The sequence below is a fragment of the Pseudopipra pipra genome, chromosome 1 (genome assembly GCF_036250125.1).
Source record: "Pseudopipra pipra isolate bDixPip1 chromosome 1, bDixPip1.hap1, whole genome shotgun sequence".
Taxonomy (NCBI): Eukaryota; Metazoa; Chordata; class Aves; order Passeriformes; family Pipridae; genus Pseudopipra; species Pseudopipra pipra.
Genome location: NC_087549.1, coordinates 8,228,539 through 8,805,254, shown reverse-complemented (window position 1 = coordinate 8,805,254; position 576,716 = coordinate 8,228,539). Strand labels below are relative to the sequence as shown.

At 40.1% G+C, this 576,716-nt stretch overlaps 6 protein-coding genes and 1 long non-coding RNA gene across 21 annotated transcripts; 2 read left to right on the top strand and 5 right to left on the bottom strand.

The window, feature by feature from the left end:
* Nucleotides 1-139,518: 139,518 nt before the first annotated feature.
* On the top strand, nucleotides 139,519-216,564 carry EFR3A (EFR3 homolog A). 7 transcript variants are annotated; one of them, XM_064644572.1, is made up of 25 exons: nucleotides 139,519-139,620; nucleotides 144,063-144,116; nucleotides 149,942-150,022; nucleotides 162,744-162,820; nucleotides 164,597-164,724; nucleotides 165,606-165,756; nucleotides 173,814-173,935; nucleotides 177,513-177,662; nucleotides 182,122-182,259; nucleotides 188,053-188,131; nucleotides 189,159-189,294; nucleotides 190,471-190,635; nucleotides 192,957-193,068; nucleotides 194,893-194,944; nucleotides 197,753-197,925; nucleotides 198,360-198,435; nucleotides 199,016-199,177; nucleotides 200,388-200,519; nucleotides 200,978-201,045; nucleotides 202,248-202,375; nucleotides 207,429-207,517; nucleotides 210,476-210,524; nucleotides 211,618-211,721; nucleotides 212,331-212,380; nucleotides 215,389-216,564. In XM_064644572.1, the coding sequence occupies exons 3-25, from the start codon at nucleotides 150,010-150,012 to the stop codon at nucleotides 215,504-215,506; spliced, it is 2,472 nt and encodes an 823-aa protein (XP_064500642.1). In that variant the 5' UTR covers nucleotides 139,519-139,620; nucleotides 144,063-144,116; nucleotides 149,942-150,009; the 3' UTR covers nucleotides 215,507-216,564. The 7 variants fall into 7 exon arrangements, with proteins under 7 accessions (XP_064500642.1, XP_064500652.1, XP_064500661.1 ...); XM_064644582.1 differs by lacking the exon at nucleotides 149,942-150,022; XM_064644564.1 differs by lacking the exons at nucleotides 139,519-139,620; nucleotides 144,063-144,116; nucleotides 149,942-150,022 and adding exons at nucleotides 158,993-159,014; nucleotides 213,571-213,665 and having other exon boundaries at nucleotides 215,389-215,502.
* A 2,993-nt stretch (nucleotides 216,565-219,557) lies between these two features.
* OC90 (otoconin 90) lies at nucleotides 219,558-237,036 on the bottom strand (the record flags this gene model as incomplete). The annotated part of the gene is made up of 14 exons (XM_064640468.1): nucleotides 219,558-220,242; nucleotides 220,698-220,804; nucleotides 221,872-222,046; nucleotides 223,609-223,707; nucleotides 224,059-224,208; nucleotides 226,076-226,132; nucleotides 226,444-226,494; nucleotides 230,030-230,086; nucleotides 230,505-230,546; nucleotides 232,056-232,184; nucleotides 232,682-232,794; nucleotides 236,251-236,425; nucleotides 236,682-236,741; nucleotides 236,955-237,036. Coding segments are annotated over 14 exons (1,608 nt in total), but the record flags the coding sequence as incomplete, so codon positions are not given.
* Nucleotides 237,037-244,391: 7,355 nt separating this feature from the next.
* Nucleotides 244,392-264,282, bottom strand: HHLA1 (HHLA1 neighbor of OC90). Of its 2 annotated transcripts, XM_064644643.1 has the most exons (17): nucleotides 263,521-264,282; nucleotides 263,208-263,270; nucleotides 259,030-259,138; nucleotides 257,855-257,914; nucleotides 256,696-256,776; nucleotides 256,151-256,234; nucleotides 255,972-256,055; nucleotides 254,550-254,633; nucleotides 253,932-253,988; nucleotides 253,733-253,819; nucleotides 252,836-252,928; nucleotides 251,553-251,750; nucleotides 250,939-251,010; nucleotides 250,630-250,704; nucleotides 245,622-245,778; nucleotides 244,908-244,990; nucleotides 244,392-244,682 (listed from the first exon to the last, which is right to left on the bottom strand). In XM_064644643.1, the coding sequence occupies exons 2-17, from the start codon at nucleotides 263,211-263,213 to the stop codon at nucleotides 244,639-244,641; spliced, it is 1,374 nt and encodes a 457-aa protein (XP_064500713.1). In that variant the 5' UTR covers nucleotides 263,214-263,270; nucleotides 263,521-264,282; the 3' UTR covers nucleotides 244,392-244,638. The 2 variants fall into 2 exon arrangements, with proteins under 2 accessions (XP_064500713.1, XP_064500721.1); XM_064644651.1 differs by lacking the exon at nucleotides 252,836-252,928 and having other exon boundaries at nucleotides 263,521-264,280.
* A 5,222-nt stretch (nucleotides 264,283-269,504) lies between these two features.
* KCNQ3 (potassium voltage-gated channel subfamily Q member 3) lies at nucleotides 269,505-472,031 on the bottom strand. Of its 4 annotated transcripts, none has more exons than XM_064644503.1 (16): nucleotides 471,685-472,031; nucleotides 307,285-307,375; nucleotides 305,394-305,520; nucleotides 303,514-303,686; nucleotides 301,151-301,306; nucleotides 299,660-299,770; nucleotides 298,670-298,765; nucleotides 297,195-297,289; nucleotides 295,950-295,976; nucleotides 292,199-292,255; nucleotides 284,585-284,772; nucleotides 283,395-283,497; nucleotides 280,891-281,022; nucleotides 278,252-278,350; nucleotides 276,468-276,552; nucleotides 269,505-275,695 (listed from the first exon to the last, which is right to left on the bottom strand). In XM_064644503.1, exons 1-16 carry the CDS (start codon nucleotides 472,014-472,016, stop codon nucleotides 274,958-274,960), a joined length of 2,610 nt encoding a protein of 869 aa, XP_064500573.1. In that variant the 5' UTR covers nucleotides 472,017-472,031; the 3' UTR covers nucleotides 269,505-274,957. The 4 variants fall into 4 exon arrangements, with proteins under 4 accessions (XP_064500573.1, XP_064500578.1, XP_064500596.1 ...); XM_064644508.1 differs by lacking the exon at nucleotides 292,199-292,255 and adding an exon at nucleotides 288,453-288,488; XM_064644526.1 differs by lacking the exon at nucleotides 471,685-472,031 and adding an exon at nucleotides 308,222-308,366.
* LOC135409243 (uncharacterized) lies at nucleotides 439,864-449,864 on the top strand. Its single transcript, XR_010428114.1, has 3 exons — nucleotides 439,864-441,263; nucleotides 441,871-442,017; nucleotides 449,057-449,864. It is a non-coding gene; the product is annotated as an uncharacterized LOC135409243 (long non-coding RNA).
* A 44,035-nt stretch (nucleotides 472,032-516,066) lies between the features above and the next one.
* Nucleotides 516,067-550,198, bottom strand: DNAAF11 (dynein axonemal assembly factor 11). Of its 4 annotated transcripts, XM_064644603.1 has the most exons (14): nucleotides 549,910-550,198; nucleotides 546,967-547,023; nucleotides 546,220-546,387; nucleotides 543,905-544,036; nucleotides 543,243-543,320; nucleotides 541,220-541,392; nucleotides 540,328-540,527; nucleotides 539,010-539,198; nucleotides 536,273-536,350; nucleotides 533,711-533,776; nucleotides 531,941-532,010; nucleotides 531,021-531,116; nucleotides 525,158-525,243; nucleotides 516,067-516,409 (listed from the first exon to the last, which is right to left on the bottom strand). In XM_064644603.1, the coding sequence occupies exons 1-14, from the start codon at nucleotides 550,181-550,183 to the stop codon at nucleotides 516,226-516,228; spliced, it is 1,851 nt and encodes a 616-aa protein (XP_064500673.1). In that variant the 5' UTR covers nucleotides 550,184-550,198; the 3' UTR covers nucleotides 516,067-516,225. The 4 variants fall into 4 exon arrangements, with proteins under 4 accessions (XP_064500673.1, XP_064500692.1, XP_064500681.1 ...); XM_064644622.1 differs by lacking the exon at nucleotides 543,905-544,036; XM_064644611.1 differs by lacking the exon at nucleotides 546,967-547,023.
* Nucleotides 550,199-557,729: 7,531 nt separating this feature from the next.
* On the bottom strand, nucleotides 557,730-567,217 carry TMEM71 (transmembrane protein 71). Of its 2 annotated transcripts, XM_064644673.1 has the most exons (9): nucleotides 567,113-567,217; nucleotides 564,029-564,086; nucleotides 562,757-562,966; nucleotides 561,790-561,959; nucleotides 561,101-561,280; nucleotides 560,497-560,572; nucleotides 558,602-558,651; nucleotides 558,325-558,397; nucleotides 557,730-558,084 (listed from the first exon to the last, which is right to left on the bottom strand). In XM_064644673.1, coding segments are annotated over exons 1-9 (831 nt in total). In that variant the 5' UTR covers nucleotides 567,126-567,217; the 3' UTR covers nucleotides 557,730-558,083. The 2 variants fall into 2 exon arrangements, with proteins under 2 accessions (XP_064500743.1, XP_064500734.1); XM_064644664.1 differs by lacking the exon at nucleotides 557,730-558,084 and having other exon boundaries at nucleotides 558,091-558,397.
* Between the last annotated feature and the right edge of the window lie 9,499 nt (nucleotides 567,218-576,716).

Here is a 576,716-nt window from a genome sequence, read left to right as displayed (position 1 = left end):
TGGGCAAAGAAAAGAAGATAATATTTATACTCTTGATCTATAACAAGAAACCTTCCAGTATGAGAAAATTCCCACAACTAGCTGTCCCTCTCTAGCAGCAACCCTGCAGAAGGCACCAGTGTGTGAGTTGTAACACATCCCACTTGCACAGGGACATTTATTTAGTGATGCAACGAACACAATCTGGAAGTCACTGAGTCATCTCATTAAAACCTATGTTGTCACTTTTGCAAGTTGACTAGTGAGACTAGACCTCCACTTCAAAGAAGCAGCATTTTAAATCCTAAAGCGAAACAAATTAGACTTATCGGTATGTAAGAATATTTCAAGTATGTCTGTTATGGGCTGACATGTAGGGTATTAAGGAAAAGTGAATGTTATGTTTGTCATTACAGAATGATATTGCAAGAGTCATTTATTGACTGAGCAGTCCTATCAGGAAATAATTTGATTCAGGGAAATATTCCTATTAATTTCTTTTGTAAGTCAACCAGCTGGATCAATGATTGTCTAATTCAATGATTGTCTAATTCAACTCTACTCCACTAGTACAGCTGCTAATCCTCTGTGCTGGTGGGTAAATATGGATTGGACTTCCCAAAACATAAGGCAAACACAATTTTAGTTTACTTATAAAACAAACAAACAAAGTAAAAGGCTGGTAACTGAACAGAATGACAAAAAGAATTTGTCTTTAATTATTTCCTAAGCAAATGAAGAGTTAGCTGAAGATGCCAGCACTTGCCGCACACAAGCTTGGAGGGACTTCAATGCCTCTGCCAACCTGGATCTGCAAGACAAATTCTGGATCTGCAAAGGTACTCTTGAGACACTGCAATGTCCTTGCTATCAGGAAAATGATATTTTTCTTTCTAAAGTGCCTTGCAAGTGAGCATTAGGTAATTCAGCCATTTTAATCATATAGGTTTGAGATTTTGCAAATGAATAGAAAATTGATGAAAATATAAGAAATTACCATTTTATCAATAAATTTTACACTGTAATGACAGTAACACAGTGTACCCAAACATACATTTATTATGTCATTGGAATCAGGTAAGAATTGTTATTTAATTCAACCAATCTGAGGATATGAAAGAAATAATTATGAGAAGCTGTTGGATAATAGGTCAACACGACCCAGCATTCTGTTCTTGCAGCCCAGAAAGCCAAATGTATCCTGGGCTGCTTCAAAAGGAGTGTGGGCAGCAGGTCAAGGGAGAGGATTCTCCCCCTCTATTCTGCTCTCGTGAGACCCCACCTGAAGTACTGCATCCATCTTTGGGGCTCACAACATAAAAAGGACAGAGTCCTGTTGGAACGTGTCCAGAGGAGGGTCATGAAGATGATCAGAGGCCTGGAGCACCTCCCCTAAAGAAACAGGATGAGAGACAAGACAAGACATTAAGATGACAAAGATACAGATTCTAATTGGTTTCATACTATGAGAAATCTTCTGATGTGAGATCTGTTTATTGGTGGGAATGGACTGAAAAATGCTTTGTCAAACATACTTGACTGTGTTGAAACAGCACAGTCCACTTAGATGCACCTAGAAAACATTGTCATTATATATGTGAATCTGCTTATACTGCCTTTTGCTGTTTTAAAATTAAATGTGCTCGGGAAGCAAGCCATATATTTTTATGACTTCAAACAGAATTCACTACATATCCTGAGCAATAAAGTGAAGTTTTGGTTTTGAATGGCTGAGCAGCTGCAGATTGGATGTGGACGATGTAGACTAGAGTTGAAATGAAAATAGCAGCATTATTCTGAATGCTTCAGAAACTGCATAGGGACACTGAGAGACTGTCCTATCTGAATGGTTATAGACTTGGTGTGAAAAATTGGCTTTGCTGAGAAATGTTATGAAAAAGTCCACTTATTTCCTAGATCCAGTTTTCAGATTCACTAGACATTACTGGTGTTAAAAGCATGAGAAATGCCATACTGAATTGTAGTAAGATGGCATTGCTCTGATATCTGGCTTCTACTGCATAAATCTGGGGAAGGGTATAAGAAACTTGCATCAGGTAAATGTGTGTCATAATAACCTAGCCATTGGAATACCATTCAATGATTAGCTCAAGGCTGGAAGCAAGAGATTTACTTCCCTCTCAGTTTGTGCTGTAATTGTAATGAATGATGGATTTTATAGAGAGAATTGTTACTAGTCCTTTTCTAAATCCTCTTTACTTCAGCCTACAACTCCCTCCTGAAGCAAATGGTTCTTTCAGATAATTACAGTAGAAAAAGACATTTATTCTCTCTTTGCGATTTTCAGTTCATCACATTTCGACTTCATTTTACGTCCTCGCATTTGTATGCTATGAAACAATGGGAACATAATTCCCTGTCTGACCTTTTCCAGATTATACAATATATGTAGATTTTTTTCTTATTACTTAATTTATTTATTTCTCTTCTATACTAAACAACCCTATTGTTTTCGCTTCTTGTTTAGTTTGATAGTTATTCCAGATTATTGGATCCTTCTTACCACTTCTCAGATCCTCTGGCTGTGCTACAATCCCCTCTTTAAGATGAGATGAGGAATAACATACTCCATTCAAAATGAGGTCACTTATTATGTAGTAAAGTAAAGATATTCTCATTCTTTGCTTTTATCTGTATCCTTCATTTTATTTGTTTTTTTTTCTGGACCTGAAAGTGAAATAAAACAAGGATCTCTTCTGAATTTTCATGTCAATGTAGTATACAACTAGCTAAATTTTGTGTTATGCACTGCTTTGCATTTAACAACAGTTGGTTACATCCAGCATTTTCTTGATTGTTAAAACAGCTTATTCAAATTTTTCTAGCTTCTTTTAATCATCTCTGAATTTGACTAACCTGTCAATTTTGTGTCATCTATGAGGCATTCTGCGTTCTTCCTAAATAATTCTAAATGAAAGGTTTTCATAGCACTTAATGTAAAGTGCAACTCCTAAACTTATATTTGATTAGATAACCACCACATTAAAATGAGATTCACCCCTTATGTCATTTTAGTGCAGTTAGTATCTCACCTAGGACTCTTCTAGCCCAATTGTAATGTTACATTCGTTTGTATATAAAAGATAGTAATAACTGACTTAGACCCTAATTCAAGATGTCATTTGATATAAAACCAAGGATACTAATAACTGCCTTAGGTCCTAATGCAGAGTGCCATTGGAAGTGAATGAATTCTGAGTATTTTCAAACGCCATGTTGAACAATGACATAAAGGTTAAGAACTGCTTTGAGGTGCTCATCCCATGCATTTCTTCTCTGTCTCTAATCCAAACTGCCAAGTCCTTCTTAAACATTAAAAAATGGGGCTACTGGGACAGAGTTACAACTGCATACACCAGAAACAAAAGACAACTATTTCTCTTTCATTTTTCAGATTGTAGAAAAAAGTAATCTAAGAATTTCAATACGTATTTGAGAACAAAACAACAGAACTCCAGCATTCCACTGCCATAGTTGCCAGGATTACTCCAACAGGTTTTCCTCCATGTAGAAATTCAAGTGCCTTGTGTGTTAGTTTTTTTGCACTGGTGTTTAGTTCCTTAAAGAGATAAGGCAAGTGTAGTGGAATTCATGTTTTACAAAAGAGCGGATTTTAACTCTGGGGTTGGGAAGCATTTGGAGATTATTTATTGCAAATCAGCATCATAAAAATGCAGCACTTCACAAGGCCCATCACATAATTCAATGTAATTGTGAGCAACAAGTGAATGTTGGTTGATGTGCTGTGGCTCTGAGTCCTGTGATGCAAATGGGAGACCTGTATTATTCAGGTAGAACAGCTTTCCAGGTGTTACCTGGCTTCATTAATGAAGACTTAATATTAAATAACTTTCAGCCTCCAAAGTGGTCATATGCCAGAAGTGAGACACTCAGACTTACTCAGGAGAGACTTCTGCCTACCACAAAGATTTTTTCATCACATGGCAGTTAATTAATTGTGTCTTAGGGGATTTGGAGACTCCAAGTCTGGAAATATCTGCAATCAGGTATGAAATCCTCATGACATGGCCATTACAATACAAAGGATAGTCCTACACTTCAGCTAACACACTTCCTTAGTTTATAAAAACTTCTGACTTGCCATATTTCAACACAGAGAGCAGAATGCAGCTGAGTCATGTGTTATGCAAAGAACCTTTTATTTTCAGTCTGCATCCCCCAACTTTTCTACAGTTTCTGTTAGTTCTCTTTTTCAAACTATGAAAATTTCTCCCTTACCTGCAGGTACCTGGAGACTGGTTACAGCTCTTTATTTCAAGATACCCAGAGGGAGACAACACAAGTGCTAGCTCTCCTGCCTCTGTGATTTTCTCAGGGAGCAGATCCAGCTGGTGCTTGGCACATCCCTGCCTTCTCCAGTCTGTGCTTTCTCAAATGTCCTGCTTTAACCAAGGTCAAGAGCACCAGGACATAATAGGAGCTACCTCTGCTGGAAATACTCTCAAATCTAAGTGCCACTTCTAGGACCTTTCTGCTTCTAGACAAAGCGTGGACAGCAAAGACAAAGAATGAGGCCCCTACCAGTAACTGAAGATCCAAGTACCCTGTCACAGTTAAGGTGACAGAACTTCTTCCAGTCCTTAGTGTAGTTGGGGTCTATTCTGGATCTCAGATGTACAGCCAGGGGAGAGTGGGAGTCTCACTTCCTTAAGGACAGCGTAGCAAGCACTTCTCTGCAAAGAGGTGGAAACCACCTCACCAAGAAAGGAAAACACAACTTCATGATGGACACTCCCAACCTGCTGATGGGGCTTTAAATAAGGCTCATGGGCAAGTGGGACTACAGCCCACAGGCAGAAGACACTTGTTAACTCTCTGGGGCAATAACAGAGAAGAAAAATGTTGCTAAAAGATCATCAGTTTATGGTTTTCTCTGACCACACAGGGCACTTCCCACAGCTTACCTTGCCTGGCACAATCCAGAGGATCTGTGCCCATAGTCCAGTTGCTGGTTGCATGAGCATCAGAGGAACCATTTCTGGCCACACAAACATATGCTGGGCCTTCCTCTGAATCTCTTTTTCATTATCTTTTGCCCCAAATGGCTCATCCTATTCTGTGGGGCTGCTAGAGGTTAGAAAGCATCTCACTTCTCTGAACACAGAGGTCTGGAAAGGTGGCCCACAAATGATAAAGCCAAGACAATACTCCCAGGAAAAGTACAAATCTTTCTGCTGATAAAATTTTGATACAGGCATTCCACAGCATCCTGAACCTTAACCCTCTATTTGTTACCATTTCCTTGGGGTCTTCACCATTCAGTCTCTCTCACCTTGGCCTCTGTGAGCACTATTAACCCTATTTTAGGAAATCCATTGGCAGGCACAGCTGTTGTGGGATCTCTCTCTGATGACCTTTGGAAAAAGAACTATAAATGCTTGTATACCTGCAGTGTTACCACTCTGATTTATGCAAATAACCTCTTTAACAATACTCAAAATACCTAACACCAAATGCTGCTAACTGAATCAAACAGATCACTGCTCTTTATCTCAATTCATTCCATGCTCAAAAATAATGTGTTGCATTCTTATGCTCCTACAATCTAAACCACCAGTGACTGAACAAACAAATAAGGGAAAAAACAGTTTAAAATGCAATCTGTACAATGCATGGGTTGTGGGATGGTTTTCTTTTTGCGGTGACTGCCAATACATTTAAATCCAGATTCCTTTAAAATTCAAAATAATAAATAAGATTTATTCTTAGGAAAGCTGTGATGAGAATAATCATTTTGAATTTGAATCTCTAATAGTAGGCATCTAAACCAACAAGGCTCCCTTGACAGAAGGAGAGATCTTTTTGTCTAGTCCTGAAGGAGGATTTGGTAATTTTATTTATACCCACTGCCAATCTATTGGCTATAGGGGGATCCCAGAATCTTAAGCTGGGAAAGAAAACACCATATTGGTATTCTGCACTTGTAACAAAACAGACTTATTTCAGAATTTCTGGAGAACTTCCAGAGAAGATATAAAATATTAATAAAATTATACGCATTGTTTGGGGTAGCTGCAACTTCTGTGAAAAAGCTTTCGATGTATTATTGCAGATTTGGCGAAGTTGGAGAGGGGGATCTAAATGTTAGGTCTCTTAAGAACTTAAAGGAAGATGATAAAGGATCATGTTGAAGCAGCAGGCTAAAAGGAGTCTGAACACAGAATCAACAACACTGTGGAGTACCTCCACAACATCTTCATTTATAATTTAGTAAATAGAAGAGAGTAGGTAGCAAAATATGCTGAAAAGGTCAAGATGAGAGACACTGTTGACATAGTGAAGTTGAGAATTTCATAAAAAGAGATGATCTAGCATAATAGTGTACTAGAAGTTGGATCAAGTTCAATAGTAGCAAATGCAAGATCAGGTAATTGAGGACTGTTAAATCTGCAGCTATGAGCTAAACAAAGTTAGGTGAAAATTACTAAGGAGAAAAAAAAAATAAATGTATTTTGTAGCAGCAGACTCAACATGATAAGAATTGACATTTTTCTAGTATCTTGATCTCAAATATCTATGTTTCATTACATGTCACACATTTAAGAGCATAAAATACTATGAAACCAAGAAAGCCATCAAATCTTTTTGTTAGAGAGTGTTAGGGAGCAGACATACTAAACATTCAGATCACACTGAGCTAGGTCTATTAGTCAAACAAAAGGGCAAGGAAAGGACATGCTTTAACTGGAGCTTTATGAAAGACTTATGGCTTTCAGTAAAATTCCCTGAAGTTGTTTTCTGCAGCATATTTCAAATACATTCAGAGGTGGATCTGACCTCCACAGGTTGATGATGCCTCCACTTGGCAGCTGATTGGCTCATCATTCTCAGTCTCTTGAGCAGAAGGGGGAGACTGTACTGTTGCATAGAAAGGTTTTTAATCAAGATGTGCTATCATCCATCTTAATCTTTAATATGCTGGATCAGCTCTTGACTTACGATGAACCTTACTGACAAAAAAAAAAAAGTGGTTTCTTCAGAATAGAATAGAAGACACTTCCTTTATAATCGGATTGTCTACCAAAACAAATTCACCTTCAAGCATGGTGGGAAGTGTAATGCTCAAAAAATCAGTGATTTCTTTGCTAGTACCAGCTTTCAAACACGTAACAGAAAGGCTTTATGCTTCTCTTCCAGTAATAGTGACCACAGTGACTACCAGAGTTGCTTTAAGCAATGCAGTTCTTGGTCCTATGGGCCTTTTCACTCCCCTTCTTATTGCGGGAAGGGACGGATGGAGGGAGGCAGCATAAGTATTATAAGAAATAATCAGAGGTGTCAGACTGATAGATATGGTCAACCAAAGAGAAAGGATTTCCACAGGTAAGACATTGGTCCTACTTGAGAAAAGTAAGTGGCAAAATTTGTCAGTTCAGACTTTATTTTCAAATATCACTGTTTTGCATAAGTTGCAGAAATCTGTTCAGACTGGATGAACGAGTTCCCATGAGCATTTTTAAACATTCAGCACAAGAATGCCCTTAGGATCCTATGACACACACAGCTGGAAAGCACTTTCCTTCCTTCTGAAAATATTCATCATTACATTTAAAGCAAAATTTGCAGCCAGCTGAGGGGGTGGGATTTGTCTAAACAGGAGCTAGATAACTTGTGGAGGGTCACAGTGGCTGAAGCCTCCTGCATCCACAGCTCCCACCAGTAGCACATGGTGAGCAGAACAAGGGGAGGCATTTTTGATTCAGAATCCATAAAGTCATGTGTCACCACTGGAAGCTACTGATGACGGAAATGCTTTAATACTTTCTTTATGGAGTAATAAAGATAAACCTATAAACACCTTCCACTGGGTATACTTCTGTAGAATTCATGCATTATTGATGGTATAAAAGATAACTTTTGCATTGTCTTTATGGACTGGTTTCCTAAACACTTCCCAGTAAATTAAATATACTATTACAGGAGAAATCAGCCTTTTATAGCTGTGTTATCTAGAGAGAAGTAGCTACAGTTGAACAAGCTATGGTACAGAATTGAAAGTCCAGTCTCTTTCAGTCTATTCCAGTTGTTTTCAATCTGCAATCTTCATTTCCTTGGAAATTTACTGACTACTTTTGGGAAGTTCACAAAAGATGAAAAAGAATACCTACTTTCAGGCAGTCTATATGGACCCAGAGTCTCCAGAGACAGGAAGTTCCTCAGCCTCTCTGGTCAGCACCGTTTCAGTGTCTGAGCACTCCCTTTATGAAGAATTTTTTTCCTTATAGCTTAGGAAAAATGCAATTTCTTTGCCTTGCCTTTTGTGCCTTTCACTGTGCACCTGCAAGAATAAGGCTCCATCTTCAGTGCAACAATGCAGTAGGCAGCTGAAGAAAGAAATAAGGTTTCCTCTCAGTCTCAGTTTATTAATAAGAGTGAATATATTTCATTTCAGGAGATATCAAATCTATGAATGAAGTTTAAAAGATGTGCTCACTATTACCAATTTATTATGTCCCTAGTCACAAAACTGGTTGTGCACACTTGGTTGTGCACACTATACCAACAAAGTCAATTCTGCTCCCCATTGCTACCTGCTGCCCCAGATTCATGAAGTGTGTTGCTTCAGCTCTGATGTATTTTGTGAAAGTATTCTGCCACCTAAAGGACATATTTCAGACAATACCTCCTCAAAATGGTTGGTTTTCCATGATGAGTTGAGAATATACATAGTGTTCCCAATTATAATTTTCTGATTAAAAGATTCAGTTTTCACACTCTGAAACTATTTCTCCCCCGAACAGCTACTCCTTTACTTATTTTATTTCATTTCAGTAGGCTTCATGGCCTCAGCCTCTCAGTACCTCATTTCCGCATTTGTTAAATGTAAACGTACTGGAATTAAAATGGTATTTGAGATTTTTGTCAATGACTCCTATGACTTCAGAAATTACTGACATTTTTTCAAGGCCTTGGGCTCCCACTGAAAATTAACTTCTCTCATTGCATTTAAAACAAACATCTCCATTCCCTTTGGCATTCTAAAAAATTATGGCTTTGTCCTTAATTAAAAAATGTAGAATTTCTGAGAGGTTGGCTGAAGGGAAAAGGCCAACTTAAAATACTCTGTACCCTGACTCTGAACACGAATGTAGAGATGTACAGATGCAGAAAACTCTTCAGTTCCTTGACAGATGAAGTAGCTCATTAAACCAGCTAATTGATAACAGATCTATTATTCATGTTTCCACCTAATGAGCCAAATATGCATTAATTCTATTGCCAGAGCTTCCTTATTCTCAGCAGAAAGCAGTGATATCTATACTTATGTTTGACACAAACATCCTCAAAGTCTGAAGATCAGATATGGCCCTGAAATAAATGAGTTTTTACTCACCGGGTGAGTCCAAATTGCATTAAGTGAAAGGATTTGGGAGTGGGATTTGGGAGAGAGGGTAGGAATTAAACATATATTTCCTGTCAGCTTTTCCATATTTTCTAATCATTATTAAAAAATAATTTTACAATTATTTTTCTATATCTTCAGATTGGTTGAAAACAACAGTAATTCTTATTGGAATCCAAAAAAAAAAAAAAATGCATGTTTGGATACACTATGTTATTATCACTGTAGTCTAATATTTATCAATATAATGTTCTCTTTTTTTTTCGATTTTTTATACATTTGCAAAATCACAAGCCTATGTGATTAAAACATTCTCAGGAAGAACTGTTTTTCATTCAATATGTGACATAAATTATAGTTCAGCAGAGAAACTGAATTTAATAATTTCTTTTTTTTGGAACACTGAAATAGCTTTCTAGACTTTTGCATCAGGGCATTAGGCAATTACTTACACTGAGATCCGATTTTCATGTTTGCACGGAAATAAAATTAAAACCTTCCCTTATTTTTATATATATTTCAATAATCAGAGTTCTAAATAAATCTGTGAAACAGCTAAGTGATTACAAGAATATTTAGCTGTGTATAACTCATGTTCTCTCTCCCAGAATCAGTCACCAGTGGTCACATCATCCTGGTGATCCTGGTAGGCACTGCTTTTGCAGTTTTTGGGTTTTATCTCTATTGTCTTCAGTAAGGCAAAATGAATTCATTTACCCAAGACACTGCTAAGAAAACCAGCTCATTCTCGTTCATTCATTTAAGAAAAAAAAACCTGTTCAATATTCATAGAACAAGCACAGGTAGCACAGGTAATTTCAGATTTCTGAGTTCCTTCCTCAGCAAAATACTTAGGTTATTTTTTTATTCTCTGGTACATTTTTGCAGTGCAGAGATGAAACTCAGTTTGTATTTTTTGATGATCAAAGCAAAATGTCTACAATAGCATTGAACATCACATTTTTTTGAAGGCTTATCAACACTTTGTATTTGTAAAACAATTCTATTTCATGTAGACAAGGCTAAGCTTTTCTTAAGACTGCGCCAAAGTTCCTCACTGATTTCTTTAATAATCTATGTTTTGTACATGCTGGTTAATGCTTTCTCTTAAAATTAGGGAAACTATTCTTTGTACTTATATCTCTGTTTCATTTCATTTTTGTGGTGTCATCCATTTAACATGAGGGGAGTGACTACTTTTTCTTTTCCTCTTTTTTAGCGTAAATGTATTTTTTTTCCAAGGAAAATGAACCAAACAATTGGCACACCTTTTTTTTTTGCCATTATCACGATGTTGCTTTAGAATTTTTTGATTGTGAAGAGGAGTGAGGCAGGAGCATAAAGTAAAGAAGTCAAGATCTTCTTAAAAAGCTGTTTATATTGTACTGAGTCCCACCAAGAAAATCCAGTGGCTGAAACCAACTGTGTGAGGATCAACAAGGCCAAATACCAGGTCCCACACTTGGGTCACAGCAACCCCACAGAACACTACAGGCTGGGGGCAGAATGGCTGGAAAACTGCCTGGCATAAAGGACTTGGGAGTGCTGGTCAACAGCAGCAGAAAATGAGCCAGCATGTGCCAAGGTGGCCAAGAAGGCCAATGACATCCTGGCTTGTATCAGGAATAGTGTGGCCAGCAGGACCAGGGCAGTGATTGTGCCCCTGTACTCAGCAGTGGGGAGGCCACAACTCAAATCCTGTGTTCAGTTTTGGGTTCCTCATGATAAGAAAGACACTGAGGTGCTGGAGTGTGTCCAGATAAGGGCAGCAGAGCCGGGGGTCTGGAGCACAAGTGTGATACGAAGTGGCTGAGGGAGCTGGGGGTGTTCAGCCTGGAGAAAAGGAGGCTCAGGGGAGATCTTATCACTCTCTGCAACTACCCAAAGGAGGTTTGTAGCTAGGTGGGGGTCAGTCTCTTCTTCCAAGTAACAAGCCATAGGACAAGAGGAAATGGCCTCAAATTGTGCCAGGGGAGGTTTAGAATGAATACTAGGAACAATTTCTCAGACAGTTTATCAAGCATTGGAACAGGCTTTCCAGAGAAGTGGTGGAGTTACCATCTCTAGACATGGTAACGACTGGATGTGGCACTCAGTGCTGTGGTCTAATTGACAAGATAGTGTTCAGTCAAGAGTTTGACTTGATGGTCTCAGAGGTCTTTTCCAACCTAATTGATTCTGTGATTCTGTACATGAATAAGCCAGAAAAATTTTTGCACAAAAGTGGAAGTACTTGGTAGCAACACCATCTCCATGCAAACATCCCGAAATATTTTTTTTTGTTTGCTTTGCACACAATTTGTGTACCTCTAAGAAATTAACATCAGTTTCATAAAGGTCAGATTAATCTTCAGACTGCTGCTCTCCAAATGAGATAATAAATACTTTTGATGCTCAACAAATTCAAAGGATCTTATATAGGCTCCTGAGGAAGTGTCAACAAATACGCAATGCAATTATCATTTGAATCACAGAATATCCTGAGTTGGAATGGACCCACAAGGACCATTGAAATCCAACTCCTGGCCATGCACAGGGCAGCCCAAGAGTCACACCATGTGCCTCAGAGCATTGTCCAAATGCCTCTTGAACTCTATCAGGCTTGGTGCTGTGACCGCTTCTCTGGGGAGTCTGTTCCAGTGCCCAACCACCTTTTGGATGAAGAATCTTTTCCTCAGATCCAACCTAAACTTCCCCTGACACAACTTCAGACCATTCCCTCCAATCCTGTCACTGGTCACCACAGAGAAGAGATCAGTGCCAGCCCCTCCTCTTCCCCTCACAAGGAAGTTGTAACTGCAATGAGGTCTCCCCTCAATTTCCCCTTCTCCAGCCTGAACAAACTAAGTGACCTCAGCTGCTCCTTGTATGGCTTCCCCTCTAGGTCGTTCCCCATCTTGGTAGCCCACCTTTGGACACTTTCTAACAGCTTTCTTTCTTTTTTTAAATTGTGGCTCCCAAAACTGCACACAGCACCCGTGGTGAGGCTGGTGCCTCGGGTGAAACCTGTTTCTAATTGATAGGCATGTGTTTCTGGGGCAGCCTGAATTCTTTCAGAACATCTGAAAGTTCAGGTATTGCTCAATGTCACCACATCAGCTTTTAGAAGCAAGATTTCTACATTTGCTGCTTTCAACAGAGAATGGTACAGAGGAGTCCTGACAGGAGCAGGCTTATTAGTGGTCAGACAGAGTTGCAGGCTGTTGCAGCTGTTTCTTCCTGATGAGGTCTGAAATATTTGGGAACTGAGATTTTTTTAATCAATGTTTATCAATGTTAATTGTTTGAAATAAAAAAACTTTCAAGTCCCCTTATTTATATTTGGAATCTTATGTTCATATAAATGTCTCTTTAAACACCTGTCTGCCTCTACTCGGGTGGAGAAATTTTTCACAAAGCTGCATTCAGTAAGATGCTAAAGCTGAGTGGAAGTGATATAAGGAAACCAAGTGAAAGAAAAGCTAAGCTGACTACCAGGAAACTCTCCCTGACAGTGAGGGTGAGGAGGGATCTGTGGATAACCAGCAAGGGAATAGTGGAGGTTTCATCACAAATCCTGGTGAAAAGAGGAATGAATGAAATGATAGAACTGTGAAAAAAAACTTGTATTTTAAGAGTGAGGGATCACTTAGTTCTTTTCTTTTTCTACAGACCAAACTCTGATATCTTTTGAAGTAAATGCCATGCTATTGTCCATGGGAGTCTTGCTTGTGTTTTACCTTATGATTTTACAGACCCAATTCTCCATGGGCATAAATGAACATAATTACTGTTGACATCAATGAGGTGAGACCTAACACAGTGCATGGCTTAATTGGATGATGGGATTTGCATTTCTCATGTATGCAAGCACTGCTCAGTGGCACACAAGTGTGCTTAGAATACTATCAAGCATTAACCTTCGATTTGCGTGTCTAATGCTTACAGTGTCTATAATAAATGGTTGTGCATTCACAACTAAAACTGGAGCCAGCTTGGATACTGATGATTTTTTATTTATTTATTTTCAGATTTTTGCAAGGATAGGAAAAATATTTGCCTATTAGGTGTTCTGTACTACAGATAGACCAAGCTCTCCTGTCTATGAATATCCCACAATATCTAGGAGTATCTTAAAACCTCGTAATCCTTTTCACTTCTACCCTGGATATCACTCATGACTTGAATTCCCTCAAATCCCAGTAGGAACCATTGAAAGAAAGACAAGAAATTTGCATTGCTCAGCCGTGAAGTGTGCAGCTTAACTACATAAATAGAAATATTTGCAAGTCATAGTTGTCATCTTTACTGGAAGGCACAGCTGTCTGCTTAACCCGTCACTGCAGAGATTGTGAGCCCTGTCTGTATAAAAAAGACAAATGTAAAAATAACCATGAGTCTTCTAGCAAAAAAATCACTGTGGCAGAAAGAGCACAGTGCAGTCAAAGGTATGGATAATTGCTCAAGTCACTGCTTTTCTGCTCATTATAAATCAAAGCCAAGAGGAAGCCCTGTCTGGCCTTTCTGTGCAGTCCATGGCTATGTTTACTCAGCTTTGTGTCGCCTTTGTGTCGCCTCTATTCCTTAGCATACAATTCCAGTTATAACACAGCACAGTCCTGGAAGTACAAGGGCAGCAGCAGAACGGCTCAGCTCCCAGCTAGAATGAAATCATAAAACATTGCTTTGCAGCTCTTGCACTGTCTGCTGGCCCTTGTGAAGTCTGAGTGCCCATTCATCTCGTGAGCTGCTTTTGCACAGCTTGGACAAAGCTGGGCACGCTGCTGTTATGGTATTGCATGTTGTCACATAAATTGGCACATAAAGAAGGGCTGATGGCTGTAGTGATAGGGAGATTAACTGGAAGGAAAAACCAATTCAGAATGAGCTCTGATCAGATAGCATATTCTCTCGGCCTCTAACAGGACCACTCTGAGAAAACAGGTATTATTGACCCCTCCACATGCCTTTCCAACATTATGTGATGAATGAGATGAGGCAGACCTTGAAAATTGTATTCCTTACAGTCAGTGGCTGGTGGAAGCTGGAGTTGCATGTCATGGGCACAGCATTTTAGTGTCACTTGCTAATGACTACCCTTTTGGATACTCCTTGGCATCTCTGAGGAATGTGCATATATGAAAGCGTGACCCTTGTTGAGACACAAACAGGAGAAATGCAGATATTCTCTTCCAGACCCCTGGACTTCTCTGCTGGGATTGTTTCACCTTCATCCTTAGTTTGCTGGTGATCACGTTTATGACAGAGCCTCTCTGAGCTGAGCCTGCTACAAGCTGCTGGTGAGAGTCCTAGCCCAGAGAACCAACAGAGTCGTGGCATAAGGAAACAAAGAGAAGATTGTGAGCCTTTAAAACCTCACAGAGTTAAGTGATTTGCCCATGCTCACATGAAAAGTTTGGGGCAGAGCTAATGTGACCCAGAACTTCTCCATCCTGGCCCACTGTCTCCCAGTGTAACTGTTCTTTGCTCTGTTGAATGCACTGAGGAGAATAATCTGTTATCCTGATTTCTGGGGCCATCAGTACGGGATGGTAACAGTAATAGCAATAGTCTTTGCCTGGAACATCCACTTTATTTGTCCATGTAGGAGCTGATCTATGAACCGGGGATATAAAATTCTAAGCCTGCTAATTGCAGATTCATTGTCCTTTGCTGGAGTTGTCTATGTCATTGTGTGACTGCTAAGAGTAGATAAGAGAGAAATAATGGATCTGTGTCCTAATAATGCAGGCACCCTGGACCTAAAACCCACAAAACCATATTTTATTTTCAGTTTAAATAAGTATTGTGAATGCTTCTGTATCTCAGTATTCCCAGAAGTGACCAGGTACCCTCATGGGCCCTGAGAAACAGCCCTGTTGCACAGTGTTGGCAGACATTTACAGAGATGCAGATACTATTGAAGGCACTGGTGATTTAACATTTGAGAGAGAGGTTCGTGGGTCCTGGGTGGGGACTACCAGTTCTTGTACTGCTATTTCAGGACAGTGTTAGGTGTCTAAACTCAGTCATGTAATCTGAGGCAAAAGCAAAAAACGACAATGACAAAACAGAGGTGAAGGGAGAAACGTGAGCCCTGTTATAATTCTTTTTATTTCTAAGTATCTTTCTGATACTGTGTTTAGTTTTATTGAATAAGGACACATTCATGCTCCCACAAATGAAATCATGTCAGTGCTGTTAAAACAATTTATATCTCTCTTGTAGCAGTTGTGTTTGTCGTAACTATTCTTCCTTCTTAAGGATGACAGTTAGATATTTTAATATCCTTATCCTGATGTTTTCTTAATAAGGTTGCAAACAAACTTTCTGTGGAACATTCCATAAAGCTTAATTTTCTGTTGTCCTTTCTGTGAAGCCAAATATTCCTGCAAAACCAAATTTTTGCTTGACCACAAAATTCCAGCATGTCTTTAATGCCTTTCAGACTTTTGAAAGACTAATTTTCTAATGATTTCTCTGTTGTAGACCTGCATTCAGCTCCTGCTTGGTGTTGATATCATTATAGTGTAAACTGAGCAATGACTGTAATCAAAGTTTCAGTGTTTTCCCCCGAACACAGCAGGTTGCTACGTGGGTGGCAACAGGGCAAGGAGAGTCTGCAGGAATGTTTTTTTGGGGGGGACTTACTGTTGTCAGCAAAGATTTAGCCTGGGGGCTGTATTGACAGAAAAGAAGCTGAACACAATAAATTGAAGAATGAACTGTATTTTCACAAGCTGCTCTCTGTTGGTCACAGAGAATTTCATGCTAAATATCTGCTGCTATCAAGTCACTGAGCCCAAGAGCTCCTTTCTGCAAGTCTTCTTTCAATTACAAATATGTTTCCCCTTACAGTAGTAAAGTTGAGTTCAATGTCTTTACTGCCTTTGATGTCATTTTAACTCCCACAGACCTGGATGGATATATTATTTTTATAACTCAGAATCAATACATTTGGGATTCACAAGTCACAGAAGTAACAATATTTTGAACAGAGTAAGATTCACTGACAAAATAATACCCAGATACTTCTTTTATTTAATGGCAGGTGCAATTCTGCAAGGTTATTTCTTTACCACTAGCCTGCTAGAGTGCTTCCTGCTAGTTTTAAAAATATATGAAGTACCATGACAGCCTGTTACCTTTTAAGTGCTCCACAGTGCTAACAGAAAATTCCCAATTCCTACATAATGCTGAGAATGTGTTCCAGATTTATGACTAATGACAGAGTGTTTACTGTTCTCAGTATTGAGGATAAAGTTTTCACTCCCTCTTTTCAGTCTGTGAGAGCAATGCCTGCACTACGTGTCAAACATAAAATCAGATCCTCACCTGAATCTAAGCGAGTTCAATGGACACGTTGCACTTCTCAAGCTCTGGCTTTTGTGGATCCATCTCCAACCATGCTTTGGCACAGGCATATCCATATGCTCAGAGTGCTTTGTGCTGCAGGAGGCTGACTTTACTGCACAGGCTGCATAGTCAGTGATTATATCAGTAAATTAGATAGAGCTGGGGAATGTTCTTGGTCATGGCAATGTGACAGACTGTACTGTGAGACTGTTTGAACAGTCCCTGGTGCAATTTTAGCCTGTGCCTATTAGCAGTCTCCCAAAAGCTCCAGAGCACTGTCTGCAAGTTAAAGCAATCCAGGGACTACTCCCAGTACATGATGTGTATGGAGCCACTCCGCCTTGGAGGCTGCAATGGTTTATTAAAACACATGCCAGTTGGCTTCAGTGCCTAGGAGTGTTTCTAGGCACATTCAGCTCTAAGTTCAAACACTGCCATAGGGTATCCTCAGTAGACACATATTAACTACAAAGAGTACAGCTCTAGACCTTCTGTCCCTGATTCAAACCAGCCATCTTACCCAGGGCTCAGAGAGAACAGGCTTTCTGTCTTCATTGTCTCTTGTGGGAAGTGTCCTGGCCAACTGTCAGATCCCTGTCAGTTTTTCTAATGCCTTCTTACAGTTGTGAAAGTCATCCCAAAAGCTTTGGTCACAGACACCGATGCAAACAGCACCAGTAAGCATCCTGACTTATTAACATTCAACAGGAGGCAACGTGGTAGACATAAATCAGCTGGGCTGGATTTACAATTTGATATGCCATCACCTTGTGTGAAGTCTCAGTGGCAACAAATCAAACTGAAGTCAAATCAAGAATCTTCATTGCTGACCAACAGTCTCAATGTGAGATCTGTCTCATGGCAGAACTGGAAGAGGAAACATCTGTATTGTCACAGAGGCTGATAAGTTCAACAAGTTCAATGGTTCACACAAGAGAAAAAATCCTTCTTAAGGAAACCAGAAGCAGAAACTTCTAATTCATTCTGGCAATTAAATCTAATTTTTTAATCTCTGCTATTATCAATTATTTTTACACACCAGTAGATTTCCCAGTTAAACATAGCATCATTTTCCTCTGCTTATTTTCCCCCTAATTATTTCTAAAGAAAGAAACTACAGCATACATAAAAATGAAGTTAAAGCATGGATGGTGGTGGACAAGATCTGGCTTGAGGTTAATCCTGCATGGATAAAAGTGTGAGAAATTGTTCACCTCTGCAAGCAATGGAAGGGGAAAAACAGGTGGCCTGAGCCAAAGTGGAGTTAAACTAATAAAACAATAGTGGAGAACCCAGGAGTAAAATGTATGAAATGAGCATTAGTAACTCTAGTGAGTGAAAAATATCAAAAAGTATTAAAATGAGGGTTCTGGCTTCTGTCACTCATGAAGACCAAGATTATCATATGAATGTTAAATCAGAAAAGCCAGACCCCATAGGAAAAGAGTAACACAGGAGTGGGCTATTCAGCTGGGAGGGGAACAGGGGGCAATGTGGAATATAAAGTGGAGCAAGCGATGAGATGGTGGTTGTTTGAGGAGTCCCTGCTGAGCAGTGTGACATCTGATCCCTGAAGTGGAGAAAGGAGATAGAGCTCTGATTTGCCCATATCATGTGTCTGCCTTATTTCCTCAGCCAGGGGCACCTGGGGTGCTTTCCTTGGCACAGACTGAGGGATACCATGGAGAAGATGGAGAATGGACCAAGCATCCCAACATCCAACATCTGAACAATGTGCTGAGTGCAAGGACTGGCACAACATTATTCAGAAATTCTGGGCAGAACTCAGTGCAATTGGATGAACTAAACTGTGGTGCATTCTAATTAACATTACTGGGGACAAAATTGGTCTGATTTTAGCAGATTGGGTCTTCTAAAACAGTTTTGATTTCCAGTGGGAACAAAAACGTGGGCAAAGGAAAGTAGATTGTCTACCTAGGCCTAATAAAAGACAAGGTAAAACCTAAATGGTACATTCTCTCTTTTGTTAAATAAGATTTTACTTACAGAGTACATACACACTTCTTGATGCATCAAGAGCTGTTCAAGAATAGAAAGTACACAAGTGCACTGAAGTGAAATCTCTGATTTGAGTTGTTTTTCTGCTGCAGCCAATGAGATTTGGAGCTGTGCCATATAATTCAGCGCACAACTATTAAACCTGAGGTATTAGCTCATAGAAACAGAAGCTGGAAAAGACTCAGGCGCTGTAGATCTGCCTCAGAACAAGGCATTACCCGTGTTATCAACAACCCCACAGCTCAAACCAAATAAAGCACCATGGAGCACTATCATCCAAGACTAATACACATAAGGAAATTCTTCCAAGATTTTTTTTTGTTTAGTTGGGTTTTTTTTTGGTTTAGTTTCGTTTGGTTTGCTGTTTTGTTTGTTTGAATAAGAGGAATCATAGAATCACAGAATGTCCTGAGTTGAAAGGGACCCACAAGGATCATGAAGTCCAGTTCCTGACTCTGCACAGGAAAACACCAGGATACTGGGCCTTTGTCAATTCCACACTACAAGTGAGCCAGAGAAATGATTTTCCACTGTCTACATCTGACACAGAGAATGAGATTTGGTTTGAGATTAATTTAACTGCCGTTGCAGGTATTTACCTGTGTGCTGCTTGAGTAGGGTCAGTGGAGATGACCAGTTTAGTGCCAGAGCATAACATTTCAGTGACCTTGGAGGTGTTGCAGGCTGTGTTGGTTGGCCTCCAGCTATTGCTCCAGAAGAGCACAGATCTCCTCAAGAATCAGTAACTTATTTACCATCTCCCTATGGATGTGCCTGCACCCTCAGGCATTCCAGATGCCAGCAGACATATGACATTCTGCACAAAAAGTCTACCTGAAGGTGACCTGAACAGCTTTGTAGGCTTCACCAGCTTTAGGGACTGGATCTCCATGGGAGCCTGGACTCTAGACATAGGCATATACTGCTCCCTTTTTTCTGTCAAGCAATAAACAAGCAACATCTAAACTGCTCTCAGATAGCCAAGACATCCACATGGGAATCAGGACTTTCCCAAGACTGATAGGTGACTCGTGCTTTCTTGAAGCTGGGACAGCCTACAGAATCCCAAAGGACACAAGAAGCCTATAATTAGGCAACTCAGTTGAACCTCCTTTGATGATCACATACAATGAGATGTTTCAGCTGGAACAAGAGAAGACCATGTTGTTCCCAGCTGCATTACAGAGGTAAAGGCAGACGTAAAATGTATTTTTACTAACTTTTAAAATGGCTGATTCTGTGACTTTGGATAGACTATTAACATTAGAGAATTAATTTTGACTTTTTTTTAGAAAATATTCGTAATATATATCTGAACCACTGACTAAGGCAAAAAAGATCAAGAATTTCAGCTGCTCTCTGTAGGTTAGGTACTGTTAGTACTTAAAAAGCAGAGTGCAAGGGGCAGATCACATATTCACAGGATTATTATTAGGAAGAAATTCTTTACTGTGAAGGTGGTGAGGCACTGGAACTAGTTGCCCAGAGAAATTGTGGATGCCCCTTCCCTGGAAGTGTTGAAGGCCAGGTTAGATGGGGCTTTGACCAATCTGGTCTACTGGAAGGTGTCCCTACCCATGTCTGGAGAGTTAGAACCAGATGATCTTTAAGGTCTCTTCCACCCCAAACCATTCTAAGATTCTATGATTATGAAGTTTTTTGTCTATTTCTAAGGTACTCATCATAAGAAAAACATATTGTCTTGCCATTGGCAACCTTAACATGTTTCACTGAAATAATTAATCTGTAGGTACTATAAAGCTTAGAAATACAGTTTCAAGGCCACACTGGATCAGACTCCAATGATCAGCTGTGGTTCAGAATCAATCTGCTTTGTGTAACAATACAAATTCTTTTGGACCCATCAGTTGACAAAAATTCTACCCAAAATCAAAACACCAGCCCCAGATCACAGGCTGGCATTACAGATTAGGCATTTTCTCATAACATCTTCATGATCATGTGTAACAACCAGCAATTAAATGTGAAGTGTCATATTTTAAATTGTCATTAACATAACAAGGGAAAAATGAAGCTTAGATTCACCAGAATTAACAATAAAATAGAAGTCAAGCATTGTAATGTGAAGATAAATAGCAACAATTTAATGGACTAAAGCAGACAAAATGCAAGATGTTTATAAAAGCTGAGAAGCTTGACATTACTTTTTAAGCATTAATATATGGTAAAGACATACATGGAATTGGATACTAAGCCAAGTGGAAGAGTTTCAAGGAAATCTGAATGAATGGTTGAAAACTGTAACCAATTAGGGGGTCGTGACCTGTCTGCAAGAATAAAGTGTTTACAGAGCCAGTGAAGAGTGCAATGGATGTGACATCCAAAGCAAAATGAGAAAAATGTAATGGTATCCTGACAAGAAACGTACTGTAAGTTTGATTGAGACTAATTAATGCAGAATTTTAATAGGAGCTTTAGAATGTGACAGCAGTGGATTGCAGCCACCCTGTCAGAAAGGAATGTCCTCTCTGTTCGCCTGAGTGTGGCACAGTTCGTGTGTGTGTGTTTGTGTGTGTGAGCACACATGCCTCGGTGTGAGCACACATGCCTCTGTGTGTGAGCACATGCCTCTGTGTGTGAGCACACATGTCTGATGAAATGCTAAAGCCTCTGACCCTTCACTCAAGGCTGCTTAAAGCTGGTGTCCCTCAGGACCAAGTGCAATGTGAATCCTTGCTTTAAATCACTACAGCTGCAGAGATGCAGGTGCAGTTGGACAAGACTAAAGTATATAACAACAGTACAGGAAACACTGGCTCAAGTCTAAGAGCAAGTCAGAGCAGCATGGTGATACAGATAAAGCAACAGGTCCTGTCCTTCACCAAAAATAATTACTTCAGACACAGAGACAGGCTGATTAGTTTATACAGCTTCCTGGCCTAGAGGTAGCGCTGGCACATCTGCATTGTTTTCCACTGCATGGAGAAGATATTGCCTCCAGTGAACCCACTCAAAGTAAAGCACCTCAAGCAAAGTTATTCACTCTAGGATAGAACAGGAAATCTCATTTAAGATTTACAGCCAGTGAAATGAATAGATTAAACCAGAGTCTGTCTATATTTATGGTGCTGCACTTGGTTGCTGTTCCAGCACATCAGCCAGGATGACTTGAGCTTCATCTCACCAGCAGCAGCTCAGGGAGTCAAGCAGCAGCATCACAGCACATCTGTGCTGTGCCAGCTTACATGAGTTGACCTCAAGCTTAAGAGCTGACAGCAGAGAACTTAAGGCTCTATGGAGCCCCAGGCAGTGTTTACCCATCTTGTTGGGTGTCTTTTCAGTTTGTAAAGAAATCCAAGCTGCTATACTCCTCCACTAGTACCTGATGTAACTAGCCAAAGACTTCTGTCTATACATACTCCCAAGAGTCGTGACTTGAAGGACTCGTATCAAGACCTGAAATACACTCCAAGCTAAAAATATTAAAAGGCAAATCCCTTCTAGGAATTATAACCCTTCAAAAGAGATCTGAAGCAAGCTGCTAATTCTCCTGGACATGAATAAACTAGTCTTTTTTTCTCTCCTGAGACAGTCTTGGTTTCCTGAAGAAAATCATCCCCTGTCTGTCTTTGACTATTAGCTCATGTAATGGTTCTGACAGCAGATGGAATTTGTGCCTAGGAGAAGTGCTGACCCTTTCCTGAGAAATGAAAAAATCCTTCGTTTACCAAGCGGACTCTATATAAATAGAATGCCAGACAATAAAAAGGAGGTGGTCTCCTGGGAAGATAAATAGCTGGTTGTGTTCCTGACTGTAGGAATGCAGTTCAGAGAACAGTAGTTTCATTTATTTCACTTGTAACAAAGGGGAAATATTACCATGGAAAGCTGTTTTCTGAAATGACGTCTGTCTACCTTGGCTTAATCCATTTGGAAAAAAATTCTAAAATGGACAATAGCCCAGGTGACATTCATGTGCATTGTAAAGCTGGGAACTACACAGCTTCAGAACAAGTAGGGACTGCTTCACTTCCTGTTAGGCAGTGCACTTATTTGTAATGATTTCCACGGGCTTGCTCTGAATTTTCACCAATTCTGATGGTCATCATCCCTGCAGCGATAGAGCTGACAGAGGCTCAGTACTGAACATTAAACAGCCCAGACACTGAACAATTCTGGCTTGGATTTGTTCTACTTTTTCTTCTTTGTCTAAAGTTTTCCAGATCAACACAAACTGTTTGAACACATGGATGTTCTCAACCTCTTAGATGCAGAGACAACCATCAAACAAATTTAAGCTTAAGCCAGCTGGGGTCATACTAACAACATTCTCAGTTGCAAAAGGGTTTAAGTAAGCTCAAGGTCTTGACTGGTAGGAGTCAAATTTATTTCAAGCGTAAGAGAATAGTACTGCATTTCAATCAAACTTTTAATAATGATTCCTCTGTGCTTTGATTTACAAGAAAAACAAAAAAAAAAAATTTCTATTCTGAGGTATGTTTGCAATTTCTCACATGTCTCAGATGGATTTCCAGTTAGTTATATAAGCACAGTTCCTTTTGGCTAATACACCCTTTGTTTTATCTTTTTTTTTGTCTCCATTCCTGTAACATAACTTGAAGGTAAATTAATCAGTGAAATGAAAGGAAGAATACTTATCTATCTTTCTGTATGGATATACATATACCACGGCTGTGTGTGCTGTTGACAGACTGGAGGGAAGAGATGGCGTCCAGAGGGACTTGGACAGGCTTGTGAGATGGGGCTGTGTGAATCTCATGAAGTTCTACAAGGGCAAGGGCGAGGTCCTGCGCCCTGGTTAGGGCAATGCCAAGCACAAATACAGGCTGGGAGGAGAATGGATCAAGTGCATTCCTGGGAAGAAGGACTTGGTGGTGTTGGTGGATGAAAAGCTCAAAATGAACTGGCAATGTGCACTTGCAGCCCAGAAAGCCAAACTTGTCCTGAGCTGCATTAAAAGCAGCGTGGGCAGCAGGTCAAGAGAGGTGATTCTCCTCCTTTACTCTGCTCTGGTGAGACCCCACCTGCAGTTCTGCCTCCAGCTCTGGGGTCCCCAGCACAGGAATGGCATTGACTGTTGGAGCACCTGTAAAGACAAACTGAGAGAGCTGGGGCTGTTCAGCCCAGAGAACAGAAGGCTCTAGGGAGAACTTAGAGCACCTTCCAGTACCTAAAGGTGCTACAAGAGAGCTGGAGAGGGACTTTTGACAAGGACATGTAGTGATACGAGGGCAAATGGCTTTTAACTGAAAGAGGACAGGTTTAGAAGAGATGTTAAGAAGAAATTCTTTACTCAGAGGGCGATTTAGGGACTGGAAAAAGTTGCCCAGAGAAGCTGTGAATGCCCCATCCCCTGGAGGTGTTCAAGTCCAGGTTGGATGGGACATTGAGCAATCTGGTCTAATGGGAGGTATGTCTGTCCACGGTAGTGGGGTTGGAACTAGATATTCTTTAAGGTCGCTTCCTGCCCAAACCATTCTATGATTCTGTGACATACTGCTTAATATTCAGGTTTGGTATGAGCGATTACGATCCCATCCAGCTTTATTTCATCCTCTCCTTTAATCTAGACTTTCAACTAAAACTCCCACTGGTTTCATTAGGAATATTTCAGTGTGCATGTAAAGAGTAGGGATAATTTTAGAAATGAGCTAACTCTCTTCACATTATGCACAGTGCACCGAAACTTAATGTCATCCTAAACTGCTAATAAATTCAGCCCATTTCTGAGAATCCCCTTCATTCGCAGTTGCCTTCCCAAGCCATCCAGACTAATAACTGAGATACTAAAACAGTATATAAGTTTTCTTTAACAAAATCTGATTCTGATAAAAGGATAGACCTTTTTCCAAAAAATACAGAGCAATTCCATATCTGGTGCAACTCATCTGGGTTCCTGAGAGCTGCTCTGGTCATAACTTGTTTTTTCTGAACTTTCTTTTAGTCAGAGAAAATGACACTGAGTTTTACCATTCCTGATGACATTTACCAATTACAGATTGTCAGAATACTTGGGGTTTACTTTTTGGTGGCATAGAAGGGGATGTAGATATAAGCATCTTGCTGTAGTCCAGAGAGGAGAGATAGAGATTGGAGTTATATGAAATTAATTACCAAAAAAAAAAAGGGAGGAAAGCATGGTATAAAATTTAGGATTGTATTTTTTCAATCTCTATTTAAATTAGAGTTTCTTACCATCAATGCTATATGACAGCCTAGAAGGAGAAGATAAAACTGGCCTGATTCCACCCTTGTGTTGTATGTGAAACCCAGATAAGTTCACAGTGTGTTGGCTATAGAAGTCGTACCAAAAAAATTGTCCCGATTATTCTTCAAACAAGGAGAAGGAGAGGAGCAGAACTTCTACCTTCCTCTGTTCCCTGAGGCATACTCCCGTGTGGTAGCCTCTCAGACAGAAGTCTGGAGTGATGAACAGGACAGTTGCTCTGTCAGCATTTTGTTTCCTTTTTTTTCAGATTACAGAACAGAACACAAGTTAGAGAGGAGAGGAAAAGTACAGAACTAATAGGAAGCTAAATGAGACATGACAGTTCGGGCATGCTCTAGATGTGAATGCACAAAGTTTATTCCCAGCTGCTTCCCTTTAGGAATATTTTGTCTGAATTGCTTTAGAAACTCTGATATTTCTCAGACCTGCTTATGCTGTAGTGAGTACACTTTAGGAAGGTCTGGTCAATGTAAAAACTTAAAATACGTAACACTCCCTTGTGGTTTCAGTTTTAAATGTCCATTATTCTGTGACTACCCACTATTTCTGTAAATATCTGAGTTTTCATACATCTCTAAATAGCCTGAACTAAATGGACATAGTCTCATTGCCATCTCCTGTAAATGGGTAGTTAGAAAGTACTGGGAGATTGCCTCCAGAATCATTGGTGTAGGTATGTCTTGCCTGGGGGTCTTAATCACATTTTCCTATTGCAGTTCTGTCCATTCCAAATGTCTTTTTTTAACACTCAGCAGTGCTGGTGTTTGTATCAACAAGAGATGAATGGATGAATGCTGCCGCCTAGAGATTTCCCCTCCTTTCTTCCCTTTGCATGGGCAGCTTCTCTGACACTGAATAGTTACAATTGATTCTTCTGTTCACTACTGTGGGGTTTCACCAAGGACAGTTTGCAGTCAGGATCCTATGTGACAACTTTTGCAGGTTTCCTAGTTAGATAATTCATAGCTGAAAGATTCTTTGAGGTTCAGTCCTACAGTACTGCTTTGGTAGAGGAACAGATATCCATGTCATCTTTTTGTCAAACCTCCATTTTTTCAAGGGATTTTTTTTTCAAAATTCTTAATATATCATTTATGCATATTTTCTTTTGCTCCTGCTGAAGAAAAAACAAACAAAAAAAACACAAACCAAGCAAGCAAAAAGCCACTAAAACCCCAACAACCTCTGCTGCATTGCAAATCCATGCAGGAGTTCAGCCTGGAAACACCTATTTATATGAGAACTCAATGTTCAGGTAACTTCAGTAAACATCATCAGATCTATGGGCAAGGGTGTGGATTCCCACTGGTAGGCAAGGCATTGTCCTCTCCCTTGTCAGGGGATAACAGGCATTGTGCATATTCAGGGATGGTAAACCCATTCTCCCAGTGTCTAGGAGAATAGCTGTGATCTAGATACTCAGTCGAGTTGCTAAGAAACCTAAAGAAATTTAAAGTATGCAAGGTTACAAGGCTAATCTAAAGTTAGACTAATAGTGTGTAGCATCCCCATGGCAACCAGGAGTGAATGGCATGTGAGGTGAAAGTAGAGGGGAAGACAGAATAATAATCAGCAATAAATAAACCTTGACAGGGCTTGGTGCGATTATGTTGTCAATGAGTTAAAGAATGCTGCTGCCCTCCTGTAGTTCAGCTAGTCTGCCAGGGAGAGAACTTCTCCTTGCAGGTCCAGAGGAAATGGAGGATGGCATTTTTAAAGCAAGGCTGTACTCTGAAAGAGTTGCTGATGAATGGGTCAAATGATGGAGAGAAGGGTGACCTGAATACGGACCATGTAACAAAATACTATCCTTTATTATTTCATATACAGAAATAAATTTCCATATAAAATCTAATATTTGTGCCCCTTCACCCTTTAAAGTTCCTGCAGTCCTGATCTGTTTGTTGTGTTATTTCTTCTAAAGGATAGTCTGCATAATTTTGCCAGCACTTATACTATTTTATGTATGAGAACGACATCTAAAGCATTACCTGGGTAGAGAAGCCAGATTGAAAAATCAACTTTTCCAATTATTGTCTTACAGCACCGGATTTTATGTGTTCATGTTCACCCTCCCATGTAACCAAGGAACAAGACTCCTGACTGAGGAGCTGTTGTCTAAATACACTACGGACTATGGGGTCAGTGACTTCAAGCTTCATGGCCACAACCACAGTCCAGCAGCAGAGCTCACATTTTCTACCCTCAGCCTTGTGATTCAGCCACCACCGCACATGAGCTAGTACAACGTTTCCTGACATGCTGAATGTCATAAGCAAAACTCTCCTGAGTGTTCAAGTAAAAAATCTGCGATGCCCCGCTCCTGAGGTTCACTACTCAGGAAAAGTTTGATTTTTGGGTCTTTGAACTCAAGTTTATTTGAATGTTTTTGTTGTACCAAATGGTAAATAAAAGCACTTTTAAACACACTCTTTAATCCTAAATAACAATTGTCCTGAGAATTCACCAGAAATCTTACTGATTTCTTCAAAACAAGTCCCTGAGAAGATAAAATTGATAAATCATTTAAGGATAGCACTGTGCACTGCAAAAATACTGAGGGGAGTATTCCTCACTCAGCCATCACCATTCATATGCTTCTGAAATTTGGATTTATGCAAACAGTAATTCAAGACTACTTGACCCTCTCAGCTCGATGAGCATGGATCCATGTATGTGCATGAAGTTCATGAATTTTCTTTGGGTCAAACCAGATAATGTTGCTTTGTTTTCACAGCTGAGTGGCACTACAGAGTGGAGATCTGAACTCCAGGCAGTCTTATTCTTGCTTCTCACACCCCACTGACACGGGCCCTACAGGGAAATGCTTTCTGTTCATCCTGCATGATCTGTAGTGATTAATAAGTTCAGTCCTTGCTTTCAAGACATTTCTGCTGAGCATTATGAAGGAAAGCAAAACACCTGCTCTGAAATGACTGAAATACAGTCTGTGAGAGTTATGGGTACTCCTGAGCATCTGAGGCATTGAGACTTGTGTTTTCTGATTAGGAAAGAAGAGTCCTCCACAAATAAGCACAGTAAAAGACCTTTCCCAAGTACCTGTTACAGCATAACATTAGGGCATCTTAGAAATTCAGTTCTTCTGATTAAACATGGATGCTTCCAGTGCAGGCACCTACACCTGATCAAACTGCTTTAAACTCTTACTCAAAGTCTTTACAGGGTGCACCTTTTGTATTAAAGCAGATGCATACAATTGGTCAAAGAAGACACATCCCTGATTTCACCAACTATACACACTGTATCTCCACCAAGTGTAGCATGAGGGTCCCAAATACTCCCCTCACAGAGTTTACAGCATAATTCTTCTCACTGTACCAATTCAAAACATAATGAGACTCCATTTTATCTAGAGATGGGGATATGGAGAATGCTCTGTTTTCTGCTCTTGAAAACAGAGAATGTAGCTACCAGCTTTGGATTATGGTAACCTTGAACATTTCTGGCAACCTGGAACTTAAGCAGGTTTGATAAGATTTTCCTGCCTTGGTTCCATGGCATTGGTAGTTTAAAGGAAGAAACAATTGATCTGCTAATATGACAATGAATTATTTCCTTAAGGCTATACAGGAAGGCCAAAGTATAGCAGAGATCTGAATTCAGTCTCTGGGAACCTACAGGTTTGGGCAGGGTGGGTCCTTAAAGACCTTTTAGTTCCAACCTCCCTGTCATGGGCAGGGATGCCACCCTCTAGACCAGGTTGCTCAAAGCCCCATCCAGCTAGGCCTTGAACACTTCCAGGGATGGGGCATCCACAGCTTCTCTGGGCAGCCTGTTCCCGTGCCTCATCACCCTCTGAGTAAAGAATTTCTTAACATCTAATCTAAATCTTTTCTCTCGTAGTTTGAAACTATTACCCTTTGTCTTGTCACTTTCTGCCCATGTAAAAAGTCATTCTCCATCTTTTTTATTAGCCTTCTTTAAGTGCCAAAAGGCTGAAATAAGGTCCTCCTGGAGTCTTCTCTTCTCCAAGCTGAACAACTCCAACTGTTTCAGCCAGTCTTTGTAGGAGAGGTGCTCCAGCCCTCTGAGCATCCTCTTGGCCCTCCTCTGACATCCTACAACTGCTCTGTCTTCTTCCTTACTGTGTTTTTCCCTCTTAAATTCAATGACAGCAATATCATTTCAGTCCACTTGGAAAGCTGTGCTTCCTGACAGATAAACATTTCACTGGCTGTTACTGACCTGGAGCTTCATTAAGAGGAGGAAAAAAATCCCAAATTGTGAAAACATTGAGTTCAACTCAAATCTCACTGATGTCAATAAAAGTCTTTCAACAAATTTCAGTGAGCTATAGATCTAGTCCACAATGTTTAAGCAATAAAACACTTTGACATTCACATTAGATAGTCAATGGTCCATGATGCCACATGTGGAAGTTCTCTTAGCACTGTAAAATTAATCTATTCCATGATGACAGTCAAGTATTTGCTATAACTAGAGAATAAAGGACTCATGATTTTTAATGCTTCAGTGTTAACTGCTTTCTCTGAAATGATTTATATTTTCTATGTTATAATCTACATTTCCCATACTTCCCATTTAATACATTTAATGCTGACTAGTAGAAATGCTTACAGAAAAAAATCACCCATGATCTCATAAATGAAAGGGAAAAAATCACTCATGAACTCATCAATAAAAGTAAAAAGCATTAAAAATGTTTGAATCAGGTTATTCAAAAAGATGAAATTTTGTTGTAACTGAGTAATTATGTTATGTTAAATAAGTAACAACTGACTTTGAAAAGTACGTAATTCCACTTGCTGATTATAAATTTAAATCCAGAGAAGCTTCCATTATAATATTACTGCATAACTTCATTAGTATTTCAAGACTTGGGGGGAGAAAAACCCACAAAAAAAACCCCAAAAAACCCACCACAGCAAAAAACCACCATGGAACTGGATTCTTGATCTGAAGTGTTAGGAAATAATCCAGTGAATCTGACAAGTTTTCAGACAAACCTTACTTACTGCTCCAGGTTGGCATCCTCAGGACTCCTTCCAAAGGCTAATAAATGGATGATTTATTACTCTTTAGGAATCTGCTTTAAAATTTGGTGGAAGATCAGAATGATACTTAAATAAGTTAGCTTTAAAGTATTTCCAGCTTGGAAGCTTTTTTGCCTGAAGATCTCATATGTGATACACAGAGCTGGTTATTAGGTGAAGAAACAACCCGCTATTTTAAGCCTGTGAGGACTGTTATCAAAATAGTTCCAGCCCTTAATTGGCTCTCAGCATTTTAACCTTGCAATGATTTTCTAACTAAAAAAAAAATCAGTTCTGCTTTGAGTATTTTTTTCCTTTTTAAAATGTTTTCTTCCAACATATTAATTTGTCCAACATAACCACAAGCCATTAGCAGGAGAGATGTCATTCCCCTGTGTGGTAGTGTTCTCTTCTTTTGCCTTTGCAAGAGCCTTTTTACAGATTAATTATCTGCCCGGCATTCTGTTTCCAGTGCACTTTACTGAATCTGGGTTTAAGGGTTATTTTTCTCCATGTTTTTAAAGCATTTTCTTCTTAATTTGGAAGCTGCTGTTGCCACAAGCCATTCTTTCACTCAGCTGCACATCCCAGGTCTGAAATTCATCCTGGCATCTGTTCCCTGAAACCTGAGCAGATGGAAGAGTCCAGGGGGGAGTACTGGTGCCAGCATAAGATACCTTTATCTCTCTGTGGTAAATGTTTTCCAACAGTAAAATTCAACCCCAGATAAACTTGTCAGGAAATCTATTGTAGTAAAGGGAAGGGGGTTGTGAGTGTACACAGTTGTATATATGTCTTGTGGAGAAAAATTAACAAGTTGATATTAGCTAATCTAAAGAGCAACTATATTTTCAAATGTATTTATGGCAGTATTGAGTCCTTTAACTATTTTGATAGTCCATATGATCACCTTAAGGTTGTTGCACATGCCCTTTGATAGCTCCTGAGCAAGAGCAGAGTAAACAACCGCTGCACATTTTCAGGAAAATCCGAGTAAAATATGCAGTCATCTGGTACATTTAAGAATATAAGGACAATTCAGTGCAAACATGGGAAAGGACACAATACATATACCCTGTAAGATGGAGAGAAAAGAAATTCAGTATTTTATCTGTTTCTATGGTCCTTCTTGCTAAGCAAATCAGTAACCCAGAGAAACCCTACCGAAGTATTTATTTCTCTGCACCAGATACTTGGGTGCTGAATTATGTCTTCCAACACATGATATTTTCTGAGGGTCCCTTTGGGAGGAACTAATCCCATACCACTAAAAATGTGGTTCTATGCTTTTCTAACTCATGAAATATGAATCTGTATTGCCTGAGAGCCCAGTCATAATTCCTTAGTTGGTGAGAGAGGCCTGGCTCTGAGTTGAGCAAAGGACATCAGTTTTGCATGGAAGCACCTCTAGAGGAATAGCAGCTTTAGCTATATATTGTTACATTTCAGCTACTTAAGTTTCCTGCGTTTCTTTTGGGTGGAGTACAGCATTAACCTTCACATGGCTTCGATTCTGAACGCCAGCAGTGAAAGGCTCCACGAGAGGGGTCTGTGTAATTGGCAAGGGTGTTCCCCCTTTTAAAGTCTCTCAAGAGCACATTTCTTTTTATGATTTATGGTTATTGTTCCAATTGTGCAAAGAGAAAAACAATATTGATGTTACATCATGCACAATATAGCATAAGAAAAATCAGCAAACATCCCCTATAAAGCACAATACCTCCGCTTCCCGAGTGAGCCATTGAAAAACCATTCAAGTCAGGAATTAATTCCCCCCAGTGTATATTCTTTGTATTTCCTGACTTCTTACCATCTTGCCTTTGCAGCTTTCACTGATTTATTCTGTCCTTATTTTGTAATGAAATAAGCATACATGCCAACTTTTTATTGACCAAATAAGCTTTCATGTCTCCTGACTCTCCCCCTGGGTCAGGACACTGCCCAAGGTAACTCCCAAAAGTTGAGAGCCCTCACCCTACTGGATGAGGGATGGCACATTCTGGGTTACCCTTCTGAAGCTTAGGAATTCTGAAATTAGTTGTGTAGTAACAATTCCATTTGACATCCTGAATCTGTAATCCATCAATGTTGACAAAGCTTCAACTGGTTTTGTAAAATAAATTTTGTTTGAGTATATTATTTGGGTCACTTAATTTATTAAGTCTCTGTGACAGAAGCCATCAGCAATTTTTAAAAATAACATGAATTGACATATTTTGATTAGAAAGAGCCCAATGACTAGGGATGTTCTGGAAAAGGGAAAAGGAAATAGTTGTTTATATTATCAAAGAACTAAAAAATACCCCAGTTCCATTAACAGGATTTTGCTATTAAACTAATAGTTTATTCAGAGACTCTTTGCATTCCTAACAGAGCAATTAGACCAGGATTCAGGGAGTTGTGCACTAGTTCAGCTGTTGTGTTGACTTGCTTTGGGAGTTCAGAAAAATCATCAACATTTATATGTAAACAAAAGAAGATTAAAAGATTTGGTGGGAGCACTAAGATTTCTGTACTTCTTGGGAGGACTCAAGAGAAATATAATGTTCCTATTTTTTGACTAGTCACATCGAGATAATCACAAATTATTTTCTGCCTGGATTTATCCATCTGTCTGCATTTATTTAGGTTATGATAAATTCATCCTTATTAAAAAGTGACATACATGAGTAGATTTAAGAAAGCAAGGTGTTTTCCTTACACTGTTTGAAAAATGGCAGATTTTCTGCCCACTGAATTTCATAAGTTTTAGCACTGTAAACCAAAGGATATTATTTTATTATTTTCTAAATGACACTTCGAATTTTTGGTTTAAAACTTCATCCAATAAATTATTAAATAAACTCTATTCTTTCAATTTTCATACAATAGGAAGATACCATTCCCACAGCATCTTCCACTTATCAATCTTCTAGTTCAGTTATCCCTAGAAAGGTGAAAATATACCTTTTACGGTCATCCACATAAAGAAAGATGAAAATAACTGTTCACATAGAACCACATGGAGGAAAAATCATCAGTGATGGGAACAATTTTTACCTGATTTCAACAGCACCTTAAGTCATGGGAGGTGAATTCCATCACAGCTGCCTTCATTCAGCCCATTGCAGTACAGCATCATCAGCCACCTCAGATTTACAAAAGGCAAGTTATGCCATACTAACCTGGTCACCTTCCACAATAAAATTTTACCTTCTGTTGGCTTGGGGAGATTGGTGGCTGCTGTTGACCTGGACAGCAAAGCATTTGACACTGTCTCCCACAGTCTCCTCTCGACAAACTGTCAAGACACAGAACAGAGATGGTCTATGAGGTGGGTAGGAAACTGTCTCACTCAGGGCATGGAGAACAATAGTTTTTACTCAGGCTGGCAGCCTGTCACACGTGGGGTCCCCTAGGGATTGATAATTGCACTCAACACCCTCACAAATGATCTGGATATCAGGATGGAAAGCACTGTCATCAAGATTTCTGATGACACCAAACTGGGTCATGAGGTGAACACATCAGAAGGAAAAGTCATGTCACAGAGAGACCTGGACAGGCTGGAAGAGTGGATTAGTGAAAACTCTATGAAGTTTAACGAAGTACAGATTCTTGCACCTGGGATGACACAACCAGAGAGCCCTGTACAGGCTTTGGTCTGTGTGGATGGGAAGCAGCCTTGCTTAATAGGACCTGAGTTTCCTGGTGGACATGCAGCTGAGGATGAGTCAGCAGTGAAGCTGCTGAAGGAATGAAGGTAAATGGGATCCTGGGCAGCATCCACAGGGATAGATCAACGCACTCTGTGCTGTTCAGGCCTGGAGCACTGTGTTCATCTCTTGTCCCCACAATTCAAAAAAGACATGGGCAGACTGGAGAGGGTCCAAAGGAGGGCTTGAAGATGATCAAAGGGCCAGAGAACCTGCTCTGTGAGGAAAGACTGAAGGAGTCAGGTCCTTTCACCCTGGAGAAGAGATGGCTCCAGGATAATCATCACAGTATTCCAGTACTTAAAATGGCAACTAAATAAAGGATGAAAGCTCTCTCTTCACAAGGAGTCACAAGGAGAGGACAAGGGGCAATGAGAGCAACTTGCATACAGACAGGTTTCATCTTGACATAAGAAGCAAACCTTTTAGTGAGAACAATCAATCACCAGAACAACCCAGGGATGTGGTAGAGTTCACATTGCTGGAGGTTTTCAAGATGTGACTATATGGTGTGCTAGCTGATCTCCCCTAAGCTTCCTTTTACATGAAAGGTTGGACCAGATGATGTTTCCATGTCTCTTCCAATCTGGGCTATTCTATGATTTTATCATATGGCTTTGCCTCAATCCTTCATAGTGGTGATTTAAAACAAATTCTGTCCTACTGTTGTAGCATATATGTATACCCAGCATGCACATCTCAGCTGATGATAAACAGTAATATACCATAGCTTAACCTGAGATGAAAATCTTGCAGCTGTAGGACAGATCCAGAAATCCTTAATGGATTTAGCCAGACCATTTTTCTAAATGAAGCTAGTGGCTGCTTACCTGAGTCATTTCAATCAGTGGGAGTAAGGACTGAAATTAAATTTCTGAAGATGGATTAAAACATTTGGCCAAATAAAAGAAAAAGGAACAAATCCCCCTAACCATTTGTCGTGGTTTGGACCTTGTTTTCCCCCAGAGGCTAAGAGAAGTGGTAGACCCCAAGGGGTGGAAACCCTTGGAAGTTTTGAAGTTCTGCCCAATGGGCGCTCCTGCAGAAATGTCAACATCTCACAACCAGACCGGAAGAGAAGAGTTGTAGTTTGGTTGTTGTAGAAGAGGTGGCCATGTTGTGAGCCACGAGGTAGGGGCTCTAAGCCCCTTGGGCCTCTGGCCCCCTCCCAGCCCCTGGCTGGGGGGCTGCAGGGACCTGGAACAGCATAAAGCTGGGCTAGGTGCCTGTAGTTATGCCGGGAGAATGTTTTCTCCATGGGCACAGAACAGCAGCCGGCACTGACCAGAGAAACGGTGGCAGAGAGCCAGAGATAAGAACCTGAACTGGAGAAGCAGCAGAAACAACATGCAGCACCGCAGAGAAGGACTCCTGGAAGACAGAGCCGGGAGAAAGAGAGCCAGCAGCTGAGAGACAGAGTTTGGGGTAAGAGACTGATACCAGATTCCCCAAAACTCCCTTGAGACCCCTCTTGGAGAAGAGGGACATGGACTCCTATTTTAGAGGAGCCTTGGAGTACAGCAGCACTGGAGAGAGAGAGGAGCTGAGAAGCTCAAGAGACGTCCCGGAGCTGGACCGGGACGGCCAGATGGAATGTGGGGGGAATTGACCTTGGCTCCCCCCCCTTGCACTGCTGCCACGGTGGCAGCCTGAGAGGCAGAGCACAGAGGCCCTGCAAGCAAGGAGCTGAGTCTTCTGAAGATACCAGACAGTCACGAAGACCCCCCTGTGTCTTCGTGATATGACGTGGTGATACGACCTTGTCTGGGGTTACGAAGCCCACGGAAGACCCCTCGGTTGAGGCGATGGGGCCGGGGGAGTTTGATACCTCCCTCGTTGAGTGCTGGCAGAAAGCCAGCTATCAGCTGCTGCATGTGGAGAAGACAGACAGACTGCTGCCGTAGAAGATGCTGCTGCTCAGAGACTGGAAGGGATCTGTCCTTCTTTCCCTCCTGGACTTTTATTTGGAGGGGAGAAGAGATCTGGTCCATTGTAAATACTATATGTCATGGTAGAGATAGTTTGTGATCATGTGTATAATGTGATATGGTATTTATTTGTACAGTCATTGTAATATATTCCCTTTCCCCCACTTTGAGTCTGGTGTGTTTTGTCTGGAAAAGCCCATCTCACATTAGGTTGAGATGTGGGAGGGGGGATGGAACTAGGGAATTGGATTTGGGGACTATCTCAAACCATGACACCATTCCACATCTGTACAGGTTCTATAGTGCTCATACTAGCAGAAAAAAAACAGAGATAACTGAAAAACAGATGAAGCAATTAAAAGGTATACTTAAAATCATCATCCAACACAATTTTAATGTAAGCAAGAATCCTATCTTTGTAAAGAGCTGCTGAATGACTCCCAGCAGATATAAGCACAGGCAGACAGAGAATGTAATCTGTATATTAGTGTTACAGATGGCTTCTGGAATTTTTACTGTTTGAAGTATCATATTGTCCTATGTCCCTGAGTCTCCAGGGTCCCAAACCTGTTCCTTTTTTTTTTTTTTTTTAATATTTAACACAAAATATTTTCTCCTCCATTTAACTCGTGGAATAAGGTCTTAAACCAGCAGTTCTGTGAAGCTGAATTAATTTGTGTCTGTGGAGGACTGTGAAGCACTGTGGGGAGACATCTCTTAAAACTGCAAAGTAGTTTTGCTGTTACAGTCAAACTCTCAGTGGAGTGATATGGAAAGAATGTCAAGTGTGAACAAATCTGCAGTTTGTGAATGATACAGGCATCTACTGACTGTGGTGAGCAGGTGCTGGGGTCTATCTCATCCACTCAGCTACAGAAACAGTAAATCAGCACTAATTCCAGCTTTTCTCCTTGGCAAACAGGTGTGCTGAGCTCTTAAAATACAAGGAAGAGGGTGGCATGGCAAGAGCATATTGCTTTGGTGCTGACAATTTTCTGTGTTGGACTTCACGCTGTAATGTCATACAGTGAAATGATTAAGTGGAAATTAGCATGTTTCCTTCTCCTCCTCAAAGCATTTTTTGTGCTTTGAATAAATGCAGTTTCCCAGTTTTGCCATTTCTATGGGTCACTTTTTCCTCAAGCCTTGAAGCAAACTGCTGCAAGGTTTTCTTGGCTTTAGTGGACTTTGGTCCACCTTTATAGCACAACGTCATGTACAGCATTGGCTGTAGTGCTCAGAATCTTCTTCCAGAGCTAGGCTAGATTTTCCATCCAGATAATACTTAGTCTTTCTTCACAAAAGAAAAAACAAACAAGAAAATATGCTGAAAGAGAAAAATCTGTCATAGAGATTGGTCAGCTGTAAGAAAGACCAAAGACACTGACACCTCACCTACAAACAAGAACACTTTATCCATTGGGGTTATAAAAAGCTTCAAGATATTTATCCCAGACTGCTTTTGCTCATAAGGAGAATGGTATTAAGAATTGAATTACCCTGATAACCTCTATGCAGATGTGACACTACCAGGCACTGGTAGGGTTATATGGCTACACTCAGGACTGTTCTGGTTTGACAAGCAAGGAGGTGATAAGTATGCAGAAGCCTCTCTATCCACAGCCTTTTGTGCTCACAAGAAAAAGGCTCCTTAACAATCTTCTTTGACATCAGTGACTACAATTTTGTTGTCCCCAAGGACTGCAGACACAACAGCCCATGACATGTTTTCACAAGGTCCATATAAAACAACTGATAAAAGCAATTTTATTGTAATTTGGATCAAATTCATTATGTTGAGCTCTGCACTGAAACACTGTTAGGGCTATATGACTGAAAAAGAAGTGATAACATGATGTGTAAACACTCTCACCTTTACTAATGCAGAAATGAGTCTAAGTTGTTCCCTTTAATGAAATCTGTGTTATTTATCTTATTGTCTTTGACTGGACATTTTCCTAAAACACAATAGGGTAAGGTCAGCGTTCACAGATTCTGTAAGCAGGCTGGTAAGTGCCACTGAACTAATGACTCATTTTCTCTAACAGCAGAAAATAGACAGGAACAGTAGGTGTTTATTTTTTTCCTTCTTTTGATGTATCATTTAGGAAGAACTATGTGTAGAAAAAATGTGAAACTAATGAAAAGATAAATTCTTTGGACCTGACATGGCAAACTTGTGATAAGCTAGTGAAGAGCAATGGAAGCATCAAAACTTTCAGAGCAACCAAAGTTTACAGAGCAGTTAAAAAGAGAGAAAGGTTTTCTTTCACAGCCTTTAACTATAGAAAAAATCATCACCCAAAACTTTCCAAAACTGATTCTGCCATTCACCTTACAACTGAGAAAGAATGACAGAAATCCCAGATGAGAGGGGGGATGAAAACAAAGCATAAAGGATTAAGTGACTCATGCAAGATCACTAAGGAAATCTGGTAGAGATGCTGCAGGGTTCCCATCACATCAGTGCAGAAATGTTAGATATCCAAGTAGGGTACTACACAGACTTGTTTGGAAATGTTCTGCTAACATGTTTTTTTTAACTGTAAAATTACCATTTGTTGCAACTTTTCATGTGACTACAAGAGTTTTCCTGAACTTTGGCCAGAAGGGATTCTTCAGCTCCAAAATAGAAATTCTAGTCAAAAACAGAGTCTAACAGTGCCTTCAGATAGGTGATAAACAGACCAAATTGCTAATTTAATTAATATTCTACTGCTATTCAGGATGAGGCAGCTGTAACAGGAGAGCCTGGGGCAGCCTGGAGGGTAAGGTGTTAGGTGTGAGTGTAATTTTCATATCACAGGTTCTTGCATTTCTCCACCAGCTAGAGACCATTCTGAAGGGCTGTCACTGTTGTTTGCTGTAGTTGATCAGTCAGTTAGGTTTTTTTTAATCATTTTAATCGTTTTAATAGTTTAATCGTTTTGACTTAAGTATTGTTCGTTAAATGGGAAAAAAAATATTGTCATCCTGAAATAACATAGAACATTCATATTTTCAACCCTAAAAAATATTCCCCAGGCAGAAATAGCTGTATCCTACATTTCATCCCAGGTTTAGTGCTTAGAGTCCTAGTGGAAAGAAGGTTAATTTGGAACAAAAACTGTGCATGGATTTACAAGTTCAGCCTCCTGCATGTTACAATCAAGCCCTGTCGACACACAGTACAAATGTCATAGTCTCGTAGAATCGTAGAATGGTTTGAGTTGGAAGGGATCTTAAAGATCACCTAGTTCAAACCTCCCTGCCATGGGCAGAAAAACCTTCCACTAGACCAGGTGCTCGAAGCCCCATCCAACTTGGCCTGGAACATTTCCAAGAAATGGGGCATCCAAAGTTTCTCTGGGTAACCTATTACAGTGCCTCAACACAAAGTGAATTCCTTCCTAGTATCCAATTGAAGTCTACCCTCTTTCACTATAAAGCCTGTCATCTCACTTCAGGCAGCCCATTTTGCAGATGTACTTGCTGTGTACAGCTTCCAACCCTTCAGCCCTCAGCAAACACGGTCTATACATCTTCCCTGCTCCTGCAGAAAGCTTGGAAGAGCTGAAAGCTTGGGTAAATCGCCCTTCCTCTTAAATGTGTTTCTAGGTCATGGTGGTTTATACTGTTTCTAATTTCTAAATGGTTATTTCTTTTCCTAGGTGGAAAAACTTCAGTGCTTAAATCGACAGATGTGTTGTTTGTTGCTGTTGTGGTTGCTGTTACCTTTTGTTTACGAGCTGGGATGCCAAACTTCCAACCTCATTTCTCATGCATTTTCCACATCATTAACTGTTTAAATTTCCTGTGCTTGGACGGCTGTTGCTTCTTACTATCAATTCTCTCCAACGTGGCTGTGTTGAAATGTACAAACTGTTATAAAATCACAATAGAAAAAAGACCAGATGGCATCAATAACTGCTAATGTACCCCATGTTCATGCTCCAGCACGTGTCTGATAGATGGGATAAGAGCTAGCCACTGATATTCTGTTCGTGTCATCATTTGCTGAGTTTGTTTTTTAATTAACCATATGCTCCCAAGAAAACCTTGAAAGCATTTAATGTGGTTCCCCAAAATACATCTGCAATGCACCTTAGAAATGGACAGCATTTTAAAACCTAACCCCTTTTCCTTTGTAAAGAGGAAATACATCTTATGAGAAGAAACTGAACAAGTTTCTATTCCTGTTTCTTCCCTAACTGTTTTCTAATGAAGAGCCATCAGTTCACATGTTTATTGGTCTCTAAGCTGCACAGTCTCTAACGACATGGTTACATTATGCATTTTTTAAAATCCAAACATTTTTAAATCCAAATAATTATCAATATGACCAAAAAGTAGTTGGAGTCACTTTCATTGTGCAGTCTCCTTAGACTCCTGACACCTCTTAGATGTTTATGAAAGCAGTGCTGGATGCAGACTGTCAGACACTGACTTTCTGTGCAGTCAGTGAGGAAAAGCAGTACCACCCCTGAAATTTGGTATCCATAGTAAACAACTAAATATGCCATCCTAGTTATACTTTTCTACCATTCATGCAGTCGGCTTCCATCTGGCAGCCTTAGGTAGCAGGTTGCTGGATTTGTTCCATGGTCCCACCACTGTACTCACTGTGCTCTCTCACGTGTACTCAAAGTAGAGCAATGACGCTCACAGCAGAGGAATTATTTCTGGGGTTTGTGACTACAGATCACTTTTAGAGGGAAGGGACAGCTTGTCATGGCAGGGAGGAAGGCAAAAGGGTTAGAGCAGTCTTGTTTTCCTTGCCTTAATGGGGATCTGAAAGTATCCTAGAATCGTAGAATATCCTGAGTGGAATAAACCCAAAAAGGATCATTGACTCCAACTTCCGGCCCTGCACAGGACAGCCCAAGAATCCCACCATATGCCTGAGAGCATTGTTCAAACAAAAATATATTCATTTCTTGAATTCTGTCAGGCTTGGTGCTGTGACACTGCCCTGGGGAGCCTGTTCCAGTATGTGTTATTTGTATTTCCTTGTGGCTTTTAGAGCAGAGTTTGTATTTCCTACCTTCCCAAAACTTACCTAACTAAATTTCATATCCAGCAATGTAGTCATTGACATCTTAGCAAGTTTTTTGTGTTCCTGTTATAGTAAATAGAAAACAAGTCCACAGAGTCAGTGAAGCACAGGGTGAGTCATTTAACCAGACGTAGGTATCTACTTTGGGATGACATGAATCACCTCCTTCATTGATCATCTAGAAACCCAAGGCCAACTTTTAAAGATGCTGATGCCACCTTATATTGTCTCATATGGTAACTTAATTAGTGTGCTTTGCCTCCCACCTTAGTTTCTTGACTTTTGAAATGGAGATTGTACAATCAGCCACCCAGTTTGCAAGAGATGAAGATAATGAGTTCATGTTTGTACAGTGCTGAGGAAATCTTAAATCCTACAAGCTGTGCCTTAATGATATAGTCTTAACCCATAGTGATGAAGACATACTGTTTACATACAGACAGCAAGAGAGCCATAAGCTCTGGTTATGCTGGCAGCCCTTCAGGGTCTCTACATGGCTTTCAACATTAGGTATTTTGTAAATAGGAACATTAGGGTAGATATGTTGGAAAACTTGCCTGGAGTAAAGCAGAACATTTTCAGCTGAGCTAGGATAGTGAATTTTTGTGCACAGCTCCTGTGACAATTGCTAATTGTCAGCTGTAATGTAATTCTGCCTTCAACAACCTGTGATTCCCTCATTTAATCCTGAGGGAATACAGTTGATTTTTATGTCACATATTTTATGTTGGCTACTGAATGCCTAAGGAATGCCTTCAAATACTTCAGGATGAAAAGAGATAGATAAATGTTATTAATTATCATTGCAAGTAAGGTAATTTGTTCCAAAATTTCTGCAGTGTTCATGTATCTAATGATTCAGGGTGTTTCATAACTCATCAGCCTTCAGCTGATGTTTTATAGCTTTCCTGTGTCTGAAGGAATAACTGATTGTGGTTGTTAAAAGCATGGCTCAGTGCAGAACCATTGCTACCATCTATATATTACACAAATATCTTTAAAAAAATCTTGGCTACAGTATTTCATCAAGGCAACTGAGTGTGTAAATCAGTAACAGTTGAAACCTGTAGTATCAAGCCACCAAAATTGTTCACTTATTCTCCCTGACAAAATTTTCAGCAGCAGATAAATTGTCCTGTCCTTAGAGGTGGGGTGAGATACTGTAGCCATGAGATAAGACATGAGATAATCTCTGAGGTGATAAAGTCAAATGATAAAACTTTTCACTATAGCCATGTATATAAATGATGACTGGATAGCACAATCCTTTTAGAAGAGTAACACTACTGACATACATCTAATCTATTCAGTAAAAGCCTGATTTGCCCTTCTCCTCTCCAAAGTAATCATGAAAATTACAGCCAGAAAGGTTAAACAGCACAACCGCATACTATTCTCATGGAATAAAGAAAGGTAATCAGGATGGATTCTACAAACACATCAGAAGCTAAAAAAAAAACAAAACAAAACAAAACAAAACACAACAAAAAAAAAAAAAAAACCCAACAAGCAAAAAAAACCCAAAGGGAAATGTGTATCTATTTCTTACCTGAAAAGAACTAATAATAAAAGAGCAAGAAAAATCAATATTCAATACCCAAATACCCAAATACTAGTTAAGTGAAGCTGAAGTATTAAATCTGTTATTTTTAAGAAGAGGATAAGAGCCCAATATATAATAAGAAATAATAGGTTAAGGAATATTTCAGCTAATTAGATGTGTTACACAACAGTGTATTCAACACCCAGTAACAACTGGTGTCCCTCAAGGGTACATTGGGACCAGGACTATTTAATGTATTCATGAGTGACACAGTGAGTGGGATCAAGTGCACTCTCTGCCAGTTTACAGACCACCAAGCTGAGTGCTACAGTTTATTCGCTCGAGGGAAAGGATGCCATCCAGAGGGACCTGGGCAGGCTTGAGGGATGGGAATATGTGAACCTCATGAAGTTGGACAAGGCCAGGTCAGCAAGGTCCTTCACCTGGATCAGAACAATCCAAGCTGAAGGATGAATGGATTGAGACCAGCCCTGCAGAGATGCTGGTGGATGCAAAATTAGACATGAACTGGCAAGGTGCACTTGCAGCCCAGGAAGCCAACATATCCTAGGCTGCATAAAACAAAGTTGGTCAAGAGAGGTAATTCTACCTCCAAAGTCCACTTTTGTGAGAGCCCACCTGGAGTGCTGTGTCCAGCTGTGGGCCCTCCAAACACAAGAATAACATGGACTTGTTGGAGCAAGTTCAGAGGATGCCATGAAGATTCAGAAGGCTGGAGCACCTCTGCTATGGAGACAGGATGAGAGAGTTGGGTTTGCCCAGCCTGGAGGAGAGAAGGCTCCAGAATGGCCCTATTTGGCCTTTCAATATATAAAGGAGGCTTATAAAAAAGATCAAGAGAAACTTTTTACCAAGGTCTGTAGTCACAGGACAAGGGGCAATGGCTTTAAACTGAAAGAGGGTAGATTTGGATTGCACATAAGCAAGAAATTTTTTACAATGAGGATGGCAGGACACTGGAACAGGTTGCCCAGAGAAATTGTGGACATGCCATTGTTGGAATGGTTTAAGATCATGTTGGATGGGGTTTTGAGCAACTTGACCTAGTGAAAGGTGTCCCTGTGAAAGAGGATTAGAACTAGAAGATCTTTGAAGGTCTCTTCCAATTCAGACATTGATTCCTGGTGCAAAATAAATTTCAATTTTTAAATTATCTTCCATGTCTAACATACATAAAAAACCAGTCATCATTATTCCACTATAATTAGTAGTAGGGGATTGTGAGCTAGAAATCAGTGACCTGCTCTGGGCACCACACATTACAAATATTTCTGAAAAATTTGAGAGAATGCAGAAGATTAAAAAAAAAAAACAACAAACCCAGAATAGCAAGCAATGTAATAAGCATGACCTGTGAAAGAGTCAGAAAGGTGTGAGATGATGGCATAGTGTGACAACAGTCTTCAAACATGCAAAAAACTTGTATTTCATGTTCTCTGTGAAAGAACAAGAGGGAATCAGTAATAATTTGTAGCAAGCGTTACTCAGCTACAAAATGCCACGTATGAGGATGATGGCACAGAGTGACAAAGCCCACTGCAGTCTCTCAATCACTGGGTGGTTCTAAAAATATATCAGATATAGCCAGGATATGTAAATAAGATTGTCTAAACAGTCACTCAATGACCCAGAGAGTTACAGCTCTGTTCCCCAAATATATTCTCAATATTTTGTGAGAAGATAGAAGAGAGGGTAAGAGCTAACAAATGGGCTCTGCTAACAAGAAGCTATAACTGAATCCTATACAGATTGTCTGAGTTGTACAAATGGATCATTTTAAAAACTCTCTTATTGCCCTGTTCATAGGGGAACCAATATAGAGGTTGTCAGAGACAGCCTTATTATGTGAAAGGCACTAAAAAAGTGAGGCTGGATTAGCCTGGGTTTGGAGCATCCCTTCAATTGCTATCCAGAGGCTTTTTCTATAGCACAGGGAACAGTATCATGAGGTTTTTTCTGTCTGTAAGTAGGAATAATCAGTTGAAGAAGTTTGCTCACTCAGACAGTTTTTAAAGGCAGGTTTTCATAAACATTACTGGAAATTTGACAACTAGTTGACATTAATTTCCAGTGCAACTGGGAATTTTTCATAGGACTATATTTATCTTGTTTCAATCAAAGGCCACTGGACAAGGTATTTCTTCAGTCCCTGCTCTCTCAGCCCCTGGTTTCCCTCCAAGCATTCTGCTCCAGCTCAGAGCCAGCCTCTGCCTCCTTGCATCTCCTTGGAAGCTTCTGTTAACAAATGTCCCTGCCTGGTGCAGCACCCTCCTCACCAGAGCTCATTCCAGCTCACCCCTTCCCAAGTCCACCTCTCTTTCAGGTCACTTCACTGCCTTTAAGCCCAAACAAACATAAAACACAACAATCCTTCTCTTGCTGTCTTCCAGCCTCCAGAAACCAGGAATGCAGAAGTGGCTAATTGTACGTGGCATCTTGCTGGACTTGAATGGCATTGAGGAAAAGCAAGTGTGATTCAGCTGAAGGCTATGTGGGTTTGTCAGAAGTTACAAAACCCCACTTGGACAGCACAGGAGTGTGAAATGACACTTCTTGAGAAAAGTGAGGCCCCTGAGGTTATTTATTTAGTGACATGTTCATTAAGTGCAGTGGTGCCAGAAGTTATTTTGGTTTCACGCCTTTGTCAAGAACAAGGTCACTCTCTACATTTGCTTCCCAGTTAAAGGAATTTGTTAATCTTGTAATATTTATGCTGAGTTTTAGCAGTCTTGCTTCTTTTGGGGCTGCTTCTTTTGCGATACAGTATTTTGTCTGTGTTTTATTTATGTGAGGCAGATGCATCAGGACAAGCCAGCTGTGGAACTGGCTATTTAGACAGAAGAGCACATGGACTGAACCAAATATCTCTGCCTCTCTCATCCCTACAGAAGCTGGTCCCAATTTACCACCCATAATACCTTCTACCTAAGACTATGAATAAAATCTCTTCCCATGTATTTCCTGGTAGACTGTATATGAAGATTTAAATAAATTATTATAAACCCTTTGCAGTGTGTAAAGAAATGCAAGCCCAGTCTACTTTCTAGCATGCATTCACCTAAAGAGAGCACACCTCTATTAAGAAAAAGACCCTTCAAACTGCAAAAAAAGTATTGATACCAAATGGACATATACATTACTTTGAAGAAGTAAAAATCCCACTGGATGCAGTAAAATCCTGCTTCATTTCCTTAGTAGACAATAGAAAAAATACAATTGAGTTCAGTGGCAGCTCCGTCAGGAAACTGGAGATACGTTTTGGAAGGATGTGTGGAAATAGACAATGTAAAACTCTGTGGAAGACAGGTTTTATGAATACAAAGAGGCATCAAAATCCATTTTTAACACATATCTTCTAAAGTCCAGTAATTTTGTGGATCTCAAATAGCCAAAGAATAGACTGTTATACTGGCAGGTCTCAAATGGTCAATTTGAAAAACTCCTTCAAATCTATTTGCTGTGGTATGAGATCCCTATCAGACCCAGCTACCCACTTCATAAAGTATTTATTGCTTTTCTGTTGAAGACTGGTGCAGCAGCTTCATAACTGCAGTTTTCATTCCTAGCTGAGGAATTCAGAGTGCTTCCATAACTAATTTAGCTTCCCTTTTGCCTAAAGCAATGAATACAATTAAATACGCTGGACAAGAGATATGCTTCAAGTTCCACTATGGTTTTGTGACTTGAAGTTTATAACTTTCAAGAGCTGGGTAGGGTTTAATCACCAAGTGAGACCTTATCACATAAACCCAGTAGTAAGACAGTTGCAGATCTCAGATGGAAACTTTAAAGAGGCCCTGTAATTTAGATGAAAACAATGATTGCCCTAATCAAGAGAGACTGTAGGCATTTCTCCTAACATAATCATCATCAGCTGCCAGATCAGGAAACACTTTCCTAGGACACTGTTTCCTCTCACAGGGTGTTGTTACGTGAAGATCAAAGCAGCAGAACCTCCCTAAGGAGCACCTCCACAATCCCTGATTACAACTCTGCAATAGCCCACACTAACATGATCTCTCCTGGTTAGAGATACACAAGCATGAAGTAAAAAAAATACCACTTCCTGAGCAAACCACTCTTCAGAACTGAAACCCCTCATGGCAAAACCAAAGTGACTCCAAACTAGTTCAGACTCTAAGAGTGAATTCTTGGCCTAAAGAAAATCGAGGATAAAAATCTGCACCATAACCGGCAGCCTCTTAAAGTAAACAGGTAACTTTCCATTGACTTCAGCAGGCTGTGACTGAATGAGAAAACAAGCTTTGTCAGGTAGATAAAAAATGCAAGTGCTGAATAGGAAGACAGCCTACCAGTCTCAACCAGGTGCTTTAGCACAAAGCAGCTGCACACACTGATGAGTGCTTGACATAGGTGTCCAAAGCTCTTCTTTGAATTTATATGAAAGGAAAGAAGCAGAAGTTAAAGTGTTCTGAGGCAGGAAACAAAGAGGAGCTGCTTTCTGCAGAGAAGAGAAAGCAAAACCTCTTGCTGATTTAAATTGACCACAGACCAAGAGCTGGGTACTTACTGAAAGATTAAACCTTTATAAAATTTTCTCCTTTGCCTACTGTTTCCATGACCTGGATAAAGATCTGTTTGTTGAGAAACATTTCTTACCATACTGATACAGTCCAGAGCCAGACTGATGATGAGTCTTCTGCATCAACCGTTGTCAGATACCTCTACAATCTCATGGCAATAAACCCTGCCACAGTTGTGTTTCCTCTGCTCACCTCCAGTTACTCATCTCCCACTGCCAGTGAGCCATTGCCTGAAGTCCCCTTTCATCAGCTCCTGTGAGGTGACAGGTGGCCAGGGTTCTGCTGTCAGCACAGGGTCAGCAGTGAGCAATGTACAGTAAATGAGATGGTGCTAGGGAAAGAGCACACAGGGCACACGGGATACTCACCACCTCAGCACTAACCCAGAGCTCATCAGACACCATTTTTCTTGCCCAAGCTAACTACAGAACACGCTCATGGCCAGGCAGCAAGCAATCAAATACACAGAGAGAAACTGCTGAAAAAAAAAGGAAGGCAGAATAATTTGGCATTTTGCACAGTTTGTACATCCAAATCAAACAATACAATTGTTTCTACTTTGATTTTGGGAAAAGAATAAGACAAGAATATAAGTATTTTCATTAAATTTACCTCTATCTGATAACCTGTCATCCCCACTCATTCTTCTGTTTTCTCCACCGTCAACTTCCTGTCCTCAACTGTCTTGGAAATGTTCTCATCTCAGACCTCTTCAGCTATCCATAGGGCACTGAGTACTTCACAGCCCAGATTTATCCAAAACTGAGCATTCATTTAACATGTATTATTAATCTTACTGTAGTTGTGAATTCTCAAGTGAGCCTAAAATTGGCAGGTTTATAGTTAAAAAAAACCCCAAAAACAAAAAAACCCCACACATTTCTCATGGCTCAGAGCTGAAAAAATGATTGCTCCTGGAGTAACATTCTACTGAGAAGGCTGAGAATTCGGGAAAGGCCTGGGGATCACAAGTAATTGTGTTACAGCAATTTAATGAGCTTCCAGTCACCTGCCAAATCCCAGTAACTTTTGATATTTGTTTTCATATACTATCCCATCTACTGTGTCAAATACATTCTCTGAAATCACCATTTGACTCACTGAGTAGCTAGACCACTTGCAGACAGCTGTTAATACTCTGAGGATGTTTATTTACAATCAGGTCTGTCTTCATTTAACATGCATATATGAAAAGCAATAGCAAAACATTGCTAGATGATTCACATTGTTTCTCTCTGCTTTTTCTGAAGGCCTTGGTGAATAACAGAACAAATTATCAGTAAATTTCCCATAAGTATTAGAAATTAACTCATTTCATCTGTGCTTATGCAAGTTGCATTCTCCTTCCTGCAAATATGCAAGTAATTGCTTTTTACTGTCTGTGCAAAGTGAATTTAGAGATGTGGTTTGTACATGACAGTGTTTGTGCTGGCAGTGGTTGTGTACATTCAGGAGCAGCTTGAGAAAGGGATGTGACTTACCTGAATCAGCAGCACAGCTCAGCCTTTGAGTATACCAAATCAGTCTGTAAAGCTAAATATTGGTAAAAATAGTCATTAATTAAGTTATCATAGCAAGTTCACTTGAGAAAGTGAGAATCTTTCTTTCTGTATTCTGAACCTGGAAAAAAGCAGTTAAATATACACATTATTCATATGCACTTGCCTTCAAATCTAATTGCTGCCCTCTTTATGTGTCTTTTATGTACAGGAGGGTCTAATGACTGTGAATAAATAATACACCCTTGGGGGAATGATTACATGATTACAGATTTTACTTCCTTGAGTATAGAAAGAAGGATAGATTAAACTTTATGGGCTGTCATTGTTCCACTTTGTTTGGGACAGCACTTTAATGGCGTTTTCCCATACACTGGTATCAAAGGCACAGAGAATTTGGGAGAGAAATTTGCTTTGAGATACGAATTCATGTAAAGTGCAGTGGCATTTCTGAGAGGGGCAAGTCAGATCACATCCAATATCACGCTTCCTTGGTCCAAGATGAGAGAGGCACTATGGTTTGACAAGGAGTTATGCCCAAGTTACAGATGAGCCATTGCATTATGTCACCTCTTCTGCACATCTCACCCGTTTTCACCAAGTTACATGGCCTGGCAGTTCCTTTGAAGTTCGTTTGCCTTGCTGAATGCTGAATTCCCTGGACAGGAGTTTACACATGCATGTTAAAAAAAAAAAAAAAAAAAAAAAAAGAGAGAGAGAGAAAAAAATGAGAGAGAGAAAGCAATTCTAGAAGGCCATTATTGCTCAGAGAACGTCATTTACAATTTTGTCATTAAGAAATTACTGACTACATAATTGATACTCAGAAATGTAAGTGATATTGTAGACAACCCATCTCCTATTAGATCCCGGCAAGGGAGCTTGGCATCTTTTTAAACTGATGCATTAATATGTGTCAGATTCAGACAGCCATCTGAAATTACTAGCTGTGATTAATATAATTAATTATCTACTATTAGGTGCACCCATATTTTGGTAGGACCCTTTCAGAGAGTCAAATAATTTGATATATTAGCTGGAAAACATCCAGACAGTTTAAATCTAAAATGATTAAGAGGTAATAAGACACATTTCCTGCTTTCACAAATAATTCTATAATGAGGTTGTAGAAAAACAATGAAGTTTACAAGTAATAAATCAGGGCAATGTTAAAACTGTTGATAATTGCATACAAATAGAACCTGGAAAAATTTTCTAGCAAAGAGTTTGTCATCGTTGAGCAATACAGCTGTGACACTGACCCTATTCACTAACTGAGGGGACAGTTTGATCAAAGGAAAAGATGATCCTTTGCTCAAGATGACACAGTATTACACATTGATTCTTTTATTTCCTAAAATGGCTTATTGTTTCAACAGTGAACAAGCAACTTGAATAGGCTAATTAAACCCAAATAAAAATGAAAACTTTCCTTTGTGATCTACTCTTTTCTCTTTCTGACACAAAGGGAGAACAAAGAATGAATTTGCTCAAAGAAAATACTCTCAACTCCAGAAACATATATTATTAACATTTTTTCTTTTTCAAGAAAAAAAAATCTAAAATTGCTTTTGAACAACAAAAGCACAACCCCAAAGTATAAGCCGCATTTTTTATTCCAACAAGAAGTATTTTAGACAGAACAATTATTTCTCCAGAATATTACAAATTTCACCAGTCTCTGCTGTGCTGCACTGAAAAGACACATTATAATCCATCTGTGAAAAAAAGGAGACAAGTTATGAAGGGATTATTAGATAAACACAAGCAGGAGATGTACAAAGGTTATGCTGTACTTTTGAGCAATTTAGTCATGGCACTACACTTACATTAATAACTATATGATGACATAATTAGGTCAAAACACACAACTTTTTCATGGTCACATTCATGACATGAAACAACAAAGCGATACCTCACTTTGTGCTGTCCCAGGAGACATATCCACTTTGCAGTACTGTAGGGCAAGGTACTGGCTCAGGCTTGAAATCTATTTACAACAAAATGTGGCTACTGACAGCTCTGATGGCTTTTAGGTGGTGGGAATCTCAAGAAAATAATGTAGTAGTCATGAGCTTGTGTGCATGTGTATAACACAATGTAGGATTAAAAGAATGATAACATACAAATAACAGTAAAAGTTATCCTTTGGAAAGATACAACTGACAAGACGAGTATTTATTTCTTTTAGATTTGAAAGCTGAAATATTGCTATTATCTATAAAGGACCTTATAATTTCCTCCTGTAAACTCCTTTTGTGCCCAGCCCAGCTGGCAAAATCCTCTCTGAGGATTATTGTGCTGGCACAGACATACAATATCTCTGCAACATGTTAAAGCCTTCATTAAAGATATATCAGCATGTAGGTATAGGAACATTTGTCACATGTTATATCAAGCTGTTGTGTATCTTCACTGGGGGATTTTGCTGACTCCATCCAAGTTCACAGAAGATGGAAATGTGGCAACAAATGAGCCCACGGAATGGTCTGTAGGATGAAGCTGCAAAGTTCTCAACGTTTTAGTATTATCTTGATCATGTATGGCATCTGCTGTTGCTGTTTTATACAAAACTGTTCTTCTAAACCTTTTGCTGTGTTTTACCACTGTTGCTTGCCACCGCTAAGGCAGAAAACAAGGAAAGATTTTGTGAGGTTTATAAAGTTCCAGCGGGGTGAGCCCTGCTATCATTGAGGTCATAGCCACCCCTATATGTGACAACATGCTGAGAATAAAAATTCGGGCTTTTAGTGACTCACCGTGTGCTAAGGACATTACGTCATTCACAACAGAGAACGTCAAAGTATGAGACAGGCTGCTCGTATTAGACCAGGCTATCTGGGCTCAGATTATGTAGCAAAGTATCCTGTTTCCAGCCAGAATCAGCAAGTGGATACAAATGAGGGAACAGAAGAAAAAAGCAGGCATGCAGTGATTCCACTCCAGGGTGCTCTGCCAGCCTCCAAATCACTTATGGCTCACAGACTTGTTGGAGAACTGCCTTTACTTTGACAGCCTCCATTAGAACTGAACTCCATGAAGTCACCCTGTCATTGCATCTTAACTTCTAGCACCCATGGCATCCTAAGACAGGGAGTTCCATGATGCCGCAGGATCCCCCACCAAAGAGCTTGCTGTCACAGCCCAAGCAGTTCATTTCCTTCACATGGTCATCTAGCAGCTCAAACTTCAAATAAGCTGCAACTCTAAAGAAAGGAAAACAAATTCCAGATGACCATCCTTTGAAAACCAGAGTGGCCTGAATTATTTTCTGTCTCTCTCTACACACAATCCATATTCATCCTGAGTTCACCCACACATCTCATAGGGCTGTGAGACATTTGAAATTTAATTTCCCCAAGGACAGTGGACCTGTTTCCTAAAACAGTCTGCCAAAATCTGTCAACTCATTTGTCCCTCTGTCAAACCTGACCAACAGCAGTTTCCTTCTTGCTCTACCAGAAAGGAGCAACTCCGTGTAGGACTGGTTCAGTCAAAACTGGGGTCACAGTTACCAGTGGCACTGGTAGCTGCTCCCAGCTGCTCCTTATGCAGGCAGTTGCCTTCTTCTGATGCCTGCAGCCAGACATGTTTGTTGGTTAGGTTTTTTTCCCAGAAGAGCAAGGACCTCCATCACAGATTAAATGCCAGAAGTGAGGCTGATTTTAGAGATGATTTTCCACCATTTTCTGCTTCTAAATTTGTAGCGTAATAAATATTTAAGTACAGATTATTTTTTTCCTCCTTTGATAAAAAGTAAACTGCAAACTTCCTGTGAATGAAAAACAATGTAGTGATTGAAAATAATTATAACAGATGACTCATGAGTCTACAGTGGTTTTTGCATCAGCAAATAAAATTGGTCAGGATAGATGGGAAAAAGTGCATTGAAGTTTAACTACCAAATGCATCTTCTGAGTCCTCATTACCAATCCCTTTTCAAATGAAGTCTTTTTCATCGTAAATCACCCAGCTAAGTTTTGCATTTGCAAATTTTTTTTAATTAAAAACCGAAAGAAGAAAAATGGAATAAGCACCCATAGTGACACCTCTTCAGAACAAAGGGCTCTCCAAAATGCAAACAATTAGAGAAGCCTAAGCTATGTACTCACTCACACAAAGGGTAAAAAAACTCAAAAACAGTGAAGGAGGAATTACTGTGCCAAGTGAAGGCCTGCACAGTTTTTACTTATTTACTGTTTCTCCCTTACAGTCTTCTATTGAAACTCTTGCAATTCATTGACAGCTTTTTAGCTTCAGTACTCTTTTTCCCATAGGATTCTAGACTTTGCCAAATTGGACCAAAGCATCCCATTAATATGGTAAGCTATTGTCTATGTTCTTCTGTTAAGAGTTGCCAGTACTAACTCTTTGAGGTGAATATTGACTGGGTTACAAATTAAAAGTTGGCTAGAATGCTGGAGTATTGTCTATTTTCTCTTTTAAGAACATTTTCTCCCATTCTTTAATATTTGGAGATGGGAAGAAAGGACTCCTTCCTTGAAAGAGATACCTTTTCCTTCATAGTCTTTCCTGGTCCTCTTTCTTCTCTTACCTACTTTTCTGCTCTGCATTACAAAATTATTTGCATCCTAGTCAGTCCAGAGAGAAGAAGACATCTCATCTTTAACAAGTCCTTGAGAAGAAAGTCAAAGAACATGTAGGAAACACAAATATAAAGAATTTTAATTATTTGCTCAGGATTGTGTTAATAACAAATTCAAAAATATTTCATTAAGACCAAATCTTGAATTTCTTTTGCTGGGGAATCAAATGATTTGAAATTATATCTAAAGAGCAGTTGTTCTATCTCAACTGAATGAAGCAGCATCATGGAGTCAGGTATTTTGTTCAGCTAACACAGGCCCCAAAGGGTGATCAAGGAGCCATCTAGAAATGGCTGAGAGGAAACACAGCTTATCACAAGGCAACACTAACTAAGGAAATCTGAACTTGCACCCTTCATGGAGCTTGTATGTTTACTTTTCTCCTGAGCCCAGATTACTGAGCAGAACTCACAGGCCCATCTCCCAAATACAGCTGGTGCTTATGGCATTCACCCAGCAACTTCCCAGGTGAAGTCCCTCCTCAGCAAAGAGTGTTCTTGGCCACTTTTACCACATATTTAACCACTAGGATGTATCAGGTGGATAACCATACTGCCATGCTTCTCTTGAAGCTGGATCACTCTGCCAGATCACAGGAAGTGGATAACTCTACTCAGTGGGGGTTAGGGTCATGTCCCTCTTTCATGGACTATTTATGCACTTCACATTGGACAACTGTTGGTTGTCTCCAACCACCACTATTCCACAGCCTGCTGATCAATTGCTCAGTGTCTGAATCCCTGAGGATTGCATGCTAAAAACCTCCTAGTGAGATCAGGGGAGCCTTTCTTAGGAGTTAGGATTGCAATGAGTATTCAGCTCACCTCTGTGCTGAGCACAGAGTGTACTGAACACCATCCCTCTGTGTTTTCTTTGCAGTCAATTATTCTTTGATATCTTACTGCACTGGCTTTTTGACAGTTTTTCTACTGGTGGGCTGACAAGGATCCATGATGGCTACCCTGCTTCTGACCTGCTACAGCATGGATATCAGGCTCTGTCCCTATAGGACTGTTCTTCATCCAACAGGCAAGGCTATGCCAGGGATCTCCGCATGCTCTGCTACTATATATACATGCACAGTGTTGTCTGCATTCAGCCTGGAACCACTCTTCCCTGTCTCTGTCATAGCTTAATGTTTCTATCACAGTTGCAAATGGGAACCTCCTAGACAACAGTCTAAAGATTTCTCCCTGCTTCTGGGCTGCCTCTATCTGTGGGTAGAACAGCTAACTCTACAGGAGGTATTGTAAAATGGTTGTCAAACTGCCCTTGCTCGGTGCCTGTCTCACCTCCAAAGTTCCCAGAGGTGACAAAAAAAAAAAAAAAATTAGACCTGGAAGGTGAAAGGATGGAGCCAGACTCAGAATGGGAGTTCAGCAGAACTTGCAGGGTCGAGGTAGATGGGCCCCAGGAGATGAGGCCAGGAAATTTATAGTCAGAATAGTTGTTGGCTCCGGGCATCAGGCCAATCTCATTATCTTTGACACAGTCAAAGAAGATGAACTCACAGAGTACAAACCTTGCAGTGCAAACCACTTATACAGCTCTGCTGTACTAATTACATTAGTACTGGTTTGCCTTTCAGCCTAAGCAATCGTTGCTTCTGCCTCACATGGCACCTGGAGTTCAAACTCCTCCTCACCTCCCACACAAGCCCTGCTGTTTAGTGCCCTGTGCTCTGTCAACAGCCACTGTGCTCATGCCAGCAAGGCAGGTGTTTTATTTTGGTTTGGATTAAGTTATTCCCATATACAGTTGATAAAGGGCTCTGGGATGAATGACAAGACACTATCTTCAATTATTGAAGCCAATCTCTGAACTTTTTTCCAAGGTTCCATAACAGCTTCTTCTCATAAGGGGCTTGAAAAACTTAATCAGTTGAATAAATAAATCCAGATTGAGAGTCCTGCACCAGTTCAGCAGAGTCTTGCTAACAAAGCTCTGGATCAGCACATGGGAAAAGTCTCATAAAAAGTCTCTTCTCCCACCAGCTGCTGTCCTGGCTTAAGAAAAAAAGCTCTTTTCAACTGCTACATCCCATTCTTCTTTCCCTGAGTAGCCTCATTCAGTTTTCAAGTCATAACATGAGCAAGCCTAGAAACTGCTTTCTTTGCTTTCCCCACAACCTCAGAAGTAGAGCCCACAGAGAAAACAAATGCATGAACACATAAACATCTTTAAGCACACACATCCTTTTAGCCAAAGGCTCATAAAGGGCTCACACACAGTTAATTTTCTGTTGAACAGGTTTCATACCATGGAAATTAACCCATGGATTAGGATTTGGAGATCACCAAATTATTTTCCACCAAATTATTTTTTTTTATTTTAATTACTGGCACATGTGCCGCATAATTTTTTTCAGAGTCACATAAGGCCGTTTTAATGGTGGCTGGGCAAGAGAAATACAAAGCTTTCAAATGGTAGGTGAAGTGTCTTCAACAGAGATGATATCCCTCTTAATCATGTAATGTTCATGTTTCTTGGGTTCTCTTGCATCCAGCTTCTGGTGTTTGCTTAGGATAGGATGACATTGCTTCAGATCTCTGTCATACAGGCAATCCAACAGCAGGTTACACACATCTGTCATAGGTTAAAAACAACACAGTCTGTTCACTCGTGTAAAGGCGTACACCAGGGATCAGGACTAAGTTAGAGGGTGGCAGCTGCTTTGTAATAAATTTGGAGTGCTCTGACTCTGTAAGGTAGAGCTCTAGACTGACTACTTATTCATTACAAATAAACATTGAATATTATTTAAGGTAGGGATTAAAACTTTCTTGGAACCTAAAGTGGGCATGCAGGATTTTTTTGTGGTTTGTTCTTGTTCCATTGACATTTTTAGATCAAGGATTTCTGCCACTCTTCCAAGGACAGATAAGCACACAGACAGGGTCTACCATTAAAGTATCTCAGCTTTATTTTGTAATAAATATTGTAATAAAAATTCTGGTTCAGACTGGAGACATTTGCTAAACAAGGGTGAGGTACATTGATCTGAGCTTTTTAGCTAATCAATAAGCTTTTACATGCTTATCTGGAAACCTGTGATCTTCTCAACTACAGCTCCATTTCACCAATTATTGTAAGAAAGGTTAAGCTTGGATTTATTTTTATAAGCAACCTGATTAAGAAAAAATATTTGTTCTGCCTCTTTTTCAGTATCTACAAAGTTTATAAAGCCACCATCTAAGTAACAGGCATCATATTTGCCTGAGAAATGCATCTCTTCTTGATGGCTCAGTAAAACAGTGTGCTTGAGTGCAGATAACACATTAATTACTTTAGAAACTGATAACATATTCCTGCATATTTTGCAAAACTGTTCTGCTGAGTAGAAGGATGCACTGTTTCAGTGTGTTTCTACTACACAATGCTGGATCAGAAAGAAGCAGAGGAGGCCTCCAAATGATGGGAAGAAAGAAAAAGTTCACAGGCCTTAGTATTTTGGGGGGACTTCAATGACCCCAATAGCAATCTCCAAGGCAGCCGCTCTGGTGTTGGCAGGATGGGCAGTGGAGCACTCCAGAGTGATACACAGGGGGAGTCCCTGAACAGACAGAACCTTAAGGGAGGGGAGGGACTCCACAATAGCTCACAGCTCACACCACAGCACCAGGGCACCTGTGTGGGGCCAGGAATGTCATCAGCCAAACCCTTCTCCCATTAGGAAACACTGACAAACAGGAGCACTGTGGCACTTGTCAGGCAAGAAGGGCACTGTAGCTCTGCCAGCTCATCCAGGGAGCCGTGGTCTCCACCCTGGACTCTCAGCTCTGCACCCACCATGACTGAGGCAGCTGCCCAGACAGAGCTCTGGTGGGAACATGCTGCCACCCCGGTGCCAGCAGGAAGAGCCAGCAGACCAATGCATGGCTCTGAGCCTGGTGTCACCAGCAGAATTTGGTTTTTTTCATCATGGGTTGGTCTACAGGAAACCAGGCCCTCAGGCAACAGGTGTGGTACACCCACCTCAAAGGGGGAGAAGGATCTTAGTACATAAGTGAGCAGTGCTCATCAAAAGAGTTTTAATCTGGATTTGAAGGGGGAAAAGGATAAAGCCAGGCTGGCTAGAGATAAACCTGGGGATGGTAGGGGAGCGTTTGAGAGGTGATGTGATGGCGAGGTCCTTCAGGCTGCTCCACGCTGTGCTGAGCACACTGGAGCCCATCTGAAATGTCCCAATTCTCATGTGCTCAGCCCCTCAACCACCTCCGTGGGGCAGGGGATGGAGATCCACATGGCAGCAAAGGCATAAAGGTGATTCACAGTCTCAATTCAGGTTATTTTCAAGAAAGTAAAGACATTGCATTTTGATAAAGGGATCTCTGAATTAGAAGTTTGGATTTAGCTGTCATGAGTTTACCTCATATTTCCAGTCTTGGCGTCTCCCCCCAAAAATTTTCCACACCGTGGTGTTTCCTGTGGACATTGCTCTGTCCTGCTGCACTGACACACAACTCACCCACAGCACTACTTTTGATATTTATCAGTGTCCACAGTGGTTGCATGGCAAGTCAGACCAACAGTGGAAATGGGAGCAATTACAGGATGAGGTTTGGAAGGGGGAGGAGACTATGGGCCCTCAATCTTCACTTACATCAGTAGACTGCAGATAAAGCTTGTGAATTCTCAGTAAAGCACTATCCTTGGCCAAATTCAACCAACAGGATAAAGCATAGCAAAGAGATTACTTTTGTTTTTCAAAGATATCCTTGAATTTCAAGTCTTTAAGTTTTCCAGTTTTCATAAAACTGACTAGTTCAAGCTTTTGTTGGCAGATTATTTCTTTAAGTTGCTGTAGATGGCAATGTCTTTAATAAATTATTTTTTTTTTAATTTCAGCCTAAGCTTTTTTTCTTTCAAAGCTTATTTCAGCACTAACAAGAAAGTAACAGTGAATTTCTAACAAAGACTTTCAAATAAAAAAAAGGTAAATGGCCATTTCTACTTGGCTCTTCCAGGTCAAAATGGACAGTAAATTATATCACAGTGATGCTATGTTTGTAAACTTTAGAAAAAATTTAAGGAAGACTAATAAATGCATTCTTAGCAAAAAAAAAATTAAGACATTTCTGAAAAGGTAAGAAGTAATAAGATTGAAATTATGCCTCATTATTATTTAAAAATCCATCCTTGTTTGAGTGGGAAGGAGAAAATATTAATATTTTATGAGATAACTCTCTAAAAAGAAATTAAATATCCTGAATACTTTAATACTTCAAATAAAACTGCCTTTGTTCAAATATTTTACCCTTTTCAGGGAACATCCACCATGTCTAACTGTAAGTTTTGTCATAAGCTATACTTGAGTGATACTATTATAAAGTCTACAATTTACCCTCTAAAAAAAAATTTTGCAGGTATAGACTGAACATGAACAAACAGCCACTGTTCAGTTCCTTTTATTCATATATACTTTCCAAAACCCAGAGTGATTCCCCAAATGTATATTCAAACAATGTCTAATTTTACTGAATATCTAGGATCTTTTTTATTGAAATTTGAAAGAAGGTGGAAAGACCATTCTGCAGGATGTTGAATGATTCTGACATTTATTTTTCTTCTGAGGCAGAACCCAAAGCTGCTTCTTTTAAATGTTATATTTAAAACTAATAATAATGTTTATTAAAAAAAAAAACAAAAAACAACCAAGCAAAAAATCCAACCACTTTGCTCCAAACATAATTTCTTCCATTTTAGTTAATTACATATACATATTTGAAATCAATTAATGGAAGGTGGAAAAAAACAAACAAACAAACAAAGAAAACCTATTTTATTTGGAAAGCATCAGGACAGAACATTGAAGATTATGAAAATGCATTCATCTAGGAGTCAGGGAATTTCTCCACAAAAATATATTTCTCCAAAATACTAAAACACAGATATTTTCTGATGGTAAATTGCTTCTGCTGATGATATACAAGCTGGCTGCAGTTCCTGTCTGTGATGAACTGCTTGGCCAGTTTGCTTATCTCCTTTGTACTTGCAGTTCTCTTTGCAATATGCAGCTTGTCAGAATGATTTAGAAAGTGTCTCCTTCCCACCTTACGCTTAAAAGCCCAGCATAAAAATACCCATTAAAACACAAATAATATTAATCTCTTTCTTCTGATCTAAATCCTAAAAGATGTAAAGAGGAATGATGTAATTTACCCATCATCTTGCTTCAACCTAGGGTTAATTATATGTAATTATATATAAATCAAGAAATATTTGTCATTTTTTTCACAAAAACATCCAGTGATTGAGATACCAGAACTCTTTAGACAACCTGTTTTCTACTTTGTGATTCAGTTATTGCACTGATATAAAGAGTGTCTAATCTTAAATACTGGAAATTTCTCTTTTTTGCAGTTTAAATCCAATAGGTCTTGCTTCTGTTGATCCCAGTCATGTCAGCAAGTAGGTTGTTACCAATTCTTCAAACTGGCCTGTTACATATTTAAAAACAGTTATAGAGTGTCCAGTGAGTCTTCCCCTTTCAAAGCCAAGTAGCCGTTATTTATTCAATTATTCCTTGTAAGTCATGGTTGCTAGATCTCTGATTATCTCTGATTATCATATCTAGCTTGTCACCATCTAGTCCATGTTAGTCTACTGCTTTCTTGGTGCTGGAACCTGGACTTTGAACTCCTGAATATATGTTGCAGGTAGTTTCTTTCAAGTGTCTATCACAATATTTATTTTCTCTTTTTTTTTGGTTGGTTGGTTGGGGGTTTGTGTGTGTGTTTGGTTTTGGTTTTTCTGATTGGTGAGGGATTTTGAGGGGGGAGATTTTTTTGGTTTGTGGGTTTTTTCAGTGGGAAGGGTGTTGGGGGTTTGTTTTATTGGGGTTTGTTTTGCTTTGTTTTATTTTAACAGTGTGATACTGTTGGATCTTATTAATGCCATCAAATTGGTGAAGGGTTTTTTTCCCCACCCTCAAATTCTCTGAATTTCTCTGAAATTTGTACATTGTTCTGAAAGAGATGTGTGCTTCAAAGTCACATCACATGATCTGGTATAACATAGCACCTAAAATCAAATCTCTCTACATATAGCATTCTAATTTTTGCTCTTCCAAGTGCATTTGTATTTGCAGTTTTTCTGCTTTGGGAGAAAAATATAATACATTGAGAATGGAACTGCACTGAAACCTTAGTAGAAATGCCCAAAGCAGCAAACAGATCTGGAATCAAAGAAACCAAAGAAAGCATAGACAAGAAGTAATTATACCAAACACTTTTAATAAAGGATGGACTTATTTGTGTGAAGAAAAAAAAAATCAAGGTCCATTAGGTTCCTATTAGAAACCTCCCTCTAAAATACTAAAGAGATTAAATTTCAGAACAATTTATTAACGTTACTAACATCTATTCAGACAGAGGCATTTATAGAGATCTGAATATTGAGAAATTTTTGTTGTGAAGCAAATAATGGTAAAAATGGCATTTTCTCCAAACTTTCTGAAATGAGCTCTAGAGAAATTATAAAGAGAATTTTTTCCTGCATGGGGACTTCTTGAACACCAATTACCTGGAGGGTCTTAAAGTATGAGCAACCTGGTAAGCACCATGTTGGTTTCTCCACCATGAAAAAAAATATTAATGTGATATTTGGGTTTGTATTTCTCATTAAAATTATAAAGGTATTTAGAAAAAATAATAATAATTGTGGCAATCCGCTGGGCATCAGTGGGCTGCAAATATGCCAAGGTTAATGCAGTCTCCCTTCTGGCCTTTTTTTCTACCAGGGAGAAAACACTGGAGAAGTCCCACTCTTTGTGGGAGCTACTTTGAGGAACTGTGATCAGAATCCAGTGATTAACTTAATTTACAAATACCTTACCTTCAATGAAAAGGCAGGCTGAGCTAATGGAAAATAAAAACTATTTCATTTCTTAGCTCAGCCTGGATTACCACTCTCACCTTTACCTGCCTTTTACAGTAAGCAATTAACGTTGGGAAGGAAGGTCATCTGTCTCTCTCTGTGTAGGGATGAGGAAATTAAAACTTTGGTCTTGCTGGGACATCACATTGTTAACGTGATGTCATGACTGTAACACAAGCAGGAACACAGCCCTGTCTTAACCCACTTGAAAACATCATGAATTCCACCAAAACGAAACTCTCCCAGCAGCTGCCTTGTAACACCCTGCCTGTAACAACCTGCCTAAGCACTGCCTAAACCTCTGCAGGTTTGGAGATGGGAATAGAGTACAACAAATAATTCAACCCCAAACTTGGAAAACTCCACTTCCCACCATGTACCAAGAATAAATGAGGAGTGTTTTAGAGAGGCTTCTCAGTTCAGATTTTTCTGTTTCAGCTGTGGTTTGATATTATATGGTTCATTTCATTGGTACATCAACAGAAAAACACATCTCCTCAGAGAGAAAGGTTTCCCAGCTCTCCTGAGGCAGGTATGGCCCTCATCTCACCAGGGGTGAGCATGAGCATCTGCTCAGCAGTGCCAGGTCTCTCCCTAACTCATTCATTCACAAACTGAACATTAATGTTGCCAATACCTATATGTAAAAGGCTGGGAAAAAATAGGAGGGAGGTTACCCTACACAACCATAACTCAACCCCCATCCTGCTGACACATGCACTGGATAGGCTCTAATGCAGGGATTGCCTCTCTGCAGGACCCTGGTCTCACAGAGTAATTTGTTGTCAGCATTCCCTCCTTCGATGGAGAGCAGGATAGGGAGAAGTGGTTGAAGGTCTATAGACGAGGGAAGAGTGACGAGGAAGACAAAAACTTGCCCCAGTGAGCTGGATTTGACCTACATGTCTTTACAGTGGCGCAGGAACAGGTAAGTATTTCACCCAGACAATGCTTTGGGAGGCAGTGGATGAACTGCAGCTTACCGGAAAACTCAGAGCAGACTTTGTGTCAGTGGGAAATGTGCTGCTGGGAGACAGAGACGGGCAAAGGCAAAAGCTCTGAAAAAAAAAGGATCAGCCATGTCGCACTGGGTATCCCAAAATTACCCTGTACCTGCAGTTCTCTGTGCTTTTGCATTGTCAGAGGGAATTGTGTTTTAACATCTCAGAAAGGTCTACAAACACTAAGTCATTAATATTTGTGAAATGCTCATGTAATCTGGACAAAAAGCAATAGAAATATCCTGAAGAAAACTAAGTAGGGGCCGGTTTTGACTGATATTCCTTCCACAAGGCTGACACCGGGCATTTAGGAATATGAGTAATGTAGAGTATTAAAATAACTGCTACGTTAATGAAAACTTATACGGGACTACAGGAACAGAGCTGTGATGGACGCTCACACAGAACAGCCCACCTTGAAATAGGTGCCTTGATGATGCCAATTTACATCAGTGACAGAACAGAATAATCTCTTTTACAGGATTCTGGCTGAGAGATGAGTTTTACATCAGGGGAGAAATGAATATGCACAAAACTGCTGACCACAAAAAGTACAAACTGGCACCTCTGGAAGTAAATTTGCAGGGATTTGTTGGCTTGCAGGCAGATACTGCCTCTGCTGCTGCTCATCCTTTTGCTATGAAGTGGGAAATGATTAAAAAAGTTTCAGAGCTCCAAGTAAAGAATTGTCACCTAGCTCTGCAGCAGGACAAGGGGGAACTGCTAACTCTCAAAGATCTCTGAGCATTTGAAGATAGTAGAGTCTCTGATGTGGAAGGGAGCATTTGTACCCTGGCTGTACCCAGATGAGCAGCACAGGGCAGGGTGTGAGTTAATCACAGCTCCTGACCATCTTGCCCACTCCGTGGTGACATTACCATTCCTGTCAGCATCTTTGCAGCTGCACGGGGAGGAGAACTGTCAAGAATGTCACTTTTTAAGTGCAGCTGCAAGGAAAAGCTTTTGTTTTGTAAACACCATAATCAGGTGTGTCAGATGTGAGATTTTGCTTGGAATTTCCAGTTCACAGAAAATTCTAAATATTTCTGTCCATTCCAGCCTAATTCAGACTGAATACCTTTCTTAGGTGAAATTTCCAAAGAACTGTGAATGCTGTTTGCCCACCGGTTCTGCCAGACAGTACCAGGGAAATTTAAAACCAAATAAAACCAAACAAAAAAACACAAACAAAACCCCCACAAACAAACAAACAAAATAAAAATAAAAAAGTGTAATTTTCTTCTTTTGAAGCAACACATCAGGGAAGCCTAAGGGAATCACATCACTCGCATTCTGCTACATGAAAAAGATCATCACAAGGAATCAAAACATCAGTGGAAGACAGAAATCTGCAACAACTCCAACACTTTTAACTCTCTTGAAAGAACTGTGAAAGCTGTGGTGCCACAGGAATGGAAGGTGCATGTACAGAGAACGTCCTTTGCAGAGACTCTGAGCAGTGAGACAAGTGGGAAGAAACAGGGAAGAGGCAAGAGAGAACGTCCCTCTCCTCCAGCCATTATAGGGACGAGAGTGTCAAATTGATTAGACGTTAAGTATAAGTGCGCATCTCTGTTTTACATTTTCTAAGAGGCAGGTCCAGATATGTCATCCAGGTGCATTCACAATTTGCTTACCATTCCCTCAGTCTGCAGAGACTGCTTTCAAATCTGCCAGCCGTACTGGACATTTTCCTGTATAATGCCCTGGGTTAGTAGCTGTCAGAGTTGGAAAATTAATTGGAATTCATTAATTTTTCAGGTCTGCCTATGGCTGTTAATTTTTGTCCTCTAGAAAGAAAATTCCTGGTTCCTTTATCAAACTGTTATGGTTCCTGACAGCTTAAATGTATATACAACATATATCCAAGCAATGAGCCAGATAACATGCACAAAGAAACAAGTACAATCTACTAAACCAGCTGAAAAAAACAGGTTTTGAAAAATGCCATGCCTCAGCCTAACTGGTCTATGTTTATTAATTAATATGAAATACAATTAGCAATTACATAGAATGTAGAATCTCTTTCTGGTTTGCTTCTTAATTAGCACAATAAAATGTTAACTATGAAAGAAATTTACGTTCCAGCCTTATTACACTGGAATTTTCCACTGCCATGTGGAACACTGAGAAAGAAAAAACTATATTGCAATTCTGCAATGATCTACACCTTAAATAATTCAAAAGAGAAGTTCAGTGTATGCCTGCAACTCTGATTACAGTGAAAGACAGGGGCTCTAGACTGCCCACTGATTAAAAGCATCTGCAGCACCTTATTTATAATTAGGGACCTGAAAAAAACAGTGCAGGAAAATGTGTAAGTGTTCCTCAAATATCATAGAAAATGCTGAGGCTGTAGAGTGATAAATTACCAGACCTGTAATTCAGTCTCAGTTTTGTAATGATCTCATCGATCAATCATACTTCATGGCTGCAATTCATGATATCATCTGAACCCCCTCTATTGAGTTATGGCTTTGTTATAAATCCCACATTATCCATTATCCTTACATTCAATATACTCTACCTTATTACAGTAGCACTCAACTGCACCGTCAGACTTGAGGGGCTATCGGTTTTCCAATTAGAAATTCTGGCTTTCAAAGGATTACAGATCAGCCAGGAGAATATACTCTGAGTTGAGCATCTCTGCATGACCTTAGAAAGGGGAGGATGGGACTGTGTTTTGACTGTTAGCCTTGGCCTGGCAAAGAACTTGTGCAAATCCTTGCTCACAGGCTACACACACAACCTTGCCTAAGACATTTGCACAACTGAAGTGCTGAAGGCTGTGGCTGTATCACCTGGTAGATTAGAGAGCAGAGGGGCCTGAGCCTGCTGCTGGCACAAGTGAGCAATGTCCATGCAGGGCTGAGTGAATTACCTGGGGTGAGCATCCTCTAATCTGATGGGGAAGGGGTCTGGCTGAGGCACCCCTGTGTGCCTATCTTTATATGGGGAAGGTGGGATTGATCAGGCCCTTTATTTCTTCTTGGGGAAATAATGTATGCTAATATTAACAATCCTTCTGCAGAGGGTGAGTTAGAAAAACACCGTGGTATTTGCAGTGCAGTGGAGCCACTTGCATGCGCTTCACCACTGTGATGCATTTGACAGGTGAAATACAATTAGTTCAGGAGTCAAAAAAGTGGTTCTTGGTGCTTTGGGGTTCACCTATGTGATGCTAAAAATGGATCCGTGTACTCCAAATGGGCCTAAACTGGGGCATAGCTAAGCAGGGCTCTGTATGTCCAAGGGACAGCTGGAGGGCAGTCCAGGGAAGGGGCTTGTGAAATTCATTGCTTCCTCCCTGCCAGAAGGCACTCTAAAGCATCCTATTTCTAGCCAACACTGAGGGCAGGGGTGGATGAGCTCTTGACTCCTCAGATATCCACAGTGCTGAATGAGAGATGTGTTGACACTACCTAGTGTCAGGGAGCAGCAGGAGTGGGCCTGCTCCCTGAGGGACACAAGCCAGGAGACCATGCATAGACAGAGACTGTGCCTTCAGCAGCAGGGCACAGATACCCAGGTTCACAGTGGGGCTGGGCTAGTGACTCTAACCCTACCCAGCAGCCCCAGAAAAGATGAAATGATGATTCAGGTCCAGGGTCCATCAGAGTGCAGTCAGGAATAGTAGGACATGTGGCTGGTGACAAACTACTTTGTCCCTTGTTCCCTTCTGCCTCATGAATGCCACCAGTCTCACCTTCTAACCAATTAAAACACAATAACTTGGCCACAGGACATCCTCCTTTGCCTCCTGTCCCAGGCTCAGTTCTTATCTTTGGTCCCACAGTTGAAGGTGCGTGTGTGTATGAACAAGTTGAGTATATGCTAGAGTATGGATTCAATCCACTGAGCCAATGCGATATTTGCTGCTAGTGGATTTGGATGAGGCCCTAGGTTCAAACAAGAAGTTTGAGATCACATGGGTATTGAAATGGCTTGTCATCATTTCCAAAAGCAGGAGCTGGGAAGAGCAGGGCTTGCTCTTGCTTAGCACACTGATATCTTCTGATAATGCCTCTGTGCAACCCAATCTCTGTCTGAACTGTCTCTGCACTTCAACAGAAAAGCATGTTACTTTTTTTCCCAAGCATAGTGATTAATTAAACTTGTCTAAGTCAGTTTAATTCCTCTTTAAGCCATTTCTCTATTTTTAGAGCCTATAATTCTGGTATTGTGACATTTCAAAGTTCAGTGACAGTTTTGGGGTAGTCTGCTCTGAATTGTCAAGGTGAATTTTCAGTGAGCAATTCAATGACATTTCAAAAAATTCTTACCAAGATACTTAAAAAATTCTAGTCAAAAATAAATTTTAAACTGGCATCCTTGTTCCATCCACAAAAAGTTTAGCCTCATCTGCAGGTTAGCCTTGGTGCCACCCTCTGTACATCGGATGAATAAAAAAAAGTGTAGAAAGAAATTCATAATGACCTGTTCAGGGTTTTTCATAGAACAACCTGTGGATGATAAACAAGTACAATGGATATATTTTTTTTCCATAGCTGAAGCTGTTCATTTCTTTTCAATCTCCAAATTCTCCTTTAATTAAAAAAGTAATAGTTTTTTATTAAAGAAAATTTATTATTTCTATTAAAAATTCAGCATCTTATTCTAGTTTTTGAGTCTTCACAAATGTATATCCATCCACCTGCTGTAAGCAGACAGGGCAATGAGTGAGTTACCTGCTCACTTTTACTGTTCAGCTGGGTCATCCTTCCTAGAGACAGACTAGTTTCCTTACCTGAAGGCATCATTAGTAAAATTCTCAGAACTTTTCTATGTGTTGAGGTCAGACTGGATGGTTCTGTGCATTTTGTTTCCAGTCACTTTCACCACATCAATCTACTTTTAGTAGAGAAGAAACCCAACACATTGTGTACTCATTTGTATGTGTTGTATCTAGGGGAAAAATGTGATAAGGTGGGAAGGAAAGAACAAAGTATGATTCCCAGAGTCAGTTGATGTGACTGCTAATTAAAAGGAACATCATTAGTTTCTCTCTCCGGTAAGCTAGGTGCATTTGATAATGTGAAAATAAAAAAAAAAAACAAAACATACACACACACAAAAAAAGTAAAGCTGTTTGCATGAATCACACCTTAAGACATGACTTTTCTTTAAGAACACATTCCAGAAGACATTAATGAATCTGCATCAACTTCTGCAAATTTTGGTGCAAACCTGAGAAGTTTCTGGTTTTCTTCCAGCATCCAGTGTGAATGGTGGTTGTTAATATTCCCGGGAAAGGGATTCAGCTCCAACACTTACACATTTCATTTAGGTGTCCACCTCTAGAAATGTGATTCAGTGGCTACAGCAGAGGCTGGGACATTTGAAATGCCCCAGTAGATCCCACCTGGACTCCAGGTGTTGGTCCAGAAGGGCACAGGTCACCCATAGGTGACACAATCACCTAGATTGTGCCTCAGAAGGGTACAATCACCAGCTCCACGTGATTACCTGCCATGCAGTAGTTTAGGTAGCTGGATAAAGCCTCAGGTCTCCAGTGACTGTAATGGGACCTGAAATGTCTGACTCACCTGGACATGTGAATTTAGGCATCTAAACCCATTAGTCATGAGCTGAAGCCTTTCCCAAGTTTCTAACCGAGCTCTAGAGAAACCAGCCCCGATGCAGAGTGCACCATTCTCTTCAGTTAGTCTTAGGAACAGATAAGATAATCCTCACTTGCAGTCTCCAGTGATGGAAGCAGGATGTCATAAGCAGTCTGGTGCTGCCTCTGGAGAAGCAAAAATTTTAAAGGGTGAAGTCTGGGCAGAGCTACAGCCTGGGAGGCATTTCTTTCTCACATATGACATTGCTGAGCTAGTTCAGCACATTGCAAAGAAATAGAAAGTTCTGTCAATACTTCTGATTACAAATTCATTTGAAGGCATGAAAACACTTAGGATGTACAAGGCATGATGTTAGCAACAAACAAGCTTTGCAACCTAACACAGAGCAGGAATAGTTTTATGAACCTTCTAAATTGCATTTCCTCCCTGACAAAGCCATTACAAAGAAAAGCTTCTTAGTGATTTATACAATACAGGAATAAACTGAAATATATATTTTACCAAAAAGGCCCAGTAGCACTTGAGTTGAACTGCCTCTAAGGACAAAAGAAGATGCTACACTCTTTTCTGAACCTATATAGTCACACCAACCAATGCAAATGCACTATGACAGCCAGACATTCTTAATCACCATCACAAAAAGCTGTCACTGCCACATATTTATCCACTGCTGGCAAGACAGATTCAGGTCCTCTGGTTACTGAATCCATTGCATAGCCTGCTTCAGCAAGATAACAAAAACGCCAGCAGGAAGTGTGAGAGGCGCTGCCCCAATTATCCAACCACTGTCACACACGGGATAATTGTTGCTCCTCTGAGACTCAGGGCTTGCTATGGAGGGGAGAAGGGACAACCAAGCAGCTTCCTTTTGGATCTGTTCTGAAACTCAGATTAATGTCCATACCAAGGAAAAATATATGTGGAGCGGCCAGTGTGTCTGTTTTATTACTCTTGAATATAAATTAAGGAGTTTAAGTGGTCCTTAAATAGATATTTGTACTAATACTTCATTTCTCATTGTAATAGATTACATAACTTTCTGTTAGGAAGCCGAACTGTAAAGATTATTAAAAGCCTGAAAGCAGTCAGCTCCACCCCTAACATTTTTTGTCAATTGTGTAAGTGCTTATCAAAGCTGGAATAGCATGAAGGCATCCCCACAGACAGATATTTGGCAACCATTAGACAGCATATAAAGCAAAGATTCATGACTACTTCTCTAGCAGTGAGAGCAGGTAGAAAATTATGCCAGAAAGATGCATTTTCTGATTATAGTACCTTTGCTTTTGGGACTCCTGGTGTTACAAACCATGGAGTTATGCTTCAGTCTGGATCATGTGAGCCTAAACTGGGCTGTACATTAGGTCCATAAGTGTTATCTCACCTTACTTTAATTCTCTACAAGTCAAGACACCAGTGTTGCTTCCTTGTTTAGGCTTCTCCTAGCAATGATGGAGAGGACTCTATGGGAACAATTAATTCTTTCTGGTTTAGGATGGGTTATCACATATCTGTATTTACCTCAGTGCACCTTAGAGCAGCAACTGCGACCCCTTCCCAGCCAAGTCAGTAATTTACCCTTGTCTTCAAAGAACAGCCTCAGTAATTTAAGTTTAGAAGGCAAATGCAAAAATTTGTCCAGTTGTAAGATGAATGTCTAGGAATGGGCAGAGTTGTTGCATAATTTGTTTAAGCGCCTGGACTGGTAGATTTAATTGGGAACTGGATAGTTAAAGATTATCATCCTGGTGAAGTTTTAGAAGCACGAAGACACTCTAGAGGAAAACTTTGACTTTTGTATATGCAACAACACAGTTATTGGTATATTTGATGACAAATTATGTGTAAAAACTTGCCCGGAATGCAATAAGCAGAAAAACCTGGCATGTGGTTTGCTCTCAGTCTCTCTTCACCCAAACAGAGCTCAACAATTGGACAACTCTGAGTATGTGGAGGATGGTTTGACCTACTTAGCTCCAGAGATTGACTGAAACATATACAAATGAAATAAAAGAGAAACAATAGCTCTTGCAAATGTAACTGAAATCATAGTATTTGTCGCTCTGTGGCATCCATGGGTTGCCATGGTGATTCTACAGGGAACTGCAATAGTTATAGGTGTAGATAAGGTTACAAATTTCATTCCATACCTTTGGTTTCTCATACTTTTGCCCTACAAATACTTCCACTGAATCAGGCATGTATCTGTTTGCTACTCTATTCTATTTGCACAGTACTTTAAAATAAAGCAAAGCTCACCTGCAAGATGAAGGTTTTATGATTGTGTAAAACCAGCTGGTTATTTCTTTTTTTTTAAAGTTAAACAAGATTTGCTTGAGCCATTTTCCAGCTCGATTAAAGGAGCTGGAAAATACTGTTTTGCTTTAAAAAAAAAAGGTCAGGTGAACCCATAAACAACTTGAACAAACACCTCCCTTTAAAAGGCACAATTATAATATTGTATAAGTACAGGGTTGCAAATTTAACTTGTGCATGTATTTGCTAAATTGGGTGTCAGAGCCTGTAAATGTCACTTGCATATTCAGTTATCAGTCCTGAATACTTCCATCTCATTGAATTCACAGCTGCACACCTTTGCCCTAATGTGCATAAGAAGCATTCCAAAAACCACAGAATACCTAATGAAAACAAAGAGCCAGAGGCAAAGTGATGCAGCAGTTACATGTAATTTAGAGCACAAAAAGGTCCCTCTGTGTACATCTATTCCATTGTTTCCATTGTCACAGTACCTGTCAGCTTGGTTATAGATGAAATAAAAAACTAGTCCATCAAAAACCTACACCTGTAGCACCAAACATGGGAATGAAGCAGGAGTGTTTAACTAACAGAGCTTCCCTGCTCTGTCTTTGGTAATCTCGTTATTACACGTCCCAGTGGGTGGCACTGCACACCCCTACCCCTGCTGTCAGTTGGTCTCTGAGGGATCTGCCATCACATTATTCACATATTAGCAAACCCAGACATGTGCTGTCACTTGACTGGAAGAAAACCACTCTTTCATGGTCCTGGGAAAACTGTCTCATTACAGTGACAACAGAAATCTGCTCAAGGAGAGGAACTAACCAAGAATGGACTGTTTTCTTTAGTGCTTTCAATGCAATTTAAGGGAAAGTGAAAAGGCAAAAAACCTGAGAGATGATAGCAGATGCAGCTAAAAGAGTCCAGGACAGCCTGATTAGATTGTCACAAAAATACAGAGCACTAAGTGCTGAAAATACCCAGTGGTGGTTTGATAACCTGATATGCTTAGAATCACTTGCAGTTGTGTTTCCTCAAAATGTGGGCTAAAAGTCACAACACAGTACCAGTACAGGCTATTGAGAACCCCAAGTATTGATCAAGTGGCTCCTCAGAGAGCTCATCTCCTTCCACTCACCCCCAGGCAGGCCATCTATGGATCCAGAGTCTACCTCTCTCTCCCCACGGACAGCTCTGTGCTCTGCAATCTTCCTGATGATTGGAACAACTAATCAGAACTAAACCAACATGCTAAAAGATTATACTTAGAAGATGTGGAGAGAGGCAAATGTGAAGTAACATGTAAGTAAGACAATTTACTACTGTATATTTGTAGTAACTTGAGCTCAGCATAATAACTCCATCTGTGGAAACAAAAAAAAAAAACCAAACCCAAAACGTCTTGTTGCACTTACAACGGCATCAGTGGGAGTTAGCACAGGGCTCTGTCTCACATCCTGGATGAGTTGGTTGTGGACACCCACAAAATGTATACTCATGCCTCTCCTGTAGTTTCAGTTTAATATCTCTATACCACAGTTTGACACCTGTTATTTGTAATAACTTTTCAGCGGAGCATCACAGTGCTTTTCTCCTGGATCTGCTCCAGTCTTCTTGCAGCAGAGGAAAGAGGACAATAGGAGACACTTCCATCCTGTCAGAAATATCCTTTTCTTACTGGGATGCAGACGCCGGGCATGTACACAGCTCTGAATACACCTGCCTATAAGAAAGAGCCCTGTCCATTGGCTTTCAGATCTAAATACAGTATTGATATCGCAGACTAGAATTTTGATCCTTTTCCTGATCTGGATGCTATAATATACCAGTACTGTGACATTTAAGGACTATTTTAAAGCTATTAAATTAAGTTTTTTTCCTGAAAGTGAGTTTTGCATCATGCATTTTTAATTCATGAAATTAATTTTCAGAAATTTACATGTTCAGCAGAGAATTAAATTGAATTCTAAGAAAGAGAAGAACTTTACCGAGCTATTCATCACATGGTGTCAGCATCAGCCATCATATTACTTCATGGAACATGAAAATAGAAAGCTTAAGGCATTAGTGTACATTGTATGAGCGTAGTATCCTGGTCTAACAGAGATCCTAATGGACAGAGACCTGACTGCATGATCTGTGCATCTAGTTGATTCCCCGGAAGTTTACAATTGTTTGTATCAGAAATTGAAATTATATTAAATTTTTTAGCTTATTTTTGAAAGTGCCTTGGAGAAAACTCATTCTGGTTTATGACAGCCCCTTACGTGTACAGATTTTGTAAGATGCAGGATATTCACATTAATACCATGTACAATGCTTGGCAACATACAACCAGTTTCCAGGCTCTTCTTTCCTAACTTGCCCAGCCCTAGCTGAGCCCAGGCTCAGCTGTGGCCAGAGCTGACTTAGCTTTAAATACACCCCTACACTTCTCTGTTTGGCTGCCAGCCAAACTCAACTTATATAAGGAGAGATGCTACTGTTGTACGTGGTTCTTCGCAGAAAGATGAGTCAGTGAGTCCCCTTGTTTTGTGGTTCACTGGTACAAGTTTTGTATAAAAGGAAGTTTATCCTCATTAATTCTGCAAAACGACATCAAACTGACTTTTAATTTCTCTTCAGCTGATTGACCACGACTTCTCTTGCCACAAATGAAAATTGGGAGTGCGTGCTGCATTCAATGGTTTCAGGCACCTCATTTCTTTTCCTGGAGCTCTAACCCAGTGAAGCAATCAAATGGATATCTGGATTTGATTTAGGGTTCTCTCCAGGCACACACACAGGCAGGAGGTCCACACTGAGGCTGTAGAGAGACCAACTGTAACAGGAGATGAAATAGAGACAGATTCCTCAGCCCTAGGAGCCAAGGCCCCTGACTTGGAACTAATCCATGTCACGCCAGACCACAAATGAACCTCTGTTAATCTCATCCATCACAGTGACCCTTGCCTCCACAAGAACCCAGAAGACTGGAGTTGAGGGATTTCTGAATGGGAAGATTGTGGCAGCAGAGCATTAGGGAAACATTAGAGAGGTTATTTGGTGACACACACAAATTGGTTCTTTACAAACTGGACACAAATTCACTGCCTTGGTGATCCCTCAAATCCTACAAGGTTATGATTTCTTTATTTCCAAAAAAAAAGGTCATATTTGTTCTTGGTGTAATTCTTGTGATCAACCACATGAAATCCAAGAATGACTTTGGCCCTAATCCTTTGCTAGTGGTTAATGTTTTACACCAAAAGCAATGACATTATTTGCATTTCCAAGAATCAAAGAATGGGTTTACTAGAGTCCAATTCAAATGTGTGCTATTTGAAGTACCCAAAATGCTTATTCATGTGGGACCAGGATTTGGACACTTCTTTAACACCAAGGATAGAAACCAGCTCTGTAGATTTGCCAAGTTCTCACAGTAATTGGCATATCTATGACATAATGGATTTGGTTATCTCTGTAGATTTCCAAAGGAACTATTATAGCTCGGGGACCCCTGGTGGTCTAGTGGTTAGGATGCGGCGCTCTCACCGCCGCGGCCCAGGTTTGATTCCCGGTCAAGGGAATCTCCCCCGGGCAGATGGAGCTCGTCAGCCCTGTAAGGCCATCCATCTAAGAGAAGGTCACTCTAAACAAACCTACGTCCAGAGGACCTCACTGCCACTGTCCAAGCTCGCTCGGCCCCGGCAGATGAACCTCAGGATTAAAGGGTGGGCTCAGTTCAGCGCACACTGTGTCTCACCTAAAAAATCCACTGCTCAGGCTCGAAGGGTAATGACCCTTCCCAAATCTTCGTTCGCGAAGACTGGCCATACATTATAGCTCACAATCCAATCTATAGCTAATGTCCATGCAGACAAATATTGTTTTCTTTGTTTTCACCATTTAAAAATATACCTTCGTCCCTCTGTCTTATCCTGTTCTCCTTTCCATGGTGAAGTTTTCTGCCCTTTCAGTAGAAGCATGCAAAGAATTGATTCAGCATTCAGCACAACTAGGAGCAAGAAAACCTTCAGGAGGAGACTGAAAGACCAAAAACCTGTTCCCCTGGTTGCTCCTAGGTCTGTTATGTTTAATATTACAGACATAATAAACATCTTTTATCTATACATTTCTAAGAAGGAAAGCTGTGGAAACTGCAGGGTAAAACATCTTGTATGGAAGGAACATGAGGAGCAGAGAGAACCGATAACTCATGTCAGTTTACAAACATCAGTAATAAAAACATTTATTCACCAATCTGCTATATTGCTCAGGCTGGAATGAATTTGCTTTGTGAATATCCCATCCTTTGCTGTTTCTAATCTTTGGTTAGAGTATGGTGCTGATAACACCAAGGTTGTGGTTTCAAACCCTGTAGGGGCCATTCACTTAAGAATTGGACTTGATGATCCTTGTGGATCGCTTCCAACTCAGAATATTCTGTGATATATTCTGTGATACTCCCTAGTGCTGGCTGAAAAAGAAGGGCCTTAATTTCCCTTGGAAGAGCTGTTGACTGCCTTGTTTTTAGCTTTTTTTGGCTAAGGCAAGTCACCTACTGATTGTGTTTTTGGGCAGTAATGAAAAGTGGACCTGAATGAATCATGGAGTTAAAACTCTTTCATGAATCATAGTGTTTTAACTGAGAGTGAGTCATGCCAGGACGAAAACTGAGTCCCACCAGTTTCTTTGTCAGAAGAGCTCCCAGGAAGAGCATGTCATCACGCTGTTCCCCCTTGGCAGGGGTTTGGAGCTTTGGGCAGCAGGGCCATGTCTTGTCCTGCCAGTGCTGCACAGGAGGAGCAGCACAACGGGGCATTTCCATCTCTGACATTGAAAAACCTCTGGAAGGAGCTATGAAGAATATTTATTGGATGCAGCTCCTTGTATGGCATCTAAGAAGGAATCCTGAGAGCTGCAATTTCCTGAAGCCCATATCAGCTCAGTTTCTTGCAGCAGGTCCAACTCCTATGAACATTACTGAAGTGCTGGACATCACTACTTGACCCTGACAGGAGATGCTGTATATGCTGGATTGTTTTCTTTCACAACTTTGTATGGTTCAGGGAGTAAAAAGGAAACTGAAAGCCTTCTGATAAGGTCTGCTAGGGATTAACTTTCTCTCAACCCATCTCCTTCACCATAAGCAAGATGGATCCCATCTATCTGCATTTATCCACTCTGTCTGCCTGGACATGGGCAACCTACAATGTAGACCAAAGAAAGGTACACTGGCTTTTCATCCCACTTGTACCTTCTCTTCCAATCTGAAAAGACCCCAACAGTGGACCACAGAGCCCAGCAAGTCCTATGGGCTTTGCCATAATATCGCAGTAGATCCCATCAAACCTCTGGAGGCAAGCTGTAGTCTTTAAACACACTTGCCCTGATCCCAACTCCAGGATTTGCTACAGGAGCAAAGCTCGTCGTGTGACTGTAATTGGAAATACTCATCTAATCGCATAGTGATTTTCAGACATTATTTCAGATTTTTCATTTCTATAGAATGAGGCTGGAGTGATGCTTATGTAAGTGATATGATGTCTGATGTTAATAAACTGATATAATGATAAATGTTCAATCTGCCTGGCCTAGGGACCAGCTAAGTTCAGAGCTAACTCTATGAACATATCCTTTTTTTCCATGGAAGAGACTGCCTTCCCCTCACTATATTTCCCCTGACTTGCCAAGACAGTATGAATAGAGGTGCTTTCCATGCCACTAATTGGAATGGGACAACTAAAGACCCAAATGAAAAGAAAATAGCTCACTAGGTGTGTTTGTAGTATATCCTGATAGTCATGGCATTATGGCAATGAACTGGTTGGATGTTGATATCTCTCTATTTGCAAGCTTGGTAACAATTAATTTTTTTTTTAGTTATAGTTTGTTTAACATTGTTGTCTCAAAATCTTCTAGTATGGCATTTCCTTTCATTCCAAAATATGACATTATCATATTGCTAAAAGTAGTTGCCAGTTTTTGACTGAATCAACCCATTGCCTAGGTAACCATGCCAATCAAAAGAACCAGCTTCTCCACAAGGACTATGTAATACTTCATACTTTTGCATAGACTCATCAAGCAGAAACATTCAGAGGGGGCCATAAAATATACTGATCATTCTCATTTTGTCCTATCAGGGGCCCAGAACCACCAAGATTTCAGGTCTAAGCCTTCCTGTAAACCATCGCTGAAATATGTGTATCTTCTCTCTGCCTTCCTGGGCTTTTATCCCCAGCATGGTAAGAAACAACCTCCTTCAATAAGAACTCCTTTCTGAGTCTACTTGGGATGGATTCACAATTAATTCTTCCTTTTTGCCTCTGCAGCTCATCCTTGCATCTCGTAGGCTTCTGATAATCATCCCTGTTGTTCCCCACTGACCTCAGTCCAGAATCAGATGCGATTAAAGGGACTTCTGGCCAAGGAGTTTCTGTTTTAAGTCTGTGAAAAGAGTAATGTCTCTAAGCTGCTTTTTGCAGATTGTATCCATTCTACTTGTTGCCCTTTGCATCCTGTGAGCAGCTTGATCCATACTGGCTATATACCAGCTGCTCTCTGACATTGCTCTGCTCTCTGCTACTGATTTATGTTGGTGACAATCATTTTTCTTCCATTTCTCCAAGCAGCAAGTCTTAAAAGAAATTATCAAAGGAAGCCAATGCTATATCTTAGTTACGGCGGATTGGGGATATTGGGGGAGACCTCCAGGCCTTATGCTGCTTGCCCCATTACCTGCAGGTGTATGCCCTTCCCCCCACCCCTGCACGTGGCCCGGTGACCCCGCAAGGAGCACACACAGACCACCTGGGAGGGACGGACGAAAGAGGAAGTTTATTGTGGGGTTGGGGTTTATAAAGCTTTTAGGAGGGTCAAAGGGGACCAATCACAAGTTCAGGGTCACACAAAAGAAACCATCAGGTAAGGGGTCAACAACCAATAGGAAGGGGTTAACAGGGGACCAATGGGACACCTCAGGACACCTTGGGTAGGAGACAATAGCTTCACAGGGGGGTGTTGGGAAGAGGGAGACAGTGACACTGCAGAAAATACACAAACATGTTGAGACATGTTTAAACTACAGTAAAAGCTTCTGTTTCCATAGGGTTAGAGCTGTTTTCCTCACCAGTCCATCTCTGACAGGACTTTTTCCACACAGCATATGGCAAGTTCATTGCCACATCTCCTCCTTTTTTGTCTTTTAAAGCTGGATATGCTTTTAATGATTGAGAAGTTCTGGCACAACTGAGGAAACATGGAAAGACACACATAAAAAGAAACACTACAGAAAGTCCTAGTACGATAACTACAATAATTTTCTTAATAGTGGAAGAGAGGCCTTTGAAGGGCAGCCAGCTGAAAAAATCATCAAAAGTCAGAGGATCAGCTTGCTTGATTTCATGAACTAAGGACTTAAGCTGATTAATCTGGGAGTGGATAGATTGGGAGTGATCAGAGAAGTTGAGGCAGCAGAGGCCTTCAAACTCCTGACACCCATGGCCATTTACTAGAAGGAGAAAATCTATTGCAGCACGATTTTGTAACAAAGCTTTCTTATTGGTTTGGGTATCTTGTAAGAGATCATCAAGGGCAGCACTTGTGGCATTAGCTTCTTTTGCTAGCCAACATCCCATTCTGGTAAGGAGAGTTAAGGCTTTTGTGGAGCCGACAATTGGAAGTATACCACCTATAATGTTTGCGGTGTCTGACCAAAAATGCATGTTGGAGTTGCATTCTGCTGTGAATTCACTCAAGGACTGTAATTTTGCCAAAGGATGTTCTTCAGCTGGATGTGGGGGTGCTGCAGCTACAGGGACCTGCACTGCTTTAGGTGGAGAAAGGGGTTTTGATTGTGATGGATAGAAATTAAGAGGTGGGTGCAAACCTTGGAATTGCCTGCGCACTCTATGATGCGAGAAGGGTGAGGTGCTTTGGAGGTTACTATTTCTTTTTGCACGATTTTTGGGAGGCCTTACAGGTAAAGATTTCATAAGGGTAGCTGGATTGTACAGTGTTAATTTTCCAAATGTGCAGGGGCCTCCAGCAGCTAATCTGGGAATCATATTCCAGACTCTAAGTCCACAAATTAAAAAGACTCCTTTTGGAAGAATAACTGAATCAGGGGTAGCATGTATCTGGTAAGGAACCTCTTCCTTGCACCAGAAACTGAAATTGGAATAAGGTCCATAAGAGGTGACATTAATTAATTCAGGAGGGGCAACATATTTGTTGTGAATGAAGTAAAAACAGAGAGGAGAAACAATACTCCCTAAGATTTCTAATTCCTCAGGTCTCTGCCACTGATAGCTAAATGTTTGTCTGTCATGTGAAGTTTTTGCTGGTCTTGTGAGACAGTCCAAGAATGGATTCTTGAACTGATCATGGTCATCACACCAGGGGATATACTGATTTCTAAAATTACCCCATTCGCTGGGTGTCCAGGGGATTCCTACCAGACAGGTCTTAAAAGGGTGAGAGGGATCTAAGGTAGAGAGACAGATAGAGTCAGTATTTAGTGATTGTGCCAGGTTTAGCCAAACATTTTGGCCAGAGAGCATTACCCAATTAGGAATTGTTGGAGGAGGTGTGGCAAGGGCTCCTGACATTAAGTCTTTCTGATTTGCTGGTGTTATGCTGCACGCAAAAAACAGGATTATCCCGAAGATGCTGCTGATGAGGGATCGCTTCCTGTAGCTGGTGCTGAATCCGTTGGTGCTGGATCTGCTGCTGGTTGAGCTGGGAGGGAAACTTCTTGGTGGATTCTTACTAGTCTGGACGGTATCCATTTTGGACCTGCTCCTGTGGAGACACAAGCATGTCCTCTCCCCCAAACAATTAGAGGGACAGGACCAAGCCATTCTCCTGTCAGAATATCTTTGTATTTTACCTTAGCTTCCCCCGTTTTTAATTTTCCAGCTCCAAAATGATGTCCAACAGGTGAAACATCCTCATGCAGCCTATTTAAAAAATTGAGGACATACAATGCCTTGTTTAAACATTCTGATGGAGAGAGACCTACAGTTGTTTTTTCTTGTTTTTTCAACATATCTTTTAAGGATTTGTGAGTTCTCTCTACTACCCTTTGTCCCTGTGGAGAGTGCGAGAAGGCCTGGGTGATAGTGGGTTTCCGTGTTTGTCAAATAGAGATCGACATTGTACAGCCCAATGTACCCCTTTTTTACACCTGGGGCAAAGGCCTGGACGAATGGTTTTTGGAGAATTGGGGCTCTGAACTTGTGGGCAGTTAGCTTTTATATGACCTGCACGTTTGCAATTATGGCATATTATTGTGGAGGGGTCTAGGGCTGCTGCTAAAACCTGGGCCATTTTTTCTGCCATCTGCTGAGTTGCCTCAGCAATCTGATTGCCCAATTGTGTATTAGCTTCAACTAATTGGCTTGACATTGATGCCTGAGCTTGGACCAGGCTATCTGCTAATTTGTCATTAGGGCTAATATCTTTGCAAGCCTTTACCATATCCATGGGGGTAGGGTCCCGAAGGTTTCTAAGTATTTGTTGACACTGTGCATTTGAATTGGAGATAGCTAGCTTCAAGAACAGGGCATCTTGTGCTTCTTTCACCTTTATTTGTTTTTCTATAGATCCTTTTAACCGTTCTGCAAAGTCAATAAAAGATTCATCAGGCTTTTGAATTATATTATGGAAAGGTGGAGTTGTTTCAGAAGCTTCAGCTACTGATTGCAGTGCCAAAAATGCCATATTTTTAGTAGCAATTAAGTCTTGTTTTGGAATTTTGGCCTGATCTGTATTTGCAGAATAAGGACCTTCACCAAAAAGCATTTGTATGGTAGCTTTTATAGGTCTACGTGTAGTAGAGCTAGTTTCATGAGCATATTTTCTAATTAAGGCTTGCCATTCATCTAAAAACAATGATACTTGTACCTTAGTTAGTAAAGCTCTCATGATATCTTTTAAATCATTTGGGGTTAGTATAAAACCAGAGAATATAGATGACAGAATTCCCATTGCATAAGCTGAGTTTAACCCATAAGTTGTTACCGCTTTTTTTGCATCCTTGAGAAGGGGTATGGATAAGGGGTCCCACACTGGGGCTGAACCTGGATTATAAAACACTGGATATGCCTGCAATAAATTTACATCATTAACAGGTGTATCAATATCATCTATATCATTACAATCATCGGTCTGGTCGGTTCCTGTGGAAGAAACAAAGGGGTTAGAAGGAGAAACAGAATTGTTAAAATTATTTGACATATTTGAAAATGGATTATTGGGAGAAAATTGGTTAAATGTTTTTAAGGATTGTGAGTTCGGTGTTGCTGAGTCTATCACTGCTGGATTCACGCTGTAAGAAGTGGGGGAAACACTGTCTGTTAGCTGCGGGTTTCTTTGCATGTTGCAGCATGATGTGAGAAGAAGCGGAGCAGAGTTGGAGCTGCAGGGCAGGGGTTGTCCCATCCCCGGGGCCGGGCACGGAGGGGGTCCCGATGACGTCATCCTGTCCTGCTGGGTATCCGTAGGGAAGGCAGGAAATCTCGCTGCTGGTCCGGCGTGGTTGAAAGCTGGAAATTCCTCGCCTCCTTTGTTTGACCATGCGGTGATAGTTGTCGGGGGCTGCGGCTGTGGAGGCACCTGGGGAAACTGCAGTTGGTGATCGCCTGCTGAGAGCTGCTGGGCGGGAGGGAGTGGGGCCGGGGCTACACAAACGGCTGCTGGATTTTCCTCGGCACAAATCTGTCCCGAACAGTGTCTGTGGCGGAAGTCGGGGCTTGGGAGCGGCGGGATGGTTTCGCCTGCTCTCGGAGGGAGAGGGGGAGGGGGGCGAGGAGGGATCCCGTTGGGGCTGTCCGCGGGCGGCTTCTCCTCCCCCCGCTGCGCCGGCGGCCGCGGTGGAGGGGCCCGGGACAGGGCAGGGGCTGCCCCGATGTTAGTGCCCGGGATGGGGGTTGCCGCTCCGGGTCCCATCTGCGCAGGGGGCTGAGGCTGGCCAGTTCCAAAGCCTCCTGCTGTATCAAGGACCGGGGGCGCGGCTCCGCCATGTGCTGACCGCGATGGGGGGGGGTGAGGGAGGACGCCTGCCCAGGGCTGCCGGTCGGGATCTCGGTTTCCCTCCTCCCCCGCTTCCCGCGGCGATTTCGATCTCCCACCCTCTCCTAGACCCCGGAGGGAAGCTGCGCTGCTTTCTCGTTGGGGCTCAGAATCTTTTTCTTGCATTTCAAGAATTGTTACGATATGAGTCCAAGCTATGTTGGCATGTATTGCTGCTTTATCGTTGGAATTTGCAGCTATCCAAATCTGTCTGCCTAGTAGTTCCCAGTCTTTAGTCGTCAGACAGAAAGGAAGTTTAAAGTCAGTTTTAACCATAACTTTGGAAAGGCTTTTTAAGGATTTTTTGTTAGTCGATTTGCCATTACAACTTAATAAATTTTTCAAATGCTTATAGTTCTCTTTTTCTGTCTTAGTGAGGGATGCTCCCATTTTTGTTTTTTTTTTTTTTTTTTGTTTGTTTGTTTCTTTATATAAGGGAAATATGCCGGGTCTGCTCCTTACCTGAATGTCGTCAGGAAGGTTGAAGTACTCAAAACAGGCTGCTCTCCTGTGGTGATGCTGCCCGCTAGTACTTTTGCCGCTTAGACTCCGGTCCTACCGTTGCGCACGACTTCGCCCCAGTCTGTGCGTTAGGACTGCTCTAATCTTCACAGAAGAGTTCGAACAATCTTGGCCTCACCACGTGGCACCAATTACGGCGGATTGGGGATATTGGGGGAGACCTCCAGGCCTTATGCTGCTTGCCCCATTACCTGCAGGTGTATGCCCTTCCCCCCACCCCTGCACGTGGCCCGGTGACCCCGCAAGGAGCACACACAGACCACCTGGGAGGGACGGACGAAAGAGGAAGTTTATTGTGGGGTTGGGGTTTATAAAGCTTTTAGGAGGGTCAAAGGGGACCAATCACAAGTTCAGGGTCACACAAAAGAAACCATCAGGTAAGGGGTCAACAACCAATAGGAAGGGGTTAACAGGGGACCAATGGGACACCTCAGGACACCTTGGGTAGGAGACAATAGCTTCACAGGGGGGTGTTGGGAAGAGGGAGACAGTGACACTGCAGAAAATACACAAACATGTTGAGACATGTTTAAACTACAGTAAAAGCTTCTGTTTCCATAGGGTTAGAGCTGTTTTCCTCACCAGTCCATCTCTGACAGGACTTTTTCCACACAGCATATGGCAAGTTCATTGCCACACTTAGTACTAAAGGTGGTTATAAGTTTAAAAAGCTTTGCTTTAATATTCTTATGCCTTTCCAAATGGCTCTGCTTTCCATGCAAGTACAGTAGTTTGAATGCCTGTTTTGACCTTTCAATAATGGCACTGATTTTTGTGTAAGTCACACTGTTCTTGATTCTAGTTTTGTAAAGCACTGTTCAGAGCAGTAACTCCAGCATGAGGGCCAAACCAAATTTGCTACTGCCGCCTTCATCCACAGGAAGATCACTGAACAAATGGTCTAAAAGCAACTTGAAGAATCATAGAACCACAGAGTCATAGAAGTCAAGAAGAAATTAAGGAGCCATGTAGTCCCCTGCCACGTAGCTGGCAGTCTCATAATGCTGACATCATTTGTGACAGATGGAAGATATTTATCTCATCCTAAAATCTTTTGGTGAGTTTAACTATCCTATACAATATTTATCCTAAAGTCTAATTTAAATTTCCCTTACTATAATGTAGGATAATCTTTCTTGCCTCTTCCTAGGCAATATATTCTGTTTCTCAGTGAATCTGGAACACCTAGATGTTTCCATGTGTTTCACAGACACCTCCAGAATTTCTCTTTCTCTAACATTAGTCTTCTCTGAAACAGAATGAGTGTACAGAGTGTATCTGTTCTTCCCTGCTCTCCCCCAGCACCTCTTGAGGAAATCTTATCTGGACACTTGCTACTCTTCATAATCTGAGCAGTTAATTTGTGCAGTTAATTGTACATCTTCACTCTCTTGGTTATTTCTCCCTGATCGACTTAGCGTTAGACATATTTGCTCAGTAAGATAAACCATATCAACAGACTTACATAAGGTGTGGGAAGCGTGCAGCTGAGTTTTGGGAGGCTTGTGGGTCTCTTTCCCAGGCTGCAGCAATGAACCAAGGGTATGATGTTGCTCTCAGACAATTTCTATGCTGTAAGAACACAGATGATGGTGTAGGTATCTTCATGTGTAAATTACAAGAAATGACAAGTAATTTCTTGGCCTTCCTTGCATAGTTCTGTGTTCATTTACAATTGACCCTAAAATTCCTTTTTTTACATCTTCAGTGGTTCAGGGCAGCCTCAAAGCTAGTTTCAATGGTCTTCATGGATTCATCCAGGAGAAAGGAGCAGGCAATGAAATTCTGCTTTTATGGCACCATCATTCAGAAGAAGTGGTGTAACTGAATGGAGGACTTTCTCCCTTTCTAATCTAGTTATGTGCAAAGTAGATCCCAATTTGTACATAGGTAGTAATAAATAAAACAGGCCAGTGATCATTCATTGACCCTAAGGCCAAGCAGCACATCACTGCTGTCATCCATATGGATAAACTCCACCAGCACCACCAGAAGAAAAAGAGGGTGACATCATGGAAGGTACCAACTGACGTGGGTTCTTGGTGGGGTCATGCCAGAACCATGCCCAGGCAGTGCTTATGAGTGGTGGCTGGTACAGACCACACCATGGTCTGCAGTAATGACCAAACATCAACAGCTCCTGGCCATTACTTCAGCTAATCCCAGTCTCTGAACAATACATTTGCTTAGATGTAGACAGTAAGACATTCAGGTCCAGCCCATTCGGGGTATCAAGGAATGCTGCATCATGTTTGCTAATGTGCAGCAATTTTCATTCAGTGAAAACATCTTACAGTACTTGAGCTTAAATATCCCCTTCTATAATCTGAAGACAGGGAAAGAAGGCAAAAAAATAAATCATCTATAAAAGCATTCTGGCTGGACAAGAAGGTCAAAAGTGCTTGTTAATTAGAAAAAAGACCGGCACTATACACCAACTAAATCAATTTTTCAAGCCTACTCACTCTCCTCATCCCCTGAAGAAGTTTGTAGATAGTTAAATTTAGCTGCAAGAAATTCTCTTGCAGACTAGTCTTCATGATTAAATGAAGTTATTCTTTGATTAGGAGTGCAGAAAAAAATAGGATGAGTATTACCAGAGTAAAAATGGAAACACAAGTTAGATTGTGAAATGAGTCATCTGGCAGAAGTATGTCAACTAAAAGCAACAGGAAACCCAGAATAGCTCTTTGTGAGAGAAAATATCATAGTGATTGAAATCTATCTATACAACTACCAGAGTAATCTACAGGAGATTTGACACACTTTGGCTCATATTTGTACCAGTTTTTGTAAGCTTTACAAACATTTTCAAAAAAATAAACTAGAATACCAAATTTGCTGAAAAAGTATTACAATATCCAAAGACTACAAAATAAACAAAGGAAAGTTCCATCGTTTACTTATAACAAAGATGCCACAGAGCAGAGGCAAGATTTTGTTGTGATTTAGCAAGTTATTTCCTCTTCAGACAAAAACCACTATATGAAATGATAACAGATGTGATTTTTACAGTGGTTAAAAACCCTTTAGCTATTCACCTTCATGCAATGAGCTTCTTCACTCACTGCTTGACAGGTATGGGCAATTGATGGATCATTCAGGAAATTCCACCCAGGCCGACACCATATGTCAGAAGACGCACTAATTTCTAGCCTCAGTGCTTGGTTTATCTTGCCTGTCACGTGCCAAATGCTGGCAATCCTCAGTCGAAATTGTTTGTCTTCAGAAAATTATGTAACTTTCTATAAATTTAGCAGTTACAAAACATAAACAAGAGTCCGAGCCAGTGCATGGTTAATGCAACCCCACCATATGCCCTCATTTAAAGGCAAGTTGTGCAGCCATAGGTGCTTGTGTAACACCAAGCACAACATCCACACTGCTTTGTCATGAAGTCTTTACTCCACATTTTTGGAAAGATTCAGATTCCAGGTTACTAGAGAGCCCTCCTTTTGCCACTGCTCTGGATCATTCCTGGTCCATTAAATCACTACAAATTGCAAACGGACAGTATCAACATTAGGTGTGTCTGCTTCCAATTTAAAATTTAAAAAAAAATAGCCTCCAAGTTGTGTGTTCCTAAATTTTCCCACTAAACTGGTTCAGTATAATAATTTTCCACCATTTAAGACAAGCAATTTCCATATCTATTTGGGAACTCCAGAGATTTTTTTTCATGCAGTTTCAAAGATCGACATTCCACAGTATGGGATTGTGCTTTTTCTTTGCTTTTCAGTCCACAACATTTCATTCTTCATGAGAAAGAAAACTTTCTTCTAACTGACATATATCAGATCTTAGAAAAAATATAGCCTACAATCTACTAGGAGAGAGAAATCATCAACCAAATCAGTTCTGAGTGTTGTCATTTTTATCAGAGAAAAAGTTGATACTTTTTATTTTCCCTCTGGAGGCTGGTACACATGAAAGATGAATTAGTTCAATAAAAACTTCAGTGAGGAAAACTTGTTCTTTAGCTCAAATGTAAGATCTTGGGGGTTCAAAAGCCCTAAATAAAATTGTGCAGATAGCTTAAGTGAGAAAAGTTACCAAAAAATAACCCAAAATCAGAAAAGAAACTTGCATGTGCTTTTAACTAATTTCCAAGTCTTTCTTAGGAATGTAATTTATGAATTTTTGGGGAGGTTTTTAATATATCTGAAGCAGCAGGATAAGAGCAGCTCCCCACTCCCTGGCTGGCAGCAATGTTCATCTGAGCCTGTCTCTTGGTCATCTTCACTTTGCAGCATGCCTCTATGATCTAGCTTGTACAGATAAAATTAAATCCTTCAGAGCATGTGCTGCCAAGGGCCTGAATGAGTCTAAAAGTCGATAATCTGATAGTGCAGATTCATCTCTGACCTGCAGCTGACATCGGCAGATCTAGTTCTGATTCCTGTGCCTGAAGGTTAGGCTATTACTCACAGCTACAGTATTATTGGTACCCCTGGTTAATAATGGAAGTTATCAACCTGTCTGTGTGTGCCTGTGAAAAATTAGGGTCTGTTTTGGAAAACCTGGTGCCCTGCAAGGCCTGTGTGTGACATGACTTCAGGCTGCAGGCAGCTCCATGTGCAGAGATCATGAGACATCACTGAAGCCCTGGGATATGCAAAGGAGGAAAGGGAAGAAAATTATAATTAACCTTCAACAACAGGCAAAAATTAAGCTTTTGTGAGAGGTTTTATAATTTTTGAAATTCAGCTTCCCTCCTAGGGAGGACCTTAACCCCACCTTCTGAAATTCTCTGTGATTGAGATCTGTAGGGAGGGAAAGGAGTGTGAAAAGTCAAGGCATTCATCATTCAGCAATCTAAATGTTGCTCTCAAAATGAATTCATCACAGTTTTCCTCTTCTGATATCAGTGAACATACACTTTACACTTGCCTGGGCTAAAGTTTATGAAGATAACACAGAATAATCTCGACTCACTGGAAAACACAAAAACATAGAGGTCTTTTACATCTTGTGGTTCTATCAAATAGCAAGGATTCCCAGAAAGATCTGCTGGTGTTCACATGTAGGACTAAAATTGAAATAAAGTCTGCATATAACACAGCCCTCAGATTTGGTCCTTGGTGAAACCACAATGAGTAAATTGGTGCTGGAGTCAGTTCTCACTTCTTTGTGCTTCTTGATAGCTTCAGTGAAGAAAGACACATTCCCAGGGAAGATTTAGAGGAAGATTTAGGGTTCTAAACAACAGTAAATATTATATGTGGCATTTATGTTGAGATACATGAGGCATAGGGTATGCCTGGAGATGACAGGATATTGCCTTGAAGAATTTCTCACACATTCTTCCGAGTCCAGCCCAGCATCTCCACCCAGAGCCTGGTGTAAGGCTCCCAAGGAGTGAATGTGGTTTTCAAGACCTAAAGTCTTGTGTCAAAGATTTCCTTTTATCCCACCTAAGAGCCCATAATTACCATCCCTTGCTGACTTTGGTGAAAAGGCGCTTTGAATGCTGCAGTGCCAGGGTGTCCACTGGAAAGTGCTTTCTCCCACCTAATGCTAAACATTGTCTTCATCTCTTTATATCACCAACTTTGTATCTCTTACTCTTTTGACTCATGTACTCTCAGATGTTGTTTCAGTAGCAATAACAAGACAATGCTGATGCTTGTTTTCTTAGTGCAGGATTAAGACTTTGAAGAAACAGTGCACTGTGTGATACAAAATATTTTCATGACTTTTGACAGACATCAAGGGAATTTCTTCACTACTTTTGTGTGCTTTGTGACAATTCCTGAGACACTAATGGGTCCTGGAAGCTGGAAACTGTCATGTTGTCTGCAAGCCTTGAAAGAAGTCCCATTTCAGGAGCAAAAGGAAATGCAAATATTTTTTAAAAGTACATAATATAATAGAGGAACCTGATCTACAACATTTAGATATTTGTTACTTCTCATTAGAAAATCAGGAAATTTATTGTAAGTCTCAGTGATCTGAAGACTCTTCAACAAAGAAAAACATTCATTACTGCTCTCAAGAAAAATTGAAATAATAGACTCGTAGATTTAATTTAATACCAATCAATTTACTATCAGCCTGATATTTTAAATCTATGGGAATATCGTTAAGGGCAATATCTCACCTTACCCAGGTGAGGTTCTCTAAAAGTATGCTGGTTTAGCCACTCCCCTCAATTATCCTTCTCATTAAAAAGTATCTCTCAATGTATATTCTAAAGCTCTCCATTCATAGTTTCAGGCCACTGCTTCTTGTCATTTCCTAGTCTGAGAATTATTTTCTTTAAATTTATTGTTACTCTGAAGCTATATATAAACTATCCTGTGACAGGTGATATAAATTCAGCTCCCTCCATGTCCCCACTTATAATTTTTTCTCTAATGCTTTTATCTCTTTTGTCACCATTTCTATTTCTTTACTTCTCTGTTGCCTTCCTAAATGGTGCCATTCTTTTGCTGACAAAACCTATTTTTTACCAATGACAGAAGAAAATGAAGAAAAGGCATTTTTTTAAACTCTCACTTTTTCCTTTACAAAGTCAGAAAGATTAAAGGTAGAATTCTCTACTTCCATTTTCTACCTGTGGTTGTTCCTATCTTTTGACCACCAGGAAATATCATAAATTGCCCAAGTGTTATGGAGCTTATAACACTAGTTTCTCTCTATAGCAGCTCTGTTTCATACTCATTAAGTTTTTCTTTCCAGAACATTTCTTCAGGGACAATGGTACAAAATTTAACAACAATAAAAACCTCTGTGGGAAAAACTGAATAGTTCAGGGACACTCTTTTTAGCATGTGCTTCAGAGATATGTCCAGCAAAGGTCTGTAGTAGCTTAACATTGCTGTTATCAAAGATGAGAGTGTGTCTGCATATAAAAAAATCGAGTGTTCTCTGCAAAGCCACTCTTTCCCACATGCAAATATTCAAATGGGTAGAATGAGATGCAGATGGATAATGTTTTCTAACATTTTCCATGGAAGTTTAGTTCCTAAGGACCCTTGGATAAATTAATAAATTTTCTAATTTTTTGATATGTATTTTCATTGTTCTGCTTGACAGAACGAGTATCTTTTAGTCTTTTCCTCTTACACTTTGCATTTTGATGTGAACTTGTCCACTAGCTTTCCCAGTATTTTTGTGTCCTGGTACAGTTAAGCCTCCTCATGAAAACACTGGTATCTCTCATCTTTGTTCTTACCAAATAGCAGCTTTTCCTTGGCAATATCAAAGGTACTTGGTTTCCATTACTATTTCCTTTGCAGTCTAGATTACTACAGTATTAAGTTTACATGTTTTTATGGGGCTTTTGTGCACTGTAAATTCTTTTGGAGAAGTTTTACTCCTTCTGAGGCTCCATTGTCTGCTGGGGACAGGAATCTGCTATTATTCCAGAATTTGGGTTTTTTCTTCTCTCCTGTTGTCAGAGGGGAATATGTGGATGTGAAACAAAAGGCGAAACAAGAAGCACCAGATAATTTATCTATAAATCTTGTGCTATTCTTGGCTTCTGATTCCTCAAATCCATAAGAATAATCAATTTTTTATGGTTTATTCATGTTCATGCTAAGTTCAGAAAGAAAAAGTTAGGATTGAAAATAACGTGTTTCTTCTTCCCAATCCATAATCCTTTCTCTCCCCTGAGTACTCACCAGGCTCCACAATGTATAACATTACACTGTGTACTTTATTTACTGTATTCTCTGCAGCAACTATCGATTCATCTGCAGAATTCACAAATGGGAGGCACATAATATTGTCACATTGCTAAATAAATAATACATAATCATGTGGTGAGTTGAAAATATGTATTCCTTGACTAGGAAGCCTGTGTACAATACTGAAATTGAGGAGTGGTTTCAGGCTTGGAGAAAACTGACTTTGATTCTGCTGTATTATGTACTACCTTGGCCCATTATCACAAGTACAAACCTCACAGCAATGAATCATGGAATCATAGAGTACTTTCAGTTGGAAGGGACCTTAAAGATCAGCTAGTTCCAACCCCCCTACAACAGCCAGGGACACCTTCCACTAGACCAGGTTGCTCAGAGTTACATCCAACTCAGCCTTGAATACTTCCTGGGATGTGGCAGCCACAGCTTCTCTGGTCAACTTGTTCCAGTGAATCTTTGCACAATGCCTACGGGATATAGTAAAATAGTATGAAAAATGTGTAGCAGCAGGGAGATAAATGAGAATAAAACACCTGCAGGCAGATCCTAGTTCAGCACTGCAAAAAGTAACACTTTGACTGCTTTTAGTAGTGTGCTTAGATCTTCAAACATATTACAATTATGTAGTACTGTGCTTTATCTGTTGCTAGTACTGATCTGGAATGTATAGTTGACTGACTGTCTCTTAATTATATGTCATTAATATATCTTTAATCAGACTTGATCCTGATTTGAAAAAAACCACGTGAATTGAGTAGTGTTCCCCTCCAGCAGTCACCATCATTCATTATATCTTTCCAGGAAAAAATACTAATTACTACAAAGTAAGTTAATAAAATAGTTTGATCTTTAGTATATGTCGTGGTTAACTCTAGCAGAAGGTAGAGGCAATTTTGTCTAACAAGAAGGGAACAGAACTTCTTTACTGTGTGTGTGACCAAGCACTGGAACAGATTGCCCAGAGAGAATGTGGAGTCTCCGTCATTGGAGATATTCCAGAACCGTCTGGATACAATCCTGTGCCATGTGCTCTGGGATGACCCTGCTTGAGCAGGAATCAGATGAACAACTGTGGTCCTTTCCAATCTGACCCATTCTGTGATTCTGTGGTTCTGGAAATACATTCAAGGTGAGGAAATATGCTTTGCTATGTGTTGTACAACACCTGACTTGGTGAGGCCCATGGTGGTTTTGAGGATGTCCAGATGAATTGAAATAAAAAGCACTGAAACTATGTCATGTACTGACTACCTGCAATCCACCCATCAATATAGCAGGATGATAGAAAGCACAGAGGAGTTACCTTTATCTTTTCTCTCTCTGACTTTCTTTGATGTGCACTAGTTAAGGACATGCCAATTTGTACATATTTATATTCTTATTGATAATAGAAATCTTCTCCTTAATCTTGGCACTATCTGTTGTCCTGGACATCTTGGTTGATATAAAATGTTTCATTAACTCTCCCCATATGTACAGAGACATTGAACTTCCCAGAAGCATTTTGGTTTTAGGTTTTAAGACATTTTGCAATGTGTTTCACAGCAGGCAAGAATACAACAAAACCAAGAACACCATTTTTGTTCAAACTATGGCTGCGGGAAAGTAACAAGTTTGCTTACTTTAATTTTGTTTACAGTCCTCACTAAAGGGTTTGTTCAGATATTGCCCAATTGTCAGGAAGATGCTGTAGAAATGAGCATTGCCTGTGTGGCCTCAAGAAAGTAAATGCCCTCATGCTTTGTTCTGAGAAATGCTGTCATTTGGATTTGAACCAAATGGCTTCACAGGGAAAACACTGCTGCCTTCTGCCAGGGAAGGCTGCAAACAAACACTGGGGTCTAAATTCATCTGAGTAGCGAGAAAGCTAATCTCCATGACTGCGCTCTTCTGAAAGCCTTATACACAATACAGAGTAACAATTGCACTCTTATCTCTCCTTTAGTTCTGAATGTCTTTCTTAGTTCTTGGAAATATTAATATGAGGATAGATTTGACTGTGCCCCTAAGTGCATTCCAGATCCTTACTGATGATTTTTGATTTTTGACTTGAAGGACATGAAGTCTGTATGACCCCACAGTGGATTCTGACCCTTGCTGCTTATACATTTATAGCCACAACAAACAGGCCACGAGATGAGAATAAAACCCCTGTCAGTTGTTTTCTCACAGCTCAGGAACCCAGAGAGACTACAAAGCTGGATGATCAATCACTGCTTTGCACTGCATGAAGGTAAAGGCTGAGAGGGTGATCCCACTGACCCCACACATCTCCATGATCACTTGGCCTGGACGGATGCGACTCTCCCACTAATTAGCTAATGGCTGGTAGGAGCTCAGAGACACGAACTGTCACAATATCCAACTTTGTAAGCACTGTTTGCTTTTCCCAAATGGATAATTCTTATCTGGGTTTCAGTAGTCCCACATCAAAACAGGAGTCCAGAATTACACCAGTGTTCAAGACCTAAAAATCCACCTTCTACCATATGTTCTGTTGAGTGAGAAAACAGGCTGATTGGCATTTTTATTGCTACATTCTCTATGCCTTGATGAATAAATCCAACACAGGTGTCATTCGCGGGACAGCATGATAGCAAAACACAGTGGAGTTTCTCCATGACCACTCTTCCTGAAAGAGAAAATGGGGATGAAAAGCAAAAAAAAACTTCAGTTTTGCACAATGTCATTTTCAGCTCACTCCCGAATGTCATTACTATATAACAAATGTGAGCTGGCAAGCATCTGCTTCTTAGCAGAAAATTGAAGTATTTTGTTGGGGCTGTGGATAGTTTAATATCTGTGAGAAATCAGCTGCAGGAGGTAGGGAAGAAGGAAAAAAATGCTATAGAGCTCATGCAGAGAAGCAGGATTGGCTGTGCCTGCTTAGAATTCAGAGCAGAACTTCTGCATTCATATCAACGCCAGGAGCTTTGAGACATAACACCTCAGCAGTCAAATTTTGTTCCACATCACAGGAATTTAGCCATCTAAAAATTAGGCATAATTTTGTCACCATTGTGAAATTTCACTCCCCACTTCCCCTTTTTTTTTTCCTTTGAGAAGAATAAAATGCAACCAATTAACCTCCTGCTAAAGGGATCACGTGAACATCTCTGGATCAAAGAACATGGGTCAACACTAAAAAGCTAAATTGAGGCAAATGTGGCAACAAGTCAAATGAATAGAATAGCATTTGACAACCTGAACTGGAAAAAGGCAGCTAATGCCAGCACAGGAGAGCTATTCTGCTTTGCCATCTTAGATTATGTACTGAGAAAGCATAAATAGAAAGATAAGCAAAGGTAACCACAGAACCAGAATAAATACGAGATCAATGAACCATTTCACACCTAAAAGATCTCACCCAAATGACTTTGGCACATTAAAAGCCAGCAGTCTATGCCTTGTGTTAATCTGTAATAAAAATAACTCCAAAGAGCAGAGTCTGATTTGGGAACAAAACTGTCCTTTACCTTATATCTATGTCCTTTATCCATTCTTAGTATCCAGACCACAGATCTAGTGTGACCTTTGTACTGCAGAGTTGGAAGACTGCTAGAAGATCTCCCCAGAGCCTTCTTTTCTCCAGGCTGAACAGCCTCCAACTCTGTCAGCCTGTCTTCATAGGAGAACTGCTCCAGCCCTCTAATCATCTTCATGGCCTCCTCTGGGCTCACTCCAACAGGTCCACATCCTTCTTATGGGCAGGTGGAGCCAACTGTCAAGCCTGTTGAGATCCCTCTGAATGACGTCCCTTCCCTTCAGCATGTCAAACAGACCACACAACTTGATGTAGTTGGCAAACCTGCTGAGGGTGCACTTAATCACTTAATCCCACTGTCCATGTTGCCAACAAAGATATTAAACAGTACTGGTCTAATAAATGTAAAATGTGTATGCAGTTCCTTGTAGCTATTACTGAATTCTGGCCTTCCTTTTACTGCAAATTGGGTTTGGGTTTTTTAATTACTATTTTCTGTGTAGTTCAAATTCGAAAATACCCCCCACTTTTTTTTTTTTTTAACTGTCAGACTGACAATGGGAACAAAAATGTGAATGTTCACAGTCTTACTGAATTGATATGCATCAGTATTCTCTTGCTTCAGTCAAATTATAACTGAAGTAAGAGATTGGTAAATACTAGAGCATTTGGGACTAGGATTTGTTGTTTTATATAGTACCTAGAGAACTGCCTATCTGTGCCTCCAGAAAAAATCCTTTCTTTTTGGAAGAAAAGTCCTTTCAACAGAGGAAATATGCAAACCAATGAGTCTGGGGAGGTCGCTGGTGCTACTCTGTTCCTGTACAGTTGGTTGATGATAAAAGCCAACAAGAATGAATTGTTTGTACATAAACTTTTGCTGATGGCCAGAAGCTAATACCTGTTTAACCTCTTCGGCATCAGATTCCTTTGCAGATTCAATCTTCCTGATACAGCAGTTTCTCACTAAAGGAGGAAGCAAGTAACTGGGAATTTTCTGATGATGGAGAAAAGCAGGTATGTGATTGTACCCTGGACTTTGAGATATTTCACAGAAAAGAGGAGCTTGCTGTGTATCTTTGGCAAGAACTGTGGGTTCGGGGGGGGGGGCGGGGCAGGCACCTGACTCCCAGCGCAATTTCAAAAGATTTATAAGTCAGACCAAGCCCATGAGAATATGTGCAGATTACTCCCATTTTACAGTGCCAGGTAGAGCTGCAGATTACTGCAGGCATGCCATGTTTAGGAGGTTTGGACTGGATTGCCCCTGTGAGTGTCCAGGGTCATGGACACACTCTGTCTCGTCACTAGTGGTGGGTAGCTGGGACATCTTCAGAATGATCGACTGAGCTCTGGAAAGGCCACTGACACAGTAGGACTCCACAAAACAGTATGGGCCCTGGCCTCAAATATCCAGATCAAAGACACCATCAAAATTGTGCTCTGGCTTTTTCAGCCATGGTTTCCAGGCTCCCTTCCCATAAAAACAGGGAATATGTGTGTGGGGACAGAGTGTGGGTTGTCCCTACCCTCGTCAACAGTAGGGCAATAAATTAATTTTCCTCAAGTCTGGTTTGCCTGCAATGGTAATTGGCAAGTGATCTCCCTGTCTTCGTCTTGATACATGAACATTTTTATCCTAATTTTTCTCATTAATTTGAACTGGGGAGTGAGCAGTTGTGGGGGCATTTGGCTGTTACCAGGACTAATCCACCACAACACCCAGAGAAGTGAGGGAAGGGACCATCCTACTCTGTCCTTACATACAGCTGGGGTGTGGCCAGAAAATTAGTTGGAGGTGAAGAGATCAAAAATACAAGTTGCCTCCCCACTTTTAAAATCCATCAGTAGGAGAGAGACAGTTCAAACAGTCCATGAAAATAATGAACAGCCTTTTCACATTCCCTTTGAGAAGTTTCCTGATGATCATCCTTCATATAGGCGTACTTTCATCAAGAACACACTCCTCTTAATTCCCTCTATTCCCAGGGCTAGCAGGGTGATTCATTTTTTTTATACCAGATCTTCTTTCAGAAGGTACCAATTAAATGTAGAAAAAGCCATATCAAGAACCTCATGGAGTTCCTCCTGTCCAAGCTTCCTGTGGGATATCAGAGCACAGGGGGATCTTGCTCCATGTTTTCAAGGTCCAAGTCACTAGATGCAGAGGCTTCTGTGCCATGTTTTGGGATTAAGTAGGAAATTGTCTGAAGGGAAGAAGACATGGAGACATTTCTAAGGTAAGAAATGAGATAAACTTCCTCTGTGCCTTTGGAAATCACCTGGGCCTTTCAAGCTTTTGCCACATGTTTTATTAATAGATTTGATTTCAAAAGCTGTTATTTCTCCTCAGTAGTTTCCTAATGCTCTCTCCACTGCTCTTCCCTCGTTCTCAAATGCATTTCACCTTTTGGGCATCTTGGGCAGAAGATTATTCCATTAAGGACTGGCAACTTGGAGCACTCCCAGGATGGCATCGCTCTTGCCCACGCCTGGCACATCGCTTAGCAACACCGAAGAACATTCACTGCACATCCTGCTATTTATGTTTCATGCTTCACATGTTGACTTTCTCTCCTGTCTCCAAGTTCTTCAGATGGAATTGCTGAATGTTAGATGCCCCAATAGTGATGGACAAACACAAGACCACGTTCAGTCTCTGTGAACTATGCAGGTAAAGGATTTCACCTGCTGCAAGAGCCTGTCAGCTTTTCCTACTTGCTCATTGTTATGGAAAGTTGCAGCATCTGATTAATATCAAATCGCAGTAAGGATGCTCCCAACCTTTAAAGCCACATAGAGTGGTTTTGAACACAGTAAAGCATCCTATTTTGTACAAGGTCATGCCTTCGTTGCCCTCTTGGTACCCTTCAAAAGATCTCCCTGTCCTTTGGTGTCCCTCTCTTTCACTGGTACAACTGTACCTCCATAGTGGCATTACTCACATGCACTTCTTTCAAGGAGGTCAGCTGACTGGGAAAGACTGGGAATTACTGGTAAGAAGGGAGTGCAAGTGGCAAAAGGTGACCAAAACCACCACAAAAGCAACTGCTGTCAAGGTTTTTTTCATATTTTTGTTCTTCTAACTTTTCTACATCAGAAGCCCAGACTAGCACCAGAATGTGCTGTGCACAGTGCAGAAGGTACACAAAAATAATAAGATGCAGGATTTTCTCTCTGAGGGGCTTCTTGTTCTAAATATGTGGCTGTTTACAGCTGTCTAGAGAGGAGCTCAAATGCTTAATAAAGATTCAGAATAGAAATTTACCCTGCAACCCCCAAATAAACGGGTTTTGGGGAGAAGAGAGAAAGGAAATGCTCTTTAGTATCCAGCTGAATTTCTTCTCAGTGAATTCAGATATCTAGCAAGGAATAAAAGCTATATGTATTGAATATAAAAAAGATATGAAAACATAGGGGAAAATATCAATGAGTGTTTTCTGAAATGAGGTGGGCTAGATTCACAGAGGTGTGTGAAAACCTCTTTTTGGTCTCATTTTGTTTATCATCTCTCAGATTTCACTTTGGGATTTGGGGTTTCATTGTGATTTTACAAAACTATTTCTGGAAGCAGCTGAGCTACATTCTGGAAATTGAGCATGAAAAATAAACTGTGACCATATACCTGATGGATTGTTTCCATTTTCCTTATGCATTTGACTGGAAGAAGATGAAAAAGAACATCTTATGAAAAATTTTACATGAATTTAAGTAAACCATCTGTAGAATAAATATACAAAATTGGACACCCTGACTTTAACATAAAAAATCAATTTGAACCCTGATGTAAGTAGAAATTATTTCTGTATGAAGTCATACCCCATTTCTGGGTAGAATGACATACTTTGCGGGAAAAGAAGTAAGGATATTATTTTAAAGAAAGGATATTAAGTGCAGTCGGGAATATAGAAAAATTAAGTTTAAATCATATAAATTACTCATACTCATATACAAAATTTGCTCATATAACAAATGTGTCAGTTACTGCCATTACAAAATAAATTAAAGCACAACAGTGGTAGAAAAACTATCATGAGCCTAAGGAAGCTCAATTTCTCACAGCGTTAAGTGCCATGAAACAGCCTTTATGCGCACAAGGTATTTCAGATTTTCTAAAGGAATTGCAGTCAATGTTGTCAATGCTTCTTTCTAAGTTGTCAAGGCGCATCTAACTGAAATGGTTTTAGGATGCAGATAAAGTTTCCAGCAGTTTGGGTGATGTCTTGAAAGAATCAATGGATTTGAAAGCTAACAATTGATCGCTAAAAGAAAAATAAGTGGAAGAGGGATGTTGCCCTGTATATAACTCTTCATTACTGAATCCTGTGAGCCATACAGCAAACCTCCTCAACAAAAATCAAAAATAACAGTAACATTCTACTCAAGATATGAAGTAAATGTGGAGAAAACAACACGGACTTATATTCACATGTATAGGTTGGGCAGAAAAGTGTTTGAGAGCAGCCCTGTGGAGAAGGACTTGGGGGTGATGGTTGATGAAAAACTCAATATGTCCTAGCAATGAATGCTCACACCCCAGAAAACCAAATGTGTCCTGGGCTGCATCAAAATCAGTGCGGGCAGCAGGTTGTGGGAGGGGATTCTGTCCATCTCCTCTGCCTGGTGAGACCTCACCTGGAGTGCTGTATCCAGCTCCAAGGCCCTCAACACAAGAAGGACATGGAACTGTTGCAGTAAGTTCAGAGGAGGGGCACAAAGTTGATAAGAGGATTGGAGCACCTCCCCTTTGAAGACAGGCTGAGAAAGTTGGGGCTGTTCAGCCTGGAGAAGAGAAAGTTGTGTAGAGACCTCATAGCACCTTCCAGTACCTGAAGGGATGTATTAGGAAGCCAGAGAAGGACTCTTCATCAAGAACTGTTACAAGGAGTAATGGGTTCAAACTGAAAGAGGGGAAATTTAAGTTAAATACATGGAAGAAATTGTTTCCTGTGAGGGTGGTGAGGCATTGGAACAGGTTGCCCAGAGAAGCTGTGGATGCCCCAACCCTGGCAGTGTTCAAGGCCAGGTTGGATGGGGAACTGAGCAGTCTGGTCTAGTGGAAGGTGTGTCTGTCTATGGCAGTGGGGTGGTGTGGTGGTTTGAGCCCCCACAAAAATCAAAAATCCAATTTCCAGGCTTCCCTCACCCCTTCCCACAATTTTATCTCAATACCGAAGAGAAACTTTCAGGCAGACACCTCTATGGAGGGGCAAGGGAAGTATATACATTTATTACTATACAAATAAATACTATACAAGCTAAAAGCAACTATACATAATATTATACACTTCTATCAGTCCATTTAAGCTTCTTCTTCAACTCAGTCCAGGAAAAAGCCCTTCTGGGCTGATAGGTAACCAGTCTTTCTCTCGTGGGAGTGTTCGGGGAACCTGAACACTGCCCCCACCAACCTCCAGCTGCTTGTTGAAGTCTTTTCTTCCTCACGAAGTCCAAGAAGATAGCTCTGAGTCCTTTCTCCTTGGTTCCGTGCCATCTCTGCTGTGTCATTCTCTCTCTCTCATACCTCGGTTCTGTGCTGCTGTAGTTCAGCTTATCACAGTACGCATTTTGGAATCTTCATTCCTCCTCCGTGTTTTTGGCTGCCCCCAGCCAAACTTCTGTAGGGCACCCTCCGAGCCTCTCTATGGCCCATCTCCAATTTCACTTGGGGTTATCTCCCTGGCACTGAGCTGCATTTAGCCCATCCACTTTGGCTCCAATGCCGAGCCTCCCCTCCACTTTAAAGTGAGAGGGAAAGGAGAAGCCCCCCTCCACAGACTAGCTGCAAAAAGGGGGTAGAGAAAGAGGGCCTGGCTCCTCTCTCCCTCTTACCTTCAGGTGTTGTGAATCCCTTCCTTCACAACACACACTCATTCCAATGCTGCCTCCAACGCCGGCTTAGGAAGAGTTGTGGGGCCGCAGGGCCCCCCTTCCCTGGAGGGGAAGAAAGGGGCCCTGCCACCCCTGGCCTTCTCTCACACACACACAGCAGCAGACACAACAGCAGACAGACAGACTGATCGCCAACAACTTCTGCCGGTTGTGTATATATGATTTTTCAGCAGGAGCGAACAAGATGAGCGGTGGTTGGCTCTCCAGGAGGGACTGCATCCAATCACCCCTAGGCCCTCCAGCTCCCAGGGGGGGCAATCTCAAACTATAACAGGTGGTAACTAGATGTTCTTTAAGGTCCCTTCCAACCCAGGCCATTCCATGATTCTGTGATTCTATGTATAAGTTAATGTCACTGGGGTTTTTTTCTGTCAGTGTCTTTCTCTCAGTGTGTGCAGGTAGGAATGAAGGGACCAAAAAGGATGATCGTGTTCAAAACTCATTTGCTCAGGGAAAGTGGCAGCTCACTCACTCTCATGTGAAGCTGAGGGGTGAGGATCAACCCCAAGTGCTGCAAATATGGGCTTGAGAGAAAGGCCAGACTCCCTGTCTATAGCAGTGGCCCCATGAGTGACAGTGGCTCTGTTTTGTCAATGTGCTTCTCACCAGTGGGAAGGGGAGGTCCAAACGTGTTTGAACATCACCATCTCAAGTGTGAGATATTTCTTCCTGAATAAGGCAGTGTGTTCAGCAGCTCCCCAGTGAGATACAGCTGTCCTTTTGCAAGACTCATGGCAAAGCCTTAACAGAACCTCAGGGTGAGTAATCCATCTAGGAAAACGTACTGTGGAACCGGTTGTGTGATTCCCTGCACAATTACGAGAGGAGCTACCTGACTATTCAAGCATGTTTGGACTACTACGTCCTTTGGAAACCAAAGCCTTTACTCTCAGTTGTACTTTGATGTGAGACTATCTCTCCTGAAATCACAGTCAGTCATTCACACCACATAGGAAACCAGGGCACATGCTGGCCTTTTTACTCTAACAACTGAGTCAGAAGTTCCATAGTAGTCACAGAGTTCATAAATGTTACATTCTAATTATGAAGTAACAGCCACACACCAGCTGTGACCAGAAGCAGTTCTCACCAAGAAAAGATGGTAAGAAAAAGACATATTCCAAATTCCTGGTGCGAGCTCAGTGAGTCTGAAAAGCTCAGTTCCCGATACGTCTGGTCACTGCCATCCCATTATCTTTCAGGACAGAAGTTATCCAAGGCCAAAGGCATCCAAAGACTCAAAATTCACACATAGCTTAGGCTGCTGAAGACTACCGCTGATAGTGGTAGATGTGATAGAGATGCTGATAGATGTGCAAGTTATCAGTAAAGTGAGTGTGCAAGGATTTGAAGTCAAGTGGGGCCCACTGGTGGTCAGAAAATGCAGGTCCAGGCAGTACAACCCTTCAGGAAATCTTCTGTTCCTTCACTTCTCCCAGCCAAATATTTTAAAACAGCTGATAAACACTTGCTGGTGCAGAAATGTTCTTTCCTTCAGAAAACTGCAGAAAGTGCAGATTGTTTTTAAGAAAGACTCACTGCCTCTTTTTTTTTTTTTTTCCAGGAGAATTTCAAATATCTGCTGACACCCTCAGGCAGAAAGGCAGATTTTCTTTTACTTTAAAAAGCATATGCTTCTCCATCTCTCTCTTTCAAAAAAATCTCATCCAAAGCAACTCAGAAGGGGATGTTTTCTCATTTTACTCAACTCACCTGTAAAAAAATACCCAAAAGTAGCTCATCTGTAATATCTGGTGCTCAGAGCTGTAGATAACAGGTCACAGTTCCTGTTCTGAGAAACCTATAACAGAAGTCTGAAATATTTTTTATTTGCTTCTTTTTACTTGATTCTCCAGAACTTTTTATCTCCCTCCAACTTCTTCTTTCACTAGGCAGCAAATATCCTCGATGTGAGAAGAGTTCAGGAGGCTCAGAGCAGGCTTCTGGAACTACTGAAAGCCAAGCAGTAGGTGCCATCTTCTCCAAGAGTAAGAAAAAAAACAAGAAGCAAAGAGGCAGAATGGCTCCATGTTCAAACAGCAGCAATAGGGCTACTCTGTGCCTATGATTCTGGTCTTTGCCCTGGGAATAACAATGGTCTGACCATACTGTGGTGATGACATCCAGAGTCCTATCCTCAGCCTCCTGCTACTTACATTGTTCTTTCTGGAGTTCCAGCTCTGTGTGATTAGGTGGGGATTTATGTACATGCTTAAAAATAAGTTTCTTCTCTTGCAAAAAAATTACGAAGAAAAAAATATGGGGAAAAAAAGAAAAGCTATTTATTCTGTTCTCATTATCTTAAATTGGTTTCCTCCTTCTTGTGTGAGAAATTTTGCATTTCTGAGGCTTGTTTGAACCATCAGCATCTTTCTTTCCATGTTCTTCACTGATAAAAGGAAACAACAGGAACACTGCTCAGTTCTGATACAGATCTCTCATGTCGTGCCATTTTCTGGTGGAGGTGATATTCCAGTTAAGGAAATTATCTGTTACTGTACACTAAAAAGTTTTCAGTTTTGCTGTTATCCTGAATTAAACGGGAATTAATCCAGTAATCCAGATGTACTGGAGCTGGGGTCATACCCTCTCATGTTACCACTGCAGAAGACAATTTGAAAAGGTCTTTTTTAAAAAACACAAAATCATAGAGTAACATTTATCTGTTTAACATATATCTCTTAACACTTACTCTGGCTTAGAATTTTACTCCAGGAGTAGCATCTTGATCTAAGAAGTAAGTGCCAAGTTGCCATGTGCAAGTATCTCCCATTGATGACATAATACAGTAGCACAAACACAGACTTCAACAGCAAAGGGCACACAGGAGGTGATAAGAGGATTGTTAAAGGACAGCAAGAAAAACACTATCTCTTTTTTTTCTGGAAGAGGCATGATTCATTAGAAGTGAAGGGAAAGTGAAACGTGAGCACAGGAGAATCAAGAAAGGGTTTCTGCCATGGAGATAGACCACTGTAGGCCAGACAGCACCAGGCAGAGGGAAATTCCAGTGCAGAAATTACAAATGGAGTATGAATGTTTCTACAGATTGAAGACTTACAAACAGTCTGCTTGATCTTCACATCTCCTCCTTCAGGATTCCAAAGGTTCTTTGTGGGGTTTTGTTGTTTGTGGATTTTTTTTTTTCAAAGTGAGAACTAGATTTTAACAGATATCCTCTCATAACCATTCTTCTTCTCCTTTCTTGCCCACACAAACCCTACTCTTCCCCATCTGTAAGGAACAGCCAAGAGACAAGTCATCACAGACATCAATACCCACTCTCAGTACCTTGACCTTGTGCATCAAAGGACACAGGAAAACAATACAAAACAGAAGCAGAAACCTCAGACATTTGGAGAATAGAAGGCTGAGGGGATTTGCTCAGTGGAGTTACTCACCTGGGGATAGACCATGGCTCTTCCTCATGGGAAGAGGTGCTTTTAGGGGAGAGGTGCCCTGAACTAGCTCAGTTGCCAGAACTGGTGGAGCTACTCCATGTGTTACCTGTTATCAGCTGTGAGACAGATCTGTTGTAAACACATGAGTCAGGACCCCTCTGCTGAGCTGAGATTTGCATAAAGTCTTTTGTCAGTACAGCAGCTACAGCAAAAATGATCGAGATTTCATCTGAACATAAATGAGAAGCAATTCAGAAAGAAGAACACCTGAATGTGTGAATGGGAAGAGGGGACAACCAGGATCTTGGGCATCACTAAGTGTCTGCATGAAGCCCAAATGCAATCTACCCTATTGCCAATGAAGCATTCAAAGCCAGACAGGATGACAAGGACAATTATGTCCCTGAAGCTCTCAATGAATTGAGCCATTCAACTTCAGGAACAGATAGAGCTGAGAGCAACTACTGGAGGAGGAAACACGATTGAAAGGTTATGTCTGAGCTACACTTAGAGGTATCAATCTACACTGGTTTGAAGAACTTTGCAGTAGTATAAAATTCAGGCTATTCTGCAGCCAAATATGGCATCAACAGGAAAAGAGAAATCTGGGAGCATTGTAAGTGGAGACCCTGAGGGAAGGTGCAGCAATGCAAAGTGTTGCTTGACAACATCCAAGAAATAAATGAACTGAAAAACAGTAGTAGGTTTGTCTGAAGGGTTCACTTGAACAGAGAATTATTTTTTAAAACTTGTGCTCCTTTTAGCCAAAGTATTTCTCTGACTCTTCAGTTCAGGACAAGGGGTGGGGGACAAGGAAAGGAATCTAGCTCAGAGTGAGAAAAGAAAGAGTAGAACCAATGCTGTAAAGTCAAACCAAAATCCAAAGTGCAGGTTGAAAGGTTAATGAATGCAAATAGCTCAACTGGGGTGCTGCATATTGAAAACTAGAAATCACGTTGAACAAGGGAATAATCAAGAAGGAATGAAAGAGAAACACGCTGGGCCATGGTAAAGGCAAAATTAAATTCCCCTGATATAAGTCCAATGTTTTTCACGGAGATGCATCCAGTGCAAATATGGTCCATAATTGGAAAATATGATTTGCCACCTCTTTCTTTTTTCTACTGAAAACATTTCTGCTGTTCTCATTTTTGTATAAACAGATGTTGCACTAGTATTTCTTGGTTTATATAGCCAGATTTAATCCATTAACTTCCCTCCAAGTACTCCTAGAGCCCAAGGTGAACACAGCAATGCTGCACAAAGTACCATTCCCAATTACCTCAGCCCAAGGGTTCAGGGTGTCAGCGGACACAGGACCAAGCAGCAGTGGTCACAGGCAGGTTTGTGAATGGACACCAACAGAAGTGAGAGCTTATAAACCAACCTTCAAATGGGTAAGGGAAAAAACAGTGAGAAATTTGCTGTATTTGAACAGTTTGGACAGCAGGTCTGTGCATAGCTGTTCTGCATTGCAGAGAGAGAACTTCAGAGCAGGAGAAGTTTTGAATTTATGTAAAACATGGGAGCCAGGTGTGTTGTACCTGAATGCAAGGATCTGGCTGTGACATTCCGTGGTGAACATGAGCTGCATTTGGTTTCTAAGTGAAGCTTCATTTGCTCTAACCTATGAAACCTTAAAGAGAATGGGTTGACAGAAGAGTGTTAGGAAGTTGTAGCCTTCCCCATTAACATCACCTGGGACACATGTTCTATACCACATTAATGGAGAGGACACAGTGCAATGGGGATGAAGCCTTCCTTCTTCCCAGCTCCTGGTTAAAATGCTTTGGACGTTTCCAGCCTGAGAAATTGCCTCTGTACTTTCCTTGGACATTTCAGCATGACATTGAAGGAATGTGAAGCTATTTTTTTTCTTTAGCAATCATGCTAAAAGCACCTAAGTGTAGGTCAAGACAAGGTAAACAGACTGAATGGTTATATTAAATAAGGATAATTTTTTTTTCAGTAACAGTTATACAGTATCCCAAAAATCTTTGTTTTCACTGCTTCTTTCATTCTGCTTTTTAACAGTATAAAAATCCCTCAAACAAATAGAGAACCAAACCACACCTGCTATAACTGGAGATTCCTGAAGCTCTTATGGTCAGGGGTTTTGTCTGTTTGCCCTATAGAGCCTGGTTGTTTTTTAGTTGTGGATTATGGTCTGTCATAGCAGAAGCAGCTTTTAATCAGTTTTAAAATGAAGGCAGTTTCTCAGGTGAGTATTTTTTATCTGAAAAAAAAAAATGGAAACCAGTAAAAACGTTTGGCTTGAAGGAGAAGAGGTGGGATGTGTTTTGGTGCAAGAGACAATTGGAGATCTTATTAAAGGCTCTGGGAGACAGAAACTGCCAGAGCTTACATGTTCTGCAAGAGGTCTGGGTTTTATAAGACTACCACTGCTGTGGACCTGCCATAATCAATAAAATGAGACTTTGGTTTCTACTTTTTTCTTAATTAAAGTGTTTCTAGGAAAATCTGCCCCCTAAAAGAAGATACCTAGTAAAAAAGAAAAGACTATCTAACAATAAAATATTAGTGTAAAATGACTTATTTCATGAAATAGCAAATTCCAGAAAAAAAATGCATTTCATTCCTTCAGAGCTCAATACTAGTGGGATTTTTTTTTAAAATCTGCCCTGTTGTGGTACATTTTAAAACCCATTTCTGACCTCGGGTACTGCTCAGGGTCTCAATGATGCCATAAGATTTCCAAGACATGAAGATACCATATAGTGATACAGGACAAAAGAAAGTGAAGAAACATGTAACTTGTTTCCTTTTCTTTTTAACTGAAAAAAGGAGGCAAGAGAGGTATCTGATGGCTCTGCATGAGTTTAAAAAAATTCCAGTAAAAGGAAAGAGAAAGGTCATCCTCAGAGCTCAAGGTGTGCTTTGTAGCATGGGGTTTTGCCTGGGATTTTATTTCTAAGAGAGAGTCAAATAAAACAAAGGAAAACAAGCTTCAGTCTGATGCTGGTAAACAGATCCATAAATGTGCATGTTGCTTCCAAAGCAAGGTGGATGAGGGAAAAAAACACTGGGATCATTGAAAACAGGTTAGAGGCTCCCCTAGGGGAAATGGGGTACAAGGGCTGGACAAACTCTGATGGGCTGAGGAACCTTTACTCAGTCCCAGAACGACTATACAGTTTTTCCTGTAATAAGACATTAAGTTACTGCTGAAATTATGTGGTTTCAAGGTCTGAAAGGTGCTATTAGCACCTTTGAAGAGTTTACTTTTTAAAATGGGGAGAGGTGGTAGAATCACTGACAATACCAACAAAAAAAAACCCCAGCATGATGTGCAAAGTCTCCAAGAGTAAACAGCAAAACAAGCATTTTCTTTTTTCTTTTTTTCTAGTTTATTCTTTTCTGTATAACTCCCACACCAGTAAAACAGCCTTGAAAATGAATCAGCAGTATTGACTTCCTTAGCAAAGGAGTGCTGTGGGGGCCAGGTTCCCATTTCTCATGTATAGTTAAGAAGTGCATTTGTTTTTCTTTCTTTTATACTAAATATGCTGCTCTCTGTCCTAACCAGGAGGAAAAAAAACAAAAAAAACCCAACAGAAAACAAACAAAAAAACCAACCAACCAACCAAACAAAACTAAAAAAAAACAAAAACAAACAAACTGAGAGCCCCAGTGAAGTCAGCATTTGACTACCTATTAAGAAATGAGGGCATCCCAGTCTGTTAAGAGAAGAGGTTGAGGGATGTTTATGGAGAAAAAGTCCCTTAAGTGCCAACCTAAAAATTTCATAGAGCCTTTTTTTATCCAGGTTCTGGAAAGAAGCTTTATTAAATGATTTACTCTCACCTTAGACACAGCACTTACTTTAGCAGAATCTGGTGGAAAGCTGCCTGCAGCCTGCTGCTAAAAACACAGGCTTCTGTCAAAGCAGGAGTGCAGGAAGAAGAGATGAGCAGACCCAGTTTTGTCTGGCTCAGACTCAGTTTTGTCTGTGCATTTGGAGGTGGTTTACTTTGTTCAGAATGGGCTTCCAGCAGCAACACATTAGTGCAAACACTGCACTGGGCAGGACACCCTCGGGTTTGGTGTCAGCAATGAGAAGAACTCATGAGTGGGGAGCTGTGTTTGGTTGACAGTTTGCTGTGGACCTGCTCCTTTTTGTCCAGACCTGGTGATATTTCCAGTATTGTCTAAAGCAAAACTAATGCTGCAAACTGCCATCTTGACTTGTTACTCTGGGTCTGAAAATTCCTCACACGTTCTCCTTCCCTAACCATAAGCCAGTTTATCTTCATAATCGTCAAAGACCTCCAGTTACTCCTGCCCTACCTGTCCTTCTTATTGGTTAGCAGCTAGGTTGGCTCCTTCCTTTGCTCTTTAGGTGGCTGTACTGCTGATTTAAACACTCTTCCCTGCTCCAAATTCCTTTCTGATATCTTTTTTTTTGGTGAGTGTTAGATAATTGAAAACTTTTAAGCCTATCAACCTGTCTGCATCTCAACCTCACCTCAAAACTTACTTTAGCTTAAGGCAGCAGCTGCCATGAGAAACCAGCTGAACAGCTGGTGCATTGCCACCAAACCTCTTGACTGGGAATTAAGAGCACAGTAATTTGTGTTAAGGCTTCCCAATACTCTCCTTACCCCAGACCTTTCCAGAACTGCTTATTATTCATTTCCTTCTCCTGTTACAATTTCTCTGAAAACTCAGGCAAGTCTTGATGCCTGAAGCTAAAGCCCACTGTGCAGGATGAGACCTGGCCAACAGTCAGTCTGCATGGCATGCAAAGAAGGCAAGGGATTTTTATGTTTAGGGCTGTTAGTCTAAAGTTGTGGACTCTGGCACTGAAAAACTTAACAGTTCTTAGCTGTCACATCCTTGCAGTCTGCAGCCTTTGCCCTACTAGGTATCACAAAATTTTGAATATGGATATACTAACATATCAGCGTGTTTGTAGCCTAGCCATGTGGAGGGGGTGTTTGTTTTTGCCTCACAGCCTGATCCTCCACAGCCTCGTCACTGTAGAGCTCGTCTGAAAACAAAAGGCAGCTTAGTCAGTTTTCCCATATAAGCAGCTCGTCTTTGAAGAGATGCAAAGAGGCTTTCACAGCTGTTAAAAAAGCAATGCCAGGATATTTAATATACCTTCCTTCTAAATTATCTCTGGGCTGCAGAAGGGCTGGAGTATTTGTACAAGATTATGGTGTACTGCATCTGCCTGGGAAACTATGATTTTGTAGGTTCCTTGTGTGAACTGTACTTTAAAATATCAAAGACCTCACACTTTCTCTTACTGTACTTAAACCTCAGCCTGCTATTTCTTAATCTTCCCCCTAGCTACCACCCACCTTCCTGCCTGCTGTTCTCAAACTGGTCTGTATTAATAGGGGCAGAGGCTGAGCAGAGCCTGTGGAGGCAGGGGCTGAATGAGATCACTCCCGTGGCACTTTGGTGCAGGGTCGGTCTCAGGCTGAAGGGAAGGAACATCTGTGTGGATGGTCTGCAACGACCCCCTCCTGCAGCCCTCCCCCTTCTGTACCCAATGCACATGGGCTGTGGAGCTGCAGGGCACAGAGCAAATCCTCCATGCCAGTCTGAGGCAGAGGACTTGGTGACAGTGAGTGTTCCTGAAGAGCAGCCAGCAAGAGCAATCCATCCCTTTCTCAAAGGCATGGATGGCTACACTGAGAGTTTCTCATCACTGCTGCCTGGCTGCCCACCCTGGCTATTAAAAATGATCACACTGTGTACCAGGTGGAGGTGCCTTGCATGGTACCCCTCACATGGTGCCCTTCCTTCTCTGAGGAGGAATCAGGAAACCTGAGCTGAGGGAGAACTGTGGAAATGGCAGGTCCCCTGAGCTAAGGAAAGCTGAGGGTTTTGAGAAACTGTGAGGCTTGTGCTTTCATAAGGGGCATGAGAGAGGTGGTGAGATGGCCTCACAAAGGCTACTGAGGGAAGAGCTGGGGTAGGCAATGGCTGATCTTAAAATGATTCGTACTGTGGTGCCGCTCAATGGGGGAATAATTCATAACATTCATAACATTCATATCTTTCTCATTCCACACACTCTCCAGAGTGCCCACCCAAGCTGGAATGCACAGTTCTGTTTATTGAGGAAGATATCTCTTTGAACAGTAGTCAGATGGAGTGGGGAGAAGTTGCATTTCTGCCAGGTAATAGGACAATCCCAACATAAAGATATCACCAGCTCTTTAAAACAGTCTGAGCCTCTTGTAATGTTTTGGGGAGATTCGCAATGTCATCTTTATATATCTCAATTTTCTATATATAAAGCAGGAATAATTATTTCTTCTTTCCTTCCTTCATTGTGAAGATCAACTTTATAAAGTCTAAGTTGCTGGGGTGTACATTACTATAGTCAGACAGGTATTACAAAACAGACAGGCATAAGTCCATCATATGTGCTTGGGTTAATAGGGATTTTATTTTGCCTTTCAGCTATCAATGATGCCATTGACTACAGGTGCATTAGGAATCCTTAGAAAATCTCACTGGTCTCCTTGATACCACGTTTAGTCCATTCTTTTCCCACCATCTCAGAAGCTGAGTGGTATAGCTAAAGAAAGAAGACAAAGAGCTGTGTTTCATTAGAGATGCAAGCTTAGAGCCTCAGAGAAGCTTTAGAGACAGGATAGCACCTACTGTTACTAAAAAGGTTCATCTTACCTGCCCAACACTAACTACTAACCTCCCTCTATACAAATGTCAGCATTTCCCTCGGCTGCAACCATCCAGCCTACTTTTTCAGGCCCTAGAACAGGCACCAGGCAGCAACAAGTGTATCTTTCCTGCCAGTGCTAATGTTTCAAAGATTTGTGCTGTCCTTCATGTAGTTTTAATATCAGTCATTGTGGTAATATCATTGCTAAGGAAATAAAAAGCTGCATGACTCAGTGCAGTGACCTTAACTAAAGTGTAAAAATATGCAATTTCTGCATCTGAAAGACAGTTTTCCTTTCCAAGAAAAGCTGCAAACTGCACATCTTGTTAATGCAAGTAACCAGACTCCTGATAGTCACCTCACTAATGTGAAGGGAACAGCTCATGGAGGTATATTTGTTCATATTTTATTTGCTCTGTTTCACACTGTTCGGGAGTTGTTATTGCCTAGTTCTTCAGGATTACATGTTTTAAACTGAAGCTATAGCACAGATTTTAGCTGTGCAAATCCCATTTCAATCTGCATTTGTTGTAATTTAACTGAGGACTTGCAAGTCTTTCCTGGTAGGAGATTCAAAAACTACTCAGAAGTTGCTGCTTACCAAACCCCTTGGCAAGGGTGTGTTCTGAACCTCCTTTGCCCCAACACCTACCTCTTACCATAAACATAAACAGTGGCAGCTGTTAAATTTCACTCTGGATATTCAGTGATTGCTGACAAGATGCAACCATCATGTAATAATTTCAACATCTGTAGAATTGGGCTATTAGACATTTCACTGATAAATAAGCTGCTGGCTGTCATGGTCCAGCGGAATGATTGGAATCTGAAAACCTAAGAACATGTTCATTTGTTTTGAAATGTATTTGAAAATACAGTTCGGCATGTGCTAAATTAATGATCACAGGCATGGATCAGATGGTTGGTAGAGGAAAAAGAATCCACACTCCATGTGCCTGTTTCTGCTGTGATGTGTTGGTAATTAGTTTAAATATATCTGTTACATCTGTTGATTTTTTGTTTCTACTTTGGAATAATAACTCAATATGCATAATTATTTAAAAAATAATTTAGCTCCATAGTGCAGCAAAATTTATTATAAAACTGTAAATAAACCAAAATTAAGATTGTCCAAGTCTCAGGACTGTAACGATATAAATGAACAGGGATGGATAACTCATTTTAACACACACATGAAATATTATTTAAGCTGGCAACCTGCTGGGTTTCTTCATTATATCAAAAGCAACCTTTAAGGTTATATAACAGCTGTAAATATAGCACTGAAGCAATTCATAGTTAAAAGAGTCTTGACGGAAGCACTGTCTTTCTTAATTATTCAGCTATCAAACTTAGGGAAGCTTTGTTATCCAGCAGCAGCAGACTTCTGCCCTCCAGTGTATTTCTCACTTGTGCTGAGCATCCAGTAAAACTGAAACACAATCTGAAAAAAAGGGAATTTATTGCCTTTTTCATTATAAACATAATTTGTTACTCTATTCATATCTGATTGCTTTTTTTATTCATAAACACTGAACTAAGCACTGTGTCAGAGCCCAGTTGCCCATAGAGACCTTAGATCTTCAGCTTTGTCCTTATTTAGGGTCACTCTGAAGCACCTGGTACTGTGTAATCACACACACAGGTGCTTTCCTGAGCTGGCAATAGCTAAATATGTCCATACCCAAGTGATCTTCACCTTTTTGGCCAGATCAGCTTTGAAAATGTTCCCTTTCATTCTGTTCTAGTGGGAGAATTGTGTTTCTGCAGTACTAAAACACCTCAGGCTCAGGCTAATTTCAGACTGGTTTTAGTTAAACCCTTTGTGCCCTAATGCAGGACAGGGATTTCCACTCTCTTTCTCTGTGCATCTCACATGTTATTAGAGCTACACCAAACACTGAAAGCTTGGTGAAGAGTCTAACCAAGACCATACCAAGCCATGGTTCTGTGACCTGACTGTCAGGGATTTGCAGGCTGGGGGATGAAGTGTTAGATTTGATGTTTCCCCCAAGCTATTCAAACACACCAAGAGGACTCTTTTCCCCTGCATGCCCTCCTGCCTGAGGTGAGACCCTGAGGGCTGCAGATACTGGGCTCCTATGGAAGGAGTCAGAGGACATTGCTCTCCCTTGGGAACTGGTTGTTGTCAGAATCCTCTCTCCAGATGTGTCTCCAATAGTCCAAATATTTTGCCTTTGAACAGCAAATTATGCTCCTTTTTATTTCAGGTAGTCAAAATTGGTGGAGTGGTCATGGCAAGGATCATTGAAGTGGAATGAGGTTGGAGCACAAGGTTAACACCTTAAGTGGAACTGGACCATACATTAGACATTAGGTTTCTGAACTGTTGTATCTATTTTAAAACCACAGCAAAATTCTGGCTGATCCCAGTAGTTTGAGATTTAACCTATAAAATCAAAATGAATTAAAAACATTTCATTTTAGAAATGGAAGAACTGTAGCAATTCATATCATAATGTAGCCAAGATTTGTCTAGGGAAGAAGGGGAGAAACAAGAGAAACATCCAGAACATAGGGCAGTAGTGAGAATCAGGTATGTTTAAGAACAGTCTTTAGGTTGTCAGACCCCTGAGGACTGCTGGGGAACTGGCCTTGCGTAATTGAGTGGAAATGCCATCCTTCCTGAAATAGATAGTCTTAAAAAAATATTTGTTTTGAAAAATCCATTTTCTGGGAAGGAAGTAGAGCAGAAAAAGATTTTCACCTTAAATCTTTGTAAACAGCTGTACTTTAAGAACTGAGTCTAAATATAAAAACACATTTGAAGATAGTGTGAGCGAGGGTGAATATTTTTTTTACTGTTGGCGTGGTATTTTGGTGCTGAAAAAATCTCCAGAGCAGTTAATTAGGGGTGAGATAAGAAAGGGTTTATTTGCCAAGGCAGTAGATGTTACACGACGGGCGCGCGCCGGCCGTGCCTGAGAGGTTACATTTTATTACACCATCCATCCAATCCCAGATGTGTCCACCCTGTGGCCTTTACTCTGGTCCGCCCCGGGTCCACCCCCTTAAAATGGGTCTGGGGTGTATTTCAGGACCCCTTATTCATCCCATCTTCACCATCATCAGAGCACAAGGGTACATAGTTACCTAATTCTTGACCGTATTCTGTGGTTTAGGCCCTGATATGCTGTTCTGCCAACAATCTAGGCCTTGCCTTGACAAAAGACTAACCATTTCTGCTCTATTCGGAAGTAGGATTGATACGGGGAGCATAGAATGGGGTAAGAGAGTTAAGGAATGTATAAACAAGGGTACTGGAGAAAGGGAAAGGGACAAGGGACAAAGAAGGGAGGGGTTTCTGCTTTTAAAACCTACTTATAAAACTTACAAGTCTTACAAATATTAGAAAAATAAAAAACCATTAGGGGCTTAAGGCATCATTACCCTCACTATAATAGACTAGACTTTCCAATAAGTATGCCCATAAATTTTGCCTCTAAAACTATTGAAAATTGTATATGAGTTTGATACTAGAGGGATTTATATTTCTATCAACTTTTCAGGACCCCAAAATATTTTCCCAATAGATATTTGATATTCTTGTCTTGGCTATGTTAAAGGAAATATTTTCCTCCAATGTTTAAGAATGTAGATCGGGGAAGAGCTGCTTTTTTGAGGCTAGAAAGAAGCTTTCATTTGGCTTCTATCAGTGTAGGACAAAACCAGCAAGCAATCCAAGTTACTGCAATCTCAACTGCATACTATTTAGATTGCCAGATTCACAAAAAAATAAATGACACTCTGGTTGATGGATCTATCTTTTCTATAGATGTGATTAATTTAAACAGAATTATCAGAATGCAGTTATTCCATGCAATTTTCAAAATTTCATTGTGCAGAAGTACCCTGTTTGATGGGAGATGGATCGCTACCTCATTACTCAGGAACAGGTCTAGAATACTTTGACCCTTGGCAAAATTGCATTGTCACTTTTGGGTGTATCAAAGATGGATCTAACTGTGTTATTCTCTCAGTTATGGCATCACTGCTTCCCACAGCTTCATGAAAGCAGAAACAATCTACCTAAAATATTCTCCTCTGTCAAAATTTTAATTTTGTTTCTATGTAAATAATGCATGTGCTCAGGCACCAGTGCTACTGTCATTAACTGGGAATAAACCTGGAGCTTTCAGCTCTGAAAGTAGAGATCCACACAATTTGAGCAAAAGAAGCAGTTCTGTCACATACTATTAAATAATAGGCTGTTACTCACCATCGGGAAGGACAATCTGCATGCATTAAACACTGCTTATAATACACTGCGTGGAGGTTCCAGCAGACACTGTGGAGCCCTCATTTGATCAGTTTTAAAGGGTAGGAATCAAGCACGGCACGGAGACAGGTTGCACGTAGCTTTGCTTGCAAGCACATCTACCTAACTGTTGCTTTCTCTGGGTGTGCTACAGTCATTAACTACCACAGCTGCGTGACTCCAAACAAACCACACTGGAAGGAGCAACTGCAAATGAAATAATTAAAGTCATCTCTGCTTTACTGAATGTTAAGAGGCTAATTGTTCTACAAACACTTCATGAAAACCTGTACCTTTTCCTTCTGTGAAGTAGAGAAAGCTTAGTTAAATTCTGCAGATGTGCCTGAAATGATCCAGCTAGAGACACTATGTGCTGCACAGGGAAAAGCAAAAAAAAATACTTTTTTTCCCAAGTCTCAAAGTGATGAAATCTCGATTGCAGGGTAAGGCTGTCTTGAAATGCCTGAGAAATAACCCATTGCATTGATATTCTGTCAGAGCCCTTCACTGCTGAAGATACAGAAGTAAAACAAATAAATCCCTTCACTAAGGAGCAAGCACACATCAACACGGTACACAATGTTTGCAAGGTCACTCTGTGCTCTTTGTAGGCAGGTCTGTTTATAACTGCTGTGTCCAAAAACCAAAGCCCACTGTTGATCCCCATGTGCTGACAGCAGTTACTATCACACTGAAACCAAAACAACAGATTGCACCAAATTGCACCATTCTTTAAAAAGAGACCTGTATTCTTCAGGGTTAACTCTGCAGAAGAGGAAAGTGATGTCAGCATGGAGGCAAACATTAAAACACACTCTTGGAAGAGATTTGAACATCACTTGGACTCTGGGAGGGGAAGAGTCCAGAAGTCCCGCTGATTTTTCCATCACCCTTCTCTTTCCAAATAATATCCATTTCTTTAGTTGTTATTCATGTTTTCTGTATGTTCCATTGTATTCTTCTGTGCCTAAACTTGAAGAACCCCTTTACCATAATTTTTAAGATCTCTTTACTCAGCTCTTCCCCTTTCAAGCTACATGAAATGAGCATAATTGAAGTGTTGTGCTGCTCAAGAATGAGTGGATCTTCTATCACAGTCTGCATAACTGTATCACACCCACAGACCATATTCACTCAGTGAATATACAAATTAAAACGTGTGTGCCTCTTTATAGCTGACCACACCCTCACTGATTACCTTCTTCATCACCCTCATCAGGAGGCTGAACAAAGTTCCGCTCTAAGAGGTGTCCATTCCAAGGGAAGGGGAAATAACAATGGGTTTTAGGGTCCCCAATGACTCAAGAAGGCAGCCAATCCTTCTGCTAGGACACCAAAAAGCAGGTTATAGGAATCAGCCATCAACCCTGAACCCTCCTGTGCACACTTTCAAATCAGGGAGAGAATAAATGATTCAGGTAGAGGACAGATGTTTAGGCCGTGACTGCTCATAGTTTGAAAAGGAGAAAGATTTTTTCCTCTGTTGATATCAATAAGGTTATCTTATCCTTTTATTTGAGGGAAAATTAAAGCTGTTTTTAAATGCTACCCCTAACTCGGGGTTGTACCTGCTGAGGAGCAGTCATGACCAGCCACCTGCAACACATTAACTGGGAAGGACAAAATGGGCAAAGCTATCAACCTCTGCTACACAGAAGAACTCTGTGTACACCTCACCACTCTTCCTGTCTCATTAAATTAAACTAAATCAAATCAAATCAATTTTGAGGTTTAGATGGTAGAAATGTGCACAACAGAGATCTGTCTGTGCTTTAAATTCTGCATGAAGTGCGGATAAGAGGAATGTGCCTTTGCAGCTCAGTTTCATTGATGTGTGAGCTAGTATTCATGTCAGGTTTTCTTTTAAAGATACTTGAATGACTCTATTTTTAGATTTTACTGTGATGTTACTTCATCAGCTATTGCATGCATAATGCATCATCAGCAACAAAAATTTTAATCATAGCATAAATCAGTCAAAAGATGCTACAAGAAATCAAAGTCCAAATTGCTCTGCTTTGGGACTTGAGTAAATGGATTTTGATTTTTAATTCCTAAATTCAGAGAGGCTCTGGAGGGTGCTCCCCAGATGTGTAGCTGATTGGGGAACGTGTGATACAAGGCCCCTCAGGTTCAGTCCTTAATCCTAAAACATCATATTTCAGTCTGAAAGCAGCTTTTACCTTTACAGTTTTCTTAAGAGAAATCGAGACCAGAAATTGGTTCTCTCATTTAAATAATTCAGTTAAAGTAGAGCTCCAGAAAAGTGGCAGAAAACCACTTGCTGATCATTCACAAATTCCAAACCAAGGAAGACTCTGCAAAGTAATTTCAGTGCGGTCCCCCATGACCCAACAAGCAAACCCTTCACAGGCACAGGAGGCTCACATTCTTCCTGTTTAATTTCCAGCAGCAAAGAAAGAGTAATTACCTAAGGCTGTGCCCTGTTATTAATGTGTTAAGGAAATAGAATTTAAATCAGACCTCTTACGGAACAGCAGAGAGCACTGAAACAGGATTAACAGACCTTTTTTTCAGCTAGGAAAGCTTTTTACTCATTGTTGCTGGTTTTGTTATGGACAATCCATTTAATCTAGCTCAACAGCTTTAAGAAGGTGGTCAAATATGTTATTTGTGGGGTCAGATTTGAGGGGGAGGGCATATTCCTTTTCCTTGCATGTAACATGGATGTGACACCACCAGATATTTCAGCTAGACAAGGCTCGACTGTTTGTGCAAGTAGATGTCTGCTCCTTGTTTCCCACACTCTGGGAAGCAGAGGCAGGACCAGCTCATGGCATGCTCCATACAGGGACACCCTGGGTTTAAAAGGAAGTGCTCAGGGATTATGGCAGCTCTTGCTGCCTAAATAGCTGTTCTAGGTTGGATAGATGAGCCAGATTTGGGGAGCAGGTCAGCAGCTGGATCTCTCCAATCCCAATAGGACAACTGTTGAGTAAAGGTATTATTTAATTGGAGGACCATAACTATGTCCACAGGAATACTTTTTCCTGACCACCATGACTTCTTCACATAGTGTTTTATCTTGTACAGGGAAAAGCTTTCTTCTCCACACCCCTGCAATCTGGAGAAGCCTTTTGTAATTCTCTGTTTCACGGTTCCATCACATTTATCTTCAAGTTATCTCTTTCCTTTGATTAGGTCTTTTATTTCTCTTTCCTCTGGGTTATCCACCTCTATTTCCATAGTACATAATTGAGCTGCTGAATATTCATTATTAGTCCCTGGAGTCACATAAAGATCTCCAGAGCATGATAAAAGCCTCCTTGGGTGTGTTTCAGTGAGATTAGAGCCAAAATACTAAATGTAACTGGGAGATGCAGTATCTCCCCTTAGTTTAGAAAGAAATGGAGAGGGAATAATTATCTTTTCATAAGGGAAAGGAGGGAAAGAAAGACAGCTGGGGAGTGAGAGGGAAGAAGGAAGGAGGAAGAAAGCATCCAAGCAGAGAGCAAGAAGGCAAAAGGCTACAGTCCAGACACCATCATGTTCACTGAGGGTATTGCATCACTGCTTGGTGATGATGTCACAACATACAGATTTTCAAAGCAGCAGGGATAAAAAATTCAAGCAACTTTTTCCTCAGTCAAGCATACCTACCAGAAACAAGCCCCACTGTGCAAGCAGAGGGGTAACAGTGCCAGCAGTGCTTCAGATGGTCTAACTGTTACATGTGTCTGAGCACAGCACTGAGACATTGCTTCCCTAGTTAGAAGCATGGTTTCATGCCCTGGGGATCCCAGTCCCACTGGGGCACGAACCTGCAGCAAGGGAAGGCTGTATGCAGTCTGCTACCCTGCCTGCTTTGAGCCCTGCACCAGCAAGCTGATTTCCCCAGGTTGGGTATGGAGGCAGCAGGGAAAGCAACATTCCCAGAGGGCAGTTCAGAGCATCTGGAGGTCTCATCCTCAGCACCAACTGTTTGCTTCATCCTTGATGAATTCCCCATCTGATATTGCAGTTTATAAGCTGAACAAACAGATCAGGAAAACATGCCAATTTGAAAAAGCAAACCAATATATTTTTTCCTTAATAGAATGATCTGCATGACAGAGGGATTTGAACAGTTTTGGATTTGTCAGGCAAATGCTAGGTTTGGCTGTAGCAAATACTCCTAATATTCTCATTTAGTAGTAATTCAGTTTGACCTTTTTACACTTTATGAATACAACTATATGAAATATTCTCCCATGACTGTGATTGGGACACTAACCTAGATCTGTGTCCAGGGATATGAGTATTTACAACTAGGAGTAGGAGAGAATGAAAGGCTCTAGCTTTTCTAGGAAGGTAGAAGAACATATTCCTGAATGGGATAAAGCTGAACCAAAGCCTCCTCAAGCGCCAAGCAAAATTAAACCCGGGGTTTCTCTCCACTCTGTATTGCTGTTGCTTACACCACTGAAACCATCTGATGTCTTTACTCAGGCCCTCTCCCTCAGTACAGGCCATTTATCCACCAAGGATCTGTGCAGCCAGCCAGTGTGTTACATATGCTACACTTCTGTTAAATCCACCATGAGGGTTTGCAAGCAATTTCTTACATTTGTATGCACAAATTCCCATGTTGGACCTTTATGCTGACAAGAGCAGACATGCAGCATTTACATCCCGAGAGGCAACGACGAGATGTATCCTCATGATCATCCCTCTCTACATACCCAAAGTGACTCCCAGCACTTCAAAGTTGCCTGTAATGCTGGGGAGGGGGGGGGGAGAAAGGTCAGTACACATTTTCAATTAAAAAAAAAACCCTAGATTTGTATTACAGAAATCATATAAATTGCAAAGCAGTGTCTTACAGATGATGACCTATCTGAATGACACTTCCTTTGCTGCCTTAGGGAGTTTTCAGAAACAATATATTTTAATGAGCCACTGTAATAACTTAAAATCAAGTCAGAAAGAAAAACTTTCTATAAGGGGCTACTTTTAATTGGGAACATGAAGTATTATTCACGAAGTATTATATATCTCCCGCTCATGTAAAGATTCTTTACAAACCTAGTGAAAACCTTTTCTTTGGTAACTGCTGTGTTAATGGAAAATACAAACACTGGCCCAAGATAATCATTGTTATTCTTATATTTGGAATTTCAAAGGAAAATAATTTTCACTCAGAATAATTTTGCCACAATAATTTTGCCAGATCGGTTTTGTCTTTATTTCCAAATAATCCATGTTAAATTTAAGTTAGCATAGTAAAAGACTGTTGATATAAAAGAAAAATAAATAATTGAGACATCCAGGGAAAATTAAATGTTACATGAAATGTATCTTTTTTTTTTTTTAAAGAGATAATGAAAACCAGGATTTTTTTCAATCTATGTCCTAGTAAGCACAAGACGAAACTATTATAAAAAGTATTCAATGTGTTGAGGAAGTAAACAATAAAAAGACCAAAACAGCAAGTCCTGAAATTTAAAAATTAGAATTACTCACAGCCATCAAATCCCTGAATGAATTATAATTAGCTCCATTTTTTACCAATGTGAAAATAAATAAAGGATATGTTGAACTACTTTACATAACGAATTATAATCAAATTTATCATGGGAATGTAATGTATAGTAAGTGCTGAAGTATTCTTATAAATAAAAAAATTAAAAAGACAGGAAAGATACAGATTCCCCCAAACACTTTGGTCAGGAAAGGATGGTTCTCTCACTCCATCTGATGACACAGGTGGACCCGGTGAATATTTATTTGGTCATGACAAACACCCAAACACACAGCACTCAGTGTTTCAGGTATCACTGTGGAGCTGGATCTGATCTTCCCCGGGGGAGCTAAGGAAAAAGAGCAATCTGCAACTCTGACAAGACTTACAAATTTTCTGAGCCATAAAATATGGTGCTTCATGTCTGCCCTGGAGAAAGTGAGGACGTTATGCAAAAATTTAGCAAAAGCACAGAAACTCAAGCTCCAGTGACTTCTCATCATTAAAAGCTGTGTAATCGCTAATTTATTAGCTGAGTGTAGAAGTTCAAGTAACAATGTCTCAGTCATGTCCAGTTTTTTAGACAATTACAGTCTGCATAGCTAAAACCCCTCTCCTGATTAAGTGGGCATCATCTACATGCCACCCTTCCCCTCGCCTTCTTTAGCACACTTGCTTTCCAGCTTTCCTCTTCTGTTTCCATCTCTTTGTTTTGAATTTCTCTCCCCACATGTGGGGTAGCTTGAGCCTTTTTCCATGCTGAGTTTCATTTTGTTATTTTCAGCTCAGCTCTGAATGAGTTAGATGATGCTCATGCTGCAGAGCATTGCCAATCTTGTCATGCCATCTGTTTCAAAAATTTGAGAAGAAGCTGATCCCATAATAGGATGAAATAACTGTACTTTGCTCTGGGAGTTTTCTTCATGGGTTATGTTTTTTGTTAACTTGTTGATAGTTCTGTCCTTTATAGCCCAGTAATTTAAATACCATTATGTTCTCTGCAATTATGCCTTCCCAAAAGCTTCATTTTGCCTAAGACTGCTGACACTCTATACAATTCAATTTATTTTTCACCTCCTAACACAAAAGTCTTTACAGGTTTTCTAAAACCTCAACCCCTAAGGAAGAACAGCGTGGTTTATGAGACTTCATGATAAGTGAGTGGCCCTTCTACTGATATTTAAGGTCATATAGATTTCTGCATCATCACCTAAAATAATAAAATGAAATAATTTTAGTATTGCTCTTCAAAAATGCTTGTGATTTTTGCTTAAGCTGAATTTTACTCAGGTGCTTTTGTGCATCCAGTTGCTCCTGCCTCAGATCTGAAGGATTTCTGAAGAGTCAGTGAGCATGTGCTCATTTACCCCTACGGCAAGCAAATGAAAAGCAACCTGAAAAGGGTCCAAGAGAAAGACACAGCTATGGGAGTGAGTAAGCATTGTTTCTCCTGTGTGCACAGCTGAGTATAAGCTTGTTTCACACCAGTTACACTCCATCTTCCTGCTCCTCTCAGCAAGCTGTCAGTGAAGGTGAGCATGCGGGTCACCAATAACTAGACATGATGAGAAATTTGTTTTATTTTGCAAAGGCAGTGAATATGTATAACATAATTAAGACATACACTTTCTCCTAATACAGTCCTATGGATGTATGAGAGTGTTTTTTGGTTTTTTTTTCCCAATTAATTCATTCATTTCATTGTTTTCTAGTGAGTGATTTGACCTAGTCTCTCCAGAGGATGGTATTTTCCTCACCTGAGGGACAACAAGAGACAGAGTTGACAGAATCCTTCATGACATGGGCTTTTCAGCAAGAGGCCCAACGGTAAATTTGCAAGTCCATAAATAAGCAGGAAAACAACTGAGAAAGAATACAGCAGTGGAAGAGGATTCAAGAGGAGCTGAAGACTTCAACAGTTGTATGAAGTTCAGGTAGCAGCAGTTTTTTTATTTCTCTGTTTCAAGCCTAGCTGCAAGCTGCTAGAGATGGGGAGTATCACAATCTTGTAGTCCCTATTCTCTGCTAACCAGGTTTATCTTCAGCTCTTTAGGCTTTCTTCCTTCAATTGAACTTTTTCTTCTGCTGGACTTGCTGGAGCTGTTCTGGGAAAATGGAAAACAGTAGCAATTTAAGAGTGGAAGTATGTACCAGAACACAAAGTACAGCTAGAAATAAGTGAGTAGTAGGGGTCTGTGGTGTTTCTCAAGCACCTAAACAATCTGTAGTTACCTACCTGCCCTCCAAACACCCACAGTAAGCAGTGTCTTAGCCCATCACCTTTGGACAGATGTGAATCTCTCTCTGTCTTAGCCCATCACCTTTGGACAGATGTGAATCTCTCTCTTCCCTGGAGATGGGGAGTGGACAAAAAGTCACTAAACAGTTCTTACTTCCCTCCTTTCTATTTACTTCATGCAAACAAAACAAAGATTATAAAGTTGTGGGCATGGGTCCATTTTACAGGATACAAGAGAACTTACAGGAGTTAGAATGGCAAGCTTTTATGGCACTTTCATCCTTTATAAAGCACTGTTACTGTTTCAAAGAATAAGGTGCAAAAAACAGGATTAAAAAATATTAATGCCTATTAGGAAGGATTAGACTACAGCTGCAACTCAAGAAAAGGTTTTTCAGATTGGATCATTTTTAATAAAATGCTCATTCTTCTTTCATCTGATCTCATCTCCTAAGCCTTGAAGTCTTTCCTTTCACAGGCAAACTTCTTGTTTCTGTGGGACTTTTGATTGCATAAGGACTGCAAATGCTCACAAGATTCGAATTACTTTTAATTTTTTATAATCTTTGAGATTAATTATTTATGTGCACTTTTTAGAAACTTTCAAGTTTAGTGTTACTAATTTAATGCATCTTTTCTTCTCCAGATCCTTTTGATAGTGTCTTTATATGCAGCTCAACTCAATCAATAAGGAAACTTCATTTTTTCACTCTAATTAGCCATCACATTTTTTAATAGCCTACAAAATAAAAATGACAAAGTGATTTACTATTCTGACACAATGACCAAAAGTTTGGTACATATACATTACCTCTAATGCATAAACCAATTTGTGGCACTTCAGCATGTTATCTGCACAAGACTGCAATGTGATGGATAGCATGTAAAGAATTTTGAATTCCTGCAGTGTTGAACGTTTTGGTAGCAGAATAAATTTGTGATTATACCATAGATTTCATGCTACCTAAGAGAACCCATTTGCTGTTTGCCACAGCAGGCTCTGTACTGAGAGAAAATATTCTTTTATTCTGTTCCTTAAGTGAAAGTCAGCATAGAGTTCAGTGTACAAAAAATCTGCTGTCATGAGGACTTTCTCAAAAAAATAATGTTATTAAGAGGATCTAGTCAGCCAGGATGTTGATTAGTTTAAGCATCCAGTCCTCAAAGTTCTAAGCTCATGTTTCTTTGTGAAAGAAATGAGCCATACAGAAAATCAATTTTCCTCTGAATCTGCACATGTTGGATTATTTATAGACACTGCCTCATCACTGAGGGCTTTTTTTTTTATTATTTTGTCCAAGATGACTAACTAATTTGAAAATGTGAGAGGAGAAATTGCCTGAAAATACCAATTCACGCCAGTCAGTCTGCGATGGTACCTGTTAACCTTTGTTGCTAAAAGAGAACTAGTTCTTGACAATATTACACAAAAAGAGACAATAGTTACAAGAGATTCTCACGTAGTCTCTAGAAACTTCTGAATTAATCTAGGCTTTTTTGATTATTTATATTTGTAGGTACCTGAATTACCATGGATCTATGTTGGGTTTTTTTAACTTTCTAGATGCTAATAGGCTTTAAGTGTTTTCTAGTAAAGGCTGCTATTTATTCAATGGAGCTTTTATTCCTTTGATTTCTGGTAACAAAAAGTCCAGCCCAAACAAGGATCAAAATTTTTATACCAAAACAGTGAAATTCAAGGGGAAAAAAAAATCATATAAAATTAAAATAAGTTAACATCATCAGGATGGCTGAACTGTATAAAAAATACAGTTCCATACAAAGCTTCTACCCATACCACTTTTTTGATGGTAGCAGGTCAAATTCAAGAGATTCCTACTCCTGCTACATCTACCACCTTGCCAAAGCACCCAAATGTGGGTTCTTACCTCTCAATCGAAGAAAGGCCTCAGTTGCCCAGTCTTAGTTTCATTTCAGATGCTGTACTGGTTTAACTGGGATAAAAGTTACAGCTTATCTGGGGCTGTGTTTTGGATTGTGCTAGAAACAGTTTTGATAACACAGGGATGTTTTAGTTATTGCTGAGCAGGGCTTACACAGTGCTAAGACTTTTTCTGCTCCTCACAGAAATAAGTGCACAAGGAGCTGGGAGGGAACACAGCTGGGACATGTGACCCCAACTGACCACAGGTATATTCCAAACCATATGGTGTTGTACTCAGCATATAAAGCTGGGGAAGAAGAAGGAAGGGGGAGGACATTCAGAGTGATGTCATTCATCTTCCCAAGTCACTGTTACTTGTCATGGAGCCCTGCTGTCCTGGAGGTGGCTGAGCACCTGTCTGCCCATGGGAAGTGGTGAATGAATTCCTGGTTTGCTTTGCTTGTGTGTGCAGCTTTTGCTTTACTTATCGAACTGTTTTACCTCAACTCACAAGTCTTCTCACTTCTACTCTTCTGATTCTCTCCCGTGACCAGCTGGTGGGGAGAGAACAGGCAGCTGTGTGGGGCTTAGTTGCTGGCCAGGGTTATACCATGGCAGAAATGTTGGCATATCTGGGGTACTCACGGGATGCCAATATGCAGAGGTTTCCACCAGGCAGTTTGCCCAGAGTGGACAGATCTAACCTGAGGGATATAAATGGCAGCACTTCACAGGACTGCCCATGTGCAAGCACATTGATCCTGCAGCCTTCAGGAATGGCAGAATAATTGTACTTTTGTAGATTCATAATAGCAAAATACTGAGCTACTTGTCACAGTTTCTTATTACCTTTATCTAGAGGGCGGGGAGGAGGGGGGTGAGTAACTTTGCAAGGATCACATTGCAGAAAACAATCCCATCAAGAGGTGGTGCTGTACGTTCATTTTAGAGTGAAGTTTTGTCTGCTGTTTAGTGCTGGTTAGGAGAGAGGAGTGGGAGGCAAGTGCTATCCATCCACAACAGGGTTGTTACAATCAAGCCATTGACTCCTTTACAAGAGCAGTACAGTACTTTTTTCTCTATTGCAGCCAACAATCCACTCTCACAGAGAGATCTGTGCAGCTGATTTTTGCTTGTTCTTCACACCAGTTGTGGTTATAAATTCAAGGTGACCTCAGAACCCTTCTTTTCAATTGAAGTGTTCTACAGCTTCAGTGGCAGATGTTTTTACTGTCAGTGATGCAAATTTGACCCTCTGATATTGAAATGATACTCCATAAGTATTTTGGCTTATCTACTCCTGGAGTGCTGCATCCAGCTCTGGGGTCCCCAGCATGGGAAGGACATCAATCTGTCGGAGCAAGTCCAGAGGAGGCCACCAAGATGATTAAAGGAGTGGAGCACCTCTCCTATGAGGAAAGACTGGGAGAACTGGAATTATTCAGCTTGGAAAACAGAAGTTTTAAAGGGTGATCTCATTGTGGCCTTCTAGTACCTGAAGGACCATAACAGCCATGATAGCAGGAAGGAGGATTGGCCAGTTTGCTAAATTATCAGAACATCTGGCTCCCGTAGAAGTGTTTTGCATCAGTGGAAGTGAATGTTCTTTATATAGGATGTAGTAATTACTAGTCCCATTTCAAATATGAGGAGTGGGAAAACACCCTGGAGCACATAGTAGGGCAAGGGCAGAGTCTGAGTCCTGAGTCCCTGCTCATGGAGAATACATTTATTTATTACAGGAGTACTTTATATAAACTATATTTTTCAGCCAGCCAACAAGTTTAACAGGAAAGGTAAATTTGCAACAAAATGTTCTGATATAAATTTTATTTCCTGCAGATACATTTATTAATCTAAACTAAAGAATGTATAAAAATGTTTCTGCAATCTGCGTGAAATACATCCTAAAGTAATGTAGGAACTAGGCATCAGTGTCTCAGTGTATCCCTAGAGATCCTGAAATTAATAGCTATATTTATAACTGAATTATATTCTGAATCCTAGCAATGGCAAGAGACATTGTATACGAACTGAGCCATGTTGTTATTCTAGTGAGATACTGTCTCGCTAAAGGAGGAACAGAACTGGGTCAGCCCAAGCAAAGGCAGAATTTATGCCAGAGAGAGGACTAGTGTTATCCCTTAAGCATTTTTGAAATTTCAGTTTTCTTCCTTGTGGGCAAAACACTGGGGAGTCATTCTGTGAAATGCAAATACTGCAAGCCCAGTGACGCTTTTTGTCTCCCAGTTCTAAATGTACCTCAGAGCTTGCAGGCACAGTCTCCTGTCTCCTGTCTGTCCCCTTCCCTTACTCCCACCAAACAGCAGTCCCTGAAGAGTGGAAGTAGTACCGTGGAGAATGGCCCTGCAGCCTCCCTGGCACCTGAGACCTGCTGATGGAGCCAAAGACAGGCTTTTGCAGGATCAGTGGAAGTGGGTGATAAGAGAATGCTATTAATGTTCCCTTCATCTTCTATGTTCCTCTCACCCCAGCTTCATCTTACTTGGATTCTCTCCGGAGACAGAAGTTATCAGAATAATCTGCAGTGCTACAACACCTAAAGTAACTCTGAAGGGTGAGCCAGTGTATTACAAATGAGGAATTGTGTACCATTTGTAGTCAGTATTCAGATGACCCATTCACTTCTGCAGGTGTAACAATGCATTTATAACTATTTATCTGATAAACATATAAGTATATAATGCAAGATTTGTCAGCACATCCCTCACTATGCTGAATCAGCTTGAAACTTAAGGAGACTTTATGCATTAGGGGAAAAGCTGCATAATGAGGCCTGGTTTTGGCTGCTTATCATTTTGAATTCAAAGTCACAGTAGAGCAACCTGGGTGACAGCAGTTACTGCCCTCAATCCTTCTCTCACCAGACTCATCACCACTGGAAATCAACAACCACATCACCTAAACAGCATGAGTGTTCAGCTGAGATTTTCATTCCTTATGGGAGTCTCCTGACCTGTCGGGTGTTATTCCTCAGCAAGGCATGGGATGGGAATGTAAGTAGGTTACCAGACAGGCATCACAGCTGGAGACATAGCTGGGAGGAAATGCTGTGGCTGAGATAACATTCAGGGAGCAACACAGAGAAATTATTCCTAGTTCTGAAGTTCTTTACCAAACTTTACCTCATCTCCTGTGCCCTACCTTGTCCCTGTCATAATTTCACCCCCCTACAGTTTAGTTAATGATATCACAATAATCTATTATCAGAATTAAAGAAAGGACCTTTTCAAGCTATGCTGATCAGAATGGTTATCTGTTGAGCATTTCAAATACACAGAGAATTGCGGGAAAATACTCTTCAAGTTAGACAGGCAATCACACAAATCCATTCCTAATGAATACTATGGGAGAAAAAAAGCAACCTCATATGAAGAAACCACAAACCCTAACTATTTCCATCTGATTTGAAAACCATTTTAAAACTCCTTAACAGAAGCCCAAGAGCCTAAAGGTGAGAAGCTGCTGGAGTCTTTCAGTCTCTCAGTCCTCTTTGAGAAGTAAAATTAAGTTTGAAGTCAAGGATAATTGTCAAACAACAGTTAGGGGTTTTTTTTCAATTGTAACTTGCTTCAAATGCAGGTTACTGCCTCTCACGGCAGCGGTGTTGGAACAACATGATCTTTGAATTTCATTCCAACCCAAACCATTCTGTGATTCTATGATTCTTCTGGCTTGTAATCAAAGTTGCTTCTTGTCACTACACAGAGTTCCTTGAAAAAACTGTTCCTTCCTTTATTTTTATTCCTTCTTTTGCTTTACTAAGTTTTGCTCTATGCAAGGGAGCAAAAGTTAGTTTGTTGCCAGCCAAGTGGAAAGGTGTAATTTTATGGACCACTACTCTCTGGAATGGGACTGATGAGGTAGGAAACAGTAAGTCAGGTACAGCACCATAGCTGGGAGGGAAGAGAGGTTTATGCAAGCCTGTTCCTCTAAAAAGGTCAAATAAGAAGACAAAATCTTCCCTTTGAGAAGGCTTTGCTTATGGGACAGCAACGTTTTCTACCTATCCTTTGAAAGAGTGTACAAGAGTACAGGGAATACTGAAGTATCTTCTGAGCCAATAATAAGCAATAACATGAATGTGACTAAGTAATCGCATCAGAATTTTGCAATCAATGACAGACATCTGTCTAAAGGTAGTAGGAGAAGATGTAGCACAAGTTAATCTTTTGCATTTTATACAATACCAGAAAAACAAAAAATGTCCATAGCTTGCCTTTAATTTTGCCATTAAACATTTTATTGTTGACATAATAAAAATGTAGTTCATCAGTCTCCTTTCACTTAAGAATCAAGTGCACAAATACCAGTTGTAAACTAAGGCCTGCAGCTTTTGTAAATACAAAGAAAGCAACACCAAAGCTGTAGAAAGATGATGCCTGAGACCACAGCCTGCTTGTGTGGGATCGGGACATGTTTAGATTCCCTGACAGAAATCAGATCAGACATTCAAAGCAAGGAATTCTTTGGACACTATCCAAAATGAGCTCCTGCATTTGGAGATAAAAGAATTGCCAGTGTAAATCGTACTGAAGATGGGATAAACTGCAAATGCTATGTTAATAAATCTGGTGGGTGGCACACATCAACTACGAGCAATGACAAGCAAACACTTTATCCTATGCTTTTAGAGGCTAAACCTGGAGTGATTTATTTGCAAGTGTATCTGTAGTTGCAAACATCTGAAGATGGTCAGAAAATTTGCACCATGGTGCAAATTACACCATGGCACAGTATTTTTTGGTTGTAGCCATGGGTTTCTCTTCAGTACATATGTTGATAGCTGTGGTTTGTTTTAAATAACTAGGGGTTTTTTAAATTATTTGCATATAACAAGCAAAGCAAATTTTAGATTAGGTCTAAGTGAGAAATATTTCCTTTAGCAGTATTCTCCTTTTACACTAGAATATAGATAACAAGATCCATTAACCATAACATCAAAGGCAAAGCGACTGCAAGACAGAACTTCTATTCTGTCAAGCCTTATTCCTTGTGAAATCAGATTTACTGTTTTCAAAAACCATAAGGAGATAGTACTGTCATCCATGATTAGTCATACTGATGCATCATATGATGGAATTATTTTCCAACTGCAAAGTGAATGTCATCACAGCTTCCGGAGAAGTTATCCTGATACACAGAAAAGGGAAGGAGGTAAGGAATGAGGGAGGGAAATTGGCAAATCTGACAGATCTCTCTACAGAACTGAAGTTCTGAAGATTTGATTAATGTTTGTAAAAGGCAAACAAACAAAATATCAGATGCATCTCACTTAGGCTTTATTATGCACAACCACCAAGAGAGTGATTATGTGATAAATTAGAATCCCACTCCTGTGTCTTGGCCACAAAAGCATTTTAAACAGGCCTTTCTGTAACACAGAAAATTTTAATAAGGTCCTGAAGAAGAACCGTTAGTTCCAGATGACCTACATTTGTCTTCACAGACTTTTGTATTAAAGTCTATTTTGTCTTGGAACCACAAGTTTTAGTGATGCATAAAGAACACTGCACACCTGCAGTAAAAATGCAGCACACAGTAAAAGATTTCCCAGTTATGCACCATTTTCATCAGTCCATTTTATGCACTAATCTGAAAAACAAAACCATGTTAGTGGGAGGAAAGAAATGACTGCTCTTAGAGTAACACAGTTATCCTGTGTTACCATTTATGTTATCCATAAATTAAAAGTAAGAAAACTACATGATATTACAATAGTTACAATAGGATATACTACTTCTAGGAGTCCTTTGAGATAAAAGGAAATATTTATTTTACTTGGTTTCGTTCTTCTGAAGGTCTAAAACGTAACATAAAGACTAAAGTCTATACTTAAAAAATAAATTCATGTGACAAGCAAGGAATGGTGCTTCCAAAAGCCAAACTTATTTCTTTCCTTTCCATATACTGACAGGTTGTAAACAACACTCTGTAAAGAAAGGAAAGGGTTATTCACCTTTTTCTGGTCTCTATGCAAAAATACTGTGATGACTTCTAAACAAAAATCTCAGATACTTTAAGAGCATGATACAACTGCCTTTTACTCTCTGACCCATCTACAGTTTAAATGACTACATAACCATGTGCAAAGCATGCTATGAATGATTGGAAGGCAAGTAGTTGGGAAGAGATTCTTGCGGAATTTGTATTTGTAAAATCTTTAGATAAAAGGCATTATAATAGAATCATAGAATGGTTTCGGTTAGAAAGGGACCTTGAAGATTATCTAGTTCCAAACCCCCAACCATGGGCAGGGACAACTTTCACTAGACCAGGTTGCTCAAAGTCCCATCAAACCTGGCCTTGAACACTTTTCCAGGGATGGGGAAGCCACAGTTTCTCTGGGCAACATATTCCAGTGTCTCACCACTCACAGTAAAGAATTTTTTCCTAATATCTAATCTAAACCTACTCTCTTTCAATTTGAACCCACTCCTTCTCATCCTGTCACTACATCCTCTTGTAAATAGTCTTGCCCCTGTAAGCTCCTGTAAGTTCCCTTCAGGTACAGGTATGTTAAATTTATATGGTCAGGTATATTAAATATATTACTCACAATTTAGGCATGAGTACTACCAATACTGTGTAGCATTTTTCATGTTTTCTCTGGTTCATGAGTGAAAGGTTACAAAGAAAATGAAAATTTTTTTAACTCAGCTAGAATTTTTTGTTTGCTTCTTTTATTTTCTTCAATACTCTGAGAATTTGAATTTAGAAGATTGAAAACACATACAAGCTCTTTTGCTTCAGAAACTCTGAAGTGGAAATCAGTTCAAGATTGCAAAATAAAGTTTTTATTCCTCAGAAACAGCAACTTGTTGTTATTTCTGAAACAAAAGTCCTGTCTTCTGCAGGCTATTTCAAGAGTAAAGCAAATATCTCTTTCATGCTTTCTTTAGAAGTCCAATCATGAAGCCAGCAGAAAATAGAACCAATTGGAATACATAAGCAATTTAGAGACACTTGTTTAATCCCAGTGATTACCTATTCACAGAGGGAGGATTGGTTAGAAATGGCTATAGATATTTTTCTATTTAAAACTTTAAAGAGTTTCCTGGGATGTGTTAGACACAGGATAAATGTCATATCTCTTCTGTAAAAATCATACCAAGATAAAGGATAGAATATGGTCAAGCAACACATAATATTTTCTATGCAGCAGTCACAGCAGATGAACAACACTGAGCTAAATTTTGTCCATTCACATGCATACAAATCTTACTTATTTCATTGAACTTCCTTCTCTAGGGCAAAGTGAGGTCAGAAATCAACCCCGTCACTGAGTTTCTGAACAACATTTCTTGAAGTGGTTTTACAAGACAGCAACGTTGAGAAGCTGCATTTTAACACTGCGTCCTCTTTACATTTTCGATGTGTTTTGGGTTTTTTTTTAGTCAGATTCCATACTATTTAAATACATGCTCAGCCCTTCACTCTTTCACTGGGCATCCCGATTAGCTTGGGAAAGTCAGATGAATTTGAGAATCTCACCTGTTCTGAGGGAGCAGGGATAAGCTTCAGGGGATTAAAAAGTACATTGCAGGATATAGCGCTTGGCTGTGCTAGATCACTTTGGGCAAAATTAATAAATTCTAGTGCCTAAAGAAAAAACATGTGAATGACAGACACCATCAGGCTACTTTACTGACAGCAGTAACCTTGCTGTGGAAATGCTGGCCTTCCTCGCTGCCAACTTTTTGATCAGTTTTGGCCCTAAGGATTTTTGTCTTCAGGGTGACACCTGACGTGAACCCTTAATGAAGGACATATGGCTTAGGGAATCAGGTTGTAAGCTCGAGGACCAGCTGGCACATCTGAGAGCAAAGCTGAAACTAGTTTCAGATTTTGATAGACACAAATGTCATGTCAGGGCATGACCTCCTCCCAGGCTGCTGAATCCAACACAAACTGCATAAAGCAACACCTTTACCACAGTTTTCTGTTTATGAACTTGGCATATTGATATAACATAAAAAAGGGAAGAGAAGGGGGGAAAGGAGAGGAGAGGGGAGAGGAGGGGAGAGGAGAGAAGGGGAGAGGAGGGAAAGAGAGAGGAGGGGAGGAGAAAAATAATGACGCTAAAGTTGGCAAATAACTTTCTGTGTGTTTGGTGATGGCGGCTTTATTCAGCCATTTGGTAGCAGGGGGCTACAGGGGTGGCTTCTGTTAGAAGCTGCTGGAAGCTCCCCCTGTTCCATGGAGCCAATGCCAGCCGGCTCCAGGATGCACTTCCTGCTGCTGGCCAAGGCTGAGCCAATTAGAAGCAATAGTAACACCTCTGTGATAACATACTTAGGAAGACTGTTGCGCAGAATTTCCAGCCAGGGAAGAGTGGGATGAGAACATGGGAATAACAAAGTAGACACCAAGGTCAGTGCAGAAGGAGGGGCAAGAGGTGCTCCAGATGCCAGAGCTGTGGCCCTGCAGCCTGTGGTGCAGACCACGGTGGGGCAGCTGTGCCCCTGCAGCCCATGGGGGACCATCGGGGTGCAGAGACCCACCTGCAGCCCATGGAGGAGCCCATGCTGGAGCAGGTGGATGCATGAAGGAGGCTGTGACCCCGTGGGAGGCCCAGGATGAAGAAGGGTCCTGCTGGAGACCTGTGGCTCGTGGAGAGGGAAGCCCAGGCTGGAGCAGGTTTTCCCTGAATAGGGCTTGTGGCTCCTGTGGGGGATCCACATCGGTACAGCTCATTCATGAAGGACTGCACCCCATGGAGGAGTGACCCACGGGACAGCAGTTTGGGAAGAACTGCTGACCGAGGGATGGACTCACACTGGAGAGGTCCATCAAGGACTGTCTCCCGTGGGAGGGATCCCATGGGAGCAGGGGAAGGGCTCCTCTCTCTGAGCAGAAGCAGAAACAACTGACTGCAACCCTCATTCCTGACCCCCTGCACTGCTGGGGAGGAGGAAAGAGAACACGGAAGGAAGGAGGGGTGGGGGGGAAGATGTTTTTAAGACTCTTATTTCTCACTCTTTGGCTTTTATCCTGTTAGTAGTAAATATAAGTACTATCCCCAGTTTTGTTTTGCCCGTGAACATAATCAGTCACTGACTTCTCCCAGCTCTTATCTCTACTCATGAATCCTTAGCTGTTTTTTTTTCCTCTCTCCTCTGTCTAGTTGCAGAAGGAGGGTGAGAGAGCGGCTTTTGTGGGTACCTGGTAACTGGCCAGGGTCAACCCACTACAGTCTTTCAGCTCTGTAGGCAAAATTCAACTTGGTAATATGGACAGCAAGTGGGGAAAAAGAAAGATGGCAGGAGATGACTAAAGGAAAATATGAGAAATTCATGCAGGGTCTGGGAAGACCAAGGGACTGTGAGGCAAGCACAGGAATTTGGGTGGGTTTTTGGTGAGGAATATTGAGTGATGTCAGCATGACTCTGGAAGACTGGGATACAGTTGGGCACAGGGGCTTTACCTCCACCTATCCTTCTCCTCTCCCACCGTCTCCTATACTTAGTCTCCCTCCTCTTGCTCTAGTTCCTCTGAACTATGGGTCTCCCATCTCTCCCAGAACCCACAAACCCTACCTTGCCCTTAGCAACTACTTTACATTTTTTCCAGTTGTCCAATTTTAGACCTAGGAGACAGGATTGGAGTGGGAAACCACTGGAGATACTGGAAATTAGCAGGTAGGCATTGACAGTGTTTGCTTCTGCAAGGGGCTATATGGCATAGTAGTAGCAATTGTCCTAGATAAATACTTCAGAAAAGAAAACCCAACAAGTTTTCTGCATTGCAAACTCTGTATCCCAGACCTTAATCTCTCTGTGCGTCAGTTCAAATGAGGTAAAAGTGTCTTACGTACTCATCTCAGAAAGGTGCTGTATAAAGCAAATTAACATATACATTTTGTGAGGAACTCAGATAAGTATTGATGAGCACTAAGGCAAAAGTCCACAAGGAAATTAAGTTATAAAAGCAAAATCTGAAGAGGTAACAAATGCTCCACTGAGGAATATGCTGAACAGTGACGAGCAAACAAATTAGAGAATAGCTTCTCATTTGGTAAACACTAATTGCTATGTACCTAAAACATGGCAGAAGTCCAAGTGGAAGCAAATGCATATATATGATCAGGTACTCAAAGTGCAAAACTATGTGCTTGAGTCTGAGGGAGGAAATTAAGGAGTCACACGCCATCTCCTGGAAATTTTTAAATAGAGCTCAGTGACTTATTTATGTATTGCCCACACTGTAATAATAATAATGGCCAGTCTTCGCAAGCGAAGATTTGGGAAAGGTCATAAACCCTTCAAGCCTGCGCAGTGGATTTTTTAGGTGAGACACAGCGTGCGCTGAACTGAGCCCACCCTTTAATCCTGAGGTTCATCTGCCGGGGCCGAGAAAAGCTTGGACAGTGACAGTGAGGTCCCCAGGACGTAGGTTTGTTTAGAGTGACCTTCTCTTAGCTGGATTGCCTTACAAGGCTGACGAGCTCCAACTGCCCGGGGGGCCGGGAATTGAACCCAGGTCGCAGCGGTGAGCGTCCTGCACTCTAACCACTTTGCAGAAAAATGCAAATCTGACATACGTGCCAAACTATGATTAGAAAAAGTAGAAAAAAAACTATTACATCTATATTGTTATTTTCAAAATGAAATCTTCCGGGATTTCATCTTCCGGGAGTTTTGCTCCATGTAGTATTATTTCAAAATTTATCTAAATGACACAGGAAGGATTAAAACATTATAAACCAGCTGAACAAAAACTTATGGAATCATCTGTAGTTGGGGCAGGGGGGAATTTATTTTTTAAAATATATGAAATTATGTGATCCAAGACCCTAGCACCAGTATTTACAGTTAACTGGTACTTCTTAAAAAGATCAGGTACCAGCAGAGGGGCAGGGGGATTCCCGTGCCTCAGAGTCTGTTCTTAACACAGGAGAGAGGATGCTGTAGTGAGCATAGATGATCCTCTGCATTTCAACCAAGAGGGATTCCCAAGCTCTGCTCTCCTGATGCCACTCCATGTTTCAGGATGTCACTGACTCCTCGTCACAGTCCCAGTTTCCTCCTTGTGTCCATGTTTCAGGCTTTTGCCCCAGCTTAGGTCTTCTTGCCAAACAGATACTACTTCCAGTAATAGGGTAAAGAAAACTGGGAAATGTTTTGTGACAGAAAGGGATGAATATCCTACTTAGTTTTGATACACTTAAAATAGTTAATATAGTTAATGTGATAATTTTATTCCCATTTCCCTGAAAAATATTCCTGCCTAATTTTTTTTGTTTATTTTCATCATTATGTCATACCCTGATAGTTTTAGTAACCCCCCCACATTCCCTCACTGCCAGCTGGGATGAAAGAAGCACACATTAGGCCTGGCTTGGTGTGTCTGTGCTGTCTGATGTTGGTTGTGCCTGTAGTTTGTACACACAGCAGGGCCAGGCCAACAAAAAAATGTCGAGTTCATGTCAGGCTTTTTTCTCTCAGTGAGGTCACTAATTCAGTTCACTCTTGCCAACCACTGAAAAAATTTTCACAAATCCTCCAGAACCGTTTTACCTGTTAGACTTCTATTCGTGTTTATTGTGGCTGAATTTGGCCTGTTGGTTCCCAGGTTCTTAGAGACTGCCCAGTGTGATTGCAAAAGCCCTAGAAACCAAGTAAAAATTAAAAAAAAAAAAAGAAGGGACATAATATGCATTATTTGTTAACAGTACTATAAATGACATGGAACAAACATTCTTTGCAGGAAAAGCAAAGATTTTTGGAGCACATTCATTTTTTTCTAAAGGGTTTTAATTGATTCTCAAAAAAATAATCTACCCAAGGCTGAAAATGGAAGAGAATAATTAGATTCTATTTTTGGATGTTATGGTAATAAAACATTTTGACATTACTCTCCTATTTTGTAGCAGAGGGAAGAGAATGCTTCAAGTGAAGACATACAGAATATGCCAAGGTACATCAGCAGCTCAGTGGAATGGAGTGGGAAATTTTCCAATATACAGAGTTACTAATTCGGATCATGAAAAACTGCAATGGGATCAGCTGGGACCCATGCACGTGTCCTTACAGACAACACTTCGGGAAATCTGAGTGTCACATGCCATGTGTGAGGCATCACATTGCCACCCACCTTGGATTGGTGAAAGCTCTGTACTTCATTCCCCTTCTGTTCCCAGTTGGACAAGTAAGTCAAATTTTAATAACACAGACCTCATTTTAATATGGTATTATAACCCCTTTTACTTTATATAAACACTGCCTATCCTAAATATAAAATCTATCAAAAACGTTCCAATCTGCCAGAAAAATCACCATTATAGACACTTCTGATGCCAGAGGAAAGGATGGAAAGTATGTAATCCAATAGAATAAGAATGTCTCCTCCGTTTTGCAAAGCATCTTTAAGACAATTAATGACATAAGAATAAAACATCTCTGAATCTAAACTATTATTTGTTATCAAATGTGTGTAGATATGATAACTTTTCTTACACATCTGAGGATTCTCTAATATTGACATCTTTAACTGTGGAATTTCCTCTCCAAGTGTATATGGCCATAGTTTTGAAAAGTATTTGGAGATTTTGGCTGCAATTGTAAGATTCTTGCTCTGAGACATCTGCAAGACACTCACTTTTCTGACAGTGGCTGCTCAGCACTTCCTTGGAATTTCTAAAAAAAAAATGTAGTCATTCCAATCTATTTTTGCTGTCCCTCTGACAGCTGTCTTCCCAGTGAGCAGAGCTGTCACTGAGAGCTATCGCTTGAGACGAGACTGGGAAAAAAAAAGAGAGATCAACCAGGAACTACTGGATAGTTTGGAGGGAGGAATTGGCATGAACTCTCTGCTCTGCTTTTCATGGCTGGTTAATGTTGTCAGTTGACATCCACCATGACTCCTGACAAAATGAACAACGACAGAGTAAAAGTCCTAACAGAGGCCCTGAGGATTCGATCTCTGCAGTCTAACAACGCTTGGTAGAAACATCTTCTATCATCAGCTACATTTAGATGGTCATAAAATATTTTAATTACCACTCATTTACAGAATCAACCATAAAAATACAAGGTTGGAAAAATACACCAACAAACATGTATTAACAAAATGATTATTCCTTTGGCGACTGATGTTTTTTATAAACAAAACATATTTCAGTGAAATGCCTGTGAGTGGCTTTCTTTACTGGTGGCCGAGCAAGTAAAGGAGTCATTGCTATGAAAACTCCTGTGTTCTCACTAATGAAAGCCAAAATTAATGCTATAATGAATTATAATTGCTCAGCAATTGAATTATTAATGCTCATCAATCCAGCCTCTAATAATTTCTGTTGATGAGTACTGTATGTTTCCTTATCTCTTTTTCTCTATCTACAACATTTTAAACTTGACTGTACAAAAATAATACTAACTTCCTGTCATTCCTGCATTATATGGTTGTTAGGGTACATTAATTCCTTCAGGGTTTTTTAATTTTCTTTAAAACTCCTTGAAGAGCTCATTCTCTTGGACCATCTAAGGCTAACTATTCATTCCTGATATCCTTTTGAACCTCCATGAGCATTTCAAACTAAGGTACTTTTTTGCTGCTTGCTGCAGACACTAAACATTTGATTGTACTTTTAGGTGAATTAGTAATCCAATTAGAAAACATAGAACTGTTGCCACCAAATTACTCATGCAATTCACATTTTATTATTGACCTCAGAACAGGACATTTCTGTCTCACACTTTAGATACTACTAGGGTGAAAGCTGTAAAAGCTCTGCTGATGTAATGATCACAGAATCACAGAATGGGTCAGGTTGGAAGGGGCCACAGTGGGTCGTCTGGTCCAACCTCCCTGCTCAAGCTGGGTCATCCCAGAGCACATGGCACAGGGGTGTGTCCAGACGGTTCTTGAATATCTCCAGTGAGGGAGACTCCACAACCTCTCTGGGCAATTTGTTCCAGTGCATGGTCACTCATAATTCAGGTGGAACCTCCTGTGCATCTGTTTCTGCCCGTTGCCTCTTGCCCTATTGCTGGGCACCACCGAGCAGAGCCTGGTCCATCCTCCTGACACCCTCCCTTCAGATACTGACAGGCAAGGATGAGGTCCCCTCAGTTGTCTCTTCTCGAGGCTGAACACTCCCAGCTCCCTCAGCCTTTCCTGTTAAGAGAGATGCTCCAGTCCCCTAATTATCTCTGCTGTCCTCTGTTGGAGCTGCTTCAAAATTATGACAATCACTTTTTAAAGAAATGTAAAGGCAGGTCACTTGAGCCATGGAATTTTGTGTATATTGGGATCAACACATGTATGAACTGGTGCTCCAGGAGATTTAGGAGATGTTCAAGCCAAACTGGGCAGTCCACTTACCTGGGCTTGGGATGAAGGGGAGTAAAATAAGACAGTTTGGCTGCAAATTAGTCATGCAGCAATATTATATGTATGCAATTCAACATTTTCTTAATCTTACTGGGTAGTGTGATTGTCACCTTCTTGTGGTCAAATGATCAAGTCTGTCTTTCATTGACAATAAATGAAAAATTGGTGTTGGACAGAAAGGTATCTGGATACTCTTCTGCCGTCCTCACTAAACCAAAAAATTCTTGTATTTCACAACTAAATTTGTTACCCATTATATAGCACATAAGGAAGCTGAAAGAGATCAACACATGCATATTCATACACTACAGCTGTTTCCTCTGTTTTGAAATTGAATTAGGAAAACAGTTGTTTTGAATAACAACACTACAATTACGCTAAGAGCTTTATTGACTTTTATTGAATATTAGATACCCCATGGTTTATGTAATACTGTCGTAAAAGAGGCCTGCTTTAAAACATGCTAGCTTTCTTCAAACAAACCTCAATCCCAACACTATATTTATTTCGTGATTTGAGCTTTATAAGGCTACTCCATATTCACAGATGCTTGCAACACAATAAAAATGGAGGAAAATTTTTTTATAAGCCTCAGGTATTAATCACAGAAAGAGGATCTGTAACATCATCAGGCAACTGAAAATTTGGTTTTAAACTGTTAAAGAGAAATTAGGATGTTACATTTATATCTGTGAGTATTGGATGAATGAACACCAACCTGGCTCGCTGCTTGTCTCATTCAGACAACTAGTAAGATCTGGTAACTGCACTACTTGCCAGCATTTTGGTGAAACCCTATGGCTTGACAAGCACGTTGGAGCCTGCATGCTCTTATGCACAGCTAATAGAAAAATGAGACAAATAGCTGGAATGAAACACTTCAATAAACAGAGCAGACTGCCTGGAGCTGATGGATGGAAGAATGATCTTTGAACTAAAGCTGCATCTGACATGAGTTAAGGGCATGATAATTAACTCATATTTTTGGCTGATGAAAAATTTTTTTAAAACTTTCCTCTAGGTTTCTGAAAATAATGACGAGGATTATTATTACCAGCTGTACTTAAAGGACAAAGGACAAATGTAGCTCTACAGAATATCCCAGTGCTGACTGTTGTTGGCAGAAACATCAATAAATTGCATGGCAATTCCAACATGTTCTGCTTTGCAGGCAGTGACTCAACACGCATATTGAGTACGACTGTTCACTGTGCGTTATCACTTTCATGATGTTTGGCCCCAAGAGTTCAAAACCATAAGCTGTATTTCAGAAATCATATAAGCAAACAAGAAGGACTTTAGTTTCTTCCTTTCACTCCCTCAGTTGCACCAACGTGTGATAGTCTGATCAATTTTTGCAAATTAACATGCCCTGGATAATGCTGAAAACTGCAAGACGTGTAGACATCTCACCTCCTCAATTTCACATTTTTAGGGATTATTTTCAAGAACACAATTGAGAAATACTGATCCTGTTTTGACTATTGTTGAAAGGAAAGAAAATAGATTCAAAAAGTGTAAGAAAATAAAATGTTAGTCTTTAATAGATGCAACATGAGCAGACCTGAAGTCAGTAAAATATATAAACTCAAATGGACTCATCCACCTAACCTGGAAGTTGGATTGATGTCTTCCCTCAGAAGGGACTACAACAGGAAAGGGGCTGTTAGGGGCTATAGGCTGCATTAATGGGCTGAGGTGAAGTGCCAGGTCCTGCACTTGGGTCACAAATAACCCCTGTAGCACTGCAGGCTGGGGGAAGAGTGTCTGGGAGTGGCCCTGAGGAAAAGAACCTGGGGGTGCTGATCAACAGTGGTTGAATATGAGCCACTTTGTGCCCAGGTGGCCAAGAAGGCCAATGGCATCCTGGCCTGTGCCCAGGTGGCCAAGAAGGCCAATGGCATCCTGGCCTGTGTCAGCAATAGTGTGACCATCAGGACCAGGGCAGTGATCATCCCCCTGTAACCAAAGGGGGCACCGGTGAGGCCGCACCTCAGATCCTGGTTTCAGTTTTGGGCCCCTCACAGCAACACAGACATTGAGATGCTGGAGCGTGTCCAGAGAAGGGCAGCAGAACTGGGGAAGGGTCTGGAGCACAAGTCCTGTGAGGAGCAGCTGAGGGAGCTGGGGGTGTTTAGTCTGGAAAAAAGGAGGCTCAGGAGAGACCTTCCTGCTCTCTACAACTCCCTGACAGGAGGCTGTAGCCGGATGGGGGTTGGTCTCTTTTCCCAGGCAACAAGTGACAGGACAAGAGGAAATGGCCTCAAGCTGAGCCAGGGGAAGTTCAGGTTGTTCATCAGAGAGAATTTCTTCGCTGAAAGAGTGGCCAAGCATTGGAAGGGGCTGTCAGGACTAGTGGTGAAGTCACCATCCCTGAAAACGCTCAAGAAACGACTGGACCTGGCACTTAAGGTCACTAGACAAGGTGACTACCAATCAAAGGCTGGACTCGATACTGGAGGTCTTTTCCAAACTTAACGATTCTATGATTCAATGAAACAAACTTTTCAAATTTCCCCTTGCCCGTCTAGAAAAACAGGCATCAAAGGCACCAGATTTGGAAGCCAGTAGTATTATTTCCAGGAGAACAGACTAAGTGTGCTGCCTTGGGTTTCACATGATTCTCACTGGGGTTTGGCACCACGTTCTGGGTAGGTGGATTTGAGCTCTGGTCTTAGCGCAGCCCCCAAGCACCACTCGTCCTCCCCTTCTCCTTCTTTCAGTCCACGGCTGAGGGGAGCCTCAGCACAGCCACGGCTGGTCCCATAGCCCCGATCCGATGGATAGCAGGACAAATTCCCACCCAACTCTCGGACCCTCCCTCACGGCCGCCCCTGTCCCGGCGGGCGCTCGGACACATGACCCGGGACTCTGCCCCCAGGAGCCGACGTGTCCGCGCCGCAAGGGCTGCTGGGACTTGTAGTCCGCCGCGGAGGCCTCCGCCCGCCTGCCCCGCGCCTGGCGCTGCCAAGCCGGCTCCATGCCCGAGGCTGTTCCCCCGAGCCGTGCCGAGGCGCTCCTTCGTTCGCCGTGAGCCCTCGGTGTTCCTCCATGAGGGACAAATGGGCGGAGAGGGGCAAAGCACGGCTTTCAACAGAACTACAACTCCCGGCGTGCAGTGCGCCCCGCGCACCTCAACAAGGGGTGTGGGGAAGATGGCGGCTGCAGAGCTGAGCGGGAGCGGTGGTTGAGGTGAGTCTCGGCCAGCCCGGCAGCGCTCCCGTCACCCGCGCTCACCCTCACAGCCGCCTCCTCTTCCAGACCTTCCGCTCCCTTCCCTCTCTCCACGCTCGGGACCGAGGAGGACGCGCCAGAGGGGCAGGCGCTGAGGGGGTGGCGGGAGGCTCAGGCCGCCCGGCTGCGGCGGGAGGAGAATCCTCAGGGCATCGCCTCAGCCCAGACCCGCTGGGACGGCGGCTCGGGGGTGTCCCTGTGGTCCTGGCGGGAATGTTGGCTCTCCGCCCCCGGAACGGGCGGCTGCTCCCCGCAGGAGCTGTGCCGAGGGGATCCCCCCTCCTTCCCCGGGGAGGGCTGTGGCTTTGGGATTTCCCTCAGCAGGTTTTCCTCAAATGGACGTTAACACAGCGAGATATTAACCGAATGCAATGCAGATTTACAGACAGACGGCACTGTGAGCTTTCGTAGCTTCGTCTTCTGCTTAAAAGTTAATTGCGAGTCACGGAGCCGTGCTTTGAGTAATTGGGGTGTAGATTCACAAATCCTGTTATTAAGAACTAATTATAGTACAGTCTCTGAATACATCTAGGAAGGGATCCCGTCGTACTTTTAGCTGATACACAGGGAAGAAAGGATCCCGGGTTGCATAGATCTCTGCTCTGTTGTAGAACTTGTGGGAAAGCCACTAACTTAGAACCAGAGTTTAAATGCCTTTATCAAAACCAAATTTGCTTGCCCAGATTTTATACTTTGTAAAGCTACATCAAATGTTTGCTGTGCAAATCGAGTAGGTAAGCTAAAACCAGAGTTAACAGCCAAGACTTTGGGATTTTATAGACAATTGCTTCCTGAATTATTTGTAATTCATTCTAGATAATTTGAAGTGTCTTCTCAGGGCATCTTGTTGGAAGACTCTGCCTGGATGCTCTTAAACATATGGTGAAATTTCTCTGAGAAATTGTCACTTTGGAGTTGAAACCTTGACTGTAGTGCCCTGATATGCCTAAGGGCTTATCCATTAAGCCTTTTAATATTTGTTTAAAAAAATGCTGCTATAATGGTTTAATTTCTGATTCAGGAAAAACTTTACGAAGATGGGAAATAGAGTACAGTTGTAACTGTTTTAAAACTACATATTTTTATATTTAATCCTGTTATGAAAATGTTTGTGATTAATGATGGCCAGTACCTTCTGTCTACTTCTGATCCAAACTTGTTCAGGAGAAAAGAATGAACAAATTTCATGTTATATGCAAGTTGAGGGAGGCATTAGAATACTAATCGGACTTGGCAGTCAAACTTCAAGTATAATAAAAGGGGATTACACTTCTAATTATGAAATCTGAATTATAAAGAGTACGAAACAGCTTTGGTAGATATCAGTGACTTTTAACTGCCCAGACTAACACTATAAGGAGTAATTCTTGTAAGGTTACTGTACAATTTTTAAACAACTTTGAAGATACTTAATTTTTTTAAGTAGAAACAAATCCTGTTTTCTGTAGTTGTGTTCTGTCTTAGGGAGGAGAACAGGGTAGTCTTATTAACTGGGCTCATGCATGGCATTGCTTCTTCACCTGAGAAAGCTAATTCAAGATAAAGTCAGGTACTTTCACAGAATTACACTGTGCTATGTAAATCCATTCTTATCTTGCATTTTTGGGTTCTGGTAGGTGGAGTTGGAGCCTGACTTGTCTGTATTTAGGAATGAGTATGTGATTTATTAATCTTGCACTGCTCTAGCCATTTTCCTACCTTCAAAGCTAAAGGCATTGATTAATTTTTCAAATAGGAAATATGAGTGGGGAACCAAGTGATGTAAAAACTTAATGTGCAGTGGATTTTTAATTTTTCAGTTCATGCCTGACTAGCTTGGGTTGCATGACTATCAGAGGTGCTCAAACCTCTGCTTTTCGTTGGCTTAAGTTGGAGGAATGAATCAGTGCCCAGCTGACAATTTCATTTTGAAGACTTAAAATCAAGTTAAACATTTACGGCGTTACATAATAGAATAACATATTAGAGGGCTTATTAGAAGAAAGTACAAAAACGCAGATATGCTGACTTCTATTCCTTTGCCCATAGCACAGGGTTATGTACATTTTTCCATTTTAAGTCTTTTAAAGAGATCCACTCTTTTAGGCAGGAAAAAGATCTTTGCTTTTCTGTTTGGCTTTCAGTGCCACTTATGGAATCTTGTGATAATAATAAGTAATTTGTGCTTATAAACTATCCTTTAATTTCAGATCCCAGGTTAGTTAATGAAAAAAAAAATCAGCAAGTCTAACAAACTGTATTTTCATTCTTGTTCTGATAGAACAACACACTGACATTGGGTTTCCTATGCTGGCCAAATTGTGTAGAATCTTCTCTAAACTAAAAGGTTTTGTTCAGAATAGTGACTCTTGCATAATGGGCAGGTGTTGATCGGCCTTTTAAGGTACATTCACTGTCATTGCACTTTGATTATAATTGTATTTAGAATTATTGTTATATCCCTGGGAAAACGAAATAAGTTTTAATCCTCCACAAAAAAGCAGACATGATTTTATTTACCATTTTAATATCCAAGAGTCAGTTCTTTTGGTGCTAGAAACACTGTATACATATATAACATCCTTAAGTTGCTTCTGCTAATCTCTCAAATGTCACAAAATGACATGGAATATGTTAAAACAGTGTTAGACGCTGTTTAGTAATCTAAATGGTATCTCATGATTTTCCATCTCTCTCTTTTAATTGGAGCCAAGTTCTGCTTCAGATTCTGTGGAGTTTTTTTTTCTCACACTATGTAAAATTTTAATTCAGTGACAAACCACTGAGCAGACTCATGGTGGGAAGCTTCTTGGTTTGGTTTAGTTTAGTTCTGTTCTGCTGGAACAGAAAACAGTATCTGTGGATTAAACTTTGCCCTAGGCGAAATGAGGCAGTGATTGAAGGCTTTATGGAGAGGGAATTGTGTGGTCTGTTCTGCATGTAGAAGCCAGGCCACCTCTATATTGAATTTTTGGTTCTGTTACAGATCTTAAAATTATTAAAAATCCGGTTATTTGGTTCTGTTTTTAAATAATTGTCTTCTGCTTGTTTTAGTTGCTTATACAACTTTTCTGGTAATTTCTGCATTAATATCTTCCAAAGTGAGTTGACTTTGCTGGCAGCAGCAGTCATTTCCTGATTGCTGGTGATGGTCAGTAAAACACTCAGAGTCTCTGGCACTTGACTCCCTGAAACTGTCACCAGGTTCTTTGCGTTTTTATGTTCTAATATGCCAGTAAATCTGACTACTGTAATCTCTCAACTAAATTAACTACACTCTGAATTAGAGATTTTGCTTTTCCATGTATCTGTTGACCATCACAATCCACAGCATGTTTTCTTTTATAAAATAATGGTGTTTCTCACTCTGTCCTTGGAGAGGGACGCACACAGCTTTCTAATAGGAAGGGTTATTTTAAATAAATTACTTTGAACTGCTATTTTTAGTCACAGTTGCTGTCAGCAAATTGCAGCCTTTGATTGAAATACATGTACAATGAGAATAAAGTTTATTTTTAGTAACTATGAGCATTGCTTTAATGTGTGCTCATTAAAACATATGACCAAATAAAATGTTTATTCTCACATTAGCAGTCTCTGGAATTATGGTTTTTTGGTGTGCATATACGTGCAATTCTTAGATGAATATCTTTAATTTTTTATTGTATTTTTTTAAAACAGCAAAACTCAGTGTCTTTAACTGAGATTTCGTTTTCATTTGTGGAAAGGTACATTTGCAGGGAGTTTGCATTGGGCAGTTAATGAAACCTAAAATGTGCTGCTTTAATATAGAAAAATCTTCAAATGATTTGTACTTTAATGCTAGTTAATTAAACGGTAGATTAGGCTACTTCTATCCTCAAAGTAGCTTGTTGTAACTTCAATTGAGTTAATTGTATGAATATATTTAATTGCATCAAAAATCCTTTGGTCAGCTGATGTTTATAGTACTTTGCACTCTGATCTACAAAATCTGCCTTTTTTGATACTGGGAGAAAAATGCCCTAGAAAGTGTTACACACCTTGTTTTTTCATAGCTTGAACAGAAACCTCTCACAGGCATTTTAGTGGGGAAGTGCTGTAATTTCCATCTGAAGGGGAAGTATCCTGTGAGGCTGTACCCAGTTTAGCTTCCTGAGACAGTGGTAGTTGGAAAGGTTATCCCAACACACCCAGAGAAAAATGTTTATTCCGGCATCAAAGGCGAGACTGGAATGACTACATTTCAAGCGCTGACAAAACCTACAGATGGTCTGGTCAGATAAAATGATATCTGGGTTTCTGTGGTAACAGCCTCTTTGGTGCTGGAGCTAAAGAATGTGACTTTGGCTCATTCTGCAGAAGTTACTGTGCTTATTTGGATGTAAATTGTCTAAAGCTGTTGTCTTGACTTTTTGTTTGTTTATTTGTTTTCTTTATAGTTTATTATATTTTTGCAAAATTGAAGACAGATTCCTGATTAATAATGCCTGCCAGTAAGTATTCTTACCTTAAGTACATTAAGACAATATTTAGGGGTGTTTACTATTAGATATTTTCTTTGGGGTTTAAAAATTCTAGCAAAATTAAAATGGAAAAAAAGAAACATTATACTTGCCATCATTTTTAGGAACTTTAAGATCTCAGTGTTATCTGGTCTCTATAAATCTCCATATATTTTTCAAAGAACCCAGTATAGGCTCTGCATTTTCCTTTTCGATCAGAAATTCACAGTTTAACACTGATGAATTTTGTCATTTAAAGTATATTCTGAAATAGTTGTATTCAAAAAATAAAAAGGTATTCTGATATAGCTATAATCCTGACTTTGGAAAATGGTAACTAGTGTTTATAGGGCATAGAATCAGTATTTGGGATAAAAAGTGATAAGGCTTAAAATTTTTAACATTCAAAGTTAAGTGAGATTTTTGAGGGAGATGTCTCTAAGAATCAAGTTACCTTCAAGAGTAGCAAATTTCACTAACACAAATGCTCGAGTTATGAAATGTGTTATAATAATATTAATTTAACAATTTTTTTAAGATTATCTTTTCTGTTTTCCATTTAGAAAAAATTCTGCATGATCTCTAGTAAGATTACCAACATCAGACTGTGGATAAAGCAGTCTGCTTTATCCAGAGGATAAAGAAGTATTCATAAAGTTACAGTACCAGTCATATTGCATGCACTTTAATTATATAGGTTTGTAATGGATTTCATAGATGTTTAATTTCATGAGGAAATGTTTGAGCACTTTTTTTTTTGCAATGATTTGTAATAAGCTATGACTACTGGGTACTAGAACTGCCTTACAGTAATTCTGTGTTGTGTTGTTTGAACCACTGTCATGTAAAATATCTTACTGTATTTAGGTGTCTTCTGCTTTTGTGGTAAAAACTGAATAGGTTGAAATTATTTCTCTGCATAGACATGGGTTTGTAACAGACTAGTGGCACATATGTGTGTTTTATGTCATATATGTACATGAGAAGCTGCTGGCTTGGATTGTGTCAACTGGGATTCAGGTCTGTAACACAGGGACCTGCTGGTGAGGCTTCAGCTGCAGGTCAGTGCTGCTGAGGTCCCTCTCATGGGACTCACTGCTGCTGTGAAGGAGTGTGTGGGTTTTTTAAGCAATTAAACTGAAAAGTGATATTTTTTTCTTCTAAACCAGTTATGCTTATGTTCAGGGTCGTCAGTACTAACGTGTGTAGAGCCTGCATTTCTGCAGCAGATGGGACTTAGAGGAGACCAAACGAACCGATCACAGTGTTTATCTGCAGCAAGACATCCAGAGCTCTGCAGCCACTTATTTATCTTTAATGGGTTTGAGTGCACAGGTGAAGGAAAGGGAACCTCACAGGTGTGTGTGCATGTGTATTGCAATTCTGAAGAAATTTCCTGGCAGTACTTTCTTAATATTTCACTTCCAAAAGTGATGGCGATGAAGTGTGATTGGATTTTAAGGCGAAGAAGCATCTTTTTGTGGCTGGTTAACTTATTATCAGTAGAGGTAGAGAGAGCCTTCAGAATGTCAGCTTTGTTGCATGTGAGAAGAAAAGCTTCTTCCTGCTAATTTAGGCTTCTCTAGAGGTTCCATAGGCTTCTTTTCAGAGCATTTTGGTGGGCTGGGCTGCTGCTATTTAGTGTTACTTTGAAATCTTAAAGTATTTGTCCTTGAAATGCAAAAAAAGTTGTTTCAAAAGGCTGGATTGTTTTAAATTTTATTATTTTTTTTCACGTGGAGTTCTCTCATCCCACGCATGAAGAAACTCAAACATCTTTTGTAATAAAATGTGGAAAAGGCTGTTACTGTGAGATATATTCCTTAAATGTTTCTGTCATGCTAGAATGAGTTCTTTATAAATTAAGCAGAAGAATATCTGGTTAACAGGAAAGTTTGATGGAGTTTTTGGGTCCTACTGACCAACTCCCTCATCCAGTGTTGCCCTTCTTGCTTTCCTGAGTCTATATATCAGTTCCTGCTGGTAATTTTACTCCTTTATTTCCAGTATAGTAGTTAAGGAATGTGTAGGTCTAAAAGTGCGGTTTGGAAATACCAGGAGAGGCCAAGATACTGGTATTATGTAAAGACTGAATAAGAAGACTTAATTAGTCTTTCTGGAGACTTTAGCTGTTCCTACTGACATTTTGGAAGTCAGTCTTGAAGTTATTGTGCATGAAACATTCACAGGACCATATGCTTTTTATCTCGTTCAGTATTAACTGTGGAAAAAAATAGGCATGTGGTCAGAGCTGGGATGGGGTGTTGAGAGGAGGAGAGATGAATGTGGGTCGTTAGCCCACACTGAGAAGTGCCCTTCTCACTGAACTCAGTCATGGATACTTCTCTTTGCATTGGTTCTTTCTCACATATTCGGGTTATCAGATTTTCTATTGATGTTTCTGCTCAGTGATCACATTTAGGAATGCGAGGATTTTGTTCTGCATTGAGTCCTTAATGAAATAATATTAAGATTTTAGTCTCAGAGCAGTAATAGTCCAAAATAGTGAAAAATCTGAAGATGTAAAAGTGCTTAGCTTTGACTAGCCATAGCATGGCATTTGTGTCGACGTTTAGTCTGTAGAGGAGGTGTGAAGCTCTATCATTGCTGCAGCACTTGTATCAGCCTTGCCAATATAGAGCCTTTTCTCTATATTCCTTGTGTATGAAACTTTATGAGTTTCTCCTGTGCAAGTAACATGGGCATTGATGTGAGATATGCTTACAAACATGGTGTCTTCAGCTGAAGTGCAAATTTTGAAATGTTGAGAAATCAAATATGTTTTCTCATTGCTATTATAATACGGTACGAGGAGAGCGATTTGAGCCACAACTATTTTATTAACCATTTAAGCTATACTTTATCACATAGTAACTGTGGATTAAAAGATTAATTTGTCCTTTCATTTAAAAACAAAACCAAAGAACTTATAACCAGTTAGCCTTTGCAATACAGGCAGTATGTGTTTTTCATTTGCTTCAAGTGTGCTCTCAATTTCCCTGTTAAATAACTTGTGCAAATAATTTCATTTAACCTACTTCTCTTATGGAACATCGGTGGTTTTGGTAGGGTTTTTTTGGCTGTATTTGGATTGAAATGTTACAAATGCTTCTGTTAAGGAAAAAAAGCAATAGCTAAGTCATATATCAAAACAGTTGTTTAAGAGACTCTGCTTTTTGAACAGTATGTTCTGGATATTCACACTTATTAATCAGATGCTTGAAACACAGCATGGTAGATAATGAGGTTTTTTTTCAGAAAGAGCTAACCTACTTACTGGCTGTATTCCCTGACTTGAATTAAACATTTAACTTAAAGGCAGATTTTGTGCTAAAATGAAATTGCATGAACTAGAAGAATTATGTGTGATACAGGTGAGAGCACCTGCTGACATCAGAATATACCAGAATGTATTTTACTTGTGGTAGCTCTGTGTGTGATTTTTTTTTTTCCCTTTACTTCTTTTATGGCTTATGCCATTAACATACTTAATTATATCTTTGCTTTTCAGGGTTTTTTTAATAATAATTGTTATGCTGAACTGTTCTTAGCTGCTGACTGTCAAGTCCTTATGACTGCCTGTAACATGTAAATAAGGAGAGCAAATAAATAAAAATTAGGATTTTGCCAAATGTTATTTTCCCACATTCTTCCCTTGAGTTTCTGCTGTGAAATTTAGTATTATGAACACCTCCTACGCTATTCTGTCAAATATTTGCCAGTTGGAAAGAGACCACTCTGATTTAAAAGGGGCATGTATCAGTTATGAGGAAAATATTCCATGATTTGGCCTGGTTTTGGTTACAATGAAGCGGCGGTTTTGGTAGCTTCAGAATGCACCTCCAAGGGTACTTAGTGCAGATTGCTTCTTGTCAAACTGCATAACCTTGTGTTTCCTTGGCCTTCCAAACACCACGTGGCTCTTTGCCAGTTGTCTGTGCAGAGGCAGCTACTCTGGCAGAAGATGGGAAGTGCTGGTGGCTTCCCTGGTTGGTGCCAGGTGAAAGTAAATAGAAGACATAACAACTGAACAGTGCTTGGTTTTTTATTGTATTCAGGGATGTTACTGCTTTCAGTTACTTCATAGTCTTTAAATAAACAAACGACCCACCCCTCCCCCCAAATCAAAAATACTCACTAGACTTTTAAAAGTATAATTTGCTATGTGCATTGAGCTTCCTTGCCAAGTGTAGGAGGGAAAACAGCACTTGAAATGGAATTTGAAATGAGTGAATTCTTAACTGGAATTTAATGTTCTTAACACATTTTAAGGTGCAGGTAATTTCCTCGTTTTGGGTTTCTCTCCTCACAGCAATTTTGGAAAATTCATTTATTTGTGGTTTGCTATTCTAGTTTTTATTTTATATATAATAAATATTAATGAGATTGTTAATGAAAAGGGAAGATTCATCTCCCTGTGAAATACAGTTCTGAACCCATGGTGGCTAGAGATGTGATCCTAATGTGATACTAGGTGTGTCTATATAAATATTTTGTGGGCTAAGCATGCTAATGTTTTTACTGAAAATTAAACTATAGTTCTTAATAATGGTCTCTACTCTCCGTCCAACATACTTTTTTCCTCATTTGGAGTATGTTTCTCTTGTAGCCTTCACACTTTAAACCCTAAATGGGACCTTCCACTTAATAAAGAAATTTTCATAATTGTTTTAATTTATTTTATAGGCAGTAGAAACCCTATTAATTTTCTGAGGGCATTGTTGACTACTTACAATAGAGTTAAATAGATTATAATTCTTTAACATTTTCATATTTTGGCTATTACAGAAGAGTTACGTGGGGGGGGGTATCTGAAGTTATTGTCTGCAGCTTGAATCTGTTATGTCAGGAGGAGAAACATCACCAGCTCTGTATCAAGTCCTTTTCAACTACTAACTGAAGGGACCCAGAAACTTGAAAAACAGTTGCCAAGGGAATGTCATGATTGGGCTTCCTTTGGCAGTTTGCCATTTGCAAGACCTAGGCCAGAAAAGGAAAATAAATGTGTTTCAGAATACCTGTAACTATTATAGTACTGTGGCTACAGAATATTTAATGGATTCTTTGCATAGTAGTATACAAGAAATGCTTTCAATATGTAAACACTTAGATATAGAATTTTTGCAGCTGATTTTTAGGGGATTATCTTTTCTGGACTGAAAAGAAAAACTAGTAACTTCCCTAAATGTGTCCTTTGACAAAGCTAAGGAAAAAAAAACAAAACAGGAACTTGCAGCTGGAAAAGTGTACTCTTTGTGCATCTGTTTATTTAACTCATGGTACCTTGAGCAACTTTAAGTGCCACTGAGTTGGTTGCTTCCATATTCTTTAATGAATCTGCATGGATTTCTTTGACAAGTGTTCCTTTTGTTGTTTTCTGATAGCTGTTATTTCTGTGTACACATCATCCTAACCCCATTTGGGAAAGTTAATGTTTAGGAGCAGTTCCATAGAAAGTGGAAAACGTTCCTATTAAGATATGGCAAATAAAGTCCAGTGACATCATTATCATCATTCATTCTTCCATTTCTTTCATTTGTTTTGGAACACACTTTAGTGTAGCCAAGAAATTAATAATTTTATTTCATCCATTCGTTGTCATAACCTGAGGAATTTATTTTTTCAGCTGTTATTAATTACATGTGCACAATCTGGGCATATGACATAGAAAATCAAATGCTTTAAAGATAAACTCCATTCAGTCCCCATCAAAGCCTTTATGTGCTTTTAAACATGGACAATTCACCAAATGTTAAAATGTAGCTTAATAGTTTTCTCAGGTTTTATTAAAATATGGCTGTTGTTGTTATTTACAGAAATCGCTTTGCAACTGTCAGTCGATTAACCTTCATGTGCAGCCTTGTTTGCTATTGATTTCTCAGTCATGGGACGAAAGGGTAAGAGGGCTCATGCTGACTATGCATGCAAGTGTCCTATTTTTTGTGCATGACAACAAAGAAAAATTGATTTTGGTGAGTGGGGGTTAAGATTTCCATTATGTGATTAAATGCATGTCTCTGGAAAAGCCAGGATGAACTGCTTTTAAGAGTATTTTGGACTTCCTTTCCTTGCTATATGGACTTTCCGTCCCACCATCAGCCACTATGAACTCCAGTGGCTCTCTAGAGAATCAGGTTCCTACAGATGGAAAGGTAGCTGTGTTTAGCTCTGTTGGCTTTCTGAGAGTGCTTTTTCATTTCTAGGAAGTTACATCTTTCCAGATTAATTGGTGCAGGAATTAGACAGGAATTAATAGAAAGGTGAGGTAGGTAGATGAACAAGACTCTTCTACGTCTGCCAAGAGTTCAGGAAGCGTTTGGACGATGCTCTCAGGCACATGGTGTGATTCTTGGGGCTGTTCTGTACAGGGCCAGGAGTTGGACTCAATAATCCTTGTTGGGTCCCTTCCTACACAGAGTACTCTATGATTCTTTTTCTAACAACTTGTAGACTCCAAGACTTCAAAAAATAGTTGTTGCCTTTATAACTCAGTCTTCCTTTAGATGTCCAACTTGAGATCTGTCAAAGGTCTCAGTCCTTTCATTTTTCAAGAGCACATTTGTGATTCTGAATTGTACTAGGACCTGTGCAGTGTTTTGCTGATAATGGTCTGTGCTTTGGCTTGAAATGGGCACCCTGAGTCTTCAATTGTGGTTTGAGAATGCTTACTCGTTCCTTAGTAAGAGAAAGAGTAAGGAATTTCAACCTAACACTTAGCTGTATAATTATATTAAATCAGTACTCTTTCCTGATTGTTTTGTAAAGCTGTTAATAGGTAAGGAAATATGTGTAGATAAAGCTTCACAGGTATTTTGTTAGAATTACACAAATGCACCAACAAATACAGAATAATTTATGCTATTAGAACAAATTTTCCTGTGTTCAGTAAACTGCATTATAACTGTCTAATGATTAGAAAAGGACTTTAGGATGCTCATACACTACTTATGAACTTCATATGTAATAAAATATGAATAGTTATTAAATTATAATCGATCTATGCCTGACATGATTGAGTTAGTAGAGTCCTCTTGTCTTGTAATAAATGCAGTGTAAGCTGGATTCAGGACCTTTTCTATGTAACGTGGTATTGTTCTGTTCACAAGTAGTTCAATACCACGTTACATTAATTTTATTTCCCCCTTATTTCTAATATGTGGTGTTTTTTTAAATGAGTTTGTGATTTGTTATTGACATTAGTTTAGTCGTGAGCTTGAAGTTCTTCATAACTGACGAAACATAATTTTTACAAATTGAATCTGATGTTGGAATTGCAGCATGGTGAGAAGTGCTGGTTGTGGGCAGGAACTGCTGGATTGCTGTAGAAACCGATGAGCCTGTGTGCCCACAGATGTCCCATTTGGTTTCTACAGAAAGCTGGGACACTCAGTATTTACTGATTAACAAAATAGGTTTATAAAAGCTACTTCTTTGTGTATAAATACAAAGCTGTCTGTCTCCTAGACTGAACAGTTCAGTTTGATGGGAAACAGAAGTTGTGGTAGTAAAGGAATGTGGCCTTTGGGTACTGAAGGTGCATAGAAGAGCAATCCACTGCTTGTGTGTTCTCTTTGTACTCTCTGACTCATTACATGTTACAGGAGGGGGGAGGATGCTTTTTAGTTAGCTGGGATATGTGGTTCTAGATAGGAATATGTTTTACCCTTAAATCTCACTGTTTGGGAAAGAAGACAGTTCAGAACCTTTTACCAGCTGCTTTTCAGTTTTTGTAGGAAACGTGAATTTGAGCTGAAGGACTTTTTAGAACTAATGTGAAAGGTAACAACCATGAGGATATTTTATAACTCAGATTAACCTAGAAGGAGGCTGTTTTTAGTGAAACTTGTCTCTTTCAAGTCTGTGTTTAAAACTGTTTGTTATTGAGAAGTTGTTGCATAAACTTCTGTTTGTTGATTTGTTCAAAAGCTGCTCTTCTGTGGGGGCAGGATGAACTAGGTAAAGCTGTCTGCAAAGAAAAGAAAGCGTGAAAATGGAGTGTATTGGCAGCTCCAAAGACCTGTTTTTGTAATATGTAACAAGATTTTTTCAAATTTTTGATTCCACATTCTTTTAATGTTCTTTTAATGGAAACAGTGTGTATGTTTCCGTGTCCAAATTGCCATATCCTATTTTGTAAATGTTTTCTGGGAAAATCAAAGGAATAGGTAGGAATAGGCACAGAGTATTTTATTGAAGATTAGTGATATTTAAACAAGAATTTGAGTTCTTAAGTATCCTCTGTGACTCTTATTTTTCAAAGTAACATTACAACATTTTTGTTTAGCATTTTATTTTTCATTAATGTCAATATAGTTTAAACACTTTTGTGGCTGAATAGGAGCAGATGTTTTGTCATGTTTGGAGCCCTGTGTATGTGCCTCGGGAGAATTGCTGCACTCTGTTTTCTCAGAGGAGATACCACAGTATGGTTCTGGATGCACAAAAATGCTTTCATTTATTCCTTCTTATGTTGCTTTCTATGTATGTGTATGTTTGGGGGAAATGAAATTTATGTAACGTGGTATTGAACTACTTGTGAACAGAACATTTTCTTTTTAATTGGGAAATGTTTTTCAAAATCTGTGCATATGTACTGAAGCTTGTAGCTTAATGTGCTCACATGAAGTTAAAACTTGTTTTTGAAGCTCTGGCTGTGCTTATGTTGGCATTTGGGATATCTTAAAAGGAAAAAGGATCTATAGAACCACGCGCTCTTACATGTCCTGTGTACAGCTCAACAGTTTATGCCATGCTAGTTAAAATCCCTGAGTTAAACTTACCTACTGCATTAGCTTTGAGGCTCCAGAAAGAAAGCCTGTGAACCTTTGCTTTCTCCTCATCATCAGGACTTTTAATCATGACATACATGCCCTTTTCATTCGCAAAAAGCTTCTCATGCCTTATTTTACTTCAAGTGACAATGTGGTACCTACTCCCTGATAGCTTTCAGCCCTGTGTGTTTGTGCAACGTGTGCTGGAAGGCACCATTGGGCAGGAGTGGAGAATTTAATCCTCCCTGCCTAGATACTGCAGTCATAGGATACCTGTGATGGAGAAGTCACACAACTGTTCTGAGCGTCCTTTTTTTCTCAGGGAAAAGGTGGATAGCAGCATAAGATTCTGGGAGTTCTTATCACTGCAACTGTATTCCTGCCCTGTGGACTGGATCAAGAAAACAAACTGCATTGTCTTAAGGAAATGGAAAAAGTAACAGTAGTCAGGAAAATTCTTCATGCTTCTTTGCATTCAGATTTTTCAGTGCACAAAGTTGCAGGTGTTCATCACCCTGAGAAGACTTGAAAGCCTGGGCACTTGCTGACTAGTTACTGGTTTGAAGTGGGCTTGTCTTCTGTAGGGTACATTTAGAACGGGTGCTCGTGTAACTTGCGGTACTGCCGTGAGATGTCGCCTTTGATTTAGCATCTGCTTAATAGACTGTCAACATATCATGTCCTAATGCTCCCCCAGAGCTGTATCCAGACGTGTGCTCTTGTCCCAGCTCCCTTTTGATGCCACTCTCATTCTTAGAATTCATATATGTACAACAGGTGTTCCTTTAAAGGCAACAGCCTAATCCACATGAATTCCTGTAGCAAAAGAAGTGAGCAGCAAGTGGTAAAACAGCAAAATAATTTCCTTCCTTGTCAGGAAAGATGGCTGTGTCCAGTAACCTGAGGAAATGCAATGGAATGGGAAATGTGAAAAATCTAGTTTAGAAATTTTAAAACTAGAACTGGGCATGGATGGAGTGGCACAGAGAAAGTCCTCGTCTGTTGTGCTGCCTGGAGCTGGGACTGGGAAGAAAAGATATGACCAGCTGGAGCATCTGGAAGGGATTCTGTAGCCTGGGCTTTATGTAGCAGTTGCCAAAGTTTACTGGGGCATTTAGCCAAGTATATATGTTTTTACCTGTAGTTGGCCAACCTGCTGATCAGAAGTAGAGTTTGAAGGCTCCAGAAGCAGAGCGTGACCCTATTGGAAAAATTTTGCCGTCGACATCCCTCAAGAATTCCTCATTACCCACCTCTGGCCACCCCAGAGATAGGCTAAGTGTTCCTCCTTGGACTGTTAACCTTTCAACCATGCCTTCCATAGTGTCTTTTCTCCCCTTCAGACACAGTGTCCATCTCAATCTTGAGGTGCACCAGCACCTTCTGTAGAATGATCTTCAGTGTTAGGTGTTGCTCCTTAGTTGGAACAAAGTGGGAACAAAGTGGTAGGAGAGATGTGGGTGTTGCAGTTCCTCTCCTCAGTGGAACTCAGGGAGGAGTGTAAAGCAAGTTATTTGGCCTTTGTGTTCCTCCAAATGTTACAGCACACTCTTCTGCCCTCTGCAGCTGTTTTCTGCAGCTGGGAAGTGTTCAAGGACGGAGCATTCTGAAAATGGCTCATCTGGGTTAGAGAATAGGTTAGGGTCAAGGTGAAGCCAGGCTTTCAACAGGATAGTCTGGTACTGGGTGGTTACTTCTATGCCAGGATCATCACTGTGCTGAGGAGACATCATTCACCTGTACCCATGGATCTTGGAGCATGCCAGACATTTGGACAGGCAGAGGTAGATCAAAATATTTGTGTTAAGTAGCAGAAGAAAGTGGTTGCTGTGATAATGTCAATCCTTCTTTACTTTTTTATTCTGAATAAAATAGTAGGGAAGGAATGTCCTCCTGGCTCAGTGTGTTACTGGATGTGTACAGTGGGTGTTTTGTTAGTGTTATGAGTCTGCTCCATGCTCTGCTACTTGCCTGGATGGAGGAATAATGCCAGTTCATGTGGTTCAGAGAATACACAAAGCACTATGAGCCTCCATTTCCCGCCCCTTCTCCTTTAGTCCAGTAGTTTGCTTATGTCCCCATTTTTCAGATGAAATACCTTGTTATGAAATCAGTATTTGCTTAGAAATAGGAATGTGATGACGCAAAAGCTCTGGGGTGTTTTTTTCCTGTGCTGGGTTTATCACCTAGAACTCATTACCTGATTGTGAACCAAATACTGAAAGCAGGAATGAAAGCTGGACTTTGCCTATTTTTTTTTTTAACCATGATCAGGTTATCAGTGCCACCTGTGAAGGAGAGGGGTCAAGGAGGTTTATGTAGATGTGTCTTTCCAGTCTCCTGAAGTCAGAGGGACAAAACTTCCTTTTTGTATTGTTTCGGTGATGAGAAATAAATGACCTAGGCCAGTTTAATAGGAAGATAAGTAACAAACCAACAAGCAAAACTCATAATGTCATAGAGCTTCTTTCACTGGAATCAAATTAATTTTAGGTAATTTTAATGCTGTATTAAAAATAGAGAGTGCTGGTATAATCTTAGAGTAGGAAAGGTGGAGGTGGTGTTGAGGAGAACAGAAATGAGCAAGTTAAACAAAGTTACTATATGAAAAGAACAGAGGTGAAGGAAAGAAGAGACAGTATGGAAACACTGCCGGTGGTGGAACTTGTGTAAAAGAATGCAACCGGAGAATTTGATGTAATGGAAAACTTCCTTTTAATGGATCAGGAGTCTTTAAAAGGCACTTTCCCAAAGATAATATCTTTCCTAGGGATTTGTTTTAATTGCTACTTCTGAAAAGAATACTTCATTGAAGAAACTTAGTGGTAAGCATTATTTGACTAGCTTGGGGTTTTTTCCTGCTTCTTATTAGTATCTTCACATGCATTGTCATTTCTTGCTTTCACAAAAAGTTTATACTCAAATTATTTTTACATGTAGCATGCTGTGCATCTCTCCATGCTGATTCCGTGCAATGCTACAGGTTTGGAGAAGACTGGCTGGAAAGCTGGCAAAAAAAGACCGGGGGGTGTTGGTCAAAGGCAGCAGAACGTGAGCCAGCATGTGCCGAGGTGGGCAAGAAGGCCAATGACATCCTGGGCTGTATCAGAAATGGTGTGACCAGCAGGACAAGGGCAGTGATTGTCCTTCTTCAGCAGGACAACCAACTACTCGGCACTGGTGAGGCCACACCTCAGATCCCGCGTTCATTTTCAGGCCCCTCATGACAAGAAAGACATTGAGGTGCTGGAGCGTGTCCAGAGAAGGGCAATGGAGCTGATCTGGAGCACAAGTCTGATGAGGACCAGCTGAGGGAGCTGAGGGTTTTCAACCTGGAGAAGAGGAGGCTCAGGAGAGACCTTCCTGCTCTCTACAGAGAGAGGAACCTCTCCCTGAATGGAGGTTGTAGCCAGGTGGGGTTTGGTCTCTTCTCCCTGGTAACAAGTGACAGATGAGCAGAAATGGCCTCAGGTTGCACCAGGGGATGTTTAGCATGGATATTAAGAAAAAAATTCTTCACAGAAAAGGTGATCAGGCATTGGAATAGGCTGCTCAGGGAAATGGTGGAGTCACCATCCCTGATAGTGTTCATAAAACATGTGGATGTGGCAGTTGTGGACATGGTTTAATGGTGAACCTGGTGGTCGTGCTATGTTGACAGTTGAACTTGATGATCTTAGAGGTCTTTTCTAACCTTAATGATTCTGTGATTCCAGTGTAGAAAAACACATCTTGAAATCATATCACCTTATATGTGATACTTTACACACTTTATAATTAGCTTTACAGTAAGAATAAATTCTAGGGAGAAAAGTTTGGGGTTTTTTTCACTTGTTTCAAATTAACTGAGCACCAAAATATTTTTAAAAATAAATGCAAAATTGCCGAACTTACGTATGGATGGAATTTTCCCCATTAGCTGTTACTGGGATTTTACTGTCAGCAGGTGAGAAGTTCACATCAAGGTGAATATTGTGTTCTCAAGACAAAAATTTCATCTGCAGGTTGGACATTATTTTTGCTGAATTTTGGTGGAGGGAGAGTGGAAACCAGGTGTATGGAAGTCAGTTGTCACTCGGGTGGCAGGAGGAGAGGCTCACCCAGGGATGAGATCTCATCTTGTCTAAATGATGAGTGCGCTATTCCCTCTGGGAGTGCATTGCAGTGACATTGCAATGGCTGATGAGCCCATCCTTACAGCAGTTGTTCTTTTTATAGTAGATTGAAGAATATTTTTAATTAGCTCCCTTATATGGCTGGAATAATTTTCTTGTTCTAAAATATCTGATCTCTTTTTCATAGTAGAAGGGGAATGCCCTTGAAAATCTTTTCAGTTCTGAATTAAATGCGTCAACTGATATTAACAGTTCCAAACTAACCAGGTATAGTAAGTGATAATGGTTGTAGTGTTATTTTATGCACTTTCCTTCGATATTTAAAAGAATTTTCTTTTTGTTTATTTTTCTCATCTTGGATACAGAAAAATAAGCAAAAAGAAAGTTTAATGTATAGAAGTCAAATAAATTTTAACGTAGTTATGTTTAAATACATTGAGCAACAAATGTAATTTTAGTATTTCTCAGTTTCTTGATATTAGCAAAACATTTATTTGTAGATTCAAACTTTTATGTTAATTATACTATTTTTGATAGAATAAGATCTATTTTTTTAATCTTGGAGGATAGTCAATAAAGATATGAACGACCAGATCCGAACTTGAGTCATCACAAAAATATTCTGCGAGTGAACGTGAAATCTTGCTTCAGGTTGTTAATGTTCTGCAAACTGTTGACAACAATATTAGACAGCATTACCAAATTTTGGAAGAAATTCTAGCGTTAGATAAATCATACAGTTGATTTGTTTTCTGTTTTGCTAGGGTTTCATGAAGAAGAAAATAATGTGGAAGTTTTAAACTTGATGGAAAGAAGTTAGTGCTTTATGTATAAAGTCTCTTTGAAGGTTTTGTTTTCCTGTAATCTTTTTATGAGTAAGAGGTAGCACGAATATTCAGACAAACTAATTTGAAATAAAACTTATTGTAATGTGCATTTTTCTAATTTGCACTCTGGGATTTCCCTTAGTGAAATATGTAGTTACAGTTTCTGTGCAACTTAGTGTTTTCTCTGAATTTATTAGCAGTAAACACTACTTTGTTAACATTAATCTTCTAAGTCTGGAATTGGTATGGAGTTGTCATTTAGTGGATGTTATTAGCTGCGTTTTTATTAAAACCAGTAGTTATGATTTCCAGGGTTTAAAAAAATGCCTGTATGAAAATCCTGTATTTACGTTGCCCAAGTGGATTTAATGTAGGAATTGAAACAATAAAGTGCTGAGAATTAATGGGAAGCAAAAAAGTAACTTCAGAATTGTTTAACTCAAAAGTGGTTTTCTACTTGATGTATCATAATCTTTGTGAGTAAAGGTGTTAAGGATTTAAGTTCTCTAATCCTTGCTTCTTAAACTCAGAAGTATTATTAGAGATAATGTTTAATTTCATTAATTTTCAAATGTTTCTTTAATCTTAGGGGTAAACCCTTCTGTCTTAAAAAGTCTTTTTGGTCAGTAGTCTGCTTTGAATACTTTTCTTTCTGTCCATTCTTCTGCAAGATCAAGTGAGTAGGTTTTACTAAAATATTTATCACTGTGCAGTGATATGTGGCAGCTGACTGAGCATAGTTTTATCTGAAACTGTATGGATTTTTTACTTCTAGTCACAGAAATAATGAACTGTGTGTACCAGGAAAGCTGAAGTAATGAAACTGTTTCCGTGCAGTTTCATTCGAGGAGCTGTGAATCACACACTGACAATGCATCTTTTATTCTTTTCTACTTTCTTGTGCCTGGCCTTGTTAACAGAATTTGATACTGATGTTTTTCACGTGTTTGGTGGCTTTATGTAGATGTCACAGAGCTGATCAGATAAGCTTACAGTGCTGCAGAGCCCTCGCGGGAACTGCTGCTATGGGAGTGTGAGAGAGCAAATTTCTGAACCAAGAGAGTTCCCAGGGAGTAAAATCCAAGATGAGGCAGTATGTGCAAGTTCCAACTGTTGAGCAAGAAAAAGCCTATGATTATAATTCTGCTTTTGAACCGAGACCGTGTATGTGTTTGGGTAGGTGAAATTACCATTTTCTGCTAGCGGGGACTGTATCTTGCTGCTGCTGTGTGGAATAAATGTGTGTCACAAGAACTGCCCGTACAGCTGGGAAATGTGGACAGCCTTAACTCAAAAATGCAGATTATAGGACTCCTTTGGCAGAAGAGAACATGCATGTTTTAACTTGGAAAATCCCACTATTGGAAAAGTAAACGAGGAGTATTTTTTAATCCTTTCATGTTGACTCTCACATAGCAGTGTGAACTTCTATAGATACTGCTTAAACCTTTATATTTACTGGTATAATATGATGTAGAGATGTCTGCAAGGGCGAGATGATTAAAATGCAAATTTTGCCTGACACTGAAAAGGAATTGTCATAGGATTTTTCCTTAATAAACCTGCATAAAATGGAATGGGTTCTTTTTACCTGACTTGATGACTGTGTTCTATAGACCTACAAAACAGCTTATTTGTGTGAAATAAATGTGTTTATTTGGATAAATTTTTATGTGGGTTAAATTGCTATTCAAGATGTAGAGAATCCATTTTCAATTGGTCAGCTTCTGTACATCTTTGCAACATTCATCTTTCCTGATCTATGAAGAAAAATGTTCCCAGATTTTATGAGTTATTTATAAGTTCAGTCTATTTTTAATGTATGTTGTTGCGACATGATTTTTGTGGGATTGTGTTTCATTGTCTTTTTATATTCATACATTCTCTAAACCTGTTCCTACAATTTTATTAATCTTTCATGGTTATGTCAAAATGATATAACTGAGCAATGATCAATAGTTTTCCCACAAAATCTGTGTTATGACTGTTAATCGTTTTGGTTTTTGCTTTTGTTTCATTTTTTTCTATGTTCTTTGGAGTGCCTGTCAGTTTTATTTCTGATATTGTTCTGCTTATATTTCTCTACTGAAAATATCTTTGGAGTCTGAAAGCCTTGATAGATTAACTCTCATTTGCTGATATTTGAATGTTCTGTTTAATCTAGGCAGTTCTTTTAGTGAGATTAACATCCATATTACTTTTACATTTATACTTTGATGACAGAAAATTTTTGGCAAGTTTGTGGGTTTTTTCTTTGTAAACTGTTCTATAATTAAATACATAACAATGTAAAGACACTACTGAAAATCTAAGATGAGGAGAAGACAAAATTTTAGCGCTTACTCAGTATACTTACTGCTAGGCCTTTTCTTGTGTCAAAATTCACTATGTACCATAAATTTGAAGAGCAGTGTTTCAATAATATTGAGTTTCCATTAACTGAAACCACTTGCTAAGGGGGCCAGAATGAGTTGCTACTGTTATCTGATATTTTTTTATCCATCTCAAAGGAGTAACAGTATCCAGGTTTTATGTTAAATTTATGATGGGTTTAAAACGCCATTTTAAGATTTAAATTGTGGTTCTTTGCAAAGATTTTTTTCTTCTATCACTTAGAGAAACTAATTATAAATGTATTTTTAATTGCCTCTGTCTTGCATGCACTATTTTAAAAGATTTTCCTGTTCTTTTTGTAGTTTAGGTAGTTATATCAAAATATTTTACTACAGTTAGTGTAAGAACGTTTTTCTATACTTAGTCATCTAATGCTGTTTACTCTGGACCAGAGTTAGAGGTCAACCATAAGGTAGAAAATCAAGTAGGAAGACCATGTACAGAGAGTGTTGAGCCAGGTGCAGAGTTGCATACCTAACTCAAGAAATATTTAACTATATTAGGTCTTGTTTTGGTGGATTTTGATGGTCTTACTGGAGTTTCCCAATATGAAGTGATATACTAGACACTAATAAAGTGTTCCTTTCTTATCATGATTTTACTTTTAAAATGTTGCACAGCATTGCTCTCAGTAGAATATTTTTGTAGAACTGTGAATTATTTCAATTTTAAGTCAAGTAGATTTCTAATATCTTTTAATACCTACATTTTCGAGTTGCATATGAAAGAACTTTGATTTTAGCTACTTCTTACCTGCAGCTTTCATGTAAATGTCTATTTTTACATTGGTTAGACCTTGGTGAGTAGGACATGTCAGCAGGAGTCATACGAAGAACTTGACAGTGGTAACAAAGCACTATTTAACACAAACATTCTCAATATTCCAGTCATTTATTCCTTAAATGCTTTTTGTTTTCGTAGTTACTAACTGAACTCGTAAGTCAGTGTTGATCTTACTGGTGGTACTGGATTCTCTAATTCATGAGCTGGGGAGAATTCAAGACCACTGGGGAGAACTTTGAGTTAATGTATGGCTTTAAAATCACAGATCTGTCTTTGATAGTAGTTTTTATTTAAGTAATTGCAAGCATTAAGTTGTCAGAGTATGAGCAGAATACATTTTTGTCCAAAAGACAAATAGCTTCAATAAACAGGTGGAATAGAGGGAGAATGTCTACTCCTGTAGACACTTGTAATAAAAACAAGTACAGCAGGGGAAGTCTTTGTTGTGAATCTCCCAGATGTTCTGATAAATATGATTAAAAACAATTAAGGTTACTTAGATATCTTAAGTAAAAAAAATACAGGTCCTAATATATTTGTCTGATGCTTCTTCACAGCCTGAAAAATTTGCAGATAAATTATAATTGTCAAAGTTTCTGCCAGTATACACTTTATCGTGTTGCAGTTTTTACTATTTTTAGTAAAGTGTATAATGGTTTTTTGGAATATGGAAATGGATACCTTTAGTAAGGTATCTGTAAGGTATTTAGCTACTCTGAATCCTTCAGGAGTTGAGACATGAAAGACCAGAAAGCCACTGATCTGCATGTACTTGATATATTATTATTGAGTGTATTATTGTTTATTTAGTGGCTCTTATGCATCAGAGCTGCTTTAGTGTTGATCTGAGGCCGGACCAGTGAGTCAGTCTGATAATATGTCAGCTGAAACATTTAAAACCTCATTTTCAAAAATTTCCAAAAAGAGTTGGGAATAAATGTATCCTGATAAAACAGTTGGGCAGATATTTAGGAACTTTTTCTTAATTTTATTTTTGTGCTGAATTTTAACTTAATTCCAAGGTTCTAGTAGCCCTGAGTGCTAGAAAAAAACTCAGTCAATGCTTTGAAGGTTTATCTTTTTAGAGCAGGCAGTATGACTTTTAAAATTAATAAAATTGGAGTTACACGTGTTGTTCTGATTATATGAGTGCAGGATTAGTGCTCATAGAAGTAGAAATGAAATCAAAAAAATACCTTTCTCCACTTCCAAGTGACTGTCTTTTCACTGATGCCCAATTAAAGGCAGGATAAGGGATAAGGAAGGTAGAGCTTGTTTTGTGTATTATGGTTTACATTAGTTTATACGGGTGTTTGTAAAACAGAGGACTTCATAGTTTTCTTTTTTAGAAGAATGAACATAGCGCATGTTTTGATGTTTTGAAATAGTCATTCAGAATGAAGATAAAACAGCAACTAAAGTAGCCTTGGTTAATATGACTAAATTTTAAAATGTCTTGATTTTTCTGTGTGTTTTTAAGTATGGCTGGATAGCAGGTGCATTTCTAGTACCCAAGTTGCTTCCATATTTTCTCACAGTTTCTGCGATAGCAGTTCTGCTTATTTGACTTTTTTGTGCTAATTTTCAGTTACATTGATTCTGCCTTATTGCTGAGAGTGACAAGCAGCTGAATTCAGTATATCTTTTTCCTCCGTGCTTGTCAGCTTGTCCCTTCAAATGAGTCCCTAAAACTGCATTCTAAATCCCGTTGTGTAATTCCCTCTGCAGGAGTTTGCTGTTGCTGTGCTGCGCTAAGACCTCGCTACAAGCGTCTAGTGGATAACATATTTCCTGAAGATCCAAAAGTGAGTGATGACTTTAAAATTTTAAGGGATTGGTGTTTGGAAATTCTTGGTTATAGCTAATGCTTTAGCAATTTTTTAATTTTATTTTTTCTTTTTTAACATTTTACAGTAAATTCTGCTTTAGCTCTTCATAGCTTTAACAGAGGTTAGTAGAATAATTTAGCTGGAAAGGGACATATATAGATCATCTTGTCTAATTCCCTTTCCAAAGCGGGGCTGTTCATTGAAGAATAAAATTAGTATGTTTTGCTCAGAGAAACAGAGATTTAATTCAACAAGGTATTCTGCTGCAGAGGTAGCACTTAACTTCATAAGTACGTTGAACCACAAACACTTGCTTTAGTGTGGTTACACATGTACACATTTTCTGGTTTTCTACAGGATTTCTTTTAATTCTTGACTTACTGACTTCATAGTTCTGGTAGACTGTTGTGACCCAAAAGGTTTTTTTGGTGGTGTCTTTTAAATTCTCCAGTTACTCATGTCCAGTTTTTTCTTTCCATTTCACTGCAACAGTCTTGGAGCTCTATTAAAACTTAACTCTTACACTGTGTGTTATTTATTTTAATAACTTCAGTGTTACCATTTGGTAATGCCTATTTCTATACATAATAATGTGACAGTTCAGACTGATTAAGAGCTTATGCTTCTGCTACTGTATTTTTTTACATGTGTTACCAAATTTTTTCATCTTTTGTTATAGTTTAAGCAGAACAGTCGGCGTTTCTATAATATTTGGCTTATGTGTTACAAAGTATGTGGGCTTTTCTTTAAAATATGTTGTTACTGAGTGCTAGTTACTGCATGTTACTGACTTCATAGGAAATGTCTTCTGTGTATACAGTATATTGTATGCACAGAACAATGTGGTTTTATAGGTTTATTTGTTCTAATCTACTCTTTCTATACAGATGTAGAAATACCTGGAATTGCCACAGTTTTAATGTTATGGCTTAAATCTCACACAGGAGCTCTGAGTTAGCACTTCTTAGTCTCTGCTTTGATTAATATTCATCGCTTCAGTGCAGGACACAGGCCAGTCCATGATGTTTCACTGAGTTGCAGGCCTTCTCCAAAGTATGAGAGGACTTGTTGATAAAATGCATTAATTTGAAAAAGAGAATGTTTTTATGAACTTCCAGGGAAAAAATAAAAAAATATAAAAGACAAAAAAGCCTTATCTTGCTTACCTGATAGTTATGATTATAACTTCATCTGAGCACATCCATGTTACAGTTCATGTTGGATCTAATTTGTTTATCTTTTATCTTTTTCTAGCAAATAGCTTTTGGGTACCCTGTAGGTCAGCATTATTCAAAATGTGACACTGAAGAAATAAGATGTTTAAACTACAATCTAAAATATTTAAACTACAATCTTGTTTGTATGTAGTGTCAAAATTATGCATCAAATAAACTTTTGGGGGGATGGGAAAAAAAAAAATGACATATGCCAATAGGGAAGAAGTGTGTCTTAGAACTGGTGACATCTCTCACTAAATACCTTCTTTTAGAATAATCATTCCCTCATCAAAAAGGAGGAGGAAGATAGTTGCTTCATTTCCTTAAAAAATATTTTACATAATTTTTTTAAGTTGCTGGTTTTTGTAGCTGAGCTAACAGCAGTTTTGCTCAAAAGACTGGGTTTTTTTGGTAGCTTATTCCTATCAATAAGGCTCAAATCTTTAAATGTTGAGTCAACTAAAGGAAAAACACTTCAAAAGCTTCATAATTTCTGTGAACTTTTTTATTTTATAATTTGTATTTCTGCTTTTAGGATGGTCTTGTTAAGGCCGACATGGAGAAGTTGACTTTCTATGCAGTTTCTGCACCAGAAAAGCTGGATCGAATTGGGGCTTACCTGGCAGAGAGACTGAGCAGGGATGTCGTCAGACACCGCTATGGGTGAGGAGAGAGGTCACAGCATTGAAAAGAGATGCTTGTATGTCGTGGGATTTTGTCATGTTTGTTCTGATCAAGTCTGGGAGGCAAGACAGACCCAGTCCCTCTGTGGTCAGTTAACTTTGTCAGGCTGGCAGGTGCCCACTCAGCTGCTCTCACTCCTCCTACTCAGCCAGACATGGGAGAAAATAAAATGCAAAGCTCATGGGTCAGGTCCTGCCTGGGCCCCTCTCCATGGACTCTGACAGGAGCCTGTTCCAGCACAGCCTTTCCATGGGCAGCAGCTTCTTTCAGGACACATCCAGCTGCTCCAACATGGGGTCCTCCATAGTCTGCAGCATGGATATCTGCTTACTCTGGGCACTACCAGTGTCCCTGAGGGACTCAGTTTTGGGAACCAGTGGGTTCATCTTGGAGCTTGGCTGGAGCTCTCTCTGACATGGTGGGCAGCTCCTGGTGTCTTCTCAGAGAAACCACCCCTGCAGCCCCTCACTGCCAAAACCTTGCCATGTAAGCCCAGTACATGGGCTTTTGGCTGAATCATGTTTAAGTGGGAAATGTTGAATCAAAGAAGTGTCAGGAGTTGGAAAAGAAGGGCAATATCCATCACAGACCATCATTTTTTGGCCTTCGTGATGTCCAAAACTATTTTTATAGCTTTATAGAAAGCGTAAATGGCCAACACTCAATTCCTCACTTCCCATCCCCCCCAAAAAAAAGTACATATGTCAGAAATAGCACTAAGTTTCATTTTTATACAGTGGGAAATACATGCCTTCCATTCTTTTCTAATTTTTGTGGTAATAAGGACCTAAAGAAGGAACTAATGGAGTTAATGATAAATGCAATACGTCTTTATGCAAGTCTCTCTAATTAATTTTCAGTTATGTTTTAATTGCCATGGAGGCATTGGACCAACTTCTGATGGCTTGTCATTCTCAAAGCATAAAACCATTTGTGGAAAGTTTCCTTCATATGGTGGCCAAGCTTCTGGAATCAGGCGAACCAAAGCTGCAAGTCCTTGGAACTAATTCTGTGAGTAAGCTCAGACACTAAATCAAATCAGAGTAAACCTTTGCATGGGAAAGTAGTTTCAGAAGTCACAAAATGTCTGCCAGTTCACATGAATTTAGAAGATTCTGTCTGTGGTAGGGGGTACCACTTGAACCTAAACACAGAGCAAATAGCAGCTGGAGGCAGATAAACTGTCTCCTTTCAATGTCTCAAATGCTTTTGATGTCTGGGCTCATTCCCTTTAGAAGTGACTTCTGGAAGGAGCAAGAATGCTGTTCTGTGAGTTCATGTTTTGAATCTTTAAGCAGCCCTCCTGGAACCAGTGTATAGGTGAGACAGTGTTTGGCTCTCCAGCAACGAGTGATGGTGCGAGGAGAACGTAACATCCTTCTCCCCAGCATTGACACTACACAGAAAGATTCCTGTTAGCTGAAAAGTACCTTTCAGAATCAACATGTCACCATCTTATTGGCTTAAATATTTCAGGATTCAGATCTCTGCTTGAAGGGCATAACTAAAAGTGTCAAAATGAAGATTTGGAGATCCAGTTTTCCAAATAGAGTGATGGGTGCAATCAGCATTACAGTCCTGTCATACTTCCCTTCTAACCATTGTATTTCCCAGATGGTAAAATAGGAATCTTATAAATTCCAGGATTGTGATGTGGAATGTTTTCACTTAGAGTGATTGTTTTTACATGAATATAGAGTAGTGCTTGCATGGGGTTCTTTATGGATTCAGTAGAACTGTTGGGCTTTTTTTTGGGATTGATTCCCAGTTGGGAGTTGCAGTTCAGGGAGATAGGAGGGTGTAATAAAGTGATGCTGCTCTGGAGTAGAATTTCTTGATATCGCAGAATGCAGAATTTTGTGTAGGCTAGAAGTGTCCCCTTGTGCTCCAAACTAACAGGGCAGCTTTACTGAGGGTAATGAGATATACATCTCATTAAACATGTAAAATGTTATTTATTTATTTATCTTCAAGCCAGGCTACCCTTCTTTTGATTTGTTTGTATAATAATGCCTGGGTGAGGCCTCTTAGGGAAATAGCTTTGGAACTTATTTCCCGGGCTGCCAAATGGCAAGATGTCCATCACTTTCCATTTGAAGTCCCTGGTGGCAAACAGTTACTGCCAACCTCCACTTGGGTGTACAAGACACGTGTCACTTTGAAAGGCATGTTCTTGTACAGAACTCCACCTTAGGGTAATCTGTTTGATATTCCTGTCACTTCCTAAGGGAGTCTTTTATGAGCAAAGGAGATTAATGGACTTCCTGAATTAGGAGATAATTTGTGTTTGTCTTTTGTAAAACTCAGAAACAGAAAATAATTAAGTTTTCCTAAATAAAATGTGAATTTCTGTGAGGAAAGTGAATCTTTATAGCTCTTCAACAGTATTCCAAAAACTAATTTTAGCCTAACTCTGCTAATTTCCCTAGGTGCCTTCTCTGGTTAATGAAGACAAAAGATAGAGTCTTTTTGTGTTGACTCAAGAGGAGCAAAGTGTATTGGCACTGACAGCTTGTCTGTTACCAAGGACACTGACCTACTGCATTCTTAAATCAATTTTATTAGGAATGTAGAAAGTTTGCAGTCAAATTCAGCCTTTTTTCTCTCCTCCAGAAGGAAATAAATAAACAAATAAAAAAAACCCAACAATAATAGATGGTAGAGTGACTGAATAAATGTTTCATGTGCTTTAGATATTCTGATTTTCTACTTTGGAGTGGAAACTGCTGTTGTCTAGAAGAGAAGACCGAATTTTATGTGAAGTAAATGTCTTTAATTGGTGAAAAGTCAGGCAACCTTTGGAAAACTTTCCATAATATTTTTAGTTTAAACTCAATTTAAGGCCCCTACAAATTTGTAGTCTGCTTGCACATAAAAAGATATTGTGGCTATAAGTAGATCTTGATTATGTTCCATCCCAAAGCTTCGCTGGGATACAAAGACAGCGATGTCTTTGAAGTAATATTCAAATCTCCTTAGTTGAGCTGTAGGGTTTTTCAGCATCACAAGCAGATTTTGCTTCAGCTGTCAGGACTCTTGTGATTGCTCAGAAGTTAGGGTTTCAAATTAAACAAATCTGTGTACTGGGTGTCTCTAGTTTAAAGGCTTGGAAAGATCTGGAAGCTCCAGCTGTCTTCTAAAAGTATTTTGCTGACTTCAAAATATCTGGTTTTAGATGCAGAACTTATTCTACTTGCTGCTTTATGTCTTAGAAAAAAATTCAAACTTTCACTCAGTTGTTTGTCTTCTTATTATTTTTGGAATTTAAATTTTATTTTTTAAGTTGATTTACTTATAAAAAGTAAACCTGAAGATTACCATTTTAGATATATAATTGTTTGGGTTTTATGTTTATACTTTTAAGCCTGATCTTCAGGTTACATGTAGTTAATTCCTGTGACTTTTTATGTGTTGCATATGTAAGCTTTGCTAGCTTATTTCCTTCAGCAGCAATGATTTTTTTTTTTTTTTGTAACATAATTGTAAATCTATTTATATTGGCAGATACTTGAAAACAGGTGAAATTCAGTAGTGGGTATGTTGAATAGTTGTTGGGGTTTTTTTTATTTGGACCAGATTTTGAATTGACAGTGTCTGTGAGGTTCAAAATGGCTTTTTCTGTCATGGAAGATATTTTTATTAACCATGTGCTAGGATAGCATATGCTGATGAAGAAACTGAAAAAACGTGGTGGGAAGAAGTGATATTTCTTTGGCTTAAGTATTACAGGATCTGAAGACTGATTGCAACAAGCTTTTCCTTAGAAATTTACAGCAATACTAAATTTCTCTCTTTATTTTCCTGCAGAATTTCAGTAACTGAGTATTATGTAAAACATCTCCATCTCTCATGTGCATATCATTAGATGTATTGATTAGCTCCATAGTGTTATATTACTAGGATAGAAGTGAAAAGCTTTGAAGTCTTTGAACTTGTGGTCAAAATTGTTGGGGACAATTATCTAGATCCAATTTATATCTATTTTTAATTTTATGACAATTTTTTTAAAGAAGAGGCTGAAAATTTCTTTAGTGAGCAGCTGGTCAAAACCAATGGGATATGTAATTTAGTAAAACTTTCATCTTAACCATATTGACAAAACTCAGTTGAATATGAAACATTTTAAGCTAATTTTGGAATGCTGATGGAGTGAATTCTTTGTATTTTGGCAGTAAAATACTGGGGTTTTGTCTGAAAAATAGCAGATCTATTTTAGATTATTTACCATAAATGCTTTCTTTAGTTGATAGGGTGCTTCATTTTATAAAGGCCATTTCTTTTTAGGAGCAGTGAAATAACTATCTCATAAGTGACAGTGCTGAGCTTCCTGTGCACGAGGAGGTGACTGTTATTGCTGGTTGTTATCATTTGTTATTTAAAGGAAGACAAGCAGTTTTCCTCCCCCTCGTACATGTGCTCTCTGATTTTGCTGTTCTGTAGCCCCACTGACGTGGCCCTGGGAGCCAGCATACCATTGCTAACTTTGTTATACATCTCTACATGTGGTGTTCGGGATAATTTTCATCCGAGTGACACAAAGTAAAACAGAATGTGAAATTATCCATCCCATTCTGATAAAACTGAAAGTGTCAGGTGACCTTAACAATTAACAACTAAACTAAATCACCAATTCTATTGCTGAGAACCTTATCATGGGATTATTTACTGTGACAGTTTTAATACTGTGTTCGTGAAGTGAATGTGTGAATCCAGTGTTTTAAACTTTTCTATTTAGGAAAGTTGAAGTGCTTGTCCTCTGGCATTTGTTTGGTGAAGTGCATACATACATTCACACTTACTATGAAGCCTGTTGTGTGTGGTTTGTAAGAATCTTATGTTTATAAGGTATCAAGTCTTCCAGTGTAATAGTTTCATAATAACAACGTACTTGGTCCATAAAATACATTGGTCCATAAAAGGTGATACCTGTCAGTACCTCTTTCCCCATTTCAAGCAAGGGAAAATTCCAGGCTATAGAAGGCAGACTAGGGAGCTCAAATATGAAAAAAATGCTGCTCAGATCCAGCCTGCTGTTCGTACAGGGGATACTTTAAATAACATAACCCAAACTCAAATATGATGCGTGAAAAAACCTGATTCTTCATGAAAAAAACCTGACCTTCTTTAAAGACATCCAGGAACCACTAAAAGTTACTATTTTTCTCCTAATGTACTCTCTGCATAACAGTGGTAAAACAGCATTAATACATAGAAGAAATTATGTCCTTAGGAATTAACTTGAGAACTTGCACGATTTAGTTGCAAGACTTGCACAATCTCTCTCTCCCTGGTTATATGATCCAACTGTCTTGACTCAGGCTGGAACAAACATCTTCTGAATAGATAATATGTTTCTTCTTTACTTTGTGATAGATTTATATATTTTTATATTTACTGAAATTTTTTGGTTTCAAAATTAATGTAAATAAGATACTACCAATGTAAGTTCCTTTCTGTACCTTCTGTATTATGAAATATAGAAGATGCTGGTAGTGGTAAAACTTCCATAAGTTGCCATTGGGTGCTTGCAAGGATTTACTATGACTGAATGACATATTTACATCTATAAAAGCTTTGTAAGTAAATCCGAGGCAAGTGCTTGGACTTTCTTAAGAATTTTATCCTTTTTTGGGTGGAATATTTTTTATATTTGAAGTACGGTTAAAAATGTGTGCTTAGGAGTAAAATATTCTTTGTTTAACAACAGTAATGACGTCAGAGCAGCACTACAAAGCAAAGAGAAAGTATAGATTAATGTGTACTGTAAAAACTTAAAATTCCATTTCATCACAGAAATTTTTTACTTAACTAGATGACAGTGCACAATTTAAAACTGTTATTGCAGTCAGCTTTCCTGTGGCCTAAATGTTCAGTCATCTGAATGATAATCTTGGAACGTGCTTCAGAAATGCTGCGTGTTCAGTGAGAGAAATTGTTTTGTTATAGACATAAGGACATAAAAAACCTTTGTCCCTTCTGGACATTTTCCTGTGCATACCATTTAAAGAGATGTAACTTCATGGTCTTTGCTTCCCTGCTATAAAACTGCACCACGATGTAGGAGGAGAACGGAGTTCCTGACACTTTCTTGGGCTCAATTCATCTTTGATTCTTAAAAAGCGATTTTGTGGCAGCAAAAATCTGCTTTTTTTTTTTTGTTTCTACAAGCAAAACAGGTCTTAGAGTTTAAGTTTTCATGTTGGCAGAGCCTGTCAATCAAATAATTTTGTGTTTAAGTAATATTAAATTAAATGTTGATATTAAATTCTACACGAGTTAATATTTTTGTTCTCACAGCCATTCTCATAGTGCTCTGTGTTCTACAGACTTTTTGTTTCCATTCTTTTACCTGCTTTTATGGAAGTTTGTTGGGTGAATCAATTGCAGACTTGAACACTTGAATGTCTAAGACAATATGATACTAAGATCATATTGTCTAGGATTTTTGATAATAGTTGGTCTTTATGCCTTATTAAGTTGTAAGAACTAAAGAAATTCTTTTCTTCAAAAAGAATTTGAAAAATCTATCTCTGTTTTGATATCAACAATTCCATGAAACAAAACAGGGAGACATAAGACATATAAAGCATTTTCCAGGGTCACTTGAGAACGAAACACTCATTTTCATTATTTACTGTATCGACGAAAACTTATGGGTGCTGTTTGTGGATTGTTTTTCAGTGTGTGGCAGGAGTCCATACAGAATTGAATTTTGACTTTTTGACTTCTGTCACTTTCTTACCACGTGAAATACAGGATATTCCTAACAGAATGACTTATAAAAATGGACTCCTATTATACAATTTTGCTCCATTTTCAGTAATAGCTGAGAATGTACTTTGACAAACTGTATCATTTTCAACTGCCACTGTAGCTTTTAGTGGGTAGTGCAGCTGAAAGTGTTCTAGATAAAACAGAAAAAGACTAAACAAAAGAGTAGAAAAATGATTGTTTTTTTTTCATTCACTTCCACTTGAAAACCTCAAAACTTCCCCAAATCAGTGTGCTGGAGATTATGCTACAGTGCTTTGGGCTTGTCTAGATGTAGATGGGTAATGTACTGATAAAAGCAGGTTCTGCATCATGGAAAGTATAAAAGAAATGCCTCAGCCTGTGCTTAGGAATTGGTAAGAATGACACTGGAGTGGGTAAAAGCAGAGGGTTCGGTTCTTACTGGGACATCACTCTGCTTCAGGGCAGAACCTGCACCATGTTCAACCTTTCCTGATGACATTTCATTTTCCTTTTTCCTTCTGTTTGTAGTCTGTTCTTAGAACTGTCAGTGGTGGAGAATCCAAAAACTCTTTAGGCAGTCTGCTCACTTTAGAAAGGAGGGTTTTTTAATGTCTAACTTAGATAGGCTTTGCTTCAGTGTAAGCCCATTATTGCTTTTCCTATTACCATTGGACAAAGAAAACCATTTATTTCTTTTCTTTTTTATAACTTTCTTCTGTACATTGTCAGATTGATATCTTTTAGGCAGCTCTAGACTAGATAATTTAATGTCTTTCAGTCTGTTTTAACAGATGTTTATCTAAAGCTTTGTTCATCCCTTCAATAATTGAAGGACTGTATCAGTTAATCACCATCTTCAGTGCTGATGTTTCAGCTGGATGCAGCATTTCATCTAAGGGCTTACTAGGCCCAATTAGATGGCAAAAGTTTCTTCTTAGGTGTCATGAGCAATACAGATGTATCACAATATATCGGTTTGTTTTTCATGCCATTATTACAGCATTGACCAAGTTCCTTTTCTGCATTCAGCTGTTTCTGGCTTGTATTTGCACAGCTGTTTTAAAGTGGTGGTTTGCAACCTCCTTCCATTTTCAGGTCCTGTTTCCAGTTTGTCACGAACCAGGCGTCAAGTGTGCCTTTAACTCTGGCCAGCTTAGTGTTCTTTGCAAATTTGGTGAGCCGACTCTGCCGTCTAAGTCTCTAGTGAAGCTGAAATTCTTCTGTATTCCAGACAGGCCCCTCCAGAAGTTCACTCAGTACTTTGTACTTTCATGATTTACAAGAGTTTCCAGGGGATTTTTTCCAAATTCCTTTCCATCTGCTTTATGGAGAGTGTTCTTTTGACAGTGTTTTTCTAGCTTCCCTTTGAGAATTTTGTGTATTTTTTGTCAATAGCATCACTGAATTTAAGATTTGACAGATGCTACTTCATCTGGATTCACAAAATTTATTTCCTTGTCATAGGAATAAGATGGATTGATGTGATTTGTTCTTGACAAATCTGTGTTGACTGTTGCTTACCCCTTCGATACTTGGTAGATGTTTGCAAATTGGCTTTTTTTTTTTTTAAGTGTCTCTCTGTGAATGGAATTAAAGTTGACTGGCTTGTAATTCCCTGACTCCTTTTTCATTTTTGCCAAGATAGAATTGACAGTATGGCTCCAAGTTTATTTCCCTTGGACTTTGGTAAGTCAGAATGTAGGTAACCTGGTAGTGTCAGTGGACCATTTGATTGCTTGGACTGCTCTCTACAAGCACCTGAGAGAAGAGTGTAGCTGGGTGGGGGTCAGTCTCTTCTCCCAAATTTTAAGGGATAGGAAAAGAGGAAATGGCTTCAAGTTGTGCCAGGGGAGGTTTAGGTTGGATATTAGGGAAAATTTCTTCACTGAAATAGTTATCAAGCATTGAACCAGGCTTTCCAGGGAAGTGGTTGAGTCACCATGGAGTTATTTAAACATGTGGTTTACTGGTGGACTTGTGTTAGGTAAATGGTTCGCCCTGATGATCCTAAGGGTCTTTTCCAACCTTAATGATTCTACCAATTGATGACACTCAGTGTTGAAGTGTTAGATGTTTCCATATTGCATAGTATGTTTTATTTCATGTAGTTGCACCCTTTCATCATTATCTAAATGAAGTTCTAGTGGAAAGACTTTAAAAAGAAAATTCTCTAATTCAAATTTTTCTTCTCTGAAGCTTTAAAGTGTTGTCAAATCTAGATTCGTACATTAATACAGATGGTTTATGTTGCTTCTTAAATGAAGCTTAGTACTCGTTGTTCTATTTGGGGAAATTGATACTAAAAACTTTTTAAAATGTATTTCTTTTTCCAGTTTGTCAAATTTGCCAACATTGAGGAAGACACACCTTCCTATCACAGACGCTACGACTTCTTTGTGTCTCGGTTCAGTGCCATGTGTCATTCGTGTTACCCCGATCCAGAAATACAAACTGAGTAAGTGCATTCTGTATGAATTACAGAAAACTGTCTTGACACATTGATATTGTGTGTAATACAGTTTTTATTAGGGTATTTAATGGAGTAGTTCACAGGAAGAAAATGAAAGTCTGACTTCTTAAATAGCACCAAATATTGCAAATCTTAGGTAGCTGGCATTCCTAGAATATTTAAGTGTAATTTTGCCTGACTAGTGCCTCTCAGACTGTGTGGGTTCTCCCCGAAAGGCACCGCTTATTACTGTAAATGTCTGAGTTCATAACTTACTTGAGAAATAACTGGGCTACTTATATGAACAGCAAAAGCATATTTGGAGATTGCTATTTGAGAATTACGCATTAAAATTGAATTGTCTGAGATGTCTGAAGTATGCTCACGTGTGTGAAACTGAAGCACCTGCATGGATGAGAATTCCAAATTTTTCCGTTCTTACGTAAGCACCGCAGTTTGTTTTCCTGCGGCTCCCCCTGGCGGATGTGTCCGTCACAGGAATCGGTAATCGGTGTTTAACTCCTGAGCATTTTGGAAAACATAAGGCTTTTCAGTTTAGATTATTTACATCTCCGTTGTAGTAATTTCTTCTGTTTCCGTGCCTTAAACTGTTTATCCAACTATGACAAGTCCGTGAGCATTTATTCCACCCTTCAGCTGTACTGTTGTTACATTAGCTGCAGTGCATAAGGATTTTTCTGAAAATTTGCAGCTTCAGAGATCTGTGAACTGTATTTTCAAAATGAATGAATACTGTGTACATTGATTAGGAGGAAGAAACCCCAAACATAAACCCCCAAAATAATTCCTCCTTATATTTAGTTATTTGCTGCCATTTTATTTGTTACCCTACTGCTGTGCGTAGGGTTCTGCTGTAAACTCTGAAAGGGTCAGAATTAAATCTGCCTGCTTTGCCTGTACCATTACCCCTGCCCCCACCAGCTTTCCCTTTAGGAAGATTTGGGTTTACACCATCCATTTTTTAAGGACTTGTACTCGGGGACCAAAGGGCAAATGGGATGGAAACTTCTTAAAGAGGTGTCACCAGTGAAGCTGGTATATCATGCAGCTACCTCATAAATTAGGCTTCAGTCAGGTACAGTGTATTTACCTAAAACTGATTGTTGCAAATAGTATTCATAAAGGTTTCAATGAGCTTTTGGATATTTTATATTTTTAGGTTTAGTGAAACTAAACCAGAAATGTTCAACTACTTACTGACTGTAAAACATTTCATAAGAGGTTCAGACATGAAGCTCAGCTCAGGATTTTCGGCATTACTTTCACCTCCATTACCCCTTGCAAATGAGAGCTAATATTGGTAATGAACTGGAATATCAATAAGTTAGGTGACTAGGACATCCCTGATTCATATATCAAGTATGATCCTCCTGTCACAAGGATATCTCAGAGTAAAATGCCTCAAAACTGTCATTGCTCTAGGAGTAAGAGAACTGGGCTAACCTTTTGCTCTCCAGATTGGCAGCCTGTACTGTTATCTGTGCTTCAGTTTGCCATGTTGATGTACCCTTAGACAGGGAGGAATTTCATCTGAGTGACATAATATTATACATGACCTTAAATTAAATGTAATCTTGGCTTTACTCCCCGTCTGAGCCTTGTTTAGAGGAATGAAACCTTTCCTGTGTGATGAAATTTGATGCTGCGCTTTCCTCACTACTTCAACACACACTTTTCATCCTTTTGTGCAATAGAAAGAACATGAAATTAGTGCTAGTGGCACTCCAGTACCCAAAAGTGTGGCCTTTTTCCCACATGTGAATTTTTTTTTTACTGAGGGTAACCAAATGTATAGCAATATGGCTTTTTCCACATCATCCTAGACAGTTTAAATGTATCTCTTTAAAAGAGATCTTTGTGAGCAGCAATCATTCTTGGAGTTGGCATGGCAGGTTTGTTGGTTCTGAGGTAATTCAACAATCAGCTGTGACTGCAGAGGACATTTCTAAATGCAGGTATCACAACCAGTCAATACCATTGATGGGGGACGGGGTAGTTCATCTGATCCTAAACCAGACGTCTGCATTTGCTGTTCACCTACATGACTTGAGGTTCCACTGAACTGAGTGGCTTGAGTGGGAGCTTGAACCTCACCTACATGTGTGGTTGTTGTCAGGTAAAGTGGGCTTCTGAGCCTGAACTGGAATCTCCCCAGTAAGTGAGATTTCCCTTTTGTCAGGGGAGGTCAGGGCTAGTATTTAATGTATCTAAAGCCACAGTATCAGCAAATCTTGATTGCCTTAAGATCTAATAATTAAAAAAAAGTTTCATTGGGAGATTTCTGAAGGCTCTGGGTCTTAAATGTCAATCTTAGGTTGTTATATTGAAAACTCAACATTAGATACTACACTGTAGTTGTAGTACAGCAATACCAAGTGCTTTTCTATCTGTTTATGCATCCGTTTTCTTACCTGCTTTGCATATAATCCTATTAAAACTATCTCAAAAGGTCTAGAATGGCATCAGATCCATATTCAATGTACGTGATTTTGTTCAGAAATAGCTAAAATATAGGAGGCTACAGATTTAAGTATTTACAAATTGAAATAGAAACAAAAATATTAATTATAAAATTTGGTTACCTCTGTATTTCATCTGACAAATATTTTAATTCAGTGGATTTGACTGAGCAAGGGCTATAGTTGTGTGTTGTCCATACTGAAATCAAGATTTAAAAAATGAGGTATAGATTTTGATAGAAATAATTTCAAATTTTAATGAAGCTTGTGCTTATTTCACCTGGCAGCTGTACCACTCTCAAGATGTAAAATTTTCTTTCTAGTATTTATTATAATGGCTAATACGTTATTACCATTTCAAAAAAGACTATTTTGCTACTCATTTCATTGCACAGATTTTCCTGCAAGCTATTTTTGTTTAACAAAATAATGAAAACAGCTGGAAGTTAGACCAAGGCCTTTATTGAAATTATTTTTTTCTTTTTATTATTTCATTGTTATTGATTAGTTCTCAGTTGGTTTCATTCAAATAGTTTTAGGATAAAAGTGGTGATTCCTTTTATACATGGGGCTTAAGCTGACAGAATCATTCTTTACTCTCCATCTTCTGAACCCTTAAGAAATCTGGAGAGATCTTTTCTGATTAATCTGTAGCCTTAATTTCAAATTTTAAGGACTTGATCCCATGGCTGTGCCAGGTGTTACTGCAGTGGTGCTGTGGTCACTTCACAGCGTTTTTCTTCAGCACTGGAATAGGTTGAAATTGCACAAAATTTCGACCAACAGGGAGTAAATTGGGGAAGAGTTCATGACTTTTGTCAGAGGTGGTATACACAGTTTGAGTCTTCATTGGTCAGTGTCAGCTCCATCCTGACAGGTCATCTTCTATTTAGTTGTTTGTTTTGTCAGGTTCCTTATGGGCTTTAAAAGGGTTTGGAGAAAATATGGGCAACCTTACTGAATTGGCCAATTTTCCCGATTGCTGCTTGTGAGAACCTACTGGAATTCCACGCTACGTAGTTACTGCTGCCCAGTAGGTAAAGAGCTATACTAGGAGGTGCTGTGTTTCTTGTTCTTTGTAATTCCTTTTTTTCCTTCCTTAGGATCCGAATTGCTGGAATCAGGGGCATTCAGGGAGTGGTTCGAAAAACAGTTAACGATGAACTTCGAGCAACTATATGGGAACCTCAGCACATGGACAAGATCGTACCATCATTGCTGTTCAACATGCAGAAAATAGAAGATATCGACAGGTAATTTTGTTCCTTATCACTGGCATGCTTTTTTAAGCAGTATCTAGGCTTAGTTTTTGTGATGGATATCTTTTTCTTTTATTTTTAGTGGAAACAACAACTAACCTTTACTAGCTGAGGCTCGTTGAAACTGATAGCACAGCTCTGCATAACGACTCAATGTTTCTTGTCTCAAAGTAGTGTCCACCTCTTTTTCTTCACTTGTTCTAGCTTCTATTGGCCTAAAAGTTGCTCCAGAAATTGTATATCCATGTTTTGACTTGATACAAATTGTAAAATAGTGTTTTATAATATCAGATGCAGAGATAACTATGTGCAGGCTTTTAGGTGACTCAAATGACTTTGCTACTTACATTTGTTAAAAATTGAAGGTTTAATTCCCATTAACCATTAGCAACAACTGTCTGTCCTGGCTGCAGCAGTACATAAAGTAAGGATTTAAAGTTTACTTATAGAAACTCTTTTTTTGCTTTCGATGACTCCCAGGCACAGTACCTGCCAGGTATGCAAAAAGATCTTCAAAAAGGTGTCTGTGATGATTAAAGTTGAGGAGATGCCAGTCACTTTACAATTGAAAACTCTGTATTTGTGGTTAAATACTCTGTAGGTGTAAAAACTGTGTATTGGTAGCACTGGGAAATTTCCATAAAACCAACTTCAGCTGTGCAGGCAAACTTAAATATTCATTCCATGTCCAACCCTAGCTGCTTCAAAACTTGCTTGACAAGAGACTCAGCAGCCTTTCTATAACAACAGACTTTTCATGCTTTCACTGAGCTTTCTGTCAGGTTTCATTTTTTTGGTTTGAGTTTTGGTGGCATTTATTTTTCCGTTCCTCAGCCTTATTTTTCTTCTCTTATTTCTAAGTCCCAGTACCTGTCTCTTCTCTAAAGCAAATTTTCAGGCTAAATGACTAAAATCAATAGTTGTCTGTCTGTTCAGTTATATCTGTGCATATAACTGAGGGCCCAGACAATATGTACTGAGATGCCTACTTGAATTTTACATCTGAAGAGTGATTTGAGTAAGAGACTAAGGTTTCTGAAGGTGCTGTTTGCACAAGGAGAATCTGGTTTGCCTTTGCTTGCTCTTAGAGGGCTCCTGGCTGCAAGTGGGCCCTTTCCTATGTTACTCTTTACAGAGCCCTCAGGTGTGCACTTCCCTTTATATAGCATAATAAATTAACTACTGATAGAAAGCTGAATGAAGTAGGATTCGGATTAACCACTTAAAGCAGACCAGTTTATATGTCCTGCAGGACTGATTTTTATCATCTGTTGAGCAATGCAGTAGTGGTGGTAGAAAAACAAATCTGTCAAAAAGTAACTGTTACCTAAATATCTGAACTGTCTCTTTGAATCTTGTTCTATAATGCACATACAACAGAAAAAAAAAAGACTAATGATTTTCTAAGTGGTGAGTAGGGGCCTTGTATGATGTGCATATGACAGAAAAGCTGAAAACTGTATTTATAAATTGTTGATCTGCTGGCCCTAAGTGGTGTTACACGGAATTTCTCATTTTATGGGTGACTTCATATTTGTGGAGCACAAACAGAGACATCTTGAAGAGTAGGAGTAGGAGGCATATTGTTCTGGCAGATGGAATCAAAGCATTATTTGAGAAAGAGCAGAAATTCCAGAAAATACCCCCAACTTAGGTCCATGGAAAAGAATGATTTTTGGTTAAAGCTGAACTACATGTAAGGTAAAGCTTACTTTAAAGGTCAGTGTAATTTTAATTTGTGGAACTGTAATAGCTTAATTGAAGATTCTTCTGAGTACCTGTCAGAAGAGACACTTTTTGGAGTTAAGAATTTACTATTTAAACAACGTTTTAAAAAGGTAGTTGTATTCTTGGATGCCATTATTTGTTCATATGTCTGAATGCACAGTCTAGTTATGTGTCTATCAGACATGACGTGACTTGTATGTCTATTTATGTGCATCTCTAAAATGGGGAAGGGATGTATGAAATTGGTAATTCACTGGCTAAACATGCCAGCCTTGTTTCAGGCAGAAGGACACTCTATCACTTGTAAACTTGACTTTGAATCCTTCTAATATATCTATAATGTTCATACAATTTCTGGTTTATTGGTAGGTTAGAATGTATTTTTTTCTCAGGATTAGTAAATCACAGTCAAACAATCTTGCAGCTACTCTGCTCATGAGTGGTGGTTAAGTCTTACTTCACATGTCCTGTCATTTTTTTTGGCCAATCCTGGTTTTGTGGTATTAAAGAAGTCTAATGCTTGAGATGCTGAGTTGCTCTAAGCCAGTTCAAGCCTTTGATAAGGTGTTTGCTGTTCAAACTGCTGAACTTCAACACATCCTCCTTCCATTTCCTTGTTACCACTTCTTCCCTTAGAGATTACCCACAATAATGCCAGTAGAGCAGCTAAAGGGAGTAGCTCTTGCCCATTTCAGTGCATTTTCAGCCCTCTGGACCTGTGGTAATACAACAAGTCTAGATGCATAGGAATACTAGTATTTTTTTTAAGTGTTGAAGTTGGATTTGTCAGATGTTTTCTGATATTTCTGTAAAAGCCAAGTCAGTGAAACAAAATGAGTATGAATTGCTCATTTGGAATGGAAACTCGAGAGGCTGCATGAAGCTTTTCTCTAAAACTAAAAAGCATAGTTTTTATTCATTGTCTTTCATCGATAATGCCAAGGAACACTTAATGAGAAACACTTTTACGTAGGTGCTGTTCAAAATAAAATGTGATTCCTACAGACAACATAAGATAGTTTTGAATGTTCCTATGCAGTCAGAGACTACTGTTTTATATGAGGAATACTGGATTGCAATTTCATCCTTTAACTTGTTCTAAAATAAGACTCCAGGCAGGGCTGAGAAGTCAGCTTCTGTAGGTTTGCGTATACAAGCACTTAAAACATAACTTACTTTTGCTGCATTTTAACTGGCGTTCTGCCAGACAGCCTCGCTCTGTGTGTTCTGCAGTCTGCTTGCTTTTTCCTCCCCACCCACCTACCTTTGCAGTGCTGCTGCGTTTTAGGGAATCAGTCAAAACAGCAATGGGAATGACAGTACCTACAGTGTCATTTGTACCTTCTCTGTGCTGAGAAGGATGCCCATCTGCCTAGATGTGATTCTCGGCAATCCGGGGGGGGGGGAAAGGAGATTAAGTGGCACAGCAGTTGAATAAAGCTGTAGTTTAGTGGTACTCGTGGTGGATTATATATAAATTGTCATGCCTTTTAAAATTCTAATCATGGTGCATTTGTAAAAGTATTTCTCCTTACTTACATAACAGGGTGCCTGAGGCTCTTCTGTTATTAAAATCTGACAAGCTGACAATGTTGTGGTAATTCTGAAACACCGATGTTACCAGAGGCAACAGGATTTTTATATTGCTGCTTTTAGATTTCAGTAGTATTGAAACAGTAGAAAATCTTTTGCTATCAGAAAGATATATTACAACTATGATGTCAACATGTTCATTTGACTAGTGGTATTTCAGTTTGCAACTTTTTATAATGCTCTGAAGCTGAGGTTTTATGATGCTGAAGAGTGAACCTTAACTAAAGGTGGTGCTCTTGGTGAACATTTTTAAACTTATTTATCTCACAAATTTTAGCTACAGAGCTGAAATAATGTTTAAAGATTTAGTGCAATTTAAAATAAAATTTCTGCAATTTAAAATAAATCTCCTAACGCATAGGTGCATAATGTTAATGTAGGTGAATGAATCCTCACTTAAGTTTCTATAATGTGTTTAAACCACCTATAGGTACAGTGTTTCTTGATAAGTAATGGTGGTGCCTGAGGGGGAACTGTTTCCTTTCTTTCTGAACTGTTTTTACCCCAGCACCCCCAGCTTGGCTGAGGGGCTAAGCTGTGCTCTGTCCGTTGTAATGATGGGAGACACCAGTTAGAAGGTGACCAACTTCTGCACTACCTATCTAGAGGTAACTGTGTGGGTGATAATGTTCTAATTACTTCAATCAGACTTTTTTTTTTTTCAACTCACAAGCCATCTGTTTTTGCAGAAGTACTGGAGTTTCATTTAACACTCACCCACACAGTATGGATTCAGTAGTGGGCAGGTGAATGAGATCATTAATCCGAACAAAATGACTAAGATTCTGCCTGACATTTTTCATGGTTTCACAGCCTTTGTTCATCATTGGCAACAGGTAGTGGTTTGTCAAAATGGAGAGGGTAACAATTTAAAATTTAACTCAGTATTAGCAGCCTTTGGTTTTGCCATATAAATGTATATTAATACAGTGGTTAGTACTGAGTGGGTTTATAGTCCAGCTATAAGAGAATAAAATATTTTATTCAGAATTCTGGTTTGATGCATATTTGAAATACAGTTTCTGCCTAGATCAAGAGTGTGACTCATGAGTGGTTTAGTACCAAGGATGGGTACAGTAAGGAAGCTGAATATTAATCAGTAGGATAAGCAATGTATTTTGTCTTATTTCAGCAGAATAGGCCCTCCATCCTCTCCGACAGGAGGAGAGAAAGAGGAAAATCCTGCTCTGCTGGCCGAGAATTGTTTCAGAGAACTACTAGGACGAGCAACCTATGGAAATATGAATAATGCTGTCAGACCAGTTTTTGCGTAAGTTAAAAATTCATGACGTGTTAAGAGATTTTCTTTATTTCATCCTCTTTTCTGTTGCACTAAATTCCTTCCTCCTTTTCAACCCAAAGGATTCCATTCATGTTTCTTCAAAAAACTGCTCCTCTTTTCATCTCACCTCTTTGTTGCCTGTATATTAACTCGAAGGTAGTTACAGAGAAAACTGATTTCAGAAGTGAATACAATGGTTTGGATAGATCGTTGCCTCAGATGGCCTTTTTTTTTCAACATGAATCTGTTTATTCAAGATATTAATTTCCCATAGATGAGTGTTGCAATCAGTGGAGAGACAAACCAAGTAAAATACAAATAGCGCAACAAAAGTTGCAATTTATACTGCCAAGTCAAGTCCAGTGTTTTTCAGTTCTCTGTGTTTGCCCTGTTGATTCCTTAAAAATATGTTGTGAAAAAAGCTACAAGCATTGAGATAAGTCTCCCTCTTTCACTTCTGTTAAATGTCTGTTGCAAAGCAGACATTTATCTCCCAGCTCTGTTGAGGCACATTGCACAGCAGAGCAGAGGGTCATGGCGTACAGGGAGGTTTTCCAGGCTCCATGTCCAAGTGGAGATCAGTGACAGGTGGTGCTCCCTGGGGGTTGTTAATGGGACAGCACTGTTTAACATCTTTGTCAGTGATATAGTCAGTGGGATTGAGTGCACCCTCATAAAATTGTCCAGTAACACCAAGCTGTGTCGTGCAGTCAAACTCAAGAGGGAAGGGATGGCATCCCAAGGGATGGGGACAGGCTTGAGAGGTGGGACCTGTGAAAACCTCATGAGGTTCAGCATGAGGTCCTGCACCTGAGTCAGGCCAATCCCCAGAACCAGGCTGGGGGATGAAGGGATTGAGAGCAGCCCTGGGGAAAAGGACTTGGTAGTGTTTGCTGATGAACAACCCAGCAATACCTGGCAATGTGCTCTAACAGCCCGGAAAGCCAAACGTGCCCTGGGCTGCATCAAAGAGGGAGGGGATTCTCCCCATCTGCTCTGCTCTCGTGAGACCTCACCTGGAGTACTGTGTCTGGCTCTGGGGCCCCCAGCGTAAGAAAGACATGGACCTGTTGGAGCGAGTCCAGAGGAGGCCCCAAAGATGATCAGGGGGCTGGAGCACCTCTCCTATGAAGAGAGGCTGAGAGAGTTGAGGTTGTTCAACCTGGAGAAGAGAAGGCTCTGGGAAGACCTTAGAGCCCCTTCCATGCCTAAATGGGGCCACAAAAGAGCTGGAGAGGGACTTATGACAAGTGTGTGTAGCAGTAGGACATAGGGGCGTGGCTTTGACTTGAAAGAGGGTAGATCTAGATTAGATATTAGGAAGAAATTCTTAGCTATGAGGGAGATGAAGCACTGGCACAGGTTTCCCAGAGAAGTTGTGGATGCTCCATCCCTGGAAGTGTTGGAAGGCCAGGTTGGATGGGGCTTTGAGCAACCTGGTCTAGTGGAAGATGTCCCATCCCATGACAGCAGGATTGGGAACTAAGTGATCTTTACAGTCCCTTCCAACCTAAACCATTCTGTGTTTCTATGAAAGTTCACGTGTTCTAGGCATAAATCTTTGCAGGAAGCTCTGCACTTTCAAACCCTGGCTTTTCCTGGGGATGAGAAGAGCTGCTTGCTCCTTGTAGATTTTTCAAGATATGCTTCTGTTACAGGAATACATTCTCTTATATGGCCTTAGTTCTTCCCACAAGTATTAAGTATTTTATTAGTACACTGAAGGACTTTCAAGCTACCAAAAGTCGTTTTCAAGTTACTACTGTTAAGAACAGAAATTGCAAAGGAAGGTAGGGTTGGTATTGAGGGCAGAAAATTTTTGTATCCTTTTGTTTTTCCCCAGAAAGCATTAAATACAAAGAACTATGCTATTCTCTTATTTTCCATACATACCTGTTATACCAACCTGATAGGATTTTAAATGTTGCAAAGTTGAGTGTTTAATTAAGAAATACTCATTCTTCCCTAGATTTAAAATTTGCATTCCTCAAATACCTGCCAGCAGAGTGAACAGTTAGGTGCCAAAAAGTCTGAATGGACTATTTGGAACTACATTGCAGCTGCTTTCTTACCACTTTTAAATTCTTTTGATGGGTTTATCACAAAACTTTATCATCATGTGCAGTAACTGCAGTCTTTTGTATCATTTTAGTATCAGGGAAGTTTCCTACAAATAATTCCTGATTCCCTAGACAAGAGTTAGTGCTTGGTTTGGGATTTGAGAAGGTGTCATATCTGTTTTTCCTGTTGAAAGTCTAAAGCCTGATGTATTCAAAGTGTGTGCACCTCAGCGTGCCACATGCCGCACTGAAATCAGTAGATAATGACCAGGTGCTCAGAATATATCATCTCTTTTATAAATAGACAGTCTTTGTGGTCACCATTTTTGTGTTCATTCTGCAGAAGAATTGCCAAATGTGTCTTTTTAGAAATGATTGCTGTAAAGGTTTAGTATTTTTGAAGAACAAGAGATGCAGAAAATGCAATTTCAATCTGTTTTTCCTAAACAAAAAGGGAGTGCTGTATCTAATCAGCTTCACTATGTGAGTGAGCACAACAGGTAGAATGAAAGTTGAAGATAGCGAGTCCATTGTACTTTATCGGATTGAAAAACCTGACTGAGCTTATGATTAGAAAACAATTTCTCCTAACAATTTTCAACAATTTTACAGCTTTTAAGAAAACTCTGGAGCAATAGATAAGGCCTCTTACATTAACACTGAAGGTACAGATTCAGTTCCCCACTGGAAGATCTGCTTCATGTGGCACTGGAATATCAGGCAACATGGTATCACTTCCTTGCAAAGCTGAGATAATAGTGCTTCTGTCATCATGAAACTGGGTGTATTCAGTGATTGAGGGATTTAAAAATAATGAAGATAGTAGAAATCTGAAGTCAGTGTCCTGATACAGGTTTGGGTTGACCTTAATTTTCCTTGCCTTTGGTAGAAAATCTCCATGGTTATAAATGTCTTCATGTAGCTAAATACTTTCAAATAATAATTTTTAATGAAATCTGACAGATGAATCTGGGAAATTGCTTAATGAAAGTAAAAAAAATAATTATATTAACATTACCTGAAAAAATTTTCAATGTTGTGTCAACAGTCAGAAGCTGTTGAGACTTACTTAGCATGAATTTGCAGTGGTGAATAGATTAGGCAGAATCAGAGAGATCCAGGAACCTAATGAATATAAAAAACTTCCCAAGTGTAAAAACTGTTTATCTTACTGTATTTCCTTTCTTGTCGGTTATCACATCATCTCTGCAAGGCTTTCAAATACTAACAGACTGGTACATGATGCGTGAGCAGATTATTTTGTGTATTCCCATACATGCATGCCTCAGTTATGCTTTCTAATCCTCAGTATCAGTTTATCATCTTGTACTGTAGGGATTGCTTGCATGTGTGACAATGAGAGGGAGTTCAGGCATCATTAGTGGCTGTCTCTCTCTCCATAAAGTAATTTGCATGATTGGTTCTGCTGTTCCTTTTAAATTGAGAAACCCAGTTGTGCACATTTGCCACATATATGCAACAGATCTCAATGGAAGGCAGCTTGGCATTTTTTAGTCCAGCAGTAAAATTTTTTGTAACCTTACTTGGATCTTCTTTATTGAAATAAATGTAATTTGGAAAAAAAAAAAGGAGTCAAGGTGTGACTCAATTTTAACGAAGTAAATGCACCATGCTGAAAATACCCTTTTACCCTCTTTTACAAAAACAAAACTACATTGAATACACTGTGTTATGATCACTAAAATGTGTCACCTACGGTAATCTAATACTGCTGTTCTTAGGAGGAAAATTCTAGTACACAAAGTAAGCTGTTACACAGATCTTTAACCTAGGCTGTCATCTTCCCCCTGCTGTCATCCCATCAGTTCATCTACCTGAAGCAGCTAATACTTGGCCTTTCTGGAAGAAGAAAACTGTATATCTTGGTTTGAGAGGAATTTGGTTTTTTTTAACATGATATAAGATGTGGTTGACCGTAATCTGCCTGAATGGATCTTTAGGGCAGATAAATAGGAACTGTCAAGGGTAACAGAGAACACATGCTGCCCTGAAAGATTAAGGGATCAGTTCCAATCAGGAGAAAATAGTGGAAAGTATGATTTTCTATTTGATGAGACAAAAATAAAATAGGTTAGCCAAAATAAGCTATCACGTACAAGAAATGATGGACTGTACTGAAATTATATTAAGAAGGAAGAAGACATGAATAAATACATTATGCCCTCTATGCCCTGAAGGATTTAAAGAGGTGATTTTGTTTGTTTTTCTACCCCAAGGCAGGATTAATTATACCTTGTGCATTTGCAGTGTGCACAAGAAAGGCAGTTATCCCCAACAGGTAGTCAGGTTTGATATTTAGTAATGCAAATCTGTTGTTATTTTGACAGGCAAAATACCTTTAAAATCCCTGACATTCTTTCCTGTAGGGATTTCTATTAAAGGTATGTAATGTGTCAAAATGGCAGTGCTTTTTTTATTTTTTTAAGCTCTGCAGTGGACTGCAAGATAATTTAGGGCACAGGAGAGGGTGGCTTTGTATCAGCTGGTTTAATCAAGCTTGAAGGAGACCTGTGTACGCAGCTGGGTCACTGCTGGGAGCAGCTGCCCAGTGAGTGAATTGAGACCTCCATATTCTAGGCAGAGAAAGTTTAAGTGTCCAGTCAGTCCTCCTGTGTTCAGAGCACTGACTCCTTTCACCTGTGGGCTTTTGAGCTTGCTGTTTGAAGCATGTGTTTCCTAAGTTCTTTGAGAAAGGGCAGAGCAGTAAGGATTCTGTACCTGAGATACCTGTTTAGAAACACAACCTAAATTCAGTTTCTGTTAGAAAGTTTTTTGGTTGGTTTGGCCTGTTTGTTTGTTGGGTTTTGGTGAATTTGTTGGGTTTCATATGTTTTTTTTTAAACCTAAATCATAGCAATTAAAATGCATCCAAAATTACCTTTTCTTTCAGTCTTCTAGATTGAAAAATGCAGTTATTTTTGTCATGCTTTTTCAGATACTCAGATCTCCTTTTTGCAAAACTGTGCGTGCCCTATTCATAGCTTTCAGCATAGTGCTTAAGCAGAATTCCTTGTAGTTGCTTAAAACTCTGACAGAGTTTGTCATTTGTGGTTCCTCTCCCATTTAAAAAGAAAACCGTGCATTTATCATTTGGATTCTGTTTTGATATTTCTTGCAGAAACTGTTGAAATGCTTCAGATGTAAAGGTGTATATGCATAAAGAGTAGCTTTTTTTTTGTTTTCCACATATTTTATTCATGAAACCACCATGAAAAGAAAAATAGTTCTTAGAGTCTCTGTTCTGAATGGAACATTCAGCCCTAATTATTTTGTAGCTTGTGATTAAAAACAAATTATTTATCTTCTGTAGAGTAGAAGTTTGTCACAGTGTTAAAACATTCTCTTCAGCATATCTCTCACATAAGTGAGCATCTAATGTCACAGCCATTTTTGTGCTTGCATTTTGTGTGGAAACAGTATATATTCTTAACTGCATATCTTTGGAGTGACAAGATTCCTTAAATTTCTGGAACTAGAAGCTCAGGCATTTCTGTTTCAGCCGCATGTATTGTGATCACATCCTAACCTTGAAAAAATGCTTTTTTTAAGTTCTATTTCTCACTGAGTTAATAAGTCATTTTTTAGAAGTTTTATGTTAAGTAAATAATCCCTTTGGGATGAATTTTGAGAAAACCCTAAGATACCATTTGTTATATCTGCAGAATGTCATTATTTCAGGTATCTTAATTTTTGCTTACAGGCATTTAGACCATCACAGACTATGGGATCCTAATGAATTTGCTGTTTCCTGCTTTAAAATCATCATGTATTCTATACAGGTAGGATTTTCTCCAGCATTTTTTTTTCCTTGCATACATGTTTTGAGCACATGAGAGAGGTTTAAATGCTCACCTTACCATAATAGTGGTAGACAGTAGATGAAGTCAAAGAATCCAAAAGATCCCTTTCAATAACTCCAGTGGCAGGTAGTGCAGAGGTCCTTCAGCAAGCTCCAGAATAAGGACTAGGATAGCTGTACTGATCTGGCATTGTGCTTGACAAATAGATCTCTCAAATTGGTCATTTCTGTGTGCCAGTACAGCTGTGCTGCTTTTACAGCTCAAGAAACCAACTTCACATGGAACTGTGTTGTGCTCAAGATTTTCATTAATGAGCAGCCTGTATTGTGGCCTTAAGCTGAAGGAGGAAAGGTGGAAATTGGATATTACGGAGAAATTCTTTACTGTGAGGGTGGTGAGGCACTGTACAGGTTGCCCAGAGAAGTTGTGGATGCCCCATCCCTGGAAGTGTTCAAGACCAGTCTGTGTGGGTCTGAGTACCCTGGTCTAGCAGAAGGTTTCCTGCCCATGACAAGGGAGTTGGAACTGGGTGATTTTTAAGGTCCCTTCCACCCCAAACCATTCTATGATTATATGATTGTCTGTGATAAACATGATTCAAGTCTAATTCTTTGTTTGTGTCAAACAGACACGCAGAAGATCAAGTCATAACAGTCCAGGTTTGTAGAAGAAAGCTGAGTTTTCTCAGCATTTATATCAATGGTGCTGAAGTCCTTGAACTCCAGTTAGCTCACTGAAGGACCACTTCACACTTCCTCTGTGCTATAGATGTTCCTTAATATTTTAAGACTAAACTTTTGTATACTGGGCTGAATGGACCTGTGTAACTTCATCTATTATGGTACTTTTTTGAAGTCATGTTTAGTCATGAATTGATGGAAATTTTGATAAATTTCTGAATGAAAATGTTGCAGAACAGGAACATGGTCATGACTGTAGCTGAGCAGTGTATGAGTTCATTCTCATTAAAGTCACAGATGAAGCTTTTCTATCTGTTTTTTAATAGGCACAATATTCCCATCATGTCATACAAGAAATCCTTGGACACCTTGACGTCCGCAAAAGGGACTCGCCACGAGTCCGTGCTGGCATTATTCAGGTTCTTTTGGAAGCAGTTGCAATAGCGGCTAAAGGATCAATAGGTAAGTTGTATTAAATTCAAGGCATCAGGTCAAAGGATAGATTTGCAGGATGGTGCTCGTTTTTGCTTTGGTTTCAGACTTAATGAAAGCATTTATTTGGAGAAGGTTTTGTATTTAGTCGTTTTTTCTCCTTTGTGCTGATAAATTACTCAAACATACTTTATTGTTTGACTGTTACATAACCCTTCTGTTGAAGAACTGAATGAAAAAGTCGTGAAAGGCTGGAATTCCTGTTTGTTAAGAAGTTTGCAGAGTCTGAGAGAACTGTGTGTGACTACAGAATGTCAAGAGCACTGTCGCTTTTTGACGCAGCTGCTGTGACCTGAGTGGTAATATGGGAGTTGAGTAAAATGATCCTTTGAGAAATTTTGCCTTAATAACTGTGAAGCAGCTGAAACAAGGTGAAATATGTAATTTAGGTGTGATATAATTCCTTGAAATAGAAGTAGTTAGGAAGATACATAAACATGTGCTCTGCTTCTGATTTTTTTTGGTCTCGTGCTGTAATATTATTGCTCTGCCTCATTAGTTTGAGCCTGAGCCTGTCCTTTCTCTTTATGTAAGACCCACTTGCATGCACAGACCTGTGAAGTCTTTTACTGTATGATGAAAAGAGCTCATTATTTGATCCAATATTTAGAACTGGATTTTAATAGCAGGTTTTGAAATAACTGAAATTCGGGGGTGGGTACCTGCAGTTTTAACCCATTCTTGATGCTTAATTTCAGCAACCACTCCTATTTTTTATCTGAAACTTGCATGGTGGTTTGATTCTGGCCAACAGCTGTTTGCTCATTCCCCTTTCCCACAGGACTAAGACAATGTAGACAGAAGGTGAGAAGTCTCATGGATCAAGATAAAGACAGTTTAATGGGTGGAGCAAAAGCTGCATGGACAAGGAAAAAAAGTTACCTCCATCCTGGCCAGACCCAGTACACTTGATCAGAATGGATTATGCAGATGTATCTGATTGCATTTCCTGATTCCAAGTTAATTTCTAAAACATCAAGATGTAGGCACACTTCAAAACTTCCTTACGCCTCAAACACTGAATTTCGCTTGGGTTTTTTATGCTTACTCAGATTTCTTGTGAAAAGGGATTGAAAAGGTCAGTCTTCATCTTCTTAAGACATCTTTCCCTTGACAGGTGCAATCACTGTTACTTGTTGTTTCCAGGCCCAACAGTTCTGGAGGTGTTTAATACCTTGTTGAAGCACTTGCGCATCAGTGTTGACTTCGAGCTGGGTGACAGGCGCAGCTCAGCGGGAAGTGCCGCTTTCAGCACGAGCTCCAAGGAGAGCGATGAGAGGATTGTCCAGAATGCAATTATTCAAACAATTGGTGAGTAATGACAGTAACACAGGCTCACTTAAAATCCCTCTTGTTTTCCCCCTTCCACAATGCGATGGTATTGGACCAGCTTGAATCCAAAAAGAATAATACCAAGTGTGATATCTCTGATTGTATTTGCCTCATTCTCAGGCTCACTTTATGTGTTTGTCTTCTGAAAGGTTGTTCTTTTAAATGCTAACTGAGCAGATAGGGAAGAAGCTCGATGATAATTAAAAATACTGATAGACTTAAATTTTAGTTACATTATTATATGGCCCTTGAAATATAGAAATAAATCTCTACCTTAGGACTAATATTAGTCCTTTTATGAAAATCATATTGCAAATAATCGTATACAGTAAAATATATTTTAGTAGAAGCTGCCTGAAAACTTGTAGAAACAAATGTTAAACACAGTAGCAACAACGACACCTAATGGCCGGGTGTGCTACAACAACTTAAGTACTTTAACAGACAGCACTGTAAGTGGCGTAACAAATTCTGTAAATTATTTTGTTGGAATACCCTCTCCCCTTTTCTCAGATTTTCTCTTTGTGGTACTGATATTATATATTGCATTGCATTTATGATGTGTATTCCTTTCCTTAAAGAACAAGGGGCAGTGTTATTTAAGTGTTGTTTACTAATCTGTACCTTGAAGCTTTTTAGAGCAGTAGCAAGTATGTAATAGATTGTTTCTCATCATTGCAGTAAAACTTCAATTTAAAATATTAACCTCCCCCCCAAAAAAATGCTGGAAACCCCACAACCCAACTTTTTAAAGTAAAGCTTCTTTCCGTCGATCATCGATTCCAACTGCCTGCTCCTCACAGGACTTCTTACAACTAAACCATGCAACTAAGAGCATTGTCCAGATGCTCCTTGAGCTCTGTCACGCTTGGTGCTGTGACCACTTCCCTAGGGAGCCTGTTCTAGTGACCAGCCACCCATTCAGTAAGGAACCTTTTCCCATCTGAGCTTCCCCTGATGAAGCTTCATTCCATTTCCTCATGTCCTATCACTGGTCACCAGAGAGAGGAGATCAGCACGTGCCCTTCCGCTGCCCCCCTCAAGGAAGGTGTAGACTGTGATGAGGGCACCTCCCAGCCTTCTCTTCTCCAAGCTGAACAAGCCAAGTCATCTCAGCTTCTCCTCATAAGTCTTGCCCTCAACACCCTTCACCATCTTGGTTGTCCTTCCCTGAACAGCCTCTTAATAGTTTGATGTTCTTATATTGAGGCACCCACAACTATGGACTGGAGGTGGGGCCTCCCCAGTGCAGAGCAGAGCGGGACAGTCACCTTCCTTGACCGGCTGGCAATGGCCCCCAGGATATGGTTGGCCCTCCTAGCTGCCAGGGCACCCTGCTGACTCACACTTAACTTGCCATTGACTAGGAACCCCAGGTCTCTTTCCGTAGGGAATGTTGGGAATAGCAGCGTTATCTCTGTTCCCCTCCCTGGGCGCAGTCCCACAGCTGTGGCCATGCTGCCATAACAGCAGGGCTCAGCCTGCAGCTGGCGTCAGGGTGGCAGTGTGGTCCTACTGGAACTTTGACTGGGCAGCTGCCTCAGTCGTGGGGGGTGCAGGTCTTAGAGAGGGCAGGGCCTTCTGTGGGTAGAAACTAGTTCTCCCTGGTTGAGCTGGAAGAGCTACAGCACCCTCCTTGTGTGCCAACTGTTGCTAGCACCCCCTAAGGGATTCTTTTAAGTCTGGGGAGGGTGTGTGTGCCTGGTGTTTCTCCTGGCCCTGCACAGGCCCCTTCAGCCATTGTGGCGCAGGCTGTGGGCTCCAGGTGGGTCTTTCTGCTCCCCTGGGTTCCTTTGGTTCAGGAAACCCCCCCCGTGCACCTTGTGGACCTCCCTGGAGCACTCCGCTTCCCATCAGGAGCTGCTTGCATCGTCAGTCCCTCAGTACAGCAATAGTCATATATCACTTGTATGTCTGGGGTTTCTGTCCCCTCACTTGTAACATTTAACGGAGGCTTCACAGACAAAAGTAACAGCACTGTGTACCGCGAGAAACACTTCCAGCTCCTCCCTAGTTACAAATTAACAGATGCCATGCATGTAATTTTTAAATGGTATATTTAGAGGAGGATAAAATTAGAAAGCTTTAGGATTCAGAGTTGGAAGCAAATGTCACAAAAAGACTCTCTAAAACCATTCAGCAGAAATGAACATGTGAGATTATGGCCTAAAACAAATCATAATTTTATTCTCATCTATTTTGACCTTGTTAATATATTCCTTGTATTTATAAGGCTTTCCTTATAAAGAGAAGGGCCCTATTTATCTTTTCTTCTGTGATTTCATTCTATTTTTATTTAGGATTTTTTGGAAGCAATCTCCCAGATTACCAGAGATCAGAGATTATGATGTTCATTATGGGCAAAGTACCTGTTTTGGGGACTTCACAATCACTGGATACCAGCCACCTTGGGTTTGTATATCCTACATTTTTAATTAGATTCTTGATAAAGTATGAAGCGAAAAACATTAAGAAAAGTGAAATGCAAATCCTTACTCCTTAGGGGCTGTATTAAATACTATGCAGAACCAAGACAAGCGCAGTGTCAGCAATATGAAATCAGCCTACAGACTTGATAGTGATAGAAAATACCTGATTGGAATCCAGCTTATTTTGCACTAAAACATTTCTTCTCTCCGTATCTGTGCAAATGTTTCCAAAATTATCCAGTGAATGCTGGTTAATTCAATAAGTTCTTACATGTGTGTTTTGGGAATGAGGGAAATTAAACTATGTCTACCTTTTTGCAAATAGCTGTATAATTTTCAAATTTTTTTGTTTTCAAGCTGACTTCAGCTTAAGAAATAAACTGTAGAAATTCCAGTGAATTTGTTTTAAATTTTCCCTATTTATTTAGAAATAGGAGAAAGCTATAGGTGGTCAGATTTCTGTAATAAATCCATATTTAAAAAGTTGCCATACACTGAAGTAATTTTTTCCCTGTAACGTGAATAATTATGTTGAAAAGACTGTGCTTCCTCAGTATGGGGAAAGTCACTGAAGAGGCTGCAGCTGTTCTTTCCAGATGTGCATGGACACTTTGCACCACATAACTGGTCCCCTGCTAGATTAAGTAGGAAGTCATTGTCATTCTCCTGGCTTCTTGGTAGCTTTTCGTACAGTATTGTGTCCCTGTGGCATGGGATGATATTCCATGGAAGATGGAAATCTGTCTCTGCCAGGCAGTTATCACTCATTAAGAAGGTATTTGAAGAACAAATCCATGTAAAATTCTGTTCTTGGATTAACAGTTGGGGATGTGTGGTTTTTAACTACACAATTTTCTTTTTATGGGGTTCTGTGTAAACATACGCCTGAGTGTGTTAGTATGATGTGTATGTGTCATTCTGAATAAAGCAGGCATTCTGACTGCTGATACAGTCTGGCATTGCATGAAATTTTGGTCTCTGCTACCCAGAACATTTGAATGATACAATAGCCAGGATTACAGCCCCTGTAGGTGAAAGTTTCCACTGTTATGCAGGGGCCAACTCCTGTGAATAGTTTTGCTCTTTCTTTATGCTACTGATGCACAAAGTGGTTTGTACCTTTTTTATTTTCCTGAGAGAGTCTCTTTGAATGGAGCAATTTATTCCAAGTGCACTTTTATCTTGTAAGATCTTGCAAGAGTAGTGACTACATACCATTAGCTATTCGGCTTCTTTTAGTACCAGCAGATAGAAAATGAAAACAGATGAAGAACAGGTTAAGTAGTGTTCTGTGTACCTTCCTGTGATACCAAAACTGAGGGATCTTTCAGTTTTCCTTACTGATTTTGCAAATAATTTTTTTCCAGTCTCAGAGTTCTGAGGTCTGATTTAAATAAGAGGTGTCCTTGTTTCTTAAGAAGACTCAATTACATTTTAATTCAGAAGAAATTCTGAGTGCTGCTGCTTGTGAAAAGAAAGTCAAGCTTGTAGTGGTTGAATGTTTTAGATACAAAGGGATTGCTAAATGAAACATGAATTTTAGATCTGCTTTACAGTATACAATTTACTGTTTTCTTCAGTTACACGAGCTCCATTTTTTTAAGCCTTTCTGTAAATGTCTCTTCCAAAAACATTTAGTTATTGCACCTCAGTTGGAGATATTTGCCCTTTATTTATGATCATCCAGCATCCCTTCCAAGACTGCTGTATTCACTTGTAGAAATGCAGTTGTTAGAATGATGTCTAGGTAATATTTTGAAGATATGCAAAAAAACCTAATTTGCAACTGTTTTTTTTCTAATTGCAGAGATTTGGGAACTAGAAGGATTCAGATCATGTTACTGAGATCTTTACTTATGGTAAGCCTTTTGTGCTCAGTATACTATGTTATAAACACATAATGTCTCACTTTATCTATATTTTTACACACGTAAGTACAGTATAACAACTCTGGGTTATGAAATTAAACATACATTCCTATTACATAGATCTGGAATTCTACTGTGTAAAATTGTGAAAGCATTTTCCCAACTTAGATTACAAACAGGTCAAGAAATACTTCTCCATCTCTTAGAGCACATTAGTGAATATCAGTTATAATTGGATCTGCAGATCCAAAAGAACATCATAGAGTAGGTTGAGTTCTGCCAGCAATACTGGCAATATCAAAGTGAAATCACTTTTGTCTCTGAGCCCAGAAAAGCAGTAATTAGTAGAGTGGACAATATTTTTAAAAGCACAGAAGTGGATGCCTATCTCCAAGCCCTTAAAGCCTCAGACACACTTGTTCTTTCCTTCCTAATATTTCCCAAGTTTCTTGTAAGGTATGACTGAATGTTTTATCACAAATACATTTTTTAACTGTAAACCTTTAAAGAGTATTTCTGGAAATAGACACAGATGGTAAGAATCAGAAAGTGGGTGGTAAAGGAAACTCTTGCCAGTAGAAGCCTGGCCTGTTTTGTTGCAGAAGCTGAAAACTGTTTAGTCACTGAAGTAGGGGATACAGCATAAAGATGATTTCGCAACTAAAGCAGAAGAATACTTCCCTGGAAAATGAGCTTCTATCCCTGCTTTGACATGAAATTTGTGTGTGGTGTTAGGCAAGTTGTTTAAATCATTCTTGCTTGTCCAAATCTGAAATCCTAGACTGTGGTTTGCAGAAGACCTGAGCATTCACAGTTGCAATTTAAGATAGAAAACTTGTTAGAAAGGGCCTCAGGTGGTCATTTTGCACATTGTCTCCAGTAAAGATAGACTCAGGTATGCCTAAGCTATTCCTGACAATATTCATCTCACCAGTCTTAAAGTTCCATCCAAGTCAGTAAGAATTGTTCTCATGATTTTGAGCACTGCCATAGCCTAAGTATACTTTAAGGGATTCAGGTTGTGCATGTGGGAGGAATGTAACATTTTGGACACTGAATTTAAATTTGCCTTCTCTTTAGAATATGGAAGTAAAATCCCATCATGGCACAAAGGTGTGAAAGTGAATGTTCTGATGCTTAATGAATTACTCAGACATTGATAAATATTGTGAAAAAAATGTGAGCATTGTACATCATGTATTCTTTACAAAAGAATAATATTTCATAAAATAAGTAGTCTGTTCCCATGCATACACACAGGCAGACAAGTTAATGTTAATAGGCGGTTGAAATCTGGCACTTAATTAAAAGTGTGCACTTACATTTGCAGCCTTGCTGCTTGTAATATTAACCATTTTCCATTTTCAAAATGATTGGTTAGATACCTTCATGTGCCCTTGTGCTCCTCTGCCAGCCACTTCTCTTTGAACACCTTCAGTTATGCTGCAGGCACAGTGCTTGCTCACGTGTTGTGGTTTAACCCCAGCAGGCACCAGGGACCACCCAGTCACTCCCTCACTCTTCCCCGGAGGGATGAGGGAGAGAATCAGAAGGTACCAGTGAGAAAAGTGGGTTGAGATGAAAACAGTTTAGTAAGTAAAAGAAGGAAACCAAGAGAAACGAAACCAAGTAATAATAAAATAAACCAAAACCCTTACCCAAAACCCAGTTGCTCACCACAAGCCAGCTGATACCCGCCCAGTCCCTGAGGAGTGGCAGCCCTTGCAAACTGCCACCTCTTTTGTTGCTGAGATGACACATTTTAGTGTGGGATATCCCTTTGGAAGTCTGCAAGCTCTGCTCAGCAGTAACTAAATCAACCCCATGTTATCAGCATTGTTTTGGTCACAAATCCAGAACACAGCAGCATATGTGCTACTATGAAGAAAATTAACTGTCCCAGCCAAAACCAACACAACACAGTTCACATGTAAAAAGGTATGGAATATGTATAATAAAGATTCAATTATTAAGTAAGTCTGAGATAAAAATATTACTATGTTTATTGTAATTAAATTTTGAATAATTTTTCTCCCCTCATGCTCAGTACCTTATACTTTGCAGTTTCTGAATCTGTTTTGTTTTTGAGATTCTAGTATTCTGATAACCTCCATTTTAAATTTTAAACATATCTGACTGCTGTAAATGTTCAGCTAATTAATATCTGAATTGTCAGTAGAAGTTTACTTTTCTTTATGTACCTACAGAGGTTGCTTTAATTAAAAGTAATTGAATGAGGCAAGTGAGAAGTCATATTAGTTTAACAAAAGAAAAAAAAACCACTATGGTACCAGATTTCTAAGAAAGTGGTGTTTGCTGCTTACGTTATGTTTTGCAATAAAGTAGTATCAATAAATGTTTAAGGTGTACATACAGGCTCTGACTTCTCTTTTTTAATTCACATGAGCTTACTCAGTAATATATGTGAACTGAACAGCTCATAGCCTGAAATGGAAAAATCTCTATTGTAATTATTACCATCTTCATTTTATGCCCTGCAACTTTTCATAGGCCATTTAAAAAAAAATTCATACCTTTATTTTTTCTTCTGGGTGTCTTGGTAAAGGAAGGATCCTGAGAAAAAATCCTTTTAACAAATGAGAGAGTTAATTTGAAAATGTGTGTTGGAGTCCTTCCAAATCCATAGTGAGGTCAGGAATTTTCAAAATTAATCCAATACTTCAATTTGAATCCACCTTTCAGATGCCAAAGCAAGCCCACTAAAAGTATGTGACAAATGCAGTTAATTCTTACAGTGCAGTAACGACACACATTAATTTAACTTCCGACAACAAACAGGTGACTTCAGGATACAAAGCCACAACGATCAGTAATGCACTTCCTCCCCCGTTCCTGGACCCGTTACTGTCTCCTTCACTCATGGAGGACTCTGAGCTAAGGCAGCTGGTCCTGGAAATCCTGCATAACCTCATTGACCGGCACGACAACAGAGCGAAGCTCAGAGGGATACGGTACTGCTTTTTGTTTGCTTTGGCCTACTTGAAATTCTAGTTTAATACCTGAATGATAAGTACTGTTGATCTTTAAATACTACTCCTAATGTGAAATTTTGATGTACTGTTTTGGTAAATGTACAGTGTCTTTTATTGATGGCAGGCATTTTACAGGTAAGCCTCAGTGCTCCTACCTTAAATAACCATTTCAAATATCTGCTAGTTTAGCTGTGGAAGACAGAATATGTTATTTTATGTAGCAAAAAAAAATGTGATTGTCATAATTCTGTTTATTGTTCTCCCTCTTCAACTGAAATTGGAATACGATTGTTAAGACTGGATATAATTAAAAGGGAAATTGCATCAAGATTTGTTTGAATAGTTCCTATATTTCACATCCTCTTCCTTTCCAACTTTTTTTTGCTAAAATGATATTTTTCTTACGTTTGTAGAATAATACCAGATGTTTCCGATCTAAAGATAAAACGAGACAAGATTTCAAGGCAGGATGTGAGCTTCATGAAAAAGGTAATAGAGTGAAACATCACTTTTTTTATCTAGAAATAAAGTAACTGAACCAGTTATTTTGATTGTCTTCTACAGTTGTATTTTTGCAAGAAGTTGCAAAGATCAGTACCAAATGATTTTAATCAAATTACAGTGATTTCAATGTTGAGGTGCTCTAGATACTTTAACAATGGTTCCATGAAATAAAATTGCCGTGTATGTCTTAGGTGAAGACCCTTGTATGCATGAAATTAGACAGAGAATTAAAAGAATAAAAGAGGATAAAATACATGTGTACACATGCATACACAAACAAGTATGATTAACCAATATTACCACTAGTTTCTAACAACAGCTTCTTTATAAACACAGTACTGTTCTATTTTATGCAGAGAATTGCATGAATACTGCACTGTGGTCAGATGTTGGCATTCATTTCCTGTTGAAATATTAAAAAAAATAATTTTCCATTTATGAAAAGGAGGAATCTAAGTTGACCCTGCTTGGAGTAGAGAGTTGGACTAGAAGACCTTCAAATACCCTTTCTAATCTAAATTATTCTATTATTTTAATATCATTTTCCCTTTTATGTCTTTTATAGCATGGTCAGCAGTTGTACAGACACATCTACTTAGGCTGCAAAGAAGAAGACAATGTCCAAAAAAACTTTGAACTCCTGTTTACATCTCTAGCTCTAACCACAATTGAACTGGCCAATGAAGAAGTGGTTATTGACCTCATTCGATTAGCTATTGCCTTGCAGGTATGAGGCTGAGCTGGTGATGTTTGTTGACTGACAATTTATATTTGTAATTGGATATGTGAGTAACTTGTTTTGTTTGTATATTGATCTTCAAATTGGAAATCTCATCATTTGGTCCAAACATTTTGAGCCACTAAGGAAGTACACTTTGTACATGCCACTTATTATAGGGAAAGCTTCAGCTAATCAGTTTTGTAATGAATTTCTACAGCGTGTGCTGTTCAGGAAAAGTAGCAGATGTGGAAATTTGTTGAAATGTTTCCTAGAATCACTGATATTTGTTAGCAGATTGAAAAGGTGTTCTTACAACATGTCAGTGTTCTGTATAAAATGTATGAACTGTCCTTGCCTTGGATGAAAGCTTTTGTATAATCGATTGGTTGGGAATATTTGTCAAACCAAGCTATTTAATCTCACCTTAGAGTAAAATTCTGTTAGTGTGTTGATAGGCTTTATTCCTTAACATTTTGTTAAAAAAATCATACATTATCTCATACTTGCATACAGTCTTCAGGGGAACTGTCAAACTTACTAAGTTTGTCTGTGTTGAAATCAAGGCATTAAAAAAAATAAAGGAGTGCTAACATGTACCCTGGAAATTGGATGAAATCAGGCCCTGTATTCCCAGTTCTCTCTGTCATTAATCTTATTCCCAAATGTCCATCTGTATTATGAAACCTCTGAAATGCAGTGTGCATCCTTAATTATAAAATTTGTCACTGAACCAAATCCTTACTTAATGAAAATGACATTAGGAGTTTTACTAGAGCAAAAATAATGCAGTCTGAATAAACATAGAAATGCTAATAAGGATGAAATAATTCCCTTTATGGTACTGTATCTGTGACTCACACAGGTGATCTTTGTGATTAAACTGCTATTTCTAATTTTCCTGAAAAATGTTTTGATCAGGAGGTGGTAAGTACAAGAGATTACCAGTTATAAACCAGTACTTCCTTTCTGAGAAACAGAATTTTGAGTTGAATAAAATTATTTCTCTTCATAGTGGTTGAATTTTTAAGCTTTTTAACTTCAGATCAATATATTTGTAATTCAGGAGTGAGAATTTTAAGATGAGAGGTATCAAATACTAAGTAGTAGCAGATCGTCATCGTATGTCTGGTAGTGTTACTAATAATAAATTTGACTTCCATATATTCAGGACAGCCTGTTAACTTTGGAAAGCATAATGCTATCCCTTGTATTTCAGGACATTGCCATCATCAACGAGGATAATCTGCCAATGTTTAATCGTTGTGGTGTCATGGCGTTGGTTGCAGCCTATCTAAACTTTCTGAGTCAGATGATTGCAGTTCCTGCCTTTTGTCAGCATGTCAGCAAGGTAACACATAATTAAATAAGTCATTTATGACACTACACATTCTACTGTAAAATGGGTAAATAACTTGTATCAAGTAATGGCTTATGGTCTTGTTCTCCCGTATTTGTGTCCACTGACATTGCTCTTCGTCTTCAGTCTCTGATGGCATTACTTGCTGACTCTTCAAATTATAAACAGAATAATCTTCTCTCAAAGTATAGCATTTTTACTTTGTTTATAGTACCATATATAATGGGCTAAATCCTCATCTGGTATAAGACTTTACAACCTCACTGGCTTGGGTGAAAAAGTACTGACAGGTACAAGACCACGAGAACCAGATTTTTAGTCTAAAGGGTGAGTACCAGAGTCTAAAGGCCTCATTTGTGCTGAGGTAGATGTGTTAGTGAGAGTTAGTTATTGGAGAAAACAGCTATGGAACTACTCCATTTGTACTGTTTGTCTTGTGTTTTTTTCAGGTCATTGAAACCAGAAGTGTGGAAGCATCTTATTTTCTCCCAGAAACAATTTTCAAAGACAAATGCAAGTAAGGAGATACAAAATGTCAATTAGTGGACAGTGAAGTACCTCTTTTACTATTAAAATTCAGACATCACTGAAATATGTTACATATGTGAAAAATAATTTAGAGGTTTAGTAGTGTACAGGGTAGGCAGAAGAAACCCAAATATTGAAAGCATGTGAGTGTATGGGGGAAAAAAAAGGTGGGTTTCAGACTTTTTTATTGTAGTCAGAGGCACTTACACCCTCACCATATGATGCTTGGTGTGCGTGCTAACACAGCCAAATGCATTTTCACTGAATCACAGAATGGATGAGGCTGGAAGGCATCTCTGGAGGTCATCTGGTCCCTGCTTAAGCAGGGCCACATCCAGATGGCTTTGGAATATCTCCAAGGATGGAGACTCCACAACCCCTCTGGATAACCTGTGCCAGTGCTTGGTCACCCTCACAGTAAAGAACTGTTTCCTGATATTCAGCCAGAACCTTCTGTGTTTCAGTTTGTGCAATTGCCTCTGGCTCTGTCACAGAGCCGCACTGACAAGCCTTTCCACCCTCTCTCCCTTAAGGTAGTTGTACACATTGATAAGATCCACCTTCTTTTCTCCATGCTGAACTGTTCCAGCTCTCTCTCTCTGTCTTCATTGGAGAGATGCTCCAGTCCCTTAATCCACCTTAGTGTCCCTTCGTTGGACTCCCTAAAGTAAAGGCTCACCTTCCCTGGCAACTGCAGCACCTGACTCAATAGTCCAGTGTGGCCTTACCAGAGCTGAGTAGAGGGGTAGGATCTCCTGCCTCAACCTGCTGACAATGTTCCTCCTGTCAGCCAGGATACAGGATACAGCCCAGGATACCTCAGTCTTTTTTGCCACAAGGGCACACTGCTGGCAAATGGCAAATATTACTGTTGCTATTAATTAATTACTATTAATATTACTATTGTTCTGCAGGGTTTTTTTTTTATTTAACAAAGACTGTTTTCTCTCAAGATGTAGTAGAATAGATGAGGAACATATTTCGGATAGCCAGTAAGTGTTAAGATAATTTAAAATAATGCAGAGGTGTTGAATAAACTAAATTTGGGTGTATATTCATTCCTAAAAAACTGAGCAAGCTTCATTTCCATCAAATCAGTACCATTGGTTGCTCACAGACATTGGAGGAATATTTTCTGTAACCAACAAATACCTGTGTGTAGACAATAATTTCAAATATATATTTTGACAGTCTTCCAAAATCCTTAGAGAAGCATGAAAAAGACTTATTTTTCCTGACGAACCAGATTGCAGAATCATTAGGAGGCAGTGGATACAGTGTGGAAAGATTGTCAGTTCCGTATGTACCCCAGGTAACAGGTAAGTGCTGATGAGTAGCAACACCACAAAGTACCAGTTATTAAGAACACTTTCTTAATGTGTTGTGTGCCTATGACATGTAATGTGACTGCTTGGCAACAAAACCTAATCAGATCATTTTGTCTTCTCAGGATGGGGTGGTTTTTTTTCATTAGCTACTCTATGAAACTGTAAAAAGTTTCAACTATTTGTCCTTTTAAGGTTGTTTTTTTTCCTTAAAGAAAGGAAGAGGGGCAGAAAGTTCTTGAACCCACTTTGACTCTTTTTAATAAAGTCTTTGCTTTCAAAAGACTACCTGTGTTAGTTTGAGAATATACAAGCCAGCATACTTTATTCTTTTTATGTAAACACTAAATGAAAGATATTCCGTGCTTTTGCCATATGGTCTTGTGCTGAGTTATTTGCTTTAGATAAATTCTAAATGAACAGATGCTGATTTAGTCAAGAATGGGATGTTTTTGTCCATTAGATACCTATGCAAGCTTAGTGTCAGGTAACAGTAGAAATGCCTGAGGAAGGTTTCTGGGAGTTCCAGCTACGCAGGCTGCGTGAATAGTGTGTGGAGGACTAGCAAGTATGTGACATTACATGCTTTTGGCTTTTAATATATTTTCAACAGCCAGTTGAGCAACGTACTCAAAAAAATGGTTTGAAGAATTTTTTTTCTTAAAAATGTGTGTTTTGTGGCTCTATGTAACCAGTTGCTTTTGTAAACAGACTGTGGGACACCCCAGCCTGAAGCATGGACCTTTTTAAAGCAGAAAAATGTGACTTCTCTGTTCTGTAGCTCACACATAGGAAGAATCATAGTACACAGGAACAGTGAATGCCAGATCTGTCATTCTTGCAGTCTGATTCAGAGACATTGCTGCCTGCTCTTGAGTGTCTTTTTTGGATAGCTGCTATGGGAGGAATTGAGTTCTGCAAACAGCACATGTGGATTTGTCCCAGATGCTAGCAGGCACACTAGTGATATGTTTGGACACAGCTACAATGTCTGTTTTCTGTTGCTGGTTGTCTTCTAGAAAGGATAATGTTCCTATCCTTCACAGATTTCTTCTTCTGGCATCCAGAAAAACAATTAACTTTATATTTTAGTATTGGCAGAAGAGGTAGCCAGCAAGTAAGGAAACGTTACTGACTTTGAGTAAATGAGAATGGAATGAGAAAGAAAGATTGGTTTGAAATTTATGTTAAGCCTCTTCTAGAAACCAAGGTGTGTTTGTGCCCAAATGACCTTGTTAGGGTTTTCTTGGATACTTTGCTGAAAATGCATTCCTACACAGGAGGACATGAAAGTTCTGACAGCAAGATTAAGTGAGTTTACCTGCAAGTATGTGATTAACTGCCTCTGCACATGATGAGAAATTGCCATATTTAATCCTAAATCTTAGTATATGTGAGTCAGATGGGTTTGGGTTTTTTTGTAATTTTTTTATAAAGAGCAGCAACCAAAACTCGCTCCTTGTCTGTTGCCATAGCTAATAAATACATTAATCTCTAATCCTGTGGAATATTGAGCTTCCTAGGTTTTCTTTTAACTAAATCAGGAACAAATGGATATTTTGGAATTCCTAAGCTTTTAATTTTTTAATGCAATGAAATGTTTCATTTCTGCTATTAATATTATAATGCTAGAATGTAGTGTTTCAAAAGAAATCATTAATCTTAGTAAAAAATTAATCCATTTTTCTATATTTCTGTGAAATCTAGGGTTGAACCCAAAAAGCCAGTAAATATTTCATCCTGATTATTTCTGGTATTTCCAAATATCAGTGACACAATGCTTAACAATGGCTTGTAGACATAATTTTGTCATCCTGTCTTTATTTCATGTTTTGATATTTCTTTGTCAGTTTGAAAGACATTTATATCTGCAGTTTTTTTTATCTGCCTTTTTCTCTTCCTTACTTGGGGGAGGGAGCAAACTGATAATTTAAATGTACTTTTAATAATTTTTTTTGTCAGTACATATATATTTTTTTAATTCAGCTCTATTTCCATCAGGCAAAAAACCTCATAAATGCAAACACAAGTCAAAAGGTAAAAATGAGTTGTAGGTCAGCCTGCTCTCCTGCTGCCTGTGGTGTCTCTATAGGATGTGCACTGTCAAAAAATGCTTTTAGAAGGCCTTTAGATCTTTAGGCCAGAAATTGTGTTGTACTTGGTGTACTTAGTGTTTTCATATGCTTCTTTTTGTTCATCTCCTTGAAATACCTGTAGCACTGTTAGCTGCTGTGAGGTTTACCTTTGTGTTTACTCTTGATTTGAAACTCTACAGTAGTAGTAGCTTCCTGTTTTCTTTTCCTGAGCAGGTAGTAGGGCTGGAGGTATCATTTTTGTGATGGTACTAATTACCTCTTTGAGTGACATTGCAAGAACTTGTAGAAAGTTGGAAGAAGCTCTCAATTGTTCAAAGAATGAAGAGTTATCTTATTCACTGGCTGTTCAGGATAAAGGTCCATTAGCAGAACATGTGTATGTGCATATGTTCTGTCTGCATCCCAGAAGCTGTGTGCATCCCACCAGGACTGGGCTTAGACACTGTCTTCCTACCAGCTGTCTCCTGGTTCCCAATCTCCCCAGCCACTGGCACCTGAGCAAGTGCCACAGCCCCAGTCCAGCTGCTGGTACAGATCCCCCTTGCACTCTGTGATGCCCATGTACATGTCCATGGATCCCAGTCAACTCCCCAGGCTCCATGGTCTTCCTGACAGCTGACCTGGGCCTCCTGGTCTCTCCAGGGGCCTGCCCCTCAGGAACACACAGAGCCAGACACACACGGTCACCCCTCGCTCCCAGACCACTTGGCCTATTTGCCTGCTGGTCCGGCTTGATGTTCCCTCATGATCACGTGGGAATCATCATGCTGTGCACCTTTGCTTGCTTTAGACCCACCAGGCCTCTGACCTGTGGTCTGACTCCAGTTACTGTGCTCAGACCCCCATGCACATAACTGCACAAAGAATAGAGTTCCTCACCCAGGAAAAGAGGCACTTTAAAGATCATCTAGTTCCAAACCCCCCTGTTGTGGGCAGGGACACCTTCCACTAGACCAGGTTGCTCAAAGCCCTATCCAGCCTGGCCTTGAACACTTCCAGAGACAGAGTGGCCCCAGTTCCTTTGGGCAGCCTGTTCCAGTGCCTCACCACCATCACAGTAAAGAATTTATTCCAAATACCCAATCCAAATCTACCCTCTTTTAGTTCAAAGCCATTCCCCCTTGTCCTATTCCTACATGCCCTTGTGAAAAGTGATCAGCCAGTGAGGTGGATGCAGAGAGCAGCTCCTGTTGCCCCATGGTGTGGGTGCCACTCCCCAGGCCATGAAGCCAAGGCTCCTGGGACAGACCTGTCAGGGGCTGGGGCAGTGGGTGTTGGGGTTGTCCTGGTGCCTCTGGGCTCCTTTGTGTGTATGGAAATGAGCTTTGTATCATATAACAGAAAAAATGGAAACTTTCACCATTTTTTTAGCCACTTAATATGTTGAAATAAGAGACAAATGGGTATTTTTCTCGATCAAGTACAGTGAAGCATCCATTACAAAAATGATTTCTATCCAAAGTAGCCCCAAAAATGTATCTTGTGGTGTTTGTGTGTCAGTTACAGAGAGAGCAGCAAGATGGCAGCAGAGATGTAGTTTTGTCTTGTGTTTTCTTTTGAGGGTTGAGGTGCTTTCCTCAGACTCTGTATATATTGGGTCATGTACCAGCGAGCCATCAGGGATTAAAAATTAAGTAAATCCTTCAGAATGCCACTTCAAATGCTCAGGGTCTCTGGGAACCTGGCAAATATAGCTAGAATTCAGGTGTTTTCCACTAATCTTGTTCTTTCACTGCCTCTTGATCTTAAAATGACATTTCATTTATGTGATTTCTGAAAGTTTTTTCTGATTTTTAAAAGCTGAGGATGTTCAGCTCTGCTGGAATGAATTCTGTTTGTTCATGCTCAATATTTGCACAGCAAAAGCACTTTGCTAGAAGTGGCTTAAACAAAGCTTGTAGAAGAACCAGCATAAATTACGTTGTGGTGGGGGAATTTTAAATCCTTCTCTCAGTCTTAGTTTCAAGTGCCTGTAGGTGCTTCTAACTGTGTGCAGTGCAAGTCATCAAATAATAGTAGCCAGGTCCAAATGGCTTGATCTTGGCTAAAATTTAAAATGTGACATTGCAATTCATGGTTTTGTAAATGAGATACACAAAAGTCAGACCTCTCGAGTCTCTCTTTATTGAAGGATTCTCATGACATGTCTTAAAATACATTTTTACTGTTTATTAAAATCTCATGTTAATATACTAAATGTTAAAAATGAGAAAAGATTATTGCTGCACTGCCTCAGGAGTGGAGTCAAAGAAGGAAAATCCATCAACTGATGGGTGGTTCGATCATAATCTGCTTATGCATTAATGAAATTGTTGTGCTGCTTTTAGTATCAGCACAGTTGGTCTTATTCTGACAACTTTTTAGGCCAGCTGGACCTGCTAAAATCTTTGTAGGAAGTGTGAAATGGAGAGAATTTTTTTCACCCAGTAGATTTTTAGACTTGCTGAATATGGTACTTGTAGCAACAAGAATAAGGAAGGATTGTTGTTCATTTCCATTCAGAAATCTATTTCTTCTGTTAATGAGTCATCTTCCAAGACACCCTTTTGTGTTTCAGAATACCTTCAGATTAAGACCTTAATATTTAAATCTCACAACCAAGAAAATAAGTTCAGGCTTTTGTAAAGAACTCTGCAGCTATATATCATCATGTGCTATGTTACTTATTATGCATTTGAATAAGAGCTCATCTCATTTTTTAAAATTCTGGGCTTTCAAGGGAAAGTTGACAAGATCTGGGGTGGGAAAGAGACAATAAAAACGTTATTTTCTTTCATATTTAGTAATTTAAAGCCGTAACTGATCATTTTTTCACAACTATTCAAATGATAAAATAGATGACCGTGGGTAAAATAGACATAGGGAAACAAATTTGCATCTCATGGGTAGAAATTTGATTGATCATGTTTCAAGTGTTACACAAAAAGTGAGAGAAGTTGTTTTTCTGCTAGATGAGGACAGACTCTCCAGGAGAAAAAGCATTGTGGACACGATGTCTCTTCAGGTGGATATTCTGCCTGGCAACAACACGGAGGATAAGGTATGAAAATCCCAGAATATTTTAAAGCAGCATCTTGGAGGGAGTGGGGGAATTCAAGTGAAGTTTTTCCAGAAAGTCTAATATCTGATTATTCTAGCATTGTAAATACTTCAAGGGGTTGATTTTTTTAAGTTGTCTTTGCAGAAATGTGTTGTCAAAGACACTGGTGCTGGTCTTGCTGTATAAAAATGTTAAGTATTTTATCACTGTACTTTTTTACAGATAGTGCTGCAGAGTATGGGGTAGCAATACATATACACACTGAACAACTGATGTTTTATGAGTAAATATTCTGAAATGTTTTATCTGCCTTTTGAGGCAACCAGTAAATTCCTGTATCCTTTCATCATTTGAAGTATTTGAGAAACTTGTTCATCCACATGGGGCTGAGAGATGTAAAACCAGAGAGATGCAAGACTAGTGGTTGACCTGCCGTCTCTGAATGGGACAGGTGAAGATTAGTCAGGCTTTGTGCACCATGGTGTTACAGTATCACTGTTCCCTTCCAGCAGAGTTTAGCACCCAGCACTTTAACCTCACAGAAAGGATAAAGTAGCAACAAAAAGTTCATATGTAGGGTACAGGAGCTGATGCTAATTATCCCTTAGGAAGACTGCCTTATAATTAAAATTATCGCACATCTTTTGACACTTCATTTGAAGTATTTCTTAAAATAAATTTCTACTGAATCTTTTTCAAAGTTCTGCTTATTTTTATTAACCATATTTCTGATGGCTGCAGTGGAGATTAGCTGTTGAAATTGAGGTGTTTGTACCTCAGATGAAGTACAGATGATTCTTACCTTTGGCATATTCAAGCACAAACTGCCTAAAGATATGAGGCAGAATATGTGGACTTAGTCAAGCTGAGTGCTATTGCAAAGGAGCAAGCTTCATTTTAGACAGAAGTGATCTATATTTTGCATGATTATTATTATTATTTATTTCTGCTTTGTGCTGATGGTACCTCAGATGATATTATGTGTTCACTTTTGTGCTTTTGCAAGGATACAGATAAAAGTTCAGGAGAAAGAAGAAAAAAAGTATTTGAAAAATAAGGGAGACAATCAGATCTCTAGCTTTCTGAAGAAAGTGAATAGTCCTCATAGGATTGGGGGTGTTTGACATTAGTATTCGTTTTAAGATTGTGTATTATATGTGGTTATATATGATTGAACAACTCTCTTGAAAGTAGAATTAAATGAATGAAGTTTCCACTTCAGATTTCAAGTTATTATGCTGATATTATATCAAGCATCGATATATAGACATTTTTTGAACTGATTGTAGTGGTTGTAGATAAATCAAAACCTTTTTATGGGTTCTCAGTTTAATATGGTCTTAATGTGGTCCAGTGTCTTGGATAATGAATTACTGTTTTACCTCTTAAAAAGAAGAATTTTATTAATCAGAAACACAGGAAGCAAAGTATTTCTCCCTTACTTATGATGTTTGTTTATAAAGCAACGGAAGAACCAATATTTTCCAATTTACTGACTGCACCTTCGTAGCTATATATGAAATCTGGTTCTCTTGCTTTGTAGATTAGTAAGTATAACAATCCATAACTGTCAGCAGAACTAAACTGCAGAAAAAAAGGAGCATAAAGCTTTATGATTGAGAGGATTACCTACTTACTTAATGGAAATTTTAGAATTAATGATTAATTCACCAAATGTGAATTGTATAAAAGGTGATTATTTCAGAACCTGAATACCCTTGATCTCTAGCAATATCCACAAATATTTGACACAAAGGGTATTTCACTGTTTATTAATTATTCTTTTATATATTCAGAGGTAGAGAATACAATGCTAATGTAGTAAAATGATAGAAAAGTATCATTTACAGCTCCATCTCCTGAAATAACACTTAAGTAAAAAGGAAACAGCTATTTCTGCTGGCTTTTCCCTCTACAATAGCTCAAGCCAATGAATAAAAAAATATTGAAAGAATTCAGAGTCTTCTGAATTGGATGAAGTAACTTTTTGCTACCTTACAGATCTCTTATCTTAAATCATATTAGACCATTCTAAACAATTAGCATTTATAAGGAAAAATAAAAGTGCTGCCTATTTACATGTTTGAAGGATTGAAGTGAGGTGGTTCAAGCCAAGGAACCATGTTATATTCAGGTGAACACTGTTCTGCCATCTAAGCATTCTCCCCTAATATCATCACAGTGGTTTCACTGTAAATATATTTACTGGTATAGAAACTCTACAGAAACTCCAGGTCTGTAGTGAATTGAAACACGAAGATCCATGAGCTGGAGCTCTTCAGAGAAATATTCGTGCGTCTTTGGTAATTTTGCAGCCCCAAGCAGTTCCTAATGAAGTACATCTGCAGCAAATGGATATTCATATCACTAGATGAACAGATTTTCTCAGTACATCAGACATAGCTTGTTATGAAGAGCCCTTTAACTCCCATGTTTATGACATAAGCACCAAATTATTTGGAGCCCATACTGGTACAAAGTTAGACAATAACCATTTTCCACTCTCCACTCTACTGCCATCTCTTTATTTTAGCATCACATTGCTGGTAACTCAACAAGTCTCAGGAACCAGTTGCTGTTATTCACATCAGTTGTTTAAGAACCCAATACTAAGACTTTACAGTATACAAACACTACAGCCTATTCCTGACCCAAAGGAGTGTTCTGCCAGAATTCAAGTCCTTTTCCAAAGTATAGTTGCTATAGAGCATCTTGACTAGAATTTGCAAAGTTTTCCTTCACCTCATTTGATAAAAATTTCCCCACGATTTGCAGTGGCTTTAAAAATGTGAATTAGTGTTCTGTTGTCTGTCACAGAAACTCCAGGTAAAGCTGTTAGAGACTTGTAAGGCAGAAAAGCCCTGGCCGCTTTGGCCTTCTGTATTTTTCACATTCCTTATTTTTTTGAAGCTTATATGTTATATGTGATGATTAAGGGTTTTGTTTCTTTGTGTTTAGATTGATAATACTGAAGAAATCACCTTTGAAGCTTTGAAGAAAGCCATTGGTAAGACTTATTACAGTTGTGTTTATGCAGAATAGTTCTCAATTACTATGGAATTGCTAGAAAAAAAGGAATGGCCAGAATAACATAATGAAAACATTACATTTGTTTCTCTTCAGCTAGTAAATTTGTTTAAAACTTCAGTTATTTATTTCTAAATTTCTGAAATGATACTTTGATAATGTTAGTGAATTCATTTTCTGAAGTTAATGGGACTGAATGAAAAGCATCTGGAAATGCCTGTCATCTGTTAAATTTGCCTTACAGGCCAAACCATAAATAACATGAGATTTGCAAGCTATATTGGATGATTATTTATAAAGCAACTTAAATATTTTTTATGTATTAAGATTTTAAGGTCTTCAATGCATTCAGAAAACAGATTGTAAGGTGCACATTGTGGACTTCAAAAACACTCAGATTTTTTAAAAGAACATTTCTGTAACAAGTGACCCAGCTACAAGAACACAGAATTACTTGAATTCCTTATTTCATATTACTATAAGTAATTACTAATTAATGCTGTCTAGTCCACTAAAATCCTGTTCAAAATATGGATTAAACATTGGTGTGTTAAACAATAGACACTGATATTTTAAACAATAATTTAATCTGTCAGTCTTCCAAATGTGCCTAATTCCGCGAGGTACTTGAATTCATTAGATGCTGGAAAGTTCCAGCTGCTTGTAAGTTCACTCAGTCTATGGAGGTTGAACTCACTTTTCCCAAATTCTAATAGAAAATTCTGGCCACCTGTCAGCATGATACTGGGAGGCAGGATGCTTCCTTCTTCTGAGTCTGAACCAGCGTGCACCCAAGTGCAGGCCTGAGTCCAGGCAATAAAGCAAAAGGGAGTCTAGATGTACTCATAATTAAAGCACTTAGTAAGAAAGGGGCCAAACTGGGTCCTCAAACCAGCTCCCTGAAATTTTATCTGCATTTCACTAGAGGCAATGCCAGATGACACCTTACTTGAGAGTGGGTGCACCACTTGAAGCACAGTGCTTTTTCTGCAATGCACATATGAACGTTTATATCGCTTATACTTGATAGGCAAAGATTGCAGTTGTCTCTATTTTTTTATTATTCTTTTAAGATAACAATGGACTTGAAGAACAGGAAAAGGAAAAAAGGCGTCTTGTGATTGAAAAGTTCCAAAAAGCGCCATTTGAAGAAATCGCAGCCCAGTGTGAAACCAAAGTGAGTTTCTGGAAAATGTTATACAGCACTGAAGAAATGGATGTAGGCATTAATGGGGATGTGCTGGCTGCAGGTGATTTATGTTGTGTCACTGCTGCTGTTACTTGTAAAGAAGAAGTTCAGTTCTTTGTTTTGTCTCCACTGTTGTCAATGTTGGGAGATTCCAGTAACTTAAAGCATGCTTTTGGTTGTTCCTAGACCATTTGGAAAGGAATGGATATCTCATATATTCTTCACCCTAATGCTTTCCTTGCTATCTTTGAAATCCACATTCACAGTCCATTCTTATTTCATTCTGGGATAACTGGAGCAGTATTTACCCCACTATATATTTTGAACAACTAAACGTATTTCAGGTTTGCTAAACTCCTGTCTGCAACAGCAGAATTTGCTATATAATTCCTGGCACTCCAGGACAGGCTCACTCAATCTCAAATGCATCTTCAAGGCTCAGAATCCTTTCAGCAGTGAGAAAATGGGACAGGAATTGCTGCCTAGATTTGCATGTGGCAATGCAGAACACACTCACTGAGTATGGCCTGGCACATTCATCGGAGCTCAGTTCAATACATAGGAGTTAATAATTCAATTTTAATTTTTCTTCCCTAGGCAAACTTGCTTCATGACAGACTTGCACAGATACTGGAACTCACCATTCGGTAAGGCTTTATGCAGGAAGAGTGTCATGAGTGAAAAATGAGTTCTAAAACAATTGTGGCTACTTTCAGTTGGTTATGTCATAGTGTTCATAAACACATGTAATAGGGAGAAAATAATGGGCTTAACTGAGTGCTGTGGTTTTGAACCCTGGTAGGCTTTTCAGCCTCACATAACCACTGGCTTACCCCTCCTCAGTAGGATGAGAAAGAGAATTGGAAGGGTAAAAGTGGGAAAAAGCATGGGTTGAGATAAGAACAGCTTAATAGGTAAAGCAAAAGGCCCACATGCCAGCAAAGCAAAATAAGAAATTCATTCACTTCCCATGGGTGGGCAGGTGTTTAGCCATCTCCAGGAAATCAGGGCTTCTTGGGAAGACAAATGCCTGAATGTCCTTCCTATCCTACTTCTTTCCTTAAAGCTCTTATTGATGAGCATGACACCACATGGTCTGGGATATCCCATGGGTCAGTTGGCGTCATCTGTCCCATCTGTGTCTCCTCCCAACTCCTTGCCCACTTCCAGCCCTCACACTGGCAAAGCAGCGTGAGCAGCAAAAAAGGCCTTGATTCTGTGTAAGCTCTGCTCAGCAATAACACAAACATCCCTGTGTTATCAACACTGTTCCCAGCACAAATCTAAAACAGTCCCAGACCAGCTAATGTAAAAAGAATTCTCAGTCCCAGCCAAAAACAGTACACTGAAAAAGAGTACTCTTCATCACTTTGATTTTCTTCCTATTTTGAATCTTTTTGATAGTGAAGACTCTCCAGAAACCATGTCACAGTGTCTCACAGTCTTACAGTATTTCTATGTCTATCAGTAGTGTTGCAGAATGCTGTTGTTTTCCCATTGCTGCATCTGTTTGAGAATGTAATTAGATACAACCCAAAATAGTACATGGCATTATTACAGAGCTGTGCACATCCATTGTTCAGAATAAATAGTATTTATTAGCAATAAAATGCATTTGGGTAGTTTTGTAACATCAGTGAAATTGATGATATAGACGAGAATACAAAAATCCCTGGGGCATGGTAATTTCATTAGAATTTCAGGAGGAGGATAAAATACTGTTGGTTGGGGGTGGGGGGATAGTTTACTCTTGTTTCTCAGCAATTAGTGTGTAAAATTATAACAAAGCAATCCATATAATTATAAATTACAAATATTGATTGTGCTTCTCACACAGTCCTCCGCCTAGCCCCTCAGGAACGATGACCATTACTGCTGGACATGCTCATTACCATTCTGTTCCAGTCTATGAGATGAAGTTTCCAGATCTTTGTGTGTATTAAGTGTCTTCTGAAGTCTGCTGGACATTATTTAGAATAGAGTACAATAGAAAGAACAAGATGAGTTTTCAAATTTTATTGTTTACTGTATCTAAACTAAGTAATATAATGATGGACATGAGCCAAATACAGATTACTTTAGCCAAATTCATGAAATTGTCTTGAATTGTTTTCTTCTGTAATATATTGTAAGTTAGGTTTTTCATAGATCATGTTGTTTCATTTTCATATTTGAGTACATGTAAAAGTCAGATATAAAACTTGTCTTGCCATACAGGTGAATATTTCAGTTACTCTAGGAATTTGTGTTGCTGCAAATTCCTTTAATTGGAGATACTGTAACTGAAGAACCTGTTAAATCTTTTTTTTTTTCCCCTTTTTTTTTGGTTGGTTGGGTTTTTTTCTCATCTCCACCTCAATTCTATGTCTAACTAGAATGCTTTTGCCTTGCTTCATCTCATTAAATGTAACCAGGGGAGCGCTACCGTAGCTCCCTTTTGTTCATACTGTCATAGCTAGTCAACTTGTTTGGTTGGAAATATATGGAAAAAAAACAATACCTTACATGTGTTCAAGTACAATGAATGAATTAATGGACACTTGTTAAGTATTTTTTGGATGCATCACATAACATGCTTTTTAGGTAGATATGCCCAGTATATGTCCTGTGTTTCTTGCTAAAAGTTTAATGCTTTGCATAAGAGAGGAGAAATCTCCTCTCAAAGCAAGAAATTGTGCAATATTTTTCGTGTCTTAAGGTGTATGGTTTACAGACTGTACTTTTGAAAACATAGTAGTATTTTACTGTCTGCTTTAGTATAAATACACGAGAGATATATTTAGTATAGCAGAAAATGAACTGAGGGCATTTTAAATAATAATTAATGAAATTATAAATATATTCTATGAGGCATTTCTCTGTAGTTTATTACAGCTTTTTAGTGATATTTTAGAAATTGAAAGAAAACTAAATGAAACCATTTAAAGATCAAGACTTTATTACATATATTTTCAAGCAAAAGCATTTTTAGAGATGCATCTCTGTGTTTGTTTTTGTTTCATTTCTCAAAACTTTAAGGTAACTTTCATAGGTTTATGTATCTGAGCATACTATTAAATGTAAATAAAGTAAAAGTGATACAGGAAATCACTGACATTTGATGATAATTGCCAAGACTGTCTTTATGACTCACTAAATTCTGCAGGCAAAAAAGAAAAACAGCATTCATTGATACCATGCATATTAAGTTTGAAGTCCCTTAATCTCTCTGAATCTGACTGAAGCAGCACAAACATGAATGAATGCTCTCAAAAATCTGTAATAAATGTAGACATTTAATTTAGCCAGTGGTTTGCATGAACAATGATCAGGCCGCGAACAAAGTGATCTAACTTCAGTTAGCCCTGCTTTGAGCAGGAGCTTGGTTTAGATGACTTTCAGAAGTCCCAACCTAAATTAATCTTTGATTGCATAACTCTACCATCTGAAGGGTTATCAGCCCAGCTAATTTGCTGACTGTTTGAAGCACTTGCAAACCCACTGTAAGAAGGATTTTAAGTTTTTTGAACTGTAGTTCAGCATTCTGCTGAACTACTTTTAAAAGCCTGATGTGACATAACATCAAATATCAGCTACTTAAACCTATGAGATGACATGCTGAGACTTTCAGAAGGCATTCACAAAGCTCAAAAGGTAATTGAGACCTTCTTTTCAGTTTAACAGTGCAATCACAGCTGTTAGTGGATGACGAAACAGCCCCTTATCTACAGCATTCCGTTGCGATTTTTACTGCTGCAGCGTATCAGCCTGATCAGACCACAGTCTACACATAAATAGGACTCTAGCCTTTAGTTTTCATTTTTTTTTATTTTTTTTTTTAAGGTAAGACTAATAGCTTTATGGCCTATATAAAAAGTGTAATTTTTTAAACAGTAAATCTAACCTAGGGATACAATGTAAAACATTTCTCCACGCTGTAATTTTTTAAGAATATCACTCGGCACTTTTGTACAAAAAGAAAATAAGGAGTCTAAGTAATAAAGAATGTACTTCTGTTTGCACTTGTGCAGTATGAAGACTATGCTGTAAATACAGGATTGTTTCTGTGATTGAATTCTGTTGCATGAATGCTGCATGTGAAAATAACTAGATTCAGCATTTCATTTTCTGTTCTTTTTATGAAGTATTTTTCATTTATGCTAATGGCAGGTTTCCATGTTTCCAGTGTTCAAATGAGCTTTGTTTGGTAAATGCAGGTTTTGTGCAGGGAACGAAGAGCTTTTAACACTCTGCGTGTTCATGTGATATTTAATTTCTTCCTTTCTGGAAATTCAGGGAGTCTGTAAGTTGGTAATTGGTTCACTTTGGCCTTTCTAGACATATGGGAGACGGGAGAGACTGTTGTTTTGGTAGCTATTGTTATAGGTAGCTAATGAATGAAACCAAAAGAATTAAGAATGCTGTTTGTTGTACAGTATGAAGCTGCTATGTTTCACTTCTCTCTTTATGTTCTTCAGACAAGTTGCAGAGCTTTAAAAGCTCCTTATGCAAACTGGTCCTGTTTTATCTGCAACATTTTGTGCACTGTCATAATGGTTATGAATTGGTACCCAGCTGTTTAAGTGTATTCCAGTGCTTTGGGTTCTCTTTCCCATTATGTCATTTTGAAAAAAATATAGCTTTTGTAGTGGGTCACTTTAAGGTAAATTAAATCTGTGGTAATTTCAAAAGATAGAAATAGCCTGTTGTCCAAAATCACAGTAGGGCTAATTTGTCTGTTGTTCTGATGGTCATATATTCTGTACTGTATGTAATGAACCAGTTTCAATAAATGTAAGAACACACTGTGCAATCTATATTTAAGCAATAAAATAAACCAAAATTTCAAATTCATTTTTCTAAGGTGTATCAGTTTATATTTACTGCTCACAGTTAAGATGTCAATGACATCATTTTTAGCATTTAAAATAGAGCTCATTTTACACACCATTTTACTTGTTTTTGCAAATGTTACAGCACTGCAGCATTATTAAAATACTACATTTATTTACTATTAAACCATTGCTGTTACTAAGACCACCAGAATTTGAGAGTGCAGCAATACAAAAATAATTTTCTAAAAGCAAATAAGCTTCGAGAAGATAAATAACTTGTGCTTTTCAGTCCTGCCTTGCTGGTTAAAAAACCTGTTGGGTTTATAGTGTCAATTCCAGTCACTTGATACAATTGTGTGAGTTTTCTGCCCCTTGTTTTGGCGGTACAGTCATAAAATAAATCAGGCTGGAAGGAACCCAGAGTCCTCCCAAGTGACTGGTGACTCGGAGCTTACCTGCTGCTGTTCCTACTTCTCCTTGAGCCCTGTCCCTACACAGAGTCTGGAAGACCTTGCTGATGGGAAGGCACAGCAGAAGTTGTTCAGTCTGTGCTGGAAGGTTTTCAAAACCCAACTGCATGCAGCCTTGAGGTACCAGGTGTGGCCTCTTAATTGACCTTGTTTTTAGCAGAAACTGTATCACCTCTGAGGTCCCTTTGAGTGCCTCAGCTGTGTGTGTCTGCTCTCCTAAACCACCCACCTCCTTCAGCAGGTGTCCCACATTTTGGAACAGGCTGCTGAGGGAAGCAGTGGAGTCACCATCCCTGGAGGTGTCTCTAAAGTGGAGAGACATGGATTTGACTGATGGCCCACTTCATTGGATAAGGCATTGGCTGGATGGTTGCATTCATGACTCAATGTCCAGGTGGAGACCAGTGATGAGTGGCATCCTCAGGTGTTGGTATTGGGACTGACACTTCTTAATCTCTTCGTCAGCGACATGGACAGTGAGATTTGAGTGCAGCCTCAACTAGCTTTCAGCCATCTGTGCCCAAAATCTGTGAAATATATGATGTAAAGTGACTGTGAGAATGAGAGGAGAAAGAAAGCTATGCACAATGTCTTGATCTGCTTGACATTTTTCTATTATTTTAGCACTGATCTCTGAGAATCAATAAATACAGCTAATCATAGCTAGATTATTTAAGACTTCTCTTTATCCACACAATTCATGTGATAGTAATTATGGCACAACTTGGGTGTTGAATTCTAGCTGAAGTAAGAGATACTGGAAAAAAAAGCCCAAAGGAATTAATGACAACATTGCCTGAATAACAGCATATTTATATTGTAATTTCTCTGTTACTTGATCGATTCAGATGATCCATCCCTATCTCTGCAATCAGAAAATTCAGCATTGTTGAGTGAGTATGTGCATGTGTTATTTGTATAACCATGAAGTTAATACTGGTTTCTAATAATTAGCAGAAAGGAGTGAGTTTTTATTTTAAGGTGCAGTGTTCAGAGCAGCAGCACTGCTCTCATCAGAGAAATGAGCTGGTATTATAATTGCTCAGCAGTGCACTTCATTCACTTGTTTAAAGGCCAGTTTTTCCCATTTCAGCTCATTATCTCACTTTTTCATTGCCGTCTTTATTTATAAATGCTGTGAAATATAAAATAATTTTTCATCCCTAAGATAAAAGGCTGATGAAAGTTCCAGTGTAATGCAGATCTCATCCTCAGCATAGGGCAAAAATGGGCATTTTGCAGTTGTAGCGTTTTACTTCAGAACTGAGATGTCCTTTTTCTTTACAGCATAAGGAGGAACTTAATTAAAATCTTGTCTGCAGATAGAATTTCTCACATCACTTGGCTGTCCTCTCTGCCTTCCCTTAAAAAATGTCCTTTTATTCTGTTGTGTTTTTTCACTAGTGCTGGTGGTGTAGCCACTGGGATCCAGTGGGATTCACATGGCTAAACACCTTTGGGGGTTTATTTTGGGAGTGTGTGTGGTGGTTTTTTTGCTTTTGTGTTTTGGTTTTTTGGGGATTTTTTGCACTGCACTAATCCTTTGCAGTTTGAATGTAGGAAAAATACTGAGAGGGGAATAGCACCAGCCAGAGGTTTATACCATATAAACTGCTCATCCAAGAACATTCACTGGAGTTTTCATCTGCAGTTCTCACACCATTCAGTTTGCACACATCAAATGCTGGAGTTTAGGTAACTGCTGCATGATCTGGAAAAACACAGGTAGCATCTCTGTATCCAGCATGAGGATACAGTCATTGGTCTTTAAGGAAAACTTTGGTGACAAAGTTCAGCCCTGTAGAACGAGGTGATAGAGAAGAAATCCAGACCCTTCAGAGCATCTGAATCCCTGCGAAGTTTGTAGCAAAATTTTTGTTCTAACAAATGTGAGTCATAGAATCATGGAGTGGTTTGGGTTGGAAGGGACCTTTAAAGACTTGTCACAGCCTGATACTACCCCTCTCTCCTTTCAAGTCTGTTTTAAAGCTTGTCAGCCCTGATAGCTCATGAGCAAAAACCTTCTTTCCCCTGTGAGAAAGGCGAATCCCATCTGACACCAGCAGGCCTGGTGCTGTTACCAGAAAACCCCAAAATTCTAGCAGTGACACCAGCCATGGAGACAGATATTAATAGACTGGGTCTGTCTGTTTCTGGAAGGATAGGGCTAAAAATTACCTGTGCTCCACATTCCGTGACCAACCATTCCAAGGTGCTGAAGTCTCTTGATCACCCTTGGATTACACGTCATGACTTCATCGCCCCTCACATGGAAGAACAGTAATGAGTAATAGTCCAAGGGCCATACCAACCTGGGAAGTTTCCTAGTGATGTCCTTAACTTGGGCCCCAGGGAGGCAGGACGCTTCCCTAAGAGAAGGGTCTGTCCAGCCTTTTGGACCTTCTCTTCCCCTCAGAAGTGAGTCACACACAGCTATAGATAGGAATGGAAAAAGGAGCTCATCTTCATGTAATTACTTTAGCTTTCCTTCTGGGTATTTCCTGCTAAGCTCAGTAAAGGAAGAATGTCTGCAAAAGGAGTTGCAGTAGTTGCAGATTGGTTTAATTAAAAACATGAAATACTTAGCCACCATCAGCAAGATTTAATCCGAACCAAGCACACAGTTAACAAAAATCAGTCTGTGATCAGAACAGGTTTTACATAAAAATCAAGTGAAATTATACAGAACACTGTCAAATAATTATTTAGTGTTGTATCTGACCTAGATAGATGGTCTGTAGTGCTGACCTCCCTACAGTAATGAGTTAATACAGCCTAACTCTAATACCTAGTCTATGATTACATCATCTGTGTGCTGTGTAAGGCAGCCTGTAGAGGGTAAGGAGGAGTAAGGTACATGGTGGCTGACTGCAAAAGGCTCCGTGGTGCTTCCCAAGCCCATGAAGGTGGCTGGTTATCTGCCTCCACGTCCCACAGTTCTGGAGTTCCCAACGGAACGGCGTGTCCCTCTCTTTGCTCTTCTTAATTGTCTCCGCAGTGGACCCTCCTCTTCACTGCTCTCCTCAGAGCTGGAAACACCTGTGCCTGTTTCTGTGCCTATTGGGGGCCTTTCATAAGGGTCACTTTGACAGAAGGCTTTCTCCTCCCGGCACTCCCGCCCATGTGGAAGCTTCAGGCTCTCGTTGAAGAAGGCAGAGGCCATGCACTCGGCCGCCGCCGTGTCGCAAGCACAGAGGAGTTTCTCACATATGCTCCAACCAATGCCTTAAAAAGAAGAGTTTAAGAATTAATGTTTGAAAGCAGTTAAAATTAGCCAATGTGTGATAAAATTTTCAAATCTGCCTCAAATTTTAGTCTCCAAATTCACCTTTAGCCATCTAAATACAAACCTGACACCAAGAGGTGCTCAGCAGAAGGTCCAACTGGCTTTAGTTGAATTTGTGAATGTAAAGACACAAAGAGCTGACTCCTGTCTGCAATTACAAAATGTCTGAATGTAATTTTCTCAACCTGATCTGGTCACATCATGCACAGTGGTGTAATAATCTTTGTCTCAACTAGGAAAAAAGCTCTAGTTTAAAGTAAATGTTGCAAACTTTTTCTAAACTAAATAATTCTGTCTCCATACTCAGCCCTAGCAGCTCTCAGTCATGGTGGCACTCAGTCTGTCATGCTGATAGACTGTCAGGACATGAGAATTTCCTCTAACACAAACTTACATTTTGGCATATGATCAATACATAATACTTCAGATCTGGATCTTCTTTCTGCATGACATCCAAGTTTCTTAACTTGTTCCATACAACAGTGATGAGAGAAGCAGCATCTAAAATAAACAGTAGATGTAAATGGAAAATACTTAGACTTCCTGCATCCCAGAGTGCTCACAATTATTTGTAGGTCTTTATTTTTAATGCCCATTAAAACTAAGAAATTTTAGAAATTATAGAAATTTTCATACCATGGATTTTTTTTTTTTCTATAAAGAAGAAAACCCGAACTATTCCTGCTTACCTTCTATACTTGCTCCTACTTTTTTTTCTTCCTTCCTAATTCCTTTGGTGTCACGTGTTTAACAATGCTGTTGTTTTTTAGGGGGGGTTGTTTTAATTTTAAGGCACATAATTACAATTGTGACCATGACCTAATATGCTATGAGAAGTGTCTTCCAGTATTCAAATCTTCACTGAAAATATGAAAACTACATCGCGATAGCCAGATCACTAGCCTTCATCTAGCCTAATTTTTCGTGCATGGGCAGTCTTACTTGTGTGCAAGTGTAGGAAAAAGGTGTGTGCTGTATACCAGGTGCTATATTTAGACCTGATGTGCCCCAACTTCCACAGAGGGACAGATTTTTATTTGTAAATACAATATTCTCAGAGGAGATGTCTTTACTTTGGTTGAATTCTCTTCATTATTCCTCATTGACAGCCGTGCCATAACAGCACACAGTCAGGCATGGAAGGGCTTTGGGCTGCAGCTCCAGGAGGACTTCAGTCCAGCTCTTCTCTCTTCTGAAGGACAGTGCAGTGTGGGTGGATGTTAACTCTTCATAAATCACTTTCCAAACCACCTGTTAGCCAAGTTTCACTTGTCCTCATCCCTTTTAATATACCCTTCCTTCTGCTCTGCTTACCTGCCATCATTCTCCTTTCTTATTTTGAGTTAGTAAGTCCTCTCCAAAACACTGTTGCAACAGTAGAATGGGTCTTAGTGACATCAGAGTATTTCATGTGTTAACGTATTTAAGTGGATTTTTTTTCCCCAAAATGTGACCTGACTACTGATACGTAGCTATTCAATGCCCAACAAAAGATGCACTGATCTTTTTTAGTCCTTGGGCACCACGATAATGCCCACAGTTAATGGCAAACACAGAAGAGCCCACACCTGTCCAGTGCATCGCTGGGATGACCTCTTCCCTCTTGGCCACAATAGCAACCATAAGACTCAAATTCCTCTGGGCATCGCTCAGTTAAGCAGAACAGCATTTCTCCAAGCTGGGGCAGCTCCCTCTTCGCTCTTCCACTTCCCCTCTCTTGCAGAAAGGTTAATCGCTCACACACTGTAAAGCAAAGTTGTTATTTGACACATCATGTTTTCACTGCTTGGGGGCTCCCTTGTCATGACAAAAGTCTTTTCAGAGCTGTCAGAAACTTTGAAAGCCAACACTTTGTAATCTGTAGATTATTGCTCCAGTCCATGAATTATGGCTCTTAGAATTCTGCTGAGCAAGACAGCAGAAGGATAGGGAAATATTTAAAGGGGAGAGAGATTTCCTCTGAAAATATAATTACAAGTCAAATTGGATTGCAATGAGAATACTTTGCAGTCCTTTGTAATCCTTCATAGCTAAGTTTTTCTTCTGAGTATTCAGTGGCTTCTGTCTCAGCTGATTCAGCAAATACCCCTTGTGCTTGCACAGTGATAGCTGGGCATGACCATGTTGTGCTGGAGGAAGCAGTATCTTTTTTGGTTTCATTTGAAATATAGTTCAATCTATAATCCTCCTAGTCCAGATGCAGGAATGATCTGTTATAGTGCCTGCTGTGGTGCCAAGGTTTTGGCATCACCACGTCCCAATCCTAATGTCTCTGTGGCTCCCCCCACTCAAGAAGAACTGATATTGTGGGAATTATTCCTAAGATTTGAGAGAACAGTGTTCCATATCAGAAAAACAATGTCAAGGGGGACTCTTCTGAGACTTTGCCAGGGAAAGGACTTGAAGGGACTGATTGGTTGGATTGGAGGAGAGAGATGGAGGGCTTCTGTTCCCTCGGCATCCTCCTCGCTCCCATAAATAATCCCATTTTCCCTTCTGCAGCTCTAGACTGACTCCCTGCTTCTTCCAGGGACAACCCTGGCTTACTGCCTCCAAAAGGAAATTCTGCCTATATGCCTGCTTGAGTCTTCACTCTCTCATGTTAATTCACTGAGAATGAACCACAAGGTTCATGCATTGACATGTGCTCTCTAACAGCTGATATTTTACAATCAAATTTTCCACTTTGGTGGAAGATTAGTTTGAGTCTTCATGTCTGCTCTTTTCCAGTTCTGGGGCTGCTTCTCTCCATTGGGAAAGATGGATGGTACAGTCCATGAGTGTGAATCTACAGCAGTGTCAGGTCTGAAATGTCTTGAGATTTCTGGGATCTCTGAGCAGGAATGGGAATAGAATCAGAAATGGTGAGAAAAAGTCTGACTCTGACAAGACTTGCAAACGGTCAGAATGAGGATCAAGGAAGTTCCCAATATTGCTTCTGCTGTAAAACAAGGTAACTTAAAAATGTGATTAAATTACTGCCTACAAGCAGTAGGAACTGCCTAAAAGCAAGTGGGAACATTCACTGAGCTCATTTTAGATTTTGCACTGTATGAAAAATGTTCTTATAACCTAATAATAAGTAGGTTTTTTAAGTGTTAGTGATAGCACATTGGCAGAAGAGGTTAAACTGACAAAAGGTTTTGGAGATGTCTGCATCTCCTTTCTTATAAATACCAATACATCTGTGCTTATCTAACTGGTTTAGAGTAACTATAATCTCTATATGTAATGTATACCTACTTTTAATATAGAGGTAGATGAATATTTTATCAGCTATAATGGGGAAATAACCCCTTATTTACCTTTTCCTGCAGGTTCATTGGGTCCCCTGTCAGACAGTCCTGGTTCCAGAGCTATTGCAGAGGAAGCTATGCTTGGGCCACCCCTTGCAGGACTTGTCTCTGGAGAGGACAGATGCATAGATTAGATTTGTGAAGGTAGAATAAATTCTTCTTTCAGTGATGTGTGCACATTCTGAAGGATAATCAACTGGCAGTCTTCTAAAATTTTTAAATTTGTAGTGGGAGGCTGTTCATTAAATGTTAGTTAGGCTTTCCTTGTCAGTTAAGCTTTCCTTGTCCAGTCAGACTACCCTTTCCAGGGTCAGTCAGTGTTGTGCACCCCGCATTCTATGTAACCTATCCAGATTTAGGGAGAAAATAATGTTAGTCTACATATCCATGAAAAATGCTGACTCCTCAGATAGCTGTGAACAGGAATAGGGGAGTGCTATAAATTAATTTTTTACTTGCCTTTTTCTTTTGTCCTTGCAGATGTGCCTGTGGAAATCTTCTCGGTGGGGACAATTTTGACTTGCATGGAGTTAATATCTCCTGGGAATGAGGCTGGGGAGGTGGTTATCACTTCCACTGGGGCCACAGCTGCCATAAATCCATCTTCTTCTGAGCAAGCAGAAACAGGAAAGCAGAAGAAGATGTGGAAAATAAACAGCAAGATTTTAATTTTAGATAGCTGGTCAGAGTAATATCCTCAGGCAGAACCAGTGGGAATTGATGGTCATAGAGAAAAAACATTCAACAGGAAAATTGGAAAAGCAGAGAGTATCCACACTGGTCATTTCTTCACATCCCTTGCCTTTCAGAAGGAGGGACTGTTGTTAACAATGATCAGTTTAACTGCTGATTTTTTATTTTAATTTTATTTATGTGTACTGAGAAAAAGAGCTGTGCCAGTTGCTGAAAACCATGTTGGTTGCTTCTTAGTCAGCTGTACTGAGAGATAAAGCCCAGGTGAGATGTCATGAGATGTCATTTTCTGAGTAAATTGCTTTAAAAAAAGTGTCTGTTCACCTGAAGGTTCCAAAATGTGGAGCAACATTAGTGAAAGGGGGAAATTATTTGACTGATGTAGAGCTGGCTGACTGAAGGGTTTACTGAGTTGTAAACAAGGAAATACCAAGGGCAGAATAATTTGACATATAAATACATTATTTTCAGGAGATTAGTTTAAAAATTAAATTGGTATATATTTATTGTTGAGCAGGAATGTTTTGTTAAATTTGTGGATACTTAACATCCTTTTTTCTTTCTTTTTAAACCTTCTTTTTTATATAAGCTAGCTTGTAAAAGAAAGCACTGTTATCAAATGGTTTCATTTTTTCTAAATGTCAATATGAAGCATGTGGCATTTCACAAACTAAGTACTTTGAAAATACCAGTGAGCTTGAGTTTCAATATTTTAAGAGCTTTTCTTTTGAATTCTTTGGCTGAAATTTTTAATTGGACTAAACCCAAATTCATTAAACTTGTCTCTCTGACGTTCTGGTTTTAGTATGTTTTGAAAATAACCTGTCATAGGACAAGAGAACAGATTAGAAGAAATGAAAGTACTGCTAAGAACACAACAAAGCCCATGAAAGGTGGCAGAAGGCGATCAATAGTCACATGCTAGTTTTGATGGCTCAGCAAGGTGCACATTTTATACCACTGTGGCAGTGATGTGTTGAAATGAAAGCGATTCTTGCTAGATTTAGAAAATAAACCCAGAGTTTGGGAAGTTCTGCACAAAGAATAAATATTACAAATAATCTCCTGGGAGCTGTGCAGGCCTGGACACAATGCACAGATTTTCTGATACATTCAAATTAAGGGGGAGAACATTTAGTGATTTTCACCAGTGTTTGTACAGTAATGCCAAATTTCTGCACTGAGGTGGGAGACAGGATACTGCTCAGTGTAATCAGAGTCAAAAAATGCTTACTTTCTACTCTCCATATGCGGTGTACCTTGACATTTTTCTGGTGCATTTCATTCTGCCTGGATAATCCTTTCTACACAGACAGGGCCACAGAAAAGTTCCAAGTCTACCAAGGTGCTCCATTTTTAGCTGTACCTACTGGTATGGCTGTGCTTGAAGCACAGACACTTGTGAAAGTTGAAACAGGTTTTAGACTGGTAAAGAATTTGATGAAATTATCTATAATAAAAGAGGAGGCAAAATCAAAGTGAACCCTTCTGGCAGCAGATGCTATGAATGTAATTTACAGCACCAGCCATTACATCTGAAAACCTTATGTGAAGAGGTTTTCAGAAATACTTGGGTGAGGAGTGCAAATGAGTGGCTGGAGGCAAGAAACAGCTAATGCTTCTCAGTCTGGTTTTATTGTTTGTGTATCTGCTATCTGACCCCGATCTAAATTTGATTCTCTGGCAGCCCTGTTGTCACCATGCCCAGGGTTTTAACTGTGATGCTTTTAGAGAAAGAATTGCTGTGTCAGTCAAAGAAAGAGGAAAGCTGAGGGTCACTGACCTTTTATCGACAGGATGGGAGGAGCAGGAGCTGTTCCTCTGTGGTCCCTCGTGGTTACTGTACAAAAAACAGAGGCATGGTGGTAGTGACCTACCTGCTGCATTTCTGCTGTGCATTTCTGGAGTGACTACTCCTGGATGCATTATAAAGCTTAAACAAACATCACTATTAGCGTGGTTTTATAAAGAGGGTAATTAGGAGAAAGGAAGAGGTTTGCTGAAGGATGTGCGAGTCAGTAGAGGTGTTATCCAGAAATCCTGTGCTGCAGATTTTTGACTGTGACACCACAGAGCTTCATAAATGAAAATCCAACTTCACCTTGAGTCAAGACCACCAAATTTTTAATAGAAGTTTAATCAGATTCTTACCTCTGGCTTTGGGAGTCACCAAGATCATTTCACCGGGCTCAAAAGAAATCACTGTTGAAAATAGAAAATGTAAACTCAGAAAACAAGTCGCCAGCAAAGACTCTTATGAATAGTTGCTAAGAGATTATTCTGAAAACAGGAAGACCCAGGCACGTCATGGAGAGAGATTTGCCTATTTTTTTCAGTGGTGTATTGATTGTTGTAGACAAAGTGATATTGATAAAATAATCTCATTGCTGCATGCAAATAATGTACTTTGCACTAACATAGGATTATGTTTCTATGAAAGAAGCAGCATAAATATGACTGAAGTGGGAAATTCAAAATGAAGTCCATTTGACACACAAATAGACTAAACAGGATTAGGTCTGAAATCCCACTGTTGTGCACAGAAGGATGCCACATTCCTTGTGAACATCTTGTGTTTGCCTGCACAGATATGGGCGGGCAGCTATAAGGCCAAATAAGTCCCCAACCTCTAATTTATTTCTTTACCTGATAAAATGAATATCATTTGTCAGTTACCTTTTGACAAATTAGAAGCATGGCTATCAAATGATCCAAAAAATCATCTCTGCCTCTTTTTGTGTGTTGTTAGGGCTTTGGGATGTGAAGAAGAATGCCTTTGCCTTTGAATGAGTTTCTGAGTGATACTTAACTTGTGTTTAATGCATCTTCCAGAGTTGTCAAAGTGGAAGCTCCTTTGGGCTTGAACGAGGAGAATTAAATGGTAGGTGGTTCTCCAAATGTCTCCTTCAAAGTCTGACTAGGTATGTTATCTGTGATACATTTTCAGCTTTCTAAAATTCCTAGTACAGGTTTTTATCCCTTGGTAATATTTTGAGCCTTATGTTGGACTTATGCCTCTTTAGAGAGCATGAGTAATTGTTTTTCAGGAAGTAAAAGATTGCTGCAGATGTGCAAATACAGGTGCTCTTGCTCCTTCAGGAGTTCTCTATTTTCTATTACCAAGCTTCCCAGAAGCAGCTAGAAAAACATGGACCAAAACTGGAGCTGTTGCTAGGTGAAAATGAGAAATATCTGGTAAAAAAACTACTTTGATAATACAGGAGAGATATGAAGGAACAGCCAGCACTTACACTCAGCCTTTTCAAGTACACACACTTATGCCTGTGCTGTTTTTTTAAAAAATAATAGGAAAAAAACCACTTTAAAAGTCAGAAGTGTTGTTTCTTAAAAAAAAAAAAAAAGTAAGATTCTAAATTGACACTTAGGGCAGTGGCTCACAGAGAGGAGCACACTACACCTTGAAACCAGGTTCTGAAGTTCTAAAAAAATGCGACTTTCCGCCTCTCCCCAGGCAACCAAGTCTAGTGGAAGGTGTCCCTGCCCACAGCAGGGGCATTGGAACCATCTGATCTTCAAGGTCCCTTCCAACCAAACCATTCTGTGATTTTCTGAGTTAAGCAGTGGCTTGGTTGTACCCACCCAGTGCTCATATGGGGTTTCTGAACATGGCAGTGGGGCTTTGCTTGTGAGGGAGCCTCATAGCAAGAGTTCAGCAGCTAAACTGGGCAATGGCTGGTCTAAGACTTGTCTCCTTCTCTATTTCCTGCCTGCAGGACTTGGCCCTCATTTATCAGGTGTGCCCTCCCAGAGGTACCAAGGGCTCTAGGTGACTTCTGTCCCTGGCCTCTCGTGTTGCAGTGCTCACCATGCAGGCAGGAAGAGAGTAGTTTTCTCATACTGCATGTAGTGGGGGAAAAAAAGTTTTCCCGCTGGAGTTAAAAAAAATGGTAACCCCCCCCCAGGGGGTGGTGACCCTTGGGGTTGAGCCAATGAGCGCTCCTGCAAGATATAAACATATCAACAACCAGACTGGAAAAGAAGGGTAGTAGTTGTTGTTGTTGAAGTGGCCATGTTGTAGAGCCACGAGGAAGGGGCCCAGAGCCCCGTTGGGGGTTAGGACCCCCCAGCCCCAGCTGGGGGGCTGCAGGAACTTGGACAGTGTTAAACTGGACTGAGATCTGTAGCTAGAAAGCTGAAGGAGTTTTCTTCATCGTGAGTGGGCAGACGGAGCAGCGGCAGAAACAGCACTGACCGGAGAACAGTGGCAGAGAGCCAGAAGGAGATAAGGAGCAGCAGAGACGGCATGCAGCTAAGGAAGACACAGGGATCTGTAATGGAGAGAGAGAGAGAGCAGAACTAAGCCCTACAGAGACAAAGTTTGGGGTAAGAACTAAAACAAACCCCCCAAAACCCTTTTGTGACCTTTCCTAAGTGGAGAGGGTGCACTCCTACTGAATGGAAGTCCTAAAATGCAGCATGCACCAGAGAGAGGAGCTGAGAAGCTCAAAGATGTCCTGGAACTGGACTGGGATGGCCAGATGGAATATGGAGGGGGTGACTTTGCCCCCCCCCCCCCCACTGTTGCTGCTAAGCTAACAGCCTGAGACAGAGCACAGGAGCTCTGCAAGGGAGCTTGAATGCCCTGAGGATAGGGACCGTCACAAAGACTCCTGCACTTCGTGATATGACGTGGTGAAGCGACCTTCGTCCTGGTGAACTCAGCCCACGGAAGACAAAGAACCTTGCTTGAAGTCGAAGGGCTGAGAGGGGCTTGGAGACCCTCCTCGTGTGTAATGGAAAGAGATCCAGCTACAGCTGCTGCATGGAAGATAGAAGAAAGACTGCTGCCCTAGAGAGACTGCTACTCAAAGAGTGGAAAGGATCTTTCCTTTTCCCTTCTGGACTTTTATTGGAGGGAGAAAAGATTGATCCATTGTAAATACTGATTTATCATAGGAAAGATAGTTAAGATTATGTATATGATGTATTGTGATATTTATTTGTACAGTCATTGTAATATAATCCCCTTTTCCCCCATACTGAGTCTTGTGTGGTGTCTGGAAAACCCATCTCACACTGGCTGAGATGTGGGGAGGGGAGCTTGGACTCAAGAATTGGATTTTGGGGGTCTCAAACTACAACACTGCAGCAATGAGTTTTTGCAACCATAGACTCCTCAATAAGACAAACATTGATTGTAGCAGGAAAAAAAATGAAGACTGTCACAAGAACCACTTGATCTCGTGGTTTAAGGACTCACCCAGAAGGCACCAGAGTGAGAAGAGTTCAACCTGGATCTCTGCATTACAAATAAATAAATCACCAAACTGCTGCCTCATTGCCACAAACCATGTTCAGTCTTTCCTCGTGCTCTTGCTTGATCATGTGGAATTAAACAAACATCTCTTTAAAGACAAGAAATATGCAAATAGCTGTGGGTCCAGTGGCTGGCACCCACACAGCACGTCTCTGCCAAACAGCTCACCTGCTCCAGCCTGTGTTCCCAGGGGAAAAAAAGGCTGTTTGTGAAAACAGATTTTGTTGTAGAGTGCTCATTCTCAGCTCTTGGGAAACTTACTGTAAACACTGGTTAAACACATTACATGCACAAATTGAAAAATTGCACCTTCCCATTCAGTCTTGAATTCAATCACCAAAACATTGTATCTGCTTCTACATCAGTCCTTTTAGAAGGGCAGAAAGAAAGTGAACAGCTTGTATTCTTTCAGCTTTTGGGAGCTGAAAACAAGAGCTTCTTGCACTCTAAGTTGCAAACCTTCTTCCACAGATGCAGTCACTGCCCATGTTTCATCAGTCCCACGATGAAGGAGCTCTGCAAAAGGAAAAGCATTGTTAACTCCAGAGTCTCATGGCTTAGGATGCTCCTTAGACTGGATCTTGGCATAACATGATAAGAGTCATCAAAAGAGAATTTATTTCTAAATATTATTATTGTCCTTTTTGTGCAGTTATTTTATGATATAAATATAGAAAATATAAACCTAATTATTTATAATTACAGTAGCAGTATTAAAATTCTGATTTAGTACTTATACCATGCTGATACTAAATTCTACTCAGCAACATAGAGTATAATAATAAAAAATAATCTCAAAGAGTTTCAAAATAAAAAATAGGAATTGGCTAGCAATCACCACTTTTTAAATTCCTGTTTCAGCAGGTTATTTTTCTGAGTATAAATTGGTCTCAATTTAATATGTTCCAGACAAAGAATTATAGAGATGACCTACCTTCTGTATGACGTGTTGTCAGCTCTCTGTTGCTGATTGTTTCTGAAAAAGAGAAAGGTCTCTCATAAAGTGTGAGAAGGGGATTTGTCACTGTTTGATCTGAATAGGTCAGGCATTCATTGAATGTATTCCTATTAAAACAAAGGTTTAGTCAAACACATGCCCATTTCACTAAAATTTTTCTCTGTAATAAAGAATCTACCAAAATCCTTTTCCTGTAACTTTACCAGATAGGATTTTTTTCCCCAAAAATCTGAACTGAACAGAATAGCTGCACAGAAGGATAATAACATGACTGAATACTAAATAAAAATATTTAATTCAAAGGCTTTTTTTTCGTATCAAGAAATATAATCGAGAACCTACAATCAGTGGAGGTATCCAGGACCTAAAAATTAATCCATCTTTATCAGCAGTGGTAAAACCAGCATGATTTTCCTGTTAGCACCTAACAATTTCCCCTTTATTTGCAGTGTCTTGGAACTACCATACTGTATATTAGGGCCATCTGATCCCAGTGAAAGATTAATGTCTTAAAAAAAAAAACAAACAAAAAACAACAACAACCCCCCAGAAAACAACCTGGCTTCCATGCAAACTTGCCTGGGGCATTTTCTTCTCCCTTGACCTACTCAGGAGGGGATGCACACATGCATGACATAGAGGTGTATGCCTGATCTCAGCACCGAGGTCTGTGACTATGAGCCAAAAGGATTAGAAAAGCTAACGTTGCTTTTTCCCATCTCCCTCAGTTTGGGAGTCCAAAGGTCCTCCCCCTGCCATGCTCCAATTACAATCCATAGGAATGAAGTTTTTAATCCAGCCCTGCTCCCACAGGACAGGTATTTGGTCTCGCAAGGCTATAATTTCAGCTACAGAGCTGGGATCAGTGTATGACAATGGACATAAACATCCCCTTCACCTTTAGCAGGGATCTTTCCTTCCAGAATGGAAACCAAGTAACTGACCAGAATAAGCCTGTTTCTCACTTTTCCAGTTAGTTTTTGCATGGTTCAAGGGAAGATTTTGGCCAGCAATATCTTTAGCATTCCTGCTAGTGGCCTCATCACACATATCACTCATTCATTCCAGCTGCAAAAAGCCTCACAAGGCTGACAGGACCTTCCTGAAGAAAAAAATTTCTTCATATCTAACTGGAACTTCCCTGTTGTAGTTGTGTGTCTTGCCTCTTGTCCTGTCCCTATGCACCTCCAGGAAGAGTCTGGCTCCATCTACCTCACTAAGTACTGAGGACAGCAAAAACATCTCCCCCTAGCCTCCTTCTCTTTCATCATGAGCTTCAGCCCCCTCCCCATCCCAGTAACCTCTCCTGGACCTGCTCCAGGACAGCAATTAGTCTGCTGCCTTCTCCTCTCCTGATATTCACTTGAGTAGCAGTAAATGGGCAGGACACATGAAACTGAGAACAGGACAGACTGCCAGGTTTATGGCAGGAAAGCACCCAGCTACTGCTTCATTCTCCTTGGGTCAGATTCGATACTGGCAGACAAACTGGCAGGAGGAGGCAGTGGATCAGATCCTTATTATTACCTGTAATTGGAGATGGACAGAAGGAGACATCCAGCCCATTCAGGGAAGAGTTAATATGTGCATTCACAAGGCATTCAATGGCATCTTTGTCACAGGTGCAGAGGAACTGTTCACAGGGATCCCCAGACTCTGGAAATAAAACAAAAATCCAAACAAGGCACTATTGAAAAACATTTTCCACCTGCTTTTTCCTCCCTGTAAGTTTTGTGCCTGTATTCATTAGTGCAAACCTATTTATACTGAGCTTCTCCATGCCAAACACAGTCAAGTTTCATAGTCCAACACTGGTTTTGAAACACAAACCAATGAAGTCTGGCATGCCTGGCAAAAAGATTATTGCCTCTCGTTCATTTATAAAAATCAGACCTTGACACCTCAGAAGAGAATTGTTTTTCAGGTCTCTACTCAGCATCTGCTGCATTTCTGTTGTGCAGAGACATCTCAAGCAGTGTTTAGTGGTCCTGAAAAGTCAGGGAAACCTCAGGGAGAGGCTGCCTGCCGCAGGAGCCCTGGCAAGCTCTGGCAGTTTCTGTTTAATTTGTCTATGACTTTTGGTAGATAGACCAGAATGCGCTTCTGGTCATAGTGAGGCTCCAGTGTTAGCTCTTGTGACAGGTTAATCTCACCACAGGTCAGGTTTTCAGTAGAGCAGCTGACATCTGTAGAAATCTTTGATGCGTCCCATGTGCACTCCATCTCCAGTGCTTCCTCGTAGCATTTCCGGTGCTGGAAGCAGCATCTTAAGAATGAAATAACAGAGAGTTCTCACAATTTAGTTTCAGTTTGAAGTCAGACTGTAATGCTGCCACGTTGCTCTTGCATAACAATGCAAAAGGTGCTAAAGGAGAAAAGGGGGATCCATTGTGTGATCCCCAGACAAAAGAAAGGCTGGGTACTGCTTTTCTCTGAGTGAAAGTAGTCGGATAAAGATATCTGGATTCAGCACTGAGTTGTGGGAGCGGGTCTGCGTGCTGTGTGTGACCACACATTTCTGTCCTGCTGTGGTACCTGAGCTGACAAGGAGTCTACAGGCAGCTTAAATAAGAAATCCACTATCAGTGCCCAAATACTTCCCCCCAGCACTGTCACCTCACTGACAAACATTGTCCCATGGCTCGACTCTAGAGGTCTTGGATGCAGTCCTGTCCCAACCTTTCCCACTACAAATTTGGAGAACTACTCTGAACCTGGCACTCATGGAGGGTTAATGGCTTTGCAATGCCTTGCGGATCCCTGTGTCTCATTGGGACTGCATAAATACAGGTACTGTCATCCTCTATTTCTTTTACTTCTATGCAACAATTAGAATTAAAATGCACCATTTATCCACGGGAAAGGACCACAAAATAATTTTCTCACACTGGAGTGAAGCAGCTTTCTCCTACCTCCACACAACACAGGCAGTCAGAAACATTGTGTTTTCCTACACAGTTGCTGTCCTGCAAACCTCAAATGCCTGCATGGCCACTCTAGCTATGAATAGCAATAAAAATTCAAGTAAAACAACAAGGTCTTCATCAATCCTCTCCTCTCTTCACCTGTTTCTACAGATAAATCATCTGCTTTTATATAATAACAGCATCTGTGTACACTGACATCAGCTGTAAATGAAACACCAGTAAAAGACTGAAGTCATCATTTACCCATGTAAAATTGTTGTATAGATTAAACAGAAGTTTGCTGTTAGATTGAGATTGAAATATCCTCATTTCAGAGAAAGGGACTCAGCATATGGGTCTGTTATTGAATTGCCATTGGCCTGGACCATGCCAAATGTAAAGACAACATGAACACCCACATCCAGCAGCTGCTGCCAGGAAGGGTGAACTTGTGATCACAAAGTAAGGAGTTGCATTTAGTTAAGCTCACGTGGGATTTTTGTTAAAGGCACAGTGAAACATGTTATTACACATCACCCACAGCCCTGAGGCACCAGGGGACAAAACAGTCCCACGGTGATTAGAGCACAGAGCAAACACCTGTCCCTTGCCAGGCTCCCTTCTAGGCTACAAGTGCACTTTCTCACTTTCTATATTTAGAAAGCATTTAATATTTAATCGCTTACTATATTAATAAATCATGATTACAATATTTAATTTGTCCTCACAACCAGGGGAGTCCAAATAATGTAGCTAACAAATGAAATAGCATTCAGCAGAGAGGCCCTGGTGGCTCCTCTGCACCACAAATTCTACCGTGCCTTGTTTCAGAGGTGAGGCTGAAGTTTGTGAGCTCCATCAGGAACAGGGTCTTAACGATCTGGCTGATGACATGTCTCAAAACACTCCTGTCTCTGCCTGAGGTCTAGTGATGTGTTAGCATTTGAAAGCTCCTCTAGCTGCATAATTAGTCTAATACAAGCTCCATGCAGTTCTTGTTTGTTTAGAGCATCACAATTACATCAACACTTACTGCACCAGTTAATCCGAAAATTTACTTACTTTGCCTTTGTAAGCAGGAGATTGTAAGGCATGGATTGTCCCCTGGTCATGCTTCTTTTTCATGTGGACTATGGAGGTAGACTAGGCTCCTAATTTAGATATGACAATTAACTACTCTGGGAAATAGGAAAGGGTTGGTTTTATAGGCACTAAGGCACTTTCTAATGCCTTAAAAACCTGCAGTGAGGTGTTCAGCCCTTTCCTGTGGAACAGAAATGACAGGGACAAAACCCAAGGATTGCTAAACTAGTTTTTAAGAAATAAGTTAGTGAAAAAAGTTGCAACACTTTGGGAACTGTCTCTGGGACAAACACATAACAGCCACTGGTTTGGAGGCTCTCTTGAGCCAAGGGCACATCTGTGTCAGTGGCAAAGCAATAGTCAGTCCCCGTTCGCTGCACACGGCAGTGAGATTTCTGTGCTGCTAAGAATACCTCACCCTGGGGCTGGAAACCAATTTGTAAACACAAACTGATTCTGTGGATGTTTCTCAGGACAAACCTGCTGATGGATGGTTCTGTAGTTTCTGGTTTTATGCTGGTCTACATTAAAATAAAGCTGAGTGAAGCAAAAGCCCAGGTGCTCAGCTCTTTGGGTATCAATCCATTGAACTGACTCGAGCTCTCATTTCAGGATGTCATCACAATTGTTCAGAAAACCTTTCATAGAGAAGTTCCATGGCTGTTTTCCAGCAGCAGAGTTAGATCTCCATTCTCCCAGCCATCCCATGCTGCAAAGTGGATGGATTAATTTCCATCTAGCTATAGGCATCAGCCTTTTCTGAGCCATTGCTGTCTTCATGCAGGGAATTAATACACTATATTGTTGGAAACACTTTTTTCTGCAAACACATGAATGTATCTTGATTCTCTTTGAATTTCCTTTTAACCCCCCTGCTGACATAAGTGAACAATGATCTGATTGTCCTGGCCCAAGATTACATTTTTTCTCACTAGCCCAGTCAGTCTGGGGCAATGTCCCTCCAAAGCACAGAGTGGAGTTTGGATGTTTTTTTTTCCTGGTGCATGGTGCTGAGAAGAAACATTGAGCTACATTGCTCTTCTCTGGCCTTGATGCTCCCATGTCTTACAACCTTGTCGTGTACAAAGGCACTCAGGGCATGATCTACTTAAGCTCCTTACGCCACCTAAAGTCATACTTAGCTGTAACCTGATTCTGCTGATACTTAAATCCCCCTCAGATGCCAAGATTTTTATTAGAGTCCACTATGAACTTAGATTGCTGGTTTATTACACAGCCCCCAACACCAACAGTTTGGTAAAACTGCAAACCCACCAAATTGCTCAGATTAGAGCTCCCCCACTCCCTTTATTAAGAGGGCCTCCAGTTTTTGTCACTGATTTACTTGTTCTGGAGAATTCCCCAGTACCAAGGAATGAATGAGGTTTTGTTCACAAAGGTCTGTTCCCAAGCCGTGCTCTGAGGCAACTGGCACGAGCTGTTGGCCCAGCAAAGCAGACAGTGCTCACCAGCAGGTAGGAATAACACAGGAAGGGCTGATATACCAGACTTGAAGTTATCTTTCATTGGTCATATCAGACATTCCAGTGGCGAGTGATGATTAATTAAACAGAGCCATATGGTGTGGGTCTTATTTACTCCCAAATAATTTATTTTTTTTTTCACAACTGTCTTGAAAACATTTACACTCGTGTTATGCTTTGGATAATCAGAGCTTGAGGGCATTTAGAGACAGTCAGGGCAGAAAAGGACATCTCATGGATATGACTTACTCATCAACTTTATCCACGGGGAGCCCTTCCATCTCAAACCTGCAAGAGCAACCATAGTCTTCAAAATCCCTGGGGCAAAACCCAGTAACACACTTCATCTTGTTCACAAAGTTGAGAAGGGCAGGGAAGTTAGTGAAGATGGACTGTAACCAGGTGAAGTGAGAACCCAGGCAGTCTGGAAAGGGAACAGTCATAAAACACATGGTAAATGGAGGTGAGCCAGGAGTGGGTCATTCACATGAACATGAATCCTAAACAAGGCAGTAACACAGGAACACTGAGCAGTGCTTGGCACTCAGCAGTATTTAGTATTACAGTAGTCTTTGGGGAAATCTACAGCCTCAAAAACTGTTTCTTTTCAGTAAGCATATAAAAGCAAACTCTACAGGATTTCTGTTCAGTGCTCAAGTCCAACTGGAACACATACTTACCAAAAAATAATGCAACACTTTCCACATTTTGAAAGACTCCGTTGAAGAGTGTGGCATTATCTAAATGAAAAAATAAACAAACCACACTTATTTTTAAGAAAAGGACAGTAACTGCCTCTAGATTGTCCCTGGTCTTGCTTCAGGTGTTAAACCATTCTGAGATGAGTTCCCAGCTATTTGCTCACAGTCCACTTCCCTGCAATGCTTCTGGAGGAGGAGGGATTCCCCACTGCCATGCAAGAACACAGAAAGTATAGTTTAAACCATTCTTACTCAAGATTCTCTCAGGCGTGTTAAGAAGCTCTGGCAGGAATGCTGGTGGCTCCAGGTCTTGGCCACCTATCTCAGCAAACAAATTTCAGAAGAAAAAGGTTTTTAAAAGAAAAAACACAACAACACAGTAAACCAGCAACATATATTTCATTATGACACATACCCTGCAGGCATTTTGAACACCTTCCTGCACTGACAAGCTGATTTATCAAAGCCATGAAGCACTTGCTCAGCTCCACCCACACCCAGGAAAGCCCAGAAGCATAGAGGTAAGTCCCATCCACTTCAGCTCAAAAACCAGTCTTTATTAGACAGGTATTGCTGTTGAGGGTGTGCTAACCTTTGTCTTCCCGTGCTCACCTGAACATTAGCCCTTACTGGGATAAATCAGGAGAATTATTTAAAACTATTTTAGTGCCCAAGTATGCCCCAAATATTTCTACTCTGTAAATCTGTGCTCTTATTTGAAGCAAGGTTACCTGAAGACAAGTTGTTTGGTTTTTCTGAGTCCTTTTTGGCTATTACCTTATTGCCTCATTGCCTCTCTTCCTATCACTATTTATTTATTCATAAAGTTAATTATCTCTTTTTCTTTTTGAGGATGCTGTGGTATATTTGGTATATTTTCAACACTTTCATTTTTTTTCTGTTTGCCAAGACTTGAATTAGAGTGAAATCTAATACTTGTTATCTCCCTTCCCATTTTTTAACCTGTTCTTTTCCTCTGGATGATTTTAGAAGAAAATGTGCTACTTTGGATTTATTTAAATTTAACTTTTCTTTAAAAACATAGTAAGTCAAGGGTATTTACTGTCTCAAGAATCTAAAAACTGAAAACTAAAAAAACCCATAATGTTAAATATATGGCATATCTTATGTCTCAGAATAACTGGCATAAGGAAAGCTGTCCTTTTTCTCTAAAAAAGATTCTGGGAAAGAGTTCTCTTGCTCATCTGTTACATTTTCCTGCCATAAATATAGGTGGAAGAGAGTAAAGCAGAGTAGCGGCTTTTTAGGTGTAAAGCTTAACTGCATGTTTAGCAAAGTTTTAGGAAAAATAGGATTTTATTATTTTTTTTAATCACATATAAGGGCTTTCTCAGGATGCCCACAACTTTTGTGGGCATGAACAAGATGTTCATGGTAACAATCCAGCAATTCATTTCTCAAGTTCAGTTGCAAGATATGGATAGGGGATTGAGTGAGGGAGAAGGAGGTGCTACCTCTTGTGTTATTCTTTTCCTGAAAGCCTTAGTCACAAGAAGCTTTCAGATAAACAGTAATTTGTCAGAAATGTCCATCATTGCAGCAGATCCAAGGGGAAAAAATTGCTTTCCACAATCCAGAAAAGGTCTCCCGATAAAGGTTGTCCTTTTCACAGAACTGGAACAAGTCTGTTGAAAGCTTGATGGCCATAAGGAATTTAGATTCAAGAAAAATAATGGCATGATTTTCAATAACAGCATTGAATGCTATATTTGTATATATGCTTGCTAAAGAAAAACTGACCCTTATTTTCAGGCTTAAACCCTGTATTTCCTCTGCAATGACAAATATCCTTCCTCTGAGCTGTGTTCTACCAAGTGCATCTAGGGCCAGGTTTGCATAACACCATGGCTCAAACACAGTGTCCGTTGATGAACAGCCATTGATCATTTAGTCTTTTCAGCAAAACTTTGAAAAACATGAAAATCCCATTCATTTGAAATGCATCAGAAGAGAAAATTGATGGATCCATATTCCAGGGCTGCTGGAAGCTGTGATTGCTCCAGTATCCTTCACTTGCACTTAGTTCTTCTCAGCAAACTGAACTGTACACACAATTAACACATAAATGTTTGAAGTTCCCCCTGGAAAAGAATCTCTGCCACAAGGGCAGCAGCTTGGTAAACCATTGGCTCTTCTAATCCTCTCATTACAAAGAACAGTATTTCCAATTGTCACTAAGTCAAGATCAATGAACCGATGTTTGCTAACAAGATTGCTCACTTTTGTTTAAATTGAGGGGGAGGGGGAGGAACAAAGAGAAAATACTTTCTGGATTAATTATTCTCTTTTCTTCTTTTGGTATCATGTATTTGGAGCTACTGGTCCTATATCATTGCCTGTACAGCCAGTGAAAGGTTGCACTACAAAACTCAATCCTCTAAATCTCAGAAGACCCTGAGGATGTCAGCTTCTCTCACCTTTCTCTAAAATCTGCTAAAAAACTTGGCACATATTCTGAGACTTGTGTCATACATCAGCTCTTGGGCTTTCCCTTTGTATATGTTATCCATGGAATTTCTTTCAACATTCAGTTACGTGTAAAATTGTTTCTGCATCTGTGACTTTCCTAGTCTGACAAGAGTTTTCTGAAGTGTTGCCTGAAAAAAAGCCCATCAAAAAACAATCAGTGTACCTCCAGTTTTGTTTTGTTTTGGTTTTTTTTTGCAATTGTGGCTCATTAAAATGTTATAATACAGGGCACAGGTGCAGTCATTATAATCCTTGGGGAGAAGAAATATCGATTGTGCCAGGAAAAGTCAAGGTGCATCAAACCCTACCTATTTGATTTATTCAAGGTAAATCACATTAACTCCTCTCAAAGATGCTACTTCATGTACGGATATTTGCTTCAGTCTCAAAGCAGAGATCAGCAGAATAGATCCCACACAAATATAAATCAATTATCCTCTCCAAACCTAAACATGGTAACATTTTAAATCTTTTTGCTTAGATTGTGCTTAGCTGGGCGAAAAGAATCTAAACACTGTTGCACAGCCTTTTGAGGTTTTTGGGGTTTCTTTCAAATGTTATGTGACAAAAATTTATGAGTGACCAGATATTTTTGAGTGCACTATCAACATAAAAAAATTAATAAAATTTAAACATTTTATTAAAAAATTCTATTAAAAATTTAGAATAATTTTTTTAAATTAATAAATGGTGCAGGTATTTTAGCATTCTCTATCACTGCAGTGGGAAATGTGAATATTCTCAATGATTTCTCTCCATATAGAGGAGACTTAGAGTTCAGCTTCATCAATATATTTTACCCTGTGTGGTTTCTTATGTTAGATCCAGGGGTTTTTTTGAATTCCAATGCAAGCAACACTCAGAAGAGAGGCAATTGGTGAAGCTGAAGTAGGTCAGTGCAGAGTTTGTCCTGAGCTTTTTTTTTCCCTTTAGAAATAACCCTGTGGATTGACCAGAAATGGTGTTAGACTTTCTAAGAGTCCTTCTTTTCACAACTCTTACTGACATTCATACACAGTGCAGGGACTGCAGAAATTTGAGATGTTCCCCCATCCCTGTCTCTGGGATGTTCATTCAATCATAACAATAAAATCTAATGAGTTACAACAATAAAATCTAAAGAGAAAAAAATCCTATTCATAGTAAAATTTGAAAGAGGAGCTTTATGTGAACAGAGGTTATATTTCAGGATGCACTGAGCAGTTTGGAGAATTAAGACAATACACGTGTACTTAATGAGTAGAATCTCTGTACATGTAACCTGCAATTTTTGGAGTCTAAAAGATTTAAATAGACCAAGTGCTAGCAAAGGGAAGTAGTAATTTTTTGGTTATATTTTTAACCCCACTAAATATTTCTTGCTTCATTAGATGTCCTGAGAAAAATATTTTTATAAGTACTTCATAAATAAACCTATTTAAGTGCATTTGGATGTTGAACAACAACATCCAAATTTGAGGGGAGAGAAGACATGTTTCTAAAGGATTGTTTCCAAATGGTCATACTTAAAATAGTATTTTGGCATAATGTCAAATAATTATAAAAATACATTGCCACTTACCACTGTACACCACCACAGACATAGACATCAGCAGAATTACAATCATTTTTTTGTTTAATCCAAAGACAAGAAAAAAAGCCACACAGCAGACTGGTGTGCCTGGTGAGTTAAGTAAAATATTAGGCAGAATGTTATCTCTTGACTCTGGAAGTGGGAAGACATTAGCTTAGAAAACCATTCTTTTGTAGCCTGAATATATTTCTGCTTGATACAATTAATTTTTTACCCTTATCATAGCAAATGCACATGTTACAGAAATGATGATATTTATGTATCCTTCAAATTTTACTGAAGTCCTCTACAAATCTGACTGAAAATATTTATTTTGGTGTTGTTTCAAGTGAGTCAACAGACTCTGTGAAAGTGCAATTTAGCGTCAAAATGATGCAATTCAAAATTCTTTTGGTTTGCAGTTTTCACATTTTCCTTGATCTAACAGGATGTTTGAACAATTCTTTGCATGTTTAAATGCAGATATCACGAAACACTGTGTAAATGAAAAGATATTCTGGGATTACTTCTATTAACTCCAGTTAATCTTCAATTCATTATATGAGTTTGTTTCATATCACAAAAATCTCTCCCACTTTGTAGTGAAACATTTATTCTAACCTGTGTTGAGACTGATCTAACGTATCATAAATTTTCCTAATGATAGATATGATGTTTGGAGATCCTCAAGTTCTGGCTGTGCTTGACCTTACAGAAATGCGTAAAGAATTCTTCTGAAGCTAAAAGTCTTGAATTGATATACATTAAATGGAAGATTGTTTTTTAACTACAGTCACAGGTTACTCTAAATTTAGAATGATTTTCCAAATAAGTCAGGCATGGAGCTTTTTACAGACAAATAAATGAATATTTATATATCAGTTTTCAAATATGTACTTCCTGATGATTATTTGTTTTCTAAGTTCAAATATTACATTCATTTCTGTTATAAAATCTTGTAATATTTCATAAGGAAGTGAGGTTATAAATCTAACAGCTTTAAATATTTATAGTCTACTATCCCAAATTTCTCTACCTACTCTTTAGTCTACAACTCCACAGTCACAAATAGATTATTCTACATCATTTTCCTCCTGATTCCCGTATTATAGAGTACGCTGAGAAAGGCTTACCTTGAGGGATATTATTCGAAAGCAGTTGGATGGAAGACAAATGGATTTCAACAAAGTCAGTACTAAGTTATTTATACCCACTTGTATATAGATGTCACCCATGTGATCACTTCCTTTATCAAACTCACTTCAACATTTATTAATTAATTCTTGCATAAGATTCCTTAGAGTCATTATGCCCACAGTGTATTTAGCAATATGGCTCCAGCCATGTAAAGGATCTATACTGAGAAGTCTGTTCTGCAGGTGCATTCACTGTATAATACCTTTCCCTAATACTCTTGGCTGTAATTAAATAACAATCATCCCTTTGTTATTAATCACTCACGAAATCTCTTGGGCATGTGAATGTGGCTCTAATAGCTTAGCAAGAGGTAGTGTTCAGTGATGAAAGATGAGTGAGAATTTACACAGCTTTAAACACTGGCATTCCTCAGGGCTGAGAAGTCTGCTCTTGTCTATCCACGGAGTCTCTGATCCAAGGCTGAGACAAATCCAGGGAAAGGTTGAATCAACGAGCTTTGGAAGGCTTCTCCTCATTGGGAAGGTGTGCTTTCTGCCAGGGCCAGACAAAACTACCCTGTAAAGAGTCCATCAACAAAGGCAAACTGTCCACTGAATTTTGGTATGGAGAAGTCTGACAAATCTGAAATTGTGAAAATACTCACATGAAGAAAAGGCTTGGCTCCTTCAGATCCTGTGAACTGCATGGTTTTCAGAAGGGCCTTTGACACGGTGGCCCATAAGATCCTCGTAGAGAAGCTGTTGATATCTGTGCTGGACGTGCCTGGTGAGGTGGGTTGAAAACTGAATGGTGGGGCCCAGAGGGTGGCAGTCAGTGGCACGAAGTCTATTTGGAGGCCAGTGACTAGTGGTGTGTGCCAGTGGTCAGTGCTGGGTCCAGTCTTGCTTAGCATCTTCATCAACGATCTGGATGATGGGGCAAAGTGTACTCTCAGCAGGTTGGCAAATGACACTGAACTGAGAGGAGTGACTGATATTTCAAAGGGTCGTGCTGCCATCCAGAGGGACCTCAACACCCTGAAGAAATGGGCCAACAGGAACTTCAGGAAGTTCAACAAGTGCAAAGTCCTGCACCTGGGGAGGTACAGCCTCATACACAAATATATGCTGGGGGCCACTCAGATGTAAAGCAGCTTGGTAGAAAAGGACTTGGGGTCCTGCTGGACACTAGGTTGAACTTGAACAAGCAGCATGCCCTTGAAAGCAGAGAAGGCTGAGGATGTCCTCGGCTGCATTTGGAAAAGTACTGCCCACAGATCGAAGGAGTGGGTCCCCTCTGCTCAGCACTGGTGAGGCTACATCTGGAGCACTCTGTCCAGTTCTGGGCTCCTCAGTGTAAGACAGACACGGACAAACTTAAGACAGTTCAAAGAAGGGCCACAAAGGTGATGGACTAGAACATCTCTCATGAGGAGGGGACAAGAGAGCTGGGACTCTTCATTACAGAAGTCGCAGTGGGACCTCATCAATGCCTATGAACACGCGAGGGGAGGGTGCAAAGAGGACAGAGCCAGTCTCTGATAAGAGCCTCCCATGACAAGAGGCAGTGGGCACACACTGAGAGAGCTGCTGCAGAGCGAAATCTAATCACAGTACCACAGCCGTGCTAACATTCCCAATGTATCGACATTCCTACTTATTCCATTAGCCTAACTTTCAATATGAACTGTAATTGGTACTACTCCAATCTATCCTGCTCTTTGACATGACAGAAATGTTTCTGTCATGGGCACAACAGTGAAGTGTATTTGGAAAGAGGGCTGCTGCCATCCCATCTCTCCCTGGGGTCAGCATTCCTTATGGTGCACCCTTTCTCCTCAGCTTTATCTTACTTTGAATACATATTTCTTCAGTGAAACATCAATGTGCACGAGATATGGTGCAAACAAACTTCTTATTTAAAAGAATATTAATGGCTTGATGATACACTTTGGGGAGATAGTAGAAAGATATTGCTGCAGGGTAGCAAACTATGGGCTCATGCAATTGATTTGGTAATTGTTTCATTTTTTAGAACTGGCTTTTAGTTCATCAGATTTGCTTATAAAGAAGGACATGAAGTGCTCAAGACCAGGTTGGATGGGGCCCTGAGCAACCTGATCTCATGGGTGACATCCCCATGGAAGGGGGATTGAAAGTAAATGATCTTTAAGGTTTCTTCCAACCCAAACAATTCTATGATTCCCTGTTTCTATGAATCCTGGTGAGCTCACACAAATATGTCTCAGAGTGAAAGTACAAGAGGCCTGAACACTTCCTGGGTTGACCTCTGCAATCCATGTGTTGCTGAGTACTGGGAAACTTGATTTAGAAGATAATCTGCCGGTGTTTAACACTAGGGAAAGTCCTCCTTGTCTTCAGTATTTCAGGTTGCTTTTAAATTATTTTGTATTTGTTCATGTTGATTACTATGTCTTAATTGTAAACAAAACTAATATAAACTATTTTCATTTACTGGCCAACCATATAAATATCCTCTATAAAATAAGATTTTTAAAAGCCTTTCAATTCTTTTATTGTAGTTACATCACTTGTATAAAATATATCTGTTTGTACACATTATTTATACAATGCCTTGGAGGAAGAGAGGTTTCTAGGTTTAACATCTGGTTAATAGATTTTCTTATTACAAATATTTGCAAAAAATATGTTGCATTCTGGTGTTTACACTGAGAAATCAAAAAAGACAACTAAAACTGCCACAGTCTTCCAACTTGCAGTATCATTTCTCAATGCTCTAAACTGACGCACAGATGTTTTTGAGGCATTTTTGCTTTAAGGCTGGAAGAACACAAGAAAATGTTCATTAGGGTTTATGAGGAAATACTAAAAACATACATGAAGGTCAAATAATCCTTTTTTTTAATCCCTTAAAGATCATTATCAGATAAAATAGCTATCTGATGAAAGACAGCAAATAGTCTTTGGATATGTAAAATTTTTTTTGTTATATTTACACAATAAGGTATCTAGAGATATAGAGATACAAAGAGAAAACGTACTTACTGTGGGAGTAAGTAACTCTTTTGACTCTTTCACAGACATAACTTGCATTTTTCACAAACCAGGAATAGTATTCAACACAGTACCTGAAGATGTAGTTAAAGTTAGGAGAGTTGCAGCTTATCTTTCATTAAGGAGAGGGACTTTTCACAAGGTCATGTAGTGACAGGACAAGAGGGAATGACCCTAAACTGAATGAGAGCAAGTTTAGATTAGACATTAGGAAGAAATTCTTTACTAGAAGGGTGGTGAGGCACAGGTTTTCCAGAGAAGCTGTGGATGCCCCATCCCTGTAAGTGTTCAAGGCCAGGCTAGATGAGGCTTTGAGCAACCTGGTCTATTGGAACATGTTCTCTGTCCATGTCAGGGGGATTGAAACTGGATGATCTTTGAGGTCCTTTCCAACCCAAACCATTATATGATTCTATAAGCACAGTATACCATGCTGGTACTATTGAATATGGAAATAAAAAGCTAGAGTTCAACTACAATGATGTCATTAGATATTTGGAAAAATGAAGCTGGGCTTTATTCACTTAGTCTGAATACAATAAGCCAGATCAGGTACTGATCATTGCCCTGGGACCCATTTGGGTCTCAGCCAGTAGCCACAGACTCTCAAAAATAAGCATTAGTGATTGAAAACTGTCATTTGGAAAAAAACCTGATGGAGTATTTAAAGCAGAGAAGGAAAGAGAAACTAGTGCCAGGTTTTACCTCATGGCTTCCTTTCTGGAATATCTTCTCTGACCAACACAGAGGCACAGCTGAAAGAACCTACAGAGCTCCATCACACAGGGGTTGATCTTCTGCACTATAAGAGTGACAGGAGGGGAGGTCACACGAGGCTCTCTGAGGATTGCCTGTGGGCACCCTGGGGGAAAAAATACAGCTCTGAACTAGTCCAAATACTTGTCCCACTAAACTTCTTGCAACACTTTATATGGGCTATGAGCTCCAGAACAATGTCTTCCCTACTCCAGCACTCTGAAAAGTAAGGGACACCCCTGAAAACACCACCCTGGGGCTCTGAAAAGATAATCAGGGCACAGGCTGTGAGAAAGGCACATTTTGCATGATATGGATGTCCCCTTCACATGCACCCATTGGGGTGGAAGAGCTGAACAAGCAGTGCAAAAGTGGCCGCTGTGTGATTGTCAGCTATTTCTTCCATTTGTGTAACTAGCAGCAGGCTTGGGCCATGTGTGGATAAACTGACTTACCTGCTGAGTATAATCCCCTTAGACAGTGTAATTGCATTTCCAGGTTCACATGTCTCCCACACTTTATAGCTTTGGGCCATCTTATGTTATGTGATAGCAGAGGTTATGGGGGTTAAATTTGGACTAATGAAGTTCTGTTGAAATAAGCTTGAGTCATCTAGTGCTGACAAGAAGTTTAATATAAAATGGCATTCTTGGGCAGCAGGAAAATAAAGGCTCTGCCAACCTGAAAGAGATTGCTACTAAACTATTTCTCTTCTGGCAGCGCTTGCTCAAGGTAGGAGGAGTCATGGAGGAGTAAGGGGCAGACACTGACACTCCCAAACTCACAGGCCCATCTGAAAACCAGTTGTGTGTCAAAGGCACTACACAAATATCAGGTGTAATTAGTCAGGGAGCCCCATTTCTCTTAACCTCAGCTACTTTGTATAAATGCAATTAGGCTTTGTCCACTTAGTAGTATTTGACACACTTTGACATTTTTTCACTCAATATCAATAAAAAATTAATGATTTCTTGCTACAGTAAATATACTTCATGTTAATAACCAAATATCAAAGCATGAGGCAATGAGGTTTCAATGTAAGTTGCCCCTGAAAAGTAATGTTACAGTTGATGTGAATGATCCAAACTTCCTAAAGGCTATTGTCCTGCGAATCTCAGCCTCTGCCAATGTGGGGACTCCTATCCTGCCAAACGGGTGTTAAATGCTTTAATCAAACTATTTTTTTTTTCCAGCAGAAATTAAGCTTTGTCTAACTGTACATTGAACAATGGCAATTTCAATTTGGAGTGGAATCTGTGTGGAAAAGAGAAGTCAAATAAAAAAGCTAAAAGCTAAGGAAATTGCTCTAGTTTTCATTTTTGACAACATCTTAATTTTAAATTAACAATGCATTTGAATAATACTCTATTTATTTAATGCTGAAATTCTTTTTCAATTCATGTAGTATTTAATTTCTTTTGGAATGCATAGTATACTTACATCATATAATTGAAATTAAAATTTTCGGTGATCCATAGTCATGTTTTATATTTCTTCTGTAATACATATCTACTGTGAAATGTATGTTTTGCATTCCGTTCATAAGCTCATATAGATTTGGATTGAAATAAAAAAAATTAAAAGTAGGAATTATTTCAGAACTTTCTTTTCTAAGAATGCTCTTTCCTAAGAAATTGATTCAGTCAAAAGAGACCAGAAAAGGCAGGGACGAGAGCTCACTGTGCAAAGCTTTGCTCTGCATATTTGAAACTGCCACATTACTGTCACAGGCAGAGAAGTGACCAACTCTTGAAGTAAACAGACAGTTCCTTTATTAACTCAATATCACATCCCTCTGACACGGAGATTAAATTTTGCTGCCAGTGAAAAGCAACGTTATGGTTACTGCAAATGATTCAGACTTATAATATCCCTCCCTGCATGCTCTAATATGCACATTTGCATATTTTACAAGTTGGCACCAACTTTCGTGATTCAAGAAATTAATTACTAGAATAATGTCTCAGTGCCCAGAACAATGTTGATGTCCTTCCTTGCTTTGTGATCCCACCGTTCGATTCATTTCCCCAAATTCATGACTGCTAGATGCAGGCAGACAGCCTCTGCCATCATGGTTCTGGTAGAGAGGCAATTGGTGACTTGCCGTGCACTGATCTCACTGAAATCCATGTTTCCCAACCTTTTCAAAATGGGCTGTTCACAGTCCTAGGTTCTCCAGGGTCTGTAGAGTTGCCCACCTTACAGCAGGAGAACATGAACAAACTCCGGGCTGTGCACACCACAAGTCCAGTCACACACTCCAGCAACTTCCAGCTGGCTGACTGCTGGGTAATCCTCAACTCAAATTCACCCAAAGCAAACAAGACGCACATACAACTTTGGTCTTTTGCAGAATCTTTGATGGATGAGAATTGTTGTAACATATTCTTCTGCTCTCAGTAAGTTTAAGAAGACCTAGTTTATCCTAAATTCTTCTCTTCACACCATCAAGAGTGTCAAGAAGTCAAACTATATTCACATGTTATGGCATTGACTCATTTCCTTCAGTGTATGTCATGTGGGGTAAGAGGATACTCTGGTATTTGGAGATCTTTAAATGAGAGAAAGATCACTTTTCAGAAATCAGAAGCATTATCAGAGTTAAAAACATGACAATTAAATCTGAAGTTATTTGGCTTCCTATCTCCATGGTTTGAAGGATCTTTTACATTAAGAACTGCTCCTTGGCTCAGCACCAGTGAGTCTTTTCCTTGGAAATGAGTCTCAGTTTATAGTTTTTTTACTGCAGTGTTCTCAGGCCTCCTGGGCAATAATTTCCTCTCCCTCTGACACTGCCTGTCTGCAGCAGTTGTATTTGTATGATCACTAGAGGATGTTGTCAAACTTTGGGGTTTATAGTCATCTTCTTAACTTGAAAATGCTACTTAATTCTGAAAACAGATGACCCACTGAGCAATATGCCCTTAAATACTTTCTTTTCTAATAGTATGGGAGGGGGAAAAAAAAAAGGAAGGCAAGCAACCCAACATATGTTGATAGTTCAGACAACCAGAATGGGACTATGAAAAACTTGATCTATATCAACAAAAGCTAAAACAAGTAACAGCACAGGATCCTGGTCTTGGGTTGCTGCAATAGGCAAAACCAGCAAAACCAACGGAAGAAGCAAATGACACCAAAATTGTAAGATACTATTGCTCACTGTGCAATTATTCCCAGTGACAGAAAAACTGAAGATTTGTGAAAGAACCTTTCTCTCTGAGTCACATATGTTTACCCCCCAAAAAACACCTTTACAGATAAGGCTCATCAATGAGCCAGGAGAAGTCAATAATCCAAATATGACTAAAAATTGTGAGATTAGCAGGGAATCCAGATCAGAGCTTGCATTTCGAGCCTTCAGATAATCCCAAAATGAAGATCCAAAGGTTGCCTAAACAGAGCCAGGGAGCTGGTGGCACCCCTGGTGCTCAGGGTCAGCTCCACTGGCAGAGAAGGACCACAAGGCTGCAGTTTCCCTTCATGCACAAACCTGCCTGGTGATGCTCAGTTTTCACCTCACCTCTTCTGTTTTGACAGGCAGCAATCTTCTCTTATTCAGATTTATTAGGAAACCATATCAAAGACCCACAATTTCGTTTGACAATATAAGAATAGTGCACTTTACTTTTTCCACATTTCCTGTTAATCCATCCCAAACCATATAATCAGCATTTCTTTCTGCTCTTCTCACCTACCATCCTTCGGAGTCTTTATGCAAGTCTTTTTTTGCTCATTCGTATTACCAATTTTTCTTGGTTTTATTTCCTGGATATTCAAGTAGACCTTTGAAAAATATGTTTTGCCTGGTATTTTATTTCTTTAGGCTCCTCTGGTTTTATCTGTAATAGCAGATCCAAAGGATATTGAAGACCCCTGCAATTTAGTCCAATATATTCTTTGCTCTACACAGCATCTATGCTTTTCTGAGACAGTCACCACACAGAAACACAAGCAAGTGAGAGACAGACTTCCAAAATTGCCTCCATCAGTCCTCACCACCCAGCCAGGCTCACATTCTCACTTATTTGAGGTAGCAGGAGAGTCAACTTCAACGGGGAGGGATGAAGAATGGCCTCTTCCTCTTCCCTGAGAATCCCATGGGCTCAGAGCTCCATCACAACTCTAAGCAGCCAAACTGGAAGGACATAGTCCTAATGAAGGGGAAATTTGGAACTGAGCCACCCGCTTTTTTTTGGAAAAGTGAGGACCATTATTTCTTTTCTAGTCTCAAGCTGAGCACAGGCACTGCTCCAGCATCTTGTACTATAGGAGCTTTCACACCAGCCAGACACACACACATGCTCAGCATCAAAAGTAGCTGCTGGTCTCTCCCAGAGTTCAGACTGTCCTCCTGGCATTGAATCAGGTCCAGTTTTTCAAAGTATGTAGTTTCTTACAAAATACTTCTCTGCAAATATAGTTTTATTGTCAATATATATATAAGACATAAATAGAGAGACACTATTACTCTAGCTCTTAATTTCTAACCTTTTGTTTAGGTGCTTAAAAAGAATGAGCTTTCATGAAAATCTAGTTGATGATGATCTTTCTTTATCTGAGGAAGCAGTTTGCAGTATTGGAAATTCAGAACGATTCTGGAGATTGCATGTGGCATGAGTAGGCTTCATCTTTTTACTTGTATCAATAAGGAGATTTAAAGCATGACATTTTCTTTCAGAATGAATTTTAAGATTCTCCAATAACTAATCGATGCTAAAATTGGCACACAGAGTACCTATGTTATATCTATCAGTACAGTATAATCTATGTTTTGAATATGCAATTGTGTATGAAACAATTATGGAAGCAGTTCCTTGGACATCTTGGGTGGTTTATATACATAAACTATCATAAGCAAATTAAACATGTATGTTGTGTCTGTATGGGAAAATTTGCATCTCGCATTACTTTCAAACATACTACTATTTTTGCTGCATGAGGTGCATCTACTTACTGGTTGCTGAGTAAAGTTTCAGTGTCACACCAGGTCTGTAGGAGGGTGGCACAGACAGCACTGAGGAAGGCAAATCTGAGGGAAGGAAACAAATACAACTTGCTTTGATGCCTTAAACCAAAAAGGAAGGTTGACTGAAGTAGTAACAGAAAAGAAAAAAACCAAACACTGAAGTCATAGTTCACTAATAAACACTTACATAGACATTGATGTATAAATACATTATCAGTCACTTATTCCTATATATTACTTTCTGTTTAATAAATGTGCCAACTGACACACTCTGTTGCTATCCCAGACCAGTCTTACCTGGCTCTGTTTGTATCTGTTTGCTGGTTTCTTGTAGAGACACTGTCTGCATCCAAAACATGGGCATGTCAGCTATGGGAACAGAGAGACACGCTGCCTGTCATTCATATTTGTTATTTATCTGTCTACTGAGAAGAATTGCTGTGTATGAGACAGCTCAACAGCCAGAGTCCCTCACCCAGTACTGCCAGTGGCATATAAAAATGTCAAGATGAAATAGGAAGGACAAAAGCTGTAGTTGACTAGAGCTTGAAAAGCCTGTGGGCTACGGAAGGGCAGGATTTAAAGAAGGTGTGTTTAGAGGAGACCAAGAGAAGCAGCTCTATATTGCTTTTCCACAGGTTTGCTCACCAAATTTGGAGCAAAATGTGAGGGAAGACCCAAGCGGCAGAAGCATCTATGAGGAGCAAGACTGAGTTTTTTCCTGAAGGATAAGAAACTACACATTGGTTGCCTATAGCTGATTTTAGCACTTATGCAATAAAGTAATCAACTCAGTAGTGACCCAGAGTGAGTCTCCCTGAAGGACCTCTCAACCTCCACCCCAGAGACATTTGGCCAAACCCCACAGCCAGTGGGGTGAAGCAGCTTCCAGTCCTCCTCCCTGTACTCACTGGGGCTGGGCTGTGGGGCTGGGGCTGGGACTGAGCTCCTCCCAGGTGTAGGAGGGGATCCAGCTGTGCCTTGTGATCTGGAAGCTTCCACATGGGGTGATGGAAACCACGGTCCTTTTGCTCCAGCTGTCTTTGGCCACGGTGAGAACCTCGTGGTGGGGATTTCCTCCCCTTTCTGGGCAAGAGGGATCCTGGTGGCTGAAGAAGCAAGAGAGACAGAGGGAGGGCACCAGCACACTGGGGATCCTGGTGCCCCAAGGCAGCAGAGAGTGCAACACACTAAGGAACAAAAATATCTAAAAGATACCCAGAAAATCCCATCTACTCCTTGAGTGCTTCTCTGCCAGGTGAGTGACCACGTTCCCATTTCATTTTAAGTATGAAAACACAGGGAGTGCCAATAATGTTTGAAATTTGAACTGAGAACATTTTAATGTGCAAATTTTCATAAACAAAAAAAGAAACCAAAATGCTACTGCGAAGTGTTTTGTTTCTTTTCTTCACATAATTTATTTTTTTTATTTCCTAAGCTGCTTCACTACAGAGGAAAGAGATAAAAGATCTCTGTGTGAGGGTGAGCAGGCAGGTACTGGAGGCAAATATTGCCGTTTGAGAACTGAAATGACACTCATGGCTAGAAGAGATGATAAAGGTTGGCATGTGGTTAAAGAAATTAAAAAAGTTTATAAAAAGACATCAGACTGACTATGGGAAATGTGGAAATTTTGTAGCAGAGAGATGCAGCTGCAGTGACAAGGATGTATGAAGTCAAGGTCTGAATTTCTATTGATTTCTACTATGTGCGATCAAGTGCAAAGCCTTGCTTTTTGGCTTCCAAAATGTGGCACACCAGCACTTTGCTATCTTGAAGCCCTGTGGCAAAGTTAAATCTACTGAAGTTATGCAATACTCAGGTAAAAACAACTGACTGTCATATAAAGAGGAAGACAGAGATGAATACAAAGAAAAATTGCAATAAAAAAGAAGAGGAAACAATTTAAACAGTCTTGGTGTTTGGTTTGAAGCCAACAACCGTTTTTTTTTTTACTTCTCTGTCCCTTTATAAGACATATTTTTCTAATAAAATTACTTTTTATAATAGTTTTTCTGTCCTCCAGCTAGCCAATGCATTACTGACCTCACCTGCTATTATTTCCAACAAACTTTTATGTTACTTTGCAATTGTAGGTAACATCACAGTGCTGTGCAGTAAACATACATGATCACTTGTCAAGACATTAGTCAAGGATGGCACAAATTTAGTTCTGACAATATGTGCTCACTTTTAAGTGTCCACACATGTTCTGCTGATGGATCCAGGGTCTTGTTTGGCTCTTCCTGTAATTTCACGAAACTTGAGAAAATCGATTCTAGGTCTTTGAGGTATGAGAAGGCAGGGTTAGAGCACTCACCATCCGTCACGTATTTCGTGATAAAAAAGAAAGAAATCAGGTTCTGGTATCATAGAAATAGTTGTTGTCTTTTTTAATTAAAGGTTTGTTTGTTTTTTTTCTTTTTTTGTATTTTTTTTCCAAAGTACCTGACTTTTTTTTATTTTTAACAGGAGAGAAGGGTCCTACAGCTTTCAGCACACATAACTTGCCACTGATTTCACTGTCTATCTGCCCACTTTAATCTAGCCTTGAAAATGAGAGTCATGGGCAGCAGTGAGAGGTGAGCATCTGAAGTGCAGCTCAACCTGGCAAAGCATCTTTGGGTGGAGGAACCATGCAGCACACTGACCATATTCCACTCCTTTCTGAAGGTAACTAACTCACATGGGAGGTCATTTGTGCTGAGAGCTAAGGAAGATTAGAGAGCTAGGGACCCTCCCCAGCCCAGTGCTGAATTCTGTGAAAGCTCTCATCCCAGCACGCTTCATTTATTCCTCCACCAGAAGACCTTGTAACGAATAATTTAAAAGTTTGTAAAATTTACTTATATTTATGATATGATTATTATATTAAACATACAATAATATAAAATATAATTTTATTTTAATTATAGTAAAATACATAATAATGTGTAAATATATTATTGCTTATATAGCAATAATAAAAATATAAAATAACGTTTAAAGTATTTTTACACTATGAAGATGGAGTACTCATTGCAAGTGCTACATGGATGTGGTTTTCACTGTTGTTGCTGTTTCCTTTTATACCCCAGGATATACTTACCCAGGTCAGATGATGTGTTACTGGAAAATGTGTAATTAATAACAGGAGACTTCTCTAATATTTCCCAAAAGTCAGAGAGATTTTTCCCTGCAAATAGAAATGCTTACAAATATCAAGAAAGGCGCTTTTTTTTTTCTAGTATGTCATCACTGAGAATAAACAGGGCAATATTTTCGGGTGGAATGGTTTTAACTTTTACCTGTCTGCCCTGTCATCACACAGATATAGATACAATCTGAGTCATTGCTCTGACGTACTGAAAGGCAAAAAAATGTAAAAGAGACCATTGTTACCACTTTTCATTATATGACATTATCTTAAACAGTTGAGAAAACAAACAAAATATGGTATGTGGTTATGGCAGCTGGTCAAATATTTTCCTTCTCATCTGATTTTTGACAAAACCTCAAACCAGCATCAAATCCACATGTTCAAGATTTTCAGGGAAAACGTTTCTATCTAATAAAAATTCTAAATTACAAGTATTTTTATATGGAAAAAATTATTCAGATAATATAGCTCATAATTATTCTTGGGAATCATAATTCCCCCAAATACGAGTATTTAATAATGATTCTCAAAAGTACCAGGTTTTAGTAATTATTAACCAAACATTCAAATAAAACATAGCTGCTCATAGAAACATGTGTCTCTGTATTACATACACACACATTATATACATACTTGTTCCATGCTTTGCAAAGCAATTGCTGCTGAGTAAGAGCAGTAGGCTTTTATCTGCATTTCTATGCTTGTTTCCATGCCAGAAGTAAATGAGACAAATAAGATAATGATAATGTTAAAAAGAAATTCAAACCTGAGAGAATAGAAGTGGATTTAAAAATTTCTGTGAGATAACTGGTGGAGTTTCCAATTATATCAACAAGTAAAGCTGTAAAATCTAGAAAACAAATATAGAAAATTTACTGTTGAAGCACATAGTCTATCATCTATGCCAAGTCAAAAAATTCACTTTTACACATGATGATATTTTGGATATATGCTCATATATGACAAAGTTTAAAATGTTTTAAAGTTCCCAATGTTTTTCCTGGATGGGACTGGACTCAAGAAGCCACGAGAATATTCTGCAGAAATATATTTCAAAGGTGATATCCAAAATACCAATAGTGTGCTTAAAAGTAAAATTGAATGGAATTTATCTGTTCAAGAGAACATTTTAAAGTAATACTCGATGTGGTTTGCTTAAATGTAGAAGGAGATCTAGAGCCCGCAGGCTTTGCTTGCTCTAACTGACTATCTGCCGTGTAGGATCTCCCAGGAGGCATCAGGCTGTCTTCTCAGACATACAGATGATGTTGTCAGCCTGAAAAATGGCTGCTGGTGCTGTAGTGGTACCTTTTAGCAGTAACAGGTCAGTGTTCTCACTTAGGGAGTGATGGACATGAGCCTTGTGTTGAGTCCTTAATTTTTACTACTTTGGAGAATGCTCTAATCACCAAGATATTCTGGATTTGAGGCAGAAAGATAGAAGTTTCTCTGTTTTTGTCCAAGGCAGAATGGGTCATTATGCAGTAAGGCTCGTGAGATGTGTGGGTCCAGAAAAAGCCATGAAAGCTACTGTGGCTCGTAGATGGGGTCACCATATGCAGCATAGAGGGTTTGGGTTCTGGTCCCAAGCTGCTGAGCTACTCTTGATACCTTACATTAACCAGTCATAGAATCCAAATGCTCAGATGCATCCTGAAATGTTAAATACTGTGAGATCAGGGGTGTGAATGAGGATTATAGGTGAAGGGTTTGCCCAAAAGCATTTCACACTCAATCAAACTGCTGTATAAAGTTGGTCCTTGCTTTTCACTTCTCTTGGGCTCTTTGAAGTTGCTGGAGTCCATTGGCACAGAGAAGCCCTTGTTTATCTCCTGTGGGTTATCTCAGGAGAACAAAAGTGGTCAAGGTGATGTATCATACATGGGTGGTTGTCTCTCCTGTACTGCAATCTGTATTCCGAGGAGGAAAGGGAGGTCTTTTCGCCAGGCAAACCACTCCAGCCACTTGACTGATGGCTCCATCCCAGACTGGCTGGCTGGATGCAGCCACCTGAGACCTGGCTCACTGAGTCAGAGCAGCCATTCATCATGAGTTATGGCTGTTGATCTCAGTATGGTGATGCTACTCATAAGGATGCAGTCTGCACAATTAAGGCTACAGCCTTCAGCTCCAAAGGAAATAATTCAGCTTAAACACATGCAATTGCCAACCTCTCTTGTGTGCCCACCTGTCAAGTCATTTGTCACATTGTTCAAACAGTAGCAGTAGTGCATAGGGAACTTGCCAGGGTCAACATTTTTTGCATTAGAGACTGTAGGGAGAGAGAGAAAAAATGAGTATCTTGTTGCACAGGCTATGAGAGAGAAACCAACCACCCTTGAGCAGAGCAAAGCACCAGACACTCACTGTTATAAATGGTGACTGACACTTTGTGGAAGGCGAATGAGCTGTAAGACGTGACACTCAACAAAGAGAACAGTTTTTTGGTACCTGCAGAAACACATGCCCATGCCATTAGCAGTTGGAACAAATTGTGAGAACAGCATGTTTTGACTCTGCTAATTTAATGTCTAAAGGATTCCTGAGGTGCTGATATGATACAGCTGCCTGACACTCAGTTCCTTCTCATTTCCACTGAGAAAAGGATCAGTTGTATTACTTCTTTCTTTTTTTTTTTTTTTTAGTTGAAACCTACACTGGATTATAAAGCACTTTCTAAAGGCATCCCATAAGTAATTATGTTGTGTCTGTATATAAACCCACGCTAATTTCTTAGTTCTTTGGGTCAGACAGCCACCTACATTATAAGCGTGTGAGGCTGATGTGCTCCTAGAAGCAATTTTGGAGGCAGACAGCACATGTTTACAGCTTCTCCTGCTAATGCTGTTAGTGCTTTATCTCCTGCACTGCTGGGCTGACAGGCTGTGACCTCCCCAGCTGTGTCCCGTTACCTCTGAGTGCAGAGCTCAGCATCCCATTCACCAGCTCTGTCAGATTAATAGCAGCCAGGTCCAGGGACTTTGCCGGCAGCTCTGAAAAGAAAAAGGGTGCATAAAAGTGCGTGGAAACGGCTGCTCATCTCCTGCTTATGTACAGTGGAAATCTTCAGGAATGGGAGAACCAAAATGAGCAGATTATGTACCAGAGCGTACCAAAAAAACACTGATGAAAAAATAAAGTTCCAGGAGTGCAGAGAGGAGTCTGGAAAATAGCAAGATATAGCAGCAGTGCATGGTGGGCCAAAATTCAGGTCTGTCAGCTCTGCCCTTGAGCATGCCCTTGAGCAGCTGCAGGACCCAGCCAGCCCTGGAGTGCTGGTGCCCCCTCCTGCTGGGCGATGGGTGTTTGCTGCCAACAGAGCAGTAGATCTCCCTTTGCAGGTAAGAAACAGCAGAGCAACTGCCCAGGACATATTCCCCCTGCCCCAACCCTACATAAAAATACAGATTTTTTTTTTTTTCAGCTGCCTCAATGGCTCTACTGCTACAACAGAATAATTTTACCGCAGCCAAATCACACTTTTTGTTTTATCATGCTTTCTTTCTGTCAATGTCACTTATTTGTTTTTCCCAAGTCAAAATTTCTGAAGATGTTCTCTTGCTTCCCTCACACAAAGTCACGCCAAAGCAGAGCAGGTCGGCGTCTGTGTGAGAGGAGGAAGGTCTGTGTGTGCATGACAGAGAGAGGAAAAGCAGAACAGGGTGGAAAATGAAGCACAGAAAGCTGAGATGAGAACAAAATCAAATTTGTGGAGAAATACAATTTTCCAATGACATCACTGTTGTTTATAACCAATTTGAAGCCAAGCTGCACCCTAGAGTTAAAATCAGTGGTTGCCCGCAGCACTGAAGAGAGGAAAGGAAAAACAAAAGTGAATGAAGAGCAGGGAAGGAGAGAAAGGAAAAAGAGAAAGTAGATTAGATTTTGGAAGGATAGTGGTTAACCTGGCCCAGGACTCGGGTAAGGCCTGGATTGGGTGAGGTGCCCTTACAGAAGGGGTGGGTTTGGGTTCACAGACTCTGAAGGAGAAGAGCCCATCTGCTGCCACCTTCATGCCCAGCACTCCCATTAACACTCCGACACTGCATCTCCTGACGTGCTACTTGTTACCTGCAGTAGCCAGCACTGCCATTTGCTTCTCTTTCTTATTTTCTCTTCTTATGCACGAAGCTGAAAAGTGAAGAAAGAGACTGAGGAACAGTTTTCCCTGTTGAGACATCACACAACTCTCTGTTGAGCTCTCTGCTCTTGCCTATTAGAGCTCAGAAGCTGATGGACATCAACACTGTAGAGCAGGCCAGCAAGCATCCATTCAAGTGCCTGAGAATAAGGATGTACTAAAGGACTTGCCAGGTCCTTCAGCTGCCAACTAAGGAAAGAAAACAGATTTAATGTCTGAGCTTGACTCTCAAGAATCAAAAGAAAAATATAGTAGTAAACTTTTGTAGAGATCTTCACTAGGCTTGCACACAACATTTGCTGTAAGGTACACAGTAAAATAAGGCCATATCTAAACCAATATTCCCAGCCTGTGTGCATGTCTGTTATTCGAAGCTGTCATGAAATTGAGAACTGTTCTCAAGAGCTGTGTTGCAAGAGGAATGAGCTGGAGCTGGGCTCAGGAGATTGGACTGGCTTTCTTGAATTCGCTCAGTAACCAACCGAGGTGCAGAGCAGTGATTTAGACATCACAGAACAGGTTGAAAACAGGTGTTTGGGGTTTAGGTTCCCTGTCCCACCAGTGGAGAGATGAATGCTGCCAAAGAGTAATGTAGAAGGGTCTTCAAATAATAGCTAGCAAATGCCAAACTTCCATGTCCCTCTGAAGCTTCAGCTTCTCAAACCATCCAGGCTCCCCTTTATACACACACACACACACACACACACACACACACACACACATATATGTGTTTGTGTAAAGGAGAAATCTACGGTCCAGGGCTTGTAAATTGTGACTCCTCAGTATTAATCAGATGTATTAACAACTCTCACTCAGTAAGAGCTAAATTTGGACTGAAAATCTAAGTGTTAGGAGCTTTTTTAACCCTTTTCTCCCTTTACTTACAAGCCTTTTTGACCCCAGATTATTGGCATGGGATCCAAGAATAGACATAATCTGTTCTGCCCTGCTGCATGGGACCAGCCCTGGAGCTCCAGCCCATCAGCCTTGCCTACACAGGGTGAAAGAACCAAGCCTGCCACAGATGTGGGAATGGGTCCGTGGGAGCAACTGGAAAAGAGACACCTGGGTTATTCCGTGGGGAGCACCAAACCATCATCCTTACCTGTGCTGAAAACCAGAAAAAGACACAGAAATCCTAGGCTCATCTTCACTGCCACATGCCAGCAGAACCACTGCATTATGGATGCTGACTTCCAGCAGGTTTGGCTGGTCTAGGAGAAAGAAATGCTCTTTTGGTGATATTTGTAGGATTTCTGTTTCTTTGCCATTTCCACCATCAATCTTTCTCTGCATTGCAGAGATCTACTATTTCTCCCATGGTCAAATCATTCTAGGACAAGAGCTGGACAAAATTGCACAACACTACAATCAGTATTTTCTATATATGTGTGGGTGTCATGAGTTTAGCATGTAACTCTTGATTTTTGAGTCCTACATAGCTGTGCCTTTTTGGGGGACTTGGTAAGGTTGGTGATACAACCCTCTTCTCTAGCAGGATGACCTGTGCCTAAATCACTAACACATCAGACGACTAAATCCTTTCTGTTAAAACAAGATAAAATTTGCTTATGTTCAATTTTAGACCAGATATCGACCGAGCTTCTTTTGTGCAGAAATGTTGCTTGTCCAGTCATCCCTAGTCTTGTATTTCTGTAGTTATTGTCACCAGGTTTCTATCCTGTGCTGCCTTGTCTAGCTGCTTAGGAAGGATTAACAGCTCATGCCTTTCAGACCACAAGCTCCTTTCCAGATTTCAATGATGTAATTGAAGGTGGTTTGGGGGAAAAAAAAAAGGTTTCTTTTCATGTTTCCCCTCATTTTGTGGTATTGGAACATGTCAAATAACTCTGTAATTGTCAGAAAATGAGGTACCATATGAAAATTAGCAAAAAAAAAGTCCACATTTTTAATATCCTCTTGAAATAGCTAATCTTGCAAGTGCACAGCAAATCATTATCTTGAAGATAATACTGTTTGATTAGCAAACTATTATCATCATGTTTAAAATATTTCTCATATTGAACTCATTAGAGAATTAACATATTCTGAAAATGTGGTAATTTGTACTTAGTGGCTCTAAAGAGACTCTTCCTTAGGATGATGAAACAATACTAAGTATTTCTGTGTTTGAAATGTCTGTGTTTGCTTGTCTAATGAGTCAAAAGTGTGTAAGTGCCGGCTCTGCTAATTCAAGCAAAGCTCTGAAAGCTTTCGGGCAATTCATCCTATCTATTTAGCCCATCTGCCTAATCCTTTTTATTCAGCCCCAAGCCTGGACTCATCTATGGTTTCTGCACAGCATGTGCAGAAGCAGAGGACTGAGGCAGAGAGAAAGCGTTGGCCAAATCTCAGTCCCCAGACTTTGTACTCCATCACCTTTCCTGTGAGCTGGACTAATTTTGCATGGACAGAGTCCAGTGTCCTGTGGACCAGTCTAGTACCAAAGAACCCTAAACTTGACTCTTCTTGCAATATTTGGGATCTGACAAACTACTAGATTACAGATCATGAAATATTGCTGTCCTGAAAATCACAGGGCCTGACACCCTGCCCGGTAAGGCTATCCCCACTTCCACTCTCTGATGTTATGAAGCTTACTGGGACTTGTAACAGCTTTTTTTCATTGATCTGTGGACTCAGGAGAGACTAGTATGGTAGCTCAAGCCCATTCACATCCTGATGTGACGGAAGTGATTTAGTCTGCATGGAGACAGGTATAAAACTAATCCACGTCTGGATTCTGCTCAAGATTTGTATTTTTTGTCCTTTTTGGTTTGGTTGAATGAAGTAGAGAGGAGTTAGTGAGAGATAAGCCTCAGTGGAGCTGAGTGTGAGGAACTGGTACATTTCACAGGTGCAGGGACATGGCTGCTGGGGAGGGAAGGCTTTGGGAGATGGGGAGTTGGGTGATCATGTAAAGGGAGGTATGTAACTTCATGTGTTTTGGAGCAGGGGGTCTAGAGTGGCTGGTGCATCTAGTTAATCAAGTGTCCTGTTGAAGGGGAACTACTGGTTATTGTCTTTGAGGTCAGAAATGGGTTGATGTGCTGGTTTATGAACAGAACATTATGAATTTGGATTGTACTGTGAGAAGTGAGTGTCTCCTTGGCTCTGCAAAATTTGCATTAGGATGAGTCATGCCTCATGATGATGATTCAGTGTTTATGGGCCACAGACCCTCTGAGCACATTCCTCGTGACCTGTTCCCTGCACACAAGTGTGACCAAGCCATTGCTGTCTCTGTGCTCACTGACCCAAGGGACATCAGCAGGAAACATGGCCAACAGAACTGCTGCCACTGTACTGTCCCTGAGGTGTGGGGCTGGTTGGCTGGAGAGTCTCTGCAGCCCTGAAAGACCCCACACCTCTGTCCTTCACAAGGATTTTGTCTGCATGGCAAATAATAGACCCAGGAGGTGGGAGAAGAGGGCATCCCCTGCCCCATTTTCAGTCTGCCTCTATAGATCAAAGGCCAGTGCTCATCCAGAGTGAGGAATTTTGATTTCTAGGACCTTCTTTGAGGAACATGGGCTCTCCTCAGTCACCAATGAATCACACTTTGACTAACACTGAAATCCTTGGTAAAAGCATTTCACAGACTGATGGGCAAACACAGCTGTTTTACAAAGGTTCATAAGTAAAGTGGTAGATGGTAGATAATTTCCTGTCAAAGATCTAACTTATTACTGATTTATTTAAACTGGCTCAGAGTTTTTCATGGTGGTGGGCCAGGGAAAAGTAATCTGACATCAGCAGGTGAGAGCAGGGTCTAGAGAGAGCACATTCCTAAGAGACAGAGAAGAGGCAAGAGGATTAACACACAGAAAGGACCATCTTACAAAGCATTGAATGAGAGAGACAAAGAGGAAAAACAGCTGTAAAAGTACAAACAAAATAGAGTGAGGTGCAAAGTTGTGCTTCCAAGCATCCCTTGCATATTTGGAGATGCTTTCTCGCTCACCTAAACTGTCAATTCCCTGCTGTTCTACCTGCTGAGCTCTTCCTCCATGCTAACAAACAGAATTTTCTCCACATACAGTGCTGATTTCCAGCAGGAATTCAGAGAAGGCATTAGTGTGGCCATAACACACTACAGACTCAACCAGGCAAAGCATCTAAGGATTGAGACAACAGACAATTATAACCTGGAAGGATGGATCGTAATAAGACAGATCTTGTTCTACTTCCAGCAAACAAATATTGAATATTGTTGGTATAAAATGATGAAAAATCCTCCATTCATGGGAGTGTTTGTTTTGCCTGAATGCCAGATTTACCCCTGGCCAGTAGAAGATGCTTAAAAAGAAATTGCAGATAAGTCCTAATACTGGGGACATCACTACGGACCACTTTTGCTCCTCAGTTGGTAGAGGCTGATTTAATTTTGAAGCATTAGCTTTTAGCTGCTTCCCAAAATCTATTGCCAACATTAACCATCTGAAATTTATGCTATCTAAATTTCAAAGCCATGTGTGACAAAAATTCCTAGAACTGTTGCCTGAAATACCTTATCTCTCAGCAGTGTGAATATTAGTAATATTAACTCTTACGATACATGTCACATTTGCATTGCTCTGCTTATTTGATATCTAATTTTCATTTATTATGGGAAAGTCTTCATTACTTTGTAACTGTATCTCTCTGGAAGTGACACTACTGTGATGACTGAAATACATGTCCAGATTGCAAATATGAAACCCTTATTGTCCTCCAGCTCAAAATCACAATTTTCATTTCAAACCATACTGAGATTCACAGGCACTGAAGGCACAGGTGCCACACAGCTGTGATCAGAGAGAAATCCCATAAACTGACTCAGAGAATATTTTCCTTCCAAACATTTATCTGATAGAGGCTGAAGGTCAAGCCTTTGATTACAAATTCTCCTTCACCTCTACTGGATATGATAATCCTCCTCTGTTTATTTTAAGCTGAATGATATTAGTAGAATTCATTTTACTTAGAACTGTTGATCCAGAGTTCCTTGAACTGCTGAACTGGAGATTTTAATCCAGTTCGATTACCTTTATACACTCATGAAGACCTCTTATTAAATACCTCTCATTAAATACCTCTCTGTTACTCTGGGCTAACAGCAATCTGAAACTAATGTGTTTATTAGCTGTGCTTCAGTAGAACTCATTTTAATGTAGCAGGTAACCATGAAGTTTGAATTGTTTCCATTTTTCCTGTACAAACAGAGTTCAATGAGATATCAAGTAGTTCCCTCATATCTTCACGCTTAACAGAGCAGAACAGAAGTTAAGAGAATTCCCTTACCTTCATTCAGTTCCAACATCTAAAGGTCATCTCTCATTTTAAGAAGACCATCATGCACGAGCTCTAAAGAAATATTTCAAGTTAATGTGAAAATATGCCCATGTTACAACTGCATACTTCATTACATTGCTACAACTACTTTTTAAGTTCAGGTTTATTTGTGTGAGAATGCAATAAAATGCAATAAATATACATTTAATAAAAATACATTTCATTTGCTACATTTCCACTGAGCTTTAATAACACAGCTGAAATGGTTTCCTCCAAATACGTGCGAAAACACCAAGATCTGGAATAGTTAATATCAACTTACCTGACTTCTCTTGACAAAGATTGTAATCTTCAGAGCTTATATAAAACTGGAGGTTATTGCCAGGTCTTAAAAAACACTTTGTGAAAAACTTTGAGTAGACAGGCTAGACAATCTTTCCTTAAAATCCTGTGAAAATTATCATCTTAATCCCTGAAGGACTAACTAGAGGTAACACAATCATAAGCACACAAAGTGCCTGTTGAATCCCGCATGGAAAGGCTCTCTGGCAGGTCAGGTGTGTATTGGAAGCTCCTTTTGGCAGTAGAATTGAATTATGGAGGATTTTTTTTCCCTTTTAAAGGAACAGCTCATCTTACTGCAGTTAGACCAACGCCACCTTTGATGGTGAGAGGTAGACAAGGTTAAGCCCCTTTGGTAAAGCTTTAGCCATCCTTCAATTCAAACAAGGGACACCGTAAGGATAACAGAGATGAAACCAGAAGTGTGTCTTAAGCGTGGAACCTCGAAAGGAATAAAATGACAGTTAAAACAGAAAATTGCTTGGCATCACAGTGAAGTGTTGAGGAAGGGAGAGAGAGATCTGGTCACAACAATGACATAGGGCAATTTCAGTAATGCTGAGTGACGTTTAGTAGTACCCAAGAGATGATCACTGTTGGAAACAGTGGATAATATTCTGCTCCCATTTAATCTAGTGGACTGCAAGTGATTCCTGTGATATCAGTGAGTTTAGATGCAAACTGTTAAAAGCCAGTGGTTGTCCGTTCAGTAATTTTATCAGAAGCCACAAAACATTCCAGTTTGTGAAATAACTCACAACCTTGTAGCAATTAATAAAAGGAAAGCTAAGTGGATTCACAGTCAGTTTATGAAATAAAAAGTACTTTAGTGATCAGGTTATGTGTGTGGTTAGGCTGTGTCTCTGTCTGCCCGAAAACCCTGCCTTCACCAAGAATTTCATAAGCTGGAAGGCAACTGCAGCCAATTTAATAGAGCTATAACTGGTAAATTACATGCTTACACATGTAATGTGTAATGTGCATGTATGTCTGTACACATACATGCACAATCTTACCTTTGTTTTCTTTCACTCTGCCTTTCACAAAAAAGCATTATGCACAGGCATGTCATTGCATCTAAAATTATTTAATTCTGTATGGAAGTTACTGGTGTGATAAAAGGAAAATTTTGTGACTCGCGACTAAATGCTGCAGCTTGTGGAATATGGAAATACCTTTTCTTTGACAAGACTTACTTTTACTGACTTAATTAGCAGTTGCTCAATATCACATCAAGAAGGCTGGGATGAAAGTCCTCTCTGTAACAGCTGACAAAACCAGGTATAGCCAGGAAGATGTGTGCACTGGGATCAGTTCCAGCCGTTTGATGTTTGGCTGTGAGGATAATTAGACTTTCAGCAGGTTTTGCCTCATGCTGCATTTTACCCTGGGACTCTGTAATTTTAACTTTCCTCAACTGCCGAGCAATGCTCAGGTGACCAGGGAGGGGGCTATTGTTCAGCCCCAACTTTGACTCTTGGGGACAATGCTGTGTTCTCACTCAGAGCATCCCTCTGAGCAACTAGCTTTCTCAGGAGTATAGTCTTTACATGATTTCTTTTTCCAGCATCCCTTTGTGTGGCAGAACTGTGCCCATAACTAGCATCCCAAAATCCAGAACAGGAAAAGAACACATTTTTAGCGTCTCTTAGTAACAGTTATAATTCATATAAAATACTGAGTAAATGCATTCATTTGCTGAAGGTTAGGCAGGTTAAGTCCCTGCTAATGCAATTCAAATAAACACACATTCAAGGAAATGCTTATGGTTTATCTGTAAGAGAGAGGACAGTGTTGTGTGGTGTTCTGGTAAGGAGAGAGAAAATGAAATCTGAATGTTGGTGCTTTACCTCTCTGTGGGCTGAGAACACAGTGTGAAAGCAATGCATTATTTCTTCCTTCTGGCTTTTTCTTAGTCTTTTAAACATGTTTTAAACACCACATTTCTACATGGCAATTGTGATATGTGTGAGTGACTGCAAGGGCTCCAGACACACGTTCTTGTGATGGCATCACCAGCCAGCATCCCCTCTCACCTGCTCTGTCCTGGTCTGCCACTGTCCTTCAGGTAGCACCACCCTCCACCCTGGCTGAGGTATGAACCATCTGGGCCCTAAAAATGAGCTGTGGTACATGGAATATTGTAGTACCTAAAGCATCTTGCAAACCTGTTTTATATGCCTAGTAGGAAAACACATGTCCAGCTGTGCCCCTTCTCTCACCAGATGCTGATGTACAATAGAGAAGGAAATGCTGATTTTAAATAAAGAACAAAGAAGCAAACCTAACCAAAGCTTACTCCAGAGGATTGAATTCTTATTTTCAGTTACACTTCCCTATACTGTGGCAAATGTTTCCATGAAAGCACATTTGAGTAATTGGTTAATAAACTTTCTTTAAAAAAGTATCAGTTGTGTACATTCCATTTGTTCTGAAAAAGCCTGATTGCAGTTCAACACTTCTCTGTTAGTCCTCTGCCATTACAATTTTACAAGATATTTAGTTTATTTTATTAAGAAATTCACTAGTGCTATAAAGTTTATTTTCATTTGAATTTAACTTCACATGTTATCCATGTTCTTCTATTTTATTTATTTATGCAAAAGTTCTATTAAGGATAATTCTCTAAATGTAATTATGTTTATTTGTCAGTCTTTTTTAGAAGAAAAATATTTAATCTCTTAAAACTGTATATAAAACCATAGGGTCATTAAGGTTGGAAAAGACCTCTAAGATCATCGAGTCCAACCATTAACCCAGCACTGTCAAGTCTACCACTAAACCACGTCCACAAGTGCCACATCTACACATTTTTTAAATGTCTCTAGGGATGGTTATTCCACCACTTCCCTGGGCAGCCCATTCCAGTGCTTGACAACCTTTTCATTGAAGAAATCTCTTCTAATATCAAATCTAACCTCCTGTGGTGCAACTTGAGGCCATTTCCTCTTGTTCTGTCACTTGATGCCTGGGGAAGAGGCCAAACCCCACCTGGCTCCAAACATCCTTTCAGGGAGTTGTAGAGAGTGATAAGATCTCCCCTGAACTTCCTTTTCTCCAGGCTGAACAACCCCAAGTCCCTCAGCCTCTCCTTATAGGACATGTACTCCAGACCCTTCCCCAGCTCTGTTGCTCTTCTCTGGACATGCTTCAGCACCTCAATGTCTTTCTTGTCATGAGGGGCCCAAAATTGGACACATGATTTAAGGTGTGGCCTCACCAGTGCTGAGTACAGGGGGACAAATCACTTCCTTGGTCCTGCTGGTCACACTGAGATACAAGCCAGGATGCCCTTGGCCTTCTTGCCCACCTGGGCACACTCTGGCTCATGTTCAGTGGCTGTTGATCAGCATCCCCAGGTCCTTTTCCTCTGGGCACCTTTCCAGACACTCTTCATCAGCCTGTAGTGCTTCCTGGGGTTGTTGTGACCCAAGTGCAGGACCCAGCACATTGCTTTGCTGAACCCTAAATATATAGTTATACATATAAACATGTATTTATTACCATTCATAGAACTTTCTTTCAGAAAATGTATTTAGAATTGTAAATAATTCCTGCCCTTTATAACATTCTTTCTTTAATTCTTCTTATCAATATTTTGCTAAGATTGGTACTAACACCACAAAACTTCCTGAAAAGAATGAGCATTACACTTTACAAGCATTCACTTTTACTGTTTTCAGTAAGAATATTTTGTATATTTGTTTGTCTAAAGCAGGCAATACTTTCTTTTGAAGTTTCTGACATTGTAAAACTTTTATGAATTCAAGCATATTCTTAGGGCAGAAAAAGGAAAAAACCTGAAAAAAAAGGAGGCATGGAAATTGCGAAAATATGAAGGGATGAGAGGCATGAAGTCCAAGTGGTCTTCTTTGTTATCTGTGTGTTAGATACATCACACGAGATATTTACAGACCCACACGCTAGTGTGCACTGCTCCTTTGGGGCTTCCAAAGATGTTAGTTCGTGATCAAGCATTTGGCATTTGTAAATACGGTGTCTCATAAAGCTTTGATAAGATACAGAGAAGTTGCAGCCGTCCAGAACTTACTTAGAAAAATATTTATTGACCTATCCAGCAATTTTATTTCTGTTAGGATATGTGCCAGACACATAACATCCCATCAAATCTGCCAGTACATTCATACCACATCTCACATCTTTTTTCATGGTTCTTTGTCGTATTCTGCTGACCATCTACGTCTGACACAAGGAAGCAGGATAAAAGCTGTGGTGCTGTCTCAAGCACACCGGGCTATCAGCCATCATCTTAGAGGGCAATTTCTTTAAAGACAGTCTAGCTCTCCTGCTGCTCTGTGCCATGGGACTTGGCATTCCTGATTCCATCCATTCTCTGTGCTCGAAGAGGATGCTTTATGTTAATCAAGTGACCATTTTACTCTGGTAAGTCTTAAAAATCAAAGCATCTTGAGAAGAAAGAGAAGGATACACTGAGAAACTTCCAGTCCTGACACTGTTGCTTAAGCTATACTGGATGCATCAATATTTACCCTTTCTAAACTGTTAAGTCTAAGTCTTACTCTACTTAGGAGGAGGACAATTATATAAGACCTCAGAAGTCCCATATAAACATAAGCATAGCTTGTTGGAGTGAAAAACTCCCTGCATATAAGCAGGGCTTTGCCTGAGGATAGGTATCACACCTTGTTACCATTTTAGAATCTGTTTCTTAAAAGATCAGATCCAGTGCCTTACTGAAATCTAGTGATTTGTCAGGCTTCTGTATTTGGGTGACAGCCAAGGGGAAATGTTAATGCAATACATTTCAGTGCAGGTGAACAAAAGCTGAGTGGTTCACCCATTGCATCTGTGAAACACTCATTTAAATGTCATTGCTGTGGCTGCTGAGCAGCTGCTCTTCAGTTCAAGCTGGGACATTCACTGCTAAGTCATCAATGATGATGTGGGGTAATGTTGCCTATAAAATTTATTTGAAGTACCTTTGTGTTTTTCTCAAAAAAAATGTAGGGAATAGAGAAAGTGCTAGTGTTGTACATAGTCTTCAGAGCTGTGTGGAAAACCGAACCCAAGAGATTCAGAATTCCAGGCTCTGATGCATTGGTTTAAAAAAAAAAAACAGACTGTCAATCTTTGGACAAAGTGATAGAACTTGGCTGTGAGAGCCTGGTACTCATCCTGTTTCTTATTGATTTATTATTTTTATTTAAATAAATCCATTTAAAACTAACAAACTAACTCAAAAAGCACCACAACATGATGTTGCAGTACTAAAGGATTTTTTAATTATCCTCACTTTACAGGGATACAGAAGTGGGATAAGACACAGAATAAATGCTGAATAATTTTTTACTTACCACAAAAAAAATAAGAAACCTTTTCTAGGCTGTATTTCAAGTGTTGAGCAGAGCAGCTTCTTTGGTGACAGCTAGGAAGCCATAGGGAATGCCTTGAAATGACCTTACTGAGACTGAGTCCAGCTGTTTTGTGAAGAGGTGACTTTTGATGTGTTTCCCTTCCTGTCTCATTCAGACACAAGACCACATAGAAATGCTGCAACACAACCAGGGGCAGAATTCAAGCAATTTCCCTGCAGAGGATATTCCGTTCACTCATGTGCCATTACTGTGTTCTCTATATATTTTGTTTGCAGTTTCATAATATTTTAGCATATTATTGTCTCTAACATGAATGTATTTTCCCCCAGTTTTCATTTCCCCACAGACATATGCTCAAAGCCGTATAAGTCACATGGACACTAAATCAAAAGAAGTCACAAACAGTGGGATCTACTGTGTACTGTATTAAAACAGGACTAGCTGTGGAAGCCAGACAAAACCTACTTGTAGCTGTGAGTTCAGTCCTGCCTAGATGAAGTCAAAAGGGTCTTTGTCAATGTTTCTGCTGGGAGTACATTTGACAATGTGTTCTTTGAATATGCGTGAAGATATTGTGATTTAAATGAAAATAAATCCATCCACATCATAATTGAAATTTCTATTTATTAATAAGTGGTGCAGTTTTTAAAGACAGAACATAAAAAAATCAGTTAAGAAGTATTGTTTGCATAATATATTGAAATAAACATATTAAAGTTGTTCAAATATTGGACAGTGCCAGAATAGAAATTACACATACTGTTTAAAAATTACAATAAATAATATTATAAAGAGCACTAAAGGCCACTTGTATAAAAGTTGTGTTCCCTTGTCAGCCAGAATCTGAAAAAGCATCTTTGTAGCATGGAGAAAATTTCAGTGAGCAAGGCACAAATACTAGTAATAATAAGATGCTATAACTAGAAAACAAAATGCAGTTGGCTATGTAACCTTCAGTCCCAGCACGTTCTCGACGATGGAATAGGATCCCACTTTCAGTATTTTGTTTCACTTAACTTCAGAGGGAAGCTACTCAAAGCTGAATTTGGAAGAATCAATACTTACAGCCTAAATAATCAGAAGCAAAACTGATACCCAGGATCTTCATTCCCACAGCGCCCAGCTAAAAACACTTGAAAATAGCCCCTTATTCCTCCGTACCTCTGAAAATAGTCTTCCAGGGTGAACATCCACATTCAGCTGGGCTCCTGAAAAAGTGATATCCCACCAAATTCAGAAAATTTAGGTTTGCCCTCTTAGGCACCTAAAGCTTGGTGGTGGGGGCTGTGGGGTGCAAGGAGTCAAGATCCAGCTCTTTTTCACCTGCTCTTCAGTAAAGCAGTACGAATTTAGCTCTTACCTAAGCAGATATGACACCTCTGCAGCAACTGGGCTCCCAGCAAGGCCGAATTTGCTCCTTACTCTGAATTTTCTGACTGCTTTAGGCTGTGATCTTGCAAACTGGTTGGACCTCGGTGCTCGCCTGAAGGCCACGAGGCAGCGGCCCCGCTGAGCGCGGGTTCAGGTTGGGTTGAGTTTGTGGTGCTCCTGGACCACAACTTGGAGCAGAAAAATTTTAAACTACTTCCACTCTGAACCGTAACAATGCAGCAAACTTACAGATAAAAACAGAGCAAATATAGCTGAAGTCAGTTTAGGGACTTTTTAATCAATCTCTCCACATGTTGAATTCCCTTTTATTTTGATGGGAGCCAAACTGATTAATTCAGTGCAGGGAAAAGCCAAGGCAGCGACAACAGCCATTACCTGACTAGACCTTTTTTTAAAGTTCGCCTTAAATAGAGCATAAACCACACTTTCTATACCTGCATACTTCAACTGAACATTCCCTTCTGCCTTAATCAAGTATTCCCACTTTGAATCTAAAGTGAGGAACCTCAACTGATAATAATGCTGCAAAGAGAGGCACACAATGTAAACACAGATTCACCTTTTTGAAAACTTTCAGATGTGTGGCATTCACTAGGGACTGAAAATCAGGCTAAAATGTAGCCCAGAAAAATGTTTCCAGATCAGTGCTGTCTATCATATGGAAATTCACAAATAAAGGCAGGTTAGGACTCAGCCTTGCTCCCACTGCATCAGTCTGAGAAGGTTTCTGACTTCAAGGAGAACAGAGAAAAGCTCCACACTTTGTGATTATGAAAAATATCTCAAGGACTGAATTAAGAGTCATCAAAGAGTGGATTCCAGTGGTCAGTTCTCTTTTATATTAACCACATGTAAACAAAGTGTCAGTTGATATGCTAGAAAGATCTGACCCGAAGAGCATTGGTAGCTCTTAAGCTGAGCCATCACACAGAAACAGAAGGAATAAATCTAATTCATTCCTATTGTGAAGACTATTGTTGACCCATACAGCTCTCTCAAATGAAATTGTGAATTGCATGTGGAAAAATATCCTGACCTTCTAAATGTTACCAGGGTCACACATAGTTTATTTTGTTTTGTCCAGTATCTATGGCAGGCACATAAACTGCAGTTCAAAGGTGGATGCACTCTGTGGACTCATCTGAACTACAGTCTGATGAAGTTCGTGTGCACATCCCAGACCAGGGATGGTCTCCAGATCTCTCCTGGCTGGTGACACCTTGACACATTGTCTGTGGTCATCACAGACAGCAGAACTGATGCACACCCTATTTTTAATCCAGATGATGTAGAGGGCAGAGAGCTGCTAAGCACATCACCCTTCTGAACAGAGCAGTGACTGGTTTCAGTGTGAAGAAGTGTGTAGGAAAAAATAAAATAAGCCAATCAGATCTTCCTTGTCCCATTTCTTGGGTTTTCTCCACAGATTCCACAGATGTCCCCTGCAGAGGGTCTTGTTGAGCTTACCACCAGTGCTTTTTAAGAAGAGGCAGACCTCATCTGGCCAGTCAGCAAATCATTAAATATTTCATGATGTGGCTGCTAATACCTGACCTGGTGCCTTTAAGCCGCATATAGCAAATTGGTGATGACAGGCCATAAAAAACAGTGACTTAAAGGCAGCTGAGCTGGTAAGTGTGTACACTTACCAGAGTGCAGGGCAGCCCAAATCCTGCTTTCTCTGGGGCTGCGCTCTGTGTGCAGGTGAAGGCTCATCCAAGTCTCTACCTTTGCTTGGATTTTCTCTTGGAAAGAACATACCTTTATAATGAGGCTATTTATGGATTTTCAGCCAGATTTAATAGTAAGTGAAGATTCGTTTTATATCACCTGGCATGGGAAAGAATAGAAACTCGAACTGAAGAATTTAAGTGGGAATTGGACAGGGAACTGCATGGCACAGACACTGTCAAAGACAGACACAAACAAATTTCTCAGATTGTACCTGCTTTTTGGCTGCCTTGGTTTTTGATTGCTCCGATCTAGAAAGCATTTTAAGAAGGACCAAACTCAGATGAAATCAGTAGGAATGACAGGCCCTTGACAAATAAGCAGGCTTGTCTAGCATACACTTACACCAATTTCAGAAGTGTAGCAATGTCAAAATCATTTTTCATTGTTTTTCATTCTCTTGTTGTGTGAGGGTTAAATCTCATGATTTGCCACAGGCATCTATTCCTATATCAGAAAGCCTGCAGCAGGTGCAAGACAGGTATTTCCAAGAATCATCAAAGCCCAAAGAATTCTTCTCAATATACCAAATTATAATGAGTTTGTGAGTTAGTTTTATTCTCTGCAAATTTAGCCACAAAAATTGCACCAAACAGAGATTATCTTTCACGTCAATGGCTATTCTGTCAGTTAAGTAATTACCAAAATTGTGCCTCATGTTGTCATAGTTACCAGCCTCAGAACAGCTCCATGGACTCAGGCCAGTCTTCAAAGGCTGTAACTGGTCTGCATTATTTACTCCACTAACAACAGCAATTTGTTCTCCCTGAAGATCCATCCCAAAAGGATGCAGCATGATTTAGCAGAAGAAGCAGATGAAGTAAGAAGATCCTAATCCTTTAGATGTCTCTTCCAATACAGAATAAACAATGAAGATGAAGGCAATGCCTACATCTGGAAAGGAACAGAAGCTCCCTGGATGGAATTACTGTTAGGAGATGTCAACAATGCTGAGGAATTGAACATGAACTTTTCCTGTGGTGGGCAAAACCCAACAAAATATTGTCTATTCAAGTGCACTCTATCCAGGGCTGTTCAACACCCAGTAAGTACTGGGAAGCCCAGTAACATGTTCTTGTGCTCTGACTGGGTGTGCAAAGGATGCTCAGTTATGCAGCTGCAGTATAATACCAGCAGTCACTACAGAAAGACCACTTTCTAACATCTTACATGAACCAAATGCTTGTGTCTTTGTTGGTCAGTGCTCTGGCCATTGTGTGGAGTGACAGGTGTCGTTTTGACGGGAGCCATGACAGAGAGGCTGCACCTTGGATCAGTGGGGTAGAGGTGAGAGCCTTCCCACTGACTGTGGGTGTCTCTGATCATTTGACATCGAAGTAAGTCACCCTCTGCTCCCTGTGAAGCTGGTAGTAATTTGGTCATTGTAGATAATTGAGTTAAAGGTGAGATGAATCTCATCCTAAAGCTGACGTGTGCCTTGGTTCTTGTACCCTGTGCTCACTGACTGCACTGCTTAATTTCCCACCAGCTGTAAAGAGTGTACAGCCATCAAACTTGAAATCAAATGGATGTTACTTTATGGACACCTTGATTGACACGGGTAAGACCTGCATAGGATATTCAGATAGGCTTAGTTTCACTAGCTTTTTAGGTACTACATTCCTGCTGGTGAGATCTTTGTTTTGTTTCTTCCCAGTGGGTTGAATGAATTTCCTGCTCTCCCTCAATATAATATCCAATTTCTGTGAAAATAATATTTGGTCAAGGCTTAGGGAGCATCCTGACCCCTCTGCTGCTCAGAGACAGGTGACAAAAATGGTGTTTATTTATTCATACATAGATTTTAAATATGGCAAACATTCATGGATTTGGAGCAGTCTATTTCCAAGAGAAGCAGTAAACAGAGAGAAACAGATCCTGGCAGCATCTCACACTGTGGGACTCACAGAAGACAAAACAATGATGTTCTGCACATCTGAGGAGCTCAAAGCACTTGGCAAATATTAGTGACTTGAGCCTTACAACCTGCGTTTACATGTGGAAGTATAACTCCCAATTAACAGACTGGGAAACTGAGGCAGTGTTACATTATGCATCTTATTTAGCAGCACACAAATCAGTAAACGAGTGGAGTGTATAAACCTGGACTTCCCTACACTGAATAACCTTATTTTTGGAACAGAAAGAAAATTTGGCCCCATAAGTAACAAATCGACTTAGAGAAAGATTTTCTATAAAATAGCATTGCAGTCACACTTTGAGCAATTTTATAAACACTAGTGAAGACTTTCAAAGTAGTTTGAGGGATTTATATTTACATTTTACAATAGATAAATAGCTATGATCAATCCCAGAAGGTGGCTTTGATGATTTAAAATTCTACCCTTAACTTAATTTCAACATTATATTTCAGGGGTAATTATATAAGAAATCACATGAGAAACACTTAGTTCAGAAACCCATTTCAATAAGGTCATACTTTGTCTCAGCTTTTTCCCTGCTTTTGACATTAGAAGTTCTTGGCTAGGTTGGTTAGATATTGACTTATACTGAAAAATGATTAACACATTATGTTTCCACAAAGGGATATTGCTCCTGAAAATATTTTTACTTTGCTGCTCTGTTTACAAAATATAGCAAGGACCACCATATCTTGCCTGTTATCAATTCACCATTGTTGTATTGAAGAGTATCAGATAGATATGTATCATAGAAGAAATCAGCTGTACCATTTATACAGGGTAAAGTCATGCAAACCATGCTCAAAACTAAGCTCCTTAGTTTTGGTAGCATGAAAAAAACTGCATTATTAAATCGTATGAAATGGTGCAGAATGACTACCACTAATATCACATGCATCTTATGCAGCCATTGGTGTTTGGAACTAGTAAGCTTTGGGTGTAGAGTAAGTGAGATATACAAAGTATGCTTACATTACACGGAGAAGTCAACCAGTGACTGCCCCCACACGCACTTTTAGACTGGCTTGTTCGAAGGGGTCCATATTGAATCTGAAATCCCATCTCCTGTAGAAGACAAAGGCATGGAGCCACTTGGTGTGAAAGGGTCTGTGTCTGTGTCTGTCTCCCCCTCTGCTAGGTAGCGTTTCTCTCTCATCCACGCCGATCCCCCGTTGGGGCCAAACGGGAAGTCGTCTCTCTCCTGGGAGATACTGAAGCCACTTGGGGAGCGCTCGAGTTCCTCGTGGTTGACTGAGAGAAGGGACAATGGAGTGTCACTGTCTCTTGTTAGGCTCCTTCTCTGCCTTGGAGACACCTTGTCTGAATAAGGGCTTTGTAGGTCTCCTTGGGAGTGGTAGCTAACCTGGGAGTCCATCAGCGTGAATATAGGCAGAACTGTTGGCCTTTCTGCATACGAAGTTGAGGAAGGTGTGGCTTGCAGTTTGCCAGAGTTTTGCCCGCCTGTTGATAAAGGTTGTGAATGAGTCGTATGACCTCGTGCTGAGAAACCATAAGGACTGACTTTGTTGACTGGAACCTGCTGGAAGTTGTAAGGAGTTTCACGAGCACATTGCTCAGTGTATTTATATATTATTGTTTTTAATTCAGAATATTTGTTTTCTTCTCTCTTCTCCCTTGCAGGAGAAGCAGTTTCTTTCAATGGACTTATCTCGGCGACTTGTATTTGCAGCTGTTCCATATGATGCATATGCATATCAACAAGAAAATCCAGTTTCTTCCCCATGTCATTTACCTGAAAAATACCAATGTCATGACATTGCCTCAAGTCAGTTGTTCAACAAGAGAATCCATGCTTCCATACATGCACTGCCTCCAGCAATGGTGTGTGATCTTTATTGATCATGAAGGTAATTACAGGATAATCATGACCTTCCCTCACAAGCTGGACTGCAGTGAATGCCAACTTATCCTCTAACTGCCTCAGAATAAGAAGACCTGTCCCTATGAACTGTGCCAAAAAAATTCCTAGTGTAGCTGGATATTTAACAGTCCAGTATCCACCAGCAGTCTACAACATTATTACAAAATCTTGATACCAAATGGTAAATAGCCATTATCAAAATACAACATATGGATGTACCTCTGCAGACAGACTATTCTCTAACTCTTAACAGTCCCACAACATCAGGGTTACATTTCAGGACTCATTCCCTTTCTCTTTTGATAGGGCCCAAAAATACCTTTGGGGGCAGTCATTTTGGGTGCCAGACCCTGCAGAAGAAGGGGTTGCTCACAACAGAACATCAGGTGTGATGAATATGGTGTTTAGGGAAATGAAAAAGTCCCACTTAAACGTCATGGTTAGGATCTTCTGCCATATATAATGATATTGATTCAACAGGTTTCAAAATGCACACATCCCAGGTAAGTAAATTCTATCATGAAAAACTAACAAGCAGCAGTAGAATTCTTCCTGGGTCAGCCAGAGTCATACAGAATTTATGTCAGCTCTATCATTTCTGTACAAGCACCTCAGCCTCCATAATTGTCATGAAATTACATACCTGTCGTTCAACTTTGACAAATTTGCCCATCATACTTTGGTCTTCAGTGTCTGCTGTAGATGCTTTGGCTACATACGGATCATTTCTACAAGGAATTAATAACTCTAATTAGTGCTCAATTTTTGCATCACAGTAAGCAATTTCTATCAGAAACAATTCACATCTTGGTGATGCATTCTTATAGACCCTCGGAGACCATTTAGTTATTTATCATAAAAACAAGAGTAAAAATTCTATGTGATTCTAATTCAATTCTAAAAATTGTACTCTTGATTTTTAATTTAATATTTTTTGTTCATGATTAAGATAAAAATTAAGAAAAAACAAAAGCAAAAAAAATTTCAAAATAATGTTGAAATTAATCTCTGACTTGGTGGAATAATTTCAGGTTTGTAACAAATATCAAGATAGTCTAGTTAGTGGGTCTGCAGATGGCCATGTGTTTTCAAATCTAATTCTTTATAATTAGTGTATTTAAAGACTGAATCTGAGTTTCAAGGATGAGTGTGGTTTTTTTCTCGTTTTCATTAAACCAAATAATAAGTGGCAGAGACTGGAAATGCTGAAAAGAGACAGTCTGGTAGCAGATTCCAGAGTGAATTTTCATTTATGCAATTTCTTCCTTCCTGTCCACCATATGGACAAACTTCAGGAGGTAAGAAGATGATCTCTAACAAAAGAGCTTTGATTTATAACTTCATGGGAGCTAGGCTGCTCATGATCAAGTTAAAACTTTATCAAATGGTTTCTAAACCAACCTCAAAGGAATATGTATCTTCCCATAACTTATGCCAAAGTTTAGGAAAACAGTTTCTAAGCACTTGCTCTTTAACATGAATTGTAACAAATACACTGTAAAACTTTTAACAGGTCCAGTTCTTTGCCTTCTGGCAAAATCCAAAATACAGCTGTGATCTTACCAGAGCAGAAACTATAACTAAAATATGTCAGATTTTCCACACTGAGTTATTGGTGATATGGGCTCATTCAATTTTTGCAATCTGCTTTGTTTCCCAAATGATCACTGTCTCTTCCATATGCTTATGTCTCTCTCTTCCCATTTACATGGGTTCAGATTTTTTCTGGGGTGGATAATTTATTTTCTGTAAGATTGCTTTTGTTCTGAGCAACTACGACAGCTTTGGGGACAGATTGTTGATGGTCTTGTGTGGTTCTTGATGGGTATTTATTGACAGATTGATAGTTGTAAACAACAGAAGAAATGTTTTTTATTATTGAATTCTTGCTATCAGGAATGCAGCAATACAATAAGATGCTGCAACTTTCACACCCAGAAACCTGGTATTACAATTTATTTTGAGCATCTCTCAGCAATCATTGTTTTTAAAGCAGCAGCATTAAAAATCTTTGCTTGGCATTTGGTGGGGACCATAATGAAGCTTTTTTCACTTTGGGAAGATAACTCGTTTACTTTCGAACTATTGTTACTTTCAAGCTTTTAAGTGAGTTTACTAGTTGAATGTTAGAAATTCAGCACATCAGCAATCAAATGTGTGTAATTAATTTAAAATCATATTTCCAAACTGTGGAGAAGCTGACCTAGACAAATAAGAAGCCATTGCTTAGATTTCCATCATACTTTGTTTTTAGGGAAGGTAATGACTTTCTGGCTCAACATTTACCCACATGCATATCTTACAGCAACATATGCTCTCAGTATCATCACTATAACTGTGGATGAATAAAGGTCATGCTTATTGGTATGAATAAACTTTTTATTTCTGTATTGGGCTGTGCTAAATACTAGGCATAAAAAAATTCACCTGGGAGACTGTTGTGAAGGGTAAGAAAAAGCTCCTCCTTTTTGGGATTTCTTATGCTTGGGAGTAGATGGAGGTCCAGGTGTAAAAATCATATCTACTCTGAAAAAAAGAAAAGTGCAACCGCATAAGTCCATCTCCAAATGCTAACACGTGACAAAACATGCTATGCATGTCTGAAGCAAAGATTCAAAAACAAAGCAGGTGTTGATTTGGTAATATGTTGAGGGTCATGGTGTGTTTGTTCTGTTCTGAGTCCACAACCAATACACTGAATTGCAATTACGTGGTAATTTAATGGCAATTAAGTAATGCTCTAGCTCACAGTTTCCAAATTTCAACATTTGAAACACATGACTTCTTTTCCTTCAAAGGAACCAAACAGCATGATTATCAAAAAATCCCCAATAGCAGCTGCTCTTAAAAATGTCAGGAGACCCATCGGGTTCTGTGCTGGATAATGAAAATCAGAACTTGGTGAAAGGTAGAATTCCTTAAATTCTTAATAAACCAAAGACATTCTGGCAGTTGCTGTATCTAATTGTCCAGTAATATTTTTGTATTTACTATTTTATTTTTTTTTTAGTTTAAAAAACATAACTTTAAATGAAGTTTCACAATGAATCCTACTTGACTTTTTATGTGGCACAAAAGCAAAAGGATTGTTTGGAAGGCTCCAGCACATTTAATTACACTCTTTTACTATATCGAAATGTTCTTTCATTTGGCATACCCAGCTGCTCAGGTGCAAGCAAGTCTCTGTTCTTTCAGCCCACACCCCAAACTGACCTGATACCAGTCAGCACTAGTGCACAGACCATCTGCTTGTATGATCAGACAATCCATGCATTGCATGGCTTCACAGTGCCCTGTGGTGTTTTGAAAATGGAACTTGAAAAAGCTCAAGGCAAGCCTCAGAAAGATAGCTAGATATTGGCCAGGCCCCCAGGCACTGCTGAGACATCAGTCCACGTCTCTTCAAACTTCTATGGCCCCTGGCTATTCATAAACTCAACAAGTAGGATGCACCTCCCTGGTTGTGTCCAGTTGCAATCAGTGGAGATCCAGCCAACACGGTCAAGAAAATTTGTGAGACAGTAAGGGTGATTCAGCTGATCACATGAACACATCTGGTTTAAGCAGGGATTAGATGGGCCATAAAACACAATTGTGCTGGCTAGCTCTCTGTTAACCATAAGAGGAATCTCATGTGGTTTTGCAGGATTATGTTTTTTCTTCAAAGACCTCTAAAAAGGTCTGTATAGATGCAACATGGCTGTTGAAATTTTGCAGTTCTGCCACTGGTGATTCTTTATGGTGTTGCTGAGTTGAACACCAGGGCTGAGGCTGTGCTGTGATTCTTGCCCTGACTGCCTGGAATGTGACTCCATCCCCCAAAGCTCTGACATAACCACTGTGTGAGATGGACCTAATCATATCAGGCACTTTTAGTGCTGCCAGGAGTCAAGAGAGTATCTGAGAAGTGCTGTTGTCCAAAATCATGCAACACCTCAGTCTGAGGTAATGGAAGAATCTCTAGTATAAGACACATAGAACCTGCCATAGATGGTGCAGATTTCTAATATCATGAGCACTCCTCAACTTCCTGAGTTCAAGAAGATATTACTACATTAAAAAATCTAAGCTCATGTGATGCAGAGCTCATTTTACAGAGTAACAATGGTGGTTTGTGGAACATAATTAAACAAAGAAAGAAGTTTTTCTAGAGCAATAATAGTGAGGTAGGAACCAGACATGTTATATACTTGAAAAAGAGACAGCCCAGTACATGGAAAATCACTTCGAAATAAGAAATTACAATGTCCAACAAAAGGACCAGAGCTGCCTTACAAAGCCAAGGTCTGAGTGTGCAGCAAGGGTTGCTCTCCCTCAGCCCATTCATGAGAGGAATTGTCTGTGTGGCATTTTGCTGCTCAGAGTGACTGGGGGCCTCAGGGAACTTGGATAGTGCTGTGCTGGGACTGAGCTAAAGAGCTACACACGTGCACACACGTGCACTCAGGACCAGACAAGCTCAGGGCCTCAAGCTCTGACCTGTGCTCATGGCTCAGGGTGTGAGCAGCACAAATTTGTGTAGACATGCCTCAAAAGCACATTGCGATGAACCGATTCTGTGAGGAAACAACTGTGGGGGAAGATTGACCTGAACAGTCACAAAGGCCATTCTTTTTTCAGTTATGTCAATTTGCACCTGAATGAAGGGGATGTGAAACCTTCTGTGCTGAGGCATTTTTGCACTTACATGAGATGTTTCACTTGGCACAGGTCAGCAGAGAATCCAGCCCAAAGAAAAGCTCATGTAGAGCAGCTATTGCTTTTATTTATCATCTATAATATATGGATAAAGGAGAGAAACTTGATCCAGATCAAACAAGGCAATGGTCAGGAAAATTCGCAAGACTTTAATGTCCTTGTTCTAAATCTGAGCCAGTGGCCTCTTGCTGCAGTTATCCCTGCTAGCTACTCACTTGCCTTTTTTCTTTGGGAGAAAAAGTTTTCTTATGGACCAGCTACACTCTGCAAAGTCAGAGCTTCCGGGTGACCTTACACAAATAGGCCAAGTATGCCTTTATTTCGCCAGCAAAGCTAAACATTTTCCCCATTAACCAGAAGATTCTTACCTTGTCTGAAGGTATTTTATTCTGGAAAGCATATCAAGATGCCCTGCTGAGTATTGCTCTATCACATCCTTTACATCATAAGGCCTCAAAGTCTCCTTGAATTTTTTTTTATAGAGACGAAACTGTAGTATTCTGCATAATAAACAGAAAAAAATATTAATTATATAAACTTCATAATGATAATTTCCAGTTTCATCAAATAATTGATAAATACACTGGGTGTTTGGAAATTGAGTACGTTATTTCCAAACAAGTCAATAAAATATAAGCAGAGAATCTCTAACATCATATCACATTTGGAAATACTTAATAGTTGGCTTTTCATAATTAATAGGATAAAACAAATGGTTAAAAGCTACAGAATCTTATTTGGAGTTTGAATTTGAACAATACAAGCCATGGGAGATTTTGAAGTTGTGAAGTTGAAGTTGCTTTGGCCCATTACAAAGCTAATTTATAGTATATGTAATGCTGAATCATTTTCATCTTGGGTTTCATTTTGCACCTGGGAGAATTTTGGATAGGAAATGCAAATTAGATATAAATGTGGAAGTTAGGAAGTTAGCAGCAGTTCAAGTTGTGAAGAGAAGAAAAATTATTAAAACTGTTGGAACTGTCCTTGAAGAATCAGCAGTATAACATTTTTCTTGTTGTTGTAATGATAATAATATAATTGCTGTTATTATTGCTATTATTATAAAATGACTTAGTAATTAGTAACAGAATTCTTATAATAAGGACCACTACTGGCCAGAGCACTTAAAAAATATTTGGTATTATTTTTCTTCATTCTTTTCTGTTTATACATTGTTTTAAACTGTTAAGTCTTGGTAGATTAAACAAATAGAAGAAACATGTTTAAAGAATGAAATCTTTATCTTCATATGTTTTAGGCTTGGGTTCTGGGGGTTTGTTTTCTCAGTAGTCTTCATGTTCTCATTGGTCTGAATTGGGGAATTCCTGTTATCTGTTAAGATTCTGACTTGTTTTTTATTTAATGTTGGTGGGTTTTTTAATGTTTTTAAAATCTGCATAAACTTTCATTTAGCAAACATAATTCTATTATGACTCTTTAAGGGCTGCTGACTCTTCAACTCTGTTGCTTATAAATCTTTCAAGATTTCAGAATTATATCTATGCCTATTTTAGCCAAATCATATATGATAACAGCAAAACTATACATTAAAAGACATAAATGAAAAACAGGAATCACACTGTTAGCAATTTCAATTTAAAATCTCCTTGGTCATGACCTTGAAATCCATTAAGTGGTGTTGTCTGAAAGAATTACTTCCCATTAACATTCAAGGTCTGGATAAACTACACAAGAAAAAAAAATCTTGGCTCCTAATTGAGTTTAAAGGGAAATTGCATGAATCAATTAGATTTGGACAGGATGTGGGAAAGAAGTTTTGCAAAAGTAATAAGTAGCATGTCTCTGAGTTAGAAAGCAAGCAGGTATCAGGGAAAGAAAGGGAAAGCTATGGAGGACATAGGGATGAAGAAATTTCCACTGGGAGGGAAGCAGTCATGGGTAACACGAGCAAAGCCTGTGGGACAAAGCTTTCAGCAGGCTTGAGAAAACTTGGGATTTTTAGTGGCTGGTTCTCCTGCACCCAACTGGAAGAGAACCAGGAGAGTATATATTATGGTTATATACATATAATATATGGTTATATTTTTACAACCATCTTCCTTGAAGTTTTTCTTAGATGATTTTGGGGCACTCCAGACTTGCAGTATTTCACCTGGAAGGTGATAAGTCCCTGACCCAAAACTTAGTAACTTCTCGAATAAAATAAACAGCAATTGCAATGAAAGCAGAGTATTTTCACATGGGAGCATTTTTCAAGGGAAAACAGAACATTGAGAAGTAACAGGGCATCAGTGAATGAATTCTATTCGCTTGATGTGCTAAGCACATTATCGAGACTTACTAGGAGTTTTCTAACCCCAGGGAATATCTCTTGTGACAGGAAAATAGAGGTGACACATGTCACAAGCCAAAAACTGCTGAAATGGAGACCTCAGCATCTATTAAAAGATGATAGCTGAAAAGTATATTGCACAATCATATGATTGTGAATAAAGAAGAACAGTCAGGTCAGAATTTTTTGTTTAGTGAAAATTCCAGATTAATACAAATATTAGTCACTAAACTGAGTAATATATCATATTTATATAGTATTTTAATGAGGAACTGTATATGATATTACTTTATAATAAATATAATTATCTTGCAAAAATGACATGGTCAATGTTATTGAAAAACAGTCTCCTTTCTACATCTTTTCAACAGCCTTTGAATAGGGTCTGTCTTGTGTTTTTGAATGCAGTCAGAATTATCTATTCTATTGCATTTTAAAAAAGCAATAACAGTAACAATGAATCAACATGTAGTAATATGGTAAAGTGATTTCCTTAAGCATAAACTTTGGGAAAAAAAAAGGGGAAAAAAGAGAGGGGAAAAAAAATAGGCATTGAGGATCAGTGGAGATATTTACCTGACAGCTCGGATGGCTGTCTTGAATGTGGGGATCATATCTTCCATAAGAAAATCATTACTGTCGCCTCTGTCTTCTGCCATGGGTTCCCCTGTTCCTGCATCTGCAAAGCAGGCCAAAAACCAGCTGTGTGAACATCTGACCACACAGTAATTAGAGGGATGTCTGTCTGACTAAAGCGCTGCTTAAAGTAAGTGCAATTTAGTAAAGGACCATCTCTTACATGTTCCTCTTTCGCTGTTCAGCTCTTGAAAGGGATTTAATAGTTCTGGGACAGCTGTAAGTCACATTATTTGAGGGATCTCCTCTCAGATTCCAGCATTTCTGAAATATTAGGAACATATCTTCCTTTACAGTGGATCTTTGCCCGAATATTTTACATAAAGGCTAAAACAGGTTTAGAAGCCACAGGCAAAGCTCTCCTTTCACTTGCACTGCTTGGAGCTCATGTACCCTCATGAAGAAGAATAGTCAAGTTTCCAGTGTGGACACCCAGACTATATCTATGGTAGTATGTCCAGCACTGATGCCAGCTGGTTCATTAAAGGAGAAACTGTTATTTAAAGACCATTTGGATGCTATAGGCAAGAAGAGGAAAATGTGTGGTCAGGGAAGCTGAGAGGGAAAATGCCCTGTGGACATTTTTGTCCTGTTGAGAGGAAAAATGTGTGGATACCCAATGGAAATCTGCTTAGGGGCAGAGGGCCTGGGGAGAGAGGAGGGGAAGAATACCTTGACTCTATAAAACACAGTTTTATGAGATGGCAATAAGGAGATATTTGAGATGCCTGGACACAGGCTAGTGCAGGGCTGGATGCAGTCTAGGAGGGAGCTACCTTAGGATAGCAGCCCTGCTGATAAACTGAGCCATGATGGCATGCGTTTTTTAGGGGATATACATTCACTGCCCAGCGTGCCCTCTTTTTCTAGGTCAAATAGGCTGATTGCAACACTGGCTTTATCCCATATCAATTGCTGTTTTCATGGATGGTTCCTGTCTTTTTTCAAGCACTGTGTTGCCTGGACTCCAGGATTCATTTCCTTGGGCTTCCCCAATTGTACCACCTAAAACCAGGTACCAGACGTGCTTAGCCCAGAAAGTCACAAACCTTCAACAGAAGATGCAGAGGAACAAAGTAAAATGGGGAGAACAGGGGATGTACAGAAACAAACCAACACAGATGGGCTACCTTCTGAGCTTTGCCAAAAAGCGTACGCTTTCATTCGGAATGCAGTGCGAAAACGCTCCTTATTATTCAAGACAACATTCTTAGGTTCTTTTGAAGGACTTTCTTCAATGGCATCTACATTCAGAGGGGTAAATAGCTTTCCTTTAGTATTGGTACCACGAACCCGATCCAAGAGACCCAGCTTTTGGCTACAAAATAAGCAAAAGTAAACATTTTCCTCCTTTGTACACTATTAATTTGTTTTCATGGTGCTTTAAGTATATAATGGGTTAAGTAAATGTTTTGTATACAAGGACACTGCTGGGGCTACCACAATAAATGAATGTCTTCATAAGCAACAGTTAAGGTCCACAGATAATTAAATGCTTTTTATGAGCACTTTTGTATAAATGTTGAAAATGTTAACAGAGGGTTTTGCTATCCTCTCCGTGCAGGTATCATAGTGCTTCAGCTCATGTAGCATGCCTGAAGCATTAGTTTTAGTATTAGGACAAAAACACCACTACTGCCATGAGCAGGGATACCTTCCACTAGACCAGGTTGCTCAAAGCCCCATCCAGCCTGGCCTTGAACACTTCCAGAGATGGGGCATCCACAACTTCTCTGAGCAACCTGTTCCAGTGCCTCGCTTCCCTCACAGTGAAGAATTTCTTCCTAATATGTAGTCTAAATCTGCCCTCTTTCAGTTAGAACCCATTCCCCCTTGTCCTGTAACTACATATCCTTGCTAAAAGTCCCTGTCCTGCTTTCTTGCAGTCCCCCTTTTGTTACTAGAAGGTGCTCTGAGGTCTCCCCAGAGCCTTCTCTTATCCAAATGCAACAACCCCAACTCTCTCAGCTGTTTATTCATAGAAGAGCTGTGCATAGTCAGGAGTAAAAGAAAGTCAGATGTGTTGTGAACAAAGTAAATTACCAGCAAAACTCTGGCAAGGCATTGCCAAGCAATGACTGTGTACATGGCAGGGCAGGCTGCCCTGTTCTCTCCAACATTTGCTGTCAGCCATCTCTCACTACCCCAAGAATTGAGGTGACCTATGTGAGTTGTAGTGAAGTGACATATTTTGTTCCTCTGATGATTCCTTACATTGTCCTCTTATAGATTTACTGCCCAAAGACACTTGTCCTTCAGTGACAACATACAGCTAGAATTTCATCTATCTGCCATTTTACCAGCATCACTAACCCTGACAGCCTGATGACTGAAACCACCTAAAAGGCAATCACTAATACTACTGAAAAGAGCAGCAGAAAAGGAATCTGCTACTGAGTATATAAGCTTATATATGTTCTGAACATTTTTTAGGTGATAGATGGTATAAGTATTTGATTTGCTTGTTCACTTTGCTGCTCAAACGTTTGTTAATTGCACATTTGTTATTAAAAAAAAAAAAAAAGCAGGGCTAAGCCATGGGAAGAAAGCCTGCCTTTTAACATATTCCTGGATGCTGAAGTGTGGGACAGCTCTAGGAGAGGTGAATTGTGCACACATGATCAAGAGGCAGTTCTGTGTGAGATACCAGGTCAAGCAGGTTGAGTGTGGCGAGAGAGGGAGGGAAGAAGCCATCATAGCTGGCAGGTTTCTGAGAGCCACGGGTGAGAGCAGAGCTGAAGGATAAACAGCCATGGTTACCAGAGGAAGGAGTTAATAGGTATCCAGTAAGGGATCTGTGCAGTAGGATCAGCTGAAGCCATTAAACCTGCTGGCAGGAGAGGCAAGTCTGGGGAGGGTCCACCATGCAAGGACATAGTAGACAAAGATGAAGACTTGGCTGCTGACCTTGCAAATGTGAAAAAAGCATCTATTTCTATCTGAGAGCTCTGTCTGTTGCAGTATTCCGCCATAATGGAAGTCCTTAGGAAATTCCTCTTAAAATGATAAAGGAAAGACTTAAAGATATGCTTGATGGCAGCACAGCTTTCATAAGAGTGCTAACTCTAGTAAAAATACTGTAATTTACAGCATACAAAATTCACACCTGATCTGAGCATTGAACATCACAGCTGTTGCAAGTTTTTTTGTTGTTTTTTCTACATTAATTACTGAGGTCCTTATTTCTACTAGCTGTTTCTGATTAATATATCTTTGACCCAGGAAGTAATGAAATATGGGCTTCCCTGTCACAAAAAGATGAAAGCACTTAAGCTTTGGGTAGGAAGTTTTTTCAGCCCTTCTGAATTTTCTTGTTGATATGCCAATACTTGTGAATGCAGCCCAGTAAATTCAGACTCTTGTCCTGTCACTGCATGCATATGTGTGTGCAAGTATGGAACTGGAAACTAAGAACGACTTGTGTATGGAGACACACAATTAGTCCTGATATATCAGCATTTCCAGGAGATGAAAGCTTGGATTGAGTGAAGAATTAGAACAGTCTAAGTGAATGATATCAGTATTACTCAGACTTTGCCCTATTGTCATTTCCTGAGGAATTCATGGCACAAAGTGCAGACAAATGTAATTAGCAAAAATCAGGGATTAATTACTTCTTTGTCATGGATGTCAACAAGTAACATCTCATATTTTTTTACAAACTACGTTTTGGGAACCCATTTTAAAAATTACTTCCATAGTTCTTGCTTTTGGGTTGGAATCTTGATCTGATTGACCCACCAAGGTGCTCTAAATGGTGAGTGCAGAATGCCAACAAGTGTTCTACTCAGGAAGAATCCTGTGACCTCTTTTCTTTCACTTCTCTATTTCAGAGGCCATGTTTGGAGCAGTATTGCTTTACAAGACAGATGTCTTAACTCCATGGCATTTCTGTGAAATTTGCTTTCTTTAAGCACTTGGCTACCCCACGTAGGAAAAATATACAGAGGAGAAGATAACAACTACTGAGCAATTTTGAAAGGGCATGAAAAAATAAAGGCGAGGAAGTAAAAGTCAACAGAACGATTTGTGTGGAGGTTTTTTGGGAGAGTAAAGGAGGGAAAATAAATTCACGTCTCAATAATAATAAAATCAAAGTTTGAAGGAGGAATTTGAGAAGGATGGTCAAGAAGAGTCTGGAATCATGCATATCACTGAAAAGAATTTTAATGCAAAGAAATGCACCAAAAATCTAGCTGAGTGATAACAGAATCAGCCAGGCAATATAAACTGATGAGCCTAAAGGTGTTAGAGAGAATGAGCTTGTGAGAGTGAGCATTTCTTTAATATAAAGAAAAAAGAGCACTTAGGCAAGCATGGTATGGTGGTGATCTTTGTAGACAGAAGGAGACTGAAATAAGCTAAGCTACAAGAAGGAAGAAATCAAAGCAGTTTTAGAATGAGATCTGTTCAGTGATAATAAAATGAAGAAATTTATCGCTGGATCTGAAAAAAAAAGGTACATTCAAAAGGCTTTTTGTGGAGATCAGTTTTTTCCTGGTGGGAGGATTAACAGGTCACCAATGATAGACAATTGATAGAAAGGAAGAGTGTAGTCCACCTATTCTTCAGGATTTTAAGATTCAGAGCTTCTGGAGAGACCTTATGGGATGAGAAGGATTAAATCTAGCAGTGAAAATCAGATGATTTCAGATGATGAGGTAATTTCCTCAAAGGCAAGAAGAGGTCACATACTACATACTGGCTTCGAGCAACATATTAAATGTGACAAGATTTGAGTTAGTAACACTACAGAGAAGATCTCAAGAGAATACATTTAAGGCACAGAACCTGAAATATGAAGAAGCAGAAAAATAGATTAGAAAGAAGATTGCTACTGTTTATAAAAAGCAGTTTAATACTATACAAGAAGAAAATACTTGCCATTACAGGTGGTCTCTGACTCTCTCCCCCGAAACCTGCTTAGTGCTTCAAAATGCATATCCAGATATCCCAAAATTTCCCCCTTAAAATTCCTATTATAATTGCCTTCCTTACCAAAACACAAGGAGACAGAAAGTGCACTGCAAGGCTCTATAAGAATCAGACCAGAAAGAAAAGGGTCAGTGGATGATGCAAAGTATCCAAAACATTACTCTAGTGAATTTTTTTTTCCAGTGGAATAGGAAACATATGCAGAAAGCTCTGTCATGGAGCTATACAAGAATAGGATTGACCAAAATTTGATATCATTCTTATAGATCAGAACAGATCAAAATAATCCTCTGCATTCAACACAAAACTCTACTTATTTACAGTGACATTTTCTACTGGATATGTAGGCACATGCATTTGTGGGGTGCTTTTTTTTTTTTTTTTTTTTTTTTTTTTTTTTTTTTTTGTGGGGTGGGATTTTCAGTAGATAACATGAACTAAAAGCATTCCCAAACTCTCTTTCCAGGGAGTTTCTCAGCTATCCTCATTGATAAATGTCAGTTTAGGAACAAACTATTCTCCCAAGACTGTTGCTCTAGCATCTTAAATTTAGGAGCTAGAACTCATCTGATCTGCCTTAAGCTGTTAAAAAAGCTTAACTTCCTGTCTAAGATTAATCTTTAGACTTATTTCTGTAATCAGTGGGAAGTTAGCAACCCTAACCAGTGAGTGGGAAGAGTGTGGTTCAGCTTGGGAGGACTTTACGCTTGGGGAACTTGGCTTTTTTTACTGATTATAGAAAGATCTAGATGAGAGGTCATTTAAAAAGCCGGTCTCTAGTCTAAGTTAAAATTACCTGAGCTGAAGCCCTCCTTGTTAATTGAATCCTGATGATTAACCCTTAAAGTAACATTCAGATTCGTAACAGTATGTTTATGCAATAAATATGACAATTGTGTTCATAACCAGGCAGCCAGAGCAGTAGAATCATCAGAAAATAAATAATCAGCTTCACATCCAAAAATACAACAGTATGTTGTATACAAAAGAACCCAAAACAAAACCCAAGCTTCTTTCCAGATAATGACTAGCTGTCATCAGGAAAAGAAATGGACTTTATTCTCATTTCCAAGGGATGAAATCTGGATCTGCTGGGGTTTTTGTTTTCGTTGATCTTTTTTTGAAAAGACTTAGGCAACATTTGTTCTCATGACACAATCTCCTTCATTAAGGCAGCATGCGCATGGCTCAGTCCCGGGGTATGAAGCATGCGCAGGTCACATCATCCTCCATGAGAATGGCTAGGACAGTGGTTCCCACCCACAGCTTCATGTACTGCTGCCTGTCTCCTTCAGAATCCTCCTGCTGGTGTTAGCTACTCTTCCTCCCCTTGGAACAGTGGGCCTGTTTCATTTGTCTCTCTTACATTCAATAAAATGTGATTCCCAGCTTCCAACACAGTTCCAGGAACTGGGGAGATTCAAATGCATCCCAAACTGCTGCTAAATGCAAATGCTGCTAAAAATGCAGGGTAGTTTCTCTGACTACCTTGGATATGTTTCCATTGCTTGTCTTGCGTGCTATTGCATCCTCTCCCTCATGTGTTCCAAAACCTATGCGTTTGAAATGGGGGCCCAGGATGAGAATTCCTTAACTCTGTGGTAGATACATAAAGGGAGGAAGGTGGAAGCAGTGCAGATAGCTTCTTCCTTCCTAAAGAAAAATTCAGCTCTCAAATTCTTTTTCCCCAAGAGCAGTGGGAATTATTTTGGACCACCTAAGGGATTAATTTGGTGTCTGGATATACAAGAGATGCCTGGCTTCTGCAGCACATGTTCTACCCTTGCTCAGAATAAAGAGTGGGAACCACTGAACTAGAAATACTTTTCCAGAAACAGACATGCAAAGAAACAATGCAGTTACATCCCATCATGCAAGCCAGATACTCTCCTCTCTGTCCTCTGCCTAGTATTGGAGTTTCATAAACAAATGGCACATGTATGAGGAGGAAAATAATAAATTAATGCTAACAGTGAATCAAACAGCCCTCTGCCATGTGTTTACCACTTTCACCTAACAAGAAATAAAAATAATCAGGGAATTTTTCCATTTTTTTCACAGGTTAGCTAATCACTGGATTCAGTTAGTCTCAAGCAACTAGAAGCAAAAGGCAGTCATGTTTACTCCAATATTTTTATACCTTATCAGCTGAACTTATATGGGTGAACTTAGATTTGGAAAAAAAAAACATTCTGAAAGACATTTCCAGAAGTATTCTGATTTGAACTCTTCTTAATAGAAATTAGAACAAAACTAATGTTATGAAGACAGACATGAATCCTGCAGTGAACGTGTTCAAATGATCTCTGAGAGTCCGTGAGTTTCCTTAAGATAAAACAAAGAACATTCTGCACTTCCAAGGTACTTCTGAATTTTGGCCAATCAGCTTTCCCTTTTATTGAGTAACATTCTTTTCTGCAGAGAAGATCTCACAAAAATGTTTAATCTCAAAATAGTTGACCCCAACTTCCTGACAACTAAAATTGTCACTTTGCATCCTGAACCTTGAGGTCTAAATTTACAAGTTTCTAACGTCTGAGGAGGAAACATCCCTTCTAACTCAATATCTCATTGGTATTTAAGGCTGAGTGTGACTCCAAATCCAAATTTATCTACCACCCAGATTATCTACCCAGAAACAAGTCCAACTTGGGTTTAATTTTGATGCCCTTCAGAAAGAGAAAGAGACCTTGTGCACACTAAAGGCCTTTGCTTAGCCCCTTTTCTCATGCACACTTTCAAAAGTGATTGGGAATGGGTAAAAATAAACAATGTCACATAAATCTATGGGAAGAATAATCCAAATCCAATTCTTTGTCAAAACAGGATGGATATTTTTCACCAATGCATGCAGCCATTGTAGGTAGAAAGCATATGGATGTTGACCCACTTGTTGCTTTGAAGTGAACATATCTCCATGTATCAACCACTAAAAAGCAAATCAAACTGCAAAATCAGTGTCTTCTGATCATTTTCTATGGGCAAATCACCAAATCAAGAAACAAAGAGCTTCACTAGCTGCTCTCCAAAAGTTGAAGAGCTTCAGCTAGAAAAGCTGAGTTGTGTGTTGATGATTTCATGTTTGTGGAATGAAGTGGAAATGAGAACAATGAGCTAAAGTTGAATGACAGCAAAGTGTTTGTATGAGATAGGATAAAATGTTTGACAATTCAGTCAAAATATTATTTCTAATGATATTTGTTTCTTATTCCTGAAATGAGAAGGATTATTTCTATGACTCTTTGAAGGAAGATAAAGTTCTTGCCCCTCATCTTAGGTCATAGTTCAGCAAGATATTCAAGTATGTCACTAACTTTTTCAGGTGATCAAAAGCATCCACTTCTTTTCCATTTGCTGAACCAAAACCTGCAAATACACATGCAAAGACGCTCTTCCAGTGAACTCAAATTCCAAGTAACTTGCATGAATTTGTGTTGGCAGGGTTGGGACTGCATAAGGAACAGTGTTTAGCTCTTACAGTATATATTTTTTTACAGTAAATTTCAAAATGATTTGCAGAGTAGGTTAGTATCACTCCCATTCTATGAAAACAGAGAAAAGCACTTCTTTCTAAGCATATCATTGGGAGAGCCAGGATTATATTCCATATTTTCTGAACAGCAGAACAATTAACTATTTGCAAGGTCATGCAACTTCCTTTTTATGCTTAATAACTTTTCAGTCTTATTGCCCCTTACTTTTGACGGTAGTAGGTGAACTACTGTAGTAAAAACAGAAAGTGCAGGCAGGGAATGGCATGCAAGAAATATGAAAAGAATAAGGCTCAACTGTTACTTGAATGTATATACCTAAGTTTTCTTGTGAGGCTTGATCCAAAGAATGACTCCCTACTAAACATGACATTACTGTAAAGTGAAGAAAAGTTATTAAGATGAGACGTTAATGATTACCCATGAAAAGCTCTATGAAAAAGAATGGGAACAGCCTTTCATTTGTAGTTAATGTAGTGTGGAGATCAGAGTGGCTTTTTTCTCCTTCCTGTTTTGGGCAGATGTATTAAGATGAAATGCTGACAGTGAAATTTTACACCTTGCAAAGTATGGCTTTATTTTCATTTTGTTGCTAACACTGACAATACAAAAATGTGCCACATTTTATGAATTCTTTCATACATAATAGGAAGGACTGGTACTGATTATGCCACTTAAAAAAACTGAATCAACTTTCCAAAGGCAGAGAAATATTATTTATCTTGTAGAGATAAGGAAACAGGGATAAATGACTTTTCTGCAATCACATAATAATAGATCAAGGAATGAACATGCTCTCCTGATGTCTAGTTCTACAGCTGGAAAATGAGGATTAGGAACAGGACTCTAGGAGAAAGTTCAAAACTCTTCATTGAAATGCCTGTCTATTCAAGTGCTGAAGTTTCAACACTAATCAAAATCAGTTGAAGAGCTGCTAACAACAGCACTGAAAAATTAGGCCCAATATTCATTACCAAACTTAGACATAAAAAGTTGGTTCAGAATAAACAATATATCCATCAAGCAAAGGCCCATCTTAAATGCAGGTCAGGCTACCAAATGTTTGCTAAATGATTTGCTGCACTCCAGCAGAAATGAGCATTAGTATCTTCTTCTCATAAATCTTCCTTCTTGAGAGCTGAACAGATGAAAAGGCTTTGCAATACTGGCAGAAGAGCAATTGCTACCTGAGATTTCATGGAGCTGGTAGGTTTAGGTACTGATTAAGGAAAAAAAAAAAGCTGGAGGCACCTCTGGCATAAAATCAGTAAAATCCCCACCAGTGAGCCATGGATAGCACAGCCCCAGTTCCTCCTGGTTTGGGGAACTATACAGAGCCTATAGGGAAAATGCTATTCTTAACAGAGCTGCATCACATGTTCCTCTTCCCTTCATTGCTCACAGGACCCAGTCCAGCTCCAGGGCAGTCAATTGTCCCCTTCATCATATCTCATATCTTCACAGTTTTAGTTTAAAGGGAGCTTCAGTAAAGCCTTGAAGGGGCTGCTGCCAAACCTCAATTGGTTTTCTACTATGACAAGTCGTTTCTTGCAGCCTTGCCTTGGGTTCCAACTTCCAAAGTGGACTCTTCCACTTTGTTGTGTCCTCTATGTTTTTCCCAAATGGTCCAAGAACAAGGAGCTGTATGTAGCTGTGTCTTTTTCATAATGTCAGCTCCTGCTTCCAAGGAGTGATCATAGAAGGATCTGTCACAGTGTTTACTTCTAGAACTGTGGAGTTCCTAAAGAGTTTTCACACCACTCAGTAGAAACCCTGCCACTTAAAGTGCTCCCAATCCTCAAATTTTGAAACAGTCAGGTGTAATTTTTACCTTTATTAAAAGCTTCTGTGAAAGCTTTGGACCAATTCTTCTCTCTTCTTTATCAACCACTGACTAGACAATGCCATTTATTACTACAGCAACTTTCCCATTAAGTACTTAACCGATGGAAGAACCTGGAGACTGATGGCATTTATGGGCTGTTCTCTCCAGTAGTACCACGTTCCTTTATTGCTCATTTATTTCAGTACAGCCAAAGCACAAACTGCAGTGGAGTATGAGTAATACATTCTATACTAAATCACTGTAGGAGGAAGAAGTTTTTTCTTTTCCGTTTTTTTTTTTTTTTTTTTAGCTTATCTGGTCTGTAAATAAGAGTTTTATGAGAGATGGGAGGTAGGACTGTCAAAACAACCAGATTTTATGGCTCAATCCCAGTTCTACTGAAGTCAGTGGATGCTCCCACAAGTACCATCATCTGTCTGTTTACCTGGAGGGTTTCCAATGCCTTTAATTGAATGCTTCATTCCATAAACACATTCCTGCTAACAGGAAGGCTCCAAGGCAGGTTTACTGATGATTTTGCTAGAGGTTATTACATATGTAACAACATAAAAGCAAGATATATCCAGCTAGAATGAAGGGTCTTGGGATTATAGTTTTAAAGAGTTTGAGTTGTGAGTCATACTTTTCCATTTTCAATTCAGTGTGTCAAGATAAAATGATTTCTACTCATCTGAAAACTACACTAACTCAGAAACTACTCCACAAACTGTTTGGCTGCTGCAGGTTCAGGAGCTTCTCTGGGGGGCTGTGACCAACAGTCAACAGCAGCAGCCATTCACTTACCTAATTTTAATCTGCTGCTGCATGTGAGTCAGAACATTTTGACTCAAGGTATGGAATTACATGCTTAAAAGGATTTCAGCCCCTAAGCTCTCTCCTACATATTAAAAACCAGAATTCAGCTGTTGTTGACACTGCAGATGGCTGAAATCTCCAGACATCTATGTTAGTGACTGCTTAGCCTGGGCAGTGCCATGGATGTGGAGTACATAAGATTCCTGAGGGTTTCCAAACTAGGTAGCTCCCATCCAGGCAGTCTTCGAGGAGGAGCAGGTTAGCTCATGATTATGGTGGCAAGAGGGGGAAGACAACTTTTCCCAATAATTTGTCACTACAACACTTGCCTGTATTGTGAGAAAACTTGGTATAGGTTTTCCCTTTCTGTTAAAGGAGGTCTGAACCCTAAAAATTCAGAGAACAGCAAGTGTTAATATTTTTTTTCCAACTTCCTTTATTGAAGCTGTCGTGTGTTGCATGAAAAACAAACAAATAAAAGATAATTTTTCATCAGGCCAGGGACTGGAACTCAAGCCTGACCTCTGACTAACATTTTTCAAATATTGCTACAATTCTTGTTCCTTTTCTCTACACTGTCCTAGCTTCAGCAAGAGTCTGTGGAGCTGTTTTTCTTTTAATTGCTACTGAATTTCATTATGGATGATCCATTGATAGCAGTCTAGCTTAAACTTTTGCCTCAGAATTACTGTATGTGCCTTTGACTCTTCTACTTAGCTGAAGAGGATTATAAATATATCATTTCCATTTGAGACCTTGCAGGTTGACTGACAATGACTGCTCTGCTGCAGTCTTCAGTGACTGACCAGTATTAGGATTGATGACTCCTTCATTTTCATTGCTTGTAAATTCCCCAGTGTGATGGGGAGCTTTCTCATTTTTTTCAGCAGGGGTGGGACCAAAGCCTCAAATTTAATGTAGCTTTTACAGTACTGCCAGAGAGATTGACTATCCTGCTGTTCCATCTGAGACATCCATCTTAGTATTTATTGTTAAGAAATCTTTGCACATGGTAAATCAACAGAGACTTCATCCCTTACACCATAACATTGCTCTATGCAAGACTATGAAACAACAGCATGAAGCAGAACTTTAAATTCCCCCCAGACCAGCCTGGATGCTAAACTCTGCCTCTATGGCATGGATCAGAAGAAATCTAGACCATGATTAATCATAACAAACAATAAAGCTGTTTACAGACAATCAGCAAGCAACACTGCCTTTGTACAGTTAGCATTTTAGCTGTGTTGTTATATTTGGAAAAAAGCAAGCAGTTAGAAAATGGATTGGTTAATAACTTTTTATGGCTACCTGTGGTGTTAGTAGCATGTTTTGGTTAACAGCTCATGAATCCACAAGGAACTATTTAACTTGCGTCCTCCAATAACTGTATGAAAACATATATATAAAATAATGGCACCTACATACCTGGCAGTACCATCCAATTGCTCTTTCCTTTTATAGAAGAGAGGAAGCATTACAAGAAAGCAAGGAAAAAGGAGTCATATAATAAATTCAGCAATTTTTTAAATATAAATTACTAATCTACTGCTAATAGATTATACATCTTTTGTTCTGTGACCATAACTGACAGCAGAATAAAAGCTATATTTTCAACTAGCCATAAAGCAAAGAAAGTGATATAGATTCCTGAAACCAATCTGTGATGCTTAGATTGGCAATGCAGTCTTTGGTGAGAGGTGATCTCTTTTGCCCTCTCTCCCAGAGCCTTATTTGCAAAACACCTATTAAATTTCAGGTTATGTTCAAATCAGAGGAACCTACATACAATGAACAAGCTTGAAGTCACAGTAATTAGTCTGGACTCTTCACGAGTCTGAAAATTCTCCTCTAAAAAAAGCCTGAGGTCCAGAAACCCTCTAGAAATTACTCCATAATGGAAAAGGTGAGAATAGACAGATAGTGAGAAAGGCTAAAGAAAAGGAAAGACATGTACTGAACCTTAATTAAACACTTATGGTGGGTTTATTTTTAGAGATTTCCTTTTTGAAGTATATGAAATTGATCCTAAAGAAATATATTGCAAATAAAACAAAGAGTTAGTATTTGCAATTTGCACTTTGTGAAGGTAGGAGCCTGAAACTTTTTAGGTCAGTTTTGAGCAACAGCTGGAGCTGCAATATTAGTGCAGTGGGCAGAACTTAATGTGGAGAGCTGTGTTTGAGCCAAGCACTAGTTTAAGGGTACTTTTTTTTCGGAATGAGGCCCAACAGCAAGTCTAGAATGAAAGCTTAAAACATTAACTTGGATAAGTAATTTCTATTATTAGCAACTGATAGTCTATTGCTAAAATCTCGGCTTTCATAGGGCCATATAGGTTTTTAAACAACATTTTAAAATTTAAGACCTGAGTGTGAGAAAGGTGCCTGTTTGACAGGCAAGAAAAACGAGAATCAGACAGACTCATGGCCATAAACACAGGAGCATCCATTATATCTGAATGTCTTTATGTGTGGAATGCTTTCCAATAAACTCAGAAGTGGTGAATGAAATAAAACCACAACCTCAGAAGAGTTTCCTTTTCCTCAGAGCAGTTTTCTGGGAAATATTTGTTACCTACAAAAGCCTCATTGATATGTGTAAAGTCTGTGTTTCCTGTCCTGACTGATACTTCATAGAAAATGATGACGGAGAAGCGCACAATGCACTTACCTGAAAAATGGAAATGATACAATTGATTCATAAAACCTCCAGGTAGCAACTAAATCAATCCTGTTGGGGTTAGTAGCATAGTATCTCCAAGCAGCCTGAATTACAGGGGAGAGGAAATAATTAGTGTCAAGTAAAGCTATTCCCCAGGCTGATTGCAGCCAGACTTTCAAAGAACACAACAATGCACCTGAGTGACTATCTAGAAATTAATTACTAATCAGCCATACCAAATGAGTAGCACTATATGGTACAACTACTGACACTGGATTATGATCTAGGAGGGCTGTAAAGGAGACAGAACATGGAGAGAACCACCAATATCAACATCACATTACATTAGACTAAACTGGTTTTATTCTCCTTTCTGAGAGAGAAAGAGCTTAAAGAGCTTCAAGTGCTGCTGGACTTGTGCAGTAATTCTGGAAGTGCTTAAGATAGTTTATTACCTAATGTATCATCAGAGGAAATTTTGCTGAGCGATTTTCTATTTCAACATTTAGCTCCAATCAAAATTCTCCAAAGAAAATTCTTTAAGCACATACCTAAAACCCACTGTAGCTAAGCAAACTACCTGCTAAGGGAAGATGCTTTGATTTAAAAGATGAATTCCATTCACAACTCATGACTGCAGATCCTTCTGTTTGCTAAAGAGTGTTTGTAATGAGAACAGTGTAATATGCCACTCAGTCTGTTTATCATGAGGACTGGTTTGATCCTGGGCAGTCCTGAGCACCAACACTTTCATCTGATATCACAGAAACTTTCTCTATCCCTCTGTAAAAATGCTTCTATTTCTTTCACTGCCATCAGGATGTGCTCCATATCTAGTAAGAGTAACTCCTGTCAAACTTCTCAGCACCAAGACTAGTGATTTTAAGCTTAATTTTCTGAATTAATAATAAAGGCTGTAACTGAAATCCAAGTGAGCTAAGGACTCTCTTCCCAATGAATTCTCAGATCATTCAGTGACATAACAGAAGATCCAGAGTGTGTTTTAGTTTTTTAAAACAACGCATTCTATTTATTTGCCTTGATTGAAACAGTCGCTGTCTATTGTGTTACTTCTATTGCTGTTTTCACATCAATACCAACGTAACTTTGTTTGCACATAAAAGCACTCTCTCAAGGGAACTAACAAAACCTGTATTTTGGAAAGAATATGTTTTCAACAGCTTGTTTTCTGTGATTTTGTGGCACTGATGCAGAAGTTAGTTGGTTTCCAGAACCTAGCAGATGAGACCCTTTCTTTAAAGACGTTTTTCTGAAAGATATTCTGGGAGTTGAACAATTCCTTAAAAACTGCAAGGACCTCTGGACTACCTAGCTCGGTGTGAAAAAACTAACAAACACAGCTTCCCACATCCTGGAATGGGAAATGAGGATTTGGGCAGGGGAGAAGTGGTGGCCCTTTTTAACATGATTGAGCAGTCTTCACACACAACACTTTCTCAAGGAAAGCGTAAGTGGCTGCAAACCTGAATGAGTTCAGCTGCTGGCTTTCTTCTTTTCTCAAAATGTTTTTGACGATGTTGCTCCTGGACCTTCAGCGCCAGCCCTGAGCCCAAAATGCCCTGAAAACACAGAGTGATACAAGATTTTAGAGAATTCTTAGGAAAAAATGGATTAATGATGAGAAGAAACAGGTCTGTGGGGGGAGATTGAGACAGCATGTCTTTTCCGCTGCTCCACTCGTAAGACAGGAGATGTTCATGGTCTTCTCAAGGACCACAGACCATTTTAAGGTCCTTGACAGGCTTCTTCAATGTCTACTGCCTTTCCAAGCTGGAGGTGTCCATGTGGTGTATTACTTCACGCTCAGGGCAGAGTGAAACTGTGTTTGTGTGATACAAGAGCTATGCTAAACCATACTCTGGATTTGGGTGTGCAGGACTTGCCATCCTCTGTGAAATTCTTTCCAGGTCCCGATGTAAAGGAAAAGTATCCTAAAATCTGGGCTTGGGACACTTTCTGTTGCTATTCAGCCCATCTCACTCAGATCTTGTCTCATTCTCACCTGAGGACTTTGCTGGCAAGGGAAATACAAGGCTGGGTAAGATGGGCCCAATTCTAATTATCAAAACAATAGGCTGTAAATCCTTCAAAAATATGTCTTGTGGGGCCTATGTCAATACCAGTAAACTAACATGTGCCAGAGTACAGTCTCATGAACTACCTTGTGATTTCCCAGACTGTTCACTTGCTGGATTAATTCTGTTTGTGTGCCAGCCAGCACTGTCAGACAATGCCCACCCATGATTTGACGAGTATTGGGGGTGGTATATTACTCCCAATAAGCTCTATGCAAAGTTGGGAAGAAATAGGTTTAGTTTACTGATATAGACACCCTCAAGTCTCTGAATTAATTCTTACAAGGGGATTTGGTTCTACAGAAAGTTCGCTTTATGTTTTTTTTGCAAGTCCACAGCACTGGGCTGTGTCTAAGAGAGGAGGGGAAAGGTACTTACTGCAGGAAGAGCAAAGAAAGACACTCCAATGAGAGAGAAGGTAGCTGCAATCAGCCGTCCCTCCCATGTTTTGGGGGTCTTGTCGCCGTACCCAATCGTAGCCAGGGTGATCTGTGGGCAGAATGAACAGGACTCCCCATGAGAAAAAGAAAGCCAACAGCTCTGCTTTAAATGTCACCACAAAACCTTCATAACTCACTTTGCTCTGTGGGTGCTCATGCACAGCTCCTTGAAATAGGATCTTGATGATGGGCCAACCAATTTTCTTTAATGGTGTCACAGTCCCAAGGCATTGCACGGAGAATGCATTTAGTCCTGAAGCAGCTGCCTCTCTAGGATGCATTTGCTGCCAGGGAACTTCATGGGACATTGCCTGTACAGTGAGTTTCCCGCCCACCATCAGTGCACAGTTAGGAATGGGACTTGCCAGTTAACAACTTACAGGCCTTTAACAATCAGTCAGGATGAGCTCTGTGTGAGCTCCTGGTCTTTTAAAAACAAAGACGACTTTGTGAAAACGTACTCCTTTCCTTCTCAGTTGTTAATTTCCAGTTGTGTACCTTTTCTCACCAGTGAGACTCTGTCTAAATGTCCTGGATATGAAAGGATATGAAAACATCCAGGTGTTCTATGCAACAGTACCTTTTGACTAATAATGGGGAGGTTGGGGAGGTGCAAGGAAATATCTTGCCATTTATGAGTGAACTACATTAAATAAAAAATAAGCTGCTGAATTTTAGTTACAGCATTACATAGGATTCTCTGACTATCAGTAGCAAAGCAACATGAATGCTGGAATGACAGGAATATTTTGTGATCAAATAAGTTAGTCCTCTCTTCATCAGAAGAGACAAGAACAGATGTATCAAAGGTCCCTCTTGTTCAGCATCCTACTACCTGATTTTTGTGGAATACATGTAAGACATGAGAATTGTTGAGTTAACCTTTCCAGAAATATTTTTCTACTTCCTGCATCTGAATCCAGAGACATCTTCAGTCATTGGCTCCTTAAGAAGCAAACTTCCATGAATGTCTACCTCAACTGCCCAAACTTTTGATGCTCTTTGTTTGTCCAACAGAACCATCCATTGGCAGCTCTGATTCTGCCATTTTCTGAGGGATGCAGCTCCCACAGGCAGGACACTGCTTTCATGAAAGCCAGGTCTTCCATAGGCATAGTGCAGTTGTACCTGAAGAGATACTCCTCTAAAAGAGAGGGTTCCCAGAAGCCAGGAGCACAGACTGATTTCTGAAGGAGGTTTAAGCATCTAAGGGCCTTTGTCTGACTGAAAATCAACCTGAAAATCAACAGGGATGTAAGTTCTGTTATTTGGTTGTAGAGTCACCCCTACTTTGGTAATTTTACACAGGTAACATGCCTTTTACCCAAATATAGCAGCCCTTGCACTATAGTCTCTAACATCAACATCTTATCTCTTCTTGGGTATGAAGTTTTTAAGAAGGGGATAAGGTATTTTTGGAGTCACTTACCAGCCCCCACCACAGTGCATCTGCATAGGTTTCAAACTCTTCTTTCATCTCCACTCCATTAGCATCTTTTTCAGGAACATCTTTTTCAACCAGATAAACAAGAAACGAGGATAAGATGAGCGTCAAGAACCCGATGTACCAAGCAGTGATGAGCTCCTGCAAAAGAAACAGATGGACATGAAGGGGCTGAAAACATCCTCAATACCCACAGTAGCAGAGTAAACATCAGGAGGAGAGAGAAGCACACAGGGTAACAGCAGAGCTGTCACTGCTGGCTTGGTCACAGACCCTGCCCAGCCCAGCTCAGCACTCAGTGGGAAATAATGCAGAGATTTACAAGAATTAGCCCTTACATGGCATCTTCCTGGGGAACAGCTCGGAGCAATCTGCAGCTGTAGTTCTGCGTAACGCTGGGCTAAGGACGTAGCTGCACCCGTGACACGGCTGCTGCAGGCCTCTGTCCCTGACCTTGGCTCTTCACATCCCTTCCGCCTCTGGGCTTGGTCAGTCTTAGCCAGCAAATCACAGCTCTGCCCTCTCCCTCCCTCCAGAGAGCCACAGCTGCAGGATGTGGGTGGAAGTGGCAGCTCCACGAAACCCCTGAAGCTTGAGGAGTTTGAAATATTGTATAGTGTTAGGCTGTTTCCCATGAGAACAGTAAGGCTAATTGGATGTTCCCATGGACACAGCCTTGAGTTTTAAGGAGTACAAGGACAAAGCTGTTTGACTGTGTGCAGGTGTTACATTCCTAAGTGTTTTGTGTGTGTGTGTGTGTGTGTTCTTTTCTTCACAGACCGAAACCTATCAATAGATACCCCACGACAGCAGGATGCAGTTCCTTCTCTTTAGCCATATCAAAGTGGATTCCATCATGAATGAATGATGTTTTCAACATGAATTCATGCAATAAGAACAGACCTTGAAAAGCATCTGTGTGAAAACAAAACCTGAGCCTCCCTGTTTTAGGGAGAGTGACTGAAGTGGAGTATGTGTCTAATCCTACTGAGGTGGGAGATGAAGCTACCCAAGTTAAAATCCCAACAATGTCTGATACAAAGAAGAAAAAAATTTGGCGAAGTTCTTCAAAAGTGGGTGAAAAAAAATCAATATTCTACTTAATTTTATGAGAACTGTATTGGAAGAAAAAAAAATAAAGCATTCAAGCTGAGAACTTCAAAATTGAATCTTGAGATAAGTGAACTTTCTCAGCTAATTTCTGGTGTGCAATCATAGAAGAAAACTGTTAGCAAAATTGTTTCTTCATTGTCTCCAATAAAGCAAAGTTCTTAAACCCCTTCTTATCTCTCTGAGCCAGCTGAGATTCAAAGGGTGGTGGTGGGTAACCAAACAAGTAGCATGTGAATGAAATTCCACAAAATGAAGCCTTAAACAATTTCTAAACAATGTCTTTGCTACAAACTTCTTCCATGATCTGTTTCCCAGGAAACATTTTTGTCTCTGTTTATGTGCCACCTGCCTTGTAGCAAGTTTATACAGGGAAGAAACAGAAGCTGGTAAGCAATGAAGCAGGGTGGGTATCCCCATCAGCCACCATGCAGAAGCAAAGTCTAATTATGCTGTACCAGCTGGCATTTTAATTTTCAAACCCCTCTAAAATGTCAGGAATGTCACTCATGGATAAGAAATAGCAGTATGTAGCACAGAGTCTATGAAATTTTTTTACACCCTTTGCAGATGAGAAATCTTATCTAGAGGATTATTATGCAGATAGTTTTTAACTTGTAATAATGTTTTGTGAAAATGCAAGAACACAAGTATCTGTCTGGTGCGAGACAGGGTGTGTCTGACTACAGCATCAAGTTAGACCAAAGAAAGATGATTTTAGAAATTTTCCCTGTCTCAGTTCACACTGTGTGCATTTCTGTATTGTCTGACCCATGCCTACACAGAAAAATTTTACCAGTAGTTCACCCTGAAACCACATTTCTGCTAATCAGCCTCTTGCCATCCCTTTGGAGTCCTGCTCCATCTGTTGATCAGACAAGTCTGAGAAGCCACTACAAACACGTTGCAGCTTCGCAGGCATTTCTGTCAAAGATTTCAGCATCTTTCACCATTAAAGGGTTGTCCCTGCTCTCATTCAGTGTAAAGGCAAAACTTCTGTTGTAATGTGTGGGAATGAACATACTCTCCCTTCCCAGCACCACTATTGAGTGGAGAAGGGTAAAACAAGGGGCAGAAATGGTTCAGAGAAAGAAAGAGGGAATAAAACTTAAAGAACAAAACTATTTTTGGAACTACTAAACATAATCCCAAGGCATTGCTGTACCTGTGTATCCCTTCTCTTTTCCCTCAATCTTTCTCCCCAAGCCCCAGCTGAGCCCTGCAAGCTCCTCACTTACTTTGCTATGTGCACAAATAGCTGATCCTAAAAGTTTCCAAGTGCCGCCTCGCCTGTCCATTCGGAGCATCCGTAGGATCTGAAGGAAGCGGAGGCTTCTGAGAGACGTGGCCAGAACATTGCCCTGGTTCCCAACAGCAACCACTGGCACTGAAGCAATCAGCACAAAGATATCTGCAAGGTGAAAAGAACAAAGCCTGCCAACGAGAGTGGCCCTATCACCTGCTTCTTAATCCCATCTGGTTGTGTTGAAAATTTCCCATGGCAAATTTTGAAGCTGCCTGGAAATGCCTGCTCTTTCCAATTAAACAGATATCTGCACCTGCCACACAGGCAGCATCACAAACAAAACCTACCGGAAAGCCTCGGCATCTGTTTACAGATTGATGCACTGGACTTGAGACTCTGTCTGAGCCTGCTTAGGGATGCACAGAAACAGTGTCCTAAGGCTGACAGAAAAACAGACTTTTATTCATCTGCACCACAGGAACACCACAGTGAACAGGTCAGCAGATGAGAAATTCAGTTTTGATGGTACACCTAGTATTTGATTCTTTTGGCTGAGTTTTCCCATTAAAATCTCCAAGCCAGTGCAATTTTTTTTTGTTAAGTGCTCACAGGACCAATTTGCTGATCAACTGAAGAGGTTTGAAATGCAAAATCACATCACTTCTTGCTTTTTTCTCTTTTCCTTGTTTCCTTCTTGCTTTTTGGTCCTATACACATACAAGAAGAAAGTGGTACCAAACAGCTTCAAACATGCTCTGGACATATATAAATAACAATATATAATTTAGAATAACATAAAATTTATAATAATATAAATTGTCTTTATATTCTATTTCCAGCCAAAAAGAGGGAATTTCAGATTTATTCACTTCCAATCATTCTCAAAATAAATTTGCAGCAGTGATAAATGAGAGATGATATTAATAAGTCCAAAATATTTTCTGTTCTTTACCCAGATATCAATGAAGATCCATTCTCAGAAGTGAGATGGCAATTTTACCAAGAAGGCATGAGACAGGGTCAATCCCATTTGCTCACACCACACTCTGCTGACTTCACAAACCTATTAGAAGTATAAGATGTATCTATACAACAGTAGAACATAAAAGAGCACTACCAAATTGAGGATAGCATAGATGCACAAACAAAATTTGTTAAAATTTTGTCTACAATTTAGACTCAAGAGGTGAACAAAAGGAGGCCGAGGGAAGAGAGGTGTGTATTCATGTGGCACCACAGCTCCCCAGAGTGCTGTGTGCTGTACAAATGAATGAATGGGGACGTGCAAGACAGGTGCTTGGGAGTGAGCTCCTAAATACTGGCTGGTTGGTCTGTGGTTATGATGAGGAGTTGCAGGAGGGGATTCAAACATGAATAATGAGTAGTTTTATGGATAGTAATAGGCAGTGCCTTCCAAGCCTGAAAGACAACATAGGTGAAATCACAAAGATACTTGTTTGCAAATGCAGACTGACAATACAATGGTAAAACACAACACAAATATGAAAGAGGGCTGAGGAAGATCAGATGGGGTTGGGATCTGAAGTCGTTTGAAACTGAAGGCAGAGAGAGTCTTTTTGGGGATGAGTTTAAGAAAAATGCAGTGGGACTCAGGACAAGGACAATGTGTTTGAAGAGTAGAAGGATTCATTTTTTTTTCTCACTGACTAGATACCCAAGTGTCTCTCAAATTAATTATTGCTGGCTACTTCAAAAAACTATTCCAAGCAGGACACAGGTCCTAGCATAAAGGGCAGATCTGATTTCAGTGCTCTTTGCACTGCCATTCACCAGTTCTTCGACATTCCCCAAACTGGCTTAGAAGAAAAAGGACAATAACAGAGAAAATAGTAGCAGAGAGCTTGTGCCTACCCAGCATGCACAAAGGCTTCCTGGCGAATTTGAGTCTCCCCCTCCATCCTTTGTAGCGACAGCAACAGCCAGCAGCCCAGATTCTTAAGGCAAACTCTGCTCCAAAGATGAAAATGGCAAAAGTTTCCTGTATCAAGACACAAACTAAATTGTTAGTCTTATAACAAGTTTTGCAGTAATTCTGGACAGAAGGTCCCGAAGGAAATAGCTGAAGGAAATGAGGCACAAGTGTTAGGATATGTGCGAGAGAGAGAGGAAAAAAAGTGGAGGAAGAATACAGGTTGATGAAAGAGGCAAGGCAAAGTGGGAAATGCCTTTCCAGCCTTCTAAATAGTCTGTAGGAGGAATTTGCCCCTGCTGTTGGGTAAATGTGAAGTGCTCACCCTGCCTTAATGTAAGGGCAATTACTTCACAGAAAGACCTCGTTCCACACAAAAGGGGGAGATATATGTGAGTGGTGACTGCAAAGTCCTCAGTGCACTCTATACCCGTAACCCAGGATTACCCACCAGCAGCTCATTCATGCAGCCATATCTATAGAGACAGGACAGGACACAGTATATTCATAGGGTCATAAATTTAAGGCAATGATAAAGACATATGTAGGACAAATTTAAGGCATGTATTGTTCCCCCAAATTTTTGGTGGACAAAAAAATGGGATTTTCCACCTTGCTCAATAACCTTTCTAAGTACGGGGAGGGAATGGGGAGGAGAGGGCTTCTCTGAGATGCTCAGCAGAGATGGGCCAAGGGCAGCCTGGGTACGTGGTTACTCTTCCTCTCTGTGAAGAGCTGGCAAGGAGGAAAGGGGCACTTTTCCTCATGCTCAAACCCACAGCTCCTGGATGCTTCTGAAAACCGCTGAGAGCCACATACAAACAAGCACAGAAGGAAGAAAAATAACCTCAGGCTTTTTCAAAGGTGAAAGATGGGCTACAAGCAGGGTAACAGAGACCAAAAGCAAGTTTCACATTCCCTAAGGGATGAGGGTGTTTTCATATAGGCACTTTTTGAGAAGGAACATGCAAGGGGAATTCACTTTTCGTTCCTTCTGGCATTTTGCTGTTGCTCAGATATACATGCCTCTGGGGATACAAGGGGAAAGACAAATTGAGACCCCAAAATTAATTTTGCTGGGGATACTTTAGACAAGGACAGGTTAAGCGAGATGTTGTGCTCTCTATTTCATGACAGCTATGGGAGCAGAGAAAGTTCACTGTTAAGGTCATTTTCATAAAACTTTGAGTATGTCATGTTTATACTTAGTGTGGGGGGTGTTCTCTATTTTTTAACTCTTCTGCCAAATGGGAGGCCTACAAAATAAAGTCTTGAGCATGAAGTTCAACAGTCATAGAACCAGCATTCGGGAATACACAGAGAAAGGAATGTATTTGTTGCAAATACATTTTGTCTCAGAGGCACTGCCTGCAACAATTTCAGTTATGCTGTTATTGGGCACAAGCATGAGTCTGATTCTGATGACCTCCCTTGAAAGAAATACTGGGACTAGTAGACTACTATAGAGAGAATCAAAATATTTGAAAGATCCCCCCAAAAAATAGTTTCCAAATGTGCTTAGGTCTGGCATGGTTAATAGGAAATTTACTGATAATTTGATGGAAGGACTGTTAGGCAACTGCTCAAAAGCCTCAGGCTGGTATTTTTCCTCTCATTTTCTTTTTACTCAGGAACCTCACTTTCTTTTTAATCAGGTTTTGTTGACGATGGACTGGGAACTCTTCAGTAGGTAAGTGTATAGTCACTGCTCCAGGACCAATGGCAGAAACCTTATGACATGCAGAGCTGGGAGTAAGTTTCCATCCCTGCTGATGGGGCTGATTTCAATTCAAGGGCGTTACTGGAGTGAAGCACCAGCCACGGTCTACTTACCAGCAAGAGGAGCCAGTCTCCAGAAACAGTTTCATACTCCTTGAAAGTTGTCAGGACAGCTAAGATCAAACACCCCAAGACAATCAGAAACCTGGAATGAAATAAAAGAAAAAAACACAGCATTGTTACCCCTCTCTGTATTTGAATTGGAGATATTGCCTATAAAATCCATCAGGGGATGGCCCCTTCCTATTTGTGAGTAGAGAGATGGGCTGTCATGGTTTGAGAGCCCCAAAATCCAATTCCCTAGTTCTAGCCCCCCTCCCACATCTCAACCCAGTGTAAGATGGGTTTTCTAGACACCACACAAGACTCAAAATGGGGGGAAGGGATTATATATTACAATGACTGTACAAAATAAATACTACAATACATTATATACAATCTTAACTATCTCTACCATGACATAAAAGTATTTACAATGGATCAAATCTGTTCTCCCCTCCAAATAAAAGTCCAGGAGGGAAGAAGGAAAAGATCCTTTCCACTCTCAGAGCAACATTGTCTGTAGGGCAGCAGGCTATCTCTTTTCTTCCATGCAGCAGCTGTAGCTGGATCTCTGCCAGTACACACGAGGGGGTATCCAAGCCCCTCGGCCCATCATCTCCAAGTGAGGGTCTTCTCTTCCGTAGGCTGTGTTCACCCGGACAAAGGTCACTTCACCACAGTCATATCAACGAAGTACAGGGGTCTTCATGACGGTCCCTATCTTCAGGGGATTCAAGCCCCCTTTGCAGAGCTCTGTGCTCTGTCTCAAGGCAGCGGGGGGGGGGAGGGGGGGGGCAAGGTCACCCCCTCCACATTCCTTCTCTGAGCTTTTCAGCTCTTCTCTCTGGTGCTGCAGCACTCCAGAACTCTTCTCAAGTAAGAGTCCATCCTCCTCCTCTCTCTAGGAGAGGTCTCAGAGGGGTTTGGGGTCTTTTGGTTCAGTTCTTACCCCAAAACTCTGTCTCTATCCGTAGAGCTTAGTCCTGCTCTCTCTCTGCTGCTGGCTTTCTCTCTCAGACAACTCTGGGTCTTCCTGCTCGGCTGCATGTTCGTTTACTGCTTCTTCAGTTCTTATCTGTTGTCTCTCTGCCACCATTTCTCCGTCCACTGCTGCTCTGCTGCCGCTCCGTCTGCCCACTCACAGTGGAGAAAACTTCAGCTTTCAGCTACAGACACTTAGCCCAGTCTTACACTGTTCCAAGTCCCTGTAGCCCCCCAGCCGGGGGCTGGGGGGGGGCAGAGCCCCCAACGGGGCTCCTGCCCCTTCTGCTCGTGGCTCTGCAACATGGCTACTTCTTCTACAACTACTACAACTACTTTCTCTTCCAGTCCGCTTGTGATATGTTTATATTTTGCAGAAGCACTCATTGGCTCAAACTTTAAGGGTCACCACCCCCTGGGGATTTACCATTTTACAGCTTCAGGGGGAAAACTGTTTCCCCCCACCACATGGGCTTTCATGAAGATCAAGGATTCTCAGCCAGGATGGAGCAGGGGAAACTGGCAGTGATGGCAAGATCCTAAGTCAGAATATTCCTGGAACAGACATGCATTAATTAACTCATTTGCATTCTTCGAGAATGAAATGGGTGATACTGCATTTTTTGAATGAATTGTATGATATGGCAGAGGAGTATATTGCTCAGGAGGTCTATTCCAAGCTGACGCGCTGTGTGCTTCCCAGAATGGCATTGCAGTTACAGTGGAATGAATCTACTTGGCACTTCCTGAGACCTGGGAAACAGTAAACGCTTCTTTACAATGCAGCACCAGGACAAACCCTCCCTTGAAAACTGCACTGCATTTCTTTTTTTTTTCTTTTTCTTTTTGCACTCATTTCTATGCAGATGAAAAGACGAAAAGGTTTGAAAGAGAATAGGAGAGGGTAAATTTCTGCTCTCCAGTAAACACAACGCATGATAAATCAGTCTGTCTGTAAGGCTCCAGAACGCAGAGATTTGACTGAAAATTTAACTCCCACTGCTGGTAAATCCAATTCAACCTCGTTGATCTGCTATTCCCAGGGCCAAGCTATTCAAAATCCTTTATATACAAAGAGGTAAAAAAATCAAAGGAGTCTCATAAGTGATTACTGTGAAGTTGAGTGGGCAAAGCTCATATTCTCGTACTTTGTGTACCCAGATCATGGGCATTTTAATGTGCTTCCAAAATCTGATCCACAGGAACAGAGGGGCAGGTGGCCATAGAAATACTTTGAGTTTAGTAAATAAATTGGAAGGATGTCTCCATAAAAGCTCTGGATCCCCTGCTTTCATAGCTAGGGTACATCAAAGAAATGATAGGCATAAGGTACTGAAATAATCCAGGGGGAAAAAGGAATCAAACACAGAGGAATCAAGCTGTGTTTAGTCTGTACTACCTATTTTGAATTTCAATCTGATACCTGTAGTGTGATTTCATTTCTTGCTGAGTAAAACTCCACTTTGTTTCACTGGGTGAAATGAGCAGAGCCACGGCCTGCAGTGTGGAGGCAGCGTGCGAGGGCTCAGCTCAGAGACACGTGTCCTCTAACCTGCCTCGGGTTTTCATTTCCTTCATGTATGAAAAAACCTAGGGCTAGAGAACTGTGTTCTGAGAATTTGCAACTTCTTTGCAGGTGGAGTAAATGACAGAGTTGAGCTCCAGATAACTCCTGCTGCCTTTTGGGGGGAATTTCCATCCACTAGCAACCTCCATGCAAGGAAAAGACAACAGTGAAACACTTCACAGCAAACCCTGAAGGATTATTTTGCTGTGGCTTTCCTAAAATTAGCTGTTCAGACTGAAGTTTCTTATGCCAGGAAAATTTCAGATCAGCCATTCTGAGCAAGTTTAGAACAGAAATAAATGTGTTTTCTCATGCTAAATAATTTTTAATTTCTTTGACAAGTTTTGCCTTTTTCCACTCACCAGACACGCTCCGGAGCATGAGTTATGTAGTTCGTAGGAAATAGCTGTGGGGTCCAGAATGTGTCTTTTTCCATCTACCTATAACCACACTCCCACTGTTCAAGACATTTGGCCTTCACTTAGCAATTCTGTGATGCTCCTGTTATGTCCTCAAGCTTGATTTGTCACACCATACGTTGTTGTCCCCACCTTGCAGTTATGAAACCAGTGGCTCTCTGGCTTGCCAAGACTCCTAATCCAGCTATTCTGCAACTCCATGAGCAAACTAGTGAAATCTCAACCAAGACAACGATTCCTTTGATTATCTATAAAGTCTTGATCTGCCACATTACAGCCATTACAGTAGTACCATCACTAACACCTCACTTAAAGCCTTGAGCAGCTGCCTCTTGGTACTTTCCATTACAGACATTTCTTTATATCATGTGAAAATTCAGTCACCCATCAGCTCACAAGCATCGTTTAAATGATTTAATGAAACATGAAACACACTGAAAACAGTCCAAGGAAATTACATCATTGCATTACATCATTAGCTACTTAAACTAAAAGCGTGAATTTCCCATATCATCCAACAGAACGCCACTGTCAATTAAAGATGTACAGATTTTTGTCCAAGAGAAAGACAGAAGATATTAGTAGTGAAATCGTCATCTTTTGCCTAAAAATGCCGGCGGTTTTACCACTAGAGGGTACCGGTGCTCCATAGAGCAAGGGGATAATGCTTGCTCTTGTTTTCCTTCCCCGTGAAACAGGCTCAGGGCAGGTGATGTTCAGGTGATCGCACCCATGTATTTGATATACAAGAAAAGGAGTCTAACGGTGGTGAAAGAGCTTTTTCTTGCTCGCTAAAAATCCTAAGTGTTGATATTAATGGACAAGGGGTGCTGCTTGTTTGATTGCTACCTGTGGCACAGCTCATGCTGCAAGATCCAGTGCACCAAGTGAGAGCCCACCCATGAAAACAACAGATCATGCAGGACAAAAGCTCAGTAAAAACAGGGTGAGAGAGTGAGACAGGAGATCACAATTGACAATGAATAATTTTAAGGTCAAATCTGAGCAGGGAGTGTAGTCCGAAACCCTTGTTGCAGGAAGTGCATGAATGCACCTCAGAGAAGCAATTGCTGAATTTGCAGTCCCCAAAACCACACAGACCACAGAGCCAGGCTCCTGCCCCTTCCTGCAGTAATCTGGGGTGTGAAGGGATAAAAAGCCTGTGTTTGTATACATAGCTGCAATCCATCTTGGAAGGGTCAGCTGTTCTCCTGCTGCACCATTTCCAAAGGACAAACACCAACTGCAAACACCCACAAGTTAATCAACTCACATCTCAGAAATCCTTCCTGAGTGTTTGCAATTGCAACTGCGGTTCAGAGCACTCTGTGAATTTTATTTTGCATTGATGCTATGCAGCCCAGCCTCTTCTGTTTTGGATCTTGGTGTTTGTGAAGCCTGCAAGTCTTGTGTCCTCTTTCTCTGGAAGATGTTACACAGATGTCATCTTTTCTTCATAGTCTCCCTTGCTCAGCAAAGATGATAAAAAGGTACATCTTCCCCTTACTGCTTCTGCCCATACTGTGGGATTCATGGGACATAGGCACCAAGGGTTAGAAGAAAGAAATACGGTAAAAATCAAAGTTTGAAATGAAAATTGAGTCCTATTAAGCCGAAGCTTACTGTTAAACAGTGTTTCAGCAGGTGGCAGTCCAGACTTCAAGACTGTAAATCACATATACCAAATAAGTACCTGAATGTGGTTCTTCAGCTTTTTAAAATTATCCTTGCTTTTATTTTACATAATTTTTCACAGCATATTGCATTGTCCCTGTTTGCAGCATTATGCCTAAAATCTGATTACTTTGTTGTATGCATAAATTGCAGATCACCAAATGGCAGTGCTCTTTTGTCACTGTCACACTAATATGTTTTTCTAGTAAATATTCTTAGTTTTAAAAATCACGTATTTAATACTCATGTTTTCTAATTATGATGTTTTGGTGTATTAAAAACAGCATTACAAAAACAATATATAATTTTCCAGAAAATAAGAAGTAATTTATGACTATGCATGATCATGAATCTAATGTTTCTTGGATGAGCTTCACAGACTGTTTCGTTTGGTAAATTTTTACTGATTTAAATATTTCCCATTTTTTGAGATTTTCTTCTCTATCAGCTTTCATTTGAAGCCAACAGAATGTAGATCTAGCTGAGAACCATCCCTTTCTTCAAAATTGTAGGGGCAGATCACATTGTAATTTGCCTGTAATCTATTCCAAACCATAGCAGTGCTTTTGAAGCTGTTATGAGGACTACATACATCATAGGCAGGCCAAATATTTGCATGTGGCATCATTGTGCTGTGTGACAAAATCTTAAATCTCAACAAGACTTAGTTGATAGTAATGTGTGCTTCTAGTGTTCAACTCCTGCTGCCTCAAAATAGAGAGCTCAAGCTTGTCAGAAGTATCTACAGAGGCCATTTCTCCTCTGTAAATGTAGGGACAGACTCTGGTGACCAGCTCCTATGGGGATGTTTCCTGTGTAAGTTAGCTGAATGCCACTTCTTATGTTCAGCCCTGGTTTGGACATAATTACAAGCACCACCTTTTAATAATGTTCATGTATTTCAACTACTAAAAGAATTTACCTTCTGGCCACAGCAGCCCACTTCTTACATGACCAGGTTTTTCTGAATTCCCTTGCTGTAAATTCAGGTATCACATCTACATGTGGTCAAGGATCCTGGTTATAAAATAATAATCCAGGGTCTGAGCAGGAAAGTCTCTTGAACAGTTATAAGTAAGAAATCCCCTGCAGTGTGACAGTGCAGACTTCTGCTTGCTCTCACTTCTTCAATACCATTTCTTGCAAGCCATTGGGATTTCTTCTGCCTCCAAATGTTCATATGGATCTTAGATTTTTCTGCTTTGCTTCATTTCAAACTTTCATATCTTCCCTTAAAGCTTGTGCTCTGGTTTCATTATGTTCTGCCACCTGGTAAATGCTAATGGAATTCTCTAAGATTGTGATATATAAGGAAAATCTGGCAATGTTTTGCTAAATTTTTGGTTTAGGATACTCAAAGCAATATGGTTCTAAACCATGATTCCCACACACTTTCCCAAATTTCATATTGGAACAACCTTATTTTCTTCAACTATTGGCTTTTACCCATAAGGATTAAAAATGCATCTTTTCTCACAGTTTTTTCAGTTGCTCTATATTCCTACCCACCATCTTTTTCTCTTCATCCAAACTTCATTTTTCACAGAACATCTGCAGTATCTTGCACTGATCGTTTTATGGTTGCTAATGAGAGGCTTGAGTTGGGATTTTTAACACTAAAAAAAAAATGTCATTACCAAATATTTGAGAACAGCTCTTCAGAGAGAAGGGAATGCATGCCTGATTTCCACAGACTTGGGAATATTCACTGTTTAATATTCAGATTCTTGAATCTCTGCTCTTCCAAGCAATAGGACAGAGATCAGTACTGAGATAAGGTGACAGGAAAAATCCAAACACTTTGTGAGGCTACAAAAGTGCAGGGTGTGCAGGGAAAAGCATCAAGACACTTATTGGAGGTCCTGGAGAAGGGAAAAAGCAGCAAGTCCTACAGATAGGGATGTTCAAAGGTTCCTCTTTCTCTGGATTCACAGATTCCACTGAGTACATATGGTTCCATGCAGGAGTCCCTATTTCTATGCCATCATACAGCAAGGACAGGGTAGAAATGCCACACTCAGTAAGATGAATTACACTCCTGCTCTGCTGCAGTGGCAGAGGCAGAGCAAGTTCCTCCACAAGATGCAGAAGAAAACTCTAAGAAGTAAAGAAAGTTCACCAAAAGTACCCAAGTCTCACTGTCATACAAGCTCATCTGACAGGTGATGAGGTGGTAGCCCAGAATGACACTAGTCCATTGGTGACAGAAGTGACAGACATTGTCCCTTGCATGGTAGGAAGCTGAGCAAGAAAAGCCCAAACCCTCACTCATGCCAGGTTTTTGATGATCTTGTGTTCTCATTGGCAGGAATACCTCTGCATTGGCTTCACTGCCCTTTCCTTAAGTCTGGAAAGCTTTTAAAATCAAGATCTGGGAGAGGAAAGCTGTGCTTCACAGCAGGGCACCCAGGGTGCAGAAGAGCAGCTTTTATATCAGATGGTTCCTCTTTCCTTTCCTCTGTGTATAAGCCAAGACTCACGTTAAAGCCGCTTTGTCTTGTTGCTTTTTCTTCAGGTCCATCCTAAAAACCTTTTTCTTTGGTGCCTGTTGACTACCATTGCCAGCTTTCTTAGGGAGTCTGGCATGCTGGTACAAAGTGTTTTGGGTCAGCAATGTCAGATAGCACAGACACCATCAACCTAGATTTTCTGCTCCAGGGAACATTTCAGGAGAATGGCCTGACACATTTCCCAGGTTTGCTGGCTGAGACTGCAAAACAGCCCAGAACACAACATTTCCCTTCCTGGTTTTACTTGGAAGACAAGAGTCATCCACCAAGATCCTATATCCCTCTTGAGACAAGTGTTAAAAGTGCTCCAAAAGGCCTGGCATATGTAAGTTACTAGGAGAGACCTAGACATCTCATCACATGGGTGACTGACTGGGGGATAGATGGCAGGAGCAAAGGAGAGGCAATGACAGAATTAGCTCCCAAGGAGTTGTCTTCTATCCTCCTGAAGCTTGAATAAAGACAGAAAAGCTTCTGACCATTGCAACTAAATATTCTGAGTTACTTCGTTAGGGGGTTTAAATTCTATTTTTATATTAAGTGAAGGGCATTGGACTGAACCATTGTTTGGGGCTTTTATCTGCCATGACCAGTATGCTTATCCATGGGATTATCTCTGGCTGGCAGCGTGCTGCTAATTGAGTTGAGACACACAGACAAGGAAACACGGAGAGCCATGCAGCACAGCAAAGCAGGGAGAGCACAGAGCCCAACTGCATCACCCAGCAGCCCCAGCTGCAGAACCCACAAATCAAAGGAGTTTCAGAAATGCTTCTGACAGGACATTCTCCAAAGAACATCAACAAACTTGTGTGAAGCCATTTGAAGGTAAACTTTAAGATTCATACATTGGTTTCTTCTAATTTTTGCAAAATAAAAGTGTAGGGCATTTGAAAGTCAGCCTGTAATTGAGCAGTCAAGTGCTCAGCCTTCAGCAACCCCTGTAAAGAAGTGAATTTACATTATATAAAGAGCCTAAGATGAGTGTGGTAATCATCCATAAGAATGCCTAAACATCTGGAGAAGAATTTCCATGAAGGTACCTTTTTAAATATCATGAACACTGCTGTGTCCAGAGAGAAAAAAGATCAAGGAGTCTACTTCGAACATGACAAAATCTCAGGGCTACACAAGAATTTTAATCTTTAACACAGACATGCACTGATCTTCCCACAAACCCTTCACATTTATTTAGAAAGGAGGAGAGGAATGAGTTATATACTCTGAGTAAATTTTTAGAAAGCTCCAAAAAATGCAAATGGGAGAAACTTCTGAAATGTCTGTTGTGCCTTTTGCCGTGACTGAAAACACTGTCATTGACATTTTCTACCTTCCCATTTTAAATCAATGAAAATCAAAAGACTGTAGGAGACAGAAAAAAACCCAAACAACCAGAAAAAAACCCAAAGAGCCCACTCACCCACTCTTTCTAGGACTTGACCAAATTCCCTTTTTTCGCAGCCACTCACATCAAATATTTTAGGTCCTCCAAAGGTGATATAGCTGAAAGTGAATTTCTAATGTGAAGGCAGCACTGTCCAGAAATAGCCTCTGTAGTCTCTAATACAGAGTTTCTAGGTAGGGAATTGACAATATTAATTTGATGGTCAGATAGATTCTTACAGTGAGTCTTTGCTCTTTATCCAAGACTTCAACCAGTTTGGAAGTTTTGATAGTTGTAAGGTTTTTTTCTATTTTTGACCCTATGCTGCAAAAAAAAAAAAAAAACAACTTCTAAAAATTCCAGTACTTTCAACCTGACATAGCACTTTCAGCCAGGTGGGATTGCCAAGTGATAAAACCATTTCCAGCTGGGACTGTATCTTCTTTGCATGTGCCTTCTCAAACTCCATCACACACTCACCTTTACGTGTGAACATGAGCACTTCATGCAATGATCTCAGTTTTCAAATGGAGTGGGACATTGAGAAGAAAAGTTGCATGCAATATCCATTCTCAATGGATATTGTAGCATAGTCAAAGATTTGCAGCTGTGTAAGGAAGAGCTGCGTGGCTGCACATGACCTGCACCCCACAACACTGCCAGTACTCTCCAGGTCCAGGTAACAGTTTAGTGGGTTTTCCATTATGGGCAATGAAGGGCGTCCTCATAACGAAGCTCCTGCAGAGCCAAATGTATGGCTCAATTCTCTCAGACTAAGTAGGATCTCTAGATTTTCTGGCATTAACTCCACAGAGAGCTCTATCATTTTGCACCTGAGGTGGTCATACATGTGGCTGTGACACAAGCCACCTGACTCAGGACTCTTCCAGCTAAAAGCATGAAGTATTACAGCTAGAATGGAAGAGAGTTCTTTCCCACACAGTGTTTAATCACGGCCTGCACTGGAGAAAAATCAGACAAAGGTCTCAGATCTTTGCTTTGAACAATCCAGTTGTTAGGTTTTTTTTAAATCCATGAGGACTTTCTGAAAAGTTTCTAATTTTTATATAAGTGAAGAGTGCAGAGTCATTGCTGCATCTTAGCCTATGTTACAACACTGCACATCAGCTTTCCTTAACAGTCTGGTCTGTAGGCTATGACCCATTCCCAGACCCAGTGGTACTGCAGAACATGCTCACACCAATCAGTCAGGGAAGGATTTCTTACTGTGCAGAATGCAAAGCAGATGAGCTACTCTGACTTTATCCACCGAAAGAGGAAAAGAGGAGAAAGGATTTGTGCTAAAAGATGCAAGGTCTAAACCCACATTACAGGAGCTGTGGATATAATGAACAGTGGTGATGTGGAGGAGTGCTTTTTCTTGGAGTACACAAATTGAGACATACAGAATACTGTGTTAACAGACCCACTTTCCCTGCAAATTAAACCAGATTTTTAATCCAGTTTGAGTTGATGCTGTTCCTTAAACCTTTTCTTACACCAGATTCTTCATTTTTCCTTTGTGCTCCATAGATAAGCAGTCTGTAGTTTGGCATTGATGATTGGTCAGGCAACAAGGATTCACAGCTCTGGCCCATTTCCAGTACCCCAGAAAATGGCATTAGCTGGAGGCCAGGGAAAGGCCACTGAATGTAGAATATTCTAAAATATCTCTCTAGAAAAGAACTGGGAATGTCTCAGAGGCTCTGGATTATCTCAGATACCACGTGAAATGAGCCATTTTTAAGCATATCAATATAAGAGTCTTATCTCAGTGTGATTGCAAGGAATGGGCTTTTATCTGATAATGATGGACTACCTGGTGCAACTTTTGGATGCCTTTAGGATGTTACCTGGGCAGCATAGTCTCCTAATCACACCTTCCCCAGATGCCTCAATGCTCACTGCCATGTCCTTTCTCTCAGTGCAGAAATGAAACCACTCCCTGTAACTCAGACTCACACCAATCAAACCACTGCCACAGGTCTTACACAGTTTATTACCTGCCTTTCAAAATGTATTTGAGGGCTTCTCTTCTCTGGTAGTTCTGTATGAACACTGGGATTTTTTTAAACATTTTAGTGGGAAGACAGAAGAGGGACAGAAAGTGGATTTCAACCCTAAAATGTCAGCTCCTGCTTTGATGGTTTAACATGTAACAAGATATGTGATCTGGATAGAAATGTGAGGGTGATGATCAGTTGTTTAGAGGCAAATACCTTTATAATAGTGGAGGTTTTTCAATATTTTGCCTTTAAACTAATGAGAATATGTCAATAACTTTAAAGTGATTCAGCAAAGGTGCTCACAGAGGCTGTGTCATATGGAATTTCTGTAAGAGCTGCACCTCACAGGAAAGAGCATGAAGGATCTGCAGATGCAGGTCCACAGTGCTAATGGAGCCACTGAGGTCAACACAGGAACAGCCGAAGTGTGTGGCACAGATAACTTATTTGTGCTTCTTTTTCATCTCCAGTTCACATTCATTAGTAACTGATGAGTTGTGTTAGCATGGCAAATGAATCACAATCCCCTTGAAGGTGAACTGTGGATAAGCTCTTTGGAGGTCATTGTATCCTCAGAAGTCTGATTTACACAACCAGGCAGTAACAATAGCACATGGTATTCGTACCTGTGTAAATCTGATGCTGTTTTAAAGTATTTCTGGTGTTTTGCATTGCCATAAGCAATTAATCAGCATTCAGAATTCAGAACAATCATCTGTAAGCATGTGATATTTCATTTGAACTCTGAAGTCACTGGAGGAGGTTATCAGCCTTTTCCAGACCTGTCCAATTTTATTCCTGAAGTGTTTCACCAGCATCTGCAACAATGCTTCTCAACACAATGTATGATGGCCCTTTTGCTCAACTGACTCGTTAATATCTCAGATTACATTATCCCCGTTCAACCGGACAGGTTCAAACAAAGACAATTCTATGAAACCTTCAGGAAAAAATGGTAATATGGAAGGGAATATTATTATTTGTTTTTCTTTGAAGAAAGAGCTCTATTGAGTCAAATAAGTAAACTGAAATGGCACAGAATTCAGCATATGTAAAGTCCATTTAGAAAAATAAAGCCCAATTTGCAGGAATGAGTTCTTATTGCAGAATGAAATCTAGCAAAGCAGTTTAATCTCTGTTAACAACTCTGTTGGGACTCACACGTTTGTTTCCTCAAAATACATGAATCTTTGGGTCTCTCCTTAATGGAATAGCTGTTTTTACTGAAGGATGTTCCTCTGTAACAGAGGAGAGCTGGGCACAGTGGGACACAGCCTCGGCGTAACTTTCCTGTTCTTACTTAACATCCATGGGAACAGAAATTCCTATTCCTAATTCAAGCTTTGCCACCTCCTTCTGTTGTGGCATCAATGCAGAGAGTGGCCTAATAATGAATCTGTAAGAGTGGAGAGTTACATCCATTTTCAGGTACAGCATGACAGATCTGACCAGCCAGCAATGAAGCTCACTCAGAGAGCAGAACAGCCCTGAGCTGCACAGACTGTACCAGCTGGATTAGTGGGAGAGCAGATACTTAACTCATATGTGTGCACACAGATATTTGGGTGCCTGAACTGAGTATCTAAATCATCCATTGAATCTCATCTCATGCAGGTGAACAGAACAGAAAGCCTGGAGCAGAAAGCAGCAATACTGATCCTCTGCTTACAACTTCCAGTGCTTTCTGCTTCATCCGAATACTGGGATGATGGGGAAGGATTGCATCTGACATTTAAAGCTTTGGCCTTTTCCTGTCAAATTAGGACTGATGCAGAGGGATAAATGTCAGATCTAGGCTTTTACTGACCTCCCAGACAATTGTGATGGTTGACACAGGCATCTAAAGTGTGTGGAAAATCAGGTTTCCCTCCCTCCACATCCCACCAAGACATCTCCAGGGATAGGGTGACATACTTGCCATGTGACTACAGAAAACAGTGAGCACTACAGTGAGCACTAGGCTGTAACTCTTTCCTGGGTGAAAAACATAGTGAATCAGATGATCCCTCCAGTATCTCAATGCTCTGATTACATAGGGATATTAGCCCTGGCTATCTACAGCATTGGCTGTACATTTTTATCTGGTATAACATGGCTTGAAGTTGTTCTCAACACTGATTAATTATTTAGCTCATAGGGTCTAACTGCTCCAGGGATTTTTTCTGAGTAGTCTTGATCAAGATGCTCATGACTGATTGCGCATTGATTTTTCCATTGCTTACCAGCAGCAGTAGTCCCACAAAGGTTCAGAATTCTGATCTATACTCACAGTAGTTCATATTTTTTTTAAACAGGAAATTAAGGAGGCAGTTCCAGGTGGCTTGTTAGCGGAGGGGGAGGTGGAGGGTGGGGAGGAGAGACCTTGAAACTATTAGTTTTCAAGTTATTAGAAGTCTGGGGGTGCTGTGGTAAATTTAATGATAAAGTTAATTACTCACAAGAACAAAATTTGAAAGGATTTCATGGTGAATACTTCACATTAAATTACTGGCACTATTTTGGTCATTGTGACATTTTAAAAGTAAGCACATGGTTATACTCAGCTTGCTTGCAAGGTTATTAGATGTGTCTCAAGATGCCTGCTTTAAGTGTGCACTAAACAGATGTAATGTGGCTGCGGATGCTGTTTATCTAACACAAGTGACTCAACATGCCCATAATAGAAAGCATGTAATTAAGTTCTGCACACACCACTGTTGGAGTTGTGGCAGGCTAAGAAATATTTCATTCTTTAGACTCTTGAGGGAACTTGTGCTCCTTCTTCCAGCATGGATCACTATGTTTTTTCTTTCACAGGACAGAAGAATACAAAAGTGTGTGAAATCTTTCAAACACAAATATTTTTTTGCCAGGAATTTTGAGTCATTGTCCTTATGCAAGACATGTCCCACTGTGCACAAAAGCAGGAGCAGCTTTTCCCTTGGGCCAGCACAGCAGAAATTAATAATGCAATGGTCATCTTGTACATTGTTGCATCTTTCAACCTTGCTCCAGTGCTTAAGCTCACGTCAGCTTTATTCTTTCTGTAATTATTTAACGTGGAAATTCTTTATGTTGGACGATACTGTCACATATAAAAGTTTTCTTACCTTCTGAAAGTTGTTTCAGATTTTGTATTTATTTCTAGCACAGCTTTTATTAGTGCCCTAATTTACAGAGCATGGAATAAATTGTATGTCTGTCTATTTATCTTTTGTTACAGCATTAATCTTTCCATTTTCAGCTCAAAAGCAGGGTTTACATTGTAGCTATCAGATCCAGCAATGACTTCATAGGCTGATTTAGCAACAATCCCTTTCACTTAGTTGATGTCCCACAGATTCAAACATCATGAGTTGGATGATAAAGGAAGAAGCAAGAAATAACAGTTAAAAAAGGATTGAATCCAGGGGTTGCTGGTTCCTCTCTACTTGCTTTTATGGTGCAGTAACCTAGCTAGATTGGAGTTACACTAACAATTCCTTCAGCTAATGTTCCTAATTGATAAAGTAGCAATGCATCAGATCAGAAATCTTTTGCGTGCATGTTTTCCTTCATTCAGCTAGGAACAAATTAAGTATAGACACATTTTCTAGGATATAATTTATTTCATAGATATATGTGAAATACATGCCTATGCTTTTGGGAGCTACCACTTCTAATATCTTAATGACTTTTTAGAGTCAGCATGCATTGGTATGGTTTGTATGCTTTTGCCTGTGCCCTCAGGTCCTCCTCTACATTTAGTCCCCTCCTCCTGCAAGATGGAATTCAGACTCCTCCAGACCATGAACCAGCTTGCTTGCCTGGTGAGGAAATTCCAAAATGGAGGCAGAGCAGGTAATCCTTCAAATCCTATATGCTGTTTGATGGACTTAGGTGCCTCAGGACCTCTACAATGTGGGTAAAACTAACAGGTTGATGCAGAAGTGTCTTGGCTGAGGAATTTAAAAGATCACTTGAGCACTGTCGCATAAGACAGCATACAGAGCACCTCAGTGATCTGGAGACATGGCAAGACTCAAGCTTGTGCAGTCCACCTGCCAGCATTCAGGAGAACCAACATCCAGTGTAATGACATGACAAAGTTATCCTGGGTTAACTGTCTCCTGGTGATCCTCTCAGGAGTATCTTCTTCTCTGTTACTCATTCGTTGGTGCCCAGTGGGAACTCAGAAAACCTGAAATATTAACCTGGGCAGATTCAGATAACCTTAATTCTACCCTACCCTCAGCCTTATAGTCTGGACTTTGGCAATACTGGGCTTAGGGGTAGTTCAGACCACATGAATCTGTTGCCCAGTCTTCACTAAGCACCACAAATTTACATTGATATCCCTCTAGTTACTCTGTGATGGGATTTCAATCCTGATTAATAAGAAAAAAATATTATCTGTGGTCCCTGAGAACAAGTTTCTCTACACACACCCTTAAACCTTACCCCGAAGATGGAGAACCAGATCTGGTCAAACAGCAGGCCACACTATTACTGTTACTTATTAGTACCTCTAATTTAATTGTAGGGTGTGTTAGTATGAAAGTGCTAGAATTAATGAATCTATAAAGGACATTAAGACAAATGTAGCTGAAGTAGAATGGGTTAATTTTTCATGCTAAGAAGGAATTAATTAATGTGAGGGCACAAAGTCCTATGCTTTCACAGTTAATCTGCTTCCATTATCATTGTAGTGTAGATAAAGCAGGCTCAGGTATTTCTACACCCCACTGAAACCTGTGCCATACTTGTGTCTTTTGTTTATTAAAAGCAGTACATCTGCAAAGGCCATCACTGAAGGAAAGTAATGACAGCTTGAACAGAAGTGCATAAAATCCAGGAAGTCTTTGATGCACAGAATGACACACTTTATATATCTTACTTCCACAGTCTGAGTTAAGCCAAGCACCAGATTTGGCATCAGGTGCTTCACTCTGGCATTGAGTATTGGCTTAGGCCTAGATATTTTATTTTCTTTTCCCTGGAACATAAGGCATTGCCTATTTCTTAGGCTTATCTGGGAATTATTTTGTTATAGCAAGAAATGATTAGTGTCTCAATCTTCACACGCTTGGTCTTCAGTATAGGACTTTTTTATTTAAATGATTCAGACACATTGTAGAGATGACTTTGTCATTGTCCTGGTGAATGCACTGCATCTCTGATATCATCTGAAGAAAATAATTTTCTGTGACTACATATGACTGAAGCTGTTGGTCCTTGTAGCCTTTTCCAGTGATTCTGGAGGCTGACCATCCAGCATGGAGGTGCTGGAGGGGTTGTAACTCCTGCACATGCAGTGGACACACCACTGAAATGAACATGGAAAGGTCATAGAATCATAGAATATCCTGGCTTGGAAGGGACCCATAAGGATCATCAAATACAACTCCTGGTCCTGCACAGGACAATCCCAATAATTCCACCATGTGCCTGAGAGCATTGTCCAAATGCTTCTTGAACTCTGTTGGGCTTGGTGCTGTGACCACTGCCCTGGGGAGCCTGTTCTAGTGACCGGCCACTCTCTGAGTGAAGAACCCTTTCCTAATATCCAACCTAAAGCTCTCCTGACACAGCTTCATGTCATTCCCTTGGGTCTTGTCACTGTCATCAGAGAGAAAAGATCATGCCTGTCCCTCTGATTCCCTTGTGAGGAAGTCGTAAACTACAATGAGGTCTCCCCTCAGTCTCCAGGCTGAACAAACTAAGTGTCCTCAGCTGCTCCTTCTACGGCTTCCCCTCCAGACCATTACCATCTTCATGGCCCTCCTTTGCACACTCTCTAATGGCTTAACGTCTTTTTTATATCACAGTGCCCAAAACTGCCACAATATTCAAAGTGAGGCTGCCCCAGTGCAGAGCAGAGCGGGACAATCCCCTTCCTTGCCCAGCTGGTGATGCTTTGCCTGATGCCCTCCAGGACAGGGTTGGCCCTCCTGGCTGCCAGGGCACTGCTGACTCATATTCAACTTGCCATCGACCAGGACCTGCAGGTCCCTTTCCCAGCACTGCTTTCCAGCTTCTGGTTGCCCAGCCTGGTCAAACATCCAGGACTGCCCTGTCTCATATGCAGAATCCAGCACCTGCCCTTGTTAAACTTCATGTGGTTGGCGATTTGCCCAGTCCTTGAATTTGTCAAGGTCACTCTGCAGGGCCTCCCTGCCTTTGAGGGAGTGAACAGCTTCTCCCAGTTTAGCATCAGCAGCAAACTTAATATACCTTCCGGTCCAAAATGCCTATCTTTCTCCTTATTCCATGTTTCTACACTCCCTGCAATTTTACTGACCAGCTCTTCTCCCTGCTTCCCAGAACAGCTGTAAGAAGCTGACATGACAGCACAGGATGTCAAGTGAAAAGTATTAAATAAAGGAAGCAGACATCAGTAGCTTCATTTTCCCCCTGTCAGGTTTAAAATAACTTTTGATGAATAGGGAGAACATCTTTTCATGTGAGCTAAAAATATTACAGGAAATTAAAAAGGGTTGTGAAGATGTTTAATCTGGAAAGTATATTCTATCATTATAACATCTTTTACGGCAGTTTTAGTTCTGATTTGAGCTCAAACCCTCAAACTAAACTTAACTTTGGAGCCCTCACAACATCTCCAGAGCGTATGCTGGTTGTTATATTTATAGACAGTGTTACATGAATGTTCTTCCCTCTTTTTGTGCAGCTATTCAGTAGATATCAAGGCAGTGGGTAGTACTCCGGAACACATCTGTTTGATATACCAGCATTATGGAGTCAGGAAGGTTTAATTTAGCAACTTTAACTGCATGAATTGTTCACAGAGCTTAGATGTGAGCAACCAGAAATTATTTAATTATTTTTAACATGAATACCAAATTACTTAGAGGCAGGTTTGTATGTGGGAGTGAGCATGTGAATGTGTATCTGAATTTATTCGCTGGCAACTAAACGTCCTACAGATATTGGTTTGCTACTTCTAGGAGAGCTGAAAGATCTAAACTACCTTGATCATCACCCCTATCCTAAAGAGGATTTCCCAAAATGCTTGAACAAATCTGGCAAATCAAATTATTAATTTATTTTGTGAAGTGTTTCTACTCTTTAGCTAAAAAAAAAAAAAAAAAAAGAAAAAAAGAAATAGAGAGACAAAATGAACACCTGTGCCTTGGGGAACGAAGCCTAGAAAGAAACATTTGGAAACTTAAGAAAGAGTATGAAAGGAAAGCCAGAGATTGATCTTATGCTTATAGAAATTACTGGCAAAACCGTCAGTGACTTTAATAGTGAAAGATCAGAGCTTAAAGTATGAACCCAAAGGGGAAGAAAAGAAACAGGGCAATGATGAAAGACAGTAGGCAGAGAGAAATGGTGACAGTCAGGCAGCAAAGCCTATAACCAAACTCTTTCATGTGAAAATCTCCACGCTTCAGTGACCTAAGCACTTCTGATGTCTGGTGATTTCCCTCTTTGGGAGAGATGGCCCCAAACATACTGTCACTGTGCACCGAACTCAAGATGTTCAAAGTTGCTGATTATTTTTCTTTGATGTTTTCTCTCTTTTTTTTTTTTTTTCCCAGCCAATTTTTGTTACCTTAAGAATTTTTACCCCACCAATTCTGAGTACCTGTGTCTCTGGTGAATGTGAGACACCTTAAAGAGCAATTTAAAGAGATATCTTACAACTGTAAAAAAAGCCTCTTCATTGTAATAGCTTGGAGTACAGGTGGCAAATTGAGCTGCCCCTTAGCTAATATCATAGTTTTATGTGCTTGCCAGCAGACAGATATGTACAGAATGGGAGAAACCTACTAAGGCAATGAAGGTTCAGGGAGTGGAAGCAGACAGGATTTAGCTAAGGTTTTATTAGGAGAAGGAGTTAGTTCTGAATTTTATCATGTCACTTCTGAAGGCCTGGGGCTTTAATCGTGCAAAGACTTTACTGTGCAATCTGTGATGGATATTACACCATGATACATCATTCCCTGTTCACAACACAAATTCTTTTCTGATTGAGATTTTTGAAAACTTTGAGAAAAATAAAGCATATGATTCACCTCCCATTGATCAGCTGAACCACACTAGGCTGCAGAGCTTGTGAGGATGTAATCTTTTGGGGGAGTTAAATTTTAACAGACTGCTGGGGTTATTTTTGGTTTGTCATGTGCAAACTGACTGTAATCTCATTGGTACCCACTGAGAAGGCAGAAAGGATGAGGGCTGTGCTAGAACTGATGGTGAAAGGTTATTCTTAATTTTGATCTGGCAAGCGAGTTATCAGCCATCATGAATGACAAGATTCCTTCTCCCACTCAGTCAGCAACAAGCAGACTTTAAAACCTACTGTCATAAGAAAGCATAATTACAAAGCCATTTCAAAGTCAAGGTTGAAAACTTCAGATGCTTCATTGCCCCTTAGTATGAGAATATGAAAGAGCATCATACTTTTTCCTCCTTGCCTTCATTCACTAATACTCTAAACAAAATCTGCAGCTGTTCTGGGAGGCAATTGACAGTTATAGACAAGAAAGAATGTTTTATCTTAAAATGGAGAGAGAAAAGCTTTAAAGAAATGAGAGGTTTCTGGATATTTTTGGCAAAATCAAGCTCTGGATCAAATTGTCTGGCAACAGAATGGAGGTCTTTACCATGACGTAAGAATAAATGATGCCACAGGCTGCTGAAAAAAACTGCTTATGACTGGATGAGGCTTTATGTTAATTTAAAATGTAGTGATTCAATAAACAGCAAAAGTGGGGATCATTTCATGGGTTTGTGGGATGACATACCACCACAAACTAACGGAGTAAAGTTTTCCATCAGCATCAGTGCTGATTTGAAACATCTGTTTTCAAAGCTAAAGCAAACCAAGGGAAAATTAAATAACAAATTTATTTCTTAAGTAAATGCTTCTATTTACCCTCAAGGAAATATTAAAAAGAGACATGTAAGAGGATCATTTGATCTAGTTATATAATGCGAACAAATCTCTGAGTAACAGCTGCAGCACAAAGAGGGCATCAATGTTAACTTTCCAGCATGGGCATCAATGTCTGACAATTGGCACTCATGGAAAACACTTTGTTGCATATGCAAAAACCAGTTGCTAAGAGGATCTGACAACTATTTAAAGCCAGAAAGTGGCAGGCATCTTTATGCATGCTCAGTGTTATGGTGTTTCTGTAATCCTCTCAACTTTAATGCAAATATTTGTGGGTGAGAGGTATCACCTAAGTTGAGTAAGATCTCTACAGTCTCGCATGTAATGACAGAAGAGAGGAAGAACAGAACAGAAGAGTGATGTATAGCCCACATACAGAATGAGCCACTGGCTTCTATAGAGCCTGGTGCCAAAATGAAATGATTGCCTTTATTCAACATGTCCATGCTCAAACTATTTAAACCCTACTGCTGATGAAGACCTACTGAACCCTTGTATGCTACATGTCCTGCTGCTTTCCACAGACTGACAAATATGAGACATAAGGTAAGCTCACCTGCCTGACGTTTGCTTGCTGGTGACAAGAGAGAAACCTCAAGTGGGAACTGAAATTGTAGACAAAATGTCATCCGACACAAACACGTGCCAGAAGCCCTGTCTTGTGAGTATGAAATATTGTCCACACAATTCAAGATAAGATAATTCAAAGAAGCTGCTTGACTCTAATCACATTTCTGAAAATTATGCTTTTTTTGCTTTCTGGTGTCAGTCTGATATCTGACCATAAGCATACTTTAAGCATACACCTCACCAATTTCTTCTTGCAGACAGGAAGACAAGGTAACTTCACATACAGCCTCTCAGTGCAGTCTGGCAGTGCTCTTGTGATTCCCACAATTTTGAAACACTCTACAGAGGCAGGATCCAAAACAACAGAGGTAACATTTCTGATGGGAGGTTTCTCTTAGAACCGTATTAACAATAACCCAATAAATTAATTCTGCTATCTTCACAATTCTCCTGGGTGATGTCAGACCATACCTAATGCTGCCTTCCCCTGAGTTACACAGGCAATTGGAGCACGCAGAACAAATCCAGAGTTCTGATGAAGGAGACCTTAGGAAGTGCAAATTTACAAAGGTTACAGGGCCAATATTTTCTGGAAATTTCCAGGACCCACTGTGCTAACAAAACTTCAGTTAATGGAGCCTTGTTGAGACACTCCTGAAGTGTGAGGCCTGTACTCAAAATTCATTAAAAAAAAAAAAAAAAGAAGCCTGTTCTGTGTTATTAAGAAACAGTGGCTTGGTAATTTCCTTTGCAGGACATACTATTTAACCTGGAGCCAGCTTACAATCTTGGAATATGAATTACCTTGCACTAGTGCTATCAATACCAAACACACAGAGGTGTGCTTTTGCAGAGCAACTGGTCTCTTTATATAACCTTAAATTGAAATCATCCATTGCCTTCCAGTGCTTCCACGTTAGTGTGTGATTTCAGCCAAAGCCTGACAGCGAAAAGCAGAAATTGAGTAGGAGATTAATGTTATCTGGTGACAAACAACTGTGGTGAATTTTCTAATAATGCTGATAATAGCTCATTAATCACAAATGAAACCCTGCCATAATACAGCCACTGGCTCATGGGGTAAGGAGGAGGTTACGCACAGTAAGAGCAATCACCCTCCCTGCACCCTTCCCAAATGCCACGCAGCCCAAGTGGTGTCTGCCAGCACAGCCCATTTTGATGACCACAGCTGCTGTCAACACAACTGTATCACTTCCAGGAGCACTTATACTCCCCAGGAATGGGGAAAAATCATTTCTGGGACATGCAACACGGCATGTCAGACTAGGCAGAGAGCTCTCCCTGGGCAAAAGTTCATCTCTGCGGTGCTGTGAGCTCCCAGGCTGTGGGTGTGTAAACTGGCAAAAATCTCACAGGTTATAACATCACAAGGAAAGACCAGTTACTTTTGGTTATGCAGGACCACATAAAAGACAGCCACTCTTGGCTGTCTTGCCATTCTGAGATTTACCTCTCTCCACCCCACTGAGGCAAGTAATGTTGACACCATGAATACAGAGGTAAAACAACTCCATCTAGTGCACAGAGACTGCTGTGACCTTGAGGAATGAGACCACTTTCTGTCTGCCTGAGAGCTGCGACTTGCTCCCCCTCCTCCATGGAAGTCTGGGACCTGCTTGTGTCAGTCCCCAAGTCCCCATGAACTACAGTCCCTAACAGAGCTTTCGACACAGCAAGGTAGGATAAACTTTGCAAGGTGATAACCTACATTTTTAATCTTGCCCCTCTGCACTGTTTTTCTCCTCCTTGGCAATTCCTCATTACTTGCTGCGTGTTTCCCTCATAGTCTCCCAGCCCACATCTCTTGGTCACTTTCTCTAAATCCCTTTAGCCTTGGCATTGTCCAGAAGCTGCAGAGCACAAAACATTACCTCCCAGCACAACCACAACCCAGAAGTGATGACAGCTCTAGAGAGCATCTCCAGCTGTAAACCTATATCTGGTATTTAGGATTCATTTTGTGTTATCTTTACGCTGCAGATCAAGCAGCAATTTAAATACATGAGTAAACACACAGATTCAACATGCCAAAGGAGAAAACATTCTCCTGGGATATACACAAAAGGCAACTTAGTGGTTTTTTTGCCTCTAAGGCTTGCCACTGCCAAAAGACCTTGAAATTTATCTTGTAACTGCCCACTGCTCTTTTTTTCCATCTTGTTGCTTGCTCCTTCCCACCTTGAGGACACACTGTACTTTGCAGTACAAAGAGATACAGAATTTGTCCTAGAAAAAAAATCAACACAAACCAAAACGTTTTACTAGGAAAAAACAAAGCAACATGTTTCTATCAACTCCTTTCTCACCTTAGCAAAACACTGCTACCACCTTAATGGAGGAGCATCTAAATGAATAATCCTTCCTAGTCTGCTTTAAACTTTAATCTTTTCATTTTAAAATACAGCCTTCTGGCTCTGAGGTATTAAATACTTAAAAGGGTGAATTCTGCCCTCACCTACCAGTTCTCATGGGATAATTGCCATTCCAATCCTACTGGGAAAGATACACTGGCTTTGGTCTCAGGTTAACCGATTCAGAACCTATAACGTGCAACTTCTCTCCCTCCTCAGGTTACAGCATTTTATTGACTTTTGGTGGCTATCTGAGCAGACTGAACGTCTGTATATCTCACTGCAAGCTAAATCCAAGAATATATGGTGAGCAAAAGTCTAATACATTAATAAATAATAGCCGTGCAGAAGAAGGTAGGAATTCAACACCTTCTGCAAGTACTTGCAAGGGTAAAAGCAGTGCCCCCAGGCACCCCAGAATGAGCTGCTCAGTCTGACAGGCTGAAGAACCAAGGGCATGGTATGGTCATGAAGAAACAACTAGTGCTGCTCAATGACAGAAATTCATTCTTTGTTAATAAAATTTTATGGCTGAAACAGGTGATTTAAAGGCATTTTGGTGTCCCGTGTTTCTCTCAAGGAGGCAGCAGAAGTGTGTTAGTGGTAAAACAGCATGAGCCAAGTAAATGTCAAAGAGAACTCCTCGGAAGTTGTCACTTGCAGTGGTGGATGGACTCCAAGAGGTGATACAGCTGGACCTGCCTTGGCTCCTGCAGACAGTGCCTGGTGATATGTTATATTGGCAAAACCAAGAGTCCCCAAACCAGACAACCCAAAATAGAATTTGCAACCATCCTCAAAATCCATTCCTAGCACTGCAAAGGCCAAGGACTTGGAAAAACTGAAATTCGTTTCCAGTCTAAACACTATTTTCTGTCTCAGCCATCTGTTGCTCCCCTGCTTTCCCAAGGGAGTTGTGCCAGCTGTCTGTGCTGCACAGCTCCCCACTGAAGGGCTGCAGCCCAGGGAATGGCCCGTGCTGGGGCAGGGAGATGGGGGGGCAGAAGGAGTAGTCCAGAGGGGCTGTGAGGGGCCAACCACAGCCCCATCCCCACCTGTGCACAACTCAGTGTGGGGGGGAAGTGCTTTCGGTCCATATTTCCGCAGAAAGTTTGGAAAAACCATCACACTGGTGGGTCCCATTACCCTCAGTGAACCAAATATCAGTTTATACATCCTGGATGTTTTAACATTTTCTTTATTACTTAATTGAAATTAAAAAAAAAAGGAAAAAAGAAAAAATATTATTTTGACACTCATTCTAGAGGAATTTTTTTAGGTTTTGTTACTAACTTTCTGGAGTTAACAGAAATGACCACTGCCTGTCTGAGTGTCTGGAAGGCCAGTCACAGTCACAGTCAGGGGCAACCCTGGATGTGTGTATAGACTGGGGAATGAGAGGCTGGAGAGCAGCACTGCGGAAAGGGAGCTGGGGGTTCTGGTAAATGGCAAGTTGAATATGAGTCAGCAGTGCCCTGGCAGCCAGGAGGGCCAACTGTGTCCTGGGGGGCATCGGGCAAAGCATCACCAGTAGGTCAAGGGAAGGGATTGTCCCGCTCTGCACTGTGCTGGTGAATCCTCACCTTGGATATTGTGGCAGTTCTGGGCACCACAACATAAAAAAGACATTAAGCCATTAGAGGTAAGCAAAGGAGGGCCATGAAGATGGTAAAGGTCTGGAGGGGAAGCCGTAGAAGGAGCAGCTGAGGACACTTAGTTTGTTCAGCCTAGAGAAGAGGAGACTGAGGGGAGACCTCACAGTGGTCTACAACATCCTCATGAGGGGAAGCAGAGGCACGTTCTCTTTACTCTTGTAACCAGTGACAGGACTCAAGGAAATGGCATGAAGCTGAGTTGGGGGAGGTTTAGGTTGGATATCAGGAAAAAGTTTTTCGCCAGAGGGTGCCTGGGCACTGGAACAGGCTCCTCAGGGCAGTGGTCACAGCACCAAGCCCGACAGAGTTCAAGAAGCATTTGGACAATGCTCTCAGGCACATGGTGTGATTCTTGGGATGTCATGAGCAGGGCCAGGAGTTGGACTTGATGATCCTGATTGGTCCTTTCCAACTCAGCATATTCTATGATTCTGTCTGATTCTTGATGAACAATTAGTGTTTTTCACATGCTATTGACCACTGTCAGAAATGTTTTTGTGTTCCTCACCTTAAAGAAAGATTATTTCAATGTTGTCACTGTAACCCAATTACATCTCATGTCAGAGCAGAACAAAAGCAAACATGATTTTGGCTTCAAGCCTGCCAGCATCGCTCAGTGCTTCAGTGATTTTATTTTCCCTAAGTCAGCAGTATTTAAATTTCTCTGTAAATTATTCCTGGTAGTTTATTCATATCTCAACAGCTGGATTGTGGCACTGTGCCCTACATTGTATCAGTGTAGGCTGAGCAACATGGAGCCACTGTGCCTCAGAGATCAACTCTGATTTATAGCTGACTCGGGCAGAATTTATTTTGGGATGACAGAGTGGATGATCCATTCCCAGTGGCTGTTTGACAGCAGGAGGAAAGCAGCCACTGCCTTGTGCATATGTGGGACAGGAAAAATCTCCACTCCATTGAGAAAAAAACACAGTAGATGAAGGTTATTTTAATGTAGCCAAAATTCAGAGTAGAGGTCTAAGCAATTGCTTAAGCCAAAGCAATCAATGCATCATTGTGTAACAGGTTATTGACTATCAGCTGGGCATGGTAAGTGGCCATGCATACATCCATAGCCCTCTACAGTTGTGAGACAAAAAATGTTAGCTTAGAGCAGGAATTTCTGAACCATGGTACCATTAGTGATTTCAGCCATGGCTTTGGCTTTGGTAATAGCTTTGGCTAGGCTGGTAATTATGGTAATGATCTTTATTGTGCTCTCTTTTAGATAGTGTTTTTAGTGTCAGTATACAGGGTAATGTCCCAGCAGATTAATTTAAATTTTTATCATGTTCATATATAAAACCTGTAGCCACAAAGGAAAGCTGTCCAGTGTCTCTAAAAGATTTTCAGTTCCTAGTTCTGCTACAGATGGGCTTCCTTAGCCTCCACGTACTGATCTGTGAAATGGAAACCTTATGATTTATCTACATTTCAGAACAATGAAATGTTTGCAATTTCAGCAATTTGAAATCAGGAAACACAACAATATTATTGTTGTTGCTACCAATGCAGGATATCTCAAAAAAAAAAGTTAAAAAAGAATCCTTACACCTTTTCCTACCTGAATGATAATGGCAACAGAGAAATTCCCCTAAAGAAGTTGCTGGAAATGCAGAAAAAGGAGTCCAACACTGCCTACTCCCCTTTCATGCTGAACTCACATGCTGTTTAAAATCATTCTCTACATTCATCAGCCCAGAGAAATCCTCTTCACAGCACCTGTAGAAGCTCTCTGGGATGCTTCCAGCATCTGAGCATATGGGCTGAGAGTGTGTTTGTGCTTCAGCTCTTGAGTGCACTATGCACAGAATAAGGGGCTGTGAGACTCAGCACCAGCTGTAGCAAACATTGCTCAGGCAACTCCCCAGTTTCCTCTTCTTATGTACATTCAGCAGCAGCAGAATGGTAACTCCTGGGTATCACTTTCCAACTCCCAGTCTGACTCACTGCCTGACCCTGGCCAAATCAGTTAACCTCATTTTGCCATTTTATGCCTTGTGTTAAAAGAATGCAGCACTTACCCTCTCCTTCTGGGTGTTGCAAAGCTTTGGTAATTTATACTTGTCAGCTGCTTTGGGATCCTTAGACCAAAGGTGCTAAACGATCAATATAATATTTATGAGAAAGCCAGACCTATAGTATAATGCACACAAGTTGAATGCAGCTGCAAGCACTTTGCTGGGCAGTTTTACAGCATTGGGCCAATGGGTTTATTTCTGTTCACTTTTTACAGAGCATGATTGCAACTGCATCCTTGAGTGGTTATGTCATTTAACAAGGACTTTATTTAGCAGTAGTTGCATGTTTCACAAAAAGAAATAATGACCTTGATATCCATGGTACCCCAAATGTTTCCCAAATCGACACACAACATTTTGCAGAGGCACCTGAACACCTTGAACCTCAAGCCCTTCACTTCAGATCATGTATGTCCATACCCATCCAGAAAGCTGATATATTCTGTTGTGTGATAAAATGCTAATGAGGTACCTGCAGTTTGGTTATGTATGGGTAGATGTCCATTGGGGTGACAGGGCTTGTGTGTAGTCCACAATCCCCACGCGAGCATCCTCTGTCATATGCTCAGAACTTGTCACAAAATAAGATTTTGAAGCAATTAACATGTCTCCCAACATATAAAGTTGCTCCTATCACTTGATAACACATTTGATTGCACTTATGTGTCACAGGACATTGGACCTGAGGTTGAGTGATGTCTTGGCTTCCAGTCAGATGGTCTGCATGGTTCCTGGGGATGACAACACCAGGGAGTACCTCCCTAAGACAGTTACTATAGGCTGTGGCTACAACCTTGAAAATGTGACTGCAGGTGATGGTCAGATGGTCCTTCTTGACCCGTTTCACAGGTGTGGCAGTTTGAGGACACCTCTGCAATATATAATTCCTTAGTTTCTTTCACATCCTTTACAAGTCTTTCCTTCTTTGATGTGAAACACCGTTAGTCAAATTTTTATTGTGCTAACCAGAGTCCTATTTTCCTAAGACTTTTTGCAGTGTTCAGACCTGCTTAATGACTGACTGCTAGGTCTGGACAGAGGGCTAATTATACACATCATGATTCCAGCTTTATAGAGCAAATTTCTGTATGACTGCAAGACAACCACATCTTCTTGAGTGCCTGATTTGATAATAGAAGCCAACAGAAACGCTTCAGAGATTTCTTTCAATAAATCAGCCAATAGAGAGAGAGCTGTAAGTGAGCGTTGCTTGCCCAAGTCAGAGGGCAGACACAGAGTTGTGCTCCTTGTTGGCTTCAGGGAGCATCGTGTGCTTTAGAGAATTGTTTCTCTGCCCTCCACCATGGCTGCAGTTCTACAGCTGCTAGGTAAAAAGACCAGGTTATTTGCCTTTGTAGCTTTTCTTTGCCAGGGCAACCTTCCTTAAACAGAGTAGGAGCAAAGAAGGTGGTAAACATCAAAACCAGCTTTATGACTAGAAAAAAAAACCCCTGTGAATTCGTTGGACAGAGAGACATCTCCCTGTGCTTTTTACAGTCTGGTCACATTCTGTAATTGCTCTGGTGATTTGTACTTAATCACAGCCATTATCCTTTGCTTCCCATTCCACTCCCCTGTCTGGCCCTGGGATGAAGTCATAGACTAAACCTGTAATGATGACAGTCAATGACATAGTTATAGGCAGTGTTTTGGTCTAACTATGACAGATCTGTGTCTTTACTGCAGGATTGAACAGGAGAAACTGAGCAGGGTACAGGATGGAAAGCCTTTATAAATTTCAAGGCAAGTAGCTCCTTTCCATCATGCTAGAGGATAAACACCCAAAATTATTAGCAAATACCCAAAATTAAACATTAAGGAGAGAGACATTTCTGAGTCTGGGGTATACTGTGCTTTAGGGATTTATGGGAACCCACAGTCCATTCTCCCACTCCCCCAGGCATTCTTTTTCAATCTAATTAAGCATAAAGAAGAGTACATGCAACTTCAGGATGATGTAATGCATCTGCGCAATTGAGCACTGCATTGTGAAAGAGCATTAAGTGTAATGTTATGGATATTTGATGGAACAATTTCCACTATTAATATTCACTGAGGATTCCTAGAATTAACTGTAATTACTGAGGGAAAGGGCCTAGATATGGCTGAGCACAGCTCAAAGAAAACATCTGTTCAGTGCTCTGTGCTGGGTAACCACAAGGATGGTGTGAGGCTGCATTAGGAAAGGGCAAGGCAACAAAATATGAAAAGAGGCAATTGAAAAAGAGCTGAAATAATGAATAGCTTCAAAATAACAACCTAGTTATAAATTCTACTGCTGACCCCAAGAGATGGGAAAGCTGCAGACTATTGACCTAGAGTTACCTGCCTCTGTATGAGACTAGAGGATCTTGTAAAGCAAGCAAATCTCTGCTTTTATCCCAGAAAAAAAAAAATCCCAAAATTTCTGGTAATAAGTAGGGAACCTATTTTATGAACAAAGTGATATGTCACCATATAAATGTGCTGCATATCATAGCCCTAAAAACACACACCCCACACAAAGGAGGAGTGTGAGGGATTGCAGAATGTTCTTTCATTTATTACAAGAAGCCACACAGCACTTTTTGATTCATGAACAGACTAGGTCACAACATGGCAAGCAAAAAATTGTTGTTTGTCTCCTGCAAGCTTGTGAAGTTCTCGCTGATTTTCACTAATGTTTCAAAGTTTGTCAGCTCTAATGAATGAATTTTTCAAGTGAAGAGATGCTATAAAGGTTCTCAAAGGCACATATTTATCTAAGTCATTTTTTCTGTTATTGTTATCTTTCTAGCATTAACTTTTCCCGTTGCATTAATAAAAGCTTGGTGCAGGAATGAGCTTTTATATTATGATTTTGCTACACCCATGACAATGGATCCTCAATGTTGTCACCAATACAAAGATATGCAGGAAAGGGGACTGGTGAACTGCCCATCCCCTAGTTTGCTATTTATTTTGCCCCCTGCACAAAACATAACTTCTTCTCTGGGTTGGGAGGCAAATCTGCTAGTTTGGCTAAATAACTACATCTTTTTAGAATTTCTGGTGGTTTGAATGTATACCGGGTCTAACTGTTTTGGAAGGTCTCACCTACACAGTCTCTGACATCTGCCAGTGTCCAAGGCGTTGTGGAGTGACACGGTTTAGCCCTGTTCTCCCTGTTTCTAACCTGATTATGAAATTTCTTCCAAGCACAGTTTTGGGATGTACATGTTGCATTTTTCTAAGGAGCAGGGACTCATCAGCTGTGATCAGTCAGGAAGAGCATAGTTTACTCATTTTGGTGTCTTATTATAGATGGCCTTATAATAGATGGCCTGCCTTAAACTTCTGTCTTCCCAAATCACAATGTAGTTTTGGCATATTTTGTTCCCCAGGAGTTTGCATTTTGCTGCTTATAGATTGGATTCACATGTGTGGAGGGTGCCCACACCACATACTGTTTTGTTGAGAACTGAATTCTGACACATTCTCACCTGATCTTACTCCCTCTGTAGATCTAGCCATTAAGTGAAACAAAACTCATTATGAATAGTTTTATCAGGTCATAAATTTTTAAAGCCATATGAAATCCTTTGAGCTGAACAATGCCGTGTAAGGCTACAGTAAGATGTCATCATAACTACTACCACCCAAGCAACCGCACCAGTTAAACTGTGCTCTCTCTTGGATCTCAGGGAGGTGCAGGGTCTTGTGGAGATATAAAATTCTGAAGCTTTGCATGAAACTGAAACTCAAACACACAGGGAACAATTGTTATCTCGCAGTAGCAAAACATCTGCCTTAACCTTGATGGTACTGGGATTTTTCAATCTGACAGGTTGCGGGATAAAAAGACCAGTGGGCAGTGAGGCAAATTACAGGAAAATAAAACATCTGAAGGAAATCAATCCCTTAGGTCATTACGTCCGTGCTCCCATGGGACGTCACATAATCCTGTCCAAAAGCAGGTCAGACTGCATCTCCATGGCTGTGTTTGTCTCTCCTCTGGTGTTTCTGATGCAAGAGTGTCACATAATCTTACTCCTCAACTAGTCATAACCCTTCTTGTTTTCAGCCTAAATTAATCATGAGAAGTACATTCCCATTTGTTTCTGCCAGCACTGTCCTGTCTGCTCACAACTGTCTTTGCCTCCCCAGTGATCGCACACTGATGTATTGACAGACAGCATATATTTTTGCAGCCTCCACTTTGCTGAAGTTAAACAAGCTGACTCAGTGTGTCTCTCCTCATAAGATAATCCCTCTGTTTTGTCATTAGGGTGGAGGGTGGCCCACTTCTGCACCTGACCTAGTTTGAACTTCGCTCTCAATATGGATGGCCAGATTTGTGTATAAATATGGGCTGTAGCTTTCTCAGGCTCCATCTTTCCTGAAATTTTTGAATGAAATTGAGGATCTTTTCCAAGTGCCTGAAGGCCAACGGAAAACAAAGCTGTTTTTCTGACCTGCCTTTTGTTCAATTCCTACAAATACTCCATGGACCTCGAATAAAAAAACACAGGTTTGCAGTATTTTAGATCTTAGTATCTCAGCAATACTTCCCCTTCCCTAGTGACAAAAACTTCTGCTGCATCCCACAAATTGCATTTGCTCTTTCTTAGTCATGTTACATTTTCTGTTTACCCCTGTCTTTTAAAAGAAAGAAACTCTTACAGCCCTGTCTGCTCCTGAAGCCAGTCTGCCAACTGGTATCTGCACAGATCACCTTCTCACCATGTGACTACAGGTAACATGTTGACTATTCCTCGTGCACGTATTGCACTCAGTTTGATAGATTTACTGAAAACACTCATATGACAATCAATATGCCAGTTTTTTCAGGATTCTGGGACAAAGAGTGTGATGTTCTCCTGGTGAGAAAGCCTTATTTTCTTTGGATTTTGTTTCCATATTGGATCTGATAACCTGATTTATTATGTATTTACTTGGTATTTTTTTTTGGCTTGTACTCAAATAATCTTTGCTCTTGGCCTCACTTCCCCTGCATTTCTGTTCTTAGTCTCTTTTTATTTATACTTCTAGAAAACCTTCTCTGCTTGCTTTCTATTTCTTTCATAATGTTTAAATCAGTTGGTTTGGCAGTTAGGACATCATGTCTTCATTTCCCGTAAAGATTGATTTTCTTGCTCAATTCCTTTTTTTCCCCTATTAATATATTTTTAACATGGATAGTTTAAATAGTTAGTAATTTTTTATCTTTTTGGGTTTTTTTCCAGATTGTTTACTTTCTTTGGGTTCAAATTGTCGATATCCAATTATACCTTTGGCAAAAGAAATATGAAGTTTATACCACATTCAGTTCACTGAGGTCTCTAGTCTGAATGGCTTTGGTAACTAAACCTCCACTTTTCTTGAGGAAAAATCTGTAGGAACAGATCTCTTTTCATTTGTTCCAAGTTAAATCATTGTAAGTCAATTAATTCAATAGCATTAAAAAAAATACAACCAACCCCATAGCCTTCAATAATGGCCTTACTGTTTACAAAATAAAATTGAAAGTGGCATTACCTTCAACTAATTCAGTGACTATTTGGTGAAGAAATATGTCAGCTACATGTGCAGGAGTAGCCTGAACTGGTCAGTTTTAACTGTAGCTCTTCTCCACATTGCGCTGAGGATATTAAAATCTTCTTTACTGATTGACTTTAGGAGTTTTAGCAGTTTTCACCTCTCTAATAATTTCACAGAGTTCTGTGTATATAATTAAGATGGACCTACCCAAGGTGCCTCATGGCACGTTCCTGTGTCACCACCACTGTGGAGTCTTATACACAGCTATCAGCAGAATGATGGCAGGCAATAGCAATTTGAACAATTATTTCTTTGTGTTCAATGCAGTAAGAAGTAAAAAGAAAAGGGTAAGGAACAGAATAGCTCAGGTAAGTGATTCTGTTGAACAGACTTACAGATGCACTAGCTGAAGCATTACATTGAGGGTTACAAGCTAGAAGTGGACAAATGTAGCCAAATGGCTTTAATCAAAGAACAGAGACTCAAAGTATTAAAAAGAAGCATAAGTCCTTGGTTACTATCTTTACTACTACCTTTATTTTTACATCTGTATTCCTTGGACAGGTGATTGAATTCAGTCAATCAGCTGTATATCAATCATTACAGAAACTTCAGCACATTTTTATTTCTATAATTGTAGATTTGCTGTTCCCCATCAGCAGCTCTGATGGGGAACATCCTTTCTACTGCCTCCTTTCTACTGCCTGGTTCAATAAACAAATGTCTCAGTGGCTTCTCATTCTTTCTGGATCAACCTATCAATAACACTGTTTTGCCTAAAACATTTATGATGAATTTGAAATGTCCATTTGCTGCCAGGTAAATAATCAAGACTGAGTTGTTGCATCATTTTTCAACAGGGCCTGTGTTAGTAGAATTAGCTTTTCTCTGTGTTCTTCTATGTGTTTCAGCCTATGTTTTGTTTCACTTAAGGAGTAACCAAATGATAAGCTACACCAATGGTTTCCTTGTCCAAGTAAGAGTTTTGGTTGCCACAATCCATAATTTTACATATTTCAAAACCTTTTGACCTGAAATTTCAAATGCCATTCCGCCTCAGGTCTCTTTCTTTATTTTGAATTATTTTTTTTTCATAGTTATGTTCTTAGAGCCTTTGTCACCTTTAGTAAGCTTCAGGATGTACATTAAGATTTTTCCTGCTGGGAAAATTCTTCTTGCTTTTTCAAGAATTGGTTTGCTGACTTTACACACCAGACCCCTCTATCGGTCCTATCTGGTCATTGAAAGGATTAGCCTCCCTCACCACTCTTTTACCCACTGTCTACAGGCTTGAGAAACCAAACTTTCCTGTGAGTTCACCCTCTTGTGTGATCTGTTTAGAACACACTTGCTCATGTGCTTGTTTTCTCCCGTGAGTGCAGGTTTCTGTAACACCATTTCATGTGCTGCCCATTCCACCAGAGCACTAAATGGAAACTACTTAAAAGTATTGAGAGTTTCAGAACTACATTTGATTCCTCTTTTTTTCCTAGTTCCTGTGTCTTTTAGAAGCTGTTGCTTAAAACTTCCCCTCTGTCAATCTGTTTTTTCTGTGTTTCAATGCAGTTTTCAACTCTTCTATCCTTCTTTCATAGTGTCCACTTCTTTTATTACACTCCAGGTGCCAATTCATGCTCAGGATTAACTCAGACTAAACAGATTTGCAGTGCTCTGAGTTGCCCAATGGCCACTTTTTAAAGGACTGGATGGATTTGACTTAACTCTTACAGATTCAGATATGAGTATTAACCAAGAGCTTCTAAATGAAAAGAGCTGTGGCCATGGGAAGCCTCCTGTGTTATGGACAAAGCAGGATTGATTTTCTGTCAGAGCCTCTCCCCTGCCCAGGGTTCATAGCTGAATTTCAAATGAAGGCAGTATCCCCAGTGCAGTGCTAAACAGCCAGCTCCAAGGGCATGTCAGAATTTAGGCTTTACTCTTCTGCTCTTTACTTTTTCTTGACTAATTCACATGGTCATCTACTTGCAGGGACCTTACCCTCGGGTACCTAATTCTCCTCACATATTCTACCACAGGGCCTCACCTAACCAGTGAATTGAGCTGGTCTGGTGGATGTTGAGGAGTACATTCTTATATGCTTAATTTTCTGGATTGTTCTCTCTGTGCTCACTGATTAGTTAAGTAAGAAATCAGAGTTTGGTGCAAAGGGATACCTGCAGAGAAATGGGACTAGAACCTCGTTGTCCCAGCCAATAATAATATCTGAAAAGAGAAATTTCTTGTAGCACCTCAAAGCTGATGGGTTATTTCAAGACATGTTAGGAAGCATAATTGTCGTTTTGTCTCTGTTCCAAATTGGAACAGATCATCAGTAATAATCCAGTGATGAAGACAGCCACAGAACTGTGGTCTTTGGTGTTAAAATTAATTTTAATTTAACTTTTCCTCAGGGACAGTTCTGGTTCCCTTGGGTCTAATATGGGTTTGAGAGTCAGGACTTGAGGATTCTGTTTCAGTTCTGATACTGAATCAAGCATTCTCTGAAAACTTATTGAGGCCAAAGTATCAATTTTGAAGCAAAATAAATTATCTAAGGTTCTCAGATTATTAACTGCATTTTGGTTATAAAGGACAGACAGCTTTATTTCCTGCTTGCTTCTTTTATCCTGGGAGTACTGTGTTGGATATTTCTTCACAGAATTTTGTAAAAAACCTTAAAATCTGACTTCTTTCTAAACAAGATGCTCTGAAAAAGCAAAATTCAGAGAGTTCTTTTATGAATACAGAATGATATTGTGAGCCTTCTTGTCATTATAGGAGTTGTTTTGACTGTTGCTCAGCAGGATCCTTTCTTGACTTAAAAAAGAAGGTATTCAAGTATGAGAACACTTGAGTTTCCATTTGAAGAATGAACAACAAATGGAATATATTACTCCATTTTGGCATATTCAGTAACAGTCTGTGAAACCTCCTTAGTAGTGTTCAAAAAGAGCAAAACATACTAAATCTGAGACCTGATTTTTATACATCTTCCCTAGTACTGAAAGGACATCAGCTGTGTTCTAGTTAAAGAATGAAATGGCTCTGTTTAACCAAAGTGCTTTATACTTGTTGACATACCTTTGAAATGCACTGTACACACCTTCCACAGGTGCATTTCATCATTTTCACCAAACAAGCTTCTTCCCACCTCTTTCCTTAATGGGAACAGGCTTCTATGCAGACCTAAGGATCATGCCACACCTCTGAACCTGCCCACATTATTCTCAATCACAGCAGTCTGTGATCAATTGATGACATCTACTTTTCTTTTGGGAAGGAAAGCTGAAAGGCATTAGATTGCTCAGGATAACTGAAATGTCTTTTCTATTGTTGGTCATTTTGACAGAAACAGGACAGGAGGAGTTCATCCCACATCTTTTCCATCTGCCCTGTGAGAGTGATTCTCAGGTCAAGGTGGGAGGTGAGAATTCAGTTGAGGTAGGGGAAAAGGCAGTAACCTTCTTCTCTGATATATCTCCATACAAGGCATGTTGTCTGCAGTTTGAGAAGACAAAAACTTTCTCCCTTACCATTTTTCAGGTGAACTGCATGGTCTAGCTGAATACACAGTAGTCTGGAAAAGAGATATGAAAGAAGAGTCCTGCTAGCTCAGGCCTGTGATCCACTCAGGTGGTTTTTTTTCCAGAAACGGGAGTAGAAGCTGTGTAGGAGCAATACTAAAAGTGCAACACATTTTCCAGTCTACTCTCTGCACTCTTCCAACATCCGCAGCTGCTGTATCAGCAATGTTGGATCTCTCCACTCTGACAGTATCCACCTAAAACACAACTTTCATAATGAGTCTTTCCAAGAAGTTTATCCTGATAGCTCATCAAGGCTGATGTTATTATAGGTAAGTAAAATATAATCTGAGCATGAAAACTGGAGGGGTGATAAAACTGATATTGGAATTAAAAAAGTGGCACATCCAAATGTTTGTTGAGAAGAGCAAAAGGTCAATAAATAGTGGTTGGGGGGGGGGAATGTTGTAATGTCAAGGGGGACAGGAGGTGACCCACAGTAGAGACTCATGTTTTGGGCCATGGTCCTGATGAAGTCTGAAGACGAAACAAGGACTTGAGATCCCAGCTGCTACAGGCACGACAGAGCTGAATGGTTTGGGCTGCATAAGCTATAGCACAGCGACTGCATGGCAGACTGCATATTTTTTGGGCCCTCCAAGTTTCTCCTGAAACAGGAGTAAGATGCAAACAGGCTATGGTGGTGGAGGTGGCTCTCTACTTTGGCTCTGGAGACAGGCCAAACTTTGCACATGTTTCAAGTCAGTCTAAATGTCATCAGATAAAGCTGTCAAGTGTTTGGGGGTTGGCAGCCACAGTTTCAGAGATTGTCTATGATGTTGTACAGAAGCTAAAACAGGAAAACTGAACAGTTGCACAATGTTCAAGTGTGGTCCCAGCACATCTCTCCAATGTCGTGACAGCACTATAACAGAAGAACTGGCAGTTCCTCCTGTTCAGAGCAGCCCATGAAAGTCACTCAGCACTATTTACCTGGTCACAGTAGCAACCCAGCTGTTATGAGAATTGCAAGTGTGAAAATGATGGCTCCTTCTTTGAAATAATAATCCCAACAAAATATAAGCATCGAGGCAGAGTTAATTCTCGGACTAAACACAGGTGTATACACCTATGTGCTCAGTCCACAGGCAGGCAAGGTGCCTATATTTACCCTTCCTATTAGTGGAGATCTAGGGCTTGGTTTATTTGAACTGACATGGTGCTGCCATGAGGAATTTTCTCTGTGTCCTTACCATCCCAAACTGATATTTTGGGTCATCTCGAATGTCACTAGATGCTTATATATATACAATAAACTGGGTTCAAAATGGTAACTCTTTTCCCCTCCCCAGTCTTGTGTGCCTCTGCCCTGTTACAGTCCTCCCCAAATGAAAGAAAAACAAAACAAAAAAGTCTTTCAACGATGCATTCCCTCATCATAAGATGAAGACAATATGTTGATATCTTGCACCCATTTTTTACATCAAGCTCAGGCCTAGAAATTGGTCTCCTGAAAGTTGGGAAACCACGGGTTCAGTATTTGCTCACACAACATTAAATTAATGATGCCTTGATAGTATAGATGCTCTCATGCTAAGATCTGCATGAAAAAAGAGTATAATTGTACATATGTGTGTGTCTGTATGTGCGTGTGTGTGTGTGTGCATGTGTACATGCTATTAATGAAGTTCTGGAGTTGAAATTCCCCCATTCTTGCTTTCTCATCTAGTGTTTGACCTTTAATTTTTGTTTGCAAAGGATGTTCCAGACTCTAGTTTCTTTTCAAGAAAGTTTAAAAATACCATCTACTCAGAAGTACCAGTCTCCTTTCTGTAAACAATAATTTAATTACATTATTTCTTGAGCTAGTCATAGCATGCCATTCTGCAAACCCCCTCATGTTATTGTCCTGATATAAATACATCCGCAGCTCATTTGCTCAAATCTGACTGTTTGCAATCACAGCAGGAGCTGGAAAATAATGACTTTGATCACACAGTAAGGTAAGGAGGCTAGCCTAGCTTTCAGAGAGACTTTCTAAGTACAATGCTTCCATTAACCCCCTAATGACATTTTCAATTGAATGTTTTAAGCCAGAGAATAAATATAACAGCAGCATGCCCGTGTTTGCTGGAAATAGGGTTTGTTGACAATATTCAGTTAACTTCCCATGTGACACAAGCCAGGGTGCTGTTTCCTGCCTGTGGGCTCCCAAGACCTGCAAAGAGAAGAGTTAACACTCAGATCAGAGTCAGTGAAGTGCCTAAGACAGTTAGCTGAGCTGGCTTTGGAGGGAAACAGGTGCCTCCACAGGAAGAGTCAGCGGATCTGAGATATTCCTCACAGGGTGAAATGAATTGCTGTATTGCAGCAATTTTAATTTGGAAGCCTCAAATTAATTCAAACTCACAACAGCCCCCTGGTGTGCAGCCGAGAAGTGGTTTCTTTGAAAACAGAAACAGAGGAAAAAAGAAAGTTAAACTGCTTGTCTTGGACATCTTGCGAATCAGCAGCAGCTGGCAACTGATTTGACAAGCCTTGGATCCCACTGCAGTGATATGAGCACTCTTTGGACATAAATCTTGCCCCTTTGGAATCACAGAGGCCCTGGCAGGCAATTAAATGAGTGTCTGCAGATTGATGAGGCTCCCCATGTTGGCAGAAGGGACCCACAGGGGCCTCTCTGGCTGCTCACTGGGGATCTGGGTGGGGACGGTGGACAAAGTCTTCAGCTGTGCAGCTGGAAACAGTGATGGAAATGGGTGGAAAGAGGCTCATTCTCCATTGCATGAAGGGTTTTTCAGCTGCTCCAACATCATTTCAGCTGCTTCAAACGATCATTAACAGAGAGTGGAAACGATCCTGTGAAATGTTCCCTGGCACAGCCCCCCGCAGTGTCAGAGGTTTGGCTTCAACACACCCCACTGAAACTGCTCCCCAGTTCCAAACTTAGGCTGCGCCTAATGCAGATATTCATGGTATAGAAAGGAGCCGAAGGTGCTGATCAGCCCGTAAAACCACTGAGAATGTGCTTCAGAAAACACAGTACTTATTTTATTGCTCAGATTTCAATTGCTGCAGGCAACCATGCACCCGCAGCCCCTGGGAGCTGTGAAACCCAGCTCACATTGGGGAGAATCCCTGCAAAGAAATTAACTGAGTGCTGGAGAGAGCTGAGTGAGGCTGCATGCGGGGGCAGGGGCACAGGGAAGAAAATCCTGCTTTGAGGTTGTCCCAGAATAATAATGATGGAGCTATTCTTTTGGATTCTCAGTCAAGGCACAATTTTTTCTGGATAATCTAAGCTGCATCTTGTAGATCTCAATTGCTCAGAGAAGCAATTCTTCTGGCAAATTCCAACAGTATAACATAATCAGCATTTTTCTAAAGCCCCAGCTCCTTTAGTTATATGATTACTCAAGAATCTCTGCTTTTGGCAAAATAAAGGGAAAAAAATGATCTGTTGATGTGACAGCTATACAGAAATGTCTGAGAGTATCAGATATGAAGGCTCCAACTTCAGAAAGCTGCTAACTTTGCTTGGGTTTAGATTTTAAAATTTTATGTTTTATTATTTTGGGATCATAATTTCATTAACACCACTGGGGTAGTGGACAAATAATGGCAGGAATCTTACCAGAGAACAGTTGTTTGTACTGTAGTGCCCATGAAAAAACATACCTTCTTATGTATCAGTATTGTTCAGGAGAAACAGTAAATAACAAGAATAAAGCAGATCTCTACGCTGTATCCCAGAAACCAGAAACTCTGGGCCACAAAATGTGCTTGCAAAAGAACAAAGGCATCTTTACCTCTCTGAAAGAGAGCACTGGGTCATGCCTGCAAGCCTGGGGCAGCTTCATGCTTGGCATTTTGTTAATGAGGATTATGCACTCCAAAAGCTGTGGCTTGTGCCTTGGGTAAGTAACTCACAAGCACTGCACAAACCATATTATCTGTCCTAGGAGCACTGAAGGCTCTAGCAGGGCAGAAAGTGGATTATACATGATTACATGGAGGAATGCAACCGTGCTTCTTGTCTGTGCAATCACCATTAACATATGCTCCCAAATCCACCTCCCTTGCAGAGGAGCCAACTCCTGCAACTCCTGGGCACTAGGAAAGCACAACTCAGCTCCACCTCATCTTCCTACCACCCCTTGCCAGGATTTGACTCCACTTGCTAAGAGTCCCAGAGATATAACTGCTATAAACTCATCTCTGAGACCAAAGGCTTGCCAGATACTTTCCTAGCTCACCCGTGGTTCAAATTGTCCACGAGTTTTGTCACAGTGCCCTTAATTTTAAAGAAAGCAGGTTTGATCATAATGAGATGCAGCAACACTGTTCACTGGGGGGGGCAACAAGGTTGAATGAGACAAAATGTATGAAGGCTCTCAACAGAAGTGAGTGCACAGATAGGGCTGTGTTAATGCAAACCAATTCAGTCAAAGGAATTCCCAAAGAGCATTCCCAAGTAAGGTTTCCTCACTGTGTACCTCAGTAAGGAGTTTGCTTTTGATATGCTCTAAATCCAACAGGATTAAGAATCTCTAGCCCCAAAGCTAGCCAGCCAGAACCTATTCTTAAGGATAAGGACACAAAGGAAGTAAGCAATGATTCTGCCATCCCTTGGTGTAGAAAACATTTTTGGGTGGGTTTTAATTCCTGGGGTGATGGTGGTCCTTTCAACCTATCCATGCAAAGAGCCCGAGACCTTTTCTCAGGAGTAAATGCTATTAAATTGCAGTGCCTGAAACAAACAGTTGGGACATTCCTGGCCTGATCCAAGAAGGTCTGGAAACTTTTGTATGCACAGGCATATAAAGATTCTCCTGACTCAAACCTGTGTGCTTTAATTACATAACACTTCAGTGCTTGAATTGCAAATACTTTTTATTCTGCATCTTTATATTCTGCCTTTACCTGATGAAGAATTCATCACTTCTAGACCTGGCATAGTCCTGCAGTTTTGATGTGTTTTGTAAATAAATCACTTCTTTGTAAAGCTCTTAAAAAAAATTCAACCTAAATGTTTCTGCAATGTTATTTATGGTTGTGCCAGATACAGCTGTATGAAATGTGGCTTCTGATGCCACCTGTGCCCTATGAAATGCATGTCTATAAATCACTCAGAGATCCACTAGAATGAAAGTTCCTACATATACAAAACAACAGTGCTTTAGAGCTTTAATATTTGAGTTCAAATTCATTAACGAACTTCTGTCAATTTACTGCAGGGAATGAACTAGGATTTTTTTGTAATGGCTATATAAAGTGACAGGAAAGTCTTAAAGAGGTTCAGAAGTTTAATTTCACTAGCTGTCTACAGCTCAGGTACTATGTTATTCTTTTGATCTGAAATGGTATTAACACTGAACAGATTTCCTCTGAAGTTTACCTCCCCTGTATATTTGACCACAATGACCTTCCGAACCTCCTGATGTTTTTTTCTTGTTATAATTCCTTCTTTCCTGGTAGCTTCCAACTATTTTACTTTGTGAAGGTCCAATTTTATTTTCGGGGCATAGCTATCATGCAGGGATTTAGTACCTCAATTTGCTTTTCCTAGTTCTTTTTCACACTTTTCCCTTCTTACAAGTAACCCCAAGGGTCTGCAAACTGCAGTTCCATGTTCAAAATAAAACAATTTTTTTTGTTGCACAGGCTGCTGAGGGACACCAAGGGAGTGAATGACAGAGGGAAGGAGAAAGGGGGGAAAAGGAGGAAGAGAGGAAGAAGAGAAGGAAAACGTTTGGGAAGGGAAGGTTTAGGAAAGGAAGGTTTGGGAAGGGAAGGTTTGGGAAGGTTTGGGAAGGGAAGGTTTGGGAAGGGAAGGTTTGGGAGGGTTTGGGAAGGGAAGGACAAAGGGAAGGACAAAGGGAAGGACAGATGGAAGGGAGGGAGGGAGGGAGGGAGGGAGGAAGGAAGGAAGGAAGGAAGGAAGGAAGGAAGGAAGGAAAAGGAAGGAAGGAAGGAAAAGGAAGGAAGGAAAAGGAAGGAAGGAAAAGGAAGGAAGGAAGGAAAAGGAAGGAAGGAAAAGGAAGGAAGGAAGGAAAAGGAAGGTGGGCATTGAGGCTGAAGAAATTCTAGAGAAATCCCAGCCTTAGAGAAATCCCAGCCTAATATATCTTACAAGGTAGTGGGACACTATACTGACACATAATGTTCTTCTAATTAGACCTTTAATGATTAAACCTGAAGAAATTTTGTAGTAACTTAATTTCATAGTATTTCTGAGGTTCATTTACTTCATTTGAGGTAGACCCTGAAATTAATTTGCTGTCTTTCACTGTGGATAAATTCTTACTGTGCCTTTCTAGCCCCCTACCCCACCCCTATGAGTTTGGTTCTGCTTTGAATCAGTTTGGAATTATCTATACTCAATAAAACAAACAAACAAAAAGAAAATCAAAAGGGGAGAACAGGCCTGCAGCGCAGGCTTATTCAAGGTGGACACCCTTTTTATGTAAAAATCATCTTCAGAACTGTGAGGAAAGGCAGGAAAGACAGGAGCATATTGAGATAAATTTCCTTGTCATGAGCCTCTCTACAGTTCAAGGAAAGAAAGCATCAGAGATTATCACCAGTGTGTTACCCTGCATTAGATCTGCGTGAAGGCGCCAACACATGGAGCCTCACCATGTCACCCACGAGGAGCCACGTCCCAATGGACAGCCTCTGACTGTTCTTTGGCCTCTCCTCCATATGGATCAAAAAGAGAGGGCACATTTTGAAGTTACCAAGAAATTTCTATCACATTTCTTACCTGAAAGCCAGAGTTATAAACATTTTCTCAGCACACCAGGTGATTAGGATCTATTTCAAATTCCCTCATGCTACATGGATCTTAGGAGCAGTGGAGCAGATTGTTTTCTAAGCAGTTTGGCTAATTTCATTAAGCATTATAATACAATTATTTGGGAAACATCCCAGGCCTTAAAACTCTGTTATTAAAATAACTCACCTTGTACGGCTTGGCTGAGGAACCAAAGCTGTGAGAACTAGCATTTTGTAGTGACTTACTACAAATACTCTAAGGATTAGATTGTACTCATTTTCCTGTCCAGGTCAAAGGGCTGTACTCTTTAAAAGTCTGTAAGGAGTTCCCTTGTACTACACATCAAGAAGGGCAATGACAGCAATGCTACACAGTTATTTATATAAAACAGGATGCAAGAAGGACATTACCAGTCAGAACTGAAGGCTGAGGCTGCATTGGCAGAGTTTAAGCAAGTATGTTCAGAGGAGCTTCTGAAATAACTCTGTGTTTCTTTGCTTGTAGGGGAGTATGTGTAGGAAGGACGGGAACACAGGATTCCTGAGACCAGCTGGGCCTGTACTCAGTCTTTGCAGTTGCAGGTAATTATGGAGACATTTTGTCTGAAAGTACTCACAAAACCTCAACTCTGCAAGTCACCTTTACAGATCACAATATTGTAAATGTACAAAGGATCAAAAGTAACCAGAACTACATAATACACCAAGGGAGAAGAGGAGAGCTTGAGGACTTCATTCCTTCAATTGCAAAAGCACTCAAGTGAAAATACCCTGTTCTTCAAGGGTGGTGGATTATACCCCAAACTACAGAAACAATAAAAAAGGAAAAAAACCCAACAAACCACACCAGCTTTTAATCCTCCAAAATGGAAAGAAATTCCTCAAAACCATATATCTGATAGTCATTTTAACCCACATTGAATGAATAAAACTCTGGAACAAGACATCTAGCACCTGCAGGAACACCAGTGTGCTTCTGGCCATCATCCCATCTCTTGTCACAGCCAATCTCTGCTGTTTCACATAAAGGTGACAATTATTTTTTCCTATGAAATGAAATGACATGCCAGGTTTGGGAGACCAAGGGGGGAGGATATCCATGGTACTTGTCATGGGCAACCAGTCAGTGTATGGGTTTGGAAAAAAATAAATGTCATAAATAAAATAAAAGCTGGTCAAGTCTCAGCTGTCTGAGGACTATTCAGAGCACTGGGCTGGATCCTGTCCCAGGATATGTATATCTGGATACTCATGATGGCAGGACCTTTCCCATTACAAGAGGCAGAGTGTGCCCCCCACACTGGGAAATGTGAAGGGCAAAACAAGAAGAACGAATAAATCTCCCATTTTCCTGCAAATTCTCAATAGAGACCAAAACTAGCAAGAGTGCAGGATAACCCCAATCCTTACTCCCTTATCAAATAATACAGCTTTGTTTTCACTAACAAATCTGCTTAGTGGCAATTATTCTGATTTGACCTTGGTATCAAGGCTGTTCATTACCACAAAACTCATGTATTCAAGTAGCCAAAATAGATTTTTAAAACCTCTTCAGCTGAAGTGTTTTGCTGTACCAAGAGACATGGAGCAAGGATACTGCCATCCATCAGAACACCAGAGGATATTGAGCAATTTTCACTATTAACACTTTCTGTTCTCTCCTGCAGAAATTCAGGCATACTGAGGTGGAAAAAAGCCAATACTAGTGACCTCCCCACACTTGAAAATTGAACTCCAAAAGCCTGGGAAAAAAAAGAGTCAGCCACTCTCAGAGTGAAACACAAGGGCAGTCAAGTTCAATAAAGTTCAGTGAAAAGAAACAAATTGTCAAAAATATTTCGAGCTTCTGTATTTCAAAACATCCCTTAGCACAAAACACACAGTAATATGCAGAGAACAATGCTCCCGTATCGGGAACATGGAGAAAACTCACATCCATGCATTAGAATAGTGAAAGGGGGCACAGTTTACATATTTAGGAAAGGCAATTTTGTGATTCTAGAATAAGGAAGAAATTCTGCTGCTGTAGGTTCAGCTGTTGGTTTTACCAGAGATGTGGTGTATCTGTTTCCTGTAACAAATGTGGATAGAACCTTCCCAAATCTTCGTTCGCGAAGCCTAGCCATGATAGGTGTATCTGTTGGCAGGTTCCATGGCCTGCTATGGAAACACTTGCTTAACCTACTTGCTTTGCACCAGGCATACTGGGCAGTTTAGGTATGTGCCTTAGTTAACTTCAAGGATATGCTTAGGATTGTACAAGAATTTAATATTTCTGCTAATTAGAGATAGGATGAGACATGCAATTAAGTGCTTTGCTGAATCATCCTTAACATGTTCAAATCACCTTGCTGTAAAAGAGCTTTAACAAAATTTTTCTCTCTCATGAGGAAAAGGCATATTTGATGGGTAAGGATTTGAGGTGCAACAGTGCTGGGTCGTACTAGTAAACTGGCCCTAATTTGTTAGGTTGCCCCCAAAATGCCTAATTTTCCTAAGAGTGAATGAAGAGACAAGAAGTGCCTTGTGGGGTATGTTCTGCTCATTTATTGAGAAACTTCTTTTTGCCCATTCTTGCAAACTCTAGAGGTGTTTTTACTTCTCCTCTGACTAATATAAGGAGAATAAAGCAAAATAGTTCTTGCCATACCCACCTTATATGCTTTAATTTAGACAAAATAAATTCTGGCTGAACAGGCAAGGTAATAAACAAAGTTGTTCACTATCTCACATTTTTGTCAGATATGATCTGCTTATGATTAGCAGTCTTTCTATTGCTTCTCTTGTAGAACTACTCTAGTGTAATCAACAGCCAGTTTAAATTCCTTATGTCTCAGTGGCACTTGATTACTCCCTAATTTCCCCCCTCCTCCACCCACCAAATCACTCCCTTTCTTCTTTTCATACGTACATATATTTTCATAGCTTTCTCCTCATTTACCCATAATTTTGCAACTGAGTAAAACAGAAACTCTTTTGCAGACAAATTTCTGTAATAAGCCTACACTTTCCAAAGCAATCTCAATGCAAGTAGTTTACTCCAAAGACCCAACTCCACAAAAACAACTTAGGCAAGAATGCATCTGTAGGATGAGCATGGAATCTGGTACAGAAACACGCAGTGTACCTTTTGAGAGAGATGTCACTGGGGTGCAGGCAACAAACCAAGAAGAGAAAACTTCCATTTGAGAAAAAGCTTTGTAAGGTCTATGGGGAACATTCAAGAAGAAAGGGAGCTAGCAGAAGTAACAACTCTCACCTATAAGCCATAGGCAAAGAAACTTCTGTCACATGTGGTGATCCAGGGTCCAACAGCAGGAGCAGTTCTGCATTAGGGTTACCAGGTATGTATCCATCAATACAACATGTCCCAAAGGTATATCCCTTTGATGTTTCACAGAATCACAGAATGGATAAGGTTGGAAGGAACCACAGTGGGTCATCTGGTCCAACCTCCCTGCTCCAGCAAGGTCATCCCAGAGCACATGGCACAGGGTTGTGTCCAGACAGTTCTTGGTATCTCCAGTGAGGGAGACTCCACAGCCTCTCTGGGCAGTCTGTTCCAGTGCTCGGTCACACACAGAGTAAAGAAGTTCTTCCTTATATTCAGGTGGAACTTCTTGTACATCAGTTTCTGCCCGTTGCCTCTTGTCCCATTGCTTGGCATCACCGAGAACAGCAAGTGCTAAAAAGCTGTTACTGGTTAATAATCCTGTAAATGAAGGCTACTGCTCTCCTCACTAATTCCTAGTGGTCAAAGCATATGGCCTTATTCCCAAAAGTGAAATTTCTTGCCTGCATAACACCATAAAATTATTTTGGTAGAGATATGTGGATGATGTTAAGACAGAGATAATGAAAACATACAACATCTGCACATCAGCAGAGATGTCCAATACCAGGAATATACTAGTGCCAGTGACCATCACTATCACTTGAAGCCTGTTAAGGACCAATCAAAAATAATTTCTGTGATGCTAAGCTTTCCTTCAGGCAAAACAGTCACAGTAACATCCCCACATCCCTTCTGGGCTGATCTTATACCTGTTTTTGGGAGAGGAGGATGCAAGCTGGAGCTCTGCCAGCCAGCTCTTTTCACAAACCTAAAAAAGCTTAGTAAAGTAATTGCAATGGGTTCTGTAAAAGAAACATTTTGAAACTGAAGTAGACAATACCCCGATGCAAAGAGCCTACACAAATCTGTCAAAAGCACCTGAACTAATTTGGTGAATCCTCATTTCAACTTCCTTTCACATAGATACTTGATCTTACTGTCTCTGTACTTTTAAGTGAATCAACTTTTGTAGCACTCACAGAGAAAGGAAAAAATTGTAGACTTGTGGCTGGAGGTACAGAGGAAACATCTCTGCTTTGTTGCATGTTCTCAGCTATCACCAGAGATCATGGTAATTCAATAGGAAAATGAAAACCATTCCAAAAACTTGGGAGGTGTTGAAAAGTGATGAAGCAACCAGCAGGACGTCAACTCCCTTTAGAGATGGAAAAGAGAAAGCTCTGTAAAATAAAACTTCCTAGAAAGGTCTTATAAAGAATTGAGGTGATAAATAATGATTTGACCATGTGAAATATTTCTTCCAGAATGAAATTTGATAACTGAACACTCCCTTAGAAAATATTACCTTACTAAATTAGAAAAAAGATACTGATATCCTCCTCTCTGTCTCACAGCTCTCCGAGCATCTGAAGAGTTCATATTCAGTAATGCTTTTTGGGTCCAAAGCTAAGGTAGTAATAAGGTATTAGCCTTATTTCACTAAGGATGAACCAAACCATAAAGTAGATTAAGTGAGCTATCTGAGAGTGCACAGAACTGTTGCCTGATAGGCTCATTTGATAGATATCCAGCAAAAATTGAACTGAGAATTAATCTCAGATCTCTTTAATCCAATCTACCAAATTAAATTTTATCAAAACTGCTACTGGGACTTTAGGACTTAGAGATATGCACACTCTATTTGTTTCCCTCTAAGGCAGATGCAAGTTCAGGGTGATGCCTTGGCAACAGAAAAAGTGAGTAAGTAATGTGGTTGAACATAGATCTGATCAACCTGGCCTTGCTTTAAATTCTTTTCAGAAAACACTGTTAATCATTAAAGGAATATGAGCTACTGTTGGTGGCGTAAAAGACTTCTATTTATTTCGGGGAAAACTTTGGGTATGACTAGAACCATACTTTGGGTATGAATAGAACTAGATAAATCATTAGAGCAACAAAATCATCCATAACTTCCAGGAAAACTCAGGCAGAACAGTCTGTCCTGCTTGCATGGCACCACTGTTTGCACTCCTATGATGACCCATGACAGCTACTCTCAGAGGAAGAAATCCCAGTCTTCATCCTGAAGAGTCAAATCCACAAGGAAAATCCCCCCTTGTGGCCCTAGGAGTCTCCTGCTACAGCCTGGCTCTCACCCAAGCTGCCATCTGAGGTGCTGGAGCTATGCAGGCCTTTACCACGGCACAGCAACTAGGTATTCTGCATATCCATAAGGAGTAGCCAGGGCTAACTACTCAGGCTGCCTAAATCCCACAGTTTAGAGCAGTAAACAGGTAGATCATCTAGCTTGGAGCAAAAACAGCCTTAGCAACTGCCTAGCAACACTACTGCGGAAAAAGGCAGCGCCAGCCAGAGCTCAGCAGCTCCTAGTGCACAACTGAACCTCAGCTCTGCCCTAAAAAGGCAGGAACTTTCTGTCAATAAAGCAATGAACACTCAAAATATGTTATAACCTTTCCTAAAAATCTGTTTTCCTCAGTTTTCTGCCTCACCAGGTTGAAAAACTTGCCAGACAGACAAATTACTAGTAATTCAAAGGCTACCACTCACTCCCAAGACTGATAGGGTGGTTTTAATCTTTGGTACATATCATCATGATTTTGATTTTTTCTTTGTCCTGTTTATAGAAATGACTGATGGGTTGTGGAACCATTATGGTCATCTCAAATTCCTCCCTGGAACATTGCACAGTTGTAACTTCCCCCCTTGCAGTTTATAGCTTCCATAGTTGCTTTATTAACATTGCTGCAAAAGAGAAATATGGCTTGGGCAGTATATTGGTGCCCATTAGTATTGCAGACTCAGTGTTATGCGTCACATTCTAATGTCTCTGATACCACAGCCAAAATGGTTACAGGATGAATGAGGCTATTAACTCCAGGGACTGTGAGCAATTTAAATTCAAATGCTGCTCCACCTTAAAAAAAAAAGTCCTGCTGTGGGCTTGGAGCTTGCAAACCTGAAGTTAGCACTTTCCAATTGGAAAGGCATTCATATGAAAAACAGCCGAAAGCAGAAGCAAACTTAGAAATTTAAGAAAAGTGTTCACTTTGGCTGTCTAGTTGTCAAGTGTTTTTGTGTAATAGCAATTATTTGTGACAGAATGGAATGGAATAGAGTAGAATAAAATAGAATAGAATAGGATAGTTCAGTTAGAAGGGGCCCACAATGACCATCTAGTCCAACTGCCTGACCACTTCAGGGATGACCAAAAGTTGTTAAGGGCATTGTCAGAATGCCTCTTAAACACTGACAGTCTTGGAGTGTTGGCCACATCTCTAGGAAGTTTGTTCCACTGTTTGACCACCCTCTCAGTGAAGAAATGCTTTCTAATGTCAAGACTGAGCCTCCCTTGATGCAGTTTTGAACCATTCCCATGGGACCTACCACTGAATACCAGGGAGAAGCGCTCGGCACCTCCCTCTCCCTGTAGAGAGCAACGAGATCACCCCTCAAATTCCTCTTCTTCAAACCAGACAAACATAGAGCGTTCAGCTGCTTTTCACAGAACATGCCTTCCAGCCCTGTCATCAGCTTCTTTACCCTCCTTGGGACACATTCAAGGACCTTCACATCCTCCTTAACTGGTGGGTCCCAGCACTGGACAAAGGGCTCCACATGAGGCCGCACCAATGCTGGACACAGTGGGATAATCACCTCTGTTGCCTGTCTGGTCATGCTCTGTTTGATGCACCCCAGGATGGGGTTTGCCCTCTTACCTGCCACAGTTTTGGAAAATTGAATGCAATTATAAATAAATCTGTGAGGTAATGACTAGTGATTCATCTTCTTTTACTTAATATTGGCTTTGAAATTTTAGTTTTAGAACTAAAGTGGCAGGATGTCAATGTGATAGCAGGGTCATTTAAATTATAGATAAAAGACTGTAATATTTCACCTTTAGATTACTACCTATTGAAATATATTTATGCAACTGCATACAAGCTCTGACATTCATTTTTCCCTCATTCTTTTTATTTCCCATAATAATTATGTTTTGAAAGAATATGCTTTTACTTCTAAGTTGGCTCACGCTAATAGGTTTTTAAAGCACAAATCTGTTGTCCTTCAAATGGTGAACTTCAGAAACTTATTAAGAAATCAAACTGCAACATCTGTCTTAGAAAGCTCTTCACATTTGCAGCTGGGATTTTACATCATATCATGGTAGGGGACACCACTGGTTTCTCTAAGTGTCTTGATTTCCACTTGGATGATTGTTGGAGCAAGGATAGATTTTTGCAGCTATCACTGTGGGGTTTACTTGTGTGTGTTTGTTTGTTTGTTGGTGTGTTCATTTCCAGCCTAAATCCCCCCTGAAAGCTCCATAAAATGGCAAATTTAAATTGGCACTTTGCTTTAATTGCTCAGTGCTGCATATTTAAGCAGTGAAAAATAGTCTGAGCAGATCCTATATCCCTGATACAATGTGCTGTAATTGATTTCCGATCTTTTTCTCAACAGATGTTGGATTTGAGCATACACTGGTCTGGATGGAAGGCAGGATGTCCATCAGGACAGTTCCCACAGAGACATGCAACTGTGTAACAGAAGTGAAGTGCCAGAAAGCTTCCCTTCGTGTCATCCTGAAATATAACTCCCACAGCCTGCAAATTACTTGCTTTTGGATGACAGTATCAGACTTTATTTCATTTACCAGCTTAATGCAGATATTTTCAGTTTCAATTGCTTTCTGTATAGATTATTTCTTCCAAACCCCACCGTATGCAAAGGCATAAGTGACCTTTCACTGTGTAGCTGAGTACTGGAATGAACCTGTCAAACATTTCTGTTTTAATCTAAACTACATTACAATGGAACATAAGCTGTCAAAACCTGAAAGTGGTGGAACTTGTTTAATACAGTTGAATGCAAAATGTTTCTGAATGTTTTTCCTGCTTTATAGAAGACAAAGAATATAACATTAAGGTTTGCAATTTTTAAATCACCCCTTACTCCTCTCACACTTGGACCTGAAATGCTTTTCACCTTCTTAAAACTGCACAGATGCTAATACTCAGTATTTCTGATCCCCACTAAGACCTCTCTGTAGTGTTTTGTCTTGGTAACCCCATCCTGATAGAAAGGGTGAGACAATACCCAGCTACTCATATATAGAATAATTCCTTTTCTGAGTTTGCCTTGAATGGAGCAAAGTAATGAAAGATTTAATAATTACTGGGAGCAGAGTTTTCAATTTCCACAATCACCAAGCTTTCCTTATAAAATCCCTCATTAAAAATACAATTAATGCTATGGATTCAATTCATGGATTGCTTTCCCTGAATATCAAAATGCCAGGTAGTTTTCACTATAATCTTGCTTGGAAGCAATGGTAAGGATTAACAAAGCTTACCCAGTATTATGGCTGTGAAAATGGCTGTGGATTCAGTGATGTGTGAGGAGGAAGACAGGATGTTTATCTGAAAATTACAACTAAACCCGCTGTAATCTCAGTCTTTTATTAACTGCTAAACCAAGTTATTATTTCAGAATCACAGGTAGTTCCATGATGCTATTTCCTTTTAACATCTAAAATAATTCTTTGCACTATTTAAGGACTCTGCTCTCTGCACTGCTGTCTTTTTTCACTCTTCATATAGAAAGGAGGCAAGTTACAGAACAACCTAAGACCTCCAGATCTATCTCTTCTGTTAGCCCCAGACTAAACCATGTCTTAAATCAAGGAAGTTACTAAAATAGCTGAAAATAAAAAACTAATGACCACCTGCAGCATTAATTGCAGAGAAGTGGGAATAGGACTATGGAAGTCCCATGAGTTTGCAGGGGTGAAAGAGGCTGACCCCATCATTTCACTTGGGAAATCAGTCTGTACTTGTTGGATAAGCACAAACTGAGACAGCAGGAGGGTCAGGGCTCACTGTTAAAATGTAGTTGTTTACTGTCTTACACCAATGGGGCAGAGACTCAGGGGGAAAAAGTGTTAAATCCTTGTGTAGGTCAGACTCTCAGTCATGCTGCCGGCTTGTGCTGGCAAAATCCAGTGTAAATCCAGACAGGATTTAAATATAAAGCTGCATCTTATAAAAGTGCATCTGTCTTCTTGTTACCAGTGAAAACAAACAGCAGGGCAAGTGAAGGAAAAGCCAATATCTAAGAGACAAAAAATACAGACTGAAAATCAGGAAAACAAAGAAGACATGCTGGGCCGTGAATCAGACTCACATTTAACCAGTGTACTCAGAACAGGTAAAGTTAGTGTAGACTATTCAAAATATGGTAAAGAATAAATTTGTGAACAGCTTAGAAATGGCTAAAGGACAGACAGTTTTGACTTCAGCAAGCTGTTGATCTATGTCCTTATGAACTGGCATTGCTACCAGACATACTGACACCAGATCTTGCTGCTTCTAAAACTGCAGAGGCAACAAACATCATCACAGGCTTCTCTGTGCATAATGAAAAGAAAATCTCTTTTTTTAAAGTCATATGAGGTGATAGTTGATACTTCTATCTTAGAAACATTCCATTTTAAGTTGCTCTTATTAAAACAAATGTCTGCAAACCACCCCCCCAAACTTTGGTTTCCAGTGTATTTTTTAATATGAATGCATTTTTCAGGGCACAGTAACTTACATGATGATGTACTGGGTTTGCAGGTGAAACTGGAATTTTTTTGTCCTTCATTCTAACTCTAGAATACATAGCCAAAACCAGTATAAATTTATAACTTTAATTCTCCCATCAGGATATCTGTGTCTCTTAGTAAAATATTCTTCAATGTTAAAAAACTAATATTTTCAAATATTGTCCTAATTAAAAATGTATATGGCAACATTCAGGGAGAAGGTTGGATTCATAATGACCCAAATTATAGGGAAAAAAAATCATTAATAGTAAATCTGCCAGTCTCTTTAGTAAATAAATATCTGCATATGGGCTCAAAAGACCAGACCCGACACTTTGTTCTACCGGCAGCTTCACAGTATATAAGGAACTATATTCAACCAACAGTCCAGGCATAAGTTACTCAACTGCCATTTCTTTGGATCTGTAGTGATAAAACTATAAATTGGGAAACATTTCAATCACACAGTTTTAGCTCCTTATGTTTATATGCACCTACCTGACTTCTGTTCACTGCCTCATTACCATCTGCTTCACTTTGAAAGCAAAGTACCCAGATCAATTGTTCATCTAAGTCCCTGTGGGTTACAGTTTGAGCAGTTATGGACACTGGCAAAACCCCACACTATTTATATTGGCCATAAAAATCTTCTATTAAAAAAATCCCAGAAGTTAGGTTGAGTATCAAAATAACAACGTCAGCAACAGCTGAAGACTCAACTCTTCTTGTCAGTGACAAAGAAGCATCCCTCAAAAAGCAGCATTCCAGTTCTCCATGTCCTTTTTATCAATGAACCTCCATAAATCTCTGGGGCTCTGGGATAAATTAGCTCCTGCTGCCTTAATCTAAAACCCACATAAACATGTAGTAGGAGTCCCATTTGTTCCAAGGAGGTTTGAGTCTGACCCTTTGTCTATTTAAATATTGGCTTTTCTGCAGAGTGCTTCAAACATCCTGACACTCTGAGCCAACAGCCCTAGGTGGTGGCAAGGCAAGTTGCCAAAGCAAAGAGGTTGTCCTGATTTTCTCACTGGGCTGATAAAGTACAGGGAAGTATTGTTCCTGCTGTGATGGCTAAAAAGGATTTCCCCATGATCTGCTTTCCAGGCTGTGAAATGCTGGAGCCATGGCTTTATATGTTTGTTCTTTCACCTTTGGTTGTGTCATTCTCATGTGATTTGTCCCCAGTGCAAGACCGAGATAGAAATGTAAGTCATATCATACCTTATTTCAGGCTCAGGTCATGTACTGCCATGAATACTGTTCCCCTGTTTGGAAATTCAGAGTGATCTGTAGAGATTGGCACTAAATCAAGGTTTATATTTTATTCCCAGAACTTCTGTGCTCAGTAGAAAATAGCCAGTAAAAACTGAGCATTCTAAAGCATTAGAGCACAATGTCACGAAGAGAAATCACATCCTTCCTAGAAGAACAAAGGGGTGAGAAGGCTTTTAACTTCACCCATAGTTACAACCATCTTACAGATAATTTTTCTGGCCTATCTTGTCACTTCTGCCTTGACACTTCAAAATTAGACTCCCCTCTTTGTCAGTGGTCAGCCTGCTGCTCTTTGCTATCGTTAGCAGATATGACACATATTTTCTTTAGAAACCTGCCAGCTGTACAGTGCAAGGTACAGTACATCCTGGCTCTGGCATCAGCCTGTGCAGTGCTGCAGCTCCTCAGCTCCTTCCTTGCTAAAAGACTTCCACACCATTTCTAGCCCTCTCACTGTCCTTGCTAAGCAAGTCTTTCACACAGCCACATATCTCACTTTCAATGATCTGGTCTCACACCATTTTTATTCTCTTTTGTGTACCATTTATTTTGATCAATATTTTCACTCTTTCCTGTCTGTTGTGGAGGTTCCCTAAAAGCATCAAGCAAGTTTGGCCTTTTTGCATGTTTGTTTTTGCTGACCTGCTTTTGGTACTTGTATTGGCTGCCTTTAATTACTCCATCTTACCCAATTTTGTAACAACACTAAAAGCCAGTAGTAATTATTCATTTCTGATGCTCTTGTTGCCTGGCATTTAACATAAAACCTCCAATATAAAGTCTCCTATGCTGAAGAGGAATGCCTCCAGATAGAAGTGAGCATAGACATGTCTACAAATAATTACAGAACCATTAAGAATAGAAAAGATCTCCAAGATCACTGAGTCCCACCTTCAACCAATACCCCCATGCCCACTAAACCACATTGTGAAGTGCCATGTCTACTCATTCTTTGAACACTTCCAGGGATGGTGACTCCACCACTTCCCTGAGCACCCTGTTCTGGTGCTTAACCACTGTTTCAGTGAAAAACACTTTCCTAATATCCAATCTGAGCCTTCCCTGGAGCAATTTGAGCCCATTTCCTTTTGTCCTGTTGCTTGTTGCCTGAAAGAAGAGGCCAAACTCCACCTTGCCACAATCCCCTTAGGAAAACAAGACTCAGAGGTAAAGTTTGCATAGCTCAGTCCAAATGCCTCATTATCATACAGGGCCACTGGCTGCAGAACAGAAGTTATTTTAAAGCAGAAAGAATTACGGTTTTTAGTCCTTTCCCACATGGGCTTGAAATAAACAGGTAAAATGGTAATGTAATGTAATGTTCCCCTGCAGAGTAAAGGAAATAAAGAGGAATATTGAAACTGTAAAGCTTATTTCAGCCATGAAGGTGAACAGTTACTGAAGTGATAGCACTGAAGAGGCAAAGATTCCCTCTCCTATAACTTCCATGTCTGCCTGGCCTTGCAACAGCATTTCTAGTGCTCTGCATATAAAAGATGATTTAGGCCTGTTAAAGAATTAATGTTCAGTTCTCCTTAATAGGATAATTCTAGCCATTTAAATGTCAAGACTTAATTTTTTTTTGCAGTGATTTGATCTGGAACATCCAGATAATGTTTATCTACTGCAAATGGATTTTGTTGAAAGAATAAGAAAGTTTTAAACAGGCATATAAGTGAGAGGTCAGTCAGATTAAGTAGGTATTTCTCTCTGTGTATTTAAACGTGCCTGTCCTTTTCTTGTCTGCTCTCTCCATCCACTGTGGTGACAGAAAACTTTCTGGCTGAAGAAGGAATGTGTCTGTGGAAAAAGAGATCTGTGACGTTTGGAAAATCCTCTGGCAACGAATGTGAAGAGGCCTCAAAGAGGTCAGGTTTGCATGTGTTTATAAAGATAAAATTGGCTGAAATCATCTCAATTGGCTTCACTTCAAGCTCTCCAGGCAAATTTCTTGTAGCATGGACACTCTTAGAGAGCCCTGGAATTTCACTTAGTGGCTTTTGTGATGTCTCTATTTTCAGAACCTAAATGTTGGTCCTGATCTGAGTGGATAAGGGTGGGCAATCACTGCAGGGCACTGTAGTGATTTTTGTTGTGTTTAAAAGTTACTACTTCAGTTGGAAAGCAGCTTGTCTTCCCTCAGCCTATTAAGAAGCAGGGTGCTAATATCCCGGGTAGCTAATTACAGAATCACAGAACATGCTGAGTTGGAAGGAACTCACAAGGATCATTGAGTCCAGCCCTTAGTGCTGCACAGGACCATCCCCAAACCTCACACCATATGCCTTCAAAGGCAGCTCAGGTATTTCCAGTCCTATGCCGTGGCCTTTTCTATCACTCAGTGTGGACTTTCCCTCAGTGTTCCTGTATTTAATATAGTCCGTGCTGGGGACTGTGAAAAAATAAGCAACCTTGTGTCTCTAGTGATACTGGCACTATGAAAACTGATTTCTGATGCTAGAATTCCTAGAGAGCTTTCCAAAGCTTGAAGAATGTTTCATTTTTAGGGACCCAGCTTCTAAATCATATCTGCCACTGTAAAAGTGATACACATTTAAACTCTATACTCTTCATGCATTTTTTAATATTTCTATTTAATTATTTGCTTGCTTGCCTGGACCAATTTCTTTTCTCTTAATAAGAACAAAATGAAGTTAAAGTGTATGCATTATTAAATTTAATGGGAAGTTACAATTGAATTACAAAATAGTAGCTATTTCTCTTATTTATTATGATGTACTGGTCTCTTTCACTCACAATGGATCTGCTTTTTCTGCTTGTAAGATATGGGGGAAATGGCCTAATAAGCTGTCTTTTACAGCTGAGATTTTCAGAGCAACTTCAGATGTCTGAATGCCCTCATCCCATTTAATTTAATGAGGCCTGAGAATCAAATCCCTTAAGCGACTACAAAAACTTCAGACGGGAGGGAGGATATTCCAGCAGCCAGAGCTTTTGTGTGCCAAGGCTGCCTGGTCCATGGGAAACTCCCTCTGTGACTCAAGGCTTCACCTTGCTTTCCCATTGCAAAATGTGGATGGTGCACTTTGTCACCTACAGTGGGGACATAGGGGTTGTGTGGGGATGAAGACATTACAAATGGTGAATTTTTTGACTGCACAGAGGCAGGGCTGTGTACCAAAACCAGAAAATCACTGTATTTCAGAACTATTTCTTTGCATTGACACTGCAGTCCTGGCGTTTCATACACGCCAACATGATGGAACCTGCATTATTTGATACCAGAAACCATCAGTCCCCCTGGACAAGAGAGATGAAAATAATGATTTAGGTAGAAATAATGAGAAGAAAAAGAAGCTGTTTAGGTTAAGAGATCATCTTCTTCCAGTGATTTAAAAAAAAAAAAAAGGCAAATATTGGCAATGAAAATTTTAGGCTACAAAATTGGTAACAATTTTACGGCGGCAGCTTTCACTCAGTCTTATAGAAGGACTGATGGAGACAAAAACATGAAGTATGATTATGATTTGGATTCCATAAAGTGTAGCATCAAATGATTTGATATAAAAAACAAGGTCTCTCTCAATCCTATTGTACTGAAAACTGTAAGATTCCTTTCAGCATAAAGCACTTTTTATAACCACAGTTACCTCTCTTATGTAATTTCCACATGATTGTGATTGAGAGAAGCGAAGGGGAGTAAATGTGCATTGGTTTCTAAGGCATACTGAAACTGAGGGCTATAAGAACGAAAAGAAAAAGAAATGGGAAATGTTAATCTATTAAAAAAAATGAAAAAGAGGTTGTAAATCTGGTCAGAAAGTACTGACTGGAAATAATACACAAACTCCTTAACATGAAGGAGTGGCACACATCACTAAGGTAGGTGGACTGGATTTCCCACTGCAGAAAGATCAATCTCTCTCCCACTGTTGTAGGTTTCAGAGGATCCTTCCAGATCTTGAAGTTCATGCCTGTGCATATGAGGAAAAATATAGTAATGATGGAGTGACTCTGATTTAAAATTTTTCTCTTGTCTTCTCCAAGGAATACAGAGAGCCTAAGTGATGCAAGATTAATGGAGGTAGAATTAATTTAATAGTGCCTTGTAAAAAAGAGAAGAGATTACAAATGTAACTGCTGTGAATCTGAAATGAGCTTGTTTTCCCACTGAACTTGAGAAAAAGAGAAGAAGATAAAAAAGGGAAGGGGAGGGGAGGGGACAGGAGGGGAGGAAAGAGATCATGGCTCAGTTACCTGCTCCATAAGAGCAGAAGGAGCAAGTAGATGTGACTAGAAACCAAAATTAATAGGACAGGTTCAAGGTTTCACTAAGATATAAACGGCAAAGATTAAACTTTGATACAGCAGGGCATGGTCCTGACCTTGTGTGCCTGAAAACCCTGAGATCTGGATCATACAGTGTTCTGTAGCATTCTGAATTTACCTGAAACACATATGCTATTCTTCCTGAAAGCCCTGACTGTGGTCCCTGTTCTTTCTCATAGAAACCTTAAAAACTTCAAGAAGTACCAGCCTGGTAATAAAACTCTGCTTTTCTGAATTTATTTGCAGGATTAAGGACTGTGAACCCATTGCACTAGGGAATGCTTGGCTCAGATGCTCAGCAAGACATATAGATATTTTCCCATGTAGGTCACTGGGCTGGATCTGCTCCAGGTCAATAGTGGTCAAAGGTAAATGTTATTTTGTTACTAAAATGTAAAGTGGACCCCATTAAAAACTTTAAATAAGCAATTACTATTTCACCCAATTTCTTATGTTAAGTCCTAAAATGTCTTTAAAATATCATGACATAGATGTTATTACCTTAAAGACCAACTCTCAGTTATCCAGGATAACAGTGGATTCAGACAATTGAGTTAACAAAAGGAACTGGTGATACCCATGCAAGTTGCAAAGACATCCATCAGGCTCTTCACAGAGTAAGTCTGGGTCCCACAGAACTCATTAGCTTTCATCTGCAGCCCTGCAAGATTTGGATTAGTCCTTGTAAAGCCACCGGTCACTCCAGTGCCCTGCAGTCCCAAAGAACAGTGAAGGGGGATATGTCCCACTGTACAAATGTACAGAGCCTGTTCCCTTGCAGTGCCATGCTGCATTCCCAGAGAAAACACTGGGAATGCAGTGCAGAAGAACCACCACTGCTCAGCATTTGCCAGGGCTTTCATTGCAGCAGCTCCACACAGAAACACTTGAACTGCCTCTGTAGAAACCCAGCTTGGATCAAGCACTGAAGATCATCTTGAACTTCATCACATATGCAGGTGCCTCCAGCAGACCCTGCAAGGAGCACGGCTGTGCTTGGGCAGGCTGACTAATGGACCTGGCAAACAGGGACTGTCATTGGCAACCCCATTAGTGAACAGCCCAGGGATCTGACCAAGGAAGGGGGAGTTGCTCATATGACGGCAGTGGAGTGATTTAGGGCAAACTCATTTGCAATGGACAAAACAACACCACGCTTAGCAACAGTTTTCTCCCTAGCTGGCCCACAGAAGTTGTTATGACAAAAAGGCCTTCGGTTTTTACCAAAAGTTGCTGATTATTATATTTCTGAAAGTGGACAAGCCTCCCAGCTTAAAAAGAGGTGAAGAGCACAGGACAGGAAGGGAGTGTATGTGGTTCAGTGCTCTCCCACTTTAATCCACAGTGCCTGGCTGCTGACAAGATAGGCTATTACAGCTCCCTTAGAGCTCTTCAGTGTGGTTGTGCCAGTTCCTAATCCACGGATCACTGAGATGATGGAACATAATGGCAGCTTCAGAGCCCCTCATATTTTCAGTTGTCAGATTGAACACAGGGAGATGCTCATCAGCAGAAACTCACTCACTATAGTGCTACTTTTATACATGTTCATGGAGCTTTTATAATCTTTCATACCAGAAAGATACAAAACACACTGCTCCAGATTTTCCTAATTGCAAAGCCAAATTACCAAGTATAATGAAGCAAAATGATTTCATTTTTATCTAATTTCTGAGCTAAAATGTTACAATTACAAGACCATCAGAGATTCAGAGTACTACTTTTGTTCCTTTCCTTAGTACCTCATTAGAAAATACATTTTTAAAGCCTGCTTAACATTGCTATGCACCATTACAACTTTCCTGACAGATCTCATTTATAAGCACATTATTGTTTAGAGGTGAAGAGTTACAAAGTAGAATCCAGAAGGGCATCTGAACAGCATTATATCCAAGATGCAGCTTAAAAGGGCAGTACCCAGAGCAATAAATTAAATCACGCCTACTTCCACCTTAAAAATTTCAGCACTATATTTCAGATCTCTACACTACCCTTCAGATGTGTAATATTGCAGTGGATAAAAGTTGTCAGCCCTGGGATGAAATGAGTGACAAGCTGAAATTTGATTTATGGCCCAGCAGGTAAGAACAACAAATGCTAAGTGTGGTTTTATTGCCAAAGCATTGATGGGCTTGTCTTGTTTCTGGCTAAAGGAGAAAAGAGTCTTTCCTACTTTTTCTCCACTTAAAAAAGTTCAAAAAGGGAAGGCTATAGCTTTTTCCTCAGAAGACAGAAATTGAAATGGAGAACTTTTATGGAGGTCAGGATCACTGTACAAGCTCAATGAAATGAACTCAGCCACCACCATTGTCTGATTCACTTCAGCTTCTTTCTCTTGTGTCTGAGCTTGTCCCTTAAGATGACAGCCTTGATGACAACATATTGAGAGCTACTCCAAAGTAATTTAAAGCAATATATAATTACTGTGGGGCTGAAAGGTCCCACTTTACAGAGCAGTAGCAGCTGTATGAGATGTAGCCCATCTCCCAGGATGATAGCTCTGAAAGCTTCTCCAGCCTCCTTTGCAAGCAAATAGCTTACCCACTTGATCACAAAACAATTCACTGGGGCTCCGTAGTATCCGGGGCCCAGCTGTGTCTCTCCCTTGTTCTCCTTGAGGAACAGCATTTCTCCAAGGACAAGGAATCTGCAGTTACTGCTACCAAAGCAAACATCAGTGAAAGGAACAGGATGGGCCCTACCAGGGTATGTAGGGAGCAATAGAAGCAGAGCCTCCTCATGCTAAGCATAAACCTGATATTAGAAAGATCAGCTCTAATGTGGAGCTCAGTCCTTCATTTATTTGCTGAGAGGATCACCAGAGAGCTTCTCCAGGCATTCGCAATGGTGCAAAGCTGACATTCAGATCCAAAAATCTCTCCTTACATGCATCTGAATTTATGGTTCACCAACACTGCCAACTATGTCTACTGCTTAATCTTCGCATTTTGGATCCAGCTCAGCATGTACCCCATAGTCCATTAGAAAACAATAACCTTTAGCCATCACTGTCCATAACCAGGCTTCAGTTCCCAGCTGAAGTTTGGAGTTCCTCCTTGTAATCTTTTCTTTGTGGTAACAGGAGATGCATTGGTTACTGGATATGTGTTTTGAAGCAATGCTGGTAAGTAGCAATGACTTTTGTGATCCCTACCTAATTCACCTTGAAAATTATTTTGTTATTACTTGAACTTACCTGTTCTCTCTCTCAAAACTCTCATTCAGTATACACCTGATAAACCTCCCTTCGAGCATGTACATTACTCAAATAACTGTTTTAACAAGTATTACATATTGATAAGTTAAGAGGTGACTGTTGATTAACAAGTGAACAGATGGCTTTTCTCCAGAAGTTATATCCAGAATGACAGAACTTAGGAAGAGAAGCGGCTTTAGTGATCAAGTAAATTATTAGGTCTGGAAAACAGCAGAAGCCCACTCAATTGTTTACCATTTCAGAAAGCTCAACATGAAGTCTTCTTCCCATATTCTGTTCCTGTAATCTGACTAAGCTGATTTTCATGTTTCTCTAATGTTCATTTGTGATAACTTTGAGCTATAAAGCAGAACATCTCCAAGCTCAGGAAGCCATACATGCTGCACTTGCTAAATCTGATTCCCTGCCCAGTCACCAGCAAAAACGATAGGAATCCAACCCCTGCCTTCAGCAGGAACAAAGCCATCCTGGTTGGATTTGTCTTACATGAAAAGCAAACCCAAACTTTACAGTCAGTCTCACAACACAATAGGTGCCGGCCTGTAAGTACAGTTACACGTCTCAGATCTTAAAAAATCAGAAGATAAAAGTAGTAAGAACTTTTTTTTTTTTTTTCATTTATTAGACTACTTTGACACACAGACGTGCTGTCCAAGGCAGGTGCCTCACAACCACAGAGATCAGTGTGTTCTGCCTAGGTTGGGCCTGCATGAAGGGAAGGGATTGTGCAAAATCATCCTGTGCAAAAAATGTCTGTGCCTATGGGGTGGGTTCCCAGAGTTGACAAAACAACACAGTTCCTACCTGTGCCCTGTGATTCAAAGGAGAAGCCTCCTATTATGCTAGTGAGACCGCACACTCACAGAGAAAATGTCAGGGTAAAATAACAGCAAAGCTCTTTTATGCTCTTGAATGAGCTATAATTACTGCGTTGTCTAGAAAAGTAGCTCAATTAACAGAGATACATGCATGGGGGATTACTGTGGTAAAGAACACTCTCCTTCTAATGACTTTCTACAGAAATTTTTACTCAGAGGGGATTTTAAACATATTAAATGCTGGGCAAAGAGAGAATTGCAGGTAAAGCACAGCTGCATTATTCAATTTTGAAAGAACAATTTATATTACTGGAACATTTAGAAACAATTCGGGCAGAGATAATAAATGCTTAATGACTGTCAATAAATGGTTGGTCAGTGGTTATGACAGTTAAGAATCTAAGAGGTCCACAGATTTACTAATGTGATGGAATTATACCAGATAAAAAGTACATGCTACTCCTGTTAGCAATATGCTTTTAACACCTCTTTATTTTTCTTTAACCTTTTCCAACTATTTATAAAGACAAACTGAATAGTTATTTAAAAAAAAAAAAAGAATCATTGGGTCCTGTTGGTACAATGTTTTTGAACTCCTGCTATTCACTTTCGGCTGCAGACAAAGGCCAGAGGTCAGTCACACCAGTGACATACTGGTCTGGTGTGTCAGGAAGAAGGACAGCTAAAGCAGACACTTGTTATTTATTCTCTGATGACTTTTTCAGTTTGCATTGGCCTTTGTACATCTGTGGTCCCTCCAGGTTAGTCCAAGAGGGAATTCTACCTGCCTCTGCAGCATTATGGTCCCCTCTATAGTCCACTTTCTCCTCCCTGCACATTCAACCTTCCTTGCTTGCACTGCAAAGACTCAGCTACCCTCCACAATTGCAGGGATGGATTAGCAATACATCGAGGACCAGCACACTCCTTCATGGCTGGGAAGCACCATTCCATGGTCACTGTCAGCCTTTATTTAGCTGTAAATGTGATTCACTCTCCCTGCTATGCTGCTGACCTTTTCAGAATTACACCCACAGCTCAGCCTGAAGCCTATAAGCTTTTGGTGTGAAGGGAAATAAACCCTCCTTAGCCCATTGCAGGACTTTCTAATTATATCTAAAATGTCTTTGCCCTTACGGCACATCTGGGTGGTCACTGTACGATGGAGCTGACACACGCAAAAGCTCCTCCCCACATCTGTGGGAGCTACAGACTGTTCTAGAATAGGCTGACAATGTCAGGTTTATTTCTGAGGACAGGTAGATGCAGATGCCACCTTCATAATATGTTCAATATTCCTATTACCCTGCTGCTGGGAAATACAGACATAGATGACACAACTGAGGTGTCCCAGCTTTGTTACACACAAGCTATTGTCCAGATCTTCAGCACTGAATCAAAACCCAAGACAACAGAGTCAACAGTGACCAAATGTAGTTTTAGGATAAGGAAAATTGCATCCTAAACTCTACTGATGCCACTGACCAGCTCTTTCCCTGGATATAATGGGTAGGCAGGGACAGTTGCTCAGATCTGGGTGTTCGTGTTGCAGATAAACACATCACCCAAGCGAATTTCACCCTTGTTTATTAACTATCAATGGAAGAGAAACAAGATTTCCCACTGCAATTTCAGCCTGCTTTGAAGGGCTATGTTGACTTCTGAGGTTTAATCTCCCACTGCTGTATAAAATGCTGTTGTTTCATGAGCTCTACACTGGACAATGGTTTTGTGAGTGTCTTATACCTTCCCTGCCCTGTAAATACCGAAGCAAAGATTTTTCACAGCTTTTTTTTTTTTTTTTAAGCAACCAGGTTGCTTGTTGTAACAAAAACTAATTAAGACAAGATATTGTTAGGAAGATTCAATTTTTTACACAGCAGGGAAGATACTGATTGACAAAAGTCAATCAACAAATCTTGCAGTTGTTAACCCTTTTCCTTAGATGCCCGGCTAGATAGATGTATATTCTCTCCCATCTAGTCACTAATGTAGCTGCATAAGCTTCATGGGGTGACTCCAAATTTACCTAGTAAATACACTGACAGTCCTGCAAGACTGGAACAGGAGTAAATTTTCTTTAGCTCCTGGCTGAATAACCAACTATGCCAATTTTAAAACACATGATCTGTTTCTTTTACTCTTTCAGGTCACAGACAAGACTTGATAGTTCCAAATAATCTTCTGACAAATTGAGGCAACTGACCTATGTTGCTTTGTTAAAGACCCTGTGCTATTTCACTGGAATGAAAATTGCACAAATAACTGACCATAAGTGAGGAAATGTAACAATTTCATGTTCTAGTGCATAATTCCCCCTACATGGTGCTCAAGAAATGTATTGCCTGCAAGAAACTCTGGTGTTATCTGCTGTGTACAGGAAAGCCAAAAGTGAAAGCTGAGGCTGCAAGAAGAACATGTGTATAGTCAAGTCTACACTGCCTGTCAGGCTCACAGGGAGGAAGGAGAGCAAGGCTCAGTCCTACAGCAATACAGGCTTTCAATAATCCTTCTTTCTGCATGAATGGGGGAGGCAGCTTTTCTACCCATAGAAGGAAAGTATTCCTTTGAGGTGAAATGCTTCCCTTCTACTAGGATATTGTTGAGAAAATCTGGGCCAGACATTCACTGCTTCTGACTCCACCTCCCTACCATGGAGGAAACCTCTGAACTCGGGGTTGTCTGACGTCCTCAGTTCCTCCTCAAGGACTTGATTTCCCTGAGGATCCCACTTGGGATGACTTGGGATTCCACTTGGTCTGTCTCGAGATCCAAAATGCTTGAGTGGCATTCCCAGCAGTGTCAAACATCCTGGGCATAGGTGGGGGCTGCAGGACACCGTCACTCTGGAGAAGGAAAGGTTCATTCCAGTGCCTTAGGAATTGAACAGATCTGGTCCCAGACTCAACCTGGGCAGCTTTAAGCACCTACCTACATTGTGTGAAATAAGGATATTGTCACTTTAGGCTCTATTATAAGCCTGTACTGTCAATTTGGTTTGGTTTTAGTTCCAGGAACATCCTTCGTGCACTGGTGATGACCAAAAAGAAAACAAAGATGGACTCACAGATTGCTCTATAGTGCTTCAGTTGGGGTGATTTAGGCTTGAGACACACAGCAGGAGCTCATGAAAACCTGTGCAAGCTCAGTTCCTGGCCTTTGAGAACCTCAACACAGTGCTTTTCAAGTGAGAGCTCAATGGATACCTGAAAGGTAACGCTAATACCTGCTGGAAAAGAATTCCATTACTAAAATGTTCTATTACTGGCCTTAGCTCAAGATTATGGGTGTGTTATCCTTGCCAGTCAGAGACTGTCTGTTCAACACAGTTAAAATTGAGGATAGAGGTGATCTGGGGAAATTATTCATATTTTTTCAGATTCAGACACTTTTTTGATTTCTGTCTCTACTCATCAGGAAGTGAATCAAAGGCAGATCCACATACACAGTTTCTAAACTGCTGCTGTGAAAAGAGATAGCAAGATAATTAAATTGCATGCTGTACTTGAGCTAGAACAGAAACTTTCTGTGTTCCTTAGGTTGTTAAATTGGCCAATACTCAAACTTCTGTTAGTTTTAGGTAAACTATACAGGCTCCTCAGAGAATGCACAAGTTATTCTTTAAAAGTCCTTATCCTATCTTTAAATTCAGAGAGCATATCTCTTTAGGATTAGCTCCACTGCATGCAGTCCCTTTACAGAACCCTACAGAGCTAAAGAGTGCTGATCCTGAAATGCCAGGTCTTGATTCCCGTCAAGTCCTTTGTTTTGTTCTTCCTGCATGCTGTTGGCCTGTATACTTCATATGCCAAATTATTTTTTTTAACTAATTCCAGATTCAGCAATCACTACATCTCTTAAAATTCAACCATTAGCAAGATGTGAGCAACAGAAAATGCCCAGCAAACAAGAGCTGCAGTTTCCTCTAAAGAATAATCAAATTTAAGACCAAAGTGATCTGTTTTCCATAGCATCCATATATCCATTTTTAGCCCTTTCCTGTGTTTCAGCTCTTCTCTTTTGTAGTTATTTAGCCTTAATGCTGCCTCAAAATGTTAAATGTTCAAGATGAAACCTGGCTGCCCTGGAGTTACACTAGTTAAAAATGTATCTGAATTAAAAATGGCATATATTGGGGAAAATCAGATATAAAGTAACAGCTGCAGATTTTTTTTGACTGTCATAGAGATAATATTCTCTACAGTAGCCAGTTTGGGGCTGTGGTTTGGATTTCTGATGAAAACAGTGCTGATAACGCAGAGATGTTTTTGTTACTGCTGGGCAGGGCTTACACAGAGTCAAGGGCTTTTCTGCTCCTCACCCCACCAGTGAGGAGGCTGAGGGTGCACCAGGAGTTGGAAGGAGACACAGACTGGACAGCTGACCCCAGCTGACCAAAGGGATGTTCCATACCATAGGTCAGCATATAAATTTGAGGGAGAAGGAAGGGAAGGTGGTAGAAGAGCTAATCATTGCTTTTTTTGGAAAGCATGCTTCCCTTGTTCACAAACATGCATTTGTAAGCATTGTAGGCATAACAGATTTGTAAGCCAACCAAGTAAATAGGAAAGGATAAAAAAAAAAACAAACAACAAAACCCAAGAAAACTTTATTTTTTTACATTCTAAGTTTTCAAGTCTGCAAATCTAAACCTGGGTGTTTCAGGCAGATTTTATCAAAATGAAAGATACTTTATTCTCTTACGTGTTGAATGAATGCTTTATAATTTGCTGCCTAACTCATTACAGTCATTACAAGGTAGATTCTCATTTCATATATACGTGCTTAAGAGATCTATCAGTTTGCTAAGTATTAATTTATACACTGAAGTTTAGGTAAGTACCACTGTTATTTGTTTTATGCAGCATTGAGCACCCATAGTTATTTTCGATGACAGGATACAAAAGATGCTGGAACGACTTTTGGGAACAAGGCCATGTCTATCTCTACAGCTGATCCAGCTCAGGTGCTACTCTTTATTTGCTCACATTATCTTCTAGCTATACTCCCTCAAGGATAATTTTTCTGAATGAAATAGGAGATATTCAGCATATCCAGCCCTGGTCTCTGTTGGGACAGGCTGTGAGGTTGCTAACTGGCATGGAACATAAAGGCAATCTACTTTGGAGAGCTGTACATCAGGAAATGCTACAAAGTAAAAACAAGTAAAAATGTTTTTCTAATTTCTAAATCAAATCTTCTCTTTGAGATATTGTCACACATGGAATGAACATGGAGAGTAAACTAGTTTTGCAGCAATCTGTCATATGTGAATGGGATTGTTACTACTAATAGCATGGGATGGTTACTGTCCTCCTGTGTCTGCCCTTGCTGTAGGAGCATGAGTTTGGTTAGTCAAGGTCAGATTTACTTCCACTGCAATTTTCAGAACTTCTGCAGATTTATTTTCTCCCACTTTTATTTGCATAGTTGAGACTCTCTGCCTAAGGGCTATATCTGCAACCTTTGCTGCCCTGTAATTTGACCATTTTCTTAAAAAAGTTACCAGACAATTTCTTTTGAATGTGACTCCCACCCACCATTGCGTTCAGTCAATCCCCACTTGGTGGTACCTGCAAACTGCCTAAGCAGGTTTCCTATTTCATCCTCCAGGGTACCAGTGAAAATAATAATAGACCAGACAGGCCAGTCAGCTCTTTAATCTCACTCACTACAGACCTTCATTCATAAATTAACCATTTTTTGCATGTTTTTCATGCTATTATACACAAGTGTTCAGGCAGTTTTACTCAAACCAAGTATCTCTAGATCTTGCATTATCACTAACTTGAGTGAGGTGCCTTGACATGTCAAAATCAAAACCTTAACATTTCTTTCTCCTCCAGGTTCATTTAATGCTCTCTTGATTATCCATTCTCTGTCTACATCTTTCCTGAAACACTACCTCTAAGTTTCCCATTTTGTCAGACTGACTCTCCAACACCTTTTTTCCTTCTGTTGTTTGTCTTTGATGTGGGCTGTTAAGTCTTTTGAGTGCATCTTTTCATTGGTGTTACTGACTCAACTAGTCTACTAGAAAGCCCTTATTCTTTGATTTAACACTTCCAAAAGAGGACTTACACACACAAATAAAGTGTTTGCACTAAAATCAAATGGGAACCCAGCACAAAAATGTGTTGATTGAGGGAACTTTTGTTCTTTTTTTATATTATAGGTGGGATACTGCAGGAAAAATACCCACCCTGCAAATAAAGTTAACTTCTTGGCATGGATTTGTTTTCACCATAGTTGAAATTTTGCCTGTGCTTAGAACTCAACCATTTATCCTGGGAAAAAGCCAGTGTTGTCTTGTGTGGAAATCAGTTCAAGAATAAAGAAACATATCTATCCCCACAGGTGCCTGTCTGAATGCTGCACATCTTAAGCTCTTTTTGCAGCAAAGACATTCAGTCAATACAGCCAGTGGGGCCTGAGAAGGGAGGTGGTCATGCAGACACCAGCTGCCCACCCCAGGGTAAGCTGAATTACTCTCTGGGCTGCACTGATTTCACTGACTGCATATCCAGGGACAGGAGTGGGATCCTTAGGCAAAATGGGCTCATTTCAATTGTCCATGTGGGCCTTTACCCAGTGTCTTTGAGATGATCCAGGGTATTATTCATTTGCTTCTTCCTGGGGTGTCCCATACAGCAGTAAGCTAATGCATCACTTCTTCATATGCTGTTCTGTAAAGGTAAAAGCTCTTCACTCTTTTTTAGTCTGGAAGACCTAAGCTAGAATAGCTGAACTGGGAAGAGAAAACTCTATTTTCGGTGACCCTTCTCTAGCATATATGTCACACTTCTACATTGACTCAGAAAGCCAGAAAGAGCTGATGCAGTGATGAACATGAGGTCTCTACCCTGCTTGCACCTCTCCCTGTTAAATTGGCTGTAACAACCTGGAGAAAAGCCCTATGTTATGGCCAGGTCCCAGAATCCTTGCCTAGCAGTTTCCCCAGAAGCCTGCTTCCTTCTTGGATGCATCCCTTAGGATATCACCCTGCTGTGTACTGGTCTTGCTTTACTACACAGTGGGGACAACTGCACAGAGAAACTCTCTGTATGTGTCATGCATCAGCAAAAATGATCAAATTTAATAGGAATGTGTGTCTGAGAAATATGTCAACCATGGAGGCCCTTCTGTCCCCCTGCAAGGCAAATAGCACTCCTCGGAAGTCACTGGCTTAGTAGAATGATGGTAACTAATGATGCTGTATAGGAATTAACTTTGAGGAGCCCAGGGCTTCAGCCTTACCCTGTTGATCAGTTCACCTAAATGACTTATCAGAGGCTCAAAAAAGAAAGAAAAACCTGTAAAAAACATCTTCCAGAAGTAGATGTGTTGTTGGGGTTCATACGTAAGTCTTCTCCCTGGATGGCTCTTCACCTGTCACCTTGCCTTGCTTTGCCTGGCTGTTTCTGAGGTTTGACCTATATTTTATGCCAAAAGAGAAGTTCTGTGCTTTTAACAGGAGAGTCACTGATGGTAGTTAAGTCACTTTTGGCTGATATCAGCAGAAAGGTATCCCATTAATCCCATTAATTTGTACATTAGCAGTGTGAAAGAATGATTGGCTTTAACAAACAAATACGATGACCCACAGTCTCTGAGGATACTGTGTGCTAAATAAGCTTCCTCAAATTTTCAGATTTTTTTGGAATGAACACCCAGATTCATAAAGGTATTTTACTGCCTGAATCTCACTGAAATTCATGGGAGGTCAGAGCAATGGTGCTATTGTGAATCTTGGCCAATGTGCCTGAACTCCAGTCCAGCTGCCAAGGACTAGAGGCAATGGCAAACTTCCCATAAAATCAGTGGAACAGGCTTCAAGAGACTGTTATTGTTAAACCCTAATGTTAAGGCAACTCCTCAGCTGAAGTAAATTGTTCCAGGCTTGCAGAAGTCAGTGGATCTTGCACAACGAAACAAGCAGGGACTCACCCCATTTCTTTCATTGTTTTGTGAGTTGGCTGTCATGGTTTTTTTAACGGGGCTGTTGGCAGAGACCACAGTTGGACTGTGGACTGTTGGGACTGTTCCTGGGAATAGTGAGACAGGTGGAGCAATCTCTGTGCATTTTCCTTACCAGAACACACTCCCATGGAAATGGAAACTCCATGCAAATGGAAATGCCAAGAGAAGATCTTAAGGGTCCCTTCCAACAAAAGCAGGAAGACAGAGAGATAGAGAGGTCTGAGATACCCTCACATTTGCTGAAGTCTCCAAGATATTAGAATCTTCCCACAGACACTTTGAAAAAGTGGATCAGTAAGTAAGAAGCTACAAATCCAGCTGAAAAACAGTACCAGGTTGTAGCATGCCTCCCCATCAGTTTCCCTGCAGAACATTAGGTAATCAGCTTTTAAATATTTTATTTGCTGTGAATTTCAAGAATTTCCCCAGCGTGCTGAAATGTGCCAAGGATTGTGGCTTTTGATATTTAAGCCAAAACCCAATAATCTGTTGACCTGTCAAATATGACACTCCAAGTGTTTAATAATACTTTTTAAAATCCTGTAAAACTCAGTTCAGAAAATATTCCTCTTAAACAGACACTGGTGGCTGCTTTAAACCCCTCACTTAAGGGATGTGTGGAAGAGAATTAGAGATAAGACCAAAGCCAACACATCCTTTGAGCACTGTGATCACAGTACATAAAAGATACTTCAGCAGAAGTATTTTGCTGTCAAAATACTGCTGCTACCCTAAAGCTCTCACAGTGCACCACTGGAGAAACTACTGAAGCACTGTTTTCTTTAAAACACCAGCCTCTCACCAGTACGAAGCACAGTGGTGAGGCCCAAACCCCACAAACACCAGTGGAAGTCTGACCAATTGATAAGGGGGGGCTGTGGGTCAGATTGCTTATGGCCTGATTGGGCCGTTCATTTAAAATTTTTACAAGGAAGGAATGTGTCACTAGTCTCATTGATGGGAACAGATTACACCTGTCATGTTGAATCGCCTACACACAATTCCAGAGCAGCCAGAATGGGTTGGCAACAGTGTAAATTTGTACCAGCACCTCCAGGGAATAACTGCATTTTTCAGACCTGAGTTGCAGGACAGATGAACTTTGAAAGACTCTTAAATTGCTGTTCCCATCACTGAATGTATCTGTGGGTATATGCACAAGCAATGTGATGGTAACAGTCCTCCTTGTCTCCTCAAGTAAACACTTATTTTAGATATCTAAAATTTTTTTTAAGTCCTAAGCACATTGGAGCTGAACTAGAGACTAAAGAGACTGGGGTCTTTTAAAAGCCTACACTAGTAGACAGCAGAATAATAATTTGAGTTTGCTGAATCTGAGGATGTGCCTTAGGTAGCAGACTCCATCGTTGCTGCAATCACAAACACGACCGCATTGAAAAGGTAATCAGAAAGGGAACTTGGTAATATACAATATGAGCTTGATTAATAGAAAGAGATTGATCAAATTTTGTATTTCTAACTCAATTAACAAACAAATTTAAATGACCTTCCTAGTTGGAAGCAAATGCCATCTTAAATTATTTCCACTTTAATTAATCAAGGTGGCAATTAGTAAAACTGGTGTCTTGTGGAATTAGCAGGGATTTAGAATGAGTTATATTTGTACTGGGAAAGTGCTCGTGATTTGTGTTTTCTGAATAAATAGGGAAAGAAGAGGTTCCTGAGGGATCCAATGATGGCTAAAAATTAATGCCTGTGTACTAGAAATGCAAATCAAATCCTAAGCCAAGAGCATGGACCAGTGTGCTACTGTCTTCTGCCAACTGCAATAAAGGCTGGACAGAAAAAATCCTAAAATTGCTCACATTTGAAACGGGGTTATTTCTGAGATCTCTAATGCCCATATATGTGCCCAGAATAGCCTGAGTCAGGGAAGGAAGGCAAGCTAGGTCAGAAGATATTTGAAGTGTGTTCTTCGTCTTGTTTGGTTTCCTTATCTTTCCTGTGTGATGTTCGGTTCTGGCTGGACATTTTTTCTCTCTAGATTGGTTAAGCCTCTCTGTGCAGACAGTGTGCCATGTCACCTCCACACAGAGGAGCCTTGCCCTCAGCTCAGAAATACAACACATTGTCTCCAACAAGAAAACTGGCTTGGACTACAGGGCTGATGTGCACATAGAATCTTTCGCTAAAATAAGGTTCCTAAAGCATACTCATTTGCTTTTCCTGAGCATATCAGAACTGCTATATCAAGACAGAGAACAAAGAGATAGTATATGCAAACAATAAGAAGACAAATGCTCCTTATAATGTCTATCTGAGGGGAGACTAAGGCTGGTTATCTCTGAGAGCAGCGTATCAAAATGAAAACACCTTGTGGGCAGTGCACCAAACCATGTTTCAGAGCAGCACCCTGTGAGCAGTCACTCCCAGCTGGGCTCCACACAGGAGCTGGCTTACACTGCAAGCAGGTGGAAACCCCAAGGTTTTAAACTTCTTTAACGCCTTCTCTCACTCTGTTTCTAGTCCCTGAGAGGGAAGAACAGGGCAAAATGAATTAGGAAATGCCGATCCCTCTTCTTCTTGGCTACAGGTGCTCCTTCACAACCTGTTGTGTTTTTCTGGTGCTTTCAGGTCTCAGACTCCGTTCAGCAGCTCTTCAAGGGATCTAAGCATAGTCCAGCTGGCCAACCACCAACCACTGCAACATTTGAAACACCTCTCACATCTACCCTGCCCACTGGTAAAGCACAACTTTTGAGGCACTCTGACAAGTTACCAGTGCAGGGTACCATGACTTCTAGCTCTCACCCTCACCCAGCCCTTTTTGTGACATTGGCATGGGTCTTGGGCACTGAGCTCAAAGTACCTCACCTTCTCTTAACTCTGGCAGGAGGTTGTAGAACTGCTCTAAAACAAGGCATGGTCCATAAAAATAGATGACCAAACAATCATTCCTTGTTGCTCAAGGGAATAAACCAGCAATGTTGTGGGGTTTGGAAGTCCTCTCTGTCTGCCAGTCACAGAGCAAAAAGTCTCTCTGTGACCAAGGAGTCATTAAATGGTGTCTCCTGCTCTGCAGGAGCCTCTCAGCAGCTCATGTCTGTGCTCTGTGCTTTGGTTGTTCTATCCAGTTTGTCCTTTTGATAATGTCTCAGGGTTTTCCTTAGTGGAAGTTCAGAGATGCTGCTGCCATTAGACACCTATTTTCTCCAGACAGTTCCTGAGGATCCACTAGCTACATCTATACAAGTATATAAAAGGACTGGGACTCATTTGCTGTCACTTGTGTAAGGACTTAAAGAGCACAGTTGCCTGTCTCAAATACTGTCAAGGACACAGAAGGAACCTGCCATAAGATAAGCCACCACAGTGAGAACTTGAGATAAGCACAGAAGGGAGGAATTTGAGACAGGAAGGCGTTGATTCCAGGCCTGGTGGAGGCCAGATCTGGTTAGTGCACGCTGTTTAATGCATCTGGACAAAAATTCCCACTATGGAAAAGGAATTAACTGCTCAGACATATACCACTACAAGTTATGGGAATGACATCTGTGATTGCCCCATGGACACCCAGAACTTGGACTGCATAAAGGTGGTGCCCCCAGAAGAATGAGTCTGGGACCCCCACCATCGGGAAACTCAGGATGCCTCTGGATTCATTGGTGGTGACTATCTTCTGCTTGATATCTCTCTCTCTCTCCCCCCTCTCTCTTCTATTTCTTTTTATTTCCTTACCTCACATTTATTGTTGGATAAAATCCATACTGTTGACTTTGGCATATGGTCTTGTTTGCACCTTAATTTGGGCAGAGGCATCTTCACTAATGGATCTTAACACCTTGGTGTAGCATTGCACAGTTATAGCAAGGCACTACAGGTTGCCCAGAGAGCTTGTGGAGTCTCCCTCACTGGAGATTCAAGAACCACCTGGATTCAGTCCTGTGCCATGTGCTCTGGGATGACCCTGCTTGAGCAGGGAGGTTGGACCAGATAACCCACTGTGGTCCCTGCCAATTGTATCCATTCAGTAGTTTTGTGATTCTATGCCCCATATTGAAACCTCTCTCTCCCCTTGCCACAGGCTAGCCTCATCCCTGCTCCTTACTGGGAATCATAGTTGCATGTACTGTTCCTGAAGATGTGATCTCTGTGGAACCTGCCCTGCTTGCAGCCACGCAAGGGACATGATAACTTTGCACAGTCTGGACAGTTCTTGTACTCACGTCTTAAACCTGTTAAGTTTATTATTTCAGATATAAACACTGAAGCTAGCTTAAACCATTAAGGCAAGATTCTTCAGACTTAATGTCTAGAGTAAGATTCAAACACATTTTACTTAAAGAACAGTCTACTGAAAGTGGAGAAATGGATACATACCGCGAGTTTTAAATATGTCAACATATTCTTGTATCTCCTGCATGATAGATGATTCTGCACATGGATCACAAAAAATAACTATGGGATGTGCAAGTGAATACAGCAGGACATGGTTAAATGCTCTCTTCTATTTCTATTTCAAAAGAAATGTCCCGCAAGATTTTTTAATTTAAGTTTTTCAAATGCTGACACATCTGTATTTGAAAGCTTCATTCTGTGTGTTAGTAAAATTGAGAAAGTTATTTCTTCATTGCTCTGTGATAAAATTTGCCAGAATAGTCGAATGTGTTTCTGAATATTCAGTATTCATTGGATTTCTGATACTGTTAGTGAAAATATGAGCATGACCAATAAGTACTTGAGGTGAGACAAGAAGTTTATGTGCAAGAGAGATCTTTCAACCCCTGAAGGGAAATTTCTGAGATCTACAGCTTCTTCCTGAAAATTCCCCTTGCTGTAAATGCACTGAGTGCATCCAAAATAACAGCAATTTCCATGGAGGTTGACTGTCAAGCACACAAATACAGACAGCTTCTGTGAGGCTGATGTTGCCAAGCAAGTTCTTAATTTAATAGGTAATAAGAGACCAGCCATACTGGCTCAGAGCATGTGTGTAAATAGTGAACAAGAGCTTTATATTGTATTTGGATTTGGTAAGGGCAGAGGGAACATCATATGACCATATGCAGCTAATGAGATGAGGGACTACATTCAAGACTTCAAAACAAAAGTGAGAATGACAGAGTCAATATGAAGGATTTAAGTCAATTTACTAAGGGCTTATTCATGTCAGAGAATCAGGTTCCCAGCCCACACTTGTGAAAAATGCTCAGGACAACCAACATATATGACGTGTCACAAAAAAATGAGAGAAAGCAATAGAAGTGATTCCTTCTAGCTTAACCAGGGGAAATGCTCCAGCCTCAGCTCGGGTGTCAGATCAGGGTTTTATTCCCATGTTGAGTCAGAGGAGAGCAGGCAGACAGGTGCATCTGGCTACTCAAGAACCACTGTTATTCACCATTCAGGAACAGCACATCACACTGTGCCTCAGATTTATGCACTAGGAAAAGCTACCAGGTAAAAACAACCCTGTGAAATCCCCTCACTTCTAGACATATTTGTGCCCCTTCCTGGGCTTGTGTTTTAAGGCTGTTCACCTTGATCTTTCCCAGAAGACATCAGCCTTCAATACATCAGAGGCTGCAGATATATGCAATGTCACAAACCATTTATATCTGATCCACACAGATCCTGCAAAGGGCAGTGAAATCAAGGACAGACTTTTCTTTCTTTCCAGTGGCACTGGAGCAGGCTTGTGAAACTCAAACTTGCAGTGAGAGAGAAGAGCCTGAATGGGTGGTTACCCCTGAATTGAAAACACATTGCCTTTACCTTTCTGCTTTTAGAGGTAGTTGAACATGTTTTTGCAATCTAAAATTATGTTTTCACCCCAGAAACCAGGAGACAGAGACACCCTTCTATACAGCCCAATTAGGACACACAAGCCTTGGGCAGTGATGCATTAGTCACAAACATTAATATTAGTGCAAAAAGCAGGAGGAGGGCTCAGGAGGTCTGAAATTTTGTTAATTCTAAGTCAGCAGCAACCTTTCACATTGCAAATTACTCTTGTTTATTCATGTGGTTAGCTTCTGCTTGCAGCTTGTTTTCCTTTGAGATCTGGTGATTGAAGCTGGAAAATCTCAGGTTTGCGAAGGTCTGTTTCAACGGGTCTGACAGACAACAGCAACAGCAGAAGAATTAAATGAAGAATTAAATAACAAACAAGAGCTGAGAAGTCAAACTACTTAGCCCCCAAACTAAATATTTTTGGGACGTTCTTGACTCCTGTCATTACTTCTCTTGTTCAAACAGAAGAGAGCAGGAGAGAGGCAATCACTGACCTTACTGACTACCAACGCCTATGACACGTGAGGCTGGTGAGCCAGAACAGCGACCAGCTGATTTCCTGGAGATGCTGGTCTGGAGGGATGGAAATCAGAAGAGAAGTTGCACATTGGTTGGAGCCACAGTGCCCTGGGGGATGTAAAAGGGAAGGGAGTTTCACAGAAATGACCATGTCCTCTCTCTTGTCACCGGGCAAGGTACATGGCTTGATTTTCAGACATGCCCTGTCACAGAACTGATAGTTTGGATCAGAGCTATGCTGGCCCTCAGGAGAATGAGTAAGGGGAGAATGAACAGGAGGGGGAAAGCAGAGCAAACATTTCATAGTAAAGTATTGTCAGATTTTGAAACGTCTTTGGAAACCAGCATCCCTCATTTTCCTCTGCAGGTAATTGCTACACAGAGCCTTTGACATCAAATACAACAGCCTTTAGGGAAGAAAAAGAGAAGATGGGAATGATCTCTGTTGCTCTTATTTGGGTCATAGGCAGTTTCTTTGGACAGAATAACAACAGGATACACATAGGGGAGAAAAAAGAACAGCAAAGATAAAACCTGCCATTTCTGATTGTGGTGCTAACTCTTGTAAACATACTCACTGTAGGAGACAGACAGACACAACATACTTTCAGGCCACCTGGAGACCTGGCAAACTTATGTCATTGTGGTGCTCTTTAGAACATTGCTGTTTAGCTGCCTTTTTGGTGATGAGTTCACAGCCAAATGTTCTCTGAGCATGATCCATTTTTTAAGCACATGGCAAGAAAAGATGAGAAAAAGTAAGTGTAGAAAGGGAAAGAAAACATAAGATAAAGAGAGATAGTATAATCGCTATTCCTTGAGTTGTTCAAGCCAATTGACAAAGGAGGAAAAAAAGCTAAACAAATTTCTTCACATACAACTTGCCCAGTCGTGTCTCAATATGAATATATGACAGTTCAGCAACATCTATGATGTTTGGAGTTCAGCGAATGGAGGAAATAATGACTCTCATCCTTTCTACCTCTTCCCCAGTTATCATTCCCATAATTTCAAACAAATAAGCCCCAAAAAACTTATTAGGTGACACACAGGAACAGGCTTCCCAGCAAAGTTGTGGATGCCCCATCCCTGGAAGTGTTCAAAGCCAAGCTGGATGGGACCCTGGGCAACCCGATTTAGTGAGTGGCATCCCTGCCCATGGTAGAGTGGTTGGAACTAAGTGATCTTTATGGCTCCTTCCAACCCAAATAATTCTATGATTCTATGAAAAACGTTATATGTTCCACTGGCTCATTTTCTTCTTTGTCAGTTAGTCCTACTTCCCAATACACCAGTCTGTTGATTTCCAGCTCAACACTTCTCTTGTTTACAAAACAAGATTTCAGCACTGTCCTTGATTGGCATCCATAGACCCTCTATTTGGATAAAGCTAATCTATCTTTAGCTCTTGCTGACATATTTGAACATTCCTCAGTATCAATCTGAATCAGTGTTTAATTACTTTGGATGATGTGAATTCTAGACCTCTACAGTAGCATTATGTTCTTTGCTCTAGCTTCCTCTATGGTCTAGGAAACCATCTGAACCCTGTAGTATTATTTTCTAGCTGAAAAATTTGGAATATACACAAAAGTCCCATCTGCTCTAGGAATTCTGTTAGTAAGCAGAGAAGTGATACCAAGAGCATGCTGAAATCTCTTCAAAAGTATCCATTCTCATGAGGGAGCAGATGTTTTACAACCCGGCTGTAGTCCTGATCAACTTGAGTTAGACTAGTTTGGTATCTAATTTAGGACACCATTGTACTAGCCTTGAAAAAAACCTACTGGCAAAACCTGTTTGACCCAGTGAACTCCTCATTCCTCCTTGTTTCTTTGCTGTTTTGAGAAGATCATCGTAGGGAATGGTCTGCATACCATAACAGTGAGTGAGGACTCTTAAGATCCAGAACATACCCCATACCCAATGTGGAGCCAGGGGTTGACTTTTAAACATCTTTTTGTTTAATTAATCAAAGAGGAACTTGCTCTTCCCAAGAATTCTCAGATCCAGGGTTGGTGAGGTGAGCCAGATCTTTTGAAATGAGAAATACAGCACCTTTTTGGTCTAGAAGCTGCTCCTAAGCACCTGACAGAAAATAGCTACCAATTGATCCCAGCCATCAGGAAGTAAATCCCCATCCCCAGCATGCCTGGTCTCTGCTGTCAGCTGATCAATAAAATCCATGACCAGTATGAAGAGGATGGGGGGAATCATGGTCAGGCACAGGATGGCTGAAACTCCTGCCTGTCTTAAGGCACAGAGGTGACAAGTCAAAAGGTGCACTGGAATCAAGTGCAGGTTTCCATTATAGTGGGGTCTTACTCTCATCATCAATATTGCTTCAATATCAATGCATTTCACCAATGTTAAGGAGAAATATTATCTTTTCTTGTGAAAAAAATTCTCACAATGTCTAAGTTTTTTTTTTCTTCTTTATTTTAATAATGTTATAAGAAAAGAATTAAAAAATCAGGGAAGAGGCTCCCCATTCTTATTTTGGGATATAAATTTTAGCATAGCATTTTCTTTTATGTTCTGTCACTACCCATTTTTCTGAATTATTTCTATTTTAAGTAGCCTAATTATAAGAATTTCTCATTTATGCTATAATTAGGGTGCCTCTGTTAAGAAATCATCTTTATTTACTTTTCAGGTATGCAATGAGGAACAATTAGATAATGATAGCAAAGGTTATTGAGGATGGAAGTGCCAAGGCACATCAGTATTACTGCTTAATTCTAGTCATGCATTGGCAACAAACTATACAACCCAGATTACTAAAATTTCACTGATTCTCAAAATAATAGTTCCTCTGTGTTTATTTTCTTCCCTTAGGAGTATAGAGTCTTGCTCTGGAAGCTTTTTCAATATTATATTATAATAATATATATTATATTGGGTACTAGTTCTCAATTTTTTTCTGATTGCACACTGATACTTAACTGGGATGGTTGCCTCTGCAACACTATGTCTAGGTGGGGTCACTGATGTTCCAGAAAAAGCAGTCCATGTTAAAGCAAGTCAAAGACAAATTACATGCAGAGGAAAATAGAGGCTCATCTAAGAAGAGAGTACCAGGTAATACTCTGGTTGGTTTAGCTAAATTAAAGTTTTTTTGATTCATCAGGAGAGTAAATAGAAGGGAACCAAATGAAGGATTCCACCCCTAAGCCAACATCAACAAAAGGTAGGGGGAATAAAAGAGTATATAGACAAAGGTTTTTAAGTATCAGATTTTGGAGTTATGAGAGTGAAATATTTAAAACCTTTTCAGATTGAGCTTGATATCTGCGAATAAGGAGTTGTATGAAATAGCAGCAACTGGAATTGGTCTTGGGTAACTCTCTTAGGTGTCTCCAGTCCATAAACATAGTCCTTATTCTGAAAATGTCTGAATGAGATGAACAAGAAGATGTATGAAAGAGGCAGACATAAGGAGAACCCGTCAGTAAATATGCTCAATTTGCAAGTGAAATGATCCCCACATACATGCACCAAATGCCAGCCTTGCAGATGTAACTGGAGATCTGAAAGTCAAATTGTGACCTTTCTGCCTTCTTCCCCTTTACCAGGAATAAAGATATTTGTGATCAGAATTTAGCTGATTTGAGGGGTTTTTTTGGTAGTGATGCATGAGGCAGAATATCATCATCTCCTTTATCTAGAGACATGTTCACTCTGTGAAAGTCAGATTCAGAGTGTGGCAGACGATAAATGTGCCTGAATCACACAGAAAAGCCAGATCTAATGACTCACAAAATACTATTTTTACCCAGACCCCTGGGTTCTTTTATTTTTACAGCCACTTATTGTAGGATTTGTGTTTAAATCCACTACAAGATAGCTCAGAAAGGCAATATGGGTCAAATTAGAGGCTCAGATGAGTTTTCACTGTGTGACTGATTCAAGGCAAAGGCACCTAGCAAAGCACAGAAGACAGACAACTGTCTGATTAACCTTGCTCTCTTATGTGAATTCACTGCTGAACACTCCAACATATCCTCTCTACAGAAATGCCTACGGTGATGCCTCCATGTATCACCTACACAGCAGCTTTAGTAATGGCAGAAGTTGTCCTACATGACCTAACAGGTATTTTTCAAATGCAGACTCTATGAATCTAAGATGAAACTACTAATCAGAGACAGAGAAAAAAATATACTGGAATAAAAGGAGGGCAAAATGGGTCACAAGAAGTAAATTAGAAGTATGATGTCAGTGCTGCCTATAATGTGTTCTAATAATAAATTAATCAACTGCATGATGAAAACCTATGGGGAATTCTGTTAACATAAACTAGGCAAAATCTGACTTTGAACGTCTTTCATAGAGCAATTTCCTGGGTTAGTATGTAGGTCAAATGACACACTGAAGCTCAGCATTCACTAGAATGGCAAAATGAATCATACAGCAACTTCAGGCTCTTTTAGTCAATAATCCATTAATGTAGAGAAGCTGTGCTTGATTCATAGCTACAGACATCTGGGGGCATGATTCTGCTGTCACTGGAAGAATGGAACATAACTCAGAGAAAGTTAAAGGAAAATGCAGCAACTGACCCCTCTGTGAGACAATGTCTGCAAGGAAGGTGGAAAGCTGTAGTTCTTCCTGCAACTCTCAATCACAGACACAAACACACACAAAAAAAAAAGGATGTTTATAGCATTGATTCGAAGGCCACAGCATCCTAAAGACAGAATTCTGAGAGCTGTCAAGTATCTGGCCTTTCAGTGTGGTTTGACAATAACTTCACTTCCAGAAAAAAACACGGACCATTTCTCAAAATCAATAAACCTCAGGCAGGGTTCTGATGGCAGGTAGATAAGGATGGACAGGTTGGTCATCATAGCGAGGAGAATAAAATACAGTGTACAAACTAATCTCACCTATTTCAACTAAAGGAAAAAATAATCACAAAAACCCAACAACTAAATAAACCTAACAACAACAAAAAAAAAACTAAACCAAAGATTTATTCTCACATTGAATATTATAAAATAATGGCATCCATTATTGCTTCTGAAGGAAATTATTTTTTCAAGTTTAAGAGAGGTAATGTAGGGCATATACTTGATGATTTTTATAGTTGTGGAAAACAGGCATTGGAATTTAGGCAGCTAAACTGGTCTATATCCAATCTATCTCACTCTCATATTCAGAGGAATCTGGTTTTTATATGATCCAAATTTATATGCTTATGGACACAGTCAAGAAAATGACCTTAAGAAAGCAGGGGGGTTTTTAAGTGTCTTCAGTCAAATTGCTTACATACTTTCCAATTTGTTTTACAGGGAGAATCATAAAAAATAGGACTGGAAAGGTCTTTTAGGGGGTCATTAAGTGTACACTCATGTACTAAAATTCACTCTTATCCAAACTTCTTCCAATTACAGCATTCAGTAAAATATATAATTTAGATGTGTCAGCTGCTCACGGTACACTATTTTATTTTTCTAATGTAATCCTCCCAAGGTCCTTGCTTTCGGTTGAACTTTAAAATATAAAATCAACACATTTACTGAATATAAAACATCTTACGGAAATATTTTTACATGTTCAATTCTCCTCATTTCAGAACAGAGGACATGAACCTAATGCACTTTTAGACAGACTGTAAAAACTCTAGACAATAAAAACCTTGGAGAGGACCTGGGAGAAACTAAAGCAGCATTATTGGCACTACTGAGCCTGAGAGCTTGAGCAGAATAGGAAACAGCGCAGCAAGGCTTTGCACATTAATACTTTCATCACTATCTTTACTTTCTCACTGAAGAGAAAGTATGACCTTGCAAATGAGACAAAAAAACTATCCAGGCACCAAAGCAGTGAGTATGCCTTCACTGGGTTTGCAACTAAATGGTATTTTTAGCCTGAAATGGGCACCAATACACACAAAACACAAAGCTTGAAGATATCTTCTTCAGAGCCAAGCAAACAAAAAAGAAGGAAAAAAGTAAAAAAAAAGAAACCAAAACCAGCTTTAAAACAAATTTCCTTCTTTTCAGTGGAGATTTCTATAGTCTCCCTTTCTCTGTATTGCTGTTTGGATCAACATCAGTGACCGTATTTCCTTTCAAACAAAATGGCTCTTGGTCACCACATGGCTCCCTGCAGCACAAGTGCCCTATTTTCTGACTACAAAATCTGCTACTATTCACCTGTCCTAGGGCAGCCAAAAGTCTACTGCTCAATAGTCCTGGTTCCTACTGTGTCTGCCCTACTTTGTGACATCAGGGTATGCTGTTATCAATCTAATCTACCATGATTAAAAGGAGTGATGTTATTAGCATCTTGCATTTCTAACCACAACATGAGTAGCATCTCTAGAGTCTGACTGAGATTCCATTAACAGTTCTTGGGCCATACTCAAATTCTCGCTGTATCAAAGGTTTTCTTTCAGAAGCAGGTCCTGATCCTTCGGGATTGAAAGGTATTCTTTTTTCCTTCTGCATTTCCAGACCCCTGCATGAAATTAAACTTCCTAGGCATATTAAATAACCAGCAGCCTTAGTATCAGGTGGTAATGAATACTATATTTTTAATCTAAAAATGAGAACTCATGGTTCTGCATCCTCAAGTCTTGATATTTGCATGTACTTTGACAACCATTCTGCCTCTCAATGGGAAAATGGTAATTCAACCTCTTTCCCTACAGGGTGATCAACAGTTTGCTTGACAAGAAACTTCAGATCAATTGTGAGATAGCATTCCTCTTACTCCACAGGAAGATCTATAAATGTAGATGTCTGCATCTGAGCAAGTTACCAAAGGCTTCCCTGTAGTCAGCAGAGATCTAACCAGGGTGTTCAATGGAAGTTAGGCTGAGATTCAACTTAAATGAATGTTATTATTCATATAATCTATGAGTTATAGGAATAATCGTCATACATGATGAGGTGATCTCAAGAAGAGATCAGATGATTGTCACACCCTACCTGCATTGACTATAACAAAAGCCTCAATTAAATCTCAGATGCAGATATCAACATCATAGATACCTAAAGATTTTTTCAGGCAAATATACCCTGGATATCTAAAAGTGTCCTTATATGCCATAAGTTTCAGCTTATGGAGAAAGGCATCATGACGAGAGGATATGTTCAACTGTGTTAGACATCCACCTTGAGATCACAGCCCACCAAAAGTACTGGGCTTTGTCCATGGTTATTCCATGAGCCTAGATGAGCAGTGCAGATTGGGGACCTACCTATCAAAGAGATTGGGGACCTATCTATCAAAGACAGGTGAGATGAGATCTGCAGTTATGTGCTGTGACTTTAACGGACACAGACACAAAATCCAGTAAAAATACTGCTTTTAACAAATGATTGTGCACAGCGAATCAGCCACAGTGTGGTTCCAGTCCAGGAAATGATGGTTCCTCAATAAATAAGCTGTGCCATATTTTTTTTCATATAGTACCTCTTTCCTTCTTTGAAAGTTTGGTGGTCACCCTATTTTCAAATGATCATTGAACAGAACAGCTTCTAGTGTCAACACTGTGATTCAATGTCTTCCTTCTTAACAGAATGAGAGGGCCATGGCCAGCTAGAAAATCTGGAAAGAGACTCCCTTGGCTCATCTCTTTTCAGAAAAACACCTCACACTTCTCTCTCCTTGTCCAGCACATATGCAAGCCTCTCTTCAGGCTTCTTAACATTGCTGCCTGCTCTGGCAGTTCTATCTGTCTGCCATTCTGCTCTGAACTTAAAACACAAGACAACCATGACAAATCATAACACCCTCAGTCCTGCCAAAGGCAAAAGAATTAGTACACAGCTAAGATGGCATTTCTAAGAGCTGTGGTTTTGCAGGTCAAGAACTAAAAGGAGTATGCAATGGTATCCTTTATTTTGTATGAAGGACTAAAATAGAAATGTGAAGCTTTGTTTCAGCCTTGGTCATATTTAGTTCCAAAATCTATATTCCGCTACTGCTACTTTTCTTACTTGAATGACAATAAGTGTCTGTGTTGTCTCACATCTGATAGGTGCAAAATATTTCTATCTAATTATTCTTTAAGGTTTGCATGAGAAACTTCATAGAATCACAGAATGGTTTCGGCTGGAAGGGACCTTAACATCTAGTTCCAACCTCCCTGCCATGGGCATGGATACCTTTCACTAGACCAGGTTGCTCCAAGCCCCATCCAGCCTGGCCTGGAACACTTCCAGGAATGGGGCATAAGATTCTGTTCATGGAAACTGAGGTTGTCAAGCAACATAGAAGAAATAAGGGCCCTGCTTAGCATGGTGTCAGTAGGTGCTGGATGTGGTTCCCTGATTCTCTGTTCCAAGCTCCATGGAGAGCAGCCAGCAGACTGCACACCCACTGAGCACCCAGCGAGCACAACAGCGCTGTGGCAGCTTCTCCCTGCCACAGCCTGACAGCAGAGCAGCAGGAGCACGAGCTGGCCTGGCACACTGGCTGCTGGGGTGGTTGGCACAGAGCTCTGGAGAGCAGATCGAGTGGGAGCATCTGCCCCTGAAAGCAGGAGAAAAGAAAGGAGAATGGGGATAATACAGACACGCTCTTGGACAGAGCAGAGAATCCTACTGATGCAAGCACAGGCATGAACAAAGGGTCATTCTGCTCCATCCCCTGTAATCCAATCAGCTAATATCCCTTTTTAATTAGCTACAATCAAGTTAGCATAATGAGTGCCTTGTCTGTTTACAAGCTTCATCTGTCCTCTTCCATTCTTGCATCCAAATCTGCAGTGCAGTTACGGCTGGGTTTTGGCGATATTTGTTAAACAGCTTGACTGAGGGTTGTCCCAACCTCCCTGTTAACCTCAGGGGCACTGAAATGCACCATTCTTAACTATTAGACATTGATAGAGAATATTACACTACCTTCATTCCTATTCAGTGTTTTGTCCTTCAGAGAACATCCCCCACCTCTGGAGGAATATTCATATATTGTCAATAATCTGATCAAATATCTCAGGGATAAGAGAGCCTTGCACAGCCCTTGGACCTGTGCACAAGTAGAGATATGAAGGACATTCAAGGAGCATTCAGGGGACAGTTAAGAAGAGCAGTTGTCCTTGAAACCTAAAGGGTCATCCATGTTTATTTGTACATAAAAGGCATTAAAATATACAAGATATTTCTGAGACTTAAAGGACATTTGTAGCAATAGTCGAGGACAAAATCTGCTTTGTAATAATTTGCTATGGATCCTCACATTAATGCAACAAAATAATTCATTTCACAGCTCATGATTCTTTGTCAGATTATTGCACAGACTGCTTTTTTTATTGCTCAGTTGCTTTTAATTGGTGTACATTGTAGGAAAGGAAATATCAATTCAAGAATGACTTAGAAATGCAAAATAACTAGGTTATTATCCTATTTTACAGTAAGCCTTCTTTTAATAGCCACTCATTTCTGCTGTTCAAGCAGCCCCTGTGAAAAGGGATTTTGTCCTTCAGCCAGAATAAAAGACAATTTGATGCTAAAAATAAAAGAAATGGGAATCACTTTCCGGAGCTGGAATCCTCCCCTGCAAGAAGGCTCTGACAGCACTGAGACTGGCAGAGGAGCATCACGATGGAACAAAGGCAACAACAGCCCTAAGACATCTCCCCTGCACAGCAGGAGGAAAAATTGATAAGGGTCTCTATTTCTTAGAAAACATCCAGTGGTGATGTGTCTACTCTCAGACTCACTAAAATAAGGCAAACCTTTTCCTCAGCTTCACCAAGCTTAGCCAAAATTTTTTAATGACCTCCTGTAAGCTAGCACAGCCCAACTACAGCAGTGCAAATGGGGCCAAAATAATGTTCTGTGGGTTAAAAAGTGAAGTTAATTAAAGCACAAAACTGCCAAATTTTGTCCTTTATTTTGCACTTTCCTTGTTGTCTCTTTTAATCCCCCCCCCGTTTTCCTGAGCCAATATGTATCTGCTGCTGAGATAAATCAAAACAATTCCTGGCTTCAACAGCAGTATTGGTAAGCAGTATCTTGAGATCTGGCAAATACAAAATCTGATATTCCTGTTGTGAGAAATATTTGCCTGCAGACAGTCTGCACCTGCGCTCAGACAAAGAAAATTGCTAAAATGGGAGATTCCTCCCTGTAAACTGTCATCTTTTTAAAACCCAGCTAAGAAAGCTGCTTTATGTCACTGCTCAGCCACCAAGTGCACAGCAGCTAATTAAAATGCGCAGATCCAGCTAGGAAGCTTGTTCTGACTTCTGGCTATAACTGGCAGGTTTCAGCCTGCTCAGATAAAGGGTGATGGGAACATGCAATGTCAGACAGCTCGCTCTCCTCGGCTTTGTTCCTTTTGCTGCACCCATAAGGAGCCAACATGCAAAGAAGGGTCGAAAGTCAGTAGCTGCCCAGTCTTTCTTTTTTTAGATAGCAAACAGCCTTCCTGTTCCTCAGCACTCATCCTAACAAGCAAACCTAATTCAGATAAGTGAAAATCAGTTTATTTCTGGTGATGCAAGAAAGCCAGAGAAGTACTATTTACAAGGGCATGTAGTGACAGGACATGGGGAAATGGCTTCATGTAGGCTTAGATTTGATATTAGGAAGAAATTCTTTACTGTGAGAGTGTGAGGCACTGGCACAGGTTGCCCAGAAAAGCTGTGGATGCCCCATCCCTGGAACTGCTCAAGGCCAGGCTGAATGGGGCTTTGAACAACCTGATCAAATGGAAGGTGTCCCTGCCCATGGTAGGGGGGTTGGAACTAGATGATCTTTAAGATCCCTTCCAATCCAAACCATTCTATGATTCTATGATTGGTGTTCACAGAGGACAGTGGAAAAGACCAGGAGCAACCTGACTGAGGGTCAGGTACTTGTCTGTGTTATCTGGCATTTCAACATCAATCTTGGACATATCACTCAGAAAACTGCCTCTATCAAGCCAATAACATGAAGCTTTAGAATGTGAACCTGCTTCTAGCCAGGCATCTCTGGAAGACAGTATGACCACACATGCAATGCACCCAGCTGCTGGGTCTAAACACAACAGTGGAGTCAAAGGTGGTGCCCAGCAAGGTCTCATTCCCATTATGTGATTGATGATCGGCAAATAGCACCAACAGTCTCAGAGATATCTTGTATGAAGACATGTCACTTTTAACATGTCTGACATTCTTTAATTTCTCTCTAGCCTCCTTCTCTGGGGTAAACAGAAAGCAAACCAGAGTCAGAAAAAGCCTGAAGCAAAGAAGTGTCTTTCTCTGAGATGTTCTTCACTCCTGCTATGGCTGTGTTGGACATGCAGGAATGCACATTCCTGCTGGTCCGCTGATCTGTACTTGAAAAGCAGGTTCACTGCTGCGTTTCACACAGCACCTGCTGCATGACAAGAATTGCTCAGCAGCCATTGGACAGAGTTTAATGAAAGAACCTCTGTAACGTAATTACACAGCAATACATCCCTTCCTGTCTTCCAGGATTAATTGTAAAACACAGGTAAGCTGTAACTCACCACTAATACAGTGGCACCTACAAATATCTCATTGTTAATCCTGAACTCCATGACTCCAAGATGCTCATTAATATGTGAGATGTTTCCACCTTTTCTCACAGTAACAGTTAACTCACAGACTACAGATTGATTCTTGCCTGCTCAAGATTAATCTCCACTTGATTCTTAAAACAAACTTGACACTAGCACCACTTTCTGTGTTGGGTTTTTATTGTTTGGAGGGTTTTTGTTTGTTTGTTTTTACCTCAGCCATTGCAGAGATACCAGCTCAGATGAAATACTCTTGAAGTGACTCTAAAAGCATGGGGTGGGCCAGACAGAAATACAGAAATACATCAAGACATTCAGAGTCACACTGAATGAAAGAAGCTAGAAATGAGTTCAGAGAAAGGAATGATCTTGATCAGCAAGAAAAAACAATCTCTATTTTAGCGAGGTCTGCCTGCCATAGTTCCTCTCTAAGGAACTCTAAAGTTCCCTAATCCCTTTCTTGGCAATTCTTCCATATGATGGTATGCTGTTAGCACACAGCAGGGACACAGATTTCCATGATGCAATTTGCTTATTTTTCCTTAGTCCCTCACTTTGTTTGTTTAACTTTGCCTATATGCTTCCCATGGCAATCTCAACTTCGATGACAGGATTATTAACAGTGGTGAGGGTTGATAGGGAGTCTCAAGCAGAGTAAACACAAACATATACTGTTGTAGCACAGTATTTGTTATTGCATGTGTCATGGTAAAGCTTTGTGAAAAGAAAAAGAAATGTTCCAGTTCTTATAAAGCTGGTCTCATGGGACACAAACTATTCCATCAAGAAGCTCTAAGGGGATATTGTAAATGAGCCTTTTGGCCCTAATGAACTGTTATTTATTACCACTCATGTCCAGAAATATATGTGACACAATAGCAGGATTTAGGGTCAAACTATTCAACTGTCAAGAAAATACCAAAAAATGTAACAGCCATTTAACCTTCCATTCATTTTTATTCATATTTCATGGGTACTGTGATAGTCTTTAACAACATAATCACAGACTAGTTTTCCCACTGGGCCCCGACCTCATTCACTGCACATAAACATGATGTGTACTGACCAGGTAGCTGTTCAAAACTCCAGTTTAATGCCACTATTTAATGGTAACTGCATCATTTTTGTCATGACTCATTCAAATTCTGCACAGTTGGAATTCATTATTCACCTTTTTTTCTGAGTGCATCATGATTGTCCTTAAGTGCTCCAAGAGGGACCTATTTTCATAAGACTTCAAGAACATTAATATCCCCATTTTAAATACGAGGAACCAGGGTTGAGGGAGATATGGTTAGACACACTGTCAACTTTGAGAGCCCAGTTTGTTATGCCCACAGACTGATCTTTCTGAATACTTAACATTTTTGTGGCATTTCTGTCCACAGTTTGTTACACAGACACTCATGAACAGAGTGTTTGTCAAAGAGGAGAACTAGTTTATTGGGATCTTGGCACAGGATAGCACTCATGTGAGGAATCAAATCTCTCAAACAGAGGTACTTGCTTGTTGCCACCGATGATGGGAGTCTGTTGTGAATATCCTTGCAACGACATCTTCATCCAGATTGGGTAAGGCTCTTCTGCTCAGTTCCTATATTCCAGCTGGCCTGTGGTTCTTCTGAACACCCCAGCAAACATAATGTATCACTACTTATATATCATTAAAAAACCCTCCAAAATAAATAAACTAAAAAGACTGTCCAATATAATCAATTCTGCACCTGCAAAAATAATTTCTATTTACAAGTGTGTTATCTAAACACAATTTGATCACTTCCAGGAATCTCCTGCCTGGTCATTCTAACCAGGATCATAGAATCATAGCCAGTTATAACTAAAAAGCTTGATTTTCATACATTTTCACTCACCAGTAAGTTCAGCTCCATAAATCTCATCACCAGTTCCCACAGATTTCAGCTGAAGAACCCAGTTCTTGACCTTCTTCCTGCTGAATACCAAGCCCCAAGTGTCACACACCTCATGAAAGAAGAGCACTTTGGTCAAGGTACAATTTACCACTCTATAACAAAGGTAAGATTCAAGGCTCAATCAGAATCTAGCTAACCAGGTAATCTTGTTGTTATACAAATTATTTTTTAAAGAGCCAGGATTCACAGCCCTAATATCCAGCCCTTCCAGAAAAAAGGCAGAGATCCTTCCTCTCTTCCTCTACACTGTGTTGGTAAGAAAATGAGAGGCTATGAGAACACTAACAATTGTCTTTCTCCTTTTGAGAGCTTGCAAACAAATAGCAGTGTCGAAGATCAGGAACCAAGGGGACAAATCTTTCTGGGCTCTGGCACTTGTTCAGTGGCATGGGGAATGGGCTGAATGCCAATCACTATAACACAGTAGAAGAAGCAGAGGAACGACAAAGTTTAGCATAGTTAGAACTGTGGGAGAATTCAACTCAGACTCCAGGAGGATCACAGAAATTAAGATCTCAGATCTTTGACAGTTTCAGGCAATTTTTCAGAGATTTCAGAAACACCCCAACAGGAGGTAAAAACCATGGCTGACACCTGCCTTTCAAGGCAGGAAAGCCTCTTTCTATAATCTGCTTCTTAGGAAACTTCTCAGGGTGACATATAACAAAGTACCACTTCTTTCTGTGGCCTTAATCTTCACATTTGCAGCTGACAAGGGTAAAGCTCCTCACAAACTCACCCAGGAGAAAAGAGTATTTAGCTGCTTACCTTTCCCTATGCATAACTGCATACAGTGAAATCTCGGATCATTACAAAGTGTTTGTCTGAGCACACAGAACCTTGGGCTAAGGTCCCTGCTCTTCTGCAGCCTTCCTTTCATGACTTTGAGAAGTCCCATAAGCCCAGAACTTCCAATTTAGTTAAGAATCTCACAGCTGAAATGCCTGCTTTCCTCTGGATCCCATTTCACCTACATACCTTTGAAGATCCAGGTTTTATCCACTCTGTTTCAGCTTCCCCTCTGTGAGATAAAGGCAGTATTCCCTGAGCTTATGGCAGGTTGGAAAAGATAAATGAACCACAACTAGTAACATGCTCAGTAACTCACAGGCAGACAGGAGACTGAGAAAGTTCTGCATATTATTTGTGTCAGTCCTAAAAGCATTTTAATTTATCTGCATGCATTACTGCCCAAGATGGCTGGTAAATTTTAACCAAAATAAAAGAAATGTAACATGGTAAAGTTAAATGAACAACCATGCAAATACAAAAAATAAAGAAGGTAGGGGGGGAAAGTGAGAGGGAGGTGTTGTAGTTCATGGAAAGCTGTCCTCCATAGTCTGCTCCTTCCAAGCTTACAGCAGGGATCTAGGGAATCTTTTACCACAACTGCCCTGTGGTGAAAAGACTTCAGTGTTGGTGGATGCTCTGAAGGCACATGGAGCCCACAGGACATGTAAAAGAGAAAGAATATGTCATTACATAGTCTCATGCATTGAGATGGAGGTTACTTGACTGACTGGGATTTATGAGAATTTATTAGGACATTTATGATTTGCATTAGGCAAATATACACGCAGCTGTGTGCTCCTTTCCTTGTTATTCAGTTTGCCATGGGTGAGAAGGAAATGATTTGTTTTGAAAAGGATTCCACAGGAAGAAAAGGACTTTTAGTCACCAAGTGAAGACAGACCATGTCTGAAAAGTGCAGCCCTACAGAGGCCTAGTCTCTGAGGAGGAGGGACGCTGTGATGGAACACGAACCTCATAAACCGAGACCTGATGTCTGCAGGCTGCAAGAGAGGGAGTGTAAGGTGAGCTGCTCTCTTAGACCAGGGCAATATGGTTGCACTATATCAAATTAAAATAAAAATGGAGATTAATGTGGCACTTACTACATGACCTCCTCTTTTTCCATGTTTAATCCTTTCTCCTACAGGTCTAGGTTGTCCTCAGTTTTTCATGATAGGAGCTGTTTTGAGTGATAAGAGTGTACTGTTCTTATGGCATGTGTCCTGCTCTCTAGCATGGAGTCAGGTATTACTTTAATTAACAGCAATGGTCACTGTGACTGCCAAAAGGGGAGAAGGCCAGCTAAGAGCACCATTTAACATAAAAATACATTAGACCTCAGGAAATGGGGCCACAAGTACATAATACTTTATGGACACATGCTGCTAAGCAGATAGCTCCCCTGACCCAAAGAGATTAATTTAATGCATGTATGACACTCCCCTTTTAAAGCATTACTCATATAAGCACAGTGTTCTTCTCTATTCTTTTGAGTTTGTGCCAGAGGGAGAGGACAGCCAAGTTGCCCAGCTTTAAGAAAAATAGACCTTCAAACACACTATCAACAGATTTCTGCACTAACATATTTTGTAGCAGGGCTGGTAAACCCTAAACCCATGGGCCAATTTGTGTTTTAATTCATACAGCAAATTGCCTTGTGACAAACTCAGTATTAACTCATTTATCATCTCTTTTTTCTGCTCAGCTCACCAGCTACAGCTTTATTTGCCACCTAAATGCCGAACTATAGATAGCTTGAGAGGCAGAATTTGAAATGAAAAATGAATGCACCTTACAAACCTAGCACCTTGAGTGGTGATCTTGTCAGCTTTACAGACTAAGCAGAATTGGGTTAGGCCTGCACTAAAAGGAGAGCTATGAAGAGGGAGAGGCAAGGGAAAGCAGAAGGTGACATTCAGCTTTACTTTCACCAGGGTAGGGGAGAGAAGGTTCCCTTGTGTAGCCCAGGGTATGTATCGAAGAAAAGCCATCAGCTGGAGCTTGTTAGTATTGTTAACTTTGGTTTCCAAGGCATTAGAGTTCTGCATTGATGATTTATATGACTGCAGGGGTTTGTTTTTTTTTTTTTTCACCAGATCATGGATTCACATTGCATCCTCCTTTTGCAGTATTTAAAGTCAGACTTTTAGCTTCTGACCAGGGAGGCAGCAGTGCTCATGTCTATGGTAAAGATCAGTGCTGTCCATCTCAAGCATCTTAGAATTACAGAACGGTTATAGATGGAAGGGACATTTAAAGGTCATCTATTCCAACCCCCCTGCCATGGTTGGGTTCCACTAGACTAGGCTTCTCAGTGTCCTGTCCAACTTGACCTTGACTGTTTCCAGGGATGAGGCAGCCACCACCTCTCTGGGCAACCTGATGAGGATCTTACCACCCTAATCATAAAAACTATCTTTCTTATACCTAAGCTAAGTCTATCCTCCTACAGTTTAAAACCCCTTGGCCTATTGTAACATACCCTGCTAAAATGTTTGTTCCCATCTCTGCACTTGTATGCCTCTTTTCTAATAAAATAAAGGAAAAATGCAACTGCTGCAAAGCAGAGACACCAGAAACTGGCTCAGCTCAAAAAGTAAATGGACTAGAGGAAAAGAACAATGCAAGAAGAAAGAAAAATAAATATAAAAATGCTGTGGTGATTTCAAGCATATACAAGATTGAAAAGAAAAAATACTATTGCTTAGACAATTTTTTTAATCTATTTCTATGTTTAACCATATTTAGATTTTATACAATGAAATCAGCCTCTTTGTTGTCATTATCACATCCCCTCATATTAAGTCTGATTCCCTCCACCCTTTTGTCCTAATGCATTTCAACCCTTTTCCCACAGCTTTAGAGATGGGATGGACCATCGTGCCTATTAATGCCTCATTGTGGGGATGGATTTTCACTCCTATTATTGCTATTCCATAAAAGGGAGGCTTTCCCATAATTTCCTGCTATTCTTTATGATTAACTTCCACTGCTAATCAGCAGAAAACCAACAAAACCTCCTCACAAGAAGAGAGCTCTGAAAGGCTAAAACCTCTGAAGTCACCAGCTTTCACTTGAAGCTATATGCTGTTCCTGAAGTCTGGTTTCTATTTCCACAAAATTCAAGAGGTCTATAACAAGCCAACCTCTTTGGCATGCACATTTTTATATAACAGGCTAACAACAAAATGCTATTGCCTCACAAAATTAAAGAGGATGGATGGTCTCAGTAATAGACACAACTCCAATTCTTACCAGCTTCCTCAGCAAATCAAGTTATGTCACTGAGGTAACTTTTCAGCATTTGCCCCTAACAGGAACAGCAAAGTCCTCATACAGTTTATCTGGCATAACAGCTGACATGAAACACATGGGACAATTCATCACAATAAAAACTGCATAGAGGTAAACTGCTTTCTCAGATGTCTTGGGACAGTCCTCAGAATAACACAGAACTCAGCACAGAAAAAAACTGTTGAAATACAGACTTTGAATTACCTCTCGCAAAATTATAATGGGGCAAATAAGGGAATCTCTCAGTGCACTTCACCCCAGTGTAGACATCTATGAAAGTTTGGAAACACTAAGCTGTCCGCATGAAAAGTGAACCTGAGCAAAAAGAAGGAAATAAATCTTTGCAGACGTAGAGTTTAATGGGACAGATGGAGGTGTGACGGTGCTATGGGGAGCAGCAAGAGCTTCTGGGTGTCAAAGGCAGAAGGGAGCCTGAGGTAGGGGAATGGGGCCTCAGGGAAGAGGCAATCCCAGATGGATGCTCTAGTAGTTTTCCCTGCAGCAGCAAATTCATCCATTTGCTTGGAGGGAGAACCCAAGACAGTGCTATGAACTTCTTTAGAACACAATGGTGCTGCTAAAATACCATATATTTTATCTTGACAAAACTGCTCCCCTAGGTAAGAGATGCTGACACTATCAGGGGAGGTATAGAAAGGTATCTGATGGCATAACTAGTCCAGAAAGAGAGAAAGAGAGAGAGAGAAAGAGAGAAGTTAACACATTGTTAGCTGTTAATTACAGCCTTTGCAGAGTATAGAGTGTTTCGGGATGAATACATGTCATTTTTCAGTCTTTACCTTCCAGACATTGGAAAAAATTAAATACATAAAAATGTTTTAATCATTTTGACTTGACGAAATATGGCCTTCAAGTAACCCAACTTCTCCTCAGGTATGCTTTGTTCCTGTTTTTTGACTTAGTAGATAACTACAATTATAAGGACCCAAGAAAGCCCTCTTGCCTACATATTTGCATCTTAATAGTGAACTTCTGAAGAATTCTCTGCTGTATTTGTGTTCAGAGACTCATTCTCCATCCTCACCTTATCCCCAACGCACACTGAGAGTTGCCAAGGGGCAAGGGTCGTAGTTTAAGGCAAAACAGGTCACAAAGTGACCACATTTTGTAGCCACATTATTGGTTACAAAAGCATCACATGTCTGTTGTGGACTCCTCCTTTGTAGTGATTTCTGTTTTCTCCTATCCTTACATACTCATCAAATATTTCAACAAGATGCAGCACCTGAGACACGGCTCTCCCTGAAAGAGAGCCTGCTGCATAAGCAGGTAAGAGGCATAGCACACATTCTGAGGATGAAATTTCCAAAGCAATCTCAAAGATTCAGATACATGTCCATTGAATATAACATATACCTAAAATCTGACGCTGCTTTGGAGATCTCATCCTTTTTTATTATTATTTATATTTTTATTATTTTTGGCCAGGATTATGGTATTTCGCAGTTACAAGCCTGTAATTTTCTTCTGGACAAAAAGCAGAGTTTCTTATTACTGTGGTTATCAGCTTAGCACACAAGATACACTGAGATATTAGATATTTATCTTTTTTAAAAGAAAAACAATTAGTTTTGGAGAGGGAACAAGTTGGTTTGGGTTTACCTATGGGAATATCTTTGAAAGAATTATGTGGAGTGACAAACTTGGCTCATGGGATACAGCTTGAGGTATAGAGAAAGGGAGGGGAAATTTATGACATGTTCAGTCCAGGTAATATCACAATTCATAGAATTGTAGAATCATTAAGGTTGGAGAAGACCTCCAAGATCATTGAGTCCAACCATGAACTCTACACTGCCATGCTGCCACAACCCACCCTGTCTCCAAGTACCACATCTTTATATTTTTGAACACTTCCAGGGGCTGTAATTCCATCACTTTCCTGGACAGCTTGTGCAATGTGTGACTGCCTTTTCAGTGAAGAAATTTTTCTTAATATCTAATCTAAAAACTCCTCTGGTGCAACTTGAATACATTTCCTCTCATCCTGTTAATTGCTACCTGGGAGAAGAGATCGACACCGACCTGGCTACAACTTCCTTTCAGGGAGTTGTAGACAGTGATAAGGTCTCCCCTCAGCCTCCTTTATTCACATGATTAAAAAAACGTTTCCTGACAGCTACATTTAGAGGCTTTGTTTGGGGTGACGCCTTTATTTGGATATTGTTTGCATGTCCACGTGCATCTTGGCAGAGGTGCTTTCCCAACAACGTCTCCTGGCTGTAAGTTGAGGAACAACAGCAGCCAAACTTGATGTGTTTGCTGTGAACAGCTTTGTTCGAAACTCCCGTCCATCACTGCTAATGAAACAAAACAGAACAACACAAAAAAGCCCAACAGACTCAGAAAGTCATGAGACATCTCATTCAAAACAGAGGCCATGAGCAAAAGCTGCTGCCAGCAAAAGGACAGATCTTTACTAAGCAACAGTATGTCCTGCAAATATCAGGAATTTAGTACATCTCAGAGAAGGACTGCAAAGCACTTTGAAAAACACAGATAAAGCCTCATCATATTCAGAAAGGCAATCAGTGCAATTCATAGAGGAAAAAACTGTTCAGATTATCTTGACAGTGGTCATACATTACCATCAGTAGTTCTCTACTATATCATGACTGATTTCCTGAACCCTCTGAAAGAAGGAACTGTGTACAGATTAATGCTTTTACTGTACCGTGTTTCCCCTCTTATGAAGCTTTTCCATACAAACTTTGTGAGGCACATATGGCAGGCTCTTGCATTCACTGCACAACCATCACAACCACAAGGCTCCCTTTGCAGACTGATGGGGGGTCCCCAGCATCTCCAGAAGAGGTCATGCAGCCTTCACTGCTTAACTGCTCCCAGAAGAAAATGCTAATCTAACAGAAGCTATTTAATTTAGTCTCTTAATCAATACATCAGGAATATAAAATACTATTTAACTAACCAGCATAGGAAGGATTTATAGCAGCACTAAGTTCTAAAGATGAATATTAAACAACCAGACTCTTCCTCAAATCAGAATTTAGACCCCCAGTCCCTCAAAGGATGAAATATGTGGTCTGTACCCTCATTTATTATTACTGAAGTGTTCTGTTGAATCATTAATAAATCAGGATGAATTTAACTATATTTCTGGCAATTTTGTTTTAAAACCAGTGGTTAATTATTTTCACAATATATTATAATCAGCACTGTCAGACTATTCACAGCTACTGTTTACCATGGCATCACAGACGACTGTTCAGTGGTGACAGTACACAAAACATGGTTTTTGCTTCTACCAGCCACCTCCTGGGGCTGAAGCTGACACATTCATCATGCTGGGGGCAGCCCAAAGCACAAACATGACCAGCCAGCACAGCATGTGTTAAGCTGTGTGCTAATTCACTCCTCACCTCTCCCAAGGCTGGGCCTCAAGCCTCGTTGTGTGGTTAGCCCAAGATCACACAGAAATTTTGTGACAGAAAGAAGAGCAGGCTGCAGGACTTCCCTGGCTGGTGACAGCATTCTTGTCTTGGGATCATCCTTCATCTGTAATTGTCGCAAAGGAAACCTGGACAGATGCAACACTGGCAACTCCAATGAATATAAAACACCGGGGAGAGGTCACCCAGAACTCCATTTTTCATAGTTCTCCCCTAGCTGATGTCTCTTTCCTGTAAATCTTCAGTTCAGTACCCAAATGCATCCCTGACAGTCTGATTTCAAACTGGGACCAATGCAATAGATAATGGAATACAAGTCTCTAAGCATATTTGTTCAAACTAATTCACTCCCTTTCATGTCCTTGACATTGAGATAGGATGGAAGAAAATGTGTCATTTGATGACACATTACTTTCCCCCTTCTCCATCCATCTTCCCCAATGCTTATTCAATAGTTACATGGCTTGAATTCATCACGTCAAGTGTACACTAAAATTGAATTAAAACATTTTGAGTCAGAAAGCATACAGATGCTTTCCCATAGCTAAGGACATCCTGTTACAGTTGTACAGCTGCAAATTTTGAAACATTTAAAAAGAAAATTGCTTGACATGGGGAAAGGGGAGGAGAGGAAAGATGCCTGATTTTAAACAATTCATATTCTGCATTGTGCTGTCTGGTATATTTTTGAAGTTTTAGAAAGGGGGATGCTGGGTAGAAAGCAGGAAAATTCCATTAGTGTCTCCATAAAGGGTTTTAAAGATGGTCTATAAAGTGTTTCAGCACTGAAGAGCATTCTTTTAGGCACATTATGCAGGGGTAAATTAGACACATTCTTAGTCCACTGAGAATTTAAAATAGAATTAAAGAGCACATGTTTACAGAGGCTTTAAGAAAGGTATTTCTAATCTAATGTAGGTGATAAAAAAAACAACCCAGCACTAGGATAAGATTCTCAACTGGAGCAAACTGGTGGTGTAACACAGCTGAGAACCTGACCGTGAATTTCTGATCAGCTTTCATTTTTACATGTATTTCAATGAGGGGGAGATTATTTTGATTTACTGTTTATTTAACAGCATGAAGAGCTGACCAAAGGCAGAACTCAGAAGAATACTCAAAGCAGAATTATACCAGGGAACAAGAATCTGACAGTAAATAATATTTGCAATCAAGTCCTCCTCCACATAATTCCACAGCTCTATAACAGAGAAATACAGCAGCAGTAATCATGATGCAGGGTTTGCCTCCATGGGCTTTAGTCTGAGTCTCTTTTCCTCATGAGAACATAGGGACCCCACTTGTTTTTTGCACGTTCAAGCCTTTGCCTTTGTATTGTGTCTGTGAGCAAGGGTGTCATTTACTTCTATCATTTCCAAAATGCTGACACCTTATAATCATCTACGTATAGCTTCTAATTCATTTATCATTCCATACATATAAATAGCAGAGTATCAAAGCATTCCTCTTGCATAATTTCTGATTTGTGCTAACCAGAATCATTGTCAGGAGAATGCAGATGAAAATCTCAGTTTCTCCAGAAACAACAGCTTTTGTCCTTGTTTTCAGAGGTAGCACCAGAGAAAAGGTGAAAAACTTTGTTTCAGCTCTCTGTAGGAAAACTGCTGTGGAGTTCTGCTGTCTTTCATGTGTTTCTTTTCCACGGACTGCAAGTGAAAGAAAAGGCTGAGAAACTGAACAGGTTAGGAACCTGTGGGAGTCCCCAGCCCTTTCCCCTTTTTTACTCTTCTGACCATCCAAACAGCTTGTTGAACACCCATTTACTTCCGACAGTAAATGAGTATTCAACCAGCCAAGTCTTTTGTCCACATCTTTGTTCTTTGTTACAAACTGCAACAGGGAGAGAACTATTCATAAGGTTCACTCATCCAAGTGTCCAAGCAGCTTCTTGTTCCAACAACTACAGATTGGGGCACAGAAATCTTCTGTAAGAAAACGACATCATATGTGTGGTTAGAACTTCTCCCAAGGATCCAGGTGATTTACATGATTACTTATTTGTAGGGAGTTGACTATGGCCCCTGTGAAGAGACCTGTGGAACCCAACTAGACTGGATGGTTGTGTGTCCATTTCAGCCAGAAGAGTTCCCTTGGCCCCAGAGGATTTGGCCCTGGAAGTGACAAATGAGGGCCCAACTGCCCCACTGACACAAGTGTGACTGTAACTCCAGATGCCACACGGCCTTTGGAAATGGGCCGGACCATCCAAACCAAAACTTCCTCTTTTGGAAAATGCATCACAGGTTATTTAGTGAGTGTGTATCTCCAGGTTAAGGATGCCTGGCACCACAAGACAAGAACAAATGCAAGACTCAGCAGTCTCGTCCAGCTGACACATATCAGGCTGACAATCATCAGCCTGACCTGAGAATACACTCAGGATTAATCCCTAACGGCATTTTTATCCAAGTTCTAACTTGGCTTGATATCAATTAATTTGGGACATATAAAAAGATCACAGCAGGAGATGAAATGGCTGTATCTTCACATGCCCCAATTCTTAACTATTGAATTTTCTAATTAAAAAATGCATAAATAAAGAAAACATCCAAAAGCTTCTAAGTTTTTTTAATTAGAACATACAAATAAAGCCACACAAGAACATCCAGAGAAATGCCAGTAATGCTAACCAAATGTGGATTCGTTAAACAGTTGCTTAAAGCACATCTGGAGCTCCTTTTTTATTCATATAGATAAGGATAAAAATTATCATTATCTGTAAGTGAAAATCATGGCAATAACTTTCTTAAGCTGAAGTATCTAAAAGCCAGCACCTAATTCCTCATGTGTGCAGCTTCATAAAGAAGGGTTAGCTTTCAGCGGTGTAGAGCAGAATCACTTGGCTAAAAGGAGGCAGAAAATGTCACCTGACATGTCCTGGGTTATCTGATCTGGCCTTGAGAAAGTCCAGAGCGGATTCCAAAAGCCTAGGTCCCCTTCAGACCTCATTTTTGCCACCCTATGTAGTTATCTTGGATAACTCAGGGCTTCTCACACTAGATAACAGTGTTTAGGCAACTGAATCATTTCCATTGAACAGCACTGCATCTTCAGGCAATGCTGATCACTCAGGCATTTTAGGGAGTCAATACTGGTTCCTGACCAAAGAAATTGATTACTGCAAACAAAATTTTAAAAGTAAAACCAATTACATGTACACTCCACTTACTGACAAAGAAAATCTATAACATCTCCAACAAGTATGGTTCATTCCAGCATAGCACATATGTATCCTCCCAAAGTACACCTTTAGTCTTCATTTGAGGAAATTCTTCATTTGTTTGCCTGGAAATGAAACAACTGATGTGAAAAAGCTCTTTGATGTTGAAAGTCAGATGGAGACAGCAAAAGGGTGAACAATTTCCAGGTGTCTTTTCAAAAAAAAAAAAAAAAAGAAATAACATAAACCAAGCAAGTTCCTGTTAAAAAAGGCAAAGAAAAAATGAGAACATTCATTACATGCCATGTTTAGAGGTGACTGTAGGTAGAATCCATTATATAATGGGAGAGAAATCAGGTGGGCTTTACAAAGAAAAGAAACTAGAAAATACTGAGCCAAAAGTCTTAGAAAACTGGGAAAATATTCTGGAAAAAGATCAGGATATAGTTATCTTAGTCTTAATCTCTTTCTTTCCATCCAGTTCAAGTAAGTATTGGGAAGAGGATCCTGAGCTTGTAAATATTTTCTGATAATGAAGACTGTTTATATAAGCAAAATGCAGGTGTAGTAGTAAATGCTGAAAGTGTTCACTGGGAAGAAAGAAATATTGGTGACAAAAACGACCTAAATGTTCCTGACCTTCTTTCTTAATTATTGCTCTACGTAATAGGGTGCAAATCAGTATGACTATAAAAGACTTAAGACTTCCTAGTGTAAAGAAATACCATCCAAACAAAACTTTTTCCCCTTGACAGATGTCTCAGTTGTAGACAAGGTTCTTGGTATTCTTCTGACCTCATAGCTGAGATTCTACACGTTGTCTCCTTTCACAGGTGACAGAAGAAGGATTATAGGACAGAGCTGGAGCTGGGAACGTGAATTAACCAGTGGGGCTCCTCTGAAGTATCTTCCCAGTCTGCCTGCTGCAGGGCTTTCCACAGACCAGGGACAACATGGCTTTGTACTCCAAAAGCAGAGGACAGAGACAGGTAAAGCCATGTGAGTCTCCTGCCTACCACAGCTCATCTTTATTCTAATCTCTTTCTTTTCCAGGAGGACAAACATATCCTGTCCCTACAAATGGTTGAGGATTAGGAACTGCTTACACCATGGAGACATGATGCTACATATTTCATCATCTCAGGGACACACAGGAAATTTTGAATTTATAAATTTCCCTTTTTCCTTCTGAAATAAGCAATTCTTGCATAATCCAACCTCTTCACTCAGTTTGATTTATTTGCCTGTGCTACCACTCTGCTTGTCCAATGCAACTTCCACTTCTGCCCTTTCATGTACACCCTCAGCTCTACATGATCCTTCTGCTAGTGCTCAACTGGTCAAACCTTTGACATACCTATTGCAAAATTAATTCCCACAAGTTTAAGCGTAAAGGCTACCTGCTCCAACATCATCAGAGCTGGACTCTAATTCCCACAGGAAATGGCTACAGAGAGTTATGTTTAAACCACAGGAGTCAATCACCCAATTTGTGCTCATGCAGCACCCAGCACAATGGGGAGTCCCATTTAATTTCCTTCCTATGTGCAGCACTGTAATAGAAATAAATAATAATAATACTGCAGCACTGATCTTGCTGTTACCTGCCACTACTTAATAAATTCTCATTATTATATTAAGGAAATCCAAGTGTGTGTGTGTGTGTATTCTGTAATTAGTCATCTATCTGCCATATATAATAACTAGTCCTTACACTCTCCCTAATGATATAGATGCTAGCAGGGGGGCTTACAAATGCATTCTCCTTTAAAGACAAACTCTATATGTTTCACTTCTTTTAATTATCCTCATTTTAAAGTATGTTAAATAATGGTACTTTTCGCATCTGGTCCTCCTATAATTTTATCTAACGGCTCCCCACAGCCTTAGAAGGGAAATCTTTCATTTTAATTGCATATTAGAGTTTATTTCCATAGGGGTAGACAGCTATTTATTCGTTCAGCTAATTCCTCTCAGAAACAAAGCAGTCCAGCATTCACTGAGTTAAGTGTAGGGTAGCTATTGCCATTGTCTGTGACACATTTAGAATCTATATTCTTCAAATTCCCCTGTGTAAGTCTAGAGCCTCTCTACCAGCATTAGCAGAATGATGGAGAATAGGACTGCTGGTACAAAAAGGCCATGTTTGGTCTCTGATTTCTACTCTTGTAGCTCCTGCAGCTAAGCTTATCATCTCTGCCAATGAGATATATGCCTATTTATCAGTAAAGAAATAAAAAGAGTCTGACAACACTGGAAAATCTGGTGTGCTATAAAATACCTGGCAATGTAAAGCATGATTATATATGCAAGCAACTCCTAAAAATACCATAGTTCTTAACAGAGGGTTCATTACCTAGACAGATGAAATAGGTTTTTCCCAAGACAAGCACTATCTATATTAAAGGAAAGAAATTAAGTCTGGTTATTTTGACTAAAGAGAGGGGAGGGAAGAGGAAAATGAAGAGCAACCAGGAATAGAGATACTAGATGAAAGGACTGAAACAGCCCCTGGTGAGAAAATTGCCTCATTAGATGTCATAAGCTTATTGGTGCCTGTATGATGTCTGTATCTAAAACTTCTCCCAGTAAGTCTGCAGTACTCACAGTTTTGTACATTATTGACTGATTTCCTGACAGACATCAACCATCTCCGTCCCTGTGAGGTCAGTCTGCTCAGGTGTTTCTCACAGCCCCTTCTAGAGAAATGGGTGAGTTGGGTGTCAGTCAGAAGCTCCTGACTTGGAGGAGAAATGGCAAAAGCCCAAAGAATCACCACAGGTCGATTACCAAGAGGAGATATTGCTGTGCATGCTGCCAAGAGGTCATGAGTAATTTCCTAGGCAAAGCCAGACACTCTTGCAGCCAAAAATCATCTTTATCTTTAAATCTTTGTCTTCTTTCCCAGTGGCTTTCCTAGGCTTTTGTGCTTGCATTTGGGCAGGCTTGGCCCTTGCAGTGTATTCCCCTCGAGGAATTAATACCTGCTCTGCTACCAGAGATGAGCAGCTGGTCTTCCATAAGGAGGGATTGCCAGCAAGCAAAAGGATTTTCCAGCATGTCCCACTAAAATGACTTTTGGCAGGAAAATGAGAATCATTCACAATGGAGCCATTTTTAAGGGATGCCTGTACCAATTTCAACAGAAACAAAACATTTGATTAAAATGAAAAAGGCAGAAAGAGACAGCACGAAGAGATTGGACTATAAGCCCCTTCAGCATCCAGGCTCTACCGGGTCTCTCCAGCTTCCTGTGGGAATTGCTCCACTTTGCATATATAATCATTGCTAACCCAAAGAAGAGAGGGAGAGAGATGCTGTGCATTTGCTACCATGGCCTCTTTTGTTCCTCATCAACCCCAGGTGCTGTCACACCACCTGTGACATGGTCCCACAGTTCCCACATGTAGATAAGGGTTATTTTAACCCTCCTTTTGTGGTTCTTTAATTTTAGCTAAGAAAGCAAAGCTTGGAGGTCAGAACCATGACTTCAACCAGACAGAACAGAAAGCAGAGTTTCAGGTCTCCTCTCCTACCATTATCCCATCACCTGAGAAGATTCCCTCTGAAAGGTTTCATTAGTTCTGAGGAGAGGCAGGGAAGTCTGGCTTCCCACAGACTTCTCCAAGTGGGAAATCACTTCTGTAATAGTTTTAATTTCTTCTAGAATTACATTAGCAATTAGATTCCAGTGTAGTCTGACTTCAGATTGAAGATGTCCTTTCCAATATTATATAACTTTGCACGAGCATAACCACTTGTTTTACTCTAGTAATAGCCACAAATTCTCTTTATTTAACAAATCTAGATGAAATTTAAATGGCTTCTTGATTTCTTATCTCCTCATAACAGCAAAGCATCTCAAAGAACAAGAACTTTCCTTACAGAAATTGTACTGCTGATCAATGATGCTACAGTTTTTTATGTGGGAAGGACTGCTCATCAAGTTCAATCGGCATGAAGAAATTGCTCTAAGCTATAGCTCCTCCTTTAATGAGTAGCTCAGATCTCTGGTGTATGGACAACACAGGGAATACCTTCAGTAAATCTAAGGTTTCCTAGAAGAGCTGAATTTACTGGACATTCAATGTATATTGTATTGTACAAGCAACAGTACTTCTGTTTTGACCTCAGGAGCTAAAATGATCAGTGAACCTTGCTCTTCAGAGTATTTTGGAGTGAGGCAGACAGCAGACAGAGAAATTAACTGTTTCAATGGTGGTAACCAGCTCCTTGCTCTCCTTTTTCCGTGTTGCCAGACACACAACTATCACATGGCAGGCATGGGACCAAAAAAGAAAGCTGGATTGATAGAACCACTCTATAAACACAGTAATCTGTTCCTGCATGACTTTTCCTTAATAGACAATTCCTTGCCCTTTGACAAGGTTCTCTGCTGTCCATTGCAACAAAAAAACATTAGTTCAAGTAAACCAGAGAACTTCTCCATAGCCCCATCATACCAATGCTCACAACAATGCCCTCACAACCTGCCTACACCTTCCCTTCAGCAATTCCAGCCTGTTACAGATAATTATACCACCCTGTACCATCCTCTACAATTCCCCTTCCTTCTTGCTGTTTACACTTCTCAGAGGTGCGTGGGTTGACCACAGCAAGAAATTCACTCTGGTTCATTACCATTTGAAACCTCCAGCAAAATGTTTACAAGGCTATTTTTCTTTTAAGGCAACTTAATGTATGAGGAGTTTGTGCAGTTAGATATTAAAAGAATTCAAAAATACATATATTGACAGGAAAATGGAAGACATAATAAAAGGAATAGAAAGGGTTTCCAGCATTGCTAAAATGCAGCGTAGGTTCTCTGTATTTTTATCTCTCAATTAGCTGGAGTGATTGCTATCTTTAAACTTAGTTTACTCACCATCAAATAAGACAACATCAGTGCATTCTGGTCTGTGTCACAGGTTTGCTGTGGTCCAGTTACACTCAGTATGAAGAATCAAGTCTAAATTGTGAAATACAGTGATCATTTTATAAACATATACAAGATATTCCATCTGCTCTGTTCATCCTACGGGTCTGTGTGTTTCCTTATGTGGTGCAGTCACAAACTCCTGTTGTTTCAGTTATGCAAAGAGTTTGCTAGCAAGGGTGTTCTGGAACAAAAAAAGCCCCACTCAAATGCTCTACATGAGACACCCAAATTCTCTGTTTCAAGCTCTCCTATTAAGAATTAAAAAGAATTCTGAAACCAGAAGCATTTTTCCACACAAATATTGTCCTGCTTTCCATAAATCCTTGAATGTCTTATGCCACACAGGTGTTCAGCTGTAACATGAGAGTGCAATGAGACACGTGCACAGAAGAGACCTCTGCCAGCAGCTACAGCTGGCAGATGCCCACAACTCACCAGATGTTGCTTGCTGGGGCAGCTGTGAAAGGAAGGAAAAGTTTCCACATTTGCCAAGGAAATCCAGCTGGGTGAAGCAAATAAACTGAGTCAGCCAAGGAAAGGAACAAGCACATGAAACCCTTCTAACCTAGACCAGTTTCCACATTTGCCAAGGAAATCAAACTGTGTGAAGCAAATAAACTGGTCTGCAACTGGACTGCATGAGCTGCTGATCTGCTTGCCAGTAAGTGTTAAAAGAAGCCATATTTTTGAAGAACACAGTTCAGAAGTTCAGCTTCAACTCTGATTTCCTGTATTTGCAGCAGGCTCTTGTAAAAATAGGTTCTTAAAATGTGGACAAGAGGCTTAGTTTCCTATTTCAAATAGAAACCCTGAAAGGTGCATGGAGGAGTACAAATGAATGATACCAACGACTCAATTCATTTACCCACATATGGGTTTCAGGTGCCACTGGAGATGTTCAAGGGAATAGGGATCCACAGGACTGGCTGGTATGAAGGACAGGACCAGAGCCTTCCAGAGAGGGCAACTGGGGGCAGCCACGATGCCCTAGAGCATCTCACATGGCCCATGTGGCTGAACCTGATGCTGATGGATGAGATCACCTCATTCTATCTATAAATGTCTGTATCTGAGCAAATTGCTTTGGCTTTTTTTTTATACACCGTGAAGAGAAGCAGGTGCACGTAGATCACAGCTTTCACAGTTTCTCTGTCCTATTTTAGGGTGAGAGAAATATTCCCCAAAAGACCTGTATCTCTTCATTGATTAGATGGGAAGCTCAGATGTGGGGTAGCCTAACTAAAAGTGGAATTTCTCAATTGCAAGCACATACTGTCATCTGAGCAGTATTTGCCAGGGATGGCCACAAAAGGTGAAGGCTCCTCTCTACGTTCCCCTTCTAGCTGAAGAAAGGCTTGTGTAGCCACAAGTTCAGGGTGTCATACATGTCAGAGCAAATGCTTGCCTTTGCTAAGATGAGTCAGGCCTTTGCATTTGCTCAGACGAATATTGCCTAAGGCTCGGTCTAAGCCTGGGGCAAGAAAAAAGTACCAAGAAGAATAAAGATTCACAACTAATGGAAAATGAGAAGTGCTGCTGGAGTTCCTGAGGTCCAGCATTATAAATTAAAGGGGTGAGTGTTCACACTGTGTAGCTCTAAGTGCTACATGAGCTCACCCACACTTCTTAGGGTGGGAAATGCAGAGAAAGCTTATGGGAAGGAAAAAAGAACAGGAAAAAAAAGAGGAAACATCACAGGCAAAGTGAAATTTTGCTGTTCCTGAATCTCTGTGTTCTCACCCTTCCAAAAGTTTTGGTCAAAGTTCTGAGCAAATCAGCTTTTTAAATGAATCATTTAGTACTTACAAAATAGTAAAACATCCCACAGCATTAAGTTAGCAGTGATTAATGTTCTATAAAAGATTTCTGCATGTGTGGATATCTCATGCAATATTTATCACAGCCCCACGAGTGGCTGGGTCAGCATTTTTATGATGAACCTCTGAAGTCTCTCATCTCAGATGGGTATAAATCAGGAATAGTGTGAGAAGGAGAGTCATTATCTATTCCTCCCCTGTGTGGGAGGGCTACAATGTTGTAAAAATATTAAGTGTGTAATATTTCTCAGTTAAGAACTTAGAAAATTAGTCTTGAGTCTTCCTCATCAAGAATTTAGTGGAGAGATGAGGTAGTGTCCACTTCATTTCACTCACTGAGTAAAGGAATGCATTTCTTTTCATTAGTGCTCCTAGTCTGAAGTGCTTCTGCACTCTCACTAAGGAGATTTAGTTGGAGAAGTTTAAACTGAAATTCAGTAATTAACTGCACACACTCCCTTGGTGCATTTCAGAGTTTACTAGAGAAGAGAGTCATAACACACTCCCACTTCAACCTGACTCCTGGGCAGGAGACACAGATTTAAAGATACACGTGTGAGGCTTACGTCAGCCTCTCATGTTTGTGGGTCTCCATGGAAAACCTGCAATTGTACCACGCCTCAGTTTCCCTACCTGTTGTATGAGAAAACACAGAAAATAATTGTGGTCTACGGTTGAATAACATGGCTTGTCAAGGTTTTGTGTTATCTGTATGTCCAGGTAACTCTTTTTCACCTTGCAAATATAATTATAATTTTCTGAGATACTTACAGATCAACTTTTCTCTACTTTTCACCTAAAGGGATTCCAGTTTTTAGAAAGAGTGGTCCTGAAACTACTGGCCTTGATACAGTTCAGGGAGTCAGGTAAGTATCTCAACAAGTAGATCATTGTTCAGTGCAGCCTTCCAGTAAATTTCAGAGAACGATGCAGATTTACCCACTCACCATTCCAAAAAGTAGGCTAGGAGCAGGTGTCAAAAATTTGCCCTGGTCTTCTAATTATATAGAAGATGAACTGTGTTGTAAAAGGATTTCCTGTGACCTCTTCCCTTATAAATCAATTTTATGAACGATTTGCCTGCCAAACACAGATCAGCATCAGGGCTGGACGGTAGTCAGAGCTAGTGGGAGTCACCCAGTCACGGCTGTTACAAGCCACCAGGTTAAAGGGAATAGTGATGTTCCTTCCATGCAACACAGTGAGCCCATCCTGTGCCGTCCTGTGCCATCCTGGCTCTTCTCCCTTGTGATTTCTCGAGAACGACTGCTAAACAAGGGGACAAGACTGTCACTTTACCGAGTTGCCACCTGGACAGTCAGGGTCTGGTTTGCACTAAGTGCACCACAAGTACGTCCCCATCTGTTCCTGGCTGAGCGTGCGGGGTGTGAGAGCTCGGACGTCCCCCGGGGGCTGCCAGCTCCAGACTGAATCCTCCATGGAAACATCTACAGCAAAGATGTCTGTCTGGAAGCAACATTACGAAATGATTATGAAGTAATTCAGCTCACCCACTCTAGTATCTGCCAGCCCCACAGAGACGCTTCTGACATCCAAGGGCATTTCACACACCACTGTATGTTTGTAGGTAGACAAATTCAGACCTGAGACTCTATTCAGTATGAGAGTGTAGACACCTAGAGCACACTGTAGATATCCAAATGTCCACTTTTGAAGCTGAATCATACCCCTGGGGCTCAGCCTAAATATAGGCTGCTAGTGCCATCTAGATGCTCTGAAGTGCCTGAGGACCTTTAAGTGAGCCACATCCTCTGGACAGGCAGCTGGAGGCTGGGCTAGATATCCCTAGGTAGCTCTGATGGCTCAGAGAGCTGAATGGTGTCCCCAGCATCACTGGTCAGTGGAGTCAGCACTGAGACCAGCTGCAGAACTGGTCTGTTTGGGAGATTTGAGTCCCTTCATCTTTTACTGTCAGGCACTGTGAATTTAGTTATGTGCATTTGCATATTAAGGGAGTAGTTGAGCCTCACTTAATTTATTTTCCACAGGAAAAGCTGAAAGCACTAGTCTGTGCACTACAGGTTGGTAAAAATGAACTATTTCCTTTGGGTGTTAAAAAAAAATACCATCATTAGAAATCAAAAAGGTTTCTAACAAAATGTTAAATTAATAACGTCTCTTTTTACTCGTCATGTCTTTTCTCTTTGTCTCATCCTTTCTTTTCCAGTGATGAAAAGGAAACTAAAAGAGGAAACAGACGGTAGGATCACAGGAGAAAACATAGAAGCGCCTGATAAAATGAGGGGGGAAAACTGGAAAGCAAATGCTTTTCTAAACTCTTTAGATCAATCACAACAAAAAAAGTTTCCTTCCAGAGCTCACTGAATTCACAGCAGTGATTTCAGCTGTCTGCTTGCTTTTTGAAAATAATTTTTTTAACAAGCTTTCAGCTACTTTCAGGCTCAACCAAAACAACATTCAGAAAAGCTGATCTGTACCAACCACCTAAATGTGCCTTCCAGTGTCAAACACAGCTCCGCCTTTTGCTACAGAAGTCCTTTCTATTGCAACTAGTATTTATGGACATAACAGCAAACCAGAGAGGGGCTGACCATTAAACAGGTAGTTCCCAAATAGAATCATAGAAGGGTTGGAAGGGACCTCCGAGATCATCAAGTCCAACCCTTGATCCACTACCGCTGCGGTTGCTAGACCCCATATGGCACTGAGTGCCACATCTAGTCTTGTCTTAAAAACCTCCAGGGACGGAGAATCCACCACTACCCTGGGCAGCCCATTCCAATGCCTGATTACCCCATCTGTAAAGAAATTCTTTCTAATATCTAACCTAAACCTCCCCTGGCATAGCTTAAGGCCATGCCCTCTTGTCTTGCTGATAGTTGCGTGGGAAAAGAGACCAACCCCCACAAGGCTACAACCTCCTTTCAGGTAGTTGTAGAGAGTGATGAGGTCTCCCCTGAGCCTCCTCCAGGCTGAACAGCCCCAGCTCCCTCAGCCTCTCTACAAATGCATGTGCCCAGAGGCCACTGTGCACTTAATTAGGTGCTTAAAAGGGGACAATATCTTAATATATGCTGAAGCATACAATGTGCAATATGTAGGAGGACCCCAATGTAAAATGAATGTGGGTGTACCAGCAAAATGCAAAACAAATTCTGATGTTACATCTCATTAGCAAGACACACAAGTCAAGAAAGTTGTTGGCTATTTGTTAGGTCAGAAAAAACACCACATTCCTTCACACATATTTCTCCTCAGAGACATTAGTTTTCCCTTTGCAATAAAATGAATGATGAGGCAGATTGAAAAACATTGTGTTCCACTTAAAAACAAGTTGTTAGGATATACCTTTAGGTAAGGTGAAATGAAGAAATGAACATCTGCTGGATGAGAGGAGGGCTACTGCTCAGCTAAGGAGTGGAGAGCAAGGTCCATAGCTTCTTCTTGGGGTCTAGCATGGCCTAGGTCCAGAGAAGAAATCAAAACCAGCACCACAATTATCAAAATTATTTGATCCAGATCTAGACAGGAAACTAAGTTATTGATTTGCAGAAGTATTTTGTACCTAATATATGCTGAAGTTTTCAGAACCTGTGTCCACTTCTTTTGCTGAGCTCTGTAGCCTTGGTCTCACAAACAGAAGTGGTCTTGTTGGTCTTACTGCGTTTAGTATTTATTCCTAAATGTTTAGTTCTTCTGATAATGTTTTGAAAAACTGGTCTTTAGTCAGGCTTAAAGGATGTTTGGCCTCCACTTCTTTCAGGAATGAGTTAATCCACAGGTTATTAGTATTTACTGCTCATTGTTTGGGAACTACCTATTTAATGGTCACTCCCTGTCTGGTTGTAACATAAAGGGCTTTTATAGCAAATAGTGGAACTGCCTTTGACCCTGGAAATCACATCCATAATGTGTGATTTGTCTCAAACACGCAAACAGTTTGCAACTCAGATCTCCTGTTCCTCCTTCTGACTTCTCGATATCACACTACATGGTCAATAAATATCTTTGAAACATCTTGGTTTAAAAAAAAAGAAAGAAGATAAAAAACTCTACTGCAGAGAAATTATTTTCATACTATGAGAAAAACCGAAACTTTCTCGAACAAAGGCAGCATTACACAGAGGCAATGAATCTGAAGAAAAACACCATGACTGGAACTCTGCATAATGAATAATGACTTTGTTCTTTGTTCAAAAATCCTCTGTCCTGCAATGACTTTAAATCTCAGTAACAGAGCTGAGTTTATATTATACCGAATTTAAAAGCTATAAAATTAGATGTTCCCTGCTGTACTTCTATATGTTATCCCAAATCAGGTTACAGTGGCAGCGAATATAGCAATGTGACAAAACCTTTACTATATTATGCTATATTAATCTCCCTGTGAAAAAATAAATATTGTGCTGCTGTTCAAGTGGATCTTATTCATGGAAATAAAACAACCAATAAAACATTCTCAGCCATGCACATATCCTAAGAACTCCTTGAATTTATTAATGCAAAAGAGGATAATATGGTAATGCAAATAATACTTCAATTTCATCAGATCTTTTTTTTTAAAAACTACAGAGAGTGAGCTCAACAGAACCTGTGAAGTCTGATACCTTAGAAGTGATTTGTCTCTCTGGTCTCAGTGTACAGGAACATGCCTCAGGATATGTGTGGTATCCAGGAGAGGGAGAGGAGCACAGAGTTGGCAAGAATTCCTTCAGGCAGCACAACACATGAAGTCCACAGTTCATTGTCTGCTCATTACTGTTTCCTGCCTTTACATCTGTTCACAGGAACTACCTGCCACTGAGACTGAGATACAGCTGGTAAACAGTTTTCTGTCAACATCTCATTTTGATGTCAAATTGGGTGTTCAAACCAAGCAAAAGAGATTTGAGAAAAATCTGATTTTTCATTTGAAAACTCAAGTCTCAATTTTTGGCACACTGGGACTGTAAAATTTTCAGGTTTGGAGAAAAACAGCTTCTTTTGATTGGTAGAAGTCACTATCCTGCTGGGGTCCATACAATCAGAGTGCTCTGAGCCACTGCACTTCAGAGATTTTGGTGACAGTGTCATCTTGTCTACACCACAACTACTCCTATGAGCCTCCACATCCTGACTGGGGTCCAAAGAGGTAAAAAATAAGTTATACTCAGAAAATCAATGGAAGACTCAATGACAACAAGGTTTTTTGATTTCAGTTCTTTTCCAGATCACTGATGTCCTAATAATCTTCTGGATGATTCCCTAATAAACACAGCAGTGCTATGAATGTGTGGACATTTGAAGACCCTGCTGTCTAAATTGTCATCATAATATAATCTCATGGTTGAAACATTAATACATTTAATTAGCTTCTAAAAAATAATTCTTATCTGTATCAAACCCATTTGCACAATTTAAGGTCAGGCTCTCTCTAATGAGACCACCATCCACAGTTGCACAGACTGAAAATTTGCTTTTGATATTGTATTTTCTCAAAGTCCATAACCCTAATAATTCTAATAAATATGATTTGTGCCCAGATCATCAATTTATTTTCCTGCAGGATGTTTCTTCTGCTTTTATTCTGGTCTGTTGTTATTTGTTGGAGTTACTTTGGAGCAAAAGTCCAACATAAATAAATAACATGCAATGCAGTGTTCCTCTCTTATTAGATTCTGGGCCTCTGGAACTCAAAAAATAAAATTATGTTATTGTTACAATTCTTATCTTTCTAATGGTTTATTAAGCCAAGCAAAGGAACCTTTGGAACAAACTTCACTCAATGTTTTTGCACGTCCTGCAACTAAGAAAAACCAACCATCCAGTAATATAACATAAAAGCTCTCAAAATTACCTCTATGAAATGGCCTATAAGCTAGGATAGCTGTCTGAGAAAAGTTCTGCTTATCTTATTTTCTCATTTTGTCTTCACCTTTCAGGTACCTGCTTTGACTATTGGTCATGTTTGGCTTCTCAGATTCCCTGGGGCAGTGACTGTGCTGTATATTTTATTCTGTTTGCACAGTGCCCAGTGGATAAGGTCTTTGCCCTTGAGAAAGGTCACTGGGCACTATTGCCATGAATCCAAGCAGCACTGCCAGGCACCCTAATGTCACTTTCCTCTTTGCCACAGGCTGCTCTTCCTGTCTCTAATTTGAAAAGAGGAAAAGAGGGTAATGTAATACCATTACCTGTATGAAACATGTTATGTGCCTTACATGCCCTGGAAAGATGAACGCGAATATCCATATCTTTTTCTTTGTGGGCCTTGTTGCTATATTGGGAATAGCAAACTATGGCACACCAGAATTTGTCCATATGACTGTCTTTTCCCACAAGGATTTTCTAAGGTTTCCATGTCAGCTGGTTTGGAAAAGAACTCAACGGAGACTGAAAGCACTGTGCACAGATGCCCACGACGGATTTCATAGAATCACAGAATGGTTTGGGTTGGAAGGGACCTTAAAGACCATCTAGTTCCAACTTCCCAAGCCATAGTTAGGGATTCAATACGCTAGAACAGGTTGCTCAAATGCCCATCCAACCTATTCTTGAACACTTCTAGGGATGGGGCATTTGAGTTGCTGCAGCAGCAAATAGATGCTTTTGTGAGGTCAGAGCATTTGCACCCAATTCACCTACACTGAACCAGAGAGTTCAGCACAGTGATTTCCTCTTGGCTCAGGAAAGGTCACTGCAGACAAACACAAAACTATTTATGCTGACATAACCTTGCCCAGGGCTCTCAAATGGTCCAGAAAAACAGTAGTGTTTCATACTCACACTGGGAGCACAGCCTGACTTCTCCAGTGTCCACTGAGAGTCCAGGAGTGCAGTAACTGATTTTATAGTGTGCCCTGTACAGATGGGGATTATAGTTAGAGGGAATCAACTGCCCATCTCCCTCCACTGTGTTTGGATCTTTCTTACTTAAGTCATCCTTTCAGGTATATCTCAGCCTTACAGAGCTTTCTGTGTATGAAAAGTGGAAGGCAGATACTGTTTTTGCATAACAGCGTCAACTTCAGAAGTCATAGGTAAAAAAACATACAGGTGAGGTTAAAAAATATCTGTATGAGCCTTTACAAGACAGTGAAATGCAGCAAACAAAGGCATAATGTTTACAGCTTTCCTACACTTAAGGCAAAATTCCCATTTCATTGAAAGCAGTGGAAAAGTTAATTTTATGTGGAGTCAAGATTTCACCTCTTTTTCTTTTCTCCAATACTGTGTCTTCACATAAGACTACAAATTAAATCCAAATGGTCCTTATTTGATATGAAGACATATCAGCTTCTGACATTTTGGAAAGGCCTCACTATCAAATTTTGTACAGGCGTCCAAAGAAAAGGTTTGTTAGAAATTTCCATAGAAAAAAGCAAGGATATTTTTCATTCAAATATGGATGAACTTCACAATAAATTATAGTACAGGGCTTTTTAAAGCACATGAGTTTATATATACGCATAAACATACAATCACACTGCAATCTGGAGCTCAAAACATTATTTATTATGTTTGATTGGGTAAGACCAAAGAGCCACCAAGAATGGTGGCCCTGGTGTCACGTGGTGTAGAAATTCAAAGCAGTTAGTGGTCTCTGCTCTGCAGAAATAAACTAAGAATTATTTTCACATTCCCTTTCCTGAAACCAGAAAATAAAAAATTAAGTAAATACACCTAGTCTTGGTAAAGAAAAGAAAATCATGTTGGAGGGTTTAAGAATACTTCTGCACTGAACAGTATTACAGACCTTTTCCATGACTCCCTACATTAGCCTGAACCTTTTCTAATTTAGCAAGATGCTGTAATTTAGACAGATATTCAATAATTGCATAAACCTAATAAACATGCATAAACCTTCAGTTGCCTCCCCTGTGCTCATGCATTATGATGAAGCCTTTAATTATAGGTGAACATATATTATTATTTTTACAGGTTTCACAAGGCAATGCAGAGGACGAGGTACACTGAGCAAACCTCTGAATAGTATTTCCTCATAGCTGCACACTGTATCTGCACTGTGTATAACCTTGCTGCACACTTCAAAACCCTGCTAGGAAAATCAGACTGTTGGTTTCATCACACCCAATGCTACAAAATCCTGCAAGCTCCACAAAGATGCACAAATTTCTTTTCATAAATCTGCTGTGACATCAGAGCAGTCCTGGATTTATTTTATTGAGAGAAGAACCGAGGCCGGGAGGACTGGATCAAAAGAACAATTTAATTTTTGACATCTCAGAATAAGGACACCATATTTCATTTTTCTATTCTCAAGGTTTTTATCAGTCCACAGCACAGCTCTCTCTGACTTTGGCTGCAGCTAGCAGCGATGAGCCCTTCTGCAAGTCAGATGTGCTGTCCCATTTCCTTCCACATGCACACCCGCTCCTCCTCCTCCCTGGGGCATCAAGGAGGAGAAAGTAAGGCAACCCTCCTCTTCCAGCCTCCTGAAACACCCTGGGAAGAAACTGTCTCTGGGCAAGTCCAGCAGAGACCGTCCATCTCAAGCAGAATCAGAGCCAACAGAATCTGGGAAGAAATCAGCTGCCAAATTTCAATGAGTTTCTTGTAAGACACCAGAATTTTCCAAACCTCACAGTTTCTCCCATATGGAAACTTCTACAGGAACAGCAAATTAAATATCCCAGACATAAAGGCAATGCTTCTTACCAGTGCTAAACTGACAGTCATAAAGATGCTGTAAAGTTTGATGTAGCATCCCTTTTTACAATGCACAAAAAATATCTTCAGATTTCATTCTCTGAAATGGCTTGTTGTTTTTGTTGAAAATTGAAAAAGATCTGGTGGCAGATTTTTGAGTGGGGACAATGGTTAAAATTTTGCCAGTAGCGTCTAATTAGCATTAATGACAGACATCAGTGCCAGTCCTGCCTGTATGGGACACAGAAGGACCTGCCCACTTACTGTCACTAGGGGATACAGATGTGCAGCAATTTTTTTTTTTAAAACAGATCCCTCTGTACGTTGAGTCTCTTGTTTCTCCTAATACCTGCCAAGAGGCAGGAGAGCAGCTGAGATCTGAAGTTTTAAGGTACCAGAGACTTAAGGAGGATTTTGCACCAAGACTGAGAGGGCTATGTCCTCACTCCTGCCTCGCTGCATCCCCTCTCCCTGTGCACAGACACTGCCAGCTCCTACCATTCCTGCTGATGCAATTACTCCAAAATACAATGTGTGACTTTCTTTTCATGTAGTCAAGACTCAGCTCATTAACTAACAGCGGTAGCATCACTTCCAGCTGCCAGTTCAGTCAAAGGCGATTCTCTACCCAGCTTTGCAGGGAAATGGAGCTGGGTTCAGGAAGGACATGTCCTCAACCACCTTAAAACAAGTAGCAAAAGGGACTGCAGAAGAGCTAACAGTAACATACATGAAAAATGTTATCTGCTTGGGGGTTTGGAAGTGTCAGGTAACTCATGGAAGTCACTTGCTCTGAAAATCATAGAATCATTAGGGTTGGAAAAGACTTCTAAGATCATCAAGTCCAACACTTAATCCAGCACTGCCAAGTCCACCATTAAACCATGTTCCTAAGTGTCACACCTACACATCTTTTGAACACTCCTAGGGATGGTGATTCCATCCCTCCCTGGGCATCCTTTTCCAATGCTTGACAACCCTTTCAGTGAAGAGTTTAGATAAACTTGTATTTGGTTGTTTGTAGGATGCTGTATATTCATAATATGCTAAGCAAAGGCAACATGCAGAGGACTGTGAACCAAGCAGGTGTGGGTTTGTCAGTAGATTGCCCAGCTAGGTGCAACATTGTTCTGCTCACCCTGAGGCAAACAGGAGCTGAGTAGCAGCAGCACGGCCCCAAATCCGAGCTGAACAGCCTGCTGAGATGGGAGCATTAGCAAGGGCTGCTCCACAGTTGGCTTGGCCTGAGCAAACAACTCCCACCTTCCTGCAGTGGGCCAAGGCTTCCTCTGTAGGCTCTCACAGTGCTCTTTCCATCAGCACATCTGAAGCATTCATGAAATGAAAGCTCCATATCCCACCTACGCCTGGGGGAAGCCAAGGCACTCTCTGGGCAAAGCAGCAGGGCATTGGCAGAGCTGAACACTGAAAGCTGCTCTTCCAGGCTAAAGTCAAGGGCACTGAACTGTGAAGTACAGCTGCAGTGCTTGGCTGGCAATATTATTTTACTATGTGTTTTGGTTTTTTTTGTTAATGAGCCTGAGGACATCTAGGTTTGCATTAAGAGCTACTTTGTGTGAGTACTTAAACATCAACATTCAGCTGAACAGAATATCTTCCATAAGAATGAACCTGTGCCAAATTTGTGCAGTGCCCAGTCTTCAAAGAACATCCTTCTCACCTCTCATGAATTAAAAGTCATTCCCATGTGGATCCCTTTGCACTATAATTTTCTGAGTCTTAATGTTTCAAAGATGTGCCTCTGCACTTACACACCCATCTTCCACATGGGGAGGCACGTGGTATGCTCTAGCAGAGTATGGGAGAATATTCAGGGAAATAACATTCCCTAGATAGTAAGGGATAAATAATACAGTGGAAGGAGATTCACTTAAAATAGAATTGTTTGGTTTTATTTGATTTCAATGTGCCTCTACTGTACTCTGGTTGATATGAGCAAGAACCTTCTGTTTATTCTTATAATCTCTATTTGTATTTATGTTTGGGGATTTTCACAGGTAATAAAGAGAGAAGGGTATTCAGACGGAGAGGGGAAAAAAGGTGCCTGTGCAACACCTCAGATATAGTCCTGCATTTTGTAAACTAAAGTTTTTATCTCCATCACCTCATAGCTAACTGTTAGGTCTAAGAGTCAATGATTGGGAAGAGGTGGGAAGAAAAGTCTAATCTGTTGATTTATTAAAATATGTTAATCCTTTATATTGTAAACCTTGAACAGGATGTGTGTGTAGGCAGTTGTTTGCATCTGCTGAATGTCCTTTTCATGACTGCATGAAGTGGAAAGGAAGGCACTGGAGGGGGAAGTTGGGCATTACTTTCACCCAACTGACATAGAAAATGCAGCTTATACTGCCAAAAAATTAAATGTTCTAGTTCTGTTGGACACTTTGAGTACATTTATATTGTCAGACAGCTTAGTATCACACTTCATGCCCTGGGGATCACTTCCTGGAACAGCGGTCTGGATGCAGCCCTTAAGATTGGCTCAACTTTGATCTCTGAGGAGTTCTTAGGGACTTGCTTCTCCGGGGCAGAACTTCTACATCCTGTCTCTGGTTCCTTCTTCACTCACAAAAACAACATTTAGTACTACTCTCTCAGCTGCAGGAAGTTGGGGATGCCAAAATAAGATATTAGATGCTGATTATTACAGGTCAACATAGGTAACTGATATGAAAGTGCATTGAGAGCAAAAACTCAGAGGTAAATGCAATCATTCCACTCTGCACATCTCTGTCAGGCTCCCTCAAGCCACATGGAAATAATGCAGCATCAGTGGACTGGTTCACACTGGGAAATTTTCCCTCCTGCCAGCAAAAAAAGCACAGCCAAGGTGTTTCAGTTATTTTCTTTTTTTTCCACACAAAGATCAAATTTTAGAGTTTTTGACCACAGCTTGAAACCCAGTAACAGCGGTGATGTATCAGCTGGCAACTTTACCTTCAGCTGTGGTTTGGTTATCTTTGAGACATCTCAGCTGGGGACTTATGGGACTCTTCATGATCTGCTTTTAAGGTCTTAAGAGGAAATTTAAGACAACTTTTGCTTTGAGAACACTGACACAAGCAAAATAAGACTGATGTGGCAGCATTTTATGCTTCCCTCAAATGTGCTTCCCTCGAGTGATCCAAAGAAATTTAAATTCAAGAACATCAGTTCCAACTAAAAAACATTTGCAAATCAGTATCTGAAACGCTCAATGAGGAGTCAACCATCTTCTTCCGTTTGGTTCAAGAACTTGATAGTTCTTGCTTTGGTGTTTCCCATTCAAAATTTCCCTGAACACTTCCAAATACTAAAAAAAAAAAAAAAAAAAAAAAAATACAAAACCAACCAACAAACAAGCAAACCCCAATCACAAAACCAAAACAACCAAAAACCCGAGAATATAATTTTTACTCTGAGTTCCAGTTATTGACAAGTACACAAAAACATGAAACTTGTCATAAAGAACAAGTTTTTGGTTGTTTTTTGCTTCAGCTCAGCTGCTGCTATCATCTGATATAAGACTAGTGAGGATTATGCAGGCTTTTTTGCTCAGGTAAATGAACTTTATTAACTGACCAAGGAATAACAAGCCTAGAAAAAGAATTAGCAACTGGTAGAGAAGTAGATGATAGAGAATTTAACAATCTCAGAACATACAAAACAATTTGTAATTTAAACTTCTTTTATTTTTCTCATAGCACTACTTCTGATGCTCAGTTGTGTTTAAGGATGCCTTTACCCCCTCTCCCAAGAAGTGTCACCCAGAAAAGGCTCAGCTCTCAATCTCTGATGAGAAGCTTTCAAACAGTGAATGGGGAGTGGGGCAGATGTTGCAGTAAGACTATTTTATTCCTGCATGGACCACTTCTCTGCAAGCAGTGTACAGAAAGCTGCTGTTTTCACCTATAGCTGAGAGAGGTTCAAACCAGATTTGATTCCTAGAATGACCTTCACTATTAAATGCTCCATGAAACATCCCTTCTGCTGTGTGAAAATTGCTCATTTCAGATGTATCTCCACTAGGTCTGTGAGTGTCACAAAATTTAACAGAGAGTATTCAGGGTCATGCTGTAAGTGCAATACATGTCCAAAATGGAAAAAATGTCTCTGTGACTTAAAATTGGAATTAAAGAGTCTGATCCTGCAGCACTGGCAGTTTCTTACCCATGCCAAAGATGTGAAATTAGCACCTTCCATTACGCTTTATAATTTCTGATTGCAAGGAAAAGATATGGGGATGAACCTTGTTCTGAGATTAATCTGCACTGTGCTGCTTATGTCACAGCTTCTTGAAAACAGGGAGCCAGAGCAGCCTGGTGGCTCAAAGAGACTGGTAAAGAACAGCCACACGTTTTGTTATCTCCTGACTTTTGGAAATCTCGTGATGTTTGTGCACTTGGGGCCTGACTCCTCAAAGCCTGAGAGGTGCCTTCTGAGCCCTTATCGTGGTCCTGACATCGTTTACTCTGCTAGGACCTCATTTTGAGTGGCAGGAATTTTCTTGGAGCCCTTTGGATACAGATACTGAAAAGCATCCTCAGAAAAGTCAGTGAGACTATTGGAATAACAATCTTGTTTATGATAATTGAATCTATTTGAATATTTGCATAATATTTGAGAAGGGCTGAAAAGCAGACAACCTGTGTTCTCCTCTCATGGATCCTTAGAAATTTTGGGGATGGAAAGGAAAAGTCAGAGTATAAAATTGCCCTTTCCAACTTTGATGATGATCCACAGCTGAAAGGGATCCCACAAGTTTCCTGGCTTCATCACACCCTCATCCCTGGACCCAACAACCCACCAGGATTAAAGTCCCTTCATCTGTATGTACATGAATGACACAAATCCATGGATCATATAATCACACACAGAAGCTCAGAGGCTGAGCAAACCCACTCCCTGCCCTTGCCCAAGGTCAGTGGGCTCCTTCTGGGGGCTGAGCTGAGTCACACTCTGGATTTCACTGACTAAGCTGTATTCATCTCTAGCCATTCAATGACCTTCAAGCTGCCTTGGTGTCCCATCTGGTCAGTCCAGAGGTTTTGGGTTTCCTGGAGGTCATGCATCAATCCCAAAACCTACACCTGCCCACTCTATGGGAATGTCTCATACTCTGAGATGCCCACACAGAGGCATTGTAACTGAGCCCCAGACAACTACTGACAAAAATGGGAGCTGAGACTAGTAGGCATCTCCACTCAAGTGTCTTAAATTTAAACTGAATCCCACCCTTTTTTTGATCCTTATGTTTGTGCATCAGTCTTGGAAAACAGGAGCTAACACAACCAAAATAGCACAAAACAAGTATGCCAAGAAGGATGTCCTTTTCCCCACAGAGTGGTGGGTTTTAAGTGGTTGAAGTGGAGACACTATAGCACAAAACCTGTGTGATTCATTCAGGAAAACATATAAAGTAGGAAAAGGGAAGTTTCTCTTTCCACAGATGTTCTCTTGAGGGCATCACAAACAAAAATGTTGCCTTGGTCTGTTACAACATACCCTCTGGAAGAAACAAGGTTTTATCTTAGATACATGAAGTTTTTAAGCCTTGAAGGAGCCTCAAGGCCACCTAGAGTGTTCTGACCTCCTGCATCACACAGGCTCCTCCCACAGAGCTGGCTTCAATCACCAGGGTCTATCTGACATTACGCATATCATTGTGGAAGACAAATACCTTTAAACCAGCTTTAAAACCAGTGGACAACCTACCAGTATCACATTTTTCATTACAAAATAGCTTTACTGTGTCTTTTTTACATAGAAGTTAACTCAGTTTCTAATCACAGGTTCATTTTTGCTTTTTCTGCCACAGCAGTCAAGTCTCAGCAATATCTTCCCCATGTAGCTTTCCACAAACTACTCTTTAATATTAAGAGCTTAATAAAATCTTTTCCTGGACAAATGAAATATTTCCATCTGAGGTGTCTTTCTCAAAAAGACATTCTGAAAACCTCCAGTATGTCTTGCTGCACTTTGCCAAAACCTGTTTTTTTCAACAACCTCTTTTAAAGTTGGACACAGTACAGTGCCCACCAAATTAAGCTGCCCTGCCTCCTTAATATTCTCCTACTTCTACAGTCAGGATCCTATTCTCCTTGTTATCTATTGATTGACTAAGAATTCCCAGCAAATGACTCTGAAAGTAATTCACTGGAGGAAGTATTTCACTACATTCTGCACATGTAATTACCACTATTGTAAAACTGAGAGGGAAAGAGTCGTTTAATGAATTCAACAGTATTTATCATACTGTATTCACGAAATTAATATTAAATGAGACAATACTGTATTTAAAATTTCATTTTCTCCTCTCTTTCCTCTAAGCTTTAAGCCTTCTAACACAAAATAGAAATGGGTCCAGAAAGCAAACTAGCAGATACTCAAGGCTGTGTTAATTGGGCTCCCTGCCACAGCCACACATAACACTATTTACAGTCAGATGCTAAAAATTAATTGTATCTGTGGCTGAATGGAAACCAGCAAGGAGCTTCAAATGGGAACAGGAGAACTGAGATACAGAGGTTATCCCGTTCATACGTCATTTGACAACACCCTGGGAAATCTTCCACATTTCCCGCAAATAAGCTAATTAAAATGAGGGGAAGAGGGAAAGGCATTTGTCAAAATACATGCTGGAATTATGTAAATAAGTGAGAGAAAACAAACCTCTGTGCTTGCGCTTGGGAAAATAACAAAAAACTGCCTATTTACAGCCAGCTCCCCTGGCCTCACGTGCTCTGTGCAAGGACTCTGCTCTGTCCCAACTCTCTTCACACTTTACATCGAGTTTACCCAAAGTTAGTATCACTAATTGCAATGGTGTCCTTCCAGCTGGAGAAGGAAATCCCATCCCTGCAAGTGTTCAAGGCCAGGTTGGACAGTGTGTTGAGCAACCTGATCTGAATTTGGGTTGACCATTGTTGAAACACTGATGGGGAAGAAAGTGACCAAACAGGTGAAGGCACCTCTAATACTGAAAGAGTGAAATCCTGGTGGGGGACAAGGAGTAGGACAAATTTGGATAAAGAGTTTTGTCCTTTGTAGAGTAACTGCAAGATGCCCTGTTGTACATACAATTTAACTGTGGGTGAAATTAGCAACTGTACTTACTTAAACTGGGATACCTTTGCAAACCAAAGGTGTTTATTTCGGGGAAAAAAGATCCTGTAACCAAAAAGCTTCATTACGAAAAAGCAGCCAGCATCTAATTATCTTAGTTAGCTCTTTGATGGCATTTAAAAATTACATGGAAAAATGAAGCAGTCCTGCCTGTGCATTTCTTTGTTTGTTTTCTCCCAACCCAGACCTATGAAACCTTTTTGTCACTGTGGTTGGCAACGTAAAATTCAAAACAATGTCTGCTTCAATTCTCACACAGTTCTTCTGAAGTATGAGCTGAGATGAGGCGGTGGTCAAGCATTGGAACAAATTCCCTGGGGAGGTGGTCACGGCTCCAAGCCTGTCAGTGCTCAAGAAGCATTTGGACAATACTCTTAGATATATTGTTTAACTTTCAGGCTCCCCTGTGTGGAGCCAGGAGTTGGTTTTGATGACCTTCATGCATCTCTCCCCACCCAGGATATTCTATAGCAGAAGGTGTCCCTGCCTATGGCAGGGGGGTTGGAAGTAGGTGATCTCTAAGGTCACTTCCAACCCGAACTATTCTATGATTCTATCAAATCCTCCAAGAGTGTCAAATATTTCTTCAGGTGTCTCATTATCAAGCAAACAGCATTCACTGGAGTACTGCAGGATGGAGGAGCTTTAATCATCCCCTTCATCATCCTGCTCAAGACAACTTAGCTGTGATACAGTGACAAGGCAAACTCCTTCCCTGCCCCTGCCCTCCACATCCCACCCCAGTCTGAAGCAAAATAGCCCTTTGGTCAACTGAGCAGTCCTGTTATAAATTTGTTGACCGGGAAAACAGAAGAAAGTCAGCTGGCAGAGTGATTGCGTAAAAGAATGATTAATGACAATATTTGAGCTATTTTCTTGCAAAAGAGGTTATTGGGAAGGACACATCGAAATTAACTTTCTTCACTTACTTACTCCATCTTCAGGAATTGATTATAGTTCCAGAAAGGAGGAGATAAAAGCCTGTGAAAACCATAGAAGATCTTAAAGAAGTGGCTACAAGCCCAAGCCATATACTATGATGGAAGGTTTCAAGCTGCATGATAGGGTAAAAAATCAAGGTGAAGGATAGATATTCAGATGGTAAAGCCAGGAAGACTGTTGGACTGTTTCTCCTGAGGCAATATCCTCAGGAGTTTATTTCTCTGGGCTAACAGGAATTGGGAACTGTCACTGGCAGCAGGACTTTAACCAAGAGTAGCAGAGGTGGCAACAACAAGGGATGCACCACTGTGGAACTCAAGCAAGAGCTGCATCACTCAAACTGAACCCTGAAGGGGCTGTAAGGGATATTTGCACGAGCAGGGCACTGTTGTGCTGGGTCAGGTCTCATTTATGCCACAGGTCTGAGGGGTCGAGCAGAAAATGAAACATTTTTGTCCCACAGCACCCCCAGACCCATTATAGGTCAAACCCTGAGCACAGGGCTCACACAACTGCTTCCTCCTTTCCAACCAATGCCTGCACCTTACACACTTGCAGTGCATAATTATGACCTCTCTCATACCCCCAAATACCACAGAATAAGCAGAAGTGCTTTGCCAATCTGCCTGTCATCTGTCTCCAGCATGCAAGGGAAAAGGCCCCAACAGAAGTGGTATTTTTGGCAGGAGAGAAGCATGGCATCCGCAAGACCTGATGTTCAGGAGATGCCTCTAGGGTGGACCATTTCCTCCACTTCAACATCACCACCAGTGACAGCTTAGAGGTGTCAACATTCTCACGTCATCTGCCTAGACATGGGTCCCACACAGAGACCACTGCAGTACCATCCCCTGAAGAAGAAAATCCTTCAGAGCTCAGACCTCAAAGTGCACAGGGAGAGGAAATTTCAGACATATCGTGCAATGCCTGAAAGGGAAGCGAGAGAACACCAGTAGGAGACAGATCCAGGGGCTCCAGCGATGGTCATCAATGAGCACAGATATTATCAATGTACAGCAGGACTGAGACTATTTGTGAATGCAGGAATGACTCAGCCAGTGCCACAGCAGAGACTGTGCAGCTGATATCTCCTCTGCATAGAAGATAAAAGCTTTAAAAATAAGTCTACAGACCTAAAAACAAAGGCAAAATCCAATGCAGACTCTGACTGCAAGAGAAGAAAACATCCAGAAGAAACTGTCATTTGATGAATGCAAAAAAACAATAATCCAGCATTTTTTTAAGCCATGTTCAGGGAGATTTAAAGGCTTTGGAAGAGAAAAGTAGATAGAATACATATCTAGGATTGACAAAGTGAAGAGATCAGTAAGCTTGACCTACACTTTGCGTGCTTGAAGAGTCTACAAGAAATTATTTCATTTTGAAAAGGGGACTATCTACCTGTATCAATAGTGATTTTAAAGTCACAATCAATCAAATCTCAAAAGTATGAAACTGCATCCTTCCATGGACAAAGGAGTAACAGGACATGTTAGATCAGTATAAAAACACTTCTGAGATGGGCAATCGTCAGTTTTATTGGCAGATGAGCCTGGAAAATATGAGGTCCTAGAAGAAGCACTTACAAGGTCACTATCTGAAATAGCATCAGAACTTGAAATCTTCCATCAACTTCCATCTAATCCCCGCCTGAGTGTCTTTTACCCAGTCTAGTCCCAGCTCCAGTGTGTGTTTAATTGTAGGCTGCATATTAAAGTTCAAATGCCCAAAAGCATCTCTTTAACTAACAAATTCATGTCCGACTGTTTGTGTTATCTGGATTCCATGGCTCTTTTAAGAAGCCACACAAGGTCAGCAGGACTTAAAGACATCCTCATTTCCTTTGTGGGCGAGATCTAGACACATGTTACATGCATTTAAGAGTTTTGCTGACCTAAAACTTTAATCTCCTTGTAATTCACTCCCCACCTCAAGACTGGAGGCAATAATGTTTTCCTTCCACCATTTGTCTGTCTTGTTAATTGTAGTTTCTTTGGATGTAAAGTCTTTGTTTGCAAGGACAGAAAATTCCCTAGAGCAAGAATTGCATCTCATTATCTGTTTTAATAATGCATAAAAAAAGATTGCAGAATAACCTAATACAAAAAGCAAAATCAAACAAAAAAAACATAACAAAATTAAACCCTTCTCAAATGTACATTCCCCGTTCCTCAAAAGATCAAAACCAAATGGTTTTGAAAATAACTGTGAACAGATAGGAAATCTATCTCCCCAGAATGCACTACTCAAGGAAGAAGCAACAGCTCTTAAAAAACCTGGGAGCTCCACATGAATTCTGCAACATATCTATGGGTAATGCTGACTCATGATGTATTTGCAAGCCATGTACATAGCATTTCACCGGGCGCACCATGCAGCCGCCGGGGACACCGGCGGGGATTGCACCCTCATGGGAGAGGAAAGTGGGAGCTTCGGAGCACACAGAGGTTTGCTAGTCCAGTTTGGGTGAGGGGAGGGGTGTCGAGCAGGCCATGGGGGTCCTCGGACCGGCAGGAGGGCAGGTGGGGTACCCTGTATGGAATATGGCAGGTGAGTGGCACAGGGGAGGATCTGTGGTAACACAGTGGGGGAGGATAAGGTCAGGGTGGATAGTGGGTTCTTTTGGGGGGTTGGGGCGTTTTGGCCAGTCTGGGGCCATGGGAGGTACCTGAGCCCTGGGTGGGTGCAGGGGCCAGAACAGTCTGTTTTTGGCTCACCTGTGGCTACTGCCCAGGTTCGGTTTGTTTTGGATTTATTTATTGCATCCTGTAAGGGTGGTCAGGACAAAGGGATGTTCCTGGGTATTTCCCTGGCATTGAGTATAGTTGGGTGGCAGAAAAGTAGGGAGTGAAAGGCTTGCCCTAACCGTTTTAGTGGGAAAGAAGCCTGTGTACCCCTATGCAGTTGTGAGCTAGGCTGGCGATGGTACATGCCTTTGGTAGGGTCTCCCATGCCAGACAGGTCAAAACCGAAGGGTCAGATAAATATGTCCATGGGCAGGATGAGCTCGTTAGCCTTCTGGCAGTCATCCTAAGAGAAGGACAACTCTAATTCCAAACCTGGGCAGATGGAGCTCACTTAGCCCTGTAAGGCCATCCATCTAAGAGAAGGTCACTCTAATTAAACCTACGTCCTGAGGATCTTGCTGCCACTGTCCAAGCTCGCTTGGCCCTGGCAGATGAACCTTAGGATTAAAGGGTGGGTCCAGTTTCACGCATACTGCATCTCACCTAAAAAATCCACTGTGCAGGCTTGAACATAGCATTTGATATTTAAAAGCGAAAACGAGAAAATATGACTGAAAGTTCAATTAATATGTTCTTCTCAAAATGTACCCAGAATAATACCTGTATTTCTGTATTTCAGTCCCAGCATAGACAATTCAGTACTATTTCTTTTCAGCATTACAATTTTCCAGGAGATTAACCTCCTGTTTAACTTTGATTTGTGTCCAGAAGGCCCTGATTCTCTTCCAGAGAGCCATCAGCTCAGGCAATCCTCCTTTGCGCCAGACTAGGCTATTGTAAGAGTCTCTGTGAGGTATGGGCCACCAGTATGGGTCCAAGTGCTCCTCTTATACTTGCCCATATATGCCCCCTCTTCCCTTGCCTGATGTTCCTTTTCCCACCCTCTTTTCCTGTAGCACACACCAGCAATGTATCTCTTTTAGGCCACAACGAATGAAAAAATGTCACGTCCCCAAATGAAACTGATGATTTCTCTTTTAAAATTAAAACAAAATGGGGTGCATTTTGGAAGCTCACAGTTGACCATCCAAGCCCTTGGGAGGGGGCATCTCTAGAAATTACTTAGGCAATTTTGCCTAAGTGCCTATGACACTCGTAGTTTCAAGGTTCCCAGCGGTTTTTGGGCAAAGACCCTTTTTCAAACCTCAAGGAATGGAGCTATTTCACTCAGGGCCTCTGCTTTGAAGGTACTTTGTGTTAAAGCTTCTATCCCTGGATTGAGGATTAGGCCTTATTCTTCCTCTGATATTTTGCTAGTCTGAAAATATTCCTGAAATCTACTGCCCTTTTCAGTCCAGGAGCACTGGCAGGGCTAAACCCTGGGTCCTTACACTGGTGGGGACGTGGCCTCATAGTTAATCCTATTTAAGACTGTGACTAAGAATTTCTTATTTCCCAATAAAAATACACCATTTCCTGACACTCAGTGTCAGACTGAGTCAGGCATTATTGCTCTACTTAATGCCTCCCACCCAGGACGTTAATTACTCAGGTTATGGAAGTACTTGTGCAATAAGGAAACTGGGGCACAGAGAGTGAGATGTGCAAAGAGACATAAGAAAGGCTTCTGCTCTTTTCCCAAAAGCCATAGTCCTACAGGTGAGGCATCTATAATCATTTTCCCAGTTTCAAACTGGAGTCTACACAATTGGCCCAAACCTCCTGTACAAGCAATTCAAATACCTCATTTCAATTTCTAGAGTTAACCTACAGTAGCTGATATCCTGAGAAGTGGTGCCTGCAAGGATACAAACCTGAAAAATCCATTTCCACTCCTACCTGCATCACGTGAGCTTCAAAGGACCCAAAGAAAATAATTTTCTCTTAACACATTATTCTCCTTGGAAAAACACTTTGGGAAACCTTGCAAAGCAGGGCTATATACGAGCTAGAAATTATTATTATCATTATTATTACTAGTACTACTAGAAGTCCCCCAGATAGGCTTCATAGCCCTGCACAATACAGCACTGAGCAGTAAAAAAAGAGGTTTTGCATCAAGAAATACACTTTAAAACAAGCATAGTGATGAACCACTTAACCATCACATTTTGCTTTACCATTGCATGATTGCACGTAGCATAAAAATATTAATTAATTCCCACACCAGCAGGAGGGGAGGAACTGCCAGTTCAGCTCAGCCTTAGGTCTCCGTAGTTACAGCATCTCATTTCCCACAGGAGAGTTCAGAGGAAGGTACAAGAAATCTCACAGCTACCCAGAACAGAGGAATCCAACCTCAAGGAAATTCTCCTTCTAACCCCGTGTTACTTGGAAGCTAAAGCTAAAATGATAAGGCATTGTTCCTCATCCATGGCAGACAGGCAGCACCTTGTCAATCTGACAGCTAAAAAAGAAAGGGATGCTAAAGGATTTGCCTAAGGCATTAGGTGCTTGCATCGAGGAAACTCCCTACAATGTGACCACATCAGTGAAAAATCTATAATGCAGTCATCTGCATTGGCTTGGGGCAGGGCTTAAACTGCTGCAAACCCCACCAGAGCCTATTTTCAGATTAAAAGACATCATCTGTATGTGCAAACTGCCTTAGGGGTGGCACAAGTGACAGCTCCCAGTACCAACCACACCAGACCAGTCCTGTGCTTGATCAGCCAGAATCTCAGCAAAACCCATGTCTGGTTGTGTAACATTTTGATTCAGTTGAAGATCACGTTGTGATATAGCCTATTGTAAAAGCAAACCCCTCCTATGGGGAGAGCATTCCCTTTCTTCCCCTTGCTGTTCCTTCCACTGTGCAGCATTGCAGCAGTGAGCAACAGGCTGGCCTGTGTCACAGGGAAACCCCTCTGCTCTCGTCACAGATTCATGGCTGCCTATCACAAGCAGATGTATCTTTAGCTTTGGCTCAAAGACGTTTGTGAGGCTGTCTAAATAATTCATTTTTAAGGGCTCATGTCAGCCTTTCCAAGGGCAGGCTCCATCGGGAGCTGCCTCCTGCAGCTGACAGCCAGAAGTCCCCACAGTGCATCAAGCTCGTACAGAAAACGTGCATCGAGACCAAGGCAGCTCGTCACACTGCAACACAAACACCAGGCAGAATGCACAGATTCAAATGCCTGAGACAGAGTGTTGTCTCATTTTGCTCCTCTGTCTGCAGTGCTGCTGCTGAGTTGTTATTTGCACAACAAACCCAGCCCTGATCTGCTCAATGCGCAGGAATCGATACTGCTCTTTGGCAGGCTGTGCAGTTATGCACAGTAATGAAAGCTGAAAGAAGATAACTGGGGCTTCCCTGGAAAATAGAAGGCTATTCTATCATCATCAGGAACCCACTGGTAAAGGATTGTTAACAATATGATAATAATTTCTTCACCAATTTCATAAAAGCACTACTACAACACGAGGAGACACTAAACTGTGTGTAAAGATTTCAAATGACAGAGAATGTTCCATACTCTTACTAAGCCCCAGAAACCTCCTGAACCCTTTTCACGGTATGCCACAAAGCCATTACCAGCAGATCCCAGAGAGAAAAACTGTTTACTGGACAGCAATTTTTTTCAGAGTGTAAAAAATAAGTGAAGAAGTTGAATTAATTGAGGAAGACATTGCCTCCAAGCTGACCGAAACCTGAACTAGGTTCACAGGAGAACAAAGCCCCACCACTAAACTCAGAGGGTTGATTCTGAAAAATTTAACTGCAGCTCCATTTTCCTTTGTGGAGATTTTTCCTGCCTCATTCCAGACAGTCCATTTTCATGCACACACTGCCTGCACGGCTACGTGGCAGGGAAACCCCCATCTGCTCCCCTTGGATTTACACTCAGCCGTGACAAATGACTTTAGCTTCAACTTTCTGCTAGGAGATGCATATAGAAAATGAGGTCAAAAAGGCTCATTTTAAATTATTCATCGTGAAAAATTCTCCCTGTCTTTTCCAAGCCTGTGCAGCCAAAGAGGAACCACCAACTCCCTGGAGCCAGAAGAGCTGATCCGTGCATTTGCTCTGCTGCCTATGGCTCTGCTCTGTATGAGGGACAGCAAAGGCAGCACCACAGCAGGGGTGTGGGAGTGGGGAGATCTGGATTACTCTGTTCCAAGCACCAACTGTCTCCGTGTGTCAGCCTGGGAGAGTCAGAGGCATCAATGTGGAGATCAGAAGGGATAGGGTTGGGGCTGGAAAATCTCCACAGTGAAATCCTTGATCCAAACAACATGAGATGTCAGGTTGATTGATCATAATGGCGGGAACACAAGAAAATCTCTGAGGGGCCATTAGGATCATCTGCCCTGATTTGTGGTATAATGTAGAAACTGGTGTGCAAATTTTCCAGAATCCTTTGTGTTATTTTGGTTAAGAAGACAGAAAGGAAGCCATTTTCAGTGAAAAGACTTGCTGGCAGACAGCATTTGGGCTCACAGCCTTGGTTCATCTGTCCTAGCAGCTAATCACTAACACTCTGAATACACAGACTTTTCCTTCAGTCCGAACTGTGTTGACATGATTTTGCCTGTCCCTGTGTTCAAGGGCCTCACTCCCCACTTCTATCCTGGTTTTACTCCACCACAGTGCTTCTCCCCTGACTGGTAGAGATGGCACCAGCTGTTTCAAGGCAGAAGAAAAATCTTTAATTCAAACAAATAAACAAACAAACAAACAAACAAAAACCAAACCCTCCAAAAAAATCAAAACCAAAACAACAAACACTTTTGGTTCAACATGATAAAAGGCAGAGGAAACTCTCGTGAAAGGATGTGCTGGGCTGGGAAACACTGGGGCCATAAAATCAAATGTCTGTAATCTAGAGTAGAGATGCTGTTCATGCTGTCATGTATTTGTCTGGTTTGTTGGCTATATCTGCAGGCTCACTTTCCTTCCAGCTGTGCTTCTCTTTCCAGAGGGACTGATTGACTCTCTCATTTTTCCTCAGGCTCCACACACTCTTTTACAAGCACCTTATGTGACACAACAACTTAATTCCCATTTATTTGTCCAAGGAAATGATATGTCTGCAGTTTGGTACTTGGCAGCTCTAAACTGAGCAACTGCTTTGGTATAAGACAGTAAGTTATTAATGTCCATTGGGAACATGCAAAGGGTCATTCCAAAGTGCCAGTAGCTACTAGGGTTTTGTTACCTTCAGAAACCCTCCACATCTCTCTGTCAGTCTCTTGTAATTGTGCCATTATTAATCTGGTTTTAAGGAATTTTATGTAAGGAATTTTAAGGAATTTACATGTACGTGATTTCATCTCTGCCTATATCAGCTTATTTTGAGCATCAAGACAGATAAGTCCTAAATAATAAAAAAATGTGTTTTTTTAAAAACAGATTAAAATATTTCAATTTTTTTGGGGAACCACCTCTTGATCACTTTTTTGCCTAGAACATCTTTTTGGAGACTTAGACCTAGAACACACTGATTACAGGAGTGTGCTTAATTTTAAACTTACATATAAGTTTGAACTGTTTACAAGGGTAGTGATAAGAGGCGAATGGCTTCAAACTGAAAGAAAGTTTAGACTAGATATTAGGAAGGAATTCTTCACTGTGAGGGTGGAGAGGCACTGGAACAGGTTGCCCAAAGAAGCTGTGGATGCCTCATCTCTGGGAGCGTTCAAGGCCCAGTTAGATGGGGCTTGAAGTAACCTGGTCGAGCGGAAGGTGTCCTTGCCCATAAAAGGCGTTGGAACCAGAAAATCTTTTAAGGTCCCTTCCAATCCAAACCATTCTATGATTACATGATTTGACTCTCTTAAGCTGTTAAAACCGAAAGAAAGCAATGCACATGCTGAGTGTTTTCCAGAGCTGGCACTTAAACACTAATATCAACAAGCACATAGACTTCTCCTGGGGGATACAGGGTCTGTAGTTATCTTTTTAATGAATTCAAAATAAGCATTTTCTGTAGAAGGTTGTTTTGCAAATGATTTACAAGATAAGGAAAGCAGAATCAGTAAAGTTTTTCCAAGCATAAATATTAGAAGAAAAAAATGTGGAATTTTGACTTAGCCCAGCATTCAAAAACACTCCCCTACATGGTGTATATATTAATTTATTATTCAGAGAATGAGTATGAACAGTGTAGTCCATAACAGGAGCTGGACACGCAAAGGTACTATCAGTCCTGCACTGAACATCATCAGTCATGGACATTAGAAACAGTCTCATAACTTTTCAGGCTTATTCAGGGAATTAGAGCCTGGTCTTGGAGGGCAGGGACTGTCCCCAGTGCCATTCATTTCAGGAGAAGCTGAAGAAATTTAATACTGTCTGGGAGGCGTAACTCTGTACATGAGATTGGCCTTTTGCATCAAACCGAGGGCAAAGGAAGTAAGGAGGTAAAATAATGTTATATTGATGGCCCCCAACTAGGCTTTATTTACTCTCCTGGAACTACATAAATACCAGTTTGCAGTCAGCTAAATGCATTGCCTGCTCAAGAAGTTTTATAAGCATGAAATTTACTCAGCTGTAACCGTAACTTAACAGGCCAATTATTGATAAGAACACACTGTCTACATTAGAATTAAGAGCTAAACATAGATTTTCTTAAAAATGCATCAAGAAATTAAAAAGCTATGTGGTCATTATTGTTAATAGTATGAAGGCAATGCCTAGAGACATCATCTCGGAATGGAAACGAGCACGCCAGAAGCTGTAAAAATAGAGAATAGGGCAATGTACACCAGAACAGGCTGAAAATATCAGAAGAGACATAAGAATACGAGGAATGAACAGTAGGCAGCAGGAGAGCTGCAAGGAGAGCTGCAGGTGTCATCCAAGGGTCATGAATTGTCTATGCATGGGTTTTTCTAAGGGGTTGTGATAGTTTTCACTCTAGGCCTTCCTGGAGACCAGCTTGTAACCAGGAAGGAACTAGGAAGGTGACCACGGAAGTATTCCATGCTATTTCTTTACGTAACTTCAGATATAAATAAAGCCAACGGGAGGGACCCCTCTCTCTTCCTTTCCGGCGAGGCTCGAGAACGGTGGGTCCCTGTCTCGGTCTTGCTTATCTGGAGCTGAGGCCTGCAGTGACTGCTGTTATCTGCCACGCGTGAGGGGAGAGCGCTGGGCCGTGTCCAGCCGTCCTGCTTCTCTCAAGGGAAGTGGTGAGATTTTGCCAGTTCTTCAGTTTGCTGGTTACCGGGTTTTTAGATTGTGTAGACCTGTTTTGGTTTTGTCCCTTTTCATCCTATTTTGTCCTTTTTCCCTTCTCCCTTCCCCTTTCCCCTTTATGAAGCTATTTAGGGTTTCTGGGGTTATAGGTATATAATATTCTCACTGTATATATCTGTTTCATATGTAAAATATATATTTTTGCTATAGCTTTGGCTGCTTGGTTTTTTTTCTTCCCTCTCTGGGAAGCAGACCCTGTTGTCAAGTTTCGGAGACTTGGCGGGAAGCCAGCTCGAAACTTGCACAGGGGTGGCTTGAAGAGAAAGAGTGTGGAAGTTGCTGGGAAGGCAAAGGGGAGCCCAAAGGGTAGAGGGGCAATGATGAGCTAGAAAAGACCAGGAGGAAGAAAATGGGATTACTGGCAAATAGAAAAATTGAAGTGAACTGTTAGTGGAACAGTCAGGAACTGCGATAAGGACAGCACACAAAGCCTTATGGAACACACAGAGCCATGCAGAGATCAGAAGACCATGTTGGCAATTTCTCACCCGCCCACAGACTGGATCTCCTGGGAGCCTGAGGAGGGTCTTCACAGATTCACTTCTGTTAAGATCCCCCAGGCTCTCACACACTCCCAGGTGCTTCATTCCTGTTGCCTTTTTTAAGCTCTCCATGTGTCTGAGCCTGGTAACACTTCTGCTTATTTAGCAGTTGCTTTTCCTCCTTCAGCTGTCACACTCCTTTTGTGCCTTCCCAAGGATGCTTTTCTCAGCTTTCCTTATGTCCTTTCTGTTTTGTTCAGGGAGTCCTAAATCTCATGGTGCAGCTTCTCCTCTCATCACAGGGAGGTGGGAAGTTCATCACCAGTTACAAATGTTGCCTTCTGCTCCTGACAGAACTGCAGGATAAACTGGATGTCTTCTCCTGTCTGTGATGCAAAGCACCTCCCACCATCAGCATCTCAATCCCCAAATGGACATGCCTTAAATAACATGTGAAAGTGTGTAAGTGCTGGACCCTGAGGAGGTCACTTTGTTTCTTCAGCTCTGCCAGTGCTGCTGCACAGTGCAACATCAATCTAGATCTGCTGTCTGTCCACACTTTGCACATACTCCTGGGTGACCATCTGGTATTCTTGAAGGAAAACTATAAACTCACCCTCCCCAAATGATCCACAGGAACAGTTTCCTGGCTGAGGCACAAGCCTGGTGCTCAGCTCCTGTTGTAGCAGAATCATCTGTCCCATCCATCTTTATAGCATTGTCCTCTTGACTGATTTCTGGTAGACACAAAGGCTCCCTAAATTACCCTGAAATTTATCTGCCATAGGGTTGCTAGGATTTGGACACAGGCTAACATAAGGGTTAGCTTAGGCTGCCCACACAAACAGCAGCACAAGGTGCAGGTGACAGGAGCTTAGGTACAGCATACTGGCTAAGCCACTGTGTCTCTGGTCTGCCACCAACAAAGTGAGGCTAAATTTTTTACTGTTCTTTACCCCTTTGTCTTAGCTGGGACTGAGTTGGGTTCTTTTTTGGAACAAGAGTGTCACCATATAAGCTATGTGCAGCACTAGCTCCAGACAGTCTAAGGCTTGTTTTCCCACCACAGGATTCACTCCAGAACCTGCTGCATCAAGGACCATCTTCCCAGACAACTCTTGGCCCATGTCATCTTTCCTCTCCCACTTGGGGACAAATATGAATCTCAAGTGACTTCCAAGGAACACAAGGAAGGATGACTCATTGTCATTTTAAGGTATAAGGCACTGGGCACATCATTATGCATGATGATCATCATGCATTGCATGAATGCAGCTGTTTAAGCTACTCATTTGCATATGCATTAATTCACATTATGTATGAAGAAGTGGTACTTGCAGAGACAAATTAGGCATGCAATACAATGGCTAAATTGTTTAAATAACACGAATGTTTATCATTCAGTTCCCTGTGTGAAAGACTGGGCTGTTAATAATTAGTTCCCTACCTCCAAAAGAGCACGCATGTTAATTAATTAATAGTTTCAAAGTACTTTGAAGTTGCAAAGCACCATAAGAAAGCTATCCATTATTATCTATAGTAAATGTACTTCTAAATGAAATAATTTGCTTATTTAAAAGCATTCCCCTCCCCAAATCCCCTAGAATCCCTTATCCATAATATTAATTAGCATCTACTAAAAAAATGTGTGTTTAAATATTCATTTGGAGTTTCAGGAGCAGAACTGTTTTTCCACCCCTGGTGTGCCAAGGATAAGGCAGACTGGCATATTCAAGTGCAAGCAGATACAGTTTTATGAGCAGAGCAAAACAAAAGATGTACAAAACAGAATACAGGATTATATTGCGTCAATGTGGACCAAGAGATGCAGGTGCTCCTGATGCTGTCAACAGGCAACCAAGTCTGGAGTTCCATTTTTCCTGTTTTCCTCTAACAAAATCTCAAGATGTATCAGAAAACAGGTCTGGAGCTTTATCTCATGTCATGTGCCAGCTTTTATCTTTAGACTTCAGGCCTCAAAAGCTCATGGCATTCAAACCTTTGGCGGCTTGCTGTCACCTTACAAAGAAGTGTGTCATCTTCAAAATCACATCCCAGGTGAATATTTACCCAACACACAAGAAATTACATCAAATGTGAAGAGTCACCCAAGAGTGAAATAGCTCAGCAGGTCCTCCAGTGCCTGCAATAGCTCTAATTTGCTGCTGCAGAAACACTTTGCAAAGAAAACAAGCATCACCACAATGCTGCAGTGCTGTTTGATGTTCAGGAGGCTGAAAAGAGGACTTTCAGACTGGAAGTTTATGGGGTTCATCTTCTCAGGATTTCCCAGGCACTGAAAACCAGCTACAGAGCCATGTGCTGCCATGAGAAATGGGCCCCTAAAATCTTTTGAAAGCCAGGGTAAAGTCTTTCAGCCTGCTGAGCCTCACTCGGGAGCATGGATGAAGGTCACCTCACTGAAGCCAGAGGCACCCACAGCCTTTGGTTTCAGTGCTGTGATATTTTCCAGGTGGAGCACGATAACAGAGTAGGACTAAACTCTCCTAAATCTGCCATCAACTTTCTGAGTGACAACAAAAAAGACACTTTGGATCATAACTTCACTGATTCAGGTGAACTGGCTACTACCTGTTATAGGTATCTAAACCTCACTGGAGAATTAAGTGGCCTCATCCCTAGGCCTCATATTCACTATAGGTGACCTCACTTGGGAGAGTGCAATCAGCAATTAAACTTCCCCAGATATTCTAAAAATAACAGGTAATTTCTTGGAAGAGAAAATCTTCTACCTAGCATAGCGTAACTTAATAGTGGACCTCATTTTGATGGACAAAGGAAAATCAATTGATGACCTAAAAATGAGTTGTTGCTTAGGTACTTAAGATTATGATGATGATCTGTTTACATTTATTGTGTGCAAACAGAACACACCAGTGACCAGCAGCATAAGAATTTTTGAAAGCTCTAGTGTTTGCCAAACTAGTGAGATTGTCAGCATCACTGACAGGGACAGGAATTTAAAGGAAGAAATTCTAATAGAAGACTCCAGTGGGAATTATTCTCAAATTTCCTATTGGAGGCTCCGAAAGCCAGAAACCCACAGTCATGGCAGTGCTCTGTTGGGAAAAAAAACCAACTTCTTAAATATTGAAAAGGCATATGGAAATGGCAGTAAGGCATAAATTTTTATATATTTGTAGAGTCAGGAAGGAAATGGTAATTATAATTTACAAAACACTTGATTGATGATGAGGAAATGAAGGGAACAATAAAATGACCAATACAGATAGAAATAATTATAGCATTTTTTTAACTGTGAGTTATTGTTTATAGACACACAGAAAAACTGTTCTTAGGCAAGTAGAAAAAGTAGAAATTTTCAAAGGATAGATATTTTTGCCTTTATATCAAACTGAGCAGGAATTTTATACTGAGGGTGGAACAGAAAGATTGCCATCTGTGATGAAAAGGGGATGTGAGGTAGCATTTGCTAAAATTAAACATTTTTTAAAAACAACAGACACATATCTTCCACCAAGAGCCTTTAAGGGATGAGGAACTCTCCCCATAAAGTTAATTTCACTAAATCTTGAGAAACAAAGAAAATTTAAAATGACTGCAGGACTATCAACATCATTTGAATATTGAAAAGTATAAAAGGGATGAACTAGAGAATTACAAACCAACCAAGCTGATGCTAATCCTGGGTAGATAATATAATGCTGAATTCTGGACTATATCAACAAAACTTTGAGGAATAAATGTAATTAAACCCTTCAGCACGATCTTGCAGCAAGTGGTTTTTTTAAACTATCCCTTTTTTTGTATTAAAGAACAATTGATCAATTAATTATAACGCTTGTATTTAAAAGTATGTGAATTAGTACCATGCAGCATTTTGACTTTAAAATCTTTCAGTAACATACAGTGAGTGGGTTACAATTGTCCTACTGGCAGTACTCAGAAGACAGATGTCAATAAGAGATAATTTTTTAGAAGCTGTTCCCAAGAACTGGTCCTTGGTCTAGCACTGTGGTCACTGACAGATTGCTTTTACCAGGGAAGTCTGCAGTGATGCACAGATCAGTAGGTAGAAAGTAGAAAAAGTCACTGCTACAAAATACATCATCTGCCACAGCTGCAAAATCAACCATGAACCCAGATAAGGTGATTCAGATGGAAATTTTTCATGGATTCTTGCTGCAGTAATAAAAAGGAGCGGGGGATGTGTGATTTATAAGAGTGATATCAAACAAAAGTGAGTAGAGACACAAATGTGGGAAGAAATTGGTTCCAAATAGACTTGGAGAAAACTGTCCAACAGGAAAGGCAATGAAATGGAGGTAGATGGTCTAAGGCATTATTCACTCAACATGAATTCTGAATTTTAAAAAGAGATTGGACAAATACCCTTCACAAATTGCAGGGATATGCTAATGTGCTTTGGTTTCTGGTTTAGCAGTGCACAAGGTGACCAGCTAAGGTCCCACCCAATCTTACATTTTAAGGTTATGCAGCATATAGGGGAGACTGTGTGGTCTTGAATACATCTACTCTTGGTGTTCAGAAGAACATGAAAAGAATGGGAGGAGTTCAAGGAAGTGCTTTAAAAAGGTAAAACATTAAGAGGTTTCACAAAGTTTTCTTCTCAAAGTCCTTCTTCCTCCCTTACAAGGTAGAAAAATTACCCTCAAGATGGTTTAATAAAACCAGACTCCAGGAGAGAGAAAAGGTTACTTTTCATATGTTTTTCCCAGCCCTACATCACTACAGTGGCTTTTTAATGTTCCCAAACTCCACACGACATCTAGTGAAGCTCATTAATAACACAGGATAATCATCCACTGGATTCTAATGAAATTTTAGAAGCTACTTACAAAAAAAAAAAATTAAAATATCTTGAATGCCTATTAGTTACTTGGGGTTTCTTCCTCCTCCTTCTCCATTAAATCATTGGCCCCAAACTTAACACAAAAGGGCCAGTCAATCACAGCCATTTTTATCTGATCTCTTTGTCATCATTTTTCTGCACAGCTTCAAAAACAAAAGCTGTACGAGGCAGCATCAGATGCTTCCCCTTTGTGCATCGCTGCCATCACCTGTCGCACTCCTCTTGTTAAATCTCTGACGTGAGTCTTCAGCATTCCTGCAAAATAATTTATGCATTTTCCCCACCTCTGCAACTACCTTGTGACAAGAACAAGAAATCACAGAGGAGGCTGTAATTAATGCATTTCCACTGTCTGAAATCAATGCTGTAAAATCAGTGCCCAGCCTTGTCACAAACACGGTGACAACTGACAGAGCAGCACGGTTACAACCTGGATTGCTCTGACCATGAATCACCAGTGGATCTCAGTCACACCTTAGCCCATATCTGTGATTAATTCTGCAGTTTATGGTAAAGGAAAACTATAAATCTGACATCTGTACAAAGATAATCTCTTTGACTGATCCCTTTCTAAAGCCAGGGCTTACCTTCACTGAATAATTCCACGCATTGAATCCTTCAGATGTGAAGTTAATTTAAAATAAAATAAAATAAAATAATTTTAAAAAGTTAATTTCTCCCACTAAGGTTATCACCTAGAGGAAATACTCATCTGTTCTAAGGAACATGGAAAAGTGGGAATCAAGGACACAGGTACCTAAAGATGAGATGTTACAAGAAATTGATTAAGCAAAGAGCAAAACATCACCAGAATTATACCTGGAGCATCTTTAAACAGTTTGGAGAAAATCATAAGGGAGATGATGCAAATTCATAAAAAGCTCAAAGGGAACTGCTAATCAGAGAGGCAAATTCACTGACACTGCCTCAAGGGATGAATGTTGTAGCCTGCTTTTGTGAAGCAGCTGAGCCAAGACCTGTGGGCTTTGCTGCAGATGTAGGTGAGGTGTCAGTGAGGAACTGGCCACCAAGGGACTCTCTAGTGCCACTGGCTGTGCTTCCCAGCACTCAGGTAACAGCTGGACTGAGATCTCAGGAGTTTCTAGCAGCTGGGCTCCAACACATGCCCGAGAACTTCTCCATAGTAGCAAAGATTAACTTTAACATTTCCAATATTCTAGGTATAAAGTAAGAAAAAGAACAATCTGTATATTTTTAGTCAATCTTCTTGCCTATACTATTTTTCCTATAATAAATCATAAGGGTACAAAAAGAACCCAACTTTAAATCTAACTATTTTCAAGAAACATTTAAAAGGAGTAAGCACATCCATTAACAGAGTCTCTTCTGCTCTGTATTTCTGTTGTGTCTCTTATTTGTTATAATCATAAATGGGGCAGGTGGAAAGACAGTCCTTGTTCCTAGGAAAATTAGAAGCCTGGTCTTGATTCAGAACTTAAAAACATTTATGTCAATAAATCACAAGACACTAAGAGTCTCTCTGAGTTAATTTTTGGCTCGTATATTATAAAACAAGGTGGCAAAAATTGTGAAGAGATTCCAAAAAGGGATCACAAGGTTGTTTTTAGGGTTTTTTTCCTCTTAGATCCACAAACATGATCTTTTCAGCAAGCTGTTAAGATAGAAGATGACTGTTCCCTTTAATTATGCTGGGAAAGTGAGGAATGGGGGAAGCAGAAGAGCTGTTTGAACTGAAAACCAGCACTGGCAAAAGACAGAAATGAATATACACAGGCTGTGCATAAATATAGATATGGAATTGAAAGGTTTTGAGCCACTAAAATAGCAAAAGCCTTGAACAGTCTTCAAATAGCAGCCGTGGGAGCGAAGCAGCAGGATCCATGTACCCGACAGTGATGTGCAGATGTGCCCAGGCTCTCGAAGCACTGTTCACACTTGGGAACTGCCTGCCTACAGAACCTAGACCTCACTTTGGGTTAATTTGCTCAGTATTCCAGCCTTTTTCCTTCCTTCTCAGCCTCCTCCATGGCCCCTGTGGAGCTCCATTCTCAGCTGGTACTGACACCTGAGCTCATCATTCCAAACTAGTGCCAGTCCAGTAGTGCTCTGCAGTCCTGTTCTGAGCCCAGTATGGACAGATTCTAATTAGCTTTCACAAAGACACTATTCACTTAAGGAAAAGACCACATTATGTTCCTGCCTCAGAAGAGAACAGAACTCAGTCCCTGCAAAGATTTCCTTCCTGTCCTGGCTTCTTCTATTGGTGCTTGCTTCTTTTCAGAGAAACAAAATCTTCTGCATCCCCATACTTTTGGCACTAGCTTGCCAAGCGAGTCTGAGAGCTATAAAGTCTCTTCTGATGTCCAGGCAGAGGTGCCCAAGCAATGAGGGAAGGACCAATTTTACCCCATGGCTGCGGAGCCCAAAGCAGTCCCCATTTATCAGCTGAACCTGTAATAACACACAGGTAAATGGGATATTGTCCCACACTGAACAGACTTGTCACTTTTTCCACTTCACTGTAACAGCTATTTCTCCTTTGCCCTCCTAATCTCACCCACACCATTTTTTTTTTTTAGACTATGAACCTATTATGTTTCAAAAAACTGCCTTTTTGCTCTTCTGGAAAGATACAATAGCTGCAGCTTTTCACAGGCAAAATCAGAACTGAGTTCCCAGGAGAAATGAGAAGATTATGATTTCTATTTTTTCCAAGTTTTTTTTTAAAAAGCAAATTTGGTAAAGCTGGAAGTATTCATTTCTCAGTTTGTATCTTGGAAAGCTTATACATACATATAGATCTCTGTGACTGCTTGGTAACATAAACCTTCCAAAGGCGAAAGGAATAAATAAAGAAGATTAACATATATGTAAAAAGCTGCTATAATTATCACAAAAGGCCTCTTGTGATTAGGACTGCAAGAAACTCTGAAAGTATCTTGGGATCTGTACTCAAACTGGGAGTCAGAACCACTAAGAGACATTTTTTAAGAGACAGTCAGGTCATCTGTAATTCAAAATTCAATAGACAAATGTGTTTAAATTTCTTTTAAAATGTTTCTGCCTAATTGTGATAAAAGAGAGACAATATAGGTCTAAAGATTATTCTTTTTAAGATTTTGTTGTTTGTTTGTTTCTTTCTAATTAGGAGCAAATACATAAGATTTCTTTGTAAATGGCTTTGCAACTCTAAACTCCTAACCAGGTGCTAGCAACAACAGCTTTGAAACTTATTTGTGTAGAAAGATCCCTGGGTTTTCTCCAAACATGAAGATACAGGCAAAGGAGAAAAACACAGATATATCTTAAAGATTGTGGTTTTCTATTTTAACAAAGGCTCTTTTATAATCTGAAGGGAAATTGCAATATTTGACTGATCTTTATACAATCTGCTTATTTTCAATATCTACCTTTTCAGCTTCCTTGGCTATAAATAGTCCTCACTCGCATGACACAGCATTCCCACAGATTCCTCGCTTCTCTACATGCTGTAGATACCCCAAGGATTCACAAATCGTTCCTGAGCTGTCCAAGTTTCAAGAAGAACATGGGCATGGGTATGGAGTTTTCCAAAGGGACATGATCTCACAGGCACAGGGCTGACTACACCAAATCTCCCCTCTGCTGCTTATCACTTGCTGAGAAGAGATGCCTTACAAAACCATAATTAACATTTAAACCAGCAGTTACAGTAAAGACCTTCTTAGAAAAGATACCCAGACCTGTTTTTCATAAAAGCATTTTTATTGCCTCAAAGGTTTTATTAAAATCCCAACAGATCAATTACAGATTATTGTTTCAAGCCTCTACCTGCCTGGTTATCACTCAGCCCACAACAGTGAAAGACGTGTGCTCCATTACAGGCTCTCCTCTCCCTCTCTTGTAACCACTCACTATTGTTCCCCAGTGTGGTAGTTTGGTCTGGGCCTTCCTTGGTGACCAGTTTGTAACCAAGGAAGGGCCCAGATTTACCCGGTATTCCCTACAATTTTTACATAAGCCAGACTATAAGAAGAAAGGAGGGAAGGCCTTCGCTCTCTTTCCTTCCGGCGGCTTGGAGGTGCAGGTTCCCTGCTGTTGAGTCTGCAGTGTTGGGGAGCGAGGCCTGGTAAGGCCTTGTCGGCCTTGGGAGACGGAGGTTGCCGGCGATCGTTCCAGCCTGACTTTCCGTTGTCCCAAGGAGAGTAGTGAGATATTTCTTTGCTAACTCTTTTAGTTCCTAGATCTTGGGCTACTGATTGGGATATATATATATATATATATATATATATATATATATTCTATTTTGGTTTTGTTCCTTTTTTTCCCTTCTCTTCCTTTTTTCTTGTAAAATTGTATATGTATTTCAATTGTATATAAATGTAACATAAGTGTAAATATATTTTTATATATATATTGCTTTAGCTGTCTCTCTCTCGTTTCGGTTTTCTTGGTTGTTTTTTTCCCTCTTCTCCCTGAGGTTTGGGGGGGGGGGACTTCTTGTGGTAAGGTTTGGAGACTTGGCAGGGAGTCAGCTTCAAACCATATCACCCAGGTAGTCCAGCAAATTTCAAATATCTTTTGCTAACAATAGTCTACCTTACATTGAATTTAGGTGCTCATATATCAAAGGGTTTGTGCTGTATAAAGCAACGGAGAAAGTCCCATCCCCCCTAAACAAAATACCTCATGTCCAAAAAATCATTGTATCCAGATAAAAAATCAATTTATAGAAAATGTTATGTTTGAAAAAGCACTGACAACCTTAAGCAGAAAATAAAAATTCTGGGTAAGATATTCTTTGCACTGGAGACTTACATCACCCAAGGAAACAGCTAGCAAAGCCTCACCATTCCCATAACCACCCATTCAGCTCTTCACGCCATGGCAACAATGGCATTAAGTTCATTATCTTGTCACACAGAAGAGGCTTGTAAGGAAGCACTGCCCTGGGTCCATCAGAGGCCCATGGCAGACAGGTAAGGCTGCAGGCACCGGAGCCACAGCGGGGGGCTCCAAGGACGTGGCACTGCTGAGAGGGACCAGGTCCCTGCTTTGGCTCAGCCATCGTATCTCCTGTCCCTGCCAGAGCCAGAAAGGGGCCTGAGAGGTGCAGTCATATGAATGGCTGAGGAGGATTGAAGGAAATTTATAAGGGGAGATGACAACTTGGGAACTTCTCCTTTTGAGATGTGAAGGGCTGAGTCTGCTCCTTGCAGGTCTATGAGTTTACAGGATTGTCCCAATTCCTACCAGTGACCGTGCTTGTACAAGTACATTACACACCAGGAAATAAGTTTGATAGTTACTATCCATGGAGAGGGATCATTGTACTGTACTTCTGGAAACATCTACCTACGTTGTGTTTAGTAGCGGAGGACAATGGCTGCTTCAATGACATTGCCTTAACACAGCAAAATGAGGAAAAAGTCCAGACTCTTGTTGTTTATAACGTGTGTTATCCAGCCAAAGTGTTCAACATCAATAGAGTCATTTGTGAAATCAGTGGTGACATTTAAAATGGTTACACTTCCAAGTTAAAGCCGTATGTAGACACACTGAGCAGCTTCTCCTGGTACCTCTTCAGTTTGCCAAGTCAGAAGTGTGGCATAAAAGCTTTCTATACCTTGGAAATCTTTTGGGGTTTTTTGAAGGGACCTGTTTGGTTTTTTAACAGCTGACTACTACAAGAAATGATGGAAATCAGAAAGACATTTTATCCAGCTCGCCTTTAATGTTTTTCAACCGTGTCTCCAGAATAAGCTCATTCCTCCACAACCAGCAATTTTCTAGCCAGAGATTTAAATAAACCAGTGAGCAGTGGTGTGCCATATTGGTATTTCTAAAATTAGCTGCACAATTATAATTCTGATTTCCCACCTCTGCTCTTCCCTGGAACAGTCAGGCTACAGAGCCAAAGGACACAAAACTGGATCATGAAGATAGGCAGAATGTCTTACGGCTTTGCCAGAAACATATTTTTGGCATTCATACACTACAGGCCTCTCTGCAGCCAGTTTCTCTCTTAGTTAACTTAATCTTCACCAGAACATTCAGCCAACTTCCAGCTCAGCTTATGATACATGGCAAAGACACTGTTTCTCTGAGTGCCTCCAGCACATACTATTCAGAGCTGCTCACTCATTTTTCTTACCGTTCATGTTGTCAGGGATAACCTCCAATGCATTAAGAGACTAGACAAGGATCCTTCTAGAACATTGTTCTGCAGCTGAATTGACAGAGGTACTTGGGCTCATGGATTTTTTTTTCCTGGGGCACACTTTCCAACAGAAAGTGGTCATTTGTTCACTACCCTTTGGACCCTGCAAGGTTCATCCAGGATTTATCTCCTGGTATTTTGCATCTAAGACTGAGGAGCTAATATGGAGCAGAGGTGCTCCTCTAGGACCACCCACCATGTTTTTCAAAGCACAGCACACTGCCCTTAGGAGAGCTTTAACCACTAAGGGCTGGGCTTCAGCACTGATACTGGAGTACAGCCCAAATACTGCAAGACCATCTTGACAGAGCAATGTACCCCTGAGTCATGATTCCTCCTGTGCTTTCCCTTGCCTCTTGCTGGGAATAGCAGTTTTTCCCAGATCTGTGCCAGCCCTTACTGATTGCATGACAGATCTTTATAGCATTTACCCCATATGTATTTATTGCTTTGGCATCCAGCTGGAGGAGGCAAAGATGCATGAAGCTGCCTCACTAATAGCCTTCTTCAAATAATCTATTCCTGTGGTATATACAACATTATCAACAGTTTATGCTGAGGGCAAACTGGGAGTACCGCCAACGTTTCTTGTTTCACCCCTTTTCCTCTGCATCCACCTGTAAATTCCCCTCTTACACTGAAATTGTAAGGTCTTTGCGCAAAGACCAGTTTGTTATCTGCATTTGCAGTGAGATCACAGACCATAACTAGGTTCTTGCTGATGCTACAACACAAATATTTTATATAAAGTACTACTTCGCATGAACTGGTCTTCCACTTTCCTTGCTTGCTCCCTCTTCCCTAATTACTGCAAATTAGCAAAGTTCAGCCATTGCCCCCTAAATTGCAGTTATCAGTGTCATGCCACTGTAACAAGTGTTGACCATGGAATGGTCCCCAGTTAAACCAGACACCTTGCAACCAGACCCGCCTGATGAGAAGGTGCAGATTGACGCCTACAAGAGCTGGACAGGTCAGTAGCATCCAACACCTGTGTCAACTCTGTCCCCATTCCCTGCCCCCAGCAGCACCACATACAGGATCCAGACACAGAGGAACAGGTTTTGCTTTCCAGAGTTGCCCAAAACAAAGCCAACTGCAGCCTGTCTGCATAAATCAACAACATAAACAACATATAGAAGCTGAGCACTTGCCAGCAGAAGGATCACAACCCACCTTGAGATTTGTGCATATGATTTAGCCCATATATTTCCCATATTGAGCCCATGGCAGCAGCTGCCATGAAATGCTATTGCTCAACAGCTCATAGTGGCCTAGAAAAGGAAGAAAACCTCAGTATTATACAATTCTACCTTCTTGATCACCTCCCTAAATCCTCTGCATTTCCATCAAAGATGGAAGTGCAAGAAGGACAGAGATGAGACAGACCACAGGTGGGGGCAGAGGAAGCACATAGGCTACATGTCTTAAACTCTCCATTCCTCCATTGTCAGTAGGCCTGGGGAAATAAGAGAGACCCACAGAGTTCAGGTTAAGTGAATTAAACAAATCCACCTAATCTACCTGGAGCTTGTATATGAATCTGAGTGAAATGTGGTTGAAAAGCATGGTTGTGAGAATAAAGATGGATGGGACCTCCAGATTGGTCAGAAACACGAACCCCACTGGCCCCAGCAAACAAGGTGTATTAGACACAAATATTGCACCCCCTCACAGGCTCTGTATGAGCAGCCAGCTGCATGGGAGTACAGCCAGTGGCATGATCATGTGTGAGAACCCAGTCATAAAACAACACATGTTCTTGGATTAATGCCATCAAATTTTTACTCCGCTCTCTCCAGCACTATGAGCAGAACAGTCCCCAGGTTCCAAAGTTGGTAGCTCCTTCATTCCTGGTGAGCTGAATTGATATAAAAGAAGCTGAATTAGCAGCCCTGAAACACGACAGCCTTCAGTTGATTTGTCTTCTCTCCCTGGGAGTGAAAATAGTATGATTAACAACAGTTTGTGTGCCCACACCTTGCACTACCACTGAGCCCCACCTGGGCTTGGATTCCACGCTCTCAGGAACAGTGACAAAGCAGAGGTGCCCTTTGCACTAGACCTTTCAATCATTTAATCTGTGGCGTAAGTGAAAACACTGCCAGTGAGGATGTCAGCTTTGGGGATGGCTTTTGAATATCATTATAAGGCCAGTTAGAGGGAACAGTCTCTCCAATGGACCATGACCTTTATTTCCCAATGTCTTCCCAGAACAACCATGGACTGAATCCTCAGTTCTCAAAGAACAGTTACTAAAATTGAACCATTGCTTGTTCTGGAGTGACACCACTCTCTTTTCCACCAGTGATACCATCTTCTCCTATTATTGATCCACTTTTTCACATTCTCCTTTTCACTCTCCATCCTCTAAGCAAGAAAGGAGCAATCTGTAAGAATCAGCAAATCCAGCACTTTGCTCCTTCCAGTCTTCACTTGCAGAAGGCTTGTCTCTGTGCCACACATGCAAAACAAAAATAATACTGGAGCACTGAGACTACTGATTATTACAGCAATTGTAACCGGCTTCTTGTTAAATTATACCTGTCCCAGCTATCAATCACTGTGATTTCTGTGTCTTGTGTACAAACTTGGACCCAGCCTGGCTAAGGATCCTCTGTGCTCTGTCTGGGCAGTGCACAGCACAAGGGACTCAGCTGGGCAGGGTGGACTGCATCTCACTGAGGAAGTCAGGTGTGTCTTTGCCTCATCAGCTTCTCAGGAAAAAGCTGGATGTTTTTATGGAAGCAATGTGATGGGACTTAAAAGTGCTGGAAGTAATCTGGGATAATCTGGGAGGTACAAGGATGCACAGCCTAAAGGGCTTTCATCTCTGCTTGTCCCTGAACATGCTTCTATAGTGTGTATAAATACATTATAAATAATTTCTGGGTTAGTAAAAAAGCACTTACTACATCCAAATAGGAATAGCTGCAGTGATTGTGTGGTACTATGCTGTTTCAAACACACATTCACAGGTACATCAGACACAACCTTTGCCATCACATTCACCTCCCATTCATTTGGGTTTATCACACAACTGCACACTGCTAAAAATGTTCTTATCTCCACTAAAAATGATACAGGGGTTTAAAAATGGTGTCGTGACACAAAGATCAATCTCCAACTAAAACCCTGATTTCATGCTAGATTTGCTGACTCAGAACAAGGCCAGTGACTTTCCTCTGCCTAATCTTAAAAGAAAACCAAAAAAACAGCAAACCATCAACCTGCAGGCAATGTCCTGTAAGTGATATAAAACCATAAATGAAGAATTACAAAAGGTCTTGCAGCTTGATATCATGTTGCAGGGTAAGGCATTATATGAGTTGCAGAAGTAAAGAAACTTACTGAAACTTATAGAAGAGAAGTGCTGTCAGGCCATGAGACAAGAGAGAACAGCTAAAATCTTCACCCCACTTATGTGCCTCTCCCAGTGCTGTGAACTGAGTGCTGAGAATAAAGTTTAGGTTTGAGAATGAAGTGGTGGAGTCACCATCCCTAAAAATCTCCAAAAAAACAGGTAGGTATGGTACTTCATGATATGGTTTAGTGGGCATGGTGGTATTTGATCAAAGGTTGGACTTGATGATCTTTTCCAACCTTAATGACTCTATGATTCTAAGCTATTCCTCTTTTCTTTTACATTTAATGTGCCTGACTTATGCTGCTCCTTTCGTGCCTCTGTTTATTCCTTGGACTTTCTTCAGGTTTTGCAGCGAAACCATGAGCGTGTAGGGGAGAGAGAGAGGTTCACTGTTTCAGGGTCAGCCCCAGATTTCCACAATATCCTGGGATTTCAGCTCTGAGGGCTATGCTTTGCACTGGATTTACAGTTGAAGTTTAACTCTCCTGCTGTTTGGGTGTCAGGATGGAACTCACAGCCCTGCCCTGCCAAGTGACAGTGACAACTGTGACATGTACAAAGACAATGGATACACCTCAGAAATCACAGTCCCCTGGCTCTCAGCAGAGCAGTTCAAGCAATAAAACAGCTGGTTTCCACCACTACCTGGCCAAGACACTTCACTACTGACCAGGTCTTGGGCTTGTCCTCAGCCCACTCAGAGCACACGGGGTCTCTCCCTGTAGATCAACAGCAACATCAGGTTTCACACTGAAGACACTGCAATTAGAGGAAAACAGGCAACTTGCCTGAAACAGGCACCAAAGCACCAGGAGGGCAATTAAGTTGTTTTCTCTATACAAGCAGCACCTTCATTAAGTAGCTTTTAACATGTTCACCTACAAGAGTAATCTTAATTCCCCTTCTTCTTCTGTTTTACATCTCACAATGAGGTCACACCTCTTCCTTCTTCCTTTTGCAAGTTTATGTCCAGCATCTCCCTTACCTCCTTCTCCAGCTCAGCTGCTGTTTTGTCATTGTCACTGGAACTGTGTTCACAGCTGCTGCCTTCTTCCCTGCACCATTACTGCTCTTGTCTCATTCTAAAAAAACATGGGCTTTCTTGCTTATTTTTCCTCTGCCTTTTTTTTTTTTTTTAACCAAGTGGGCTGAAAACCATTCTTTTTCCCCTCTGGACAAGGTAGACATCAGACAGGTCCATCTGTTCTCCTTGCAGGATCAGTGGCAAAGAGACTGCGTGGACACCTAAAAATTACATCCCACTCTTCAACAGAGCTGACAGCTAAAGGAATGACCATATTGCAATTGCTTTTTTAAATAGCTCAAGAGATACAGCTAGGTATTTATGTTCTGAATAGGATAACATTGCATTGGGTCCTTTCCAGAAAAAAACCAAACAAAAACAAAACACCACATTCTGGCAAATATTATTTCACTATTAATGTAAGGACTATATTGACCAGAGAAACAGTAACAATTTCTGGCCCCAGTCCTGCAAAGGTATGCTACATGAGCTTTACTTTCTGCATGCACATGCCTGAGGGACATCAGCAGAGGTCACCACAAGGTGAGAGTAAGAGGCACCACAACAAGATTTAGGTACAAGACTGAATCAGAATTCAGCACTGCAGAAATTTGGTGATCTTGGTTCATGTTTTGAGAAAGGTGTTCCAGACTTTAGACTGTACGAGATTTTCGTATTCGGGGCAGTCATCTTCGGGCCAAAAAGGACAGCTCTGTTCTACCCTCCTACCCGAGTACTTTGTGAAGTTATTATCCCCACAAGGCCTTCAACAATGTGATTAGGATAAGATTCATCTCACAAAGTTAGTGTTTGTAATGTAGGTGTCTATATGTAAGCCATGTATTGAATCTCCCATTACAGTCAAGTGATACCTATTTATTTGGTAACATCACTGGTAATCAGGATGTGATATATCCCTGTCGTCATTTACTTCAGGATGAGCTGAACATCAGCAATGCTCCTGCAGCAGTGGTTTATACCAGCATCTGAGGAGATTGAAATGACACATTTAGATATTTACAGGGAAGACATAACTACATTTAGTCTTAAGAATTCCAGCCCAATCACTATAACTGCTACTGCTTCTGTTATGTTACATTATGATGTTAACAATACAGTTAAGATATAAGTAAATATCTTTTTCCTGAGTTACTTCATTTCTCATTTACTTATCTTATTGTTGCTAAATTAGAAAAAAAAATATTCCTAGTTATAACTTTAAGTCTTGCCTAATCATCAGCCAAGAATATGCATAATTATTGATTTAGCCCATATTTTGCAGCAAAGCTATAGCCTACAGCGGTCTTCTAGAAAAATCTCCAAGTTTGGTTTAAAAATGACAAGTGGAAAATTGATAATTTCTTGTGCAAATTCTTCCAGCAGATATCTGTTCCCCTATTAGCCTAAATTTATCTTGCATCATCTTCCAACCGTGTTATATCATCATTTATGCAATCAAAAAGCCCTCTAGTATAACAGAAACTCCCCGTCTTCGTAGACTGGAACAAACATTGATGGAGAACTCAGATTAAGGCTTATAAACTCATTATCTACTTCAAGTTGCTGGGAAATTAACTCATGGTAGAATAAGTGAAAACAAGCACTGCCAATGAAGACAGATTTCCATCTGCTCAAAATCTCTTTTCTTCACTCATCCTAATGATGTTTTCTTTAGAGTTACTGTTTCCAGAAAACTGTAAGATATTATTCTGTAACAGAAGAGCTTCCCTATGGTGTCCAACAAAATGTTGTTTCGGAGGTGATTATGTCCTGCTTTGGTCTCTGGGAGCAATGTTCTTTCTCATCCCATTTGCTGGAGAATGTGGTGATTCAGGAATTCAGCCCTGCCTATACGCTCAATTGCTAGAGAAAGTTGCTGTTTATTTATTGTCACACCAAGAGCTCCCATCTTTAATTTCTTGGATATCAACACTGATTGCAAATGGATCTGCAAACTAGGACACTGTGTTATCACCTTAACTCTGGGAGCAACAGCTCAAGCTGTGTATGTAGTAACATGCAGATCATGGATTAGCCTGTATGTCATGCTCCTAAATCACTTCCTCCTACCACTGAGACCAGGAACAGATATTAGTTCAGTTTGTACCCTTTCTGGGAAGAGAGATGGGTGTCCACCTCCACTTCATGTTCCCTCTTTCTTGAGAGAACAGCTGAGTCACCACAAGAAAGCTGTTACCTACACAGGTCATCAATAAATCAGTCCTTCCCTAACACCACCATCACCCCTGGAGCAAAGAGTGATCAGGAGCCGTGACTCAGAAGTGTGTGAGTCTGAATTAAAACAACTCTTCTCCTACAAGGATGCTGTTTATGTAGGGACTCTCACTTTGGGCTGTGGTCAAAGTCACAGGCTGGCCCAGCGGAAGCACCTTAGCACCAAATGCCATATTTAACATCAGGGAGCTGTGCAAGCAAAAGAGAAACACTAATGAAACACAAGGTGATTCAGAGATAATTCCTGCACCTAAATTACCTTTCACCATATGGACAAAGTAATTCTTGTTGAGTCCCTACTCTGAGGGAATTTGAGGCAGAGTTTTAATCCTGACGTGGGTGAACTCAATGTTAAAATCCAATAAGTTAAATAAAAAAGTGTAAAAAAGACCAAAAGGTAAATACAGCTATATCTGAGTAGGAGACAATTTGTCATGTCGGCTCTGTCAACCTGATATCAGCACTTAGGTCCACAGATTTTAAGTCAAACTGAACTCTGTTGTCATAGTCAAAGTAGGAGAGGCTGAGGAAAGGCACAAAGAAGAGCTGGATGATTCAGTGATGGGTGCTGTTCTTCAGTAACCAGGCTATGAATGCCACCAAGGGAAGGAGAGAATATGGGATTGAGTGAGGGACAAGGAGAAAGAGATGGGAAAGTACGAAGGAGTTGTAGAGTTGAGACTGAATTATTCTTCTGAATAATGAAAATTTGGTGGAAATGTCAAATTATAGTAAAAAAAAAAAAAGAGAAGTCATTGGGAAAGGTTTCCTATTCTCCGTTACCTGTACTGATTACACTGAAGGTTATTCCTAGCATCCCCCAGGGCCAGTGCTGCAAACATAGGCAGTGTTGGTGTTAATTAGCCTAGCGGCACACAACTCTCTTCGTAGTAAAAATTTGGAGCATTTTTTCCTCCACAGTGGGCTGACCTGCCCAGCATCTCTGTCCAGATGTTACATCTTACTTCTGTCCATGCATACTCAGGATTGAATGGAGTGGGGCGGGAAGAAGACTCCTGGCCTAGAAGTCTACCTGTTATAAGAAATGCATTAAACAACATATCTGTGAAGAGCAACTAAATTTATCACACCTCACAATATAAAGTAGTTCAGCTCTTGGAGATGCACAAAACTCAACTGATACAGACTGAAGCAACCTGATTTGACTGTGAAGTTAACCCTGCTCTGGGGACTGGACTGGAGGCCTCTAAAACCCTACAAACTAAAAGGTTTTATGGTTGTAATTGTCAACTCCCTCCTACAACTCCAAGATCAGACACAACCTTCACCAAGAAATGGGCAGAAAGACAGTGCTTCACTTGCTTAACTTCCCCAGCTTATCTGCACTGGATTTGTTAACCAAATAACTGGATTTAAGAGGTAGGAAAAATCCTCTTTCATCTTTGAGGAGCAACGAGGGAAGTGTTTATATAAACCAGCTCCCAACATGATGAACACCACGGTGTGAATACTGGCAGCTCTGGGACAGGGTGGTGTTCACTTGTTTTCTTGCCAGGGGATCTCCATCTCTCCTATTTATCCCATTCCTTAAGCTGGCTTACCTTACTGAGAGGACAAGTCTGTTGTAGAAGGGAAGTACCTTGCCAGAGGTGCAGGACCTTGACCTTGGCCTCTGTAGGAGCAGAGAGTATTAGTAAAAAATGAAAAGATTTTGTAGTAAGTCCAGAACAAGTCTGTGGTGCAGCAGCCAAATCCAATTGTTCTTCTGACTGTAATAGATTTATTCTACATTTGCACTGACATGACTAAAAGAGGTTGCTGGCTCAGTATTTCTGCAAAAACAAGCAAAACGCAAACTAGCAGCTGTAAAAGGAACACACCACCACCCAAAAACACTTCTTTATGTCAGGGCATTTGCATGCATCCAGATTTTGTACAGTTCTCCAATGATTTCAGTATTAGGTTCAATTATGCTGGTTTTCTGATTCAGCTGGTGTATGAAAGTGAGCATGCCCTTGAAAATACTGAGTGGTGCCTACATATCTGCAAAGTCTCCAACTACAGAGAAAACTGTAGCACTTAAAAAATGCTCTGAGCTTATGAATGACCCCCACAATCACCCTCATTCACAACAGGCCATTCAAATTGACCTTTTACATTTGTTACAGGCTTCAAAAGGGCAATGTCCAAACCACTCACAAAGTGTTTTCTGGGCCCTAAAAGACACCTGCTAGAAAGCAGTGTTGTCTTTGATTTGGTGAGGCAATTTTGAGAGACAGAGTCAAGAGAAGCAATGTAAATGGACAGAAATGCAGGAATAGGAGGAAGCTGGTCTGTTGCTGGCAAACTCCCACCACAGTAACACCTGTGCCCAGGTAAATCCTGAATGGCCACAAGAAGATGGAGGGAAAACAGAGTCAATCCCAGGTTTGGATCTGAAGCTCAGTACAAAAGTTAGTTATGTCTGGATTTGAGTGTGACCTCAAGATCAACTGCAACTATGATCATAAACCAAGAGCAAATTTATGGGAGGGCTCAGGGAGATGAAGCCGATGGCAAAACAAAGAACAAAGGGAAAGTGGAAAGGTAAGCTCAAGACTCCCAACTAGAGAAAGATATTAAAGCTACTGAAATCATATGTTCTTTGGCATCATGTCAGGGATGACCGTAGGCTTGTCATGGACTGGGATAATAAGTAGCCACATCTGTAAAACTCTTGAGGAAAGGGAATTAGAACTGAGCCTAATATTAATAAAAGCCTATGTAATAATATGAGTCACATTCCTCTTGCCTTTAAAGGTTTGACTTTTCTGTGTGATTGTGGCTTTTACTACAGACATTTACCAGAGATCAAGTCACCTCAGCTCCTGCTATAGACAACAGAGAGTTGCTCAGTAGAGCTGAAGGTGTAATTTATCTCCATGTAAAGCAGACCCCCACATCTGGTTGGATGAATTGCACCAAAAAATCCATTGACTGTATTGACTAGATCTCCACTGACTATAAAGAGAAGTTAAATACCTACTGAACATGTTTAAATTCAGCTGTCTCAATGTGGCTTTGATCCTTGCCTCTCAAGTCAGGCAAAAAGTTTCCCATTCCCCAGGTGTTTTCAGTGCAAATACCCAAATTTAAGTTAGTCACATGAGGTCTCCTTTGTAGTCAGCAGAAAGTTTCAGGCGCTGTAAGAGGTGATTAATCTCACCTAGTTTAGAACTGTCTTTAGAATGAGATTAATTGCACTCTAGAAAGTTCCATTTCCTGTTTTTCTTTAGCATCTATAAAAGGATTCCAGACAGCTTCCTCAGATAATGTGATAGATGGATGGATCCCATTGTGACTGTGGAGAGACTGATGCTGGAGCCCTGAGGAAAAGCAGGGAAATGCAGTTCGTTTAAGTAATTTAACACTGAAAAAAGCAGTGTATTTGACAATGTACTATGTGATAGCACCATACTCTGAGAGCAGGAACTGCCTCTGTCAGATCCCACCTCTGCACCCAGAACCTGACAAGGTAATGGAGCAACATCTACAATAATGAGTGAGACAAACTCAGGAGAAATACCCAAATATCAGCAGCAACACAACTAATAATATCTTCTTCTATGTTTTACACAAGTAAGAAGCCTGATAATGAATGATCAGAGGGCTCTTCCTCCTGGATTTGTACCACAAAAATGTATTCTTTTGTTAATATGCCAAGACGTGGGGGTGAAGTGTTGAACCTCCACGGGAGTTTAATCAGCACAAGGAATGTTGAAACAGAAAAGGCAAAAGCCATGGCGAAGTCCCATGAACAGGAAGAAGAAAAGATATAGAATATAAAATGTGTTACTGGACACACATATAGGGTGAAACCTGTATTATTTCAGTGAGTTAGGATTTCTTGGGTCTTTATCTAAGTGAAGGGTCTTATTCCACGGGTCATGGTTTTAAACTAAAAGAGTGTCCATTTATATTAGGTATAAGGAAGAATTTTTTTACAATGAGGGTGATAAAACACTGGCATAGGTTGTCCAGAGAGGTGGTGGATGCCTCATCCCTGGAAACATTCAAGGTCAGGTTGGATGAGGCTCTGAGCAACCGGCTCGAGTTGAAGGTGTCCCTGCCCACGGCAGGGGGGTTGGACTAGATGACCTTTAAAGGTGCCTTCCATCCCAAATTATTTTTAAGATTCTATCCCAAAAATGTGGCTTTTTGCACAGACCCAGGAGGATATTCCCAAATTGGTAAGATCTCATATATATAAGAATTACGTCTTTTCTAGTAACCCAAAGATGCTCAGCCCTGCTCTCTGTCCATGAGACCAGCTGGCATGACCAATGTCCATATCATTGACCTCACCTGCCTCCAAAGCAGGGAGCTCCACTCAGACTCCTACTGGGAGTGGTCCCAGGTCTGTGGTAACACTTGATCTGTGCTCAGTCACTCAGAAGAAAACCATGGGACAGGTCATCCAGCAGTGTTATCAGTCAGTGTGTGTCACTGCTTGGGAACATCCCTGGTATGGCTCTGCCAATTAGTCTAGACAGTTAATGCCTACTCTAGGCATGAGGAAAGCTGCTGTCATAGCTGTAGAGCAAGGCTGGTCCTGAGCTGTGGCCCTGTGCATCTGGTGGCACGGCGCAGACGGTGCCTGAGGTGTGATCAGGGAGACTCAGCCAGCTGTGTGCATTGAAATTCTTCCAGCACGTCTCACAAGAGCAGCAGTGTTAGCAAAGGTAGAAGAGCAAATTCCAGTTCGTGTAATTACCTTCCTAAATTAATTCCCCTGCAATTTCAATCAGCTGCTCTTGACATTCCCTCCTCAGGGTGTAATCCCTCCTCATAAACGCTCTGAGCCCTGCATGGGGAGGCATGAGGGGAGCAAAGATAAGCAGAGCTGATGCTGCACTGCTGAGAGCTGGTGGGCAGCTCCCCACAGGGCGCTTTGGGGATTTCACTATCAGTCCCTCAGCAGCTGTACTTGCTTCTCCTCCATCCCCACTGAAAGCAGAAAATTTTAGACTCTGAATTTACAGTCAGTGGGAAATTCCCTGTAAAGAGTCTTCTGGTTTAGTATTAATATCTCTGTCGTTCACCTAAAGTTAGATACAACCCAAATATAATGGCTTCTATAAAATGTAGAAGAACTAGGACCTGGATGGATTAGGACATTTAAGCTTTCAGCATTGCTTTAGCTCTGCTTTAGAGGTGGATGGTACAAGGAACAATGAATTATTTTGTTGTACGAGGTACACACCATGTCAAAACCATGAAATATCTGAGATAAGAAGACAACAATTAAATGCACATCACAGAACTAAATAGATAAACAAAACTCAGGTTTGAACAAAAAGAAATGCGGAACTATTTGCAATTTTGACACAGGTGCAGTATCTCATAAAGTCTTTGTTTTAGTATTAATTCAGATGACCATGAGAAACACCATGACATTAAAAACTGGGTTCAGAGATATGAATAAAGTCCTAAAAAATGATATCGCATTAACGGGGGAGGGGAGTTTTTATTTAGTGAAATGCTGAATGGAGTTTTTTAGTTCTGGCCTTATTAAATACTTCCTTAATGATCTGGAAAAAGAAGAAAAATTGAATGTTAGCAAAAATTATAAGGTACTAATATAGGAGGTGACCAAGACACTAATGAGGACAGAATAAAGTAAATATAAAAAGCACCTGAGATTAAAACACAGCACAACATGACAATCACGAATTAACACAAGTTGGCAAAGAAATGCAAAACACATTCATACAGCTCCCAGCCACAACTCTGAAAACTGGGGGGACAAGCAAGATGTAAGTATCCACAACATAAAACAAAGTGTGTGGACTCAAAGTAAAAGACAAGAGCCAACCCAGAAGATGAGGAGTCCTGCACTGCTGCTGGCATACAATGGATCTGAACTGCTCCACCACCATGGACCGGCATCCAAGAAAAAGTAAATTGGGAAAGACTTTGGCAAGATTAATGCACGTAGGAGAAAGGAGAGCACAGGGCATCTCAAGAGACACTGGAGGCTTCTCATGCCAGGGTCGTAGCATCTCTCCAACTGAGATTTAGCAGCGTTAGATATATTAAACCTTCACCTCAGCATGGTTTGCACCACTAAGGAGGACAAGGTATTATCCTGGTGACTACAACTAGAGGCGGCTGTTAAGCTCTGGAAGGGATGAAGACCTGTGATGGATCCTATAGAGAAGTGGAGCTTAGAAGGATCTCACCAGGCCTGAACAGAACAGCAAGCTGGTTGTGCAGAGGAAGATGATGATACTCAGTGCTGCTTTCCACCAAATCTCAGTCACACTGTTCTGCTTTGGATTACCTCAGTGCCACCTTGGATAGGTTCCTCCTGACATCACTTGCTCCAAGTCAAACAGACTTTTAAGTAGTTTGCTCACTTAAGGCTGGGGAAAGCAATTTACGGATTTCCAGCCTGGAAGTTCTCCCAAAGTGCCTTTTTCCAAAGTAGGTTACCATGAATCCAAATATCCCAGGGCGTGTCCCTCTCTTCACAGAAAACACTAAGTTTCCCAGCTACCATCCTGAGACAGAAGGCAGCATACACTTAACAGCTCTTGCAGACCACATTCCCTGCAAAGCTATTAATATTTAAGTTATTCTGTTTAATACAGTATCTGCCAGAAGCAATAGCAGATGCAATGTCTCCATGGCTCCATTCCTTCTGTAAAGTTCCACGCACAAGAAGAGAGTATGGCACTATTAAATATGAGAATTGAATATAGCATTATTAAATACAAGAATAAACATTATCATTTATTTATACCATGCAAGGCTGATCATGGTAGTACCCAGCCACTCAGCTACCTGGCTATGTCTAAGGTCAACAATCTATTATGTTTTTAAAAAGATATAAATGATCTCAACACTCACTTGACTGATTTTGATTAGAAAGTTTATTACAGCTGTTAAATTAGATACAAATTATTCTAGTTCAGACCTTGTCCTTGAATATTGCACATGCATCTCAATGCTACAAAGGACTTTCTGATGACCAAGAGATACAGAATCGTGTTCAACTTAAATGCACAGGTTTGTATGCTGGGTAACCTATAATTAAAGAGGATTTAATCAAGTGGTATTTGAAGACAGGGAGTCACAAAAAAAGAACAGAAATGTGCAGGGTGAGTAGCTTCTGAGGTGACCTTCAGGAGAAGTAGGAATTGCTGGGGCACCTTCAGGTTCACTTGCATACGTTCAAGCACACTTTGACATATGACTGGTGTTATATAAATGTATTAGTTTTCTAATACAGCTGTTAATAGTCTTTAGTTACTATTTTTCCCATTAAATTTGTTTTGAGTGTTTCTACATTTTACAGCAAAATGAGCAAAATGGGCGTGGAAAGTTCCTCCCTGTTCATTTTTTGTACCATTTTCCTAATCTCCCTCTCAGGTTAAAACAATAAGTAAAACCCAGGTGCCCTCTCCACTCAGCAGCTGTTCCAGAGGAGCCCAGGCCCTGCTGTGTCCTGTCATGATCTAATGTTTGCTGCGAGGAACAAACAGAGGCACATGAGGAAACTGAGATGAACAAAGTGGTGCTTCCAACCACAGTCCAGGCTGGAGATACTGCGGTCAGTCTAGTCCTGGCCTTAACTGCTGGCAGTATCTCCAGAACTGCAGGGGTGGCACTGAGATGATGCTGCTTCTCACACCAAGTTCATAAAAGAGAAGAAAAACTTGATCTGCTGGCTGCTGGAAGGGCTTTGCTGTATCACTGCTCAACAAATGGATGAAATTTGGGACTGTTCAGTTTTATAGACATTACACCAGTGACTATGACTTCTTTTTGAGAAGCTATTATTCCTAGGCTGAGCTGACAGCACTGAAAGACCAGCTGCTGAGTGTTTGCTGACACTGGCAGTCCTGATGCTCTCCCACATGTCAAGCCCTCCCTCATGCATTGCTGACCACGGTGGATCTTGACACCCATCCAGACAAGGCTGCACTGCATAGTTTGAGCTGGGGATTGGACTTGCCAAAAGGGTGCTGAGGGACCTGCATCCCCAGGGGTTTGGGGGACACTGAGGCACACACCTGTGCAACATGGAATTGTGTGCCTGCAGCTCCCACGAGCCCATTGAGCAGGCACGAGCAGCACCAAAACTCAAGTTACCAGCGCAGTCATGGCAACGTGGAATGAGCGGGCAAAGCAACTCAACTTCTGCAGGTACCACCACAGAATGGGTCTTGCTGTCAGCACCAATGCCCAAGCACAGAGATATGAAGCTGTAAATGAAAACACACCTATTCTCACCGAAGGTCTGTAATTTCAGAGGTAGTTTGGATGCTTAAACAAGCGTTGGGCACCTGCGAGCTGCTGAAGTGACTCCAAAGCTATGGCTGGGAATCACAAGCCACTCACGTTACCCAGACAGTGGCTTCCCCAGGCTCTGATGCCCCTTCTCATTCCTCCCAGCAAACCCCTGGTGACCACAGCCTGTCATGTTGGCTGATCCCAGTGACTGAGGCACAGTCTCATCTCCTTAAACCACACACAAACACAGGGCAGCTCTGCAAGTCTGGAGCTGCAACAGCAGAGGTGTGTGGTAAGGTCTCCAATGACTAAGACTTCATTATTTTTTACAAAGTATACTGCAGAATATTTATCTGTGCATTATGATGAATTAGCATAAATAATTAAAACAGAACTCAAATTGGCAAACACATAAGCAAAGGGCACTCACTAATGGACCAGGCTCGCTCTGCTGCTCCAGGGACTCACTTAGATACAAGTCCTTGCCAAACAGGCCAAGGAAGGATTCCTATTTGTCTTTCTTTTTATTCTAAACCTGTTCCCATCTCACCCCAAATGTCACACACAGGCTGGAGGTGGGTGAGCACGTCTTAAAGAGCATCTCCCAAAGGGGGAAGAAGAAAATAATGGAAAGCCCCCAAACCTTCAACCTGTTCCCCAAGTCCCATGACACTCTTCTCTGCAAACAACACACCTACGATCAGTCATGCAGGAGGTGCTCGCTGGTGCTTCCCAGAAATGCTGATGATTTGATGGGTCGCATGACTCTGCCTCCTCTTTTTATTCCAGGTATTAAGCAGTACTGAAAGAAGATTACATGGCAAATAGAGAAGGGTTCTCTCATGTTCCCCATGGTTTCCCCCTCTCATCAGCAGGTACACATGGTGATCTACACCAGCAGAGTGCAGCGATATTGCACACTTTCCCAAAAAGAAAAATCTAATACCAAACCTTTTCCTGGTCTTATTTTTCTGTGAAAGTAAAGGCTGCAGTAGTCTCAGAAGATGGTATGAAAACGAGAATATATCCTAGATACCTCTCCTTCAGCCTCTATTTTCTTTGTCAGATTGAAAATTTTCCGCAAATTGCAATTCCAAACTTGATCTGTATTATGTTATCTTTCTGGACTCTGTTCATTATCCAACAAATACTTCGTGCTTACAATTAAAAATAAACTGGAAAAATCAAAATCTTACTTATTTTCAATTCTTCATTCTATTCATTAATGCTTCAGTGCATAAATAAAGCATTTGGATGGTTTGTGGAGGTGGGCAGGTCTTGAGTCTGTCTCCCTGTCCAAAGTACACATCCCACGAGGCACAACTGCAGGGGTTTCCTACAATATATTGTGCTGCCTAACACAAAGGGAAATACAGTACTTCATGGGAACATCAGTTATTCCTACAGCAACAGGAGCTCAGGAAAGAGCAGGGATAGATTGTAGCCTGATCTGCAACCCCCAAGAGACATGTCCAAATTAAATACCTCAAAGGTTAAAAGAGATTTATTTTTTTTATTTTATTTCATTTTATTGAAAATGTTCAGGAGCAGTTTAGCCTTACAGAGGTGAAATTCTTCTTAGGAAAAATGAATTTCTCTTACCAACTATGCCACTAAGACATTGCCATATTGCCAAGAAGTCCATCAACCCTGGTGTCCCAGCAAAGCGGAATTTCGTGGGTGATACATAAATCTCCTGTCCAGTAGAGCTGCCAGAGAATAAATGTTTTCAGATAGGAAAGGAAACAGAGTCAGCTTCTTTAGGGAACGACTCCCCAAGGATAGGCTTGGGCAAACTCACTTTTGCAGAACAAGAAAGAAGGAAGAATTACGAAGAAAGTATCTCATGCTACTTTCTGTAAATCACTGCCAGTGAAAGCTGAATGTTAAAGTTGCCATCAGGAACCTTTCCCTTTCTCCCCTGCATCTTTGTCCCTAGGGCTTGGTAGGGCCTGATCACGTTCATACATTCTCCTTGAATTATGTCAATAGACTGAATCATTTCAGTAGATCTAACACCACCTGAACTAAAGCAAGAGTTTACAACAGGCACTGCTCAAGTCTTATTTATGTGCACATTACAGGAGTGAGATACACAGGGGATCATGACCCCTTTGCAGCCATATGTGCATCGCTCTATGATTTAACAAGATCTCATCTGTACCACCCTTTTAAAAGTTCTAGCACCCAAAGCTTTTACAAAGACCTTGGCAAAGCCCCTTCCTGAGCCCCACACAACATCCTTGGCATGTCCTGAAGGTTGCAACCCTCTTCCATCAGCAGCTTCCCAAACCCTGGGATATACACAGCACTGGAGTCTTTGTATAATTTTTTCATTAAATATCTCTGAATGCTTGGATCTATAAGGAATTAATCACATCCATCCATGCTGCAATCCCTTTTGGCTCTCAGCTGTTTATTGTCTGGTTATTTGTATATGAGAGCAACCATCTTACTAGTAGTTTTGAGTGCATGGCATTTATTGCAAAGTTACTCAGAAGATGAGACAAAGTGTAACATGCCACTAAGATAAAAAAAAATGAGACTTTTACTAAAGAGTAACACAGGATCAAATTTGTCTATTTTATGGAAAGATAGGCAATCTCTTGCCTTCCCAAGTGTAAAAAAGTGTAAACTGTTCTAGTGTGAAAAGTATCACTGGGGGACTGCTGGGATGGCACTACACATTGTCACAGCAGCACCTCCAACACTCCTTTAGAGAAGGAAAAAAGGTTAAAAGACAATTCATTTGAAAGCAAGAACAAAGACTTTGGATACCAACTTAGATGCTGTTTCCCACGGCACTTCTGCTCTCGAGCAGGTCTTCATTCTTCAGTGGCAGGAACAAGTTCTGAAGTCTGTCAGCAAGATCTCAGCACACTCTGCCATCACTCTCACCAGAGTTCTTTTTGTAGGGTTTGATCCTACATTGAGGTGAGACTGCATAACTTCAACTGAGTTCAGAAGGAGCTGAGACTGAACAGAAACCCAGTGGGGACAACTTGGACTGCTGAGCCCCCTGGGGTGTCCTGGGAAGAGACAGGGTGTTTGTGCTCAGCTGACAGACTTCTGTGTTTTACTTCCTTTAAGGATAAGGACTTCTAAAAGTGTTTTGTTTCATTTTCATTAATATTAAACTTGGCATCAATGATTTTAACAAAGCTGTTATTGACTTCTGTGAGAGCAGGTCAGACTCACATTTCAGTTTTGCAGGACTGAGTAGTCACCAAAGGGAAGTTGACCACACAGTGTCAGGTCCACTCCTAAGAAGGACTGAACCATCCAAATATCCTGATTTTTTTCCTGTTCCGTGAATCATATTGCATAAGGATCTTAAGGTCAACCACACATGTGGAGAGCTACCTAAAATAAACGTTGTAACTTGGAAATTCTTATACCACTGCAAATAAACGTGAATCTCTCAGCTCACCTGAGCCTCTCCACACATATCCACTGTCCTATTGCCTATATCCAGACACAAGCCTGGGCACAGATTTGACCCAGCTGCCACAGAGGAATGCCAACTGCTCACAGTGCTCTGCCATGTGCCAAATCCTCACTGATGCAGTGTGTGTGTGGGTTGACTAAGGCAGGATGAAAGGGGTGCCCCTCCGTCCAGACATGGCTCCCCCCAGCAAGAAGCAGCATTATGCAATACTGAGCAGGACTGAACAGCAAGCTCTGGTTCAAAGAGCCTTCCCAGCGTAACACACTCCAAGTGCTGTCGCTCCCTGCCTGCCAGCACGAGTTTTCCTGTGGCAAAAAGGAGCGAAAGAACTGAAAAAGTGTCACAGCACCCAGTATCCGCATATTCATAGAAATTAATCTGGAAAATAGGACCTGTGTCCCAAGATGTACTTTATAAATAAACACTGAAAAGGGGGGAGCAGCAACGAGTGAGTGGCATGCAGCAGCACACCAGTAGTGAACATTTCATTTTAATTCTTGTCCAAGGCTAAATCCTTGCCAACATCATGAAAAATTTGCCTGAAGATAAAAATCACAGCCCTACACTCAAGGTGTTTATTTGCAGGTGTAAAGACTATGCCAATGATTAGGACTTCCCAAGATCCAGCTCTAGGCTACAGCCCGTGCAGCCTAGAGAGCTCTGTTTATCTTTGCCAAGTAAACCAGTTTCAGAAATCACTGCTTAAATCCTCTGTCACATAGAGCTGTGCACACCTAACAGCATCAAAGAAAAACAGTACCACCGTGATCACTGATAATCCCTTGGGTTTTCAAACACATTCACAACATTAAACCTCACATTTATTTTAATAGGACTCTACCAACTCCATTCTATGCTGTACACAGAATTATTTTTTCCTATGAAAACTTAAAGGTACAGAATTTTTAGGAGTGCAAACCATTCGCCATTCACTTGACTTGTGAATGTCACAAAACGAGTTTGTTTCCTCTCAGTTCGCTTGTGGTCAGTGTAACTTTCTACTTGACAGCGCTGCAACGCTCAGGTTTCATGCACTGCGAGGTGATGCTTATCGGACCAAAACCCGATGGTTTTCATTTGACACTTTCAACTATTGAAGGCGTCGGTTCGCTCGGGGTTTATAACAGTGAGTTGAACCACACGCGGTGCTCTGGGCTGAGCTGAACTGGCCGCGTTCCCCTGAAGCACTTCGAGCCTTAAAACCGCTCAGAGCTTGGTCTTTCTGGCATCCCTTTTCCAGCGTCTCAGACATAGAGGCTCGGGAATGCCACTCCAAGGTAACGTAGGGGTACGGACAAGACAGGGACTCAGACTTAAAAGCAGCTGCTCTTTTTGGAAAACCCGACGACAGAAAAGAAAGAAAGAAAGCCGCTCAGCAGCACACCTCGTATCAGACCCTTGCTCCCACACACACCCGGCGCCGGAGCGAGCCCCTGGAGCGCCTTACGCAGAGAATGATAAAGCAAAACCGTGTCCCCGGGCGCATCCCCCCGGGGCAGCCCCCGGCATCCCCCCGGGGAGCACCGCGTACTCACACGAAGGCGTGATAGAGCAGCGCCCAGCCGCGGGGTCGTTCCAGGGCGTCGTAGATCAAAGTTTGGATGCGGCGGTACCTGGCGTGGTTCCGCTTCACCGGGCGGCTCAGGGGGGTCTTCGCCAGCAGCCCCAGCCCCGGCGGGCTCCGCTTGCCGCCCTCCTCCTTCCCGCCGCCCTCCAGCAGCAGCGTCCCGTCCCGGTCGCCGCCGGCGCCCAGGGCCAGCGAGCCCTGCTCGGGGTCGCCGCCGCTCGCCGCTCGCCGCCCCGCCGCCGCCGCCGCCCCGCCGGCCGCGCTACCGCCCGCGGCGCCGCGCCGAGCCTTCAGCCCCATGGTCGGGCCCCGGAGGCGAGCTGCGGATCGGCGGCGGCGGCGGCAGCCCCGGGAGCCCCAGGGCCATGATCCGAGCTCCCCGCCCCTCCCCCCAGAACGATTTCTCTATGTATTTATATATATATATTCATCTATGTATGTATGTATATATATATATATATATGGGGGGGTAAGCGGCAGTGGGCTGGGGGAGTCGGTCACATCCCCGTCAGGTCATTCCCACCGGCAGGCAGCGGGCAGGCAGGCGCTCGGCGCGCACCTGGGGCCGGCGGGAGGGAGGGGAATCATCGCGGAGTTTATTTACCAGCCTGATGCCCGAGCCCCTTCCTCCCCCACCCCACCCCCCCCCCCCCGCGCCTTCCCTTCCTCCTCCTCCTCCTCCCAGCTCCTGCCTCCCCCCAACCCTCACGTTAGGGAGTGGCCCATTGTATGCAGCCAGCAAATAGCCGGGCGCCCGCCCCCCGCTCCCCCAGCCCCGGCTGTCGAGTCATCTGCGGTGTGGGGGGCACCGGTCCCGGCCCCCCGCCACGGGAGTCCCCCTACGCCCCCCCAGCCCCGGACCGACAGCCCCCCGCAGCCGCCGCCGGGGCCGCCGGCGCCGAGCGGGGAGATCCCGGCAGCCGACGGAAGGGGAGACCCCGCTCGACACCCGGGGATCCCCCTGCAGCATCACAGCCCCCCTCCTCCGTTGCGGCTGGAGGAGAGGGGGGGGAGAGGAGGGCATCCCCGGCCCCCGGCGGGGGGCTGCTTCCACCGCCGACGCAGGAAGGAGCGGAGGATGGGGATGAAGGATGCCGGGAGAGGCGGCGGGTGGGTGGTTGGAGGAGCTGCTGCCGCTGCGGCTCGAGCCGAGCCGAGCCGGAGCCTCCGCCCGCGGAGCGGGGTTTCGGGGGCAGCACAGCCGGGCAGCCCCAGTCCCGCCGGGGAGCCCCTTTTGGCACGGGGCTCTCGCTGGAGATGCTGCCTCTGTCCCCTCCCAGGTGGCTCCTGGAGGGAGCAGCGCCGGTCCCGAGCCCGGCTGCGGACCCCAGGGGTCTGCCCCGACCCGTAGGACCCAAGAACTCCCCTCGCTCCGCTTTGCTATGTATACCCGCCCCCTGGTCCAGACTTCGGACCTAAAACCTGACGGGATGTGATTGACAGCCTGTACCCTTTCCGTTTCTGGGCTGCAAGAAAGACGGGAAGCGACAAGCTTTTTTTTGCCCTACACTCTTGGTGCCCTGGGATTTCTGGCACAACGCACTAGAAACAACCCCTCCGAGACGTGCTCTTGAGTAAAAACCTGTCTGCAGGGCAGTGCGTTCGCATATCTGCCCCTTAGGAGGAACAAAGGGTCTAAAAATAAAATGCAATAACATTAAATGAATTATTCAATTAAAATAATAAAATAAGATTCAAAGCCTTACAAATTGCTGGTTGTTTTCATGGGAGGTTCTCCTCCTCCAGATGGGGGAATTTTCCTGGTATCTCCTGAAGAGATGCCAAGACACCCAAGAGCCCTTCTAGACTCATAGGAGAAGCAGATTTGCCACCTACTCTAGCTGCTCCTGTTCCATTTCTGAGGGATGTGCAGTCCTCCTGTTTCACACACCAGGAAGGACAACAGATGGAAAGGGAGCTCCTGGAGGTGATTTCTGGACCCACCACAGACCATACTATTTTGGACCCGAGTCACTCAAAAGTGACACTTCTGCCATTGCAGTGCCGGGTGGAAGAAGGGCTGTTTTCCCTACCATATTTCACCTCTGAGGTAATTCTCTTGAGCAGAATCTGTGCCAAAGAAGAAAAACCACCTCTGCCTTCAGCTCTGCAAGCTCCAGCTTTAACATGTCTCAGTCACCATTTGATTTTGAGCCTTTGCAACCCCGTGGGATTTGTCTACAAGCAGCTGAGAGCAGACAGCAACGTATCTCACACACATCCCCCAATGTCTGCAGCCAATGTCAGGATAGCTGAGATCTCCATGACATTTTCAGTGAGGAGGGGCTGGCCTGGGCGCAGCACCGGGACCGCACACGTTCTGCTGCCTGCTCAGCTCACATCTATCAGCATCATTTGAATGTCATTTATAGCTGTATTCCCACAGAGGGCTGTGGGAGGCTAGGAAGTTTTGATAACTAGGCCATTTATCTCTCTCCAGCTCCTGTTCTACCTCAGTACAATAGCGATTACACTTCCCAATACCACAGGGGAGCTATAAGCATTAGCAAGGATGGATGGGGCACTGAGAGTGGAGCATTTCCTTCAGATAACACCCTATGCCTTAACCTTCATCCCAGTGTTGCATTAGGAAGAGGTGGGAGGAGAATGGGAGAGGAAAGAAAATTTATAGCTAACCAATTCATCACAGCTTTGAACCACAACAGTAAATGTTCAAACCAAAATGGGAATGGTAAATAATTTTCATGGGGAAAGGCAGTAAATTATTTTCACTTGCAAAGGGTTGTACCAATGTCAAATAGCAATAGGTGATTGATAGGCAGGCACACCAGGAGTGCCTTTTATAGCCCTTGCACCAGGGACACAACACTTTTCAATATCAATTACATGTTGGGGGTTTTCAGTTGCAGGCTTCTGGGACATTTTCAAGCCTCGAATTACAACCGTACAAAACACCATTTGAGACCCAACAGGAAAGAGTTTCCATCTCCTCTCTAAAATTAAAATCCCGTAGCTCAGTGTCAGGAATTCTCCTCCTCCATACTCCATCTGGGATAACTGTTGCACAGATGTAGCTGTGCTGGCTGAGAAGCAGTGTAACGCAAGGGGAGGTAGCTAAATTCTTCTAGATCAATCCAAAGGACACACAGCAGTTTCAAGGGGATCTGAATCAAAACCCAGTAGTAGTGCTACTGTACGTGGTTGGCAGTACCACTGCTTGGGACCCCAATCCTATTGCACACCTGCTGGCAAAGCTCCCGCTGATGTCGAAGGGAGTTTGGCCAGATGGAGGGCTCCAGGCTATGATTTGGCTTAATGAGCAATTACACTCCATTACTATTATTTATGATGTGTTGCTGGCAGCACCCAGCGTGCACAGGTTTGATATCCACCTCCTTGGCTGACACTGGAGATCTCTGTAATCAAAAGCAAGTGCTTCTGCTGAGCTGGAGCTTGCAGCCAGGAGGCTGTAACAGGCTCTGCTGAGAGTGTGCAGAGGGACTGCTGGTAAGCATCTCCCAGTAGGTTGTGCTGGCCCTCATCAAACAGGAAACTGCTTCAGTCAAAGAGTTTATATCTAAAATCAGAGAAAACCAGCAAGGGAATATATCTGTTGGTCAATATAATATGCCTTTATCTTGGCTTTTTCATAGATCATCTGGATTCTTGTGAATGACAAAGCACAGGAGTGGTTGGTAAACCTCACATGAATGCACAGAGTGTGTTCTAGTAGAGCCACATGAACATTCAGCTGGCACATCTAGATCATGTTTACAAGAAGGAAAAGGGCAAACAGAAAGTCAGTTACTGTGCAAAAGACTTCAGAACCAAAATGGTCGTGAGATCAGCTGCTCATGAGCTTCAGTGACAGAGGAAGAGAGATTTGGTACTTGAAAAACTAGTCAGGAGCTCTCTAGGAACCGGGAACAGAAAGCAACACTGTCTACAGTGTGAGTGAAACTCATTAAAATGTCTTGTCCTACTTTAGTAGGGCGTGCTTTGAAAAAGGTGCTGAAGAGCAGAACTACAGGGAACATTTCCTGGGATGAAAGATTTGAAGCTTGAGGACCTCTTGACCCAGGAGTCTTATATATAGCAAGACTCAGTGCATGGAGGGTGAAGCTATATAACCATAGAAGTAAGTGGGATCTCAGTTTCAGTGTAAGCACTGATGCTGAATTTTGTTGCCCTTCTCTTTCTATCCTTCTTCTGGCTCCTCTATTTCATCAAGCAAAATTTTTGCAGTACTTTAAGGCTTCTAGTTTCTCCTTTAGGGTGAAAAGATCTAATCTTGTTTTTAGCTGGGGGATCTAACACCAACCTCCACTCAACCTTTGGTATAAGCTCCATTAAGCACTCTCATGCTTTTTTCTCTGAAGCTCCAAAGGAGGACTCTGTCCACAGACAAAACTACCTCAAGATCACTTTCAATAACGTAGTTAAAACTCACTACTTGGATGCCCACAAAATCTACCAGTGTGACTGAGCATGGTTTGGAAGCTGCTACTGCCAAATGCCAAATGAGACAGTGCAAGTACGGAGTCCAGCACTGACACCACAGTTGATTCAGGCAGCAGGAGTGGTTTAGCTTTAAAAGAGACCTGAAGCCCCATGGGGACTGATTTAGGGGGTTGTTAACCCAGATATAGATTGTGCTGCCATAGCTGTGTTGTTCAAACACCCAACCTAAATCTTGTACTGTCACTTCTGTGTTTAGCAGCATAGATATGCTCATGCATTTCCTCTCCCTTCTTTGTACATCCATGTCCTCCTTCTTCCTTACAGCTACATGTCAAATTCTTTTTTTCAGGGCTTGTTTCTTGGGGATTAGTATTGAAGGAACCTAAGCTGTGCCTTAAACTAACACAAAGTGAAGCCCAACAAGTCAAAAAAACCAGTAAGAACAAGACAGAACAGCCTAGTCAAGCATGCAGCACTCTTGGATTGGTCTTAAGTCAGAGTTGCAGTTTTGATCTTTATTTTTTAAAATCTACGGCCTAATTTTACGTGAAGCTATGGTCTGTAATCTGCAGGTGGTCAAACCGATAAAAATGTCACCTTCTGGCTTCCAGATCATTGCATGAACTGCATGAAAACAGGTCAGGCAGAAGGACACACAAGAATCATGTTGGGAAGACTGAAAGCAGTATCTTCTCCTTAAATCTGCTGATAGAAGAGTGGTGGTGATGTCCATGAAACCTCAAAGCTGTGCAGAAAAATAAGTTAGTTGTGACATGCAGAGCTTCCTTCCCGAGAGTACAGATGAGCCTAACCCTAACCTGTTGCCTCAAAATGTTTTCTCTGCAGTGATAAGGTCTGGCTGGAAGCCAGAGTCTGTATTAGCTCTTGTTCAGGGTCAGAATAACTGTGGGGCTGGCGCTGATGGTCCTAAAGTGAGCAAAATTTATTAAAAGAAAAAAAACAAAACCACACACACAAGAACCCCCCCAAAAAACAAAACAAAAATCCAACTAAACAGAAAGAAACAAACACAAAACTCCAAACAAAAACAAAAACACCACCAAAAAACAAACAAACAAGAAAAAGCCCCCACCAACTGTAAAATAACTTCATAGAAACAGTGCTCACTTGAGGGAAATATTGCCAGGACAGGTTCCCTTGCCCAGGAGCTAGCAGGGCAAGTATTCCCAGGCTTGCAACTGCAGCAGCTCTGTTCCAGCAGACTGTGGTGGAAATGAGGTCACAGAAATCCCCCATGCAAACTCTGCTCTCCCTAACCATCGAGTCCCCTGGCACTCAGTGATCCACAGAGCACAAGAGTGCCATCCATAGGAATGGGAGACCAACTTCCATCTGCCACTGGCCTCGCCGCCTACCAGCTTCAAGGAAAACATGAAGTGGAAAATAAATCTCCACCACTACAAATTACTGCATGGGTAAAGAAAATCAATACACTGTAACTTCACACCGTCTCAATGCCATTAAAAGATCGTTGAAAACCAATCAAAAGGGCATCCATAATTCACTCATGCTCACCTTACTGAATCCACGTCACAGTCAGGAAGCATGTGTGCATCCATAATCTTGTCCCATCATTTTGCACAGTCCCTGTCTTTGAGACAGGAGGAGGGATTTCAGCAGCAAGGTTCATGTATTGTATCAGTACCTTCAAACCTTGGGTTCTAGCTCAGCTGAGCTCTAACCATCCCAGTCCTTGACTTCCTTGAAAAAACTATTCATCCTAAACTTCTTTGTTTCTCAGCCCACTGAGCTTAACCCTTTCACATGGTTGGATCTGCCTTACCTTGATTCATTTTCGGGCATGCCCGTTTAGCACACAAGACAAGGCAGCACTAAAGTATTAAAAGTCAAAGTGCTGCCCGAAAAAATTCTTCACAGAAGGAAAGCAAGCAAATAAAGATGGGTCTTCATGAGTGTTTTGCTTCCTCTCCCCTAGTCTCATGTTTTACGAATTTTTCTGAGCCTCTTGGAATTTCTCTCTTTCCCTCCTGACTCTAAGGGAGTGAAAGTAAGGTGAGAGTCTCCCTTCCAGGTGTTGGGACATCACACGATCAACCCAAAATACTGACATGTGAACTCTTATTCCTACAGTTGGCAACTCTGAGGAATATGTATTGGAATCATTACTGACTGAAATGATTTCTCCTTCCTCTTTTAGGTAATTTTTAAGGTTCCATAATGTTCCTAATATAATACAGTCTCCCCCTGTCAAAGTGAGTCTGTCAACTGGATATTTTTCCTTAACATCAGAATAATCAATTGGAATGTCAGTAGTGGAAATCTGATTGTGCTATAGATTCAACATCAAACAAAGTTAGTACAGAGTTACTAGGAGGTGCAGCCTGTGACTGATTTTACAAAGGGCTCCCATCAAATTCCCTCTTTGCCTTTAGACCTGAAGAAATCACGCTTGAAAGAATTGTCTAGCTGGGAACTTACCCACTGGTTTCCTTTATGCTGCCTATTTTTATACAATGCAGCAGCCTGGCTTAGCTCTTTTGGGTATTTTCTAGAAATATTTATCCAGTGTTTCTAATGTTATGCAGAACAGAAATGTCCATGTGGCACAATTTGAAGTAGAAAGTCCCTTCTAGTGGAGCAAGAGAGAAGAGGCCTTTGCTTTGGGTGTCTTGGGTGCCAGAATTATATTTCTTCATGACATGGATTCCATCACTGAAGGTAAAATATGAGGATGATTAAATAACTGGTACAACTTCACCACCAGCCATGGGTAGGACTGTAACTGGTTGTATGAAGCACCACATAACGTGAAATGGAGATGTTGTCTGTCAAGTTCTCATGGCACAGTCTGCTTTACAACAATAGTCCTATTCCAGTAGATTCCTGATAACTTCAGTTGGAACCATCTCTGATGGATAGGAAGCAGTCTTCAGATATTCATGGAATCACAGAATCAAGGACTGATTGAAGTTGGAAGGGATCTCTGGAGGTCATCTAGTCAAATCCTTGTACTCCAGCTACACAAAGGATTGAAGAACCTGACATATATTTTAATTTCAAGGAATTTAACCCAGAGCTACAGCATGATTGACAGCTATCAGTCCTTCACATGTGGAATCCAACTCTGGTTTGCATGGGTATCCCATCCTTATTTACATTCAGCTCTTGAGAAGAGAACACCCTATGGGCTGGCAGTGATCCTCCAGGCCAAATTTCTGTCCACTGTCTTTGGTAGCTGCATGATTTCACTCCAGTCTTCCAAGGATGCCACTTATCACTTCCCTAAACAGAGGAAGAAACTGCCCTGTGTTAGGACAACTTCTGTCTTCGCAAATGTAAAACTGAAAATCTATTTCCAGCCTCCTTTTCCTTGCCCACTCATCTCCAAGATGATACTTCCCTCTTCCATTGAAAGCAGTCTCTGACAAGCTTCTCCAGGGCTTTCTGAACACTACAGCTCTGAAGGACCAGCAAAACCCTCCAAGTCCACCCCACACACATATCCAAATTTTCAGATGGCTCGTCTGAGGGTGGACATTCTCCTGCACAGGCAGGCACAGCTCTCCAACTCATGTAGTCTCTTCATGTTGAAAGTAACAGTGAGAGCTGCACAATGCCAGGAGCTCACAGATTTTTTTCTACCTGCTTTTCAGCTTACCAGACCCACCCCAACACACTCAAGCCCTTTGAATGATGGTCCAAAATTTATGGCTTCTGTTGTTCTCAAATGCTGCCTTTCTGTTTCATAATTTGCACCTCCTCTATGTTAGTGTTCAGAAGGAGAAAGGGAAAATCAATGACTGTATGTAACTGTACTTTATTGCACAAAGATAAATGTTGATTAGCCTGCACAGTATCACAGTTGACTTCAGACAAGAAACCATGGTGTGGCTATAACTTTGTGGCAGCTCCCAGGTATCGCATAATTCCTATAGCTTAGTGAGTAAGGAATGCACTTGGAATCTGCCAAATTAAATATTTATTCCCCTTTTCTGAACAATAAATGTCCATACCTCCAAGCCTGAAGGATGTGGAGCCCTGCACTATCAAAGCAACTTGTTCCTATTACTACTATCTTTCCTGTTCCTAAAAAGGGCTAGTTAGGAAGTAGCCATGAGAACACGGTCACAGGGCTCTGCTTTGGAGTAACCCTCTGCCTACCCAGCAAGTTACCCTTGCAGGAAAATTGCAGATGTTAGTTTGGAAGAGTCCAGGGTACCTGAGCAGTGATAACATGGAGGTGTTCCTTAAACCGTATTATTTCTTAGCTTGATTTCATAACAGAAGATTCAAAGAAACTGTGAGCAGAGACAGTGTGTCTAGAAGACACAGAGAGAAGGAGTAGGATTTGCTCTCATCTGTTCAGGAGGAGAGTTGAATTGGAAATTAATATGTGGGTGTAGCACTTAAAAGATCTTGCTTTCTTTTTCTGCTATTACTTATTCCTTGTGTGGCTGTGATCAGTAATACTCCATGTACCATTCAGGGAGCAGCTGTTTGTCTCAATTCCTTAGGCTTTGGTCCTGTGCTTCATTTTCTACCAAGGCCAGTGCACACAGTTCACTGGAGCATTAGGGCTTTAGTGCTTTGGGAGTACAACGTCTGGTATTACACAGGGCCTGGCATGATGAATGGGCTCCCTCAGCACTGCAGGAACAGACGTGCTACATTATTAATAAACAGGTGAACGAGGAGGTGGATGGCAGTGCAGTTCTTAAGTGTGTGGACTGAGGTACTGACAGTGAAAGCACTTCTGTTAGCCTCATCTCTACCAGATGGTTCCTTTCTGTGCCCAAAGTTACTGTAATTTATTTAACCTATATTTTAGTTCAGGGCTAGTTGAGGAGTGGACACACCCCAGATAGGGGAATAGTGGTCTAACAGCTGCAAACTTTGATAGGAACATAAACCCATGGAAATTCTTCAACAATAAGTTAAAGACTCTCAGAGTTTTCTTTTGAATGGATGAACTGATTAAAAAAAGAGAAACCAATTTTTTTTTTTTAAATCAAAATGTGCTAACTTAAGGTCTTTCTTTTTATTATTATTCTTTCTTAGAAAGAAGTTTTATAAGTTTCTTGCTTGGGAAACAAGTTTTTTGCTCACTAAAAATAGTTTGAAAGCTGATTCTATTTCAGTTTGACAAAATAAAAACAGCAAAATGGAAAAGTTTGGCAAGAAGTTGTTAAAAGGTTGAGCAAACAATAATTCAAAGTTTCAGTATTTCAGCAGTTCCTCGTGCTCAGAGCTTCAGGGAGGTTTAAACCAGGGCACTGTTTTCTTCTTGGGCTGGACACTGAGGACATGCGTGACCAGCCAGGGCAGCAGCAGAGAACGGCAGGGACTGAACAGGCTGTTCCCACTCAGCCAAAGATCTGTTTGCTGACCTGTGACCCTGTAAACAGGGAAGATTTGATACATTTTAAACTGAGGTTCAGTAGCAAGGCCACATGTCCCCATGTTTGTTTGAATCTTCAGACAGCCTGAACTCACACTCGGTGTTGTAATGTTTCACCTTGTAAAGAAGGTGTCATAACCTCCTGGGCTCCCAAGCTAAACATCAGTTCTGTTCTGATGAAAAGAGAAAATATTTCTTCCTTGCATGGCTGTGTGTTCATGTTGCTGTCCCATCCCATTTTCACAGCAGCCAATGCTTGGGCTGTGACTGTGGTTGGAGGTTGGACGGGACTTGGAGCAAGCTGGTCTAGTGGAAGGTGTCCCTGCCCATGGCAGGGGGTTGGAACTCGATGGTGTTAAAGGTCCTTTCCAAACCAAACCATTCTACGACTCTGTGATTCTATGACTGTTTTATTGGAGGCTGAAATCAAACTGAGGAACACTCAAGCTTAATTCCAGCTTGATCCTCCTTGTTAGGCAGAAGATCATTTGTGATATCCAGGTTCACTACAAACTGCAATGCTGAAGTCTTTGGTAGGCATTTCTAGCAAGCTATGAGAACAAAAGCATTGTGAGATGAATGGATTCAAGCTCTTGAATTCATGATGGGACCACAAGTTGAGCTAAGGGGAAACTTTTTTTTCCTCAAACTCAAAAAATATTAACAGGAAATTGATAACAAAGATAAAATTGGGTGGAGGGTTTTTAACTCTTTTGCAGAAGCTTAAACAGAGTCAAAAATTTTCTTTTGAAGATTTGTTTGAAGTGTATATTTTACCATTTCAAAGGGGTTTTCAAGAAGTTCAAACCAGTAGCAACAAAATTAGAAATTTGGCCAAAGCCAAAATCCAGCATTTTGAACAGTTAAAAACAAATTTCTCCCACTGTCTTCTGAGTTTTGAGATTGCTTGCAGTACTGCTGTAGTTGCATGAGGTTCTTTAATGGGGTTGAATTTGCAGTAACTTTTTTTATGGCATTGCTCTGGATTCAGTAACCTGACAGCAGCCAGAACCCATTTCTTCTTCCTTTCCAGTGCAACACCTCTTTCTCCCTGTGTTTGTAGTGAAATCCATCTGTAGTTGCACCATCGTAACAGCCTCAAACACCCCAAACTCCACCCAGCAAAGACTGATGATGGCTGAGGGGCATTGCTCAAGCAGCTGAAGTTCAGGGTGCTGTGCCTTCCTCCCTAGTTCACAAGCAATTTAGATTGGCTACAGAGAAATGAATTTTAACTCTGCTCTAGTCATAGATTTTGGCTACCTGAGCTGGCTGTTGCTCTGCGAAGGTAAAAAGACATCCTTTTTTGGTTGCAGAACATATAAGACAAGCTAAGAGCCTGGGGGATCTGATGGCCTCTCTTTTTTGCCATAGGGATTTGCCATTCCAGATGTTTGGTCCTAGTGGGGACACCTTTCTTGGACCAGTGTTCAGGAAGCTTTCTGTAGTTTCAGAAGAACTCTGCAAACCCACTTTTGTAATTTCATAGGGAGGGGCAAAAAAAGCAGGTTAAAAAATAAGCTTCCACTTTCTTTTCATGTCATAATGTGAGGTCTTGGAAATTACAGCCCCTTAAATGGCAGAGGCTTTGAACAGTGCAAGGTTCAGAGCTCATCCCAAGACTTTGCTACTTCTAGCAGAAGAGCAATGTTACAGCCTCCAGTTCAGCACCCTCTTGCAGCCTCCTGAAGTTTGAATCCCACCAATTTAGCATATTTAAATGTATTTAAATGCCTTCCTGGGTATTTTCTTGTTCTTTTGAGTATTGGTGGCTCATGTGAATGCAGCAGAGTTCAGCACAGATGCCAGTAAGTGAATAAAACATAAGAGCTCAGAGAAAGAGATGCAGACAAGGATCCATTTTGCCAGATCACTGTCTACTTTAAGGCCAAATTACAGCTGATCTGCTCCTATCTTGGCCCAATCAATCTGCTATTAAAAGAATGATCTATCAAAGACAGTCTAAATATATCTAGGCTTTGAGAAAGAACTTCCAGCAATTCATCATGGAGGCAAGAGACAGAACAGTTTAAAGGTATTCTCAGCGCAACTCCTTCACCTGTGGCTGACCTTTCTGCTCAAAAAGAGACTTAATTATTTCAGACTGTCAAGACCTTATTTATTGGAGGTATCACTGTTCACTAAAAGGGAAAATGCCTGCATCACAAGATATTTTTGTCCTCACCAGGAAGCTACAAGAGCATTAATTTAAATGCATTAATGAGACGATGCACATTTGTGATGTTGGAGGGAAGCCCACGTTCCTGCTCACTTCCTCAGCTGCCTTTCAGCATTTCTGTCTATGACAGGGCTGTGCTGGACCAGAGGTGTGACTCGGTGCTTCTGGAGACTGAAAGATGGAAGGGCAGGAGATCTGGGAATCTGAATCGGAATTTCTAACTCTTACCCCGGCAGCTCACAGCACAACAGGGAGCAAACCTCTTGGCCCTCATATTCCAAAGTTTGTCCTGAGTTCACCCAGGCACAAGCTGTATTAACCACCAGAAGCTCTGCACAAACAGAACTAATGGAAAGTTAAGGGCAAGCAAGGATTTCTTGGCCAAACCAAAAGGCCTCAGTCACATCTGAATACCTGTGTATTTCCCCAACAGATTTCCAGCAAGCTTGGAAAGAGCAAAACTCTGGAATTAGTTGGAAAATTTCAGTATGGATTTCAGTGCCTAAAGTGGGATTTGTGGTGTTTGAAAGTCCCAGTGCTCACTGATCCATGCCTTAATTTCCCTACCTTCAAATGGAGATGATGTGGCAATAATTAGTATCTGGAAAGCACTTCAGATGTTTATACAGTCCATTCCCTAGAGCCAGTTACCTACAATCAATGGGGTATAATGGCCTCATATTATCACAATAATTAAATACTTCCAACTCTTCACTTAACCAATGTTTACAGTGCAGCAGTGAGACAGAGGAAATCTTAACTTTACTTGGTTGACAGAGAACACATGTAAAGGAAAAAATAAGTAATTTTTTCAGAACATCTCTATAACATGTAAAATATGCACATGTGCTTCTGAGCAATTAAATCCAAAGAACTGTTAGGCAGCTTAGATCACTTAATTTTCAGACAGTCCACCCTGAAGCTCAAAGAACTGCAGCCTTGCACTGCAGGTCTTACTCTTGGATCCTGATGATCAAAATTATACAGAATGTGATTGGAGCAGCTGTACTTCTGCAGCCCTCTCCAAGACATCCATGATCTATGTTTCTAAATACAGACCTTCAATAAATTGTTGCTGGGATAGAAGGAGAAATAGTCGTTCTCTGAAGCATCTGTCTCAATAGTCAAAGTCTTTTGCAAATTTTTGGTATTACACTTTTGTTAACAAGCACATTTTAACCCACATATAATTTTGGAGAATATTTTTACCTTTATTACACTTATATTTCTATCAAATGTAAAAGCCTGTACTGACTGGTTAGAGAATAGGTGATAGAGGCATTCTGTAAATAAAGGTATCTAACATTGAATAGGGGGAAAAAAATCCCACAATCCCAAAAATAACCTTCTAGCATTTTGTGTCTGAATGGCAGTTCTACCTTGTCTTTCCTTCTTCCTTCAACCTGGAAAAGATCTGGAGCAACCAGGCTTATGGTGTGGCTATTTATATATATATTCCTTTTACTATGAACACAGGCTAGTACCATAATCATAAGTGCTGTCTCACCAAAACCTGAACTTTTGATGACCTATCCCTGTGTTTTGTGTACTTGAAAGAAAACAGAGACTAAAAAGATGGATCTGAATAATACAACATGGTCTGTGCATAGGATGGTGCAAAGTGCCTCTCCAATGTGATTACCAGGAACCAAGTGGGACTGTGTTATTTCAACCTGATTTTGAGTCATATAATGTATCCCCCAGAGAATTTACTGCAGCACAAGTAACAGCAGACAGGGCATCCTGTGCTTGGAAAACATACTCCATTTGATGCATCTTCAGAGTAGTACTGAATAATAGAAGATATTGTGTATCATCTTAATTTTTTATGATGAAGCACCACAATACAGGTCAAATAGAAACATTCATTCCTTAAAAAAAAAAAAAAAAAAAGAAAAGAAAAAAAAGCCCAAACATGTAAAACTCTAGAAAGGCAGTGGGGAACTTTGTATTGACTTCTGTAAACTTTGTGAGATCAGGCTGCTCATATTTTTATTAGTTCTTCAAGTATGGCACCTGAAGTAATTTTCTAGACTTGAGATGAAGAAATCAGACTCTTAACAGCTTCTGAATGAAAAATGAAAAGAAATTCTGCTGTACATTTGTTTCTACTTCCTCTTGTTACTCTCATATATAAAATTGCTCATAAGCATTCACAGAGGAAATACAATTCAACCTCAAATAACTAGAAATTTGGAATCATAGAATGGTTCAGGTTGGAAGGAACCTTAAAGATCACCTAGTTAAAGCCCACTGCCATGGGCAGGGACACCTTCCGCTAGACCAGGTTGCTCAAGGCCACCTAATAATTCCACCATTCCCAATGGATTTTCCATCAGATGCCTGAAAAAAGTTTGACCAGAAGGTACAGTAAACTCAGTGCTAATTTCAGCAGTGCCTGGTAGAGACCCTTGGCCTTTTGTAAGATACCCTTGACCCAACCTTATGTTCTACATGCAGTAAAATCCAAAGCTCCAGCCGCTCAATAAATCCCCACTTTTGGTTCAGAGGGCTAAGTCACTTTACATCAGTGCCATCAAGAGACATGAGCCAAACTCTGCTTTATATGAACAACCACAACAGCAGAGAAATTCTTTTTAGCTTAAAGGGGTGCTAAAAGAAAGGGGAAAGATATAAAGACCTCCACTTCAGCAACATCTTCTATGTCTGTGCACAACATGTGATTTGAGAAGCATTAGCATTTTGTTTTGTTTCAGTCTTGTAATTAGGAGGATTGTGCTTCATTATCCTACTGTAGCTCCCGCTGTGACACAGTCCTGGTTATCTTTCCAAAAGCAATATTTCATACCAGCATCCAATTCTGTCAATTGATTACAAAAGCTTTGGAAGTTTTTCCATTTCTTATATCAAGACAGTATTTAAAAAGAAAAGGAAACTGCCCCCCCCTTATTCCTATGGAGTTATTACATTTTTGGAAATTATATAAGGAAGCATTTCAGACAAGGTTATTTATTTCCATGGAGCTGAATACCTGGACTACTGAGGAGAAAGATATCTTTGAGGGGCTTGTTTTTTTCCCCTTCATCTTTGCATGATAGCTCTTATTAAAAGGGGAAAAAAAATCCAGTCCACTTTAATTAACTGATATAAATGTGATGGGAAGGACAGGGTTGGGTCATTTCATTTTTTTTTTCCCAAAAAAGCCCTGAAGAGCTGTTGTATAGAAATATGTTTATATAGAAACAAGTAGGTTTCAATCTAAGAAGTCTCCAAGATTGTCTCTATGAACTGTATCTAAAGAGCTACACCACCTACTACTTCTCCTCACCTCATCTGCCAGTATCCTGCCCTTCCTTTAACAATAAGAACCTCTCCTTGTACAAAGCATATGTTTGTAGCTAATAAGCTGATGTTGTCAGTGATACATATAATCTTATGATCCTGTGTGCATATGTTACCTTCCTTCAGTATTTGCTTGGAGTATTCTTATATTCAGAAGGGAAAAGGGCTTTCCTATATTTATGCTGATTAGCATAACATACTATACCCAGAATTCATCATATTCTGCTAAGCTCTGCCAGAGAAAATGTATTAATAGCTGAACTGTTGCAATCCTTTATTAATATCAGCACTGCAAGCTCTGTACCAATTTTAAGCTTATCAAGAAGACAGGATTCTTGTCCTTATTCCTTAAATCTTTCCAAGTAAACAGAGATGATGAAAAAATTTCTCCGGGGGAAGCAGTTTGGGAGCAAAGGCAAGTGGTGTTTAAAGGCAGACTGGGTTGTTCTGTCCTGTAGCCATTGGATCACTGATGTGATTCTAGGTCTCATCTTAAAAAAAATGACCGAATGATGCTTCATCAGCTTCCAAACCTCCATGAAGGAAGGATTCCTAAAGACAGTGAGTTCTTCCAAGAATTGCTTTATGTGAGAGGAAACTACATATACAAAGTGGAAGCAGGCCTGCACATTGCATCGCTTTGGTTCTTTGCCCTCTTACAGCGGGGAGTGTTGTGTCCGTGCTTAGGAGAAATGCAAAAATTGGAAGAGACAAATACCTAGAGACCTTGAACAAAAACAGAGGTCACGGCAGCACTCTGGATTCTTGTTGCTAGGCAGATGGACAAGAAAACTACAGGTTTATTAACAGGATATTTCTTCAGCTTCCTCATCCCAGATGATACCTATACCTTCAATCCATGAAGGCCTGGGGAGGCCCCGCTGATAAAAGCACTTCCAAGAGCATCAAAAGCAGAGATGTCTGGCTCCTTGGAAAGCTCTGGTGGATGCTCTGCCTAAGTGGGGGTAAAATAGCTCAAACTTTTTTCTATTTGCAAAAGCTTTTGGTGGGTGGAGGAATGGGGTCATCCTGCTTTTGGCGTTGAAGAATGCTGAGACCAGCCTGATCCATCAGCCCCAAAGTTAAACATTCAGAGGATGTGAAGAACAATGTTTTCTAGCAGAACCTGGCACTGGTGAGGATGTGGCCCACAAGGCTACTGACAAAGGAACCAACAAGTCATAGTACTCAGGACCTATCTAAGGCTGCTGAGCCAAAGGCTGCTGAGCTGACACAGCTCACCTGGAAATATCTGACTGACAGTCACTTTATCCTATAAAAGTCCATTCCCACTTTTTAATGGTAGGGACTTTTAACTCCTCCTAGGAGTGTGTGGAGATTCCCCCTTGACTGGGGACTCCCCTCAAGGTCACTCCTCAAGGCTGAGTGAAAGAGATTTGCCCAAAGTCATTGATATGGGTGATTAACATCAATCTCTACTTCAAAATTATTAAGCTAGCTTTGAAATTGTTGATTTAATAAATAGTGTACTATACTACTAGTTCTAGCTACCTATACTGTGTAGTAAATAATTCTGATTAAAGCCTTGTAGTCTAATCATTATCATTATCATCATCATTTTAAATAAATCATTTTTTTAATTCATATGTTTGGCTTGCCATCCTTAATCCTGTGCAACAAAGTCATATAGAGGCCCAATTACACCTATATAATCCTTTAGACATAAATCATTGACCAAGTCTGGGATTAGAAGTAGATCCCGCTACATGCAGGCTCCTTTCTGAGGAGTTTAGAGAGCAAGAGGGTCCTTTCTGCACCTCATGACTCAAAAGGACAGTCTCCCTGATAAACCTTGTCCAAAGCCTCCATTCAGTCCATGACATCTGGTCTGACACTACTTTCTTCTCACAGTGACTCACTTTAACCTTCTCCATCCTTCACTTCACTTTCATTTTTCCCTTGCTGCTCCCACATTTTTAGCACTTTCTCTGTATCCTTCACTCCTTTCCTCAAGGTTTCACCATCTCTTACTGATCTACTAGAGCTGATCATCTCTATCTCTGAGCTGCACACCTGGACTCGGGACACAATTTTTGCAGAGAAATGAAACCAGAGAGAATTCTAACACACCATGTGTGGGCAGTGCATTGTGTAATATGTCATATACTCCCTATCTGGGGGATCTCTTCTGTTGACAATTTTTATCAAAGGAACTGTTTTGACTGCATGCAGAAAGGACTCATTCTTCTTATGTTCCTGGGTATAAACTGACACAAATATGATGAATACAAACCTCCAATAATTACCACTTAAAAGAAATCGTCGAGCTGTATAGGGAAAATGTGAAAATATGAAGAGGAAAAGAAAGGGGAAGGAAGTGCATTATAATTTGAATAAGAACAGATGCATGGCTACAGAGCAGAAAGACAAAAAACATGAAAAAACTGCAAAACATCGTGGCATGTGAGTTACTTTCTAGCACATCTGTATTTGCAAAAGAAATCATTGAAATGATTGTGGCAAGGCCTATGATGAGCACCATACCAAGGAAACATCCCGCTCTAGGCAGAATTTTCACCAGTTGGCTGCACTGGCTAAGAACATGAAAAACAACCACGCATCTTCATCTGGCACAGCTTTTATAAGTCAGTCAGTGCAGAAGCAGCTGTTCTAGCAAGGCAAACCCTTATACCTGCTGGAGACACACACTTCTGTTTCCCAAGCCCTAAGATAAGGACTGTCTCCTCAGGTGCCAACCATCTTCCTCTGCCTCTGTTTCTCATTACAACCTTTATTCTGCCCTGGAAGGGATTTTGAGATCCCACTGGCTTTCATGAGGTCTAAGTTTCACTAAACCACAATCTTTCCCACTCCATTAATATTTTATTGGAGAATATTAGTTTTATGAGCTGCTGACTCTTTATCTTTCCCATGTTTCTCTGTTTCGTCAATATAGCTCATTTTAAGGTGATTTTTTTTTTTTGTGAGTGTTATTCGTTAAGGTTTTATATGAACAGGGTGATATGCATTTGAAGGCTGCTAACCCTGACCATTTTGCTTTAATAAAATAAAAATAGCTTACTTTTAATAGAAAACTTTTCAAATACAGTCTCATTGGGATCACAGAGTTGTGGTGGGATAGTAGAGATGGCTGGAGTGCTACAGTGGATGAGTAAAGGCTCTTTGGGAGGGACTGGCTGGAAAGTCAAGCAAGTTTCCCTGTGTGTGAGAGCAGCAGAAAGGCAATAACCTCTGTCTAGGGGTGGATGAGGAGCCAGCTGAGAGCTCATGGGTCTGGAATAGTGGTCAGAAAAGCAGAGCTGATATGGAGCTGATAAAAGCATCAGATGATGCTTCTTCAGAAAACTGAAAGAAGCCTCACGTTCATAGACCCTGGTCTGCAGAGGGGGCTTGAATCACTCTGGTATCCTCTGAAGGGGCAATACAGGAGGTCACAAACAATCCACTTCCAGGCTCAGTGTTCTGTTATCAGCAGCAGCTCAACCAGAGGTCAGTCACTAGTGGTGTAAAACGGCTTTGATCCTGGCCCAAATATTATTTAACATCTACTTTACTGACATAGATGACTTGACTGTGCAGCCTCAGAAGATTTTCAACTGACACAGACTGGAAGAAGTGGTTGATACACCAGAGGGTCATGTTGCCATTCAGAGGTACCTGAACAGGCTGGAAAAATGGGTTGACAGGAATCTAGTGAGATTCAACACATGGAAATGGAAAGTCCTGCATCTGCCAAACAACAACCCCATGCACCATAATAGGCTGGGTGCCAACAAGCTGGAAAACATCTTTGCAGAACAGGATCATGGGGTCCCTGGTGAATTCCAAGTAGACCATGACACAGAAATTTGTCCTTGCAGCAAAGAAGACCAGTGGCCTCTCGGGCTGCAGTAGGCAAAGTATTGCCAGCACGCTAAGGAAGGTGATCCTTCCCCTCTCCACAGCACTGGTGTGACACACCTGCATTCTGTATGCAGTGCTGGGCTTTCCAGTGTGAGAGAGACATGGTCACATTGGAGCAAATCCATTGAAGGGCTGTGAAGATGACGAGGGGGCTGGAGCATCTCTTGCACAAAGAGAGTCTGAGAGAGCTCAGACTATTTAGCCAGAAGCAGAAAAGGATCAGTGGAATCTTATCCTTGGTTATAAATACGTGTTTGGGGGAGTAAAGATGATGGAGATGAAGTCTTCTCACTGATGTTCAGTGATAGTAAAAGAGGCAATAGGCACAAATTGAAATACAGGAAATTCCACTTAATATACGAAAATACCTTTGTATTCTGAGGGTGGTTGGAAATGGAATGTGTTTCTCAGAGAGGTTATGTAGTCTCCATCCTTGGAGATGCTCAGAGCCTGACAGGGTATTGCCCTGGCAGTCTGATATGTGACCCTGTTTTGAGCAGGGAACTGGACTACATGAGCTCCAGATGTGCCTTCCAACCTCAGCTGCTATGTAATTTTGTGAAGCCCAACCTGCCCAGTGACTGGCTGCAAAGTTATTCACATATTCTTTAGCTGAAAGTCAGTCACTGTGTAACTTATGTTCTGAAGATATATAAAAGAAGGGGTGGCAGGGGGGTTTTGCTTGGTGCTTGAATAAAACAGATTCTCTGGAGTCACACTTGAAGGTCACTGCCTCTGTCCCAGGTAAGACCTGAGGACCTGACACACTTAAACCTTTAGAACACACAACAGTGCTACTTAATTCTTAAACATGAGACTGTTCAGTTCTACTGGAGTGGTGGGCAAAACAAGTGAGACAGTGGGTCAACAGCTGACCCGGGAGTTAGAGCCAGTCCTTCAAATTTAAGGTCAGAGCTCCACCTGTGAAACTGGGACAATATATCTGACACTGGGATATGCTTTTGTGATTACTCTGATGGCAGTTGGCTGAAATGGAAGCTCCATAACTCAGGCATCTTCAGGTGCCTTTGTTCAGACTTGAGCAAGATTTGCCCTCTTGCAGAACAGCAAGAGGATATTCTGAGTTTATGGTTTTAATTAGACAAGAATAAATTGCTGGGGGAAACCAAATACTGTTCTTTTGGTGTCTCAACACAGTAACTCTTTATAAGTCAGCACAGAAGAGTACACAGATGGAATTGAAGTGGCAAATATATCCACAGACACTGCCATGTTTCTCCTTGCATCAAAAATTTTTGGGAGAGAATTTCCTCTGATATCCATGACTCTCCTCTTGCAAGTATTGCCATAATTTTTTGCATGCTTATGGTACAGTTTAGGAAGAACAGTCTCCTCTAGAATTTAATTTTCTTCTACTTCTGCCTAATGATTTCCTGATCGTCCCCAGCAGGGATTCAAACTTAAACTTCCTAACAGCCTATATATAGTAGCAAGAAACCAATAAATACATTTTGATTACTGCAGTGGTGCTCAGCTGTGCCTCCATACAGTAACGAAGAGGAGATGCTGTCTGCAATCATCTTGAGATGGTAAAGGAGAGGGATTAGGAAGTGAGAACCAAGGTGCTGAGAGTCCTGTGGCTGAGCAAAGGCAAAGGTGTTTGCAGTCAGCAGACTAATGTTAGATAAAAAATTACTTTGAACATCTCAGAGCAGCTGCAAATGGCTTTGTGCATGACCTTACCTATGTAGGACCATAACTGGAGAGTCTGAGAGAGACATGCTGGTGGCTGTCCACAGTCCCAAGTCATCTAGGAGTGACTTGAACTGTCACAGCTTGTCTGCTGACAAGTCACGAAATGTGTTGCAGGTCCCTGAGGTCTTGGCAGCGTTCTCTGACCTGTCAGGGAACAGACCTGGAGCACCCAGAAGCCTGTCCAGCAAGACATGAGGAGGAGACTGAGTCCATTAAAAGAGTTATGGTTATTAAATAAAGAGTCTTGGCTCAAATGATGTAGCATTTGATCCCTGGACAGGAAAGCTTGGCCAATGTTCAGTGGAAAATATGAGTCAGGCTATCTGTTTCAATGCATGGGCCATTTCAGGAGAACTATATACTGCAATTAATTAATGGGGAAGGAAAGAGAATAACTGCTGCATTGTGAGATTCAGCCCCTAAGTATGAAGAGGAAGATATAAAAGCATTGCTTTGGTGCTCACTAGCTCAGCCTTATGCTTCACTGGGTCAAATCCATCCCTGGGTTTAGCACATCTGGAGACAACAGAAAGAAATTTATTCTTTCCATTCTCCAGAAGCAAGCTGTGATCTTTAAGTTCAAATACTCACATCAGAGAGAAACTGCAGATCAAAGAGACTGAACGCTGTGCTGTTCAAGCAGGTGAGTTAATTAATGTTCTCCAGTTTACCACGAGGTTTGTGTCTTGCTCCTAACAGTTGTATCTGAGCGCTCCTCATAGTCAAACATCCCTTCTCCTTTCTGTCATACAAGTACTTTTCCAGATGGGTTTATGGAGCAAAGAGGACACTCAGTGGCTGGTTAGGTTATCACAGGTATGTGTTCCAGCAGTTTTCCAAAGGAACTACTCCTAGATGCTGTTGGTAGAGGCTATTCATGGAAGCCTGCAGTGCCATGTTGGGTACAATACCAGATCCGGATTTCCAGCAAAGGACAGTACCTCTCTACTCCAGTCACAGGCATACTTAGGCAGTGATCTATTTTTCGTGTATATTTTTGACAAATGCCTTTTTTAGCAGAATTTCTTGTGGTTTTTAGGAGATGGAGGGGAAAAGATTTGAGAATGTCTCAACGGATTTTTTTTTCCTCTTTATATTCTTTGTAGAAAACAGGATTATCTGCTTTTTGTATTCACAGCCACAGCTTTCCCTGTGCTGTTAGGAAGTGCCTCCACTGCATAAACCCAGAGCCCTGTGTCAGCACTGTAGGCACGGGCTTACCCAACGTGCAGCTGAGATGAAGACTTACAGCCCCAGTGATGCAGCAAAGCAAAAGGACTTTTTTATGGGCCAAAAGAAGGATCCAAGCCACCATTTGCCTAGCATGGAGGAGAATTGGGTTTCAGGGGGCTTAGCCTGTGTCCCAGTGCCCTCCCACTGCCATGGCTGATGCAGCACATTGATGTGAGAGTAGAAAACATCTAACTACTGTGTGAGCAAAAGACCTTGACAAAAAGCCACCAGCTGTATGGTATGTACTACATACAGTGTGTATATGCTGGTTACCTCTGCAGTGCATGCTCATCTGCCTCAGTATCTTCTCTTTCCACGTGGTCCCCCTCACAGACAGGGAGTTATGAACAGGCTCTTGCATTGATTAATGTCACACAGCTTCCACTCCCTCCCAGAAACCCCCAGAAGAAGGCTGCAAGCAGCCTGGAAGTTCAATAACAAGTGTGATTGTCTTCACTGCTGAGTTTCCCTGACAAAATGAGCTGAGTTCTCAGTCTCATTTCTCAAAAAATAGCTGTCTGTGTCCCATAATGAATGTGTCCATGAGTCTCCTTCATTAGCAGCATAAACAGAGGGAAGGCAGAAATTCAATTCTATCTGCTCCCTGCAGGTCCCTGGCATTGGGGAATAAGGAATATTAGCAGAGGAGCAGAGGTAAACTCAACCACTGCTGCCTATGGTCTTTCTGGGTTAAAAAAAAAAAAAAAAAAAAAAAAGCTGGAGCCTTCAAGGCTGGTCTGACAACATTTGCTGTCATTAAGCTGATGTATCAATAAGTGGGGAACAGTGGGTGGACAGAAAGAGTGTAATCTGTAAATAGAGTAGTGCTCATTTGGATAGTTACTGACACTGGGAAGTGATTGTCAGTGTCCTTTTTGGTGATGATCCTCAGGCTGATAGACAGCAAGGGAATTTCCCACTGATGTCAAGCAGAAACTTGCACAGAGATCAAGGGCAGAATAAAGTGTTCCTTCAGTGAGTAAATTCTGAAAAAATCTTTATGACTTCTAACATGCTGCACTTGCTACAATGGACAATATGCTTTGCAGCACATCATCCTGCATTATCCTCCCTTCCAATCTGACTCAGATTCCCTTGCCTCTTTCCTTTTTTGTCTCTCTTGCAGTCTCCCTGGGTGCCCCATCTGGCAACACAGTCACTAGCAGAGTTTTTATTAATAGTATCTTCTAGATTTGACATTAGGCTTTACAACTATTAGTCAGCTATGGGCCTTAAATAGGAAACGTGTCTGATTAAAGTTATACTTCTTTGATGTTCTTTAGCACAGGGACTGTGTTTTGGCCCTGTACCTGCAAGGCACAGTGAGTGATAGCAAGTCATATTGGAACTACCCTGATGGAGAAAAATAGTGCAGCTGCTCTCAACAAGGATAACAGTGAGTGGCAGGCGCAGACATCATTCAGAGAAGGTGTTTTGGTCTACCTGCAGAAGAAATAGCTAATGCTGCAACAATGTATTTGGGAAGGTTTTTTTGGTAGACATGCTAGTGACTTAGAATACATAAAGATTTATATATTTATATGCTCATATATGTGTATAATCTTATATATACTTGATTGCTCACACTATGCAGAATAACTGTCAGGTAGACTGAATACCTCAATCTGGACAAATCCTTTTGCCAGACTTAAGTTTTGATTTAGCATATCACTGGGTTTTATTGTTTTTACCACTTGACCTTGGATCAAAATAGATATGACACATTCTTCTCATCCCTTCAAAACAAACTGCAATAAGGTGGGGCTTCTAGACTGTATCCCTTTACATCCCTCTGGGACAGCACTTCCCTTCCATGTAAGCTAATATGAAACCAAATACTGACATATTTTCTTAAACCCATATTTTTGGTAAACTTCCTAAAAGAAGTTCAGGTGTCTGACACTACTAAAATCAAAGCAAACTAATTTTCTAAATGCTTCCAAGTAACCATTGTTAAAACAGCTGCCTGAGACATCACTGGAGGTTTTTCTGCAGGGATAAGGACTGACCAGGCTATTTTAGGATTTGCCTTATTATTTCATATTGTTTGCCTTTAAGTCACCAATTTCAATCTAGCCCCGCTGTGATTGCTTTGTCCTTCAAAACTCACTTCTCCCTGCCAAAATCTTTCTAGCATTATGCTATTACTTTTTTCCAACTTGCCTAAAATTTCTGAAGTTTAACTGGATGCAGTTCATTTTGAGAATTAAAGCAATAGAAGAGCATAATCAATGAGCAAGAAAAAGCAACATTATCCTTTCTCAGTGTGTTGCATGCTGCAAAAGTCAAACTAGACCAATCTCAGTCCACAATTACACATATTCCTTCCAGTACACCCATGAGAACTCCATTAGGGCTGGCACCAAAGATCAGAAACTTTCTGAGAGTGTTTTGAATGTGGTTTGTGAACATAAAAGTCTTTCAAACTTTAGCTAAAATTTCTAAACATGACTTATGTAGACTTCATAAGAATTTGGCCTGCATGCTAGCAGAACATTCAAAAAGGTTTCTGTCCTTATATTTGAACAGATTAGAATAAAAATGCCTAAAGAATTCTGAAATTAAAGTGAAATCAATATATCATTAGATTTGAACAGAGGGACACAAGCTCATATTTGATAATGTCAATAGGCTCATGAGCCCAGAAATGGGCAAATGGAAGGAGGAACATATTAGAGAGAGTAAAGCTTGCAAATAATAGAGTTGGGAGCTGCTGCTTGACAACTACTTACTATGCAATCTGGAGTAGGAACCTGGGTCTCCAGTCCAAAATTATACTGCTTTCTTTAAAAACCTGTACTTCCCCTATTGCTTTTCAGGCTCATATATGATTCACTGCTTGCAGTTCCCTTATGCCTCCCTCATTGTCATTGATTTCTCAGAGTCTTTCTCCTATTCAGTGTTTCACCTGATTTCTTTCTCCCTCATATGTCCTCTTGCACTATCAAGTCCAATTTTCCTATTTCCTGCTCTTATTTTTAACTTCCAAAAGGGCTTTACCCAGCAAAGGGTCTGTGCTTTGCGCCTATTGTAGCCCATCATCTGTCATTACTGGGATCCACAAGGCCCTAAATGCCTCATTGTTCTACAGTTTTCTCTGTATCTCGTGAGCACTTGCAGTTGCTGGCACTGCATTTCCCAAACTGAGTGCAAGAGAAGTAGAGCATTGAAACTGAAACACTTTGTCTTACATTCTTTCTGTATACTGAAAAGACATATCCAAAGTAGGACAGTTCTTTTCAGTCATCTTTATCTTTGGCAAGGTTGACTGTTAAAATATCACTGCCTTCCCATGCTGCCCTTCTCTCTGTACTGGCTGTCAAGTCATTGGGAATCTTCCTTAGTCCTATGGTTTGGGAAATCTGTTTCCCACACTGAATACTAGCAATGACAATAAACCACCTCACTCCTTGATTTCATCTTCTTTAACAGAACAAACCTTCACTCATCTCCCTGGTACAGTTTTTTTAAGAAGGCCTAGTGCTAGGCAGAAGAAAATTGCACATAGCTGAATTCAGCTGCTGGAGGTGAGACTACCTTCCACAAACATTTGCACAGCCCATAGGAAAATTTATATCTCAAATTCAAATTTAATTCAAGTTTAGTCCTAACATAAGCTTTTAGAAAGAGTAGCTAGATCAAGATGTCCAAAGAAGAGCAGTGTTTCAGAGAAAGGATCAACTGGGAAGTAGTGGGAAAGTGTGGCTGAGCCTTTTAGGAGTCATGGCATACAGGCAACGTGGCTGTGGAAGGGATAAGCAATATTTTCTGCTCAGCGAGGGCAGACAAAATGGTGCTGCGTTAATCTACAGCATGAAAACAACGTGGCCATAGACACTGCTTTTAAAGGCACATTAGGCAAACATCTGAGAAAAGTTTGGGTATAGCTGTTCTGATCTTGAGGAACTGAAGCAGTCTCTAATATGTCCTCAGTGCTCTAATTCCTAAGACTCTGGGGGACCCCACAGCAGCACTGGGAACCAGGTGCCAAGCTCATCCAGTGGTGTGTGGGTGGGCACAGGAAGGTCTTGACAGCAGAACCACACTGGGACGTGACTTAAAAGCTACATCCAGGATGAAAGGCCATAGACAGTCATGCCTCTTTCCCTAGGGGGTAGCTGCTCCACAAGGGAAGTGGAAGAGGGGCCTCAGAACCAGTCACTGCTTTGCCAAGGCTTATTCTGCTGGCAGAGTCTCTCAGAGTCATCAGTGATACTGGTTTAATTGCATTTACATACTGTGCTATTTCTGAACACCATGCACAACAGCCCTAATTTTGCTCTCAACAAGACGTGATTCTTTGACTTCATTGACAGTCTAAATTGCTGACAATCTAAGTTTTAACTTACAAGTGACACATAGTCCTGGTCTGTGATCATGTCACTCAGTACTTATCCCGTCTCTTTTTCATAACAGATCTCTCTTCCGTTCTTTAGATTAAATAATCCAAGATGACTCCAGTGGGAGGACTCAATGGCTCTTGGAGAATTGTAACATGACTGACCTGACCTCCATTTGCAGACCAAATTCTCCCTATTTAAATAGAAGTGATTTCTTCTCCTGCTCTGCCCACACAAGTGACACACCACAAACAGACTGCAGAAGAGCAGTGGGGCTTGTCTGCACTGCCAGTCAGGGAAGTTCATGGTGGTCTTCAAGAGGAATTCTTAGTAGGAAGTAGGGAAGCAGGGCAAAGGATGAAATTCGAATTATTGGGAACCTCAAAGCACCTCCCTCAAAAATGAAACAATTTACTCAATGTGTAGAGAGGGAAGGGGTCAAGACACAGCAGGGACCACAACTTAACTTAGAGTTGACCTATAATTTTTATAATAGAAGTCTCTCAGCCATGGTTTAAAGGCCTGTAATGATAAAAGACTTTATTTGATTTATCATGAAGTTGGTTAATTGCCCTCTTAGTTAAACATTAGCTTTACTTTTCCATTCCTGGCAATGTGGCTTCAGTTTATAGTCCCTGGGCCTCTGTACCTTTGCCTGCTGGATCAGAGGGCCCGTGGTTGTCCATCATCTCTGTGAGGAGCTGCTTATGGACTGCAGTGAGTGTTCCAGCAATGCCCGTGGGCTCCCACATGGAGGCTGGGTCTGGGGCTCTCACTGCAGCCTGTGGTTTTCAGAGCCCAAACCTCACTCAGGCTGTGCTGCTGGCTCTCACAGAAACCTCGCTGAGCACCTTTCTGTTCTCTGAAAGGCCAGATGCAGCCCTCATTAAAGCACAATTCATACACTTGTGAGTCTAACACAGGCATTTCACTCCCTGACTTTGATTGGTTCCCTATTATCACTGATTTGTAAACATGGGAGAAACCACTAGTTGTATATGAAATGTTCATAAATCTCATAATTTTCAATCATTGTGTTACTGCAAATCTATTTTTTTAATTAAGTTTTAACCTCTATTCCTCTTTCTTACTGTTTGATTTTGGAATAAGAAATATGCTTAACATCATTTGATAGCTGAACATTGAACATCTAGTTCTATTAATAGACTGAAGTGTTTCAGTTGCTGAGGAAGATTAGTACAACCCTGTTTGCTGAATGAAAAGCAAAATAAAAAGAGAACATTAGCATAAATGAGAGTATTTTCATTGTTTGCTACAGTTGTCCTTGGTAATGAAATACAAGGTGAAGCTGTAGAAATAATATGGTCTTGAAAAATTATAGTAAATTTGAATAACTGAAGGGGGGTGAAGGTAATCTATATGAGGGAATAGTTTCTTGGTGGTTTCCCCAGGGCAATATTCCTACATATCGTGATATCCTCATTAATGCAGAAGATGTAAAGCTAAATAAACACCTCCCTGATTTTATAACAGGTATGACTCTACCTCTTAATTTTAGACTAAATGAATCCAGAACTTCATACAATAACTCTGTGTAACAGATCAAAATCTAAAGTAGCAAAGTATCAATGGAGATTTGTGTAACCTCTGATAGGACCCTAGGGAATGGCCTGAAGTTGTGTCAGGGGGAGGTTTAGGTTGGATATTAGAAAAAAGGTTCTTCCCCCAGAGGGTGGTTGGGCACTGGAACAGGCTCCTCACTGAAGTGGTCACAGCACCAAGCCTGACAGAGTTCAAGAAGTGTTTGGACAATGCTCTCAGGCACATGGTGTATTTCTTGTAGTTGTCCTGTGCAGGGTCAGGAATTGGACTCAATGCTCCTTGTGGGTCCCTTCTAGCTCAAGACTTTCTACGATTTTATGGTTCTGTGATTCTGACCACCAAGAGCAAAGTCTATAATAGTTTAATGAAATGTGTTCTATTTAGACTTAAAATGAGCAGTAACATACTTGCCTTATATACTTTAATTATATATCATGAAAATGTTTTAAAGGTGCAGGAGTATCTTTCCCAAGTAACTCCTGGTGGAAAGTGACATGGGTAAGAAACACTAAAATGCAATCTATTTAAAATTCTTAAATAGTCCTGGTGATCTGAAGTCCTGTTATTTTTTATTTCAGTGGCACTTGGATTACAATCTCTTGGCTGATTCTGAAAATATCTCCCATAAATTTTTTGTTTGGATGGTTAAAATGTCCTCCTCATCTTTTTATAGCATATCTACTCAGACTCTAGAAAAATCACACTCTTCTAAACTGATCTGGGATTGGCGTCACTGAAGCTGATTTTCTCCATGGCCTTAGGTAAACTAATATTATCTCTATCCTATGTCAAATTGAATTTCACAAACACATACCCAAAGTCACAAGTATTTCAAGATTAGCTTTCTTTTAATAAACCTTGGAAGAAAAATATTTGAGCACTAAAAGGCACAAAGTGTATGAAATCTGAGAAATGTCCAGGAATATGCTGTCACCATGTCACTGGTCAGTATCTATTTAGCTTTAACTCTCCTTCCTTCTCTATGAAGGTCAAAATCCTAATTCTGTTGTTAGTGTGTACATCTTACTACATCTATTGCTAGATGCAGTAAGATAAACACTGCAATTTCTAATACAGGCATGCACTGAGCACATGATCAGGTTTCTGTTCACTCTAAGTAATGCAGATCAAGGGTTGCACAGTAGCTGCAACATACTGAACTTGTTTTCTAGGCTATCTAGATTTCTGACTGCCAGGCCAGGCTCAGAGAGGATGAACAGTGCATCAGAACTGCAGAGGAATTCAGTTCTGTTGCTGCGGACAGTACTTTCCTTTTAATCTCACTTTACAACACACGATGCTTTTACTTGATTGCCATGTTTGCCCTTGCCATCAAAGAAATGTTGTGCCGTGGAATAGTTTTTTTATTAGGAAGAAAAAAACCATTTCATCTACTCAGACACACAAAAGCCTGTGGCTGAATGCAGACCTCTCCAAAGCTGACCTGTACTCTGGACCAAGTCTCTCAGGTTGTGTCTATATCCCCCTGTCTGACACCAAGGGCAGCTGCCTGCTCCTGTATGAACAAATCCTCTGCACTGGGAAACAGAAGAGCTGCATCTATAGTCCCATGGAGAATGATCCTGGCTTGTGTTAGCTCCTCAGATGAGTCTGGGGACTATGTGGGAGCATGTTAGTTGGTCCCAGGCAGAATATGCATCAGGAATAATTTCCAGAAACTGTGTGGACAATCAACACCGTTAACTTAATAGCACAGATGTAGCCTGAGAGTCCTCTTCCAGATAAACTTGAGAAACAGACACTTTGTCATAAATGCCAAAAGTAGATTATTTACACCTTTAAGCAGTTTATTTTTCTCTCTCTGACTTTAAAAGTGTGAAAAGTGACTAGGAGAGAGATAGACATCTATGTGGTAGGAATCTAAAGGTAGCTGGGGTGAATCTTCCTGAATTGTCTGACAGCTAGACTTGGAACGTAATGTCCCACATTAAAGTCAGTGGCACTTAATTAATAGTTTAGTTTTACACATGTACTTCAAATGTCCTTCTTGCCCATCAATAATTTCTAAAATCAAGGCCAGTTCTTTCAGTCCTGGTTTCACTGAAGCTGAGGGCAAGCTCCCATTTTCCTCATTGAAGCTTGGATTTCCTTGTTGAGTTTCAAGTCTCCAAATGAGAGATGCTTGTTTTAATTGGATTACTTGCCAGTGTCTCTGCTGATAGGCAGCAGAGACTGACAAAAACAATTATAACTCTGGTATTCTGGACAGCTCTTCTACTCTAGCTCTCCTCCAGCATCTGAAGAATTGGCAGTTCTTACAAGAAAGTCCATACTAAATTAGGAAACGTTCCTTTCTGCTCTATATTAACAGCTTGCAAGCAGCAGGAGACCAAGGAGTTTTGCTCTAAGAATTTTTTTTTTTTAAGTGCAGAGAATTATTTCTTTTCTTGTTCTCTATTTTTATTGCAACACTTTTGCCAAGACTCCATATGCCAAGATGTAATTAGCTTTCAGAGAAGACATTTGGAGATCTGGCGCAGACCATGGATAGTTTAACAGCTTCTTTTCTCTTTCTTCCGAATATTAAGCAGGAGAATATAGTTGTCTGTGACTTCTTTCAAGGCATCTCTGGAGTTTAAATATTTTTTCAGAATTAAATAAATTAAAAATAAAAATAAGATTAATACAAATATTATTCAAAGAAGATATTTTAGGCATATATGAAGTCAGGAATTCCTACAGTTATGATAGTTCATTTCAGTGCGAATCAACCCTATCTTTTAATTATACATATATTCATTCTCTTTCTATATAAAGATGAGAAAGACTGAATAAAGACTGCCAGGTGTGTGCACTAAAGAAGAGCTGATTTTTTGAGGGCAACCATGTCTTTTGGTATTCCTTGTCTCTGGAGTGCTTAATATCCCATTTATTTCTCTTTATATTTTGTGGCTTTTTATTTGCTCAGCAATTTGATGCTTACTAGACATCTGGAACTAGCAAAATATTTGCAATGAGCTGGAGTCACTGAAAATTTTTACTGATATCACTGCTTTTCATATCACCCAAAAACTGTGCCTGCTCTCCATAGTATTAGCCATAACTACACTGCTCCTCAGCTCCTTCAGGCTGGCTGATTCTTCCCATCATTTTCTGAGCCTGATCCAAAGGACAAAAAACCTCACAGTCATGGTGATATTCTGCCCCAGATTGCATATGGACAGGAGTGAAGTAAATCAGCCTTGCTTTTAGACAGATTGAGGATAAATTAAGATCTGGCTGTACCCAAAGATCCACAGATGGAAGGTATTTTGCCAGTGATCTGTTGACTGGGGATCTCCTCGTATGTCTTGTTTGCAAAGGGCCCCTCTGACTAGATCAGCTCCATGAACAACTTCTGCAAGTGTGTCTGGGTCTTTCTGGTGAGTTTTCCACAGCTCATCTTCAGCTTTCAGTTTCCTTCATCTCTGTTCTCAAAGGTGACTGCCATTTTGAAGGGCCTTTCTCCATGCTCCCAGTCTGGCTTCTCTGTACATTCCTCCCCTGGCTCCTGTGCAAAAGCAAGTGCCAGCAGAACTTGCAACAGCTGCTCTCAATGGCAGTGAACTCCCTTTACAGTTTCCCAGCACAAAAAAAAAGATTGGAAGATATTTTACTTCTGTAAGACTGTTAGGAGCTGCTCCCTTCCAACTCAGGATATTTTATGATGACTGTCAGTTTTGGAAATGCACAGATCAGATACTGTTAGAAGATACTGAGGCATGGGGACACGGGGTGAAGAGACCTTGTGTAGGTCGTGCATAAGGCATGCTCTGTGCATGGCCATTCTGCAGGAGAGCTCCTATGATGTGCTGCAGCCTGTGCAAAGACCTGATTGTTAAGTTTCATGTTAGTAAAATTTGGATGAGGTAGGAAAAGACACTTGAAAAATCATAGAATGGCTTGGGTTAGGAGGGACCTTAAAGATTGTCTAGTGCCAACTCCCCTGCCATGGGCAGAGATGCCACCCACTAGATCAGGTTGCTCAGGGCCCCATCCAATCTGGCCTTGAACATTTCCAGGGATGGGGCATCCACAACTTCTCTGGGCAAACTGCTCCAGCACCCAATTAAATAGGCCCTCAATTAAAATGGAGCATTTGCATGTGTCCAATTTAAAGGCTACTTAGTATTTTAAACTACCAAAGGTGACTTGGGATGAATTCATGTAAGACATAACCAAATTCAAATTCTTTCATAAAATACTGAAATGTTCTGCTGCTTGACTGCACCTTGGCAATGCACCCAGAGGCAAAAAAAAAATTAAAAAAAAGTAAAAGGGATCTTGGTTTGCTCAGCAACTAAATATGCAGAGCTATCAAACAAAAAAGATGTCAGTATTCACTGACCTGGTAACAGAGACTAATCCATTGCAAGGCTGGAAGAAATGTGTCTTGGGTCTTACATAATCTGGAAAGCTTAGTTTCAAAGGGATGTATTTTTACATGTCAGAAAGCCAAGCTCTGGTTAATAAGGCATTTAACATAAATGACATGGGCTTGACAAAGAGAAAGTGACAAAAAAGCAGAATGTGATGCCTTCCCTACCCTCTGGCTCCCTCCAAAGATGTCTTCAAATCTCGTGCTAATTAGATGCATGTACAAACAATTGATGTGTCATGCATTTAACAAGGAAAGGTTTGTTTTCTATGAGCTAATTTCACCAAAAAGTCATGCAGATCCTCTTGTCTTATCAAAGAGAAGGGTTGCTAAGGGTGACTGGGTACCACAAGTTGTGGATCACTTGCCTTCAGCCTTCTGGTGTCACTCACCAGCCGACTCCCACTGCCTGGAGAGAGCCTGGAGAGCTCAGGATGAGGTACCCACTGTTGGACTCCATCCACTACTACCAGCCAAAAGTCTTCAAACAAGTGCCCAGGATGCTGCAGTCTTTCTTCACCTGTCCTATATGAGCACTCCAAACCAGAAGGCTGGCTGTCATCACCGGAGTGTTAGGCTATGGATATTGCAGTGTGTCCTAGTTAGAGCAGCCAGGAGCAGTTCATCACTGTGTGGGTGTGACCCAAACTGTGTATTCTACACCCTCTGTGTCATTTCCCAGGAACTGTTAACAATAGACCATTTACAGCAGCTGCCCAAAGCACACCTGACCCCTCAGGTTATAGTTATGGGTGATGTTAACTCTCCTCCAAGGAGTCATTAGCACCTCCACACCCAGCCTGAGGGGTCACCAAGGATTCTAAAAATATCACAAGACTCACAACCACCCACTGTGGAACTTCCCACCCTGGGGGAGGTACTGGGCATTCCCACTTGAACCTGAGTGTATATAATCTTGGGGTCTTGGGACTTCTGGTACCACTCGTCGGATCCAGAGGAGGACCAGAACCTCAACCAGACTGCGACCACCACCCTCCACCAGACTGCAACCAGCACTCTTACCAACCTTTCCTTTTACTTTGGACTCAGGGGGACCATGTGGGGCTCAGCACAGGGGCCAACGAACACCATTCTGTTCATACCCCAGAGTGCTGGGTTATACATCTGGGTTTTGTGGGTTAAAACCAATTGCTTGTCCATATAATTGTATTATTGTATTATTTTTTATTAAATTGTAACTCTGACTTGTGGTCTCTTTTGAGTTGTGTTCATTTCTCCTGCTGGTTTACCTTTAAACCAGCACACAGTGGGAAGCTTGTAGGAAGCCATGGATCTAAACTGTATCCTACTTATGAAATCCAGCATAAGCCAACCAAAGGTTGCCAGCACACCCAAATCCCCCGTCCCACTTACCTTCAACCTTTCTGTGCACCCTCATCCTCTAAATGTCTGTAGAGTGTAGAAAATGGTAATTTGTCAGACTGTATGGGTATTACAGTGCATTATCACCACTGCAGGAAGAAATTTTGTTGCCTTACAACCCACATATTCCCACTTTGAAACAGGAAGCAGAGGAAGTGAGGACCAGGATCAGGTAACTCCATCAACCCTGTGAGGATTATAGAAACGCTTGATGGGAAAGAGGCAGGGAAAAGTGATCTCAGGAAGCTTCATGGTATATGTCAAGTCAATTCTTCTTGTCTCACTTCTGCAGGGTTTTACAAATACAACCTTAGTGGTGCATCAGTGGATTAATATGCATAAAGTCTGCAAAAATTTATATCAGACCTTGTTTACAAGGATTCAACACTTATGCATGGAGGTGGAGATGCAGTTGAATTCTTCACAGCCTTTCTTGTATTGAAATGCCAGAATGAAGGAGGAGACCAATAAAAACTACCCGAGTTCATAAGGATTTAGTGGAAGAAGAATTAGGACCTGTTTGCAGTTCCTGTATTCAGACCATAACTCCTTCTCCTGACTGATGTTCTCAGGTTCATTGATGTATTTGCCATTTAAAATGCTATATTTGGACCCCCAAGTCATGCTTCACTCCAAAACTCTTTACAATGGAATTCACAACGAGTTTCCTGACTAAGGTCTAAACAACTCTTGCATTTTTTATGGTCTGCCATATTTCCATATCACACTATCAGAATAACCAAGGTTAAACTGTCAAGGTCTGAATCCCCTGACAGAGTGCAGTAATAAATTTAATGGAGACACTGTAATTGCTTTACCCTGAAATGCCAATGAATATGTTGAATATGGTAAAGCTTCTCACTAACCTCTTACCATTTCCCAGAAAGATACATCCATCGCAGATATTAATTTGTTAATTGTCATGCAGTCAAAGGCATGCAAATGATGTACAAAGTGGATCTACTAAAGACTATTGACATGCAAATGGTAAATTCTTTCAAGTCTAAAGGGAACAAGAACATGCAGCTCTTTCCAGTTCTAGTGTAGAATAAGAGTTCATTACCTTTAAAAAAAATCAAAAAGGAATTTGCAAATGGATTTCTAAAGGTGAAAGTCAAAATTTGCACTGCTAGCTGTTGGAGAACTTTTCTGCTGGAATGACCTTCCAATTGAAAATGACATTTTTGAAAACCATTGTACAGCCAGATTGCTGTGGAAGTGAAAAGGCCCCAGCAATTTACTCTCAGGCAGTGACATGGACAAAAGTGCTTGAAGGGTTTTTGTCCTTAGTGCCTTTGGAATCTCAGCATGTTCTGCTTCCTCCTCAACTCCAGTCCAGAAGACGGGAGGACACTCTCTCCTCTGCTTTCTCTGTAAGTGGTGATGTCTTTTTTTCATCCTATCTGCCTTCATGGGAAAAAACATCTTGTGCGTTTAACTCATTTAACTGCATAAAAGCTGGATGGGAAGCAAGGAGTGTCTATTTTGTGTGTTTTGAAGGACATGTGTTTTTGAAATTCTCACCTTTGTGTTTTGTGACCGGCTTCTCTTTTCAGCATAATCAGAAATGCCACTTTATTCTACTTTCTGTTTGTACATTTCCACATAGCTTAAGAGTTTTTAAGCAAGAACTGGCATGTTCAACTTTAAACTTCTCCAGGGTAATGACTAAAAGGCTTGGTCACTTACTGAAAAAGTGAAAAATCACTGCCCTCCAAAGGCATCTCACATCAGATACCAAATACAGAAGCAACTAAAATGACCAGTCACTTGAAAGTTTTTCTGTCAATATTTCAACTCAAATAGAAATACTTTTAGTGAGTATATGGGAAAGGATGTTCTAGTTGATATAATGCATTCAGTTTTTCAGAAAGCTTTTGACAAGGTTGAAAGATTATGAAGGGAACTAAGCTGCCATGTCATAAGAAGGAAGGTCACCCCAAGGATTAAGAATTTCTTCAAGACAGGACAGAGTAGGAATAGTCAGTTTTCACAATGGAGGATTATCTGTGGATCCCTAGGGAGACCTGGACTTAAAGTTGAGCCTCTCAAATGGTCCAGAAAAAGAGATGAACAATGAGATGATAGCATTTGCTAAAATAAATTTTGAGGTGATAAAACAGCTTGCAGGAATCATATCTCAAGCTGACTGAGAAGAGCAGAAAAATGTCTGAAAATCCCAAGGAGTTGAGTGACTGAAGGAAACAATAGTTTAATGTCTCTAAATACAAAGGGGAAAATAACTCTACCTAAACCAGCTTGATCTGTCAGTACATAGTGGCAGGTCCTTGTCTAGCTATTAAAACTCAGGAAATAAAATCTGAGCTCCCTGTAGGCAGTTTTATAAATATGTGGGCTCAGTGCTTGACAGTATTCAAAAGATAGGAGACCATTAAAAATCTGTAGGAAAATGAGAGATAACATGGGGCTGTGTGAAACTACAGAACAAGCACTTCTTGGATTTTGTCCTGGTCATTCCTCAATGTTTAGAAGTAGAAAAGGTTCTGAGGAAAACAACAGGATGAATCAAAGGAACTAGGAATCCCCAAGGAAATGCTGATAGGCTTAAAATAAACTAAGGTCAATATTTGCAGGATGCATAATTGAAGCATGAAACTTGTAGCCACAGGATACAGAATGGAGGTTTATAAGCATAGTTAGTGTGAAATAATGACAACACAAATTCACAGAGGAGTGTTCCATCAAAGATAATTGCATGTTAACCCTTAGGTCAGGCTTTCCTACAGCTGCTGACTGTCTGAGATTGTATCAGGGAAAGATCACTTTTTTCAACATTTCTTATACAGAACAGGGTCAAGTGCTCCCAGCAGGGTATGCAAAATTGAATTTTGCCTCTCCCAGGATGAGGAGGAAGGGGCTGGGCTATGTTGGAGTGTGCAAGAGAACCACAGTGTCAATCCTGCCTCCCTCAAGGGTTAGTAAGTGTGATGGGGCAGTCACACACAGCCCTCCAGAGTGGTGGCTACATTGCTATTCACTGTATTCACTGGCCTATGAAAAGTCCTGCTTGAACTGAGCCACATCTTGGGCCAAATGGACTCCTGATGTGGCTTCAGCTGGTCTTCCTTACACCTACTGCTGTGGGTCATTGCATAAGAAATTTATTGGTGTATTTGTGCCTCCTACTCTCAACTGAATGATATCCTCAAGTGATGGGATTCAGAATTATATCATCAGCTCTGCCACTATTGAATTGAGTTACTGAGGTTTGTCACTTTACCTAAAATTCTTCATGTGCTCACCCATAGGATGGGGATATATTTTCCCAGTTTTGACTCTTAGTTCACCAGTAATTTCAGCATCTATGAAGCTGAGATATGTTGGGAAGCTTTCAGGCCTCCTCAGGAAGTGAGTAGGGACTAGATAAACCAATAGAGCTCAGCCCTTTCTGGGAAACTGTGGGGTATGATCCATGGGGTCCTGGAGTAAAGGACCTGTGGATCTTTACTGGGGATTTCTTTCTGCAAAGGCATTTTTCCGTAAGTGACTCATCTTGACAATAAACCATGCTACATGCAGAATTTAAGAGTTAGTTTGCACAGCAAGCTGTTTACGCAAATTCCTTTGGCAAAAGCAAATGGCAAGTTCCTGTGAACATAAACCAAGAACTCTAAAATCAGCATGAAAGGTCCAAACCAGCTCCACATTCACGAGAAGCAATAGCCTGTAAATGGACTGGTGGAAACTGGCTTAGTTCAGGACCGAATGGTACTTTTGAAGTGGGTGTCCTGCTTGTATCCATTTGCTGTTCCCTTGTTTGCAATGTCAGGCAATAGATTCCTAGAACCACCTGAAAAGACCCACTGTCATGTCCCAGTATGAGCAAGGAAGTACAGAAGCATTGCAGTACAAGCAGTGGGGAGAACATTCGTACTTGTGTTCCCACACAGGTGTTCATTCCTTGGACACACTGAACAACACTTTGGATCCTCTTTCCCAATCTGACAAAAGCTCCAGGTCAAAGAATACCACATAAAGTTTTTAAAATCAAAGAGGGAAACCTTGAACCTCAGTCTGTCTGACCAAACTATGCTTTTTTTTCCTGATTGAAGGGCCCAGTGACAAATTCAAGAGCTATCAGGTCCTGAAACTAACTCTGCAGCTCATATAACAGGCAGACTTCCCTATCTCTAACTAGGTGTAATAATTTGTTTTAACCCCGTGATTCAGATATTATATCCAACAATAAAATCTCTTCTAATTCAGATTAGATGGTCATTTTTGTCAGCTATCCTTGAATCTTATACATTGAACCCTGAACTAATACAATGGGAAAGAAGAAAGAGCTTCTTTGTCTATCAAAAGAACATGAACTAGACATCAGATTTTCAGTGATATCAGGGTTAGGTTGACCCAGGGAAATTCATTTGTCTGAATAACTGCAACTTCCATGTCACACATTTCTCTACTATTTATGAGCAAATATTAAACTAAGTAATCTATTTGACACAAGCTTTGAAAAGCTTCCTTCAGTCATTAAATCCTTTCAATGCCTCATTAATTCTAGCAGTATAATCTAGTTTTGATTAACCAGGTTGTTAAGCATCCAGTGTCAAACACTGATAAAGAGGGAGAATTTGCTTTACAGATCACAGGCATGTAATGATGTGTCTCATCACAGCTGACAAAGTGTGAGAAATTACCTCCAGCCCCACAAAAATCCCCCCAGCACAGTCAGCACCAAGTAATCTGATGACACATTCACACCTATAAGGTACACATTAACATGCTGCAGGAGCTTTTGGCATTTCACTACCACTTTAAGAATGTTCAGGCTGCACTCAAGATTTGTGAGAAGGAAACTGAAAAAATTTAATTGATTGATTTAAGATACTGTAGACCTGTACCGGAGGCACACTTGGAAAAGTTTTAAGAATGTTTGACAGTGATTTAGTTTCAAACATGAATTTCCAGATTGAGCTAAACTTTAAGCATAAATTTAAACAGACATATATTTTTATTTAGAATATTGAAAAATAATTTTAGTGAGATGAATATAGCTTTTACTATAAACATAAGGGAGGGTGGAATTTTTTAAGCATTTTAGTAGCTGAAGCTGTAACTAGATACTGAGCATAAGCACATGTAAGGAAGTTCTGAAAATGATGCAGGATATCAGCATCTTTAAATGTTCAGAAGTACAATACAAAGTCTCAGGTTCATGGAAATTAAAATAAAATGAGTGAAAAATAGGGACTTGATTCCCTTGGAGGATTTCCACTGCAGAATGTAGTTCGGTGCAGGAAAACCAGACAGCTTGGATTTCTTCCATAGCTGATGTCATGCTTCACTTCAGCTATGCTTCACAGGTGACTGATAACTCTCCATGGATGTTTTCCCTTTGAAAATTTTATAATGCTGATGCACTTTCATTTAAATATGGAAGCATATTGGAACTTTATTATCAATCTCAGTTAAATCCTTAATTAAAAAGTCGCATGGCTGCCTGTTTTGTTGCAAAACCAGAAGAGCCAACACTAATTTATGTACACTGTCAAACAGGCATAATTATGCTGCTGGTAGACTTGCAGATGGTTAGCACTGAGAGCACAACAAAGGTCAAAGCATAGCCACAGCTCACATCTTTCTAGCCAAATGTTCCCCAGTCAACTCTCCTATACACATATTTCCTGTGAAGTTTCTGAGGAGAAAGATGCTTAGAGTTTAGAGCTGTGGAGCTTTTAAGTGCTTCTGTTCATATGATGCATGCTATAACTTCTGAGACTTTTTTCCCCCAGACACTCAGGCTGTACCACACTGAAAGCTCTATTTTCAGTACCAGCAGTACAATTCCCAGCGTGGACTTGGTTATCGTGATTTTCCAATGCTTTTGTTAAATATGAGAAGAGTCCCTTATAGGTTGAGACGGTGCCCTTACAGAAAAATGTCCACCGTGCAGATCTGAAGTCATTCAAGGGCAAACTATTTCTTATGCCGACACCCAGACAAAGCAGAGGGCTGCTTCCGTACTATCCCATCTCCTTAAGGAAATGGGCTTTTGACTTTCAATCCCTGGCCAATTCCCACCACATCAGGGCTTCCCCATGGAGGAGCTGTAGAGTAGTTTCTTAAACCAATGTGTGGCTCTCTTTTAAGTTTTGTGTTAATGTGTTCTGTGGCAGGGGGTCGTGGCTGTTGCCTATAGGAAGGGCTTGTAAGGCAGAAGAGACTATGCCCAGACTTTCTAACTTGCTTTATGCTAAAGGAGACAAGGGACAAAGTAACATCTCCAGTGGTTGGGTTAATGGGGGACATTATTTCCCTTGCTTCCCTGTTCCTTCTAATGTCTAAAGGTTTTATAACTAGCTCAGCTAATCCATGGTGGTTTGGAAACTGATACAGTTAACAGTCCCGAGGCCTGATGTGGCTTTCATAGTGTTTTAACTGTGACAGGTTTGATGCAGGAACAATTTGTACAGAACTTGCCTCAGAGAGATCCCAGTTGATTATTAGATAGTTTCAGTGCACAACTGCGCAACAAACAGCAGCACTTCTGCCACTAATAACCTATTTGATCATTTCTGCTTTTTAAAAAGTAAAACATGAACTGTCACTCTCAGAGTAAGCTGTGCTTTCTAAATTATGTCATACCTTTTGTCTTTGTTATTTTAGATGCTGTTTTCTCAGATTTCAGCTTCATTGAGCTTTTAGTCTGCCTGGTTTTATCAGAGGTGGAAAGAGACAGCTGGATTCCGTCAGTATCGTTTAAGTGCTGCAAATGAGAACAATAAGCTTCAGCATGCTACAGATGACTCTATAACAGAAGAAATACATTTATTCACAAATAATTTACAACTAAACAATAAATAGGTGGTGTCCAGTGACAGGACCAGAGATAGTGGGCACAGATTGAAACACAGGAGGTTCTCCCTAAACACCAGGAAACACTTTCTTACTGTGAGGGTGACCATGTGCCTGCACAGATCACCCAGAGAGGCTGTGAATTCTCCATCTCTGGAGATATTCCAAAGCCATCTGGACATGGTCCAGGGCAACTGGCTCTAGGTTTGAGCGGGAAGTTGGACGAGATGATCACCATAGGCCCCTTCCAACTTTGAACATTTTGGGATGCTGTTTTTGTTTGGGTGAGGTTAGTTACCCAGTCTAGCTCTGACAGCAAACACCTGTTCTTTACCAATTGTTCAGAAAAAGGCTTAATGCTTTGGCCACTCTGCAGCTTTCTTTCAGTATTCATTAACCAGGAAGAAATGTTATCTGCTACTCACCAGCTTCCCCTTCAGCTTCCCCTTATGGCAAATATCAGTTGAAACATGCAGTGGGAAAGCACATTTTGCATGTCCAATGCTGTTACCCATACTGAGTATATTCACAAATACATCTAAGACTGTAAGACAAAAGGCAGTTTTGAACCAAGCTTTGCTATTTTATTGCATGTTGCTCTACAATACAGCTGTAATTGTGAGTGCAGGATAGCTTTACCCTGTCATAGTGTAACAGATTTACTTCTGCTTTTCCTTTTTTTTGACTAAGATGAATCAATTTAGTGCTGGAGGGAACTGGACACCTTCTGTTTTGTGCATCAACAAAACCCTCTTGTTCTGACTGCAAATGCCATCCCAGTTATAGAACAAGAGTAAGATTTTGTAGAAATCCAAGGGCACTCCTGAACCATTACAGATCTTTCCTCTTAGTACTACTAGAATTTGTCATTAACCTCATCCATCTCCTGTCTAACGGATGATGAATTGTTCCACCCACTGCATACTGCTAAAATTCATCCAGTCATCTAGTTAGAGGTGAAATATCACAACGCACACTCCGTGCTGTCTGAAATTTTAATCTACTTAACCCAATTACATAGTAAGAGATAATGCTGTACATTCAACTGCTGAGTCTGCAGTGACAGACTGAGGCAAGTGGCAAATCAAAAAGCAGCTCTTTGTTGCCTGCTCTAAGTAGGAGCATCATGCTGCAGATGCACAATGGCTTTGAACAGCTGCCACGTCCTTAACTGGGGGAGATGATGTTGGCGTTTCCTTCTTTGCTCTTCCTTTTCCTGGTGAGGGCTGTGACTATCTTTTATTCCTTTTGTTATCCTCTTTGCATTTTCACTGTACAGGGGATATTTTATCTACATTGGCCACACGTCCTTTCTCCTCTTGCTTTCTTTTCTCAAAGCTGCATTACCTTAGTGATCAGTAATTGATACTTAGTGAGGTGTGTTTATGCTCCTGTGGGCCATTGGTGTCATCTTGTGCTTGTGCACTTCATTTCTCTGTGATCAACCTCTGTTCATGTTCTCCCTGGCCCATACATGCACTCTGAGAGTTTTGTTGAAGCCAATTCTCAGAATACACTCCATTTTCAGGCTGGACTCAAAATTATGATACCATGTGAAAGAACTCTTTCTTCGGTAGTTCCAAGTATATTTTGGTATCTGCTATTAATTCTCCTATGAGGTGTAATTGCAGCTCAATGCAGTTTTTTGTTTGTTTGTTTTTTCCCAAAACAGCAAAATATATTCACTAGAAACTAGATGAAAAAGAGATCTGAGTTGGAATGGGGAAAGATCCAGTTGTGTTATCCTTCGGTTTGGCAAAAAGGATCAATTTTTAGAGCTCTCTGCTTATGAAAAAAATAAAATAATCATACATGACCAGATGCCTGTTTTCTACAACCTTCTGAAACTCTTGACAGGATCATCCAAATTTGCAGAAGGTCTGAAAGGTGGATTGTCCCTACATGACTTTCAGAAATAAGCATTGAAGAAAAAGAGGAAAAACTGCAATGGGTTCAACTCTTAGAAACTTCAGAAAATCCCCACAGCAATCAATGAAACTACAGGAGACAAATTTTTGGATGTGCTGCCAAAATCTACTGATTTTTATCCTCAAACAGGTGGTGGAGCCTGTCCTCTTCACCCATCCCAAGGTCAGCAATATTTATACTCCCACACAAAATAAAAGGAAATAGACTTGAAAAAGAACAAAAACATGAATTGCCCATCTGACTGGTAAAAATTACATTGTTGCTTGTTTCCCTACTAGGGCTGCACAGTTACATAAAATAGCACCAACTTTTAGGATCCCCCAGGCTTCAGGGGGGTCTCTGCTCCAGTGAAGTCTTCCTGGGGCTGCCAGGGGGTGATCCCTGCCCAGGACCTGCAGCTCCCCCCTGCCCTCCTCCTCCTCCTCCAGCTCCCCTCAGGGTGCCTCTGCTGCAGCTCCCTCCTTGGCTTCTCCGCCTCGGCACAATTAGGCATTTATAGTGAATAGGGACATATTGCAAAAGCAGTTGATGTTTTTATACTCCATTAACCAGAGCAGAGCTAATTAAATAGATTTCAGGACCGAGAGGCTTGTATCATGGAAGAATGTATTCTGGAACTGGAAAAATTGAGTCAGTTCATAAGAAAAATCTGAGATGATATGCCAGTACATCACACGATGCTTAAAATTCCACTTTGGTCTATGTCTTTGTAATATATAAACTTTCTTTTCAGCTCTCAGTATAGGCAGCATTAGTATGAAACTTCATTTTTTTAATCCTATATCCGTTTCAAATTGCAACCGAAGAAAATGCATCAGTTCAAGCCATCAGCCTGAGTTGATGGGTATATTCTGCTTCTCCTCAGTGCACTTTACGATAGACTATTTATCTTTATCTTACATTAAACATCTGTGAAGAATCGTAAAGCACTTCAGAGTGGCTAAAAATTCCCATAATTCAATAGTAATATTTTCATTCAAACTGCTGAGTTTTTTTGCATGATGTTTTTCACAATTAGGAATACAGCACTTTTAAAGAATGTGTCATGAACTTGACTGTGTGCTGAGGGTATTATGGGCACTATCTGAATCTAGACTGCTACTTAAGCACTATATTTTAAGTGGAGTTTTAGTGGTTCAGTTATAATTGCAACTTATTAATTTTCTATCTTAAGGATGTAAACAAGTTCTAACCACATAATGCGGTTTGATACTTCCTGACTTAAATTTGCCTGCCCTATCCCATTTGACTAGAAGCAAAAGCTGATTTAAATCTGAAGCATTTTCTTTCTGCAGAACCAAATGAAGTCTTTCTTTATAAAGAAACAACTTCAAGAGCATTGGGAAGGTAATGTAGGTCACTTTTTGCTTGAAGTTTCTTTTTATTCTCTCCCAAAATCTTCATGGAGTGGCATTGTTAAACCAGCTCCAGAATCCAGGAGCTGTGCATTATGCAGGAAAATCCACTGATGTCTGCTAGATTACAGCAATGTCTCTCACTCTCCTAATGCCTTATTTTCTTCTACTGTTGTCCTTCATGAAAATGAAAACACTGAAGGAATGCACAGAGATTTTTTCTATCCTTAGTTTAATAAGAATAATCATAAATCTAGTTACAAGTGCTTTCTTCCTTCCTCCTCTCTTTTTCTACAGTAATATGTCATCTTTCAACCCAGACAGTAAATTCTTTGAAGAAATGACAATCTCTGATATATGACTCCCATTCTGATTTCACACTAAGTAAGCAATGTAGAAAAATGAATTTTGTATAGCAATATACTAACAGAAAATTCAGCAAAAAACACAAGCATAAAAAAGTTATTGATAAGAAATGTAATGATATTTCCAGCTCTAGCTCTATTATATTTGCTTTACAGATAGGGTTCCAAAATCAACTCAAGCATACACACTACATATATATATATAGAGAGAGGGACTGTTTAAGAATGTATTATAGAGGGACTGTTTAAGAATGTTTCAAATTAAGGGAGGAACATCATCATTTTCAAAATCAACACAACTCTTCTTAACTTCTGTAATCCTCTCTGGATGTAGCTTTATAGGTCCCTGTCCAGTTCGTTCCTTTTCTTGTATTATCTTTGTCACATCAGGGAATGAATATTTACTAGGATCCACTTCTAACTTCTCAACTTTTCCACTCCTGAAACAAGAGGGAAACAAATGGAAAGAAACTTAATTTCAGTGTCAAATATAAAAGAACTATTTGACTTTATTCTATGATTCCATGATTCTATTTTGAGTGCCTGTTTATAAAGAGATTGACTTTAGTGTGAGAGTTGTTACTAAGTCCAATTAAACCAGGATTAAGAGTTCTTGTAACTTAAAAATTGGTTACCATAAAAAACCTCAGTGTAAACCCAGAAAAGTACTACAAAATCTCTAAGATTTTGTAGAAAAGAATCTTTAGTCTACGAACATCAAAATGTAATTTTTCATATGTGTAATTTGTTTTATATCAGAACGTGGTGACTGCTGGTATCACACTACAAATGGTTGGCTTTTGATATAAGAACATTTTTTTAATCTAATTGTTTTTTAATTTTTTTTCTCTTCATTTTTAACACACTGGCTGTCTATTAATTTTTATGTGACAGATTCATCTTTGGAAAACAGAAATACTTTTATTTAGAGTGAAAACAAAATTGTATAAACTTTGTGATTTGATCATCTAATTTTTACGTTTTAGCAATGTCAATCCTCACCATGTTTGTACTATGAAAAAAAATTTATAAGAAAGGTTAGAGTTTTAACAAAATTTTCAGATTCTACTGCTATTAAGGATACTCCTGTAGATTACACTTAGAAATGTGTACAGGCCACTCATTAAGGCAACTTATCCACATCACATGATGATCAAAGATTTGAAATATACTCTCTGTATTTCAGCATTTAATCTCTTTGTTCTTTTCTAATAGAGGAGCTCAATGATTAAATGGAAAAAAATCTAACCTGCTTTCATGCAATTTGTGTTTACATAAAAAATAGCAAAATGGAAATTTAATACTACAATGTTGTTTAATTTCTCCCAATTACAACATGATTTGTACATCTTCCTACTCCATTGTATACTGAGTGGTACTTTGGGTCACAGTTCCAAGCTCAGTATGGCACAAGACAGATGTGAGAAAACTATGTGTTTACCCAGGAGATCAGAACTAGAACAAACAGAAAAGAGGCAAAGTCACTGTATGAGAGAATGCACTTCTGGGATCACAACACAGATGATGAAAGCATGTAAATAAAGTATATTAAAAGATTTTTAACTGAAAATACACCATCTTTAGTTATTAAAACAGGGAGAGTTCTGCCAAGCAGTTTCCAAATTCTGCCAGTGCTCCTCCATCAAGGCTCTGTCAGATTTTAGCAGACATCCCAGCCCACATCTGTGTGCAGGATCTCTGTCCCAGTGAAGAAGCAAAAGAGTTCATGGGAGGTTTCCTCCTATGCTGTGCTGAGAACAGCATGACGAAAGAAGAGGCAGCCCCCAGCCCAACAACCTCTCAGCCCTATGCCACTGGATTTCTCTTGTACTACAGGAATCAATTGATCATTTTGCTGAGGGGAAAACAACAGAGAAGCAGCCTGCTTTAATAACCTGGATAAACCTTTCCCAGATAGTGGCATAAGCAAAAACTACTCAGAGTAGAATTTTATGAGTAATGAAAACAAATACAAGAAAAGTCTTATTTCTTTACCCTGAATGTTCTTCAATTTATAAGATTAGATTTTTTCCATATATTACACTATGCTATTTAATGAAATAAAAATGGATTCTATTTGTGGCAACATTCTGGAAAATGTTCATCCCCAAAAATTAACATACATTTTTGCTTCCTGTGTAATTTATGAAATGTGCTGTGACCTGAAATCACTTTTTCAGTAGCTCTTGGTGAGATGGCAAAGAGAGCAGACCCTGTCCAGAATCTTAATCTAATCATTAACCACTAATCTGAAGCACCGCAGAAAAAGCTGAAAAATCATAAATATGAAAATAAATTAGGCTCAGTGTTTGTTTCTATCACATTAGAAAAGAATTTCCTTGATTAGAAGTATTTTAATTAGCAGTGGTATTTCACATTTGTTGAGCAGCTCTAAAATTGTACAAATTGTTAGTCATTCAAATACAAAAAACTCTGTGGAGTTTGAGTAGCTTGTTTAGTAGCAGAATAAACTTCAGTATACCAGAAATGAATTAACAGTAGTTTCATAAGTAACAATCCACATCAACAAGCTGTGAAAGGATTATATGCATCAGCCATTCTCAAAATTCCATCAATACGTAACCTGGAAGTGTCTTAGCAACAGACAACAGGTAAGACTGAGAATCAAGCAGAGGTGATTTTTTTCCAGAAAGGAAGTGGATTTTTACATACTTACATGAACATGATCAAACATTCTATACTTGTTTAGTAAAGCTTCAGAGTGGGATCACAACTACCATGATACATCTTTGGCTGACAAGAAGACTCGGTTATGCTGAAGTCAGTGCAGCTACAGCACAGTATCTGCTGAGAATCTGCTCCTCTCATCGTGCAATCCATGCAAAAAGAGCCTGGGTATTGATGACATCAAGACTAACCCACCTGAACATTTTTGTGAGAAAGAATTAGGGTTTTTTCCATGTAATTCTACCTAGTGGAAATAAAATCATCTTGTTGCTGAAGCTCTTCCATGAGCAATGGTAAGACAACTGTGATATTTCTTGCAGGACCAGCCAGAGCACAGATCTGAAAATCTCAGTGTTTGCAAATTACTTCAAGTTCAGGTTTAAAAGAAGATGGTCACAGTTTTTGGCACTACTACCTGCTGTTGAATGTTCTCTACTCAAAAAATTATGGTCTAAAGACAAGAGCACCATACAAAAATACATAATACTGGATTACATCCTTTCTTTTTTCCTGGTATTTATGTTCCTTTGAGAGGCTATTTCTAACTCCACACTGTTTGATAATGCTTTTACAGTAAAATTGAGAAGACCACAATAAAGAAAGTTAGTCCCTCCATTTTGCATAACTATAGCAGCCTGCTGAACAATCTGGTGTGTGACAGAGCACATATCTGATAATTTGGTATTTCTTGATAATTTACACTTTTTGTTCACACAGTTCTTAATGCACATATTTGATACTTTAATGATTTGACAGTTACATTCCCCTGCTTCAACTTCTGAATTTCAATAAAATTTAAGTTGCTAAAGATTTCTCATATGTTTAATCCAGAATATACAATTATTGAAATTTAATGGAAAGTTTTGTTTCTGGCACCAGGATATCCAAAGATATTTACAAGTCACAACCAACTGCTTTGAAGAGACACTTTTTCCAGTCTTCTAACATTATGAATGAAACAGGATAAAAATAATTTCATCTTAGAAAAAGTACTAATAAATCCTTTTCTTGAATAAGAAAACAGAATGAGTCTGTTATATCGAATATCTTATTTGAGAGCTTAGAGAGAGACAAATCTTTATTTATGTATGTCAAAAACTGATGGCAAATGTATGACTTTTACCATACCTCGGTCTCAACTTTTGAAAATACAGACTTAGAAAAATCTACTAGGTAATCTAAGCAAATAATTATGGTAATACCTCTTTCATTGTATAAGAGGCCTTTCTCTCTACATAGAGAAATGAAACTATAACTAGAGTCTTCAGACTGAGTGGATCATTGGAAAAATATAAATACTGGCAAAATCAAATTCATTTTTCAGGGACTGAACTACAACCAAGAACTAACAAATCACTGGTGAGCAGTTCTGATGAATGAAAGGCTGATGACGTCTGGGTCATTCTGTTCTAAAAGACAAATACATCTCACAAATAGGATTCATCAGACTGAGACCGTATAAAACAGTAGAGTCCAAGTTTCTAAAAGTTATACAGAAAATCATAATCACTGTGACATTTTAAACTTCACTGTTCCATCCCTTACCTTCTTACGCATAATCACTTCAAGATACTAAATAAACTGACCTTGTCTGTTAGCAAGATATATGCTCCAATACCTGCAATGAGCAAATTGACTCTGAATTTTCACATGTGGCTGTAATATCATCTTATTTTCACCCCTTTCACTGTTCAATTTGTCAGCCAAAGTCGAGTCCCTAGTGTGTTAAACATTAGGGAAGCTTATAGTGACACAAAATTTTATTCTAGCAAAGTTGTCTACAAAGTTATGGAATTTTAGAACATGACTTTAAAGTTCATCTCTGCCCTCAGTCTTTTGTCCTTGTCACATATACACACTGGAGATAACTTCAGATTGTAGTGACCAAGACCTTACTGAACAGTGTCTTTGAGAATGCTTTTCCTCCAGAAGGGCACCTTTCTGAAGTCTCCTTGCCCTTATTACAGTTAGGGATTATCAGAGGCCTGTGTCTGAAAATTAATTTTCAAATCACTTCTGAGGCACCCCACCTTTTGTTCTCCTCATTAGTCACATGATAGAGGTGTATACCCTCTGCTCCATGCCTCCATGAGAATGTAAATGAGTCCATACTTGAAGGTTAATTTGAGTAAAAAGCCTTTTTAATATGTTGCTTAGTCATACCTGACTCTACTTTCTGGTTAAACAGTCAATTGAATTACAGTTCCTATGATTCCTTATTTCCCAGACAATATAACTTGTATTCTAGAAGTTCTCAATGTCTTCATGACAGATAGCAAACTTTGTAACCAGAAAATATTAATTCTGCAAATCTATTCAACTCAAGATTTGTGATCTACTCCCAGGTACTTAACGAAGGCAAACACTACATCTCAGTATGTCTCATCTTCAGCAAAACTGTTACATCTCAAGTGAGACAACCATAGAGAGTTTTTGAAAGAATCAGTCTTTTATTCTTTACTTGCTAATAAATGAAAAAAAGCTCAACTAAAACCAAAAACTTCTCCAAGGAAAGTAAAGTAATGCTTGTTTATCACCATGAAACTGCAAACCATAAAGGAAGTTCTGCCAATGACTCTTATCATTATATGCTTGCTAGAAAAAGGTTAGAATTAAAATCCAATACAGTGATTAAAAACATTCAAGTTTTCCTGGTCCCAAGTTCAACATAACTTAGAGGCAATTTTATATATTTTCTCATAATTAGTGAAATCTGCTGAAACTGTTCAAAGACATTTATGGGTGTTCCAGCAGACAGAGTGGATATTCCAGCAGTATATTTTTTGTTTTTTTCCCCTTAAGAATCCAGACAAAGAACCAAATCAAACCAACAAACCAACCACACAACCCATCAAAACAAAAACTCTGTAAAAAGGCACACATTACATACTGCCACCAAGAACTGATTCCAGTAGAACACAAGTCAGATTTCCAGCCTAATGCATTGCACAATATTTTCGACAGCACCTGCTGGCTTAGTCATCCAGTGCACTCCTGCTTAGCTAAGAGGAAAAAGACACTTCGAGTAAGCAGTCAGATTTGCAATGCCTGAACTACACAAACAGAAAGTACCTTTACCTTACATTCCTTATTTCATTATAGAAGATGTGTATAGATCGAAACTTGCTGACTAGTTTTTAATTCTGCTTTGTGAAGCAGAAATTGCCACTCTATTCCTTTGCCTCTTCAAATTAATCCATTCTCTGGCTGCATTTCTCAACCTCCATATATTAAGATCTACAGTAAAAAACAAAACAAAACAAAACAAAGCCAACAAACCCCCCAAAAAACAAAGAAAAAAGAGTTATATTCTTATATATCTTTCTTTACTGGAAGAATTCAAGTGTGTGTATATTTACATTTAGAGACATTTTGAGTTTTATTCCATTTTTTTCTTTTCCAATATGCTAAAGGAAGCATAGTCTAAAGCTGAGACAAGGATTATTGACTTTATGTAACTGTTACTCTTAAAATTTCCAGTATTATTCAGAAAAGTGAGTTCCTACCTACCACTGAGGTTCATCCACGCAGCTGTGGAGAACTCAACTCCAGTACCTCACAGCTGAACTGCGAGGCCAGTTCCAGTAAGAACTGGCATACTGAGCTACATTGATAGAGGCTTTGTAAGTGTAATAAATCACTCTGTCAAATTCTTTCCACAGACACTCGCCTCTCTGAAGGTTTGAAATACAGTTCTGTATACAGTCACACAAGAAATCCCTCATATGTGGCAGAAGTAATGACAGTATCATCATGTAATCTAGCTAACAAGAGTTAAAGAGATTTAAAGCACTACATTACAGTTTAGCAGATTATATGTCTGACAGCATTTAGCTAAGACATCTGTAGCTGTCAAGTGTAATCACTGTAATGAATGTTCTGTAATCTAAGAGACAACTATTCAGCAAATTTTTTAACATCTGGCTGCTCAGCGACTTTTCAATGAAAGAGGTCAAAACTTACTATTTTTAGAAAGAGCTGTAATTCAGAGACTCTTTTCCTACTTCTACTTTTCCGATATACATTCCTGTAATATTTTAACCCTCAAAATCTGCAGGAAGCATATTCATAATTACTTAAAACTGCACTGAAATCCAACACCCCTGCAATGAGCAAGGACATCCTCAACTAGATCAGGTTGCTCAGAGCCCCATTCAACGTGACCTTTAAATGGTTACAGGGATGGTGCATCCACCACCTCTCTGGGCAATCCTCATAATAAAAAATTTCTTTCTTCTATATTTCCCCTCTTTTACTTTAAAACAATCACCCCTTGTCCTGTAGCTGCAAGCCCTATTAAAAAATCTGTCCCCATCTTTCTTATAAGATCCTCTTTATTATGCAAGGCTGCTCCCTGGAGCCTTATCTCTTCCAGACTAAAGAACCCAAACTCTCTCAGCCTTTCCTCAAAGGACAGATGCCCCAGCCCTCTGATGACTTCTGTGGTCCTCTTCTGGACTGGCTCCAGCAGGTCCATGTCTTTCCTGTACTGAGGACCCCAGAGCTGGATGGAGTACTCCAGGCGGGATTTCACAAGAGTGGAGCAGAGAGGGGGAATCCCCTCCCTCGACCTGCTGGCCACACTGCTTTGGATGCAGCCCAGGATACAATTGGCTTTCTGGATGCAAGTGCACATTGCCAGCTCATGTCCAGTTTTCCATGCACAAGTATCCCCAAGTACTTCTCAGGGCTTCTCTCAATCCCTTCTTTCCCCAGCCTTTATTTACACCAGGGGTTGCCCTGACCCAGACGCAGCACCTTGCATTTGGTCTTGTCCAGCCTCATGACATTCACATGGGCCCACTTCTCAAGCTTGTCCAGGTCCCTCTGGATGGCATCCTGTCCTTCAGGTCTGTCAACTGCACCCCCCAGCTTGGTGTCGCTGGCAAACCTGCTGAGGGTGCACTTGGTTCCACTGTCTATGTCGCTGTCCCCTGAGGGACACCACTTATCACTGATCTCCCTCCAGACATTGAGTCATTGCCTACTCCCCTCTAGATGCAACCATGCTACCAATTCCTCATCCACTGAAGCAGTCCATCCATCAAAGCCATCTCTCTCCAATTCAGAGAGAAGGATGTTGTGGGGGACTGTGTCAAAGGCTTTACAGAAGTCCAGATAGATGACATCCATAGCCCTTCCCTTGTCCACTGATGTGGTCACTCCATCACAGAAGGCCCTCAGTTAGTCAGGCAGGACTTGCCCTTGGGGAAGCTGTGCTGGCTGTCCTGAATCAGCCCCCTGTCCTCCACATGCCTTAACACAGCTTCTAGGAGGATCTGTTCTATGATCTTCCCAAAGTAGAAATTTCAAAGGTGAGGCTGACAGGTAACTAGTCACCAGTGTCCTCTTTTTTTCTTCCCTTTTTTAAAAATGGGTGCAATCTTTCCATTTTTTCCAGTCACCAGGGACTTCCCCTGATCGTCATGACTTCACAAATATAATGGAGAGTAAGAATCCACTATTTAGATTGGACCTCCTAAAAATTTTTGAAATACTCAGGAATCAAGATGATGCACTGTTGTGATGACTGCTGACTAAAGACAGGGTGCAGTCCTTGTGGCTCTTTAGTTACCTCAATAAATTCTTAGAGTTGCCCTATCTTCTCATGATGCAGGTTATTAAAGAAAAGAAGTTAATGACTGATTTTTATTAGAAATAACAAGCAGCGTTAATTACAACTGACGTTTGCAGAACCATTTTTTTTACTATCTGCTTAGTCTTTTTGTCAACATTCACCACAATGAAATCAAACGAGGAAACAAGTGCAACACTTCAAATATAAACAGATAAACAGATTAACAAACTCTGTTGTTATCTTATTCTGATATAAATACCATTGGCTACAGCAAGAGGAAAAGGAAGGATTAAAAGAGATATCATAGTATTTTTACTTAGGCGAAGTGTCCATCAACCCTAGTGTCCATCTACATTAATACTTGCTAAGGGTAAAACCAAAAAATCCTGCATCATGGATACTTGCTTCTGGCAGTCACTAACTGGAAGATTTCAAGAGCTGGAGTTTACACCACATTTAACAGGATGGATCTATGTTATAAACCTTTGCAGAATTGCCTTCAGAACCTATTTACTTGCACAGTAGCTCAAACTGCGTATCAGTGAGAAAATACATTCATGACAGAGGTTCAAAATCATTGCTTTCTAAAAGGTTTTCAGACTTGGGTTCCATAGCAAGGAGCTCTGCAGAGCCCATTCTCAGTAGGTGATTTAGTTTTAGTATATACCAGTTAATAATCTGAATGAGCTGGTGGTACAAAACCGATGGGCAGAAGTAAGTGCTTTTTTGGCTCTGCTATTGGAGATCACTTTATAAACAGCACCAGACAGGCTATTAGTCTAAAGCTTATAGAAATAGTTTTACTCTACACAAATCAATGTTTTCCTATTTTCAGCAACAACATAATAAGAAGCACATTTTCTGGCATGTGAATAACACACTGACAAAAATAAAACAAATATGGAAGAAAAAAAGGAATTACCTTCTTGCATTTTTTTGCAGTGTATTGCAGTCAGAATGTTTAATTGAAGCTGAAAGTTTTTGCTTAGCCAGGATTATTTCTTTAACCTGAAATAAAAACAGACAAAAAAATAATTCTCATAAAAGTTGACACTTTGCTCACAAGCATTTAAATACTCTCAAAAATAGAAAATTGAGTGTCTGCATAAATTTTCTCATGACATTTATTCTTTCTGACAGATTTTAACACTCTTCACTCAGCATGAAGCACAGACATAAGGCAAATTTAACCAAATTATCTGAATGAAATTATAGTCAAACATTTATAAAAGTGTATATATATATATATATGAGAGTATTTAAATATATACATCTATTCATATTTAAATATATGCTGTCTTGTTTAGTACCATGTTAATAATGCATATTACTTATTTTTTCCATAGCTAACTAATTGATTCATGATATGCCTCTCACTTACATTTCAGTTCTGGTGTCCATGTGCTTGTTGTTCAGACATTTTTATTACAGACTCGGCTACAGTCTGGACTTCTCCCTCACTCTTTATAAAAATTAAAAGTGACCACAAACTCCCTCAGCATCTTTGCTAAAACAGAATCTTAAGTTCAAAGTCCAAGTGAATTCCCCTTCTCAAAGAAAACATGTCTGCCATCATTTTTTGGAAGATGCGTTATCTCATTGCAAAGGAGTCTTTTTCCCTTCTTAACAACATCATGGGAGAGGGATCCCTAAAGCATTTGAAAGGAAGAAGACCAGGAAGCATACCAAATAGTTCATTTTATTGACTATTTCATAGTGTAGTTGATTTGAGAGCAGTCTGTTCCAGAAGCTCTGCGAATTTAGAGTCTCCATTTTAACGCCCCCAAGAAATAAGACAAAACCTGTAGCTTCTGTCATTTGTTTCCAGAATTCAGTGTGAAGGGGCTGATACCCTTTCATTCTCTATATGCTCTGGTGAAGCAAAGTCTGTTTCTTTTTACCCTCTTTTCTCAGGAGGCCCTCAAGTGCTCTGTTCTGTTAAAATAATTTATTCCACTGATCCCCTTGAGACTCGTGTTCCTTACTTTGCCCTCAGAGCATCATCAAGGATGGTAAAGAAATGTCCTGGTTCTGGACTTAACAGAAGATAGTTCCTTGACAAGAACTGATCTTGCAACTTAGGTAAGGGTTATTAGGATTTGCCTACTAGAACATCTATCAATTATCAAATATTGCTTGACATAAAAGTTCTTCTGCTCAAAAGATGTCCTCCTACCTCTGTTCAGTTAAAAAAACCCAAACAAACAAACCAAAAACTAAGGAATACTTTGTAATTTTAGTTCTTTCTGAAAAAATGGTATGTGAGCTTCACCACACCAGTAACTGACTGTCCACCTCTTAGTGACAGTGATCACTGAGGAAAACTGCTCTGAAAAACAGAACTGCCATAGCTTCAATTGTGGCCAAAGGTAAGACTGGGCTCAGTACAGAAGTAACTGTCAAATTTAAAGCCTGTGGTATGAAGGAAGATGGACTAAATTAATATGATGAAGCTTTCTGGAAGTTATTCTATGAAACTATTTCTAATATTTACATTAATTAGAAAACAGAAACAACACCATTTTTAAGATCATTATCAGAGAACGCTAGACATAGGTGTGTTAAACAGAATCTGGAGTATAGTTGAGAAACCAGTAGAAATATGTGAAAACCGTATTTTTATTCATATTTTCAGTCCACATTTTTTTCCTGCAGTACTTTCTTCTTCTACAATGGGAATTCCATTGAGTAACAGAGTTTCACTGAAACACATTTATTCTGAGGGATTATTAGATTTCCAGGGCTCCACAGCTGTATGTCTCCACATGCCTTTGATGGTAATGAAATATTACTGCATTTACCATACCTAGATAAGTGAGAATTATATAATGTAATTCTATCAAATAACACTGACATGCATAATATATACCACTTCTATTTTTAGATTAATTAAGGAATCTAACTCTCACTGATCTTTACATTTCTAAATGCTTTTGAAGGCCCAGGCAATAAAAAGCTGTCAGAATTCATTTGTGATCAAAAGTTCAAATTTTTCTCTCTGATTCACTAAAATAAGAAAAGGAAAGTTTTAAAACATGACACAGAATGCCTCAGAACCCTAAATTAAACCTGCTTGCTAATAATGTTGGGTTTTGATGCTTTTTCTCAGACATTAATTAAAATGCTACTGGTGTAATCCATGATGACATTTCATAAAATCATATACGCCAATTTTGGTCAAAGTCTTTTAAAGAAACTCTTAGGTTTTAATTTTCCTGCATCATCTGCAAAGATGATGCTGCCAGGAACAGATGTTCAAGATTTGAAAAGCTTCAAGTCACAAATATTTTCCCCAGAATATGAAGCACGTACAATGTAGTCATGCAAAATCTCTGTACAGATGATTATTACAGCACAAACACTACACTTTAAAAGTGTCACTGTATCATTTCACTGAACCTTGTGTCCTTCAGGTTCTTTTGATGACCTTCCAAAAAAATGTCAATAGACACTGCCTTAGAAAGGCACCCATTCTGTGGGATTTGATGTGTAGTAAACAGCACAGTTAAAAAAAATGTTCCCAGAAAAGAAGGTGAAAATTATTTGCTTTCTTCTGCTTCATGTGGAATTCACTATCTCCAGCATCTGTGGTGTGGCAAGGTCATTGGAGAGGCAAGGAAAGAGGTTTTGTTTTTCTTCTTAAAGTCTTGAGAACTATGAACAGGCTGGAAGATGAATGGTGCAAGGTTTAGTAACTTGATTAGAAACTCACTAAAGGAAGTGAAAAACACTCACAATTCAGTTAGATTTCTGTTCTGTTACTGAGAAGAGTGAGATATTTTTAGGATACTATGGCAAGCAGCATGTTATAGGACACTATTTTTAGGTCAGTGGCATTTTTTAATATTTCGGTTACCTAAGGAATGTGCTAGGCCATTTATCTAGTTGCAAATAATTTTATTTTGGTAATTTTTTATCAGGAACAAAAATATTAAATGTAGTGCAATATAGTCACTAGGCTTGTCTTACTGATACAGCCTGAAAGAACTTGCATGAACTCTGGTCTTCCAATTATCTTACTAAAAGGAACTCACATTAAGTTGGTGATCTCAAATTAGCATTCTCAAGCATTGTTGATAAAATCAGCCATAATATTCTGCAAGAAAAATACCTATTGGTCTTCCATTTGTTAATCATTATTCATTGTACCTCGCTTCCTAGATTACATCCTATTAATAATAACAACAATAAGATTTTTATGGATAGAAAGCATCTGAAAAGTATATGTATCCCAAAAATTTAACCTGAGAACTGTAATTCAGTCCTGGTGGAAGAGAACAGACTCTGTGACTACAATATAGAAAAAAGAACAATAGGTTGGTATTACATGCAATTGTTTGTGAAGTAACACAAATCCATCTTTTGTCAGCAAATCCATGAAGTTCACAGGATCATAGAATGGTTGAGATTGGCAGGGACCTGTGGATGTCAATTTGCCCAACCCTCCTGCTCAAGCAGGGCCACCTAGAGCCAGTTGCCCAGGACCACCTCCAGACGGAGTATCTCCAGGGCTAGAGAATTCCCAGCCTCCCCAGGTGACCTGTGCAGGCACTCGGTCACCCTCACAGTAAGAAATTGTCTCCTGATGTTCAGAGGGAAGTGCCCACTGTCTCTGGTCCTGTCACTGGCATCATCATAAAGGGCCTGGCTGTGCCTCTTTGCACCCTTCCTTCAGGTGTTTACATGTATTGATAAGATCCCCTTGAGCCTTCTCTTCTTCAGGCTGAACAGTCCCAACTCCCTCAACCTTTCCTCAAGGAGAGGTGCTCCAGTTCCTTAATCATTTTCACGGCCCTTTGCTGGATTCTCTCCAGCATGTCCATGTCTCTCTTGCACTGGGGAGCCCAGCACTGGACACAGTTCTCCATGTGTACCTCAGCAATGCCAAACACAGGGGAAGGATTGCCTCCCTCAACCTGCTGACAACACTCCTAATGCAGCTCAGGATACAATTGGTCTTCTTTGACAGAAGAGGACATTGCTGACTCATGTTCAATTTCATGGCAACAAAGACTCCCCAGTGCTTTTCTGCAAAGCTGCTTTCCAGGATCCAAGTGTTTGGATCCAATGACAACAAAGACATTAGACCACGCAGCACTCCGATCATGCGTCTCTTGCTGTGTCCAAGCTACTCAAGTAGCTTTTAACCAAACCAAGGCAAAGCTGAGAACATTGACCCAGTTATTCCATAGTACTCCTCTTTCCTCATGTCTTACAGACACCTGAGAATCAGGTACTCTGAGATGAAGCACACTCCAGACTCCGAGGCTAAGTAAAAAACTTAGGTGTAGCTAAAATATTAAGGCAGGTTACATATAAAGTTAATAATGGAACAAAGGCAGTTCTCAATCACAGTACAAAGAGCTAATATTAATTTTGCTGATTTAGGTATGACTTGCTAGGCAGGCAGCAGAGTTGAATATATAACCAAAGATTCTCTGAAATATTTACATTTTCTAAGGCACTGATCATCCACAAAGAACTAGCAAGATGGATGAGTAATAAAAGCAGGGTATGGGATAGAAAGCTGATAGCACTTAAAATATGCAAACAACTGCACACTTGATGCTAGAGTGATAGTTTGTGATTTAATGAAAGGCTCTCCTCAAAGGGACAGACAGACGTATGGGACTGGATAATGGAAGGAAATTTAGAAGGTAACAACCACAAATGGACAAAGCCAAAAATGAAAAATAACTTTTTAGTTAGAACTACTAGCTGCATAGTCTTAAAATTAAATCAGAGCACAAAGAGAAAGAACTGACCCCAAACAGCAGCTGAAGCTATTTCAGCTAAATAGCTTCTTCCTTCAGAAGAAAATGCTGTAATTGATATATTCTGGTAGACTCACATGTAGCCCCATGTACCTCTGCTCTTACACAGCAAAGAAACTTCCTAAAGGCCAGAAGGGTAAGGCTAGAACACCAAAAGGTTAATTTTTTACTGTAACTATCCTAGGGCAGGGTTACCCTACTCTGAAAACTGAAAGTATATGATGTAGTCCTAAAGGTCTTAAAAGCAGCCCAACCTTCCCAAGGCATAATAGCAGAAAAACACTTGATTAACCTCTCCCTCAACTTCCAGGACCCCATCACAGAATTCATTCTCATCTCTGGAACTCTACCCCCCTAAAACTTCCAGCTCTCTCTCTGCTCCAAGTAGTTTCAATTGAAATATTGAATTGCTACAACCTTCTTGCTCTATGACTACAACACTTTGTACAACTACTCAGTGGATCCTTTCCAACCAGGGAGAGCGTGAAGGAGAAATGAATTAAACAACTCTTGTTCCAAACATGAGACATGACAGGAGTATCTCTATTTGCACAACAATGTAACCTTCATACATATGTGTGCCACACAGATTTTGAAAAACTGAATTGTTTTTATTGTTTCACAAGTGGAAAAAGAAAGTAGGTATGTTGCTTATTTTCATTATTTCAAAAAAAATTATCTTCTTACACATTTGCATAATACTGCATTTTTTGCAGAGCCTCTTTTAGCACAAAAAAACCTGTGTTTGTTTAAAATAAAGGAAATACAAACAGTTCTATTAATACTGATTTTCATAATGTTCCTTTAAAGGGATTATAAATACTAAGGTTTGGCTCTCTGATTATATTGTCCTTATGCAATGTTCCTTTTTTGGAAAATATGCCCCGATGGGAAAGGCTAGCCTGTATATCTTTATCAAGCCAGATGTTACCTGTAATTCAGAAATATTCCCAAAGTACTCACAACATTTAAGGATCTTCATGTGATGTCTCCTCAGACTACTTTACATACCTTTGGCATGGTGACAACCAAATGACCAGTTGTTTGTGATCTTTTAGCAGAGCTGCTGTCTGGTTTCACTTCCTCAGGGAGGACAAACTGAAATGGCTATGAGAAAATACGGGATTGAAGTACATCATGCTAACTTTTTTTCTTTCTTTGATATGGACAGAACACATGTTAAAATATCACTCTCACATCCTTTGATTTTAAAGCCAGTATAGGTCTAAATCCTCTCACTTTATATAATCCTAATAAATTATTAGCATGCTAACCAGCTTTTACTTATAAGTATAGTCAGATGTATATTCCTGAATTGCTGCCATTCCTGAAGTGACATTTCTAAAGAAGGTTATAAAATGATGCTTGACTTACATTAGCAATTAAATGAGAAAGATTATCCAGTCTATTTTGGATGTAAAGCAATTCTGAAGTTTTGTTTATTCAGTTGGTACAGTCAAAAATAGGGATTTTGGTTTACTGTGAAAGTACTTTGAATTTTTAAAAAAACTGATGACAAAATTAAAACCACTGAGAAGAGAAAAAACTGGAATGACATTTTAAATGCCCTTTCAGAAGAGTATACATCCATTGGTTTCTGTCAGCTATAAATTCCAGATTGTGAAATTGCTAAATTCTAGCCTAGGGCAACTGGGAAGCTCACTTCTAAAGTGAATTATGGTACACTGTGGGAGGGGAATAAGAAGAGAGAAGGAGAGAAAGACAGTGAAATTTCAATTGCAGGCTTTGCAAGTCTTCTGGTTAGGATGTCCACAGTTTATATGTGGTCCAAAATAAAGCAGGTATTTAAAGAACATTCTTTCTGCATAGATACAATTGGGAACTCATACGAATCAAATCCAAAGTCCACTGAACAACTATTGTAAACATTAACTCCTGGTTGGAAATGAATGTAGAAAGAAAACACCAACCTTTTCCTTCACCAGTACTCGTATGTAAGTTGGCTGCACGTCAACATCAAGCAGAGAAGTGTCCAAATATCTTCAGAATGAAATATAAATACATGAATCAATCTATAGTAGACTATATACCTCTTTTGTGATGATTTCACAGTTTATAAAGTACAAACTTAAATTTCAGTTATTAAGTTGTATTATTAGAATTTAAAGTCTTTGAAAGAAAAACACAATCTTCTTGTGAATGTCCATTAAAATAATGTCTAAATTCTGTGAAGTCCATGCCATTAGCTATCGTATAACTGCAAGAATTCAAAACCTTTGTGGAGAACAAAAAGGTTTTTCATCTATTAGTGCAGTGCTTTACATTAATAAGAAAAGTAATCTATGTTCTATTTAAAATTTCAAAATTGTTTTCCTACTTTTCTTTCTGAAGGCTTTACTAGTAAATTTATAATAGGACTTGTCTTTTTTGCATAGAATTTGCTGGAAAATAATGAACAGAAATACTTTACGTTCCCAAAAAACACAATACTTTTAAATTTCAGTACTGTCAAACAAAATTTATGACCTGTAAAAACTCCACTTTAACATCTGCTCTTCATCATGTGACACCTGATGTGAGTCATGTGAATGTACAAGTATGTATTCCCCATTTCCCTTCTTTAATAACTTCTTTAATTACTTCTCAGGTGAATTTTTCAGATTATTAACTTCTTTAATTACTTCTCAGGTGAATTTTTCAGATTATTTAGTCTGCATTTCTTACAAGTGAGCACGGAACATTACGATATTCACTGCCATGGAGGTGGTGCAGTCACTATCCCTGGAGGTGTTCAAGAAATGACTGGACATGGCATTCAGTGCCATGGTTTAGTTGACAAGGTGATGATGGGTCAAAGGTTGGACTCCATGATCTTAGAGGTCTTTTTCAACCTAAATGATTCTGTGATTCTCTAATACATCAAACAATTTATTGCACCTGAACAGATTTTCTGAGGTTCCAAAAAGCCTGTATCTTATAATTCAGAAACATGGAGCAGGCCTCTTCTGAGGGAAATTAATGAGCTTTAAGGGAAGAACACCTGGCAAGAACAGTATTTCTGTGCTGTAAAACTAGTTCCAGCTTTATTCTAACAAGTTCCTATTATGGGTAGATAAACTTGTGGGTTTCCAGCCTCTTCCTGAAGAATGGAAAAGGTCATTGTACTGCTTAGAAGTATACATATTACCAAATAGTTATCAGTTCTCTTCATGATACTTTGGCCTGGTTCAACCAAATTTATTCCAGGCAATGCCCTGGTATAGTTCAAGAATTAGCCATGGACTCTTTCCAGTAAGCAAGGAAAGTAGGACAAGGCTACCCTGTTCTTTTTCAGGGAAGAGAAGAATTTAAGTATAAGGATGTGAATTGTACTGGAGCACTTCCAGGGCCAAAAAATGAGCAAAAAACCCACTCCCTACAACCCTGATCTGCAAATGAAGAATGGAAAAGATTTTACGTAAGTATAAAACGACAGGCATGGAGGAGACCTGCCTGTGGACTGCAGAAAACATCATTTCCCAAAAGGACACAGTCCTCATTGAGGAGTAACAGAACAGCCTGAAGGGTCTTTAGCTTATTTGGCTTCACTTCTGTGGCACAGGCTTCAAGATTTATTGCATCACCCCTTTGGTTTTTGTTTTCCTCTTGAAAAGGCCCCAGTACAGGGAGGAGTATAACTGAAACACCGTGTATTAGATCTTACGAATGGCCAAAATGAAGAGGAAAAAAAGAAATCTGACCTGTAAACAGCAAGTTCCAAGATGAACTGGTTGTTTTCTTCATCATCTTTCAAAGAGAAATGAAGCCTAATAACAATGATAAGAAACACTTCCAGTATAAATACAACTGCAGTGAATAAGCAAACATTACAGCACACTTCAACTGCTAGCACTTTCGGATGAATACAAATGCCATTTAGACAATATGTCATGTGATCATTTTAGAAACGGTTGCAACTTGCCTCATGAACAGAAAAAAATACTGGCATTTGAACCGAAGTAATTCTTACATTTATTTTCTGTTCTTCCCACTCAATCCACAAGAAAATGAAAAAAACCCCACTGCTGAAGGTCAGTTAAAATTAAGCTCATTCTGTCAATGCAGAACGAGAGACATCTGCTGGTGAAACCTGCCTGCTCTGTTACGTCTTCATAGAAAAAAATCAGATATAAAATGCATGAAAAGCCCAGAACTTGGCAATTCTAACATTATGGTATGTTAAAAAAAAATCAATTTTGTTCATAGCAATTAATTTGCCTAGATATCGGCCTGTGCATTTCCAAAGTAAAACATGATTGCATAATATCCTTGGTTCTATAGTCTTCACATTTGTTGGAAATGAGCCTGTAGATTGTATTATCTGCATGTTTGTGATCTGCTGGCTGAGTTCTTAAAATTATAAACAAATCTTACCAGTTATAAATTGAAAACATCACCTATTGCTACAATCTAAGGAGATCTAGTCTAGACTTACAAGTTCTGCTCACATGCTCAAAAGTTTCCCATGTATTAAAGTAGAGAAAAAAACAGAATAAAATCACCTATGAGAATATTTTTATAAATTAGTTATTAGTATAAAATGAGAGGTGTTTGCTTGAAGTAATTTATCTGGACTATTTCATTGACATTAAAATACTTAGATACATTGGGTTCACATAACAGAAAGATGCTCAAATGTTAACAGATAAAAGAGTAAATTTTTTCAGCATTAAAAATATTTGCCAGATATACTTTTTACTCTTTTCTCTCCTATATTCTGATACAGTCAATTTGCAAGAAAGTTTATGGAATAGTAGTTTATGTGTCTTTTTAATGGGAAAGTGCAATGAATACAAAACAGCTTCTTTCTCTTACTGCGTTACTGGTTTTGAGAATTCACTAACACATAAAGGGTGAACAAGAGGACAGAACTGTAAAATTTTCTAGGAGGAAGCTTAACCAGAACTGAAGAAGAGAAATAGTCTGTCCTCAGTAGAATGCAGCCATTTCTCTTCCTAACCTTCCAAAAGAACGGCAGAGAAACCTGGACACTCTTATGGACATTAGACTTCCACATTGAAGCAAAAACTTTGGAGAATACCATCTGCTTACTCATATCTCTCTCTTTATGCCTCTCCAATTCACTGCCAGATTGCACTGAGGAGATGTGATATTCTTGTTGAAGCCATGAAAAAAAATGCTCATTGGTCTGGCTTTACGTGGGCACATCCACAGACTAAATTCTAATCCAGAAAACTTGGGTGACACAAACAGGTCTGCTGCTAACAGTAAACCCTGTATTTTTTCTAAAAAGACAGCCAGGGCTTTAGTCTACATATCTCTGCTTTTTAAAGGCATAATCAGCTTCTATTAGCACAAGATTTAAATTATTTTAGGTTTGTCTTCTCTGGACTAGAAATTTATATATATATTTTTACTGAATATTGTGTACTACATATAATGTAGGTTTTCAAATTCTTTTCATTCGCATGGATTTATAAATTTCCAAGATTTGGAAAGCAGGACAAGTGTTTTCATAGCTTTGGTTTTGCAGCTATTTAAGTCTTAAGATGGAAAAACTTCTTCAGAGGACAGCAAACAGGTAAGTGGCCACTTTCTGATGCCAGTCTCTTGTAGGAGGCTCTTTGGGGAGCTGTTTATAAGGGAACATTTGTGCTCTCAGTCTCCTCCTTTCCCTTAGAAATGAAGGTTTGGTTCAAGTGAAACTAATGACAACACATGGCTGATATCCCTGGATACTCATTCCAAAACACTCGAATACCCAGGTGCAACAGAGGCCTCTGTTGCTATGGACTTCACTCAGTGTCAAAGGGCCTCATGCCACAGAAGCTGATAAGATATCCTTCCCAATTCTGCCAATTTTACCTTTGTCATCAGAGGACAAAATGATTTTGTCCAGAAATATTACATGGATGTTTTTTTCCACATTTAAAGTGGCTGCTCATACACATTTACCTTTAATAGTCAAACCAGTTAAACTTTTTCCACTATTAACAAGATGCTCCAAGAAAGAGCCTTACCATAGAAGGGAAAAGACTACAATATATCTTTTACAGAAAAACAAGTTGTTTAATCATTTAAGACTAAGATATTAAATTAAACAATCTTCAACACTTTACTCACTGAAAACCAATTCTTTTTCCAGCATCAGAGTACGAATTTAGAAGACAGTTTTCCCAAAAGGTATATAATACTCCAAGAATTTCTTATCTTTCTTACTTTTGTATTGTGACACACGTTGAACTAGTTTCCCAAATCAGCTATATAGAGATTAGACTGTTTAACCTCTTAACCTTACATACTTAGGCACATTCACATTCAGAACTTTTCCTTCTGCAGTGACCAGTGTCCAAGGAGGCTTCTCACTCTTTTTTGATTCCCTTAACAAAACAGAAACAAAAATGGTTTATGGTTAATGGTTAAAATTTTGCTATTATTATGTTTAATAGCAAAAAAAGAGCATGGTAAGAAGTAAGAATTATCTGGTATTTGATGTTCAGGCTATAACGTATTTCAGGAACAAAACAGATTATATCACATTTCCAACTGCACATTAAAAAGATCGGCTAAAGATGAGCAAATGCTTTGTAATATCACATCTTACATGGATAACAACTTCTTTTGCATGTCACAATATCCACTATCAAACAGTAATATATCAAATTATCTGGTATACCATAAGAAAACAGTAGTTTGTTTAAACATCTGAAAATTCTAGTTATGAATGGTCAAACTAATCATGAAGTGTTGTTGCTGCTAACTGGTTTGATGTATGTTTAAGCAAGTCTAAAGAAATTTTATTTATGCTCACTTAATTACTGCTACTGAACAAATGCTTGGCCTATCTCCAAACAGCATTGGTCTCTCAGTCACTTCTGCACTAGTAAAAAGAATTTTAATGGTCAAAAGATTACAAGCAGCATCAAATATGATACAGTAGGGCCCAAGTGCAGACATATACATTATTTGTTGATGTATTTATTACATTTTTTGCTGTGTTCTTCCTTGAAAAAATACAATACATATTCCTGATGTATTGATGATGTACTTATTCACTATCCATTTCCAGCTATCAGCAATAAAACTATGGCTGACTTTCAATTAGTGCAATAAGGAAGCTACCTTAAATTTATCTGCCCAAACAAAGCAGGTCACAGTAAGACCATTAAGACTTGTAGTACTGGTATTTTCCTCTTTAAATGTTTAGCAAGGAAAGGAAGAGTAAGGAATCTTATAACATGAAAAAGAAAAACCTTGCTTGCATGTAGGTAAAAATATGGCTGTTAAAAATACAGCACTGCAATTATCATGTTGTATTAATCCCCTCTTCAGCTGGTCAATATAGTGGGTATGCTTACTTCAGCCAGCATATCAAAAAGAAAATATTTCTCAAAAAAACTCAACAGCAATGCATTGGGTTTTTTTGCTCCTGAACCAATTTCTTACTATAAGTCCAAGGTTAAGAGATTATTAAATGTAAATCACTAACGAGGGATATGAAGTATACTTAAGATTTAGAACCCCTTGGGGGGAAAAACATAAAAATAGATTTGGTCTATAAATACAACGGATTTGAGGAAGAAATAAAACCACTCAAGTACAGCTACTAGAATGACTATATAAAACCAATTTCTGTTTAAGAAAGATTCACAGTTATCCATGTGTTAAATACTATTCTACAATATAAATCAGAGTTCTCATGTGGGATTTGTGGGCTAACAGTTTCTATACCTGAATTTCAACTCTTGACTTGAAATAAAAGTGAACGAACCACTACCCTGCTCAGAAGATATGTTCATGTCAATTTTATACTAAAATACACATCCTTTTATACTGAGTAACTTATATGAAAGTTGTATTTCAGCCTCTGTCTACCAGAGGATTTCGAGTTGTCAGGGCCACTTTTCTGTTCTAACCTTTCTCATGCTACCTAACACAAACATCAACACTAAACCAAAACGAACCCCAAAAGGATATTTAACTCCTACAAATGCTCTCAAAATTTAGAAAAATCCAAAAAATAATTATTCTATCTTTAATATAACACTATTTGGACTCTCCTTGAATCCTTACAGGGAAGCATTTGGAACACATTTGCTTTTGAGTAGAGCAAGGCACTTCCAAACATAGCAAAATTCTAACTGGGTAGGATCTGGATTCACAGTAGTTCTTCAAGTTAGACCTTGAATTAATAATAGCAACAAGTTATGCACACTTCCAAATTTCTTGGAGAGTTCCCTAGGACTGACTTTTTCAACACTTAGGCTTGATAAAACTTCCAAAAAGCATGCCCTTAAAAAGAACAGCTAAAAAAATCTCTGGTACAAATTATGTTATAGAAGTAAAGAAAAAAAAAAAAGACATTGCTTACAATGTTTGTGGAACTGATAAGCCAGTAGCAGTAAAATACTGTGGCTTTTTGCTAGTATCTGCATAAATTTTCCATGTTCAGCAAAAACAGTGACAACTTTAGAAGGTTTTAAAGGCTTTTCAGGGGCCAGACTTCTTCAGATTCACCATGCCAAGTAGCCCAGATAACATGAAGAATCCTATTACTCGTGACAAAATATACTTTCTAAAGTATGCGAAAAAAATTCTCAGTTACACAGAAAAGTTCCTGTAATGCCACTTGTGCAAAAATTTTGTAGCATGACCTTATGGCATTTATATAATGCAATCTGCATGAATGCTTTTAGCAGAATATTAAATGTAGAACTACACAAAACATATTAGTTAGCTGACAGAAAAGTGAAACTTCTAAACTCCATCAAATGGAGTTGAAAAGAGAAATTACATTTAAAAACCCTATTCGAGGAAAAATAAAGAGTACCATAAATGAAGTTCAGAAAATGAAACAAAGCAAAATGAACAATCTGAATATTTAATTTATCTTTTTATAAGCCTATTTTCACAGGCAACAGGGATTTAAGCTGCCAGTTCTCAGTAATATTTAATGTCAGGCAGTCACCCACCTGTCCTCTGTACCTTAGAAAATGTCTCTTTCTTCAATTCATAGAACATATTAAAACAAAAAAGCACCTTATATTGTCTTTAGCTCTCCGCTTTTCTTCAATGTATCTGTGAGTTTCTAATCTAGATTCTGGAGTATATGGTGTAGGTTCCTCCCAAAATCTTCTGTCTTCTTCATCATCTTCAACTGTTCTGCACGTTTCCTGCTCTCCATCTCCTTCTGCCTGATGGTTTTCTTTCTCCTGTAGGGAATCGGGGCTACACAAGAACACTGGAATATTATCCCAATGAAATGAAGGAAGAGTAACAGTTCTTGCTAATGAATAATTACGGTAATATTTTTTTCAACCCAGTAATAACAACTGTATAATTCCTACCAAGAACAATATCTTATATATTGGGGTAACATCCTCTGCTCTGCATTTTCTGTCAATCAACAAAACACATTTTGACATAATGTTTTTCATTGACTTGTCTAAGAAGTGATAGTATGGCTATGACTAATTCTCTGAAAACCCTGACAGATAGTTCAACAGATTCAATTTCAGAGGTAGAATTTTCAGATACCCTCACAACTTTCAGATGAGAGAAAACTTTCAGTCCATGTGATGTTTAAGTATTCCCAATATCAGGCAGCAGCAAATTAGAAACTTATAAGGTAGCAATAAGCATCTCCTCAAGTGCCATCTTAACATTGAGTAATTTTTTTCTTCTAGCTCTAAGCCTCTCTAATTCTCTACCAACAGAGGGAGAAAACTGAATTTATGATAGAGCTGTGATCTATGAGGACAAAGTTCTGCAGGCAGCTCCATGGAACTTAGTCTCTATTAGATTAAAAATAAGATGGATGGCAACTGCAGTGTAAGATGACCCCAGATAAAAATCCTGCTGCTGTCTAGGGACTATCAGTGATATGAAGTGGAAGAAGTATGAAAATCAACACTGCAAAGCCTTTTACATCTCCAAAGACCTGCTACATTCCATTTCAGTCTTCAGATCTAATAATGCTAAAGCAAAAGCAGTTATAGGTGAACAGACACTTTCTCTGGAACCTCTGTATTACCTTAAATAACAATTTCCAGCTGTTCTCCTGAAAGAAGCAATCAATTACACTATTTTGGCATCCAGAAAACTTAGCTTGGAGTTTTGGGACAAAAAATTCTATTGCACTGTCTGCAGGCCAATAACAAACTGTGTTTGTAATTAGTTATATTTTTCAGTAGAGATAACATGCAAAAGGAGAAATAATTCTGCTTGAACCAACAATAAAGATGAAGAAAAATATTTATGTGAAATAATATAAACTCTTCAATGAGGAAAACCAAACTTCTTAATAAAGAAAGAGAAGAATGCTATTTATTCACATACTATTGTTGCTTACTGTTACCTGTCAAATCCAAGCTTAGATTCCATTTGTTTTTGTTTCTTGTCTTTTCTTTCTTGCATCCTTCTTTGAGCCTCTTCCTTTTCTCTGGCCCTTTTGAGAAGGTAAACTTGTTCCTGTTCTCTGATTTTCTGTTTCACTTCTGGATAGTTTTGAAGTGCTTTAATCCTCTCTGAACGTTCTATTTCTTTACTATCCAAATACTTCCCAAAGCGGAAAAAAAATCAATATAGATATGTGAGAAATTATAAGCATATTCAAATCAATAAATCTATTAAACTGTAGGTTAATTTTGAAAATTCTGTATACAATTAGAAATGTACCTTTCAAACCTTCATAGAACTATGTTATAATCTATTAAAAAGAATTATCAATAACTGTCTATTCAGATGTGAAAATGGTTTGTGGTAGTTTTGGTCATTGCACAGAACCTCAGTCTCAAAGTAGCTATTTACAGCCAATGCAACATAGCACATTTTTACACCAACTTGTGCCTTTCTACTGCCTTGCATTGCAGGTTTAGAACATACTGTTGGTATGGTACCAAAAACCTGGTAACTTTCTGCAACCATAATAATAATTTAAAATCCACTGCATATATAAAACAAATGAGAAAAAAAAAAAACCAGAACAAACATTTATTTCTTCAAAACTTTAGGGATCTCAAATAAGAAAGACAGAAAAGTTCACAAATGCATGTGGTTCCATCAAAACAGAACCAATTATTAGAATTAATTTACTGCAGTCACTTATTCATCAGAATATCATTTAATTTCCTGTGGACAGTAAAATAATGCTACTGGTTTTCCCAGAACAGGTATTTATTTTATTTAGGATTAGTAGGTTCAGTCGACAGTGCTCTTTTTTTATTTGGATTTAATTTTTTAAATCTTACTTTTAATTGATGAAGTGTTGCCACTACAAATTGTCTATAGCCTTCAAATTCAGTGCATGGGTTACCCGTTAGAAACAGTTCCTTCAGATGTATGTTATGTTTTAGGGATTCAATACTGGAGAGTTCACCAATGAAATTTGCTGTCAGGTCAAGTTTCTTCAGTTCTTCACAGCCTAAATTTTGGAAAAATCTTAATTCAGTTTGTCCATAACATAAACGCACACATGACATACAAAGACACACATATGCACACATCTGGATATAAAACTGTCTCCATTTGTGTTCTGTAAACTATTTTTATTCTATCAGAATACATCTTTTCTGAGACTCTGAGTGAAAAGAGTGAGTCACAATATTTATAGGAAGGAAACAAACTCAATAAAATAAAAAATACCAAAACATTATTGGTTTTATCAGTATCAAAACTTTGTGATCATTTATAGATGAGATATTAAATGTTTCATTTCTAGAAAAGCTGGATTTCACTTTTAACAGTCTGATTGCCTTGATACCCCTCCTCAGCTGAGTCTTAACCATGTTGGTAAAACACTGTCTAAGTGGTTCAAGACAGCAGGATCAATTAGGGGTTTCATTTTTGTATATGGTTAATCTTTGGTGATATTATTGAAGTGAAAAGTCAAGGTTTTCTAAAAATTCACTCCAAGTTAAGAAGAGGTCTTCCATAGGTTTCACTCTACGGACTCAGCTATCATTTTAAACATTTTATCACTGGTTAAATTGCAAATACTGGTGAGAAAATGTTAACTAAAACAATCATAAACAGAAACTCTAAATTAGATAACAAAATGCTCTGGAAAATCTTGATCCAAAATTTATCAGCCTCTCCTTTTATCATAATCTGTCCATGAAACCTTGACTCTAAGAGTAAAAACGTTCAGGTAAGAGCAAGCTCAGCTTTGATGCTCATCACTGTAATCACTTCTTTTCCTTTGCTGGTCTATTTGGGAAGTTTTATTCACAGTGGAGCTGAAGGAAAGTAACAATGCAAAACAATTTATCAGGGGATTATAACCCAAATTTATGTAAGGGTCATTCCCAAAGCTTCTAACTTCTAAGTAAATAACAAATCACAGTAAAAAATAATGCAGCCTGATAGATGAATTTAAAATTTAGTGGCATGAAAACAAATGCAAGTTTCTCAATAAATTGCCAAATATATGATGTACTACCTATTTCTTCAACTTTTACAAATTTGTGTTTAGACTATTTGCTTATTGTTTATTTAAGCCATCCTCTTGAATCAGCTCACAGACTTCAAAACACAAACAAAATAAACCAACCACAAAATGAACCAAACCAAACCAACCAAACCAAAAAAAAAAACCCCAAAAACAACCAATCAACAAAAAAAACAAACAAACAAACAAACAAAAAAAAAACAGCTTTTTTTTTCTTTTACTGTTCCTTTTTCAAGGCAGATATCTTAAAGAGTCAGTAACTGGTCTAATCAGAATCAAGAAACAGAAAACAATCAAGTCATAAATTATTCAAGTAATATGGAATGTGTTTATGGGTGGCTCTAAGTGTTAGATTATAGTCTTGGAAAATGCCATATCTTTGCACATGAATTGTGCAAAAGTGATAGGATAAAGGATTAAACACAGATAAAACAGACAGGATTTCATGCAATGAGAGAGAAAAAAAATCATCTGAAAACCTCTTTAAAAATACCCCACACCCTCAATGCAACCTGTGCTCACAGCAGAACCTTCCTGTGTGTGGCATTTGACTGCTGAACTGAAGATGATTGTTGAAACATTACAAAGAGACATTTTAAAAAGTTCAGTGTTTAATTTTAAGAAAGTTCAATGAGAAAACTTCAGCACTAGGAAGCACTTGGCTACAAAGCAGCATTTATTGAAACCCTGCATACAAAACCACTCAGTATCAAGAAAATACCTTCACTGGTGAACCTGCTTAATGGCTTCTACCCTCTTTCACACTAAGTCACAGTTTAAGTGTTCTTATATGAAAAGGTTAAATGGTTTGTTTAAAAACTGACCTTCCAGATTTTCAATTCTTTCAATGTTGTTCAAAGCTACATTTAAATATTCCAGCTTCTTTAGTTTGCTCACATTTTCTGTAACACAACACAGATACATTATTTCAGTTCTCTGCATCGGAAAGGGCATTATCATTTTACCTGTTCACTTTACTTCAAAGAAAAAATAAAGCAGAAAATAGGAAGGACAAATCAGAACACACATCACATTACTGAGCATCAATATTTAAATATTAATTAAAGGACAAAACAAAAAAGTTCTCCGAAAACACAAATTAAAATAAAAAAGTAAAAAGAAATAAGGAATCTTATACACACATTTTTAGCACAAATCCATAAGACACATATCTAATGCAAGAGGACTAGCCAAAAAGCATGGTGAGAGCATGACAAATGCAAAAAGCACCTGTTGTGAAACTCAGAAAGGATTAGACCATACTTGGACAAGCTTTATAAAATTAAAGTTTTACACTTACTTATATAGAAAATATTGGCTTTTTTAGTTTATCTGTAAATTTTTGACATCTTTAATCTACAGGTTTAGTACGAGAAACTTCCTCTTCCCCTTTTCTAAAAATTTTACACATAAGGATTTCTGTGAGTTCAGTATGAACAAAACAAAGACACACACACACACACATTCCCTGATCTTGGAGTCTAACCTGTATTATTTTCACCATGATCTATTGGAATTAACAGGTTCACAGTGAGTGGGGAACACTTCCTCTTCGGAATACCGAAAAGGGGTAAAGTGGGAATAGGGTAGCAACAATCTTCATCACTTCCAAAAATGTCTGAAAAATGCAAAGACCACTTGAGATAGATGACCCACAGGTCAGAGACTTAAATCTGAGACAAGATACAGTGGGTAACTTGTGTCATAGTTACCAATTTCTTCCCAATCACCACGTTTCAAAGATCTGACTGGAAAACCTGTCCAAAGAAGTCATCAAGTTTACCTCAAATTCTAACTCACAAGCTGCACTGAATAACTGCTGTACAAACTCTGCCTGCTGGGGCAAACAAAGTAATTCAAGCAGAGGGAGCTTCATCTGACAACCACAGATCATGTCTGCAGCTGAGTTAGTTGTTCAGGCTCTTCTACGATGATTACAGAGAACTAGGCTGTTCAAGGTGCAGTTTGTCTTACCTTAAATTGGCTGTCTGAAACTAGTGAATCAAATCATGCACAAAAATATGCCTTTTCTTCATGACTGGTTATAAAGGGAAGATACTGTAATTTGTAGACAAAGATGTCTACAAATTCGGTGACATGAATCTTACCACTTAGTACTAAGACCTTGGAGAGGTATTTTCTTCATAATTCACAAAAAAATGATGAAATTAATTTCTCAGCAAGAACTTGTGCAGCTTAGGTTGGATGTTTTTCTTACAATATTTCTGTAATAGCAGTGCCTGTACACATGAAGACGTGAGAGAGCTGAGTGTTGAAGCCAGTGATATCTTGGGGGTTTTTTCCATTTATAGAAGAGAATCAGGACGCATCCATACACTGGGTGCCAGACAACCTTGCTCAGTAGGCAAGTCTGATCTTGAGGCCTGCAGAAAGGTTTTGTTTAAGAAGAGAAAGGACACATCCCGACAGAGTCAATATAAACCATTCCAGGATGATATTCAGAAGCATGCTTGGAAGTGCTGTGCCCTCTGCAAGGACATGCTGGTATCCACTGGAAGAATTACTTCTCAAATTCAATACTTTGCCACATAACCCCTGTTGGCAATGCTTTTGGTCACCCACTATAGTGCAGGGATGGTGTGTCTTCGTGCGTGTTTGTTCTGGATTTTTATCCCATTAGTTACTAAGGTATTATCTTGGAAAGCCATTACATTATACAAGAATACATGATTCACGAAGTTGCACACTTTTCCAACTCCTACAGTTAGATTATGCCAAGATAAAAACTGCATGCCTCAAAAATGAAATTGCTGAGAAAACTTTGTGTCCAAAAAGCAACAATCTGAATATGATATCCTGTACTAACCTAAGGGAGGCCTGAGTGTTGACAGAAAATCCACAAGATGAAAACTTGTTAAGGACACAGTAACAGAGAGAAAACCAACTTCAGTTTCAGTCCCATTTTTGATGGGGCAAAGCATCACAAAGTAGTTTCAAAAAACTTATTCTCCCTGGGAGAAGATTCCTTCTCTCTAAGAAATGCAGATGGTAGCAGTACAGTTTCATGATGAGCCACTCCAGAGAATTTAACAGACTTGCCTACAAGTTCTGAGCACAGAATTTCATCTTAAAACTTCAGTATTTAATTTCTTCCTCTTAAGGAACTTTAAAGAGATATGCTAATATAATTCCTGAACACTTCCAACCTTTCAGTACTCATCTATGCACTATCTGTAGAGTCTAAGCTTTTCCAGCCATAGGCTTGATGTTGCATCTTTCAATAGAATGCCAATGAAACACATGAACCAATGCCAAAAAATGCAGACCATATGAAGTCATATCCTCTCCTGTGGTTCAGGAAGACCACTGAGACTGTGTTGTAAAAAGTTTGGTTTATGGTTAAAAGCAAGTATTTTATTCTAATGAAAATTATTTCAATGTCAACAAAAAAATACCATTTGCATAAACACTTCATTTAAAAATGAGCCTGAAGAGAGCTAATCCTACAACACCATAGTCCATGGTCAAACCCTTTGTTTGCCACAAATACGGGACATTTAATAATATCTTGACTTTTGAGATTTTAATCAGTGAAAGGTGTTCCACACTCATATTCTAGTGAGTATCTGTATTCCAGTAGTATCTTTTCCATTTAAAATTTCTCTTGCAAATTTCTGAGCTTCTTAGAAATTTAATAAAGAAATCAACTCTTGTAGGAGCACATCCACAAGGAACCTCTCTGTAGTTACTCACTGTACATTCCCTACTTTTTTTTTTGCCTGATTTCAAAATTATGCATGTAAATCCATTTTAAAATAAACATATCCAGAAAACACTTACCAATTTTTGGAATGAGATTATTCTGAAGATAGAGAATTTTTAAATCTCGACACCATTTGTCAAGATACTCTAGTTTTTCTATTTCTTGCTGATGTAAAGAGATTTCTTCCAGTGAAAAAATTTCACAGTTGTTATGTTCTGCACGTCTTCTAACAAGATCTTCAGTGACTGAAAGAAACATTAGATATCATATTTCCCCTTAGTCCTTTTCTGCCATCTGACTTATAAACAACTTATAAATTCATTACAATACTTTTTTCCACCACACCAAATAGCCCAGTAGAAATGCCAACAAAAATAAAATCTGCAAGAAAAGATATTGAGTACCAAGTAACCTCGAGCCACTCTCCCACAGTAAACACCTTTTGTGAAACACACTCATATCACCTGTAACATTTGGAAAAATCCATATGAAAACTGCTGAGTGTTCCATAAGAGTGTGATACAACCCTTGCAGAAATTAATCCAGCAGCCATTATTTTCTGCATAGCTTGGGTTGCAGATTGATTCATATAGACAAGAAATGGAGTGGTTTATGCTGTTTTATTTCCAGATGCCAGATGTTCACATCACAGAGAGCAGTGGGGGGGTGGGAGGAACGGAAACTAACTACAGTGTGTCATCATATTCTTCAGTACAGTCTGCACAGAAATAAGCGGGATAAATGTTGAAAGTAGGCAGATATTTTTTATGGCAAAGCCATAACTAACTCATGCTTATAAATGTTTGTTAGAATGAAATGTGTACCTGGACATTTCTTAGGCACCACCAGCTCATTAGCAGCCAGCAAAGGAATTTCAGTGGCTGAAAAACACCAGAGACCTGGGTTCAGAGTTATCCTGTAGTAATATTTAATGCCAGGCAATCTTTCAAACAGTGGAAAGGCTCTGGATAATGAAGGTAAAGAAACTCTGTGAGAACCAATGCTCACTCTTGAGCTAGATGTTAGTACTTTGTTTCCAGCCCGCTGCACCAAAAAACACTGGCGTTTTCTTCTCCTTGACAAGGAGTGAAGCACTGATGAAAAAACTAGTGGTTTATTAAATTACCATAGGTATTTTCAGGATTGCTAATGCCAAAAGACCCATAAAAAACCCACAAAAAACCCTGAAAACAAACTCCCTCCCTTCCCCCCCAAAAAAATTAATCCTTTAAAAAAGACTCTGAAGAAAAATAAGTAAAAATTACAGAGAGATCTGTGAAAACAAACTGTTCCTATCATGCATTAATTAAAAGTATTCTTTCACTTCTTTATCTCAGTAAGGGTTTGTGACATTATCCAGTTGTATAGTGGTCCTGGAATGGTTGCACACTTTCACACAGACAGGTCTGCTCCAAACTGGGAAAACTATGTACCAATACAGCCCAAACTCACATGTGTCTGTGCCTCTCCTGTATCTATAGTCTTTGGAAAAAGGGGTGAAACTGGTTTTGTGTATATTATATGATTTAGAGATGACGAGGCTTAAATCTCCCTTCTGTTCAACAGATTTTCATCTGGCATGATTTACAGAATTAAACATGGTGATACTGATATTGATGGAAGGGGGGAACCTGTCTGCACATAAATCATATTGGGAAAGGTAAGTGTCTTTGTTTTTTAACCATCTTGGGCAGGTTTGCTGCATCTGAACAACCATCTTCTCTTTAACAGACCATGGATCGAACTTGATTAGAGTAACAGAGAAAAGAGAAAAAAAAAAGGCAAATAACCATGACTAAATACTTTAGTCTTCAGAGAAATTATGAAAATACTGGCATTTCTAATAAGTTACTCAGTAAATCTGCTGGAAATTAAAAGGAAAAAAAGAGGCCTTCTTACTACTGTATTTGGAGCAGATTTTTCAGTGCCACTATTTCCAAGTAATTTTGAGCAAGAAAACAATATTCCTTAATCTGCATACATACACACTATGGCAATACTATGCTCTAAACCTTTTATACAAAGTCATACAAACTGTTCCTGGCAGTTTAATTACAGCCAGATTTCCGTTTTCTGATGAAAATTGAAATTACTGTTGCAGCAATTATGCAAAAACGTCCACTTCCATTACCAGATGGTTTGCAAAGCAGAGACAATCATTCACATAGAAGCTACTGTGGAGCTTTAGGGACCTATTTTGGGGTCCTGCTGCAGGCAACTGAGTGAATATTTGGCATTTGGTATATGATCTAGTTCATTTAAGAGGAATGAGGGAAAAACAAATTTTAAATAAAATTTAAAACAACAGCATTTTCAGGACATTGACAAAACACACTGAATTCACTGAGAAGTTCATTAAAAAGATTTTCTGATGTTGTGTGCAGTAACAGGAGACTGGCCCAGTGACCTGGGAGGTAACAGCTACTCCCAGGTTCCCACGAACACAGGAGGAAATAAGGGATGGCATCACTCAACTGGAGACAACAGACCTTGAAGATCTAACTTCCAAAAATTGCATGTTTTACTCAAAAAAGGAAGCAGATACGAAGGATAATATTAAAAAAATTGGAAGAATAAGCAGGTGGACAGCTGCAGGTGTATCTCAAAACAGTAGGGGCAGCTGCATTTCAGAAAGGTGAAGTATGCAACCATTATTTTAGGACTCATATTCATGCTGTGCTGTTCAGGAGACAAAGCCATTCTCCTTCAGGCAGTGTCTGCTCAGGGAAGGCATCTGACAGCTTCATGCAGGGAGAAGGAGTTCCTTTCCAAAGCACTGTTTTAGCCCCACACGGGACTGGCAGTCCAGTGATGATATACAATCAAAATAGATTACAGGAAAAATCACAGAGGAAGGGAACTCCTCAGGAGCTTTTTTTATGAGTGGTAGGTGTGAGCACTCAATCTTCTAAATCATACTGCTGTACCTGTAACAGATGATGTACCCATAACAGATAATCAATTCATAAGTAACAGTAGGGAGTATTTTAACCCCATTTGGGTTTTTTTCACATCTGACAGCCCCCGGCTCAGACACGACCCATCCTGTCCAGCATCTCCCCTTGCAGGGGCTGCCATACACACAGAGGGCTCCCCAGCTGGGCCGCCTGCGAGGCCTCTCGGGGGCTGTTTCAGGAGACAAGAGCACCCCTGTGCTGTATGTGGTGGGTTGTTATTGCCAGGGAGGAGGGAAACCTGAAAATCGAGCCAAGCTGAGGAGAGCAAGGGAGGCAGGAGGGGAGGGGGCAGCCAGGGGAGTGTGGGAATGGCAGGGAAGGGGAAACGAATCATGGAATCGTTCAGGTTGCAAAAGACCTTTGAGATCATCGAGACCAACCCAGTACTACGAAATCCACCACTAAACCATGCCCCTAAGTGTCATATCTGTGCCTTTTAAATACCTTCAGGGACGGTGATTCCACCACTTCCCTGGGGAGTCAGTGCCCTTTCAGTGAAGAAATTTCCCCTAATATCCAATCTAAACCCTGGCATAACTTGAGGCCATGTCCTCTCGTCCTGTCACTTGTTACTGGGAGAGGAGTCCGACCCCCACCTCACTACAACCTCCTTGCAGGGAATTACAGAGAGCGACAAGGTCTGCCCTGAGCCTCCTCTTCTCCAGGCTGAGCCCCCCCAGCTCCCTCAGCCGCTCCTCATCAGAGTTGTGCCCTTCTGTGGACACGAAGGAGGTGTCCAGGGCGCGGGGCAGGTCCTGGGGATGAGGGAAGGAGCCGGGGAGGGGAGGGACGCGGCTCTTTGACACTCACTCCGCACCATGGCCGCCCCTCCGCCGCCGCCGCCGCCGCCATTACCGGACGCGGCCGCGCTGCCCCGGCAACGGGCCCGGGCGGGCGGTGCTGAGGGAGGTGCCGAGGCTTTTGTAGGAACATACGAGAGTTTCAGCGCTGCTCCTGCCCCCGTTATTCGTCTGGGAAGACTCAACAGAGGTGCCTTTTCCGCAGGCATAAATCTCACGTCTATCCTTTCTATGACACTTTTGTCCTCCTCCTGCGTGTTCATCAGCCAGTTTGCCTCACACATTGGGGGCTGAAAGCATGTTTATGGAAGCTGCCTGTTCCCGTGATTCATAGAATTTTAGAATCATAGAGCCGTTCAGGTTGGAAAATACCTCTAAGATCACCAAATCCACCTGTTGACCAAGCACTGCCAAGTCACCACTAAACCATGTTCCCAAGTGCCACATCTACACGTCCTTCACACCCCTCTAGGGATGGTGACATGGTGACTCCACCACTTCCTTGGGCAGCCTGTTCCAATTCCTGATCACAGCTGCCATCAGATCAAAGTGGAAACAGCAAGAAAGTCACTCTGTAGTTCCTACCTCTTTGCTAACACAGGTTTTCATTAACCTAAAGGTCTAATCAAACCTAAAGGTCATCTTCTACTAATAGGAAAGTCACATGTAAGTTTAAATAAGGCTGTAAGATTTCTAAAAATTATCAAATTCATTTATTAAGTCATTTGCCTCTGATGTAAATGCAACTCTCCACAGCCACTCTGCAACTTTCTTGCTGTATTGCGGATTAGAGAATGGAGGATGAAGGTGTCATTGAGTTCAGGCTACTGAGTTTTGTGGAGATAATGAGACACAAAGGAGCTGAAGTAGTTTATGCACTTTATTATAACTGCATAATATTTGTCCAGGCCTGTCTGACTGGCTGAGTATCAAATCTATGCCGAGGACAGGGATGTTTACACAGCTGGACGGAGTCACCACTGTGTCCCAAGGCCCCTCCACAGAGCCACAGAGATTAAAGGAGGGCCACTGGTTCCACTACCTGCTGGTTCATATCAAATTGCAGGCCTCTTCAAATGAGGACTTTTATAGCTACTCCTTTTGCTAGTACTGTCAATTCTTTACTTGGGAGCAGAGATCACAATCAAAGTAATCAATTTTAATAAGTAGAAGAAGAAAAAAAATCTTGTTCTTGCTGTGTACAGTATTTTAAATGCTACATTGTATTAAATGGAAGTAACTATGTTATTTTGTTATGCTAAAAACGAGGGGGGAGGGTGTTCATCCCTTTTGCTGAGATTCTGAGGAAAGAAATATACAATCTGCAGTTAAATAAATTGCCAAATAGTAAGGTGTGGTGGGTTGGCCTTGTCTGGATGCCAGGTGCCCACTACCTGTTGTCTCACTTCCCAGCCTCAACAGAAGAGGGGGAGAAGCTCATGGATTGAAATAAGGACAGGAACATGACAAAACAATTACCATCATGGGCAAAACAGGTTCAACTTGGGTAAATTAATTTAATTTACTGACAATTAAACAGAGTAGGATAGTGAGAAATAATAACTCTAAACGCACCCTCTTTTATTCCTCCCTTCTTCCCAGATCAACTTCACTCCAAACCCTTTTACCTTTATATCCTGAGTGAAGCCATGGTTTGTTTTAATCAGTATATGTGTAGGTCCTGTTTGCCAAATCTACTTAAGCTACAGGACTACTTGTTTGAGCAGGTAACTTCTCACTTGTGAGAAGATTTTTGGCACAAAAGAAGTATTCTCTGTACACTAGTGACTGAAAAGCTCTCAGAATGTGTTTGTTTTTCTCTTGTGAAGAACAGTTTTGTTTATGACTCAGGGTTAAATTATTCAGGAAGACAGAAAGCAGAACTTTGGAGCATGTGTTTGCAACACACTGGTCCTAACCTGGTGCCCTAACATAGGGCAAAGCAAGATGCTGAATTAGGGGGTTTTTTGTGTTCACTATTTTCACACAGTTATTTTTCACTCAAATTATGTACTAAGAGCTTCAAGTGACACAAGCCTGAAATATTAGGATGAAGCAATGTACATGCCAGAGGTAATGTAATGACCCACATTTCAAACAGAAGAATGGAGTGGAGAAGGAAGAAAAAGGGTCGCATCTGGCATGCCTTTCCTGAAGAAATTCACTTTACTGCTTTAATACATTACAACTTTATTTGTCAAACGCACAAAACAATGCAATATAAAATGTTTCTATGTCATGACAAAATAATCTTTATAGCATTATTATTACAGTGTATCAGAATTATTTTGAACATGTGTTGGTTCCATCAGTATATACTCAGGTAAGGTGCTACAACCCCAGCAAATTGATATCCATGGCTGAATCTTAGCTGTTGAAATGCTGTGGCTCAGAGTCTCAGCTGGTGTAAATCAGCTGATTGATACCCACTCAGAATCTGAACCTATATATTTCTATTTATTTCCTATTAAATTACTGATTTTTAAAATATTACTTTTTATTTTATTTTTCTATGGTGATAAGTAACTTATCACCATAGTATAACAAACCAAGGCTTTATGTTTGCACAAAAGTACCAATAAATCCTTCCCCAAAGAGCACACAATCTACAGGGTAGGACATAAGCTCACAAATAAGAAATTCACTGAAATATGTGAAGTTCCTAATGATAATAATCTGCATTACTGACAGTACCCTCAAATACAGGAATGAATAAGAACAGGAACAACTGTACTGATATGGAAATGCCAGAGATAGGGGAGAAAAGCATCATGAGAAACCATTAAAAAACCCTCCTGAATATAAAATGAAGTAACAGTTTTGCTCAGTGTATATTAAAATGTACAAAGAGGTTTAAAAAACAGTGCAGCCAATTCACAAAAACATACATCAAAGAGCAGACTCTGCAGAACTGGTCTAAATGGTAATAATCTGTATTCTGTACCAGTGTAGTTTATTCCATATCACTTAAATAAAAGATGTTATCCTTGTATGGGTTGGCTTCTATGAGTAATGCTTTCAGGATAACTACAAACCAGACCTGCTCACAGACTAAGAACATTATAAGGTAAGAGATGCCATCAATATTATCATCTTCAACATGAACATTCTCGCTATAAAGCATTACATGATATATGCTCAGGAATGACCCTGAAATTCAGCTGAACACAGCAAGAAATAAGAAAGTGTAAAACAAGGTGTAATGACAAAAATAAATTTTAAAAAAGTAATAAATGGTTTGAGATAATATACAGGGAGTTATAAATCTATACCTTGAAATTTCTATTTGATTCTCTTTTTCTAAATAACGTGCTATGTTAAAGTGGAGTAAGAGTTTAATCACTGGGGACAAAATCATGAAATTCTCGTTGTTTTCTCTGTTTGTGGATGTGTCAGTTAATCATTAATCAATAAGTGGTTTTACTTTGCTAGAATTATGTTTCACAATTATCAGTTAGTTAACAGAACCCGCAAATACTAATTGCCTCTGAAAGTCTGGATTTAAACACTGAGGCTGCAAAATGTTGTTTTCACTTTTTCATCAGGCAGACCGTGGGTTCAATTTTTCATCCAACAGGAATGAATGTATAATTGTGCCTGTTTTCAGAGAAAACAGATGAGGCCTGTGTTTATGTCCATTGGAATATATGGAAGGGAACTATCACAGCCAACGAGTTTGGTGACTGAACAGAACTTTGTTAATTCAACGTTAATGAATATCATGGAGAGCAGGTCTTAAGAGATCCTGAGCATTTTATTTTTAGCTCTTGAGCTCCAGTTGGGAAATTGTTCTTGAAGTTCCTTCTGTCCAGATCAAAACCATTCTAATTTACAGTTTGTATTTATTAATAGGTAGATTATAGCAATTCATTTTAGACCTTTTTTTTTTTTTAGTCTGAATCAGCTTTTTCTTCACTAGTTTACAGGGAATTAACTAGTTTACAGTGACTCTGTTTTTCTAGTTTTCAGCATAATTGCTTTGATGACTGCAGAGTAATTGCAGTCTTAGACTTTTCTCTCAATATGGGATTTGATTTTCCAGATTATTATTCCAGGAGCTTATTTGAACGCTAAAGATCTTTATAATTCTTTAGTTCTAAAAGTGCATTTCATAATGGACCTTTTATAAGTAGTCATAAAACAGGTAACAAAATATTTATACATTTTACACAATGATATTTACTCTCAGTTGTCTCCGTAGTTTAAATAAGGAAGAGGAATTATTTAATACTGACAAAATTCTTCACCTGCATTAACTACAAGTAAATATGAGGATGAGTCTTATAAATACTGTTTTAGTTACATAATACATCAGTTTTATGAAGAACATTCCATTGTCACCATTTATTCCTGGTGTTGTTATATCAATGGTCTGTCTTCATGCAGTCAATTTAATGGACTAGAATACAGTGAATGACTATGAAAAGTGGTAATTTGGGTGAAATTTCACTCTTTAAGCTTTTAATGCTGAGTTATTGATGCTTATCTTCAAAATATAACCAGCATACATTTACCCTTTGGAAGAGAAATGTACATTTTAACTTCAAGTACTCTTTTCCTCATTGCATCATTTGTTTGGATTTTTGCTGCTAGAAATACAGTTATAACCTCCCTGAGTTTGGCTTAGACACAGTGTCTGACAGACAGTGGTGTTTTAGTTATGTAGGTTTTTTCTTCCTCCAGAACCTGTCGCTTGTGCAGTTTTGCTGCAGAGTTTTTGAATCCCTGTCATTCTGCCTCCCAGCCTCACTGTACCTTGTGGGCAGACCCAACCCTTCCACAGGCAGCGTTTCAAGTCAGTGCTAGCACTGCTTGTAGCACACCAGGGGACAAGGAGACCAGAAGCAACAGGAGTTACAGAATGATTTGGTGGGCAATGGCATCTTCACGGATTCTCATCGCTTTATTGCACAGGCAGACGAAATCCATGCTGTTCTAGATAAACTGGCACACAGGGACGTATTTTAAGAAACAGATTATTAGGAGTCACAAGATAACAGGTTTTGGCTCTATTTGTAGTTTAGTCTGTAGCAAAGATACAAGCTGAAAAACAGGGCTCAGTGTTTCCAAAGTAAATACCTACAGGTCTCACATTTTGGTACATGATTCCAGGTAATGCAGATTCATCATTGCTTTACCACATCCTGATTCCTGGTTTTCTGAAGAGTGCTCTCCTTCCAGTAATAGTTCTTTCTTTTCTTTTTTTTTCCTGTCTTCTTAATGCTCAGCGTAAAGGCCAAAAGGCAGTTCATATACATGATATAATAAAGCTTCTGAAATATGTTATTACATGTACTCAGCCACTATCCAAATACATTATCTTTGACAGCATGTTGTTACAAGAAATTTATAGATAAAATATGAGATAACATGAATTTTTATAAATAAAAGTATTTCATGGGGATTAGAAAACACTTTTTACCATCAACGTATTGTCAAAATTCTTGTAGTCTACATGTCTACATAGAATTTCATTGACATAAGAGACTATATGTACAGCAATATTTTGCATGACTGCTTTCAGTCACCAAGAAGTATGGCCTCATTCACAAGTAACCAGAACAAAAATAAAGCTAAAATGAATTGTATTTGGAGGAAGAATACTAACAATTCTGGTTGTTTTTTTTCCACAGGAACATGTATAACAACGGCCATAAGGAGGCATACAGGAGTTTGATGCTGCAGAGCTGAGAAAAATAAATTTGAGGAGGAGGAAAAATGAAAACTTTTAGTGAACTCATTTCAAAATATACAGAATTAACAACTCTGCTTTTAAGTTTTTATGAAATGCAAGAGACAAGCTTACTTTGAACAGTGGGAGCTCCTGTCTCGTAGTAACCTATGCCAGTCTGTATTGAATTTACTCCTGCTAGGCAACAAGTGCCAAGTTCTTTACTCCATCCTGTAGAACCTGCTTTGGTTAACATTGATACTGGCTTTCAAAATCAGAGTCAGCTCTCAAGCTCTGGTGTTGCAGCCCTTACAGGAACAGCTCCACTGACTTTAAATGCCATATGTAGCGTCCACAGCTTGGCACACTGTGAATAGAATGTCATTTTAACCATAGGCTTTAACAATTTTGCAAAGTGGTCAAATGCCTGCACTCCTTTCTAAAATACTGTTCTCAGGATTAACACCCTCCTTCTGAGGGCTGACTGCAAGGTTTTCCAGGTTGTGTCTGCAGCCGTGCAGATGCCTTTAGATCTCAGAAGCTGAACTGCACTCAATTAGGAAACTGATAAACAAGGCTGCTCTGTCCACACTGTAAGGAACACAAACATGGGCACAGCTCCACTTAATTCCTTCTTTTCATTTTTATCCTTATAAAGTAAAGACATAAAGGAAATAATGGAGCCAGGACTGGGATGGCCAATTCCAAGTTGAAGTAAATCAGTGCTCCTGTTTTAAAGGTTTGAGCTTCAGCAAGGCTTGGAAATGTTTGAAAAACAGAAACTGGAGTCTGAGCACGAGGCTTTAGTGAAAAAGGATAGGGAATAGAAGAATCTGTAAGTGTTTTTCAGATATTCTGAACTGATTCATGTTGATGCTGCTTCACTGCTTCCGTGGAATGCTACCGAGTCAGAGCAGCACAGCACCTGGTCCTGCTGTTCAGTTCAAACTTGGAAAAAGGAAGACTTGTTTTGCCTGTTACTGAAAAACGTTTTCTCTGGGCTGAAGCACAGCAATTGTTAACAGCTTACACTATTTAGCCACTGTTGTCAAACAATAAAAAAGAATATTTAATCCAAATTAAGTAAAAAAGGAGTTGTAGACACCAAAGTGGAATAATTTGCAGTGGAAACTGCAAGGGTACTGCAGCTAAACCTTTTAATCATAAGTCCATGGAACCTTTCTAAACCCGGCTTGAACCCTGTCTCATAATAGAGCTCATCCCTAAAAAGATGGAATTCTTTCTAAACTTAAACATATACTCACCAATTATTCTTTCTTTCTTATTGTATTCTCTGGGGGAAAAAAATAGAATAAGTTTTTGTATGTCATGATTTAAACCACAGATTCTTATAATCAGTATATATTGTAGGCTCTGTTTGACAAATGTAGTTCAGTTGTAGGACTACTTGTTTGAGCAGGTAACTTCTCACTTGTGATGAGCATAAAAAAGGTTATTTTCTGTATACCTGTGACAAAAAAGCTCTCAGAGTGTGTTTGTTTTTCTCTTGTGAAGAACAGCTTTGTTTATGACTCAGGGCTAAACTATTCAGGAAGACAGAAAGCACTTTGGAGCATGTGTTTGCAACACACTGGTCCTAACGTGGTGACCTTGGTAAAACCAAAGTTTTAGGGACTAATTACATAGTACAAAAGTGGGAAATAGCATCCTTGAGTATCCAGGGTGGTGTGCTAAGACCCTTGGGTGCTCAAAAAGTGAGACTATGATTGCAATATGGCTCTCCAAGCTATGCCTTGCTGTTTTTCACTTCCAACATACTCAATTAAAAGGCTAAAAGGTCTGTCAGATTACCTTTTTGCCCTTGGGATACACTGAACTCCTGAACACTGACAGTGTCAGAAACAAACAAGATCCTCTTGAGCTTCACTTTCACCCCATAAAAATTCAGATAAGCCCTAACGTTTTAGTCTTAACAGCATTTTAGATTTTAGACCTTTAGAATTTTCTGATGCATAAAAAGTAAAAGAATGGTAATTCATAAATCGAGCACATCCATACGTGCTTTCAGCATGAAGGCCTATGTGTGAGCTTCATCTAAAGATATAATTCAAACCCTCTAAACACGTAAGAATTTTTCTCCAGAAGGAGTTAAAAGCTACAGCTCTGTGCAACACTTGAAACAAAGAAATAATGCAGTCTGAAACAGCAACATCTGCACCTTTATTCAACTGATTGGACTGATTAAATTCTTCTTTCTAAGACATTTATCAGGTTGCAGTATCAGCCAAAGGAAAAGCTCTCCTGAATCTAATGGTGCACTGGGTTACTGAGCCCAAGTTATGTCAATTTTGTAGTCCCTGGAAGGTGGTGATGGGGCTGGCACCATAATTAGCTGGTTTTATTTTTTCCCAGTTAAAAAAAAAGGCTCAATTTGGTGGCCTGAGAGTGCAAGGACTTCAGTGCAAGGCTTGACGGCGTATCTCTGGGTTCGTAAGTTACTCTTCTTGGTCTGTCTCTGTCTGTGTTACGACATATTAGATTTATCTTCCTTTTCTGCAAACAAATAGGTGCTACAAAATTTATTGCACATTATGAAAAGGCAAATTTTCAAAATAAACAGAAAGTTTCTATGAATACAAATCAGTAACAGGAAAAGCCAAATACTCCAATAGTAACTTCAGATCTTGTCTTCTCTCTTCTGACATGAAAACAACAGCAGGAATCTCTCCTTCCTCTTCTTAATATAAAACTTCTAAATTCCCCTATTCACCACATGACACTGGAGCCACTTACCAAAACTTTGTGGTTTTGAAAGATGTGTCAAGACTGAAGAAAGATGACACAGCAGCATCTTGAGACAAAAGACCTGTGAAATTCAAATGCAAAATCCTCTAATAATTAAAGGTTACATTCTGTGCCCATGTGCCCACATACTGCTCTTATTGGCATCAGTAAGAGCCATGGATATACATCCAAGGATGGATTTTGGTTCTTGGATTTTTTTTGTAGAAAACCCCTCTTTTTTAGAAAAAAAATCCCTGTGCTGTATGAAAAGAAATTCTGTACTTACCAACTAAAAATATCAGCAACAAAGTGGCAGGCAATCCTCCTAGAAAATATCTGAAAATATAAAATTATCCAGAAAGTTTAGAAATAGCCACAGGATGCATATTTGGTTGAAAGAGTTGAAGCCTGGATGGGAGGAGGAGAGAAGGTTTTTGCAGATGAACCCTCTGAACTCTGGTAGGTGAACTGCAATTTGAAACTTTTTAAATTGCGTAAACTATTGAGGATAATCTCCAAGAAAAAAAGACCTCAGCTTTCCCAGACTGAAACATCCACTTAAAAAGACATGGATGCATTCAGATTCTTCTCAGCTTGCCAAAACCCCTGTCCAAGCACACTTGGAAAGGTAGTTTTCTTATCTGCATACATTTTTTATTTTTGTGTATATCTCTATAGTTCAGATAATTGCCTGCATCGACTGCATCTGCCTGCTTTATGGAGCAGATCATCCTGAGTGCAATCACACAGCACCTTCAGGATGGACAAGGGATTAGACCCAGCCAGCATGGGTTTAGGAGGGGCAGGTCCTGTCTGACCAACCTGATCTCTTTTTACGATCAGGTGACCCACCTGGTGGATGAGGGGAAGGCTGTGGATGTGGTCTATCTAGACTTCAGCAAGGCCTTTGACACTGTCTCCCATAATATACTCCTGGAAAAGCTGGTAGCCCATGGCTTGGACAAGTATACCCTCTCCTGGATTAGGAACTGACTGGAGGGTCGGGCCCAGAGAGTGCTGGTGAATGGAGCTGCATCCAGCTGGTGGCCGGTCACTGGTGGTGTTCCCCAGGGATCAGTGTTGGGCCCAGTCCTGTTTAACATCTTTATTGATGATTTAGATGAGGGGATTGAGTGTATCATCAGCAAATTTGCTGATGACACTAAATTGGGAGGGAGTGTCGACCTGCTGGAAGGCAGGAGGGCTCTGCAGAGGGATCTGGATAGACTGGAGAGTTGGGCTGATTCCAATGGGATGAAGTTCAATAAAGCCAAGTGCCGGGTCCTGCACTTTGGCAACAACAACCCCATGCAGCGCTACAGGCTGGGCACAGAGTGGCTGGAGAGCAGCCAGGCAGAAAGGGACCTGGGGGTACTAATTGACAGGAAGCTGAACATGAGCCAACAGTGTGCCCAGGTGGCCAAGAAGGCCAATGGGATCTTGTCCTGTATCAAAAATAGTGTGGCCAGCAGGACCAGGGAAGTGATCCTTCCCCTGTACTCTGCGTTGGTGAGGCCACACCTTGAGTATTGTGTTCAGTTCTGGGCCCCTCAGTTCAGGAAGGATATTGAGGTGCTGGAGCGGGTCCAGAGAAGAGCAACAAGGCTGGTGAAGGGACTGGAGCATAAGTCCTATGGGGAGAGGCTGAGGGAGCTGGGGTTGTTTAGCCTGGAGAAGAGGAGGCTCAGAGGTGACCTCATCACCGTCTATAACTACCTGAAGGGAAGTTCTAGCCAGGTGGGGGTTGGTCTCTTCTCTCAGGCACTCAGCAATAGGACAAGGGGACACGGGCTTAAGCTCCGCCAGGGGAAATTTAAGTTGGATATCAGGAGAAAATTCTTTACAGAGAGAGTGATCAGGCATTGGAATGGGCTGCCCAGAGAGGTGGTGGATTCACCATCCCTGGAGATTTTTAAACGCAGATTGGGCGTGGCACTGAGTGCCATGATCTAGTAAATGGACTGGATTTGGACCAAGGGTTGGACTCGATGATCTCGGAGGTCTTTTCCAACCCCATCGATTCTATGATTCTATGATTCTATGACTATCATGTGAAAATAGATTTTCACAGAAAGATATAGGGAACTTTGAAAATGTCACCCTTAATTTAAATTTTTTTCACCAGTTGAAATGGAATAACTACTAATGTCAGAAACAGCAAATAAAAGAAATAAAAATTACCTTGTACATATTGAAATGATTAAACACATGATCAGTGCAGCCATCTGAGAAACGACATTTTGCACTGTCCTGGATTCTAAAATAAAAATCAGAAAAATAATTTTAATGGGTTTTCAGGAAAGTAAATATCTGACAGGAGGTGTTTTGAAAGACTACCTTCAGCCTGTGAGACCAATCTCTTCAGTTCCTTTTTAAGAGAACTTGCCTAGAGTGATTCAAAGCAGAAACCTAATTTTCATGCTCTGGGTGTCTCTCAGGAGTCTTTTTCCCCTACAACCACAGAGACACTATGCCCTCCATGCTCTCAGAAAACAAGCTTTTCTGCATAATTGCCCGTTTCAGTTTTTGTTCCCATGCCCTTTCCTCCATTTTCCTCTTCACTCCACATTTTTTTTTTACAAAAAATGGGAGAGGAAAAGCTGTGAGCAGGAGGGAGTAAACAGGTAAATAACAATTTTAATATTTTGTTAATTTGAATAATTCATTTAAAATATATGTTTAAGGAAATAAATTCTATTTTGCAAGAGACCAGATCCATATTTTTAATGTGAGTATTTTCAGTTCAGTCAAAAATGAGGCATGTCAGAATAAGAACGTAACATACCTCCATTGCTCAAGGTTTCTTCATTTGCATTTATCATAAATGGTGAGAAGGGTTTTGAAGCACTAAATGGTTTCTCAGACTGAAGAAACTCATCATCTTTGGTGAGAGATGCTCCATTATATGCTGGAATTTGCCTTTGTGCCACACGTTTATTATATCCATAAGAAAAGTCTGAATCACCTGCAAAAAGTGCACATATAACTGAGATTGCACAAAAGAAGAACTTTGAGACTTTGTGTTAATGAACTGGGGAGGGAGTTAATTGCTTAATCACAGGAGGGGCCCCAAATTGTTATGGGTAGGGAATTGGCAGGTCCAATGTACGCAGAAGATATGCAGAGTAAAGACAAAACTGCATAGAGTATAACATGATGAAGTTATTGAAAGACCCAGGTGAAAGCAGAGAGTGCCAGATATTAATCACACCAGAATAAACAGTACTGATGATGACTTTGGATTCAAATTCAGTTTAAAAATGCCTCTTTGGAACAAAGGTCTTTACAAACTCATGTGCTGGTTTAGTGCCAGGAGCTTTATTCCCCACTTTGAATTCTGTTGAGCGTCTATCCTTTATTTGCACATCCTGGCAGACAACCCCCACAAAACTTACAGAAAGTGATACTCAAAGTCCCACTAAATACAATCTGTAATATTGTAGTTTAATTACTTGGTACCTGATCAGGGCTTACCAATATTGCTGTAACTGGCTTCTGGTTTACTGCATCCATCAGGCCAAGGATCATCTACATGGGAGGAATCCATATTGCTGGGAATGGTGGAGCTGAGCCATGAGCTGGAGGCACTGAGGTTGAACAAGCTGTCAAGAGAGCGACGGATTTTCTTCCTTCGCCTGAATACACTAGAAGGAAAAGATATGTTGTCAAGGAATAGAGCTAATTATTCTTGCTGAGCTCTAAAACTTGCAGGAATGACATGAAAGAACCAGGTTCTGGGCGCTACTCCTAGCCCTGTTCTTGTCCCTGGGTGTGTCACTAGGAATTACACCTGCACACCACAGTATGTCAGAGAATGTATTGGCAGGAGGGCACATCATGCTGTTGTGATACTGGAGTCTGTGATGCTGAATGATATCACAGCTATTGGTCTCTGATACTGCTGTAACATGCTACTCATGAGCCTCACCCTGCCATATGAATCCATTGAACTTCAACTTTTTTTGAACTACGTTTTAAATACCTGGCTAAACTGATGTTCTTCTGAAATCAACAGAGGTTTTTCCTTGAGTAAGAATTCCAGGACAAGACCTTTTTTTTTTATGTATATATATGTATGTTTGTGCACGTATTTTTTAGATATAGGTATTTAGTCATTTATATGTACTTTTTTTTTAGTCCTTTTCAGAGCAACACCCCATTGGCAAAATGAGCTGTAGCTCTCCTTTTTTGTTATTGGAAACAACTTCAATTATAGCAGCAAGTGTGTACTGAAGAGTTTTTGGGTAGTAAGACATGACTGAAAATCAGGTTATTTCAATCACTGCACTCTCTAAACTAAAGCAATTGGGATGTTCCCATTCAGAAGCAATGCTGATCTTATGCCAAGCAGAACGTAGACAGACACAGATACCTCTGGATAAGGCCAGAGAGGTGGAAGCAGTTACCAGCACAGAGTAAAATCTGCACATAGTTCACTTACCGAATTAAATTCTCTTTATATGTAACTCTTGTGTGGGATGGTGTCAATGTTATGTTGCCCTCTTCATCAGACAGAAAACTGTCTTCTGTCAAAACGTAATAACCATTAGAAAGCAGCCGAGGGCTGCGGCGGCTTGGGGAAAGGGAGCCTGTCAGAGGGCTTGTGGAACACTCATAGGCAGGATCATTGTCCAGAAAGGCACAAGCACAACTGAAAAGGAGAAATGAAAGCTTCTAATTTAGTAAAGGTCTAGACAGAGCAAACCCACCATTTAATAGCAATGAATTTGCATTCGCAGCTGAGGCAGGCTGGTAATAACATCGATTTAAAATATGTGTATGTAATGATATTTTGTACCAGGGGGTTTCAGCCAGCTGAAGTGTGCCTGCATCACGCTTTCCAGAGCTTCAGATTACAGGAGGGATACATGCCAGAGGAGCATTTCATGCCTGCATGGAGCCAGCTTGAGCTGAGACGTGCATGGTGTGTTTCTGTGGCAGCACTCTTGGCCAAGGAATCCTGCCACACCTACACCTATCTGGAGCCATCAGAGGCATCCCAGTATTTTGCTTCTCTGAGTTACTCTACGTGGCACAAGATGGGTGCCTCTGAACAAGATAGGATTTATTTGTTCTTTTATAGCCTAGCCATACTTGGAGAAGATTTAAGGATACATGACTTGTAACTCTCACAAATCCTAGAATACCATGCAGCTAGAACAATATGACATAAAGTCTACACATGGTGATAACTTCATCCAGCACTGAAACACGATTGACTCTGAGATGAAATTTAGCACAGTAAAATATACTATGTGGTATTTAAAATAGAAGTAAGTAGCGACAGAGGTGAAAGAATCTAAATGTCATAGACATTTTACTTAGCTTAAGTAAGATTGGATTTATAGTTAGTCCTTTCTCCTCAACACCTCCAAGTTCCAAATTGCCATGCAGTGACATCTTTGAAAGAAAGGAAGACACTGGATTGATTCAGTGTCTGACCTGCGTTTCACTAGCAGGTTTAACTATCCCATATGGCATGTCACAGAGTGATACCATAATTTCAGTGTAGGGAAAAGCAGATGGAAGAGAGATACTCCAAAACCTTGTAATTGCAAAGCCAGTGTTTCCAACCTCCACAGCAGTACTTCTGAACTTCCATTTAAAGCAGTAATTAAATTAATATCGGCACTACAATTCTAAGTGGCCCAAAAGGTATTTTTACAAAATCTACAACAAAATAAAATTAAGCAAGTGTGACTTTCCTCAGTACCTTGGAAAAATATGTTGTGAGAGGCTGCGTCTATGCTCTCCATTAAATGCTGTTGAACCTGCAGAGGCAAAGGTGAAATATGAAGGAGTTGTTACCATATTCACTGGCTGGTACCTTGTGTATATCAAAAAGATCATAAAAAAGCTAAAAAATGAAAAGGAAATTAATAGTGGGATTAAAGGAGATAAAACAGATGAAAGAATGGGGGAAAGACATAGTGTTTATAAGAAACTCATCTGAGCAACGCAGAATCAGAGGCAACCAAAATTAGATACCTGTGCTCTGCATAGATTACAGACTTCAGAGAAATAATTGTAGGCACAAATACAATAACTGCAGTAATTTTAATGGTGTTTTACCAGAGATCTGCTTCATGCCAAAACCAGTACATATACTGGCAATAGATATAGAATAGAATGGAAAGTACACTGTTACCATTACATTATATTTTCAGATGAAAATTGCAGACATAGCACAACAGGCACAGGGATTGTGACAGTGACAATTATTTGACAGTAATATTGTGGCAGGAGACTAAGGAAATAGGATTTGTCTGGATTACCATGGCTCAAGCCTGCAAAGTGCTGCTGGGTGTTCAGCACCTGACAGAATCAATCTTAGGAAATACGAGCAATGGCTATCCATAGGGAGAATTTATATCTGTTATTACATAAAAAGATAAAAGATATGATCTTCCCCTATATTACCTTGCTTCTTCTATATCTTTAGAGCTTCAGACTTACAAAATTGTTAGTAAGTGTCCATCATTCACCTCCTAGAGGAGATAAGTCTAAGAGAATTTTATTTTTTTCTGTTCAGTTATGAGTTGAGGCAAAGAAAAGACACGAAGGTCAGTGTTTCCACTTTGGTAATCTTATTTATCCTCACTTGGAGTTCAGCTGTCAGTCACACCCTTGGGACCAGGAAGGGTCACCAAAAAAGAGAAGTAAAACCTCCAGGGTATTTTTTACAAATCAGTCTTATTGCCCTGCTCCCATACATACTGTTTCTCCTACCCTTTAAAAAAAAATCACTTTACCATGCAAAAATTATGCTCTAATGCTCCCAAAAGGAGGAGACAACTGGAAGAAATTTGGTGGAGATACAGAGAGATCAAGTAGCATCGATCAGAACACAACAGAGCAAGTTGTACAAACAGGGAGAGCGGTGATGTATTTCATAGTCTGACATATTAGAGCTACTGTTTTTCACATACAACTAGCTTCTGAAATAATTTCTCTTATTTTAGGCAAAATCATGATTTTTAAAGGAGAAAAAATATTGTATTCAAAACCAAGAAATCCATCCAAACTCTAAAAGAAAATACAGGAAGAACTCAACAGATAGTTTGTAGATCTGGATATAAACTAAACCCAGCAAAATCCCAAATCTTATCAGTCAAACAAGATCCCCTCCACAAGATATTTTTTTTATTAAAAGCTCTGACAAATGTGCCCAAATTGACTTGCTCCTGGTGTCAGTGCAACATGTGATAGTCCATACATCTTGAAAAGAACTGTTTCATACACTCTCGGTTAACAGGGAGTATAGATTACCTGGAAAAGACTTTTAAAAGAAACACATTTTGCCTTGTTTGAAAATTAGGATCTGTAAGATTCTATCATTAATATATATCACATTATTAGTTATAATGTATTCTCAGGCAAAAATGATTGATTCTAGAGCAAATTTGTTTGAAAAGGGATATAGAGGTGTATCTCATGATCAGTTATACCTACTACAACTCTCTAATGATCTGAGCGAAACTTTCCAGCAACTGAAACCCACAACACAACTGTGTTGCATGTGATTGTTTCAGTTATGATAATATAAAGCAGCTGCTAAGAAAGAATAACTTTTAAGAGTGGCAGCTTTCATATGGGTAGTGCTTTCATTAGAAAGTGTTGACACATAGTGATCACAGTGGCAGAACAAACCACAGTCCTTCTGTTACTCATTTGAATTGTTTCATAACTTTGCAAGGTGTGTCGCTGCAGGATGCTTGTTTATCCGTCACCCTTCACAGAAATAAAGTTTAAGACAGAATAGAGTATATACATCTATTTATAAAAGACAGTGAGCAATATACATATGCAATTATATTACTGGGAGGTGATGAATTTCCCTCTTTTCAAGATCAGTTAATAAGCAGCTATAATTTGCTTTCAAACTGTTTTAAGTAATGATAATACCAAACTTCTGTGAACAGTCGTAGAACAGGCAGTCCACCAGATTTTTCTGCTGCCCTTGATCATGAAATTTTTTGTCTCATGAATAATGAAAGAGTTCCTGAAAATCATAATTCAATCAGTGATGGAGAAAACATGGAAACATCATGTTTTAGACAATGCTGCACAGTGTTCTGCTTTCATTTAATATTCAGTCCTAGTTCTGGGCTATTAATAGCGTGAGAAGCTATAGTAACGACATAAGCAAGCCAAAACAAAGCATCTCAACCACCACTGCACAATGAAGCACTAGTATTGTATCTGTAACCCACAAAATGAGCCATCAACAGAGAACCTTTAAACTATGGCATGCAAAAAGACCAATAGCTCTATGAACTCTCACTAAAAGTGAATCTGAGGTGAATGTGGTAATATTTTATGTAAAGAACTCAAATAAAAATTTAAGTCAACAACTCCCCTTGAATTTCAAAACACATAAAAGTTCATGTTATAATATAAACAAAAATCACAGTCCAAGCCAGTCAGTTTTAAATATCTTTCCCTCCAAAAATCAAATTAGTGTTCAAGCCAATGATGCCATCAGTTTACAATCTAAATATTTACATTAGTACCTGCCAAAATATAGTGCTAACTATCAAAATAGCTGAAGCCCAGGCAACCAGTTTTATTCTATTGTACCTATCAAACACAAGTGTCTGCAAAGAGAGTTTTATTTGTTCACACATATCAGTTATTTTTGAAGAGCAGTTTAGTCTTTTCTCCCTGCAGGTAATGATAACAACATTCACAAAAACGCAAAACTTCCTGAAGAGCAGCATAGAAATGAATCCAAAGCTTAGTTATTCCTCAGCTGACAAATCTATTAAGAGATAAATAAGTCTAAAATCTTCCAAACCTGGAAAATCCATCTCACAATTAACACAGTGTGTGCAAAAAAGTTTCTTATGATCAGCCCGAGAGCTTGTTGATGGTTGGTGGAGGGTGTTCCTTTGGCAGCTTCCTGGGAGAGATCAGCTCTGGCTCTTCGGAGAGGCAGGTTATGAAGTCCCCTGTTTCCTTTTGAAAACAGCCCCGTGCAATCAGCAGCACAGAGACCGAATGAGGTCACGCTTCCTGTAAAGTAGCCTCCCATCAGAAGCATTCGTTTTGAAGATTAAGATTAGCTCAGTGAACGCTCTTACAGGCTCTTGTGAAAGAGGAGATACACTACAAATAACGTTTCACTCCAACAATCATATAGAGAACAAAGAACCTTTTCTCATAAAGAAAAGTGACACGTTTCTGTTTCAAATTTACTTTTCTACCTCACGCAGAAAACTTTCAAGTGGTGTATCCAAATCATTCAATTTGTTGAAATACTTGTCAGCCTGAGAGGCTTTGATGTAAGAAAATGATCCTGCTACCAAAAAAAAGATCCATGTACAATAATGACATTTTGCAAAAGCACTATTGTACAGAAGATGCGTTTGCTGGGAGTTCAGAGTTGTTTAAGTTTCATGGTCAAAAACATTATTGCAAATATATATCATGCAATGTTAATATAAATTCCATTGAAAAGAGAAAGGAATAAAGCCACTTGTAAATATATTCATTGTTGTACTCTGTATGTTTCGTACTGTGTAAGGTATCCATCCATCATACCTTGAAGTATACAAAAATAAAGTCAAATCCACATAAGAGAAATGGAGCCTGAATAAGATGTCCCGACAATCAAAAGGATTTGGCTGTAGAACTATTACACACAAAAGTCATATAAATCAGTTGCTCGACACTGAAGAATTGTACAGCCTTAGGGGCTAAAACTTCTTCTCCAAATAGATAAAATATTCTACTAGTTATATCTCTAGATGTATCTATGTATCACTGACAAAAGAAAAAAACATAATTCTAGTAAAATATGATTTATTTGATTTAATGATAGTTTGTGGGTTTTTTTCCCCTTGAAGAAGGCAAAATATTTCTACTGATAAAAGGAATATAAAAATCTCACCTCATAGAAAACAAAACAAAAATAGGAATTAGGCAATTAGGATGTTGCAAAAGATCTTCTGTTTTGGAGTTAAACCAAAATGAACATTTTATGGTCCTTTTGCTCGAACATGAAAACACAGGAACATATTCGATCTTCACATCAGTTCTTTTAATTTAGTGCAATTATGCCCATGAGGAAATTTAGTCCAACACTATTTCCATGGATGCATCACAGCAGCATTTCCCTGGCCACCCTGTCTCTCTACAGGCAATGAATATAAATTCCCAATGATCTTTAAAACTAGGTCACCTACAGAAGAATTTTTTTTACACACACTAATTTACTCCTTGGGCGTATTTTTGGGTTCTTTTCATATTCTTCTCAACAGAAAGCAGTTAATTCCAAGCTTGGACTGCTTTTTGGAAGGACTGCTTTTTTGAATGTCCTGTTTGTCTATATAGTTAAAATATATTGTGTCTACATCATGTTTAGACTTGGAGGTGTTTTCTTTTTTAATCACTACTATTCGTATCTGAAACTCACTGTTCCACAAGCATTTGATGCATAAACTTTGTGCATCAGTGAATATTTTATAAGTGAGTGCTTGATTATAGTTAGTACACACACAAAGGTATATATACAGCTTTTCCTCTTCCCCTCCCTGTTGGTCCTCAAATTTCCCACCTCACCCTGAGCCCTGACTCAATCGCCAGGTTTCAGATTCTACAAAATGAGTAGAGCAACAAGATTACTTGCTGTGCAGTAGTTTTGTGCAACCCACAAAGGGAAGGAAATGAAAAATTACAATACTAGACACCACCCATCTTTCTACTCTTCTCCCAGGCTTACTTTACTTTTGATGCACCATATTGTGCTGGGTCTGACAGTCCAAGAGGGGAGAGGCTGGGGCAGCAACATGCTCCTTGGGAAAGGCCCAACAGGGAGTCCCTTCCTCTTTAGTCCTTAATTCAGGTTCCCGCCTGACTTTGTGCCCCTGGATTCCTCTAGGCTGCTGGCTGCTGGAATGGGAACAGCTGGGGCAGGGCATTCTTTGGGCTCCCCCTCACACTGTTGTCTCTCTGAGCTCCTCTGTGGGTGTGCAGATGAGCCTTTAGCACATATTACACCATAACTCTGCCATCTCAGCAACCCACTGCAACTCAATGCAGTGCACTATTAAGCTAAACACACAATTTTCAGGAAGGGTATTTTCCTGGTAGAGTTAATTGAGTGGCTGTGGTGGAGGGAGTAGAGTGCTTATTGATTGAATGCAACTGAAAGTAATGTGATGCTTCTGTAGCTCTCTTTGAACCTCCTGGAAACCTCACAGCCTTTAGCTTTTCCACCAGCTTCAGTGATCAAATCAGGCCATTTGTCCCATATCACAGAGCTGTGCCAATACTTTTATATAGTATTCAACAAATAAAAAATATTCTGAGATATCTGAAATTTAATTGAAAAATTAAAAAAAAAATCCCCAAAAACGGCAGGGGAAGGGTGACCATGAGAACCTCGGAGCAGCAACACTGGGTCAAAATGAAGGTCTATGAAACTGTCCTTGCCTGCAGTCTTGCTGCATGGAAAATTAAGACCCATTTCTATACACTTTCATGAATGATAACATTTTAAGCTAAGTGCATTCCTTTATGCGGCATTCCTTTAAACTTAGCAATGTTTGAGGTACCCTGGTAATTTAAAAAAAAAAAAACTCACAAACCTAGACATTTAATTTCAATTTTAAGAGAAGGCTGATCCTGCATTAAGTTAGCATTACACTGTAAGTTACAGAACTGACACATCATATATGATTTTAATAACCTTATCAGGTCAGCTGTATGAACAAAGATTAATTTGCTTTAATGAGGAACAAAGTAATTTTTAATGTCATCGGATGGCAACCCCATCATACTCTATCAGAGACTTTCTTAGATTCAGGCTTGATTTCTTTTCCTCCCAAAATTAATTAATTTAGCTTAATTATTCCTGCAAAACAGGCAACAAAGGGCATTTTTTTTGTTTGCATGGTGGACTACAATGCATAGACCTGTAAAACTTGGAATTAGCTCTGAGTGTGCTGATACGTCCATGCTGCTTGGATCTCAACAAGAGCTTACCTGCAATAATGCTGTGTCAGCTACCTCTGTAGTATACTATGCCCACAGATAGACAAAAAGAGTTTAGAAAAGATCTAAATCAAGTGAACCTGCAATGTACAATGATATTTCTCTGTACAAAGCCATGACCAGTCTGTGTTGTATCTTATTGCTCTTTGATTATATGGTAGCAGAGGGAAATTTCCTTGGTATTTAACTTGTTGTAGACATGGCAAAATGCCACATCATGAGCAGTGTAATAGTAGATACGGGGGAAATAAAAGAAGTGCTTCCATTAGAGTCTGCAGCTCCCTGACCTTGCATCTGAAAATACTGCTTTGAAACTTTTATCAGAGAAAGAAAATAAAAGGAAGAGGCTCAAATCCATCAGCCAAAGCAGAATTTAGGCAAGGTTTCTAGTAGAACTCAGGTGGGTCCTCATTAGAGTTCTTCATAAATTTCCTCACAAGGAAAACTGACTTTACTGAACAAGAAGGTAGGAACACTAAGAAAACACTAAGAAAAGCAACAAATCTGTACTAAAAGCTGTCTGACTTATTTTTATTAAGGATGAAAAAAGTTCATGAATCAGCACACTGCACTGTCTGCAGTGACTAGAAGCAGTCAGGACAGAGTCAGCTCCTGGCCAATCGTTCTCCAGCAGCATCTTATTTGCAGACAATAGAAACATTAATGCACTGATCACTGGTCTGAGTAGAGAAGGAGTGGGAAGAGGTTTGATGTGGCAGGTGTGAATGGTCTGTGGCTTGTTCCTAAGCTAGCAGGTCATCAAGCTTCCAGCACAAATCTACATGACACATTTTAGGACACCCAGACTGAGAGGGAAAGGACAAGGACTAAAGCAGATAGGACAGGATGGGGAGGTTGCTTATTCTCAGCTCTAAAGGGTGTAAAAGATCATGTCCAAACACATCACTATGTGATCAACCCAGGAAGAACTCATAAGACATGGTGAAGACTTGATTGCCCATATTCCTTGTCTTCCATGTCACAGCAGTTAATGCTGGACAGACCACCTACATAGCAGCACCTTGGGGGCTGAAAGCTGAACAGGCCACTTAGATACATGCAGCTTTAGGGACCTTCTAGGTGCTCTAACCAGAGCACCTAGATCTCAGTCTTTGGTTGGGAGTTTCCTTGTGATATTTTGAGTCCCAAAATGAAAATTAATATTCCTCTGGAGATGGTGCTGCGCTGCTGCTCACTGTACCTGAGAACCTGTGCAGTTTCTGTGACAGTCCTGATGTGATCTACATGGACCAGAGGGTCTTGTACCAACGTACTGCGAAGGCTTTTGGCCAACATATGACTATAAAGGATCATAGCATGCTTTATATATATTGAAAACCTATAGTTGAGAGGTGTTGGTACCACTCATTCCTGAGACAACAGTACTGGCAAAATACTGATCATACTGATGTCGTGGTCATTTCTATAGTAAATCAAGCTGAGTGAGGCACAAATGAAGACATAACAACTGACAGTGATACTCTAATAACATTCTTTAAAATGCCTGTCTTTACACAGTGCCCTTATCAGCTGTGTCTCTGTAAATAACCACTGTAGTCTGACAGTGACTGAGTTCCTTTCTGCCTGTCTACCAGTACTTAAGCAAAGTCTAAATTTGTGAAACTTGTGCTGAGAATCCACAGGCCTTTCTTGGAACTGTTTGCAATTTTTCCAGCCATGCCTGTGCCATATTCGCATTTTCACCTGGATTCAAACTGATGTCCTGGACTAATTCAATGTCTAGGGAGAGGCAAAGGCACAGGGAGCCTTGGTATCCAGAGGAGGATCATGACACACTAGAGGCAGAGTGGTTTTACAGCTTGGATGCTCTCCAGCATTGCATAAAAATCAAGGATTTGAACGTGGCCTACAAGGCAATTAAGGACAGAGAGCAGAACTCCGATAGCGTTCCAGGAACCTGCCCATGTGATGCCAGCACAGACACAATGGCCAAGTATCAAGAAACAAGTGACTCCTGCCATGAACACATGCTCTCATGAACAAATGCTTTGCAGGCATTTTACTGGCAGAGTTGGGCACTAAGGGCTAATCTCAAAATCAACCACTACCTTTCAGCCCCTGAGGACTTCCCAGTTTTCACAGGACCACAAAGAAGACAGGAAAATATCACATTAGTTTACAAAGTGATTGGTATTGCCTGCTGGCAGATGTGATGAATACTTTTTCATTCTCACTCCTGGACTCCACCAGTTTGGACATGTGAGTTTGGGAGTTCTGTTTTCCTTCAGTCCAAGTTGCAAAGTCTCTCTACGCATTAACACTGTCTATCTGACTACAAGCCCATCCTTGCCAGACTACAGGGTTTGCAGTGCTTTGCCTATTAGGCTCTCCTTTCCCCGTACAGGACTCCCCAATATCATTATGATGCTGATAAACATCCCATTGCAGAGTGCTCAAACAGTGGCTCCAACTCAGCCGTCGTCTTGGCAGGACAGTCCTTACCCACCCTGAGGTCTGCTCTCAGAAATGGCAAACCATGAAAAACACACCACTGAGATATGTTTGTGAGCCAAGGGCACTGTTGATCCACCATAAAGTATATACTGAATTTAAATCTCACAGGAAAATAATAAAATAATCTAGGAAATCAGTGCATAGAGCAGGTATGATTAGTATAGCTTTTGTTCAGCACTGCTGTCATCAAGGCTTTGAAAGAAAAGTCAGTAAAATATTTACTGATGTGTTCCAATCTACCGAATCTACCCTAAAAACAAAACACAATCCAAGACAGATGGCTGCAATATGTAAGGCAGAAGTAAGTGATGCATTGCACAGCAATGTTTGTAAGGCAAAAGCACAATTACATCTCAAGAGGTCTAACATTCATTGCAAAACAGTATTCATAGCACAGCAAATGTTGAGTGTGCCCCCAAGAAATATCAAATGATACACAGAAAGTGGTTTAACGAGGCTTCAACGTGACACAGCAAAGCTGCCTGCATCCAAAACAGGTATCTGCTCCCTTCCAACCATGCAGAGCATCAGGGTGAGCAGCAACCTCTGCCTCAAGGATTCCCTTTAACCCCATCAAATGTAAATGTTTGCTCTTTCTTCTCTTTCTTTGCATGGATTTGGGACTCTTTCACTAATGTTGGAACTCTGATAAATGCAATTTCATTACCAACCCAGTTTTAGCAGGTTTCATTCCTTAGCATCCTCACCTTACTGTACTTCACCCTTAAAATACTGCCAGTAGGAAACCTTTCTTCTAGTTCACAGGTTCATGTCACCTCTCCAGCACGCAGTGAAATGCAGCCAACAGCCAGCTCTCTGAGAGACATCATTTATTGAGTTAAAGGCACTCTGCAAAGAACCAGTGAGCAACTGAGTAAAAAATGTCCAGCTTCAATATCTTTCAAAACTGGAAAAAAATGGGGTTTGTATCCCAAACCGGTGTGGTTACTATTTTGTTTGGTGTCCATAGCAATGGGTGGGAACTACTTTCTTTTCCCATACAAGGACAGATGCTACAAAACTCATCCACTTTAGGGTATTTCCCAGCTTCTGGAAAATTTAGGGTTTTAAGAGGGAAGGATAAGTGTTTGGTGAGATAGTGGAAACCTTCACAAAGAAGGGAGGAATTTCTGGAGGGGAAGGAGTTTCTGGGATGAAAGAAGAAGGGCAGAGAAACTGAAGAGGAGGACACAGCAACTTGTTGTCAGACATGGTATTGAAGTAGACCAAGGAAGTGGCAGGAAAAGGAGAGATGATGATGGAGCAGAGCCAGGTCATGACCAAGCTGCTTCCAGAGATGGATAGAGCAGGGCAGAGGTGCTGCTGCACGTTTGCTAAACTGAGACTGTGCAGACATCATTTGAATACAAGCACCAGCAGTCATCTTAAATATGTCTTTCTACTATAATAAAGGTAAAACCAACAATTTAGCTTTATTCTGCTGTCACCTCATGATTGCAATATTTGACATTTAAATTGGTTCCTTTAAGGACTAACACAATCGCCCACGAGAAAAAATAAATGGCAAAATAAATAAACTGATGTCTGGGTTTCTCACCAGGTGTTTAATCGTGCTCCCAGACCTTTCTTGAACCCTTCCAGTTTTCGGATGGCTCTTCTGAACAGTAAGTTATTTTAATAACAACATACTAGTGCCAAGCGCAGCGATAATGTCACCTCTCTACTCCTACTCTGTGCTTCCATGTGCATGTGCTTTGCAAAGACTGCATTAGTCTTTTCAGCATCAACAGCATATCATGAGCTCATGCTCAGCTGATTATGAAATCCTCTCTTCCCCCTCCAAGTCTCAGTGAGTCACTGACTGGCAAGATAAAATCTCCTATCCAGTTTGGTTTCCAATTTATGGTCTGTATAATATTCATGATGCTAAAGACCTACTTCGTGACAAGATTAAACACTATAGAAGCAGTGAAATCTCTTTTCCTGCACCTCTCCCTTGTCATGTTTTGGTGTCTGAAGGAAAAGAAGGACCAAGTCTTTCCATCATGGTGAGGTCCACACCATTGCTCTCCCCTGTCCAGTTGAGTATTTTAACAGGAAAGGTTGGGATAATGTGATGAGATATCTCTCTCCCTCTGTGTCAAGCCTGAAGTACGGTGGAAGTTTCAGGAAAAAGTGAGGAAAGATAAAATGGAAGGCAGACAGGCAATTCAATCCTGTTTTCCTATGAGACAAACTAAATGTCAGATATGTTTTTGTGCTACAAGAATAAAAAAAGGTCTTGGCCAAAGTTGCTGCTTTACAGTGGAACAGTGTAGCTGAAATTGGGTCCTGGACCATGAACAGTGGTGGGGAGGCACTGGGATGGGCAAGTCAGGGCCACCAGAGGCTGTGGGTGCCTGCAGGGGGCCACCAGAGCAGGGGTGCCATATATGAAATGGTAGCAAGGAAATGGGTACACTGGCTGGGGGTCCTTGTTTTCCTAAATGTTCTGATAATAGTGCAATGAAATGCTACCCTGTACTGCTGGACCACAAGTGGACTTCTGTTGTTCTGAAGACAGCGTGGTAGAAGTCACACATAGCACCCTACATTGGGTGTCCCTTTCTCTGAGTCCTTAATTTGGTTCCCACCTGCCATTTTGCCCCTGTGCTCCTCAGAGATCAAGGAAATGGGATTTTGATGACCTGGTTGCCCCCGGGAGCTGCCAGGGCAGGGGATTATATGGGCTCGCCCTCCTGTGCCCTTCTGTGAGTGTGCAGATGTCCATATTACCAAATACGTGGGGCTTGCTGTGCCTTTGCAATCTTCTGGCAGCTCTGCCTCCCTTTCCCAACTCCCTCAGCAGTGAGACATCACACACTGCTCTGAGCCCTTCTCATGCCACAGGATAACCCAGACAGCCCCTGGCAGTCAAGAGCATGACTCAATCACCCCACATACCCAGCCCCATCCTCACTGCCTCTGCCACCTCTCTCTCTCCTTGGACAGAAGCACCTTCACTTTTCTAATGGTATCCTGATACTGCACATTCATTGCCACTCAGAGAGATCTCATTCCCTGCACAACAGCCTTCACCATCCTGTAACAATCCCTCTAAACAAAAGCCTGCATCAAAACTACACTCAGGGCAACAAGAACTGAAGAATTCAAATGAATGCAATGGCAACTTCTTTACTGAAAAAAAGGAAAAAAACTTCTCGCTTCCTTTCCTTTTTTTGTTTTCTTATTTTGTTTGCTGTGTTTTTCTTCAAGCCGCTTTCTTCCTTCAGTCTCTCCTGTTTGCCACCACCTTCCAGAAAATTATAACAGGAGAAAATCAAAGGAAGAAAAAGAAATACCATAGCAAATACTTTAAAATATCCTACTGAACAGTCTGCTTATAAAGATTCTTCAAGTGGGAGGCAGCCTTATAGGGATTAAATGAAGCAGATGGGTTGACCTCGAACAGCAGCCAAACACCCACACAGCCACTCGCTCACTCCCCCAGCAGTGGCATAGGGGAGAAAATAGAAGGAACACAAGTGGGAATCATAGAGTCCTTAAGGTTGGAAAAGACCTCTAAGATAATCAAGTCCAACCATTATCTGAGTGCTGCTGTGTTCACCACTAAACCATGTCCCCAGCTGCCACATCCACACGTTTTTCTGAACACTTTCAGGGATGGGGATTCCAACACTTCCCTGAGCAGCCTGTTCCAATGCCTGACCACCCTTCCTATGAAAAAATTTTCCCTGATATCCAATCTAAATGTCCCCTGGTGCAACTTGAGGACATTTCCTCTTGTCCTGCCATTTTGTACCTGGGAGAAGAGATCTACCCCCCCTTGCTACAAACTCCTTTCAGAGAGTTGCAGAGAGTGAGAAGGTCCCCCCTGAGCCTTCTTTTCTCCAGGGTAAACACCCCCAGCTCCCTCAGTTGCTTCTCATCAGACTTGTGCTCCAGACCCTCCCCCAGCTCTGTTGTGC

Coding starts and splice junctions, on each gene's coding strand:
- EFR3A (XM_064644572.1), top strand. Junction 190,636..192,956: donor TGCAATTATTCAAACAATTG/GTGAGTAATGAC, acceptor ATTTTTATTTAG/GATTTTTTGGAAGCAATCTC. Junction 201,046..202,247: donor ATTTTCAAAGACAAATGCAA/GTAAGGAGATAC, acceptor ATATTTTGACAG/TCTTCCAAAATCCTTAGAGA.
- HHLA1 (XM_064644643.1), bottom strand. Junction 251,011..251,552: donor AGCCCCACAGCCCAGCCCCA/GTGAGTACAGGG, acceptor CTGTTCCCATAG/CTGACATGCCCATGTTTTGG. Junction 244,991..245,621: donor TCCAGAAAGGAAGCCATGAG/GTAAAACCTGGC, acceptor CTACATCTTCAG/GTACTGTGTTGAATACTATT.
- KCNQ3 (XM_064644503.1), bottom strand. CDS start 472,016: ATGGGGCTGAAGGCTCGGCGCGGCGCCGCGGGCGGTAGCGCGGCCGGC. Junction 299,771..301,150: donor ATGCACTGTGGTGGGGGCTG/GTAAGTGACTCC, acceptor TTCTGCCCACAG/ATCACCCTGGCTACGATTGG. Junction 278,351..280,890: donor ATAAAATACCTTCAGACAAG/GTAAGAATCTTC, acceptor TCTTTTTTTCAG/AGTAGATATGATTTTTACAC.
- DNAAF11 (XM_064644603.1), bottom strand. CDS start 550,183: ATGTGTGAGGCAAACTGGCTGATGAACACGCAGGAGGAGGACAAAAGT. Junction 543,321..543,904: donor TCATGGTGAAAATAATACAG/GTTAGACTCCAA, acceptor GTTGTGTTACAG/AAAATGTGAGCAAACTAAAG. Junction 541,393..543,242: donor AAGAATTGAAAATCTGGAAG/GTCAGTTTTTAA, acceptor TCCAAAATTTAG/GCTGTGAAGAACTGAAGAAA.
- TMEM71 (XM_064644664.1), bottom strand. Junction 562,967..564,028: donor TCACAACATATTTTTCCAAG/GTACTGAGGAAA, acceptor TCTCCTTTTCAG/TTGTGCTTGTGCCTTTCTGG. Junction 561,960..562,756: donor TATAAAGAGAATTTAATTCG/GTAAGTGAACTA, acceptor TTTTCCTTCTAG/TGTATTCAGGCGAAGGAAGA.